Source organism: Mesoplodon mirus (assembly GCF_964341445.2).
Source record: "Mesoplodon mirus genome assembly, chromosome: 9".
Lineage (NCBI taxonomy): Eukaryota > Metazoa > Chordata > Mammalia > Artiodactyla > Ziphiidae > Mesoplodon > Mesoplodon mirus.
In genome coordinates, this window is record NC_138985.1 from 45032347 (window position 1) to 45545326 (window position 512980).

Here is a 512980-nt window from a genome sequence, read left to right on the forward strand (position 1 = left end):
ACAGTGTATGAGAATTGTATGAAATGTGACATTTTAAGTCGGCAAACATGAACTTTTACATATAATTGAGTGGAATAAACCAGTAGGTCTAAATGTTTGTTGGAAAACGGCAAGACCACCCCCCTGGTGATTCACCAGGAGGCTTCTCAGGATTCGACCTTTAGTCATACAGCAAAGATTTCTTACAGCAAAAGGATATAGAACAAGATGAAAGGGAAGGGGTGCATGGGGTGAAGTTTGAGGGAAACCAGGCACGAGCTTCCGAAGTTCCTCTCCCAATGCAGTCTTGTAGGATACACTTAATTCCCCCCAGCAATGAGTTGTGACAGCACATGGGAAACATGGCCAATCAAGGAAGCTCATGCAAGACTGCCTACAGTTTTTTTTGTTTTTGCTTTTTTTTGCGGTACACGGGCCGCTCACTGTTGTGGCCTCTCCCATTGTGGAGCACAGGCTCCGGACGCGCAGGCTCAGCGACCATGGCTCACGGGCCCAGCCGCTCCGGTGGGATCTTCCTGGACCGGGGCACGAACCCGTGTCCCCTGAATTGGCAGGCGGACTCCCAACCACTGCGCCACCAGGGAAGCCCTGCCTACAGTTTTTACAGGGGGCAGGTCATGTAGGCACCCTCTGCTTGACACCAAAATTCTGGACTCCTGGAAGGAAAGCACGTGTTCCACATAAACCATATATTTTGTACAAACGGTTTACACATACTGAGCCACTTCTATCAGTTTTGGGAATGGTAGGAGTACTCCCGAAATCTAAGTTCTCAGATAGCTGAGAACAAAGGCCAACCTTATAAGCAGGCCTTTCAAAGGACAGCAGTCATACCTGCTATCTTAACTCTTTTCTACACAACTAAACACCTTGATTCAAAGAAATGGCTAACAGAAAGTGATGAGATCTTTAAGATTTATCCTTGTGTAGAAGCCTCCACACCTGGAAATGGAAACATGACAGAATTCAGATGCAGATGAAAAGGGAAAAGACAGTGATAATGTTATGAATGTATGTTGCAATACAAGAAGCTGGAGGAACATATTTGTGTATTTCCAATAAAGATTCCCATAGCAACAGTTATACAGCACTTAACTAATCACAACTTTTGAGGTGTAGGTACTATTACCTTCTTCAGTTTATAGATGGGAAAACTCAAGCATACCAAAGTTTTAGAGCTGGTAAGTGATCAGGCTGAAATGTCAACACAGGTGATCTTACTCGAGTCTGTGCCACGGTTTCTCAACAGTGGCGTTATTGATATTTTGGGCTGCATATAATTCTTCGTTGTGGGAGCTGTACTGTGCATTAAAGATGTTCAGTAGCATTCTTGGGCTCTACCTACTACATAATGCCAGTAGCACTTCCCCCACCCCCAGCTGTGACAACCAGAAATGTCTCCAGACTTTGCCAAATGATGTCTGGGGGCAAAATTGCTGCCAACTGAAAACCACTGATCTGTGCTCTCACTTACAAAATAAAGTAGGAACTGAAGATTTCAGTTCTGGGTATTGTTTTTTCTCTACAAGCTAACACCTGACAAATCTGTGGCTAGTCTTTTTTTTTTTTTTTTTTTTCTGTTACAGACTTCTTTGTGTTTTTTTTTTTTAACATCTTTATTGGAGTGTAATTCTTTACAATGTTGTGTTAGTTTCTGCTTTATAACAAAGTGAATCAGTTATACATATGTTCCCATATCTCCTGCATCTCCCTCCCTCCCACCCTCCCTATCCCACCCCTCTAGGTGGTCACAGGGAGAATGTAAATGGGATGCCTAGCCCTGCTTTAAGAGGAGGAGAAGGCTAGAGGCAGCAAAACCAAATATTTTAACTTGTCTTGATTTAAGTAGGCATCCCATAGTTGGGAAGAAGGGGAAGGGAAGAGAGGGACTTTGCAACTGAGATAAACAAGAAAAGCAGGGATTTTCTTGATGTTTAAAGATGTGAGACTAATGATTACATGAGAAAATTGCTGTTTTACTCCCATGACCAAGCTATTAACTCAGTAACATTGATACTTGTGGGATATTTTACTTTCAACTGTTGTCCTTTTTATTTTGTCAGCCAGTCTTTCTAGAGCCTGAAAATTCTTTTAGTCTTCTTTATAAGTAAGAGCCTTTCCTAAAGTGCTCTTGTGTCTATGTTTTCCTTTGACAAGTGAAAGTTCCCCTGGGATGCCCAGGTGAACTGAGTTTGCCTCCAAGGGTGAACCTCATTCGACAATTAGAGCTTTCACCCTTGCTGACTGTTTTCCTACTTTTCTTCCCTCTGGTTCTTTTTCTGAGTCTACATCAATTTGGTTCTGATTTTGATTAGTGCACAGATTTTTTTATTTCTCTATTGGTGGAAGCAATGTTGGGAAGCTGATTTTTTTTGTGGCCTGACCTTCTGATTCTCTCTCAAGCAGCCATTTGTTTTTTTGTTTGCACATCTTGAGGATTCTTAAGAAAACTTACTGGCATTTCAGACATAGGTTTAGTCTGGCCAATAGCAGGTCTTGGCTTGGGATTAAGAAGTTCATGTTGCAGCCTACACCAGTAATGGTGTTTCTTCTACCAGAGGTAGAATCCTTCATGTTGTTTGTCTTATTTGCACAGCACAAAAAGCTAAAAAAGACATTAAAGAAAAAACGTTTTTGTGCCTGCTTGAAAGATGGTGGCTCCTTGCAATCCTTTGTGTTTCTGACCTCCCTCCTTCCAAAGCTGCTACAACAAATTGGTGAGTTTTTTTCTTTACTTTGATTCATGGATAAAGTTGTAAAAGTAAGCCTGCTACTTGTGTGTGTGTGTGTGTGTGTGTGTATAAGTGGGGGGGAGAAACTTTTCTGTCTTTGTAAAAGAGAAGTAATTAGCCTTTTAGAAATGGTCTGTATATCATTGTAATACTGTATACGCCGATGGCTTTCATCCCTTTTATTGTCTCAAGTTCTGGGAATTGAGTGAGTATAAAAATTGATCCTTTATATGCACTACTGAGGATATCTAATTCAGATATACAGATTAACCATCAAATAGAGAGTTCATACAAAAAGAAAAATTGAAATTAGTTTTATGTGGTTTTAGAGTAAGAGTGGTTGAAATTAAGCATTTTTCTTGGTTTTTATAACAGTTTTATAAATGGGTCTGTATGTATGGTGGAATGGGACTGCAGGTTGAATGGAAAAGATTACTTCTGGTTTGTTACGAGCTTCATGACTTTCTGTGCAACCTGAAGGGTGCTGAGTAGCCTGATTTTTCTTTCTCATTTCTTTAAAAACAAAACTCCATGATGAGCCAGGTAAAAATATGAAAAAGAGCTTTGTGTTAAGAACAAACAAAACAAAATACACACGCATATATACTGAAATAACAAGAAATCCATCACTCAACTCCTCCAGAGTTCCCTCAGCTTGCTCAAGAATTGGATGAAATTCTTTTATCACATGAGTATGAAGTATTTTCTAAATGTATTTGTTGATAGACTTACATGCCTTTGCCTATCTCCATAGATAATAAGTTAATTATAAAGTCTCTTAAACTTAATGGAGCTCTTACTTTGATTGCATAAATAGACTAATTCAGACTTAAATAAATTGAAAATGAAAGAACAAAATAATTTTCAGAGAGAAAGCAAAAAAGTCCAGTGGGCAAGTTTGCTGGCTCTTTGATGAAACTCAAATACTTGTTGAAGGAGGTGAGTGAAAAAAGTTAGCCATTCTTTAAATTAATGGCCTTGATTGCCTAGGATACAACATAAGGAACAAAAGTATACATATGTTGTATGTGTATAACAAGAAATAAGAAAAATGCTAGTCCTTGTTTTAATAATTAGGTATGTAAATATAGAAAAATATGAGATAATATTACTAAACAAAGGGAATACTTGGACAAATTAGACAGTTTTAATAATTTTGGTTTAAAATGACTATATGTTTTTGCTCTGGTGTGAAAAGTAACATTATTCTAAAGTTTCTAACTTATACAAAATTTGGATGAGTTTTTCGATGGAAAGCATAATTTGAATGCTATCAGTTTCCTACATTGATGTAAGTTATGTTTGTCTCCACAAAATATTTAAGATTATGAAAACTGTAAAAACTGTGTTTGACTGAATTAGCAGTTTTAAACTGGGGGTGAGTTACCCCTCATGGAACATTTGGGAATATCTGGACATTTTTGACTTTCAGGGCTATAGAAATTACTGTTAGCATCTTAATGAGTAGGGCCAGGGATGCTGCTAAATATCCTATATATAGCACCCCACAACAAAGAATTATCTGGTCCAAATTGTCAATAGCACTGAGGTTGCAAAACCCTGAACTAAATGTAATTATTATAGAAAAAGAATATGTTCCTCTGATGCTACAGATCATAAGATAATGCTATGTAGATAGTTACTGCATTTACAATGCCTATGTAAAAAACTGTCATATTGCTTTTGAAATTCATATATGTTGTTAACATGTATCAATAACTCATCCTTTTTCTTGTTAATACTGTTCCATAATATGGACATACTACAATTATTTTATCCACTCACCAGTTAAAGGACATTTGGTTATTTTAAGATTTTTGGAATTATGATTAAAGCTGCTATAAATATTGCTGTATTATAAAGAATTTGGTTCCTGGGAGGTATACTCTAAATCCATGGAATTTTGTGAGCATTAGGATTGTCTTTGCTATTCATGAGCTCCTTCAATCATTTGAGTTTATGCTAAGGAGATGAGTTGACTTAGGATGGGGTTTGTCACCAGAAAGATCAACCATGTGATTAGAGGTTTGGGGCTTTGAGCCAGCTGACCTCTGGGGAGAGGAGGAGGACTGGAGATTGAATTCAGTCAATGGCCAGTGATTTCAATCATATCTCTCTGTGATGACCTCAGTGAGAACTCTGGACATCAAAGTTCAGTAGCGCATCCTGGTTGGAGAGCACATTGCTGTGCCAATAAGTGTGACCACCCACCCTGATTCCATGGGAAGGGAAGAGATCATGGAAGTTCCATATTGTGGGACCTCCCAGACCTCACTCTTTGTGTCTTCTCACTTGACTGGTCCTAATTTTTATCCTTTATAGTAAAGCCGTAATCATAATTTATTGCTTTTCTGAACTCTGTGAACTGTTCTAGTGAATTATCAAACCTGAGGGAATTGTGGTAACCCCTGGATTTGTAGCCAATTAATCAAAAGTACCAGTGGCCTGGGCACCCCCAAGTGTGGCTGGCATCTGTAAGGGCAGTCAGGTTGGAGACTGTGCCTTTAAACCTGTGGAATGTGATGTTAACTGCTAGTGGTTAGCACCGAAATTATACTGCAGTACACCAGCTGGTGTCAGAATAAGCACTCAATACAAGTCTATGTGTAGACATATGCTTTCATTCTCTTGGGTAAATTCCCAGGAGAGGGATTGCTAGGCTATATGATAAGTATATATTTAATTTCATTAGAAACTGCCAAACTATTTTCTAAAGTAGTTGTAGCATTTTGCACTTCCATTAGCAATTTATAAGAGTTTCAGTTTCTCTGTATTTTTGTCAGCATTTGGTATTATAAGGCTTTTATTTATTTATTTTTTAAGTGTGGTCATTCTAATGTGTGTATGGTTGTCTCTTTTTGTGACTTAAATATGTATTTTCCTGATGACTAATATTTGGTACATCTTTTCATATGCTTATTTGCCATCCTATCTCTTTGGTGAATTGTGTGTTCAAATCTTCTGCTCATTTCTTTTTAATAGGGTTGTTTGGTTTCTTATTAATAAGTCCTAAGAATTCTTTTATCTTCTGGAAACGTGTTCTTTAACAGATGTGTGTTTTGCAAAGGTTTTCTCCCAGTCTGTGCCTTATCTTTTAATTTCCTTAACAGTGTCTTTCAGCTAACAGGATTTTAAAATTTTGATGCAGTGCAGTTTATCAGATTTTCCTTTTTGTTTCTTCTGTCTTGTCTAAGAAAACTTTCCTTACTTAATTCAATACCACAAAGATGTTCTCTTGTGTTTTCTTTCAGAAGTTTTATAATTTTAGGTTTTACATTTAGGTCTTTGGTACATCTCAAATTAAGTTTTATACATGGTGTGAGGTATGAATTGAGGGTTTTTTTTTTGCATATCAGTGACCAATTATTCCTTCATCATTGTTGCAGAGACAATCCTGTCCCCCATTGAATTACCTTGGCACCTTTGTTGAATATAAATTGACCATACATATGTGGTTCTATTTCTAGATTTCTGTTCCAAGGATCTATGTATCTATTTTATGTCAATACTGAATAGCTTTATAGTAAGTCTTGAAATTAAGTTTTATGGGTCCTTAAACTTGGTTTTAATTTTCAAAATAATTTTAGTTGTTTGGACTGCTTTGCTTCTCCGTACAAATTTTAGAATCAGCTTGTCTGTAAAACAAAACAAACAAAACCAAAAAACCCTCTTAGGGTTTTGATAGGGATTGTATTTAATCACTAGCTCAATTTGGTAGGAATTAACATCTTAATATTGAATCTTTCAGTTCATGAATTGTTATGACTTATAAGTGTTTTCTAGTTTCATTGAACAAGTTTTTTACATTTTTTAGATTTAACAGTGTTTCATTTTTTATGTTATTGCAAACAGTACTATAATTTAACTTCCCATTGTTCATTGCTAGTATAGAGAAATACAATGTTTTATATTGACCTTATATTCTGTGACCTTGCTAAACTTGCTTAAAGATTCTTTGAGATTTTCTATATAGACAATCATGTCATCTGTTAATAAAGGCCATTTTCTTTCTTTCTTTCTTTCCTCCTTTCTTTCTTTTAACATATTAAAAAAAATTTTATTGAAATATAGTTGACTTACAATGTTGTGTTAGAAATACATATTGTTAAAATAAACATTTTATTTTATTTTATTTATTTTTAACATCTTTATTAGAGTATAATTGCTTTACAATGGTGTGTCAGTTTCTGTTTATAACAAAGTGAATCAGTTATACATATACATATGTCCCCATATCTCTTCCCTCCTGCATCTCCCTCCCTCCCACCCTCCCTATCCCACCCCTCTATGTGGTCACAAAGTACCAAGCTGATCTCCCTGTGCTATGTGGCTGCTTCCCACTATCTATCAGTTTTACATTTGGTAGTGTATATATGTCCATGCCACGCTCTCACTTTGTCCCAGCTTACCCTTCCCCCTCCCCATATCCTCAAGTCCATTCTCTAGTAGGTCTGCGTCTTTATTCCCGTCTTGCCCCTAGGTTCTTCTGACCATTTTCTTTTCTTTTCTTTTTTTTTTAGATTCCATATATATGTGTTAGTGTACGGTATTTGTTTTTCTCTTTCTGACTTACTTCACTCTGTATGACAGTCTCTAGGTCCATCTACCTCACTACAAATAACTCAGTTTCGTTCCTTTTTATGGCTGAGTAATATTCCATTGTATATATGTGCCACATCTTCTTTATCCATTCATCTGTCGATGGACACTTAGGTTGCTTCCATGTCCTGGCTATTGTAGATAGAGCTGCAATGAACATTGTGGTACATGACTCTTTTTGAATTATGGTTTTCTCAGGGTATATGCCCAGTAGTGGGATTGCTGGGTCATATGGTAGTTCTATTTGTAGTTTTTTAAGGAACCTCCATACTGTTCTCCATAGTGGCTGTACCAATTTACATTCCCACCAACAGTGCAAGAGTGTTCCCTTTTCTCCACACCCTCTCCAGCATTTATTGTTTGTAGATTTTTTGATGATGGCCATTCTGACTGGTGTGAGATGATATCTCATTGTAGTTTTGATTTGCATTTCTCTAATGATTAATGATGTTGAGCATTCTTTCATGTGTTTGTTGGCAATCTGTATATCTTCTTTGGAGAAATGTCTATTTAGGTCTTCGGCCCATTTTTGGATTGGGTTGTTTGTTTTTTTGATATTGAGCTGCATGAGTTGCTTGTATGTTTTGGGTGAGAGAACAAGGCAGGGATATCCACTTTCATCATTCCTGTTCAGTGGTATACTGGAGTTCTTGTCAGTGAAGTAAAGCAGGAGTGAGGGGGTGAGGGAGGGAGACGGGGAAAGGGAGAAAATAAAGGCCATTTTAAATCTTCATTTCCAATGTGTATGCCCCCTTTCCCCATCTCCCTCCCTCACCCCCTCACTCCTGCTTTACTTTGCTAAGAACTCCAGTATAACACTGAATAGGAATGATGAGAGTGGATATCCCTGCCTTGTTCTCTCACCATTAAGTTTGGCGGTGAGCTGTAGGCTTTTTGTAAATACCCTTAATCAGACTCAGGAGATTCCTTTTATTCCTGTTTGTTAACAGTTTTGATCACAAATGGATGTTGAAAGTTTTCAAATGCTTTGTCTGCCTCATTTTCAGTGATCATATGGTTATTCTTTTTTAGTCTGTTGATATGGCGAATTGCATTGATGATTTTCCAGTGTTGAATACTCCTTGTCTTCCTGAGATTAATCCCAATTGCTCATAATTTACTATCCTTTTTATAAATTGTTGGATTTGAACCACTATTATTACATTTTTTTTTATACCTGTGATCATGAAGGGTATTAGTCATTAGTTTTCTTGTAATGTCTGGTTTTGGTAACTGGGTAATGGTTTCATAAAATGAGTTGGGAGGTATTCTCTCTTTTTCTATATTCTGAAAGAATGTATATAAAATTGGTATTATTTCTTCCTAATTGTTAGAGTTCACCTGTGAGGCCAGAAGGGCCTAGAGTTTTGTGGGGTTTTTTTTTTTTTTGGTGAAAATATTAAACTAAGAATTCAGTGTCTTTCATAGAAGAATTATTCAGGTTATTTGTTTCCTTTTGAGAAAACTTTGGTGGTTGATGTCTTTCAAGGAATTTGTCCATTTCATTTAAGTCAGGGTTTCTCAACCAAAGTGTTGTTTGGGCAGGATGATTCTTTGTTTTGGGAAGGTGTCCTGTGCATGATGAGATGTTTAGCGGCATCCCAGGCCTCTACTCACTAGATGCCAGGAGCAAGTCCCCCACTTGTGTCTTCACACATTTTTGCCAAGTGTCTGCTCTTGGTTGGGAACCACAGACTTATGATAACAAGTTCATTGGCATAAAGTTTCTCATAGTATTCCCTTTTGATCTTTTAATGTATTGTAAGATCTGTGGGATCTCTTGTTTATTTATAATGTTGGTAATTTGTATATTTTCCTTCTCTCCATCCTCTTCCTGCTCTACCTCCTCTCTCTTTCATCAAATTGGCTAGAGAGTTTAATTAATTTTATTAATCTTTGCAAAGAACTACTTTTGGTTTCATTGACTTTCTGCTTTTAGTTTTATTTCTGCCCTTTACTATTTCTGTTCTTCTGCTTGATTTAGGTTGAATTTGCTGTTCTTTTTCTAGTTCTTTAAGGTGGAATCTTAGATTATTAATTTGAAAACTTCACTTCATAATATGTTCATTTAATACTATAAGTTTCCCTCTAAGTATGATTTAGTTGCATCCCATAAATTTGGATTTGCTTTTTATTCTTTTTCATGCAATTAAAAGGGTATTTCATTTCTATTTGACTCCTTCTTTGACCCATGGGTTATTTAGAAGTGTGTTTAATTTCTAAACATTTTGGGATTTTTCCATATATCTGCTATTGATTTCCAGTTTATTTCTGTTTTGGTTAGAGAACATACTTTATATACTTGCCATTCTTTTAACTTTGTTGAGTTTCGTTTTGTGGCCCAGAATATGATCTATCTTGGTGAATCCTTTGTGTGCACTTGAAAAGAATGTATATTCTGTTGTAATTGGGTGGAGTGTTCAGTGATTGTTGGTTAGGTCAAGTTGTTTGGTTGTACTGTTCAGGCCTATATCTTTGCCTCTTTTTTCCTGCTTTATCTTTCAGTTACTGAAAGAAGAGTGTTGGTACTGAAGTCTCTGATTGCAGTTGTGATTCTATGTTTCCTTTTGGTTCTCTCAGGTTTTGCTTCATGTTTTTGAGGCTTTGTTCATACATATTTAAGATTTTTATGTCTATATAATGAATTGACCCATTTATCATTGCTTAATGTTCCTCTTTATCCCTGCTAATATCTTTTGTTCTGATGTCTACTTTGTCTAATATTAATAAAGGCCTTTAAGAAATACTTCAGGCTAGATTTAGCCTATGAGGTAAATCCTTAATCCTTGTTGACCCCTGTGTTAGAAAGTTTCTTGTTGATAAGACATAGTTGACAGTTTTTGTTGTTATTGTTTTTTATGTATTTTTATCTTTGCCTTTTAATTTGAGTGTTTAAACCATTTTTATTTGCTTTAATTATTAAATGGTTCAATTTATCATCTTGCTGGTTGTTTTTATTTTTTCACGTTTGTTCTTTATTCCCTCTTTCCTCTTCTTTTGCATTATTTTTTATGAATCCATTTTATATTCTATTGTGGCTTTTAGCTTTATCTCTTAAAAATATTAATGGTTTCTCTAAGGTTTAAAATGTATAACTGTAACTTATCATATCTGTAGCTGCCTTAAAATAATATTAAACTGCTTTATGTGTGGTGTAAAAAGTATACAACAGTATATTTTCAATTCCTCCTGCCTTCACATTTGTTGTACATTTTGTTTTTAGCTATATTATAAGCCCTACAGTAAACTGTTAATTATTTTATGTTAGTCAAATATCTCTTAAAGTAATTAAGAAGAAGAAAAAATATTTATGTTCATTTTTACCATTTACGGTACTTTTCATTTCTTTGTGCAAATCCAAGTTTCCATTTGGTAATAATACTCCTGCCTGAAAATTTTTAATTAACATTGCTGTGGTACACATCTACTGTCATTGAGTTGTCTACAAAAGTCTTTATTTCACCTTAATTTTTGAACAATATTTTCACTGTGCATAGAATTCTGGGTTGACTATGCTTTTTTTCACCCAGTATTTTAAATATGCTACTCTGTGACTGTTGAAAGATCAGTGGTTGCCAGGAGTTTGGGAGAAGGGAAAGGAGGGATAAATAGGTGAGGTAGAGGGGATTTTAGGGTAGGGAAACTATTTTTTATAAATCAGATGGTGATACATGTCATTAGGCATGTGTCAGAACCCACAGAACAACAATTAAGAGTAAACCTTAGTATAAACCATGAACTATAGTTAATGTAGTTCATCATTTACATTGTTATAATTGTATTAATAATGTACATTACATAATTATTTTAACTACATTAATTATTATATTACAATAAGCAATTGTAACAAATGTACAACACTAATGTAAGATGTTAATAATAGGGAAAACTGTGCAGAATTGGAGGATAAGGCTGGGGAGGGGCTGGGTATATGGAACTCTACATACTATCTCTTACTTCTGTAAATCTAAAACTACTAACAAAGTCTATTAATAATTCTTTAAAATGTCACTGTTGTCGGTCTTACATGTTTTGGGATGAGAAGTCTGATGTAATTCTTCTTTTTGTTGTTTCTTTATATACATTGCATCCTTTAAAAAAATGCTTAACTGCCTTTAGGATTATTTTCTTTATCTTTGCTTTACAGCAGTTTAACTATGATGTGTCTAGATTTGTATGTGGACATGCATGTGTCTATGTGCATAACACATTTCTGGGATTTGTTTCCATTCCTTGGTCTCTTTGTGTTCAGTCCAGGAGAGAGGATTTAATTGATTCATCCAATCAGCATCCAGTTTAGGGCATTCCTATTGAGTGGAGATTTCAGGACAGACCACCTCAGAAATTAGCCTTGGGTCAGGAGCCATTCTTTGTCCAGTCATCTATGGCAGGGCTTTGTAGTATAGAGCATGAATGCCTATAGCTGATTGTCTCAGCAGGCATCAGAGGCAAGGAGATTTCTGATAGATGTCATAGGCATGGCCAGCCAGTATCCGAAGCATGGCAAACTCCTGTCCAATACAGGTTACCAGGGAGGGCAAAGTAGGAAAAGCAAACTCATTTTTTGGGAGAGGGAAATCAGGATAATTTTCATACTCCTGTCCTAAATCCCAGAAATATTGTAGAGAAGCTCATCCATCCTCTGGGTGTCCATATCTTCATAGGAGACAGTTACATACATTTTACCTAGAATTTATATGAGATAGAATTAGCATAGAGTTACCTCTGAGGAGGCAGAGGAAGGTTTAAGTGATACATACAATCATGTAGTTAGTAATATACCGAAGATTAGACACCAGGTCTGGGTTCCTATTACAATAGCATCATACATCCCACCAAAACTACACTTGTCTGAAGTCAGTACATAGAAAACAGCTTTTAAGGAATTCACTAATTAATCCCCTCTGCTGAAGGGTAATTGAGGGGAAAGATACTCCTTTATTAGCTGTAGTGGGACCTTGTTCCTACCTGCCTACTGTTCCTACTTGTACTTGCCTTGTGCTGTTTCACAGAGTGAGGCAGTATGCAGTGAGGGAAAACAGAGAGAAAGGACATTGGGATAAGATTCTCAGTAATAGTTCTGTAACCCACTGACTCTGTAACCCTGGTTACTGATGAAATCGTTCTGGGGCTGGGGCCAGCTTGAGCCCCAGCTGTGCTCATTCTCGAATCAGATGCTTTCAGGCATGTGTAATTGACTTAAGCAGAGTCCATAAGAACCTCCTGGAAGAGAATGTTTCCCGAGTGAAGAGGGAGGCTGGATTAGAAGCTGGGTAAAATAACATTGCCCATTGCCCATTGATCAGAAAGGGTATCTCAGAGACGGGACTTTCCAAATCTCTGCAAAACCTTGGAGTCACAGACAATTATCTGGGACTCATGTAACTGAGAGCACAGCTCAGAAATGGCGCTGAGATGAATTCCCCTCACTTCAGCAGGACCACTTTGTTGCGCTGGGGGCTCTAAAGATCAAAGCACTTCTTGGGCACCTGTGAACCCCACTGGCAAGCACAGCCCTGATGGACGCAAGGCCCAGCAGAGCTCTGGGCCCTGGCTCTTCCTGTGTGCCTTCCTTTAGGAGTTATTTTCCTATTAGCCTAAATCATTTGTTTTCCTTTCAAGACTTTTCACCTGTTAGGAACTAGGTTTTCTAGATGATGTCCACACATTCTTTTGCAGAGCCATTTCTATTTCTTGAATTATTGCTGAGGTTACAGATTACTTGGGGGGATTTCTTATGTGGATAGAACAGCATCAAATAGTAAATAGTAAAGAAATGAGTGATTCTGTTCTCCTTCATTCCATCTGCAGCTGGTACTTAGAGCCACCCTGCCATGCTGGTGCGTGAAGGGTACAGTGATACACCCTTTAACTTATGGAGTCATTTATTTCTGTTGAGTTGTCATGGAAATAAGTTTACCATGAAGTAGTTCACAAACTATTAAAAAAAATAACTAGCTATTTTTACATTACATCCTCTTACTGTGTACTTCAGAGTGGCCCTTCAGAGTTGATTCACAAGACTTCTCTTTTTTTTTTTTGCGGTATGCTGGCCTCTCACTGTTGTGGCCTCTCCCGTCGTGGAGCACAGGCTCCGGACGCGCAGGCCCAGCGGCCATGGTTCACGGGCCCAGCCGCTCCGCGGCACGTGGGATCCTCCCGGACTGGGGCACGAACCCATGTCCCCTGCATCGGCAGGCAGACTCTCAACCACTGCGCCACCAGGGAAGCCCCACAAGACTGCTGTTTATCGATAGCTATGGCATACGTTTTCCTGAAGAAGAAGAAGAGTCCTAACTAACACTTAGTGAGTGCTTGACATTTGAAGTGCTTTACATATTTTGCCTTGTGTAATCCTTGAAAAATCTCCATGAGGTAAGTATTATTATTGTTATTATTATTATCCCCATTCTATAGCTGCAGAGACTCAGTTATAGGGACAAGGCACGTACTCTGTGCAAGGTCATACATTTAAGACTTGGTTAAGCCAAGAATTCCAAGTTGCTCTTAATCACTATTCCATCTTGCTTCTGAGTAGTGAGGTGAATGCCACTGGGTAGAAAGTTAAGCTTGAAAACAGGACTGGATCATGAATCACAGTGGGGACAAATGGCCAGGACAAGAAAACCCATGGTCCATGAGGTCTGAGCTTATGAGGTTGACTGGTTCATGGATCTGGGAGGCCAAGTGAATATCTGATACTTGAAGAGAATAACTTCTAGATACCTGGGCTGCGCAAGGGAAATGTAACACATCATTAATGCTGCATATCAACTAGTGGGCCTATTTCTGTGAAGTGACAGTCATGGTTGCAGACCATTTCCTTTGAATTACCGATTCTTGCTCCCCTCCAGTGATTTGAAAGGAAATAAAACTGTTGTTCTACACCCATAGGATTATATATTCAGAATACCAATTTCAAGAAGAAATAACATTTCCAAAGTTGTTTTATGTTGGTGTTGCTTTTAATCTCAAAGCAGAAGGCCTACATAAGTTTGTCCTGGGACTCAGACTTACCTAAAGGACTGGGAACAGGCTGGCCAGGGCTCCCTTGGCATGAAGGACTGAAAAGCCTTCTGAGACAGAAGAAAGTTCTTAGAACCTCTTCTAAGGGCAAAGGGTTCAAGGTAAAAGTAGGATGTCTATCACTCACTTAGATAGATGGCCCTCAAGTCCTATTTCCACTTTGAGTCTGAACGTAAAGGCTATAATGAAAGACCACGTCAAAAATTAATCAAGCCGGGCCTCCCTGGTGGCGCAGTGGTTGAGAGTCCGCCTGCCGATGCAGGGGATACGGGTTCGTGCCCCGGTCTGGGAGGATCCCATATGCCGCGGAGCGGCTGGGCCCGTGAGCCACGGCCGCTGGGCCTGCGCATCCGGAGCCTGTGCTCCGCAACGGGAGAGGCCACAACAGTGAGAGGCCCGCATACCGCAAAAAGAATAGGAAAAAAAAAAAAAAAAAAAATTAATCAAGCCATGATCCTGAGGGCATGAAATGTCAGGAACTTGGGTGTCAGCACCAAGAGACAACCTCTCAGTGTGGAGCTCATTGGTTTGCAATCTGGACACAGATGTGACCATGAGGGCCTCTGCAGCCATGGTGGTACCTTCTACAGACATTAATTAGCAGCTGAGTGGGTAAGGAAGAAAAGGCTGAGTGCTGGAGGGTAGCCAGGAAGACCAGGCCAAGGGACACATGAGATGCCTCCTAGAACAATTTGAGGGGAAATTGAAGCATGTGCAGCTCCCCCAGCAAGAGGTGAGTGGAGCCAGAGAGCCAATCACCAGTGGCTATATTGCAACCCAGTGTTTACTTGCAGGCTGTGCTGACAAAGCTCTTTGGGAATAGAGCTGTGTGGCTGTTCTCTAGAAGTGTTGCGCTTTGGGTCTCCTACTTACAATTTATGAATCATCAGGGCCCTGTGAGAGATGCTTTGGACTATGACAGACCAATCAGTGCTCTTGTGATGTAAGCTTGAAACTTTCTAAAGTCTTTCTAATAAAAAGTTAAGGTTTAAGAATAAATAATCCTCAGACTATTGGAATATTATAACAAAGGGACAGTTATACTGTTCAGCTAGTGCTTGAAGAGACACATCTAAAAGACACATCTTTAAATTCATACACAGTGCTGGATAGCCAAGCACTTGAGATTGCTTGTGAACAAAGCCTACTACTCTCTTGGAAAATCTTTCAGCAACAGGTGTTATTTCTTTCTCTCTTCAGGACATCAAAGGGTCAAAGAAGCATGAAATTTTCCTTAATGCAGCTTAGCTGCTTATCATATACAAAGAAATGAAATTGTGACGGAATTGTGAACAAATGCCCTTTGGCACCTGTTTTTGCTATCTTGGTTTGTTTTTCTTCCCACAGCATTTTACACCTCCTAAATTTGTGACTGACCCCCTTCCTCCCAGCTGTTCAGGCCTAAAGAGGGCACACACTTTCATTCAGGGTTATTGGAGCTTAACACAGGGCAGTGGTTGAACCAAGAACATTGGCTCCATCACATGCAAGTCTTGTGGCCCAGCTCTCCCACTGCCTTATCCCACTATTCGTGGGTAACTTTAGACTTCGGGTATGATATGGAGTCTGTAAAGTTCAAAAACTGTCAGAAAGTCTGTCCCATTCAAACAGGCTTTCTAGTGGATGAAAGGGACTTTGGGTCACAGAGTGGCCCATGCAGGAGCTTTGTGATATGAAAAGTGATTTTAGGTAAAGTAGCCCCTGTGGCATTCTCACCATATTCTTGAGTCAAGCTGCCATTTTGTTGTGGTTTGGGGGGGATATGGGCAAATCCTGGAAGCCAACAGCAGACACATACATCAAATTAAGAGTCTGGAAATTTGAAATGTTTGAGTTTGATACTGCACTTTCACACAATGCCAAGGACATGCGCGAATGGATGGAGGTGGTTCTTTTTCTTCTGGGCCACAGACAATGTGAATCTAATCCCAATCCTCGTGGCTGCTGTTTTCCAAAGGTACCTGTAGAGTTGAGTGGACAGAATATTATGAATTAGAAAATCTCATTGGGGGAATGGCACAATATCTTTATCAGCAGGGCCAGTGTTCCCCTAGATCTGTTTGCTTCTGAAGCCATCACTATAAACCCACTGTTGGTTAGTTCTGTAACTTCCCCAGGACCATGAGGGATGCTGGCAGTAATATGGTACATTAAATAGGCCATAAATTTATCTCCAGGACTGAAATAATAATATTTGAGTACAAAGGCAATGGCTTCTGGCTGCCCTGTAAATCAAAAACATTGTCCCTAAAGGAACAGAATAAATCCACAAATAATCCAAAATACATAAGAGAACTCAATTTATGATAAACAGGGCATCTCACACCAGTGGGGCAAAAAAGGCAATTTAATAATGGGTGTTGTGGGACTTCCCTGGTGGTGCAGTGGTTAAGAATCCGCCTGCCAATGCAGGGGACACTGGTTCGAGCCCTGGTCCGGGAAGATCCCACATGCTGTGGAGCAACTAAGCCCGTGCGCCACAACTACTGAGCCTGCGCTCTAGAGCCTGCGAGCCACAACTACTGAAGCCCACGTGCCTAGAGCCTGTGCTCTGCAACAAGAGAAGCCACTGCAAGGTGAAGCCTGCACACCACAACGAAGAATAGCCCCTGCTCGCCACAACTAGAGAAGGCCCACTCGCAGCAATGAAGATCCTACACAGCCACAAATAAATACATTAATTAAAAAAAAAAATGGGTGTTGTGAAAATAGCTTGTTTATAACTCACCTGTATATAATGATAAACTTAAAATACATTAAAAGTCCCATATTTAAAAAGAAACCTTAGGGCTTCCCTGGTGGCGCAGTGGTTGAGAGTCCACCTGCCGATGCAGGGGACACGGGTTCATGCCCTGGTCCGGGAAGATCCCACGTGCCGCGGAGCGGCTATGCCCGTGAGCCATGGCTGCTGAGCCTGCGCGTCTGGAGCCTGTGATCTGCAACGGGAGAGGCCACAACAGTGAGAGGCCCGTGCACCGCAAAAAAAACAAAAACAAACAAAAAAAAAACTTAAAAGCACCAAGAAAATATTGGGAGAATTTCTTTGTATCCTTGAAGTGAGGAAGGTCTTTCTTGTGATGACTCAAAATCCAAAAGCTGTAAAAGGAAAGATTAACTCAAGTACATAAAGTAAACATAACTTTTCATGGCAAATTATACTATAACCATATCAAAAATCAAATGATAAACTGGGAAGAAAATTGTAACAACGCAAAGGCTAAATTCCCAGTACGTAAGATCTTTCAAAAATGAATTTGGAAAAGATTTATTCTGCACATAAAGGCAGCACATTATACACATTCTGCATCTGACTTTTACTTAAGTGGTAGCTTCTTCATACTTTTTCACCTCTGTATTTCATTGTTTGGGGAATATGTAATTCTTTACCCAGTCCCCTATTAATGGACATACGGGTTTGTTTTCTACTCTTTTGCTTTAAATCATTTTTTAAGAAAAAGAATTGTAATGTTCAAGAGCTTAGACTGTGAAGCCAGATTGCCTGTGGGTTCCAATTTTGGCTATTATCAATTTCGAGCTGCTTGACCTTGACCTTGGACCTGTCTGTTTCCTCATCTGTGTAATGGGTTTGACAATAATAGTATCAACAAGATGAGACTTTTGTGAGGATTCAGTGTGATAATATCTAGGTAAAGGACTTAGAATCGTACCTGGCCCATGATAATTGCTATGGGAGTCTTAGTTATTATTATTGTCACTATGTGCCAAACAATATACATTTTACTGGCTTTAAATAAACAACATCTGATTTCATAATGTTTAGGACTCTCACTAAAAGAGAACTTAACAGGGAGATGCTGTTTCCTAAGGGCAAAAAGTGGGATCCAGCGATGAGGAAATAACTCTCTTACTTGCTGCTGCTTGCTTTTTAGTGAAGAGCTGCTTAGAAAGGCAGCATGACAGGCAGGAGGCCTGGATGTCAGTTAATGTGGAGACCAGCTCTGGCATCTGCACTTGAATAAGCATCAGACAAGAATTTTTTTTTTTTTTTTTTTTTTTTTTTTTGCGGTATGCGGGCCTCTCACTGTTGTGGCCTCTCCCGTTGCGGAGCACAGGCTCCGGATGCGCAGGCCCAGCGGCCATGGCTCACGGGCCCAGCCGCTCCGCGGCATATGGGATCCTCCCAGACCGGGGCACGAACCCGTGTCCCCTGCATCGGCAGGCGGACTCTCAACCACTGCGCCACCAGGGAGGCCCCAGACAAGAATTTGAGAAAGAACTGCTAACTGTCCCCTGGCTGTGTATTTGAACTGTAAGCATACTGACTTAGAGAAATTGGTCAGGTTCAAGTTTCTTAAAAGTTAAGCCAGTGTTTAACTATAACAAACATCCTAAACCAGTCCAGAAGAGAAAATGCTGAGTTTATTGAGGCAGTATCCTTTTGTAACTGCCTTCAGGATATGCTACTTGTTTGTGTTTTGTATTCTAATTTATATTGCAAGTCCTTGAGGTCCATGAATTTGATTTCCAGTTTCTTCAATGTCCTCCAAGTCCAGGACGTATTCTCTTCAGTCATTCCTATTAATATTTTCATACTGTTTAGAGCTGCTAAAGAAAGAAGGAAGTTCTAATGCTGCTTCAAGACTTCTTGCTACCCTGTAAGAGCAAGACTTGGTGGCATACAAGAAAGACCACAGGCTTCATATTCAGTCAAATCTCAGCTCATCAGTTACTAAGGTGAGAAATGTTGGGAAAGTTACTAAACTTTCCTGAAAATCAGTTGGCTCATTTATAACATGGGGATGATAATACTTAATGCCTACAGTTATTCCAATGAGATAATATTTGTAAAGAGTGTGCCACACAGCAGGTGCTCAGTGAATAGTAGGTATTATTTGATTAAAGCTGATTTTTCCAGGTGATTCTATTCTGGTTGTCTGATGCCCCCTCCTGGACAGTCCAGAACTTAGATTAAGCAAGGGTCAGCTCACTTGCTTCAAGTTAAAAGTCATGTGGTTTCCAGAGACAGTGTTTCAGAAAGAGTCTGAAATCAAAGCCAGATAGCCAGTCCAACTAAGAAGAAAATCCAGGAGAAAGGCACTGGGGTGGAAACAAGAGAAACCAGATAAGGGTGGAAGGCAGAGCCCAGAGTTTTCTGAATAGTAATTTTAATATAACTGCTTTCTGCTGATATTTACATGTCTAGAATTTACATACATAATCTCAGTTAATCTTCACCAAAATTCTATAGGACAGAGGAATAAATAAATCTTCAGGACCTTGGATTAGGCAACAGTACCAAAAACATAAGAAACCAAAGGCAAAAATAGATAAATTGAGCTTCATCCAAATTAAGTGTTTTGTTTCAAAGAGCACTATCAAGAAAGTGAAAAGACGACCCACAAGGAGAAAATATTTGCAAATCACATATCTGATAAGAGACTTGTATACAGAATATAAAGAACTGTTACAACTCACTGAAAAAAAGACAGATTACCCAAATAAAAAATGGGCAGAGGATCTGAATAGACATTGTTCTGAAGAAGATATACAAATAGCCAATAGCATGTGAAAAGATGCTCAACATCATTAGTAGGGAAATGCAAATCAAAACCACAAGGAGAGGGGCTTTCCTGGTGGCGCAGTGGTTGAGAGTCCACCTGCCGATGCAGGGGACACGGGTTTGTGCCCCGGTCCAGGAAGATCCCACATGCCGTGGAGCGGCTGGGCCCGTGAGCCATGGCCGCTGAGCCTGCGTGTCTGGAGCCTGTGCTCCGCAACAGGAGAGGCCACAACAGTGACAAGCCCGCGTACTGCAAACAAAACAAAACAAAACAAAAAACCCACAAGGAGATACCACTTCATATTCAGTTGTAAAATGGCTTTAATAAAAAATACAGACAACAAAGATATGGAGACACTAGAACTCTCATACAGTGCTCGTGAGAATGTAAAATATGCAGCCACTTTGGAAAACAGTTTGGCAGTTGCTCAAAATGTTAAACATAGAGTTACCATACGACCCAGTAATTCCACTCCTAGGTATATTCTCAAGAGAAATGAAAATGAATGTCCACACAAAATCTTGTGCATGAATGTTCATAGCAGCATTATTCGTAATAGCCCAAAGTAGGAAACAACAGAAATGTCCATCAGCTGATGAACAGATAAACAAAATGTGGCATATTCATACAATGGAATATTATCCAGCAATAACAAGGAATAAATATTGGTATGTGCTACAACATGGATAAACCTTGAAAACATACAAAATGAAAGAAAGTAGTCACAAAAGGCCACATAATGCATGATTCCGTTGTTATGAAATGCCCCAAATAGGGAAATCTATAGAGACAGAAAGTAGATTAGTGGTGACCAGGGACTGGGGGAAGAAAGGGAGTTGTAGGATGACTGCTAATGGGTATGGAGTTCCTTTTCAGGGTGATGAAAATGTTCTGGAATTAGACTGTGGTGATGGTCGCACAACTCTGTGAATATACTAAAATCACGGAATTGTATACTTTAAACGTGTGATTATATGTGCAAATTATATGTTAGTAAAGCTGATAATAAATGAAAATTCAAAAAATCTAATGCTGTAGGTATTATTTCTATTGAATAGATAAAGTAACTGCTCCTTCCCAAAGGCCAAATGAACTAGTGATGGAACCAGAATTCAAAAGCAGTCTGTCAAATCCAAAACCTGGATTCTTGACCAGAATGTTCTAACGCTATAAGGCTTTCCTGAGCTAGAGAGAGAACCTGAGGTAACTTTTACAAGGCACTTGTGGTCTTAGACCTGCTAGGGAGGGAGCTATTTCTTAATGGTCAGGCCTGGCTTCTAAGATTATTCTGACATGATTCTGGTTCACCGCTTCATTGAGGAGTCATCTCAGGATGCTGGAGTTATTCATTGGTTGCTAAGACTCTGACGAGATGGACTGATGTGTGGGACATATAAAGTGCTGTTCCATGGCAGAGAACATTCACTGGGAAGCGCTGAGTCCAGATGCTCTGGAATTTTGGTGTGTTTCAGTATCACCTGATAATCTTGTTGAAAATACAGATATCCAGACCTCACCCCAGACACAGAGTTAAAAACTGAACATCGTTGCCTGGTGTTGTCAGCTGGGTGGGATAAGGGCAGAGAATCTGATGATAATTAACAGGTTCCTGCAAATAGGCGTTGCTAACTAAGAAACTCCCGGGAAATTATTACATTTCTGGCCCCAGAGGTGCTCAGAGAGCTACTGTGTTCAAGAAGCTGACCCCTACCTGTTGTCTCAGGAGGAGCTCAGGAGGCCTTGCTTCAAGTTGGAAACCACAACAGTGGCCCAAGGAACAAAACTTTCATTTGGGGGCATCCAATACATGGTTTGACTATAGTGACAAAAATAATGTGTCTTCCTTTGAAAGCTAGTCAAATAATCAAGAGAAATATGAAATTTTAATTAGAATTCATCTCAAGTCTTTCCACCAGAGGAAAACATTATTTCATACTTTGATGAACACAATCCCAGATATGATATGACTCTGAGCCTATGTGCATGTGGAGAAATTCCTATACAAGTTTACATAAATGCGTAATGCTATCCATACAGGATACCTTGTAAACTTGATATCAATATCTTCAATCCCCATGTTTTAGGGAGAAAATACATCATTTTTTTTTTTTTTTTTTTTTTCTTTTTGCGGTATGCGGGCCTCTCACTGCTGTGGCCTCCCCCGTTGCGGAGCACAGGCTCCGGATGCGCAGGCCCAGCGGCCATGGCTCACGGGCCCAGCCGCTCCGCGGCATATGGGATCCTCCCAGACCGGGGCACGAACCCGTATCCCCTGCATCGGCAGGCGGACTCTCAACCACTTGCGCCACCAGGGAGGCCCTATACATCATTTTTAATGAAAAAAAAAAACACAACGAAGTTTGATTTTCCACAGTTTCATAACAGTCACCATTATATACAAAGCATAAAAACAATTCTAATCTTAAAGTACATATCCCAAATAAGCAGATCCCCAAATTTTCATTGATATTTATGTCACTACCCTTTCTTCCCTTCTTTGTTGCAAAACTAATAAAAAGTAGATTAAGATAAACAGTTAATATTTACCATAATTTTTTAGCAGTGCAGAGAATAGCATGGTTGTCAAAAATTTTGAGTGCTTTCTAGATGCATGAATGTGTAAAAGTCCTTAGAAATGAAGATCATGGTATTTGAGAGTTTATAAATTTTAAGTTAATTTTTTATACATAGGACAGAATATTAGGGTGGTTTTTTTGGTCATTCTGAGTTACTCTGCAATTCTAAATTTCTACTGGTGCAAGAATTAACTTACAAGCTATCCTATAAACCTTGTACTTTGTAATAAACACACACTAAAAATGTCCCCATAAACGTTCACTGACAGAAATTCTAGAATTTTTTGAAGCCAAACTTTATGTCCCAATAATCATTTTTCTTATCTTCAGGGAATTCAACAGAATACTTTCTGCTTTTACACTGGGGGATGCACATGAGACTGGAATTCTGGATTCTAATCAAGAACAAGTGGTAAATTAATCTAGAAAAGAAATTTGGTGGAAGGAATTTTGTTTTGCAACATGGTGTTTTTTATTTCCCATGACATGAGAGCTGGTCCTAATAACATGAGTTGTTTCTCAAGAGAAATGCTCAACTTGATCTGCAGAAATAATGAGAAAGAGCAAATCCTTTTTATTCACAGATAAATGAACTATTAGTAAGGTTTAAGGAAACATCTGGAACAAACTGACTGAAATCTCTTATGGTAAACCACAGCACATTTAAATATAAAAATATGTATTTGACACTTTTTTCTCCACACATGACTGCCTTTTCCCACTGTTGGTATGAATCCATTTTCTTTTTTTAGAGGTATATTCCTCCTTCTAGAAAATATTAAAATTCTCTTGGGATATCCATAAATAGCAAAAGAAAATTAATTTTTTTAATTTCAAGGGATTTTTGCACACATATAACTTTTCTGCTTGTTACTACCTCCATCCTTATAACTGGACAGCTTGACAAAAGTGAAAATTAAACTTTCTCAATAAAGCATAAAAATACCAATCACTTATTAAACCTTTTCCTTTTTATGTGTCCCAAGGGACCATGTGGGCTCACAGAGTCTGCTAATCCAGAGCATACAGGATCCACTTTTTTTTTCTATCTGAACCTGATGGCAATGCCTGGGGAGAAATAAAAACAGTTCCTGGTTTTTGACAGGTTAATGTTAGAGTTTGACTCTATATGTGATTATTTGCTTTTAGCAATTTTAGTTACTGACTAACCAATTATCACATGGTGGTAGTGACAGAGCCAAGAAACCAAAGAGAAAATATTAAAAAGCAAAGTATCCATTGGCATTAACAGTGCTGGGCATGTTCTACTTTCCTTCCAAAAACAGTGTTTGAATGAACGTAACATGTACACACTGCTATATTTAAAACTGATAACCAATAAGCACCTACTGCATAGCACAGGGAACTCTGCTTAATATTCAGTAATAACCCAAATGGGAAAAGAATTTGAAAAAGAATAGATACATGTAAATGTATAACTGAATCAGTTTGCTGTACACCTGAAATTAACACAACATTGTTAATCAACTATACTCCAATATAAAATAAACTTTTTTAAAAAATCCTTAAAAAAAAATCAAACGAACTTGAGGCCCTTTTCATAATGGCCCACACATGTGGACCCCCCAATTGGGCAGAAAGTCCTGCCTACACAGAAAGGATTCTTGAGGTTTTCCTTTGAATGTCGCACCTCTGTGCCGCCCAACACCAAACCTTGGGGTGAGAACTCGCAGCTTGGTTGCTATTCGTACAGATGTGAATGTTGGGACAACTGAACTGGAAGCCCAAATAGGGGTAGTTAGCCTGTATGAATGCCACTTGCTTAGAGAGAGATTCTAATCTTTCAAGAAAATTCCAGGCTAGGTTTATATGGTACTGGAAGCAAAGCAAAGGCTTCTACATGGGCCACTGAATTGCATTCAAAAGGAGTAGGGAGCACAAAGCCTGGTTCATATTGCCCCGCTGGGGTTTCACTTCCATTTTGAGATCATGGCCAAAGGCAGTGAAATCACTTAAGGAAGTGTGGGACACTCCTGAGAGAACCAGAAAATGTTTGGCGACAGCATGGGAGACTGAAGCTGTGTGCGTGGGATTCCCCACTTGGCACTGGTATGTGCTGGAATGGCAAGAACATAGGAGCTGCAGAAGCCTAACTGGGAGCCCTGGTAGGAATTACGAAGGGAAGAGATGCTGAAGTCTGAGAAGTACTAGGCCTCTGTGCAGATGATATCTCCTGCAGTGACTACCATTAGATAACAGACGTCACAGCCCTCTTATGCAGATTTATTGAAATGGAAGCAGAGACCACCTAACAAACTACACTGTCAGTTCAAAAAATAGAGTGTAGCTGAATATGGAAAACATAGCCTATATATTAAAATAAATAGATTGCAGTCTTAGCTCTCACTAGCTAGCCTTGTGATCAGAAAAGTTAAGCTCTTGGACTTCCCTGATGGCACAGTGGTTGAAAGTCCGCCTGCCGATGCAGGGGACATGGGTTCGTGCCCCGGTCTGGGAAGATCCCACGTGCCGCAGAGCGGCTGGGCCTGTGAGCCATGACCGCTGCGCCTGCGCGTCCGGAGCCTGTGCTCCGCAATGGGAGAGGCCACAACAGTGAGAGGCCCGCGTACTGCAAAAAAAAAAAAGAAAAGAAAAGAAAAAAAAAGAAAATCTCTTTGTGTCTCATTTCCTCTATAAGAAATTAATATAAAAATAGATGAGAATGCAATTTCAAACTACAAATACATTATTATCGTTAAAGTTGTGACTGCTCTTTGAACCTGATAACCTTTGATAGCCTTCAGTGTTATTCCACAGTATAATTTATTATTAAATCTTCATATGAAATGGCAAGATAGGATCTTGAATTGGACCCTGAATGGAAGAACCTTTAAACCACGAGCATCAAAACTTGATTTACTGAAGCCCAGTCCAAAGGATGGGAGTCAAAAAGATGCTTTATACACTGATATAAAACGGCAGAGCTGAGGAACTGCTTTGTGATGAAGCCTGTCTGTAGGATCCTGGTGCACATTATGGTTGGATATGGTAAAAGAAAACAGGACTCCATCCTGAAGCTTTCTAAGTGAAAACAGTAGAGACTAAAACAGCAGGACTGATCTTTGGCTCCTGGCAATAACAGAGTAGTTAAATGAAGACAAACTCTCTCACTGAGCACATCTAGAAATGCTAGACAAAAGAAACAAACGTTGGTTTTAAGACATTAGATCACTACCGAGGCAATCAGAAATTGAGGCACCAAGAGCTCAGGGAGAAGCTCCCTGAGGTGTGTACCTTGCCCCTCAAAACCTAGTGCATTTGTGACACTAAACCAAGAAGCTTAGAAGTCAGACAGCTGCTGCTAAGAGGCTAGAAAACTGAATAGAGCTTTGAGCTATCTCACAAAGGTGCAGAGATGAAAATGAAGATTTCAGGGTCCACCAAAAAGTAGGAACACTGGAAACAACCACACTTCCAGTAAGGATATCAGAAGGAACTATACCCAGGAGTAAGGGTATTTGGAAAAATACCAGCCTTTATGAAGAGTGAAACCCAGCTTTGAAACAGTTAAAGCCCAGATTGGACCAAGGTGATCTGCCAATACTATGTCTATCTCCATGTCCTCCCCTCCAAAAAATAAAATAAATCCTCTCTGGAGGAATATAAGGTCAACCAGAGGCTCAAATTATCTCTAGAATTTATCATTCCATTCATTCATTTTATTGTGCAAGAAAGTATAAATGACTAAAAACAGAAAGGAAAAATATATTAGAAATCAATAGGTGATTCAATTATTGGAGGTTTCCAACACAGATTTTAAAATAACTGTAAGTATTATTTCAATAAAATAGATAAGACAGGGTATTTCATCAAAAACTGAGGTTTATACAAAATAAAATGGAAATTCAAGTATTGAAAAATAATTTTATAGCTGAGTTTAACAAATAAGCCATCTCAGGATTAATGAACAGAAACATAAAGTAGGAGAAAACATACAGATGAAGAGGAAAAAGATAGAAGGTACATGACACACTGAAAAAGTCTAAGATACATACACTTAATAGTAGTCTCCAAAATAGAGAACAAAATGGGACAAAAGCAATATTTGAAAAGACACTGACTGAGAATTCTGTGAAACAGATAAAAGATATCAAGCTACACATTAAAAAAGCTCTATTAACCTCAAGTAGGATAAATACAAAGACATCACACCTCAGCACATCCTAGTAAAACTGTTAAATACCAAAGAATAAGAGAAAATATTAAGAGAAGCCAAAAGAAAAAATATATTACCTTCACAGAAGAAGCGATAAGCTGGCTTCTCCACAGAAATGGTAAAAACCAGAAGACAAGGTAATAACACCTTTAAAGTCCTAAAAGAAGTAGATGCCAACCTAGACTAATATATTCAATGAGTAGATCTTTCAAAAATGAAGGCAAAGTGAATGTATTCACAAATAAAGAGGATTTGCCAGTACCACTAGACTTACACTAAAAGAAAAATTTTAAGTGAGTTTTCAGAAAGAGGGAAAATGATCCCAGGTGAAAAGATGGAAGTGCAAAAAGGATTGTAGAATAACGGAAAGGGTAAATAGATGGGTACATCTAAATAACTAGTTACAGCATTTAGGAATAATGTTTTAGGGGCTTAAAACTGGAAGAATGCAAATATCTGATAATTACAGCACAGAAGACAGGAAAGTGAATAATGGAGTCGTGGTGTTGTAAAATTCCTGAAATGTCTGGGAACTGATAAAGGTAATAAGTCAGTGATGCATGTTATAGTCTCTAATAACCAATAAGGGCAGATTAAAATAATATATAACTAACAAGCTAACAGAGGGGGAAAATGAACAGATAAAAATCGTTGACTAATACGAAAGAAGGCAAAAAAGGGAAGGAAAAAGTAGCATAAAACAAATGGACCAAATAGAATAAAAAAGGTGAGATGTTAGACTCAAACCTGAATACACATATTGTATTAAATATAAATGCAATTCAATAAAAAGTCAAGGATTATCAGGCTAGATTTAAAAATAAAACACTTCATTCAAGAAATACACCTTATGTATGGAGAAAAAGAAAGAATGAAAATAAATGGATGAAAAGATGTGCATGCAAGTGGTAACCAAGAAAAAAAAAAGCTGGTGTAGCTATACTTATATCAGATAAGCTTATCTCCTGAAGCTTCTTTTACTTTTCTTTTAGTAAAAGTGTTTCTTGAGCCAGAGAGGGACACCTCCTAATGATAAAAGGATCAATACACAAGGAAGTTGTATACTTTTTATTTGTATGCATCTAATAATATAGCCTCAGCTTAAAAATATATGTAACCAACTTGACAGGATAAATGACAAAAGCAGACAAATCCACAGATATGGTAGGAGACTGTAATACATCTCGCTCAGTAACTAACAGAACCAGTGTACAAAATAACCCGTAATGTCACAGGATATTTGAAAAACGAAATGATCAAATTTGACCAAATAACTTATGGTCATAGTTTTAGATGTGGTAATGGAACATTGATTGTATTTCTAAAATGTATTTATCAGTTAGAGAAGTATTTAAAAGTATTTAAAAATGAAAAAAGAAAAAGGCCTTGAGGACCATAACCTTAGAAAAGTAATGGGGAACAAAGTGTGGATTGGAGAAGGAAATGGAAGCACAAATAGAAAAGTTTTCTGGTCTGAATGTCTGTCCCCGCCAGTGTTAGTGGAGCAACACTGAAAAACAATGGGTAATACAAAGGAATAATCTCAAAATAGAATTTTCACAACTTAGGTTGCTTATTATGTTTCAAAAAATATTTTTAATTTGTGTGTGTGTGTGTGTTAGTTTCTGCTTTATAACAAAATGAATCAGTTATACATATACATATGTTCCCATATCCCCTCCCTCTTGCGTCTCCCTCCCACCCTCCCTATCCCACCCCTCCAGGCGGTCACAAAGCACCGAGCTGATCTCCCTGTGCTATGCGGCTGCTTCCCACTAGCTATCTACCTTACGTTTGGTAGTGTATATATGTGCATGCCTCTCTTTCGCTTTGTCACAGTTTACCCTTCCCCCTCCCCATATCCTCAAGTCCATTCTCTAGTAGGTCTGTGTCTTTATTCCTTTCTTACCCCTATGTTCTTCAGGACATTTTTTTTCTTAAATCCATATATATGTGTCAGCATACAGTATTTGTCTTTCTGACTCACTTCACTCTGTATGACAGGCTCTAGGTCCATCCACCTCATTACAAATAGCTCAATTTCGTTGCTTTTATGGCTGAGTAATATTCCATTGTATATATGTGCCACATCTTCTTTATCCATTCATTCGATGATGGACACTTAGGTTGTTTCCATCTCCAGGCTATTGTAAACAGGGCTACTATGAACATTTTGGTACATGACTCTTTTTGAATTATGGTTTTCTCAGGGTATATGCCCAGTAGTGGGATTGCTGGGTCATATGGTAGTCCTATTTGTAGTTTTTTAAGGAACCTCCATACCGTTCTCCATAGCGGCTGTACCAATTCACATTCCCACCAGCAGTGCAAGAGTGTTCCCTTTTTTCCACACCCTCTCCAGCATTTATTGTTTCTAGATTTTTTGTTGATGGCCATTCTGACTGGTGTGAGATGATATCTCATTGTAGTTTTGATTTGCATTTCTCTAATGATTAAAGATGTTGAGCATCCTTTCATGTGTTTGTTGGCAGTCTGTATATCTTCTGTGGAGAAATGTCTATTTAGGTCTTCTGCCCATTTTTGGATTGGGTTGTTTGTTTCTTTGTTATTGAGCTGCATGAGCTGCTTATAAACTTTGGAGATTAATCCTTTGTCAGTTGCTTCATTTGCAAATATTTTCTCCCATTCTGAGGGTTGTCTTTTGGTCTTGTTTATGGTTTCCTTTGCTGTGCAAAAGCTTTTAAGTTTCATTAGGTCCCATGTGTTTATTTTTGTCTTTATTTCCATTTCTCTAGGCAGTTGGTTAAAAAGGATCTTGCTGTGATTTATGTCATAGAGTGTTCTGCCTATGTTTTCCTCTAAGAGTTTGATAGTGTCTGGCCTTACATTTAGGTCTTTAATCCATTTTGAGCTTATTTTTGTGTATGGTGTTAGGGAGTGATCTAATCTCATACTTTTACATGTCCCTGTCCAGTTTTCCCAGCACCACTTATTGAAGAGACTGTCCTTTCTCCACTGTACATTCCTGCCTCCTTTATCAAAGATAAGGTGACCATATGTGCATGGGTTTATCTCTGGGCTTTCTATCCTGTTCCATTGATCTATCTTTCTGTTTTTGTGCCAGTACCATACTGTCTTGATTACTGTAGCTTTGTAGTAGAGTCGGAAGTCAGGGAGCCTGATTCCTCCAGCTCCATTTTTCGTTCTCAAGATTGCTTTGGCTATTCGGGGTCTTTTGTGTTTCCATACAAATTGTGAAATTTTTTGTTCTAGTTCTGTGAAAAATGCCAGTGGTAGTTTGATAGGGATTGCATTGAATCTGTAGATTGCTTTGGGTAGTAGAGTCATTTTCACACTGTTGATTCTTCCAATCCAAGAACATGGTATATCTCTCCATCTATTTGTATCATCTTTAATTTCTTTCATCAGTGTCTTATAATTTTCTGCATACAGGTCTTTTGTCTCCTTAGGTAGGTTTATTCCTAGATATTTTATTCTTTGTGTTGCAATGGTAAATGGGAGTGTTTTCTTGATTTCACTTTCAGATTTTTCATCATTAGTGTATAGGAATGCCAGAGATTTCTGTGCAGTAATTTTGTATCCTGCTAATTTACCAAATTGATTGATTAGCTCTAGTAGTTTTCTGGTAGCATCTTTAGGATTCTCTATGTATAGTATCATGTCATCTGCAAACAGTGACAGCTTTACTTCTTCTTTTCCGATTTGGATTCCTTTTATTTCCTTTCTTCTCTGATTGCTGTGGCTAAAACTTCCAAAACTATGTTGAATAAGAGTGGTGAGAGTGGGCAACCTTGTCTTGTTCCTGATCTTAGTGGAAGTGGTTTCAGTTTTTCACCATTCAGGATGATGTTGGCTGTGGGTTTGTCATACATGGCCTTTATTATGTTGAGGAAAGTTCCCTCTATGCCTACTTTCTGCAGGGTTTTTATCATAAATGGGTGTTGAATTTTGTCGAAAGCTTTCTCTGCATCTATTGAGATGATCATCTGGTTTTTCTCCTTCAATTTGTTAATATGGTGTATCACGTTGATTGATTTGCCTATATTGAAGAATCCTTGCATTCCTGGAATAAACCCCACTTGATCATGGTGTATGATCCTTTTAATGTGCTGTTGGATTCTGTTTGCTAGTATTTTGTTGAGGATTTTTGCATCTATGTTCATCAGTGATATTGGCCTGTAGTTTTCTTTCTTTGTGACATCCTTGTCTGGTTTTGGTATCAAGGTGATGGTGGCCTCGCAGAATGAGTTTGGGAGTGTTCCTCCCTCTGCTATATTTTGGAAGAGTTTGAGAAGGATAGGTGTTAGCTCTTCTCTAAATGCTTGATAGAATTCGCCTGTGAAGCCATCTGGTCCTGGGCTTTTGTTTGTTGGAAGACTTTTTATCACAGTTTCAATTTCAGTGCTTGTGATTGGTCTGTTCATATTATCTATTTCTTCCTGATTCAGTCTTGGCAGGTTGTGCATTTCTAAGAATTTGTCCATTTCTTCCAGGTTGTTCATTTTATTGGCACAGAGTTGCTTGTAGTAATCTCTCATGATCTTTTGTATTTCTGCAGTGTCAGTTGTTACTTCTCTTTTTTCATTTCTAATTCTATTGATTTGAGTCTTCTCTCTTTTTTTCTTGATGAGTCTGGCTAATGGTTTATCAATTTTGTTTATCTTCTCAAAGAACCAGCTTTTAGTTTTATTGATCTTTGCTATTGTTTCCTTCATTTCTTTTTCGTTTATTTCTGATCTGATTTTTATGATTTCTTTCCTTCTGCTAACTTTGGGGTGTTTTTGTTCTTCTTTCTCTAATTGCTTTAGGTGCAAGGTTAGGTTGTTTATTCGAGATGTTTCCTGTTTCTTAAGGTGGGATTGTATTGCTATAAACTTCCCTCTTAGGACTGCTTTTGCTGCATCCCATATGTTTTGGGTCGTCGTGTCTCCATTGTCATTTATTTCTAGGTATTTTTAAATTTCCTCTTTGATTTCTTCAGTGATCATTTCGTTATTAAGTAGTGTATTGTTTAGCCTCCATGTGTTTGTATTTTTTACAGATCTTTTCCTGTAATTGATATCTAGTCTCATAGCATTGTGATCGGAAAAGATACTTGATACAATTTCAATTTTCTTAAATTTACAAAGGCTTGATTTGTGACCCAAGATATGATCTATCCTGGAGAATGTTCCATGAGCACTTGAGAAAAATGTGTATTCTGTTGTTTTTGGATGGAATGTCCTATAAATATCAATTAAGTCCATCTTGTTTAATGTATCATTTAAAGCTTGTGTTTCCTTATTTATTTTCATTTTGGATGATCTGTCCATTGGTGAAAGTGGGGTGTTAAAGTCCCCTACTATGAATGTGTTACTGTCGATTTCCCCTTTTATGGCTGTTAGTATTTGCCTTATGTATTGAGGTGCTCCTATGTTGGGTGCATAAATATTTACAATTGTTATATCTTCTTCTTGGATCAATCCCTTGATCATTATGTAGTGTCCTTCTTTGTCTCTTATAATAGTCTTTATTTTAAAGTCTATTTTGTCTGATATGAGAATTGCTACTCCAGCTTTCTTTTGGTTTCCATTTGCATGGAATATCTTTTTCCATCCCCTTACTTTCAGTCTGTATGTGTCTCTAGGTCTGAAGTGGGTCTCTTGTAGACAGCATATATATGGGTCTTGTTTTTGTATCCGTTCAGCCGATCTGTGTCTTTTGGTGGGAGCACTTAGTCCATTTACATTTAAGGTAATTATTGATATGTATGTTCCTATTCCCATTTTCTCAATTGTTTTGGGTTCGTTATTGTAGGTCTTTTCCTTCTGTTGTGTTTCTTGCCTAGAGAAGTTCCTTTAGCATTTGTTGTAAAGCTGGTTTGGTGGTGCTGAACTCTCTCAGCTTTTGCTTGTCTGTAAACGTTTTTATTTCTCCATCAAATCTGAATGAGGTCCTTGCTGGGTAGAGTAATCTTGGTTGCAGGTTTTTCTCCTTCATCACTTTAAATATGTCCTGCCAGTCCCTTCTGGCTTGCAGAGTTTCTGCTGAAAGATCAGCTGTTAACCTGATGGGGATTCCCTTGTGTGTTATTTGTTGTTTTTCCCTTGCTGCTTTTAATATGTTTTCTTTGTATTTAATTTTTGACAGTTTGATTAATATGTGTCTTGGCGTATTTCTCCTTGGATTTATCCTGTATGGGACTCTCTGTGCCTCCTGGACTTGACTGACTATTTCCTTTCCCATATTAGGGAAGTTTTCAACTATAATCTCTTCAAATATTTTCTCAGTCCCTTTCTTTTTCTCTTCTTCTTCTGGAACCCCTATAATTCGAATGTTGGTACGTTTAATGTTGTCCCAGAGGTCTCTGAGACTGTCCTCAGTTCTTTTCATTCTTTTTTCTTTCTTCTGCTCTGCAGTAGTTATTTCCACTATTTTATCTTCCACATCACTTATCCATTCTTCTGCCTCAGTTATTCTGCTATTGATCCCATCTAGAGTATTTTTCATTGCATTTATTGTGTTCTTAATCGTTGCTTGATTCATCTTTAGTTCTTCTAGGTCCTTGTTAACTGTTTCTTGCGTTTTGTCTATTCTATTTCCAAGATTTGGGATCATCTTTACTATCATTATTCTGAATTCTTTTTCTGGTAGACTGCCTATTTCCTCTTCATTTGTTAGGTCTGGTGGGTTTTTATTTTGCTCCTTCTCCTGCTCTGTGGCTTTCTGTCTTCTCATTTTGCTTATCTTACTGTGTTTGGGGTCTCCTTTTTGCAGGCTGCAGGTTCGTAGTTCCCATTGTTTTTGGTGTCTGTCCCCAGTGGCTAAGATTGGTTCAGTGGGTTGTGTAGGCTTCCTGGTGGAGGGGACTAGTGCCTGTGTTCTGGTGGATGAGGCTGGATCTTGTCTTTCTGGTGGGCAGGTCCACGTCTGGTGGTGTGTTTTGGGGTGTCTGTGGACTTTTTATGATTTTAGGCAGCCTCTCTGCTAATGGGTGGTGTTGTGTTCCTTTCTTGCTAGTTGTTTGGCATAGGGTGTCCAGCACTGTAGCTTGCTGGTCTTTGAGTGAAGCTGGGTGCTGGTGTTGAGATGGAGATCTCTGGAAGATTTTCGTCGTTTGATATTATGTGGAGCTGGGAGGTGTCTTGTGGACCAGTGTCCTGAAGTTGGCTCTCCCACCTCAGAGGCACAGCACTGACTCCTGGCTCCTCAGTTGGGGATGATTCGTTGTGTATTCATGTATTCCACTGATGCAGGGTACATCAAGTTGATTGTGGAGCTTTAATCTGCTGCTTCTGAGGCTGCTGGGAGAGATTTCCCTTTCTCTTCTTTGTTCTCACAGCTCCCGGGTCTCAGCTTTGGATTTGGCCCCGCCTCTCCGTGTAGGTCGGCAGAGGACGTCTGTTCTTTGCTCAGACAGGACGGGGTTAAAGGAGCCGCTGATTCGGGGACTCTGGCTCACTCAGGCCGGGGGGAGGGAGGGGCACGGAGGGCGGGGCGAGCCTCCTGCGTCAGAGGCCGGCGTGACGTTGCAGCAGCCCCAAGTGCGCCCTGCGCTCTCCCGGGTAAGCCCTCCTTGCATCCCGGGACCCCGGCAGTGACGGGCTGCACAGGCTCCCCGGAAGAGGGGGTGGACAGTGACCTGCGCTCGCACACAGGCCTCGGGGCGGCGGCAGCAGCCCCAGCGTCCCATGCCATTCTCTGGGGTCCGTGGTTTTAGCCGCGGCTCGCGCCCATCTCTGGAGCTCCTTTAAGCAGCGCTCTTAATCCCCTCTCCTCGCACACCAGGAAACCAAGAGGGAAGAAAAAATCTCTTGCCTCTTCGGCAGGTCCAGACTTTTTCCTGGACTCCCTCCCGGCTAGCTGTGGCGCATTAGCCCCTTCAGGCTGTGTTCACGCCACCAGCCCCAGTCCTCTCCCTGCGCTCCGACTGAAGCCCGAGCCTCAGCTCCCAGCACCGCCCGTCCCGGCGGGCGAGCAGACAAGCCTCTCGGGCTGGTGAGTGCCGGTCGGCACCGATCCTCTGTGCGGGAATCTCTCCGCTTTGCCCTACCCAGGTACGTGGGGAGTTTCTTGCCTTTTGGGAGGTCTGAGGTCTTCTGCCAGCGTTCAGTAGGTGTTCTGTAGGAGTTGTTCCACGTGTAGCTGTATTTCTGGTGTATCCGTGGGGAGGAAGGTGATCTCCGCGTCCTATTTTTAATTTTTAAAAATTGAAGCATTGTTGATTTACAGTGTTGTGTTAATTACTGCTGTACAGCAAAGTGACTCAGTTATACATATGTATATGAATACTCTTTCATATTCTTTTCTGTTATGGTTGATCACAGGCTATTGAATATAGTTCCCTGTGCTATACAGTAGGACCTGGTTGGTTTATCCATCCTATATGTACCAGTTTGCATCTGCTAGTCCCAAACTCCCAACCCATCCCTCCCCACATCCCCTTCCCCCTGGCAACCACAAGTCTGTGAGTCTGTTTCTGTTTCATAGATAAGTTCATTTGTGTCATATTTTAGATTCCACATATATGGTATCATGTGGTATTTGCCTTTCTCTTTCTGATTTACTTCGCTTAGGATGATCATCTCTAGGTCCATCCATGTTGCTGCAAATGGCATTATGTCATTCTTTTTTATGGCTGAGTATTCCATTATATACATATACTGCATCTTCTTTATCCATTCATCTGTTGACGGACATTGAGGTTGTTTCCATGTCTTGGCTATCGTAAATAGTGCTGCTATGAACATAGGGGTGCCTGTATCTTTTTAAATTATAGTTTTGTCCAGATACCTGCCCAGGAGTGGGATTGCTGGATCATCTGGCAACTCTATTTTTAGTTTTTTAAGGAGCCTCCATACTGTTTTCCATAGTGGCTGTACCAATTTACATTTCCACCAACAGTGTAGGAGGGTTTCCTTTTCTCCACACCCTCTCTATATGTTTCAAAAAAATTTTAAAGTATGACAATGATGTGAAATACTTAAAAAGCAATCTTACAGTAAAACTCAATGATATCCCAGCATTTTGTGTGTATCTGGTAATTTAATAATATTTTGTTGTAAATCTGTAAAAGAAGGAGTCTCCTATCTTCTGTTACAATGCACTGTTGCTTTGGCATTTTGCAATAATTTCACTTTTTCAGTGAAACTTTTTTTCAACCACATATGTAAATGGAAAATGCTACAAATAAATAATTTAGATTCTTTCTAAAGAAATAAGTATAAAAGTCTTAATGGATCCAATTTTTTTTCAGTTACCCTAGTAAAATTATGCTTTACTCCTGAATTTAATTTTTCACTTAATTAATTCTTCTTGAAAATATTAGCTAATATGTTCTATTTTTTTTTTAAAAATGGATAAATCACAGAGAATGGTATTATAAAGGACATATAGATGTTTAAATGTCATCATCAAATGTTTTAAAGAGCTTTTAATTGGGAGTGCATTTTCAAATCAACAGTTTAAGCTAATCATTTTCTAATTGCTGCAAAAACAGAAGATCCGGGAATTCTGTGGCCAAGCTAACTTTAAAATTGTGTAAAACTCTCTATTAACTCCCATTAAACTTTCTTTTACTTTAATAATCTCATTTCCATCCAGCTTAAGAAGGATTTCATTTAAGTTTTAAAATATATTTTAGAGGAATTCATGTAATTTCACAACATTTTAATTCTTTTCCTTAATTTTTCATTTGATAGAATAAAAAATCAATAATAGTATTCAACAGTAGTATCAAACATGAAACCACCAAGCTCAAATAATTTTCTTTGGAGGATCAACTTACTTCCTTGGTAGGATAAGATATACAAACTCTTCTTCATATCTTTGTGTATTTTACAAAATACTCTGTCATTTAAGGGGTTACTCTTAATTTTATGAATAAAACTAATAGCATCTACTGATTTGTTGAGTTTCTCACTACAATTCTTAGCAATTAATGGTCAAGGAATAATACAATGAGTTGGTAAAACACTTGGTTCTACTTTTTAAAAGCTGCTGTAAACCTATGTGGCTAAGCAATGAGGTGCAACTTTACCTTTTGTATAAGTAACATTGGGAAAGGTAATACTTCCCCTGTTAATTAATTGTAAAGGTTTTGTACATTGACAGCTTTTCTATATTATTAGTAATCAAAAAGTCATTTCTTATCTTACTTTTTCTCCTTAAAACTGTTGTATAAGTCCTCATTATTACACAGAAGTCTTGTTCATTTGACTATTAATTACACAGCTGACTTTTGCCATTTTTCACCATCTTATTGGTTCTTCTTAAAACAGTACTATTCATTAATGGAAGACAATACATTATTTCACTTAGATTTGTTTTCCTCCATCACATTAAGAAGGCTATCATACACCCAGTAGGATCACCTTTTCTGCAACATTGGGTGCCTTATTCCGTCTGTGATCATTTGTGCTATTTGATGATCCTTCTGATTAGAAGAGTTTTTAAAACTTTCAGTGGCAATATTTACAGTTTTCAAACCTCTTTATATTCTTACAAAGATTGATAATTTTTTTGCCAACTTTATTAATGTGTTTCTTATAAAATGTTCAGTTCATCTTGTCAGGTTCATTTCTTCAGATTAAAAAAAATACAGAAAAAAAGCACAGCTATTTATGCAGGGCTGAGAGCTGGTTTATTCCAATATGGACATAGCAGTTGTTAAATAATAAAATATTCCCATTCCAGTTGGTAAATAACCTCTGTTCCAAGTCTCAGAGTTTTTAAAGCAGTGTGTTCAGATATACTTTGTGTTTATATATGGAACAGAAATAGAATCTGGGCTCAGGTGTTTGTGAGCAGGTATAATGTATTTTTTTCTTATCCACATGACTGTCTGGAGAAATATTTGAGTATTTGGAGGAATGTGGGACAATTTTTTTGTAGTGCTGGACTGTCTAGCATCCCTGGTCCCACACTAAATAGCAACAGTGTTTCTCAGACATTGGGACAATCAAAAAACGTGTCTCCAATTTCCACAGTTTTCCATGAAGGGCAACTGTCCCTGTTGAGAAATATTGGATTAATTTATATTATAAATACTAGTATATCCCCTGCTTTGGCCCATCAAGAAGACTTGAGTCAAAACATTTAGCTTTAGTTGTTCTCTTTGAAAAGCCAGAAAAGAATAATCTGTTTTATTTCCATATAAACAGAATGTGAGCCAAATGAGACCAAAACTTCAGGGTAGGGGACAGGCAAGAGGATTTAGCAATAAGGACATTATCTGAAATAAGAAACATTGTGAGCATATGTGATTTTTCCATAATCATAACAATAATAAAAGAGGTATAATTTATTGAAGAATTACTTTGTGCCAGGCTCTGTGATTATTATTTTACATTTTTGAATTTTATTTGATCCTGTCAACAGCCTAATCAAGAGTAGGTATTGCTATCCACTTTAGAGGAAAGGTATTTTCTTAGGAAATCTGCCTGCTGTGTGCTCTCAGCCTGATGGCTGGCTTCCAATCAGGGAGGCTCTCTGAGGATGGGGGTTTGGGGCTGGTTGATTCTTCCCAGGATGTATACAGTGTGAATGGCTGAGAGAACAGCCAACATCATCTATGGTGATTTTCTGCCCCACTATAACTTAGGACCTTGATTTTTCAAAGATTGTATGTGCAGTTTCTATTTTATATAAGTCTCTTCCTCTCAATTTCTGAAATTGAGCCAACCATGTATTATTTTTTAGCAGTTTGTCATGCCACTCCTTGAATTCTTGGACTGATTACCAGAGTTTTGTTTTTATGTAGGAGTAATTAAGCTCTTTCAGTATCTGATTATTTCTGAAAATAGAAATTGCTATCTGGAGATAAATGATTTCTAGCAGAAACTTGGAGCATCAACATGTTGGATAGAAAGAAGCCATTTAGTCCAAATATTTGTTGGTGAAAATAATGTCTTTGTTAATCTCTATCATTTGGAAATGAAAGGTGATTCTTCCCCGAGATTCAGATCTGTTGATATGTTATTGATGGTGATATTTAGGCTCAAAAATATGTAATATGTGGCAAAAAGAGCATGTTATTTAGACTTCAGGCAAATGTATTCTAATTGTGTAATGGCTTTAATAACTAAAGAAGTACTGTTAGTGCCTCAGTAAAAGAAGTTTTGGTGAGGATAACCAGGCCCATATTAAATGAGATGCTTCAGGTATAGAAATCTTAAGCAGTTTTAACCTTATCTCTAACTTTACCTCTCCTATGACAAGAGGTGTTTACATTAAAAACAAACAAACAACAAACGTTAGTCGCTTTATTATTTCTTGTCAATGTTCTCGGGAAAATAGAAGTTAATGAGGAGAGGAAGTGCAGTTGATACACGTACTCACAAATTTGTCTTCTGAACTATTGGAAAAGATTAAGAAGCTCTGACACCATAGTGTCTTCTGGTGATGAAATCTCTCACTATCAGCCCAGTTCAGACTAATATTTAATGAATAAAGACAAGATGGTCAGGATGTGGGCTCCAAAGACTAATATAATTTCAAAGGTCAGAGTCTATCTCTGGGGTGGGTAGGGTGGTGAGCCGTCAGGAACCCTGGGAATAATTAGTTGAAATACATGTGTGTGCAAGACTGGAGAAAAAGTGTCTTGAGTAGTTAAAGAGTGTTCCAAGAAATGGGAACACATATCCAAAAGCTTTGTGTGGAGTGTGTGGCACAGCCTGACCACAGGGACAAGCAACCCAAGGCTGTAAATGGGTAGTGTTGGCACTTTCCTGTGGCCACTTCTGGGATCTGGTCCCAAACAAGTACTGCTTTGGTTCCCAGACTGTCCCCTAAATTATTCAATATAGGTAAACCTTCAGTATAAAGCTGACAGATCAAACTTGCTTGTACATTTTTAATTTAGGGGGCAAATTAGATGCCAAGGCTGAAATTTTATAAGATGATTGGAAATATGTGATCTATTTTTAAATATCTGGGGGTATTTTAGCCCAAACTTGGTAGAAAACAGAGGCAGCAGAAGCTTTCATCTTTGAATACAAGTTGTCAGTCGGTATTCGTGGGGGGACTAGCTCTAGGACCCCAGTAGATACCCGTATCTGCGGATGCTCAAGTCCCTTCTATAAAATAATGTAGCGCACTCGGCCCAGCACATCCTCCCCACCAATGCCCCTCCCTGGGTCCTGCATCCCTAGCAATGTGAGAAGACTGTACTTAATTTGGGAGTGCAATCCCAGAGACGAAGGAGAGAGGGAAATAGAAAATAAGGCAGAGGAAAAGACGGGGGGAGTGCCAGGAAGTGCATTGCAGAGCTGGGCACATTTGATATCAAGAGCAACTGACTGCTATACCTTGCAGGGGCATTTTCTGAGAGACTGTATGAACTACTGCATTTTAGGAAAGAAGAATTTATCTGATAAGCCCCATTTCCCGTTGGTCAAAGATATACTTCACAGGATATTAACTCTTCACAAGATATTAACTCCATATTTCCAGGGTGTACTCGCTTGATCTTTAAGAAGGTCCTTGGCTTCTCCCGCTTTAGCAGCAATGGCGAAGTTGGGGGAGGAGGGAAGAGGCATGGGCTGTGGGCATGAGGCATTTCAGATAGATAATGGAAAGTAACTGAAAACAATTTGGTGTAACATTACAGAAGTGTATTAACTCAGGTAAGAGAAAGTCCAGAAGTTGGTGGATTTAGCAGTTGAAACATGTTCAAGCTTTCTGCTTCCAAATAGGCTACCATCTGCCCAGATTTCTTCCTTCCTTCCTTCCTCTTTTTTTTTTTGAGAAATAGTCATATGTCATATGTTCCAACATCATAAAATTTTCCTATTTCTCTTTATACATCAACCTTGTCACCCCAAGATTAAAAATTCAACTGTTTTGTCAGCTGTTTCACAACTTCATAAGTTGCCAATTTCTCAGATTAAAAAATTAGTTGGGTTCTCATTTATTTCTTCCTTATATTTTCCACTCAAATAAATTCACATTTTACATTCCTTTATTTGCCTTACCTCCTCTTCCTGTATCATATTTTGTACATTTAAGGTGCTTTGTTGCACATTGTGAAAATGACTATACTATCCAAAACAATCTATAGACTTAATGCAATCCCTATCAAACTACAACTGGCATTTTTCACAGAACTAGAACAAAAATTTCACAATTTGTATGGAAACACAAAAGACCCCGAGTAGCCAAAGCAATCATGAGAAAGAAAAATGGAGCTGGAGGAATCAGGCTCCCTGACTTCAGACTATACTACAAAGCTACAGTAATCAAGACAGTATGGTACTGGCACAAAAACAGAAATATAGATCAATAGGACAGGATAGAAAGCCCAGAGATAAACCCACACACATATGGTCACCTTATCTTTGATAAAGGAGGCAAGAATATACAATGGAGAAAAGACAACCTCTTCAATAAGTGGTGCTGGGAAAACTGGACAGCAACATGTAAAAGAATGAAATTAGAATACTCCTTAACACCATACACAAAAATAAACTCAAAATAGATTAAAGACCTAAATGTAAGGCCAGACACTATCAAACTCTTAGAGGAAAACATAGGCAGAACACTCTATGACATAAATCACAGCAAGATCCTTTTTGACCCACCTCCTAGAGAAATGGAAATAAAAACAAAAATGAACAAATGGGACCTCATGAAACTTAAAAGCTTTTGCACAGCAAAGGAAACCATAAACAAGACCAAAAGACAACCCTCAGAATGGGAGAAAATATTTGCAAATGAAGCAACTGACAAAGGATTAATCTCCAAAATTTACAAGCAGCTCATGCAGCTCAATATTAAAAAAAAACAAACAACCCAATCCAAAAATGGGCAGAAGACCTAAATAGACATTTCCCCAAAGAAGATATACAGTTTGCCAACAAACACATGAAAGAATGCTCAACATCATTAATCATTAGAGAAATGCAAATCAAAACTATAATATGATATCATCTCACACTGGTCAGAATGGCCATCATCAAAAAATTTACAAACAATAAATGCTGGAGTGAGTGGGGAGAAAAGGGAACCCTTATACACTGTTGGTGGGAATGTAAATTGATACAGCCACTATGGAGAACAGTACGGAGGTTCCTTAAAAAACTAAAAACAGAACTACCATATGACCCAGCAATACTACTACTGGTCATATACCCTGAGAAAACCATAATTCAAGAAGAGTCATGTACCAAAATATTCATTGCGGCTCTATTTACAATAGCCAGGACATGGAAGCAACCTAAGTGTCCACTGACAGATGAATGGATAAAGAAGATGTGGCACATATATAGAATGGAATATTACAGCCATAAAAAGAAACAAAATTGAGTTTTTTGTAGTGAGGTGGATGGACCTAGAGTCTGTCATACATAGTGAAGTAAGTCAGAAAGAAAAACCAATACCGTATGCTAACACATATATATGGAATCTAAAAAAAAAGGTCATGAAGAACCTAGGGGCAAGACGGGAATAATAAAGATGCAGACCTACTAGCGAATGGACTTGAGGACATGGGGAGGGGGAAGGGTAAGCTGGGATGAAGTGAGAGAGTGGTAGTGTATATATGGACATATATACACTACCAAATGTAAAATAGATAGCTAGTGAGAAGCTGTCGCATAGCACAAGGAGATCAGCTTGGTGCTTTGTGACCAGCTAGAAGGGTGGGATAGGGAGGGTGGGAGGGAGGGAGAGGCAAGAGGGAAGAGATATGGGGATATATATATATATATATATATATATATATATATATATATATATATGTATATATGTATAACTGATTCACTTTGTTATAAAGCAGAAACTAACATCCCATTGTAAAGCAATTATACTCCAATAAAAATGTTAAGAAAAAAAAAAGATGCTTTGTTGCAAACAATGGTAAAATTGTGGCTAACTTAAGTAAAAATTGAATTTATTAAAACTCTAGGCTGACAGAATCTATGGGGAAGCTGGAAAAACAACCTGGGCAAAAACCATGACAAGTAAATCACAGCCAAAATTCTGCCACAGGATGGTCTACCTAGGATGTCACTGCTGGTAACTTTGCCACCTTGTACCTGTCCCCAGACAACTAGACCCACTGTTCCTGCCAAGTCCCTCTGCATGTCGAACCGCCTCACGCATCCATTGGGTAATGATGTCTCATCATTACTCTTTGCTGAAAATCATAAAAAGTCAATAGTACTTGCATTTCAGAAGTAGAGACCTTTTTAACTGAATTGATTTTTTCAGTCCCTGTTGTCTATAGAGACCTGGTTTTTCAAACAATGAATCTTAAACATTATCCAATAGGAAACTTAATTATTATGTAAGCTGTTTCCCTGTTGGGGTTTCACTACAAACGATTGATGTTTTTTCCCCATTGGTTTTACTTCAGTTTTAATAAAATATAATCAGATAATTTGAATTTTCTGCCAGAGTATTTGGCATGTTTGCTGGCAACTAAATGAATACATTTATTGAGTGTGCATAGCTTAAAATTTTCTGGTGATAGTGTTTATTGATTTGCTCTTTTGTAATTAAATCAAATAAGCTAACATTTCTAGGTACCCAAGCAGAGAGAACATGACTTAAACATTTATTGGACTGGATTTGTTATTTTGTGAAATTGTGCTGATGGACACACTGAACCACGCAAGATGAGATATGAAATGTAATAAACCTCACATATTAGCCACAGAGCAAAATATACTTTTATCTAAGCTGTCCAGACTTTTTAGCACCACCTGAGGAGGAAAAGGCCTGAGTAATGCTGGCTTATATTACCCGTACAAGTGTGATTACAGCTAGAAAAAAATGGATTCTTTTCAGCCAGAGGGGTTTTTCTCCAAGGAACCTCAAAACTGTGACTACATTTTGCAGATGTTTTCAATGTATTTAGTTAAAGAAAAACAGTAGAAGTCAATCAAAAAATGTAATTTTGGAAATGGAATCTATAAGACTTACATGAACAAAACGTTGAACTGACTTTTTAATCCTTAACATAGCATTTAAGATGTTATGTTGAACTAGGCAAAATGTTTCATAAATACCTCCATTGAGACTGGGTAAGGGGCTTTCAAAAGGAAGAAACCAGAACACAGAGGGCCATAAAGAATTGCTTGTATTCATAAAGTTAATTAACAGAATCAATGACTAGACTATTTTGTTTTTCATAATATATGAGGAAACAATCCCCATCAGACCCTTTGCTGTAACCACAGAGTGGCATAAGATGGGCTGTTCATGGATTTGATTCTGCTAAAATTGCATATAGGAAATTCTATCTACATAAACCTAGAAACATAGTCTTTTTTTTTCCCTAACCAACGAAAAAGACCAGGGCTCAAAGAGTAGTATATTGACAACGGATGTCAATTATACAGGAAATATTTGGAAATGGTATCACTGCATGTTTGGTGACCTTGTTTTAAGGCAAACTGGCAGGAGATTGTCCTCTTTCTACCTGGATGGCGGCACTGGAGGAACAAAATGGGGCCCAGTGAGAGAGCTTTCATCACTCTTTATGAGCATAGCCTTCTGGAAAGGCTGTTTACCTCCTGGTGATACTTCAAAAGAGCCTGTGGAAGCCTGTGGAATGCAGGTTTCCTCCACAAACTTTAAAGGGCTTTGGGAACTACCTGATTTCTCAGGCCAGGATGTATTCTGTACTTGGCAGTAATGAAACTCGCTGAATCAGATCCATTACAGACCCACCGGAGTCTGTGGCTCTTGACCTTGTAAAGATCGGGCATTCCCTTTCAAATGTCTGACATTGTAATCCTAGTTGAGAGGTACAGATTGGGGGTGACCTGTGATTTTCAGGTTTCCTTTTGATCTTCCAGCCCCCCCTCATTTGCTGCCTGGCCACATGTGTGTTGCTGCACAGCAACTGTCTCTGCACGTTCCCTAGAGAGCTGCCCACCTGCTTTCTGCGAGCCACCCCTTTGAAGTGATGAGCTTCATTTCACAGGGCGCCCCATCCCCCCTCCAGACCCTCCCCCAACCCCTGCTTGTCCTCTTAAATACACACACACACACACACACACGCACACACACACCAGACTGGGCTCCTAGTTCAAACCAGAGGCGCTGATGTGATCTCTTTACATCTTGACTTCCCATGGTCTTTAATGATTTTATAACCAATAAGAATGATACCATTAAGCAAACATTATTCAGTGCCATTATTAAATTGGGCCTCTTTCTGCATGTAACAAACAACTGCCACATTATAATCCAGCACAGATGTATCTTGGCACTTTTCCTTTAAGTTTTATGTTATAAGAACACAGTTGTGAAGCTCATATGGACTCACCCATAATTTTCAAGTTATTTTAATCATTTATCAAATGGCCAGCAGTGTACCTATTATTCTGAGTGTATCTCTTTAACACAATGGTCAACAATTATTTCATATATGTATTATTCATTAGCAATTATTTAAAAGCAAAACAAGCAAAATCTTGATTTCTCCACTTCTTGGTGACAACTGGAAAGTAAGATCAACTTCTTAAAAAAGATGCATCTCCTTAATTTAATTAATATCATTACAGAATTCAGAGCCTAGAATAATGCTAAAGATCTTTTTATCTTGGAGTTTTCAACAATATATATATTTTAAAATTTTTATTGGAGTATAGTTGATTTACAATGTTGTGTTAGTTTCAGGTGTACAGCAAAGTGAATCAGTTATACATATAGCCACTCTTTTTTTTTTTTAGATTCTTTTCCCATATAGGCCGTTACAGAGTATTGAGTAGAGTTCCCTGTGCTGTACAGCAGGTTCTTATTAGTTATCTATTTTATATACTGTAATGTGTATATGTCAATCCCAATCTGCCAATTTATCCCTCAACCCCTTCTATCTCCCGGTAACCATAAGTTTGGTTTCCACATCCATGACTCTACTTCTGTTTTGTAAATAAGTTCATTTGTACCCTTTTTTTTTAGATTCCACATATAAGCGATATCATATCATATTTTTCTTTCTGTGTCTGACTTACTCCACTCAGTATGATCATCTCTAGGTCCCTGGTGTTCCAGTGGTTAGGATTTGGTGCTCTCTCAACACTACATTTTAAAGGATGCTGCAACCCAGGGGATTAATGGGATGAAGTCTTGCTTTGTTTTGTTAGCCTGGGACAGGTTTCTTAAGCTTTAGGAGCCTCAAGTTCCTCATCTATAAAGTGAGGGTAATAATTACTCCCTCACAGGATTTGATGACAATGGTGCTGTAAAAGTACTGGCACCTGCTTCAAAAGCAGGACCCCTGAAACTGTGTGTGTGGGAGAATGGAGGGTGCTGACCGTGCCGACTTCCTCTTCCTGGGGAATTAAGTGAGAGTCTATGACTCAGGTCTTTTCTCCAGTTCCTTCTGCTGAGACACATCCTCCAGGTCCCCTCTGCCTTCTCCCAGGTTGACTTTTTACTTATTAACGAGCCCTACCTACCTCACCTAGCAATTCCAGTTCTTGAGGCACCGGTTTTTAAGAGATATAATTTGCCACCTCCCCAGGGCAAGTTTATAATATTTTTTCCCACCAGCCATTTTAATCAAGCTCACACATTCATGTTTGGAACACCCCCAGTTTCACAATGAAAAAGTTTTAAGAAATCGTCGATGATTACATTTTAATGGAATTGTACCGACATTGAAGACTTTTCACAAATTTCTTTAATTCAATGTAATTACTTGGTCAAAATTTTTATATAGCACACTTAAAACCCTTTTCGATTTTTCTTACTCTGTTTTTATTGAATTATTTTACAAGATCAGTTCTCATCTGTGGAAAGTTTACAAGGTTTATGGTGTTTTCTAGTAAATTGTCAGAAAGAGAAAACTGTCAGAAGAATTTTATGACGTGGTAGCTCTGTTGCTCAAGCCTAAATATGTCAAAACCAAATCCCATTGACTATGTTGTTTGCTTGTGTATGTACCAGCTTCGAGTGGCCTTTTACCTACTGCAGTTGGTTTAAGTGTAAAAAATGCTGTTCTTAGGCAATGAGGACTTCTGGTCAGATCCCAGTAGTTTCTTGAGGAAAACCCAAAGTCAAACCTTTGTTGCAAATCTTTTTCTGTGGCACTCATACACTTACCTTAGGTCTTGCCTCTATAAATAACAGTTGGTCCAAACTGAAAATGTTGGGAGTGAACTGGTGAGGATGAGTGGGAAATGGGATGGAGAGACGAGTGAAATAATCTGGGGTCAATTTTCCTGTCTTCAAGTTTCACATTAAGGAATTACCATATTTTTCAGAGATTTAAGAGATTGCCATTCTCCTAGCTTGGTTGCTTATCAGCTATTTTATCTCAGATTCTGTTGCACAACAGCATCTGTAAAATGGAGGTACTGATATTTCCCCTCTCACCTTGACAAGAGTGCTAAATTATACTGTGCCTATCTATAGACAAGCAACAGGGATACTCCAAAGACCTAAAGAAATAAATGTAAGGCACTCTGTCACTGCTGTAGCTACAGAGCAGTACGATGTTATTGTATGTTTTCTGTATCTACTCCATCGCACAGTTTTTACTTTGGTGGCACTTGCGGAGTGAATGTGAGCTTTGACCTTTGAGATGATGTTATATGGTGACTGTTTCAAGTCATTGTTTATTTAAAAACTGGAAAGTGTCCAAGGATTCACTTTTATTCTTCCGGTAGCAAATAAGTCATTATTAGTATCAATCCATGTTGACAATTACTTTCAATTCTGGGTAAAAGCACACATCTTCAGATCCACAACCACTAGCCCATGGTAGGTGAGCAGACTGGAGACCAGCTTTGTGCGTAGGTGGGCACCCCTTGCTCTGGAATGCCTAGCAATACCCAAGGTTATGGCAGGGGGCTCCTGAAGCGAGTGGTTGCAGGAGAAGAAAGGTATTCATCCTGAGTAGTAAGAGATTCAGAAGGCACAGGTCTGTTCTAATAAGAAGGTTCTGGTTTGGGAGTGGACGGTAGAACTGACAATAACATGACAACCGTCATTTGGGGTCTCTTCCAGCCCAGCCCACAAAATCGATTTCACGGGAAGAGGCTTTGAGCAGAGCAGAGAGGGGTTCACAGAAAGTCTCACCAAGCCATTAGGGACTTGAGATGCCTGTGTTTGGGGAACTGTGTAATTGGAAGAAGGAATCTTGTAGCCTTGCTTTGGTGGATTGGCAACTCTGGTGCCAGCAGTTCTGGCAGTAACAGAACACAGAACAAGTGACATCCATGTCATCTGAGACTCCCCTGGGACTCCAGGAATCATTATGTAGTGGGGTGTATGTGTGTGTCTGTGTGTGTGTGGGGGGGAGGGTATTTGGGAGGAAGCACTTAAAATTGTCTATTTGTCCTAAGATCACAGGTGGAGAGAGAGACAGAGACACCATTTCCCACTGTTATTGGGACCCTCTCTTTTGTCCTTGACCAGTGCAGTAGTTTGCTTAATAATTTAAAAATAAATTGGGGAGGGTGAGGCCCAGTAATGTGACTGTACTCAATGCCTGTGAACTGCACACTTAACAATGGTTAAGATGGTAAATTTTATGTTATGTGTATTTTACCACAATAAAAATAAAAATAATTGGGGTGGGGGATACAGGTGAATTTTCCTTTTAAGGAAAAAAAGAGATAATTTAATAAATGGAACAATGTGGGACAAAGGATAGCCTCAAAGGGACTTCTGCCAGCCAGGCTGAATAATAACCCACTCCGGCTGGGTCATTAGCTCTCCTATCTGGTCATTAATCCCTGCACCCTGAATAAAGACAAGCGCCAACTGCAATCCTTCAATCCACTTTCCAATAGGATATCCGAATTACACTCACTGCACTGAACTTTTCCAGACCAGATGTTTGAAGACTTCTCAGTCCTCTGGATAAAAACTGTCCTTTATCTTCTTGATTTATGACAGACTTTCATTTGATGATCAAACGGAGCCACTAATAATTCTGTTAGAGATGTCTTAGACGGTCCTTAGAAGAATATTTATATCCCGCAGGCTCAGTCCTCTTTCACTCTGTCAGCAGCACAGGTCTTAGCCCTCCGTGTATGCACTTTCTCCCACATCGGGGTACTATTTAAATTATTGTTCTTTTCCTTTAGTGCTTTTAAGATCAGGCCTCTGTTGGGCGATGCTTGAAATGGCAGTCACTTGGGGTGAAACGCCTCTGGGACTATACGAAGCCACTCATGTAACTTGACTCTGTCAAGCCCTGCATTCTTCTATTGTCACACTCACTGTGCTGTTAAGAAAGGTTTTGTTTTATCTACTCAACCAGTAAGGGGGTTTGGGAAATGTAAGTCTCATGTGGTGAGAAAGAAAATAAGTATGTGTTACTTTAAAACCTGTATTCTCTTTTAGAAAAAAGAAAATGAAAGGAACATCTTTTCTTTAGAATGAGAAAAATTGCTAGAGGACTCAATCATAAGATTGAAGTGGCTGGAGCTTTCAGAGAAATACACATTTGGACATGTAACTGGCTATTCCTGCTTGATTTCCCTCCTGGCTGTAAGAATAGCACATCACAAAGCAACTGAGAGGTCTAGTGGTTTTAGTTTTCTTAGACAGTAAATCACATAGCCCATGAAGAGGTTGACTGGAAAACACATGGTTTGATGTTGGAAAAGGCCACAGACAGTGAGTGTTTATTCTTAGCTATAAGAAAAAGAGGTGGTTACAGTACTGGGTAAGCATAAAGAAGAGAATCTGCAGTTTTGAGGGCATAAAGGAGACTTACACTCTCCCCAGAAAAGCGTTCTTATTCATTGTCAAGTGCCTGAAATAATGGTATTACTTTTTCTTTTATATAGTTTAAGATTTTATGTACACATGTCTCTGGAAGGAGGTAAGCCACTTTTTCTAAGTGTAGGACTAGCTGTTTTAAAGTTACCTGGGATACTTGTTAAAATAAAGATTCGGTACCAAGACCCTCTGAATCAGAAATTTGGGATTCTACATTTTAACAAGCTCCCAGCTGATTTTTTTTCCCAACAAGATCACTGTCACTACTTCAATCCATTAGTAGTCATTTTGTCATAACTGGGCTGCTGTAACTGGGCAAATGTTGGGTGGGGAAGAGATCTAGAGGGCGCTCAGGAGGGGGCGGGGGGAAGATGGGGCAACACTAAAGGGAAGAAAAAAGGGAGGGAAAAACTTACCTGGTATAGTCTGGTAGGAGAGATACTCAACTTATTTCATAGTTGACCCTTGGAATTTGACATTTGGAAGGATCCTGATGGTGTTTCAGAACATGCAGTTCACAGGAATCAAAGAAGAAAATAAAAATTCAAACCATAGACAAACTGGAAGGAACGGAGCAGACATCCTACTCCACAGTGGAGGAATGATAGCTTGGAACTCTTAGAAATAACATAAGAAATCACGAAGTGGAAGATGACTAAAAACTTCATAGAAACATGACAATTTAACATCCCCAAACAGAAGAACATGAATGCAAATGACAAAAAGTTCAAAATATAAATACACATTTACCAAAAATATAAATGAAAAATTATGAAAGGAGTCTAATATGTATTTTATGTATTATATATGCATATATGTATATATATGACATACATATGTATATATGTATATGTATATAACATGTACATATGTATAGGTACTATAGGCCAGGAATTTGCACATATTTATCTGAGTCCTTACAATTGCCCTACAAGGCCCCTATTTTTTTTTTTTTTTTTTTTGCAGTACGCAGGCCTCTCACTGTTGTGGCCTCTCCCGTTGCGGAGCACAGGCTCCGGACGTGCAGGCTCAGCGGCCATGGCTCACGGGCCCAGCCGCTCCGCGGCATGTTGGATCTTCCTGGACCGGGGCATGAATCCGTGTCCCCTGCATCGGCAGGTGGACTCTCAACCACTGCGCCACTAGGGAAGCCCCACAAGACCCCTATTTTTATGGCCAGATTGGAAAAATTAAAACCTCAGGACCAGAAAGTTGAAGTACCTTGCTTGCTTGATAGTCAGATGGGTGTGTCTGACTGTAGAGTCCACGTTCTTACCACCAAGCACAGAGGTTCCACACCATGTACAGACCATCAGCTGCTCACTTGATCCATGTTATCTTCTCTTTCCTAAGAGCACAGCTGGACTGCATTTCCCAGAACCTCTGTGCTGAGTCGGCCATATGACTGAGTGTATTGAATGGATTGACGGTGGGAAGAAGTGTTCCATATGCAGGCCTGACCTAAAAAAAATTATCCTATGAATACTCATCTTTTTCTTTTCCCTTTTCTGGCTGACTGGAATGGAGGTGTACTGCAAAGCAACTTGGGAGCCTAGAGCTGAAGATGGCATAGCCTCTATGGCCTGGGGTCCCAGTCATTGTATAGAAGTTGTCCTACATAAGCAGAGAATAGATTCCTCATGTACTTGAACCATGACACATGTAGACCTATTGCTTATAAGGATTATTCTCTCATAACAAATGTTCCCGTGAAGAAATCATATAATACCTCTAAAACTCAAGGGACGAATGACCAAATGATACATTAAAACGTAGTTTATATAATAGGAAACATACCCGATAAGTAAATGTACAGAGCCATATTCTACCTAGAGAATAGTTAAAGAATTATAAATTAAAATGTGAAATGTGCTGACAAGACTGTGGGGACCAACATACATCATACAACACTGAGGCATCATATGTTGGTGCAATCATTTTTGGAGGGAAATGAAGGAATATTTATTTAAAAGCATTGTAACATTCATCCTTTTAAAATTGAAACCTAGTCCTAGATAGTAATCCTAAATGATTATTTGAGATAAACATCGCCAGTATAAAATTGTATTTATAATAGCAAACACACTAAACAACCTAAAATATAAAGACCAGTGTATTAATCAGGGTTCTGCAGAGAAACAGAATCAAGACGTGTGTATGTGTGTATGTGTATACATATACATGTACATATACATATGTATGGGGGAGAGATATTGATTGATTGATTTTAGGAAATTGGCTCTTGTGATTATGGAAGCTTGGCAAGTCCAAAATCTGCAGGGTAGTCCATCAGTCAAGAGACCAAGGGAAGACTCACAATTTGAGTCCAAAGATAGTCTGCTGGCAGAATTCCCTCCTTTTGTGGGGAAGTTAGTTTTTTTCTATTAAGGCCTTCAACTGATTAGACGAGGCCCACCCACATAGGGAAAGTAATTTGCTTTGCTCAAAGTCTACTGATTTAAATGTTAATCTTATCTAAAAAATACCTGATGAATTGGGCGATTGGGATTGACATTTATACACTGATGTGCATAAAATTGATGACTAATAACCTGCTGTATAAAAAAATAAATAAAATTTAAAAAAAAATCTTCACAGAAACACCTAGACTAATAGTTGACCAAATATCTGGGTACTGTGGCTACAAGTTGATACTTAACATTAATCATCACAACTGGTATAGTTACATACCTAAAAACTGAGAAATGTTTTATCAAATTATGGGCATCAGTTTAGTGAACTATCATAGTTATTCAAAATTATGAATATGAAGACGATATAGAAACAGGGAAAATATCATTTTCTCATCATGGAAGCTGATTGATGCCCTGACTGCCAAGTTGTGTGTGTGTGATGCTCCTTATCTCAAGAAAGCCACAGCCCGGTGAGACAGGAGTCCTGGGTGTGTGTGGTGGGATGGGCAGGCTGTGCTGGTGGGAGGTGGGGATTAGTGACAGATGAAGCTGAGGGAGTGGGTGAAGATCAGCCCATGAGAGGCTGGAAGATGAACGTGTTACTGTGGCATTTGGGTTTTGCCCTATAGCCATGGGGAGCCTCTGTAGTATTTTAAAGGGAGCAGCTTTGCCTTTATAGGACATGATTTTGGTATCAAAATAGGGATTGGTATATAGTGAGGCCTAAGGCCAAGAGACTAATTAACGGGGCCTAGTGAGAAATGACCTGAGCCTGAATTAAAGTGGTAGCAATGGAAATAAAAAGAGGGAAGAGATTCCAGGGAAGTATACAAGAGGCAGAGTCAATGGAATTTGATGACATTGGGTATACAGACTAAGGGAGAAGAAAAACATGAGAAAAAACTCCCAGATTTCTGGTTGGCTGCTTCCCAACAAAGATACATAACAGAGGAGGAAAAACAATTTTGGGGGAGAGGAAAATGAGATTGTGAAGCCACTTTTGAATATGCTTCACTTTGCTTCGTGTGGTTTTGGGACAACTACAGTGAGGGTCCAGTTAGAAAAGAGAAACCAAACCAATTATCTTAGTGGAAAGAAATTAATAAAGGGATTATTTAAGAAAAAGCTAATAAGGGACACTTAGGTGACACAGGACTAGCAATGGCAGGGAACAGCTTCCATCCTAGGGCTGAGGGAACAAAGGGAAGAAATTGGAGACTTTAGACCAAGGAAGAGATGCTATATGGAGTCGGGATAGATGGCTGGGAAATGATTATGAGGCTGGACCAGGAGAACTGAAAAGAATCAGGTGCTTTTGGGTGCTGCTGGGATGAGAGGCCGTTGTTGCTGGGGAGGTGCTGACAGGAGAGCAAGGGGACAGGAAGTAGTGATACCCTTCTTCCTTCTCCAGCCTTGCTGTTTTCCTCCAACTCCCCCTATTTGCAGAGTGTAACCTGTTGGGAGAGGGGAAATGTCATTTGTATAGTAAAATTTCCAGCATCATAGAGTAAAGTACAGTTTGAAGATGGAAAAAAAAACCGCTTAATTTAGAAAACTTAATATTAGAAACCAGAAAGGCTGAAAAATCAGTGATCTCCATCATTCCTAACTTTTGAGTTTCCATCTCAAATGTTAGGAAAATCACCAAAGTAAAGAAAGGAGAAGAAAACAATTTTAAAGACAAGAGCATTAGTTAATGACAATGAAAATCAATGTATCAGAGAGAAAATCAATAAAGCCAAAAGTTGTTTTTTAAAAAAAACTAGGAAAATTGATAAACTCAGTAAGACTGATGGTGAAAAAATTAGAGAAGGCAAAATTCACCAACATATTGGCTGAAGAGAGGATATTACTACACAGACATTAAAGAGAGAGAAGATACTAAGAACAACTTGACTCAATGCATTTGAAATCCTTTGAAACTAAAAAATGAAAGGAAATGCTTCTTTGTTGTTCCAACCCTGGAGGCCCAAACCTGCTAAATCAAGGCTGCTCTGTCACTGCAGAAGAAATCCTCTGATCTTAGAAAATCTAGGGTGTCAGCACCTTTGGTTCTTCGGAGATGAGCAAGTGCTCATCCACAGACTATGAAGATATTCACTGTGGTTTGTTCATACAATGGCCAAACTTGCCACACAGAAGGACATGGATGAATCTCACTCACATAATGTCAAGCAGAGAAGCCCAGTACGAAAGAGTGCACCAAATTTCAAAGGAAGGTGAAACTGACTGATGATGGTGGAAACCAGAATTGTGGTTGCCTTTGGAGAAGAACAAGTGACTGGAATGAGGCATGAAAGAGGCTTCCGGGGAGCTAGATTACGTGTGGTCATGGGGTATGTTTGATTTGAGAAAATTCATCAAGCGCTACTTGTATCATTTATGTACTTTTCTATATGCATGTTAGACTTTAATGAAAACTATAGTTGAAAAATTCTGTTTGGACAGAGACTGAGAGAGGGATTCTATCAATATCTTGCTTTAGTCTCATTTCTCTTCCACTCTTACTTGACCCTGTGCTGTCTTCTAATTTGCTTCCATCCTTCCCTCTCAATCAGGTCGGCAACCTCTTCAATCAGGAAGGACTTGAGGTCTAGTTTGTAATTGCTGGAGATGTTGAAATACAGAAATACCTTTTGGTTTTTATTAGGAAGACATCATCAGCTGGATTTCATCTGTCCTGGCTGTTTGCATTGATCACTGTTACTTTGCAAAGCTGTCAACAAGATCCTTACAGGAAGAGGGACTCTTTCCCAGTGCCACTGCACTCAACTGAGGTCTTGGGGAAAATTGCTGGTTCAGAATGCTGGGGAGATGGATATTTTATAAATTGCTCTAGCTTTCGACAAGAAAAAAGATACCTCTGGGCTGGGCATCACCCAGAAGTCCTTACAGCTGTGGTTGTTTTCTAGTCTATTGCTAACAAATATGCCCCTGACAAGAGCCCTGACAGCCAAGGCTATCTACTTGCTGCTGCCCTGGGATTTTTGCTGTTTAACTTTTTCATGGCTACTTCTAGGGGTTACTTACATAGTACTAGCTTGAATGAATTGATTTAAAAAGTATACGTTACAGAGTAGTCATATAAAAATAGTAAAAAAAAAAAAAAACCAACACCCATTAACATTCATAAGAGACACACACAGACACACATTAATACTTTTTAAAACATCCCCAAGTATTGTTAAATTTGGTCAGGTTGGAGAAAAAAATCATGCAAGCAGTTAGCTAAGTTGTCATAGAAGCTAAAATGGTAGATCACTGAATTTTAAAAAAAATTTTAATTTTGTGAACTGGTTTCATGTAGACAGCTTGTACACACATGTCTTTCATATACTTGCAAACACTTAGATTAACAACAGTCTTTTCATCACTTGATCGAAGGTTTGGATACTTTCTTGCTCGATCCTCTAAAAAGCTGCAAATGAGTGTGGGACTGAGAATTGGGTTGCAGGAGATGGACACATCTCCTGGAGCGAATCCAGTCACAGGCCAGGAGATCTGACTACTGACTTGATGCTCTGGGGTACCAGCTCTTTATTGGTTTTCAAGCACTAAGAAATATTTTCAGCAGATGACAATGGAAAGAGAACCCTAGACAGGCCACCTCATGGTTTCTTGCTTTCGTTTTTTAAAATATTCTAAAGCTTTGATACTTGCCCCTGGACAATTGCCAAGTATTTTGGAGACGCTTAGTGCTTCATCTGTAGTGTGATGGCTGTGATTTTAAGGTGAACAGTAAAGCTGTCATGATAATTATTTAAATTAAAAAATTTTTTTTGAGTTTATTTTAGAAAGTTTCTGACAGACCAAAAACATAAGAATAAAGTAATATAAACTCATGTGCCTATGACCCAGATTAAGGAAAACAATATTATTAATGTTCTTGAAATAGTCCTGTGGGTGCTACTCCTTTTTCTCATAACCCTCCTCTCTCCTCCAAGAGCATCCATTTCTTCAATCAGATGCTTATCACTGCATGAACTTCTTAATACTTTACATATATATCTAAAACTTAATACTTGATCTTTCAATATATATACATTATACCATGTACTATATATAATCCTTACTAAATTCTTTAATACTATATATGTTATATAGTATAAATATATATACTATATATATCTTAGTGTATGCATATACATATGTGAATATTGTATAATATATATAAAACTCTGTAAGTGATATGTGTTGTGTGTAGAGTATTGCTTTTCATTTTAAAATTTTTATATAAATGATCTCATACTGTATATATATATTCTTTTGTTATTTGCTTTTTGGTCATGTTTATGTTGATGAAATACAGATTTATTCATTTTCACTGTTGTATAATACTCCATTACATTAATACATTATATTAATCAATTTTCCTGTTCAGGAGTATTTGTTTATATTAACTAGTAAGAGAAATATTTGCTGAAAAAAAGAGAAACCATAATACAATTTTTGGGTTTCTTTTTGTTTAGGTCAATAGCTGTCATTTTCTAATCAGTATATATTGAAAAACGTCAAGCTTTTGTCTTCAGCAAACAATGTTCTTGGGACCTGGATTGAGAGTAAATTTCCAGTGCTGTTCTTTATTTAAAAATTTTAATGACCTCATTTTCACTTCCATCTCCTTCATGGTTGGCAATATTATGCCAAAGCTCATTCTCTCTCTCTCTGTCTCTCTCTTAATTGAAATAGAATTCTCAAACCATGAAAGTCACTCTTTAGAGCATAAAATTCAATGGCTTTTAGTATATTTACAAAATTATACAACCATCACCAATATTTAATTCTTTAATTTCATCACCCCAAAAGGAAATCCCACATCCATCGGCAGTCACTTCTATTCCACTCTACCCCCAGCACTTGTTTACTTTCTGTTTCTACAGATTTGGCTAATCTGGAAATTTAATTTAAATGGGGTACAATATATGGCCTTTTAAAATAAATTCTTTCTTTCATTTAGCTTAATTCTTCATCTATGTCATAGCATATATAAACACTTCATTACTTTTTAATGGATGAGTACTATTCCATTGTATGGATATATCATACGATATTTAGCTATTCATCAGTTGATGGACTTTTGGGTTGTTTTCACATTTTGGCTACTATAAATAATGCTGCTATGAACACTTGTGTACAAGTGTTTGTGTGAACACATGTTTTCAACTATCTTGGGTATACACCTAGGGAATGGAATTTCTGGGCTCAAATTTTGAGGAACTGCCAAACTATTTTCTAAAGTGTTTGTACCATTTTACATTCTCATCAGCAACATAAGGGTTCCAGTTCTCCACATCTTTGTCGACACTTGTTACTGTCTTCTTAAAAACTATTATTATAGCCATTCTAGTGGGTGTGAAGTAGTATTTCATTGTGGTTTTGTTTTTAATTTCCCTCATGACAAGTAATGCTGTTGGGTATCTTATTGTGTATTTATTGGTCATTTGTATATCTTCTTGGAGAAATCTCTGTTCAAAACCTTTGCCCATTTTAAAATTGGGCTGTTTGTCTTTTAATTGTTGAGTTCTAGAGGTGCTTTAATTATGCCAGACATTAGATCCTTATCAGATATATGATTTGTGATTATTTTCTCACATTCTCTGGGTTGTCTTCTCACTTTCTTGATAGTGTCGTTTTGAAGCACTAATCTTTTTAATTTTGATGAAGTCAATGTATGTATTTTTTTTCTTTACGCATCTTGTGCTTTGATGTCATATCTTAGAAATCATTGCCTAATTCAAGGTCACAAAGATTTATACCTATGTTTTCTTCTCAGAATTTTATAGTTCTAGCTCTTACATTTAGGTCTTACATTTTGATCCATTTTAAGTTAATTTTTGTACATGGTATGAAATAGGGTCCAATTTCATTCTTTTTTTAAAAAAAAGTATTTATTTTTGGCTGTGTTTGGGTCTTTGTTGCTGTGCACGGGCTTTCTCTAGTTGTGGCGAGTGGGGGCTACTCTTCGTTGCGGTGCACGGACTTCTCATTGCGGTGGCTTCTCTTGTTGTGGAGCATGGGCTCCAGGTGTGTGGGCTTCAGTAGTTGTGGCACATGGGCCCTAGAGTGCACGTGGGCTTCAGTTGTTGTGACATGTGGGTTCAGTAGTTGCAGCACATGGGCTCTAGGGCGAACAGGCTTCACCAGTTGTGGTATGTGCGCTCAGTAGTTGAGGCTCGCGGGGTCTAGAGCGCAGGCTCAGTAGTTGTGGTGCATGAGCTTAGTTGCTCCGCGGCATGTGGGATCTTCCCGGACCAGGGATCGAACCTGTGTTCCCTGCATTGGCCAGCGGGTTCTTAACCACTGTGCCACCAGGGAAGTCCCCAAATTAATTGTTATGTATGTGGATAACAGTTGTCTCAGCACCATTTGTTGAAAACACTTGTCTTCCCTCATTGAATTATCTTGGCACCCTTGTCAAAATCAATTGGCCCTAAGTGTATAAGTTTATTTTCAAATTCTCAATTCTCTTCCATTACTCGATGTTTATCCTTATGTCAATAACAGTCTTGATGACTGTAGTTCTGTAGTACATTTTAAAATCAAGAAGTGAGACTTCCAACTTTGTTTTGCTTTTTCAAGATTGCTTTGGCTCTTCTCGATCCCTTGCATGTCTATATGGATTTTAGGAATAGCTTGTCAATTCCTGCAAAAAATGCAGCTAAAATTTTTATAGGAATTGTGTTGAATTTGTAGACCAATTTGTGAAGTGTTACCATCTTAAGAAGTTTGGAAGATCTTAACAATGTCTTCCAGTCCATGAACTTGGGATAGTTTTCTATTTAGTAGGGCCTTCAATTTCCAATGATATTTTCTAGTTTTCAGTGAACAAGCCTAGCAATTCTTTTTTTAAATTTATTCCTAAATTGTTAAATTTTATTGTGTTTGATTCTATTATAAATAGAGTAGTTTTCTTAATTTAAGGTCTGGATTGTTCATTGCTGGTGAACACATTCTATTTTGACCAGATATGACCTTTACATTTGATAGAAATAGCCCTCAGAAATTCACTCTCAAATATGGCTTAACAGAAAACATGATTGTTGTGACATGAAGAATTTAGAGGGAACCTTAAAGCCACATAGGTAATTTTTGGTAGCTGTTCAAAATTTGAACTCATACTTCTGAAATTGAATTTACTCTCTTTAGAGGAGGTCCAGCATATGTATTCATCCTTGTAGTAAGTTGTCAGTGACATAATCGTGGCTGGTGCACATTAAGAGAGGCACACAAAAGCTTTCATTTCTAAAAGCATTTGGAAACTGTCTTATTCTTTAGACTTCAGTCACTGTAACTCTGAAGTTTGATTAGTAACTTTCCTTTTGTTCACATAGTCAGAATGTTATAAGGTTTAAATTGTCCTATAAAATGTACCTGTGTAAAACGTTTTTTAGGTCTCCCCTGAGGATAGGTTCATGTCTCAGGGATACTGTATGAAGCACTTATGTGTATCTCATGAATTTTTACAGTCTCCAAAAGTGCCCATAAAGTGCATTAGATCACCAAAAAGGGTTTCAGTAACCCAACTTATCCTGTCATTAACCAAATGATACTCTTTCAATTCTCTTCATTTCCAGGGTTGAAGCAAGAGAATGTTTAGCTATTTATTAAGCCAGGATCACTCTGTCAATTTCTGAGACAACAAAAGGTAACTTTTGCTAAGATTTTTCCCTAAGACATGGCCACGAACAAAACCAAAGTCTTCAGTTTTACCTAGGTGGGCACAGTTGCCCAGCCTGCCCTCAACGTCCCACTCAAAGGCTACAACTGTTACGCAGCACTGCCCTCTTGTGGACAAACAAAAAATGACTGGCTTGAAAAAGTACCCTCAGGGCCACTGCCGCTGTCTGTAACAAAACTGTATAGTCTAACAGGTACCTAAATTTTGTGAACTACCTGTTTTTACCACAGATTGCCGTCACAGGTTCACAAAGCCCCCGATATTAAGTTTTTATCTTAAAAGAACAAGAACATTTCCGGTGTTCTCATAATCACGACCTGCCTCCCCATCCCCCCAGCAATTTAATGTTTCTTAGATTTCTAAAACCTCAAGGTGTTTCGCCAATTGAGTGTAGTTAAACAATACCAGGTGTGGTGTTCCTCAGTAAGAATGCTTCATGACAGCAGGAAATGGACTAGAGGCATGAAAGCAGGAAAATCTATGTAGATTTCAGTTTATTGTCAGAGTCGCTCCCACTCCTTTCTGTGGGAGAGAAACCAGAGGACCAGAGAAACTCGGGAATTATCAACGCACACGATTTGGAGTCCTTTTCTCTGTGTCTTGGTTCAGCCCTGTTATTGCTACAGGACAAGACAGGATGTAATTCCTTAAAGGCAGCAGCCACTTATGTAGCATTTCCATCAAACTGATAGACTGGTATTGTGATGAACATTTGAACATGGAGAGTTTCTCACCCATCAAAGTTGACTCTCATTTTTATTTATTTATTTGTTTGTTTGTTTGTTTGTGGTACGCGGGCCTCTCACTGTTGTGGCTTCTCCCGTTGCGGAGCACAGGCTCTGGACGCGCAGGTTCAGCGGCCATGGCTCACGGGCCCAGCCGCTCCACGGCATGTGGGATCTTCCCGGACCGGGGCACGAACCCGTGTCCCCTGCATCGGCAGGTGGACTCTCAACCACTGCGCCACCAGGGAAGCCCGACTCTCATTTTTAATCTCTATTCCCTGAGCCTTATCCTTCTTCCCCCTGAAAGCGCTGATTTTTAAAAGAATGAAGATGTAAGAAGGCAAGAAAGGTTAAGCAAGGAAACAGTGAGAGGACATTCTGCAGTGGTTTGCGCCTTACTCAAGAGGAAAGGGGGTATTGAAACTATGGAATGGAGAGGAGTGCTTCTCCCTCTTGCTTTCCTGTTCTGTCTCTTGCCATCCCCTACACCCTACCCTGTCTGTTTTGGGGGTTTTTTTTTTAAGAATTTTTTTTGATGTGGACAATTTTTAAAGTCTTTACTGAATTTGTGACACTATTGCTTCTGTTTTATGGTTTGTTTTTTTAGCCACGGGACATGTGGGATCTTAGCTCCCGACCAGGGGCTGACTCCGTACCCCCTGCATTGGAAGGTGAAGTTTTAACCACTGGACCACCAGGGGAGGCCCTACCCTGTCTGTTTTTAAGTTGCTGACTGAAGTGTGCTTTAAAAATTACCAATTGACATAATTATATTGTCTTTCCCCCAGACTGACCATATTTGTTTGCTTTACCCCATTTTCCCACTCTATCTCCCAATGACCTAAGTCTGGTCAAAAGGCACACCTCACAAGCCCTGGTTGAAAAGTGTGTATGACTGAATCAGAAACTGGAGGTTGGTTCAATGATGTATTATGAAGAGTTAAGGTGTTAATGCCCAGTTCTCTCCTGAGCTTCCTTTTACTTATTTATTCACTCAATGCCATGTATTAAGAATCATTTCTAGGGCTGCTTCTCAGGGTCATGTGGGTTGCCCACTGTACAGCCTTACTTGGCAACCCCGTATAAAACACTATCCTTGCTCTCACAGAGCTTGCAATCTAGTGGGAGCAGATTATATCTGATGGCCCATTTGGATGTCTCAGTCACCTGCAGTGTGACGCAAGTCTGCACTCATCAGTCTCACCCAGAAATCCAAGCTGTGGACTTGTGAGTCATCCCAGGCATCTCTGTTCTCCCCCCATCCTTCAGCTACTCCATCCTGTTGCCTGTCTCTGTGAGCCCCACCACTGTGCATAGACGTGTGCAGTGTGTGTACTGTGCAAGGGTGCCTGGGTGACGGGGTGAATGTGGTTGAAAGCCACGACCCAGCCCTGCACCTGGCACAAGTCTGCCTCGGGTGGGAGGAAGGGCAATCTTTCTTTTCACAAAGGGGCTCTTTTTCAAGCTGTGTGCCTACAGGGTTGTATTGCTCAAAGAAGATCTTTTCCTCTAATTCCTCTGTCCACAGAGGGTGACTTGGTGACTTTTTCTGATTGGTACAAAGGTTTCTTGGAGAGTCGTGGCCAAGTTTCCACTAGGTTAGTTCAATTACATCCTACCAATCCATCTTCACATGCAGCTGGTCAGGATGATTCTTATAAAACTCAAAACTCGCCATGGTGTGCCCTGCCTAAATCCTTTTTTTTTTTGCATTACGCGGGCCTCTCACTGTTGTGGCCTCTCCCGTTGCGGAGCACAGGCTCCGGACGCGCAGGCCCAGCGGCCATGGCTCACGGGCCCAGCCGCTCCGCGGCATGTGGGATCCTCCCGGACAGGGGCACGAACCCGCGTCCCCTGCATCGGCAGGCGGACTCTCAACCACTGCGCCACCAGGGAAGCCCCGCCTAAAATCCTTTTGCATCCCATTGTTTTCAGAAAAAATTTCTTTGAAAGCCTGTAAGATAATTCCTAATATGGTGCCATCTCCATTATCTTCAGAGCTCCATTTTTATACCCTGCTGTTGAGTTCTATGGATCTCTTCTCAGTCCCTCAATGCTCCATGTTATCTTTGCCTCTGTCTCTGTTATGGACTGATGTTTGTTTCCCCCCTTCCCCAAATTCATATTTTGAAGCCCTACCCACTCCCAATGTGATGGTATTAGGAGGTGGGACCTTTGGGAGGTAATTAGATTTAGATGAGGTCATGAGGGTTGAACCCATATGATGGACCTGTACCTTCATCTTGGACTTACTATCCTCCAGAACTGTGAGAAAAAAATGTTTATTGTTTAAGTTACCCAGACTGTGGGTGATATATTTGTTATAGTAGCTCAAGCAGACTAAAACAGTTCCTTTCAGATGCTTTTCCCTGCACTGGGGAGAGTCATATGCCTCTTTCACTTAACTCACTTCTCATCTTTCAAGATCTTGTCCACATGTGACATTGCCCCTAGCATTAATGATCCTTGTAATGTAGCTGACTTCCTGGGTCCTCCTTGGAACATCATGGGAGCTCAAGAAATATGTATTAAATAAATACACTGAATCTGTGTTTAAAATGTAAGAAAAAATCTCCTCCTACTTCTTTGGAGTTCCTTCTAGAAAGAGATGGTCATGTCAAGGATGGTTGTTCCAGTGGAAAATCTTGTGGTACAAATAACCAATCAAATGAAAGACACTTGGTGGGTATGTGTTGGCGGATGGAGAATCCCCAGTAGAAAGGCCAAGCTTAGGCTTAGATCACCAGTAGGTAGGGACATACAAACAAATAGAAAAAAACTGGGGGGAAATGGGTGTTTTAGAGAAGGGATTGCATTATCTTGTTAACATTCTGAACTTTGTTGAAAGCCCTTTTACTTACTTCGGGGTTTAGATCTTTAAAAAAAATATGCTATTACATATGGTAGGTGGTGGCGAGCATCATCTCTCAGGCTCAGGACTTCTGAAGATCTTCATCCAGCCCTGGGAGGGTGTTGGATAAAAATCTTGGTCAGAGTTTAACTTTCTGGCTTCCAGTAAATCTTCTGTCAGTTTCTGAGCTCATATGGCAGGGCAGAATTTTATGATTCTGGAATGAAACTTGAAGGGGTGGGAGCTTGAAAGGACAGGCAGTGCATATTCTTATATTGAGGCAGAACATTTGCTTCAAACACTAGGCTTTGCTGGAGACAAAGACCCAGTGGAAAGGAAGCAAAGGGCCTTCCCAGCTGGTCACCTCTGTTCAGCTCCTCTGCTGCACCCACACTCTTCCCACACACCCCTTGGGCAACAGGCTACCCTTCCTCCCTTACAGTCTTCATTCCAGAGAGCTCTAGAGACACATTCTAACCCGACTTTACCTTTGTAAAGAATTTAATGGGTAACCCTACTGTAAGATTTATTAAGTCCCAGGAATCTCTAAGGATGGCCTTCATCAAAAAGATTTCTGTATCTTGGGGGTGGGGGGAAGGCCTGAATTAAGGCAAGTAGTGAGAGGTGAGATCAGAAAAAAATAACAGGGAGAGTTAACAGACTCAATCATGACATAAATCAAAGATGGGATTGTTTAACTTAGAGAACAGAGGAAGAATTTAACCATGCGGACAGAAAGAAAATGTGGACCGACAGCTTGTTAAACTAAATTTTCTGCTGTTTATGAGCTCGAATATCTTCATCTTCCCTTTAATTGATAGAGATTTCTCTCTGGTGAGATCATTTCAGTGACTAAGAAAGCCTTCCTCCACTGGCCTTATCCAGGATGAGGGCCCCCCCGGGACACGCATCATTGTTTGCAATGCTTTGCTTTGAGTGATGCAAGACCCAGGCGGCAACCTGCAACAGTGCTGGCCTCCCCAAACGCTTCAGGCCCTGTTCTACACAATATTTCTTTTTAGGCTAAGGGGTGGCAGGCTGCCCACATCGCTTTATTCCCAGGACCAAATGAAACCTTCCTTAAGTGTTACTACATGTTAATAAACATAGTCAGTGAAATCCACTTAAAAAGAATGACCTGTTTATGAAAGAAACCTTTTGAAAGACAGCATATTTTTCCCGGTGGGCCAAAGCTTAGGCAGAAAAACAAAGAGCTCTTTCAAAGGCTTAAAGCATGATGGAGGATGGATTCTGACTTTCTAAATACAAAAATAATGATACTTTTAGCTCCAACCTGCCTTGCTCCAGGGAGCTGTAAATCTTTACAGGGACAGGTTGAGCCTTTCCAACTTTCTTCCTCACATGCTATTGGAACTTGTTAAGTGGGAATGATGTTAGCCTGAATTTATACACCAAGAAACTGAGGCAACAGAACTTGAAGTGATGTGTTCAGTGCCACCAAGTAGGTTGCAGGTCATGTCAAGAATAGAATGAGCATCGACGCATACACACTACTATACATAAAATAGATAACTAATAAGGACCTATTGTATAGCACAGGGAACTCTACTCAATACTCTGTAATGACCTATATGGGAAAAGAAACTAAAAAAGAGTGGATATATGTATATGTATAACTGATTCACTTTGCTGAACAGCAGAAACTAACACAACATTGTAAATCAACTATACTCCAATAAAAATTAATTAAAAACGAATAGAATGAGCAGAGACAATGTATCTGTGACACATGAGCATCTACTGACATCACGACGAGCTGCCTTCTATTTCTCTCAGTATCTTCTTCTGTTCCCTTCCCTCTTTGTCTTCCATGTTATGTTTCATTGATTCTTAACTCTTGCCAATGCGCTGGGCCCAGCAAGAGTGATGGGTCTTCCATCAGGAAGCCTGTGTTGGTCCAAGAGGTGAAGGACCTACAGCTTGTATTAACAAGCTTGTACAGCTCATCGTTATTCTTATGAACAATAAAATAGTATCAACAAAACTGATCTGAAAGACAACAACATTCTCTAATCCTTAATACTTTGTATTTCTAGAAATACTACCTTAACGTATAAAATTTTTACATTTAAAAAATATCTAGTGTTTGATTGACATTTATGTAAAGAAATTGTGCCTAAATAGTTTTTAATTTCCCCCGTGATGAGTCTCCTACCTATCAAATGTACATTTATTTACTCATTTTTAATGTTTTTATTTGACAATTATTTATTTCAAACTTATTTTGGCGCATTGCTGGGCTTTGTAATGAATGTTGTAGAGCAGATCAAAAATACATCTTGCTTTGGTTTTTCTTAAAAAGCACATTTAAGGAATGGGAGTTGGTGTCTAGTTAGTTAATTTTCCGCAATTTGAGAATTGCAGGTTAGCTTAATGGACACAAGTGTCATTTTGAAAGAACATCATTGATGTATTGTCTAATGCTATTTTGAAGTATATTAATATCCTTTCTCTTGTGAATGCCTCCATAGGAAATCTTCCTCAGTTCAATCACTTGCCTTGGGAAAACAAAGTTTCTAGAGATGCTTAAGAATAAGAAAGGAAGATTGCTCAGCTGTGACATGATAATAAGACTAAAAGAAACTTAAGAGACAATATAATATAAAAGCTAAAGCTTTCTATTTGAGTGTATTTTAAAAAGATTTTGTAAACAAATAAAAAGCAAATCGAAAGTGTTTTAGTATTTACACAAAAACTTGTATGCGAACATTCATAGCAGCATTATTTTTCCTAGGGAAAAGGTAGAAACACCCTACATGTATAGTAATGGATGAATGGATAAACAAATGTGGTATATCCATACAGTGGAATTTTATTTAGCCATAAAAGAAAATGAAGTACTGATACATGTTACAGCATGGGTGAACCTTGAAAATATTATGCTGAGTGAAAGAAGGCAGGCATAAAAGACCACATATTGTATGATTCTATTTATATGAAATGTCCAGAACAGGTAAATCAATAGAGACCGAAAGTAAATTCTTGGTTGACAGGGAATGGCAGAAGTGACTGCTAATGGGTAAGGGATTTCTTTCGGGGTGGTGAAAAGATTCTAGAATTAGACAGTGGAGATGGTTGTACAACCTTGTGAGTACACTGAAAAAGTCACTGAATTGTACACTTTAAAAGCGTAGACTTTATGGCATATGAATTATATTTCAATAATAATAATAATAATAGCAGCAATAATAAAAACAGCAAAACCAAACAGCAAAAACAACAAGCATGAAAATAGAAAGATGAGAGGTTAGGTGAGGGGGCTTGATGGCCTCCTGTGCTGGGGGGGACCCTTGCCCAACCCGTGGAGAAGGGGATCCGCTTTGAGTGATGGCTCAGCTCTGCACGAGGGAGCGTTGTGGAATCCAAGTGGACTTCAGTGGAGGGTTTGTTCTTACGAGAGAGCACCTGGGGCTGCTCAGTGACACCTGCCTGCAAATCTCACCTGTATCTTCCAAAAGGGACCATCCCTATTTATTCTTCAAGACTTTGCTCAGTTCGTCCAACAACCATTTACCTCCTTTGAAAGATCAGGACACTTGAAAGAGACCACCTCTGAACTACAAACACATGAGATGAACTAAATGAAATGCGTGGGACTGTAGACCCCAGAGAAGATAGAAGTAGTGTGGAAAGGAAAGTGCCAGCTGTGAGAGGGACTTAATATAATCTGCTTGATAGCCTCTCCTACCTGGAGGCTTTAGAGTGATGACACCTCTCCCTAGGTTGTGAGTGTCTAGTTGACATCTGCTGATTGACTGCATCTCTTGATGCAGGGTTGCTTCTGAAGTCAATGTACTGGGTGCTATGAGCCACACTGTCTGCTAAGGAGACTCAGCTTTTCTTCTTCTTGCCAACTGTTGTTGTTCTTCCAAGACCATCACTCCTTTGACCTTGGCCTTCACTCTCAGTACCTTTGTAGCATAATGGTGCAGTGGAAAGAGATGAGATCAGAAATCAGAAACATTGATTGTAAAGCGACCCCTTATTTGTGAGACAGAGCTTGGAGCCTCCCAACCACAGTGTTGAATGAGTTACAAGTGGTTTTTCAAATTAGTGATCTCTCCCACCCTTGGGGTCACTCAGGGCCCTGGTGGTTGAAGCCCCGAGGAAGAGCAGCTTTGACTGTCAGCAGGCTTGTTCAGGCCACGTCGGGGGCAGACCTAGCAGAGTCTACAGTGTTACAGGTGCACAGTATCTCAGGAGGTGAGCAATGTCAGCTATGTCATCATTCATGGTTCCTTTGTCACACTCTGTGTACCGCCAATAGGACTTATTCAGCAGCTGGGGACAGGCAGGACCATGCCCATCATGGACAAGTGGCTCATGGTCTCTGGCAGAAGGGTGGTTCATGTTCCAGATGCCCAAATATGTACAGAACTCAGCCCAAGGTGTGGGTGGTCAGGAGGATGTGGGGCTAGAATGGGCGTTCTGAGTAGGACTCCTGAGGGCACTGGTCCACCTGCCCTTTTCTAATTACTCTCTCCATATCTATGATACTTCTGTCCCATTTTGGATGATGGATCATTTTAATAGGATTCAAGCTCACTGACTCTTTGAACAATGCCTGCACCTTTGCAGATTAGAGCTTTATCTTTATCTGGAAATACTTGATGTAAAAAACTTGTTTTGTCTTGAAAGTCAACTTGCATTATTTTGGAGAATTTGATATTGCTGTGTCAATGAGAGAAAGGAAGAACTGTACCAAAGTGATCAATTTCTGTGTGTCCTCTGATGTGGAGAAGGATGTGAGGAAAGAGGAAGTTCTAGACTTTCTAAGCCTCAGTTTTCTCATTTGCAAAATAAATGTAATAGCTCGTAACTAGTTTAGGCTAAAGCTCAAGCATGACTTTCTTCTTGCCAACCCTTAAATTAACTAGCAAGTTCTTTATATAAGACATGAATAAAAGGTTCAGAATTCTAAGAGATAGACATCAGGTAGAAGGTTTTTTCTTTTAAACAAAGTCTTTAATACTCGAAAACATTAGTTAACATCAGACATTGCCCATACTGTTTCCTCAGCCTTCTGTTGGTGAAGTTTTCTCCACTTTGATTCACATGTTGGAATAATGAATATCTTCCCTCCACCCTCCAGTCTTGGGAGACAGACATGGAGAGAGTCATCCACGGTGCAGCTCCAGGTATGTGGCCGGTTCACTTCTTCTTCCCAGGGTAAGGTGGCTGCCTCCTTCCTTTGTGCTTAAGTTGATGTACCACGATGGTATCCTCTTAGAAATGCTTTCCTTTCTCATGTGGGTCTCTGAGACATGAGCCTGGAAAAACTTTTATGACACAAGGCGAAGCAAAGACTGCAGTAATTGCATACTTTCCACTACTCCCTTTTTTGTTTTATATAAATTATCTCTTGTAAACGGAATGGCCCAAGCCTTGGAGTATTATGCATTCTGGTGATGTCAAGTGAATCGTTTTCCCTCTCAAAGAGGAGGATTGTCACATGGCAGATATATATGCCTGCAAGGACATATACATATAAGAATTTTATGACAGACAATTTTACAGGTAAGAAAGTTATAGGGTTATTGTGAGGATCAAATGTAATTGTATGTGTGGGAGCACTTTGTACAATCAAGCCCTGTGTATGTATGCTTTATCATTGTTCTTTTGGACAGAAGGTGACTGCCAAAATATTTCTTCTTCCCTTAAGACATTAAATTGGTCTGGGATAAAAATACCTGGGGGTGTGACTAGAGGTCAGGTAATAAAGGGGGATGGGCCAGAGTAGGGGGTGGGGCGTGGGAGAGACATGCACTTCCCCCTGTGCATTGTAACTGAAGCCAGAGGAGAGAGGTGGTTTTAGACCACAACAAGGAACATGTTTTTCTACCTAAAAATGGTTCCGTTTTTAGAGGACTACTTGAGCAGGATGGCTGCTTTAATGAGAAGTAATGTTATCACAGTGCAGTGTCAGTGGCTTTAGATCACCCATCTCAGACTTGTCTGAGTGCACAGCATGAGGAAAACCTGATAGATTCAGCCCTGAATACCTACCATACCAGTGGTTCTTCATGCCAAAAATAATTCTAGAAATGACTTTCGAAACCACATTCCCTATGCTATTCTTTCTAGCCCACGGTGCTTTCATCAACTATAGAAACTTAGAGTAGTCTCAGGACGGATGGGGTTGGGAGCTGGGGAAAATGAGTTTCAGAGAAGCCAGATGAGAGTTTTCGAAAAGGAAGTATTCCAGGTTAAAGTCTTGGAATCATATACTGACAGAGATCACCTTAAAACACACCAATACATCTTATCGCATAAAGGATTTATTCTAACTTACACATACTTCTTCAAAGGAGAGAATTCTTTTTATGTGTGGCCACTGTTCCAAATTAGCCAGGAGATAAATCTGTAATCATTATTTCATAAAGATAAAACTGACAATGATAGTCCTAGCAACTGAATGAAGACTTACCTTCTTGAAGATTGAAATCATATCAAACATCTTTTCCAACGATAATGGTATGAAACTGGAAATCAATAACAAGAAGAAAACAGGAAAATTTACTGGAAAATATGCAGAGATTAACCAACAGACTCCTGAACAACTAATGAATCAATGAAGAAATCAGAAGAGAAATAAAAATACCTTAAGACACATAAAAATGGAAATATAACATACCAAAACATATGGGATGCAGCAAAAACAGTTCTAAGAGAGAAGTTCACAGCAATAAATGGTTACCTCAAGAAATAAGAAAAATCTCAAATGAACAACCTAATTTAACACCTCAAGGAAGTAGGAAAAGAAGAATAAATGAAGCCCAAATTTATCAGAATGAATGAAATAATGAAGATCAGAGCAGAAATAAATGAAATAGTTACTAAAAAGACAATAGAAAAGATTAATAAAATCAAGAGACAGCTTTTTGAAAAGATAAATAAAACTGACAATCCTTTAACTAGACTCACCAAGAAAAAACAGAGAGAAGTCAAATAAATAAAATCAGAAATGAAAGAGGAGGCATTACAACTCATACCACAAAAATGCAAAGGATCATAAAAGACAACTATGAACAATTTTATGCCAACAAATTGGACAACCTATAATGGATAGATTCCTAGAAACATACAACTTTCCAAGACTGAATAATGAAGAAATAGAAAATCTGAATAGTAAAAATATTACTATTAAAGAGATTGAATCAGTAATCAAAAACCTCCCAACAAACAAAAGTTTAGGACCAGACTGCTTTAGTGGTATATTCTACCAAACATTCAAAGGAGAATTAATACCACTATTTCACAAGCTCTTTCAAAAAATAGCAGAGGAGGGAACATTTCCAAACTCATTTTACAAGCCCAGCATTACCCTCACATCAAAACCAGACAAGAACACCACAAGAAAAAAAAACTACAGGCCAATATCCCTGATGAACACAGATGCAAAAATCCTCAATAAAATATTAGCAAACCAGATTCAACAATATAGTAAAAGGATCATACATCATGATCAAGTGGGATTTATTCCAGGGATGTAAGTATGTTTCAACATCCACAAATCAATCAATGTGATACACCACATTAACAAAACAAAGGAGAAAAGTCACAATCATCTCCATAGAGGCAGAAAAAGCATTTGACACAATTTAACATCGATTTATGCTAAAAACTCAACAAAGTGGGAACCTACCCCAACATAATAAAGGCCATATATGACAAGCCTACAGCTAACATTATACTTGATGAAAAACTGAATGCTTTTCCTCTAAGGTCAAGAAGAAGAAAAGAATGCCCACTCTCACCACTTTTATTCAGCATAGTACTGGAAGTTCTAGTCAGAGCAATTAGGCAAGAAAAAGAAATACAAGGCACTCAAATTACAAAGGAAGAAGTAAAACTGTCACTACTTACAGATGACATAATTCTATATATAGAAAACCCTATAGAGTCCATAAAAATACTGTTAGAACTAATGAATAAATTTGGTAATGTTGCAGGATACAAAATCAATATACAGAAATTGATGCACTTCTATACACTAATAATGAACTACCAGAAACAAATTATGAAAAAAATTCCATTTATAATTGCATCAAAAAATAACTAGGAATAAATTTAACCAAGGAAGTTAAAGACCTGTACACTGAAAACTATAAGACACTGATGAGATAAATTGAAGAAGACACAAATAAATGGAAAGATACACCATGCTCATAGACTGAAACAATTAAAATGTTCATATTACCCAAGCAATCTACAGATTGAATACAATCCCTATCAAAATTCTGATGGCATTTTTCTCTGAAATAGAATAAACAATCCTAAAATTTGTATGAAATCACAAAAGACCCTGAATAGCCAAAGCAATCTTGAGAAAGAAGAACAAAGTTGGAGGCATCATGGTCTCCAATTTCAAACTATATTATAAAGCTATAGTAATCAAAACAGTATGTGATTGGCATGAAAAAACAGACATCGATCAATAGAACAGAACAGAGAGCCCAGAAATAACCCCTGCATGTATGGTTAATTAACTTATGACAAAGGGGCCAAGAATATACAATGGGGAAAGACAGTGTCTTCAATAAATGGTGTTGGAAAAACTGGACAGCCATATGCAAAAGAATGAAACTGAACCACTCTCTTATACCATACACAAAAATAAACTCAAAATGGCTTAAAGACTTGAATGTAAGACCTGAAACCATAAAACTTCTAAAAGAAAACATAGGCAGTAAGCTCCTTGACATCAATCTTGTTGATGATTTTTTGGATTTGACACCAAAAGCAAAGGCAACAAAAACAAAAATAAAAAAGTGGGACTATGCATAAAATGGAGGGGGTATTAATGTCACTCATAATACAAGGTATAGGAAAAGTCATGCTTCTCTTATTTGTTTAAATCAAATTTAACTTATGTTCTTGTTCAGCAAGGTAGGGAGGGACTTCTCTGTCATTTGGAGTCTTCTTTACCTTGACTCCAGGGTCATATGAGTGATGCCAGGTGCATTTTATTGTCCAGAACATTTAAATAAGGCCCTGTGGTCTCCTGAGTTTATAGTATTCAATATTGGTATTTAAATTATCTTGACCTATTTGGTTCCATGAAGGTAAGTAGCTTTAAAAAAAATTTTTTTTTTAATTTTATTGGAGTATAGTTGATTTACAATGTTGTATTAGTTTCAGGTGTACAGTAAAGTTAACATATATCCACTCTTATACATATACATATATCCACTCTTTTTAGTTTCTTTTCCCATATAGGCCATTACAGAGTGTTGAGTAGATTTCCCTGTACTATACAGTAGGTTCTTATGAGTTATCCATTTTATTATAGTAGTGTGCATATGTCAATCCCAATCTCCCAATTTATCCCTCCCCTGCTTATCCCCTGGTAACCATAAGTTTGTTTTCTATGTCTGTGACTCTACTTCTGTTTTGTAAATAAGCTCAGTTGTACCTTTTTTTTAGATTCCACATATAAGCAATATCATATGATATTTGTCTTTCTGTGTCTGACTTCACTCAGTATGACAATCTGTAAGTCCATCCATGTTGCTGCAGATGGCATTCTTTTGTTCTTCTTAATGGCTGAGTAATATTCCATTGTACATCTGTACCACATTTTCTTTATCTATTCTTCTGATGATGGACATTTAAGTTGCTTAGCTTGTCTGCCTTTTGGTCAAGCCTTATCATGGGCTTTGCCGAGATAAGACAAGAAGCCTTACTAAGGTATACTGTAGAGACCAGCAAAGCCCTCACGCCCTTCCCAATTTTGAGATAAAACCATCAAAATCTTATGCCTCCTTCAGACATGCCCACGTTTTCTAGTCCAAGTCCATTCTTTCATCCCCTCCACCCCTCAGACTATCTGGTATAATTCTTCTGAGTGGGTTGAGTTTTCCATAAATAAATATCCAAGGCCAGTAGGAGTGAGGTAGGGTGGTGGTGGGACGTGGATTTTGGGATACCAGACAATGCTGCATGCATCCCTGTAACACAAGACCTCTGAGATAAGGAAAGAAAAACCTTGACTACCCTCTTAGAATAAGAAAGAGAAGACTCACTCTGTAGTGAGAACAAAATAAGTTAGCCTGTCAGTTAACCTGTCATAATCATAAATGTCACATTGCTCCATATTCATCCAGAGCAGAAACTATATATGATGGAGGGACATAAACTAGGAGAGAAGAGGAACACATGGAGTCCCTCTTATACGCCAGGTGCTGGGACACCCAGGTGCTTGGCATTTCATTTAATCCTCATAATAGGCCCACGAAGGCACCATTATTCCCCGCTTCAGAGAAGGAAGCAGAGGTCCGGAAAGATGAGGTATCTTGTTGTGATCGACATCACGGACTTCTAATCTCCAACACTCGCCCACTTCTTTCTCTCACCTCTGTCTTCTTTGTAAAGACTGGAAATGCTAAAGAGTCACTTTTCCAGCCTCACTGATGGCCAGGGGTGGCCCGGGGACACAGTGTTTGGCTATGAGACAAGTAGGGAGGTGATGTAAACTTCTGCGGGAGATTTTATCACCCTTTTCTTCCCCTCTTGAGGTTGTCTGTGTCTTCAGGCAACTCACACACCTGCAATGCCGAGCAGCTTTTCCTCCCAATGTCCCTAATGCTTTTCCCGTGATGCTCATTGGCTCATGGCATTTATTCTCTCTGGAGTGGCCTTTACTCTATCCTCACCCCCAACCCATGTCCCAATCCTACTCAGACTTCTGGGCTCATCTCAACTATTACATTACCTCTTTCCTTGAGACCTTTTTCTGGTCCTCCTGAATAAAGTGATTATTTCAGCTCCTATATTTCCACAACATATTATCTATATCTTCTTCCTGGTTCTCAATGCAATCTTTTGCTGAAGTTCTGTGTGTGCATGTTTGCTCATCTCTGCTGTCATATAAGGCCTTACTGGCAGGGCCTTTGTGTATATTTCCCCCAGAAAGGCCTAACATCATCCTGGAATGTAGTAGTGTTCAACTAATATTTTTTGAGTGATCAAAAGAGAATCTAAGGCCAGATTTAATATTGGGGGCCACAAAGGAGAGGTCAGGAGAATCTTAGGCACCAGTCCTAACACAGTGAAGCCTGTTGAAAGAATGCCAGGTATTGCCTCTCTCCAGTCTTGGCTTATATGAGATAATTTATTATCTTTTGCTTAAGCTACTGTTTGTTGGGTATTGTATGACTTAGAGATAAAAGCAATCTACTTTTTTTCCTGATATACTTCCCAAGGTCGTTGATATAAAGGGCAGAGCTATTTGATTTTAAAATACAGCACACCATACAAATAACACAATTAAATGCTTAAACCTTCAGCCAGTATTGAATGATCTATAAGTAAGCAGAGAATATCTGTGTTTTGAAAAAGGCTTGAGAATAAATTGACTAGGCATTAAGATACTATTAGAGAAAGGGTGAAGTTCCCAGGTTAGCATCAAACCTGAGCAGATCATGAGTGCAATGAGAGACTGGCAGATGTGGCTTTATCTTGTTTGATCAGGAAAATGATTTCAATTTATTGTATTTATGGGGTCAGGGTAGTGTGGGCATCTGCGAACTGGATGAGGTGACCACCATTTTCAACAAGGTTATCTTTCTGGGTTTGGGTGTTTTGTTTGTAAACCAGATAGAGGTGGAGAATCTCAATGTGTTCCAAGAATCACTGTGGCTGCCACGACATAGAAGGGTTGGGGAAAACTGCCAGTTAGTTCACACCTGCAGTAGCTTAGAATTCCTGCTGATTTACAGCTTTTGGGAGAGCCTTTGGAATCCTGTGGTTCCAAGTACAGTAGGTCTCTTCATCAAAATTCACTTTATCAAAGTGGATGGAAAGCAAACTGGAAAGATGGACTCCCAGATTCATTGGGACAGATGGTGGAGAATCATGTGTGTGTTGAGAGGGAGGTAGAGTCCTTGGGAAATTACAGCAAGGCTATAAAGTTGGGTGCTATGGACTGAATTATGTTCCCCTAAAATTCGTATGTTGAAGACCTAACCCCCATGTGACTGTAGAGGAGACAGGGCCTTTAAAGAGGTAATGAAGGTCAAATGAGGTCATGAAAGTGAGATCCTAATTCTATAGGATTGGTGACCTTATAAGAAGAGGGAGAGAGAGAAATCTCTCTCTTCACGTGCACACTGAGGAAAGGCCATTTGAGGACACGGTGAGTAGGTGGTCTTCTGCGAGCGAGGAACAGAGCCCTCACTAGAACCCAACCACGGCCAGCATCCTGATTTTGGATTTACAGCTTCCAAACTGTCAGAAAAAAATTCTGCTGTTTAAGCCACCCAGTCTATGGTATTTTATTATGGCAGCCCAAGCTGACTAATACATAGAGTCTTGTCATATGAGGACCAGTGAAGTGTTTTAATTTTGAGGAATTCATGGGGTGAATTCCATGTGAATTCCATGGTTGGTGGACTGAACAGTCCACCAACCATGGACTGTTGGTGTTATACAGCAGCATTTGCTTCTGAAAAAAATGACAATTTTTATTATTTTTTTATATTGATTGATTTGTTTGTTTGTTATCCTGGGAGTAGCCTTGTCAAGAGAAACAGCAACATCAACCTCAAGGGACTTCAGGACATGTTTGCACACCCAGAGGTCTTCACAATTTTTTTTTCTCCATCAAATCAGGCTTAAAAAGAAAATACTAAAAGAACTTTAAGGTAATTTACCCTTCACAGCCCTTAAGTGGAATCCCTGTTTTACGTGGTCTCCATACTGGCATGAGATAAAATGACCATCTCCAGCTCTTGTTTTAGGGCCATATGATATCCCCAGAGGTGTCAAAGATCTGACAAAACAGGTCTGGAATAGTTGGTATTTAATATGTCTATAATACTACTGTATACTTAATGTTTTCTTTAGGTTGGCTCATCTTTTAAAATTGTATATGTTTAAAAAAATAATATCTGTGAACTAAGGGGTCCGGTAGGCTGGTTATATTTTTTCATCACATGTTAAAATAAATACGTAACTATTAAAATAAAAATATAGTTATTCCTTGTCACCTAAACTGATTTTATAGTGTACCAGAGATACTTGGGGAAGTACTGTAAAAGCTCTGGGGAAATTTAGTTGAAAACCCATAGGTATAAAGCTGCTGTTTACAGAATGACATTTCTGGTTGACTGTGATATCACCATGAGAAAGTCACAACCAGTTCATTTGACTTAATGCTAAAAAAAAAAAAGCATTAAATACGTGATTTCCTCTAAAATTCAAGAAGGTTTTAACTTCTGATATGCTGTCTTTTTATATTATAGTGGCCCTGAATAAATGCCTGTTTTAGTAAGTTAAATTTTAGTCTAGGGTTTCTTTGCCTGTATGGGCCAGGTATAGATATTTTAGTATTAATTTTTTCATCTAAAAATAGGTATCATGCATTGAACGACTTCCTAACTATCTCAAGGGAATTCTCAGTTGAATTTTTGATTTATTCTTATATCTTGATTATTTTTTAAAAGTAGCTAGCTCCAAGTCCTTCCCTCATACAGCATATCTTTCCCATATTATTTATTGCTGGGTTAATATTCCTTAGTATTTCAATTCCTTGTTTTAAAACTTTCACTCATTTTCTTATCTTGGTGTTAAAAAGCCTTTCCAACACTTCCCCTATATAGTTTATCTTCAGGCATCTTCACCCCAGTAATATTGAGCTGCTTATTTCCCTTATATACTTAACACTTTTTCTTATGTTGACTCATGTTTACACTTTGAAGTGGCCTTTGTCTGGTCTCCTGTGTCCCAATTCTACCCTTTCTTTAAAGGTCCAGCTTAGCTATCACATCTTTTCTTGAAATCTTCTTTTATTCTCCTGAGTTAAAAACACTGCTTCACCTTCCAAAATTTCATCTCACTTTGTAATTCCTTTATGGCTTTCATTGCAAGCTTGCATTGTGGTTACCCATGTAACTATGTGTGAACATGCTTGGTCTTCTCTAATGTCATATAAGGCCTTTTGAGAAGGGCCTATATGTGTAATAATTTCTTCTAGAAAAGCCTAGTACAGTGTGTGGCATACAGTAGCATTTAGTAAATATTTTCTTTAATTAATAAATAAGTGAAAAATTGTGTGTATGTGTGCGTGTGCGTGGGTGAGAGAGAGAGAGAGAGAGAGAGAGAGAGAGAGAGAGAGGGAGGGAGAGAGAGAGTTAGAAATGTAACCAAGGTTTAGATCCACCAGATACAATGTAATGCTTTTGAAATATGTAAAAGTTAAATTAACTGTGTGTGAGTGAGCTAGGTCTTATGGCAGCCTTTGGGATTTAGAAAGTTTCAACTACATTAATGGTTACAGCCAAGGCTGTAGTAGCTCTAGGCTCCAAGGACAGTTTTGGAGTCTCTCAGACTTTCCTAGAGCTGTAGTCCTCAAAGTGTGATCCCTGGACCAACAGCATAAGCATCTCCTGGAGCTTGTGAGAAGTGCAAATTTTTGGGTCCATCCTAGTCCCACTACATCAGAAACTCTAGGCATGGACCCAGCAATCTGTATTTTAACCAGCCCTCCAGATGCTTCTGATGCATATCCATGTGTGAGAACCACTGGCTTAGAGGGAGTTCTAGGAGGGCTTCTCTTCAGTCTTGACACTTGTCGGTTCAGCTATAAAAGAGGGCTTTTAGAGTTACTGAATGATGGAGTGTAAATCTCGTAAGTGAGCCTGCAGTAATGCCTGCCCAATCTCAGTGCATGAATCAATGGATGAATTGTTAGAAGCCTGCCTTTGACCTTCCACTCTCATCAGGTTCATTGTGAGAAACTTCTGCTCATAGCAGCTTGACAAGTGAATGATGCTGCATGCAAATGAGCAATGTATGCCAGTGCTGAGAAATTGATGTGAAAAGTAGCAGGGATGGTCAGCTTCCTCTCAGCTGACTAGTGAAGGTCATGGTGGGACTAATGCCCTATGTTAAGGGATGCTCTTTGACTCTGAGTTGCCTGGATGTCCCTGTTTTCTCGTCTCTCCCATTTCTCAAGCACATCAATATCCTCGTGCTTGGTTTCACTGCCCCAGTGCAGCTGTCAGTGCTGGCCGACTGACCCAAGATGCATTTTCCCTTTCTTGTATCCTGGCAGAACCTAAGATTGTTTTCCAGCGCCCGCCCCTCCTCCAGGTAAGTCAGATTCTGATTTGTCACAACCCATTATGATAGTTCCATTCCCTCATCTGAGACTCAAGGAGGATTGGGCAGGTGACCCAGTACTGGTTAATGAATTGTGAAGGCAAATCTGTTAGTGGGATTCTGTGAAAGTTTTCTTCATTTTTAGTAAGAGATGTGCAAGGGGAAAATGGCCTAGGCCATTGGTGTGTGAGGATGTGGTGCTTGGAGTTGAGACAGCTTTCTTGGTACCACAAGGACATCTTAGGCAACTTGCTGGGGACAGCAGAGTAGAGGAAGTGTAGGCAAGCTGCCTTCTGATGATGTTGCTGAGCCACTGAATCAACTCCCCTGGGAGCTGCCCGCATCAGGACTTTTGCTCCAGGAGACAGTAAATTCACTTCTGCCTGAAATTTATTAAGTATTTATTATTGTTGTTCCTCTCCCCTTGATTTCTCTTGAAAAGTAAAAGGGATTAATGTGATGACACCTCTAAATTACTTCCAGCTCTAACAATCGATGATTCTTTGCTCAAAGCAACTGCGTGGGGAGTTTTAAGGTGCAAAAAGATTTGGCAGGAGTGGGATCTGGAGAGGGATGCAAGTATCGTCTGAGTTAGGGTCAAGTTCTTCTAAGGTCCAGGAGGTAACATCAAGGTGAGGCTGTAGGGGGAGTAGCATGGATTCCTAGGGGAGGGCTGAAGTCCTAAGTCCTAGAGCACAGCAAGGTCAGGAATCCATAGGCAAAGCCAGACACTGAAGATAACAGCTAGGAATCAGGTATCGGGCAAGTCAGAAAAATTCTGATGAATGATGTGCTTGCCTGCAATCAGACCTCATAATATGTGTTTCCCTTGGGCCCTTTCAAGCTACTAAGCAAAGGAGATATATTAGCATCGAGTTCTATGGGGCAGCGATCTCCTTAGGGACATTACCACGATCAGGAATCCTCTGGTTGTCCAGACTTACTGAATTCTTTCTCGGGTCCATCCCGTGAATTCCTGGGCCGCCTGCTGTTTCAGACAGTCTCTGTTACTTCCGGCAGCTCCCTTTCTTTCTCCTCCAGTTGTCTTTCATTGATGATTTTCTACATTTACATGCTTCTTACATGTTCTTGGTCTTCACTGCACAGTAGTGCAATTTCTAACCTTTCCAGATGTCTTGATCTTTGAAAAACAAATTTAAATAAACCACAAAATATGGTTAAAAAGAGGATGTTTACCTAGGTTTCTAGCACCTTTTGGTCAACATTGCCACCTAGTGGTAACATAATCCTTAGGACTGTGTGACTTGAAAATGCTTTTATTGTGATGGGATATTTGATTTCAAGGATCTTCAGATGGTAAAATGTTGAGCAAGCGGAGGCAATAATTACGATTCAATTTAAATGTATTATTCTGAGCCTGAGAAGATGGTGACTTAGGGAAAATCCTTTAGACCCGCTAAACTAATTACATGATTTATAGAAATTCTTAAATTATTTGCTCTTAAAATTTTGGTTGCTCCCCCAGTTTTGTTCCTTTAAGTTTAAAGAAATCTTTACCAGATTTAGCCACTTCCTGGTGGTAATCATAAAGCAAAACAAAACAAAAATAACAACAACAAAAGTCAATTTCAGATGAACCAAAGTTTATGTTACTTTTCTCCTTTTTGAGATGCTTGTTTTGCCTCTTTCCCCAAGTCTCTCTGAAAGATTTGTCAGTTTATGAGTATTTCTCCCTCTCTTGTGTATGTTTTAATATCGTAAAAATATTTTAATATGTTCTGCGCCATCTAGCCAGATTTATAGTTTGAGACAGGTCCAGGGTGGGTCTGAATTTCCACCAAGCTTCCCCCAAATGCCAATACTGATACTAGAGGACCACCCTTTAAACCATAAGGCTTTATGGAAAAATGACTGCATTCTCAAAACCCCAAATCTTTCTTTAGGACGGATCAGAAAAGTGTGTGCTCTATTTGGGTGAATGAGTAACATAAGGGAAAGCTCCTTTGCCTTAAGCAGCATCGTAGCCGCAGTGGCTAATTCCCTTTTGCGCTGACTGGGGGTCATGCAGAAAGTGAAACTGCAGCAGCTTGCAGGATTTAATGACAAGGTCAGGGACTGTTCCTGCATTCGGCCATGACCATGGCCCTCTCTGCGGAATCAGTGATACCTGAGTCTGGCAAGTGTCCTCCCAGCAGCCATCTTAGGCTAGACATTTGCATTAAAGGTCTCAGTTAGGTTGCACACTGCAATCACCTGGGAAGCTTAAACTGCTATTTGGGCCCCATATCTCGACAGCAGCATTTTAAAAGCTGCCAGGTGATTGTCACGTACAGCAAGCCTGAGCACCACTGTGAACCGAAAGGCAAGTAACAGGCTGAAAGGACACCACCTTGTCCCTCCTCTCCTTTGTCTTCATCACCAGTTCATCCTGAAACAAAGACTTGGGAAGCCCTCTGCTGGAGAGGAATTCAGCTCTGAGCTGCTCTGGCGTTTGATCATTCTCTCAGGCCCGACCCCCATCTACACCTCAAAGGGATGAGCGTGCTTGGAAGCAAATCCAGTCCCTCCCCAGTGTCTCTAGGGCTTGGTGAACTTCGTATTACATTTTAATGTCACACCCACCTGCTCTCCTCCAGGCCAGCTGAGGTCATGTGATAAGGCTGCTACATTCTGAAGAAAGGGTTTTGGCTTTTATAAGGACAAGTGCTGGATCGCTTTTTGCTCCCGGGAGTTCTGAATCAGACAGTCTGAAAGGTGTCCTTGTGAAGCCTGTGGAGTCAGAAATGTTTTCCAGGGTTTTTTTTCTCCAGAACTTTTTATATGGGATCCTGGGAGTTCTGACCTAGAACTAAAATGCCTCTTTGAAAATGAATTAGGAGTAATTGTTTTAGGCTGCTTCTGCCACGTGTGTATTATATATATTTATGGATGGATATACATTTGTAAAATACAGTAATACATAGGCTGGAAACTTTAATGAGAAGAAGTTAATATGAATTTCAAGGTAAAGAAATGATTGATTCTGTGGAATTATGATTAACGATCAAAAGGAAATGACTTGATTCTGCAATCTTGCCATTTTTCTATTAGATATTTTCCATTGGAGAGAGAGATTGTATTATATATGTGTAAACCACGGAACATTTTTTCTATCCTCGTCCTCTTGGCTCTTCTATATTTTAGGCCTTGTTAATCAAATCTTCTTGAAACTGTTCCCTCTCTTGCTTTCACGGCATCACGACCTCCTGGTTCTGCTTCAACCGCTCTGGATGCTCTTCCATCTCCTATTCTTCTCCCTCAAATGCAGAGGGTCCCAGGAATCCACCCTTGGCTTTTTTTTTCTTTCACTTAATCTCTCCCATTGGGGGCATACGGCTCACTGCTCCCTCCTCCCGGCTGTACTCAACACAACTATATAAGGTCCAGAGCATCAGATACCTATTTTCTTTTCTCACTGACCTCCTACCTAAGTCTGGTTTGTCATCCAGTCTCACAGCTCATGTTTACCAAGCAGCTGCTATGTGCGAGACGTATTGGTCTCTGGAGACTCAGGAGTGAACAAGACAGATACGGTTCCTCCCTTCTTGGAACTTACATTCTAGTGGAGGAGATGGACAGAAAACAATAGAGTGTAATGTCGGGAAGGGGTGAAGCAGGGTAAGGGGATGGAGGATGACGGTATTCACATTTTAGGTAGAGTCAGGGAAGGCTTCTCGGAAGAGGTGGCTTGGAGCCCAGACTTGTGCGAGGTAAGTGGGAGAGTCATGGTTTCTCTTCAGGGAGAGCGTTCCAGGCAGAGGATTTTCTCTAGATTTGCTCCTCCATCCACCATCCACTTAGTTGCTCACGCTAGGAATTTGGGCGTCCTTATGTATCCTTTTCCTGACCTCTCAACCCCCCAAATTCATAAGACCTATCTTTTCTGTGACCTAAACACGCAGTTGCAAACAAAACTGCCAGGTGAGTGTGATCAGAACTGTTGCAGGGAACCAACACAGGGAGATTCAATTTGTCAGTTGATAACCTCTGAAGTCTGAGAACTGCAAGAGGTTTCCAGTGAGTAGCTCATCCTATGTAACACCAAAACCCATTTTTGATTGTGATTTTCTGTGATCACCAGTAAAATTTTATTAGTGTTTCTTTTATCTAGTGTAACACCTCCCAGTGTGTCATGTATTCTGTGGCCCCTATTTAAATAGTTGTGCTCCTGTGTGGGACACCAAAACCATATTTGGAGTGTGAGTCAGAGAGCTGAGGGGTCTGTGATTTTGACTACAGAAACTGAGTCAGAATGTTCATGCCGTCATTTCAGCTTGCTTATTTATCTTCTTGAGCCCCAGTCTATTCCTGTCTACAATTGTGATAGCATTCCTATTAATCTTTTAGGGGAGGTGTTGGAAAATTTATCTAGTGTATTATTTTGTAAGCCACCTTTTTTTTAAAGATTCCTATAGTTGTTCATGTGTGCTGCATTTATTTTTCAACAAACAAACGTTTCCAGTATTCGGCAAACTTTTATTGAATGCTACTGTGGGCCAGTTACGGACGGGAGACAAGACTCCACAGTGTGCCGTGGCAGACAGAGGCAGGTCAACCGGGAACTCTGAGTCGGGGGTGCGCCAGACATTGTTGGTTCTCTGCTCAAGAGCCACTCTTTCCAGCTCCCTGGCTAATAGGGCCTTGATTTCAAAAAAGAAATTAGGCATGAGGCAGCAAAGTGCTCAGAGAAGGTGGGCTCCGTTCAAGGGATAAATCATTATTGTTTTAAGCCAATCATGGAATCCTATTTCTCTTTGCTGTGATTGGTTGGAATGGCCACGTGACCCTTTCTGGCCAAAGAGATAAAAGGGCGGACCTGGAAAAGGCTTTCTCATTAGTCGAAAATGAGAAGCCAGTGCGTAGGATGCCTCCTCTTCCCTTCCCAACTTTGGGTTGGTTTTTGAGGTGATAGTGGTTAGAGCTTGAGGGACACTATTCGTAACTCACTGAGGATGATCGAGTGGACGGATGGAACAGGAGTAAGTTCTGAACGACACTGTGGAGCGACGGAATCAACCGCACCACCGACTTTCTCTGGCGTCCTTGTTCTGTGAGGTAATCATGCTAGCAGTCTGTTTGTTTCAGGCACTTTTGATCAGTCATTAATTACCGGCACCTGAAATAAAAAAGCTTAATTGATGGGTATTTCAATAAAGTCAGGTACAAATCCTTAAAGAAACAAAGTACAGGGAGGTAATCTGGCCAGGGGAAATCAGGCAGGGTTTCCTACATGGGGTAAACTTTGAGTTGCATTTTGAAGAACAGGTGAAAATCCACTAGGTAGAAATCACAGGGAGGTGCATCCAGGTGGAGGAAGTGCATGTGGAATGACTCAGAGGCTGACTGGCACCTGGACCTATTAGACTAATTCATGGTTTTGAGGTATCCAGATTCTCAGTGGAATAGATTCATGGCATTTGTGGATTTAAATTCATTTACGTGTGATCTTTAAAGGCTTTTAATTATGCTCGTAATGTGTAACGTACAGTAACCTGTAATTTGTTCAAGACTTGAATCTAAACCTGGTGGCTTTCAGTCTTGGAAGCAGAGTGTGTCCTGTGGGCAGTGAGTGAGTCAAGCTGACTACAGAGCACAGAGTGCAGCTTCCCAGTTTTTGGCCCATAACTTGGTAACTTTTGTGAAACTTTAGGCATTGGCTTCTTTGGTTAGTCCTGCTCGTTTGAGAAGCAGACGCCAGGCTGGGATTAAACATGCAAGGAGTTTTATTAGGGAACCACCTTGGGAGAGGGAATGGATGGAGCTGGATGAGGCCATCAGGCTAGGATGTGACGTTAGTGCAGAGAGACAAAAACTGGGAGGTAAGGTTAGGTGGAAGTGCCCTAGACATAGTCCAGCCTAAGGAAGGTTCCGAGAGACCATCTGAGAAGTCCCCTGTCTCCCAGGAACAGGCCTACCTCAGTATCCCTGCCCCACACAAAGCAGCCAGTGGGAAGCATGACCTCCTGGCACACATGACAATGGATTTCAGAGCAGCTGGGGTCATTGTCTATTACACACCATGCAGCTGGAGGTTGGTGAGGTTAGTCTTTGTTTCTTTTCAGAAATTTTTTTGAAAAAGAAAACTACTAAGACTGATGATGGAAGTTTAAAAAAAAAAGATAAAGTATTTGTACATTTTATTGGTAAAATTCTTAAATTTTTGGGGGGGGTCATGGAATCCTTTCAGAATTTGATTTCAGATCTGATTCTATCCCCAGAAAAATTTACATAAACAAAGGGGCCTCTGGTCTAGCATGACTCCTTCATGTTGGATTCCTAAATTCTCAGCTTCTCTACAGCTCCATGCTCAGCGAATCATTGCTTTCTGAGAGCTGAAACCAGAAGCAGAGCATAGGCCCTGTTCCACCTCAGCTGGGAACGTGCTCGTTCCAGTGAACAAAATATTTCGACACTGGACACGTATCTACAAATGACCACTAAAGCATGCAAGTGTTGATTTTGGTATTATAGATAAATTTTAGCCAGTAGACAAATTCACAGGTATGAAATCTATGAATAATGAGGACCAACCGTACACGGTAAAAAAAAAAAAAAAAAAATTCAAAATGTGCAAAGGGGCAGACAATGAAAAGTCTGTCTCTTCTCCTCTATCCTCAGACCCCCAGTTCTCCCAGCTCCCTGCTTCCCAATCTTCAGGGAACTGCTATTATCAATCTCTTATTTATCCTTTCAAAGGTATCCTCCTCATAGCACCTTGGACAAAATGAGTGGTTAAAAATAGGGGATTTGAATTCTAACAGATCTAGCCTCAAAACTGTGCACACACTTGGGCAAGCAAGTTATCCAAACTCTCTGGGCCTCAGTTTCCTCAACTCTAAAATGGGGGCAATAATCTTGCCTGCTAGGCCGGCTGAGAGGATTAAACAGTGTCATGTATGCAAAGTACTTGTCACTGAAAACAGCTTGTATGACAGCATGGTCTTCACCTACAGAGCGTGTTAGCTTCCCAAAGCCTCCTACCTCCACACTGTGGTTGTGACTTTCTCTGTCCCGCTGCCTGTGACTGACCCACATGTCCTTAACCTTGGGTCCAAGTTCACAGTGAAAGGTTTGGCTGGAGGGAGAGAGCGGTTAATTAACTAGCAGTTTGGTGCATATCAAACTAGTTAGAGGATTTATGGAAAGGGTCATACAGATTTTTTTTTAAAGGACTGGTATAAATTGGGGTTTAACTTTACCTACAGCCAAACCCCAGAGAGAGGAGACAGGAAGATACAGTCTAAAGGAGAAGGGGCATTTCCTGATACAAATTAATAGGAAAGTGTCACCTCACTATGATTACACCCAATAATGCACGAATGTCCTTTTCTTCTCTCAAGTGGAAGTCTTTTTTCTTAAGTGAAAATATCAGTTTCCTCCCAGGAAAACTAAACATTCTGCCTTTCCAAATAAATTTCAGGCATTGATCCCGCTTTACATGATGTGTGTGAAATTGATTCCCTTGAGAAAATCAAAGAGCTTTCTTTCCCTGGAAATTAAAATTATTTTTCTATTATACATACATTTTCATTTATTAGATCTGCCACTGTTGGCAGAAGCTTTAGGAAGAATTAGCATAGGAGCTCCTATCTACTTAAAGAAAGGCAGGGCTTTATCTGACTCAGCTCTTTCACGCAGTCAGTCAGCCAGCGTATAAATAAATGTAAAAATAAAATAGAAGACTGTGTCATGATGAAATAGAGTCTGTATCTGAGTCATTTATCTCCTTTTTGTTCCCGGGCAAAGCTGTCTGGAACTTGGTTGTTTCTGTATGAGCTTGGAATACTGATAATTCTGTGCTTTGTACTGTGTATCTTGGAGATTTAATTCCTATTGACCTCAAAGGGAAAAATGATAACAGATACATCAAGTTTCTGTTTTGAGGAGGGTTTCAGAGGCTCATCTACTTTCTAAGAGAAAGTCCTCTCTTTCCTCACTCGCTCAGGATGAAAAGGGGGAAATATGGTTCTTGTTCTTGGGATGCTTACTGTTTGGCTAGTGAGAACACACATGGAATTATCTGTGATGATATAGAAGTGATAAATGTGGCCGTGGTTTAGTAAGTGGCTCTCAACCTGTTTTTTCTGCCTCAACACACGTAAATTGAAGTTCACAGATGGGATGCACATCCACGTGTGTAATCATGGTCAAACACAATTCTTTAGGAAGTAGCTGTAACCCCATTCCCCTCTCTCCTATTCACGAAAACAGAATGCAAGTGAACAAGTATGCTAGTATTTAAAGAATATCCTTGAATTTATTCACATTTATTTTAAAATGCCAGTTTTTTAAAAACTCTGGTACTTTGTCATTAGTAATGAATTACTTCACAACTGACTGCCCACACAGTTTAGATGTTGAAAGGTGCTGATTTATGCAATAATCGGTGCTTGGGTTAGTAATACTACTCTGAGGCTGGACCCCACAAATACACAAATGCAAACTACGCAGACAAATACAAAGAGCCTGTGAGGACTTTTGTCTGAGGCAGAGAGCAACCTGCAAATCTGAACAGATTTTCTTGTGATTAACACTGTCTCTAGAGAAACACTTCTCCTTGTCTCTCATCCCATATCCTTGATAACCCATGTCTGAATGCCATGGAAACTGAGAGCTAGTGTTCCTGCTGACATCAGAGAATGATGCTACTTCAGAGCTCAGAATTTCAGTGGCAGAAGTGCTTAGAGATGTCAGATGCATTCACTCAGGAAAGAAGTATCGCTTCTCAGTAGCACCTGAACAGCAGCCTGGCCATGTGACTTGCTTTGTCCATTTAAATAGCAAGAAGTGACATATGTCACTTCCAAGTGGGAGCTTTGTGAGCTGCATGATCCACCGCTGCCTTTCTCCTTTTGCCACGAGAGCAGCACTCACCTCCCAGATTAAGGGCTGCTCTGGAATGAGAAGGTATGGACTTCAACTGAAAAACATCTGCAGTAGACACCAATGTGAGCAGGAAGTAAACCTTTGTTGTTATAAACCACAAAGATTATGGGATCATTTTGTTTGTTTTCAACCAAGCATAAATTAGCTGATTGATTATATATGGTGTCATGGGAATTCTATCAATTTCATAGACTCTTGGTTTCAAGTTTGATCTTTCATGTTTCATAGGCGTGCTCTTCCTTTAAGAACTGTTTTCTCATCAGCAAGATAGAAATAAAAATAGTTTTTTCTTTTACTGTTGCAATAAAGATCAGCTAAAACATTATAATTGAAGATACATGGTAAACTCAAAAAATGTATAAATCGTTGGGTAGTTACTGTTTGAAAAGTGTCTATCTCAGCACCTAGCCTATAGTAGAAACTCAATACATGGCATCTACTGTTACTGTAAGAACTTGGATTCTGCTCTCTTGTAATTCATGGTATATAAACAACGTAATTCAACATTTTACGGGTTTACACATTTAAAGTGTGCGTCATCTGTGGCTTACTTGGCTGTTTTTCCTTCCTGAGCTCCGATCTTTAGAAAAGGACCAATCCATCTTCCCATCCTTGGCTCTAGCATATAAAACGTGTCTAAATAACATTAGTTGGATGTCAAAATGTTTGAAGTTTAATTGTAGCTGTGCTAAAATAGTAGTAGAAAGCTAAGAATTGGGGGATTTTTTAAATGTTAGCATTTTTCAAGGTGTGTTCTGAGACCTGCATCAGAAATGTGGGAGATGGGATGGCATGGGGGTGGGGAGAGCTGCTTGTTAAGATGGAGATTCCAGACCTACTCAGTTAGAGTGTCTGAGGGACTTGGTGCTCAAGGATTCTGGATTTTTAATAGGAATTCCAGTTGACTCCTATAAATACTGAATTTTTGAGAATTGCTGTTCCAGTGACAGAAAGCTCATGATGAGAATGACCCACACACAATGGTGTGAAAACCAACTAGAAAGCCTGAACAGATGCAGATTCAGTGAGCTCCCCTGAGACTTTAAGATCCAGTGGGTCTGTGGTGGAGGCCAGGAATCTGCATTTTTAACAAACATCCTTTCCTGGGCACCCCTACTCCAGATACAGTACTGCAGATGTCTGAACATTAAGCTTTGAGAAATAGGAACTAGCTTCTCTTTAAGATCTGATATTTTCTCCTGATTTGATCACTGCTACTCCCTTGTTGATTTTGTGTTCTTACATTTAACTGAAAAGTGATGAATATTTAGAATTCTCTGTGGCTGGATTTCACCTAAACCTGGTTGTGATCATTGGGAAAACATAAGTAGCATGTGGTTCTCCTGACTGTGGTTATGAGGGGGAGGATCGCAAAGGGCTTGGAGTTGACCCCTGACTGACTGACCGACCTTGCCCCTGTCTAGGCTCAGATGCATTTAAACATTAATATATATGCACTTGAGGTGGATCAGTATTTCACCTGTGCCAACAATTCTCTCAAGCGACATAGATGGAGGTTAACTATACCCTTCGGTGCTTCCTAAGTCCCAGCTGCGTTATGGCTGAGTTCAGTTACCAGACTCCAAAGGAGATGGGCACGTGGTCGTGATAGCAATGGGTTTTTGTTTTTTTAAAAAAATTATTTATTTATTTATTTATTTATTTATGGCCGTGTTGGGTCTTCATTTCTGTGCGTGGGCTTTCTCTAGTTGCAGTGAGCGGGGGCCTCTCACTGTCGCAGCGTCTCTTGTTGTGGAGCACAGGCTCCAGACGCGCAGGCTCAGTAGTTGTGGCTCACGGGACCAGTTGCTCCACGGCATGTGAGATCCTCCCAGACCAGGGCTCGAACCCGTGTCCCCTGCATTGGCAGGCAGATTCTCAACCACTGCGCCACCAGGGAAGCCCGCAATGGAGTTTTTAAGTCGGGTTGGTGAAGGGGAACAGTGAGGTCCTGGAAGAGACGGAATATTTATGCCTTCTGTGGGGACATCCGCTGTGTCAGAAATGGAGACCGCCAAACGTACTGCATTGCAGCCTGTGCCCTGGGGCGCACGCAGGAGCTGGATCCCGGTGGGCTAGAGGCTGGCCCTCACGGTCACCTGCTCAGTGCACAGTGGCGCTGCCAGCCACGTGTGTGTGCTGGGGCGGCGGTGGATGGAGGAGTTGGGGCCTTTGAGTGTGCCCAACCCTGACCTCCCAGTGCCCAGGCATCTCCTGGGGGGAGGAGCACAGGGGTGGAATGTGAGCCCTGCTCGGTGGACTTGACCCAGTGGCCCACATATGAGGGCCGCCGTGGACCGATGGTGCAAGCAGGAGGGGAAAGGGTTGGGGTCCAGGCTGTCAGGGGTCGGGCAGCTGACTGAGAGCCCATCCGGGAACCGTGGGGGAGGCGCAGGAGGCAGGACTCTGTGTGAGCTGAGGCTCTAAATTACCTGCGGAAAATTAAAGTCCAACTTATGAAGAAATTCAAGATGGTGACTAAAAAGCATTAAATACCAATTCTGGGACCTTTTGAGCCAGAGACCCTGTGCGACCACACTGGTCACAGGCCCCTGAAACCTGCCCCGAGTCTAGGGACAGAAGCCTTTTTCTCCTCTCCAGGAGACACAAAGGGAGCTTTGGGGTTCTCAGTGTTTAACAGGTGTTGAGGAATCTCCTCCTTGTTCTTGCATGGATAAAGCAGAACAAACTTTGGGACCAAAATAATATTGCAAATCCGTACATGTTTTTATTCTTTTACTCTCTAAGTTTTTGTTCTTTTGTTTGTGTTTTGGTGATGAGCAATGATTACAAAGTGCTATTAAAGGTCTAAGTAACTCTTCGCTTCTTATGGATCATTTAAGGAATTATTTTTTCTTGAGGTCTCCCCTGTGGACTTCAATCTTACATGTGCACGGGGCAACATGGTCTAATTCAAGGGACATGACATCGGTTTCTACTAAGGGAGACCACATGCACATTTGATGTGGATACATAATATTTTCCACATGTCACCGCAAAGCAGCCCAAATCCTCCATCACAGGAGACGTGATTATGACTTTAAGTAAACCCTGAGCAAACAGCAGGTGATGAGGGTAAATAAAACTGTAATTGGAAGGTTCTCCTTGCCCCTGAGGCTTCCATTTAATAATTAATACAATTTTAGAGGCCACTGAAAGATACTCTCTGGGGATTATATTGGTAGGAGCAATGAGATGTACTATGTATCTTGGTTTTCCTTGACAACTTGAAGCCGCTTTGCCTGCTGTTTCTTGCAAAGTCAGGGCAGCATTATGGTCTCGTGTCTTTTCAAGGGTGTATGGCTATGGGGTGGATATGACATTGGTTGTTGCTCATGTCTTCAGGCCTTTTATCATGAATGGAGTCAAAAGAAAAAAACTGTGCCTGACTACACGTTCCATGTAGTACTTTTTAAACTGGAGTGTCTTGAAATTGCTTGGATACCAAGTAGATTTACAGTTATAGTTGCTGAGTGGCACAATGATGGTAATCTTCTAAGAGAAAATAAACAGGACAATACTGTCAACTCTCAGGAATCTGTAGGATGGCTTCCAAGGGGGTTATTTTCTTCTGTGTGAAAAAAGAAGGCAGAGCCCGGTGATTCTGTTCAGTGGTTGGAGGTTGGAGGTCTGGTGTGTTAGAGAAGAGGAGGTGCTTTGTACTAATCATGTTTCACTTCTTTTTGCCCAGTGTCTCTTCATTTCATTTCCTTATTTCTTATTTTTCTTTATTCCTTTGTGTTTATCCATATTGCTGACCTACTGTGTATTTCTTTGATTATTTGTCTGTTGTCTGTCACCTCCAGTGGAGTATAAGTGTCATAATGGCACGGACCATTTGCTTTGTCTTCTTCTGTACACCCAGCCCCTAGGCTGGTGACCACAGTGACAGTAATAGGTGACAATAGCTAACATTGACTGCACATGCCTGACAGTGTTCTAAAGCACTTGACGTTTATGTCACTTGATCCTCACAATAGCCTTTGGCAATAAGTAATATTTTAATCCCTATTTTATCAAGGAGAAAACTGAAGCTTAGAAAAATCAAGCAAATCTTTCCCAAAACTCACACTGTTGATAAGTGGGAGAGTCATGATTCAAACCCAGGCTGAGTGGCTCCAGCATTTGCACCTATGGCTTCACGGGGGCAGGAACCTTGACTGCCTGCTTTCCTACTGTGCCTCCACCCCCAACACATACTAAGCTCTCATAAGTATTTTCTGAATAGATGAATGTTCAGCCTGAAATGTGATGTCCCTGCCTCGAGGAGGGGCAGTGGCCATCAAAGACTGAGATGGGGCTGAGGCGAGCTACTGGGACCGGCTTCTTCTCGAGCAATTAGGTGTGATTTGTTGTTTTCAAGGATAATATGCAGGCTGCCCCCATCACTCACACCTGTGCTCCCCCTTCTTCATCTTCTGTCCACCCTTCCCTCACCTATGTATGGGTTTCTGGGGACCGGGGGCTGCTCTGGGAGAAGCTTCTCAAGGCAGATCTGCTTGTACATCCAGGTAACTACATTCCTCTCATGTGCAGCTGAGTTAGTGATGTCGGCAGGGCCTGTCCCCAGATCAGTGTCCTGGATCTCATCCCAGGGCCTTACAAGTTGTTTAGCCCAAGAAATTTGTGGCCTCCATTGACTCATATTGTATTCATTTGATGTCACTCATAAACAGCTCTCTCTGGGGACAAGCCTTCATTTTCTCCTTCTTTGTGTGTGTGTGTGTATGTGTGTGTGTGTGTGTGTGTGAGGGGGGGGGAGGGGGAGAGATTATTGTGGCTGGGCCCAGAAAGCATTTGCATTAGCCTTAATAAACAGTTAGGTATAAAACATGCAATTTCCCTTGCTCTCTCTTATTGCCACACAGCTGTTGAGATGTAAGCGAGTCTAACAGCAGTTTTGGAGAAGCACGTTACTTCCGTGTGTGTGTGTGTGTGTGTGTGTGTGTGGTGTTTGCAGCCTTGTGTACCTAGTTGGGAGGGAAAGGGCAGGGATGGAGGTACAGATACATGGCAGTCAGGTTTCAAGTACCAAAACACAAAGGTGTCACTTCAGTTGGGACTGTTAAGCTTTGCAGCCTGTTAACACACATCGTGGGGGGTCGTTGCCCTTCACCTACTTGGAAGTAACATACTGCACCCCTACTTGGACACAAAGGCTGCCTTGGGAATCAGGTTGCTCACCACAGATGAGGGAGGGCCTTTCAACTTAGAAGGAAGTAAGAATGAAAGAGGCCTTTATTTGTGGGTACCTGACAAGCTGAATCCTGCTTCTGTTACCAGGGAAATTGGTTTTAGAATCAAGGTTTGATATAAGCCCATAAAAACTGGACAAAGAATTTGAACTACTGCTTCACAATCAAGTTTCCGATAAACATAAAGGATGCCTTGGGACTATTCCATACGTCCACACAGCAAGGCACGTATGTAATAGTACAAAATTCATTTGGCACACAGCCAAATATTTTTTTTTCTTACCATATATTCTCATAGGTGAGTGTGAGCTTTTATTTTGTTTAATACATCTAATAAGGAAATGTCATTCAAACTTTTAGTTTATATCAGTGGTTTTAGTTTTTAAGCTATCTTCATCCTTTTAATTCTAAAGTTCTGGTGTGGTGATAAAAGCCCCTCGGAAAGGGAATTATAGCAGAGATGGTTTACTTCTGCTTGCATGATCACCATAGACTCTATAGACTTCGGCACTATAAAATCTCATTAGTGCTTCAAAAATCTTGAAAACTGTGATGTTAAATAAAGAGTAATTATAAAGAGTAGTGCATCTGACTTGAGTCCATGGTAACTTTTTACATGCTCAAAGAAAACTATAGTGATCTTTGTACAGGAATAAACTCTTTCTAGATTATTACTGAGTGCAGGGTAGTTCATTAGTCCTCTGCTAAAAAAACAGAAAAAAAAATTTCTCTCTTGGAGTCTACATTTTTGTGGAGGAGAAAGCCAATAAACAAGAGACATAATAAATAAGTAAAATATGCCCTAAGTTAGAAGATGATGAGTGTTAAGAATAAAAAAAGATATAATGGGGAAAGAGAAATTAGGAGTGAGGGGTGGGAGGTACATGGCAGTTTACAGTAGGGTGGTCAGATTAGGCCTCCCTGAGAAGGTGATTTTTGATCATATATTTAAAGGAGGCAAGGGAGTTAGTCGTGTGGATATCTAGGTCGGGTGGGGGAGGTGGATGAGCATTTCAGGGAAAGGCAGTAGCCAATGAGAAGGCCCTGTGCGACCACACTCAGCATGTGTGAGAGTAGCCAAGAAGCCTGTGGGGCTGGTGTGCAAGTGAATGCGTAGTAGGATTTGAGGTCAGAGCAGAGTGGAGTTTAGGATCTTTTAGGTCATGTAAGGACTTTGACTCTAAAAGAAAAGGGAGCCATTGCAAGATTTTCAGCTGAGGGATAACTTGATCAGGCTTGCTTATAAGGATAAGCTGGACTCTTCTCTGGATGATCAACAGTAGAAGTAAGGAGACCAATTAGAAGGCTATTGCAGTCATCTAGGTGTCTTAGTTATCTACTGCTGCATAACAAGTTACCTCCAAACTTGCTAGTTTAAAATGACAAACATTATTTCACAGTTTCTGTGAGTCAAGAATTTAGGCATGGCTTATCTGGGTCCTTTAACTCAAGGTATCTCATAAAGATGCAATCAAGGTGTCAGCTCAAGGCTTGATTAGGGGAGGATTTGCTTCCAAGCTCACTCATATGGAAGTTAGTTCTTTGTGGGTTGTTGGACTGATCCCTAGATATTGGTCAAAGACCACCCTCGGTTCCTTGCCATACTATCCTCTTCATAGGAGAGCTTACAGTAACGTGGCAGCTTACTTCAGGAGAGCAAACAAATGGGTAAGGAGAGACAGAGGGTGGGGTGGGGAGAGAGAGAGAGAGATATTCATTTGGAGGTCAAAGTATTTTAAAACCTAAACTCTGAAGTGATATCCCATTAGTTTTGTCATATTTGTCAGAAATAAGGCATTAAGTCCAGCACACACTGAAGGGGAAGAGATTGCAAAAGGGTGTGAATATCAGGAGGTGGGGATCATTGCCAGCCATTTCAAAAACTAACAACCTTGGCAAGAGATGATGCTAGAGAAGTAGTGATGGGAGTGGTGAGAAGTGGTAACAAAATAGGTAGAAAATCTTGGCGTTGTAATCCACGATCTATTATTCTGTAGGTAGCTTCAGGCACCCTGTATAATACCTCTGGGTTTCATTTTTCGACTTTTAATTGAAAGTCTGCTCACCTACTACTATACAAGTAGTTAAAACCTGAAGAGTTTAAGTAACTAGCCAAAGTTTACAAAGCTAATACATGATAGACCCTGTGTTTAAACCCTGGCAATCTGCCTCTACACTCTTAGTCTGAGGAGGACACTAGAAATGAAGTAGCTAAAACTATTCTGAAACATGCAATGTGCTATACAGATATAAGTAAAATATGGTTACCAATGTGGGCACCTTGGTAGAAATAGCTTAGTTAGAATTTGAGCAGTGCTAGGCAAAGGATAGAGCCCTTCTGTCTTTCCATGTGTCTCTCATTTGTTTCCGTAGGGGTGGAAGCGGAAACTAATTCCTGCTGTAGTGTGTTTCTAGAGAGTATGGCAGTACTTCAATGCTACCTAGGATAAAGCCTCGTGGATTTTGACCTAGAACTCAATACCTGGGGCTAGAGAAGTAAGGATGGTTGGGAACAGATGGAGAGTTTGACTTAATGTGGGGCTAGTTCTCTTTTTAACCAAGAAGGCATGTGGCCCTGACAAGGCAGAATGGCCTAACAAGACCCTGCAGGGGCATGAGGTCTGGTTCAAAGTAAAATTGACTAGGGGGTAGAAAGTTCAGGGTGGACGTTTTAAGGCTGGGCCAGGCTGGCTACTATTTGTGGTGTGAGTAGAAGAAGGTGAGCCTGCAAAGTTGAACTAGTAAAACAGAATGAGGCAGACACCTTGGTAATGCTTGGCTAATGGAGCCACTGACAGCCATTCTAATATTTATATAGATTCCAGATTTCTTATGAGTAGCTTTTGTGTGGTAGCTCTATTTCCCTTCTTTTATTTCCCACTATTGGTATCTTTGTATTTTAAAGGAATTTCTTGGTACCATACAGTTTTTAATCTAGTCTGATAATCTCTGCCATTTAATTAGTGTTTAGATCATTTACATTTAATGCAAATAACAATATGAATTAGTTTTAAATATTCCATTTTGCTATTTGTTTTTATTTGTACCATCTGTTCTTTCCCCCGCTTTTCTGCCTTCTTTTGGATTGAGTATTTTTCTGGATTCAGTTTTATCTTCACTATTGGCTTATTAGCTATTCCTGTTTTATATTTTTAGAAGTTACTCTATGAGTTATAATATGCATTTTTAATTTATCACAACCAACTTTCAAATAATGTTACATCACTCTGCATATAATTTATAAATCTCACAGCAGTATATTTTCATTTCTCTCTCCCATTCTTGATGCTTTTGTTGTCATAAATTTTATTTCTATGTATATCCTTATAATGTGTTGTCTTTGCTTTAGTCAATTATCTTTTAAAGAAATTAACAAATGAGAAATAAGAGCTTTTTAAACACCAGCATATTTACTATTTCTGGCATTCTTTATTCCTTTGTGTGGATCCAGAATTCCATCTAGTATCATTTTCTTTTCTTTGCTTTCTTTCTTTTTTTTTTTTTTGCCGTACACGGGCCTCTCACTGTTGTGGCCTCTCCCATTGCGGAGCACAGGCTCCGGACGCGCAGGTTCAGCGGCCATGGCTCACAGGCCCAGCCGCTCCGTGGCATGTGGGATCTTCCCGGACCGGGGCACGAACCCGTGTCCCCTGCATCGGCAGGCGGACTCTCAACCACTGCGCCACCAGGGAAGCCCTCATTTTCTTTTTGCCTGAAAAATATGCTTTAATGTTTCCTAAAGTGCAGGTTAGTTAGTGATTCTCTCAGCTTTTATTTTTCGAAAAAGGCTCTTTATCTTGCCTTCATTTTTAAAGATATTTTCACAGGGTATATAATTCTAGGTTCACATTTGTTTATTCTTTTTTTTTATTGTGGTTAAGAAAACATCTAAAATTTACTATCTGAACCATTTTAAGTGTATAGTTCAGTAGTGTTAAGTATATTTACATGACTGTAAAATAGATCTCCAGAACTTTTTCATCTTGCAAATTTGAAACTCTGTACCCATTAAAAACAGTTTTCCTTTCTCCCTCCCCCAAGCCTAAACCCATTCTACTTTCTATTTCTATGATTTTGACTATTGAGGAACCTCATATAAGTAGAATTATATAGTATTTGTCCTTTGTGACTGGATTATTTCACTTAACATAATGTCCTCAAGGTTTATCCATGTTGCAGCATGTGACAGGATTTCTTTTCTTTTTCAGGCTGCATAGTATTCCGTTCTATGTATATACCATATTTTATTTATCCATTTATCTTTTGATGGACATTCGGGTTGCTTCCACTTCTTGGCTATTATAAACAAGGCTGCTATGAGTGTAGGTATGCAAATATCTCTTTGAGGCCCTGCTTTCAATTCTTTTGGATATCTACCCAGAAGTGGGATTGCTGAGTCATATGGTAGCTTTATTTTTTATTTTTTTTAGGTACTGTCATACTGCTTTCCGTAGCAGTTGTACCATTTTACAATCTCATCAACAGGGTTGGAGCAAGGGTTCCAGCATCTCCACATATCCACCAACACTTGTTTCCTTTTTTGTTTTGTTTAATAGAAGCTGTCTTAATGGTTTTCTGGATACCTCTTATCAGATAAATGATTTGCAAATATTAATATTTTCTCCTATTCCATAGGTTGCCTTTTTATTCTGTTGTGTACTTTGATGAATAAAAGTGTTTAAGTTTAATGAGGTATCACCTCACACCAGTCAGAATGGCCATCATCAAAAAATCTACAAACAATAAATGCTGGAGAGGGTGTGGAGGAAAGGGAACCCTCTTGCACTGTTGGTGGGAATGTAAATTGATACAGGTCATATACCCTGAGAAAACCATAATTCAAAAAGAGTTATGTACCAAAATGTTCATTGCAGCTCTATTTACATTAGCCGGGACTTGGAGGCAACCTAAGTGTCCATGGAAAGATGAATGGATAAAGAAGATGTGGCACATATATAAATGGAATATTACTCAGCCATAAAAAGAAACAAAATTGAGTTATTTGTAGTGAGGTAGATGGACCTAGAGTCTGTCATACAGAGTGAGGTAAGTCAGAAAGAGAAAAAAAATACTGTATGCTAACACATATATATGTAATCTAAAAAAAAAATGGTTATGAAGAACCTAGGGTCAGGACAGGAATAAAGACACAGATGTAGAGAATGGACTTGAGGGGGAAGGGTAAGCTGGGACAAAGTGAGAGAGTTGCATGGACTTATATATACTACCAAATGTAAAATAGATAGCTAGTGGGAAGCAGCCAAATAGCACAGGCAGATCAGCTCAGTGCTTTGTGACCACCTAGGGGGGTGGGATAGGGACGGTGGGAGGGAGACGCAAGAGGGACGAGATATGGGGATATGGGGATATATATATATGTATAGCTGATTCACTTCGTTATACAGCAGAAACTAACACAACAGTGTAAAGCAATTATACTCCAGTAAAGACGTTAAAAAAAAAAGTTTTTAAGTTTGATGCAGACCATTTGTCCATTTTTGCTTTTGTTTCCTGTGAATATTCATTTATTCTTTCAGCACTTTAACATGCTCTTTCATTGTATTCTAGTTTATATAGCTTCTGATGAGAAGTCTGTGATATTCTTAGCTTTGTTCCTCTGTATTTAATGTGTCTTTATTCCTCTGGCTCTTTTGAAATGTTTCCTCTTTATTACTGGCTTTAAGCAATTTGATTACGTTTTCCTTCAGTGTGATTTTCTTTGTATTTTTCCTTAGGTTTTGTTGAGTCTCTTAAATTTGTGAATTCATACTTTTCATCAATTTTGGAATATTTTCAACCATTATTTCTTCAAATATTCTTTTCACTTTTCCTTCTCCTTCTGGGACTCCAACTACAGTTATGTTAAAGCTGTTAATATTGTCCCATAGATCACTAAAGCTTTGGGATTTTTTAGTATTTTTTTCTCTTTATGCTTCATATTAGATAGTTTCTACTGCTGTCTTCACATTTGTTGATGTTTTCTTCTGCGGTGTCTGATCTGCTGTTGATTCCATCCAGTAAAATTTTTATTTCTGATACTATATTTTTTATCTGTTTCTACTGACTGATTTTTTCTTGGTATGGTTTATATTTCCCTGCCTCTTTTCATGTCTAGTAATATTTTTGGATCAGGTTGGGGACTAAGTTTTTTGTTTGAGTCTTTTCTTTTTTTATAAACTTTTCTAAAATTTATTTTTTTGGCTATGCCATGTGGCATGTGGGATCTTAGTTTCCTGACCAGGGATCGAACCCATGCTCCGAGCAGTGGAAGTGCAGCGTCTTAACCACTGGGCCAACGAGGGAAGTCCTAGCATTAGTGTTTACTGTATAAGGTCGGATAGAGGATTGTTATGGGTTGAATTTTGACCAAAATTTATATATTGGAGTCTTATCCCCCAGGATCTCAACATGTGACCTTATGTGGAGATAGCATCTTTATAGAGGTAATCAAATAAAAGTGAGGTCATTAGGTGGGCCCTAATCCAATGTGACTTTTGTCTTGATAAAAAGGGGAAACTTGGACAAAGAGATACACGTAGAGGGAAGGTGATGTGAAGAGACAAGGAGAAGATGGCTATTACAAACCAGAGAGAGAGGCCTGAAACAGAGCCTTCCCTCACAGCCCTCAGAAGGAACCAACCCTGCCAACACCTTGATCTCAGACTTCTAGCCTCAAAAACTGGGAGACAATAAATCTCTGTTTTAAGCCACCCATTTTGTGGTACTTTGTTATGGCAGCCCTAGGAAACTAGCTCAAGTGTTTATGCAGAACTATGTATTAGAGACTGACTTGGTAAGAGGAAGAGTCATGTAAGGAGCAGTGTGCCACCATGAAAGTTCGTGGACACTGTCAGACTCTAAGATAGGTGGGCAATCAGTTCTCATATTTATCCTGCTTATGGATGAGAACAAATGCCACCCAGACTGAGCAGAACAGGGCACGGCAGCAGGCCTAGCCTCAGGTTTACTAAGAGCTTACTATTTTTGCTCATCTGATTGAGAAGGATTTAGTAGAAGAAGTACAGTAAGACTTGAATTTTCTGTGTGAGTTGTGAGGGGATTTGATGGCTTCGAAAGAGATTACTTGGAGTGCATAGATGGTTTGAAAGGAAAACACATAAATACTCTAAACTTTGCCATTGGCATTTAAGACACTTAATATCATACTGCAGCAGGGTTATTTTATACTCCACTGCTCTGAAGGATTATGAGATGTATGGAACATGTATAAATCTTATTTTAATTAAATGCTTAGGACTTCTAAATGTCTACCCCATTTCTCTCTCTGCTTGTCTGTTTCTTTCTCTGAATTATGTGGGTGACAGTGCAGATTTTTTGATCCCTGGCTCATCCTTTTACCTACCTACTCTTTTGTTTATAATGAACATTTTTTTCTGCAGTTAAAATGATAACTGCCCTAATACACAAAACAAAGAAGGAGGTCCAAATGTTGCCTCCCCAAAATGAGACCTTATTGAGAGTGGAAGTAAAAAGCCCCCAGACACTCAATAAGAGAGTGAGCGAGGCAGCTGGAGGCCCCCAGGCCTGTCAGCAATCTGTTACAATTGATACCCTTCCCCCTTCTCTGGCCAGGGTCTAATTTAAAACTCTGTTGGTCAGAGCTTCTTGATTTGATTGCAGCAGTTCCCAGGCTGTGAGGAGTTAAGCCAAAAAGGTTTTCATTAATTTGCCTTCTCCCTGAAGATTTTAGGCTTGCTGCCTCAAAGCAAGCTAGACAGCACCGTGGGCCAGCTCTTTGGTGAGCAGCTTCTCCTCTGGGAGAAGGCCGTTTGCTCCGATGCCGGCCTTTCAAGGGTCCAGCGTTACTCACCCCGCTTTGGCTCTTGTTCTTTTCCTTTGAGAACGTTTTCTTCTACTAGTAGCTCAGGGAACTGTTACTTGCTGTTTGAAATCTAACCCTGGTACCCAAAAAGTATGACTAATCCTACTTACTGGAATTTCAATGTTTTCATCAAGGCCGCAGTTTCCATTTCCAGTTTTGTATAATAAGGGCAAAATACCAACTGGCAAACACACTTTTTCTTTGTTGGTTGGTGTAGAGCAAAATATCTCCTGTGTTGTAATTAAAATAGAAGTTTCATGATGGTTATTTTTGCAATTGAGAGAAAACTGTCTCCAAGTGAATTTAAAGAGGGAGATAGCTCGTGACATGAATACCCAGTTAAGATATTTACTCTATGAAGCACTTAAACCTTTCAGCTGCTTTTTTTTTTGTCATCTGTACAGCGGGATATTAGGTTATTTCTAGGCAAGAGGAATGGTATATACGCTGGAGTCATGGCCAATGGAAAGATTTTAGAACAACACACTAATGCTCATGCCATTAAAATAGCTTAGTTAAGCAATCATTGTGATGGCCATTGGAAAGATGAAAGAATATCAGCTAACCAAAACCAAATTTTTGTCTTTGTCCACAGCAATCGTTTATTACTTCCTTATGTCGTTAGCAGTCCAAATATGGATTTCTGGAATGCCGTTGGGAACTCATAGCAGGAAGGTCTAGTGGAATTGGCTTGAGACTTACCAGGCTGCTCTTATTTTAAGGCAAAAATCTGACTAGAGGGAATATAGCTATTAACTTGGGATGGCCTAAGATTTCCAAATCTTTCTTCTCAAAAGAATCGCCTGGAGATTAATGAGAGTGTAGATCCCCAGATCCCATTCCGAGAGTTTCTGGTTCAGTGGGTCAGTGTGTATATACATTTGTTTCCAGATTATTCTGGGCACAGTCATGATAGGGAACCTCTGCCAGTTTGAGTAACCGTAGTAACAAAGTAAATATTCTGAATTATTTGATCACCCGTGTAGGGTCTGCTGAATTTTGGTATGTAAAGGTAAAACTTTTTGCTTTTTGTTTAATCAGTAGATCAACCCCAATCTCCTGTTGTTTGTATGGCTTCTTTGACTCCTGGGGAGTCATTTGTGTATCAACTGATAAACAATCAGCTGGAATCTTTCTTAGAAAAATAATGTCCTGGACTTAGGTGGATATCAGAAACACCTGTGGAGCTACTTGAAAATATATTTTCCCCAGACCTTCTGAATCATAATCTTAGGGAGGGGTCAAGATCTCTATCCTTCTATAGGCTTTATAGTTGATTTTGAAAGGCAGTTTATTTTGAGAATCTGAGTTATACTAATGGGGAGAAGTGCTGATTACTAGTATTGGGTGCTAAGTGAACCTGAATTGCCTATATAGAAATAATATTCGTTTGATTAAGATGATTAAAATTGTTCGTTTCACTGTTTTACGATTAGCTTCTGCGTGTGACCAGTAGATATTTGGTCATGGACCTAAGTCCTGTTGAGAAGGGCAGGAGAGATCTTCAACACTTGAAGCTCTCAGATATAGCTTAAGGTGAATCTTGAAGTATGGGTAGTATCTGAATAGGTAGTGGAGTGGAGAGCAGAGAATTCTAGGTGAGGTCAATGAAGGAGTGAAGTGATTAAAATGGACACTAGACGTCCATGCTAGTAGGGCAGTGTGGTAACAGAACAAAGCCTGTGTAGTGGGAAATAGTGGAATATAAAATGCACAGAGTGGATTGAGGTCTAGGGAGTGGCTTGAACTTGCAAAAAATTAGGAAACATTACAACATTTTTGTGTGTGCCCAGGAATAAAGTGCGAACGTTTTATTTTGGTAGAGTGTGCACAAGTTCAGGGGCCAAGGCTGTGGCAATAATGCACAATAAGGAGATAGCATTTGGTAGTGGCTGGGAAATAGCAGAAGGGCAGATTTGGTAAATATGTATAGAAGTAACCTAAAAGAACACTATTTCCTTTGCGGATTATTTAGAAATTTTCTCCTTAAGAAGAGACCATCTCATGCAGAGGAAGGCATAAAATAACTGTCTGCACAATTGCGAAATAACTTTAGTCAAATTGGCTGCTTTTAAAAATGATCAGCAAAAACTTTCAGACACAGCATTAACAAACTTTTTTATTATGTTCACAGGTAAAACTTTTTCAACTGAATCTGAGTATACAGTCACTCTAGTTTTTTGTTCGTATAGGAAGCAGACAGGCATTCAGATATTTGAGTATTGTGAATAATCAGGTAAGAGAAATGAGTATACTTAACTGTAAGGCTGTTTGAATAGTCTTTTCTTCCATGATGCATAATGTTTGTAATTTTTAAATGATTTATACGCACATAGTAACATCTGACGTGGATTCAACAGACAGCCTAGAATTTTCCTGGCTTCCTCCCATCATGCCCCTACATATCTTTCAAAAGCCATTTCAAAAATTACCTCTTGGGGCTTCCCTGGTGGCGCAGTGGTTGAGAGTCCGCCTGCTGATGCAGGGGACACGGGTTCGTGCCCCGGTCTGGGAAGATCCCACATGCCGTGGAGCGGCTGGGCCCGTGAGCCGTGAACGCTGAGCCTGAGCGTCTGGAGCCTGTGCTCCGCAACGGGAGAGGCCACAACAGTGAGAGGCCCGCGTACCACACACACAAAAAAAATTACCTCTTGGGTGAATCTTTCCTTTGAGGCTCCTTCGTATGGCTCGCCTCCAGTCCGATGGCTGCAATTACTCCTTGTTCCTCTTCTCTCACTCCCAGAGTCCTGATGCCAAAGGACTCATTCAGCAGAGACGTCTTTGGTTCAAGGCAGCAGATGGCCTATGTAAGAATCAGAGGCCTCTTTCTACAACCAGAGTGGTGTAAGAGAGACCCAGACTAGCTGGTCAGGGGGACAGTGAGGGGGAACCTCTGGAATCTGTAGATCTTGGAGAAGGATGGGGAAGCAATGAGAGTCAGAAGGGACTTGGAAAAATTTGCTTTGAGATGCAGATATATCAGGTCCCAAGCTTACAAAGTAGCTGAAAAGTATGAAAGTAGCTATTTCATATGAAGAGGCTTCCGGTTCAGTTCCACAGACATTCATGCACAGGTAGTGGGGATATGACACTGAATGAAGCTGGACACAGTCTTTGGTCTTATACAGCTTTGCCTCAAAATAAGCTCAATTTATGGGGGAAAAAGGGGGATTTTAGAATGTATACTAATATATTACATTCTTTCACCCCGTGCCGGTCATGGCTGAATAACTTGAGTCTTGCTAGAAGCAAAGCCTTCAGACTTTGTTAGATTCAATACTGTGTTTCTTCATATCCTTAAATATGACAATGAAACTGAAATCTGGACATCACAGTTATGGGATGCTAGTTCTTAAAGTAGAAGCAAAGGACTATGCGATGAGGTTTTCTTATAGCCCAGGGCATTTTCTCAGAAGACTTGTGCAATTTGTCTTATAACTTTTTTTCATTCTTTTTGGAAATCCCAAGATTGCAATGTTATTAAGTTCAGGCATTTCTTAGTTTAAATTTATCTCCAATCACATGTTAAAGAACGGTCCCAATTATTACTCTGAACAAAACAGGGGAAAGAGAATTTGTCTAACCATCTCAAATACATGATACCAATTTGAATTTTCCTTAATGAATGATGAAAACTATCTAGGTACATGAATCTTTTGACTGACCCGCAGCTGAAGATTGGACTTTGAGCTAATACATAGGTTAATTGCATCTAATGTTAATCTGCCTTAGCGGGGACAATTAAGTCAAATTATAACTTGTCCATGTTATAGTACATTTTGACTTTCTGATTCATCTGTGAACTCCTACAATTCCTCCTTCATTCAAGTGTCTGCTCTTCCATGGGAGAGAATGATAGGAGACCCCATCCCAACAGTCTGCTCTATTGTAGCTTAGGTTACTTCTACAGGGAAACATTCGTATTCATCTTAATTTAAGCATCATCTTAATTAAGCATCACTGAAGGGACAGGTCAGTGGCTTGCTGGAAGATTCATTCTCATGGTCTTTCCATTCTCTGCCTTGGCCACACCCTCAACTGGAATTTAAGCCTGAGGTTAGGAGGAGAATGCTTTTAACCAACCCTTGAAGATGTCTGACCTAAATTTATAGCAGTTCTTTAAATATGAAAAATAATCAAGCTCAATAAATACTTTGATATTTTTGAAAGAAAATGACAATTTTTAGCATGAGAAACTCTTTGAAGTACAAGCACATCCAAGAAGAATGTCATATATTTCATCCTTTTCTTTCTAGATGGATGTTTAAAAGCTGAATAACAGTGTTAGAATGTTAATTTGTGTTTTGGGTTCAGTTTCATAGCTCAGCATCTGGTATTATGGGCTCACCTGTGGTCTGTTTTATTTTATTATTTTTTAACAATGCAATTCCCAGTTTGAAAGATCATTTAAGACATTGACTCTGGATGCTGTTAAGTTCTCTTCTCCCTGGGCAGTGCTGTTAATATCAGATATTTGGCCTTTTTATCTTCCAGTGCCAGAAACTCCCAGCAGATGTCATCGTAAGGCAGATATGTTTAGCAAGGCTTTTCTAGAATAGCAAATAGAATTATTGCATGTAGTAGGGATGTGTGTATTGGGTACTGGATTTAATTCATTCTGGTCTCAGGTCTCACCAGGGTGGGTTGTTATAAAGATGTAAAGAGACTCCTGGGATTCTTGCCTGCCTGCCTTTCTGTAATGTGGGAGAATTGTTTTCCTTCAATATAAATTAGAGAACAAAGAACAGCCTTGCAGTCAAGCATTTCCTGGGCTCTTCAGCTCAGCACAAGGCAGGGCTGTGCTCTCTGTGGTGCAGAAGGGCAGTGGGGGAGGAAACAGTTGCTGAGATACAGATAGTAAGCGAGGGAGGTGGGATTTAAAACGAAGCAGGCTTACTGACTCTAGACTCCATGCCCTTAGTACCAAAGGGAAAATACAAATGGGCATAAAAACTTATGTCCTTACCATGCCCAACAGAGCCCATGGCTGTTTTTTATCTTAAAAAGAAAGGAAGAGAGTTATATTGGAACTGCCCAACATTTCATGGCTATGAAATTCAGTTAGAAAATACAGTTTTTCCCAGGGAAGACCAGGGCACATAGACTTATTTGCTATAAATGTAAATGAAAGTCAATCTAAATTCTAATTAGTTTCCACCTACACAGATAATGATAAATGTTTTCCAGCTTTATTGAGGTATAATTGACAAAACTGAATATGTTTAAGGTGTACAACATGAAGATTTGATAAATGCATACATGGTGAAATGATTACACAATTAAGTTAATTAACATTCATCACATTACCTTTTTTTTTTGGTTTATGGTGAGAATGCTTAATTTACTGTCTTAGCAAAGTCAGGTATACAACAGAGTATTATTAACTGTAGTCACCATGCTATGCATTATATCTCCAGAACTTATTCATCTTCTAACTGAAAGTTTGTAACCTTTGATCAACCTCTCCCCATTCCTCCAACCTGCTAGTCCCTGGCAGTCATTCTACTTTTTTGTTTCTCTATGATTTTTTTTTTTTAGATTCCACATACAAGTGATACTCTACAGTATGTCTTTCTTTGGTTTATTTCACTTAGCTTGTAATGCATGTTGCCGAAAATAGTAACATTTCCTTCTTTTTCTATGGCTGAATAATATTCCATTATATGTGTGTATATAAATGTATATATGTGTATATATATATATATATACATACATACATAGCACACCCTCTTTATTCATTTGTTGATGGTTACTTACATCGTTTCCATGTCTTGGCTATTGTAAATAATACTGCAGTGAACATAAGGAGTGCAGATATCTCTTTAAGATACTATTTCATTTCCTTTGGATGTAATACAGAAGTGGATTGCTGGATCAGATGGTAGTTCTGTTTTAATATTTTGAAAAACTTCCATACTGTTTTCCACAGTGGCTGCACCAATTTACATTCCCACCAACAGTATACAAGGGTTCCCTTTTCTCCACATCCTAGTCAGCATTTGTTATCCATTGTCTTTTTGGTGATAGCCATCACAACAGGTGTGAGGTGACATCTCATTGTGGTTTTGATTTGCATTTTCCTGATGATTAGTGATGTTCAGCACCTTTTCATGTACCTGTTGAACATTTGTATGTCTTTGGGAAATGTCTATTCAAATCCTTTGCCCCTTTTTAAATCACGTTATTTGGTTTTTTGCTATTGAGTTATATAAGTTCCTTGTATATTTTGGATATTAACCCCTTATCAGGTAAATGGTTTGCAAATATATTTTTGCCTTCTATAGGTTGCTTGTTCTAAGAATTTATCCACTTCTTCTAGGTTGTCCAATTTATTGGCTAATAATTGTTCATAGTTGTCTCTTATTGTCTTTTGTGTTTCTGTGTTATCAGATTTAACATCTCATCTTTTATTATTTGAGTTTTCTCTTTTTTAGTCTAGCTAATGGTTTGTGAATTTTGTTTATCTTTTCACGAAGCAATTTTTAGTTTCTTTGATCTTTTATATTGTTTTTCTGGTCTCCATTTCACTTATTTCTGCTCTGATCTTTTTTATTTCCTTCCTTTTGCTAACTTTGAGCTTAGTTTGTTCCTCTATTTCTAGTTCCTTGAGGTGTCAAGTTAGATTGTTTATTTGGATCTTTCTTTTTTCTTAATATAAGTGTTTCTTGCTGTAGCTTTCTCTCTTAGAAATGCTTTTGCTGCATCCTGTAAATTTTGGTATATTGTGTTTCCATTTTCATTGTTTCAAGATATTTTTTATTTCTCTTTTGACTCATTAGTTGTTTAGGAGTGTGTTTAATTTCCATGCATTTGTGAACTTTCCAGCTTTCCTCCTGTTATTGATTTCTAGTTTCGTACCATTGTGGTCAGAAAAGATACTTGATATGATTTCAGTCTTCACTTTGTTAAGACTTATTTTGTGACCTAACATATGATCTATCCTGGAGTGCTTGAGAAGAATGTATATTCTGGTGCTGTTGGATGAAATGTTCTGTATGTATCTGGTCTTCTGATTTGAAATAAACAGACTGATTGATGGAGTTTTCTGGACTGGGGCAGAGGGGTCCACTTTTTTAGACTATATCTTATCGTACTTAATTTAATCTAGCTTCCCAAATAATTGCAAATATTAAAAATAGGTACACGCTATGCATAATTCTGCCCTATATCTTAGCAAAATTATGACATTAAGGATGGTAGTGATGACAAAAGAATCTTTTCATTAGTTTGCTTCCATCATGTTTGATTCCAGAGTTGTTCACATTTAGAAGAATCCTAAGGTTGGAACAAATTGTATTTCAAAAGGATAAAACTCCCTTTGAGGTTTTGAGGTGATTAAAGTGGTGATGGCAATGTAAATGGCGAAAAGAAGACTGAAGGAGAAAGGGAAAGGGAAGGAAAGCAGACGGCTTACTTAGAAGGTGAAAGAGCACTTAGAATCTAGTTTACTGCACTTTGTTTTCTTTTGGGCTCTCCTGGAAAGACATTTACTTATTTGCATTACTAGTTAAATTAAATAGAATAGTGAATACTGATCATTTAAAGTTAGATCTATACAAACCCTTCCTAGGCATTTTAAATTAAAACTTTTTTCCCCCAAAGCATTTGGTCTTGTAAAGGAAAATGGCCTAATCAGCTTGAGAATAATAGTTTGAAGAATATTTATCAGAGTAAGTGTATCCTGTGGTAAACAGAGCAAGTGGAAAACCAAATTCCAATCGCCATTCATTCTCCATCAGAGAAATTTAATTACAGTGGGTATATGTAATTTATATTTCAAAGAAGGCAACATATTTTGAAAGGATAAGGATAATTACTCCCATGTAACTTAGAGACTTTCTCCATTGCTGAATTTAAGCATCTGGGGAGAATTCCCTGAGCAACTTTAGGCACATCTGGAAATGGGGTTGATCTTTGAGCTTTACGGCCACATGCCAAGATTCTGACTACTGCCTTTTTCTGTCAGTGGGATATTGTTTTGCGGGGAGGTTTTACATAACCTTGGTAGAGAGCTCCTCATTTTCTGCTTCTGGGTGAGTTGTTGGAGCTGAATTGTTGGTGTTCCTGGACTTTGTTCCTACCTCAAAACATAATGATCCCAGACAGCCTGGGGTGGGGAAAAAGTGTGCTAGCTTCTAAAAATGTTATTTTGTGAGTCAGGCAGCTTGAGGTGCTGGAAAGGGCGCTGAGCTGGGTGTTACAAGATTTTGGTGCTCATCCTAGTTTGGCCCCTATTGGATGATTTTTGGCTCTAACGCTTTGGTTTGAGGCCTCTTTCTTCAAGGCTTAGGAATGTGGACAGAATTTTAAAATTCTGTAGAGAAAAATTAAACCTTAGTTGCATTTTTCTTTCTCAGGAATTCTTTCCAGCTTTTTTGGGGAGGGGGAAAAGTCAAACTGAATGACATCTAAAATCCAGTTTATGTGTTACATTTTAGATACTCTGATTCTAATATGTATACTCACAATCCACTTTGTTGATGAAGAAAGTGGGGCAAAGACAGACTAAATTTCTAGATCACAGTCGTGACTTGAGGTGATAACAGAGACCCAAGTAGTTTAAGTTATGGTTCTGTTATTTTTTAATCTCTGCCTAAGAGATTGCCTATTTAGATAGGATAGAGATTTTGCCATGTGATTTTAATGTGGTAGAAAAGATAGGCCTCCAATAATGAAGTATAGGCTTCAGACCCAAGGCTGTGGCTGCCCAGGCTGCTCTGCCTCCCAAGGAAGCCTTACATAGATTTTTCGGTTTAACCTAAAATACGGTTGTTTCAAGAAAGGAACAAACAGTAGATTCTCAGGGAAAAAATGAAATGAAGGTCAAGATGAATCCACATATTTGTTTTCTTTTTTCTTTTTTTTTTTACCTTCAGGGTTGTAAGCACTTTGTTACTACCTCTCACAAATACAAATTCTACTCCATTCAGCTAAAAAGGGAAACGAGTTCTCCTCCTGGAGCGGCAGACACACTAGCCGTGATAACCTCTAATGCTCATGCGCACTGGTAGGTACTGGCTCACCCGGCCCCCAAACCATCTCCTTTCCTTCTCACAGGGTCCCATGAGGCAGGTCTGATTATTATCTACATTTTACAAATGAGAAAACTGAAGCTTTGACAGATTGACTAATTTATTCAAAATCTTCTAAAACCATTCATCTTTCTGAAGTTTTTAATCTACATTTTACCAAACACTCTTTTGAATTCTATTTCTCTTGCCTACTATTTTCCCATTTCTATTCTTGCTACTGTTGTTGAATATTTGCCATTGACTGGCTCCAGCTAGGAAGCAACATCAGGTACTTTCATTTCCTGGTTTTCATAGAGCTTTATGCAGATGAAGACAGTTTAGAGATAGTATATCCCACATAATTCTTCAAAGTAAATAATTTAATATGACCTAGTGCATAAATTTAAGTATCAGGAGAGTCATTTTGTCACATGGACTAGATTTTTATGGAGTTTACGCTACACTAAGGAACATCCTATATAGGAAACTCTACATTTACTCAAAAAATAAATGAAGTGGTTATTAATTATTTACTTTACAAAAACATCTTTTGCTTAAGATTAATAATAGGCCCTTTAAAATGTGATATTCTTCTAACACATTAGGTGCTAGGTGAATGGGTTTAGAATCTCAGAGTTACGGTAGAAAAAAAAAATGCCTGTTTTTTTGTTTTTACCAAAAGGGTTGATGGCTGTCAATAGTGGGGTAGGTGTGTGTGTGTGTGTGTGGGGGGGAACTGTGGATAAATAGGAACTCTAGTTTCTACTCAATTTTGCTGTGAACCAAAACTGCCCTTAAAAAATAAAGTTTATTAATAAAAAGATAAGGGGGTTAGTTAGAATTTCAACTCTGTGACTCACTATTTGTGTAATATTGAATAAGTTGTCTCTCTGAGTCTTAGGTTTTTATTCCATAAAAAGAAAATAATAATAGATCCCATACCAATATTGAGAAGATTAGCTGAACATAACTACTTATCTCTTTCTCTTGGCTCTTTTTGAGTACTAAAAAGAAAATGCTGGTTCCTTTCCCCCTAAATGCCCTCCGGTTGCATGTGAGGTACATGGTAAGTTTGTTTGTTTGTTTGTTTGTTTATTTTGGGCTGTGTTGGGTCTTCCTTGCTGCTTGCGGGCTTCCTCTAGTTGCGGCGAGCGGGGGCTACTCTTCGTTGTGGTGCATGGGCCTCTCATTGCGGTGGCTTCTCTTGTTGCAGAGCACGGGCTCTAGGCACGCGGGCTTCAGAAGTTGCAGCACGCAGGCCCAGTAGTTGTGGCTTGCGGGCTCTAGAGCGTGGGCTCAGTAGTTGTGATGCTTGGGCTTAGTTGCTCCGCCGCATGTGGAACCTTTCCGGACCAGGGCTCAAACCCGTGTCCCCTGCGTTGGCAGGTGGATTCTTAACCACTAGGGAAGCCCACTAGGGCACCACTAGGGAAGCCCGGGACATGGTAAGTTTAAAGCAGAATAAGACCAAATCCAAATATTCTACCTCCTCGTCCAATGCATTTTTCACCATCCCACACACTTCCCAGAAACCCAGCTTCACACGCAGTGAGAGATGCCCATCTGAATAGATTGTAATTTGTGTGACCTGCGTCATGGGGGATGCTCATCAAGTTGGTTGGCAGAAGAACCTCTTTGGTGGGTTTTACTTGTTAAGATCATACTTGGTAAATTGTACCAGACACATTTTTCAGGCCCTGTTCAGTTGCCCCATAATCATTTTCAACAGCCTAAACCTGTAAGGAGGCCTCTGAATCAGTGTGATAAGGAAAAATAGAGGCCTCTTCGTCAGAGAGCCTAACTGTGCTCTCGAGTCCAGAGGCAGACTTGAAGCCTAGTGGTTCTGACAGGTGAAAAGCTGTGCACTTTAGTCATGGATGAGCCATTCCCAGAAAAGGATAACTCACTCTGTCTCTTGGATTGTTTAATTGCTTAACTGCCAGATGGTTTCTTCTAGTCCCTTCTAACTTTATTATTTTGATTCTCCAAATCACAAGCACACCTATTCTATAAAGCAGAGGTTTTTAACCCTGGAATCAAGAACTGCTTTGAGAATCTGATGAAAACCACCTAACCCATTGCTTAGAAGATGCGCGCGCACACACACACACACACACACACACGCACACAACAACAACAACCTTTACAGAATGTTTGAATTGAACTTCAGAGAGCTAAATTCTGCTGTAAAATAACTCAAACATCAAACTTTCCTCAAACATTAGGAAGCAAAACTAATGTTGGAAAAAAAAAACAAAGCAAAATATTGAGCAGTTGCTGCTCTCTCTTAAAAAAAAATGAACCCCTAAAATGAGCCACTTTAAAAAAAATATTGAATCTAAAGGGTTATTTCTTACTGCAGTTGAAGAGTATTAGGTTTGGGCTGCCCATATATATAGGTGGTCAAGAGCCAAGAAGGGTCAGCAAGAACCATCTCAGCAAAAAACAAAACAAAAAAAACCCAACAAAACTGCCTAGTTCTAATGAAACAAAGGCAGCCAATATTTAAGATATTTCTTTAAATAATAATTCTTAAGAAGGTATTATTCTTCCTTTCCTTACATCAGAAGAATATAATCTAGGCTTTAAGAAACATGTCCAGAATAAACAGTTACACACTGTAGCAAAAAAGAGTGCTTTAGGGTGGAAATCTCCAGGTGGGAAAAACGGGATCAGTAGACTATCTGATACATTTGACTATGTGGAGGATTGTTTTGAGAGGCCGTTTCAAAGTGAGAGAATTCCTCACTATGTCGTTATAGTGACAGAGAAAACTAAACTAAATAAATAATAAAAATTGAAGAGTTAGTTGCTGGGAAAATAAAAGTTGAACGCGAAGGACGTAATTATAGCTCACTACTTGGTTTAGCAGCAAACAGTTTATACAGCCATGGTAATTTAAACATAAATAATCGGGTGACAGGAAAGGACACTAATTGTCATCTTTGATATTAAGAACTGAATATACCTAAAGTGGATAAATCAAGAAATACCAGCATAAGCACAATTTTTAGGAATTGGAGATAAATACTTGAAAAACAAAAGGCACTAAAAGTGCTTAGTTTTTTTTTTTTTTTTACCTATGCTATACAGTAGGCACTCAACCACCAACTACTTCATAGATAGCAGTGTACATACATCATTGCCAATCTCCCAACCCATCCACCACCACCCCTTCCCCCTTGGTGTCCATACGTTTGTTCTCTACGTCTGTGTCTCTCTTTCTGCTTTGCAAATAGGTTCATCTGTTTTACTAAATTCCACATATATGCGTTAATATATGATATTTGTTTTTCTGACTTCCTTCACTCCGTATGGCAGTCTCTAGGTCCATCCACTTACAATCTGTTTGCAGGACACATATCAAGTTAACCTTAGAAATGCATTCCAGTATATATTAGGGGCAGACAAGTACTGTTTGATTCCACTTATGTGAGGTACCTACAGTAGTCAAATTCATAGAGTCAGAAAGTACATTGGTAGATGCCAGGGGCCAAAGGGGGACAGTGGGGGGAGTGGAGAGGGGGGAATGGGGAGTTAGTGTTCCATGGGGACAGAGCTTCAGTTTAGGAAGGTGAAAAATTCAGGAGATGGATGATGGTGAGAGTTGTGCAACAATGTGAGTGTACTTAGTGCCACTGAACTGTACAGTTAGATATGGTTAAAATAGTATGTTTTATATTAGGTGCCTTTTACCACAACAACAACAACAACAAAAAATAAAAGTGCTTAGTTGTTTTCGGCAAATGACAGCAATGTTTTAATATGACTTTTTAAAGTCATATAATGGATCTTTTGTTTGACACAAAATCCCATGTTTCTGGGTCAAGTTTTACACAAAAATCCAGATCAGAAAATACTGGAATCCAACTCAAGCCCATTCTGGACCTGAGAACTGCTGCCCCTTTGTTAAGGGACTTGTGTCCTCACTCGCCCTTCCTCAACCAGCCCCTGCCCCCCGCCCCTGGTGCATTGTGTTTTCCAGGCCTCCCTTTGATGAATATTTGTACTACTGTCTGTTAAGAACATTAATTTGAAGTTCAGTAATTCCATTCAGTTTTACTCTGACTTCTGTTTCTTCTTTTAATTCAAGTATAATTTTTTTTAAAATGTGTTTTTAAAAATCACACATATAGTGTGATTCTAATCATATAATACTTTTATCTACCTATGTCTAAAGCTGCCCAGAGGTGTCTAGAATTGTGTTCAACAAAGATAATATGGGGTAATCTGGGAAAAGGGATATGGTTGATTTAGTGCTTTCTTTCTGGCCGGTTTTCTATGTTGCTTGACTTTTTAAACAAAAGACAATTGTTTTTGTAAAAAAACAAAGTGATAAAAACAATTTCATCCACTTACCAACTCATTTTGAAACTCTTTTGGTAAGTGAAATGGTATTTTTTTCTCTTTACCACTCTGTGTAATTAGTTGCCAGGACTAGATCCTTATCGAGCTATCCTTTTATGTTTCTGTCCAGCTGTATTTGTAAGTATGTAAGCTTTCTGAGGTCAGATATTTTAAATTTTTTGTGTCTGTGTTTTCATAGCTATATCTCCAGTGTTTGGAGCAGTGCCAGGCAGGTGGTAGGCCCTCAGAAAACATTTTATGAAAGACTAACTAGATAAAGAACCTGTTGCACCTTTCATAAGAACTGGTATGTTAGCAAAAAGTGTTTATAAGAAGTACACAAATGTTATTAGATATTCAGCATGCCCTTTTGAAGGTTCTCAAAACACCTATTTTTTTTTTCTTTTTTTCCTCTAAGAACAGCTTTACAAGGCAGCTATCAGGCCCATGGGATTAGAGATTTTAGTTGCATAACTGTCCTTGGTTGTTCCTCAATTCCAGCGCCACTGACCAGTGTACGATGGGTGTGACGTGCATTGCCTCTTCAAAGGAGCAGTATGGAGAGGCAGTGACTCATACCATAGTGAGAAATGGAAATGACGATCCAGATAAAAATGTCTAAGCCATTGGTGAACCTAACTGAGAGCTACAGAGGGTGGAGAGGGAGTCCTAATGTGCCCACTGCTCATGTCCAAGCTGCTTGGGCTGCATGACAGGGTGATTCCCAGGGCCCTGCTTCTGACTTTGGCAGGATCCGGCTCCCTGCTTCCTTTTATTCTTTAGGCTCTAGATACTCAGTCAGCTTCCCTTTTCTTTGTAAACCCACACGTGGCTGTGGAGTAAGAACAACCCCTTTTCCTCTCCAAGCCAAGGCGTTCTTCTTGTCTCTTTGCTCCTGTAGCATTTTGGATACAAGAAAATGTGCTGGCTCTGCGCTCACATTCCAGGTTAGACAGACTTGGGTTTGAACCCTTTGCCACCTATGGACGTGGACAAGACACTCAGCATCTCTAGAGCCTCTGTTTGCTCATCTGTGATAGTACCTACCTATGATATCATTGTGAACTACTAAATAAAAATATTCAGGGTAAAGCACTTAGCATAGTGTCTAGCTGACAAGAAGTGAACCACAAGGGTTAGCTAGTATAGCTGATATTGCTTCAAGTATTTGTTTACATATTTGTCTCCTCTAGTAATGAACCTTTCCAGGACAGAGACTGTGTCTTAGTCACCTTTGGTGTCCCATTTGCTTAGCAACATAATGTGAGTGTAAAAGTTGCTCAGTGAATCTTTAACTAATGAATAATTGCATATATGTATGTGTACATATTATATATATATATCACACATATAGATATGTATAGTATAGAATGAGATGAAATGGCCTTTTGAAGCTCTAGTTTGCTTATGAATATGGATAGCATTATTAGAATAATTAAATATAGCATTATTGAAACTCTGATTTATTTATATTGGAGATTTCCCCTCACCATAATTGGAACTTTTCCAAGTTTAGTTACTCTTAGCCTCAAGAAACTTGGGTCTTCAGGGCAGGACCCAGTTTCCAAGAAAGGAGACTGCATTTCCTGGCACAGGGAGAATCAAGGCCATTTGGCAATGAATAGGATATCTGCAAGATTGTCGCATTATTGTTGTATAATTATGTATCGATAAGATTACCATTCGTTGAATTATTTTGTGCCTCACATTCTTCAAGGTAGGTATAATTGCCATTTTACAGAGGAAGAAGCTGAGGATTAGAGAGTGTAAGTAACTTGCTCAAGGTTACACTGCAAGTAGGTGGAAAGCTTGAGCCCACATATCTGTATGACTTCCCAACTTGCCTTTTTGCCAGATATGCAAATCTCTGAAAATCTGATGAGAGCAGAAAGTTCTTTCCTCTGATTAAAAAAAAAAAGAACCCCAAGGGACATAAACATCACGTTTTATATGCAATTGCAGGAACTTTGTAACCCCCCATCCCGCCACTGAAACACATCTGTGAAAGCCCTGCGGATGATGTGCTGACACCCCATTAAGAGCAGTGAGTCGGTTTTCAACAAAATAACCTTGAAATATGTGTTAGCCTTCCAAGTTGTCACAATGTGATGCTATTTGTCAAACATGTCGGTGGCTCCAGCTTGAGGGCATACTCAGAACCCATTTACTGGCCCCAAAAGAAAATCAGTCCCAGTTATTTATTTATTTATTTTTTCTCCAAAGAGTATTTGTTGTCCCGCCTCGTTCATTATCTTTGCTTCGAATGACTTTGGGCCATTTTCAAAATTGCAAACCATTCTCAAAGGTTTAAAGAGATCCAGAGAACATACAGTAGACTCAGGAAGAGCCTACCTCCCTCCCTCACACATCTACCCATTCACAACTTCTTACGGGCAGCACAACCCCATCACACAACCCCATCAGTAACAAATTGTTGGGTCATTGATAATATAGGCTTTGGTGCACAAGAGTCATTTCAAGTCCAGGTGCTTATTCTATCACTTTCCTTCTCATGGAGATAGTCATTCCACTGTACTGTGGCTGACAGCCATTGGCTTAAAACAGATGATGTCCTTCATATTTTCTCGGGACATTTAGTGTTGATTCCTGCAACTCAAGGTGTGATCCAGGAACCAGCAGTATCAGCATGACCTGGGAGTTTGTTAGAAATGCAGAATGCCAGGCCCCACCCCAGACCTACTGAACCAGTACTTGCATTTCTAACAAGACCCCCAGGTGATTTGTACATACACCAGAATTTGAGTAGCATTGATATAGATAGTTCTACATAAGCTCAAATATCGTACATAGATGTTGCGGAAAATGCTGAGTTGCTGTATTTTGGGTGATGGATATTGGAAAAAAAAACCAAACAGGCAAAAAACTGCAAGCAGACTGAATAGACGTAACAGTTCTCTCTTCAGCAAGCAATGGGTATAAATATGTGAAATGGTTAAATTCCAGATATTTGGCTTATTCACTTTAGCCTTTGGAATTGACTGTTTTTCCATTTCCACTCCCTTTCATCTTAAGTTTGTGCTCTGTTCTGACTCACTGACTAAAACTCATCATCCAAAGCAACATTTTTAATTTGCTTCTCTTGGGAGTAAGAATTTGTGGTTTCATCTCATGAAACCACAGGTCTTGTGAAGTAATCCAGTTTAGTCCCAAATTAGCAGCAAAGATTAAGGATGCAACCAACTGACCAAAAATATATTGTAAACACAAGATGCAACCACAGGTCTGTGTCACAAACTAAATGTTCTGCCTGGAAAATTACATTCCATGGGAGACTCTGCAGAACTCTGTAGGTCTAGCTGGAGCCCTAGCTAGCACTCTATTATCTCCTGAGCCATTATGTGGTGAGATGTTGAAAAGGGTCCCCCTTCTCTGTTACTCTACTGGTGAGAGAAAAAATTGAAATAAGCCTTGTAGAAGGCAATTTTGGAAACGTATCCGAAGCATTCAAAAATTCATATTCTGTGACCTAGTAATTCCAGTGCTAGAAATTTATTTTAAAGTAATCATATATATGGATTTGGAAGTGAAATGGGATGTCAGTTCTATGATGACATGGCTACAATATCTAAAGGAGGCAAAACAACCCTTCTGCTTGCTACATCATGGGCACCCATCTGTCTGCTCTCTGCCAACCCCACTCCCTGCCCCTCAAGACTTCTTCAGAGTCACTGAAGGTCTTTTAGAAAATCATTCGATGATACAACTTGGGGCTCAGTTTCCTCACTGAACATGAAGTTTGGGATAAAGGCGGTGTTTCTTAGAATATTATCTATGTAGACAACCTGAGTGAGAATCATTTTGCCTGCTTGTGTGAAACACAGATACCTGGGCCTGAATTATCACAGCACTCTGTGAAGGAGAGGTTATTTTCTTTTTATGGAGAAGGAAACCGAGGTTCTGATAGACTTTCACTTTACACTTGGTGAGAGGTAGAGCTGGGATTTGAATCCACTTCTACTGATTTAATTCCAGTGCTTGTTCTGTTGCTCTGGGTGCTAGAGAAACAGGCAGGCAGACAGGTGCAGACCCCTGTCCTCCTAGCTCACATCCTAACAGGGAGGACTTTGAAGACTATTGTCACATGCCCCAGGTGGTTCCTTAGAGTGGCTTTTTTGGTGAAAATATTTTTGAGAATCTTTATGGCCATGGAAATAGAAGATCTAAAAGTTTTAGCTTTTTCTTGTCTTTTTTTGAGTTATAGAAGATGAGAGATTCTCCTCTCCAAATATTTAATATTCAAGATCCACTGAAAGTGCTGCATCTTACTTGTAAGTTACAGACCTCTCTAGTAGGGATGCATATTACTCTGCTTGGAAAGATGGTGCTGCCATGAACTGGAACAAGACTGACTCCCATTCTGTGGGTTATGTTTGCTTCGATCAGATGTGTAAGGCTTGTTTTTATTACAGGGAAGCCCTGGTTTCCTGTCTCGGAGTTGCAGGTTTGATAACTGCCTTCAACCTGTGCTGTTTTTATTTCCATTAAATTCTTTGAACTGATCCCAACTGTTAGGAAAAGCAAATTTCCTTTAAAGGAATAATCAAAGAAATATATTTATTGAGTATTTCTTGTGTGCCTGGCACAAGCTAGGCCTCTTGCACCAAACAGCCAAGTTATGAATGTGAAGGAAAAGTTCTTGAAGGAAATTAAAAGTGCTACTTCAGTGAATACATGAATGATAAGAAAGCGAAACAGGCTTCTTGCTGGTATGGAGAAAGTTTTAGTGGTCTGGATAGAAGATCAAACCAGCCACGACACCCCCTGAAACCAAAGCCTAATCCAGAGCAAGGCTCTAACTCTCTTCAAGCCTGTGCAGGCTGAGAGAGTTGAGGAAGCTGCAGAAGAAAAGTCTGAAGCTAGCAGAGATTGGTTCTTGAGGTTGAAGAAAAGATACCATCTCTATAACATAAAAGTGCAAGGTGATGATATAGAAGCTGCAGCGAGTCATCCAGAAGATCCAGCTAAATAAGCTAATAAAGCTGGCTATACTAAACAGTAGATTTTCAATGTAGATGAAACAGCCTTATCATGGAAGAGGATGCCATCTAGGACTTTAGTAGCTAGAGAGGAGAAGCCAATGCCTGGCTTCAAGGCTTCAAAGGATAGGCTGACTTTCCTGTTAGGGGCTAATGCAGCTGGTGACTTTAAGTTGAAGTCAGTGCTCATTTATGATTCTGAAAATCCTAGGGCCCTTAAAAATTATGAGAAATCTACTCTGTCTGTGCTCTATAAATGGAATGACAAAGCCTGGATGACAGCACATCTGTTTACAACATGTTTTACTGAGTATTTTAAGCCCACTGTTGAGACCTACTGCTCAGAAAAGAAGTTTCCTTTGAAAATAGTACTCTCATTAACAGTGCACTGGTCACCCAAGAGCTCTGATGGAGATGGACAATGCGATTAATGTTGTTTTCATACCTGCTAGCAAAAATATCCATTCTGCAGCCCATGGATCAAGGAGTAATTTCAACTTTCAAGTCTTATTCTTTAAGAAATATACTTTGGAGCTTCTCTGGTGGCGCAGTGGTTAAGAATCCACCTGCCAGTGCAGGGGACACGGGTTCGAGCCCTGGTCCGGGAAGATCCCACATGCCGCAGGGCAACTAAGCCTGTGCGCCACAACTACTGAGCCTGGGCTGTAGATCCCGCGAACCACAACTACTGAGCCCGCGTGCCTAGAGCCTGTGCTCCACAACAAGAGAAGCCACTGCAATGAGAAGCCCACATACCGCAACAAAGAGTGGCCCCCGCTCTCCGCAGCTAGAGAAGGCCGCGTACAGCAACAAAGAACCAAAGTAGCCAAAAATAAATAAATAAATTTAAAAAAAGAAAAGAAATACATTTTTTAAAAATATAGGTGCCTTAGGTAGTGATTCCTCTGGTGGATCTGGGCAAAGTAAATTGAAAACCTTCTGGAAAGGATTTACATTCTAGATGCCATTAAGAACATTCATGATTCATGGGAAGAGGTCAAAATATCAACAGTAACAGGAGTTTGGAAGAAGTTGATTCCAGCCCTCCTGGATGACTTTGAGGGTTTTGAGACTTCAGTGGTGGAAATAATTGCAGATGAGTAATATCAAGAGAACTAGAATTAGAAGTGGAACCTGAAGATGTGCCTGAATTGCTGCAGTCTCGTTATAAAACTTTCACGGATGAGGAGTTGCTTCTTATGATGAGCAAAGAAAGTGGTTTCTTGAGATGGAATCTACTCCTGATGTAGATTCTGTGAAGATTGTTGAAATGACAGCAAAGGATTTAGAACATTACAAAAATTTAGTTGATAAAGCAGCGGCAGGGTTTGAGAAGATTGACTCCAATTGTGAGAAAAGTTCTTCTGTGGGTAAAATGCTATCAAGTAGTGTTGCGTGCTGCAGAGAAATCGTTTGTGAGAGGAAGAGCCCATCAATGTGGCAAACTTTACTGTTGTCTTATTTTAAGAAATTGCTACAGCCTCCCCAGCCTTCAGCAGCCACGGCCCTGATCAGTCAGCCGCCGTCAACCTCAAGGCAACACCCTCCACCAGCAAAAAGACTACAGCTTGCTGAAGGCTCAGGTGATGGTTAGCATTTTTTAGTAATAAAGTGTTTTAAATTAAGGTATGTACATTTTTTCAGACATATTGCTGTTGCACACTTGATAGACTACAGTCTTGTGTGAACATATGCGCTGGGAAACCAAAGACTTCATATGACTCGCTTTCCTGTGATATTTGCTTTATTGCAGCGGTATGGAACCGAACCTGTTGTATCTCCAAGGTGTGCCTGTAGTCTACTTTAAATCCTTTCTGCCTCATTTTGCTAAACTTTGCTCTAAAATTTAGTTGATTAAGAAAATGATCAATTAAAGTGCAGTTTTGTATATAATCTAACTCATTGGAAGTGCAGTAGTGTGTGACATCCTCTAAGTAACTGAAAGCATTACTTCCAAAGGGGAAGACACGCAATAGGTTAACTCCCAGTGTTAACACTGTGAATCCAATTTTGGGGGGTAAGTTTTGTTAAAGAATTTGATGGCTTTGAAAATCCTGCCACGCTATTTAATGCTCTTTCTTTATATTTGATTTTCAATTTTATGGGCTGCTTTGTTGAGTGACGGTAACAGCAGAGAATTAGGTAATCTTCGATGGGATGAAAGGAGGAACGGAACTGATTACAAATAAATCAGCTTTTTCATTTACAGCAAGGAGGAATAGTGAAGAAACAGCAACACATCCTTAAAATGATTCAGTAATTTACTAGGGCATTTTGAAGCCTCACTAAAAATTAACAAATTCATGTTAATGCATCTTATCTTATTTTGTTGGTAGGTTGTCCAGTGCCTTGAGACTCTGGTTAATGGACTCAGATGATAACCTCTACCAAATGGCAGTAATCTAACATTTGAAAACCATCTCTCTTTTTTGTTGATTATAGTGAGGCAAAGACAGAACAAGGTGGACCCTTCCCTAGAGTGATTTTCACAAAATTTAAATTTTGATTTACTGACTGCACAAAGAAGCAGTCTGGCAAGTGTTGCTACTGCATCTGAGACTTGTCTCACTTGAGGTTTTAAGTGCCTTTGCTGAACACCAGATCTATCTACACACATTTAAGTAAATTAGATCAGATTTCAATTCTAGATATCTAGGAACTGCTTAAATGCACCATCGTGAAATGGAAGTAGCAAGGCAAGTGAGCTGGCCTGGCCCTGTGGCCCAATAGCAGGATTAGGTCATGGCTCTGGCTTTGTCCTATTGGTTCCTGCTTGAGGAGCTGGTGTCCTTTGGGTGCTTGTTGTATTCCCATCAGCAAATCAAGGAGCCTCTTGTGACTATCCATTCCCTGATCAGTGTTTCATCCGCTAGGACACCAAGCATGCATCATTTTGCATGCATCATCACTTCATATGAAAATCTATGATATCAAGAACCACTGAGTTAGAAAGGGCCCTCAAAGATTCTGAGTCAGATGCATGCCTTTCGGTTTGGTTTACAGCCCTGTCTTAGGCTCTATACCTTACCTAAAGACTTAGAACTAGAACGTGGAAGAGTCACACCAGGTCTCCTCCCTTTGCCCCTCACTCCCTCTTCACCAAGCATTGATCAAACCCTTCTGTTTTATTCATTTATTCAACATGCACACGTACACACATACACACACAATGCATCCTCTCCTATTGCTAGTTATTTTTAAGTGGAAGGATAATTTGCTGATAATTTTCAAGCAACCTTCTAGATAGGTCTTTAAAGTGTCAAAAAAATTTTCTCAGTATTCCTATTCAATGCATCCATACCTCACATATTAGCAGTATTTTTTCTAGCGACCTGTGTTTATGAATCTTTTGAAAGCTACCATTTTTGTTTTCAGAGGAATGGTATACAGCTTTATCCAGTCGTATTTCATGGCTTTACATAAAATTTCATTGATTGTACATAATTAAAATAATATGTCCTCAGAATTTGTAATGTTGAGAACCTAAAAACAAGTGACAACACAGCAGTTAGGAGTGAACATGTGAGGGTACCAGAGGTGAATGTAGCAGCTGTAAGTGCTCAGCATTCTGTGGACATCAGCAAGTGTCAGTTAACCTAGTGGCTTGATTAAGAGAAGATTGACCAAGAGAGCTGCAATAACTAACATTTATAGAGGGTTTATTCTAGGCCAATCCCTGTGTTAATCACTTAACATACAGTCTTTCATCTACCCGTTAATGTAACTATGAAGGTTAGGCATTAGTAGCCCCATTTATACAAAGGGAAAATATCTCTGCTAAGTAGCTTGTTCAAGGTCACAATGCTAGAACGTAGCAGAGGAAGAAAAACCCCAGATCTGGCTGCCTCCAAAGACCTGATTTTTAACCATCTTGCTATATTATAGTAATGGCCTTTTGACTGTCTAACAACTCAAAAAAATTACAGCTACAGAGAGAATGCAGATATCACAAATGAAGTCTCCATTTGAATAAAGAAATGATCATTTTCCCTAGTTGATAGCAGTTTTTTGTTCTTCCTGTTACAGGAATTCACAAGAAAAGTTTTGTTGAAGGAGTCTGGAAAAACACAGGCAATGACTTTGGGGTTGTGTATAAATGAGGGCAAATTAAACAAACTCTCTCCTCCTGCTCTACGTTATTTATTAGCAAGTTTCCAGTTCAGTACTGAGTGATGTCACATTTAATATATTCTCAGAACTTGCATGAGCTCTGTCAGCATGCACATTTCTAAGCTAGGAACACAGAGATTTTATGACAGACATTTGTTTTCTTGTGGTTCTTTGTACTGTTGCTCCGCACTGTTGAAGTCCTTCAGTTTTGATGAAAGCTTTGATCTTTGATGAGAGAGGATAATTAGAGAATGTTTGTCGCTTTTATTGGTGATTTAAACAGTGACATGTATATGGGTAAGCTGTGGGATCAACCTGATTTCATATATACATATTTTTTTTCACATCTCTTACCTTTAGGAATTAAAGAGTATTTTAAAAATAAGTTTAAAGTTGAAAATTGATCTTGACTTTATGACATAAGTCTTGGAGTAAGCCAGCCATTTGTTTGGGGAGGCTGCTAGAGCCGTTGAAGAAAACTGCCCAGAAGTCCTCATCCTTCGTGGATCAGCTGGCGCTCTTGGTCCTCCTTCTGTTTAATGAAGTCAAGATAATCCTGCGTTTAATAGATTTTTGGAATCTCCTGTACCTAAATGGAATGCTTTAGCTTTAAATGAATTTGACACTCAATTCCCTAGAGCGCCTTTAATATCAGCGCGTTTACTTCACTTTCCCTCCTTCTTGCCTCTGAGTGTTGACACAAATCACCTAGTTTATCTAGAGCAGCCTCTCCCTTCCCTAGTGGTGTGCTGCTAAAGGCTTGACATCAGGCTCTCATTGGGAAGAAACCAGTGTTCTGGCCCTGACTGGTAGCATTTGGTGACGTCCACAGTGTAAAACTCCCCTCATGGCCTATGTGAGGCTACCATCCTGGATGAGTTGGGAAGAGACGTGAATGATCAGCTTTCACGAGCCAGTCTGAGCTGGCTTCTTTCTCTCCTTTAATCAAACAGCAAAATTGTGCAAGCTCACTTCTGAGGTTGACCAATGGCAAGGCAATGAAAATTTCCTCTGGGGGAATTCCCTGGTGGTCCAGTGGTTAGGACTCCAAGCTTTCACCACTGGGGCCTGGGTTTGATCCCTGGTCGGGGAATTAAGATCCCTCAAGCGTGGTGCAGCTAAAAAAAAAAAAAAAAAAAAAAAAAAAATTTCCTCTGGCAGTGCTTCCTTGATGAATTTTCAAGCTATTTCTTTTCAACTCTTTTACTTACTAGTTCAAATGCAGATGTTAAGTGAAAGATTTCATTTTAGGGCTTAGTTGTGTGTAAGTATGTGTTATGTGTGTACACATACATATGATATTTATATGTACTTAAATTGATATTCTATTTCAGGCTCTCATTTTGGGTTTTGGCAAACCACGTTTTCTTAATGTTTTCAAGGTTCTTGAGCCATGTGTGTTCAACTTGCTTTCTTCAGCCTCCTGACTCATAAATCAGTAATAAATCAGTAATAAAATCGCCCTAGACATGAGCCCATCACTGTCACCCCTTCCTCCCAGTTAATCCTCACAGATTTGCCTAGTGCAAGCTTACTATGGAGAGGATGTGCTTTTTTTTTTTTTCCAAGAAGGTGAAAAACTATGCAAATGTGACACCAGCCACAGTTTTATACAAGGTCTTCCTAACATTTGAACAAGATTCCAAGTGCAAGTAAGATGATTCAAATGACCTTTTAATGATATAACAAGGGGGTTAACTTTCTCATGAAATGTCTTCTGCTTTTCCTGTCATGGTCTGAAGCTCCCTGTGTTAAACTGTATAACATCAGCAGGATGAAACACAGAAGACTACTACCACCCACTGGTCCTTCCTCCTCAGGACAAGATTTCCAAACAAGATAGGCTGGCTCTTCTTGGATAAGCCTTTAGTCCTTTTACAATTGGTACAAGGAAATGACCACAGGTCTGAATGATGCAGAGGGTTCAGACTTGGATAATCCCTTCCACCTTACATACATAGAAATGATAGATGAACTATAATAAGAGAAAAGTTCAGAAAACCAACAAAGGACAACTGGCTCAAAAACTAAATATTTTGGGGGCCTCAAAATGTTGCAGAAATGCCTGAGAGTGAGCAATGCTGGTGCTGCTGTCTTTGAAGGCTTCCTCCAGTGTCACCTTCTCAATGCGCCTTCTCTGGGCACCATACTAAAGCAACTTCTCTTCTCTCACACCCAGACAAGCAGTATCCCTCTTCTCTGCTTCATTTTTCTCCTTAGCCCTGATTATCTTTTAACTTACTATGTATTTTACTAATTTATCTTATTGCCTGACTAGGGTGTCAGCTTCAGGAGGACATGGATTTTGTCTTTCAAATGTTTGTGAATGAGTAACTAGTGTTGGCACTATCTGATGTTCCACTACCTCATTTCTGTCTCACGCCCCATCCGTCTGCTGCCTTTGCCTCTATTTACTGCTCTTTTTTTCTCTACTTTTGTCCACCTTTCTTTCTTTCTTCCTCTCTGTCCAGTGTTGGATCCAATGCCTTGTGCCTGTGGAGAATAGGAGAGGCTACTGCAGACCCTCAGTTTCTGAGTTCACGCTGCTTGTAGGTATGTGGTGGGAGAATAAGGAGGCTCATGGCATAGGTAGGACAGTAAGACCCCTTCTCATCCCTCGTCTATCTCAACTTCACTGCCATGTCCACAGGGCTACTTAGCTTTGATGAGAGCAGATCCTAAAGCCCCTCCTGATTCATACCAAACCACACAGACAAAACACAATCACAATAAATGTGGATTTTAAGGACACCTTACTTCTTCTTTTTTTTTTTTTACATCTTTATTGGAGTATAATTGCTTCACAGTGGTGTGTTAGTTTCTGCTTTATAACAAAGTGAATCAGTTATACATATACATATGTTCCCATATCTCTTCCCTCTTGCATCTCCCTCCCACCCTCCCTATCCCGCCCCTCTAGGTGGTCACAAACCACTGAGCTGATCTCCCTGTGCTATGCAGCTGCTTCCCACTAGTTATCTATTTTACATTTGGTAGTGTATATATGTCCATGCCACTCTCTCACTTTGTCACAGCTTCCCCTTCCCCCTCCCTGAAACCTCAGGTCCATTCTCTAGTAGGTCTGTGTCTTTATTCCTATCTTACCCCTAGGTTCTTTGTGACATTTTTTTTCTTAGATTCCATATATATGTGTTAGCATATGGTTTTGTCTTTCTCTTTCTGACTTACTTCACTCTGTATGACAGACTCTAGGTCCATCCACCTCACCACAAATAACTCAATTTCGTTTCTTTTTATGGCTGAGTAATATTCCATTGTATGTATGTGCCACATCTTCTTTATCCATTCATCCGATGATGGACACTTAGGTTGTTTCCATCTCCTGGCTATTGTAAATAGAGCTGCAGTGAACATTTTGGTACGTGACTCTTTTTGAATTATGGTTTTCTCAGGGTATATGCCCAGTAGTGGGATTGCTGGGTCATATGGTAGTTCTATTTGTAGTTTTTTAAGGAACCTCCATACTGTTCTCCATAGTGGCTGTACCAATTCACATTCCCACCAGCAGTGCAAGAGTCTTCCCCTTTCTCCACACCCTCTCCAGCATAGTTTGTAGATTTTTTGATGATGGCCATTCTGACCAGTGTGAGATGATATCTCATTGTAGTGTTGATTTGCATTTCTCTAATGATTAATGATGTTGAGCATTCTTTCATGTATTTGTTGGCACTCTGTATATCTTCTTTGGAGAAATGTCTATTTAGGTCTTCTGCCCATTTTTGGATTGGGTTGTTTGTTTTTTTTTTTGTTATTGAGCTGCCTCAGCTGCCTGTATATTTTGGAGATTAATCCTTTGTCAGTTGCTTCATTTGCAAATATTTTCTCCCATTCTGAGGGTTGTCTTTTGGTCTTGTTTATGGTTTCCTTTGCTGTGCAAAAGCTTTGAAGTTTCATTAGGTCCCGTTTGTTTATTTTTGTTTCTATTTCCATTTCTCTAGGAGGTGGGTCAAAAAGGATCTTGCTGTGATTTATGTCACAGAGTGTTCTGCCTATGTTTTCCTCTAAGAGTTTTATAGTTTCTGGCCTTACATTTTGGTCTTTAATCCATTTTGAGCTTGTTTTTGTGTATGGTGTTAGGGAGTGTTCTAATCTCATACGTTTACATGTACCTGTCCAGTTTTCCCAGCACCACTTATTGAAGAGGCTGTCCTTTCTCCACTGTACATTCCTGCCTCCTTTATCAAAGATAAGGGGACACCTTACTTCTGTGAAATGAAACCTGGGATTTTGAGGTGGGAATAAATAGAAATTTGTGGGAGGAAGAAGTGAGACACAACCTACAACAAAGACATTATGGGAGGGGTATAGGGCATCAGAGATTTGAATTTAGTGCTGAAACAATTTCTTTCCCTAGTTTAGAAATTCACTGAAGACAATAATCACAGCTTTCCTTCCCAAAAGAAATAAGGAATTGTGATACTGGCTTTAATGAGGCCCTGAGTTCCTAGATCCCAGTCACAGGCAGGGTGTAAGTTGTATTGATGGGAGGATGAAATGGTGAATCCCCTGCATTTGATGAAAGGGAAGTTAGCAATTTTGCTTGGTGAGAAGAAAGTGAAACACGTGGCTTGTCCCTATTAGTACTCTGTGAAATTTGTTGCATGCTTTACACTAGTCCTCAGCAAATGGGAAACATATTTTTAAGAAGTGACTGAGAACAATCCCACTACTGGGCATATACCCTGAGAAAACCATAATTCAAAAAGGGTCATGTACCACAATGTTCATTGCAGCTCTATTTACAACAGCCAGGACATGGAAGCAACCTGAGTGTCCATCGACAGATGAATGGATAAAGAAGATGTGGCACATATATACAATGGAATATTACTCAACCATAAAAAGAAACAAAATTGAGTTATTTGTGGTGAGGTGGATGAACCTAGAGTCTGTCATACAGAGTGAAGTAAGTCAGAAAGAGGAAAACAAACACTGTATGCTAACACATATATATGGAATCTAAAAAAAAAAAAATGGTCATGAAGAACCTAGGGGCAGGACAGGAATAAAGACACAGACCTACTAGAGAATGGCCTTGAGGACACGGGGAGGGGTAGGGTAAGCTGTGACAAAGTGAGAGAGTGGTAGTGTATATATGGACATATATACACTACCAAATGTACAATAGATAGCTAGTGGGAAGCAGCCGCATAGCACAGGGAGATCAGCTTGGTGCTTTGTGACCAGCTAGAGGGGTGGGATTGGGAGGGTGGGAGGGAGGGAGACGCAAGAGGGAGGGGGTATGGGGATATATGTATATGTATAGCTGATTCACTTTGTTATAAAGCAGAAACTAACACACCATTGTAAAGCAATTATACTCCAATAAAGAGGTTAAAAAAAAAAAAGAAGTGACTGAGGGATTTTATCCTCCATAAATAACAGGTGGCTGAAGGAATGATAAGGTTAAGAGCACCAGCAAAGCAAGTTGCTCTAGCTAAGTTGAACATGTCATTCTATTTTGAATTTTATAACAAAATGACCATAAACTAGCTCATGTGGTCATCCTCCACACACGTAACTACTGCTTTATCAATGTAGGTTTACTATATGGATTTGCTTCCAGGTGATGCTCATCTTGGCTAAGTTTCAGGGTGGAGTGAGGATGAAGTACTGATGTCCCTCAGGTAGCAGCAGGAAGTGGGCGATGTTGACCAGAGCCTCTTAGATAAGTGAAGAGGTCTCTAGGGTGACTTGCTCTGATGAGTACCATGCCTCACCAGAGCTCCCCACCTTGGCTGATGCCCAAAGCTGCTGGGGCCACAGCTTTGGGGGCTTGAGGTGGTGAAAAGTATTGAGGAATTTCATGAAGCAAGAGCTCTTTCCACAGCAGGCAGTCCCATGCTAAGGGGTATTAGCTGCCCATGAATTGTGGGGAATCATTGCCTTTGGAGCCAGGGGGAGCCTTGGGACCTGCTCTGGTCTGTTTCCATTGCTTCAGCCTCTGGGGCTAGACAGACTACTCTGTTTAACCAGGTCTGTGACTTTCTGAAAGTTACTTAGACTTTCTGAGCTTCGGTTTCTTCAGCTATAAGATAGGAATAACACCTGCTTGTGGGGTTGTCCTGACAATGGACATTTAGTTAGTTAAAAATAATTTTATTAAGCATCTACTATGTGCCAGACTTGTGTGAGATGATGGGAATACAGCAGTGGAAAGAAATACTCTCCTTGTTCTCATGGAACTTATAATCCAGCTGGGAAAACAGATATGAAATGGTGACAGGTACAGAGTAGGGGCTCAGAAAATGGTAGCTATCTTATTATTCATTTAAAAATGGGGGCATCGCAGCCAAGAGGTTAAGTGATGTGCTCCAAATTTCAGTTACTGCTGGCAGAGGCAGGACTTTATATTAAGGCCTATAATGTAAAATCAAATACTTGTCACAGAGGCCAGTGGAGATGCCCAGAGCCTTTGTGATGAGATGGACCTTTGATTTATTTGGAGGCAGCATTTCCTGACCAAGCACCAAGGTAGCATTGGTCCCCCCAGCATGGCCAGGTATTTGCCAGGTCAGACTTATTTCAGGTCAGTTGAAATAATTTAAAAATTATTAGTTCATTCTACATGGAATTTGTTATCCTCCTGCAGGTTCTTGGAAAATCTGCACAAAAAATCAGCAACGTAAGTCGTAGGCTTAGGGCTAAATGAGCCTTGATTTGCCTTGACGACAGAACTGGTATTGAGGATGATGTCCATAATGTAACTCAATGACTCCCATTAAAGAACTCATATGAAAAACGTGAGGATTTAGAGCCCACAGAAATTTTGTTTCCTCCTTTCTCACAATCGAGAACCACGAAAATAATTGTTTGCTTTTTTGCTGCACCTGCACAAAATCTTGGATTCAAAATTCATGTCCAGTCACAGGGAATGCATAAATCCCTGAGGCTAGGATATATGTTTATTTCTCGCTTCTTTGGTTCTGATATATATTTTTTATTGTCTGTATGTCCTGTAATCTGAGCTAATATACCAGAAGCATATGTTAAAAAACTGCTTTCCCTTGTAGGGCAGAGAGTGCCAGTACAAGAAAAAAAAAAATAGAAGCCCTGAGGGAGACAATCAGGAAAAACATGAATGAGGATGATCCCTAGACAGTTATTTTGTCGTAAACCCCTTTAACCAGGTAACAATAGACTTTCCGTTTGCTGCAGATGGAATGGAGCCCAAAGACCTATGACCTCTTGGTTGACCTGGATCCAGTCTCAAAACGAATGCCTTCTAGCTCTTTCCTTTTGCCACTGTGTACATTTGCCAGTGTATCAGATAAGGCATAGCAGCTAAAAGCTTTTTGGTCCCATATTTCCCACTTATCTAGATTTGCAAAGACAGTTTCGTCTTGGCTCCAAGTACGTTTGCTGTGATTATTAGGATTTTGTTTTCTGTGACCAGAGCTACCTTTACCCCTATTTTCTTTACCTGTGTGTGCTAAGTTCACGTCGGTTTTCTGCAGAACAGCATGTTTTCTGCAGAATTGGCTCTTCCCTTCTCTGCTTGTTGCTATCGAGAAGGGAATACAGATGAAATGTTTGGACTCATCTCTCAAATAGGAATATGTTTTGACCGAGTAGAGCTATAAAAACATCATAGAACCACCCAGATTTACCCTGGCTCTCCAGCCTGGGGACGAAGTGAGGTCACAATAAGAGTCACAGAGCAGCCGATTTCTGGCCCAGCTCAGTGATATGCCTGCAGCCCAACGTTCTTTCTAGCTGAAGGGGTTTCTGGGTGCTCTCCCATACTTTGGTGAGCGATCTGCCCTCTTTTTTGACCTCGAGGGTCCTGCTGTTCTCTCTGCTGCTCCTGTTCTGGGTTTCTCCAGTGATCCTCTCCTGTCTGTAATACTGGTGACTCCTTTTGAGGACCCTCTTCCTGGTGCTCCATCCCCCTGGCCACAGGCTTGGAGCTGTGGTTGGGGCAATTCCCCTGCTCCTGTGCCACCACCTCCAGGCTCCCTCTGTTCAGTGTTACACCCTGTTACCAGGCACGAAGCCGAAGTAGCCATGTCCTCAATTGTCTGCAGGTCCTTGGTTGTGACTGTCCTTGCACTTGGCGTGCTTATTCATTAATTGGACTAGTGTGGTGATGGTTAGTTACACGCCCACATCTGTTGTCCCTCTTCCAGATGATATGGCTGCCTCAGAGTTAGAGCCTGCTTTTTCCCACCTACCCTGCAACTAGGTAAAGCCATGGAACTACGAGCTCACTAAGGGAATATTAGGGTTTACATCTTTGATCACTTACTGAGAAAGTGTTTGCTTTGTACATTATTGTTCCCACTTTCCCCTGGGGAACATCAATCACACTGATGACAGAAATTTGAATTTTGGAGAATATGTATCTGCCACTATGAACTTGACAGCAACTCAATATTTTAAAACTTTTCTCATGAGATTGGTGGTGATATTAATGAACATGATTTTCTGATATAGTATAAAAGAATGTATCAACATTTGGAAGTTCAGCATAACTCAGTGAACCAATAATTTCCCAAACGACTGATGCATGATGTTATGAAATCGCACATGGGTAAAAGATCCCATGTGTGTAAAACATGAAGTGTAAAATAAGAAAATTTGCTTTTTTGTTTGTTTGATAGTTTTTGACAAACGTATTCAGTGTGCAATCACCACCAGTGGATTTTGATGTGACAGTGTATAAAAAGTTCATTGATATGGTTTCAGATTCCATACTGCAACTAACTTTTAAGAAACTACCACTTGAGTTTTGGTGCAGTATCAAAGAACAACATTCACAACCATCTGAAAAGCCTATTAAAATACTCTTCCTTTTCCCAGCTATACAGTTGTGTGAGGCTAGATTCTCTTCACATACTTTAAAACAACTTACTGCACTAGATTGAATATAGACACGTTCAGTCATCACCACCACACCATCATCATCATCATCATCATCATGTCTTCTATTATTAAGCCAGACATTAGAGTTTCAAAAATATCAAATAATGCCACTCTTTTCACTTTTTAAAAGACATAATTTAAAAAATTAGTTTTGTTAGCATTCAGTGGGTTTATAATTGTTTGAAAAAGAAATTAATAGACAAATATTTTGATAATTTTTCAGTTCTATTTTTGAACACAGTAAATATCAATAGATACTACCCACATAAACAAATTTCTCGGGGGTCCTCAATAATTTTGGAGTGTAAAGGTGTCCTGAGACCAAAACATTTGAGAACCCCTGCCTTCAATTATGGCAGAGCTACACATTGGACTCAACTGAGACCACTGAGTAAGCTCTTAGACACAGCTACCTCCTTCCAGATATGGTATATGAAAGAATATTCCTCTATTTTGTTCAAGCCACTTGTACATTGGCGACTCTTTGCTACAGCATCTTACCCATATCCTAAATAATATATTGGCTAGAAGGTGATCTAATGGACACAGATTCTGACTTTTCCCCTTCAACTCCCAGTCAATGTCCCCAAATTGAGTTTGTGTACCTTGACTCTCAGGAAGAGCCTGGATAGTTGAGCAATGACTTTTTTCCTTAATTTTTTAGGCAAAAATCAGTGTTGGGCCACTTGTTGGTCTGAACATATCGAGTCAATTGTCTTTTTCGTGAAGGACCTCTGGATTCTTAAATGGTGGAATTTTTAACAAGTAAACTGCCTATGCGCATATTCTGGGATCTCTTTTACATAAGGTTTTAATCTGCATTCTTTGTTCTTTTAGTGTCAATGTGTTTGGCCTTGTTGTTATGGTAATAATATTTTTTCTGAAACAACAGTGAAGACATGTGGTTTTATAAGTCCAGGGTATCATTCAGGACAATGGAAGAATACTTGAATGTGAAACTTTCTGGAAAATTCATCATTGTTGGTCATCATCTTTATAATAAAGTCCCTATGATATGAGAATCACATGTCACTAATTTCTCTTTACTAGACTTTGCACAGTGGATAAAATTGATTTACTAAGATGCTCTTTAATGATAGTGTTGCTGTCCTATTGTGTAAACTCAAGTATATATAAACCGCCACAAATCCTGGTTTCTCAAGAGAGGAGAGGAAACCTCCTGGTCTTTCCTAGTTTCCCTTTTTTTATGAACCATATTAAATTAAAAAAAATCATCATTTCCTTGTTCAAAATATCCTGAATTACTACACATTGTCTCCAAGATCAAGTCTACTTTCCATTTCTGGGTATTTAAGACTCTTCATGATGTCTAATGGCAACTTTCTGAGAAATTGTTAGGCTGAAAAATAGAGCAAGGTATTTTTTTCTAAACTTCTTTATTGAGGTATGATTGACATACAAAAAGCTGTATATATTTAATGTATACACCTTGTTACATTTGGAGATAAGTATACACCTTGGGAAACCACCATTGCTATTAAGAGCAAGGTGTTTTAAATGCAAATATCTGTCAGTGGAGGCAAGGTAGTGGCTTCAACTCACAATTCCTGACTGGTTCTTTTCTAGAAGACAAACTTAGTGGAGGGTGGGAAAGGGATTGGGTGTCTGAGGTGGAAAAAATGTGCTAAAAAGGAAACAGGACCAGATTTATGCTTTAACTGAAGTCTGCTCTGGTCTGGACTAGCACGCTGAAGAATTAGAGGATATTTCCTTGAGTTAGATGCGGCTGAGACTCTGTTCTAGGGAACCACAGCTCAAATCTTCACTCTATTATTATGAGCCAGGTGACCTTAGGAAAATTACTTGACTTCTCTGGGTCTGAGAACTCATGGCCATTTAGTAAACGGGATTACTTCTAGGTTTATTGTGAAGAGTAAAAGAGGTCTAATAAATATTAACTACTATTGTAGGGTACTTTTCTTAGTTTAAACCATCATCACTGTAAGTAAGAATAAATCTGTTCTCTCGGGAGTGGTGTGGGAGGTGAGGTGTAGGGCTGATGTATACTCGGGAGATTGCTATTCCTTCCCTATATGCTTTCTTATTAGGGGCAGTGGTCCTCCAACTTTTGGAACAGAGGAGTTACTTTTTATTTTCCTGAAGGTTTGAAGTTACCAGGATGTAAATTGAGGGGAGGTGCAGATAATGGAAAATGTATGAGCAAGTTGGAGTGGATGTGGAGAAGGTGGTACTGATGTTGTCTCTGAGTGTGGTATTGCCCCAGAAAGGAACCACATATACTAAAAGGAACCACACTTGACCCTTGAGCAAGGCAGGTGTGAACTGCGAGTTTCCATGCATAGGTTGATTTTCTTCAGTGTTAAATATTACAGCTCTACATGATCTCTGCTGGTTGAATCCGAGGATGCAGAACCATGGATGTGGAAGGCCGACTGTAAGTTATACTCTGATTTTTGACTGCAGAGTATTGGCAGCCCAACCCCTCTGCATTGTTCAAGGGTCAGCTGTAGTTCCTTAACCACTGGGAATTCCACCAAGCTATGGAAAGGAGGCCAACCCCGAAAGAAAGATAGGCCTAAGATCATTCCCATTTTAGAATAAACTAAAGCCCAGTGAACTGACTTGAAGGAAAGTCATACAGATGAACTCCAAGGCAAGTACTCTTTTGATGACTTTATGCTGTCTTTCCCACATACTTCAGAAATGAACTGAACAGCAAAAGTGCTGAAATCCAAAGAATATTGTAGAAATCCATGTGGAACGTCTCAGAAGTAGATTTGACCTCCAGTGTAGGGTGGGGGTGACCTTTTAAATGGTTTAGAAATGTAATGTTTATATTACATGAAAATTTTCATAGGCCTCACCTGCTTTGAGGCACATTTTATGCTCTGAAGACATACATCACTTCCTGCCAGCTACCAAAACAGCCTTGAAGCGATGGACATCGTGACTCACGGTCCTGTAAGCATCTCTTTTAGACACATATCAGTATATTTATTACATTACTATCCAAACACCCAGAGAATCTCAGGAGCTAAAATAAGATTAGTGTTGAAGAATTTAGTCTCACCTGTTCTCTTTTGTTCAGATCAAACTTTTAAAATGTTCGCTGTTGGGAGTTCATTTTTGCTCCTAATAAGGGATAAGGTAAAGATGTGTGACAGGTCTCAGTCTTTGGAGTCAAGCCATATTCTGGAACTGTTTTATTGGGAAACCCCACCTAAGTCATAGCAAGGAAATCATCTGACATAAATCAGATGACCCAGCCTACAGGTGTGGAACAGGAAGGAGTTGGCATCAGACAGCATGACAGATAATGGGTAACCAGCAGGTGTTCTATAAAATGCCCATTAGCTACTCAAGGTGGAAAAATGGCTTGCTTGCAGCTGAATCTGGTAATATGGGTCAATAAAATGGTCAGATTCTTATATCTTAGCCATAAATCTTATGCCATAAAATCATGACCATTGACCAGACTCTTATGCACAATTTCCTTAACTGATCTATAACTAGTATAAAGTACCTAGAATATCTATAGTGTACATTGGATTAAGGGAACATATATTTTTTGTCAACTATAGTACCTAAAGGTACTAGTACACAGTGAGAGTACATTACATGTACATTGATTGATTTCACAGTTTGTTAAAATGCTGGAAATGTTTCGTTAGCCCCCCAATATTAATTTTCTTAGTTTGCAGAGTAAAAGATATTCTTTTATTTATTCATTCATTTAATAAATATTTGAGTATCTAAACCAAGGACTAACTCTAATCCTTACTAGTTGAGTAAACGTTGGCAGTTACTTTACCTTTCTGCCTCAGTTTCCTCATGTGTAAAGTTAGAGAAATTATAGTACTTACTTCCTAAGGTTGTTGTGATTATTAAATGCATGAATACCTATGAAGTGCTTAGAACATTGTCTCAAACATTATAAACACTAACATTTATTAATTTTTGGTGTAAGAGATGCACTGATTACTTTGCTGCAGGCTAACTTACCCTAAAATTTAGAGGCTTAAAACAACACATGTTTATTATCTCACAGTCTTTGTGGGTCAGGAATCTGAGCATGGCTTAGGTGAGTCTTCTACTTCACAGCGTGAAATCAAGGTAGCCCCTGAGTTGTAGTCCCTGTAAGGCTCAACTGTGGAAAAATCTGCTTCCAAGCTCACACGCGTAGTTGTCAGCAGGATTTAGTTCCTTGAGAGCTGTTGGCTAATAGTTGCCCTCAGTTTCCTGCTGTTTGGGTCTTTCCAGCATGGCAGCTTGCTTCTTCGTCAAAGTGCGCAACTTGAGAAGTCTAGAGATTAGAATCAGCTAGCAAGATGCCATCCACAGTCTTTTACAACCCGATTATGGAAGTGATCTTCCATCACTTTTGCCATATTTATTGATTAGAAGTGAGTCACTAGGTCCAGCCCACACTTAAAGGGAGGTTATTACACAATACCAGTGTGAGTACCAGGGGTCAGGGATCATTGGAGTTCATGTTAGAAGCTGCCTACCATGATGGTGAACAATACATACTTGAGGATTACATGTTTATTGGGGGAGACAGAAGTTAAAAATAATTCTAGAATAAAGTAGCAATTAAAAATTACGGTAAGCACTATGAATTGGAAATGCAATGTTGGATGACAAATGACAGCGTTGGTACCTCCTTTGAGTCGGCATATTTCAAATGAAGCCATCTCTGAGGAACTAATTTTTAGCTTCATATTTGAAGGATGAGTGAAGTGAGCCAGGGCTGGAGTCGGGAGAAAGGTGAGCCCTTTCAGAAAAGTGAACAGATGATGTGTAGGCTCTTGAAGGAGCGGGGCACCCACAGTTGGCCTCTCCACGTGGCTTGGGATTCTCACTGCGCAGTGGCTAGTTTCTGAGATAGAGTGCTCCAAGAGAAGGAAGTAGAAGCAGCAGGTCAAGTTAAGAGGCATCCCTTCCACTATATTATATTGATCAAAGCAGTTATAGGCCCACATCAGCGTCAAGGGGAGGGCTTGTAAACTGTACTTCTTGATTGGGGGAGCAGCATGCTTATATAAGAACTAGCAGAGTTGTTTGGGGGCTCTCCTTGGAAAATAACCACAATTGGTGATTTTAACAAGAGTCATTTAGATTTGAGTTAAAAGTTGGATAAGAAGTAAGAAAGCAAAGACAGCATGTGTAGATACCTCTGTAAGATGGTTGAGTAGGGCTGTGAGATGAGACCTAGAGGGGGAACTGGAACAAGATGGGGTGAAGAAAAGACTTTACCGTGATGTTTGTGTGTTTTAAGGAATGGTTCTCTGGAGAAGAGCTTGAAGATCATGATCGAGATGGGCTGGCAGATGAAACACATTTCTGAGAGATGGAAAGGGAAGGAATGCAGATCACAAAGGATTTGATAGGAGAAAATTTTCTGTTGTAACAGGGAGAAAACAGGGGAAGGTATGGTGGATGCAGGTAGTGTTGAAGGCCGACTTTTCTATAGTGTTGGCGGTCCCAGGTAGTGGAGACTCAGCAACACACAGAGAACGCAGAAAAGAAGTGTGTGGGCAAAGTGGGAGAACTCTGAGCACTGCCAAATTTTAGGGACGAGAGAAAGAGGGCAGTTATCACAGATGCAGCTGAACCCAATTCAAGGAAAGATTTTTTTCATTTAATTAGTGTGTTGCTACCTTAACAGATTGTTATATTTCAGGATTTATTCTCGATTTATCACCTGAACAGGGAACAGCACAAGGAAAGTTTTATTCACTCGCATGATCTGTGTTCTTTTCTATTAGGCTTCTTTCTTAAGTAAAACTAAGCTGGACAAGATAGGAAAAATTCATTTCAGAAGCAAAAGGACCCTCACCCCAGTGACAGGAAATATATCACTGGTTTCCAGATCAACAGAAGACACAAAGCTGTGTCTTCAGCTTTGGTTAAACGCTTATGCAAGAAATGCAGATATGAAAAAATGCTGAACGCTGTTTACAGCCCATTATGATGCCCATTAATTCTTATATAAGACCCTGCATGATTTACTCTTTCTGAATTTTGCTCTCAGAAGTTTTTCTGTTTTGAGGATATAGCCTATTTAATTGGTTGGATAATTAAAATGCTAAAGCAATCACTTTTTTGCTGCCCCCCCCCGCCTTTTTTTGCATTGGGTGTCAGGAGCTCAGACCTAAATTTAGTACTGCAGCACAGTATTTATGGATGGTGATGGCATAGATGTCTCTCTAGCTTCTGCAGAGGCTAGAGTCAGTGATTTCTAAGAAATTATCCAGTTCTTCAATCATTTATTTTATGACTCTTCTCTGAGGAGGTAGGGATAAATGAGAATAATATATATTCAAGGCAACATATAATCGATATGAATGGTTCTAACTTAACACTTATGGACTCTTTACTTTTGAACTGGGGAGTGGATATTAATTTAACACTTGCAATATACTTCTCCCTGTAAACTTTCTTCCTACCTGGTATGAATGGATTGGCTGAAAAAGGGTTTACTGGCTCATATTATCTTGGAAAAGGCAGGATAAGAAGGCTTCAAAATTTTTGGCATGTAGGGACATAGGATCTACATATATGAACAAGGAGATTAGCATTTACCATTTGCATGAGAAAAAACAGACCCAAGGGGATACACATCATTTGAGGTACCCAGTGATCTTGCTGTCACTTAAACATGGTATTGTGAGATAATCATTTCCTTTTTCCAAAAAAAGTTGATGGCCATTTTTTCTAGAATGTTGTAGAGAGAATTGATATGTAAAGTAGAAGATTGGAATAGATAAATGCTAATGTCCTTCCAACTCTTAATATTCCTGATTTTCTGATCTTGTCTTCAGAGCATTGGGTCTGGAATTTCTCCACTCACAGTGCAATGGTCTCATTTGAGATTAGGTGAGTCATTTTGATTCCATGGTGGGGCTGGGTGTCAGGGCATCCCAAACAAAGGCAATCAGACCTTTCCCTGTGAATTCTAAATTACTCCCTCTGAGGCCAACTTAACTGTTGCTCTAAGATTGGGCTCTAAGTATGCATTCTTTTAGATCACAGTATGGTTTTTTTTCCTCTATTTGTAGCTCTATTATAAAAAGCGTTATCAAATTCTGGTTAAGGGTTGTGTAGGTTAGGTGTACTTTTGCATGAAATCGGGGATTTGTAATTTTTTCATTTTGCATCTAGCTTGGCACAAAAGGCAAATATACCAGAGGGATTTCTTCTCTCTGAAGTTTCAGGAATTCACTGGCTGCCACCCAAGGCTTTGAATCAGGCTGGGGTCTTCTTACCAGATTTGATGTTTCGTTTGTACTGTTATGATTATGTGGGTGTATGCTCGAAGTTAAAGACGTGAGTAAGGGTGAAGGAAGGCAGTTATCTAGAGTCTAAGGCGTGGGCGATGTGAGATATTCTCCTTACACCCTGAATCTGCCAGAATGAAGCTCACTCTGTAAGAAAGAGCCAGGATGCTGTAAATTTATACTTCACTCTCATACTGATCCTGTATTTGAAATAGCCAGATGCACAGTCATCCCAATCCCATTGCACAGAAAGAAGACACCTGACTTAGGTGTGTCCAACATCCTGGTACGTGTTTAGTATTACATAAATACTAGACTACTAGATAATCACCAAGGGCTGCTTTTGATGTCTGACATTGATAACCAAAATGTGTCCGGGGCTTTCCTTTTAGTCCTCGATAAGGTCAAACTTGCTAGGAAAGATGGGCAAAAATGTATGAATTTTGGGTTGCTTCTCTTTAATTCACCTTTTACTAGGCTATCAGGGTTTTTTCCCCATTGTATACAATCTTGTATTGTTCTCTGATTGTTTAAACTGTACGCTGGAAGCAGGCACTGGGCTTCCTAACTCCCTTTTATGTCTTCGTTCCTTCCCAAGACTAGTCAAAAGTAAAAGTAACTAACCTCTTGAGACTCTTCGATTGACTAAGAAATAGACTTTGGTTTCAACTGTTAAAAATGATTAAAGAAGACAATTTAAGCTTTTATTTATCACTTCATGAAGTAGACAGTTTTCATTGGAGGACTTCAAAATGGGGTAGAAGGCAGGGAGCTTTTTTTTTTTTTTTTTTTTTGCGGTACGCGGGCCTCTCACTGCTGTGGCCTCTCCCGATGCGGAGCACAGGCTCCGGATGTGCAGGCTCAGCGGCCATGGCTCACGGGTCCAACTGCTCCGTGGCATGTGGCATCTTCCCGGACCGGGGCACGAACCCGTGTCCCCTGCATCGGCAGGCAAACTCTCAACCACTGCGCCACCAGGGAAGCCCAGGGAGCTTTTATAGGATAAAGAATGAACAACAAGGAAGAGAAAAATAGAAAGTAGCTGATGGGCTGAGGCCAGAGAGTCAATATGTTTGGGTGTTTGGGGTGAGAAGGAACAAGAAAATAAGTATAGAGCACAGAGTAGTCTTGGCATTTGGGGATTGGCTGACTGGATATACTGCATTTCTGGTCAAGTAGAGCATTTACACAGACCCAAGAGTTATCTAAGTTTTGATTTGCTGACATGGCACCCTGGGCAGGAGTGGCTCCACCTTGGGCCTAGAAAGTTATTTCAACACAACTGATGCATTAAAAATTGGACTTTTAGCTTCCATTTCTTCCGATTATTCTAGGTGCTCTAACAATTGAAAAGTGTGGAATGCGGCTGCACACTCTTCCCCCAGGGAAGAGTTGGTGTGTCAAAATGAGGGGGAGGAGAGAGGGCAAGAGGCAGAGAAGAGGCCCAGGAAAGGACAGGGGACCTGCTTTCCCTGAGCCTAGCACACTGCCTGCTTGGTGTGTGGTGGTTTGTGGTGGTTTGTTGTGGCCACCTGGTAGAGGTTGGTTGATGACTGACTGAATGAATGAATGAATGTATGAAAGCTAAATTAATCTGGACAGACAAGCTGGGTTAGCTCTAAATCTCCTCTCTCTTTGCTTGGGAAAGCTAAATTAAATCCAGCTGTTTCTCAAACTGCCAAGCAACTTTTAAGCAAGTTCCTTTCTGCTTCTTCCATTTCTATTTATTTTCCCCTTGGGTGCTGAAGAAGTAAATGCTTCACCAATTATTTATGCTTTATAAGAGTTGGTTCTTTGTACTTGACATTTTCTTAATTGTTCACATTCATTTTTCCCAATGCTGTTCCGTTCCCAGTAACATCTTATTATGTGACTCTAGTGATTGAAGTGCAGAAGGATTTCCTATCTGGGCCTTCTTATTTGTCCTTTCTGCATGTCTCTGTTACAGATTCCCCCTAATACTAATTTTCATATCTAAGCTGACCACACCATTGACTTTGAAGTTTCAAATGACTTGAGGTGTTGTAGCTCCTGCATTTAGAACAAACTGTTTCAAAAATGGGGCTGTGCAATTCAGCTCTTTCTCAGAAATTCTGCTTTTATTTATTTTTTGGGGGGGGTTATATGTATATTCATTTTTTAACTTTTTATTTTATATTGGAGTATAGTTGATTAACAGTGTTGTGTTAGTTTCAGGTGTACAACAAAATGATTCAGTTATACATATACATGTATCTATTCTTTTTCAAATGATTTTTCCATTTAGGTTGTTACATAATATTGAGCAGAGTTCCCTGTGAGAAATTCTGCTTTTAGAATAGGTGCCTATCAATCAGATTCACTGATCTAATGTGACACCTGACCAGTGGGTAAGGACATAACTGTCGGTTAATTCACACATGAGCTGCAGCTTGGTGAGCGGCCTCCTGGCACCACTAGGTGATGCAGGATGTGATCATAGGGATGAAGAAGGAAGAACAGAAAAACTCTGAATCAGAGCATCCCCTGCAGCTACAACCTTTAGTCAGCAAAACTTAAAAAGAAAATACATTAGCATTAGAATCAATTTTAAGAAAAAGAAAAGAAACTAGTCTACTCTACAATGCTATTCATTACAATGTCTTCCAGTTCTTGTTCACATACTACTATTTTAAAAACAGTAATGATTGTAAGATATATGCAACTTTATATTGTTTTTTCTGACTTTGTATCATTGCACTTTCTTTGTATTCATATCATTTATAATTTACCTTGTTTCTGCCCTCATTTACCGTATCTTTCCTTTTCTTCTTAAATATTAGGTAATACTATTATTCTTACCACCTAACTTCTGAATTACTTTGCAACCCATTGGAAAAAGCCAACCAAAGCACAGCCATATTCAAACTTCCTCTTTCCCTTCTTCTCTTCCCCCTCTCCCTTCCCCCCCTCCTTCTCTCCTCCTCCCTCCATTTCCCTTCTTCCTCTCTCTTTCTGGTGCAAATGAATTGATTTAATAAACTATCCTCCTAAGTTAGTAAGAAAACATTGTAAGTCATCTAGGCATGATGCTTATTTTATGACCTTTCCTTACCTTGTCCCCAGATCTGGGTTCCATCCACAAAACATCTTTATGTTCAGATGGTCATTTGGGGTATTCCTTTACTAATCAGATACTTCTCTGTTCCTAAGGCAACTGTTCCCCCCTTTTTTGGAAAGGGGGAATTTCCTCATATTTTCCACATTCATTTCGTTGTCCTGGTTTCAGTGATAAATGCACTAGAACAGTGGTTATCAAATTTTAGAGTGCTTGTTATCACTTGGAGTGCTTGTTAAAACAGATTCCTGTGCCTACCCTCAGAAGCTCTCATTTAGTAGGTCTTGGGTGGGGCCCAACAATTAGTATTTCCAGGTGATATTGGTCATGATGATCAACCACTCTTTGAAAACTGCCTCATTAGAGGAGTTCTACTGTTTTATCAAAGCACAGGTGTAAGAGAATTGGAGATTATTTAAGGGAGAGTGACTTGCCTCAGGCCAGAAACCCAAGGATTTACTCAGTGTATATATATAGAGAGAGACATGTATGGTTCTAAGTCTGGAGGGCATCTCTGCTATCAAAAACCATTTAGCCATACTCCATCAATCCAGGGAGGAGGTTTGTGCTTTTATTGTTTAGCAATGAGGTCAGGTCTGTCTTTTTATTTATGAATTATAAGTAAGACCCTACCATGACCCTATAAGAAAGTCCAAAAAATTCATTGCATACAATGTGGAATTTCTTTATTTCCATGTTAATGAAAGAGCTGTGGAAAACCAACTGGTAGAATAGGAGTGTACAGCCAATGGCCTCATGTTTAAATGTGTGTTAACTCCAGGCCAATTAACTGTGGGCTCCACTGTAACATTTTAGTTATTTCTAATCCTTGGTCTCTTCAGACTGGGTTAATCAAAAAATAAAATTTTTTAGATGTGGAATACAAAAAACAATCAGCTGATTTGGGTTAGCAGTGAAAAACAGTAAGGAAGGAGCAGTATTAGAGCTTCAGCAAGTCAGTGAAAGATGCAGTCTGGGGAAAGTTAGAGAGATCTTCACTTACCTCTCCCCTTTCCCTTCCTTTTTTAAGTTCTTTATTTTGACATTTATTGCAATGATGAAAAAGTGAACATAAGGGTAACACAGGGCCAGGTACATAGACATTCGATACATATTTGCTACATGAACAAAAGAATGAATGAAAAGAGGTAGATGTGAAGTTCTGTGGGAGTGAAGAATGGGGTGTTGACATTGCTGCTGAGTATCATTGTCAAGGCCTGAGGGGGCCTTAGAGATGGTCCTGCTGCAGATACTACTGCAGAAATGTTATCCCACATGTGGTGATTAGAACTAAGCATATAGTGCAAATCATCCTGAGAGCATGACATGGTAAGCTGTTAATCATTAACATCTCGGTGTGAATTCGTGTTTTCCACCCAATGGAATATGACTGGGGCATTTTATGGAGGAAGGGAGATCTGGATGATTAGGAAGGAGGGAGGGTGAATTTTGGACCTGAGGCATTTGCCAGACAGGCTTCCCCCAGTGCCTAGGCTCATAGAGAAAAGACTGCATCATCAGAGATGGAGAGAGGGTGGACTAGACAGGGGAGAGGAATGATAAAAAATTTGCCCACCTCTCAGGGATCAGGCCTGCTCATAGGATTCTTTATGCCAAGGTCATCACATCACCTAGAGGCCTTTTGTTAAAACACAGATTGCTGGCTCCATCCTCAGATATTCTGATTCAGTACCTTCAAAGATACTGAATTTGCTTTTCAAATAAGTTCCCAGGTGATGATGTCTGAGGACCACAGTTTGAGACCTATCACTTTAGTCATTTCTGAGTGAAATGTAAACTTCTCAGTTAATATTTTATTTTTAGTGATGAGAGTAAGACGATGAGAAATGGCTGCAATATTATACTTTAAATAAGTGATATGGGAGGCCCATGGGGGAGAACCACTGAGCCTTCCAAGGTCTTCACGTGGCCCAGCCGGCTCCTGCGAGGCTTCTTCAGGAGCTTGCTCAAAATTGAGTGTTTCTGAAGCCTACGAACAGATACTTTCTGTGTTGTTCTGAAACACGCTTGTAAGGAGGAGAATCCTCAGTATGGAAGAGCTCAGGAGAGGCCACAGTTGAACTGAGATACCAGGAGAGAGAGGCTTTGAATCTGCCAAAAAGCCATTTGATTTTTGATGGCAATGTGCAGGATTGCCACTTATGAGTAGAGTCCAGGCAAACCAGAATTGTGTTGCTGCTCAGAAATGTTGCATCTGGGAAAGAGATTTAATTCACTCAGCCTGCTGCCCCAGCATCCTGCCACCCCTACATCCTTTAGTAGCACTTCTGAATGCTTCAGAGAGGAAGAATCCAGGAATCTGTCCAGTGAGAGATTGTAAGCTCTGTGGTAAAGGTGATCTAATTTGTTCACGACTCTATGCCCAGGACCTGGCACAGTGCAGTGGGGCTGATAGAGTCTTGGTGCTCTGACTGGGTGTCAGGCCTGAGCCTCGGAGGTGGGAGAGCCAAGTTCAGGGCATTGGCCCACCAGAAACCTCCCGGCCCCACATAATATCGATCGGCGAGAGCTGTCCCAGAGATCTCCATCTCAACGCTAAGACCCAGCTCCAGTCAAAGATCAGCAAGTTCGAGTGCTAGACCCCCAAGCCAAACAACTAGCAAGACAGGAACACAACCCCACCCTTAGCAGAGAGGCTGCCTAGAATCATAATAAGGTCACAGACACCCCAAAACACACCACCGGACTTGGTCCTGCCCACCAGAAAGACAAGATCCAGACTCATCCACTAGAACACAGCCACCAGTCCCCTCCACCAGGAAGCCTACCCAACCCACTGAACCAACCTTAGCCACTGTGGGCAGACACCAAAAACAACGGGAACTATGAACCTGCAGCCTGTGAAAAGGAGACCCCAAACACAGTAAGTTAAGCAAAATGAGAAGACAGAAACACAGCAGATGAAAGAGCAAGGCAAAAACCCTTCAGACTTAACAAATGAAGAGGAAATAGGCAGTCTACCCGAAAAAGAATTCAGAGTAATGATAGTAAAGATGATCCAAAATCTTGGATATAGAATGGAGAAAAATGCAAGAAACATTTAACAAGGACCTAGAAGAACTAAAGCACAAACAAACAATGATGAACAACACAAGAAATGAAATTAAAAATTTTCCAGAAGGAATCAATAGCAAAATAACTGAGGCAGAAGAACAGATAAGTGACCTGAAAGATAAAATAGTGGAAATAATTACCACACAGCAGGATAAAGAAAAAAGTATGAAAAGAATTCAGGACAGTCTCAGAGACCTCTGGGACAACATTAAACACACCAACATTCAAATTTTAGGGGTCCCAGAAGAAGAAGGGAAAAAGAAAGGGACTGAGAAAATATTTGAAGACATTATAGTTGAAAACTTCCCTAATATGGGAAAGGAAATAGTTAATCAACTCCAGGAAGCACAGGGCGTCTCATACAGGATAAATCCAAGGAGAAACATTCTAAGACACATATTAATCAAACTATCAAAAATTAAATACAAAGAAAAAAATATTAAAAGCAGCAAGGGAAAAACAACAAATAACACACAAGGGAATCCCCATAAGGTTAACAGCTGATCTTTCAGCAGAAACTCTGCAAGCCAAAAGGGAGTGGCAGGACATATTTAAAGTGATGAAAGGGAAGAACCTACAAACAAGATTACTCTAACCAGCAAGGATCTCATTCAGATTCAATGGAGAAATTAAAACCTTTACAGACAAGCAAAAGCTAAGAGAATTCAGCACAACCAAACCAGCTTTACAACAAATGCTGAAGGAACTTCTCTAGGCAGGAAACACAAGAGAAGGAAAAGACCTACAATAACAAACCCAAAACAATTAAGAAAATGGTAATAGGAACATACATATTGATAACTACCTTTAATGTAAATGGATTAAATGCTCCAACCAAAAGACAGAGCCTGGCTGAATGGATATAAAAACAAGAACCATATATATGCTGTCTACAAGAGACCCACTTCAGACCTAGGGACACATCCAGACTGGAAGTGAGGGGATGGAAAAAGATATTCTATGCAAATGGAAATCAAAAGAAAGCTGGAGTAGCAATTCTCAGATCAGACAAAATAGACTTTAAAACAAAGACTATTACAAGAGACAAAGAAGGACACAACATAATGATCAAGGGGACAAACCAAGAAGAAGATATAACAATTGTAAATATTTATGCACCCAACACAGGAGCACCTCAATACAAAAGGCAAATGCTGACAGCCATAAAAGGGGAAATTGACAGTAACACAATCATAGTAGGGGACTTTAACACCCCACTTTCACAATGGACAGATCAACCAAAATGAAAATAAGGAAACACAAGCTTTAAATGACATTAAATAAGATGGACTTAATTGATATTTATAGGACATTTCATCCAAAAACATCAGAATACACTTTCTTCTCAAGTGCTCATGGAACATTCTCCAGGATAGATCATATCTTGGGTCACAAATCAAGCCTCGGTATATTTAAGAAAATTGAAATTGTATCAAGTATCTTTTCCAACCACAATGCTGTGAGACTAGATATCAATTATAGGAAAAAACTTGTAAAAAATACAAACACATGGAGGCTAAACAATACACTACTAAATAACCAAGAGATCAGTGAAGAAATCAAAGAGGAAATCAAAAAATACCTAGAAACAAATGACAATGAAAACACGACGACCCAAAACCTATGGGATGCAGCAAAAGCAGTTCTAAGAGGGAAGTGTATAGCAATACAATCCTACCTCATGAAACAAGAAACATCTCAAATAAACAACCTAACCTACACCTAAAGCAATTAGAGAAAGAAGAACAAAAAAACCCCCTAAGTCAGCGGAAGGAAAAAAATCCGAAAGATCACATCAGAAATAAATGAAAAAGAAATGAAGGAAGCAATAGCACAGATCAATAAAACTAAAAGCTGGTTCTTTGAGAAGATAAACAAAATTGATAAACCATTAGCCAGACTCATCAGGAAAAAAAGGGAGAAGACTCAAATCAATAGAATTAGAAATGAAAAGGAGAAGTAACAACTGACACTGCAGAAATAGAAAGGATCATGAGAGATTACTACAAGCAACTATATGCCAAAAAAATGGACAAGCTGGAATAAATGACCAAATTCTTAGAAAAGCACAACCTTCCGAGACTGAACCAGGAAGAAATAGAAAATATAAACAGACCAATCACAAGCACTGGAATTGAAACTGTGTTTAAAAATCTTCCAAAAAACAAAAGCCCAGGGCCATATGGCTTCAGAGGTGAATTCCATCAAACACTTACAGAAGAGCTAACACCTATCCTTCTCAAACTCTTCCAAAATGTAGCAGAGGGAGGAATACTTCCAAACTCATTCTGTGAGACCACCATCACCCTGATACCAAAAGCAGAGAAAAATGTCACAAAGAAAGAAAACTAAAGGCCAATATCACTGATGAACAAAGATGCGAAAATCCTCAACAAAATACTAGCAAACAGAATCCAACAGCACATTAAAAGGATCATACACCATGATCAAGTGGGATTTATCCCAGGAATGCAAGGATTCTTCAATATATGCAAATCAATCAATGTGATACACCATATTAACAAACTGAAGGATAAAAACCATGTGATAATCTCAATAGATGCAGAAAAAGTTTTCGACAAAATTCAACACCCATGTATGATAAAAATTCTCCAGAAAGTAGGCATAGAGGAAACTTAGCTCAACATAATAAAGGCCATATATGACAAACCCACAGCCAACATCGTTCTCAATGGTCAAAAACTGAAACTATTTCCACTAAGATCAGGAACAGGACAAGGTTGTCTGCTCTCCCCACTATTATTCAACATAGTTTTGGAAGTTTTAGCCACAGCAGTCAGAGACAAAAAAGAAATAAAATGAATCCAAACCTGAAAAGAAGAAGTAAAGCTGTCACTGTTTGCAGATGACATGATACTATACATAAAGAATCCTAAAGATGCTACCAGAAAACTATTAGGACTAATCAACAAATCTGGTAAAGTAGCAGGATACAAAATTAATGCACAGAAATCTCTTGCATTCTTATACACTAATGATGAAAAATCTGAAAGAGAAATTAAGTAAACACTCCCATTTACTACTGCAACAAAAAGAATAAAATATCTAGGAATAAACCTACCTAAGGAGACAAAAGACCTGTATGCAGAGAACTATAAGACACTGATGAAAGAAATTAAAGATGATACAAACAGATGGAGAGATATACCGTGTTCTTGGATTGGAAGAATCAACATTGTGAAAATGACTCTCCTACCCAAAGCAATCTACAGTTTCAGTGCAATCCTTGTCAAACTACCAATGGCATGTTTCACAGAACTAGGACAAAAATTTTCACAATTTGTATGGAAACACAAAAGACTCCAAATAGCCAAAGCAATCTTGAGAAAGAAAAACGGAGCTGGAGGAATCAGGCTCCCTGACTTCGGACTCTGCTACAAAGCTGCAGTAATCAAGACAGTATGATACTGGCACAAAAACAGAAATATAGATCAATGCAACAGGATAGAAAACCCAGAGATAAACCCATGCACATATGGTCACCTTATCTTTGATAAAGGAGGCAAGGATATACAATGGAGAAAAGACAGTCTCTTCAATAAGTGGTGCTAGGAAACCTGGACAGCTACATGTAAAAGAATGAAATTAGAACACTCCCTAACACCATACACAAAAATAAACTCAAAATGGATTAAAGACCTAAATGTAAGGTCAGACACTATAAAACTCTTAGAGGAAAACATAGGCAGAACACTCTATGACATAAATCATAGCAAGATCCTTTTTGACCCACCTCCTAGAGAAATGGAAATAAAAACAACAATAAACAAATGGGACCTAATAAAACAAAATCTTTTGCACAGCAAAGGGAACCATAAACAAGATGAAAACCCTCAGAATGGGAGAAAATATTTGCAAATGAAGCAACTGACAAAGGATTAATCTCCAAAATATACAAGCAGCTCATGCAGCTCAATATCCAAAAAACAAACAACCTAATCCAAAAATGGGCAGAAGACCTAAATAGACATTTCTCCAAAGAAGATATACAGATTGCCAACAAACACATGAAAGAATGCTCAACATCATTAATCATTAGAGAAATGCAAATCAAAACTACAGTGAGGTATCATCTCACACCAGTCAGAATGGCCATCATCAAGAAATCTACAAACAATAAATCCTGGAGAGGGTGTGGAGAAAAGGGAACCCTCTTGCATTGTTGGTGGGAATGTAAGTTGATACAGCCACTATGGAGAACAGTATGGAGGTTCCTTAAAAACCTAAATTAGAACTACCATACGACCCAGCAATCCCACTACTGGGCATATATCCTGAGAAAACCATAATTCAAAAAGAATCATGTACCACAATGTTCATTGCAGCACTATTTACAATAGCCTGGACATGGAAGCAACCTAAGTGTCCAGCGACAGATGAATGGATAAAAAAGATGTGGCACATATATACAATGGAATATTACTCAGCCATAAAAAGAAACAAAATTGAGTTATTTGTAGTGAGGTGGATGGACCTAGAGTCTGTCATACAGAGTGAAGTAAGTCAGAAAGAGGAAAACATATACCGTATGCTAACACATATATATGGAATCTAAAAGGAAAAAAAAGGTTCTGAAGAATGCAGGAGCAGGACAGGAATAAAGACGCAGACGTAGAGAATGGACTTGAGGACATGGGGAGGGGGAAGGGTAAGCTGGGATGAAGTGAGAGAGTGGCATGGGCATATATACACTACCAAATGTAAAATAGATAGCTAGTGGGAAGCAGCCGCATAGCACAGGGAAATCAGCTCGGTGCTTTGTGACCACCTGGAGGGGTGGGATAGGGAGGGCGGGAGAGAGACCCCTGAAGGAGGAGATATAGGGATATATGTATACATATAGCTGATTCACTTTGTTATACAGCAGAAACTAACACAACAATGTACAGCAATTATACTACAATAAAGATGTTAAAAAAAAGAAATGATATGGTTTTAATTGACCCAAATTGACTAAAAATGCATTCAAAACCTTTTCTTTCCAGGAGAGCATAAAATTTAAAAACACTTTATTATGATCAGGCCCAGATAAATTAAAACCCTGGAATTGTTTTAATTGAGTAATAAGATTAGCATGTTATATATTGGGGGAAAATCCTGTGGCTGTGTATTTTGGAGCTTTATTTTCTTTCAGAATTGTATATAATTTTCCTACTTCACTGAACTTCATTAGAAAAGGAAAACAAGTGCCCCTAATCATAGATACAAATGAAGGTTAAAAAAGAATGAGGCTAGTGGGTTTCTGTGTGTGTTTGTGTTTGTGCACGTGCCTGTGCGCACATGATCACGGAGGAAAAGGAGGCCTGGTGTAACATTTCAATAGCATGGATGTTTTAGATAAGTATAAGTCAAGGTAAATATTTAAGATTTCCATCTTAGTTTGGGATATGCAGCACACAATAACCAGAAGTTTTCTGTAATAGTAAACATCTTTTACATCCCTTTTATGTTTTAACAACGGTTGCGTGAACCTACATTGACTCAGTGATTTTAATCTAAGTAGAATCAGTCTTACATTTATTTTGCTTTTGATAAACAGCTATGATGAGCGGAAACTTTACATGAGTTTCATGACAGTGACAATAACAATAATCATAATTTATATTAACTAGTTATTCAGGATGTAGTTGCATACAAACTTTTGTTTCTTCTGGTTACCATAAATAAATCAAGATGCTAATATCAGCTCACTAATATCATAGAGTCGCTTTGAAGTGCTCAAAAAGCAAATATTATCATTTCTGTGTTACATATTGGATCCAGGGATCTCGGACAATGAAATGTTTTTGCCTATACTTACTCAGGCTGGGTTAATGTAAGAGAAAAAATTAAAGAGTAGGTGATCCAGTAAGTTCAGCCAGCTTCACATCCAAAGCATGTTGACTGCTTGGTAATCAGTGTGCAGAAATAGGTAGGAGACAGGCTAAGAAGACAAATCAGTTGAAAAATATATGATTAAAAAGATCAATTCAATCCAAATTAATTGAGCATTATTGTGGAGAAAAAAATCAATTGAGGGTACTATAAAGGCCTCCTAACTCTATCGGTGTACTCTTTACTATACAAACATTTAAATATGTTAAGGGCTACAGCTTCCTTAGGATCATATTTACTTTTATAAAAGAGAATTATGAAATTACTTAATGGGGGAAATTTCCCTGATAATATATGTTGAAAGAAAGAGTGTGATCACTCAACCAGCTGCCTCTGTTGTGAATGGAATATAAAAGTTAAAGAATTTACTGTAGAGGGCTTCCCTGGTGGCGCAGTGGTTGAGAGTCCGCCTGCCAATGCAGGGGACACGGGTTCGTGCCCCGGTCTGGGAGGATCCCACATGCCGCGGAGCGGCTGGGCCCGTGAGCCATGGCCGCTGAGCCTGAGCATCTGGAGCCTGTGCTCCACAACGGAAGAGGCCACAACAGTGAGAGGCCCGCGTACCGCAGAAAAAAAAAAAAAAAAAAAAAAAAAGAATTTACTGTAGAGATAACACCCATCATAAAGATAGAAATAAACAACATTGCAGATTTTTAACTTTGTTTTATGTATTTTATTTTTTCAGAAATAAAATCTAAAATAGAAAGCCATCTTAATGCTACATGAGCTGAAACAGACTAGGAACTTAAGAGGTGTTTGGGGAAAGGAAATGTGATGGAGTCATGGGGAGAAGTGAGATATCAACTTGGCTTTAGAAGAAGGGTACTTTTTGGATAGGTGACGAAGAGGGAAGAACCTTTCTACAACCACCCCCCTAGAGTAGGCACATGCCTACAAAGTCCCACAGTCTCTCAGGCCACTATAGAAGACTGTAAGATTGGGAGGCCATTATTATGGTTGTTATTATTGTCACTGTTGTTATTTGCCTAGCAAGCTGTCACAATGCCCTTTCTCTGGCATGTGAGCCCAGTGTGGTCACTTACACCACCCCATCCCCCGAGCCTAACAACAGTCTAAGTGGACCATGTGATAAAAGGAGAGCCAATGAGCAGCCTTCCCTGTGGTTCATGAGGCTGAGGCTGCTACCAGCCGTATCTCCTGCCTACAGAGACCAAGTTGCAGAAAGACAGTAGAGCCAACACATGAGGAGAAGCAGTTGAACAGATATGAAAGATGAATAGAGAGAGAGTCCAGGAGACAGAGTCCTTGGTGCATTGTCTTTCTTCAATTTTTACCCTGTCCTAGTAAACAATAACTCCTTTTTGGCTCCAGTTAGTTTGTATCGGGTCTCTGCTGCTTAATGAAGATAGCTCTTAACACAGGTGTCTTTCCTAACTCATTACAGCTGGCAAACTGCTGTAGGAAAGTCTTTTTAAAATGCTACTTTCTGAATATTATTTATCTTCACAAAATCTCTCATGGCACTATTTGCTCCTGTATCACCTTTATATATTCCTTTGGCTTAATTTCAAAGCCAAAATGGGTGACATTGGTGAGCCTCCAGACTTCCAAAGCACGAAATGATCTAGGGTGTAACTTAAGAATAACTAAACATTGAATGCCCTAATCCATTTTGGAGGCTGTAATGGGTTAGTCTCTGAGAGTGAAAGAATTCTTAATGTTGTCTGATGGGAGGTCATTACCATCATCAATGGCATCTGAACTGAATCTAAATTTAAATTTTGGACTAATATGAGCTCAACCTGCTATGTTTTTTCTGGGTGCGGGGCTTGGGGACTTTCAGAGAAATGGAAATTTTTTTCTACTTCAAGATGCTACAGACCAGAAAATGGACTAATCTGATAAATGCCAGAGTTCACTGTCTTTCTACATATATTTCCCAGGTGATTCAGGTGCCTTTTTTGGAGAACTTTGCCATTCCCTGGACTTCCTTACAGCAATAATAGAGCGCTAGAATATAATTTCCAAATCCTCAGCTGGTGTTCAGGGGCTTGGTTGGTTAGCACTCATGGAAATGCCTTCTTTAATGCACAGAGATAGAACAATCCAGCAAGTGTTGGATTCATAGACTGTCGTGATTTATTGCTTAAGTGTCTGGGAGTTGGCAGAATGTTTTCTGCTAAGCAGATTTTCCTTTATTTTTTTTGAACCAATGAGTTTTATTTGAATGTATTAGAATTCATATGGTTTTCATTAATTTGCAGTTAACTCATATCAAGATGTTATTTTATAAGAGCAATTTAACATCCGTCAAACCCTCTGAGTAATTTTTTAAATATGCTCTAAGTTCTTTTTTGACCTTAGAAAGCATTAGGCATGGTATTAAAGGCAGCTGACACAAAGGTGAAGACTGGATTTGGCTCAAAGAGGGGAGCAGATCACAGTAAGTATTGAATGAAGAGTCAATGAAGTTTAACTGAAGTAGTTAGAAATTGAAGGCTGGGGCTCTAGTTTAGCTAGTTGTGAGATGATGAGCTTTCCTTGCCTTGATTTTCTTTTCTCTATAATGGGAGTAACGGGGGTATTCTGAATATAAAAGGATACAAAATTATAAAAACATCTTGAAACATGGGACCCAGTTCAAGGAAAGTAAACCTGAGATTCTTGTCGTCTATCAAACCTTTCTTTCTCAACAGTGACGACAGACTTACTTGATATTAAGATGAATGTTGCCTCTGCCATGTAATCCCCAAGTTATAAACTAACATGGGTCATGTTTCCCAAACATTTTCCGGTGCTGTTATTTTATGTTTCCATATTATTTCCAAGCAAGTTTTGTGGTTCAATTGAATAAGCAATTGTTTTGAATAAAACAGAATCTGATTTTGTGTCAGAATTGCCTATGTTTGAGACATGGAATTGAAGGCGGGTTAATTATTCTGTTCATTTGATTCTTTTCTCCCTCCTTGAAAGAATATAGGGGCAAATAGGAGGTGATGTGAACATGTGGGGAATTTGCCTATGAGGCATTTCTCATCTACTTGCCTGGATCAGAAAAATTGGGAATATTTTCCTTTTCAGAGTTGTATATTCAACATATAAATTAATATGTAAATATGTAATATAATCTAACATGCATTAGTGATGTAATTTTCACAGGAATTTGCTATGGTAGTAATCATTTGTCACACTTATAGTGTTATCCTCATCACTCTGTTGAAAAGAGATTATTTTTCCTACTAAACTAGGAAGATTCTCGTGACCCTTTTTCGCCAGAATCTTCAGGGTGGGGGAGGGACTTGCCGTTGCAGGAGAGGCTGTGCCTGGACACCTCACTCCTTCCCACTTGGACTTCTGGACCAGCTTTCTGACTTTCCTGCCCCTCCTCTCCTTGTTCCCATTCAGTCTACAGGCTGCTGCCAGTATTTTCCTTCTAAATTACAACTCTGATTACGTAATTCCACAGATCATAAATTTTCTTGACTCCACACTGACTATTAAATTAGATAAATGTATCCAACTGACATTCTGAATTCTCTGAAATATGATTAAACATTTTTTAAACAACTGATAAGACCTTTTAGGTTGTTTTTTTTTTTTTTTTAATGCTCTGTCAAATTAGATGACTTGCTCTTCCCCAGATACAACCTGCTTCCTTCCTTTGGAAAGCCATGTTTCTTAAAATCTTCCTGTTGAATTCCTTTGTGTTACATAAGGCCTCTCTAAAAAGCCACTGACTCCATGAAGCCTGCCATGTTCTCCCAACAGCTCTTCATGTCAGTGAAGAAGACCTGTCCTCTGGTGTGAGTTAGTGTGAGCCTTTCGGAGGTAGGCCTGGTGTCCATCATCATTATCTTCTACCATATATATAACCCCAGCACTGATCATGTAAACACACCTCCAGTGTGTTTCTTGAACTGAAAATTGAGTTTGAGTGCTCTTTCCATCTTTTCTTCACTCACCTTATTGTTGCTATTCCTAGGATCGAGCTTGGACCACCTGCCCACATTCTACTCCAGCAAGCTCAGCCAATAGCCTCCCTACTTTACATGTTAGCACCTTTTAAAAAAAACGATTTCTCCCATTATTTGACTTCAAAGTGTTATATCCTTTTGTTCCTTTTGCTTATTTTCTCTTGTGTTGGCTCCCCAAAGTGCATTTTAAATTTCTTTAAAATACAGTCTAGGCTGAATGCATAGCACCTTTCAAGGAACCTGGAAAGCACTCTGTTATACAGATGATCAATTGCTAGTTATTGATTGACTAATCCCAACAATAGGAGAAATGGCCTATAAGGGAGAGGTCAACTTTCTCACCTGCTGTGGTCAGGCCTCCCAGAATGTACAGGTGCTGTAGACCTTTGGGAAAGAAGCACTGATGAATTTAAGATCAATCTAGCCTTGATTAATTTATCATAAATCATTATTGAGCAAATCCTATTTCTTATTTTTGGAAAGGTTCAGGATGCACTTAGATTACTTAATTTAAACTAATACAGATTAGAATTTTCCCTGCTAGTTTGCCAGAGATTGCTAAGTGAAACAGTGAAGGGCTCTCAACTTTATCTAGAGAGAAGGGTTGTATTGGTGGATTAAACCTTCCTTGGGGGATGATGTGTACAATTTGGGTAGCTGCCACCAGTTGAATGGTGATGGCTGGTAGTTATAATGGGAGGTGCATATCCATGTCTCTGAGGACTTAACATACTGTAATATACATTCCTGGACCCCACCTACTCTAGCAGTTTCTGATTCATATGGTTTGAATTGGGAATCAAGCAAGAGTTTTCTGGAAAAGTTCTGAGCTGATTCTGATGTATATCTATAGTTAAAAGCCATTGATTTGTTAAAAAAAAATGGTGCTGAAGAACCTAGGGGCAGGACAGGAATAAAGACACAGATGTAGAGAATGGACTTGAGGACATGGGGAGGGGGAAGGGTAAGCTGGGACGAAGTGAGACAGTGGCACGGACATATATACACTACCAAATGTAAAATAGATAGCTAGTGGGAAGCAGCTGCGTAGCACAGGAATATCAGCTCGGTGCTTTGTGACCACTTAGAGGGGTGGGATAGGGAGGGTGGGAGGGAGACGCAAGAGGGAAGAGATATGGGGATATATGTATATCTATAGCCGATTCACTTTGTTATACAGCAGAAACTAACACACCATTGTAAAGCAATTATACTCCAATAAAGATGTTAAAAAAAATTTTTTTTAAAAGCCATTGATTTGGAGTTTGGGATATCTCGGTGCCCAAGAATATGTTTTTTTCAGGTAAGGATAACTGGAAACAAAGATAGAAAGCAAGAAGCACTTGACTTTGCTCTTTCTATATAATTATTTATGAAGAAATTACAGGTATATTAATGAGCTTCTTTAGCCTTCTTATAATACTTAGAGTCAAAGAAATACACCCTCCTAAGTATACAACTCAGGGTGTACTTTGCATGTAATAACTGATACAAGCTCTGAGTGTTTAAGAATTTACTTTCCTTTTATCCTAAAGGAGAGTCTTTAGTGTTCTCTCAATTATGGGAGACTTTTGTAACTAGGTTCCTTTCCATCTGTTCCTCACTTCTATTCAAAGGAAAGGTGTGATTTTTTTTCTGGAAGTCTCCCTGTTGCCCTGCATTCATTAATACTCTTAATCACTCTCCCTTTGTGCTCTTTTCATCCCTGGACTGCTGGCTAGTTACTGAGCCCCTGGATTCATTCTTTCTCTCTCCCCTCCTACTCTGAATTGCCTTCTAAAAAGAAAAGTGATAGTTTTGGACCTATAGTTGTTACTAATTTCCTCATTCAGAGCCCTGTTTTGTTTGTTTATTTTGCTGTCTTCTTAAATGGGCTACACACTTTTAAATTTGAACACTTGAAAATCATCAAACGAAGTTGTTTTTAAACAGGAGTATAGAGATGAGCTATGGCTATTATTAGTATGAACTGTGCTTAAAAATTTCTCAGGAAACCACAAGCATTAGTCTGGAGGGAGGTATAGCACTGTCATCCATATCTGTGTCATATGGATGCCTTTCTTTATGAAATGATCTTTCAACAAACCCTTTTGGTGCTTATGTCCACTTAAGTGAGGGTTATTGAGTAGAATTTTATTCTAGAAAAGTGTTCTATCGAGAATGAAACCCTACGAACATTGAGTAGCTCATGGGCCAGCCGTTGTGGAGGACAGAATGGGATCCTTAAAACAGCCTCGTGAATAGATGTCATTCACATATTTTATATGAGAAAATTGAGGATAAGGGAATTATGTAATTTGCCCAAGATCAGTATAACTACTTGGTGAGGGTTTCCTCTCTCACTCAGCACAGCCAAGTCAGCATCTGCCTGGCACATCCGCCTGGCACTAGCCCATGGCACAGAGGCTTAAAACAGAGAAATTGTAAAGGAGCCAGACTCACAGTGTCTGTTCCTTCCTTCTACGTGAAGGATGTTTTCGTAACACATTGATGTGGCATTTGGTGAACATTTACTTTTACTTTCTGCAGAAATAACCTACCTCTGAATGGGCACAATCTTACAAATCTAACAGGTTTATTTAGGAGTCTCAGTTCAGTTAATAGGAGTTCATAGGACTTTTTCCCCTTCAATTCTGCCTTTGACTTTGTTGATTAGAATACTTCTTTTCTGACTTGAGGTAAAATCTTGAGTGAATTCTATACATTTCTGGTCAATTTTCATTACTGTAACTCAGCCCAGTTTTCAAGCTTACCTCTAATCCAAAGCCCTAAGTAGTTCTTGCTCCATCTTTCAGCCCTGGGTACCTCCAGAGTCTTGGAATGGGAGGAGGGAGAGGGGAAGGGCCTGCATCTCTTTGTTCATCTGGTCCTGATTAGATTTTTCCTAGTTGGTTGGTGATGCTTCTGTACTGGCCTTTGGCGCCTCTGTGGGACAGCATCCAAGTGTCAACCTTCAAGTCTTGGGGCACAAGCGTGTGGTCTCCCCACTACCCAGCTCTCTGATGTTGGAATCCCGTATTTTCCAGCCCCGCAAATCCCCACCACCAGCAGTCGAGCCACAGCCTCCTGCTGCCACAGTCCAGCCTTTGGCCAGAACATGGTAAGCAGCTTTCTTGGATAAGCTTCCATGGAAGACAGCTGGGGCTCAGCTGAGTGTTGCATGGTCCATGTGGCCTTTTGGAACTCAAGTATCTTTTCTACGTCAACAGGCTCCTCTTTCCACCATAATGTTCTTCTTGTTCTCTTTTCCCTTGCTCAGATAGGCAGAGGCTAAGCATCCTTTCTTTCCTACAATAGCATCCTTTCTTGTAGGAAAGCCCTCTTGGAATGGTCCCTATTCACCTTCCTACTCCCCAGGTTATCCAGAGAGGAAAAATCACCCCTAATTGGAAAAGAGAGATTCCTTCTCACCTTGTATTCTGGCCAATGTTTTCACCTCATGCTTTTCTTGTGGCACAGTCATGCCAACCTTGCCTGCAATTCAAATCACCTGGGAAACTTAAAAAATTTCCAATTGCCTAGGGTGGCACCGCAGACCAATTCAATAAATATTTCTGCAGGAGGCATCCAGGCATTGGATTTGCCAGCTCCCGGGTGGTTTTAATGTGTAGCCAAGGCTGAGATCCACTGTGTGTAGATTAGAAGCGGGGGTGAGCACGACTGTGGTACGTCTGGTTTTGCCATCTCTTAATAAGCCCTGGCAAGTGTGGCAGGTATCTGCTGACCTTCTTTTTAAAATGTGGATACTTCTCACCTGTCATTTCCAGCTGTGGAACCTAGCAAACCATGTTGGGAAAAATTTCCCTCAACGTCCTGTCATACAGGAGACTAGAAAGTGAAGTGAAACAAAAGGGCTTACTACTCTCCTCAGCCACAGCCCTGGAAAGGGAGGTGAGCAGAAGGTTCAGTAGCGCCAAGTGCTTGAGCTGCGATTGAGTTGTATGGGCGGGTGCAGGCATTTCTACTCCTTCATTTCCAGGACACATAAAAGCAGGCACTTCACGTGGTTAGTTTTTGCTCTCTCTCCCTTTCTGTTTGTTTAAGGAATGCATGATGCTGAGGCTTTTTTGTTATGGTTTAACTAGTCATGGTTTGGTTGTAGTGGGATGTGAAATGAGTGTAGCTGAGGAGAGAGAAAAATTCTATCTGTGAAAATGAGAAACACAACCAACTCTAAAGTTTGTGGAGAAAAGGAAGTATTGCTATGTAGAGATAGCCACGAGCCTCGGTGACTGGCATCAGGAAAACCTGTCTTGGCTGTGTAGAGACAGACATTTTAGAGTAGAAAAAACATGTCATTTAGGGTCAGGAATCTCGCGTTCTGGCCTTGCCTCTGCCACTACCTGTTTTGGAGAAGCAGTGGTTAGTAACCTGACATGTGGAGCCTACATCAGCCAGTCTGGGAGCTAATCCTGGCTTTGCCACTGGACACGGGAAGTCTCTTAACTTCTCTGTGCCCCAGTTTGCTCATCTGTAAAATGGTGATCACAGTGGCATCTACATCAAGATTGTTAAGAGGATTTAATGAGTTAATATTCTAAAATGTTTTATGTAAGCAGTTGCTAAATAAAAAATAAATTTGGGCAACTCATCGAAATTTTCTGCACTTCAGTTTCCTTATCTCTGGAAAGCAGAACTTAATGTTTTCCACCAATACAATAATCCAACGCAGGTTTAGTGCTTTTTACTGTCCTAGTTATTTTTTTGGCTGTTGTTTATTTATATGCAATTGAAATAGATTGAATGCTCCTCCCCCAGATTCATGCGTTAAAATTCTAGCCCCCAGTGTGATGGTATGAGGACATGGGGCTTTTGGGAGGTAATTAGGTCGAGAGGGTGGAGCCTCATGAATGGAATTAGTGCCTTTATAAAGGGGCCCAGAGAGCTATCTAGTCCTCTTTCTGCCATGTGAATGTACAATGAGAAGTCATCACCCTGCAGCCTGGAAGAAGGCATCACCAGAACCAATCATCCTGGCACCCTATCAGCCTCCAGAACTGTGAGGAATAAGTTTCTGTTACTTATAAGCCACCCAGTCTGTGGTACTTTTTCATAGTCCAGACTAAGAACAATTAATATTCAAAAATAGCTTCAAAACTAAATATGGCAATGGGATTAATAATATACCAGCACTTTGATTTATTAAAAAAATGTGATAATTATTCAATAACAATGACTTGGTATTCAAAAAAAATCAGTTCTTGAGTCAGAAACAGTTCATTATAATGGATATACCATGAAGTGAGAGAATTGGACACAGATGAGAGAAAGTCACCAATATCCTCCACAGTCTTGCCACCAACTCGTGATGTCTTTCCTCTTGTCTTGCTCCCCACTGCTCTTTCTGCCTGGAATACCCTTTGCCTTCAACAATGCTGAAGAGAGCAGAGCTATCCTTCACTGACTAGCTCCTTCACCGCAGCTTCCTTGATTTCTCGGGTTGGAAATGACCGCTATCCTCTCCCAGCTCCTTCTGTAACTTGTAACAGACTCTCCTTTGGAAATTTTGCTTTATACTCTCAGCCCTAGTTATTTATATACTTGTCCTTGGCCTCCACCTTAGACTGTGAAGCTCATGGCATCATAACACAGGACTTGAAGTGAGAGAATTTGAGGGGAAGAACAATTAGTGTTCTCTCAACGTTTTTACATTAAAAATTAACAGCTTATTGACTGACTGTCTTCTTGGTAATTTAGGTTCCCCCTTTCTACTGATTGTGGTGTTTCTGGTTTACAACTAGGTACTTCAAACTATTCAAAGTTATTTTATTTCTTCCAATAGTTTGAAGTACCTTGTATAACATCCCTAGCAAAATATAATACCTAGTGTTATACACATATGCATGTATTACATTTATATTATATGTTTTAATAAATTAAGGTTATGTATGATTTTTATATACCTATTTTCTCATTTTCTTAGAAAATGATTATATTTGTGCTTGTGGCAAGAAGTTGTAACAAATTTCTTTCTGTATTATTTTTATATACCTGACCTAAAAAATGACATCACATTGTTTTTTTAAAAAATATTTATTTATTTATTTGTCTGCACTGGGTCTTAGTTGTGGCATGCGGGATCTTGTTCCCTGACCAGGGATCGAACCCAGGCCCCCTGCGTTGGGAGTGTAGAGTGTTAACCGCCAGGGAAGTCCCCACACTGGTTTTTGACTCTAATTTTTCTAGAATACCAAAGAGATGGCAGTTTGAATTATATGCAAAAAGTAATTTTTTGTTTTATTGTATACCGGGATGAAACTTAAAAAATCAGTAGAGTTTTATTGCAAGGGAAAGTAAATGTAAGCACCAAAAATTTTTGGAGATTCTGAAAAAAAACCCAGTTTTCTGCCGCTGTAATTACTCATAGATCCATGTGGAAGCAGGGAGAAAGTTCCATGTGAAGATTATTTTATAACATTGATTCTTCAAATAATTGTTCCAGACTTAGGCATGAATTTCCAATTTCTGGCTATAAAGAATCATTTACTTGTATGGGAGCAAGAAATGGTTTATTTTTTTCTCTGTGATTCATCATTTTGAAGATGACTCTAGAACCCTGAGATTAAATAGCTTTGCAAGCCCCTTGGATTCTGATATATTTCCCCGATTGCCTATGTTTAACATATATCTTTAAATTTGCCTTTTTAAAAGAAAATTTTATCCAGACACATGGTAAAATATTCAAACACTATAATAAGATACATGATGAAAGTCTGTTTACCCTCCACAGTCCTCTCTTACCTCTAATACCCCCAGTCTCCCATTTGCCCCTCTCCCACCCCGCAGATAACTGCCTTTATTGATGTCTTGGAACTCAATTTGAATCAGAGAGTGTTTTCTGGCCACCTGACTGAAAGTACTTCGCCAAGTCACTCTCCCAATTAGGACACATTGTTTTACTTTCATTAAGGCACTTAATCATTACCTGACATTTTCTTGCTTATTTTGAGTATCTTTATAATTCACCCTCTTCACTCCTCATTTAGAAAGTGAATTCCAGGTGTGCAAGGACTTTCTCTGCTTGCTCAGTGTTGCATCTTCTTCTCCTAGAAAGGTGCCTGAAAAAGACTAGATGCACTTTGTTTGCTGAGTATTAAATCCTTTTGTAAGCTTTATTGAGGTATAATTGATATACAATTATATCCACCAGCCTAAGGATAGAATTTGATGAGTTTTGATGAAAGTACAATATATAGTCATATAACTACTATCATGATTGTGATAAGCAATATTTCCATCACCCTAAGAACTCTCCGTACCTCTTTGCAGTCAGTTTTCCTAGTAACCATTCATCTACTTTTTATCACTATAGTTTTGTCTTGTGTAAATTTCACCTAGATGGAATTATATAGTATGTAGCCCTTCTAATTTGGTTTCTTTCACTTTTGATATATGCTTTTAAAATTCATCCATGATGGTGCATGTATGCGTAGTTCATTCTATTTTGTTTTTGAATAAGTTTGAATAAGTTTCCATTTCATGGATATACTGCACTTTGTAGATATTTGATAGACATTTGAGTTGATTCTAGTGTCAAATGTGAGTGCTTTACCCTACATAAATGCTTATCACTTAGGCTGCCTCAGTTTCATGGATTTTGGCAGAAGACACGAAATTTCTGGGTCACAGACTGAGAACAATTTATTACAATTGCAATAACATAGCCAGAGTCTCAGCATTTGTGCCAGTTTCCTGATTCCCACTCCCACAGGTTGACATGAAGACCAGGGGATGATTGCCTTACAGGAGAGGAATCCTGAGCTTAGGGAACTCAATAGAATCTTTTATAATTGGTAGTAAGCCTGCCTGATCTTTGATCTAGAAGGAAGCTGTATCTTTATTGTACTGTACAGCAAAACAAACTTATCTTTTTTGGTGGGGTGGGTTGGCGGGGCAGCCAAGTCATTTATTTGGAATGGAAACAGAAAATTGGGAGAGGGAGAACAAGAGGGGAACTAGCCAGCTGCTTAGATTTTTCTGCAGTAGGAATGGGGCAGCTAGCTTCAAGACAGGAATCGTGTTCCCACAGCAACATGGTAATGGTGACTGGACCAGAAGTAGTTTATTGAAGCACCATTTTCTACTAAGACTTATCCCAAGCAAAGCAGGTTACAGTTACGTTGGAAAGCAACACTGTCTGGCGTATTTTTCTTAAGAGCACAGAGATGAGTTGACATGCATCAAGGTGACTTTCCTTAGAGAGAGAAGTATATCTTCCAAGGCTCTTTGCTCTATGCATATCCTTGAAGAGATGGAAACAAAGGTGGTCATTGCATCTGCCTGCGAGACATGCAGAAATTCAGGAGGCTCTTGCAGAATTAACACTCAACATCCCAGTTTCACTACTATGGATAAAGCTGCTATAAACATTAACATATACATTTTGTATGGACATATGTTTTCATTTATCTTGGGTAAATACTTAGGCGTGGAATTTGTGGGTTAAATGGTAAGGGTGTGTTTGATTTTATAAGGAAATGCCGAATTGTTTTCCAAAGTGGCAATATCATTTTGCATTGCTCCCAGCACTGTTTGAGATTTCTAGTTGCCGCACATCCTCACCAGCACTTGGGATTTAAAAACTTTTAGCTAATCTAGAGGGTGGGTGGGAATTTTCCATTGTAGTTTTAATGCACATTTCTCCAATGACTAATGATGTTGAATATTTTTCATATGTTTTTTCCATCTACCTCTCTATTGGGTGAAGTGTTTATTTCATTAAAAGTTTGAGTTGTTTGTCTCATTATTGAGGTTTGAGAGTTCTTTATGTACTCTGGACACATGTTCTTTATTGGATATTGTTAGGAGAGACTTCTCTGTGGATATTTCATGTTTCTGCAGATGTCGTGAGCCGAGACACTGACAGCTCTTGTTCCATACTATCTTTTTAAAGGTGTTTTGTATAGCAAAAAAGGCTTGGACAGTTGAGATAGTGTCTCCCTTTGGGGAAGGAAAAATTCGCTTGCTGTCTAGGACAATAAAGATAGTATCTCCCTGGTTTGCTTGCAGCTCTTTAAAGAAAATGGGCTTTCCTAAGCTTGGAGTTACTGAGTTGTGATCAAATCTACCGCGTGTGCAGCATCCACTAGGGTCTGGCTGTGCATCACCCTGGTAGGTGCTTGCTCTACTGTGAGTAATGAAGTCCTTCGTCTGCGGCCCAGACGTCTCAGGTCTTCTGCTAGAATCCATGAAACTGTGGCAGGCTGACATGTCAGTTTGCTAGGAGTATAAAATCTCAGACCTTTTATAGCTCCTGACAGATACATGTTTTCAAACAAATTTTTCTCAGTTCATGGCTTGCTCTTTCATTTTCTTGCTAGTAGCTTTTAAATACTTAAATTTTGATGAAATCTAATGCATTTTAAAAAAAGTATAATCCTTCTTGTGCCCTATAGTAATAATTTTTTGCCTGATTCAAGGAGAGAATAATTTTTTTCCTCTGTTTTCTTTTATAAGCTTTACGACTTTAGGTTTTACATTTAGACCTATAAGTCATTTTGAGTTATTTTTTATGTATGGTATGAGGTTTATTATTATTTTTACATAGGCTTATTCAATTGTTCCAGCATCATTTGTTGAAAAGACTATCCCCTCCCTATTGAATTTCCCTGGCATCTTAATCAATTCGAATTGGCCAAATATGGGTGGTCTATTTATGCATTTTATATTGTTTCATTCATCTGTATGTATATCTTTAAGTCACACTATCTGGATTATTGAAGTTTTATAATAAAGCCTTAAAATTAAGTAGTGTAATTTCTACAACTCTGTTCTTTTTGAAAACTGTTTTATATATTCAAGATCATTTGCATTTCCATGGGCATTTGAGGATCACTTTGACAATTTCCACACCAAAGAAGTTTCTGGAGTTTTTATTGGGATTGTGTTCAACTTTAGATCTATTTGGAGAGAAATGACATCTTCATAATACTAAATCTTTTTATTAACGTGATATATCTCTTTATTTCTGTAGGTCTTTTTAAATTTCTCTCAGCAGTGTTTTGTATTTACCACCTACATATCTTGTAAATATTTTTGTTGAGTTTATCTCTTAATATTTAACATTTTCTGGTACTATTGTAAATGATACTGCTTCGTTTTAAATTTTAATTTGCAACTGTTCATTGCTAACATATAGAAATACAATGAATTCTTATATATCTTACTACCTTGCTTAACTCACTAATTAATTTTAATAGGGTTTCTTTGTGGGTAGATTCCACAGGTTCTTCTACACAGGCTGTCATATGTTCTGGGAGTAAAAAGAAGTATAATCCCCCCACGCCCCCAGTGTGTATACATTTGATTTCTTTTTCTTGTCTTAATGTACTGGATAGGGCCTTTACAACAGTGTTGAATGGAAATAGTGAGAGTGGACATCCTTGTCTTGTTCTTGAACTTAGGGAGAAGTACTTAGTCTTTCACCGTTTAACACAATGTTAGCAGTAGGTTTTTCATAAATGCCCATTCTTAGTTTCAAGAAGTCCCTTCTGTTTCTAGTTGGCTGAGAGTTTTTATAATGAATGGAGGTTGAATTGGGTCAAGGGCCTTTTCTGTGTCTATTGAGCTTATGAGATGGTCTTTTTTATAGGCTCTAGAATTGATGAGTTACATTGATTTTTTTTAAAACATCTTTATTGGAATATAATTGCTTTACAATAGTGTGTTAGTTTCTTCTGTATAACAAAGTGAATCAGCTATACATATACATATATCCCCATACCCCCTCCCTCTTGCGTCTTCCTCCCACCCTCCCTATCCCACCCCTCTAGGTGGTCACAAAGTGCCGAGCTGATCTCCCTGTGCTATGCGGCTGCTTCCCACTAGCTATTTATTTTACATTTGGTAGTGTACATAAGTCCATGCCACTCTCTCACTTCGTCCCAGCTTCCCCTTCCCCCTCCCCGTGTCCTCAAGTCCATTCTCTACGTCTGCATCTTTATTCCTGTCCTGCCCCGCATTCTTCGGAACCATTTTTTTTCTTTGTAGATTCCATATATATGTGTTAGCATACGCTATTTGTTTTTCTCTTTCTGACTTACTTCACTCTGTATGACAGACTCTAGGTCCACCCACCTCACTACAAATAACTCAATTTTGTTTTTTTAATGGCTGAGTAATATTCCATTGTATATATGTGCCACATCTTCTTTATCCATTCATCTGTTGCTGGACACTTAGGTTGCTTCCATTGTCCTGGCTATTGTAAATAGTGCTGCAGTGAACGCTGTGGTACATGACTCTTCTTGAATTATGGTTTTCTCAGGGTATATGCCCAGTAGTGGGATTGCTGGGTCCTATGGTAGTTCTGTTTTTCGTTTTTTAAGGAACCTCCATACTGTTACACTGCAAGAGGGTTCCCTTTTCTCCACACCCTCTCCAGCATTTATTGTTTGTAGACGTTTTGATGATGGCCATTCTGACCAGTGTGAGGTGATACCTCATTGTAGTGTTTTTTTTGTTTTTTTTTTTTTGCGGTACGCGGGCCTCTCACTGTTGTGGCCTCTCCCGTTGCGGAGCACAGGCTCTGGACGCGCAGGCTCAGGGGCCATGGCTCACGGGCCTAGCCGCTCCACGGCATGTGGGATCTTCCCAGACCGGGGCACGAACCCGTGTCCCCTGCATCGGCAAGCGGACTCCCAACCACTGTGCCACCAGGGAAGCCCCTCATTGTAGTTTTGATTTGCATTTCTCTAATGATTAGTGATGTTGAGCATCCTTTCATGTGTTTGTTGGCAATCTGTATATCTTCTCTGGAGAAATGTCTATTTAGGTCTTCTGCTCATTTTTGGATTGGGTTTTTTTTTTGATATTGAGCTGCATGAGCTGCTTGTATATTTTGGAGATTAATCCTTTGTCAGTTGCTTAATTTGCAAATATTTTCTCCCATTCTGAGGGTTGTCTTTTGGTCTTGTTCATGGTTTCCTTTGCAGTGCAAAAGCTTTTAAGTTTCATTAGGTCCCATTTGTTGATTTTTGTTTTTATTTCCATTTCTCTGGGAGGTGGGTCAAAAAGGATCTTGCTGTGATTTATGTCATAGAGTGTTCTGCCAATGTTTTCCTCTAAGAGTTTTATAGCGTCTGGCCTTACATTTAGGTCTTTTTTTTTTTTTTTTTTTTTTTTTTTTGCCATATGCGGGCCTCTCACTGCTGTGGCCTCTCCCGTTGCGGAGCACAGGCTCCGGATGCGCAGTCTCAGCGGCCATGGCTCACGGGCCCAGCCTCTCCGCGGCATGTGGGATCTTCCCAGACCGGGGCACGAACCCGTGTCTTCTGCATCGGCAGGCGGACTCTCAACCACTGCGCCACCAGGGAAGCCCACATTTAGGTCTTTAATCCGTTTTGAGTTTCTTTTTGTGTATGGTGTTAGGGAGTGTTCTATTGATTTTTCAATGTTTAAGCAGCCTTGTGTTTCTGGAGTAAAACCAATATGGCTATGTTGTTTTATTCTTAGTATATATAATTGCATTAAATTTGTTAAAATTTTTTGTGATATGTTCATGAGAAATATTGGTCTTTAGGCTTTTTTTTTAATTGCATGTCTTTATCTGGTTTTGGTATTAAGGTAATCATGCCCTCAGAATGAGTAGGGAAGTATCATCCCCCCACCTCCCCAGCTCCTTATTTTCTAGAAGAGTTTGTGTATGCATGGTATTATTTCTTAAGTGTTTGGGAGAATTCACAAGTGAAGCTCTCTGGATCTGGATTTTCTTTTGCAGGAAGTTTTGAAACTATAGATGTATTTTCTTTAATAAATACAGCGCTATTCAGGTTATCTTTTTCTTTCTGGTGACCTTTGGTAGATCATGTTTTTTGAGGAATTTAACCATTTCATCACAGTTACCAAAATTATTGAAATATAGTTGTTCATCATTTTCCCTAATTATCTTTTTAATATCTATAGTTTATATAGTGATGGCCCCACTCACTACTTATTTGATAATTTGTGTTTTCTTTCTCTCTTCTCTCCTTCCCTCCTTCACTCATTTCCTCTGTCTCTCTGTATTATTTCCAGTATTTTTCATTCTTTAGTGGAAACTAAATATAAAAAGTTTCCTCTGAAATCATTTTCCTTCTTTCTCAGAGTATTTCTAAAAATTTTTTTGGTTTCTGTTCATGCCTGCTGGCAGTGAAATACCTCTGTTTTTTATATCTGCCTTTATTTCATCTTTATTTTTTGAAGATTATTTTTCTGGGTGTAGAATTGTACATATATTTGTTTTTATTCTTTTTATTGTCTTCTGGTTTATAGTGTTTCTGACTCAAATTTTATGTTACTGTTATCTTTGTTCCTTAATACATAATGTGTCCTTTTCCCTCTGGTTAAAAAATATATATATATTTATTTTATTTTATTTTATTTTTTATTTTTTATTTTTATTTTTTAATTTTTTTTGTGGTATGCAGGCCTCTCACTGTTGTGGCCTCTCCCGTTGCAGAGCACAGGCTCCGGATGCGCAGGCTCAGCAGCCATGCCTCACAGGCCCAGCCGCTCCGCGGCCTGTGGGATCTTCCCGGACCGGGGCACGAACCCGTGTCCCTTGCATCGGCAGGCAGACTCTCAACCACTGCACCTCCAGGGAAGCCCCTGGTTAAAATATTTTTTAAAAATTATTTGTTTTCAGAAGTTTGATTATGATGTGACTTGGTATAGTTTTCTTTGTTTTTCTCCAGCCTTTGACCATTGAGATGATTGGTATTGTGATTTTTTGAGCTTTCATCAACAACTTTTAAATTTTTATCAAATCTGTTAGCTTGTTTCATCTTAATCTCCTTTCAGTTTCCTATTTCTCTGCATAGGGAAGCTAAATGAGAATATCCTGCAATTGCAGTAAACTGTTCTTTTATAAGAAAGCTGATGTTGTAAAAAAAAAAATTTTTTTTTCAATTTAAAAATTGTCCTTTATGCCTTTTTGTGCCAGTTAATGAAAAGGTAAGTTGAGTAATATTATTTCTACACTTGTACAAAATAAGTTTTATATATATATACCTTTTTCAACATAGGACATGCTAGACAATTGCTTTTATAAGTGATCTCTTTGGTTTTCCTGTTTTTACTATTAATTGGTTAATAGGACACCAATAGGTTCTTTACAATATTTTATGCAAATACAATATATATGTAGTTTTTGTAAGTGAATACATTGTTATATGCTCTAGTCTTATTGTGGTATTTTAAGGTTTAAGGGCAGAGTGGACAGATTAGATTGAGACTCTGACTGCTTTCTTTTGAATAGTTTTACAGTGTTTTAGACATATTGAAACTGTAGCATATTTTTCTAGAGGAAAAATAAGGAAACTGATAGTTTTACTGTTCGGCTCTGTCTGTATCCATCAGGCTGTCATATGGTTGAATGACTGTTGATATTTTTTTTACAAAGCCATTTAAGCTAATAACCCTGTGCTCAGGTCAAGCAGAAGTATAAGGATCGGAGATCTGTTACGTGCCCCCAAATAAACTAGTTCTGTGACTGATATTGTCAGGTTATGTACCTCTTCTATCTAAACTGGAAACTGGGTATCTCTGGGGTGTTTGAAATGGAAACAGATCTTTTAATAGCATTAATATGTGCAGTACTTTAAAATTTATTGGGAATTTCCTCACTGTCTTATGAGATAAACAGGAAGAAATTACCTATGTAAATTTAGCAACTAGGGCATTAAGAATTGAGGTACTTTTCCAAGTCTGTACAAGGAGTCAGGATCAGAATAGCCTTTGGACTTTACAGGCAAATTCATTTTCCTAATCATAGTGTCTGATGAGTCATATGGATGAAAAGCTCTATTCAAGAGACCTTTATTCTCAGCTCTGCTATTTCTGTGGGTAACCCTGTTTTGGTTCATTTGAAACCAAGGTTACTCAGAAGTCCTTAATTTGGACACACTTGGTAAAAGTGGTCAGTTTATTCTTTAAAAAAATGCAATGGCATTGGGATAGTCATGGGAATTAAAGTATGTTAGAAGCATCTCCTGTGCAGTCAAGAAACCCTGCTGCTCATATTAATCACTTTCCCAATCATTCAAAACTACGTTTTGAAGGGGAGTTATTCAGAGAAGTTGTGTATGCATTGTTTGTGTATGTATATAAGTACAATACATACATATATACACATATATATTTGAGGGAGAGGGAGGGGAAAGGGGGAGGGGGAGAGGGAGAAAGTTTATATGGCAATGAGGATTGCACTGGTTTGAGGTGGTAGAAATAGTTTGTTTTTAATGTCAGGAATTTGGAAGGAAAATAAGGGCAACAGTGAGGTTGGGTTTGAAATGTCTTTTCTAATGATTGATTTTGTTATGAAAGTCTGTTTCTCATTCACAGATGAAATATTACCATCTTAAGAATTTTATAGGGAGAAGATATTCTTCATAATCTCATACGTAGAAATTATGGTTTACTTCTAAGTAGTTAATTTTTTGTCTTATAATAGAAAAGTCTGCAGTAGTTGTTGGTTGGCATTGATTCAGCTCCTCAAAGACTCCATCAAAGATCCAGGATCTTTTTATCTTGTAGCTCCATTGTCCTTATTTTATTTTCTTTTGTCTTAAGGATTGCTGCTTTATGGTCACAAGATTGCTTCCAAAATTTCAACTAAAAAATGCTTTATTTAAATCAGAAAGCTGAAGAAAGGGGCCATACCTCTTGTGTCTGTTCCCTTTTAGCAGGTACACAAAAATGCTAAAAACCTACCAGCTGACTTCCCTGAACATCTCATGCAAGGGAGGATAAGGAGCCAAGGAATGAAATGATTATGATTGACTCAGTCTCATCGTAATCTATCACCTGAGTCTGGGCACATTGCTATCCTAAGGAATAAAGTGTGTGTGGGGGGATCAATGTTAGGTAGCAATGAGCAGTGTCTGACACAGAGGGCATATTTTAATCCTTCATTACTATAACTTAAGTAGTGCTCTTCTAGATAATAAAGTAGTCCATGTATTCACCAAAAGAGACTTACCTTGTACTCTCAAATTCTTTACTCTATAAATGCCAAAATACCTCTGCGAAGTATCAATATCTGTATTTATTAACTCCATCTCTTTTACTTTTCTGGAGGAAAACTCAATTAATTTGTCAAAGATTTGATTACAGATCCAGAATAGGAAGGATATATAACCTACCCTCAAAATGTGTAATTATAAATGATTAAAACTTTCACAAAAGCAAAAGATTCTCCTAAATTTAAGCTGTAGACTAGTTGGGTAGGAAATATTGGTGCTCTTGCTTGATTCTGGAGTCTTTGACGGTAAGCAGGTACCAAAGTTTGGGTTAGTCTGTTATATCATTTAATCATCAGGAATATTGAAGTAAACATTTAAAAATAAATTTAACAAATATATAGTAAACATCCACTTCGTTTCAGGAACTGTGACAGCACAATGGAGACAAAAGATGCAAATTAAAATCATCCTTCAACCCCACAACAAAATGATACAAATTTCTCAGTAACGCAGGGTAGTAAGTATTCAAAATCTAAACAGTGAGTTGGCAGTTTTGTTACCAAGACTGCCAACTTGGGAGTCTTGAAGTATGAGGGTGTAAGTATAGGCTAGGTGGTCAGTTTTAAACAAAATAAATAACATTGACAAATACCATACCCAAAACACCATTTTTCCAATTTGGGGATATAGAGATAGAACAGATATTTGGTGATAGTATTTTTCCACTTTCAAGCTATTTTTTTTTTTTTGGCATTCTGAAGCCATAGTTCGTTACATAAGCAAAAGAAATAATGCTGTTACACTGAGAAGATATTTTCACATGTTACACACAGTGTTCATTCTAGAGACATATGAATCAGAAAATGATTGAAGGCATTTATTTTGAAAAGATCTAGACATTCAGTTTGGAAATATGATGACCTGGATCCCATGTTAAAGAACATGCTGAACAGGGTTCTGATCTCCATTTTACAGATGTGGAAACTGAGTTTCAGGGATCAGTAACTTGCCCAAGTTTTCACAAATTATACAGCCATGATGTCAGTTCTGACAACCCTAAAATGTTGAGGTATAAAATTTTGCAGGCCGTTTCATACAGCTAACACAGTGGTGCTCCAGTCTTGCTCACACTGAATCACACAGGGAACTTTAAAAACTACTGAAGCCTGGCCCCTCCCTATGCCAATTAATCTAAATCTCTGGTGAGGGGGCCCAGGCACTGGTATTGTATAAAAAACAAAATCCCCAAACTCACAAGGTGAGTCTCTTGTGTAGTCAAGTTTGAGAACCAGTGATTATGCTGTAAACCCGAGAATATGATGAATTGGGTTGTTGAATCAGGGTGATCCATAGCCAGTGGGTTCCCATATAGTATGTCATGACCTGAAAGCAAATGTAGATCAACTCCTTGTGTTTTGTTTGGAATATCGTTGTCATGTAATATCATCTTTTCTAGGCATTCTTCTTTTATCTGTTTTCAAATGACTCATGCTAAACAGTACACTTACTTCACATTACCACTTGGTCCTTCACATGGTTGTCCCAATGCCCCATTTATCTCTGTGGTCCTGGGCACAGCCCAGAAATTTAGAACAATACAAGTCATTTGGAAATTCAAAACATGATTTCTGGTAATGCTTCAGGAAGTATTTTAAAGTTAATCTTTATTTCCACGGTGTCCTGGACTCCTTCCTGAAATAGATTAAAAACTGGTTATTGGCAGAGAGGAGAAATAGGTGGAAGGGATTTGGGCTAATGTTGAGATCTGTGTGACTGGTCCTGATTTAAATGCTGGAAATGACAATTGAGTCACATACAGCTTTTCTAATTCTGAATCTGTCTTTACTGGAATATTTATTTTAACACTACCTGGGTAAAGATTTGTAAGTGAGTTCAACTCATTCTTTTTAAAGGAACTGAGATCCTAGTTTTTATCACACACATACAAATGAATTTTCTTCCTTTTAGATAAAATGGGGGAAAAGGACAGAGATGAATTCTGTTAGATATATTCTGACTCAGGACAAAGAGTCTAAATATTACAGTCATTTCAGAGTCATCCTTTGCCCAAACCTTAGGCAGACAGATTGTTTTCCATGGTCTTCAATTCATCACCCCTGGTCCTCACACATTTTTGAGATATTGGGTGTGTTTATATGCTTTTAAAAAATTGTACATCGTACTCTACCCACCTGCCTACAGCAATTTGCTTTGCTAAAATGACTTATTTGAATCCCAGACTTACTGTTCACAGGCATGGGACTTTGGACAAATTGCTTAACTCCTCCGAGACTAAGTTCATTCATCTCTAAAATGAAGATAACTCTATGGCTTACGATGGCTGTAGGAATTAAAGCAAGATAATTTATGTAAAGCACCGAGTACAAATTCTGGGACATGGCAGTTATTCAGTAAATGTAATTTATCTTCTCTTTTCCTTCCCTTTCCCTCTATCAAAATATATTCTCAGAAAGAAACTGATGCTAGTCATTTATGTCAATACATGAGAATTTGTCGGTTTTTTCATTTCTTAGGATATTCTACAGAAGTAGACTTCTAATAATAGTGGTGATGATAATTATACAGTGATGCTTACTATGTACTTTACTATGAGAGTTACTGGTTGGGTGGCTTATCCTCTTTACAGAAAGTTAATATCAGAGAATTCGCTCCATGCAGGCAGCTTTCTACTCTGCATGCAGGGAAGACTTACTCCAAGTCACATTCAGGGATGTGCTTGTGCAGGAAGCATTGAATGGCTATCTCAGGATGACCTATCATCAGAGCTCTATCCCAGCTGATTCAGGGTAAGAGTAATCATGAAAGTCAGGAACTACAAAATGCAGGTTTTGGGGAAGAAATTAGGCTGAACTTCTACAAAAATTATTACAAAGAAGTAACAATAATTAGGAGAATGGAAAATATAATCTTTACTTACTTGGTGCCCTGGTAGATATACAACAGCACAGACCACTTCAGGCTGGAGGATGTGAAAAAATCTGTGAGGGAGGCTTGAATTGTCTTTAAAGTACTTCTCAAAGACACTCCTGCTGGGATACTTGTCCGAAGTGCCCTAAGTCTGTTTTTCTGGAGATGTGAAACCCTTGATTCAAGGACTTGTAGAGAGAAGGCAAACAAAGCTTTAAACTCTGTTCTCTCATTTTTCTGGAGGGCATACCTCATTTACAATAGGAGATTTAGATTACATGATCCCGTAAAACTTGGCATAGAGAAATTGAAAGCAAATATTTATTCTACAAGGATGGGTTAGCCATGTTAAGGTAGTGAGACTTACCTTGTACAACTCTAAAGAAGTTTATTGAGTTGTTAATGGAATGACGTTCTCTATGATTAACAAATGTTAGGAAACTGCCGTCAGATTTCTGGTAAACATTTAATAATACTTGTGAATCAGACAACAGAAATGGAGTACAATCCGCTCCCCCTGACCCCTTTAAAAAAAAGCCACAATTTTCTTTTGGCTCAAAGTCAGTGTTAAGATATTATTCAAAATAAGACTTTCTGTCCTATGGAATTGACCTCTTTGTTACTATATATCCTTTTAAGTTTCTGGGTCAGCACTGTGGGGAAACTGACACAACCTCAAAGGACCTTCAGTTAAATTTGCTTCATTTTGCTGATTCATATAAAGAAATACAATACATAGTTTTTATTGAGAATACCCCAAATAATGCCTTAATCCTGATTTTGACCAAGGAAAATAAAAGGTCTTTATTTCCTTTATTTTTCTCTCTCTACGTACGTGTGTCCGTATGTGTGCACCTGTGTCTGTGTGTATGTATGAATGTATTTAAAAAGAATATTTGCAACTATATTGAGATCCTGAATGCGTAGACAAAGTTTCCTTGAACAAATGACCATGTTGTGTTGAAACTTCTTTTGGTGCTGATTCTACCTGATTAGTTTCAGCTCTTTAATAGCCTGGGGGTTGTGATAGTTGATGTCACAGGAGTCCAGAATATTGGCACTTTGACTTCAGAGAAGAGATCAAAGAGAATTTGTAGAGGAGTTCCAAGTGTGTTCTGTAACTGCTGGTAAAGAGAAGCAAACATTCATGATGCATTAACTGTGTCTACACCAGATAGAACGAAGTAGAGATTTGATACTTGTTGAGTCATTAATTTGTTGTCTCCCTAGGCTGATAGAACACATCAATTAGAGTAAGTAGCTAATTGACAGAGCTCTACTTTGCCTTTTGTTTTATAGACAGTCCTAGTATATAGATGCCAGATGTGTTGTTCTATCCTTGTGCACAGTTCTTAAGATGACTTTGGGCCAGTCTAAACATTGCCTAGGAATTGTTTATCATGGATAATTTAATATTCCTCCTGAAGCATGTATCCTATTAATTTCTGCTTCGGAATTTCCAGCAAGGCAAACATTTACACAAAGAGGGTGATTCCCTTCTAGCTGCAGGGGTAGATCAAGCCAGTGGTACCAAAATAGAAATGACTATGTCCAGGTCCTCAAGACTTTAATCATATTCAGTGACTGTGCAAATTGTGCCAGGAGGAAGGAAGATGTGATGTCTCTCTGTGGCTGTGCAGTTTATCTTTTTGTGTATTTATTACATGGCTGCAATAGAGGGGTGACACTGTGGCTTTTCCCCCAACTCCATTTACCAGCTGTTAGTAGAAAGACATATTTGGCACATTTAAAAACACAGAGAATAGGGTAGGGCAAAGGAGGCAGAAGAATGTTAGGATAAAGGAAAATTTTCCAGAATTACCAACAATTTATTTCACAGAGGAAGTCCTTCTCCACTGCTTCTTGCTCATGGAAATCTTTTCACCTGCCTTGCCCAGGCCTTGATGATGATATCTGGGAGGTATTAAGCAATCCAGAAAATTTATTCATCAACTTGGATTCATCTTTATTAATGAAAGAGCAGAGAAATCAAAGTTATTTTCCTCCTCTCCCCAAATTTCAGGATGTGTAATGCCTAATGGCTTGCTCCCTACTTGGAACAAATACATTCGTCAAATTTGATACACTGACTCATAAATTACACATTAGGGCCAAACCTGTTCTGTTACGAGAAATTAAGGCTCCCTCTTGGCACATACTTTGGCTCTGGATTTGAACTGGATAAACAACATACTTTGTTTAAATGCTGAATTTGGAAAGTAAACTGAAATATACAGGCAATCAGTGATCTCTCCATCTCTCACAGATATTGCTGGATTCAGGACAAGAAGCCTTGTGCACTTTGGGTTCCTCTCTGAAATTGGTGCCCTTCTGTAGGGCTTCTCACCCAATGAGTTTGACCTGGAGTTTGAGGTAAGTTCTAGGGGCTCTGGCTGTTGCAAGGAAGCAAGAGAAAAGAGTGGAGTCTGCCTAACAGAGACTCCTGGTCTAGTGTGAGAAGCATCCTTGCTGCATGGAATTTAACCTGAATTCTAACACCTCAGAGATACCGCAGTCTAACCATTGGAACCAAAGCATAAGATCTGGGATGAATGCACTACATATGATCTGTAATTGTATTATTAGTAATTATGAATCAGTAATGCTAGAAACACCTTTTTTTTTTTTTAACGAAAATGTTTGAGATCTGAAGAAAGAACAGACTAATAGCTGACTCTTTCCACTAAAGGAAAGCTTCAAAGAAGTCACTCAGTCAAGACAATGTATTGCCTGGTTTTCTAGAAGAAAAATAAAACATCTGGCACTTTTCAACTAATAGTGAAATAAATCTAAAAGCAGAGTTTTCTTCCTCTCTGAAATCAAGAGAATCCTTTAAGTTGTGAGGATATTATATTAACCTCTTTAATTCTTTGTGGGAATTTTAGATTTTAGCTGTCATTATAGATTACTTTTGGTATCGTCATAAACGTTTTCTAAACAGAGGTATTTCCAACTCTTGTAAATGTCAAAGCCACACCCAGCCTTCTCCTATGTCCTTAGAGGTGCCTATCCATTGCCTTTTCCTACAGGGCCGGACTGACATTTGAGTGATGAAGCCCAGGGAAACCAGACCCTGGTTAGGAGCAGGTAGAGTAGGTGAGCAGAGTTACCAGGTGGCCAGGCCATACTTGCAGTGATGTGAAACAAGGACTTACACATTGTGGCAGTATGTTTGGTGAAGCCTATTGAATCTGGAAATCAATTAAGAATGTATCTCTTGGATCTTGTTTTTTTGTTTTTGTTTTCTAGCATGAGCATCTACTACGTGCCAAACACAATTCTGTGCTATCTCTTAGCGCCCTTGGCCTTACACGCTATAATACACCCTGAGTCTTTCCTTCATCACCTGTACTAACAACAGCATGGTCTGATGGTCTTTCGAATGAGAGTTCCAAGTTCATACCTGAGCACTGGCCCTCACTTATGTGACCTTTGGCTCTTTATACTTCCTGAATCTCGCATTACTGACTTGTAAGAATAAAAGCATCTCCTATATTTAAAATAGTTGGCAAGCTTAGTAAAGTTTTTTTGGAGTTCTCATTTTATAATTGAGCAAAGTATTAAGGGAAACAGTGGTAAAAGAAGTGAAAGAAATGGAGTTAAGTGTAGAAAATATTATTTATGAGGAAAAATGAAAGACCAGTTGTGACACAGGCAGCTTACGAACCAAGTGGGGGATGAGTTACCTGGGAAAGGATTTGAAAGATCTGCTGCTAAATGAGTCAACTCTATCCCAGAACTGGGCTCCAGACTTCCCCGCTGGCTTGTATGGTTGGATTGATAGTAAATGGGCCATCCTCGTTCTATTTGCCAGTACCATCTATCACAGGGCAGAGCCCATCCTTTGTGTATCAGGAGTAGTAGTAGGCCGGTATTCTTGGTGTGAAGACAGGTAATTTGTGTAGAATCACTGTCGTGCTCTTGAGTTCGAGTTTTATATTTAGAGCCTGTGGTACCTGAATCAAAGTTGAAGAGTTACGTTACAAGTTTCTCTTGGGCATGGCCTTTTCTGTCTGGCAAGGCTGTGTGAATTTACATAAAACTAAGAGAAACAGAGGGCTAGATAGGCAAGTTCCTGGAAAAGGAAGAGATTACTAAATTTCTCCTGCTCTCTTGTTATTTGTTTTCTTTTCCAATTTTTCTCTCTCTTCATTGCCATAATGCTTCTGGATTTCTTTGGAAAATGAGTAGGGTCAACTTAGCTGTCACAGAGTTAGCGCTGACCTGGCCAAGAGTCCAGCCAAGGGTGAATAACAGCAATATGTCTAGTCAGGGCCGTCTGAAGCAGAGTGATCATGGAAGTTCCTGGGATCCATGGAGGTGGGGAGGGCACAGACTCTTGGCGGTCAGAGAATCATTAGGTCCTTGCTTCATAAATATGGTTAAGTTATAATCCCAGCATAGAATCTGTGTCTGCTCTGCTACTGATACACACCCGTTTGGGGTGAGTATCTAGGACCAGACAGCAGTCAGAAAGTTAGAGATATACAGGTACAATTTGTCCCTGATCAAAAAACTAAAATTTCTTCAGTTGGCAGTCCAGAGGGAAGTGGAGACTCTGGGATGGGAGGCACTCTGATTGGGGACAAAGATTGCATGGAGTGTGTAATCCACGAAGAGGAAATTGAAAGTTGATTGTGTTCAGATGGTCCATGGAATGTTGATTAATTCCAACAGGGAGAGCGGCCAGAACTTGCGAGAGTGATGTCCTTCAGTGTGTGAGCCGTGCTAAGAACCAGTTCTCAGCTGCAGTGGCTGGGCTTAGATGGAAGTATGTGTAGTTTATCTGGAAGAACGACGGTAGAGTACACAGGCAGAGCTAGTTAGGTGGGTAGGCCAGTGGATGGAGAATGAGCAAGGTCTCTTCTTAATGTTTCCAATTTAAGTGACATAAGAAACAAGGTTATCAGCTGATGATGAGAAAGGAAGGAGTTGTGGGAGGTATGACTGGGAAGTAAGTGGCAGAGGAAACAAGATCACTGGAGATGAGCTGGTCCAGGAACTGGAAAAGCCAAGATAACAGAAAGGTTTTCTATAGGAATATGAAGATCACAAGATCTGTGAAAAGACTGGTGATGAGAGAAAGAAAGTGAGTCATGAGCTGAACTCTTCAAAAAATGGGAGGCAGTGAGATGGATCTCTGTAGATGATTGCAACAAGCAGAGATATTGGGTGCTATAATCACAGGCATGACTTTTAAATTGCTGAATGTTGTGTTTTTGTTTCTGAGATGGGAAGAACAGTGATCTCGAAGCAGCATTAAATGGCAAGGACAACTACTGTGTCTCCTGGTCTGGTAGCCCAAGGGTGAAAACAGCAGGACAATGAGAAGGCTCTAGGGGAAGCAGGTCCTCAGGGGAATCCAGATTTCAGGTGCGGCAAGAATGTGTAGGGAACATTCACATAGGAGGTTGAGGATACATGGGGATTGTGCTGATGGCAGATCAGGATTGCGGAGAAGAGCCAGCAAGATGAGCATGGGCTCTGAAACTGGGTCCGATGAGGGGACAAAAAACGCCATATGGACATGACAGTCTGGGTGATAAGAGATGACTTAGGGATTTTGGAAGAATAAAAATATTCTTATGAGCATATTTTGGGGGCAGATATAGAGGCTATAAAACTTGGCTTTATCATTATCATCATCAGACTGGTTCAGTGCTTGTCACTTTGGATGCAGCCGATATCACATTTGTTCTGTTAGTGTAAGTTCTGTTTCCTGGAACATGTTTATTACTACTGACTCACTGGGCTTGAAATAATCTCAGAGGACTCTAGTTCACGTGCATGTGTGTGTGTGTGGGCGGTCAGTTTTATGGAGATATAATTTATATACAGTAATAAGTGAGACTTACCTTTTTTAGTGTATCATTTTATGAGTTTTGATAAATGCATATACCACCAAATCGAGATCTAGACCAATTCTAGTAGCTCCCAACATTCACTTGTGCTTATAATCAACACCTTATTCCTAATCCTCAGCACTTGGCAACCATTCTTCTGTTTTGGTCCCTATAATTTTGCCTTTTCCAGAACGACAGCTAAGTAGAATTATAGTATGTGGGCTTTTGAGTCTAGCTCCTGTCATTTAAACATAATGCAGTTGAAATTCATTCTTGTTTTGTGTATCAGTAGTTGGTTCCTTTTTCTTGCTGAGTGTTGTTCCATTATATGGATATAATACAGTTTATTTGTGAATTTGCCAATTGAACAATATTTGTGTTATTTCTAGTTTTTGTTGATTATGAATAAAGCCACTGTAAACATTTAGTATGTATAAGTTTTTGTGGGAACATAAGTTTTCATTTTCCTTGGGTAAAAATCAAGGAGATAGTTGGATCATATGGTAAATGTATGTTTAACTCATAAGAAACAGCAAAACTAATGTCCAAAGTGGTTGTAACATTTTGCATTCCTACCAGCAATGCATGAGAGCTTCATTGCTTGTCAGCCTTGCCAGTGTTGATATTGTCAGTTGTGTAAGATTTTTAATTTGTTTTTGTTTTTTAATCAAGTGGGTATGTGGTGTTGTCACATTGTGGTTTTAATTTGCACTTTCCTAATGACTAAAGAGGTTAGCATCTTTTCATATACGTATTTTCCATTTATTTGTATATCTTCTTAGTTAAAATCTTTCGCCTATTTAAAAATTTTTTTCTTATTATTGAGTTTGGAGAGTTTAGATATTCTAGATACAGGTTCTTCACCTAACATGTCTTTCAAAAAGATTTTATCCAAGTCAGTTTTTATCTTAATTTTCTGAGCAGTGTATTTGGAAGGACAGAAGTTTATATTTTAATAAATTTCAATGTATCAATTTCTTCTTTTTTTTTTTTAAAGGATTGTGCTTTTGCATCTGACAAATCACTGGCTAACCCAGGGTCACAAATATTTTTTTCTATGTTTTCTTCTAGGTATTTTATACTTCACAGTTTTACATTTAAATCTATAATCCATTTTAAGTTAATTTTGTGGATAGTGTAAGATAAAGGTCAAGGATCATTATTGTTTTTTTGTATATTGAAGTCCAATTTTTCCAGCACCATTTGTTGAAAAGACTATCCTTTCTCATTTGAATTCCCTTTGCACCTTCAGTAAAAAATTAGTTGACCGTATCAGTGTGGGTAAAATTCAGGGCTTTTCATTTTACTCCACTGAATATAGTTAGTACCATACTTCCTTGATTACTGTTGCTTTATAGAAAGACTTGAAATCAGGCAGTGTCACTTCTCCAACAGTATTGTCTTCTAATACATGAACATGGAATATATCTCCATTTACTTAGGTCTTCTTTCATTTCCTGCATCAGCTCTTGTAGTTTTCAGTATACAGATGTTGATAATCTTTTGTTACATTTATACCTAATAATTTCATGCTTTTTGGTGCTATGGCAAATATACTTGATAAAAATATTTACTGTATAAATTTAAGTTCCAATGGTTATTGTAAATATATCAAAATGAAATTGATTTTTTATATTGGCCTGTATCTATGACACTCTACTAGAGTTTTTGTAGAATCTTTGGGGTTTTTTTTTGTTGTCTGCAAATAGTAGTTATTTTTTTTCCTTTCCCATTCTTATACCTTTTATTTTTCTCTTTTTATTGCACGGACTTCAAATTCCAGTATGATCTTAAATAGAAGTGGTGAGAGTAGGTACCCTTGATTTTTTCATGATGTTAGGAGAAAAACATTGTGTTTCTACATTAAGTATGATTTAGCTGTACTCTATATAGATGGACTTGGTCAGACTGAGGAAGTTCCCTTTTTTTCCTAGCTGAGAATTTTTATTATTAATGGATGTTGAATTTTATCAAATGACTTCTCTGCACCAAGGACATAATTACATTCTTAAGTCTGTTTATATAGTGAATAACATTATTGATTTTCTAATGTTGAACCAGCTCTGTATTCCCAGGGTAACCTCATTTGGCCATGATGTATTATTTTATTTTGTAAATATTGCTGAATTTTATTTGTTAAGATTTTGTTGAGGATTTTAACATCTATGTTGATCGAGACTGTTGGTTTGTAGTTTTCTATTCATTGTAATTTCTTCATGTGGTTTTGGTATCAGAGTAATGCTGGCCTCTTAACGTGAGCTGGAAAGTTTTCCTTTCTCCTCTAGTTTTTGGAAGATTTTATGTATAATTCATGTTTTTCCTTCTTTAAGTTTTTGGTAGAATTTGCTAGTCAATCCATCTAGTCCTGGAGTTTTTCTTGTTGGAAAGTTTTAACTACAAATTGAATTTCTTTAAGAGATAGTGATTCAGATTATTTATCTCATCTTGAGTATACTTTGGCAGTTAGCATCTTTCAAGGAATTTGTCCACTCCTTTTGGGTTGTTGAATTACTGATATTTGTATCTACTCCCTACCCTCTGTCATGACACCCTTTCCTTCTCTTTTTCTGTCAGTCTACTTAGAGGTTTATTAATTTTATAGATCTTTTTAAAAACCCAGCTTTTGGTTACATTGATTTTCTTTATTTTTCTTTGTAAAATTTTGTTGATTTTTCTCTTCTCAATTTTATAATTTTCTCCTATTTTCTTTGCATTTAATTTGTACCCTTTTTCTAGTTTCTTAAGTTAGAAACGTAGATAATTGATTTGAGCACTTTCTTCTTTTCAAATATAGATATTTAATGCTATAAATTTCCCTTATGATGTTCTCTTTGACCCATGAGTTATTTATGTCTGTTTAATTTCCAAATATGTAGAAATTTTCAATATATTTTTGTTATTGAAATCTAGGTTATTTTAGTATCATAGAACATACTTTGTATGCTTTTAATTATTATAAATTGGTCAGGATTTGTTTCATGGGGCAGAATATGGTCTGTCTTGTTGATGTTCCTTGTACACTTGAACAGAATGGGTATTGTGCTGTTGTTTGTTTTATAAGTACCAGTTAGCTCACATTGGTTGCTAGTTTTGTTCAGGTTCTATATTCTTACTGATTTTCTTCTACTTGTTTTTACCAATTACAGAGACAGAGGAGTATTTAAGTTTACAACTCTAATTGTGATTTTGTCCATTTCTGCTTTCAGGTCTGTCAGCTTTCACATTTGCATTTTGGATCTTTATTTTTAAATGCATACACATTTAGGATTGTACTGTTACTCTTTAACCCTAAAAATATTCCTTGTTCTGAAATCCACTTTGTCTGACAATACAGTCACTATATCTTTCTTTTGGCTAGTGTGTGTATGGTATATCTTTCCCATATTTTTGCTTTTAACTGATTTGAGTTTTTAAATTCAAACTGGTTTTATTGTTTTTATTATTATCAATTTTTGGCCTCACTGCGTGGCATGCAGGATCTTAGTTCCCCAACCAGAGATTGAACCAGTGCCCCCTACAGTGGAAGCATGGAGTCCTAACCACTGGACAGCCAGGGAATTCCCAAACTGGTTTTATTGTAATCAGTGTCTATCTGCATCTTTTTTTTCTCATCTTCTGATAATCTCTGATTTTTATTTAGTTTTGACCATTTGCCTTTAATATTACTGATATGGTTGGATTAAAATCTTTTTTACTTGTTTTCTATTCCATTCTTTCTTTGTTCCCTTTTTTCTACATGCTTTTGGATTACTTTTAAATTTCCATTTTATTAAACTCCATTATTGAATTATTTTTACGTTTTAGAAATATTTTTCTCATGTCATACCATTGACAATATACGTCTCTAAGTAATTGCCATCTGCCTACTTGTAATATTATACCTCTTAATGTGTAGAGTTAAGAACCTTACAACAGCATTCTTTCAATTCTACCTTCCCAGGCTTTGAGCTATTGTTGCTGCAGATTTTACTTTTATATATTCTATAAACACACAGTAAATTTGTACTGTTTTTACTTTAGACAGTCAATTTTCTTTTAATGCCATTAAAAATGAGAAGACTGTTTTCTATTTACTTTCATTTTAACTGTTTCCAGAGATCTTTAATTCTTTGTGTAAATCTCAGTTTCTGTCTTATATCATATTCTTTCTGCCTGAAGAACTTTCTTTTACATTTTATAATGCATGAGTGCAGGTAATTAATTGTCTCACCTTTTCTTTGTCTGGAAAAAGTCTTTAATTTGGCATCATTTTTGAAGGATATTTTCATTGTGTGTAGAATTCTCAGTTGCAAGCTTTTTGTTTTTCTTGTTTGTTTTTGGTTTTTTTTCCCTTTCAACATGTCTTCTTGTTCTCATACTTTCTGACTGAGAAATCTTTTTCAATTTTACTTTTCTTCCTCTGTATGTAATGTGGTCTTTTTCTCTGGTTGTTTTTAAGATTTTCTTTCTCTTTTTGGTTTTCAACATATTGTATATATGTCTATTTAAAAACTATATTTATCTTGCTTAGAAATCTCTGAGCTGTTGGGATCTGTGCATTTGATATCCCTCATTACTTTTGGAAAATTCTTGACCAGTATCTCTTTAAATCTTTATTGTTGCATTTTCTCTCTTCTAGGATTTCAGTTGGTTTATGTTAGACCATTTGATATCATATGATAACCCTTGGATGCTCTCATCTTTTTTTTTTTGTGGCTGTGTTGGGTCTTCGTTGCTGTGTGCAGGCTTTCTCTAGTTGTGGCGAGCGGGGGCTACTCTTTTTTTTTTTTTTTTTTTAAAGGGAACCATGTTATTTATTTATTTATTTATGGCTGTGTTGGGTCTTCGTTTCTGTGCGAGGGCTTTCTCTAGTTGTGGCAAGTGAAGGCCACTCCTCATTGCGGTGCGCGGGCCTCTCACTATCGCGGCCTCTCCCGCTGCGGAGCACAGGCTCCAGACGCGCAGGCTCAGCAATTGTGGCTCACAGGGCCAGCCGCTCCCTGGCACGTGGGATCCTCCCAGACCAGGGCTTGAACCCGTGTGTCCTGCATTGTCAGGCAGATTCTCAACCACCGCGCCACCAGGGAAGCCCGGGGGCTACTCTTCATTGCAGTGTGCGCAGGCTTCTCATTGTTGTGGCTTCTCGTGTTGAGGAGCACGGACTCTAGGTGCACAGGCTTCAGTAGTTGTGGCTCGCGGGCTCTAGAGTGCAAGCTCAGTAGTTGTGGCGCACGGGCTTTGTTGCTCCGCGGCATGTGGGATCTTCCTGGATCAGGGCTCAAACCCATGTCCCCTGCATTGGCAGGTGGATTCTTAACCACTGAGCCACCAGGGAAGCCCCTCTGTTTTATTCACTCTCTTTCTCCTTGTGCTTCAGTTTAGATAATTTCTATTGACCTGTCTTCACATTAGCTGACCTTTTTCTTCAGCCACACATCATGTCTATGGAAGTGATAGTTAAGGGCATTCTTCATTTCTGTTTCTGTGTATTTGTTTCTAGCATTTCCAATCGACTCTTCTTATAGTTTCCATATCTCCACTGAAATTCAATATCCGTTCACACATGTTGAACACCTTTCCTGCTGGACCCTTTAATACGTTTATTATAGTGATTTTAAATTCACTATGTTGTGGCCCAGAATACGGGTTATCTCTTGTTCTCTCTGGTTCTGCCAGTTTCTTTTTCTCTTATCAATGGGTTGTTTTGTCCTTGCTTTTTTGTATATCTCATAATTTTTCATTGAATAGTGGGTATCATGTATAGAATGGTAGAGCATAAGGTAACTAGAGGTAACTAGTATTTATGCTTGGAAATGGGTCCACTATTCTTCTGCTGAGCTGTTACTGTAGGGTGTTAGTCTACTCAGAGGTGAGCCGGGTTTGGGTTTTGCTGTTGCTATGGGTTCGGGTTTTGTTGTTGCTATGGGTTCATTCACTGTATCCCTGGCTTCATGTTCTTCTAGCATTATCTTGTTTAGTGTGAGATTTCATTTGCCAGTGGATTTTTCTTTATGTCCCTGTTCTACCCTCAGGAATAGATCTTCTCTACCTATATTTTAGAGAGGTCTTCTCTCTATTCTTGCCACTCTCACAGTGGTGGGTTGTTGTTGCTTGTTATTTGGGTTTTGCTACCTGAAATGGGAGAGCTATTCTTTGCTTTTAGTGGAGAATCATGGAGTCATGGAGAATGACTGATATGGTACAAATTCTCCTTGCACCTGCAGTTTCCAGGGGTTCTATATTTTCAAGGCCTACACTTGAACTTTAGGAAATTTATTTAAAATTTTAACTGGGTTGTTTTACCCACTTATATTGCAGCCCTGACTTTCTTCTGTTCTTACTAGTAAGCCCATGTTCATATTCCCTTGCTCCTTAAAGACACCTGTCTTTTCTTAAGCTTTACACTGGTTGAATATCATGTGACATCAGTTCTCTAAGTTTAAAAAATTCAAGATTTATAGTGTATCCAGCTTTTTCTAGTTGATAGAGTAGAAGTAATCCTCTTTTCACATTTCTACATCCCAGGCAGAAGCCAGAGGTTAGTATAAGCTTTTAAGGAAAAATTTTTAGCATTTTTTGCATGTATTCATACAAAAATGGATGTTGAAACATTTTGATCTTGATTATTTTGATATTTATTCTGATAAAAAATAGAGCTTGGCTCATGAAGCTCTGAGCCCAGCTGTACAGTTTCAAAAAGGAGACAACTGTACAGGCTACAGAAGGTGATTCCACATGAAAGAATCAAGTCTTGGGGCAGTGACTTGTCCCCATAGCCACTGGGGTAATCTGCCCCCTATTTACTGCCAAATTATGGACATAATGAGTCACAGGCACATAGCTAAATATATCAACAGTCCTGCAAAGTGTTTCAGGGGCACATCCATCAGTTATGGTCATGAGAAAGGTCATAATAGTACAGGCTTTCATCATAATTCAGCTCTCCCTCCCCAGTTTGCCTTGGGTGTGTTGAAATACTGTGATTATTCAGTTAGAAGCAGTGTTCATTTTTGAAGACAACTTACTGGAAATGAATAAAGTATCTGAGGGAGGCCATCCCATTTAAAGGCCTACTTCCTCATTCAAAAGCTTTTTGTGTAATAAAAGTATCTCAAAAACTCTTCTGTGAAATTCACCAACCTCATTCCTTCTAAACCATTGGTTAGAATCCACAACTTCAGCTGAAAAAAAGATTAGCTGTAGACTTGGATGCGAGCCATTTTCACTGAATTCCCTTCTCATACACTTCTGTTAATAACAAAAGCATTGTTAATAGCACTGCTGTGTCCCGTCTTTCCAGCTCGGTGGGTATTTCTGAAACTGTAACCCTGGCAGCATCTGACAATCCATAAAGTCCTCTGACATTTTAATGTGGCTATAAGATAGGGTGGAATCGTATAGAAACCTACCCCCCAATTAGCCTTGGATAAAAGAAAATTGTTCTAAATCCCTTTACTTTGAATAGTGTTCTCTTCCTACCGAAAACAATGATCCTGGCAATTTCCCACAGCCTATATAAATAAAATCAGACAACAGGGATCAGGAAATCAGAAAACATTTCAAAATTAAATATTGAAAGATCTTCTAAAGCCAATACTTGTAATCTAGCATTTTTTAGTTTTATTATCCTCTTGGTAAACTGTAATTGAAGGCAGTTCATGCCTTCCTTTGCTAACTTTTAGTTCAAAATCGTATGGATTTGTCAAACCTCAGGAGATTAGTCGTCAAAGTGGTTAATTTCAGTAACCTGTTTCCATGTTTTACCCACATTATGGCATATCAATTACCCCCTGAAGATTAAGGGTCCTATTTTCCATGTGCTATTTAGATAAAGAATTCCAAAAAGAAGTCACGTTTCTTTCTTGCCTGCTTATGATTTGAAACTTGTACATTTTCCCCTGCAATTAATTTGGAGGTTGTTTTTTTTTGCTCTTTGTTTTTTTTTATTGTTCTTTTTTTTTTTTTTTTACAGTACTTCATCACTTATCGTTATTCATTCTTTATGTATTTATGCTAGCCATGAGTAGCGAGGTTCTTAAACTTCTAAGTTTATGATCACCCACAGCTCTGTTAAGGTCTGGAGCCACATCACAAGTCTTCTGACACAAAAGTAGAGCACATTTATTTTGGATGAAGAGCAACATTAGTGAAGACCAAGCCATTTGGATATATTTTTGTTTGTACTAGAACTAAATTAATCAAACTAAGAAAAATTGCCTAGCAACATCTGACATTAAAAGGATTCCATAACAAAAACTAAACCACATGGAGGATAAGATAGAAGACAGCCCAGGCCTCATCTAGATAAGAGTCACAGTCTGTACATGGAGCTGTCTTTACCCCTAAGGAGAGAAGGTAGAAAAGAAATTAGCTACAGAGGGAGAACTAAGTTAATGTAAGCTAGAATCTACTAGATTTCTTATCCTGCACTAGGAGCATTATAAATATTTCATTTAATTCTCATGAAACCAATTATCTCTATTTTACAGAGAAGCAGAGCCATTAGTTAAAGACCAGTCAATTCTTAAAGCCCAACATCTTTTTAGATTCTTGCTAGATTCTTATCCCTTATAGGAACCTAGACAAATTAACTATATTCAAATTGTAGCCAGAAAGTAGTATATTTGGAAATATATATTTTTATAGGTTTGGAATAATTACCCAGAAAGTTAACTGGAATGTTCAATTTTTCAGTTTATAATTGGCCAAGTTCTTTTTATTTAAGCAGACGCATAGGTGGTGGGCTGTATTTAGGTAGACTTTCACAGAGGCAGCACTGATGGGCAAAGCTGGCCATGGCTACTGTCACTTAGTGGGAGGGTGATTATGTAAGTGAGGCTCAAGAAATGATGATTAGTTTTGGGGTTGGGGAGTCTTGCCAAAAATAAACTTTAAATCTTGTAAATAACAAAATTCAAGTTATTTTCTTTGTACTAAAAAAAAAAAAAAAAAAAACATAGAGATTAAAGTTGTAGCAGAGGAAAGAAGATCGCAGCTGAAAATAAAGAATTTTTAAGACGGATTGTTCCACCAGGGTGGGTGATGAGGGACACGCTATGGATTAATATGAAGGCATGTTTCAGTAGTGGATGGAAATTCAGCAAAGGTCAATACTTGGTGGCATAGATGTCTTGTTTCTGGGATATTTGATTTATAAGACGTTGGTTTCTTTTCTACAATTGGTGAGGCCATGGGGAAAGTACACATCCAGTTAAAAAAAAAATTGGAGATTTTTGTGAGAGTTTTGCACTGCTAAGTAACCCGCATACTCAATATTTGTCATTTTGTTTGTTAATGAATCCTTTGTGGTTTTGCGTCAAGAATGATTTGACAAGCTGTGTGGTCATTTCTATATGACAACATTCCTGACAATGCTAGTGGAATGTGAGGAAAATACGCCAGGAAAGAAAGTAATGACCTTTTCAGGGGTTTCTGAACCTTTGGCTATGATTGGTTTTCAACATGTGATCAACCATCTTGTGATTTGCATGGTTTAGATATTTACGTGGCTTTCTTGGTCAGTTACATTTTTGGAGTGTGGGTGTGTGTAGTTTTTTCTTTTCTTTTCCTTGTGTGCTGTAATCTAAGCCACTCAGCATGCTAAAGATTTTTACCTCGCCAGTTTCAAGGTATACAAGACTGAGAACAAATTAAGAAGGCGTAGGCAGCCTGATAAATCACAGCCTTCTCAGTAGGCTTGGTTCTTCTCCACCTTCCCACACCTCTCTCCTAACAGACTATTGTGTTGTCTTTAGAGTGAGCAAAACCAGGCTTCTCTTCGAAGTCTTTGTCCATCTACATGTGTTGTGAAGAAGGTCATGTTATGCAGGCCAGAAGGAAAAATTAGAATGAGATAGAAGTGGGATCTTAGACATGCTTAATGAGTTTAATTGTATTCTTCAAACTTGGCAGAGAAAAATTTTGTCTCTCTTGGCAGAAGGGGAGAACACTCTCTCTGTTCAACTTCATACTGAATTCATCAAGAATGAAAAAACTAATGAATTGGCTCCCCTGAGAATCACTTGGCCTAACTTCTAACAGTATTATGAAAAAAATCTATTCTTTCTACTGAATCTCCTCAGCTTCAGTCTTTCTTGCTTCACCCCTCTTTGCACTTTCTCTTCCCCTGAAACACATACCCAAAGGCATATCCCTCATAGATAAAACATGCCACCCTGGCTCAGTGGGCTCGGGGACACAATTCTCCCCTTTCTGTATTGCTCAGAGTTGTCTACACGTACTCCTGGCAAGCTTCCTAGATGCTTTGTTAGGAATTAGCCTCGAGGAGTCTAATTCTCACATCTGCTCTAAGACCATTATTTAGGAATTTTCAAGGTTATCAAACCAGGAGAAATATAGTAAGTATGACCTTCTAGCATGTTTTCTAAAAATTACACAGAATCTAAAACATATATATTATCTTCTTGGGTAAAAAGTACTTTTATATGGAGTATAAGTAAAAGCAATTTTTTGTAATCAGAGATCCAGAAGAGTTTTCTTTTTAAAAAGGACAAAATAACATTGGAAAATGTTTAGTAATGCAGTCTAAGAATCCCGAGGTTCATTTCTCCCACCCTATCTATCTATCTATCTGTCTATCTGTCTATCTTGTGATCATAACACAACATAAGATCTACACTCTTACTAAATTTTTAAGTATATAATACAGTATTGGTAGCTATAGTCACTATGCTGTACAGTTGATCTCTAGGACTTACCTTGTATAAACAAAACGTTGTCCCCTTTTACTACTACTTTCCTATTTCTCCCTCCCTCCAGCCCCTGACAACCGCCATTCTACTCTCTGCTCTGTGAACCTGATTATTTTAGGTTCCACATATAAGTGGTATCATGTATGGATAGTATTTGTTCTTCTGTGTCTGTCTTATTTTACTTAGCATAATGTCTCCCAGGCTCATCTGTGTTGTCACAAATGGCAGAATTTCCTTCTTTATAAAGGCTGAATAAACATAGACATTGTATCTATATACCACATTTTCTCTTTTCCATGCCTCAATGGACATTAGGTTGCTTCCATGTCTTGGCTATCATGAGTGATCTACAAACATGGGCGTATAGATCTCTCTTCGAGGCCCTGATTTCAGTTCTTTTGGATATATATGCAGAAGTGGAATTGCTGGATTGTATAATAGTCCTATTTTTAATTTACTGCAGAGCCTCCCTAGTGATCTCCATAGTGGCTGCACCAATTTACATTCCCACCAGCAGTGCACTAGGGTTCCCTTTTACCACATCCTGGGTTTTGAAGCTTACTCAGAGGAAAGTATCATCACAGCTTAGTATGTAGTTGATTTCAGTAGAAACTTGGATATTTTGGAGTAAATACTTAACATGTGGAAAATATTTTTGAAGCTTATGTTTAGATAGAATCTCTGGATACAGTGGCTGATTTCTAATGAATCACTCTGAGAAAGACTTATTTACAGCAGGATTAGCGTTTGCCCAGGCAGGGTAGAACTGGAAAGTAGGTAAAGTTGGTCACGTCTCTGACTGCTTCTTTGTGCACACTTTTGCTTCCCTCTCTCAGTAGTGCATCCTTCTCCCCCCTCATTAATCTAACAGCTTCACACACTGAAATGCCATAGGAAAGGTGTAGGATAGCGTGATCCCATCAGTATAACCGTGGGGACCAAGGATCTTCTCCAAGTCAGGATCTGGACCGTTCTCATTCAAGTGGCCTTATTACCGACTAAAGATTTCTCTGGAAATGTGTGTGTGTGTGTGTGTGAGAGAGAGAGAGAGTGTGAGTGAGCATGTGTGTGTACACATGTGTTTGCACCAAAGAGAACTGAGGCATGGGAAATGAGGGAACATGGAATGACCCTAATGTTTCATAAGCAACTACTGCTTATTTTCTTTCCACATTCTTTACACACAGACACCCCTGGAGAGGAGATTGGTTAAGCACAGTACCACAAGAATGTTGGTTTTCTGCTTACTTGTTCCAAATGGCCTAGGGGCTAAAATTCCACCTGGAAACCTAAATTTTCCAACAACACTGAGCACCTAGGCCAATGGCTTGGCTTGGGGAGGAGGATGTGCCCCAAAGGGAAGACCCATTCTCCCGGTCTGCAGACCTTCCTTAATCCCTGCAGCAGAGGACTCAGTGTATTGTGGGGAAGGAAAGTCCCCTTTTGGAAAATGTTTCAATAATGACATTGCATTCCGTAGCCATTGACTGTCCTTTGTTTTGGAAGCAGACACGCTGTCATATTTATGCTGGAGGCCCATTTAGTGGTGCTCATAAACGCTACCCATTTTGTTTCTTATAATAAAAGGAATAAAAGTTCAACTCAGAAAATTTAGACAACACCAAAGAATGAAAAAAGAGACCCCTATAATCTCACCAGCCAGAGATAATTTTTAAAAATATTTTGGTGCCTAGCCTTCCAGTTCTAAAACAAAAAGAAAAGGTGTCTGTATGTGGCAGGGGGAGAGGGAGAGGGGAGCATATTTGTCATAGTGCTTTGTAGGCTCCTCCTTTCATCTTTTATGTCATTGTGGACATTTTCCCATGACAATAAATATTCCTGTATAACAGGGATTCCCAACCAGGGGCAGTTTTCACCCCCGAGAATATTTGGTAACATGTGGAAACAATTTTTGCTTCTGGCAACTACTGGGTAGAAGCTTGGGTTGCTGCTCCACGTCTTACAGCGCACAGGACAGCCTCACAACAAAGATTGTGTGGTCCAAAATATCAATGATGCTGAGGTTTAGAAACCCTCTTTTATAACATTATTTTAGATGGCTACCTATTATTCTCTCCTAAGCTAGAATTATCCATTGCTCCATTGTTGGAAATTTAGATTGTTTTCACATTTTTTGCTATTATAAACAAACTGTTGAATATTCATGGTCACACACATTTGTGTATACTTCTGTTTAGACTGAACTAGAAAAGACTCTTAGACATGAAAATTGGTGGATCCAAGGAAGTGAACTTTCTGAGCCCTTAATCACTGTTCTCAGGTTTTTCTGTGGAAAGGTGATCTCAACTAATAGCCCCATGTGTATGCTAGCCCTATCTTGATGCCTTCATTACTTAGTAAAGTCCACCTTCTTAGAATGTCTCATGGTTGGTTTGAAGGGATTTTTTTTAGCTTTTGCTCAGTTCATACAAGATCCATCAGAGAAGGATAGGAAAAGTAACATCTGTGTGGCCCTGGCTTCACTCTGACTATTCCCAGGGAGTTCTGGGGAACAAAGAAGATAAGCGTGGAGGTTTGTGATGCTCTCATTAATTCCTGATCTACCCTTTGATGAAAGGGAGTGAGTGTCTAAACCTTGCCATGGCCAGTGGGCAGAAAGAAAAATGGTTTGACCAGAATTTACATCAGACCAAAACCTAAACTGTCTGTGTGGAATGACCAGTGTCAGCTGCTTGACATAGAGCCCAATGCAATATGTGCTCTGTACATTTTGGCTACCATTACCACTGTAGACTTAGAAAAGTCAGGTCCCCCAGCTTACCAGAATTTTCTCTGTTAGGTCCTATGGCAAGTCCAGTGTGGACTTCCCTCCATTATTTCCTTGGTCATTGATGACCCTTTTAGGCATGACTGCTTTCTTTGGTCAGAGCCTGTACTGCTAAGTTCAGGTTCAAATCACTGATAGGTGCAATTGAGCTTGAAAAATGTTGCTCTCAAGACAAAACATCCAGCTTTTAAAAAAGGCATTGTCCAATGACAGAATAGCATATATATATATATATATATATATATATATATATATATATATATATATATATGTTTTTCTACTTCACATTTGTCATTTTAAAATTCTTTCATCAGATTATTAATTTGTATTGTAGTCTGTTTTTCTTTAACATTTCTCTTCATTAGCAACCAGGTGTAGGTGTATCCCATCTATGTTGACTGAAAATTCATTTTGATGTTAAACTTTTTACATAGTATTTTTTAAAATCTCTTGACATGTGCTCAGATGTCTGTAAAACATCTTTTTCATTGCTTGGCAGGGTACACGCATGCTTCCAATTTCCACTAAACTCAAAACGCCTTGAGAGAATGCTTCATGCCTTTTCATTTCTCTACCCAGAGCCCAGCACTGTGCCTGATGTATCATAGATGCTCCACACATGCTGTTGAAACAACTGAGTGTGATACATTCCCCAGCATCCGTAACATTACACCTTATAAAGGGTTAAATAAAATGAAGAAAAATAGTTTTTAACTTTTCTTTAGCTTATTGAATCTTTCAATTTTCTTTTCTTCTTTACTCCCTCCCTCCTTCCCTTCCTTCCTTCCTTCTTTATTTCAAAAAATCGTTGTATTTCTGGGGCTAGGCAGGCAGTGGAATGTAGAAAAATAAAAAATAAGACAAATGGAACCCTTGCCTGTCGTAGGTTTAATCAGTTGTGTTTAAGTTTGACCTCCAGTATCCTTTTAAAGATACTGTTAAATAGGAGGTACAGTATTTCAGTGTTTTTCCTTAAAGGATGAGAAATCACTGACCACACACAGGCAATATTTTCTCAGTGCTCTGTTGTAAAGTAGATTGCTATCACTGTTTTCAGAAAATGAAAAGCCAGTCTAATTCCAACAGTTCAAACTGTTATCAGAAATACTGCATTGCCTAATCTTGTACAATAAACAACAAGTTTTACTTTGCATTGCAGAAACTCTGGGGAGAGTGTTGTCATTCCCTTGAAGCAGTTCTTCTGGAGATTATAGTAGTATTTGCCTGTCACCAGAAAATTTGTCAGTTGCTATTGGCATCCCTGAGAGACAGTATATTAACACTGGGATCTTGTACCTCACCAAATCCTTTATCCATTGTCTAAAAGCAAAGTATGTGAAAACCATGCTGGGCACAAGATAAGCACTGTGCAGTTGTTAGCTCTGTAGGGTGATAGCAGGCACACGTGTCTTGCTCTTATGAAAGGAATGCATTCACATTTTGCCATCAAGCACCATATTGGCCATAGCTTCTGTAGGCACACTTTATCAGATTCCTTAGATTCCTTTCTGTTCCTAGTGTGTGTATAATTTTTTGAAATCATGGATACTACTAAATTGCATCTAATGCTTTTTCTGTACCTATTGGAATGAGTATACGATTCCCCTCCTATAATGTGTTAATGTGTTGAATCATTGATTTTCTTATATTATGTTAACCTTCCATTTCAACCCAAATCGATCATGATGGCTTTTATATTCACTGCTGGATTTGGTCTGCTAGTATTTTATTTTGGTGCATCTATGTTCAAGAGTGAGTTTGGCCTCTAAGTTTTCTTTCACTTACAAACCTTCTCTGGTTTTGGTCTCAAAAGTTTTACTAGTTTCAGAAAATGAATTGGGTAGTGTTCTTTGTTTTTCTGTTTTCTGGATTAATGTTTGTAGGATTCTCATATATGGACCTTAAAATGATTGGTAGACCTTGCCTGTCAAGTCATTTAGTATTTGTGTTTTCCTTTAGGGATGATTATAAACTATTGATTAATTTTATCATCTTTAGTCTTTCAGTATTTTTAGTATTTCTCCTTGAATCAATTTTGTTAAATTATTTTTTGAAAATTATTCATTTTAGCTAAGTTTTCAAATTTAGTGAAATAAGGTTGTTCAGAATATCCTCTTAATAACCTTTTAATTGCTCTCATTATGCTTCCCTTTTAATTTCTAATGTTTGTGAATCTTCCTTTGTTTTTTTGATCGATCTTTCTAATCTTTTTATTTATTAGCAGATTAAAAAAACTTTTAAACTTTTGTTTACCTCTGTTGTACTTTGTTTTCTATTTAATTTTTATTTATTTCTGTTCCTCTTTACTACTTTTGTTGGCTTTCGTCTGTTATGTCAAGTTTTTGCTTAGTTTATTACTTTTCAGGTTTTATGTTATGAAAATTTCTTAAGGCAATCAGTGTCTAAGTACTGCTTTAGCTATGTTGTACAAGTTTTGATATGTGTAACTATATTTCATTATCTTTCAGTTCTTTTCCATTATGATTTTTATTTATTGGAAGAATGTTTTTAATTTCCAAATATGTCATAGTTTTCTAATTATCTCTGAATATTGTATTGAAGTCAGGTTATGTGATCTGCATGATGTAAATCCTTGAAGGTTTTTTGGGTTTTTTTTTGCGGTACATGGGCCTCTCACTGCTGTGGCCTCTCCCGTTGCGGAGCACGGGCTCTGGACGCGCAGGCTCAGTGGCCATGGCTCACGGGCCCAGCCGCTCCGTGGCATGTGGGATCTTCCCGGACTGGGGCACGAACCCGTGTCCCCTGCATCGGCAGGCGGACTCTCAACCACTGTGCCATCAGGGAAGCCCCTTGAAGGTTTTTTTTGAGGCATGCTTTCTAGCAACTTTTATATTTTTTCTTTATGCATAAAAATTTTATTAGGTATAATGGATTTTATATGTCCATTAGTTTAAAATAAGTAAATACACTGTTCACATATTCTGTGGTCTTACTGATACTTTTGTCTGCTTAACCTACTAATTACTAAGGCTATTTTTAAACTTACCATTGTGGTGATGGACTTATTATCATTTTGCAGTTCTGTAGATTCTTGCTTTATGTATTTTGATCTGTATTGTTAGTTACATACAAATTTAGAACTTTTGCATCTACCTGGTGATTTTTTTTTTTTTTTTTTTTTTTTTTTGTGGTATGCGGGCCTCTCACTGCTGTGGCCTCCCCCGTCGCGGAGCACAGGCTCCGGACGCGCAGGCCCAGCGGCCATGGCTCACGGGCCCAGCCGCTCCGCGGCACATGGGACCCTCCCAGACCGGGGCACGAACCCGCATCCCCTGCATCGGCAGGCGGACTCTCAACCACTGCGCCACCAGGGAGGCCCTACCTGGTGATTTAAACCTTTTATTATTATAGCATGACCAGATCTATTTCTAGTAATGTTTTATCATAAACTGTGTTTTATCTTACATCAATTTAGCTAATCCACCTTTCTTTTGGCTTATGTTTGCCTGGTATATCTTATTCTTTTTTTTCTTTCAGAGCTCACCTTATCTTTTTTTTAAGGGCACAATTTGATGATTTTAGTAAATGTATAGAGTTGTATATCCATCACTGCAGTCTGGTTATAGAACATTTCCATATCCCCAGAGAGTTTCCTCAGGACAATTTGCAGTTCATTTCTTCACCTATCTCTAGTCCACAATTATTCTGCCTTTTCTCTGTATAAATTAGCCTTTTGGACATTTCATAAATCCAGTCATATTCAGTCTTTTGCATCCGGTTTCTTCGGTTCAGCATAATTTTTTGACATTCATCCATTTTGCAGCATGTTCACTTCTTTTCATTGCTGAATATTATTTCATCTCTGGCTATGTTTAAGATTTTCTTCTTTTCTTCAGTGTTCTATGATGTTTATCCTGCTTATAATTCACTGGGATTCCTAAATCTAAAAATCCAACAATTCTGCAAAATTCTCAGTCATCCTCTTTTTGAATGATAACTTCCACCCTATTCTCTCATTTTCCTATTACTGAAACTGTTATACATAGATATTAAGTCTTGTCATTTTATCCCTCACGTTCTTTAACTTCTGACCATACTTTCTATCTCATTCTATATTCTGGACAATTTCTTCAGGTTTTTCTATCAGTTTAATTGTGTTCTCATCCTTCATTTCTAATTTGTCGTTTAACCTATACATTGAGTTTTTATATCTAAATATATATATTTTTATTTCTAGGAATTTTATGTATTTGAACTGTCTGGTTATGCTTTTCTTATTTATACGTTATTTCTATAGACATGTAAAACACACTTTATATTTGTTATCAGATAATTCCAATATCTAAAACTTTTGCAAATCTGAATCTGCTATATTTTTTCTAATCACTGTCTCTCATGCTGCCCCATTTCCCTGCATGCATTGTGATTTTTGACTTTGAAGTCATGATCCTTGATTTAATGGATTCTCTGAGGCCTGATCGCAAGTGTATTGCTTCAGAGCATGCTTGCTTTTGTTTCTTCTTAGTATGTCTGGTTTCTGTAATTCACTCAAGTGGTGCAGCTAGGTAACTGTAGGGGGAAATGATATTACCACTACCATTCATGAATTTTGTTTCTTCTTCTTCTTCTGTCATTTTCGTGTTATGTAAACACAGACTAAGAAAGCCAATTTTTCCCTTTTCTAAACTTTGTTCACTTTTTCATTTCTTACTTAAAGTTTTTAGTTACCAGAAAGAAAAAATTAGAGATTTAAAGCCAACTAAGGGGGTTTGAGGCCAAGTTTGTAATGGTAAATGCCTTACATAGCCAGTTCTCTGTACCTTTAACTAAAGGCTAAAACTTGATGAGCTAATGAAGCAGACACTTGTCTCTCTATAGGGCATGGTAATGACTCTGCGGTGTCCTCTCTTTATATCCTGCATGTTGTAATGGATGATGTCATCAGAAAATCATCTTTTTCTGCAAGGAGAGGTATTAGCCCTTGGATGTTACTCAAGCCACAAGCTAATTAAATCCTCATTTTTCTATCTCTTTTCTTCTCTTTCCAAGATTGTGTAAATCATTCAAATATAGTATGTACATATTTTTAGGTCTTATTGTTACAGACATCATATGACCAAGCGGTTTCTTCTACCCACTTGCCCATATATAGAAAAAGCAGTATTTTATACATGGATTGTAAATTACATTTTACAGTGTAAAGATTCAGGAGGACAGCATTAACTCTGAGTCATATACACGTTTCCTATTAATTGCTGCTGCAAGACATGTATTTCAGTACTTTTCCAGTACGTTTCTGGGTGTCCTCAGGAGGAAAAGTTTTCTATGCTTAAGATGCTAATCTGTGGATTAGGGACTAGTAAAATTAGTATGTTGAAAGCCAGTGCTGTCATATATTATAGTAGTGATTTTAAAAAGAATAATGTAAGTGATTCTCTTCATCTAAAATCTTTCTTCCAACTAATGTTAAGTTATTTTCATGAATATGGGGATTTTTCTTTCCTGGCCCATTGTGGGTATTTAATAACCTTTATAGTGTGAAGGGAATGAATGTCCTACTTTTGATCTGGGAAATCATGTTATGTATCTTATATGATGCCACAATTTTAGAGGCAAAGCTTCCAATTCTGTGGTCTCAGGAAAAATATTTTGTAATTCAGTTACTCTTCACAGCACTTGCAGTAGTAGGTTGTGGGGTTGGGGGAACCCTGCCTGTTATGGCATCCCAAACTAGTATTTAGGCTCTCTGTAGAGCTTGGATGTAGTCCCAGTCCAAAGTGTTTTCCTTCAGACCAAAAGAATAGCTAACTTTGAATATGTGTTCTAATTTATCCATCGGCCTGATATAAAAAGGAACAAATGTTTCAAATTCTTAAAGCAGTGTGTTTTGTTTCATTTTTTTTTAAGCAGATGATCCTTGAACACCAGCACCAATGTTTCTTGAGCATATCAAATCTCACTCTACATAACAGTGTACCTGGTGAAAAGGAATTTAATTTTTTTAAATCCATTTATCAATGTATTTGCTATCTTTTGGCAGGGGTAGGATATAATGTGTTAGTCACAGGCAATTTCAATTTCTGGAAGTGAAAATGTCAGAGGCCAAATCATCTTGGGTTGGAGACAATCACCAGGATTGACACTTTATTTATATTAATGTAACCAGGCATCCACCACCAACCCAAGATCTAAAATAAAACTGTGAAGTAATCTGTCTGGATGCAGATACTTGGTCCTGGTATGTTATGTTTACAGTTTAGTAATGTGAATGAAGGTGAAGGTAGTTTGGCTATGACTTAAATAGGGAGAAGAAATGATTTTCCAAAAGGGAGATTGTATTAGATTGTAATGGACAAAGGGTTATCTAATGGATTAAGCAATACCTTGGAGAACATACTGTACCACCTTTGACTGGGCAAGTTCCTCCACTGAGTCTTGTAGTTCTACAGCTGTATCTATCCATGATAATCAACCGATTTATTACATTATTTTTTCAAATCTTTGTCCATAGTAACATACCCACTTTTTATATGACTTCCCCTCACCTCTGCCCCAAACCCCCATTTCTTGTTTACAGTATCCTCTCTGTCTCTTTGAAGATATTTCATGTGTTTACTTTCAAAACTTGTTTTTGATTTATTAATTCTTGTTTAATAAACACTATACATAATTTTTCCTTTAATGATCGTGCTCCTAAGTTGCTCAGTGTTGCTCTTCCCTTTAAATTAATATTTCCCAGAGCACTTTAGCTACCTCAGATAGTAATGTGTGAGGAGAGCCTCTCGATGAGCTTAGTTGGTGGGGTGGTGGTGGTTGTTTTTTTCCCCTAGGAGAGCTTTTAAAGAAGGCTTGGGATGGGAATGGGGATGGGGAGAAGGACAAAGTGGATGGATGGGAGGAGAAAATGCTCAGGGTGAACAGATTTGCTTAATTCATGTTGTTAACACTTCACCTCTCAGGTCAATCAGAGCTGTGCCCTAAATCATACTCTGCCACCTCCAGTGGGCACTGGACTGGCTCCTGCTTTCCTACCTCATGGTGGTGATGGGTAGGGCAGTCTGCCCAGGGAAATAGAGGAGAGGGAGAAGTGCACACAATAATCCTTCTTCACCCCATCCACTGCGTCCTTGAATCTTGAGGGTTGCCTGAGTTCTAGTGGAAGAAGCTGGGAAGGTGGAGGATGGCCGGAGATAAGAGAGTGACAGCTGCTGGATGACCCAATGGTGTGGCTGGACCTTGTGTGTGGCACGGGACAAGGAAGTGGATATTTGTGCAACACACATCACTACTTCTTGGTCTTTGCTATCAGTAAATTGGTTCTTGAAAGCACTTCCTCCCCTGTTCCTCTGTTTCATTACTCTTACCTGAACAGCATAATTCATCCTGCATGGGGTGAAAAAAGAATTACAGAAACCTTTCCTTGGACCCTCACCTTCATTGTCCTATGGTTCACAGGGAGTTATATAATTACTAGTGGGTCTTTTGTGTTTCATCATTTATGCTCCTGTCTGATGAGTAATCCATTTTAGTTTTTAGGCAGTCTGATGTGGCAATTGTATCAACAGGCAGTTATAAAAACCAAGTATCTGTAAATCTTTTTGATAAATATTTGTGAAGTTTCAAAATCTTCACGTCTGATCAGCATAAGTCAGTCTGCAAGACAGTCTCCTCGGAAAGCCACTTGGAGACACACAGCACATTCTGGCCATGGGAACTTCCTCCTGGGGTTGAAGGTTAGGGAACTCAGAAGAGCCTTCAGCAAAGATAAATTATTAGCTTTCACAGAAGGCAGACACTTTCAGACGCTGATATTAGACTTTATTGAGAATAGGTAATAGAAGCCTTACTTTGGGGAGTGGGAAAGTTTAGGGGATCAAAAGTCTGGTTTAAGTCTGGCTAAACGAACTTCTAGAAAAGGAGTTTGCTCTCATATTCTCATAGAATAGAGGCAACATTTTATATAAAGTAGTATTACGAGGAAGATAAATTTAAATGAAAGGTGTATAAATTAAAAACTATAAATATGCAAAATAAATATGCTTTAGAATAACTATAACCTTTGGGATATTTTCCTGAATTTTGAACATGGACAAAAATCTCTCTCTTTTATCCAAGCCTTCCCTAAAACTAGTTGACTGGTTAGCTAAAAAGTAAAGATAGTAGAAAGTAAAATCTTGACTGAGTCAACGATATGAGCTGGACTCTGTAGTATAAAATTAGAAATAGCTTTATTTTTCTTCTACCATTTTTGAAAACTTCTTTGTCAGATATTCATTCCTTTCTCACACCTAGAAGATATTTTCTGGTCACTTTCAGTTTCATTTCTATGGTATTAAAAGTGCAGTCTAAACTGAGCTTCTCATAACCAGTTTAATGCCTTTACCTTTCTCTTCGTCTGGACCCAGAAGTTTGGGAAGGGATGCAGTGGATCTCCTGTCTTTCTTACTTCATATCTTCCTGACTTTCCATCCTTTGCCTCAGGGTTGGATGGGACAGAGGAGTTAAAGTGTAAAGGGGAAGAAAGTGTTACTTACTTAACTGGTGCTGTTGGGAGATCTTAGGTGACTGTCAAGTGCTCTCTGGCATGGCAGACTTCTAATGCTTGCTCTTTTTTAAATAGGGCAACATTATGACGTGTTTATCATGGTCATCCTGCCCCTCCCTCATCTCGGACACTGCATAGTCTCTTGCTGTGGGAGATGTTCTCTCTGGCTAAGCCATTTCATCTTGCCCTCTTTGCCTGATCTAGTGGTACCCACCACTCCACAGCTTCACTTGAACTGGGGTCATTCAGATGTGGCAAATAAAAGATTGTCTTGGGTAAATCTCTTTCAAGGTTACTCAACCTTGTGGATTTCTAGAGTCTTCCAACTCTGGTAATTCAAGCCATTCTCAAGAAGTTGATAACCCTTTCCACTTGTAGTATCTTGAGACAGGATCACAAGTTTCTACAGCTCAGGAAGTATGAGGGCAGCAGTCTCCCTTTATACACTCAAATGCCATAAAATGCATAATCTATGTGTGTGAAACAAGGCATAGACAAACCAACTGGAGACACTGAAATCGTTTTAGTACAGTATGAATCCCAAATGGTGATGTTAAGGTTTCACTGGATAAATATGGATGGAATGGAAGTGCAAGAAATTAAGATGACTAATCATTTCATGAAAATTAGTTTTGTAGACAAATGGATGTGTTTTAAAACTCAACTGAATATGGGGTAAGGTCTGCCTTCTATGTGGTACTACACTGAAGACCACTAACCATCAGTCTAAATCCACACAGGGCTTCCTGATAGGGGAATGAGAGTGTTTCAGTTTCGAAGGAGAGTTGAGTATGTTTTTCTCTGAAAGTGCCTGTAGATGTCACTACAGTAAATGACTCTTTTATCATTGATTTGATGGTGGGGCAAAAATAAACCCACAAAAAAGTAAAGTAAAATACGATATTTCGTAAAGTCCATCTGTCTTGTGATATTAACAACATGGTAAGCATAGCAACACCACCACCACAATTCAGAGTTTTGCAAATTGTCCTTTCTGTTTTACAGCTGTCATTTATCTAAACAATGAAAGTATGTTTAGCAACTCTTTCTGGTATTGTTACTTATAGATATTTGAAAAGAATGGACCCTACTTGCATAGCCTGGTCATGATACTGGTGTCCAGATTGAAGAAAAATTAAGCAAACAACATCCTTTGAAAAATTCTGTCTTAATGAGGCTCATTTATGCTTGGAACTGTTTTCTCTTTGGTAATATTACTACAAAAAGAAAATTATTCCATTCAATTGATATAGTAAAAATTTTAAAATTATGTATTAAAGAAGTTTCTCACAAAGTTAAATATAGAATTATCATATGTCCCAGTAATTCCAGTCCTAGGCATAAACCTATGAGAACATATGTTTACACAAAAAACAACAAGTACATGGATGTTTAAAACAGCATTATTATTAAAGCAGCATTATTGGTAACCAAATGTCCATTAACTGATGAATGGATAAGTAAAATGTGGTGTATCTATACAATGAAATATTATTTGGCAATAAAATGGATACCTGCTGTAGCAAGGATGAACCTTGAAAACCTTATGCTTAGTGAAATAAACCATTCAAAAAACACCAAATACTGTATGATTTCATTTAGATGAAATGTCCACAATAGGCAGGTCTATAGAGACAGAAAGTAGATTAGTGGTTGCCAGGGATGGGAGTTTGGAAGAGGGAAGTATGATGGCGGGGAGATTAGAAGGTGATTGCTAATGGGTATGGGGTTTATTTTGGGGGGAATGAAAATATTCTAGAGTTAGATAATGATGATTATACAACTTTGAATATGCTAAAAAAATCACTGAACTGTACAGCTCAGTTGGGTAAATTTTCTGGTTATGTGAATCATATCTCATAGAGAGAGAGGCAGAGGCAGAGAAAGACTGACTGCTGGGCATCATGAAATCGGTTTGAGCTTCCTTCATTAATGCTCCACTTCCAGGAAGGGCAAGTTTCTTATTTGATCAATTCAAGCATAAAAGGGTAATTCATAAGATTCCACCTCTCTCCTTTTTCTTGCAGGGATAGAGAAAAACACCTGGGAGACATGTAATATACTGGGATGGAAAGAAGGATATTGTCTTTTAATTAGTCACTCTGAAGAGGACCTTTTCTCTAGTGCAGCCTGATCAGTGAATACAAATGATTCACTGCCCAAAGTAAATGAGTCACGTTAAATTTTGGGAGGTGGAGGGATCCTAAAATAGACAGTGGACTTATCTTAAACAATAACACATCTGCAGGGTTTTGTGTGTATATGCATTGAAATTATATGGGAAACCAATTTAAATATTTCTGTGTTCGTTTTTGTTCCTTCTATGCAGAATACAGTCATACCCAAAAAAGTCTTGATAGATCGCTCTAGAAACTGCAAATATATTTATTTTAAGGATAGTGACATTTAGAAATCGAGTTAAAATGGCTTCTGCAGTAACCTTCCCCTTCTAAACAATATGAAGAGATTACATTCAGGTCGGGACACTCCTGTCGTTACGGAGTTTACTTCAGTGGTTTTGAGTATAAAGTGTGTTTATGAAAACCCAATGGAGTTTTATAACTAGCAAAATCCCAAATATGCTCCCAACTATAACATGTGACATTCAATCTGCAAACTGATGTTCTGAAGTATTTTCTCATAGACCCGGGACAGTTTTTTTGTGTTTTACCATGTGCTATTGCTCTTCTTGCACAGGATGGATTTGTATGATTTGGCTATTGGGCATCAAAAATCAGTGAATTGGCAAGTATATCTGTGGTGACATTTTATTAGTCTCATCGGATTTTATTTTTACTTCATCCTTAGCATTTTAAAAAGTACACTTAAAAGGTGTTTAAGCAATTATTTTCCTCCAGGAACAAAAGAATAAATCCAAGAACAAAACTTCTATATAGTTAGTGACACCAAACTTATTTAAAAATATTTACTGATTTATCAACCTTTTTGTTTCCAAAAGATTTAAGGTAGCTGTAAAGTTATTTCACTGTGTTAATATCAAAAGTGAAAATAGAAGTCATACAATAAAAAAGGTATAAAGAACAGATAATGAGCATATATGCAAAGAAATGAAGTATAAATAAAAAAGAAATATTAAATTCTGAATCTAATAATGATTTTTGATAGATTTTAACCAGACCATGTAAGATTCATTTTTACTTAACACTAAACAGTATTTCTTATCTTATTGAACTATACTTGATTTACAGTGTTGTAAATCAATGTTAGTTTCAGGTGTACAGCAAAGTGATTCAGTTATACATATATACATATATCTATTCTTTTTCAGATTCTTTTCCATTATAGGTTATTACAAGATACTGAATATAGGTCCCTGTGCTATACAGTAAGTCTGACTAAACAGTACTTCTGATTTCAGATGGTAGACTTAGCACAAGCATTTCTGTCCCTTCCCTCTTGAAATCCCAGTATATGATAGTAAAGAAATCAACTCATAAAATGGAGGGAATGGGAGGAGAAATATTGTTGAAAAAGACATCAATAAATTTCTAGAACATGCGAGGAAGATTAAAGTGTTGACAGATTAAAAACAAGTAAATCATAGCAGTCCAGAATACGCAGGAGGGAAGGCTATGATAAAGAGACACCTGAGCTCTGTAGCAGAACTGGAGATGATCCCAGCCGAGAGATGATGAGCAATGAAAACATGAATGGGAAGGGAAGCTAAATTGGAAGATTAATTGAAAGGCTGACAATTGAATGAAGAGTAGGATTGCAGCATCCCTTCCTTCCTGCCCTTCCACATTTCAAGACAGGTGGAACGCAGGCATTTCTAGGCAGCCTAATATACAACTTTCAGGCAAAAAGAAAGAAAAACAAAACAATAATAACAAGACAACCCTAAAGCCACTTTTTGAAATCAAATGAACCGCAGGAGTAAAATCAGGTCTTCCAGGGTAAAGTCCTCCTGGAAGCATTTGGAAGCTCTGTCCCCACTCCAGCCTAAATGCCTTTACCTTTACTTCTCACCCTAATATGAAGCCTGTAAGTAGACCAGTCTGCCCATATGCTCTGAACTTTGAGATGAGCATCATCATTGTGTGAGAAACCTAGATTTAAAATTAAAATAGTTTAACAACAGCCTAGGACATTCATAGCTCTTATCTTAGAAAATCAGTCCAGTCCACTACTCTTATTCATCAAAAGCCAGCCAAAGATCATAAAAAACTTGAATCAAACCAGCAGCATGAAAAAAACAACTCAAAGAACATTCTCTTCAAAAGAAACACAGATCATTTAGGGAAGAGAAGAGAACTTTAAAAGAAGTTAATTGTCATCTTCATGAAAATTTGAAAGGATATTGCCTCCAAAAATAAGAAAAGGAAACTACAAAAAGGACTAATGGAGGACCAAAAAAGAGTTCTTTTACATTGAATATATTACTGCAAAAATTTAATAGACGGTTATGAAGGTGAAATTAAGAAAATCAGAGCAAGAGAAAATACCAAGAAAGGAGAAAAGATAAGAAATATGGAGGATCAATCCAGGAAGCCGGACACTGATCTAATAGGATTTCTGGAGAAAAAGAACATAGGAAAATGGAGGAAAATGGAGGGCAGGAAGTTAGCAATGAAAAAATTGAAGAAAACTTTCTAATACTAAGCATAAGAATTATTTAACATGGTAAAGGTCTATTAAATTCCCAGGATGATGAAACAAATATTCATATCTGAAATTTCAGAACACAGAGATTTAAAAAAATAAAAGTTCACAGCTGGGTTACAGGGGACATGTCATAATTATGATTCATGAAAATAAATCAGTTTGACATCAGACATCTCACCAACAACATTAGATCCTAGAAGCAATGAAACAATGCCTTGGAAGCCGTGAGGAAATGTTCTAGGCTTAGTCACAACGGCAATCAAGTGTGATGGTAAAATACAGCTTTTTTCAAATTTTCGGAAGCTTTTCTAAGGAGGTTACTTTTAAAATTCTAATTTCATGAACTTTTATAAGCTTTTCTACAGAGGTTATTTGAAGACTTGCTTGAGCAAAACAAAGGTGAAAAGCAAGAAATTGAAAGATGTGGGGGAAAATACTGAAGAATTAACCCTGGAGTAATTTGAAAACAAACCTTAGTACATTGATTACATATACAGGAGACCTAGAAAGCTATTGGTTCCAATTATGAACCAGTAAGCCTATATCAGAGTAAATGCCTGGGGTTAGAGGAAAAGGGCAGAAAGAACTAAGGACAAGGACAAGAAATGAGGCTGCAAAGTTGTACGAGATAAGTTAAAGTTCATTCAGACCATGTGATTTTTCTAAGAGTAAATATAAGCTAAGTATTACAATTGAAAATTGTTGACAGGTAGAGACAGTGTATTAATTGGAACTAGACTCAAAAACACATAACAGCAAAACCCCCAAATTAACAGTGGCTTGGGCTTCCCTGGTGGCGCAGTGGTTGGGAGTCCACCTGCCAATGCAGGGGACACGGGTTCGGGCCCCGGTCCTGGAAGATCCCACATGCCGTGGAGCGGCTGGGCCCGTGAGCCATGGCCGCTGAGCCTGCGCGTCTGGAGCCTGCACGTCTGGAGCCTGCGCATCTGGAGCCTGTGCGTCTGGAGCCTGTGCTCCGCGACGGGAGAGGCCACAACAGTGAGAAGCCCGAGTACCGCAAAAAAAAAAAAAAAATTAACAGTGGCTTTAAAAGAAGTTTTTAATGTTATAAGTCATAATTCTAGTTATTACTTTAAAATGTATATCTCAGAAATAACTAAATTTCCTTGTCAATTGCATTAGTATGAACTTTAATCAAACCTTTAACCGTGGTCATTTTTAAGTCTTTTGTCATTTACAGACAGTTCTGGGTATACTCTGATGCTTTTGCAAATATGTTCCTATAAAAGGGTTTCATTTTCAAGGAATTCATGGAAAAGACTCTGACAAGTACAGGTTTCTGGTAACTGACTATACTGCTGAACTGAATCAATAAGCATTTTCAGAACTCTAATGGAAAACGGATGAATTCATAAAAGTGCTAACAAAAGATCAAGATGAAAAAAAAATTACATGGGACTGAGTGAACTGATGAGGATGATTATAATTTTTGTGACTTTCTGTTTGAATTTAAAAAAATCCCACAAGGACTCAGAGGCAAAAAATATACAAATCAATTTTCACTGCAAAGTAAAGGAGCTGTTACAGTGAAAAAACAAAACAAAACGAAACAAACAAACAAAAAGAAGTTTTGTTTTCTTCATAGTCCAGTAGGCAAAGTCCTATTATAGGATTTCCATAAGTTCATCAAATCTCCATCTAGCTTTTTTATCTTCTACCTGGAGGGTAGGGCCCTTGTCAGGACTGTCTTCATTCACCCAGAAGGAGGGAGAAAAATGGAGGTGAAGTGAACAGCCCTTCCTTGGTGGGCATTGCTCACACCATTTCTATGTATATCTCATTGACTAAAATTTAGTCACATGACTATACCTAAGGGCAGTGGGGTGGAACTCTATACCTGTTAATACTTGGGGAGATTGGGTGAAGCTATTTGTGAAGAAAGAATGGAGAACAGATAATTGAGGACTACAGAGAGCTGTTTTAACAGACTCCAAGAAAAAGTCCTTTTGGTGGTAATTTTTATGGGCCTTAATGGCTGTACTTTATTACCTATTGGATTTCCTTTAAAACTTCCATTGTATTTGGTGAGACATGAAATGCAAATCTCTTCAGAAAATAAACAGATTTGCTAAGTCAGGGCATTAGACTTTTCAGAAAGGCCCATTAATTGATATGAATATCAAATATTTTAATTAGATTAATATCTTATAAGTTATATATGATTATTTTTTATGTGGATACACTTTTTTCTTAATTTTTATTGGCGTATACTTGGTTTACAATGTTATGTTAGTTTCTACTGTACAGCAAAATGAATCAGCTATACATATATATATATATCCCCTCTTTTTTGGATTTCCTTCCCATTTAGGTCACCACAGTACATTAAGTAGAGTTCCCTGTGCTATATAGTATGTTCTCATTAGTTATCTATTTTATACATAGTATCAATAGCATATATGTGTCGATCCCAGTCTCCCAACTTCCCCCTCCCTCCTTTCCCCCTTGGTATCCATACATTTGTTCTCTACATCTGTGTCTCTCTTTCTGCTTTGCAAGTAAGATCACCTATACCATTTTTCTAGATTCCACATATATAAGTTAATACATGATATTTGTTTTTCTCTTTCTGACTTACTTCACTCTGTATGACAGTCTCCAGGTCCATCCACATCTCTACAAATGACCCCATTTTGTTCCTTTTTATGGCTGAGTAATATTCCATTGTATAGAGGTACCACATCTTCTTTATCCATTCCTCTTCTTGATGGACATTTACGTTGCTTCCATGTCCTGGCTGTTGTAAATAGTGCTGCTATGAACATTGGGGTGCATGTGTCTTTTGACTCATAAAATACAATTTCACTCAACTGAATTCATTGTAGCTTATTATTGCATAATTCATCAATGGATATTTGCACACTTAGAATTCTTATCATGGCTGCGGGGGGCAGATTGTAGTTTGAGGTCAGGAAAGTTCCTAATTTTAGAAAAAGCAACTTCATACTAAAAAGGTTGAAAACCATTCTTATCAGATTTTATTGTAAAGTTTTTTTGAGTGTGTTATTCATTTTTGGCTTTATTTTATAAGTGCTACCTTATTTTCTTTTTGCCTGAATTCTTTCACTCACTTCTAATTTTTATTGTCATGTTGCAGTGTTTCTGTTTTATTTTTTGTAAGACACCATATACTGTTTTTGGAATAGGGGTGTATAAACCCCAAATCTGGTAATAGCTTCCCCTCTCATTGCAGCCAGGTACTGGCTTTTGGAGTCAAAAACTTTTATATCTAGGAATTGCAAAAGTCTTCCCATCTGGGTATGAAAGAGATTAGTTCCAAGTTGCATTGGCAGTGGACTTTGGATCTTTAATTATCCTTTGAACCTATATCCAATTTTTTCATCTTTTTCTTTGAAATGGTTTGAAATTTGCCATGAATTTCCAGCTGACTTCTGGTTTCTAATTTCCTAGCATTATGGTTTTCTTTTAAACCCTTCAGAGTCTCTCTTCGTGCTCACTGTCCACAGACTTTGACAGTGCCTTCAGTTCATCACCACCTTACTGATTGTGTCTTTTGAATATCTTGGTACCTTCCCTCATTTCTTCATTTTCATCCTTTGCATATTTAACGTTATTGTCATATATGATCAACTCCAAATCTTGAGTGGTTCTGTTTGTTTTGTCTTCCTTTCTTCTTCTTCTATGATGGCTGTGAGATACCAAGTGTTTTCCCTGGGGATTTTCATTTCGCTTTTACATTTATTTTTACCTTGCTCTGGGGCTATTAAACCCAGACTTCATCTCAGTTAATCCTGCATTTCTATGGATTATCTCGTCGTTATATCCAAACATAACTGCCAAATGTACAATCTTCATCTTGGCTTGGGTCAATCCTCCTGATGTTTTATGAGCTGTACTGAGACCTTTGAAGCTCTATTTCCTCTCTCCATTGATGGCTGCTGGCAGAGAGACAGGCTGCATGAGATTGATGGGGGGATGGGCAGGTGTCACTGCCAAATAGCTGTGGCATCATAAACAGTGCAGAGTGCCTTGCCAAAAACTACGCATTGACCTTGTTTGGCTTCCAGAGTGATGAGGTAAGGCTATTGAAATAAGTTTGAGATTATGAAAGATTATACTACCATCAAATACTTAAAAGTAATCTTTCTCAGCAGAGTGTACAAGAAATTTTTAAAAGTAAAAAAAGATTGTCACTCTGCACAAATTGTGAATTTTCTTTTTCACTTGAAGAATCTGACATTTGCAATGATTTACCAGAATCGGTGTTGATAGACCTAAGCTGAATACAACTTGAGCTGTGTAGTAGTTCTACTTATCTCCATAGATAGGAATACTGAAAGCATACAAGATGCAATAATAAGAGGGATCATGTGCAAGGAGAGAAAATACACCTGGTATTAAATGTCTCTAATTTGCATTATATAGAGTATGCAGGTTTTGTTAGGTTAAGGAATAACCCAGGTGCTAATCAACAATGCAAAAGTCCAAAGAAAGCCAGCTGGAGTTCTGATCAGGACGTCCATACCCCAGCAATAGCTAATGCAAGTGCTTCTGTTTTTTATATCTCAGTTGACAACCAGTATGGGAATTAGTATAATGATGGTCAGAAATTAACTTTTATTGGTGAAATTGGCAGCTTATAAGTTAGCGTGATTTTACTGCTTAGTGAAATTAAAAGTTTTCAAGAAATAAAAGTTTTGGTTAAAAATGTTTGAGACGCTCTTCACACTTGTATGGATGTAGAATAAGAAACCAACAAGGCCTATACTGTATTCCCTTAAAATAGGGCCCAATGCTTGACCTCTAAATAATACTGTGACCAGCCATTGGTTTAGAAGATTTCAGGTTGTCTGGAGTTGACTATCAGGGTACTAGATTCTGCTTCTGGAAGGCTGTCATATCTGGCTTCAGTTAATTTTGCATCCAGGTGGAGGTCTGTCCAGTTAAAAGGACAGGGCTGGCATTTCGGTGCAAGTATAATACAGGCTGTTTTTGCCTGCTTGTTAATGAATATTTGTTTAATAATTGTCTGTAAGAGTAGGAAAATGTTGTGTAAGACTTGCTTTCACCTGGTAGGTCATTTTATTGAATGGTTAATTTCCAAACCAACTTCAGAAGACTTAAGAACGAAGTGTGCAGTATTGGCTATTTTTATTGCTTAAAATTTCTACTATTTTGAAGAATTAATAACTTGCTATTTTGTTTAAATTTGTTTTTACTTCTTTGATTATTGGTAAGGAAGATGTTTATTTTTAAGTGTTAGCCATGTGTATCTCCAGTTTTTTTTTTTTTTTTTCTTTTTGCGGTATGCGGGCCTCTCACTGTTGTGGCCTCTCCCGTTGCGGAGCACAGGCTCCGGACGCGCAGGCCCAGCGGCCATGGCTCACGGGCCCAGCCGCTCCGCGGCATATGGGATCCTCCCAGACCAGGGCACGAACCCGTATCCCCTGCATCGGCAGGCGGACTCTCAACCACTGCGCCACCAGGGAGGCCCGTCTCCAGTTTTGTCAGTGCTTAGTTCATGCAAGAGCATGTTGATCTATCTTGCAAATATTTTACCCAGATATTTCTTACTGTTAAGGTTTATTTATTTATTTATTTTTTATTGACAGAATTTTGAAAATTTTAGATATTTAAATCTAGCAATCTGTTCCTTTGTTTTTAAGTTTAGGTGCTTCCGCCCCCCATGACTGGCAAATTTGTTTACTTAAATTTTATTATTTTTTATGATATAATTTATTAGTTATTAAATAATTTTACACTTTCATCATTCTGGAATTGTTTCAGAACTATTTATCAAACAAATCTTCCCCTTCTCCTTATTCATTTGGAATGCCTTATTTATTATGTATTTGATTCTTATATATTTGATAGTACCACGTTCTTCACATTATTAGAACTTTATAACATGTTTTAATATTTGGTAGGGTTAAACTTCCTTCACCCATTACTCTTCCTTTTTAAAATTTTCTGACCTCTTTTTCTCATTTATTCTTTCATATGAAATCTAAAAAATTTTGTCTCGTTTCAAAAGCTCCTCTTGAAATTTTGATGTAATTATTGCAAATTTATAAATTAATTTTAAAAGAACTAATATTTTAGTAACTCTATTTCCTCCTCCATGAACATGGCATATTTCATCATATATCCAAGTTGTTTATATGAATAACCCAGAAAACACCTTCATGATTCTTGTACATGTGTTGAAAAAGGCTATTTCTACATATTTTATGTTAGTGAGGATTGTGAACATCCTTTGTTCTAGATTTTATTTTTTTATTTTTTATTTTTTTTATTAGTTTCTGCTTTATAACAAAGTGAATCAGTCATACATATACATCTGTTCCCACATCCCTTCCCTCATGCATCTCCCTCCCTCCCACCCTCCCCATCCCACCCCTCCAGGCTGTCACAAAGCACTGAGCTGATCTCCCGGTGCTCTGCGGCTGCTTCCCACTATCTATCTACCTTACGTTTGGTAGTGTATATATGTCCATGCCTCTCTTTCGCTTTGTCACAGCTTACCCTTCCCCCTCCCCATATCCTCAAGTCCATTCTCAAGTAGGTCTGTGTCTTTATTCCCGTTTTACCCCAGGTTCTTCATGACATTTTTTTTTTAATTCCATATATATGTGTTAGCATACGGTATTTGTCTTCAACTTTCTGACTTACTTCACTCTGTATGACAGACTCTAGGTCTATCCACCTCATTACAAATAGCTCAGTTTCGTTTCTTTTTATGGCTGAGTAATATTCCATTGTATATATGTGCCACATCTTTTTTATCCATTCATCTGTCGCTGGACACTTAGGTTGCTTCCATGTCCAGGCTATTGTAAATAGTGCTGCAATGAACATTGTGGTACATGATTCTTTTTGAATTATGGTTTTCTCAGGATATATGCCCAGTAGTGGGATTGCTGGGTCGTATGGTAGTTCTAATTTAGGTTTTTAAGGAACCTCCATACTGTTCTCCATAGTGGCTGTATCAACTTACATTCCCACCAACAATGCAAGAGGGTTCCCTTTTCTCCACACCCTCTCCAGGATTTATTGTTTGTAGATTTCTTGATGATGGCCATTCTGACCACTGTGAGATGATATCTCATTGTAGTTTTGATTTGCATTTCTCTAATGATTAATGATGTTGAGCATTCTTTCATGTGTTTGTTGGCAGTCTGTATATCTTCTTTGGAGAAATGCCTATTTAAGTCTTCTGCCCATTTTTGGATTGGGTTGTTTGTTTTTTTGCTATTGAGCTGCATGAGCTGTTTATAAATTTTGGAGATTAATCCTTTGTCAGTTGCTTCATTTGCAAATATTTTCTCCCATTCTGAGGGTTGTCTTTTGGTCTTGTTTATGGTTTCCTTTGCTGTGCAAAAGCTTTGAAGTTTCATTAGGTCCCATTTGTTTATCTTTGTTTTTATTTCCATTTCTCTAGGAGGTGGGTCCAAAAGGATCTTGCTGTGATTTATGTCATAGAGTGTTCTGCCTATGTTTTCCTCTAAGAGTTTGATAGTGTCTGGCCTTACATTTAGGTCTTTAATCCATTTTGAGCTTATTTTTGTGTATGGTGTTAGGGAGTGATCTAATCTCATACTTTTACATGTCCCTGTCCAGTTTTCCCAGCACCACTTATTGAAGAGGCTGTCTTTTCTCCACTGTACATTCCTGCCTCCTTTATCAAAGATAAGTTGACCATATGTGTGTGGGTTTATCTCTGGGCTTTCTATCCTGTTCCATTGATCTATCTTTCTATTTTTGTGCCAGTACCACACTGTCTTGATTACTGTAGCTTTGTAGTATAGTCTGAAGTCAGGGAGCCTGATTCCTCCAGCTCCGTTTTTCGTTCTCAAGATTGCTTTGGCTATTCGGGGTCTTTTATTTTTCCAAACAAATTTTGAAATTTTTTGTTCTAGTTCTGTGAAAAATGCCAGTGGTAGTTTGATAGGGATTGCACTGAATCTGTAGATTGCTTTGGGTAGTAGAGTCATTTTCAAAATATTGATTCTTCCAATCCAGGAGCATGGTATATCTCTCCATCCATTTGTATCATCTTTAATTTCTTTCATCAGTGTCTTATAATTTTCTGCATACAGGTCTTTTGTCTCCTTAGGTAGGTTTATTCCTAGATATTTTATTCTTTTTGTTGCAATGGTAAATGGGAGTGTTTCCTTGATTTCATTTTCAGATTTTTCATCATTAGTGTACAGGAATGCCAGAGATTTCTGTGCATTAATTTTGTATCCTGCTACTTTACCAAATTCATTGATGAGCTCTAGTAGTTTTCTGGTAGCATCTTTAGGATTCTCTATGTATAGTATCATGTCATCTGCAAACAGTGACAGCTTTACTTCTTCTTTTCTGATTTGGATTCCTTTTATTTCCTTTTCTTCTCTGATTGCTGTGGCTAAAACTTCCAAAACTAGGTTGAATAAGAGTGGTGAGAGTGGGCAGCCTTGTCTTGTTCCTGATCTTAGTGGAAATGGTTTCAGTTTTTCACCATTGAGGACGATGTTGGCTGTGGGTTTGTCATATATGGCCTTTATTATGTTGAGGAAAGTTCCCTCTATGCCTACTTTCTGCAGGGTTTTTATCATAAATGGGTGTTGAATTTTGTCGAAAGCTTTCTCTGCATCTATTGAGATGATCATATGGTTTTTCTCCTTCAACTTGTTAATATGGTGTATCACATTGATTGATTTGCATATATTGAAGAATCCTTGCATTCCTGGAATAAACCCCGCTTGATCATGGTGTATGATCCTTTTAATGTGCTGTTGGATTCTGTTTGCTAGTATTTTGTTGAGGATTTTTGCATCTATGTTCATCAGTGATATTGGCCTGTAGTTTTCTTTCTTTGTGACATCCTTGCCTGGTTTTGGTATCAAGGTGGTGGTGGCCTCGTAGAATGAGTTTGGGAGTGTTCCTTCCTCTGAAATTGTTTGGAAGAGTTTGAGAAGGATGGGTGTTAGCTCTTCTCTAAATGCTTGATAGAATTCGCCTGTGAAGCCATCTGGTCCTGGGCTTTTGTTTGTTGGAAGATTTTTAATCACAGTTTCAATTTCAGTGCTTGTGATTGGTCTGTTCATATTTTCTGTTTCTTCCTGATTCAGTCTTGGCAGGTTGTGCATTTCTAAGAATTTGTCCATTTCTTCCAGGTTGTCCATTTTATTGGCATAGAGTTTCTTGTAATAATCTCTCATGATCTTTTGTATTTCTGCAGTGTCAGTTGTTACTTCTCCTTTTTCATTTCTAATTCTATTGATTTGAGTCTTCTCCCTTTTTTTCTTGATGAGTCTGGCTAATGGTTTGTCAATTTTGTTTATCTTCTCAAAGAACCAGCTTTTAGTTTTATTGATCTTTGCTATCATTTCCTTCATTTCTTTTTCATTTATTTCTGATCTGATCTTTATGATTTCTTTCCTTCTGCTAGCTTTGGGGGTTTTTTGTTCTTCTTTCTCTAATTGCTTTAGGTGCAGGGTCAGGTTGTTTACTCGAGATGTTTCCTGTTTCTTAAGATGGGATTGTATTGCTATAAACTTCCCCCTTAGAAATGCTTTTGCTGCGTCCCATAGGTTTTGGGTCGTCATGTCTCCATTGTCATTTGTTTCTAGGTATTTTTAAATTTCCTCTTTGATTTCTTCAGTGATCACTTCGTTATTGAGTAGTGTATTGTTTAGCCTCCATGTGTTTGTATTTTTTACAGATCTTTTCCTGTAATTGATGTCTAGTCTCATAGCATTGTGGTCGGAAAAGATACTTGATACAATTTCAATTTTCTTAAATTTACCAAGGCTTGATTTGTGACCCAAGATATGATCTATCCTGGAGAATGTTCCATGAGCACTTGAGAAAAATGTGTATTCTGTTGTTTTTGGATGGAATGTCCTATAAATATCAATTAAGTCCATCTTGTTTAATGTATCATTTAAAGCTTGTGTTTCCTTATTTATTTTCATTTTGGATGATCTGTCCATTGGTGAAAGTGGGGTGTTAAAGTCCCCTACTATGAGTGTGTTACTGTCGATTTCCCCTTTTATGGCTGTTAGTATTTGCCTTATGTATTGAGGTGCTCCTATGTTGGGTGCATAAATATTTACAATTGTTATATCTTCTTCTTGGATCAATACCTTTATCATTATGTAGTGTCCTTCTTTGTCTCTTCTAATAGTCTTTATTTTAAAGTCTATTTTGTCTGATATAAGAATTGCTACTCCAGCTTTCTTTTGATTTCCATTTGCATGGAATATCTTTTTCCATCCCCTTACTTTCAATCTGTATGTGTCTCTAGGTCTGAAGTGGGTCTCTTGTAGACAGAATATATATGGGTCTTGTTTTTGTATCCATTCAGCCAATCTGTGTCTTTTGGTGGGAGCATTTAGTCCATTTACATTTAAGGTAATTATCGATATGTATGTTCATATTCCCATTTCCTTAATTGCTTTGGGTTCGTTATTGTATGTATATTCCTTCTGTTGTGTTTCTTGCCTAGAGAAGTTCCTTTAGCATTTGTTGTAAAGCTGGTTTGGTGGTGCTGAACTCTCTCAGCTTTTGCTTGTCTGTAAAGGTTTTAATTTCTCCATCAAATCTGAATGAGATTCTTGCTGGGTAGAGTAATCTTGGTTGCAGGTTTCTCTCCTTCATCACTTTATTTTTTCTATTCTTTTTGCGGTATGTGGGCCTCTCACTGTTGTGGCCTCTCCCGTTGCGGAGCACAGGCTCCGGATGCGCAGGCCCAGCGGCCGTGGCTCACGGGCCCAGCCGCTCCACGGCATATGGGATCCTCCCAGACCGGGGCACGAACCCGTATCCCCTGCATCGGCAGGCGGACTCTCAACCACTGCGCCACCAGGGAGGCCCCCTTCATCACTTTAATTATGTCCTGCCACTCCCTTCTGGCTTGTAGAGTTTCTGCTGAGAGATCAGCTGTTATCCTGATGGGGATTCCCTTGTGTGTTATTTGTTGTTTTTGCCTTGCTGCTTTTAATATGATTTCTTTGTGTTTAATTTTTGGCAGTTTGATTAATATGTGTCTTGGCGTATTTCTCCTTGGATTTATTCTTTATGGGACTCTCTGTGCCTCTTGGACTTGATTAACTATTTCCTTTCCCATATTAGGGAAGTTTTAAACTATAATCTCTTCAAATATTTTCTCAGTCCCTTTCTATTTCTCTTCTTCTTCCGGAACCCCTATAATTCAAATGTTGGTGCCTTTAATGTTGTCCCAGTGGTCTCTGAGACTGTCCTCTGTTCTTTTCATTCTTTTTTCTTTATTTTGCTCTGCATCAGTTATTTCCACTATTTTATCTTCCACCTCACTTATCCGTTCTTCTGCCTCAGTTATTCTGCTATTGATCCCATCTAGAGTATTTTTCATTTCATTTATTGTGTTTTTAATCGATGCTTGATTCATCTTTAGTTCTTCTAGGTCCTTGTTAACTGTTTCTTGCATTTTGTCCATTCTATTTCCAAGATTTTGGATCTTGGAAATAGAATCTTGGATCATCTTTACTATCATTATTCTGAATTCTTTTTCAGGTAGACTGCCTATTACCTCTTCATTTGTTAGGTCTGGTAGGTTTTTATCTTGCTCCTTCACCTGCTGTGTGTTTTTCTGTCTTCTCATTTTGCTTATGTTACTGTGTTTGGGGTCTCCTTTTTGCAGGCTGCAGATTCGTAGTTCGCGTTGTTTTTGCTGTCTGTCCCCAGTGGCTAAGGTTGTTTCAGTAGGTTGTGTAGGCTTCCTGGTGGGGGGGACTAGTGCCTGTGTTCTGGTGGTTGAGGCTCGATCTTGTCTTTCTGGTGGACAGGTCCACGTCTGGTGGTCTGTTTTGGGGTGCCTGTGGCCTTATTATGTTATTAGGCAGCCTCTCTGTTAATGGGTGGGGTTGTGTTCCTGCCTTGCTAGTTGCTTGGCATAGGGTGACCAGCACTGTAGTTTGCTGGTCATTGACTGAAGCTGGGTGCTGGTGTTGAGATGGAGATCTCTGGGAGATTTTCGCTGCTTGATATTATGTGGAGCTGGGAGGTGTCTTGTGGACCCGTGTCCTGAAGTTGGCTCTCCCACTTCAGAGGCACAGCACTGGCTCCTGGCTGCAGCACCAAGAGCCTTTCATCTACCCAGCTCAGAATAAAAGGGAGAAAAAGTAGAAAGAAAGAATTAGTAGAAGAAAGAAAGAGAGAGAGAAAGAAAGGAAGAAGGAAAGAAAGGAAGGAAGAAAGAAAGAAAGGAGGGAGGGAGGGAGGAATGAAAGAAAAAGGAAGAGTGAATGGAAGAAGGGAGGGAGGGAGGAAGGAAAGAATGAAAAGAAAGAAAGACAGGAGGGAGGGAGGTAGGAAGGAAAGAAAAAGAAAGTGAAAAGAAGAAGGGAGGGAGGAAGGAAAGAAAGAGAGAAAGAAGGAAAGGAGGGGTGGAGGGAGGGAGGGAGGAAGGGAAGGTAGAAAAAAAAAGAGCAGATAAAGTAAAATAGAATAAAGTATGAAATATAGTAATGTTATTAAAATTAAAAAGTAATTATTGAAAAAAAACGGACAGATAGAACGCTGGGACATATGGTGGAAGCAAAGCTATACAGAGAGAATCTTACACAGAAGAATACACATACACATTCACAAAAAGAGAGCAGGGGGAAAAATCAAAAATCTTGCTCTCCAAGTCCACCTCCTCAACTTGGGATAATTCGTTGTAAAAAGAGGAAAAGGCGGGGAAAGTCTTAAATCTTGTCCTCAAAGTCCACTTCCTCAATTTGGGATGATTCGCTGTCCATTCATGCAGTCCACAGACGCAGGGCACATCAAGTGGACCGTGGAGCTTTAATCCGCTGCCTCCGAGGCTGCACAGAGAGATTTCCCTGTCTCTGCTCTCACAGCTCCCGGGTCTCAGCCTTGGACCTGGCCCCGCCTCTGCGCGTAGGTCTCCGGAGGGCGTCAGTTCTTCGCTCAGACAGGACGGGTTTAAAGGAGCCGCTGATTCGGGGGCTCTGGCTCACTCAGGCAGAGGGGAGGGAGGGGCGCGCAGTGTGGGGCGGGCCTGCGGCGGCAGAGGCCGGCGTGACGTTGCACCAGACCAAGGCGCTCCGTGCGCTTTCCCGGGAAAGCTTTCCCCGGGTCCCGGGACCCCGGCAGTGGCGGGGTGCACAGGCCCCCCGGAAGGCGGGGCGGACAGTGACCCGCGCTCGCACACAGGCCCCGCGGCGGCGGCGGCGGCAGCAGCAGCAGCCCCAGCGTCCCACGCCCGTCTCCGGGGTCCGCGCCTTTAGCCGCGGCTCGCGCCCGTCTCCGGCGCTTCCCCAAGCAGCCCTCTTAATGCCCTCTCCTCGCGCACCAGGAAACAAAAGGGAAGAAAAAGTCTCTTGCCTCTTCGGCAGCTCCAGACCCTTTCCCCGGACTCCCTCCGGGCTAGCCGTGGTGCACTAAACCCTTCAGGCTCTCTTCCTGCCGCCAGCCCCAGTCCTCTCCCTGCGCTCCAAATGAAAGCTGATACCCGAGCCTCAGCTCCCAGCCCCGCCCGTCCCAGCGGCCGAGCAGACAAGCCTCTCGGGCTGGTGTGTGCCTGAGGGCACCCATCCTCTGTGCCGGAATCTCTCCGCTTAGCCCTCCACACCCCTGTTGCTGTGCTCTCTTCTCCTCCGCTACTCCGAAGCTTTCCCCCTCCGCCACCTGCAGTCTCCGCCCGCGAAGGGGCTTGTAGTGTGTGGAAACCTTTCCTCCTTCACGGCTCCCTCCCACTGGTGCAGGTCCCGTCCCTATCCTTTTGTCTCTGTTTATTCTTTTTTCTTTTGCCCTACCCAGGTATGTGGGGAGTTTCTTGCCTTTTGGGGGGTCTGAGGTCTTCTGTCAGCGTTCAGTAGGTGTTCTGTAGGAGTTGTTCCACGTGTAGATGAATTTCTGATGTATCTGTGGGGAGGAGGGTGATCTCTGCCTCTTACTCTTCCGCCATCTTCCTCCGGGCTGTTCTAGATTTTAATGTATGGAGGTATCTAATGTAGTTTCTATTAAGAAAATGGTGATTGATTTTAGATAGACTGCTGTTTTTACATATAAATACAACACTTTTCAATCCTAGTTTTTTAAAACATTTCAGGATGGGCCTGACTTTTATCAAAATGATTTTTAATGGCTGTGTTGTGATAACCAAACATTTCTTATGTTTTTTCTGGGTCTTTTGATATGATATTTCACATGAAATTATTTCTAATTATTAAACTCCATTTATCCAAAGAGATGTTTTCAAAGTTAAAACTCAGTGAACCCCAGAATACATACCAATTTATTACATCTCTTGCATAGAGATTATATTATTATTTATTTAAAAAATTTTACCTAAATGTTTCTTTTTGTTTTTATTAAACAGCTCCTCAATCATACTGTAAATCTGGAAAGCAAACAATTAAAAAAAAAATTAAGGCTGAGCTTTCCCCACCTTTTATTTATTTATTTATTGCCTCAGGCTCTGGAACAGATATTTTGTTTGGAAAGGCTTTTCTCTTTTCAATTATATTTGGAAATTTTACTGTTTCACAAAATGGCTTGCTAATGTTTTTCTTTCACATAGCTTATTCCTTCTCATGCTGGTTTCAGGAAATTAGCTGTGGCCAAGCCTGTTTTGTTATTTTTGTTAGCATGTGACTCACATCCTTCTGTCTTCCTTCCTTCATTTTGTTCTAAACAAGCCTAAAGGTAAAGATCAAGAGATTGAGGCTATGCAGCAATGACAACAATTAATAAAATAAATGTATAAATATTTACATTAAAGAATCATTTTATTTATTTATTTATTTATTTAAAAAGTAGATTCCTTCTCCCCATTTTTAAATTCCTGAAGGTGGGATAGATCTAAGAAGAGGCAGGTTCTCTTTTTTTTTTTTTTGATGTTGGGGGTAGGAGTTTATTAATTAATTTATTTATTTTTGCTGTGTTGGGTCTTCATTTCTGTGCGAGGGCTTTCTCCAGTTGTGGCAAGCAGGGGCCACTCTTCATCGCGGTGCACGGGCCTCTCACTATCGCGGCCTCTCTTGTTGCAGAGCACAGGCTCCAGACACGCAGGCTCAGTAGTTGTGGCTCACGGGCCCACTTGCTCCGTGGCATGTGGGATCCTTCCAGACCAGGGGTCGAACCCGTGTTCCCTGCATTGTCAGGCAGATTCTCAACCACTGTGCCACCAGGGAAGCCCGAGAATCATTATTTAATGAATAATTTTGTATTTTGTACAAATGCACTGTAAGAACCCAAGTATTTTATGAGCAATCAGGACTTAAAGATTATTATTATTATTATTATTATTTTTAAGAGTTTCAACCATTTATTAAACTACTTTAAAACCATAATCCTCCATGACATTCTTTAAATAAAACACTGTGGGGTTTTTACCTTTATTTTCCTGTTTAACACATAAAACATTTTTAAGTGCAGTGATTTAAATGGATCATATGGTTTAAAAAATTGAAATTTGTGGGTTCAGGTGGCTAATAGCACCTTTCTGGGGGAAGCCCACATTAATCATATTTTTTCTTGGGGCTCAGCTTTTGTGACTGTTGGATAGCATTCTATACAAATTCCATAGAAGTGTAGGGGGATAAAGAGAGTCGATACATGTTTTAGAAATCTCTTTGCTAGACAGTATACCTGGGATAACTTGAAGACTCACAGATATACTTCTGTAGAGAACAAAATACACCTCTTTGATGCAGACATTTGTATCATGTAGATGTGGACCAAGTATCTAGAAGACATTCCATAGTTAAGCTATATATACCAGTAAAAGGCATGGAACATGATATTGATTAAATCCATTTTAACTCTGGGGCTATGAAATAGAAGAATATGAACAGTTACATAAAAATAGGAAGTCAATCATATAAGGAAAATAAATTCAACATTGTTATTTGTTTATTTATTTTTTACCAGATTATAGTTTGAAAATAACAGTATCAAACTCAGGGATGCTGTGTCATCCACTGGAAAGAGAAAGGGAAGAAGACACACGTAGTTGTGAATCCCCTCTGCCACTTATCTGTGTAGTTGGACAAGTTAACCTCATTCAGCCTCAGTTTTCTTATTGATAAAGTAGAGATAATAATAAGCATCTCATAGAATTGTTTTATTTCATGAGTGTGTGTGTGTGTGTGTGTGTGTGTGTGTGTGTTTTCCTAGTCCTTTGTTGTTCAAAGACATTCCAGACCAGTAGTATGGGGATGACCTGGATCCCTGTTATAAATACAGAATCTTAGTCCCACCTAGATTTACTGAATTAGGATCTGCATTGTAACAAGACCTCCCAGGAGATTCCTTTGTACATTAAGTATAAGAAGCACTGCCCAGGCTAGCACAGAGCCTACCACAGGCTCAGTTAAAGTAGTTTTTTTCCTTTCAAATTAAATGAGTTTCAACACATGAACTTGCCTCCCTACCACATAAAAAACAAACAAACAAAAACACCCCCCCAACAAAAACTCCAACAACAACTATAGTCACAAAATATGAGATTGATATGTTCTCTCATTTGACCTTATTTTTGCTGGTCCTTCTATACAGAATATATGTTTGGGATTCCCTACTCTTTTTCATTATTTATGCTTACTTCTTGAAACGGGGTGCTAAAATTGAGTTTTGAATAAGACATCAATACAAAAAAGATGTGCATTTTCAAAGACCTTATAAATGCAAAATTCATCACTTCCACAACTCTTGGAGGATATAGTGAGTCAGAGAGTGGATTAGAAGAGTGGATTTGGGACAGAAGGTATCCTGGGAGAAATCTGTGCTGTGAGCCATACCCCTTCAGAGTCAGAGTGCCTGCTCTTCATCAAACCTGATGATGGAGAGACTTCCAAGGGTATGTAGGAAGCTTAATATGTGACTGCTACATTGAGCCTGTCTGTGGTCTGGCTTCCACCAGGTATATTCAGAGAACAAAACACTACAACTGTTGTGTTGTGATGGAGCCATTAGAAGAAGCAATGTTGTGATTTGCCTGTACATCTATAGATTGCTGGGGCAAGGGATGTTTAAGTGTTTGCTGTGGGCCCAGTGTTGTGCTGAAAAACTGATTCTCAAAAAAAAAAAAAAAAAAAAACCCAAATAAAAGCAGTGCTCCCCGGACACACAATTTGTAGCATTTTTCTATTTCTGTGGTATAAATATTGCTATTATGACCAATTTTCAAGCCACCAACATGGCGTCACTGAACATGGAGTTGGAAAGAAATGGGCACAATCTGCTGTAGTGAGCCTCTAAGAGCTAGCTGTAGCATATCACTGCAGAGAGAGAGAGAACAGAAACCAAGTGACAAGGGGTTGTATTGAGTAGGGGTCCTAGTGTCAGTAAGATGGAGAATTCACAACCATTTGGAATAAAGGTATATCGTCTCTGAGCAAAGAAACTGTCCTTGGAGTAGCTAATCAGAGACTCTTTGAAGACTCCATCAAAATGCTCTTTGAGGGAGTCAGCTTTAAAAATCTGAAGGTCCAGAGGGTGTGAAGGCTGATAACCAGAAGAAGGCCCAGTATAATCTCACCTGTTCTCCTTTTCTTACCACTAGCCCCTGGAAAAAGCAAAAACAGGCCAGCAAGCGGGGGAAAGCAGGCCCAAGCTGGTGGAGGAAGGAAGACTTAATGTTAAATCCAGTTCAAAATGTTGATTACTATCCTGGACTAGACATTCTAATTCCTAAACTGAGTTTCTGTTTGTCTTAAAGTGTCCATAGGAATGTTTATTATCTAAGAGTGAGGCTGTGAGTTTTCATCTGGTGCTAGAGGAAACCACCCCTACTGAATAAAGTTTAGAGGATAATTGTAGGGGGAAAAAAATTCACATTTCAATTAAGTCATGAATTATGATAGTTCAATATAGCAGTTACACATATACCTTTAAGTTCCAGCTTCTAGCTGAAGATTTAACCTATAGGTCAAGCTTCAGCCCATACTGAATACTCCCTGACTTTGCCTTAACAATTAAAATGTATTTTGCAGCATGTTGTTTAGTAAATCTTTAATATTTAACATACTCTTGTGAACCTTTTTTTTTCCCCCAGATCCTGGTATGAATTTTATCCTCCTAAGATTAGAGATTATTTATTCTACTTTGTAACTTTTCTTCCTCCACTAAAACTTTCTGACCCTTATTTCCTGGTAAAGGATGTGGTTGGCAACTGTTTGATGAAAGAATGGAATTGAATTTTATTTTCAGTATTTTTTTTTTTTTTGTGAAAGAAGAAATGATTAAAAATGCACATAAAAAGAGAAATATAAATTTCTTTTCACTTAACTAATCCTTTATGGCACATTTGGCCTTTAACATGGGGCATATTACAGGGAAAAATAGATTACTTTAAACTTTCTTTTTATGTTGTATTCTTGAAAATGGCATGTTTTCATGCAATGGACATGCTACTGAAAATAAAATTTAGAAATTAATACTTTTTAGGTTTATAAATTATAACATTTCATTCAAATGGTATCTAGTTTTATCATATCCTCCAAATGAGCAGGGAAGTTTCAGGTCCGCTGTGACAAAAAGTAAGGCCTATGGTAAAAGGACACTTTATGTAAATACAATGTTCTAAACATATTTAACAATATTTGGTATTAGAGATTTAATATAGTTTTACTAAGTTTGTATTTATTTTAAATTATATTATGTTATAAAATGTTAGAATTCCCTAAAGGTATGAGAGGTCAAGTTGCTTTCACCATAGTACCAAGAGCAGTGCTCTCTGCCTAGCCTTCCACACAAGGTAGGCACTCACAATATGAAATAATATTTTCTTACCTCTCTTACCTCTTCCATATAGATAATAAAATAAAAATGTATATATATATATAATTTATATATTATATAGCATACACAATGTATATATAATGGATAACATAATTTATAAAATTATATAATTTATAATTAATATATAATTTAATATAATTTATAATATGTATAATTGATATACTATATACACATAATATATAAATTATCTCCCAACATAACAGCTGTCCCCAGAATTCTTAGAACTGGATATGCTACTTGAAGGGCTCTTTGAGTAGGAGGCTCGACCCCAAGAACTTTGGTATTGGCTGGCACCAAGGTTCAGGTAAAAAGGGAGACAATGACTTTACCTAAGAGAAACCAGGAAAAAATTTGCTACTTTTTCAGAGGAGGAAAGAGGAGATAAGAGAACATATGGAATGAAGGATGGAGAGAAGAACCAACAAGATGAAGAGAACTGAGATTACATAAAATGAAAGGTCAGTGGCAGTCCCTGGTGGTGATATAATCAAAGGGAATTTTAAGATAGATGATACTTATTATTTACTTTCAAGTTGATTTTGTGGCTGGAACATAAGTCCTTTTGTGCACTCTATTCCAGAAATCATTTATGCCTTCAGATTCTTACTGCGTTGGAATATTTGTTTTGTAGAAATCAAAGAAGATATATTTCAATTGGGATATACTGAGTTGGGATATACTGGTTGGGATAGAGGAGATAAATAGCAAGTGTGAAAGCAGAATTCTAGATCAAGAAGCCACAAAAATGAAGGTCTTTATCCTGTCTCATTATACCTTATTGAATTTGTTCAGAATATAGGGAGGATTTTTTATTTCCAAAATACTTGGACTTACTTGGAGTGAAGTGGTAAGTCAAATTAATGGGTATTGTGCAGCTGACATTTGGGTTACAGAAAAATCTCCTACTATTGCCTACATTTAAATTTTGGCTTGTTTTTTGACAGTTATTCTTTTTGAAAAAGACATCTAACAGACTTATTGTAAATCCCATGCATACATCACAGCAGCCTTTTTCTTAAACATTCTTGAGGTCAAAGCATTAGGAATTAGGAAACAGTTTTCTTGCAAAAAGCTTATCCCAGATAACATCTTGAGTTCTCAATTTGAATGGAAAAAATCTTAAGAAGCCAATTAATGGCAATGAATAACTAACTATAAATCAGCTGCCCATGTTAGCAATATGGCACAGCGCCTGACATCTGGCTCTGTATTCTACAACATCAATATCGTCACACACAAAATTAGTGATCAATGAACCAGAAAAATCTGGTGTTATTGTGTAAGCCCCATAAAATTAAGTTGTTCTAATATATTAAAATAAATTATGCACTATGAAGGAAAATGACAAGTTTTCTCTTGTAAGCTACCATTTTAAGGCTAAAACTGAACTTCCTGGATTAAGTCCACTTGTTTTCTATCTTTCTCAAAACTTTTTTTTCTTTTACTTGTATCTGTATTTTCTCTTTGACATAGTCAATGTCATCCAGTAGAAGTTGGAAGAAATAGGTTTACTGGCAACAAGGTATGAATAATTGGTCTCTCAAGGTATATATTGACTATACTTGTAGAAGAATAGCAATTTGAGTACTTATATAGTAAACAACTCAACTCACAAAATTATAAAAAAAGAGTTAAACTCCACTCTACATGGAAAAAGATAAAAATAGTCTGCAAAAGAGAAACAGAGCAATAAGTTAGTTACCTTGATATTTGGGGTGGAATTGCCCTTGAACTATTTTAATTTGGTTCTCAGGAAATCAGACTTAAATCAGGGAAACCACATATGTTGTATAAGGAAGTTTCATGTAGGCCAAAGTTAACTAGTTCTATAAAATTCATTTACTCCTTATTCTGTTTTGTTGTGTTTTTATCTTATTAAATTAAAATCAAAATTCTTCTTTTGAAGAATAATTAAATTTTAATCTTTAATCTTTTGAATTTTTTAAATAAAGAGATCAATTTCCTATATTATTTAAAATTTTTTCAATTTTTCAATTTATTTTTTATTGAAATATAGTTGAATTACAATGTTGTGTTAATCACTACTGTACAGCAGAGTGACTCAGTTATACATATATATACATTCTTTTTCATATTCTTTTCCATTATGGTTTATCCCAGGATATTGAGTATAGTTCCCTATGCTATACAGTAGGACATGTTGTTTATCCATTCTATCAATATATATGCCAGTTTGCATCTGCTAATCCAAAACACCCAATTCAACCCTCTTGTACCCCCCACCCCCTTGGAAACCACCAGTCTATTCTCTGTGTCCCTGATTCTGTTTCATAAATAGGTTCATTCGTGTCATATTTTAGATTCCATATATAAGTGATGTCATATGGTATTTTATTTGTCTTTCTCCTTCCGACTTACTTCACTTAGTATGATAATCTCTAGTTGCATCCATGATGCTGCAAATGGCATTATTTCTTCTTTTTTATGGCTGAGTAGTATCCTATTGTGTATATGTACCACATCTTCTTTATACATTCATCTATTGGTGGACATTTAGGTTGTTTCTGTGTCTTGGCTATTGTGAATAGTGCTGCTATGAACATAGTGGTGCTTGTATCTTTTTGGATTATAGTTTTGTCTGGATATATGCCAGGAGTGTGATTGCTGGATCATATGGTAATTCTATTTTTAGGATTTTTTTTTTTTTTTTTTTGCAGTAAGTGGGCCTCTCACTGCTGTGGCCTCTCCTGTTGCAGAGCACGGGCTCTGGACGCACAGGCCCAGCGGCCATGGCTCACTGGCCCAGCTGCTCCGCGGCATGTGGGACCCTCCCGGACCGGGGCATGAACCCACGTCCCCTGCATCGGCAGGCGGGCTCTCAACCACTGCGCCACCAGGGAAGCCCCCTATTTTTAGTTTTCTGAGAAACCTCCATACTGTTTTCCACAGTGACTTCACTAACTTACATCCCCACCAACAGTGAAGGAGGATTCCCTTTATGCCACACCCTCTCCAGCATTTGTTATTTGTAGGCTTTTTAATGATGGCCATTCTGACTGGCATGAGGTGATACCTCACTTTAGTTTTGATTTGCATTTCTCTAATAATTAGCAACGTTGATCATCTTTTCATGTGCCTATTGGCCATCTGTATTTCTTCTTTGGAAAAATGTCTCTTTAGGTCTTCTGCCCATTTTTAAGTTGGGTTTTTTGTCTTTTTGTTGTCCAGTTGTATGAGCTGTTCATATATTTTGGAAATTAAGCCTCTGTCAGTTGCATTGTTTGCAAATTTTCTCCTATTCTGTAGGTTGTCTTTTCATTTTGTTTATGGTTTCCTTTGCTATGCAAAAGCTTTTAAGTTTGCTTAGGTCCCATTTGTTTATTTTCGTTTTTATTTCTATCACCTTGGGAGACTGATCTAAGAATACATTGGTACAATTTATGTCAGAGAATGTTTTGCCTATGTTCTCTTCTAGGAGTTTTAAGGTGCCATGTCTTATGTTTAAGTTTTTAAGCCGTTTTGAGTTTATTTTTGCATATGGTGAGAGGGTATGTTCTAACTTATTGATTTATGTGTGACTGTCCAATTTTCCCAACACCACTTGCTGAAAAGACTGTCTTTTTCCCATTGTATATTCTTGCCTCCTTTGTCGATGATTAATTGACCATAGGTGTGTGGGTTTATTTCTGGGCTCTCTGTTCTGTTCCATTGATCTGTATGTCTGTCTTTGTGCCAATACCATGCTATTTTTATTACTGTAGCTTTGTAATATTGTCTGAAGTCTGGAATGGTTATGCCTCCTGCTTTGTTCTTTTTCTTCAGTATTGCTTTGGCAATTCTGGGTCCTTTATGGTTTCTTATGAATTTTAGGATTATTTGTTCTAGTTCTGTGAAAAAGGTCATGGGTAATTTGATAGGGATCACATTAAATCTGTAGATTGCTTTGGGTAGTTTGGCATTTTAATAATATTAATTCTTCCAATCCAAGAACATGGGTCCTATATTACTTTTAGATGTTATACTTTAAAAAAAACGTTTCAGTACTCTTTCCTCAGTAATTGATATAATAAATGAAATGTAAATCAGTAAAAATGTAGAAAAATGGATTGGAATTAACAGCCAACTAGACCTAATTAACATTTATATAACATTTATTATCAAGTAACCTTACAACATTTACCAGTATATACTGTATGCTGAATTATAAAATATGTCCTAACATATATAAAATACTTGGAAAATATGTAATAAAGTTGAAATCATACAGAGTTTGTTCTCTGATCACAACAATTTAGGAACAAATAGCCAAAAGGTGTTCAAATGTCTTCAGATATCTGGAAATTAAACAGCATTTTCCATTAAAAACATAAGAGCAATGAAAAAATCACTAATAGAATTAGAAACTACTTGGAAGTAAATGAAACCTAAAACACAGCACATTAAAGTGTGGAGGATGCAGCTAAAGCAATACATAGAGGAAAATTTACAGTGTATAGGCCTATTAGAATAGAAGGAATTGTAAATTAAATTATCTAATCCCTCACGTTAATTAGAGAAAAGCTACTTAAACCCAAAATAAATAAAAGGAGGAAATCAATTAAATTGAAATCAGGAAAACTTGAGAGAAAATAATGAAACAAAGCATATGCTTTGAAGAGATCAATAAAATTAAAAATCTCTATGGAACTGACAAAGGAAAAATGAGAGGAGACAAATTAATATCAGAAAATTTTAGAAAGGGGAATCACTACAGAGCTTATGGACAGAAAAGATGATGAGAGGAAGCCAGCTCTCCCCTTATACCGTAATCACACAAAGACATACAAGAAAAGAAAACTATTCAGGTTGATATTCCTTATGAACATAGACACACTCTTAAAGAATCCAGCAATATATAGATGGAATAATACCTCAAGTCCAAGTAGGGTTTATCTCAGAAATGCACATTTAGTTTCACACTTGAAAAATCAATCAATGAAGTTGACATAATTATCAGAATAAAGGTGAAAAAACCTCATAAGCTTATCTAAATAGGTGCAGAAAAGCATTTGATAAAGTTTAACGCCTATTTATTATAAAAACACCTGGAAAACTAAGAGTTAAAGGGAACTTCATGTACCTGAAAAAGGCATCCATGAAAAAATATATAACATCACTTTTAAAGGTGAAAGGCTAAATGCTTCTACCTAGAAGATCACAAACAAGGCAAAGATGCCAACTCTGAACACTTCTTTTTAACAGTTTATTGAAGGTGTTACCCAGTGTAATAAGGCAAAACAAAAACCCTCAGACTGAAAAGGAAGAAGTGAAACTTTTTACTTGTAAATAATATGACCAACTATGTAGAAAATTCAATGGAATATACAAAAATGCTACTAAAATTAATAAATGAGTTTAGTTATCTATAAGCTGCAGTGGCAGCTTAGGAGAACTGTAATTGCAAAACAGAAATAACAGAATCCAGTTTATTTGGAGGCTGGTTATCCAGACACTAGTTATCACTCATTTGAGCACCTATTTTTGTTAATGCCATATCCCTCACTTTAGTCCTTGTGTAGATTGTTAGAAGATAAAAATGTTTGGTAGATGAGGTGCTGACTACATTCTAGGTTTGTTTGTTTAATTTAATCCATGTAATACTTCCAATCCCAGAATTGTTTGTTAATTCTTATTTATATTTTGAGGGAGAATGCAAAGGAGACATTATTCACTGTAGGTAGAATTATTTTCTGATAGTGAAAGATATCATTTTCCTGTTATTGTAAGTGTAGAACAAGCATCACTTTTGGTATAAGAATCAACTCATTGGCATTATTTTTCACTAAGCAGCATTTGTACTTACTATTTCGGTCAATGTCAGACCTTGAAGTTAATAGTACACTAAAAACACAACATGGGGGACACAGCATTGTTTATCATAACCAACAGAATAAATGTCTTAATTGCTTAGCTACACTGATATTTGTTTACTTCCATCATAACTCAAATACAACATTTTCGAAGAGGCTAAACTCCAAACATCTGTGGACATTCCCTACAACCATTTCTGAAAATAATCACTGTGCATCTATAGTTTACAACTACTGGCATAGAGTCTGATTCTCCCAGTATTTATATATTATAAATCTGCCAAGCTGCCTTAAAGCACATGAATCGTCAACATTTGAAGGGATAAAGAAATAGAGAAGAGAGTTAATGGTTAGAAATTGGTAGAGAGTTAAAACCTTTCTTGTTGGAATGAGATGAAGGATTTTAGAATCTGTCACCAAAAAAAGAGTCAGTTTGGTGCTTTGTCATTGACTTGCTCCTGTTTTATGGTGGAATATCCATGTACCCATGAACATGTGAATCAAGTTTAAAGGCAAAGAATTGAGTGTATGGTAGTAGTTTATAAATATTCAAAAGGTGTAAATGTCATGAAAAGGCAGGTTTTACCATTGAACATGAGAAAAAGAGTGGAACTTGAAGCAGAGCCATAAATTTAAGGCAAATGAAAATGTAGTTCAAGTATCTAGAAGAAAAATTGTTTCATGAATAATCATTTCTATTAATTATTTTGATTTAAAATGCAACAACATATTAGAGAACATGGTGTTTTCCTTGTGTACATCCCAAGTCTCCTTTCACTCTTTAAATTTTAAAGAGCGCTGACCCATTTAGAGGTATAACAGCTAAGTGAAGCAGACACTTGAGCCCCACAAAGCTAAACTGTAGCAGATTAATTGGGCATCAAACCATAAAATATTCCACGTGAATAGAAAAAGATTTTTGGAGATACAGTTCTGGTGCTCTCGTCAATAGAGACTGGACTGTTTACAGGAAGAGAGAGTGGCATTTTAAAATGCTTCATGACTAGAAAAAGGTTGTTTTGTTATGTAAAACATAAATAAATAAATAAGGTATTATTTTTACCCATCCTCAGAAATACCTGTCAGCATGTGCCTTTATTAGAAAGCTTTTTTGCATCTTCACTTTTCTTGAATTGTTAATAATTTGTTTTTTGCTTTTTTTTTTTTAATATCCTTGTACTTCCCTATGGTAAACTATTACTCCCCTGAGATTGCTTTTCACTCTATTTTAGAAAATCATGGAGAAAGCAAATGAGCCACCAGGAAAAAATATACTACAGGACCTTACATGTGTCTTCCTCTAGGCTATTTTCTCTTTACCATAATTATGTCACACTGGAAATCATACCAACAGCCAATGCCAGTTACAAGCATTGTAATAAACGTAAATATAAATATTCTATCCTGAGCAGTCAGATGAACAAGGAAGCCTGCACCATTCAGTGTCAGTTGAGGCATCTCTGGATTCTGTAACTGTATTCAGCTACTTTTATTTTCCCATGAAACTGAAGTTAAAATGAATTTGACATGCAAAAAAATTCTGTAGATTGCTTCAGAAGGATGTATATATCCTTAAGTTACTAAATATGAAGGGTTAGCCTTCTAGTTTTTCAACATTATCTTGTATAATTTCTCTCCTATGAAATCACATGGTTTGAAGTGCTTGAGATGTTATTAAATGGTAAGCTTGCTGGTACACAGGGTCTAGAGTTCTTAGCATTTCAAACAGTTTAATGTTTTGGTGACAAATAACTATGCAGCTACCTGACAGTTTTGAATGGCAATACTATCTTACCATTAAAAACATACAGATCAATGTTGTAACTGGAGGGTGTAGACTCAGTTTTTTCTGAAATTGGGGTGCAGAAAATACTGGTGGCAAGTCAAATCTAGTCTGCTGTCTTAGTAATTAAATTTTATTGAAACACAGCTATGCCTATTCGTTTAGGTATTGTCTGTGATTGCTTTCATGTTATGATGGTGGAGTTGATGGTTGCAACAGAGATGGTATTGCCTAAATTATCAATTCTGTGGCCTTTTACAGAAAAAATGATCATTTCTGTGGCCTTTTACAGAAAAAATTGTTAACTTGCTTTAAAACAACTTTAGCATATTAATCCTTTAAGTTATAAGCTAAAGAAAAAAGTGGACTACAGTCTTTAAAATTTGATATTTGAATTCCATTTCTGCTTGGCTCATTCTTGCATTGGTTTTTTTTTTTTTTTTTTTTTTTTTTTTTTTTGCGGTATGCGGGCCTCTCACTGTTGTGGCCTCTCCCGTTGCAGAGCACAGGCTCCGGATGCACAGGCCCAGCGGCCATGGCTCACGGGCCCAGCCGCTCCGCGGCATGTGGGATCTTCCCAGACCGGGGCACGAACCTGTATCCCCTGCATCGGCAGGTGGACTCTCAACCACTGCGCCACCAGGGAAGCCCCTTGCATTGGTTTTTAAAATGCAAATTTTACAGATGCATTAATAGTCCGATCTTGTGTTAAGCTCTCATAACTTGCTCCATATTCAAATTCTGTTCCTGTAATCAAGGCTAAGAGTAGTTAAATGAAAGCCGAAAGCAGTGTTACAAGGCTCTTGGCAGAGTTCTCGCCGTGCAAGAGTAAAGTAGCAAGATGATTGCACTTGAAATCTGCTTGATCCTAGTAAATCATTGATGAGAGAGCAGAAACCTCTCTCAAGAAGTCAGAACAAAATTCACTGAACATCCAAACGTAGATTGTTGTGAGTCCCTTGATCCATCACAGCTGTCCCAACCCTTATGGCCTAGGCATTGTAGTTACGTGCCCAAACTTGGATGGAGGTGGCTTTAGTGAAGTTCAGATTGAGTGAGAAATAGTCACTTTAACTGTGACCTAATAAATGTATCAACGTGGTAGTGAGCAGAGATAAGTTCACTGCTAAGGCCACTGTAACCCATTTTTCTTGATTTAAAATATAGCTGAACTTTCTGTTAGTTACCATTCAAATTGTTATATTTCAAAATCTCATCAGCTAAATGTTTTTATAATTAATTCATATAGTGACCGTTAGGAAAATGGCCCATAATAAAACAACCCTCTAAACCCCAATCATCTAAGTCATCTATGTATTTGGTTTTGGAAAATTAAAAAATCATTAATGATTCTGTTCAGATTTTTGGACAGAAGTCGAGGTTTAGGTTGGTGCCTAGCACCTACAGAATTTGTAAGATTTTGACTTGATATCAGACATCAAAATAATCTTCATATGCTTTTATAAGAGAGGATGCCTATTAAGACATACAACGTCCTTTCTTTAAAAAGGAACCAAAGCAGAAAATTCAGTTTTGAAATGCATAGGAGGTTAGTTAGTATCTTACAGCACTTACTGTAACGAATTTTATTTTTTTTATTTTTTTTATTTTTTATTTTTCTTTTTGCGGTATGCGGGCCTCTCACTGTTGTGGCCCCTCCCGTTGCGGAGCACAGGCTCCGGATGCGCAGGCCCAGCGGCCATGGCTCACGGGCCCAGCCGCTCCGCGGCATATGGGATCCTCCCAGACCGGGGCACGAACCCGTATCCCCTGCATCGGCAGGCGGACTCTCAACCACTGCGCCACCAGGGAGGCCCATGTAACGAATTTTATAATGAAGTACATGCCTAACCACAGCACGTTCATAGGACTGTATAGTATGCGGGGTTTTCATCTACATAATTCATGATTTTACTTTATCCCTTTCAGTGTCCCTTTCTTAGACATCTTCTATGTCTAATTTGTTATTGTATTTCATGCACACTTGAGGGCTGCCTTTAACTTTGGGGAAAATGTGTGAAAGTCTTAACTGAAGTGAAAATTGTTTTAAAAATGGCTGTCCCAATTGGTTAGGTTTTTCATTCATAAAGACAGAAAAGTAAAAAACCTCAAAACAAGGATATAAAATAATCACTTTTCTACTCTCAAATTGTTTTAGATAGGGTAACATGATAGGCCCTTTGCATTGCAAACTCTACTTCTCTAGGATATAGGAAATGGAAATTACCATTTATGAGAGCTAATACTGAGCACCCATCATAAACCAAACACATAATAGATACTTTACTTACACTATCTTATTTAACTGCCTCAAGAATACTATTATTATTCCAATATTATTAATATAAATGGAGAAATTGAGGCTTATTGAAGTTAAATAATATAAGAAGTTGTGGAATAGGGTCCGCTTTTCCAAAGTTATTTAGAGAGGCTGTAGCTCTATATTGATAGCTATGGCTTAAATTACTCCACCAGCATTCAGGAGACCTACTTTTTAAAAAAAAATCACGGTAATGTACACCTGACAAATTCCTAGTGAGAGCATCCTTTCGTTCCCAAATCAACAGCTTTACTATAGACACTGTAGTTATTTTACTTAAAAAATTTGCATATAAATGTATAAGTGAGATAAATCTACAGTTTTCATAAACAATCTCTAACAGGTTGTTAGTATTAAATGCTCCTTTCATAACATGATTTGGGAATATTTCCTTTTTATGAACTGGAGTGATTTAAATGACATTTGATTTGTCTGTTTTTATTTTTTAAAGTATAGATTGACTAAGTCATAAAACCAAGTCATCCTGCTATCCTTATAATGAAGGAACTTTAACAAGTGTTGTAATATCTTCTTTGGTAGTGGTAAATTCATGCTTTCTACTTCTTCTCGGGTCAAATTTTATAATTTATATATTTGGGGATGTATATGGAAAATAACATAATATGACTAAGTAACTTTTATTCCAAGAATTTTCAATATCAGGAAATCTGTCAGTGTAATTTATTATAATAAACAGAGGATAAAATTCCAGACGTCATAGAGTACATACTTGTGGAAGTAACTGTTGGCTCTCCCACAATATCTGTTCTCCACATCTTCAAAGGTAATACAATATTCCAATTTCAGCTGGGTACGTGGTTGCCTCGAATAAAAATTGTATTTCCGACTTCCGGTTTCTGGTTCTGTATATACGGAACTTGGAAGCTGCCATTGCATCCTGACAACAGGTAACAGACTGGAAAATTAATAACTCTACTTGGATCCGTAAGAGAGAGGAGGACAAAGGGCTAACCACTGCCCCCATGATTGGAGAGACGAACAGGTGATTACAGGCTGTCCCTGTTTACCTGAGCAGAGACTCTCAAGCAGAAATAGCCACAGGAACTAGTGCTGGGGTAGGAAAACCTGCACTATAATTGGTGAATCGCTGGAGGTTCAGTGTGGGCAACTCAGAGAGTTAAAAACTCCAGGTGGACCCATTCATAGGGGGCCCCCCACAATATTGTGATTTACCTCTAGGAACTAACCAGGTTCCTACAGTAAATATGGGGGAAAAAATCCCTAGTGCTTCTGGGAGGGAGAGGAGAAAAGCAACCGTTTGGAAATAAACCAGAGCAATGTGTTCTTAACAAGGCCTGATCTCAGGGGAAACTAGTTAACCAGAGCCCAGCTGACCTAGTGAGGGAGAACGTACCCAACTCCAGCCCATTCTAGCCATCCTGTCTCACCTAAGGGGAGGAAAAAACTGAGACACGCTTGTGAAGTTCACAAGTCAGAGGCACAGGCTCACTAAGAGTCAGAGTCCTAATCATAGGACAATAGAACATCCCCCCCACACACACACACAGCTCACCTCCATATTACCAAAGGCCTATTTACAGTGGTTCCTTGTATCCATCACATCGTCTGGCTATCAAGAAAAAATTACAAGGCATAACAGAGCAAAAAACACAATTAGAAGAGACAGGGCAACAATCAGAATCAGACATGGCAGGGATGTTGGAATTATCAAGCTTAGAATGTAAAATAATTATGGTTAATATTCCAAGGGCTGTAATGGTTAAAGTAGACAGCATGCAAGAACAGATGGACAATGTAAGCAGAGAGATGGAAATTCTAAGAGAGAACCAGAAAGAAACGCTAGAGATCAAAAGCACTGTAATAGAAATGAAGAATGCCTTTGATGGGCTAATTAGTAGAATGGACACAGCTGAGGAACGAATTTCTGCGCTAGAGGATATATCATAGAAAAGCAAAGAGAACAAAGACTGAAAAACAGAACAGAATATCCAAGGACTGTGGGGCAACTATAAAACATGTAACATATCTGTAAATGGAATACCAAAGGAGAAGAAAGAGAGAAAGGAACAGAAGAAGTATTTGAAACAGTAATGACTGAGAATTTCTCCAGATTAATGCCAGAGACCAAACCACAGATCCAAGAAGCTCAGAGAACATTAAGCAGGATAAATGCCAAAAATCTACACCTAGGTATATCATTTCAACCTGAAGGAAATCAAAGGGAAAGAAAAATCCTGAAAGAAGCTGGAGGAAAAAAGTGCCTTACCTATGGCATAACAAAGATAAGAATAAAATCCAACTTGTCAGAAACTACGTAAACAAAAAGAGAGTGGAGTGAAGTATTTAAAATGTTGAGAGGAAAAACCCCACCAACCTAGAATTCTGTGGGATTATTCTTCAAAAGGGAAGGAGAAATACTTTCTCAGGCAAAAATTGAGGAAATTTGTTGCCTCCGTAGACTTGCCTTGTAAGAAATATTAAAAGAAGCTTTTTTAGAAGAAAAACGTGTCAGAAACTCATATCCACATAAAGTAAGGAAGAGCATTGAAGCAGGAATACACAAAGAAAATAAAAACTTTCATTTTTCTTGTTCTTAATTGATCTGACATAACAGTTCATTCAGAATAATAATACAGTGTATTCGATTATGTATGCTTACATATATATCTTGTGTGTGTGTGTGTGTGTACATATGCATGTATATGGTTATGCATGCCTGTATAAGTGAAATGAGTGATAGCAATGATACAGGGGACAGGTGAGAGGAATTAGTTTTATTTTGTACTTGTAAGTATTCACGCTACCTGTGAAGTGCTATGGTGCTATTTGAAAGTGAATTGGGGTTAGCTGTAAACGTATATTGCAAACTTTAGGGCAACCACTAAAAACAATTTTAAAGCAGAAATATGATCAATATGCTAAGCAAGGAGAGAAAATAGAATCCTATAAAATGCTTATTTAAAACCACAAAAGGCAGGGGAAAAAAAGAGTGGAAAACTGTACGGCAAGGCCGTATGACTAATTTCTGACCAATGTAATGCAGACAAAGCAGTGTGCGCATATTTTGGCAAGGTTTTTCAAAGGAAGGGGACTTGCCCTTTATTTTTCCATTTATTTTTCCTGCTGGCTGGAATGAAAACATGGTGACTGACCCTGAGGCATCTATGGCACCACAGCTATTTGTTGAGGTAGCAGAACAATAGGATAGAAGGAGCCCGGGTCCCAATGATTGTGGATCTGTCACCCCAGCCCTTGGCTTACCACATTTATACACCCAAGAAAAACAAACTTCTATATGTCTTAAGCCGGATGACTTTTAGTCATCTGCTCTTCACAGCTGAACTTGACCCTATATAATGCAATGCAGAAAAAGGACTATATAGCTGTAGTTCAGCAACTGTTAAAAAAATTCTCAAAGAAAGAATAAAAATAATTTACTTAAATGAGACAGACTATTCATCAGAAACCAACAGCTAATATTTTTATACATGGTGCAGTACTAAAATATATTTCAATTAAAATCAGAGACTAAATAATGTAACAGCTACTGCTATTGTATTGGTGGTTCCAAAACAAGAGAATATTATAAAACATTGAGAAATAAGATATAAAACTTCTCTTCTTTGCCAATGATACTATATGTGTATAAAGAAATACCAGTGGAAAAAAAAAGTGTATTTAGTAAGGATGGATACAAGATAAATATAAGCAAAACCAAAAGGTTTTCTTGTGTTAGCAATAAAAATGTGGAATGGGAAAATATTTCATCACAATAGTGATGAAAACTTTAGCAGTAAACTTAACCAAAAAGATTCAGAGCCAGTTGTGTAGAATTTTATTAAGGGTCATAAAAAATTAATCTTAAGTAGTGGAAGGCATAGTAATTCTTGGATGGGAATACTTATTAATAAAATAAAATTATCAGTGTTATAAGTATATAGATACAATATAATTCCTATTAGAATCCCAGCAGAATTTCTGTAATGAATCGCATAAAAACCTTTTAAAAAATTATGTGGATTCTTTTTTTTTTAACATCTTTATTGGAGTATAATTGCTTTACAATGGTGTGTTAGTTTCTGCTTTTTTCAACAAAGTGAATCAGCTATACACATACATATATCCCCATATCTCCTCCCTCTTGTGTCTCCCTCCCACCCTCCCTATCCCACCCTCTAGGTGGTCACAAAGCACCGAGCTGATCTCCCTGTGCTACGCGGCTGCTTCCCACTAGCTACCTATTTTACATTTCGTAGTATATATAAGTCCATGCCACTCTCTCACTTTGTCCCAGCTTACCCTTCCCCCTCCCCATGTCCTCAAGTCCATTCTCTATATCTGCATCTTTATTCCTGTCCTGCCCCTAGGTTCTTCATAACCATTTTTTTTTTAGATTCCATATATATGTGTTAGCATACAGTATTTGTTTTTCTCTTTCTGACTTACTTCACAACTTACTTCACTCTGTATGACAGACTTTAGGTCCATCCACCTCACTACAAATAACTCAATATCGTTTCTTTCTATGGCTGAGTAATATTCCATTGTATATATGTGCTGCATCTTCTTTATCCATTCATCTGTTGATGGACACTTAGGTTGCTTCCATGTCCTGGCTATTGTAAATAGAGCTGCAATGAACATTCCAACCCACATTTTCAAGTTCCATCCACATTCCTTGCAACCATCATACACTTGGCTACTTCTTGGGGTTAAGGTATACATGCTCCTACAGCATTGTCTGCCCTCAGCAGGATGAACTTGGGGAGGAGAGTGCCTCCCTCACAGAGGCCATTTGGGCAGGAATTCTGGGATCTTAGTACCTATAGCATAGTCCAGATTAGGAGAGGTGTATGGACTCAGAAGGGGTATTAATGTTTGGCCTTTCAGACTGCTTGCCCATTAAGAGGCACACTGCCAGGGGAGGGCCAGATTAGTGCCTTCTAAAAAGTGTAGACTAGGGCAGGATATTTTTTGACTGATACCAGTGTTGTCATCATTTTAATTTTCTTTCTGCCACCACAACTGTAACAATGTCTCTGTCAGGATGTAGGAGTAAAGATAACTTGGAGCAGAATTTCCTAAAAATGGAAATATATCATGATTAAGAAATAAATCGTTGTTTATATTTTGGGTTCGTTTGTCACAGCAGCATAACCTACTCTTTCCTTACTGATCAACTTGCATATGTGTGTGCAAATGTGTGTCTGTGTGTAAATGTGTGTATATATGTGTGCAAATGTGTGTATATATGTTGATGAGCATATATATAAACATGGATATTTATCAAATAGTTTGTTAACATGGGTTACCAGTCAGGAAAGAAGTAATCAGAGGTTGGGAGAATAGAAAGAAATGGGAAGTGTAAGATAAAAAATAAAGGGGAAATAGTAAGATGACAGACTACATTTTTAAAAAAGCAGGTAAGATATAATGCCACTTACATAAAATGACACATTTATGATACTTATGCATAAGGAGATGCATGCAAAGATGGGCATTAAACGTTAAAGGTGATCATTTCAGGGTGGGATACCAAGTGATATCTTAGTTAGCACTTTATGTCATTTGAATTTTCTAAGTGATCTTGTTATTTAAGTAGCAAGAGGGTAATAGTGAAACCATTTTCTATATAGAAGAAAAAAAAGGTTAATCTGGGAGAACGTGAGCCAGTTTCTTTTCTTGAATTGAACTACCTGAATTCCTTCTGGTCCATGACTGTGACCTTCTTTCTTCTGGTAAGCTGTGGTTTGTTCCCAGAATTTACCGAGACTCCAACAGTTTCGTAGACAGAAATCATGACATTTTCTCACAGTTTCCTTGAATGGATTGGCTAATTTGTGAGGGAAGAAGACACTGTCTTTCAGGTATTTCTGTGTGCTGCCATAGGGCCACATTATCTTTATTGCTGAGGGTATATTTTTGGCTTGTAGGTCGATTCAGTTACCTAGTGTCAGGGGTTCATAATAGCAGTCAGACTCCCCCTTCAGACTGATTTCACAATCAAAAGATTTATCCAGGGAGGGAATTGAGGGGATCTGGAAGAGACATTGTAAAACCCATAAGAGGAAAAACATCTTTCAACATTCCTTGCTTAGGGCCTAGACTGATCTCCCAGATGCCTCCTTTTAGCCAGTATTTCTGCTTGCCATTTATAAATGTTGGGTAACGTTTAAAAGAAAACAAGAATTATCTTTTAAAGTAGATGATAAAAATAACCAAGATAACATAAGAAAACAGTAAGATAAAGTGGCGTAAAATAAACACTATAAAGTGGCAAAAATAAAAGTCCAGAATTAATAAAATATAATAAAAATTAGAGATGAGACAATAAAAACTAGAAACTAAAAGATTAAAGAAAATAAAATTTAGAGTTGAAAAGTAATATTAGCTCAAGGGGCAAACTAAATGATGTCATGAAATAGAATATATAAATTATCTTAGAGACTATAATAAAAATAGTTAGAATCATAAATAAGGACCAAATCCAGGGATTAGCTGGGACCCTTTGGTCTGAGGCTGCTGTGAACAGTTCTTGGGCTTCATGTTCAATTCTTCTTCCTAGGCTGGAAGTGTGTTGGCGGGGATTTTGCGGCTTTGAGGCTCCCAGATGGATGATTTCAGGAGAGCAGAGCCCTGAGGTTTTGGCCATGAAGCTGCCTTCTTGTGTTTTTCCTATCATGACCCCACCCATTACTTCCAGTCAGGCAAAGTAGACCCCGATAGCTCCCCAAACATATGACTGATGCAATCTTTATTTGAACACATACTCAGATATTTGCATTTCTTTGTACTAGTTTCTTTGGGCAAAGAGAAAGAATAAAAAGAAACTTAAACTTAGCAAGAACCCCTAAATTTTACACTCAGCCCTTACTCTCATTTTTAAAAGAGAAATCATTTTTAAAAGAGAAATCACTCTTATACTCCTCTCATTTTGTAAAGCTGGTTTAAATTACATGTGTGTCAGTACGAATTCATATTACAAAATGATGATGTTGACTTCATTTCACGTATAGGAATTTCTTTAAACATCTGATTTTCCTCTCATTATCTTCTAGTGTATAATGCAAGTGGTACAGACTAGTATGGATCTCAAAAACCTATGAATAATTCTACCAAGATCTGAAACAAACTTATCTTAAGTGGAAAGGATATCACTGAGATAGGAGCAGTGAACATGTTTTTCTTACTCGGAGTGGCTTGAGATCATTTTATTTTATCAACCTGCAATGATTATGTCATAAGCAAAATGATTTAAATTAAACAAATGTCCTTGAATAAAATTTCACCTTGACTTGATTCCCATTTGACTAAATCTGTTGTAGTAAACCTACATGTCACATATAAACAGGACCACATGCATGTATTCCCTATAAACAGGCAACAGATGGCAAACATTACATCAAAAGTGACACACAAGAACAAGTGTGGTTTAAAAAAATCTTGAAATCTGGGGAAATTTGATAAAGCCTATTGCTCCATAGGAGAAGGCCAGGAATGAGGCCATTTGGAGAATTATGCACTGACTGTTGTCTCTGATTCATTCGTTTCTCAATTAGTGACCACCGTCTTTGGAGTAAAATTTTAGCAATATAATCTGCTAGACCTCTTCAGGAGTAGTTATTTATTCAAGAACAACAAGAACAATAACCAACCTAGGATTGTGTTTTAAGGACTAGCTAAAGTTAATATTTCAGTTCAACATTTCAAACCTAGGATGAGCTTATCTCAAAAGCTTAACTCATTTAAACTGCTTTTGAGGTCTCAGTACTAAGGCAAGCCATAGGGGTGGACTTTTTGGGAGCTGGGAAAACAACAGTGATGGTGGTGCCACCATACAGACTCTGTGACAACAGTGCCTGATAGGGCTCCAGAGCTGCCCCAAAAGAGCCACAGAACTCAGCATGTAGTGACGGGTCACCTGCACTGCTGGGTCATTGGGACTCTTCCTGTGTCATAACTCACTTTGCTGAACCAAGTTAACATGGATTTCAGCTGCTTTTGGATCAAGCATATTTGAAAAACCACACGTATTTCTGACCCCCAAACACTTTGGGGGATGGTACTGTTAGAATTTATTTTTAATTCCCTTCCAACACAAGTTCTTGACACCATCACAATCATGGTGGACTGACCAAGAAGATCGAGTTTACCCCTTTTATAGGACTTATTGATCTCAGACAAAACAGCACACTTTCTACAGGAAGCATTTAGCTGTGTAGCATATTCAAAACTATTGTTTAAAACCCTGGGCTCCTAATCATATATTTCAGAGGAAGCACTTGGAATAGTTTGCAGAATTAGTACTTACAAATTTTTCTACACCCTGAAACAGAACAGACCCTTCCTCTGGAATTAATAGGCTTCACCTGTAGCTTCCTTGCTTTGTTCAATGAACCTGGATTTTGTCCAGTGCTTAGAAAAGATTCACACAGTCTCTAGTTTATCCAATACTACTGTTGCTGTCATCCCCACATTGGGGGAGAAGCCATTGGTTCAGAAGATTAGGTATATTCATCTCTTTTTATCTCATTTGTATAGCTTAGCACTGCCACAATGTCAAAAACAGGTATCTGGGCCTGTTTCATGTTGCCTGATCTTACTATTGTCCTGTTGCAGCTGTGAAGCCTACCACAGTGACTAAGAGGAAACTAGAATGTTTAGACCAGGCTACTTAGGCTTCCAGGGCTGTAGAGATAAAGCACCTGGGGGAACAAGAGGGGCACTGAACAGAAGACTTCATTTAAAAAGCCCACTCTGACCCACATTTTGCCAGGCAAGCCTCTGTACATTTTTGCCCACCCCGTGTTCAAGGATAATGTTTAGTTTAACTCACTTCTTTAAAAGCCTGGCCATGCACCCACCCAGTCCCCAACTAGGCTGGTCATAGAACAACATCCAATGGATGCTCAGTGTTTGCCAACCAAACTTCCCTGTTTGAATTTTCTCCCACCTCTTGGATTCCCCATTTTCCATCGTTCCCTGGTCCTGTCTCTGTAGGCACCCACTGTGTGTTTCCTGACTTGACTTTTGGTCCTAAAATTCTGATAATCTCTTGCATTTCACATAATCTCTCTAAAAGCAGTAATGGATATTGACCTTCTCCCTCTTTTTTGGTATTATCTGTGTATTTCTGTACTTGCTTACCATTCTTGCAGACCAGGCAGACATTGGACAAGGCTAAGACCAAGAGAAAAATTGGTGAAAATGGTTCAATCCAACATAAAATAGTTCAACCGTTAACAAATCTAGTTCAAAAGGATTCAAATTAGGTTAGAGTAGTTAAAATTTACCTTTTAACAACAGTCATTTCAAATTGGACATCTAATTCCTCTTTATCTAGTTTCAGTTCTGGTCAGTAGAATGCTTTTTCTCTTTTGGTACCTTAAGATCTTGTGACTGTGAAAGAATTATTTACTCAAAAATTCATATTTATATCATGAATCTATTTTGAGCCAAAGATGGTAATTTCATTTTGAGAAACACCGATGAAATAATTTGATCACTCGAATAGGAAGAAGTTACCTAAAATCTTAGAAAAATATAGATGAAAAAAATACCACTTCCAACATTCTTTGTTTGAATTTCTAAATTTAAAGATAAAAACCATCTATGTCTGAGAATATGAAGGCAGAAGGCAGCATAACTTTAAAATCCAATATTATTAAAGGAAATGGGAAAGAAAAGAGAATGTTGGAACTATGTAAACTATTTCCATTTGAAATGTAGTTCTTAAACTTCCAGGCTTTGACCAGTACTTCTCAAAATATATAATCAACACCAAAAAAAGTATATATATTTAGGTACCACCTTGCTCCAAAGTCTAAAGAAAGGAGTCTTTTTATATTAAAAGGATAAAGAAGTATGGTGTGAAAGTCATTTTTCTTTCAAGCAGTGTTCATATCCAGGTTTTTTTTTTTTTAAACCTACCTAAACATCTTTTCATGCACCATATTTTTTCAATCAGTTTTTTGGCAATATATCTTAAATTTAGAAATGAAACCGTTCCATTGAAGTCTCCCAGAAAAGAGAAAATGAAAAATTAAGTGCTGATTTCAGACTTATTGAAGTCTCTGCCTAAATCTGATTTTGAGAATTAATAGTGCCAAAGTTTTTTCATTTGTGACTTATTTACCACTTGGCTGAAATGAAAGAGTAGAAATCATTATCTTATCACATCTTTGCCTCCAGGGCCAGCCATTTCCCTTCAGTGAATGCCTCCTAAAACAATAATTTTTTATGGAAAAGTGATATCTGTATTAGAAAGTACATATTCTCTTGGTCTCTACTGGAGATATTTCTTCACACTTGATGGATGATGCTTAAATTTTGTGCTATTCTTTGTGAAAAGCTTAGTACTTTGGGTACTTCCTGTATACCACGCAAATCAATCAGTTATTGTGCAACTCTTTGCCATTAATGTGGCCTAAGTAGTGAAAATAAATGGTATCACCATATGAATCTAAGTGATTTGAGGGAAAATGACTTGGGGAACGGGAGAAAACTATATATTACTGAATCAGAGCATTAAGAGATGGAGAAGATCTTTGAGGTCATTTAGTCCAAACTTATTTTAGTTGGAGTCAACAAAATTAAAATCTAGAGAGTTTTGGGTTGTGTTCCAAATCCCACATATTATTTAAGGCAAGAATCAAGTCTGGCTTTCAGAGTCCTGTTCTGGAAATAAATAAGTGTCCACAGTGTCCTTTTAAGCAAAAAGTAATCTCTAATGCTGTTCAGTTGCCCACAAGCACTGTCAGTCAAGCCGTATATTGTGAATATCATGATTCAGTTAGAAAAAAATATCTTTTGTTTTCATTTGAAGTTGAGCCACAAATACTCAAACATGCAGTTGGCAGAAAGCTAAATTTCCATCAAAAATTTTTGTTTTGTTTAGCTGATTTTTCCCATCTGATCCAATGGCCAATGCAGCCAATTTTGTAGTTAACTTAAGGGCAGTGTTGGATAGCCTTAGGTGATAATGATAATAATTACTACACTTGACTTGTGAAGCTTATTACAATCCTTTGGGTTTAGTTTCATTCCCGGGATATGGCTAAGACAGTAGTTTTCAACCTTGGAAGAACATTGGAATCACCCAGGAGGGCTTTGAAAATACAAATGTCTGGGTCCCAACCACAGAGAATTTTAATTGGTTGGGTGTACCACATGGGCATCAGATTTTATTTTGAAAGGTCTCTGAGTGATTCTAATATAGAGCTCAGTTGAGAACCACTGGGTAAGGAAATGTGGTTACCGTCATTGTAGCTGATTAGAGGCCCTTGGAAATTCAGCTGATGTGCCAGTCACCTTAAAAATCTCTATTTCTGCTCTTGTGTTCCAAAGCTAAAGTGGTGGGTTACTGTGTTAAGGGTAAGTCAGAAAGAGAAAAACAAATATTGTACATTAATGCATGTATGTGGAACCTAGAAAAATGGTACAGATGAACCGGTTTGCAGGTCAGAAGTTGAGACACAGATGTAGAGAACAGATGTATGGACACCAAGGGGGGAAAACCATCGTGGGGTGGGGATGGTGGTGTGCTAAATTAGGCGATTGGGATTGACATGTATACACTGATATGTATAAAATTGATGAGTAATAAGAACCTGCAGTATAAACAAACAAAGTAAGGGGTGATTCCGTTTCTCTTTTGGGGGCCTTTAAGGACCCTGTTTCCGAAGAGTTCTGATTTGGATTCCAGTGTTCTCCTGTCCTAATGTAGCAAAGGTGTGGGCATGCAAATGCAAACCTGGGGCTCTGCCATGTTGGGTCAGAGTTCCCCATGGCCCTTAGGGGGTACCTACCTCCAGACTCTGCAGGATACTCAAGTCAGCAAAGCAGTGCTGAGACACCTCCTTTTTTCATCTCATTTAGACCTTGAACACACTTTGATGTTGTTCTGCATATTATTGCTATGTTGCATGATTAAGGTACGAGTGATGAAAAGAAACAGAAATGGGTAAGGTGAGAGTGTTAAAGTACCTTCCCGTTGCCAAGGTTATAAAAGGGGCTTGTTAAATTTTTCTCTATTTTGAAACTAATTCCAGAGCAACAGTTCTGTTCCATTTGCAAACTAGACCCTTCCAGATTACTTTGTTTATACTAGCTAACCTCTACATTGACCATAGTAAATAATTATGTCCTTGGTACTAACTTTACAGCTCTATGGATAAAGTTATGTGTGTGAGGTGGAGCACAGCCGTACCTCACATTCTACCCCTGGGAGTTTCAAGCTGGGGTTTGTACTGAAATCATGTTTTCTTTGGCTCATAGCATTTTATATTAATATAACTTCTCTCCTGTTTGACTGTCCCTGAGACTCTGGTGCTTTGGCTTTGGTTTCTGTCAGTCTGTATTTCACATGTTACATGGACTGGGTTTCAGTGAGAGAGTATCCCAAACATACTTCTAAATTAGGGAAAAAACTATTTCACTTTTTTTTTTTTTTGGTATTGAGGTAATAATTAAGTAGCCACACATGTAATTATATTTAAATTGATGATAAGATAATTAACAATTTCACAGGTTCTATCAGACACAATGCCCTCTTTCTCTAACACTTTTGTAACCTCCTTTTACTTGTCTGAAATGAAAGTCATGGAATATACAAATCTACTTATACATATAATTTAAAATAATACATATTACCATAATATAAAGGAACATGAAGAAGTATAAGAAAAGTGCTTTATCGTAAAATCATATGTATGCCAATATGTACACGCACAGCCATCATTTCACTAAAAAGTAAGCAAAGTCTTGAACATTTGCCAAGGGGACCAGAGCAACCAGCCTTGCCTCTTTGAGAGGAACTGCCTGTGACATATCCTTCCTACTATACTGTCCATTCCTGACCCTCCTCCAAATTCTCCGTCTTTTAGTTCTTGAACTATTCTACTTCCCACCACTGTGTCCAGTTTTTCTTTTTGTGCAGAAACAACATGACTGGTTGTTCCAGCACCTTTTCCCAGTGTCAATAGACAGCTCATATAGTTTCATTCTTACTTTGGAGTTTGATGCAAACGTGTTCACTCAGGTAAAGGAAAGGTCTTATTAGAGTTCAAAGTCATTTAAGATAGTGGGCAGTTCCTGTTGAATACCTTAACTGTCTAAAGAAAGGACTATCAAAGAACAGTTTCGTTTCTTAGCTTTTACTGGTCTGGCTTACTACGAAGGAGCTGGGAATCTTGATTCCTAATTAAAGTTCTAGCTTCTTTCATTTGCTAGGCTTCTGATTTGACAGCTCTGGCTGTAGAAGTTCTAGGCAGCCAAGAATGTTAAAATTCTAGCAGTCTGACCTCTGACAGAAAACAAGCTGATCTGTTACAGATTGAAAGAAAATTCATTTGAGATCCATGTGAATTACTTGTTTTTCCCAAACTATTTACTCATTGTATATTTAAAGGTCACCAGTACACATCAGTGTTTCAACTTGCTGGGAATTTATTCACTGCTGGTAACTTAAAAGAGGCCACTCTGTTTTTCATTACTGGTTGGTATTTTTGTCTGTGAGCTCTGACCTTCTAACTTAGAAGCAGAATAGGATAGCTTGGTTTCAACATTCTGAATATTCCCGAGATGACCATCGGAACCGGATGCAATGTTACCTCCTTCAGAAACCAACGTTATCCTAAACAAGAGACTCATATTTTTGCCACATTGGGCAGATCTGATGGGTGTGAGTTTCAATTAAAACATTGCCAAGTTTCTGTTTGTGCAGGATAAAACAATCTCTTTCAGTAATTTATTTTTATTCTCTTTAGAGATGCTGTTATTTGGATGGAAGAATAAACAGTTTTCAATAGTTTTCTCCACATGGTGAGATCATGTATGATTTCCATTTGCTTGATTAGGCTTTGCCGTATTTTAAAACTTGTCACTATAAACAAGATTTTTTTTTTGTAGTTAAAAAGAAACCTGCCACATATTATCACAGTTATGATCAATATGGTTAATTTTTTGTTTCAAATGAGTGTATCATCATCACTTGCTCTAGGCAAGGTACTTGAGGAGGAACTTTACCACGACTCTAGTGCTTCTTACACTTTAAAATGCATAGAAATCATCTGGGGTGTTATTAAAATACAAAGTCTGATTCAGTAAGTCTGGGGTGGGCCCTAAAATCCGGCATTAACCTTACAAAGTCCTTGGTGATGCTGATGCTGCTTGTCTAATAACCACACTTTGAATAGCAAGGCTCTGACCATTGGTTTCAAACTTTGGTCACATTAAAATCATCTGGAGAGGGCTTCCCTGGTGGCGCAGTGGTTGAGAGTCTGCCTGCCAATGCAGGGGACACGGGTTCGTGCCCCGGTCCGGGAAGATCCCACATGCAGTGGAGCGGCTGGGCCCGTGAGCCATGGCTGCTGAGCCTGCGCGTCCGGAGCCTGTGCTCTGCAACGGGAGAGGCCACAACAGTGAGAGGCCCGCGTACTGAAGGAAAAAAAAAAAATCATCTGGAGGGCTTGTGAAAGTGCGCATTGCTGCTCACCACTGCCACTATCCCCCGACCCCATGCCCCACCAGTTTCTGATTTAGTAGGTCTGGGGTTGGGCCTGAGAATTTGAGTTTCTAAAGTTCTACAGTTGATGGTGGATGATGCTTCAGAAACTTTGTGGTCACTGCTCCTGAGACCTGTTAATCAAAGCCTGGTTCCCAGACAGCATTAGCATCACTTGAGAGCTTGTTAGAAATGCAGAATCCTACGCCCTACTCCAGACCTACTAAGTCAAAAACCTGCATTTTAATAAGTTCCTCAGGTAATTTCATATATTAAACTTTGAGAAGCACTACCTAGACAATTTCTTAGTTCCTCTTCATCAGTGACTCTCAACTTTAGTCACCTGTTATAATCAACTGCAGAGCTTTTAAAAGTGTGATGCCCAGGGTGAACCTCAGAATAATTCCATCAGAATTTTGGGGGCTGGAGCCAAGGTATCACTTGTTTCTAAAACTCCCCAGGGGATTCCAGTGTACAGTCAAATTTGGGAACCACATAGTTGGAACTGGAGAATGGAAAGGTAGTTGTCTTGCTACTTGCCAAAAGATGAAGGCTTGGAGGCAAGCTTTTTCCCTGTTGCCACCTTGTTGGACAATGTGTCATCAGCCATTGGGCCAAGAGGAAGCACTGGACCAGAGCATTAAATTGCTTTGATACACTGGATTTTAGGAACCTGCCTACACATTTTGCCTCTGTTGCCCACCCTCACTTTGCTCTAGCTTTCTGACACACAAACAGGAGTAACTGTTCTTGTATTCTGCCATCTCTGGGTCAAGACCGTATAGCCCAAGGGCATTTGTATTATTTCTCCCGTACTTTCATTCAAAATTGGTGTATTCTGGTCTCTATCAGGTTTAATGGGAACAGAAAGATCTCCTGCATGGGTATTATGTACCAGGATGCAGATAAAGCTGCTTTAGCGAGATAAACAATACATAATAGAACAGACATGAGAGACGATTTATGTGACAGATTAGGCAGAGTACAACATTCTCCTTAACCACATATTGGTCATTTTCCCTAAAAGCACAGGTTGGTCGTGTGTGGGTATATGAGCAGGAACACTTGGTATTGTAAGCCTGTCCTAATATTCTAAAGCCTTAAAATCTTTCCTAGGCCAGCTAAGAGTTTGTGGTTGATTGTTGGTTTTGGAAAAAGTCACGCATTACTCACCTATGAAGAAGTGTTAGATTGTTATCATTTCTAAGGTTAATAAAGACTGCTTTTGATTCTGGATAATGTTTTTTAATTTTATGTTCCAGGAAAGGGTGGACTACATTTCTACATACATGCCATAGGAATTTCTGTATGCATCAGGGCCATGATCTATTTAGCTCTGGCAATAGAATCATACTTAGGAAGAGGATGGAATTTATTCTAAATCCCTCCTCAGAGAGGAAGAATCTGTTTGAAATGTTTTTTGTTCCTTTGTATCTTTGTCAACTTTTATTGTAAATTTATTTAAGTCATTGATTCAACTAATGCCAACTGTCAGGCTAGAAGTTCCCATAAGTTTACCACCTGTTGTCTGAATTAGTGCTCCTTTTCCTTTCCCTAGCAAGGCAGTATCTGTTCATTTTAACTCTAACCTGCTTCCCTGATTCCAATCCACAGAGGAGGCCTCTCCCAGCACCTCAAGAATCTCTTTCATGAAGTGGGTTTCCCTGACGTGATGCTCTCAACCTTGTGCTGGCTCTCCTGAGGGCGGCAGCATAATTACAGAGTTCCAGAAGTGGTTTTGACTGAGCCTTGGACACAGTTTTCCTATTGCTTCCTAACATATTTCCCTCATGTGACCATGAGTGTGTTGATTTTTGTCTAAAGAGTTTTGTTTTCCTGGAGATTTTATTCTGTTATATATTTTGGATGTGTCAGAAAAAAATTCCTCCCAGTTCCCTTTCCCAGCTATAGCTGAGAATCCAATGTCATTACTCTATAAAGACCAGAGGGATTATTTTTTTCTAACTCTATTACCCAGATTAGTCAAATTAACCAAATAATTACCAAATGGTCCTTTCCCTGTGACTGATGGGACACAGGAGAGGAATGAAGTTGAGCAGTTGTCTAAGAGATGGACATGTGCACAATGCCGTATTGTGAACTACAGGCACTCTGTCCTACAGCGCACCTCTAGGACTTATTCATCCAGCACAGCTGAAACTATGTACCCATTGAACAACAACTCCCCATTGTTCTGACCTCCAGACCCTGGTAACTACTGTTGCATTCTTTGCTTCTAGGAGTTTGACTACTTTAGATTCCCCCTAAAAGTGGAATCATGTAGCATTTGCTCTTCTGTGACTGGCTTTTTTCACTTACTACCTTCCTTCAGGTTCCTCCATGTTGTTGTAAATGACAGTATTTCCTTCCTTTTTAAAGTCGGAATAATTATTCCACTGTATGTGTATACAATATTTTAAAAATTCCATTTATCTGTAGATGGACCCTTGAGTTGTTTTCATATCTTGGCTATTGTGAATAATGATGCAATGAATGTGGGAATGAAGGCAATCTCCTTCAGAGCCTGATTTTAATTCTTTTAGATATAAACCCAGAAGAGGGATCATGTAGTAGTTCTACTTTTAAATTTCTTAAGGAACCTCCATGCTGTTTTCCATAGTTACTACAAAGTAGATCTCATATAAAGTATCCTTATCAAAAAACAAAAAACATGGAACTATATTCAGTATCTTATAGTAGCCTATAATGGAAAAAAATTTGAAAAAAATATATGTATAAATGAATCACTGTGCTGTACACTTGAAACTAACACAACATTGTAAATCAACTATACTTCAATTTGAGAAAAAACCCAAAAAAAACCCAAAAAACAAAAATCCAAACCAAAGTGACCCAAGGAAACTTTGGGAGATGTTGATATATCTACTACCTTGACTGTAGGGATGGTTTCATGGGTGTTTGCATAAATCTAAACTCATCAAATTGTACACATCAACTATATGCAGTTCTTTTTCTTTTTCTTTTTGAATTTCATTTTATTTTTTTATACAGCAGGTTCTTATTAGTTATCCATTTATACATATTAGTGTATATATGTCAATCCCAATCTCTCAATTCATCACACCACCACCCCACCCCCTGCCGCTTTCGCCCCTTGGTGTCCATACGTTTGTTCTCTACATCTGTGTCTCAATTTCTGCCCTGCAAACCAGTTTATCTGTATCATTTTTCTAGATTCCACATATATGTGCTAATATAGGATACTTGTTTTTCTCTTTCTGACTTAATTCACTCTGTATGACAGTCTCTAGATTCATCCACGTCTCTACATATGACCCAATTTCGTTCCTTTTTATGGCTGAGTAATATTCCATTATATATATATACCACATCTTCTTTATCCATTTGTCTGTCAGTGGGCATTTAGGTTGCTTCATGACCTGGCTATAGTAAAGAGTGCTGCAATGAACATTGGGGAGCATGTGTCTTTTTCAATTATGGTTTTCTCAAGGTATATTCCCAGTAGTGGGATTGCTGGGTCATATGGTAATTCTATTTTTAGCCTTTGAAGGACCCTCCATACTGTTCTCCATAGTGGCTGTATCAATTTACATTCCCACCAACAGTGCAAGAAACTTCCCTTTTCTCCATACCCTCTCCAGAATTTGTTGTTTGTAGATTTTCTGGTGATACCCATTCTAACTGGTGTGAGGTGATACCTCATTGTAGTTTTGATTTGCATTTCTCTAATAATTAGTGATGTTGAGCAGCTTTTCATGTGATTCTTGGCCATCTGTATGTCTTCTTTGGAGAAATGCCTATTTAGGTCTTCTGCCCATTTTTTGATTGGGTTGTTTGCTTTTTTAATATTGAGCTGCATGAGCTGTTTATATATTTTGGAGATTAATCCTTTGTCTGTTGATTCATTTGCAAATATTTTCTCCCATTGTGAAGGTTGTCTTTTTGTCTTGTTTGTAGTCTCCTTTGCTTTGCAAAAGCTTTGAAGTTTCATTAGGTCCCATTTGTTTATTTTTGTTTTTATTTCCATTACTCTAGGAGATGGATCAAAAAAGATCTAGCTATTGGGCCTCCCTGGTGGCGCAGTGGTTGAGAGTCTGCCTGCCGATGCAGGGGACACGGGTTCGTGCCCCGGTCCGGGAGGATCCCACATGCTGCGGAGCGGCTGGGCCTGTGAGCCATGGCCGCTGGGCCTGCGCGTCCGGAGCCTGTGCTCCGCAGCAGGAGAGACCACAACAGTGAGAGGCCTGTGTACCGCTAAAAAAAAAAAAAAAAAAAAAAAAAAAAAATTACCCTATCCTAAAAATTTATTAAAAAAAAAAAAAAAAAAAGATCTAGCTGTGATTTATGTCAAAGAGTGTTCTTCCTATGTTTTCCTCTAAGAGTTTTATAGTGTCCAGTCTTACATTTAGGTCTCTAATCCATTTTGATTTTATTTTTGTGTATGGTGTTAGGGAGTGTCCTAATTTCATTCTTTTACATGTAGCTGTCCAGTTTTCCCAGCACCACTTATTGAAGAGACTGTCTTTTCTCCATTGTACATCCTTGCCTCCTTTGTCATAGATTCGTTGACCATAGGTGCGTGGGTTTATCTGTGGGCTTTCTATCCTGTTCCACTGATCTATATTTCAGTTTTTGTACCAGTACCGTATTATCTTGATTACTGTACGTTTGTAGTATAGTCTGAAGTCAGGGAGTCTGATTCCTCCAGCTCCATTTTTTACCCTCAAGACTGCTTTGGCTATTTGGGGTCTTTTCTGTCTCCATACAAATTTTAAGATTTTTGTTCTAGTTCTGTAAAAAATGCCATTGGTAATTTCATAGGGATTGCATTGAATTTGTAGATTGCTTTGGGTAGTATAGTCATTTTCACAATATTGGTTCTTCCAATCCAAGAACATGGTACATCTCTCCATCTGTTTATATCATCTTTCATTTCTTTCATCAGTGTCTTATAGTTTTCTGCATAAAGTTCTTTTGTCTCCCTACGTAGGTTTATTCCTAGGTATATTATTTGTTTTGTTGCAATGGTAAATGGGAGTGTTTCCTTAATTTCTGTTTCAGATTTTTCATCATTAGTGTATAGGAATGCAAGAGATTTCTGTGCATTAATTTTGTATCCTGCTACTTTACCAAATTCATTGATTAGCTCTAGTAGTTTTCTGGTAGCATCTTTAGGATTCTCTATGTATAGCATCATGTCATCTGCAAACAGTGACAGTTTTACTTATTCTTTTCCAGTTTGTATTCCTTTTATTCCTTTTTCTTCTCTGATTGCCGTGGCTAGGACTTCCAAAACTATGTTGAATAATAGTGGCGAGAGTGGATATCCTTGTCTTGTTCCTGATCTTAGAGGAAATGCTTTCAGTTTTTTACCATTGAGAATGATGTTTGCTGTGGGTTTGTCATATATGGCCTTTATTATGTTGAGGTAGGTTACCTCTATGCCCACTTTCTGGAGAGTTTTTTATCATAAGTGGGTGTTGAATTTTGTCAAAAGCTTTTTCTGCATCTACTGAGATGATCATATGGTTTTTATTCTTCAATTTGTTAATATGGTATATCACACTGATTGATTTGCGTATACTGAAGAATCCTTGCATCTCTGGGATAAATCCCACTTGATCATGGTGTATGATCCTTTTAATGTGTTGTTGGATTCTGTTTGCTAGTGTTTTGTTGAGGATTTTTGCATCTATATTCATGAGTGATATTGGTGTGTACTTTTCCTTTTTTGTAGTATCTTTGTCTGGTTTTGGTATCAGGGTGATGGTGGCCTCAATGAATGAGTTTGGGAGTGTTCCTTCCTCTGCAATATTTTGGAAGAGTTTGAGGATGGGTGTTAGCTCTTCTCTAAATGTTTGATAGAATTCACCTGTGAAGCCATCTGGTCCTAGGCTTTTGTTTGTTGGAAGATTTTTAATCACAGTTTCAATGCCATTACTTGTGACTGGTCTCTTCATGTTTTCTATTTCTTCCTGGTTCAGTCTTGGAAGGTTATACCTTTCTAAGAATATGTCCATTTCTTCCAGGTTGTCCATTTTATTGGCATAGAGTTGCTTGTAGTAGTCTCTTAGGATGCTTTGTATTTCTGTGGTGTCTGTGGTAACTTCTCCTTTTTCATTTCTAATTTTAATGATATGAGTCTTCTCCCTCTTTTTCTTGTTGAGTCTGGCTAATGGTTTATCAATTTTGTTTATCTTCTCAAAGAACCAGCTTTTAGTTTTATTGATCTTTGCGATTGTTTCCTTTGTTTCTATTTCATTTATTTCTGCTCTGAACTTTATGGTTTCTTTCCTTCTACTAACTTTGTGTTTTGTTCTTATTTCTCTAGTTCTTTTAGGTGTAAGGTTAGATTGTTTATTTGAGATGTTTGTTGTTTCTTGAGGTAGGATTGTATTGCTATAGACTTCCCTCTTAGACCTGCTTTTGCTGCATCCCATAGGTTTTGGATCGTAGTGTTTTCATTGTCATTTGTTTCTAGGTATTTTTTTTATTTCCTCTGTGACCTCTTGGTTATTTAGTAACGTATTGTTTAGCCTCCATGTTTGTGTTTTTTACATTTTTTTCCCTGTAATTGATATCTAATCTCATAGCGTTGTGATCAGAAAAGATGCTTGATATGATTTCAGTTTTCTTAAATTTACTGAGGCTTGATTTGTGACCCAACATGTGATCCTGGAGAACGCTACGTGCGCACTTGAGAAGAAAGTGTAATCTGTTTTTGGATGAAATGTCCTATAAATATCAATTAAATCTATCTAGTCTATTGTGTCATTGAAGGCTTGTATTTCCTTATTAATTTTCTGTCTGATTGATCTGTCCATTGGTGTAAGTGAGGTGTTAAAGTCCCCCACTATTTTTGTGTTACTGCCAATTTCCTCTTTTACAGCTGTTAGCAGTTGCCTTATGTATTGAGGTGCTCCTATGTTGGGTACATATATATTTATAATTGTTATATCTCCTTCGTGGATTTATCCCTTGATTATTATGTAGTGTCCTGCCTTGTCTCTTATAACAATCTTTATTTTAAAGTCTATTTTATCTGATATGAGTATTGATACTCCAGCTCTCTTTTGATTTCCATTTGCATGGAATATCTTTTTCTGTCCCCTCACTTTCAGTCTGTATGTGTCCCTAGGTCTGAAGTGGGTCTCCTGTAGACAGCATATATATTTAGTCTTATTTTTGTGTCCACTCACCAAGCATGTGTCTTCTGGTTGGAGCATTTAATCCATTCATGTTTAAGGTAGTTATCAATATGTATGCTCTTGTTACCATTTTCTTAATTGTTTTGGGTTTGTTTTTGTAGGTCCTTTTCTTCTCTTGTGTTTCCCACTTAGGGAAGTTCCTTTAGCATTTGTCGTAGAGCTGGTTCAGTGGTGCTGAATTCTCTTAGCTTTTGCTTGTCTGTAAAGCTTTTCATTTCTGCATCAAATCTGAATGAGATTCTTGCTGGGTAGAGTAATCTTGGTTGTAGGTTCTTCCCTTTCATCACTTTAAGTATATCATGCCACTCCCTTGTGGCTTGTAGAGTTTCTGCTGAGAAATCAGCTGTTAACCTTATGGGGGTTCCCTTGTATGTTATTTATCATTTTTCCCTTGCTGCTTTCAATAATTTTTCTTTGTCTTTAATTTTTGTCAGTTTGCTTACTATGTGTCTTGGCGTGTTTCTCCTTGGGTTTGTCCTGTATAGGACTCTCTGCGCTTCCTGGACTTGGGTGGCTATTTGTTTTCCCATGTTAGGGAAGTTTTTTACTATAATCTCTTCAAATATTTTCTCTGGTCCTTTCGCTCTCTCTTCTCCTTCTGGGACCCCTATAATGCGAATGTTGTTGTGTTTAATGTTGTCCCAGAGGTCTCTTAGGCTGTCTTCATTTCTTTTTTTTTTTTTTTTCTTTTTGCGGTATGCGGGCCTCTCACTGTTGTGGCCTCTCCCGTTGCGGAGCACAGGCTCCAGATGCGCAGGCCCAGCGGCCATGGCTCACGGGCCCAGCCGCTCCGCGGCATATGGGATCCTCCCAGACCGGGGCACGAACCCGTATCCCCTGCATCGGCAGGCGGACTCTCAACCACTGCGCCACCAGGGAGGCCCTGTCTTCATTTCTTTTCATTCTTTTTTCTTTATTCTGTTCCGCAGCAGTGAATTCCACCGTTCTGTCTTCCAGGTCACTTATCCGTTCTTCTGCCTCAGTATTCTGCTATTGATTCCTTCTAGTGTATTTTTCATTTTAGTTATTGTATGGTTCATCTCTGTTTGTTTGTTCTTTAATTCTTGTAGATCTTTGTTAAACATTTCTTTCATCTTCTCGATCTTTACCTCCATTCTTTTTCCAAGGTCCTCGATCATCTTCACTATCATTGTTCTGAATTCTGTTTCTGGAAGATTGCCTATCTCCATTTCATTTAATTGTTTTTCTGGGGGTTTATATTGTTCCTTCATCTGGTACATAGCCCTCTGCCTTTTCATCTTGTCTATCTTTTTGTGAATGTGGTTTTTGTTCCACAGGTTGCAGGATTATAGTTCTTCTTGCTTCTGCTGTCTGCCCTCTGGTGGATGAGGCTATCTAAGAGGCTTGTGCAAGTTTCCTGATGGGAGGGACTGGTGGTGGGTAGAGCTGGCTGTTGCTCTGGTGGGCAGAGCTCAGTAAAACTTTAATCCACTTGCCTGCTGATGGGTGGGGCTCGGTTCCCTCCCTGTTGGTGGTTTGGCCTGAGGCGATCCAACACTGGAGCCTACCCGGGCTCTTTGTTTTGTTTTGTTTTGTTTTTTTGTGGTATGTGGGCCTCTCACTGTTGTGGCCTCTCCCGTTGCGAAGCACAGGCTCCGGACGCGCAGGCTCAGCAGCCATGGTTCACGGGCCCAGCCGCTCCGCGGCATGTGGGATCTTCCCAGACCGGGGCACGAACCCGTGTCCCCTGCATCGGCAGGCGGACTCAACCACTGCGCCACCAGGGAAGCCCTACCCGGGCTCTTTGGTGGGGCTAATGGCGGACTCTGGGAGGGCTCAGTCCAAGCAGCACTTCCCAGAACTTCTGCTGCCAGTGTCCTTGTCCTCACAGTGAGACTCAGCCATGCCCTGCCTCTGCAGATCCTCCAACACTAGCAGGTAGGTCTGGTTCAGTCTCCTATGGTGTCACTGCTCCTTCCCCTGGGTCCCGATGTGCACACTACTTTGCATGTGCCCTCCAAGAGTGGAGTCTCTCTTTCCCCCAGTCCTGTTGAAGTCCTGCAATCAAATCCCACTAGCCTTCAAAGTCTGATTCTCTAGGAATTCCTCCTCCCATTGCCAAACCCCCAGGTTGGGAAGCCTGACGTGGGGCTCGGAACCTTCACTCCAGTGGGTGGACTTCTGTGGTATATGTTCTCCAGTTTGTGAGTCACCCACCCGGCAGTTATGGGATTTGATTTTATTGTGATTGTGCCCCTCTACCATCTCACTGTGGCTTCTCCTTTGTCTTTGGATGTGGGGTATCTTTTTTGGTGAGTTCCAGTGTCTTCCTGTCGATGATTGTTCAGCAGTTAGTTGTGATTCTGGTGCTCTCACAAGAGGGAGTGAAAGCATGTCCTTCTACTCCACCATCTTGAACCAATCCCCTACATGCAGTTCTTTGTACATCGATTGCATCTCAATAAGGCAAATTTATAAGTGACTCTGACCCATGACTTTGTGGCTAAGGGTGAGAGGAGGGATGCAACGAATGTTTCCTTTTTAATTTAATTAAATTAATTAATTTATTTTTTGAATTTTATTGTATTTTATTTTTTATACAGCAGGTTCTTATTAGTTATCTATTTTATACATATTAGTGTATATGTGTCAATCCCAATCTCCCACTTCATCCCACCACCACCACCCCCTACCCCCGCTTTCCCCCCTTGATGTCCATACGTTAGTTCTCTACATCTTTGTCTCTATTTCTGCCTTGCAAACCAGTTCTCTGTATCATTTTTCTAGATTCTGCGTATATGTGTTAATACACGATATTTGTTTTTCTCTTTCTGACTTCACTCTGTATGACAGTCTCTCGATCCATCCACGTCTCTACAAATGACCCAATTTTCTTCCTTTTTACAGCTGAGTAATACTCAATTTTACCACATCTTCTTTATCCATTTGTCTGTTGATGGACATTTAGGTTGCTTCCATGATCTGGCTATTGTAAATAGTGCTGCAGTGAACATTGCGGTGCATGTGTCTTTTTGAATTATGATTTGCTCTGGGTATATGCCCAGTAACGGGATTGCTGGGTCATATGTTAATTCTATTTTTAGCTTTTTAAAGGACCCTCCATACTGTTCTCCATAGTGGCTGTATCAATTTACATTCCCACCAACAGTGCAAGAGGGTTCCCTTTTCTCCACACCCTCTCCAGCATTTATTGTTTGTAGATTTTTTGATGATGGCCATCCTGACTGGTATGAGGTGATACCTCATTGTAGTTTTGATTTGCATTTCTCTAATAATTAGTGATGTTGAGCAGCTTTTCATGTGCTTCTTGGCCATCTGTATGTCTTCTTTGGAGAAATGTCTATTTAGATCTTCCACCCATTTTTAATCCTTCGTCAGTTGCTTCATTTGCAAATATTTTCTCCCATTCTGAGGGTTGTCTTTTTGTCTTGTTTATGGTTTCCTTTGCTGTGAAAAAGCATTTGGGTTTAATTAGGTCCCATTTGTTTATTTATTTTGTATTTCCATTACTCTAGGAGATGGATTAAAAAAGATATTGCTGCAATTTATGTCAAAGGCCAAAGGTCAAAAGGTTGAAGGAATCTAGAAACATGACTGTTGCCCTTACATTTCCAAGAATTCTGGACCTGCTGGGGAAACGCTGTCAGTATTAAAACCCGAGAGCATAGAACCAGCTGGTAATTACCTGGCTAAACACTCTTATATTATCTAAGGTCTTTCTCTGCCAGGCATACACATATAAGTTCAGTCCTCAAAACAGTGAAAAATATTGCTGGAACACCATTTCACTTAGGTTGATAATGAAATTTCCATCATAAACCTTATAGAGAAGCTTATCAAATAAAACAAACAGTAAACCATGGCATTCTTATTATATGGAAGACTCAGAAATAAAAGTCCTTAGGCAATCCTCCCCATCTCCTCCATAATTGTTAGTATAAATGCTTAACAGTCATGTTTCGAGGTGAGGGTGAAGGGATTGATATGTGGCACTTGATAGTTTCTGTGGTATAAAGACTCCCATCATGACTGATTTCAAGCTACTGGGTAGAGATATTCACAATGGACTCTTGCAAGTCAGTACGAACCACCCAAGACCAGCATAGAGCTGTTTACTAGGTACCAAAACATTTGTGATTTTTTCGGTTTCCGGATCTCCTTTTCCTTTCACTTTCAAACGACACAGAGATTTATTAGAGGGAATCTCAAAGGTATATCCCCCCACCCCCGCAGATGTTATCTTTGTAATCTGCTCCTGTAACGCTCTGTTTGATTCAGGAGGGTTTTAAAAACATCTCAGGAATCTCCATAAAGTGTGTTTTCTTATCTGGACAGCGTTCCCAGAGTTCCTGCAAAACTCTGAGCGTAAAAAGCAAGGCAGCCCAGTTAGCGTCCGATAGTATATTCAGGAGTCAAGGTGCAGAGCCTAAATCATAAGTTACAGTACAGAGAATGTTTAGGGCTGATTTAAAAGTCATCCAGAGCCATGTTTCTCAAAAAACTTATTCCTCCTTCCTAAATCCATGTATGTCCATGGTTATTAAAAATTGTAAAAAATGTGATGTCCTCCTAGAAATGTTATGTCCTTTATCTCCTAGTTGAAACCACAAAATCTATCTGTGATTAATGATACTAGTTGAGACTTTGCCAATTTTAGCCTGTAATTTCACTGTAAGAAGAATTTAAAAAAAGTATTGTAATACTCAATGTGATGTTTAACATGTTTAAAATCTATGCTTGCTCCCTCCAACTCAAGATTCCAACATGCTTGGGAAGAGATGGATAGCAGTGTGACAGATTCCTTGCTTGTATCTCCACCTCTCACTGAGAAACTCTTATCTAAAGACTGAGTAGCCTGCCAGAGGTTGCCTAATATAACAGCTGATAGGGGCAGTCCTTTCCTAATTATAGAAATGGAACACCACCCTTTGGTTAACTAGGCTTCATATTAAAAAGTTGATGTGTATGTTTCTATTTTATCCTTTATGGCAAAATCCTTTGGAAACTAGTTCAAATATTTGGAAACTAAAGCAGTCAACTTAAAAAAAAAATGTTCTAATGGAATGCTTATGGCTAGGAAAATCTCTGTTAGTAACCAATGTAAATACAGTTGCATAGAAATTTAAACACAACAGATAGTGTATGAAATATATTGTATGTTTCTTAGGCTAACATTGCATTGAATTTTTGGCCCCCCAATAAATCCTGAGCAGGATAGTATGGAAGTCCTGGGTTGGTGATAAAATATTACATAGAAAAATTCAATTCTGCTCATTGTTAGTAGTGTTGTTTGGATATCTCAAGATTCTTGGGGGACACCAACTAAATGGGGTGAACAAGACACAGTTATCTGAAGTAATCTACTAATTCTGACATTGTTTTGGTCATTATTTTGTGTATTTGCATTTGAAAATGTGAAATGTGAATTGGTATCATTTTTACTAAAGAAAGTAGAACATGAGGGAACCCTCATAAATGAAGATTGTGTGAATGCTTTTCTAGATGTTTTCCATATCATTACAGTTGTTTTGTTGGTTATGCCATTTCTTGTTCTAAGGAGGAAAATTATTAACTGATGAGCAATATATTCTTTGTAGTTTTTTAATGAATATATTTCAGCTCTGATCAGTTTTACCTTAACAGAGATGCCTTCTCTACCAGCATAAGGATGGTAGAGTTTCAGTGAAGTATTTTGGCAGCAAATTTATACCTCCATGATTGACATATTTTCTTACTGAAGCAAACATTCCTGCAATCATCTCTTAACAGCTCAGTTTCCATCAATTTATAAGTTACATGACATTTCTCTCTCTATATGTATATAAAATGTTGTTGTCCCTGCTTCACAGTTGGATAAACTGGTTTTAATTCTAGCTCTGTCACTGTCTTATTGTGACTTTGGGCAAATTGTATTCTGTCTTTCAAACCTGTTTTCTTAAAACATGTTTACCTTGTAGGTATGCTGAGAGGATTTTATGAGAAAATGTATATAGAGCATTAACACAGCCCTGGCAATTAGCATATAATAAGGTATTTATGCATATGCACATAAAGACATAAATATAGAGCTGTGCATAGAGATATACATATTTCTGTGCACAGAAATATACCTATTTCTGTCCACATACATATACACATATGTATATGTATACACACATATCCATATACACATATGGATATGTGTGTATATCCATATACACATATCCATATGTGTATATGGCTAAACAGACATAAATATAACCCCCCACACATATGGGATTTAATTGTTTTGCACAGTCCCTGCACAAGTTGACATATTTTCCTGGGAATCTTTTGATAGCTTTCTTAGCCTAAATGTCATCAGAGATGATGTAAACTGCTAAGAACATGAAGAATGCATTAATTCTTTCATAACCAGAAAAGGATTCCTATTGCCTGTGGGCAGACATGACATGTGGTAGGACGGGGACTTTTTAATTTTTCTTTTGCAAGTGCATTTATTTTTTTAGACATTTAGACCAAACTTCTCAGATGTTTTACCGGCCTTACAAATACATACAAGATTTTAGCTAAACTATTCAGGCAGTTGAGCAGCATTTGACCCACACATCATAAATTGATGCCTCTGTTCTATTGCTAAGTACATTCAATAAATGTTAGTTTCTCCCCTTTGTTATGAAAAATTTTGTAGCAGCTATAATTATTGGTTATTTACCATTATTATTATTAGGCACCAAACAGGGAGCCCTTGATCTTTAAGTGCCTATAATTTATTTTTTTAACATCTTTATTGGAGTATAATTGCTTTACAGTGTTGTGTTAGTTTCTGCTGTATAAGAAAGTGAATCAGCTATATGTCTACATATATCCCCATATCCCCTCCATCTTGTGTCTCCCTCCCACCCTCCCTATCCCACCCCTCTAGGTGGTCACAAAGCACCAAGCTGATCTCCCTGTGCTATGCGGCTGCTTCCCACTAGCTAGCTATTTTACATTTGATAGTGTATATATATCAGTGCTACTCTCTCACTTTGTCCCAACTTACCCTTCCCCCTCCCCGTGTCCTCAAGTCCATTCTCTACATCTGTGTCTTTATTCCTGTCCTGCCCTTAGTTTCATTAGAACAAATTTTTTTTATTTTAGATTCCATGAATATGTGTTAGCATACGGTATTTGTTTTTCTCTTTCTGACTTCACTCTGTATGACAGACTCTAGGTCCATCCACCTCACTACAAATAACTCAATTTCATTTCTTTTTATGGCTGAGTAATATTCCATTGTATATATGTGCCATATCTTCTTTATCCATTCATCTGTTGATGGAACTTAGGTTGCTTCCATGTACTGGCTATTGTAAATGGTGCTGCAGTGAACATTGTGTTACATGACTCTTTTTGAATTATGGTTTTCTCAGGGTATATGCCCAGCAGTGGGATTTCTGGGTCCTATGGTAGTTCTATTTTTAGTTTTTTAAGGAACCTCCTTTTTTTTTTTTTGAAGTTTGGTTCCAGCAAACTTATTTCATAGATTCTTATGTACAAGTGTCCAGTGACCAAACAAGCTGTGTAAACAGACTTATAGGATGAGAGATGGAGGGGTGATCACTGTCACTGATCCAACCTCATTTACATAGAAGGAAAATGAAAGCCAGAGAACTAGAAAAATGACATTTGAAGAATCACACATTAAATCTGAGCAGAGAATGACTTGCCTTTTCATGCTGACAATGCTGAAAAACTCACTCTTGTTAGGACTTGTATGATCATAACCCCAAAACATTTTGAAAATAATGTGAATCATCCAATCTGAGGACAAGGGGAATAAATTTCCAAAGATGAAATATCTTGTGACATACTTAATATTCAGTTGGAAGCAAGGAAATAGCAGAAGCAGTAAACTATTTAACCACTTTGTTTCAAAGGTCATATGTGGTGGTTAATTAAGTAGTTTGAACTTCATGAGGATAGGAAGAGTGTCTAATTCAGTTTTGAACCATGGCTAATAGGAGGCACCTCAAAAGTTTGCATTGTGAAGTGCCTAGAATACTATAGGTTCCCAGTTAATGTGTGAAGCACTTAGCATGTACTGCATAAATGTTTGTTGAATTGAATTTGGAGGTTGTAGTCATGCTGAGCCACTTAGCACAGTGATAATGATTTTTGCATCATCCATGCTCATAAACTTTCTAACATTGAAGTAAAGAAGGGAAACAATGAACAGGTTAAGGAGAAAAACTCTCCCACCTCTGTCTTATTCCATAAAGTACAATTTACATACAAATGCATAAAATAGAAAAACCACAAGCAACGGAATCACATTTGGAACGTCGTTAAAGAAAAGTCCATTTGTAATGTGTTTGTGTTCAAGAGTTTTACTCTTGGCAAAACGAAACTTCTTGTTTGAAAGATAAAAGGCTTATTTTCCAAATGGCTTCAAATGCAATGAATCTCTAAAGAGCAATTAGTTACTGATAACATTTTAATGTATTAAAGTAAGTGAATACAAAATATATGAACCTGAATCTCCTGAATTCCCATATGATTCAGAGTAAATGAAAAAGATACTTTAGTAAATATTTTTGGATTTCTTAGTGAACTCAGGCAGTTTTGTAAGTAGTCTGATAGGTGAATGATCAAAAATGCATCTAGGGCTTTCCTGGTGGCGCAGGTGAGAGTCCACCTGCCGATGCAGGGGACACGGGTTTGTGCCCCGGTCTGGGAGGATCCCACATGCCACGGAGCGGCTGGGCCCGTGAGCCATGGCCGCTGAGCCTGCGCGTCCAGAGCCTGTGCTCCGCAACGGGAGAGGCCACAACAGTGAGAGACCTGCGTACCGCAAAAAAAAAAAAAAAAAAAAAAGCATCTAAATTTGTTTGTCCTTGGTCAAGCATTCATTCATTGCTTCTACACTCATTCAGTGAGTGCCTACAATGTGCCAAGGCAGCAAGCAATTGTTACTTAGGGTTTGGACAAACCTCCCCTGGAGCGCTCTGAAGGCTCAAAATCCAAAGTAAGAAAACATTCTCTTACTCTTTGTATCATCCTGTCCCTGGTACTTTGTGTGGACATGATTGGCTAGAGCATGCCAAGGTGAAAGTGATAAATTAGCTCAGTTAGGCATCATTTTGCAAACAAGCCAATGATGTACTTTACTTTCCATCAGCTATTTGGATAACTCTTTGATATATTTACTGCATCTGCGATTACAAATACTTTTTTCTTCTTCCTTGTCTTGGTTGTAGTCTTAAGGCCACATGTCATATTTCATTTGCTTCATACGTTATATGGAATTGCAGTAGGTATCTCCTATATCTGTATTGGCTTCTCAGGTGGAATAGATAATATAAACTCTCATAAACCCTTGCAAAATCTTTAGCACCAATATAAATAAACATTAGCAGAAGTAGAGGTCGCTGTTACAATATGAGTCATTCTAAGAATCAAAGATGTTTTTTATGTTTTCTAAGTGTGCCGAAAACTTCAAGTTTTATAAAAGTTGAGGATTGGCTCTTTCAGAAATTGGATTTGGAAAACTAGACTGAAGTTCCCCAAAGCTCCTAATATAATTATAAAGGCTTGACCTACTTTATGAACTCGAAACTCTGTAAGTGATCAAGTTGATTCCTTCAAAGGAACACATACAGGGATATTAATAGTCTTAAGAAGGTAAACAGGGCTTCCCTGGTGGCGCAGTGGTTGAGAGTCTGCCTGCCGATACAGGGGACATGGGTTCGTGCCCCGGTCCGGGAAGATCCCATATGCCGCGGAGCGGCTGGGCCCGTGAGCCATGGCTGCTGAGCCTGCGCGTCCGGAGCCTGTGCTCTGCAACGGGAGAGGCCACAACAGTGAGACGCCCGCGTACCACAAAAAAAAAAAAAAGAAAAAAGAATGTAAACACTTTATAAAATAAAGAATAAAAGTAAGCTGTTAAGTACTCTTGAGAAGTTCTCCCATAACTCTGTGAAGAACTCCATCATTTTGAACAACTTTAGACTTTGTGAATCCTTATATCCCACATACATAAGCTCCTTGTTGCTAACATATGCTAAATATTCTATAACATAAATAAGCTAAGTTAGCAGGTGAAATTTAGAAAATAGCTAGTGTGAAGATGAGAAACCTAGGTCAAGAGGGATTATTAACTGGGAGCAAAGAACAGAACTTTTTTTTTATTTTCAAAATTACTGGACCGTAATCTACAATAAGTGTTATATTTTATCTCATGGCCTGGTGCTACACATACATTCATACATACATACATATTTATATGTATAGCTGAAACAAAAGTAACAATACTTACTCTTACTACAGTAAAGAATGCTTTCTATGCAATGGATGCTTTCCAGTATTTTCTATTCTGTTGTATATCATCTTTTAAAATATCATGTCCATTATAGAAATCTTACTAAAAGATAGTGGTCATGAATTGCAGTTTGACAAACCCTGGAATTAAAGGTCAGGTCCATCCCAGAAGCTGGTCATAGGGGCAAGGCTGGAGGAGTGTGGGGGGGAGGGCCACTAGGATGAGGCTAGTGAGGCAATTTAAGGAGGTACTTACCCTAACATAACTGACTCTTTGCTTTTAGGACCTGTGAGTAAGTGCTTCCTTAAATTTTGCCCTCTTGCACCTCACTCCACATCTTGGTCACATCCCTGCGGACCAAAACAGCTTCCTTAATGGGGGCCAACCATTTCATCCTGGTTGAAGAATAGTATCAGAATCAGGAAAGTAAATGAGACCAGGATAAAGATCCAAGAAAGAAAAATGAAACACTTTAAGATAAATAGTAGGTCAGAAGTTCACCCAACTGGCTACACCTTGAAAGAGAATATTCCAGAGGGTAGATCTGAGTTAGAAAGTTCCCAGCAAAGAGGAGGCCTACAAAAGCCAGAGGTTTAATGTAGGGAGGATGGATCTTGCTGGTGTTAGTAATCTTCTGGCTGAGATGAAGTACTTCTATTCCACAGCAGTGCTTTGGGTAGGGATTATGCTTGTAGTACAAAACTGTAATAGTGGTTTAAACACATGGGGGTTTATTACTGTCATGTAGCCCTGAATTTAGAGGTAGAAAGTCCAAGACTGCTTTAAAGATGCCACCAAAGACCCAGGCTTCTTGCTCCATCATCCTTAGCACAGGTTTCATCTTCATGGATATAATGGTCCACGTCCACCCCCAGCCTCACAGACACATTCCAGTTAGTAGAAAGAGTATTCGTTGGAGGAGAAAGAAAAGGAAGGAAGAACATGAAGAAAAGGGAAAAGGGAGAAAGGGAAGCAGTACTTTCCTAGAAACAGTCAACTGAATTCATCTTGGGTCTTAGTGGCCAGTCACAGGCCCACTCATAGCTGTGAGTAAGAGTTAGGTATGTTGCTTTTAATCTGGGTGCATTGCTGCCTTCTGTCGAATGATGGGCTTCTGTTAGCAAGCCACAATGGAAGAATGGATGAGTAACTAGGTCCACACACAAGAGGACCTAATCCCAGTTTGACTAACCCATGTGGAATAGGAAATTGAGAGCACTGGCTAGTAAAAGATGTATGTTTCCATTCCCCTTTTACACCTGAGGATACTGGGGCTCCGGGGCAAGCAAAGGGTGGCGGTAAGATGGAAACTCCGGTCTGTTTGACTCCAAAGACAGATTTTTCCATGACTCCATGATGCTCTCTGAGGGTAAATTAGCATATGCCACTTTTCCTGTCTCCTGAGTTTTCATCTGTGGGCCCATATGGCCAAATGCTCTCTTTCTTTATACAGAATAAGAGATGGAAATGTCAGTGAGTTAGCTGATGGCTCTCAGAGAGGAGGGCATAAGGTTGGGGAAAGTGAGACTCTTGAGGTTAATTATCCCAGAATTTAGATTCTAGAGAAAACAGAAGGCAAGAAGACATATCATAATTTTGCTTTCTCTCTGGAGGTGCAAGGAGTCAGAGAGCATATGGTTGAGAATATTTGGGGAAGTCCAGTGCCAACCCCTGGGCTGCAGAGTTTCTTAACATATGGGCCACAGACCATGTAGGTCAGAATCACTGGGTCTCTTCTAAAAAATGCAGATTCTAGGTAGATACTCCTGCCATAGGAGATCAGAACCTCTGCAGTTAGGAGCTGACAATGTGAATTTTAATAATCTTCTCAGGTTAATTATGCATAATACAATTTGGGATCTACTGATATAAAGTATTAATAATAGCATTTATTGTGTACCTACTTTGGCAAACAGTGGGTCAGACACAGATATATATTGTTTAATCTGAACAAGATCCATTCTCCTGTTCTCATTTTATTACTGGGGATCTCGGATTCAGGAAAGTTAAGTATCTTTTCCAACTCAGTTGGCCCTTAGGTAGTACACCTGGGATTCCTTCCCAGCCTTCCTTCCAGCCATTCTCCTTCCTGGGCACCAGACTAAGTATGGAGAGTGGGAGCGTTCCCTGTCATTTCCCCTATCCCATGAGGTAGCCCATGTAAGGAGATTTTCTGGGTCCATTAGAAACTCAGTGTGTAGCTTGGGAAAAGACACCTAGACAAATACTAGGTGGTGTGAATGGAGTGAAGAGAAATCACAGATGGAAACAGTCCTCTCAAAATTTTCATATTCTAACTCTGGGGTTACAGCAGGGTTTTTCAACCTTGGTGCTATTGACATGTGAGGCCTGATCAATTGTATGGGGGACTGTCCTGTGCATTGCAGGATATTTAGCAACATCCCTGGGCTCTACCCAATAGATGCCAATAACAGCTCCCCTTTCTCCACCAGTTGTGACAGCCAAAAATGTCTGCAGACATTGCCAAATCACTCCTGGGGACAAAATCGCCCCTGGTGGAGAACCACTGGGTTGCAATGTAAATCTTTGTAAAAGCCCATTGTGGTGGCTTCCCTGATAGAGAATTCTACTTATGCCTGGAAACGGGAAACAAGGCCATGTGAGAGCCAGAGGGGATCCTCCAGTGTGTGCAGGTCTGCTTGACGCCCTGCAAGTGCATGTGAAAGTAAGCTTCTTCCTTTAGTTGGGCAGGGGGCTACCTCCGGGAAGAGAAGAGAGAAGGAAAATAGCAGATATACCAGAAATCTGTCCTTGAATCAGGGCTGACACAGAGCAACAAAGTAGCAGGAGATGCACCAAGGGCGAGCTCTCGCTTGTCTTTGAGATTGTTGTTTTTGGGGAGTCACTTTAAAAAAAAAAAAAAAACAACAGGATCATTTCATCTGAGTTGGGAAAGCAGTAAATAATTAAGCTAATTTGTTTGTGTATGTGGTTCAGACACGCCTCCAGAAACCATGGTCCACTTATCCTAAATGGTGAAGCCAAGCGGGAAGGCGAAGCCTCATCAGTGTAATGCACTGGATGTGGGGCTGGGGAAGGGCTGACTTGAATTATTCATCCTTGACATCTGGAAGGTCAGTTTGGCTTTTTACAACTTGATTATATTTTGGATTAGTGTACACTTTGTTGTCAAATGTTTCTAAGGCTACGATCAACTATTTAAGCCTCTGCAAATTACTTAAATCCATGACTAACAGGTAATTCCACTTAGGCTGGGGAAAATGGAGACAGATGGATCCATACTTCTTACATATTCCCTCTGCCTGAACCAAATTTCCACATCTTGCCTTTTTTTTCTTTTCTCATTTATTTCTTTTATTTTAGTTGTTTTTCCTCCTTTGATCCTTCACCTCATTATTTCTTTGTTTTTGTTCTTTTCCACATTTACTTTCACTGTTCCTCATTAGAGATTCTGCACCATCCTAGGGGTTCCTAGCCGTTGGTCTGTGGTGTACTAGGCAGTGAATGGAACGCCTTCCCCTGGGGTCCTTCAAACCCTTGAAATTGTACACCACATTTTATGAGGATGGACCTGCTTTTCTCTGCACAGTGCATCCTTAGACCTCCTCAGATTCCCAGTGGATCTTGACTTAAAAATGGCAAAGCCCACTGAGGGGAATTTGCTCCAGAATTTCAGCACAGAAGGGGCGGAGCCTGTGTAGGCTTTTTGCCCTGTTTCATCATTTAACACCCAGATTCTATATGATACAGATGGTGTTGTTTTCATAGATAGCAGAGGATGTGAAGACTTGGAAAGACTAGGTAGTCACCAAGGTGATCCAGCTTTCGAAATGGCTCAGGGGTCAGAATTTAAATGGCTCTTTTCAGGATTGACTCAAAAGCCTCTTTTCAAGACATGAATAAGATTGGGGAATTGATAATCGGGCTGAAGTAAAGAAGAGGGATGAAATGGAGGGGGGACTCATATCCCCATGCCATCCCCAAGGACAAGGATAAGTAGATTCAAGTGGGCTCTGGTCAGTTTCCTAGAAAGAAAGATGATTAGAACAAGGACACTCTGCATTACATTAATACAGTATTTTAGTAGCTTACACTGTTAATATTGTCTGTACCTTCTGAATGTTGTGCTAACAAAAAGTGCTGTGCTAACGTAAAAGGCTGATTTCAATAGATATTAGAAGAAATTCATAATTCAGTTTCACTAATTTGTAGAAAACTCTGTTTAGCATCAACGAACCGTCCAATACAAGTTAATGGCAGGTTTTAAAATAGTGAACCTTAACATTGTAATTTCAGTAATGATCCCATTTATATTGTCTACTCCTGTCCATGTAAACAAAAAGTTTATTAGAATGTGGTACTCCTTACATTTAATTATTTTTGGAAAATAAAAGGATGACCACTCTTACTGTTATTTTTGAAAATTTTCTTTTCATTATTTTTCCCCTTAATTATTTAATATTGTGTGCCAAATATTTCCTCGTTTTTATATTTTCCATGTTTCTCTACAGTCACCAAATTGTTATTCTAATTGCTACACAGTATTGCATTATGTTGATTTATAATAATTTACTTAAAGACTTCTTTATTGCAGGATATATTAATAGTTTTGAATTGTTAACATTTTAAATGATGTTGGAAAAAACAGCCTTGTGCATGTAGTATTTTTCTCTTATTAAATCATTTTATTTCAGGAAAAGAAATGGGCAGATCTACTCTGAGTTATGATTGATGAACTTTTATCAGAGATTTTAGAAATGTAGTCCTTTTAAATAACCTTTAAAAATGTGAGAATTTTGTATATGTTTTGACCCAGCAATTCCACTTCTAATATTTATCAAAAAGTAATAATCTTGCATATGTGTTGAGGTCAAATAAGAATAATTATCCTCACACTTTTGTTTATGATGTGAATAAAATGGTCACAACTAGGCTTAATAACAAAATTAATTAAATTGAATAAAATAAATCTAAAGGTCATGTAACAAGAGATCAATTTTTAAAAATGGGGGGAGGAGCTTCAAGATGGCAGAAGAGTAAGATGCGGAGATCACCTTCCTCCCCACAAATACATCAGAAATACATCTACATGTGGAACAACTCCTACAGAACACCTACTGAACGCTGCCAGAAGACCTCAGACCTCCGAAAAGGCAAGAAACTCCCCACGTACCTGGGCAGGGCAAAAGAAAAAAGAATAACAGAGACAAAAGAATAGGGACGGGACCTGCACCAGTGGGAGAGAGCTGTGAAGGAGGAAAGGTTTCCACACACTAGAAGCCCCTTTTCGGGCGGAGACTGCGGGTGGCAGAGGAGGGGAGCTTCGGAGCCACAGAGGAGAGCACAGCAACAGGGGTGCGGAGGGCAAAGCGGAGAGATTCCAGCACAGAGGATCAGTGCCGACCGGCACTCACCAGCCCGAGAGGCTTGTCTGCTCACCCGCCGGGGCGGGCGGGGGCTGGGAGGTGAGGCTCGGGCTTTGGTCGGATCCCAGGCAGAGGACTGGGGTTGGCAGCATGAACACAGCCTGAAGGGGGCTAGTGCACCATGGCTATCTGGGAGGGAGTCTGGGAAAAAGTCTGGAGCTGCCAAAGAGGCAAGAGACTTTTTCTTGCCTCTCTGTTTCCTGGTGCACGAGGAGAGGGGATTCAGAGCGCTGCTTAAAGGAGCTCCAGAGATGGGCGCGAGCCGTGGCTATCAGCCTGGACACCAGAGACGGGCATGAGACGCTAAGGCTGCTGCTGCCGCAACCAAGAAGCCTGTGTGCAAGCACAGGTCACTGTCCACACCTCCCCTCCCGGGAGCCTGTGCAGCCCGCGCAGCCCGCCACTGCCAGGGTCCCGTGATCCAGGGACAACTTCCCGGGGAGAACGCATGGCGCGCCTCAGGCTGGTGCAACGTCACACCGGCCTCTGCCGTCGCAGGCTGTCCCCGCATCTGTACCTCTCCCTTCCCCTGCCTGAGTGAGCCAGAGCCCCCGAATCAGCTGCTCCTTTAACCCCGTCCTGTCTGAGCGAAGAACGGATGCCCTCAGGAGACCTACATGCAGAGGCGGGTCCAAATCCAAAGCTGAACCCCAGGAGCTGTGCGAACAAAGAGGAGAAAGGGAAATCTCTCTGAGCAGCCTCAGGAGCAGCGGATTAAATCTCCACCATCAACTTGACGTACCCTGCATCTATGGAATACCTGAATAGACAACGAATCATCCCAAACTGAGGAGGTAGACTTTGGGAGCAATGATATATATATATATATTTTTTCCCTTTTTCTCTTTTTGTGACTGTTTATGTTTATGCTTCTGTGTGTGATTTTGTCTGTATAGCTTTGCTTTTACCATTTGTCCTAGGGTTCTGTCTCTCCGTGTTTTTTGTTTTTTGTTTTTTAGTATATTTTTCAGCGCTTGTTATCGTTGGTGGATTTGCTTTTTGGTTTGGTTCTTTTTTTTATTTAAAATTTTTTTTTAATTTTTTTTAATTTTAATAACTTTATTTTATTTTATCTTTCTTTCTTCCTTTCTTTTTTTCTCTTTCTTTCTTTCTTTCTTTTTTTCTCCCTCAATTCCTTTCTTCCTCCCTTCCTCCCTTTCTCTCTTTCTCTTTCTCTCTCTCTTTCTTTCTTTCTTTCTCCCTCCCTTCCTTCCTTCCTTTCTTCCTCCCTTTCTCCCTTTCTCTCTTCCTTCCTTCCTTCCTTCCTTGCCTTCCTTCCTTCCTTCCCTCCTTCCTTCCTTCCTTTTATTCTGAGCCGTGTGGATGACAGGCTCTTGGTGCTCCACCCTCAGAGGTGGGAGAGCCAAGTTCAGGACATTGGTCCACCAGAGACATCCCAGCCCCACGTAATATCAAACAGCGAAAATCTCCCAGAGATCTCCATCTCAAAGCCAAGACCCAGCTCCACTCAACAACCAGCAAGCTACAGTGCTGGACACCCTATGCCAAACAACTAGCAAGACAGGAACACAACCCCAGCCATTAGCAGAGAGGTTGGTGAAAATCATAACAAGGTCACAGACACACCAAAACACACCACCAGACGTGGACCTGCACACCAAGAAAGACAAGATCCAGGCTCATCCACCAGAACACAGGCACTAGTCCCTTCTACCAGGAAGCCTACACAACCCACTGAACCAACGTTAGCCACTGGGGGAAGACACCAAAAACAACGGGAATTACGAACCTGCAGCCTGTGAAAAGGAGACCCAAACACAGTAAGTTAAGCAAAATGAGAAGACAAAGAAACACACAGCAGATGAAGGAGCAAGGTAAAAACCCACCAAACCTAACAAATGAAGAGGTAATAGGCAGTCTACCTGAAAAAGAATTCAGAATAATGATAGTAAACGTGTTCCAAAATCTTGGAAATAGAATGGAGAAAATACATGAAACGTTTAACAAGGAACTAGAAGAACTAAAGAGCAAACAAACAATGATGAACAACACAATAAATGAAATTAAAAATTCTCTAGAAGGGATCAATAGCAGAATAACTGAGGCAGAAGAACGGATAAGTGACCTGAGAGAAAAAATCATAGAAATAACTACTGCAGAGCAGAATAAAGAAAAAAGAATGAAAAGAATTGAGGACAGTCTCAGAGACCACTGGGACAATACTAAACACACCAACATTCGAATTATATGGGCCCCAGAAGAAGAAGAGAAAAAGAAAGGGACTGAGAAAATATTTGAAGAGAGTATAGTTGAAAACTTCCCTAATATGGGAAAGGAAATAGTCAATCCAGGAAGCGCAGAGTATCCCATGCAGGATAAATCCAAGGAGAAACATGCCAAGACACATATTACTCAAACTATAAAAAATTAAATACAATGAAAAAATTTAAAAAGCAGCAAGAGAAAAACAACAAATAACATATAAGGGAATCCCCATAAGGTTAACAGTTGATCTTTCAGCAGAAACTCTGTAAGCCAGAAGGGAGTGGCAAGACATATTTAAAGTGATGAAAGGGAAAAACCTACAACCAAGATTACTCTACCCAGCAAGGGTCTCATTCAGATTCAACAAAGTAGTTAACACAGTTACAGACGAGCAAAAGTTAAGGGAATTCAGCACCACCAAGCCAGCTTTACAACAAATGCTGAAGGAACTTCTCTAGGCAGTAAACACAAGAGAAGGAAAAGGCCTACAATAACAAACCAAAAACAATTAAGAAAATGGTAATAGGAACATACATATTGATAATTACCGTAAATGTAAATGGATTAAATGCTCCAACCAAAAGACATACACTGGATAAATGGATACAAAAGCAAGACCTGTATATATTCTGTCTACAAGAGACCCACTTCAGAATTAGGGACACATCCAGAATGAAAGTGAGGGGATGGAAAAAAATATTCCATACAAATGGAAATCAAAAGAAAGCTGGAGTAGCAATTTTTATATCAGACAAAATAGACTTTATTTTTTTTTATTTTTTTTTTTTTTGTGGTACGTGGGCCTCTCACCGCCGCGGCCTCTCCCGTTGCGGAGCACAGGCTCCGGACGCGCAGGCTCAGCGGCCATGGCTCACGGGCCCAGCCGCTCTGCATGTGGGATCTTCCCAGACTGGGGTACGAACCCGTGTCCCCTGCATCGGCAGGCGGACTCTCAACCACTGCGCCACCAGGGAAGCCCCAAAATAGACTTTAAAATAAAGACTATTACAAGAGACAAAGAAAGACACTACATAATGATCAAGGGATCAATCCAAGAAGAAGATATAACAATTGTAAATATTTATGCACCCAGCATAGGAGCACCTCAATACATAAGGCAAATACTAACATCCATAAAAGGGGAAATCGACAGTAACACACTCATAGTAGGGGACTTTAACACCCCACTTTCACCAATGGACACATCATCCAAAATGAAAATAAATAAGGAAACACAAGCTTTAAATGATACATTAAACAAGATGGACTTCATTGATATTTATAGGACCTCCGTCCAAAAACAACAGAATACACTTTCTTCTCAAGTGCTCATGGAATAGTCTCCAGGATAGATCATATCTTGGGTCACAAATCAAGCCTTGGTAAATTTAAGAAAATTGAAATCGTATCAAGTATCATTTCTGACCACAATGCTATGTGACTATATATCAATTACAGGAAAAAATCTGTAAATAATACAAACACAAGGATGCTAAATAATACTCTACTAAATAACCAAGAAATCACTGAAGAAATCAAAGAGGAAATCAAAAAATTCCTAGGAACAAATGACAGTGAAAAAATGATGACCCAAAACCTATGGGATGCAGCAAAAGCAGTTCTAAGAGGGAAGTTTACAGCAGTAAAATCCTACCTTAGGAAACAAGAAACATCTCAAATAAACAACCTAACCTTACACCTAAAGCAATTAGAGAAAGAAGAACAATAAACTCCCAAATTTAGCAGAAGGAAAGAAATCATAAAGATCAGATCAGAAATAAATGAAAAAAAATGAAGGAAATGATAGCAAAGATCAATAAAACTAAAAGCTGGTTCTTTGAGAAGATAAACAAAATTGATAAGCCAATAACCAGACTCATGAAGAAAAGAAGGGAGAAGACTCAAATCAATAGAATTAGACATGAAAAAGGAGAAGTAACAACTGACACTGCAGAAGTAGAAAGGATCATGAGAGATTACTACAAGCAACTATATGCCAATAAAATGGACAACCTGGAAGAAATGGAAAAATTCTTAGAAATGCACAACCTTCCGAGACTGAACCAGGAAGAAGTAGGAAATATGACCAGACCAGTCACAATCACTGAAATTGAGACTGTGATTAAAAATTTCCAACAGGGCTTCCCTGCTGGCGCAGTGGTTGAGAGTCCTCCTGCCGATGCAGGGGACACAGGTTCGTGCCCCGGTCTGGGAAGATCCCACATGCCACAGAGTGGCTGGGCCCGTGAGCCTTGGCCGCTGGGCCTGCACGTCCGGAGCCTATGCTCCGCAACGGGAGAGGCCACAACAGTGAGAGGCCCGCGGACCGCAAAAAAAAAAAAAAAAAAGAAAACTTCCAACAAACAAAAGCCCAGCACCTCATGGCTTCACAGGCGAATTCTATCAGACATTTCGAGAACAGCTAACATTTATCCTTCTCAAACTCTTCCAAAATATAGCAGAGGAAGGAACACTCCCAAACTCATTCTACAAGGCCACCATCACCCTGATACCAAAACCAGAAAAAGATGTCACAAAAAAAGAAAACTACAGACTAATATCACTGATGAATGTGGATGCAAAAATGCTCAACAAAATACTAGCAAACAGAATCCAACAGCACATTAAAAGGATCATACACCATGATCAAGCGGGGTTTATCCCAGGAATGCAAGGATTCTTCAATATACACAAATCAATCAATGTGATACACCATATTAACAAATCGAAGGAGAAAAACCATATGATCATCTCAATAGATGCAGAGAAAGCTTTCGACAAAATTTAACACCGGTTTATGATAAAAACCCTTCAGAAAGTAGGCAGAGAGGGAACTTACCTCAACATAATAAAGGCCATATATGACAAACCCACAGCCAACATCATCCTGAATGGTGAAAAACTGAAACCATTTCCACTAAGATCAGTAACAAGACAAGGTTGCCTGCTCTCACCACTGTTATTCAACATAGTTTTGGAATTTTTAGCCACAGCAATCAGAGAAGAAAAAGAAAAAAAAGGAATCCAAATTGGAAAAGAAGAAGTAAAGCTGTCAGGTGTTTGCAAATGACATGATACTATACATAGAGAATCCTAAAGATGCTACCAGAAAACTACTTGAGCTAATTAATGAATTTAGTAAAGTAGCAGGATACAAAATTAATGCACAGAAATCCCTTGCATTCCTATACACTAATGATGAAAAATCTGAAATTGAAATTAATAAAACACTCCCATTTACCATTGCAACAAAAAGAATAAAATACCTTGGAATAAACCTAACTAAGGAGACAAAAGACCTGTATGTAGAAAATTATAAAACACTGATGAAAGAAATTAAAGATGACAGAAATAGATGGAGAGATATACCATGTTCTTGGATTGGAAGAATCAACGTTGTGAAAATGACTATACTACCGAAAGCAATCTACAGATTCAATGCAATCCCTATGAAACTACCACTGGCATTTTTCACAGAACCAGAACAAAAAATTTCACAATTTGTGTGGAAACACAAAAGACCAAATAGCCAAAGCAATCCTGTGAAAGAAAAACGGAGCTGGAGGAATCAAGCTCCCAGACTTCAGACTACAGTACAGAGCTACAGTAGTCAAGACAGTATAGTAGTGGCACTAAAACAGAAAGATAGATCAATGGAACAGGATAGAAAGCCCAGGGATAAACCCACGCACATATGGTCACCTTATCTTTGATAAAGTAGGCAGGAATGTACAGTGGAGAAAAGACAGCCTCTTCAATAAGTGGTGCTGGGAAAACTGGACAGCCACATGTAAAAGAATGAAATTAGAACACTCCCTAACACCATACACAAAAATAAACTCAAAATGGATTAAAGACCTAAATGTAAGGTGAGACACTATCAAACTCTTAGAGGAAAACATAGGCAGAACACTCTATGACATAAATCACAGCAACATCCTTTTGACCCAGCTCCTAGAGAAATGGAAATAAAAAGAAAAATAAACAAATGGGACCTAGTGAAACTTAAAAGCTGTTTGCACAGCAAAGGAAACCATAAACAAGACGAAAAGACAACCCTCAGAATGGGAGAAAATATTTGCAAATGAAGCAACTGACAAAGGATTAATCTCCAAAATTTATAAGCAGCTCATGCAGCTCAATATCAAAAAAAACAAACAACCCAATCTAAAAATGGGCAGAAGACCTAAATAGACATTTCTCCAAAGAAGATATACAGATTGCCAACAAACACGATAGAATGCTCAACATCACTAATCATTAGATAAATGCAAAACAAAACTACAATGAGGTATCACCTCACACCAGTCAGAATGGCCATCATCAAAAAACCTACAAACAATAAATGCTGGAGAGGGTGGGGAGAAAAGGGAACCCTTTTGCACTGTTGGTGGGAATGTAAATTGATACAGCCACTATGGAGAACAGTATGGATGTTCCTTAAAAATCTCAAAATAGAACTACCATACAACCCAGCAATCCCACTACTGGGCATATACCCTGAGAAAACCATAATTCAAAAAGAGTCATGTACCACAATGTTCATTGCAGCTCTATTTACAATAGCCAGGATATGGAAGCAACCTAAGTGTCCATCGACAGATGAATGGATAAAGAAGATGTGGCACATATATACAATGGAATATTAGTCAGCCATAAAAAGAAACGAAATTGAGTTATTTGTAGTGAGGTGGATGGACCTAGAGTCTGTCATACAGAGTGAAGTAAGTTAGAAAGAGAAAAACAAATACTGTATGCTAACACATATATATGGAATTTTAAAAAATGATCATGAAGAACCTATGGGCAAGACGGGAATAAAGATGCAGACCTACTAGAGAATGGACTTGAGGACACAGTGAGGGGGAAGTGTAAGCTGGTACCAAGTGAGGGAGTTGTAGTGTATATATGGACATATATACACTACCAAATGTAAAATAGATAGGTAGTGGGAAACAGTTGCACAGCACAGCGAGATCAGCTCAGTGCTTTGTTACCAGCTAGAAGGGTGGGAAAGGGAGGGTGGGATGGAGGGAGGTGCAAGAGGGAAGAGATATGGGGATATATGTGTATGTATAGCTGATTCACTTTGTTATAAAGCAGAAACTAAAACACCATAATAAAGCAATTATACTCCAAGAAAAATGTTAACAAATAGAAAATGAGAGGGGGACTTCCCTGGTTGCACAGTGGTTAAGAATCCGTGTGCCAATGCAGGGGACATGGGTTCCAGCCCCGGCCCAGGAAGATCCCACATGACATGGAGCAACAAAGCCTGTGCACCACAACTACTGAGCCTGTGCTCCAGAGCCTACGAGCCACAGCTACTGAGCCCGCATGCCACAGTTACTGAAGCCTGCTCACCTAGAGCCCGTGCTACACAACAAGAGAAGCCACTGCAATGAGAAGCCCGCGCGCTGCAATGAAGAGTAGCTCTCGCTTGCCACAACTAGAGAAAGCCCATGTGCAGCAACGAAGACACAACACAGCCAAAAATAAATAAAGAAGTTAAAAAAATAATTGAAAAATGAGAGGAACAATGAAATAAAACGTTTATATTCTGCTTAAAATTATCTTGTAGACAAATAGTAGTAACAATAGGCAGTAATAGTAGAATAGCAACAACTAATATTTATTAAGTATCTGGTATACGTCAGGTATTGTGGGAAGCTCTGTGTGTCCCGTACATCGTCTCATTTAACACAGCACAGAAAGGATTCATTCATTGATTCAGCAAGTACAATGATAAGTGCCTATTATGTGTCCATATTGCACTAGATGCTGGAGATAGAATGCTGAACACCATATAGCCCTACAGTCATGCTTGCAAGGAGTTTGTGGACTGGGGGGGGCAGAGGAACATTAATTCCATCCCTGGGGAGGAAGAGAGGGAAGTAGGGAGGGAAGAACAGAGCATAGGAGCCTCTGCTCTCCTGCCATCTCCATCACTCCTTAGCCCCAAGTATGTTTTCTGTTTGCAGGAGAGAGTGAGCAATTCTTGGGGTGTGGCAGGGGCCCATCAGACCTCAGAGATAGAGGTGGGGGAGTCTAGTTAAGTGCCCAAGGCTCTAAAGATGGTTACCTGAGTTCAAAGTCTGGCTTCCATAATGATTAGTAGCCTTAGACAAGTGACCCAACTTCTCCCTGCCCTAGTTTCCTCAAGTGAGAAATGGGATTAATCGTAGCTCCTGCTTTGAAGTTATAATAATTAGATTATGATTCATTTAAGGCATGTAATACAGTATGTTAACTTTAGCTATTACTAGTACCAGCTTTCCTGGGGATACTGTGATTGGAATCTGAAGGTTTTTCTTTTCCTTATACCAGCATGTGTCATTGTTGATTTCATTATACTTTATTGCCAATTACATTCCTGTTAAAGGTAGAACCAGTGCAAAAACAACTGTTTGGGGTATTGTATATTTTATATAATTCATACATATCAGTAATACAAAATCAAACATATAGTTGAAACTGTGAACTCTAGATTCCACATAAAAGTTTTAAGTTTCACCAATGATGGGAGATAAGGAATGGAAAGATCTGAATTACCCCTGATAATTTAGTCTAGCCCAGGCGTTGATTCTTTCTTTCTTTTTAGATGAATTTTTTAAATTGAAGTATAGTTGACTTACAATGTTGTGTCAATCTTTGCTGTACAGCAAAGTGACTCAGTTATACACATGTATACATTCTTTTTTATATTCTTTTCCATTATGGTTTATCATAGGATATTGAATATAGTTACCTGTGCCATACATTAGGACCCTGTTGTTTTTCAATTCTAAATGTAATAGGTTGCCTCTACCAACCCCAAACTCCCAGTCCATCCCTCTCCCTTCCCCCTCCCCATTGGCAACCACAAGTCTGTTCTCTATGTCTATGAGTCTGTGTCTCTTTTAGAGGTTCATTTGTGCCATATTTTAGATTTCACAATTTCTAGTCACATCCATGCTGCTGCAAATGGCATTATTTTGTTCTTTCTTATGGCCGAGTAATATTCCATTGTATACATGTACCACATCTTCTTTATCCATTCATCTGTCGATGGACCTTTAGGTTGTTTCATGTTTTGGCTATTGTGAATAGTGCTGCTCTGAACATAGGGGTGCATGTATCTTTTTGAATTATAGTTTTGTCTGGGTGTATTCCCAGGAGTGGGCTTGCTGGATCATATGGTAGTTCTATTTTTAGTTTTCTGAGGAACCTCCATATTGTTTTCTGTTGTGGCTGCACCAACTTACATTCCCACCAACAGGGTAGGAGGGTTCCCTTTTCTCTACATTGATTCTTAATGATATAAATATCTGAATGTACTGAAAATTTGTAAAATAGAGATGATACCATTAAGGAGAGCTGCTGTTTCTGGAATTAGACATTAAAGTGAGAATTCTGTAAAATATAAATATTCTGAATTGCAGCACCACACATCAGTGTGATGCGATGGGAGCTGCTTCTCTAGGAGCCAATATCTGCCTTCTCTTTTTAAAGAAAAGTGGTGTGATTATTCTTTCTTCATCTGTAAGAGGAGTATATCCCAAGAGTTCTTTTAGCATTCTCCATTCCAGATTTCTATGATTTTAGTACTCTAACTTGGGTAATTATTTGAATGATGAAAATATACTTTTCTAAAAGAACTTTTGAATACGTTAAAATTGGCATGCAGATAGAAATTTGAAGCTCTCATGTTCCACTGATACTTTTGAAACATAACTGGCATCGTTTTTACTGTCTTTCTTTCAGGGACCAATAATCTTCTGTAAATATCAACATCAGTCTTTGTGAGAGAGGAAGAGTTGACAGGATACAGATCACACCTTCACACTAGGCTACCAGCAGAAACTTCCAGTTTACCCCTTTGTCACCTGTGCTCCAAAGGTAAGCACTTGTAAGCTGCTATAGCCTTCAATTTAGATAAGCATTCAGAAAATAACAGATTGATGATGATAAAGATAATGACTTTTCATTATCTGTAATCTTTTACCTGGGAGAATTTAAAAGGATTTTTTAATGAGAAAAAAAAATCCATCCAGAAATTTAATTTCAGGAAAGTTTTTTTTTTTATCACAAATGGATGTTGAATTTTATCAAAAGCTCCTTATGCATCTGTTGAGATGATCACATGGTTTTTATTCTTCAGTTGGTCAATGTGGTGTATCATATTGATTGATTTGTGGATATTAAAAAATCCTTGCCTCCCTGGGATAAATCCCACTTGATTATGGCATATAATCCTTTTAATGTATTGTTGGTTCAGTTTGCTAATATTTTGCTGAGGATTTTTACATCTATGTTTATCAGTAATATTGGCTTGTCATTTTCTTTTTTGTGATACCTTTGTCTGGTTTTGGTGTCAGGGTAATGCTCGCTCATAGAATGAGTTCAGGAATGTTCCTTGCTCTGCAGTCTTTTGGAATAGTTTGAGAAGGCTAGGTGTTAACTCTGCTCTAAATGTTTGGTATAATTCACCTGTGAAGCCGTCTTGTCCTGGACTTTGGTTTGTTGGGAGTTTTTAAATTAGTGATTCAGTTTCATTACTGGTAGTTGGTCTGTTCCTATTTTCTATTTTTTCCTGGTGCAGTCTTGGATGATTGTACATTTCTAAGAATTTATCCATTTCTTCTCAGTTGTCCATTTTATTGGCATATAGTTGTTTGTAGTAGTTTCTTATGACCTTTTATATTTCTGTAGTGTCAGTTGGAACTTCTCCTTTTTCATTTCCAATTTTGTTGATTTGGGTCCGCTTCCTTTTTTTTTCTTGATGAGTCTGATTAAAGGTTATCAATTGTGTTTATCTTTTCAAAGAACAAGTTTTTAGTTTCATTGATTTTTTTCTCTTTTTTTTGTCTCTATTTCATTTATTTCTGCTCTGATCTTTATAATTTCTTTCCTTCTGCTAATGTTGGGTTTTGTTTTTTCTTCTTTCTTTAGATCGTTCAGGTGTATTGTTAGGTTGCTTATTTGAGATATTTCTTGTTTCCCAAGGTAAGCTTGTGTTTTTATAAACTTCCCTCTTAGAACTGCTTTTGCTGTGTCGCATAGGTTTTGGATTGTCATGCTTTTGTTTTTATTTTTCTCTAGGTATTTTTTCATTTCCTCTTTGATTTCTTCAGTGATCCATTCGTTCATTAGTGGCATATTGTTTAGCCTCCATGTGTTTGTATTTTTTGCAGTTTTTTTTCTTGTAGTTGACTTCTAATCTCATAGTGTTCTGTTCAGAAAAGATGCTTGATATAATTTCAATTCTCTTAAATTTTCCAAGGTTTGTTTTGTGGCCTAGCATGTGATCTATATTGGAGAATATTCCATGTGCATTTGAAAAGAATATGTATTCTGCTTTGGGATGGAATTTTCTCTATATATTAAGTGCATCTGGTCTAATGTGTCATTAGGGGCCAATGCTTCCTTATTGATTGTCTGCATGATCTGTATGTCGATGTAAGTGGGATGTTAAAGTCCAGTACTATTATTGTGTAACTGTTGATTTCTCCCTTTATGTCCATTAATATTTGCTTTATATATTTAGGTGCTCCTATGTTGGGTACATATGTATTTACAATTGTTGTATCTTCTTCTTAGATTGATCTTTTGATCATTATATAATGTCCTCCTGTGTCTCTTGTAACAATCTTTACTTTAAGGTCTGAAATAAGTATTGCTACCCAGACTTTCTTTTGATGTCCATTTGCATGGAGAACCTTTTTCCATCCCCTCACTTTCAGTCTGTATGTGTCTTTAGATCTGAAGTGGATCTCTTGTAGGCAGCATATATACGGGTCTTGTTTTTGTATCCATTCGGCCACTCTTTGTCTTTTGATTGGAGCATTTAGTCTATTTACATTTATGGTAATTATTGATATGTATGCCATTTTGTTAATTGTTTTGGGGTTGTTTCATAGGTATTTTTTGTTCCTTCTTTTGTTATCTTCTCTTGTGATTTGATGACTCTTTAGTTTTATGTTTTGATTTCTCTTTCTTTTTTGTGTATGTATCTATTATAGATTTTTGGTTTGTGATGAGGTTTAAAAAGCCATGAGGTTTTTATACAGCTATATATATATAATTGTTTTAAGTTGCTGATCTCTTACTTTCAGATACATTTTAGCAACCTTCCACTTGTACTCTCCTCCCCACACAATTTTTTGATATCATATTTTATATCTAATTGTTTTGTGTATCCCCTAACAGCTTATTGTGGATATAGATGATTTTACTACTTTTGTTTTTTTAACCTTCCTACCAGGTGTGTGAATGATTTCCTACCTTTACTGTATGTTTGCTTTTCTGGATGAGTTTTTTCATGCTGTAATGTTCATGTGTCTAGTTGTGGCCCTTTCTTTTTCACTTAGAGAAGTTTCTTTAACATTTCTTGTAAAGCTGGTTTGGTGGTGCTGAATTCTTTTAGCTTTTGCTTGTCTGTAAAACTTTTCATTTCTCTATCAAATCTGTATGAGAGCCTTGGTGGGCAGATTATTCTTGGTTGTAGGTTTTTCCCTTTCATCACTTTGAATATATCATGCCACTCCCTTCTGACCTGCAGAGTTTCTGCTGAAAAATCAGCTGATAGCCTTAAGGGAGTTCACTTGTGTGTTATTTGTTACTTTTCCCTTGCTGCTTTTAATATTCTCTCTTTATCTTTATTTTTTGTCATTTTTAACTACAGTGTGTCTTGGTGTGTTCCTCTTTGGGTTCATCCTGTATGGGACTCTCTGCATTTCCTAGACTTGGGTGACGGTTTCCTTTCTCAGGTTAGGGAAGTTTTCAGCTATTATGTCTTCAAATGTGTTCTCTGTTCCTTTTTCTCTCTCTTTTCCTTCTGGGACCTCTATAATGCAAATATTAGTGTGCTTGCTGTTTCCCAGAGGTCTTTTAAACTGTCCTCATTTCTTTTCATTCTTCTTTCTTTTTTCTGTTTAGCAGCAGTGATTTCCACTACTCTGTCTTCCAGCTCACTGATCTGCTCCTCTGTATCATTTAGTCTACTATTTTTTTCCTTCAAGTGTATTTTTCATTTCACTTTTTGTATTCTTCATCACTGTTTGTTCTTTATATTTTCTAACTCCATGTTAAAAACTTCTGACTTCTTGCTCTGCACATCCATTCTTCTCCTGAGTTCTTTGATCATCTTTACAATCACTACCCTGAACTCCTTCTTGGGTGGATTGCCTATCTCCACTTCACTTAGTTCTTCTTCTGGGATTTTATCTTGTTTCTTCCTCTGCAACATGTTCCCCTGTCCCCTCATTTTGCTTAAGTTGCTGTTTGTATTTTTATGTGTTTGGTAGGTTAGTTACATTTCTGGACCTTGGAGAAATGGCCTCCTGTAGGAAAAGTCCTATGCATCCCAGCAGCGTATTCCCCTCTTATCACCCAAGCTATATGCTCTAGGGGTTCCCCCTATGAGGGCTGCTTGCGTCCTTCTGTTGTGGAAGGCTGACACTGAGGGCAGTCTGGTAGGCTTGTGTGGCCCCCAGTCTGATTGGTTGCCAGGTCCTACCTTGTGCAGAGGCTGCTGGTTGGGGGGGTGGGGTCTGGGTCATGAGGCAGCTGACCACGGGATCCCAGGGGGCCCTGGGGCTAGTGCTGCCTCACTGGTGAATGGAGTCAGGGTCTAGAATACTTGGGATATTGCCCACCCACTGGCACATGAAGCCATGTCCTCGGGTTAGTGCCAGTCTACTGGCAGGCATAGCCAGGTCTTGGAGTCTGTTTGCAGGGCCCAGGGGTCTCAGAGCTGGTGTCATATAGCTGTTGGGGGGGTTGATTCCTGACACAGTTGGGTATGGGGTCCTGGGTGTCCCAAAGCTTGTGTTGGCCTGCTAGTGGGCAGGGCCAGGGCCCAGCTGGCCCCAGGGCAGGGTCTGGCCTGCTCTGGGCAGGCTGCAGGATTATGGTTTTCTTGTGTCTGGTATCCGCTGTGTGGTAGGTGAGGTTGCCCCAGAGGCTAGAGCAGGCTTCCTAAGGGCAGGGCCAGGGCCCAGGGGTTCTGGGCCTGGTGCCTGCCCATTGGTGGGTGGAATTGGGTCCTGGGCCATCTGGTGAACAAGGCCGTATCTGGAGGCAGCTGCAAGTTCAGGAGTTTTTAAAGCTGAGTGGGGCTGTGTCCCTATCCAGTTAGTTGCTTGGTCTGAAGTGTCCCAGCACTAGTGCCCACAGGTTGTTGGGTGGGTCCAGGTCTTGGAGCTAGAGGGAGGATTCCACCATAGTGCCTGCCAGCACCAGCATCCACGTGGTAGAAGGAGCTCCCAAGAATGGGTGTCATCTATGTGTATGATGTCCCCAGGGTGAGCCACAGTGGCCCCGCCACCTCTCCAGGAGACTCTCCAACCAGCAAGTAGGTCTGGCTCAGGATCCTATGAAATTTCTGCTTTTGCCCTGAATCCTGGGGTAGGTGAGGTTTTGTGTGTGCCCTTTAAGAGTGAAATCTCTGTTTCTCCCAGTCCTGTGGGACTCCCCATATTAAGCCCTGCTGGCCTTCAAAACTAAATATTCTGGGGGCTCATCTTCCTGGTGCAGGAATCCTGGGCTAGGGAGCCCAGGGGCTCAGAACTCTCACTCCTGTGGGAGAATCTCTGCAATATAATTATCCTCCAGTTTTCAGGTCGCCCACCGGGAGAATGGGATTGACTGTATCATGAGTCTGCCTCTCCTGCCCCTCTCATTGTAGTTCCTTCTTTATGTCTTTAGTTGTAGAAGATCTTTTCTGGTAGGTTCTGATATTTTTCACTGATGGTTGTTCTGAAAATAGTTGTGATTTTGGTGTGCTTGTGAGAGGAGGTAAGCTCAGGGTCTTTCAACTCTGCCATCTTGGCTGATCTCCCTCATAGCTTTTTATAATGAGATAATTTAAAATAGGTCTGGCACACAGTAGCCACTTCATAAATATTAGTTCTCTTTTTCTTTTCCTACATCAATACATTTTGAACTTGACACAAATGAAATGAAGACACAGCAGACATTTGGGGTGGTTCTGTTCTGCCTTGTCCCCACCATGGGGTGCTGGATTCCACTTAAGAGAGCTGATTTTGCCCGTCCATCTGTTCCCAATTCTGTGTTTACTGATGTGACATTGGTGGCTTAAAATAAGCATGGTGGTAATATTTACACCATGAAAACTGACTAATTTTACAAATCAGCACTGTTTTGTTGTTTGAGAGATGGTTGTTAAACATTTATCAGTACACCACTACTAATGTCTATCAATTTCTTCAAGACTAAATTTTATTATTATTCAGGGCCACATTAAGTGTCTCATCTCTTTGTCATGACTAGTAAATTTAACCAAGTTCTCATCAGTCGGGAAATAGAGAACCTCAACTGGATAAACACTATATTCTTAACTAACAAGTTAATTTCTCTGTGAGTTTTTTTTTGGGGGGGTGGTAAAAAAACAAACAAACATGAAATTGACCATCTTAACCATTTTTAATTGTACAGTTCAGTAGTGTTAAGTGTGACTTGTTATTTTTTGTCTTCTATAGCATGGTTTTATGTGGTGGAGGATGGGCATGATTATAAAATGTCTAAATGATTTTATTTCATTTGCAAGAAGGTGGTTAAATTCTGTTATGGTCAGGCTTATCACAATTAGTTTTCGGTTGGTTTACTTCTGGCTGGTCTTTCAGAAGCCCTTGAAACCGATTTCACATCAGGCTAGCTTTTAGGGACCTTGGTCATTGGGAATTCTGGACTTCCTTAGAACATTGAAGTCATGTGATACAGTTTTAATGACCGCCAGTTTTCCTGACTCTCAGTTCCAAATTCCGGATACCTGAGACAGGACTGGGATCCACCAAGCTTGGTTTCAGAAGACACAATTACATTGCTCCAGTGCTGGCTCCATGGCAATCATTTTGAATGATGTGCTGGCAGAGCTGCTCCTTCATGTAGAGAGATTCTGGGCAGTTAAAGCACCTAGTCTAGTACAGTGTGTTTTATATATCAAATGATGATAAGTGATGGCTTTAAAAAATATTTAATCAAGGTAGTTGGTATTGTAGTTAAGAATGTCCAGAATAGTATATATAGCATAGATAAAATTAACATAAAATTTCTGTAATCACAATGAGAGAGAAAGAAGAGAGTTAGTTAACATAATTCATTTGGGACTCCATCTGGTTAGAGTTTTAGTTATATAATTATAAAACTAATTTCTTGGATTTAAAACAGAGACCATTCTTTTTGATAGTTTCTGGTGTGATTTAAGCATTAACACATGTACACTCATATTGTTCAAATCAGAAAGGGGGTTTCAAATATTTTTAACCCCACTTCCCCACTTCAAGTGGACAAATTGTGATAAAAACAGTTGAGGTGAATAGTTTCCAGGCAAATAACAGTTTACAATGAAGTCTGGAGTCTAGGTCTTGAGTTGGCATTTCCCCAGAAGGTGATTATGGTATAGGACACAGCGTAGAATGTGGCACAGAGATTTGGACTGTGAGTCATTCCTACCTACTGTTTTTACATCATTGACAAGCTATGTGATCTTGGGAACATCATTTAAAACTTTCTGGGCCTAAGTTTCCCGTCCATAAAACAGGGAGAATAATATCTATTTGACAGAAATGTTTTGAAAATTAAGTTAAATAATGTATCCTTGTACTTAGTAAATAATACTTTTACTCAGTTTTCAGTTACAGGTTATCTTTTTCATGTATAACCAATCATTTACACATATCTAATGTCTACATATTACTTCATAACTCTTTTTTGGCACCAACAATCTGGCACATACTGTGTGGGGCGAATGGGATACCATGGCCCATCTAAAATGATCCCTGCCCTCAAGTAGCTAAATGCAAAGCTATTTGTTATTTAATTTGAGTAGCTATCACCAGTTTTTTCATATTATAAAGCCATGCCTAAAAAGCACTAGCCAAAACTCTAGAAACATGAGATGTTTGCACATGATTTTCATATTCAGTGGTCTGTAGGATATGCAGTCCTTATGGTAAAGTGTATAACAAATAGCCAGCTTGGAGGACAGCCTTTTCTGGAAGGGTATTTATGGAGAAGTGTTCTTTGCAACATTGAGTTTGGGTAGCAGTATCTTCACTTCTGACTATATGTGTTCTGTATAATACACTTGGAATTTAGCTCCTCAGAAAACAAGTTCATTTCTTTTTAAATATAGATTTATTATTTTTTTGACTACAAATACAGTGCATTGAAGTGGACACCACTACACTGTAATACACCACCAGGGCTCTCCTACAAGATTGAAAGACTTCTACGTCTAGCTGCTTGGTGTATCTCGAAGTGCTACAAACTGGGTGGCTTAAAACAACAGAAATTTGTTCTCTCATAGTTCTAGAGCCTAGAAGCTCAAAATCAAGGTGTTGGGAGGACCATAGTCTCTCCAGAGCCTCTACAGGAAAATCGTTCCTTGACTCTTCCAGCTTCTGGTAGCCCCAGGCATTTGATTTCTGTCTCTGTCTTCACGTAGTAGTCTCTTTTTTGTATTTTTGTGTTCACGTCCAAATTTTCCTACTCTTATAAAGACACCAGTCATATTGGATTAGGCCGCACCCAAATTCAGCTTGCCCTCATTTTAACTTGATTACATTTACAAAAACTTTCTAAATAAGATCACATTCATAGGGTCAGGACTTGAATGTGTCTTTGGGGGGCACAGTTCAATTCATAACATCCTGAATATTTACATTATTCTTATTAATAAGACATTACTATGGCACTTTAATAAACACTGACACATGTTTCAGGAAAATTCAGTTTTATGTAACCATAAGCTTCTTATTGAATAAATAGCCAAGGGAGAAGGCAGTGGACTTACTCCTGGCTTATAAAACAGCTCAGAAAGTAATAACCTTAATTAAACTGACTAAGCTGTAGAATGTAAGCAGAGTATGTTTTCTGTGTTCTAAGGACCAAGAACATATCTTGAGCTCTCTGCAATATTGCTTATCTTCGAGAGTATTAATCCAGTGATTTCTTATGAATATTTGGGGGCAACAGAAACAAAATAAGCAGATGGAACTATGTTAAATTAAAAAGCATCTTCACAGCAAAGGAAACCATTAGCACAATGAAAAGGAAACCTAGAAAATGGGAGAAAATACTTGCAAACCACATATCTGACATGAGGTTAATATCCCAAACATACCAGAAATGCATACAACTCATTAGCAAAGAAAAAACAATTAAAAACAGGGCAAAGTACCTAAATAAACATTTTTTTCCAAAGCATGTATCCAGTTGCCCAAGGTGCCGAACGTCACTAATCATCAGGAAATGCAAATCAGAAACGCAATGAGATGTCACCTCACACGTGTAAGGGTGGCTATTATCACAAAGACAAGAGATAACAAATGCTGGTGAGGATGTGGAAAAAAGGGAACCCTTATAGACTGTTGGTGGGAATGTAAATTGGTGCAGCCTCTATGGAGAACAATCTGGAAGTTTCTAAAGAAATTAAAAATAGAACCACCATCTGATCCAGCAATTCCACTTCTGGGTATATATCCCCCCAAAATGAAATTATCTCTTGAAGCTATATCTGTACTCCCATGTTCATAGCATTATTCACAAGAGCCCAGGTATGGAAACAACCTAAGTATCTGTTGATGAATGAATGGATCAAGAAAATGGGGTATATATACACAATGGAATATTAGCCTTGAAAGAGGAAGAAATCCTATCATTTGCAACAACAGTGGATGAAGCTGGAGGGCATTATGCTAAGTGAAATAAACCAGACAGAGAATGACAAATACTACATGATAGCACGTATATGTAGAATTCTAAAAGCAAAAATAGTCAAATTCATAGAAACAGAGAGTAGAAAAGTGTTTGCTGGAAGGTGGGGGGGGGATAGGAGGAGATTCATTAAGAGGTATAAACTTTCAGTTGTAAGATGAATAAGGTCTGAGTATCTAACGTATAACATGGTGATTATAGTTGATAACACTGTATCATATAACTGAAATTTGCTAAAAGAGTTGAACACCAACAACAAAAAATTGGGAAGTAAGTAAATGCCCTTATTGTGACTAAATGTTACAAGGTATATTCTAGAGCTATTTCATAGTGTGGTTCTTTAAACTATGGCATACAGAAACAAGTGTCAACATGAGTAGGCTACCACCGAAAATGGCATTTGGTATCATGGAGGATGAATTAAAAGCTACCACAGAACCAGCCACAGCAGAAGCTCCCCCTGTTAGGGTTACAGGACCCGCACAGCTCATCTCTCATCTCAGATAATGAGCCACTGTGACTCTGGGAGCTCTGCCTGGTGACAGCTGAGAGCAAAGGCCGTGACATCTGGCTTCCAGTGCTGCAATGTGATCTTTCTTCTCCTCTTTTTGCTTTTTTCTCCATAAAAATTGACAATGAAGACCTTTTTGAGGGGGGAAATGACATAAATCATTGCAAATGGAGATAAATCAGTTAACAGACAAGAGAAGCTGACCTGGAAACCAAGAGATAATATTGTGTGCAAAATAAAGTTCATACATTCCTGAAAAATAAAACTGTGTTTTTGTTTTATGTTCTGTTTTGTATTTTGTTTGATTTTATTAGGGCATATAATAGTATCCTCTGTATTTGGTGAAAATAAAAATTATTTTATAAACCTGAATTAGAGGCATAAAGGAAGAACTCCTAAGTCTGGAGTCTCGTAGGATAGATATAATGAAATGTACTGAACCTTGAAATAGGGAGCTAAGTAGAAATGATCGTTATGATATGATTATTTTGTCGTGGCATACAGTGGTCATTAATAGTGACAGAAAAGGCAAGACCTTGATTTTAATTGTGCCAGAAAGTTGTTTGTAAAACTTAGAACATCTTCTCATATGTCAAGAGAATATGAATATTCTAGACTAGGAGTTGATGCTGTGAATGAACAGCTTTGGATTCTAATTTAGTGTAAATTTTTTTTAATCAAGAAGAGACATTTTTAACAGAAATAACTGGCTCGTGGTACATAATTCAGGCTGCATTTTAATACCTCAAGTGTAAATGAATGAAAAACATATGAATTACATCTTCCTTCAAATATCCAAGTAAAAAACAAAAGGAGAAAATGTGCTTGACAAAATGATTGAGAGCATTTCAAGTTACAGACACACACATACACATACACACACACATTCACACACACATTCATTCTGGATGACTTAGCCATTCCACATGGATTTCATTCTATTTGTAGAGTTTGTTTCCTGTCCTTTATGTATTATAAAAATTGTCTTAATTTTAGAAGCAGTACAAACACCATTTTATGATATTTAAATAAACTCAAATGTCTTCTTGCATTCCATTTTGTCAATGCTATGCTAAAACTAAAAGGAATGGAAACAGCCTATTCCAAATATCAGGGGTTTTGGAGTGTTTTAATCGATACCTTATTTCTGTTAATAAGTCTACATTTTTTCATCTTCTTCAAACTCCACTTGTCTTAGATAGATGTATTTACGGTCCTTGTCTGATAATTCCACTCCAGCTTCAGATGGTTTTCTTATGTTATATCTGTGCTTGGAAACTTTTTTTTTCTTCATGTCTTTTTTGGTCTTCCAGTTTGAAAAGCATTCTGTATTCTAGTACTCAAACATGTCCTAAAACATTACTTCCTCCAATAAAGCATTTTAAAGCTATTTGGAAAAGAGCTGACATTTTTATGGGCAGAATCAAAAATCATTCAACTATGCAAGAGTTGGATTTGCCATAAGGAGAATCCTGGTTCATTTCCTTGATTCAAAACTCTTCATCCATAGTCTTGGAAGCTGTTAATCAATCTCTGAAGTAGTAACACCTTTCTAGTTTTTCAAGCATCATCTGAATGAACTCCTAGCCCCTGATGATGACAGGTTTGGGTTGAGAGCAGCATTGTGCCCAAGCCATATTAGAGACGTAGATCTGGAATCTAAGTGTGAGAATAGTGCCATATTATCATCTTTTGAAAGCTTGGCTATGAAGGAACAGAAAGTCCTTTTTGGAAAGTGGTTAAGGGAGTTGAATCATACACATATTTGTTATTAAGGTCACAGGCTACACAGAAATTTCTGGCATAGCCATCCTAGGTCAGTGTGCAGTAGTTGGGCACATTGTCTTTCTAAAACCCACAAACTCAAAAACAAACAGGAAAAACAGACAAACGGTGTAAATATTTATTTGATGTAAATATTATGTCCTAAGGGGAGGCAAATGTATTCCTATGTTCAAGTCATAGAGAGGTCTGCAAAGGCATTAGGAATCACTAATCACATATCCAAATTCTTATATATCGTTGCCCCTTGAACAACACAGGTTTGAACTGCATGGGTCCACTTATATGCAAGTTTTTTTCAACAGCAAATACCACCGTACTATAAGAGCCCAGTTGGTTGAATAAGCAGATGCAGAACTGGAGATACAAGGAACTAGGGACACAGAGGGACAACTATAAGTTATGTTTAGATTTTCGACTACATGCAGGGTCGGTGTCCCTAATGCCTGCGTTGTTCAATGGTTAATTGTGTGCATATTACCATGAGACATAAACTCTGGTCAGAACCTACAGGCAATGTTTTTCTACTTCTTTCTTCTGAAATAAGAATTTAAATTATTTAAATTCCTTCCTACATAAAGAAAAATATAAAGAATAAGCGTCCTCCCACAATAATTGGCTTAATTTAATTTCTGACAAAATGCCATTCCAAGTCTTACTTACTCTGCAGAATCTCAGGTGTTATTCTTATGACTAACATAGAAATATGTTAGCTTTTTCCTTAAAGAATTCGAGAGAAAATATTTTATTCAGGTAATAAGAATAAAAATGGAAGTTGAAGTACCAAGGCTAATGACATTTATTAGCTTGTCAAATTTCTTACTGACCACTCTTCATGTATTTGTAATTGATAAATACTGTGATCTTGAAACTGAGTAATAATAAGTTTTCAAGTCGTTAAGTTTAAGTACTGATGCTACTTGCTAGCTAGTGAATGATCTAAGCCTAGGAACCCAGTCTAGCCTTGCCAAAACTTTCCCAAATCCTGACTTTCATAGAACACAGTTGCCTGATGTAGAAAATGTGGATAAAAGTGAAATTATTTGCTTCATGATACTGTTGTGAGAATCAAGTAAAGAACGTTGGTGAAATAGTTTTGTAACATTTTAAAAGACAGTGTTAATGGTTACATTAAAAAACAAAATTCATCTGAGTACATTTTAAAGATCATACTAGCTTTATTCAGGGATTCATGAATCAGGCAGCATCCAATCTAGCAGGTACAAAGGAGCTCCAAAGAGCTATACAAGGCACGAGGTTTTATAGGCAGAGGGCGCAGGAAGAAGGAAGTTGTATTAGGCAGGAAGCAGCAGATTGATTATTGCAGGGTTTCTTTCCTTATAGGAGATGATGGGGGTCTATCAGTCTGATTAACTAACTGGTGGTAATCAGTAGAGTCCCGACTGGTTTAAGATTCCATGTCTGGGAGAATCAAAACTGTAATTAAGTCTCAGTTTTGTGATATAGAGCTTAGCATAAGTGACTTCTTTTGGGGGACTCATGTCTTGTTTTTAGGTTGTTTAGTGCCTATTAACAAAGGAATTAGGTTAATAATTATTTCAGGGTGATTAATATATTTCTGCACTATTTATCATTGCCCACATGTTATTTATACTGTATTAGATGAACATCATCCCTCTGCCTGTGGTCCCCACTGTTCTCAGCACAGGAGCTGGTCTCCTCTGTCTAAGTCAGCCTCACCTTCCTCTACACCCTGCCCAGTCTGCTGCTGCTGTGATCCCTCAAACCCACCGACCCCCAGGGCTCCTCTCCCTCTGTGGAGAATGGAGAGAAACTCTATTCCCTTCTCATGAGCAGCTTTCTCTAAGAGGGAATCCCACAGCAGGACTGGGGAGCCTCAGCTGCACAGTCCACTCCTAGCTAGGGTGAACGAGAACTCCTGGCAAGGAAGAAAGGAAGGATTATTAGGGGGGGTGCAGGTGGTAAATGGCTTCCATTATGCCTGGACTGTTGCTTTCTCTGATTTATGACTCTACTCTGAAAGACCTCATCTTTCCATCTGTATGGCCAGATGGTTTTTGTTTCATTTTGATTTTAATTTAATCCTTGTTGTCTCTTTCTTCTGTTGTACCCCGTCAGCCAGACACACCCAAAGATAGCACACTCGTTAATAATAATCATCAAAATCACAAAGAGAGCTTAATTGTTACAATTAAGAATTACAGCATGTGTATAATCTCCCCTAAACTAATTGCATTTAAAACAAAGCAGTTATTTAAATGATTGAATTATTAATGGATTATTAATCAAGTATTGATTTATTTATTATTTAATAATAAAATTATTTATTATTAAGTATTGGTTTATTAACTAAAAATGGTTTAGTGATGGATGTTAACTTACTGTGATAATCATTTTATAATTTATACGTATATCAAATCATTATATTGTACCCTCGAATACAGTGTTATATGTCAATCATATCTCAATAAAACTTGAAAAAATAAGGCAATTATTTCTACCTCTAAAGGCCTTTATTCTTGAAAACGTTCAAAATGCAATTGACAGTAAAGTGAACACATTAGATATAGTTTGTGTGGACTACTCAAGTATTTTGCTCTTGGAGAAAAACACAACATGTGTTTTATGTTTAAGAAAAAACAGTAGTAATTACTTTTAAGCTGTTCTTAAGTAATATTTATCCAAATAGTCATGCCCTCAAGAGAGACTTTTGACTCTATTTCTCCTTACCATAATTTTTCTTTTACTGCTTATTACAGGTCAATAGAGGTAATCTGGCTAAAAGAGAAAATCTCAATGTTCATTTGGTAATTGTGGGCATGTTTGGGATGTGTTTGCAAAGGCATTTGTTAAAAGATAGTTTTAGAATTATTTATTTTAATTATTTCTAAGAAGGTAGCTTTGAGCAAAGAACTGTGACTATGTATTTCTGTTCCAAACATAGCAAATTGCTGATATTGAATGTAAAATTTCCAGTCCATAGGCCACTATTACCATGACTCTTTTTCCCATACAAGTAAATTATATTTGAAAGTAATCAATTATTTTAATCCTCATTTTAATAAGCCACATTCATTGATAACAAAATCTCATCCATCCATTTATTCATTTCTTCAAAACTACTTGTTAAGCCCCTACTACAGGTAAGGTACTGGGGCTATAATGGTGAAGAAGAAGTTGTCTGTGACTGCAAGGAGACAGCCTGGTAAAAAGGACAGTCAGTAGTGTGATACTTGCTCCATGCAGGCTGGCACGAGCACTGTGAGATCCCATAGAAGGGGCCTAACCCCATCTGGGCAGGAGGGTACACAGCGGTAGGGAAGTTGGAGAATTTGATCTCCAACTCATGATGAGTGGGAGTCAATCAGGCTAACTGAAGGAGTGGGTAAGACGTCAGTTTGTTTCAGAGAAAACAAGGTAGAGGGGAAGGTGGTAGAGTTCATTGGGAGATCTGCGTTTTTTATTGTGTCTAGAATTGAGTGTGTGTTTGTTGGGGGCTGGACAAAAGAGGGTCCAGAAGAGGGGAGTGGAAAGATTGAGGTGAGACTAAATTGTGAGTAGAGGCTTAATCCTGAAAAGTCTTACAAAGGCATGCTAAAGAATTTGAACCGCTGAGTACAGTGGTGGGGAGTCACTGCAGAGTGTCAAGCCCGGAAGAGAAAAAATTATACTTGTTATTTAGAAATAGGACTCATTTTCAATGTAGACAATGGGCGTTTTGCCCATGAGTGTGTACTAGCTATCACAAGATATGCAAAATGTAAAGTAAAATGTATTCAACCAAGTTGTGATTTTCCATAGATTACATTATTTTAACATTTAGACTATAGACCAGTTGTTCTTAACGTAAGTAACAACTAATTTTCTAAAGAACTGAAATAATTTAGGTTGAGCATTTATAAAAACTGAAATTCATCTCTCACTCCTTTCCTACTGCCTAGGCAAATGTATCAGTTTTAGACAGTAAATTCTTGGGCGGACATGTTTTTATTAAAACACTTAAGCAATTTTTTTTTCTCCCTTTGGCTATTCAGTAATGGATAATTTAGGTTTTTATAACTCGAGTCAATTTGTCTTCCTTTAAAATAAATATGCTATCACATATTTAGTGAGATATTGTGAACAAGGCCCCGTGAGTTTCTGGGAGACACAGTAATGTCTGACATGGTTTCATCCCACAAATCTCTTAACTTATAGTAATTGGAGAAAGGAGACATACATGTAGAAAAAATCCATGATAATACAGGATAATACATGACAGATATCAGGTAAGTGGAACTGATATTAAGAGTGATTAAAGTTTAGGGAAGGAAGTGACACTTTGAACACGATGCAAGAGAAACTGGGTTCCTTATCTTTTGTGCAATAAATATTTATGGAGAACATTTTCTAATCTTGGCATTCAGCTATACAGTGTCCCTGTTTTCATGGAGCTTGCTTTCTTTGAGGGAGATAGGCATGGTAAAAATAAATATTTAAGGTAACTTGAGATAATAACAGATTTCATTAAGAATATGAAATGGGAGGCAGACTAACTGAGGAATCTGGGTACTATCTAATCAGAGGTACTTCTCTGAGGAGGAGACATTTAAGTTGAGACTGGATGACAAGAAGAAGTCAGCAATGATCTATGGAGAGAGAATTCCAAGTAGAGGAACCAGCCAGTCTGAGACAGGAACACATTTAGAGTGTTCAAAGTTCAGAAAGAAGGTCAGGGTGGCTGGAGGGATTGCACTGGGCAAGGAGAGAAAGGTAGAAAATAAAGTGAAATGTGTCTAGATCAGGAAGGGCAATGGAAGTCAAGGGGGAAAGGTTTGTATTTGTTATATATGACATGGAAAGCCATTTCAGGGTTTAATGTAGGGTAGTGAAATAATGTGTTTATCTATTAAAAAGATAATTTGGCTGCTGAGCAGAGAAAGGGAGGGAAATCAGCTGTATCAAGTGCTATTGAGAATACAAGGAGGTCAAAGAAGTGACCATTGCTCTTGGCAATATGGAAATCATCATGACCTTGACAAGAGTCACTTGAGTGGAGCAGTGGCAAGTGAACTCCCAACAGCAGTTGGTTGAGGAGAAAATACAAGAAGAGAAAGTGGAATCCATGAAACACATATTTGTGACAGTGATTAAATGCCTTAAAAATATTCTGCTAAAATAGTATCACCTTCTGCTTAAAAACTTTGCACAATGTAGCACACCCCACCCAAAAAAAGTATTTTAAAACAATATTTTTGTTGTTGTTGTTGGGCTAAAGTGCTTTGCATTATTATTGTCTCACTCATTTCAACAACACTGTGAGGGTGTGTGTGTTAGGGGGAAATTATCATATCTAATTAACTTTAACATCATAGTAGCACATTTGCTGCAGAAACACTTGGTTATATAAACTTTAAAAACATTTTATTGGAGTATAGTTGCTTTACAATGTTATGTTAGTTTCAGGTGTACAGCCAAGTGAATCAGTTATACATATACATATATCCACCCTTTTTCAGGTTCTTTTCCCATATACATCATTACAGAGTACTGAGTAGAGTTCCCTGTGCTATACAGGAGGTCCTTATTAATTATCTATTTTATATATAGTAGTAGTGTGTATATGTCAATTCCAGTCTTCCAATTTATCCCTCCCTCCTTCCCCCCTTGTACCCATAATTTGTTTTATACATCTGTGACTCTGTTTCTGTTTTGTAAATAAGTTCATTTGTACCATTTTTTTAGATTCCACATATAACCAAGATCATATGATATTTGTCTTTCTGTCTGACTTACTTGACTGAGTATGACAATATCTAGGTCCATCCATGTTGCTGCAAATGGCATTATTTTGTTCTTTTTTATGGCCGAGTAATATTCCATTGTATATATGTACCACATCTTCTTTGTCCATTCCTCTGTCAGTGGACATTTAGGTTGGTCAATGTCCTGGCTATTGTAAATAGTGCTGCAATGAACGTTGGGGTACATATATCTTTTTGAACTATGGTTTTCTCCAGATATATGCCCAGGAGTGGGATTGCTGGATTATATGGTAGCTCTAGTTTTAGTTTCTTAAGGAACCTCCATACTTGTCTCCATAGTGGCTGTACCAGTTTACATTTGCAACAACAGTGTAGGAGGGTTCCCTTTTCTCCATACCCTCTCCAGCATTTGTTATTTGTAGACTTTTTAAAAAATTAATTAATTTATTTAAATTTTTGGCCGTGTTGGGTCTTCGTTTCTGTGTGAGGGCTTTCTCTAGTTTCAGCGAGCGGGGGCCACTCTTCATTGCGGTGCGCAGGCCTCTCACTGTCGCGGCCTCTCTCGTTACGGAACACAGGCTCCAGACACACAGGCTCAGTAGTTGTGGCTCATGGGCCCAGTCGCTCCGCGGCATGTGGGATCTTCCCATACCAGGGCTCGAACCCATGTCCCCTGCATTGGCAGGCAGATTCTCAACCACTGTGCCACCAGGGAAGCCCCCATGTAGACTTTTTAATGATGGCCATTCTGACCTGTGTGAGGTGATACCTCATTGTAGTTTTGATTTGCATTTCTCTGATAATTAGTGATGTTGAGCATCTTTTCATGTGCTTTTTGGCCATCTATGTCTTCTTTGGAGAAATGTCTATTTAGATCTTCCACCCATTTTTTGATGGGGTTGTTTTTTGATATTGAGCTGCATGAGCTGCTTGTATATTTTGGAGATTAATCCCTTGTTGGTTGCTTCATTAGCAGATATTTTCTCCCATTCTGAGGGTTGTCTTTTCATTTTGTTTATGGTTTCCCTTGCTGTGCAAAACCTTTTAAGTTTAATCATGTCACATTTGTTTATTTTTGGTTTTATTTCCATTACTCTAAGAGGTGGATCAAAGAAGGTCTTGCTGTGATTTATGTTAGAGAGTGTTCTGACTATATTTTCCTCTAAGAGTTTTATAGTATCTGGTCTTACATTTAGGTCTTTAATCCATTTTTAGTTTATTTTTGTGTACAGTGTTAGAGAGTGTTCTAATTTCATTCTTCTACATGTAGCTGTCCAGTTTTCAGAGTACCAGTTATGGAAGAGACTGTCTTTTCTCCATTTTATATTCTTGCCTGCTTTGTTATAGATTAGGTGCCCACAGGTGCATGGGTTTATATCTGGACTTTGTGTCCTGTTTCATTGATCCATGTTTCTGTTTTTGTGCCAGTCCCTTACTGTTTTGATTACTGTAGCTTTGTAGTATAGTTCGAAGTCAGGGAGACTGATTTCTCCAGCTCTGTTTTTCTTTCTTATGATTGCTTTGGGTATTTGGGGTCTTTTGTGTTTCCATACAATAAAACAATATTTTTTAAAGTCAAAAGGAACTTTAGAGATGATCTAGCCCAATGCTTCCATTTTACAGCTGGCTGAGATGAAGTCTGGGGAATTTAACTAGTAGAAGAACCAGAGCCAGATGCCTAACTTAGAGTTTTCTGTTCTTTTTACTATTACACTTTACACATATTCACTAATTTAATACTCATAATTAACCTTTGAAGAAAGTTTTATTAAAATATCATTTTACAGCTGAGAAAACTAAGGCACAGAATATTGAAGTATCTTGGCCAAGGTCATACATCTAGTAAGTTCTACAGAGCCAGAATTCGAAACCCAGGTACCAGATTCAAGAGGCCACGTTCTTAACAATTATGCTATTATATTTATTATTCCATATAATTCCAATCCTTAAGACTCTATTTAAAATGAATATCTGCATACTTTACTGTTAACATTTCTGTGGTCTCATAACATACCTAATTCCATTTAACCCCAGTGCATCCCATCATTACTTTCTGTAGAAAATACTGTTTATGTTTAAAGTTCTGCTTGAGTATTCTTTTTTAAAGTATTCTTAAAATTTTTATTTTATATTGGAGTATATTTGATTTACAGTGTTGTGTTAGTTTCAGGTGTACAGCAAAGTGATTCAGTATTGCTTGAGTATTCTTAATTTTCATTCTTTTTTGTGGTGGTAAAAGTTGATACCATGTTGGCATGTTCATATTGCTCATTGAAACAAGCTTTCTATGAAATTTGTTTGTCATTGACTGACCAGTGTAATAAACCTGTATGTGAAGAGAGTAAGGTAAGAAATCATTGCTCGTGGCTGTGCTTGCCAATCTCCAAACTTTACCTTTGTCATTATTCATTAAATTGCCTCTTTCCAACATGTAAATTTTAAAAGGAATAAGATCATCCCTTTTTTCAGAGCATCTGCCACATGGTTCTAGGCAATAGGGATTTAACATTTTTCCTAAGAATAAAAATATATAAATGGGATTTTCTCTTTTTTCAACCTCTTAAATAAAAACAGTGAAATTTCAGGAAACAATATTACTTCTCTCATGTCCCTTGCTTTTGTAAGATCTGAACTTCACAATTCAACTGGATTTTCATTGAAATTCACCATGCTCCCCTCCACAGCTGTGGTCTCAAAATACCATTTCTGCATTTATTTTCGCCCGTGGAATTGCTGCTCAGAGAAACCACAGAGTCAATCAGACTCAGAATGGCCCAAATCCTTCCTGCTTTGGAGTTTTCCATCTTCAGATCAAAGCATTTCATGCCCGTCAGCAACTTTTTTTAAAATGCATTTGCTCCTCGTATGCATAACTTCCATTTATAGACTCTCCTTGGCTGACTTCTCTGATGAAGTTGTCTGCTTGCCAGGAGAGGAACACTAATGCAGAAGTAACAAAGGGGCCTTCAGGTCCTCTTTGTCAATGACCTGTTTCAGATAATGGCCAACTTCAGTTGTGGACAAACCATCATTCTTTGCATGAGAGGCAGAGAAACTGGTTTTCAGTGTGTGCAAGCTGTGAAGATAATGAGGACAAACATAAACTGCTTAAATGAGAAGATCATTTAGGAGGGGAATTAAAGACAGAATAGAAGTGATTAATGGAATCTGTCAAAGTAGTGTCATGTCTTTAATACTGGATTTAAGAGTTTTGTTTATTTTAGCTTCAGCTTGCATATGTGCAGTGGGGTTGAAAAAAATATAGAAATGTTTTTTTCTCTTACCTTCTTTTTGTTAAAAAATCTGAGTTTATTTGAATAGCCTCAAGTTGCCTTCTTTTAATGAGAGGAAAAACAATACATGCAAAATAATAGATTTGGAAAAGAACAACCCAAAATCCCAAGGGCAGTAATCTTTTGGAAAAAGTTAATATTCGTGATTTATGGGAAAGTGATGAAAGCCAGCACACCACTTTTCTATGATCCAAGTCTTCAGCTTTTTGCCCACAGCCAAACCAGGCCTTATAATAAAATCATTATTACCTTAAAGAGGGGGGGAAGCAGCAAACACATATTATTGAGCCTTTATAACCTTACCAGTAATAAACCTAGGGTTTATATTTATGTATACCTTAAGCTCATGCTAAGTCTTCATGTAAAACTTCCAGCTATTTTTGAAAGCAGTTTTTTTTTCTTTGTATGTTTCATCAAATCATAGTATTGCTGTACTATAAAAACAGAGTTGGATGAAATTTGGCCTAAATAGCCTTCTTTCATTTCTGTATTTGTCCTAAATCAATACATCAAGGTCCAAATTCAACTTGCTGATTTATTTATAGAATGTTCATTCTATACCACATAGAATTTATAACTATAGAAAATGTAGAAATAATTCTTTGCTTTTTTCAGGGGTTCCCATTCTAAGAGTGCTAGGTTAAACAGATCTAGACCATTCTTCTGTTCATTTTCATGTTTCCTTTCTTCTCTTAGGAGGAGAGTGATAGTTTCTGAAATGGTGAGCAAATCTGGACATCTACATTTCATCTTGACTTTTTTGGGGGGAGAACTTTATGAAAGAGGAAGGAATGAAGTGACTGGATGGGAAAGTAGGACTTGGCTTGGAAGTGTGGTGACTCAGTTGATAGTGAAAAAGAGGGTCCCTCTCAATTTCATATACAGTTCTTCCAGGAAAAGATTCCTTGGATTTGTTTTTTATCTTGTCTGGCATGGAAAAGAAAAAGAATAGGGTACTCATAGGACCACTTTTACAACATGCAATGTTCTCATAGAGGTACATTTTTTGTTTGTTTGACGGACTTATAAGTCTATAAAAGGGCATGAACCTTAAGTCCATATATAAGAGCTTAAGGATTCATCTCAGCAACAGGTAAGAAAGATGTGCAGTGTGTAGAATGTCGTATGAGAGTGACCTCAACTAATTGCTGATTAGCTGAAAACGTGAAGAAATTTTCAGCAATTAGTGGAGAGATCAATAGAAAACATCTATATTTAATTAGCCATATGGTTGTTTTACTGGAATTGAAACTGCATGTCTCTTCCAGTGTGTCTGGCTTTTTGGACTTCACAAGTTCTGTCTATGTACATACATATACTTCATTTGTTGTGGTTCTTCAGAAAAGTGAGCAGAACTGGGATCATATTCAGATCATATTCAAATCATATTTAACTGTGTTGCTGGAAAAGTAATTGAACTATAGCAGAGGTATTTCCATCCTTTAAGTAGTAGGAAGTCTGGAAACTATTGCTTTCAAGTGTACAAAGTACACTGTTTAAATTCCTTTACATATTATAGGTAGTTGTTAGAAAGAGATGATTTCAAGAACGGTGGCAAGTTCAAGCTCAGTAGTCACGTTCTGTAAAGTTGACTTTCAACTTAATCAAAAGTTTAAGGAATCTCTGACATAATGTACATCCTTTTCCCATGTCCAACAGAGGAAGCCAGGGCCACAATCACTATTTAATGCAAGTTACCTCTTGAAGCCTTATAACGAAGACTTTATTTTTCTATTTATGGTATATTAGTCCTGTCTCCTCCAAAAGGCTCCTTGGAAATGGAAGAGAAGTTATGGTTCTTTCTAAACCTAGTCATCAGCCTTGTCTGTGATTAAAATACCACCCAGCTACCCCTTCCCTCTGACAGCTCTGCGAGTAGGTCTCTGGCAGAGAGATCCATTGTAGACTGGCTTTGTCTGGATTACAGAAGCAGAGATGCCCTATCCGTATAATTAGTTAGGTGGTCCTTCATTTCAATTATTTTATCCCTGTTCTTGTTATTTTATCCTTTTACTACTAGAAAAGTTACCAGTCACATATGTAGTGGTCCTTACCATTTCAGGAGGTTACTGTGAAGTGACATCTCTCAGGCAAGAAAGCCTAAATACCACAACTCTTAGATCTCATTAGTCACTTTTATATAGCAAAATAATTGATACCTTCTCTATCAAATCAATAATGTTCAGTCAGGCAATTTTTTTTCAGGATGAGGATGAAATCTTTTTCAGAATGAAGGTGAAGTCTTATAATTCAAAATAGCAGTGAGGCTCATGAGAATTTTCCAGAAACTCACTGTTGAGTCTTAGACGGCTATTCGAACTTCCTGTCTTTGATTAGACCAAGAACTCTTTTTTTTTTTTTTTTTTTTTTTTTTTTGCTGTACGCGGGCCTCTCACTGCTGTGGCCTCTCCCGTTGCGGAGCACAGGCTCCGGACACACAGGCTCCGCGGCCATGGCTCGCGGGCCCAGCCGCTCCGCGGCATGTGGGATCTTCCGGGATCGGGGCACGAACCCGTGTCCCCTGCATCGGCAGGCGGACTCTCAACCACTGCGCCACCAGGGAAGCCCAGACCAAGAACTCTTGATGCCTTTTTTTCTAGCTTCTTCAAGAGCTGTAATTAATCACAGAATTTTGGTATTGATCTTTCCACCAAGGCCATGATACTCTTTGAATGAATGACGATTATTTCTTTGTGTTAAGTCTCTCTGCCCCAAGACTATCAAAAGTTCATAGTTGTGTTTCTCCACATTCTTCAAAGCTTTCTCTTTCAACTTTTGCCTAAAAACAACATAACAGAACAAGATTCATTATCTGGGTCTATGTGTTAATCTGCATTCTAATGCCTGGTGATTATAGCACTTAAACCTGTTAATCAAAGCACAGGGTTTTGGAGAAAGTATATTTGAAAGTTGTGTCTGTAAGAAGGGTAGAAAAGTCTATGTCTTGATCAGAGCATTAGGACCAGGTAGTCATCAATCCACATAGATTTGGGGGACTAGCGTTAGGCCTCCACAGAGCAGTGGAGTTTACAAAATGAGCAAAAAGAGCCAAAAGATCAGAAAATAGTATTAGATGTCTGTTTCATTGTTCTGGAACTCTATTCCTAGATTATTGAAGAGTCAAAGGTGTTTTCACCTCTTCTTGTACTGATATCTAGAATTTCCCAGCTAGTGTGGCCGGACTTACCTGATGAAGACTCAGCATTTTACATCTGGCTTTTAGTTAAACTCCTTTGTGTAACCTGACTCTCTATCCTCCCATTTTATCTTCTTGAAATGGAAAACAGCCAAAACTCCCCTCTCCTGCTCTACATCTCTGTCTTTGCGTGGCAACAAATCATCACACTTATTGCTCCTTCCATGCTTTTATTTTTTTAATGTTCTCCAGCTTCCCTTAACCAACCCCCAGTGCCATTCTTCCGTTCCCTTTCTCCCTCCTTCCTCATCTCTCCGGTCTACCTGCTCTGCTCTCACAGTTCTAAACGCCCTTTAGAAGGGCTTCCTCACACTCCATGCCTAGCCTAGTCTTCATCAGTTGGTAGAGTGATTCCCTGCTTCCCAAAGACTCAATGTAGAGGAGTATTTGATAGAAGAGAAAGGGAAATATAATCAAGCAACTTTTAGGAATTTTTGAGCTTTTGGAAAAAGTTCAAAAGAAAGTTGCAAAGCCTATGGGAAAGGTTTAGAGGAAATAAGATAGGCTTATTGAGATACAGCTGATGGGAGCTAAAGACTGTCATACAGTGAGTTAGAGTGCCTGGAAGCAATAACTATAGACTAGTTCCTAAAATAATGATGTGTGGGAAAATACATGGTCTAATTGTCATAAATTCTGTGTCATTATGATAAAAATGTTCTGGTGAATAGGAAGACAGGTAAAACCAGATCCAAATTTAAAATGACTCACGCATACCTGAAGATAAATGGATGGAAGGACAAGCAGAATAAATCCTCTACAGGAGTTGATGTCCATGGCATTTTAATATCACTAATGTGGACAATTACCTCAGTACCTCATTAATTTGATTTTGCAAGTATTTCTAGGTCCATGTTGCTCACCTGACCATGTGGATTATTCTCATTCATTATTTTTGTTGTTCATTCTGTTATGTGCCAGGTGGTGGGGTGATAAGGATGGTTCTAAAACTAATTGAATACATCCCTGTACCAGGCTCCATACCAGTTGTTCTATCTTTGATAATGTAATTAATCCTGACAACTATCCTGAGAGATGAGTTTTATTACCCCCATTTTACAAAGGATAAAACTGAGGTTCAGGGTGGTTAAATAACAAGGTCACATGCTAATAAATATTAAAACCTGGACTTCAATTCAGGCCTGCCTGACTTCATTGATCAGGCATTTCACCAGCTGTTTACATTTACAGCTCTAAGTCCATTACCGAAAACCATGGTGTCCTGCCAAGAGATTTGGGGGTTTTTAACACAAATTCCAGGAAGCCTCAGGGAGATATTATATAAAAGGAAGGGAGTTGTAATTTTCAGGTCAAAGGATGTAACAGGGTCAACAGATCATGGAATATTCACTCACTTATCTAAGCTGACCCTTTTAAATGAGATGAGGGGGCTTATCAGGGTCATCTTTCTTAGACCCTGGTATAGAACAGTGACACTTGTTTAACTTACCTATTTAAAGATCAGTGTTTTTCATTTATTTATTTAATAAATAGTTATAAAGAGCCTATGATATACAGGGCAACCTGAAAGGCAATGGGAATATAAAATAAATAAGAAATGATCTCGGACCTCAGGGTCTTTTTAGTCTCAGGCAAGAAGTAATGATGCAAATAAATTTTATCAAACTTAAGAAACCATCGATTTTAAGATGCACTATTTTGCCTACCACCAAGGAAAAAGATGTCAAATTAACTCTGACATACCCTCAATTGTAAAATCTGAATATAGTTATTAGAATCAATTAAATATTGTGAGTGCCCTGCTACGTGTACATGCACTTGCAATGATGGTATTAGGGCTGGGATGAAGATGGGGAAAGAGGAGAGTCAGAAAAATCTTTCCAAGCAAAGTGACTTTAAAAAAAATTTTTTTTAATTGAAGTATAGTTGATTTGCAATGTTGTGTTAATGCCTACTGTAGAGCAAAGTGACTCAGTTATACATACATGTACATTCTTTTTTAACATCTTTATTGGAGTATAATTGCTTTACAATGGTGTGTTAGTTTCTGCTTTATAACAAAGTGAATCAGCTATACATATACATATATCGCTATTTCTCCTCCCTCTTGCGTCTCCCTCCCACCCTCCCTATCCCACCCCTCTAGGTGGTCACAAAGGACTGAGTTAATCTCCTTGTGCTATGCGGCTGCTTCCCACTAGCTATCTATTTTACATTTGGTAGTGTATATATGTCCATGCCACTCTCTCACTTCGTCCCAGCTTACCCTTCCCTCTCCCTGTGTCCTCAAATCCATTCTCTATGTTTGCGTCTGCATCTTTATTCCTGTCCTGCCCCTAGGTTCTTCATGACTTTTTTTTTTCTAGATTCCATATATGTGTGTTAGCATACTTATTTATATTCTTTTCCATTATGGTTTATCTCAGGATATTGAATATAGTTCTCTTTGCTATACAGTAGAACCTTGTTGTTTATCAATTCTACATGTAATAGTTTGCATCTACCAACCCCAAACTCCCAGTCCTTCTCTCCCCTACCTCCCCTCCCCCTTGGCAACCACAAGTCTATTCTCTATGTCTGTGAGTCTGTTTCTGTTTCATAGATAGGTTCATTTGTGTCATATTTTAGATTCCACATATAAGTGATATCATATGGTATTTGTCTTTCTCTGACTTACTTCATCTAATATGATAATCTCTAGTTGTATCCATGTTGCTGCAAATGGCACTACTTCATTCTTTTTTATGGCTGAGTAGTATTCCATTATATGTATGTACCACATCTTCTATATCCATTCATCTGTCAATGGACATTTAGGTTGTTTCCATGTCTTGGCTATTGTGAATAGTGCTGCTATGAACATAGGGGTGCGTGTATCTTTTTGAATTATAGTTCTGTCTGGATATATGCCCACGAGTGGGATTGCTAGATCATGTGGTAATTTTATTTTTAGTTTTCTAAGGAAACTCCTTAGAGTTTCCTTAGCCACTGTTTTCCACAGTGGCTGCACCAACTTACATTTCTACCAACAGTGTAGGAGGGTTCCCTTTTCTCCACACCGTCTCTATCATTTGTTATTTGTAGGGTCTTTAATGATGGCCATTCTGACCAGTGTGAGGAGGTACCTCATCAAGCAAAGTGACTTTTGCATTGAATTTGTGAAGGTGAGTAGGTGGTGGTCTGGAGAAAAGACATGAAGGATATTCCATGCAGAAGAAATAGAACGAGTGAAAATGTGTGTCTGGGATGATAAATAGATAGGGCAACTGGAGCACTTCTGGAGGGCTGGGAAAAGGAGCACTGAGGCAGTGTGGTGGTTGATATGGCTCCCGAGGAGCAGGCTAGTCTAAGAGGTCTTGAGAACCATGCTGAGTGGTTTGCTTCAACCTAATGTAAGCAATATGACGCCACTGAAGAAATTCAAGCAGGAAGTCGAGTCTGTCTGGACATTTTTTCCTTCCTTTCAGCCCTTACAACGAGGGACTTCACAGATATCTGTTTTTATATCACACCCTTGCCACCTCAAATTTCATGCAGCTTGTCTTTCCTGCTGCACTTCTATAGTCATGAAGATATGATTATCCAAATTTCTGATTCAGAGATTTGCTGTAAGATTCTAGTGGGTTACATGCTTGCCCTCCTTTAAGTCTCCTATTATCACCTCTCTGTTATTTCCCTTTGCCCTGATCTTTATTCTTTGAAATAAAGTTTGTGCTCTAGCTCTGTCACTTACTATTTGGTTCCCAAGGAGGAAATTATTTAATCTCTTTTAAGTCATGGTTTCCACTCCAGTAAAATGGATATAGTCATTCACACTCTGCATATCTAAAGGATGAAATGAGTCAGTGTGTGTAAAAGGACTTCGTAAACTGCTAGACACCATCTAAATAGAAGTGCTTTACAAACACTGATGCTGATACATTATTGGCTCAACAGACCCGTTTTCTAAGTTAACTGGAGGGTGGCCATCTGACAGCACAGAGATCCTCTCCTGAGGTGGCATTTGGCCTGCTGGTGACTTGGGTGCTGGGCAAGTGTATTCCAGTCATAGACTTCCTGCTTTACCCTGGCTCATTCCAGGCTTCTCAGTCTCTGGCCTTCTGTACCGAATTTGATTTTGAGAGGATGGGGCCACAGAGAGTTAAGAACAGCATAAGGCCCTCCTTGTGGTCAACCTGATGCTGTCAGTTACAAAGTTAGGTAAATTTGCACCTTTACACTTGAGACAGGAAAAGAACAATGTATCCGTATCACGAAGAGAATCCTAGCTGCATTACTGAGACTGATATCTAAGACTGAATTATAAAAACAATGGAAAAATAAATTCACATTTATATTAAGCTTCTAAATAAATATATTAGATCATCCATGGACTAGCCCCCCCAGCTTGTTTTATCGTAGCATGTTAGAAATAAGCATTTCCTATCTTAAATTTTGAGTACACATTTTTGGTGAATATTCATAATTAACATGTTAAGAAACAAACATTTTCTATCTTAAATTTTGTGTACACATTTTTTGGTGAATATTCATAATTTACAACATACTTTTTTCCAGCTTTATTGAGATATAACTGACCTATAACATTATATAAGTTTAAGGCGTACAACATGTTTTGATATATGTATAGATTTCAAAATGATTACTCAATAAGGTTAGTTAACATCTATCACCTCACATAGGTAGAACATTTTTCTTGTGATGAGAACTTTTAAGATCTACTCTCTTGTTTTTAATTGAAGTATAGTTGATTTACAATGTTGTGTTACTGTTGTACACCAAAGCGATTCAGTTATACATATATATACATTCTTTTATAATATTCTTTTCCACTATGGCTTGTCATAGGATACTGAATATAGTTCTCTGTACTATACAGTAGGACCCTGTTGTTTATCCATTCTATATAAGATCTACTCTCTTAGCAACTTTTGAATATACAGCACAGTATTGTTAACTGTAGTCACCATGTCATTCATTACATCCCCACAACTTATCTTATAACTGAAAGTTTGTGCCTTTTGAGCACTCTTATCCATTTCCCCCACTCCCCAGGCTGTGCTTCTGACAATCACCAAGCTGTTCTCTGTTTCTCTGAGTTTGTTGTTTTTTAGAAGGATCATACATTATTTGTGTTTCTATGTCTAACTTATTACACTTAGCATAATGTCCTCAAGTTTCACCCATGTTATCACAAATGGCAGGATTTGTTTCTTTTTAATAGCTGAAAAACATTCCAGTTGTGTGTATATGTGTGTGTGTGTATCACGTTTTCCTTACCCATTCATCTGTCGATGGACACTTAGGTTGTTTCCATGTCTTGGCTATTGTAAATACTGCTGCAGTTAACATGGCAGTACTTGAGACAGTGATTTCATTTCCTTCAGATATATACCCCAAATTTCTGGACCATATGGAAGTTCTATTTTTAATTTCTTGAGGAACCTTCTTACTGTTTTCCACAGTGGCTGCCCCAATTTACATTCCCACCAATAGTGTACAGGCTTCCCCTTTTCCCACATCCTCACTGGCATTTGTTATCTCTTGCCTTTTTGATAGTAGCCATTTTAGCACATAGGAGGTAAGATCTTATTATGATTTTGATTTGCATCTCCTTGATGGTTAGTGATGCTGAGCACATTTTCATGTACTGTTATCCATTTGAATATTTTCTTTGGAAAAAAAGGCTATTCAGCTCCTTTGCCCAGTTTTAAATTAGATTATTTGTTTTTTGCTGTTGAGTTGTGTGAGTTCTTTATATAATTTGGATGTTAACCCCTTATCAGATATGTGGTTTGCAAATATTTTCTCCCATTCCATGGGTTGTGTCTTAATTTTTCTGATAATTTATTTTTCTGTGCAGATTATTCATTTGATGTAGTTCCACATTATTTTTGCTTTTGTTGCTTGTGCTTTAGATGTCTTACTTAAAAGCTCATTGCTAAGATCAATGTTAAGAAGCCTTTTCTGTTTTCTTCTAGGAGTTTTATGGTTTCACATCTTACATTTAAGTCTTTAATCCATTTCTAGTTAATTTTTGTGAGTGGTATAAGATACAGGTCTAATTTCATTATTTTGTATGTGAATATCCAATTTTCCCAGCACCATTTATCGACAAGACTATCTTTTCTCCAGTGAGTACTCTTGGCCCTCTTGTCAAATATTAGTTGACTGTATATGCATAGATTTATTTCTGGGCTCTCTATTCTTGTTCCACTGGTCTGTGTGTGTGTTTTTATGCCAGTACTATACTATTTTGATTACTGTAGCTTTGAAGTATAGTTTGAAATCAGGAAGTATGATACCTTCTTTGTTCTTCTTTCTCAAGATTGCTTTGGCTATTCAAGGTCTTTTGTGGTTCCAAATGAATTTTAAGGTTTTTTAAAAATTTCTGTAGAAAAGGTCATTGGAATTTTGATAGGGATTGGATTGAATCTATAGATGGTTTTGGATTGTATGGACATTTTAACAACATGAATTCTTCACAATACACCTTTTATAAATATTCAGTGCTGAATGTATTTTTTGATAAAATTGTTTCTTTGTGACCAAATAATAGCTTGCTTTTACTTATCAGTGTCATTTAAATATTTCTAGAAGCCTAGAATCTTAGAGTTACAATTAATCTGACAGTCATGTCTGCCATTTCCCAAAAGGAATGGACTTTAAATAGTCTTGTCAGTGGCCTATTTATTTTCAAAGGCTTTCAGGCAAGGTATTGCATAACACCTTTAGCAGATACTGTGGATATCCCACTCTTATTCCCTCAATGCCCATCTAGTTAGACAGCTTCTTAATGCAAAACCTTGCAACTTTCTGCCTGAGAGCTTTCTCTGGCTGAAGTAGCAAGCTTGGTCCATACATGCATGGGGAAGGCTGGAAGATCTGCATGGTGAACACCCCTGGAAGCAGTCCTTAATCAACCAGTGACAGGAGCTGGTAGCTAAATACTCCAGCTTCCTCATGTCTTAGATGGTACAGCTCTAGGTGTGTTCTACGTAGGGGGATTGAACTCTATTACCTAGAGTAGTAACCTGTTCATTAATATATCCTCTACTGGATTCCTTCCTTTCCCACTCTCCTACCAGGACTTCCTAAGATCACTACTCAAATAAACTCTGTGGACCCAAATCATTGTCTCAGAGTCTGCTTTTGGGGGGAATCCAACCTAAACACCCCCTTAATTAAGTTTTCTAAAAATATATCCAGCCAGCTCCAAATTATACTTTAGAATGTTCCCTCACCAGTGATATTTGCAAGGGAAAAATGTGCCTGGATGCCATTTCAGAAAACTTTTTTACAGTTATCCAAGCCAAAACGGTATACCAGAATCACGTTTTTTCAGTAATATCAGTTGGCTGTATAATAAAACAGATGAAATAGTTTTTTTCAAGAAAGTTTTTTTCAAATTAAATAAAATATGCTTATTACAAGAATTTCTACATCTTGTTGCATAAGAAAAGGAATAACTTTTTTCAGGTATCTTTCATAAGTTAGTGGGCAAGGCCTTTCCACTTCTGGTCTGATGAATCGTCACTTGCTTTATAGGGACAGCTGGGGAAATATTGGGATAGAAGGAGGAGATGGTGGTGGGACAGCCCATGTATTTGTTAGTTTGTGATACTATTCAGTCTGATGGTAATTGGACTGCATTTTACCCTAGTTGGGAGCTAGTGGTAGAGGGCAGCAGATTTTTTGTTGGTAAGTAAATTGATTTCTCTGCTACCCTCCTAATTTAGATCAAATAGTTAATTCTAACATTAATGGAATTGAGGCAAAGATGTAGATGAGGTTGCATTTTAGAAATTTTATAATATTAATTTTTAATAACCAAAATTATTATTCTTTCATGGATCATTAATTTGTTGCTTACTTCCTACATATATTCATTTGTCTTAGGTCAGATTCCCCAGAACACAGACTCTGAGACAGAGATTTGCATGAAAGGTGTTTATTGGAATGTGCTCTGGGAATCAGAGTGCCAGCGAGTACAGGGAACCAGAGAGCTGAGGTGAGACTCAGCTTCAGTGAAGGCCTCAGCCAATCTCATAGGGAGCTGTGGAGCTGATGGCCCTTCAGAGAGATCTTGAATTGAGGCCGAAGGGGCCAAGTCTTCCACCACCCACCCCACTGTATCAATCAGCTGCTGGATGCTGGTGCACCCTGTGAGGGGGCGTGGCTTTAATGGCTCCCTCCAACACAGGGAAATTCCCAGAGAGGACTGAGCTTTGAGCCAAAGTGCAAGTAGCTGGGGAAGTACAAACCTTTGCGCTTAGTAGGGGGATGGGATAACACAACACAGCCTCCATTGTAACCACTAGAAAAAGTGCATATTGGTCAGAGTGTGAGAACTGCTGTGAAAGAAAATACAGTACTTTGTTTACTCAGATATTTTGAGTAATAGTAAATCAAGTAGTTTGATTTTCAAGTTTCAAAGCATTAGAATACAACAGATACGCTTAACACCAAAGCTATATGAATTATAATTTAATTTTTCTAGCTGACACAGATGGAGGAAAAAAAATAATCCAAATCTTTTAGAGCTTTAAGAACATTTATTAGCAAGGAGAAGCTTAGGGGTATATACATTAATAGCTTCCTGACTGATAGATAACTGCTTCATATGACAGTAGTACTTAAACATTTTATTCATGATATCACTTCACTGACCTCTGTGTCCCTTTTTGTCTCTTGGTTCCTGTTGCTTCTCTGGCTAATCCAAGAGTAGTGTTGGTGCCTTTGGGAGGCAGGCATTTAGGGGTGGCTCCTAGATCAGTTCTTGGGTAGGGTAGGTGGGCCTACAAGGGGAGCCTGCCCACTGAGTAATTCCCTGAGCTGAAAGATCCACTCTGCTTTCCTTTGCACCCCAGTGCTCTCCCAGCTCCTGTGGTACAGCCCACAGGATATGTTGCTGGTTCCCCTTACCCTCAGGGTAGTCCTCTTGAATAGGGTATCAACCCAAGAAGCCCACCTAGGTGCCTTCTATGGTGTTCTCAGAAAACTCATGCATTCTGTACAATGTGAGAGGGAACACAGAACACACCACTGCTACCTTCCCCACTCAGCTGTCTTTCTATTTTTACACTCTAGTGGGCATAGGTCAACTCTACTTCAAGGACAATTATGGAACAAAGAGAAGATCTCACTCAGTCTATCTATTTCTATATCTACATGTGAATTATTATCTATCAATGACTCCCTAGCACTTAATACAGTATCTAAGACACAGGGTGAATTGAATAAATATTGGTGGGTTGAACAAAGGTGTAGCTGCTCAATAGCTCTTTTCCAAAAAAAAATTTAACTCTTTAAAAAGATTTATCTCGAGTCACAGCCCAAGTGCTTCCATTCCATCTTGTTCCATTTTCATTGGGGAAAAACATCTGTTCCCTAGCCTCTTTATAAGGCATATTATACACACCAAAACTGCAGTTAAGTCACCCGCAGCCTTCTCCTCCTTTTGGCCAACCAACATCATTTCCATAATCCCTTCCTTGTAAGCCTGGCTTTCCAACCCTTTAATCATCTCTGCTCTCTTCTGGATCCAAATGTCCCACTTACTTTTAAACTATGGGGACCCAAATGCAAATATATCATAACGATGTTGTAAAAGTTTGGCAAATTTCGGGGGAAACCAACATCTGTTTGGTCCTTTCTCATTATCTTCTTGTGCCTTTTCATTAAGGAATTCCCAGGAAAAGCTGTAAATTTTATTTTTTAAAATTAATTCAGCAGTTTCCTTTCTAGTGTAAGTCTTCCTATTTGCATGCGTACGATTTCTATGCAAAAATGGATTCATAAATGGAGGATTTTTAAGCTCACAAATATAAGCCTTTACACAAAGTTTTAAAATATCTTGCACATTCTTTTAGGATCTAATTGCAGAATACAGATCTTTTTAACTCTTAAATTTTTGTGTGTGTGTTTTAATACTCAACAGTGACATTGTTTTTGAATAAATTGTTCTTCAGCTTAAAAATATTTTTGTTATTTTTATTTGAACCTTTTCCATGCTCTTGATATAGACCCACTGTATAAGAATAAAAATAATAGCTGGTATTATATAGCACTTACTCTGTGCCAGGCATGTGTTTTTTTTTTTTTTTTTTTTTTTTTTTCGGTATGCGGGCCTCTCACTGTTGTGGCCTCTCCCGTTGCGGAGCACAGGCTCCGGATGCGCAGGCCCAGCGGCCATGGCTCACGGGCCCAGCCGCTCTGCGGCATATGGGATCCTCCCGGACCGGGGCACGAACCCGTATCCCCTGCATCGGCAGGCGGACTCTCAGCCACTGCGCCACCAGGGAGGCCCCAGGCATGTGTTTTAGATGTATTAACATATTTAATCTAAACAACAACCCAGTGAGCCAGCTACTCTTGTCATCCCCATTTTTCAGATGAAGAGATTAAGGGACAGAGAGGCTAAGGACTTGCCCAGGCTAGCACAGCAAATGAGGTTCAGAACTGGGATTTAAACCCTGGATACCTAGCCTTAGAGTTTACGATCTTATGACGATGTACTGCCATATGTTTATGAATATAGTGGTGAACTGATTCTTGGAAAAGGTTTCTTTTTATTAGTGGTCTTTAATACATACAAGCAGAATTTTTCTTTGTATATGAAGATGATTTTTCTAATACAATTATTATACTTGAGTACTGACGTTGGTTTGATTGAAGAAATGACTCATGGTACTGTCTTTGCTGTTACACTCTCATTGCTCCCTTACGTGAAGGGAGATTTCACTTACTTTTTGCTTTGAGAATGTGAATCCTGCAGTTGCTAAATATTGATGAATCTAATTTCCTTTAAGTCAAATATTGAGCTCATCTTGCCGCCATGAATTGCAAATGTAACCTCCAGGAGCCCTATAAACTTGCCCCAAACAACTGTGACATACGTGTTGGGCTCTCCATAAATATAGAGAGTGCTTGATCATCTCGCCTTGAGTGTAATTCATTTCGGAATCAGTTTTCCAGAACACATGGTTCTATTGTTACCATGAAGGTCTTCCTGTGGGGCTTTCAGAAACCTTACTGTCTCTTCAGAGAACACTTGAGACTTTTCCCAGAAAACTGTCTGTACTATGAGTGGTGGTGTGTTGAAACCCCAGTAAACTTGTTATGCCTTTGGCTCTTTGGGTTGCTCTTTATATGTTTCATTTAAACTTTGGGAAAATAATTACCTTACTGAAGAAAACAGAATCATATCTTATTTCATTTGGACTAACTGACCTGTTTCAAAACGGACCTTTCTCCTTACTGTCTATATATAGGACGGGAAAAAATATTTACAGTCATACGTAGGCATTTGAAAACATTTTAGCAAATGCTCTTTAACCAGTCTCTAATGTTTCAAAATGTTCTCTAAAATGATGATTACCCCTTTAAAAATATGATATGCATGCAGTTTCATGGTGGGATCTGCCCATATTAGGAAAATCTTAAGCAGCACATCTATTTCCTAGTGTGCCATGATTTTCAAAGGAGTAACGCCAAATGTTAATAATGTTTCTCACTCAGGAAGTGGAATTGGTGACTGTTAGGGATGGAGGTGAATATTTTCCATTTTTCATTTTATTCATTCTTCCAATGTCTGGATTTCTTTCTATCCTCTACACATGTATTTCTTTACAAGTAGTTAGCTAAGCAGTGAGATTATGAGCCACTTTGTTTTCACACATTTTTCCAACTTTAACAGAAATATTATTTAAAATGCAAAGTGTTTCTTTAACTATCTCATAAAAGTTTAATCGGTTAATGTATTTAGATAGTTGGTCACTTTGACTTGGAAAGGGATAGGTGCCTATCCCGATCATTTTAGAATTTTAGCACTGAAAGGATCCTGCCTTATGTCTTTATAATAAAGAACTGAATTTAAATGAAATTAAATGGTTTGTCTGAGTTCAAACAGCTGGTGAGTGGCAAAACTAGGACTAGAATCCAGGTCTCCTAACTCTAACCAGTACTTCTCCTATGAAACCATCCCACCATCCTAAGAGTTAATTATTTATATTTTCAAAATAGTATTGTATTTTGCACCTGTAAAAACTTACAAGTATATTCCATTAATTTCATTGTATAATGAAGCCAAGCTTTAGAAGAGATATAAATACAGGTAAAGAATAAATATCATGATTCATAGGTTAAATGAATTGTAATCATGTTACATACAGTATTAAATGCTGGAAAATACACTCAGTTTAAAAATGAAATGGTGCTTACTAGGGGGCAAAGTCATTTCTGAGGGATGGAGGATTCCAGGTGAAAATAATGATCTCATCTAATGATTTGTATGCTGCCATTCTTCTGTTGGGATTGTAATGAGACCTTCTAATTGGGACATATGAAAACGTTAATTCTAAAAACTCTTTTAAAAAGAAAAAGGTTGGTAGAGTACCGACACATGTGTTCCTATAAAAGCATGATATATAGTGTATTTCATTCAAGGATTTTGCAGCCATGAAAAGAAAAGAAAAACAAAAACGAGATAATTCTAGACTAGAAGGAAGTAAGAAGCATGAAAAATTATCAGCATTGATGCTGAAACCTAATTTGAAGGCAGATTTTATTAAAAATACACCTAAAGAGAAGAGAAACTGAAAGCATTGCTTTCGCCTATTGGAGTTATAGTCTTATTATTTCCTACCACTGTTTGTAAAAAGGCTTAGGGGTGGAGTCAAGATGGTGGTGTGGGAAGGCTCCGAGTTAGTATCTCCCAACAACTAGAGTGCCTGCCCGCTGGTGGGGGACCCTGACGCCCAAGGAGAAGGGAGGAACCCCCAAGTGAACTGGTAGGACGTGGGGGCACTGAAGAGGGAGGAGAGGTTGAGGCCAGACAGGATCGGTGCCTCTGAGGCCCAGGAGATCAGGAGAGGAAGGCGGGAGGGGCCCTCCAGGAGGAGTGGGAGAGGAGTGGAGGGCGTTTGCCCCACCCACTCGGGCCCAGGGAGCCTGCTGAGCTCTCAGGCCAGTCCCCTGCCCTCCAAGGCTCTCCCCTTCCCCTGGCTGCATTGGTCCTGGGGGCTTAGGAAGGAAGCGGAGGGGAGAACAGGAGAGGCAGGTGGGAGGAGCCCTGCGAGGGGAGCAGTAGAGGAGCAGAGGGCATTTGCCCCACCCACTCGAGCCCAGGAAGCTTGCTGGTCTCCCAAGGGAGGTTCCCTGCCCTCTGAGACGAGGGGTGGAGGGCAAGCCTGGGCCCCTTCTGTTCCTTGAGCCTAAACCCCACCCCCACAGCCCTCAGGGCCTTTTCTAGCCCTGTGGGTCCTAAGCATGGGCCCCACCCACTGCCCAAACCTCGCCCTTGCTTAGGCCCCGCCCTCCACAGCCAAGGCCTTCACCACCACCCCTTTTTTTTTCTTTTCCCTCCTCCTCTACTTTACTACTGTGGTATGGTTATAACTTCCGGTTGTTGATTCATCTATCTATCTATCTATCTGTATCTATCTATCTATCGATATATATATATATATATTTTTTTAATTTGCGGTACGTGGGCATCTCACTGTTGTGGCCTCTCCCATTGTGGAGCAAGGCTCGAGACACGCAGGCTCAGCGGCCATGGCCTACGGGCCCAGCTGCTCCGTGGCATGCGGGATCCTTCCAGACCAGGGCGCAAACCCACGTCTCCTGCATCGGCAGGCAGACTCCCAACCACTGCGCCACCAGGGAAGCCCCTCATCTATATTTTGATTTTTATATTCTTTCTAACATATCTGTCAGTTTCCTAGTCTAATTTTTTTTCTTTTTACTTTGTTATTGTTCTCTTTTATTTTGTTTTGTTTTTGCCACCCCAAATGGCTTGTGGGATCTTGGTTCATGAGCTGGGGGTTGGGCCGAAGCTCCTGAGTGGGAGCTCCAAGTACAAACCACTGGACTAACAGAAAACCTCAGACCCCAGCGAATATTCATTGGAGTGAAGTCTCACGGAGGTCCTCATCTCAGTACCAAGACCCAGCTCTACCCAACAGCCTACAAAATCCAGTGTTGGAAGCCAGGCCAAACAACCAGTAAAAGAGGAACACTATCCCCACTCATAAAAACAAAACAAAACAAAAAGGAGACAGCAAAAAAAATATGTCACAGATGAAGGAGCAAAGTGAAAACTTACAAGACCAAATAAATGAGAGGAAATAGGCAATCTACCTGAAAAAGAATTCAGAGTAATGATAGTAAAGATGATCCAGAATCTTAGAAATAGAATGGAGGCACAGATTGAGAAACTACCAGAAATGTTTAACAAGGATCTAGAAGAACTAAAGAACAAACAAACAGAGATGAACAACACAATAATTGAAATAAAAATACACTAGAAGGAATCAACAACAGAATAACTGAGGCAGAAGAACGAATATGTGAGCTGGAAGACAAAATGGTGGAAATAACTGCCAAGGAGCATAATAAAGAAAACAGAATGAAAATAATTGAAGACAATCTCAGAGACCTCTGGGACAATACTAAACGCACCAACATTCAAATTATAGGAGTTCCAGGAGAAGAAGAGATAAAGAAAGGGTCTGAGAAAATATTTGAAAAGATTATAGTGGAAAATTTCCCTGGCATGGGAAAGGAAATAGTCACCCAAGTCCAGGAAGCACAGAGAGTCCCATACAGGTTAAACACTAGGAAAAGCACACCGAGACACATATTAATCAAACTAACAAAAATTAAATTCAAAGAAAGAGTATTAAAAGCAGCAAAGGAAAAACAAAAAATAACATACAAAGGAATCCCCATAAGGTTATCAGCTGATTTTTCAGCAGAAACTCTGCAGGCCAGAAGGGAGCGGCAGGATATACTTAAAGTGATGAAAGAGAAAAACCTACAACCAAGATTATTCTACCCAGCAAGAATCTCATTCAGATTTGATGGAGAAATCAAAAGCTTTTCAGACAAGCAAAAGCGAAGAGAATTCAGCACCACTAAACCAACTTTACAACAAATGCTGAAGAAACTTCTCTAGGTGGGAAAAACAAGGGAAGAAAAAGACCCACAAAAACAAACCCAAAACAATTAAGAAAATGGTAATAGGAATATACATATCAATAATAACCTTGAATGTAAATGGATTAAATACTCCAACCAAAAGACACAGACTGGCTGAATGGATACAAAAACAAGACCCATATATACTCTGTCAACAAGAAACCCACTTCAGACCTAGGGACACATACAGACTGAAAGTGAAGGGATGGAAAATGATAGCCCATGCAAATGGAGATCAAAAGAAAGCTGGGGTAGCAATACTCACATCAGATAAAGTAGACTTTAAAATAAAGACTGTTACAAGAGATAAAGAGAGACACTACATAATGATCAGAGGATCATTCCAAGAAGAAGATATAACAATTATAAACCTTTATGCACCCAACATAGGAGCACCTCAATACATAAGGCAAAACCTAACAACCATGAAAAGAGAAATAGACAGTAACACAATAATAGTAGGGGACTTTAACACCCCACTTACACCAATGGACAGATCATCCAAACAGAAAATAACTAAGGAAACACAAGCTGTAAATGACACAAGAGACCAGACATTTAACTGATATATATACAGAACATTCCAGCCCAAAGTGGCAGAATACACTTTCTTCTCAAGTGCACATGGAACATTCTCCAGGATACATCACATCTTGGGTCACAAATCAAGCCTCGGAAAATTTAAGAAAATTGAAATTGTATCAAACAACTTTTCTGACCACCGTGCTATGAGATTGGAAATCAATTACAGGAAACAAACTGTAAAAAACACAAATACATGGAGGCTAAAAAGTGTGCTAATAAACAACCAAGAGATCACTGAAAAATCAAAGAAGAAATTAAAAAATACATAGAAACAAATGACAATGAAAACATGACAACCCAAAACCTAAGGGATGCAGCAAAAGCAGTTCTAAGAGGGAAGTTTATAGCAATTCAGTCTCACCCCAAGAAATAAGAAAAATCTCAAATAAATAATCTAACCCCACACTGAAAACAACTAGAGAAAGAAGAACAAAGAAAACCCAAAGTCAGTAGAAGGAAAGAAATCATAAAGATCAGAGCAGAAATAAATGAAATAGAAATGAAGAAAACAATAGCAAAGATCAATAAAACTAAAAGCTGGTTCTTTGAGAAGATAAACAAAATTGACAAACCACTAGCCAGACTCATCAAGAAAAAAAGGGAGAGGACACAAATCAATTAAATTAGAAATGAAAAAGAAGTCACAACTGACGCCACAGAAATACAAAGGATTATAAGAGAATACTACAAACAACTGTATGCCAATAAAATGGACAACCTGGAAGAAATGGACAAATTCTTGGAAAGGCAAAATTTTCCAAGACTGAACCAAGAAAAATTAGAAAATATAAACAGACCTATCACAAGTAATGAAATTGAAACTGTGATTAAAAATCTTCCAGCAAACAAAAGTCTAGGACGATGGTGTCACAGGCAAATTCTATCAAACATTTAGAGGAGAAGTAACACCAATCCTTCTCAAAATCTCCCACAAAATTACAGAAGGAGGAACACTTCCAAATTCGTTCTACAAAGCCACTATCACCCTGACACCAAAACCAGAAAAAGAAGAAAATTATAGACCAATATCACTGATGAACATAGATGCAAAAATACTGAACAAAATACTAGCAAACAGAATCCAACAGCACACTAAAAGGATGATACATCATGATCAGGTGGGATTTATCCCAAGAATGCAAGGATTCTTCAATATACGCATATCAATCAGTGTGATACACCACATTAACAAATTAAGGAATAAGAAACCATATGATCATCTCAGTAGATGCAGAAAAAGCTTTTGACAAAATTCAACACACATTTATGATAAAACTCTCCAGAAAATGTTCATAGAGGGAACCTGCCTCAACATAATAAAGGCCATATATTAAAAACCCACAGCAAGCATCATATTCAATGGTGAAAAACTGAAAGCATTTCCACTAAGATCAGGCACAACACAAGGATGTCCGCTCTCGCCACTCTTATTCAACATAGTTTTGGACGTCCTAGCCATGGCAATCAGAAAAGAAAACAAAAGGAATACAAATTGGGAAAGAAGAAGTAAAACTGTCACTGTTTGCAGATGACATGATACTATACATAGAAAATCCAAAAGATGCCACCAGAAAACTACTAGAACTAATCAATGAATTTGGTAAGGTTGCAGGATATGAAATTAATGCACAGAAATCTTTGGCATTCCTATACACCAACAACAAAGAATCAGAAAGGGAAATTAAGGAACAGTCCCATTTACCATCGCAACAAAAATAATAAAATACCTAGGAATAAACCTGCCTAAGGAGGTAAAAGACTTGTACTCAGAAAACAATAAAACACTGATGAAAAAGATCAAAGATGACATAAACAGATGGAGAAATATACCGTGTTCTTGGATTGGAAGAATCAGTATTGTGAAAATGACTATACTACCCAAAGCAATCTACAGATTTAGTACAGTCCCTATCAAACTACCAATGGCATTCTTCACAGAATTAGAACAAAAAATTTTACAATTCATATGGAAACACAAAAGACCCTGAATAGCCAAACAATCTTGAGAATGAAAAACGGAGCTGGAGGAATCAGGCTCCCTGCCTTCAGACTATACTCCAAAGCTACAGTAATCAAGACAATATGGTACTGGCACAAAAACAGAAATACAGGTCAATGGAACAGGATAGAAAGCCCAGGGATAAACCCATACACCTATGGTCAACTAATCTATGACAAAGAAGGCAAGGATATACAATGGAGAAAAGACAGTCTCTTCAATAAGTGATGCTGGGAAAACTGGACAGCTACATGCAAAAGAATGAAATTAGAACACTCTCTAACACCATACACAAAAATAAACTCAAAATGGATTAAAGACCTAAATGTAAGACCAGACACTATAAAACTCTTAGAAGAAAACATAGGAAAAGCATTCTTTGACATAAACCACAGCAAGATCTTTTTTGACCCACCTCCTAAGCATAATGGAAATAAAAACAAAACTAAAAAATGGGGCTTAATTAAACTTAAAGCCTCTTGCACAGCAAAGGAAACCATAAACAAGACAAAAAGACAACCCCCAAAATGGGACAAATTATTTGCAAATGAAACAACAGACAAAGGATTAATCTCCAAAATATACAAACAGCTCATGGAGCTCAATATCAAACAATCCAATTATGGAATGGGCAGAAGACCTAAATAGACATTTCACCAAGGAAGACATACAGATGGACAAGAGGCACATGAAAATATGCTCAGCATCACTAATTATTAGAGAAATTCAAATCAGAACTACAGTGAGGTATCACCTCATGCCAGTCAGAATGACCATTATCAAAAAAGCTAGAAACAATAAATGCTGGAAAGGGTGTGGTGAAAAGGGAACCCTCCTGCACTGTTGGTGAGAATGTAAATTGATACAATCACTATGGAAAACAGCATGGAGGTTCCTTAAAAAACTAAAAATAGAATTACCATATGACCCAGCAATCCCAGCAATCCCACTACAGGGCACATACCCTGAGAAAACCATAATTCAAAAAGATACATACACCCCAGTTTTCATTGCAGCACTGTTTACAATAGCCAGGACATGGAACCAACCTAAATGTCCATCTACAGATGAATAGGTAAGAAAATGAGGCACATATATACAATGGAATATTACTCAGCCATAAGAAGAAACGAAATTGAACTATTTGTAGTGAGGTGGATGGACCTAGAGTCTGTCATACAGAGTGAAGTCAGAAAGAGAAATACAAATACCATATGGTAATACATATATATGGAACCAAAAAAAAAAAAAAGGTCCTGATGAACCTAGCTTCAGGGCAGGAATAAGGATGCAGACAAAGAGAATGGACTTGAGGACACAGGGTGGGAGGGGGAACCTGGGGTGAAGTAGCATCAACATATATACACAACCGAATGTAAAATAGTTAGCTAGTGGGAAGAAGCAGCATAGCACAGGGAGATCAGCTCGGTGCTGTGCGATGACCTAGAGGGGTGGGACAGGGAGGATGCAAGGGAGGCTCAAGAGAGAGTGTATATGGGGACATATGTATGCATATGGCTGATTCACTTCAGTGTACAACAGAAACTAACACAGTATTGTGAAGCAATTATACTCTAATAAAGATCTTTTAAAATTAAAAAAAGCCTTAGCTCAGCTCTTGGAATCGGTGAACAGAGATGTAGGACCCTTTTGTATCCTTTTTCTGTAACTTGTGGAAACCTATGTGCTCTGGTCCTTGGACTGCTGATGTCTACAAAGTGAGGGAATGTCCCAGAGGGATATTTCCTTTCCCTGTAGAAGCAATGACTTAGCACCAAGATGGCACTCAGTTTTTGGTGAATAAATGAATCAATACTTGTTACTGCTTTTCCCTCTCCACCCCAAACCCATAAGTAAGCTTTGAAAAGTCTGAAGAAAATTTATTTCTACTTCTTTCCATTCTACTATTCTGAACTGGAAAGACATAAAGGAAAATGGATCATGGATAATTTCAAGCCCAATTCCTGGAGGAAAAAAATAAAAGAGAAATTCCTACCTAAGAATGTTTGTGACCAAATAAATTTTCATTATTTCACCATTACCTCCTTCCTGGAGAAATTTAGCATGGCTAGTAACCCTCATTTATGTTTTTTTTTTTCATTTAATATGCTCTAGTAGGATGATAAATGATATGTTATTTTCATTTTCATTTTTTCGTATGTGTTAACAGATGCTTTGAAAAGTTAAGTAACTGGCCACACAAAGAAGTCGCTGGTTCAGAGATGGGGCTGGTATAATGGGTTTGAAGAAGAGCCTGGATACAGAGAGGCAGGTGCTGAATCAGTGGAATGTGAGAAGTTGTTGGCCCTGAGTGAGGAGACAAGCCTGAGGGAAAGAGGGCTGACTCACCAGGAAGTAGAATGAGCACAAAAGGTCAACTTTCTCTCACAGATAAAGGAAAACTCACAGTCATATCCCTGACATGACGAAAACAAAGCCTGGACACTTTGGCAAAAACATAATATGCCCAGAGTATGACTTTTCTAGAAAAGTCTCTGATTAAGATTTAAATATGAAAAAAAAATGTTTAAAATGGGGTACCTATTGGGATAGAAAGCATTTTCAGGCAAGATAAGGGTTAACTCTAGATCCCTTGTCACATCTTTAGGAGTACACAGAGAAATATTTTAGGAGCTTTTATTTCAAAACAAAGGTAAATGAGAGAGAACTGTGTGAAAATGATAATATAAAATTAATTTTAGCAGCACAGTGTCATTGCTATCATTTAAACTAAAAAACAGCAGTTCCAGTATTGCTACCACAGGCTTAATTCATTACCACTCGGGTTGGGACAGAGTTGCTGAAGACACAAGAGAAAGGGAAGAGCTAAATGTGAAAATCTTCAGGAGGGACATGGGAACCCATTAAAATTCACTAATTCAAGCGGTCCATTAAAACATTTTCCAGCCTGGTTATTGAAGCTGTGGAAAAATGGGGAACTCACATTTCTCACTCTCAGATGTGGAGTTTAAATTACAAGAAGAATGAGAGGAAGGAAAACCGTGATTCAGTTATGGCTAATCTGAATTTACTGGTATTTCTCCATTTAAGAAAAGGCAGAGGGGAAACAAAAGGATGGGGCTGAGATAAAACTGCAATTAATTTATACACCACAAGAGGAGGGGGAAAGGGCTTTCTTCAATAAAGCTCATAAGCTCTTTTAAAAAAATTATTTTATTTTAAAATTTTTAATTAATTTTTATTGGAGTATACTTGCTTTACAATGTTGTGTTAGTTTCTGCTGTACAGCAAAGTGAATCAGCTATACGTATACATGTATCCCCTCTTTTTTGTATTTCCTTCCCATTTAGGTCACCAGAGAGCACTGAGTAGAGTCCCCTGTGCTATATGGTAGGTTCTCATTAGTTATCTGTTTTATACCTAGTAGTGTATATATGTCAATCCCAGTCTCCCAGTTCTTTATACTATGCCCTGCTCTCTGTCCCCTCTATCTTATCCTATAAGGCATGTTTAGTTTGAAGAGGAAGAGAAAGTCTTCTGAGAACATGGAAACCAAAGTCACTACTCCCAAGAGAGGAGGGCTAAATAAAAGAATTTAAGATATCAACATGGACGCCTGAGAGGGTGCATGATGTGGGCACCTAGCAGAGTGCTTGGTGTAGCATCGGGGCTCAATGTATGGTAATATTGATGGAGGACAAGGAGGAACCAAGAGGCAGGCTTAGCCTGGGTCGTTAAACAGTTGGCTTTTCCTTTGAATGAAGTTTATAGGGTTCTGTATGTGTCATCATTTCAAAGAAATGGAGGGAAGTGTACACAACTGAGATCATGCCAGAGATAGGGTTTTTGGAGGAACGGAAAAGAAATACCCCTTCAAGATCTGAGGGTTAGAGGCACGGTCTCCAAAACACACCCCCACCCCCAATAGAGTGCTTTCTTATTCCATCAGTCATCATGCATGAAGGGCAAAGCATTTCAAAAAGTTGGGGCTTCAAAGGTTTAGGATATATATTTTCTTTACAGCTGCTAGTTTTGTCATTTATTTCTGTTAAACGTGTAAAGCTGGCTCTGTGTTAAGTGCTTGCCAGGGAGAAAGTGATGAGGAAGTGATTCCTCATCTTTTTTCAGCCGCTGCAGATCACAAGGGGCTATTCATCAACATTACAATCTGAGTTTTCACATCATTTTGTAAAAAGTTTCACTTTTTTCTCACAACATACTGAAAGGATTTGGGGGCACACATCATGACCTTGAACATTTTTTGAAAGAAAAAAATAAACATTTGAAATTAAGGAAAACCTTAAGTATTTAGAGGTAGCTGATTTGATCAGATTGTTGCCTGGAGAATTTCTACTAAATAGCATAGCTGTAGAGAGAGGCAGTCAAGCATGAAACCCCAGGTGACATTGACTAGAAGATCAAATAAAAGTTGTTTGTTTTTCAAAGTATCACATTACTTAAGGTATCTTAATATGTCTGATCCATACCTAAGTCCCTCTTACCAAAGTTGTGACTAAAAAATTAGCTAAATTTCTTCACTCTACATTTTGAACATTTCTAGGGTAAAATTTTGGTCCCTTTCCTTTATACCTTGGTAGAAAATTATTGGTAGAAAATTTTTATTTCAAAATATACCTGTAAGTATTGCATGGTTTCTGATTGTAAAAAGTAAGGCATTATTTTCACCTTTCCAAAAGAAAAATATAAATAATCATCGAACTCATTTTGCAAACTACACAATAGTATAAAAAAGAAACATGATCACCATCCAAAGATAGCAATTTTGTATATTTCCTACAGGGCTGTCTTTGGAACTGGAGAAGAATGACATGTTTTGATAGGACTTTTGTTCAGGCTGCCAAGATCAGGACTATTGCCTTTAATAGAAGGATTGTTAGAAAATCCATGGCAATGGATCTACAGTCTAAGCCTGTATTTCCCAAACAGAGGAAAAAAATGATTCTCGCCACCCTTATAAAGTAATAATGCCATGTCTAGAAAATGAACTGCTCAAAAGATGTTTGTGAACAATTGCTTAAAAATGTGTGCCTTGGGAAGGAAGGAAGGAATGAAAGAAGGAAGGGAGGGAGGATGGGAGGGAGGGAGGGAGGGAATCCTCCTCGTCTGTGTGGCTGACAGGGTCTTGGTGCTCAGGCTGGGTGTCAGGCCTGAGCCTCTGAGGTGGGAGAGCTGAGTTCAGGATATTGGACCACTAGAGACCTCCTGGCCACATGTAATATCAGCCAACAAGAGCTCTCCCAGAGATCTCCATCTTAATGCTAAGGCCCAGCTCCACTGAAAGACCAGCAAGCTCCAGTGCAGGACACCCCATGCCAAACAACTAGCAAGACAGGAACACAATCCTACCCATTAGCAGAGAGTCTGCCTAAAATCATAATAAGCTAACAGACACCAAAACACACCACTGCATGCAATCCTGCCCACCAGAAAGACAAGATCCAGCCTCATCCACCAGAACACAGGCACCAATCCCCTCCACCGGGAAGCCTACACAACCCACTGAACCAACCTTACCCACAGGGGCAGACACCAAAAACAATGGGAACTACGAACCTGCAGCCTGCGCAAAAGAGACCCCAAACCAGTAAGTTAAGCAAAAAGAGAAAACAGAGAAATATGCAACAGATGAAGGAGCAAGGTAAAAACCCACCAAACCAAACAAATGAAGAAGAAATAGGCAATCTACCTGAAAAAGAATTCAGAGGAATGATAGTAAAGATGATCCAAAATCTTGGAAATACAATGGAGAAAATACAAGAAATGTTTAACAAGGATCTAGAAGAACTAAAGGGCAAACAAACAATGATGAACAACACAATAAATGAAATTAAAAATTCTCTAGAAGGAATCAATAGCAGAATAACTGAGGCAGAAGAACAGATAAGTGACCTGGAAGATACAAGAGTGGAAATAACTACCACAGAGCAGAATAAAGAAAAAAGAATGAAAAGAATTGAGGACAGTCTCAGAGACTTCTGGGACAACATTAAACGCACCATCATTCGAATGATAGGGGTCCCAGAAGAAGAAGAGAAAAAGAAAGGGACTGAGAAAATATTTGAAGAGGTTATAGTTGAAAATTTCCCTAATATGGGAAAGGAAATAGTCAATCCAGGAAGCACAGAGTGTCCCATACAGGATAAATCCAAGGAGAAACACGCCAAGACACATATTAATCAAACTATCAAAAATTAAACACAATGAAAAAATATTAAAAGCAGCAAGGGAAAAGCAACAAATAACATACAAGGGAATCCCCATAAGGTTAACAGCTGATCTTTCAGCAGAAACTCTGCAAGCCAAAAGGGAGTGGCAGGACATCTTTAAAGTGATGAAAGGGAAAAACCTACAACCAAGATTAATCTACCCAGTGAGGATCTCATTCAGATTCAATGGAGAAATCACAACCTTTACAGACCAGCAAAAGTTAAGAGAATTCAGCACCACCAAACCAGCTTTACAGCAAATGCTGAAGGAACTTCTCTAGGCAGGAAACACAAGAGAAGGAAAAGACCTACAGTAACAAACCCAAAACAGTTAAGAAAATGGTAATAGGAACATAGATATTGATAATTACCTTAAATGTAAATGGATTAAATGCTCCAACCAAAAGACATAGACTGACTGAATAGATACAAAAACAAGACCCATATATACGCTGCCTACAAGAGACACACCTCAGATCTAGGGACACATACAGACTGAAAGTGAGAGGATGGAAAAAGATATTCCATGCAAATGGAAATCAAAAGAAAGCTGGGGGCCTCCCTGGTGGCGCAGTGGTTGAGAGTCCGCCTGCCGATGCAGGGGATACGGGTTCGTGCCCCGGTCTGGGAGGATCCCATATGCCGCGGAGCGGCTGGGCCCGTGAGCCATGGCCGCTGGGCCTGCGCATCCGGAGCCTGTGCTCCGCAACGGGGGAGGCCACAACAGTGAGAGGCCCGCATACCGCAAAAAAAAAAAAAAAAAAAAAAAAAAAAAAAAAAAAAAAGAAAGCTGGAGTAGCAATTCTCATATCAGACAAAATAGACATTAAAATAAAGACTATTACAAGAGACAAAGAAGGGTTCTACATGATGATCAAGGGATCAATCCAAGAGGAAGATATAACAATTGTAAATATTTATGCACCCAACATAGGAGCACCTCAATACATAAGGCAAATGCTAACAGCCATAAAATGGGAAATCGACAGTAACACAATAATAGTAATGGACTTTAACACCCCACTTTCACCAATGGACAGATCACCTGAAATGAAAATAAATAAGGAAATGCAAGCTTTAAATGGTACATTAAACAAGATGGACTTAATTGATATTTAGAGGACATTCCAGCCAAAAACAACAGAATACACTTTCTTCTCAACTGCTCCTGGAGCATTCTCCAGGATAGATCATATCTTGGGTAACAAATCAAGCCTTGGTAAATGTAAGAAAATTGAAGTCATATCAAGTATCTTTTCTGACCACAGTGCTATAAGAGTAGATATCATACAGGAAAAACACTGTAAAAAATACAAACACATGGAGGCTAAACAATACACTACTAAATAACCAAGAGATCACTGAAGAAGTCAAAGAGGAAATCAGCAAATACCTAGAAACAAATGACAATGAAAACATGACAACCCAAAGCCTATGGGATGCAGCCAAAGCAGTTTTAAGAGGGCAGTTTATAGCAATACAGTCCTACTAAGTTACAAGAAACATCTCAAATAAACAACCTAACCTTATACCTAAAGCTATTAGAGAAAGAAGAACAAAAATAACCCAAAATTAGAAGAAGGGAAGAAATCATAAAGATCAGATCAGAAATAAATGAAAAAGAAATGAAGGAAATGATAGCAAAGATCAATAAAACTAAAAGCTGGTTCTTTGAGAAGATAAACAAGATTGATAAACCATTAACCAGACTCATCAAGAAAAAAATGGAGAAGACTAAAATCAACAGAATTAAAAATGAAAAAGGAGAAGTAGCAACTGACACAGCAGAAATACAAAGGATCATGAGAGATTACTACAAGCAACTCTATGCCAATAAAATGGACAACCTGGAAGAAATGGACAAATTCTTAGAAATGCACAACCTTATGAGACTGAACCAGGAAGAAATAGAAAATATAAACAGACCAATCACAAGCACTGAAGTTGAAACTGTGTTTAAAAATCTTCCAGCAAACAAAAGCCCAGGACCAGATGGCTTCACAGGCAAATTCTATCAAATGTTTAGAGAAGAGATAATACCTACCCCTCTCAAACTCTTCCAAAATATAGCAGAGGGAGGAACACTCCCAAACTCATTCTACAAGGCCACCATCACCCTGATACCAAAACCAGACAAAGATGTCACAAAGAAAGAAAACTACAGGTCAATATCACTGATGAACATAGATGCAGAAATCCTCAACAAAATACTAGCAACCAGAATTCAACAGCACATTAAAATGATCGTACACCATAATCCAGTGGGGTTTATCCCAGAAATGCAAGGAATCTTCAATATATGCAAATCGATCAACATGATACACCATATTAACAAATTGAAGGATAAAAACCATATGATAATCTCAATAGATGCAGAGAAAGCTTTTGACAAAATTCAACAGCATTTATGATAAAAACTCTCCAGAAAGTAGACATAGAGGGAACTTACCTCAGCATAATAAAGGCCATATATGACAAACCCACAGCCAACATCATTCTCAATGGTGAAAAACTGAAACCATTTTCCACTAAGGTGAGGAACAAGACAAGGTTGCTCACTCTCACCACTACTATTCAACATAGTTTTGGAAGTTTTAGCCACAGCAATCAGAGAGGAAAGAGAAATAAAAGGAATCCAAATAGGAAAGAAGTAAAGCTGTCACTGTTTGCAGGTGACATGATTCTATATGTAGAGAATCCTAAAGATGCTACCAGAAAACTACTAGAACTAATCAGTGAGTTTGGTGAAGTAGCAGGATACAACATTAATGCACAGAAATCTCTTGCATTCCTATACACTAATGATGAAATATCTGAGAGAGAAATTAAGGAAACACTCACATTTACCACTGCAACAAAAAGAATAAAATATCTAAGAATGAACCTAGCTAAGGAGACAAAAGACCTGCATGCAGAAAACTATAAGACACTGATGAAAGAAATTAAAGATGATACAGACAAATGGAGAGATATACCATGTTCTTAGATTGGAAGAATCAACATTATGAAAATGACTATACTACCCAAAGCAATCTACAGATTCAGTGCAATCCCTATCAAACTACCAATGGCATTTTTCACAGAACTAGAACAAAAAATTTCACAATTTGTATGGAAATACAAAAGACCCCAATAGCCAAAGCAATCTTGAGAAAGAAAAATGGAGCTGGAGGAATCAAGCTTCCAGACCTCAGACTATAGTACAAAGCTACAGTAATTAAGACAGTGTGGTGCTGGCACAAAAGCAGATATATAGATCAATGGAACACATATAAAGCCAAGAGATGAAACCACGCAACTATGGTCAATGAATCTATGACAAAGGAGGTAAGGATATACAATGGAGAAAAGACAGTCTCTTCAATAAGTGGTGCTGGGAAAACTGGACAGCTACATGTAAAAAAATGAAATTAGAACACTCCCTAACACCATACACAAAAATAAACTCAAAATGGATTAAAGGGGCTTCCCTGGTGGCTCAGTGGTTGAGAATCTGCCTGCTAATGCAGGGGACACGGGTTCGAGCTCTGGTCTGGGAGGATCCCACATGCCGTGGAGCAACTAGGCCCATGAGCCACAACTACTGAGCTTGCGTGTCTGGAACCTAGGGGCAGGACAGGACTAGAGATGCAGACATAGAGAATAGACTTGAGGACATAGGGAGGGGGAAGGGTAAGCTGTGATGAAGTGACAGAGTGGCATTGACATATATACACTAGCAAATGTAAAATAGATAGCTAGTGGGAAGCAGCTGCATAGCACAGGGAGATCAGCTCAGTGCTTTGTGACCACCTAGAGGGGTGGAATAGGGAGGGTGGGAGGGAGATGCAAGAGGGAGGGGATATGGGGATATATGTAAGTACAGCTGATTCACTTTGTTATACAGCAGAAACTAACACAACATTGTAAAGCAATTATACTCCTATAAAGATGTTAAAAAAATATGTGCCTTTTTAAAGTTACATACCATATTATCCAATCTGAAATTTCAGCATGTTTTTTTTCTCGGATTTTTTTTATTAATAAACTTTATTTTTTAAGAGCAGTTTTCACAGAAAAAAAGATGAACAACTAACTCTTCACATTATAGGTAATGTGCAAAATGACTTCAGCTTTTCCAAACTCAGTCTGCATGATTTTGCATGTTCATTGTTTGTAGATGACTCCTTGGTGACTGAACGGCAACCTCTTCCCTCCTAATGTGACCCTGGTTCCCAGACTCCTTAGCCTCATTTTTCTTTAAGGGAAGATGCAGCACGAGATTATTTTCATACTTCAGTCTAAGGACACTCAGGGATTTCAGGTGTGCATTTCCTTTTCTAGACCTAGTCTGTTAATTACACCCTGTTCTAAAATAAGTTCCTATCTACCCTTCTTTTCAAAGAATCTTTTAACTCAGGCATTAAGTTGCACAGCCTCATTTTCAACAATTCTTTAGATAGGTATTAGTTTTACTGGTTCCTTGCTCCACATTATTTCTTGTTTCCATATCTGTCTTTCTTGGATTCATGTTTCATTTACTAGACTATGTTTACAGTGGCTCTATGCACATCTGAAAAGTTTAAATTCTATAGTTTCTGTGTAGTACCTATTAATGATGCCTCAGAACAGGTGTTTCATAGCTTGTGTTGACTGGAAGCATTGAGATTTTTGAAACCAGACTTTATTTCATTATTAAGATGAAACATTTTTGTGATCCAAGAACCCCCATTCGTTCTAATGGGCTTCATACAAATAATTACCAGGAATATACATTTACCTTTTTTTTTTTTTTTTTTTTTTTTTTTGCGTTACGTGGGCCTCTCACTGTTGTGGCCTCTCCCGCTGCGGAGCACAGGCTCCAGACGAGCAGGCTCGGTGGCCACGGCTCACGGGCCCAGCCGCTCCGCGGCATGTGGGATCTTCCCGGACCGGGGCACAAACCCGTGTCCCCTGCATCAGCAGGCGGACTCTCAACCACTGCGCCACCAGGGAAGCCCCATTTACCTTATTTTAATAGATGGAATATCAGTTATACTTTCTCCCTCTGTTCTATTGTACTGCTGAGTTACAGACAAAGAGAAATAGGAAACTAAACATGGTTCACCTAAAGTCTTAAAAGTAAAAGCTTCTCAAAAAAGGCAGGATATGGGGGGCTTCCCTGGTGGCACAGTGGCAGAAAATCTGCCTGCCGATGCAGGGGACACGGGTTCGTGCCCCGGTCTGGGAAGATCCCACATGCCGCGGAGCGGCTGGGCCTGTGAACCATGACTGCCGAGCCTGCGTGTCCGGAGCCTGTGCTCCACAAGGGGAGAGGCCACAACAGTGAGAGAGCCGCGTACCGCAAAAAAAAAAAAAAAAAAAAAAAAAAAAAGGCAGGATATGGGAAGCTGTACATTTATCCCTTCTACTCTATTGCCCTTACCCCCATCATAGGTAAATTAGATCATAGTTATCAATATATATATAAGATAAGAAGATAGCACATCCTATGCTTGTGAACCAGTATCACTACTGAGCTTTGTATGGCCCAAATTACCTTTGCTAACAGTGTATGAAAAATGAGGTTTGGGTAAGAACAAATGCTAAAGTAAGGAGTGATTAGCAACACTATTTTGAAATAAGACTTCCTAAAGTAAGTGCTTTTCATTTATGACTGGAAATTTCCACTTTCCCTATCCCTCCGTCCTGCCCTAGTTATCTGTACTCAAAATTCATTGCTAGGGATCCCAACCTGTAGTGTGAAGGTATTTAAAGAAACCATATAGATGAGCTCTGGAAATATAGAGTCACATTTAAAAGAAAAATCTCTTATTGGAGTTTGGTGACATTAGAATTTGCTGGCTATGGAAAATGAATACCATGGCCTTTCCCTTCATATCCTGGAGTAGCCCTGCCATGCCCACCGGAATTCCTCCTTGAGAACTTGAAACGAGATTTGATTTCAGTCTCCACAATGTACACATGGTGGATCTACAAATGGCTTCTAAGCCTTTTGATGTTCATGAAGAGGAAGGAGCGGGGAGCTGTTTCCTGGAAGCGTATGGGGCACTAGGGAGCATTAAAGAAAGAAACAATGGCAAAGGAAATGTCAGCCTTCTGCACTCATTATGTTCCTGTGAACAATGAATTTCATGAGTTTTGGGTCCTTGAATGGACGTGTTACAGGTTCCAATCCTGTTTCCAGCACTGTCTTGGGGACCACACATAATACTTTAGATTTATACTTGAAAAAACAATCAACATTGTACCTCCTTCCCCAAGTCACCTAATGGGGATACTGGGTTATTTTCATTACAGACAATATGAAAAGTCTTTTGGAACATTTGTAGTTTGAAGATTTATTAAAAGGCATGATTGTGTCAGATCTTACTCTTTCCACCCCTCAGTTCCTCATGTTAATTTTCTCCATCTTAAGAATAGAGAATACTAGAAAAACGTAAAGAAGAAAATAATAACCCTCTATATTTATACATTAACTTCTCTGTGACTTTCAATATGTATCCTTATAGTCATATAAATAGGTATGTATTGTTTTGCTCTTAAGGTAAGAATTAAGAGTTTTGTAAGTTATAACAAATGGGATTGATTTTTAAAAATTTTAAGCATAGTTATTCAAATAGAAGTCATTTGTGGATTTTATTTCCCACAAAACTTTGTTTCTGCCTAACAACTACTCTAATTTTTATTTTTTCTGACCTTAAGTCACAGTAATACTTTACAAATTTTTTAATGGATTGTGTACGACTCAGACATTTCACATGTTTTATCCAGTGCATATCATCCAAACCCTTAGATTGCTCCAGAGTTACAGAAAGAGAAATCATGGTAATCTGGACAACACCTTACTCAAATTTATCCGTGAACTGTTCAACTGACAAAGTCCCAATCAAAGTCTAATCTTCTCTTAAGCTTATTACCTTAGGACTTTCAGTGCTGAATATGGTTGAATAGCAAATAATAAACTAGCAGATATCTACCACCTATAATTTCCAAAGAACTGTGTTAGAAACAAAAAGTAGAAGTCATGGTGCATATAACCAAAAAGTAATGACTCCTCATCCCTGTCATGTTTTTATAGAGGTATCTTAGGAGAATTATTCCATATTCAACCTCCACTTGACACTTAGTGTTAAATAAACCAGGGAGTGAGAGTTATTTAAATTTCAGGTATCCCCAGACCTGGCTCATTTTCCCCTACTCCCCTCATGTCTTAATTTAGAGCTGTGCATCATGTTTCTCATTTCCCTTCCTGTTTTTTTAATAATTACCAGTCCCTTAAGAAGAACATAAATGAGGGCAAGAGAGTCTTTGTTGGGTATTAATCCCTTAGTCATACTCTATATTAGCATGTGCTTAGCACGTTAAAAATATTATCTAATCTTTACCTCTTGCTTTGATATTGGTATTGCTGATATCTATCTAATACCTATTCACCCTCAGAATCCCATTCTCCCCTTTTTCCTGGGCACATGGCCTCTCTGTTCCTGATCACATTTGTCAGTTTCTCATGCTCTTCCCCTTACATCCTATTGGTGAGAATGAGTCACATGATCAATGGGAGGTGAGGTGAAGAGCAAAACCTTTGCGTGTGTGACTTATTTATAGAAAATTGCTCGTCCTGGGCTTCCCCTTTTCCCCCTTCCTGCAGGCTGGCTGGATTTGCTGAGACCCAGCTTTGCCCTTGTAAAGGTGGAAGAGGGGCTAGAAGATGGAAGGAATCCGTGCTCCTAAATGGCTCAGAGGAGTAGAACCGCCCACCCAGCTTAGAATGCCCACCTTAAAATGGTTCCACAAGAAGGAGAGACACAAACCTCTAATTCAAGTCATTGCCTTTTTTTTTTTAAGCATTGTATTTTGAGGTCTCTTTCTTTCAGCAGCTTAGTCCTTACCTCAACTTAGAAAGATTTCTTGATTTCATTTTATAGATCAAGAAAAGAGAGGCTCACAGGGGTAAGTCACTTACATATTAGGATTTTTCCAGCTTCCTCTCTTGCTCAGCAGAGCATATTTCTACTGAGCCCCATTGGAATAGGAACAGAACAAAACCCCAAACCATGTGGGCCCATGGACCAGAGAACACTCAGCCCCTATAAGATCTAAGTCAGAACTCTTTATTCTCTCTATTTCTGGATCTCAAATGAGCACCCTTTCATTCAATGGTTCTCCTCCAGAGATTTGCTTTCTTGGAACTGCCCATCCTCACTGCAAGTTCAAAAAAGAGCTTTCAGGGTTGTAGGTCATGTGACATCACCTCAGTTGATCTCAACACCTCTGACAAATGGCAGCAGAAGAAAGGACTCTTTCCATGCGAGTTCCTCATCTGTCCCCGTCTCTTAGGGAGGATGTTATTCCTTACCAAAAAAAAAAAAAAAAAGCTATCATCTTGTTTTACAAAGGCCAAATAAATATAATTAACACCAAATTTGTTCTGCTGACCAAACAGCACAGTCATAAAAAGATAATCTTCATGAAATAAATGACAGGCCTCCTTGATAAATCAATAAGGCAAAAACCTTGAGAGTAAATCAAGACAAAGGGGAAACCAGCTGGCAGAAATCAAACAGGCAAAGCAGGTGCATTGGCTTGTGTTTGGGAAGATAAAACACAGCATGAGGCATCGCACATTTACACAAAAAGCAAAATCTGTAACCTTTGTCAGGCTTTGAACTGAGCTAAATGCATGACTTAGAAGAGCTGGTAGCTGGGAACTAGTTGAACTAAGAGTGTCAAGACCAATTCTGAAGACGTTTTCTCATACTTAGCCTGTTTTCCTGTGCTCCGAGAATTGCCAAACAGCCAGTGGCAGATGGCCCTTCCGCTAAGTGTGTTTTAAGTGATATGAGGGATTGTGTGATGGACCATTTCCCCAGAGTAGCAGGAAGAAAAAATTCTTGTAAAAAATGCCTCTGCTATGCGGGGCGGCTGTAAAACATGCAGGGGGTGAGCAGACCTTTGACAATACCGCACTGGGCCCAACAGTGCTGAATGACTTCAACACACATCTGTGGGCATTTAGCAGGGACAAAAGCATAAATACTAAACCACAGCACGACCTGGAATACATACCTTAGGCAACATAATCTCTTACCCAGCAACACTATTTCCTTTTCCAGAGAAGGCCTCCTTGCCGTTGTGGAGGTAGATTTAGATATCACACTTGATTCCATTTTGGCAGCGTTCATTAGGCCAAACATAACTGCCTCCTTCATTTTGGGCCTCTGAGAATGCTTCAGAAGTTGTAGTCCAAGCATGCAAACACACACACTGAAGAGTGCCAGGAGTCTGATTTCCAATAGTTTCTGGCTAAGAGCCTTTCCTAATTTCTCACACAAAAATGTGAACACTGAGAAAAGCCACCAAAAATTTGAATTTTCAGAATCTGGGAGCTCTTAACATCCAACCACAAGATGGGCAGAATTGGACTGAAAAATGCAATTGAGACCCACCAATGCCAGATCTTTGCAACAGAGCAAGCTGCCCAGCTGGAAGAAAAGTAGAGAAATCCCCAAACCATTTGTCTTTTGGCTCCAAAATCTCAGAACTATACCAGCAAGAAAATTGAGCATCTGTCTTGCTCTCCTTCACAGGTGTCCAGCCTTACGAAGTACACTACAGCTAATACAGCTTTTCCCATGCAAATTAGAGACTGATGCTTCTAGAGAACAACTTGAGAGGAGTGTGGAGGAAGGGTTGCCAGATTTAGCAGATACAAATACAGGATGCCCAGTTAAATTTGAATTTCATGTAAACTACATATAATGTTTTAATATAACTATGTCCCAAAGAGTAAACAGAAACTACAACATAATTTTTTTTTTTTTTTTTTTTCCCGGTACGCGGGCCTCTCATTGCTGTAGCCTCTCCCATTGCAGAGCACAGGCTCCGGACGCGCAGGCTCAGCGGCCATGGCTCACGGGCCCAGCCGCTCCACGGCATGTGGGATCCTCCCGGACCAGGGCACGAACCCGTGTCCCCTGCATCAGCAGGCGGACTCTCAACCACTGCACCACCAGGGAAGCCCCAACAACACAATTTTTTAGTGTAAGTATGTCCCCAGTACTTGTGGGACATACGTACACTAAAAACTTACTTGTAGTTCTATCTGAAATTCAAACTTAACTGGGCATCCTGTGCTTAATCACGGAGGTATAGATCCTACAAATAAAGGTGTGGAAGGTGAGGCAAAGCCACAAGAAACCCTTATAAGCATGCTAACTGGATGTCAGAAATTTACATTTATTTAATCTGTTCAGAACAGCATAGCCTGGGAAGGATAATACCCCAAATCAGCCCAGCACAGATGAGAACTACTACAATGGATACTGCCTCTTAGAAACCAAGAATTGGGCTAAATTCTTGTATATTCACTGTATATTCCTGTATATTCAAATTCTTGTATATTCACTGACCTGCCTTCTAGTTGGTCTATAGCTAGATTCCAACAGACGCTGAATGTCATGAAAGGAAATCCACATTCCCATCAACTGGCAAACACTGGTGGAGTGGCAGGCTCTAGGCAGAGCTTGTTTCATTAAGAATAAATAAAGGAAAAAAGACAAAACAAAACGAGGGAAAACATATCAGAGAAAGTAACTACTAGCCGAAGAACATAAATATTTTTATACTGCTTGACATAGTCCATTTGCACTCCGTGAGACAAGAGGCAAAAGTCATAAAGCTGAATTGAGAAGCAAGGTATGTGAGATAAAGAGATTTTAGGAGTTCAGAATTAAGTATAGTAGGAGTATTAGAAGTGTTGTTGGAGTCATGAAGGCATTAATGTGTAACATTGATTCAGAGTTTAGATAGGAGATGCTTTCAGAACTTATAAGAAAAGTCAAAGGCAAAAAACATGAAGAGATGATAGCTAGAAAGGATGGAGAACCCTGCAAGTTTCAAGAATAAACAAACAATACAAATTAAGAAGGAAAAAGAAAAGTCTGCATCAGACTTGCCTTCTGCAAATATAAATGCCAGGAGACAGTGTGGAGAAATAGCTATAAAATTTGAGTAAAAATTGGTCCCCCAGTGTCCACATTTACCTAAATTACTCTTATTGTGTAAAGAAATAAGACATTCTCATATGTGAAAGATGTGGAAAACATATCTGCATGTTTCTTGAAAGTAAATTTCATTGAGAACTTCAACTTGTGTTCAAGAAATTAATCAAGTTAAGAATTCAAAACTAGGTAAGTCTTGGAGAAAGTGCCTTGATGCTTTCCGTAATCATCTGAGGAACAGCAGCGTTCATGCTGGTGAAGCAGTGTGGTTTACAGCAGCGGTTCGCAAATGTGGAAATGCATGGGAATTACCAGGGGAACATTTAAAACCACAAGCAATTAAGTCCCATTTCAGATTAATGAAATCAGAAATTCAGAGCAGGAGGTGTGAAAGTGGGTGTTTAATGCTTTAAAAGCTTCATATTTGAGTTTAATACATAGCCAGGGTTGAGACCCATCATTTAGATAGAGAACAAGCATGAGATTGGAAGGTCTGGGTTTAAACTCCTTGCCAGTGACTTGTGGAGCAAGTGGTGACTACAAGCAAATGGCTCAATCTATCTAGACTTAGTTTATTAATTTTTTAAAAAAGCTTTGATAATAATGTGGTAAGAACAATAATACCTGTCCCATATATTGGTCATTAACATAAAATTGGAAAATATATGTGCCATTCGCCGAAACGGGCTTATACAGTTTCTAGCCACAACACAATATTTTCTGTCTTTTCTGGGAATGGCAGTGTGCACGTGCTGTTTCTTTTGTGTGTGTTATCGTAAAGAAGGCTTTTGTAGTTTAGTCAGCCTTTCTCCCACAAACCACGAAATTTTATGTAATTTCAAACACATTTCAGTTCTACAGAGAGCAGCAGCTCATTTGCGAGCCTTGAGAGGCCCTCTGAAATTTGGTCCCTCTCCTTTATTTCAGTGCAGACCAATCACTCTGCTCTCCTCACTGAATCCTTGCCCAGCGCTAGAGGGCCCTGACCCTGCTCTACTCCCTCCTATCCTGAACCATTCGCTCCCTGCTCACTGGTTCCCACGCCTGCTACCTCCTCAGGCCCAACTCATCTTTCCTCTCCACTGCTCTTTCCTGATGACCCCAGCTCTCAGGGACCTTCCGTAACACCCATGTAAACGTAGTCATATTTTCCAACACCTACCTTATAAAATTTAGTACTCTGTTAATTATAATTTTGCATGTATTTGCCCTAAGTAAACTTTAATTTCCTGTGAGGGGTGTAGGAAGAAGACAGAGGGATGTGGAAAGAATACTTCATAACATACAAAATGCTCATGATATGGTATTGAAGCAAAAAAAAAAGTTGGACACTAAATTGAATATACAATATTGACTCAATTATGGAAAACTGCATAAAGCCAAGACTGGAAAAATAAGGGGTTGGCTCTGGGTATCTCTTAGTGGTCAGGTTATGAGGAAATTTTATATGTTTTCTTCATACTTTTCTTTATTTCCCATGAGCTGTATTTATTAATTCTATAGTAAGTCAAAATATGTTTTATAAAGAAAATGAACCGTGATACAAAATGGCATATTAACAGAATCAAACTTTTCAGAAAACATGTATTATAAAAGTTTGAGAATAGTGTACAAAAATGTTAATAGCGTACACCAAAAAAGATATATGGATGGCAAATAGGTACAGGAAGAACTTGCTGAATGTCACTATTTGTCAAGAAAATGCAAATTAAAGTCACAAGGGAATATCATTGCACGTATCAGAGCATGACTAAATTAAAATGTCTGACAACACCTAATAATAGCCAGAATTGTACATCTATATTCAATGTTGGCAGCAATACCTATAATAGAAAAAAACTGGAACTAAATTATCTAACCCTATAGAAACTGTCAGAAATTTATTGTACCACTTCAAAACAGAATAATTTACAGCCAACAGAAGTTATGTTTCAAGAGAATTTTAAATAAGTTAAAAGCTTATAATATTGAGAAAATATGTCAGACATCAACAATAGTTAATCTTTGGTGGTGGTAGAAGACAGCTAATTTTTTTCTTCATGCTTTTCCAAACGTTAGCGTATATTATGTCCATTAGAAGAAAAAGCAAACATTTTAATGTAATGACTTGTTTCTGGAATACAAATAGAATCACTTCAGCAGGGGAATTCAGTGACCCTTGCTGCTGATTTGTGAATGACTTGGGTTTCTAGGACAATAGATTTTCTTTCTTTTTTTTTTTTTAAACATCTTTACTGGAGTATAATTGCTTTACAATGGTGTGTTAGTTTCTGCTTTATAACAAAGTGAATCAGCTATACATATACATATATCCCCATATCCCCTCCCTCTTGCATCTCCCTCCCACCCTCCCTGTCCCACTCCTCTAGGTGGTCACAAAGCACCGAGCTGATCTCGCTGTGCTATGCGGCTGCTTCCCACTAGCTATCAGTTTTACAGTTGGTAGTGTATATATGTCCATGCCACTCTCTCACTTTGTCACAGCTTACCCTTCCCCCTCCATGTATCCTCAAGTCCATTCTCTAGTAGGTCTGCATCTTTGTTCCCATCCTGCCCCTAGGTTCTTCATGACCTTTTTTTTTTAAGATTCCATATATATGTGTTAGCATGTGGTATTTGTTTTTCTCTTTCTGACTTACTTCACTCTGTATGACAGACTCTAGGTCCATCCACCTCGCTACAAATAACTCAATTTCGTTTCTTTTTATGGCTGAGTAATATTCCATTGTATATATGTGCCACATCTTCTTTATCCCATTCATTTGTCGATGGACATTTAGGTTACTTCCATGTCCTGGCTATTGTAAATAGACCAAAGAAGATATACAGATTGCCAACAAACACATGAAAGAATGCTCAACATCATTAATCATTAGAGAAAGGCACATCAAAACTACAATGAGGTATCACCTCACACCAGTCAGAATGGCCATCATCAAAAAATCTACAAACAATAAATGCTGGAGAGGGTGTGGAGAAAAGGGAACCCTCTTACACTGTTGGTGGGAATGTAAATGGATACAGCCACTATGGAGAACAGTTTGGAGGTTCCTTAAAAAACTAAAAATAGAACTACCATACGACCCAGCAATCCCACTACTGGGCATATACCCTGAGAAAACCATAATTCAAAAAGAGCAATAGCTTTTCTTGATATATTGTGTATTTTTGATTTAATTACTGGTCAGTTTGTATTCTATATGGGAGTAGTGCTCAAAATGTGGTGTGTATCCCTGGCAGCCTCTGGATCCAAAAACTATTTTCATAATAATACTAAGACATTATTTGCCTTTTTCAAGTGTGAGATTTGCACTGAGAGTACAAAAGGAATAGCGGATAAAAACTTCTGGTGCCTTAGCGTGAATCAAGGTAGTGGCACAGAACTGTACCAGTTCTTACTGAATTTTTTTTTTTTTTTTTTGCGGTACGCGGGCCTCTCACTGTTGTGGCCTCTTCCGTTGCGGAGCACAGGCTCCGGACGCGCAGGCTCAGCGGCCATGGCTCACGGGCCCAGCTGCTCCGCAGCATGTGGGATCTTCCCGGACCGGGGCACAAACCCGTGTCCCATGCATCGGCAGGCAGACTCTCAACCACTGCGCCACCAGGGAAGCCCTTTACTGCATTTTTTGATACCACATACTCACTGCAAAAAAAAGAAAAAGGAGAAAAATATTTAGTTCAGAGTGTCCATGAGGAAGCAACAAAAATTACTTTATTAAATCTTAGTCCTTGAGTTCATGTTTTTATAGTATTCTCTATGACACAATCGGAAATAAACCTAAAGTATACTGAGCATGATGATTGTTTTAAGAGAAAGAACTTGGGCTATTATTGATTGAAATTCTGAGCTGGACTATTAGTTTTTTTCATTTTTACTTGAAAGAATGACTGACAGAAGGCTATGGTTTTCCTGATCTGGATTTTCAACATTTTCTTGAAAATGATCATAGTGAGCCTGTTACTTCAAGGAAAACAATAAGCAGTATTTGTTGTCAGGGATAAAAATCTGAGCTTTCTGGTGAAAATTAGAATTTTGGAAAACTGCTATCCACCATATGAGCTTAACAGCTTCCCAATACTTAAACACTTTTCTGATAAAATTAATTTAGTATTACAGAATGTGGTTTTTTTTTTTTTTTTTTTTTTGCGGTATGCGGGCCTCTCACTGTTGTGGCCTCTCCCATCGCGGAGCACAGGCTCCGGACGCGCAGGCTCAGCAGCCATGGCTCACGGGCCCAGCCGCTCCAGGGCATGTGGGATCCTCCCGGACCGGGGCACGAACCCATGTCCCCTGCATCGGCAGGCGGACTCTCAACCACTGCGCCACCAGGGAAGCCCTGAATGTGGTTTTTTTTAATGTTACATGATGAATGGGTCGACATTTGGAAGAGCTGTATAACTCATTGAAGCAATATTTTCTAAATAACCAGAGCATGATGATACAAAGTTATGCTTGGGTAAAAGATCCATTCAGAGTGCAGGAGAGACCAATGGCCTTTAAAGTAACAGGGTAGGAAAAGTTCACTGAGAAAGTTTCAGATTCCATACTGCAATTTTTAAGAAGCTATTATTAAAATATCCTTCCCTTTTCCAACCATGAATATGAGGTGGGGTTTTCTTTATATACTTCAACCAAAATAACATACAACAGATTGAATGCAGAAGCTGATATGATAATCCACTTAAGTTATTCTCAATAAATTCCTGAGTTGGGTTTATGAAGCCCTGAGTTTAAAAGCCCCACACTCACTGTTTCAGATAAATTAGGATTACTATCAATTTTCTGGTACCTATATTCAACAAAACAAAGGAAACGGCCTTTTTGTACAAGATTATCTTAATGAGACATTTCCTCTATTGCCTTACATATTGGAAAGTAACAATTGTATCTGTTTATTTTTTGGAAACTATCCTAATGTAACTGACCCCAATACCAAATATACATTATTCCAGTGTATCAGTTAGGATGGTGTTTAGCAACATGTAAAATAAAACCACAATTACAGCGAAAGAGATTTATTTTTTCTTACATAAAGAGAAGTTATGATAGATCCTCTAAAGCTGGTGCAGTGGTTCCACAATGTGGTCGATGTCCGAGGCTTGTGGCATCTTTCTGCCTTGCCTTCCTTAGCGTATGATTTTAATCTTCATGTTTGCAAGAGGGCCACTCTACTACGCATACTCCAGGCAGGGAGAAGGAGGCAAGGGAACAGAGAGCATCAGAGCTGTTAATTAGCTTTTCACTTCATTGGCCTGAACAGTGTCATGTGACTACTCACAGTTGAAAGAAATGCTGAGAAACTGAGTTTTAACTTTTACTGTCCTGTGGCAGTTGTGGACAGGGGAGAGATGGGTTTGAAACACAGGTTGGATCAGGCGAGTGTCTGTGGTATCTAGTAAGAATAGAAGTAATGGAAAGAAAAAGAATAGACACTGACGAGCGCCAGGAAAAATTGAAGTAGGCATATATTTCCTCCTGGGTGAAGTGAAGAACAATAGGGTTGACAGGGTGGCCAATGTGCTGTTAACTATACAAATATACTCTGTTGAGAAGGAAAGAGTCAATGCAGAACTTAACATTCTTAAAAAGAAGGAGGGCTTCCCTGGCGGCGCAGTGGTTGAGAGTCCGCCTGCCGATGCAGGGGACACAGGTTCGTGTCCCGGTCCAGGAAGATCCCACATGCCGCGGAGCGGCTGGGCCCGTGAGCCATGGCCACTGAGCCTGCACGTCCGGAGCCTGTGCTCTGCAACAGGAGAGGCCACAACAGTGAGAGGCCCGCGTACTGAAAAAAAAAAAAAAAAGGGAGCAAAAGAGTCAGCCTTTAATTTTCCTTGTAGGAAAAAAAAATCATTTTAGGATAAATAACCTAATTACAGAATAGAAAATTTAGCAGGTGCAAAACTTCTTCATTTATGTGGCCCACAGCATGCAAGGAAGCTAAAAGAAGGAAACACCAAATGACGTCTGTGAGCCAGTCCTTACTAGAAACAATTATCTAAAGATGACACCACAGATCCAGAATCAGTAAGGAAGGCTTCATTCCTTCCACATTCACTGTTTATCGAGCACAACTATGTGTCTGGCTCTCTGTAGCTGGCACGAAGCAATGAGTAAGGTATGGGTTTTCATCTCAGGGAATTCAACATCCCGGAGAAACTTGCTCTGATTTTTTGCCCATTATTTTATTTACAGGCGGTTTGATAAGCCAACTGATATAAAACTGTATTAAAAATGTCTTATTCTGACATCAAGAACATGGCCTTTATTTTATGTACTTTATGGTATAAAATACACTTTGCTCTGCAATTAGGGCACCAAGTACATAATAAATGACTTAGTGACTTATTGAATAAGAGCCTGCAGATAATTTTATTGAAGCCAAATTCTTAGGAATTATTTTAAAGTCAGAAGGAGAGAAGAGAGCCATATAGCTTTGCTCAGAACAGGTTATTAATTGTTCCTGCACCAAGAGGGGGGATTTGAAGAGCAAAGATTAGGCTGGAAGTTTCTTTCAGCTGAAAGGGTTGACTAAATTTTATCTTCTCTTTTGGAGGAAGATGAGGAATACATAGATAAAAACTACTTAATATTTGAAGATCAAAGTTGAATAATTTCTTAAGCTTTCCAAAATTTCAGTGGTAGAAAATAATTATATATATATAATGTTTTATCATATGCTGTTTTTTAAATATTGTTTTTAAATTTTTTTAAGCCAAAATTTATTTGAAGCAGCTGTTAAACTACTTGATGAGTTTTTCTGGTTTGAAGTCTGCTGTTAGTCCCAAATAAAACCAAATACCTACTTAGATATTTTTAACACTTTACCAAGATTAAATACACCAAACCATAACATTTTTTGTGGGCTTGAAATTCTAAATTCTGCTTTCAACACTACTTTGAAATGTTTTATTTGGGGAGAAGGAGATAAAGAAATTTCCAAGTTTATGTGGCCGTTAGGGGAAGTCAGAAGGATAGATCCACTTTAGCCTTGCCTCTATTTAAATCTCCAACCCTTTTCAACCCAAAGAGGCCCTCTAGTAAGTCAATTCTGCTTCTGTATAACTTTGGACACAACATTTTAGCATTCAGTCCTTTATACAAGTTATAATATTGGGATATCATTGCACATATGAACCTCTTTATTATGAGAAATTTGTGCTTGTTTTTGGGAGGGGGGAAGATCAATTAAGTATTATATTGGGGAACCATTATGAAGCTCAATTCTCTGCTTAGTTTTAAGTCTAAGCTAATATGATTTCTGGTTCTGGATCTATTACTCTAATGAAACAATTACTTCTACACCTGAAACTTTATTTTCTTTATTCTTGTTAGTTCTATTAAAAGTTCATACCTCTATAATAAAATTGAAAGTTTAATTTTTAAAAATCATTTTGCTTGTGTGTAAAAGCCAAGGTAATTTTAGTATAGATATCAAGCATTAGTATAATGAATACAGTTTCTGAATATAAGGAAAAAGAGAAGGGGGGAAAATACAGGCCCGGAGTGCAGAAGATCTGACCTTTGTCCCAGTTCTGCCATCAATCAATTGTTAATCTTCCTTAAACTCCCTTTATTTTTTCATATCGAGAAAAAATATAAGTTTTTGTGTATTTCTCAAATTCCACAAATCTCCTAAGTATTAGAGAACAGTATATTCTGTTTACTATTTATGTATCTTTAAATCTTTCCAGGATACTAGCACCCCAATGTTACAACATCATGGAGTACCTTACAGTTTACAAACTTACATATCATATACACTATTAGATTATTATTTATTATCTCTTTAGGCATATCTTCTAGGCAGACTTAATTGTAAGGACTGGAAGAAATTGTTTAATGGGAAATCTTTCCATTGAATAAAAAGCAAGATTTGCACTTCCAAAATCTCATCTAGTATTTTTGTAAAATATATAACCTATCACATCTAAGTTAAAAGCATACTTAATACTCAGTAAAAATGTTCAGCTATTTATGAAACTAAAAGGAAGTTACACACTACAGGTTGGAAAGCAAATGTAAACATTTTGCAAAAATCATACCAGTGACCCCACCCTTTTTCATTAACTTCATATCGAAATAAAATTTTATCCAGGACCCTGCTTCAGGCAACATCTGTTCCATATTTACTATTATCAATCCTTTCAGTTTTTCTTAAAACCTACTTCTAAAGATAAACTTGATTTCATAGGACTCTAATTTCCAACATTATAAAGCAAAGCTTTCTTTGTTGAATCCATCATCTACAGTACTTAGATTACGGCAGTGTTTTTAATAAAAAACTTCATAGGAGGTATTTAGATCATTATTAATTTCAGAATATACCAGTGAGGACTATATTAGCATTTTCCCTTCATTGTTGTTCACAAAGCGATTGTGATGGTTTTATCATGTCCAGGATGGTTTATTGTTTTTCTACTGACTTTCTTCCTGAGTTTTAGACTAACATGGTATTTCTCATCCAAAACCCTCTCAGGTAATTATACTGTTGTAACTGCCCTCTGGGGCATCTTTATTTCATCTCTAACAGCTCATGCAAGAAACACACACATGCAAACTCATTCACAAATATGAACACACACCTGTCATTCCATGGCTTTCACAGTCCTTTCCACTTATAAATATTTCTCTATTCCTTCCATTCATGTATTCAGTAAACATTTATTGAGCACCATTTAGCACTATGCTAAGTGTTGTGGACCTAAAGGTAAATATTACGTTTTTCTGCCCTTAAGCAGAGTGCAGTCCAATGACTAATACAGGCATGTAACTAAGTATTACAATGCATAGTGATCAGGTGCTATGAAGTGAAGTAAGTGCAAAGATAAATCTGAGTTGGAAGGATAGCTAGGAACAAAATTTAAAAATCAAAAATAAGAGTGAAGGCAGGAGCCTGGTGCTACTGCATTTGAAAACATTGTAGAGCTGGGACCTAGCATTCTCTTGATCCTCAAGGGAAACCTGGTTATTCTCCCACACTGTGTGTACCCCATACAAAAGGTGATTATCAAAGCCTCCTAGCTTCCCAACACAACTCATTCATTCTCATTCCTCAGATGAAAACCTCTCTTGCTTTGGGGCTCTTGCCATCTGGTTACCATCTCCTACCTTCCATCTGGCTCTTGTTCACCAACACCCTTGTCACTCCTCCACTTTCATCAAGGGCCTTAGACTCTGATCACTTTTTTTTTTCTTGCCACTTTTCGTGGCCAAATTCAATGTCAGGGCAGACGACCCCATCCAACCAACTTTCTTAAGTTCCCTGATCTCTTCAATGCCAGGGACCAGCACCACATACAACAGACCCCACCTGGACTTCATCAGCATCCTTCCATTTTCCTGTTCTGGATTCTTAAACTCTTGGCAGTACCTTCCTTTTCCTCACATTTCTCTCAATCCCTTATTTTCAGCACTCCCCTTATTTGGCCACATCAAGAACACCAACACTTTTACTCTCCTTTTCTCTCCATCCTTCCACCCTCTCTTCTGTTTCTGACTTGCATCTGCCTAAACCCCAGAGGCTCATTAATGTATCACTTGAGCCCAGGTGTGCCCGTTGCAGCACCTTCCAAGGAAAATACAAAGCTTAGCTCATTCCAGACCTTTCCTCTACTCTTACACCTGAGAATCTTGACACAACTGGAGAGAAGGAACAAACGGATGTGATGATATATTCATGGTCTCCAACTTGAGGCAGACCCTTGTTCTCTTTCCCAGACTCACAGAAATCGCTTTAAACTTCTGCCAGTCTCCTTAATGTCCTGACTTGCTGTTTTACCTGTTAGTTTCAACAGATGACTGAAATCCGAATTCACGAGAAAACAGTGACCATCAAACACCTCTTTGCCTTTTTGACCTTCCTTTCGGTCAAGATCTGTATGTATCATAAACTGTCCCTTCAGTTTTAGTGGGAAGAGAGACACCCACCTCTGATGAAAGCTATTCTCTCCACCTTCACGTGGTTCCCATTTCCACCTGTAGCCTGAGTCACCTGATTCATCAATTGCCTTCTCTCTTCCGTAGTCAGCCTTTCCTTTTCAGCACATTAACATTCAAGTTTCTCTAAGAAAAAAAACAAGACCCTTTTCTGATTCTGTTTCCTACTCCAGCTACTTTTCTCCTTTCTCTTCCTTTCACACCTAAGTGTCCCCCTCCCAAAAAGGAACATACACGCTCAGCCTCCATGTCCTCACCTTCCACCCATGCTTTATCAGTCATTTATTATAAAATATTACATGTTTAAAATAATATGCATATATAAGATATAATAATTTAAATGTCTCCACAGCTCAGCTTAGGAAATATAATATTACCAGTGCCTTTAAAATTAGTTTGTTTTCCTTTCCAATCCATGCCCCTCCCCTATAAAGGCAGTCATGAATTTTTGCTTATTTTTCATTTGTTTCTTCATTTATACCTACCTAAACAATACATGGTATGGTCTTACCTGTTTTAGTTTTATGTGAATTTTATCATATTGTTGGTATTCTTCTGTATCTTGTTTTCTTGCTGTTTTTGCTCCATATTAGCTCCGTTCAATTTATAGTTATATTGACAAACCAGGTGACTGTGGTTAGTAATGTATTACATCATGAGAATTTACTATGAATGGTAATTGTTTTCAGTTGTTGCTGTTACTACCTTGAGCCTCATGAAACTGCAGCTTTTGTAGATTAAAAATATGTGATTATCAGGATTTAGTATGGTTTAACCTATACAAACAATTGTGCTGCCAACATTCCTGTACATGTTTTCTTATGCCATGTGTGAGAATTTCTCGAGGTCAAGGTAGAAGTGGAATTCATTGTTCCAACAGAATAAACATCTCTGTATTTACTTCAGGATGTCAAATGGTTTTTCAAAATTATTGTTCCAGTTGGTGTCACCACCATTAATGTTTAAATGTCCTCACTGGTTCATATTCTCAACGACACATAGTGTAAGAGGAAAAAATTTGCAAGTCTGAGATATGTAAAATTACACTTCACTATGTCTTGAAATTTTTTTTGTATTAAGACCACTTTTTTAAGAAAAGTTTCAGGTTCAAGCAAAATCGAGGGGAAGGTACAGAGGTTTCGCATGTCCTCCCTGCCCACACACATGCATCATCACAGCCCCCCCCATCCATCATCAATGCTTCACACCAGAGTGGTGTATGTGCTGTAACTGATGGATCTACACGGACACATCATAACCACAGAAAGCCTGTAGTTTACGGTTCACTCTGTGGGTTTGGATAAATGTATAATGACAGGTATCCATCATCAATGCTTCACACCAGAGTGGTGTATGTGCTGTAACTGATGGATCTACACGGACACATCATAACCACAGAAAGCCTGTAGTTTACGGTTCACTCTGTGGGTTTGGATAAATGTATAATGATAGGTATCCATCATTATGGTTTCATTACAGCGCCCTGAAACTCCGATGTGCTCCATCTGTTCATTCCTCCCCTCTCCCAGCACCTGGCAACCACCTCTCTTTTTACTGTCTCCATAGTTTTGCCTCTTCCAGAATATTATATGTTTGGAATCATACAATATGTAGCCTTTTCAGATTGGCTTCTTTCAGTTAGTAATTTTAATTAATAAATTAATTAAATTATTAATTTAAATTTCCTGCATTTTTTTTCATGGCTTGATAGCTCATTCCTTTGTAGCACTGAATAATATTCTGTTGTCTGGATGTACCACAGTTCATCCATTCACCTACTGAAGGACATCTTGGTTGCTCCCAAGTTTTGGCAATTATGAATAAAGCTGCTATAAGCATGTGCATGCAGATTTTTGTGTGGAGATAAGGATTTGACACCTTTGGGTAAATACCAAGGAGTGAGATTCCTGAATCGTATCGTAGGAGTATGTTTAGTTTTGTAAGAAACAAAGAAAACTGTCTTCCAAAGTGGCTGTGCTGTTTTGCATTCCCACCAGCAATGAATGAGAGTTTCTGTTGTTCCATATCCTTGCCGTCATTTGGTGTTGTCAGTGTTGCAGATTTTGGCCAGTCTAATAGGTGGGTAGAGGTATCTTGTTTTAATTTGCATTTCCCTGATGGCAAATAATGTGGAGCATCTTCTCATATGCTTATTTTCCATCTGTATACCTTCTTTGGTGAAGAGTCTGTTAAGGTCTTTGGCCCATTTTAAGTGGTTGTTTACTTTCTTATTGTTGAGTAATTAAGTCTCAGTCTTTCAGGAGCCTGTATCTCTGGACTGTGAACTTCACTAGTGTTTCTGGTTTTTTCTACCCCTTTTTAGGTGGGACAGGATGACTAGAGCAGGCTGGAGTTGTTATTTTGCTACTCCCTCGTGGAAGGTACAGCTGACTGCAGTTGAGATTTCCCTTCCCCCCAGGTCAGTTAGGTCCTGATTATACCCCAGCAGGTTAGGCTCTGGTTAATTAGTTTCCCCTGAGGTCAGGCCTTGTTAAGAAGCACAAAGGTGCTCTGGCTTATTTTAAAGTGGTTTTCCTCCCCCTGCCAGAAGCATGTCGGGATTTTTCTCCCATATTTACTGTGGAATCTGGTTGAGCTCAGGGAAGTGAGTCTCACAACATGGTGGGGCCCCGTTATGACTGGGCTCCCAGGGATTTTTTAACGCTCAGAGTTGTGCACACTGAGCCCTCATCAGTTCCACAATTATGGCTCAGGCCTTCCTACCCTGGCAGTGGTTCCCACGGGTGATTCTGCTAGCGAGTCTCTGCTCGGGTAAGTGACAACAGGCGTTCTTCCCTACTCTGTCTCTCCAGTTTTGGGGGCAGCGGTTTCCCCTCTGTCTCCTCTCTTTTACGGACCCAAGAATTGTTAATTTTTCAGTCAAGTTCAGCCTTACTTGTTGTTAGGATGGAGTGGTGTCTTCCTAGCTCCTTGTATGCAAAACCAGCTTTTATTATGTCTTTAATTTTCATTTTCCTAATTAGTAATGAGGTTATCTTTTCATATTTTTATTGACCACTTGTGTTTTCTCTTTGCTTTATGTTTATGCCCTTTTTTTCTGTCTAAAATTTGTTGGGTAAGACTTGTCTACGGGCTCTGGATACTAATTGTTTCCCAGTGATACTGATTGCAAATATATCTTTCCAGTTGTGGCATATTTTTCCTCCTTGATTTTTGTGGTGTCTTTTGATGAACGTCGTAATGTTCTCAGTGTTAATGGAGTCAAATTCACCAATTACTTTCTTGTTGTTGTTAAAGAATTCCTTTTTCCTCCTCTACAACCATATAGTTTCCTATTTTGCTATGTAAAATTGTTAAAGTTTTGACTTTTATGCTTTATCTTTAAATCCATTTAGAACTGATTTTTGTGTAAGATGTGAAGTAGGAATCCATTTTCAGTTTTTAAAAATAGAGATACCGATTTCCAGAGCACCATCTATTGAATCGTTCATCTTGTACTCATACATATCTGTGCTGAATCTGTCATCTATCAGGTTTCCTTAAAAGCTTTGGTCTAATTCAGGCCTCTTTCTTCACTTCCACTGGTTTGTCTATTTCTGGACCAAAGAAGCTAAGACACCTGTGACAACTAGTGTCTATACTTCATTTTTTTCTTCTTGACTCTAACCCTTCTCCTTAAATCTTCAAATCAGTCTTTTAAATTTCAAAGGATATTCAGTTTAGATTTTGGAAGAAATTTCATTGACTCTGTATATCAATTTAGGAAAAACTGATATATTTAAAATATTATTCTTGTTATTTATATCTCTCAGTTTAGGTTTCTTAAAATGCATTTTAAAAAGTATAAATTTCTCCATGAAAGGATTGATCATATTTTGTTAACTTGATTCCTAATTATATATGTTTTTATAATTTTTAAAATTTATATTTTGTTTTTAACTTTTGTTTATTGATCTTATGTGGTCACTGAACTAAGCTCTTTTATTTGAATACTTTGTAGCTTTCTTTTGGGTTTGACTGTCTTCAGTAAATGTCATTTCTTCTGTACTTTTTCTATCCTTACATATTTTTCATTCTCTTATTTTCTTGTGCTTTCTGGGATCCTCAGTTCAATGTTAATGTGTGTGGTAATAGTAGGTATCTTTCTTTTGTTTCTCTCTTTAAAGAGAATGATTTTTCCATTTACCAAAGACTATGATGTTTCCTGTGAAATTATTATACTCTTTTGCCAATTAGGAAAGTTTGCTTCAATTCCTAGTTTGCTAAGAGTTTCTAATATGAATGAATGTTGTGTCTCTTTTATCTGTAAAAACTGAAATGATTTTATGGGTTTTTAGCATTTTTCTGTTAATTTATATTAATAGTTTTTAAAATGTTATCTAGCTTTTTATTTCTTGGATAAAGCCAACTTAGTAATATGTGTGTGTGTCTCTGTGTGTGTGTGTTTAATATATTGCTGGATTTAGTTTGCTAATATTCTATATAGGACTTTTGTGTCTGTGTTCGTATTTGAGACCTATAATTTTTCCTTTGAAACTTTCATTATTGGCTTTTGGAATCAAGATTATAATAATGACTTTATAAAACAAGTCAAGGAGGAGTGTGTCATTGTTTTTTGCTTTTTGGAAGAATTTATGTGATGTTGGAATTGTTTGCTCCTTAAATATCTAGTGGAATTTGTTGTCAAACTGTGGACTTGAGATTTTTGGTGAGAAGATGACAGTTTAATTTCTTCAATGGTTATAGGATCACACAGGTTTTCTAGTTCTTTTATCAATCAATTTTTTCGAGAAATAATTTTCTAGAAATGCACCCATTTCATCGAAGTTATCATAATCTGAAGTTGTCATAATCTAAAATTGTCTATAACATTCTGCTCTGTTTCTTCTGTAGCTATGTTTCCTTTAACTTTGCTAATATTTGTATCTTTCCTCTTTTTTCTTGATCAATTTTATCAGAGACATCTGGATTTTGTTTTTAAAAAAACAGACTTGTTTTTATTGATTCTCTTAATTATTTTCTACTTTATTTATTTTTATTATCTTTGTTAATTTTCTTCTAATTTTTGGGTTTATTTTGTCACTGTTTTTCTAAATTTAATTAGGTGCTTAATTTAATTATCAGCCTTCCTAACATATTACATAAGACTATACATTTTTCTCTATGAACTATTTTATCTGTATGCTATGTGATATAATTTTTCATAATTGTTCTAAAATTTTCAATATCCATTTTGATTGCTTTGTTATTTATAAGTATTTTCAAATTTCTAAACATGAGTCATTTCATGATCTTCAAACTTAATTTTATTGTGGCTAGAGAATGTGACCCATATCGTATCAAATACTTCATATTTGTTAAAACTAGTTTTATAGTTTATTACACGGTTTCTGTATATTTATATAGGCAATACGCATCAAGTGTGCTTGAAAATTACATGTTGTCTCTAATGTTTCATACTTTACATAATGCAGTTAGTTCAAGCATGTTATGTATATTCTCAAAGTCTTTGGTATCTTACTGATTTTTTTGGGGGGGGGTCAATTTGACCTATCCATTGTCAAGCAATATGTCTCAAAATCACCAACTAACTATGATCTGTGACTCTCTCCTGCTAATTTTTACTGTATACATTTTGAATTGTGAAATTTGGTGCATGGGATATTTTTATTATTAGGTAGTGTGACCCTCTAACCGAAATACTGCTTTATACCTTAAGGACTATTTTATCTGACATTTGTATAGTCACATTAAATTTTGTTCACCATTTCATTTAAAAAGATGTTTGTGTGCTTATATTTTAGATTTCTGGTATATTTTGGTTAATTTCTACCATCTTATTTTGTTCTTTGTATTCATGCTTAATACAGTTTAAAATTAATCTGTATTTTTTTGAACTTTATACAAGGACTTTAGCATGCTTTAACTCTAATCATGCTCTTTTTGACTTACTGTTTTAGCTTTATCTTGTTTTTTTGTCCCAACTTCTTTGTGCAGTACACACCCTAAGGTGACCCCCAATGAGTCATGCCTTTGCATAATTCTCTCCCCTTGAGTGTTGGCAGAACTTATGCCTTGCTTCTAACGGATAGAATATTGTAAAAATAATGGGATGTCACTCCCTTGATAAGATTACATTATATGGCAAAGGTGATGGGGATGTCATTTCAGTTATTGTGTTGTGTTATACACACTGGGGAGAGATTCTCCTTACTGGGTTGAAGAAATTAGCTGCCCTATTGTGAGGGGGTGTATGGAATGGGATGGCCTCTAGGAACTAAGGGTAGCCCCTAGCTGGCAGCCAGTTAAAGGTCTAGGCCCTCAGTAATAGAGCCTCAGGGAAATTACTCTGCTAAAAATGAGAATGAGCTTGAAAGTAGATTGTTCCTCAGTGGCCCCTCCAAATGAGATCACAGCTTGATATCTGCCTTGATTGCAGACCTGTGATACCCATATCAGAGGACCCATTAATCTGGGTCCCAACTCATGATCCTTGGAAACTTAGGGACCAACACATATGTGTTATTTTAAGCCACTAAATTTGTGGTATGTCAGTACACAGCAACAGAAAACAAATACATTCTCAAATTAGACTTCATTGTCATTTTATAGAGTTAATATTTGTTTAGATTCACATATATTTACCACTTCATTTGCTTACCTTTTCTTCTTGAACTCGGTAGTTTTTCTGAAATCATTTTCCTTTTTCTTGAAGTATATATTTTAGAAATTTCTGTAGGGAGGAGCTGCTTGTAGGAAATTTGATTTAGTTGTATCTCAAAGTTTCGTTATACTACCATACCACACTTCTAAGTCTGTAGCTATGAATATTTTTTCCATAATTTTGATATTATCTCACAGTTTTTGTGCTTCCATTGTTGTCATTTAGAATTCAGTTATCTTTCTAATTTTTTGTTTGGATATAATGTTTTTCTCTCTGGTTTTTTAAAAGTTCTTTGGCATTTGTGTTCTGCAGCTTGGTTAAGATTGGAATTGTTTTGCTTCCTGAATCTGAGGATTCAAATCATCTGGAATTCTGAGATTTCCCTGAGATTTTGCCTTCCAAAATAATGTCTCTCCTATTTTTCTGCTATTTCTTTATGGAATTCTCATTTGACTTGTGTTACATCTATCACTGTATCCTTTATATCTCTCAATTGATTTTATATTCCATCTATGTCTCTCTGTGCTCTCTTGGGGCTAATTGCTTTATGTCTATATTTCTAGTTTAGTCATTCTTTCTTCAGTCATGTCTAATAGACTAAGTAGACACCTATTGTTTTTATTCCCAACTTTTATTTATGTCCAACTTATTTTTGATTTTTTATTCCAACTGCTTATGTTTATAGTCAATTCTTCCTTATTCATACATTTGATTTTTTTGTTTTGCTTTAAGTGATTACACACTAATCTCATTGTGAATGTGACAGTTGCAACATCAGAACTCTTGAGTTTGATTTTGTGTTTACTGTTTCTGCTGATGTTTACTCCTACTCCTTGTTTCCTTGTTTATTTTGTACTTAAATTCTGAGGAGACATGAGGACTTTACATGTGGAGATTCTTTGGGGCTTGATTTGATGGTTGATTCATCTAGAGAAAGCTATCATTTGCTTTTGACAGGCACTTAGGGAAGCTTTAAGACTGAAGTTGCTTGAGTCTTTTACAGACTATGCAGGCAGTGAGATGTGAGACCCTAGCCTGTATGAGGACTAGCTTGGGCTTATGAACTCCCAGGGGATATTTTGTTTGTTTCTTCATCCAACGCATATTTTATTTATTTTGAAATTTTTTCAAATTCACACTTTCACTGAAGACGCAATTCTTTACAGTTCCCAGAACTGAATTCCAGCTCTCCTGCCAAAGCAGACCTGAGTTTGTCAAGGTCAAAACCAAAGCTCTAGGTTTCTGGAATTAATAGATTATTTCGGTGCTTATAACTCTTTGAGTTGATTCTCCCCAGAACTTTTGGCATCTGATGATTCTGATAGTTTCTCTTAGTCTTTCCAACTCAGTCATGTGTTAAAATATGTTTTTAATTTTGTATCTACTAGGATACAAAATTAGGAGCTAGGATAAGCAGTAGGATCATTTTCAGGATATTTACTCTGCCGGTATTGTTGGAAAAGGAAGTTTCTGTCTACTCTTCACCTTCCTGTAACCAAGGTTTGCCCTTAGCACTTTATAGAATCTATCCTTGCTCAGGTCACCAGTGACATCATAATTCCTAAATAAAGTGAATGCTCATCAGATCTTTTCTCACTTTGCAGCCTCTGAAACTATTGTTCACTTTCTCCATGAATTACTCTTCTTCCATATATTATCTGATGCCTCCCTCATATTATATAGGCATGCACACTGACACATGCTAATTTGGAATTTGCCACTGCCAACTCCTAGGATGGTATTTTCACACTGTCTATTATCCTAATAAGGGCTATAAGAAATATTACCAAACCAAGGACATTTTCCTAACCCTGTGTATGTTCAGTGGGCTATTGACCATACATCTCAATACTTCTATTTCTTATTGCAAGAACTACTTGTCTCTCAAGGCTGCTCTGTCATTCATCTATTCCAAAAATGCACCAGCCCATCTTAAAAGTTGCTTGTTACTTAAAATCCTATCACTTCCTGATTTTGTTGCATCCTGCTACGCAGTTGATTGATTTGCTTTGAATTACCAGCAAATAAATGGCTAGGTGCTGGTTTTAACGGCAACCTTCCAATTCCGTAGAAGTGGTAAAAGTCAACTTCAGTAAAGCTCATGTTGGAATGATTGGGGTGGAAGTTCCAGAGTCATAGGTCACTTCACCACCAGAACATCAGGTTGAGGTCTGATTTTTCAGCTGTGTCCCTGCGTCAGGAGGCAGGATCATTAGTGACTCTTTAGCAATGGCTAGTAAAGAGGATCACGTGGTGCCACTCTGAACATCCCTATGATACGTACCTCTCCATGTTTTGAAGTAAAATGTCCTTTTAAATAAAAATCTATAAATTATGTTAATCAAGTGCTATTTAATTGGGAATGTTACTTTTTTTCAAACTCAGGGAATGTCACTGAACATCAGATAGATGGTAAGATCTGGACTTAATGCTTTAGCAGTTGGCAAAAAAACAGGTAAAGCCTGTGCTCTGGACCAGAAGCACGGAGAGCCCGTTTCCCTTTCTGTTCCAGCTCTGGAGTTGCAGGCTCCTTCCCCGGCTCCTCATCCACTCTGTCCTCTAAATAGTACTCTTCCCGTAGTGTGTGTGCTCTCAGTCATCATCTCTTCTCATTCCGCCTGAGCTCCTTATGTGCAGTTCTGGACACCAGATTTACTCTCATGACTCCCACACGTGCGCTCCGATAGCCGTCTGAGTTTAAGGTACAATTTCAAATTCTTCCTGGTTATCTCATTTAGAGGCACCTAAAATTCAGCATGGCTGAAATGGAACTCTCTCCCTACTTGTCAGCTGTCAATTCTCATCACACCAACACTTAATAAAATCTCTTACTAGTTCACTCCTTTCAAATTGCTCCATAAAATTAAAGAAAGTCTAAATATGGCCAAGGAATAACCCATCCTGCTTAATCGATACTTGTAATTTTGCCCTCAACTTCAGTAGTTTCTGATGTGAGAGATGTTCCATTCTTCACCTCTGAGTAAAGAAGTTAAACTTGTTTTTGCAGTTTCTAAGTTCCCCTTAACCTTGAGGATTTACTATCACCTCTGGGTTACAGCTAAGCTTCTCGGGACTGATACTGCTAAAAGCTTCATTTTAATAAAACATCGATGTATGTCTGAAAGAAACCATCTCACTAGAATTGCTGAATTTGAAGAAAAAGATTTAATGATAAAGACAGAAGCCAGTATTAAATCTCTAAATGATGTAGACAATAGGCAGGAAGAAAACTAACCCCAACCATTGGCCTCCCAGAACCCAGCATCTCTCTCACTTCCTGCTTGAGGTAAAGGAAAGCAGAGAGACTTCATTCCTTACGTTGCCATGGTCACAAGATAACTATGAGCTGTTATTATTTTTAAATCAATAAAGAACTTCCCACTGCTCCTTTCGCAGCTGTGTGCACCAACCACTTCCCACTCCTAACTCCAGTCAACGGTTCTCACATCATCTGAGAAAAATAGGTGGAGGATATTTCTGCGATCCTCTGCTGCTGAGGTTGCCCACATTCAGGTAAAATCGTGGGAAATGCCTGGACCACTAAAAACCTATTCCTGAAAGACAGAAGTAGAAAAAAAAAATGTACACATATAAGAAAAGAGAAGTTGAGGTGTTGTGGGCGAGGCCGGCAACTCGATGAACTTCCTCTCAAGATAAAATAAAATTGAAGTGCCTCCTGCTGTATTGGCAGAAGCCAAGACCAGTCTTTTTATAGGCACCTCAGAGCGTATCTTCAGGATTGCCAAATGTTTAAATATTTTCAGCTTAAGCACCTGGGGCAACAGGAAGGGTATAGGCAACCGTGTTAGCAGAGCCCTTTGGAAAGGAAGCTGGGTGAGCTCTTCAGGACTGCTTATCATTTCCCTTTTTTGAAGATAGGAAGAATTTAGTGACCCTTCCATGTTGCTTTATTTGAATTCCATGTGAGAGCACAATAACAATATGATCACATTTCTTTTATATTTTTTATATTTTAAGGTCCGCCTTAGGAGAAACTGAGCCAAGAAGAAAATATTAGTAGAAAATAGCTTTAGAAAACAAGCATGATCATCATAGTCTCACAGTTTACTCTTTCTGCTGAGATGGAGGTTTAGATGGAGGTTGAGTTTGGTATCCAGGTTACTGGGTCTTATTTCTATGTGTCTTAAATTTTGGGGGGTAGATGTTGAGTAATAGGTGAGAGAGAGGGAGGGAGGGAGGAATTCAAAATAGTTCATTACAGTGTGATCTGATTTGGACTGGAAAGGACAGATGGTTACTAAATAGAAAACCAGAATAGTTAGAATAGCTGCCTCGGTGCAGAGAGAGAAGATAGGAGACATCTTGGTCTGGATTAAGAAAGAGTTTGGGTCAAACTGAGGAATGGGAAGGCAGCTGTCTTTCTGGTGAGACAACTATAGGAGTGGTGGGAAAAGAGAGTTAAAAAAAAATGATTCTCTGCATCGTGATCAAATGTCCCTTGGACACCTTTTTCAAGATGCTTCCATAGACAATTAAACTGCTTTTCAGCTGCGGTTTGTAGGTGCCCCTTGGTTCGCTGTGGGATACTGAGATGGGCTACAGGGAAGAAGCAAAAAGGTCTATAGCTGTTCACATAATTGCATCTGCCCCATCACAGCAGGGATTACATTCTCCTTAAGAATAGCCTAACATACTTGGAAGTCACATCAACAGTTTAGGCCTTGACGGTACAGAGTTAAATAATTTAATTCTTTGATCATAATAATTTGTTACGTTAGTTCTTGTTATACTAATATTTACTATTATTGGGTGAATATAACGAATAAGGAGTTGTGTTATGTGCTATGCGTGAGATAGTTTGATTACCTCTATGAACTCTAGGAGGTTGCTGCTATTTTTATCCTTATTTAAAGGTTGAAGATACTGAGACACAGAGATTTAATGACTTGCCCAGTCATACAGCAAATAAGTGGCTAAGCCAGGATTTGAATGGAAGCTGCCTGCCCTCTGAGCCTGAGACTTTCCCCCCGCCCAAATTTATTTATTTATTTATTTGTTTGTTTGTTTATTTATGCTCCGCCTCAAAGCACCTGCTTGATTTATATTAATCTGAAAATGGAACCATCGACACAATTTTGTATTTAGAGTTTAAAAGCACATACTTAGACTTTTAAAAGCACAGTCATGGGTCATATATCCTCAAGTCCTGTCTTTGAATTGACTGGACTAGTTTTCCACTGGGAAAACTATATTGCTGTCCTTTGTAGGGAAAATGATACTTGGATCATGTCACTAGAGCTTCCTCCTAAAGAGATGTGTCCAGAGAGTGATTTGAAGTTGGAAAATGTTTCCTTTTCCTTAAGGCTATTCCATGCACCCTTCTAGTTAAATGGGAAGATTTTATGCTGCGAGATTCACTTACTTCCTTCTTTTCCCAAATCTAAGAGATCCTGGAGATGACCAAAACAGGATCTGATACCAGAATAACTCCCTGTCATTCATCATCTTTGAATATCACGTGTCATGAAATGTGCCATAAGTTACCCTCAAGATACCATGAAATGGACCAAAAAGACACAGGGAGTTCTATTTCTAGCTTCTCATTCCACAGTTTCAAAACTTGGCTTTTGTAGATCTGCAGGTGGGCTTTGAGAACAATATCATGTTCTTCCAGGTGGCTAAGAAAATGAATGAATATGTAAAAGAAAAAGGACATTTCTTTTCTTTAGGTCTTGACATTTCAGTGACTGTCTATCTTTCCATTCATGCACACACACACACCTTCCAGCTTCTACTCTAAGTCTCCACAATAAGATGTATATCACACGCATACGCATGTACACATACACAAACACTTATACATATCATAAAACTTTATGTTTCAGTCACTATTCTTCTTAACAACCTAAAGCTTTAAACAATACTATTGATGATTTCTAAACTGCAAACTTCTAGCAGTCTAAGAATGTGGAGTTCTGGAAAGTCCCTCAGTGGACACCACAACACGAATAAAAACTACTTGGAACAGTTGCCTCTCAAAAAATATTACCACACATGTTATTCACATGGGTTATCTGACAACATGTAATGAGAAGAAATAGTAGTGCAATCTGATTAGCCTGAGAAAGGCGTATGGCTGCCCCAAGAAATATATTCACCTGAATGCAATGTGTGTTACTTTATGGAAAGCACACTAAGAGGAAATGAATAATTGTACTCATCTCGGGTGACCTCGGCCTACGGTGGCTTGAAGCAGGGTTTCGACCCGACCAGAGACAGAGGTCCGGCAGCGGTAGTGAGAGCGTTGAATCCTAGCTACCAGACCACCAGGGACCAGTGGCCAGTGAACAAGGCCCTGGCCTGTCAGCTGTGTAGAAATGAATTTCCACATAGAGACGGAAAGTAGTGAAGCAAGTAAAGTGTTTATTAGGAGGAAAAAGAGTACAGTACGTGTGGATAGTCGCATGTATGGGCTCAGAGAGAGAGAGTCACTCCCTCGTGGCAATTTGAATCACTTTTATAGGGCATTTATTCTGGGTTTCCTTTGACCAATCATCTTGCTTTGCTGGGTTCTGGGTCCACATTTGGTATATCTCACGGTCCTGCCCTGTGTGCCTGTGCATCTCTTAGCCAAGATGGATTCCAATGAAGAGACCTATGGGTAGTTGACATCACTTACTATGGGGTGGCGCCTCCTCTCTTTTGACCTCCAGGGAGCCTTTCTGTGCATGTGTAGTCAGGGAGGTCTCCTTGACTTTGAAAATGAGGAATATGTGGTGTTTTATCTGGGCAGGGCCCAGCCTCTCCATCATCCTGCTTTTATGGAGTTTTTGTCCACAGGGGAGAAACTGTTCAGCCTGGGGCCCATCTATCTCCTACCTCAGTACCTTGAATTGGATATATGAATATATGACACATAAATACAAATAATGCATTAAAGTCTGCCTACCCTGGTTATAAGAAAATTATAGGTTTTTTTGAAAAAAGAGAAGTTTCTGGAAACTAATCCCTAAAATTCTTTTGCCTGGCTTTCCTCTCTTCTAAGTACTTTTTGACATGATTATTTGCCATTTTTAAATGTTCAAACACAAAAGTATTTTCTTTAAGGACTTGGAAAGTGTTTTAACACCCTGACTGCAGAAGATATAGGTCACATCCATGTATACATGCGCACATACACAAACGCACATATACACGTACGTACACACATACGAACACACATCTTCCAGCTTTGACTGTCTCCCTGTCTTCACTACATACCACTCAACAGCCAGAGTAATTTCTTAAAAAAATATAAATTGTATCTTGTCGATCCCATGCTCTCCTTGGCTTCCAGTTTTACTTGGATAAAAGACAAAGTCTTCTCTCTGGCCATCAAGGTCTGGCGTGATTTGGCTGTTAACCTCTTCAGCTCTTACTATTCTATCCAACCCTTTGCTTGTGATCTCCCACCACTGAGGTCACCTTGCTGTTTCTCCCACAGGCCAAGCTTGTTTTCACCTCTGAGCCTTTCATCAGCCTGAAATGTTCTCTTTTTATGGCTGGCTCCTCCTCATTTTTCCTGGTTACTTTCTTGGAGAAGTCATCCGTGACCATCCAATTTGAAGTCTGTCCCTACTGTTCTCTCATGATATTCCCTTCTCATTTTTGCTTGTACTTGTTAAAGTTGGTCTCTTCTGCTAGAATATCAGTTAAAAGAAGGCAGGAATGGTATCTTCTTTATTTTCCATGTATATTCAGAACCTAGCACATTGATGCATGTGTGTATAGGCACAGGCAATTATTTAATTAATCAATCAACTTCCTTTCAAATAAAAATTGTTTCTGGCTTCTAACACCCCTCCATTTTCACCTCATACTGTCTCCAGTTATCTCACAAGACACTGAAGTTTTAGTGAACTTTACAGTGAAGTGAGGCAATACAAGACGCCTAACGTAACTGTTGGTGGACCTATAAGACAGAAAAACAACCGGTTAACTAAGGAGATTATGTTGTTACTAGCAATGTAACTTTTTCTGGAAGGATTCCAACCTGAAATTTTGGTCAGTCTCATTGTGATTATCTGAGATATGGTGGACAGGGTCAGCCCAGACCTCAAAACTCAGATTTTATTGTACTGCAATGATGACTACTTTGAACTTTGATTGTATCATCCATATTGACTCCCCAACTTATTCTGGTAATGGGCAAGTAGAAAACAAAACCAGTCCACCTGATGGTTTGTTTGTATAGACCAAGGAGCAAGTTGGCCAAATTCTTCATTGTTCACTAGTTATTACGGTGGCATATTGACCCTGCCTTTAGCTTTAGACATTCTGCAAAGTAGTCACTCAAACTGTCATATTTCAAAATGTTCACATTGTTGATGGCTGCTACTTACTAAAGCACAGGAAAGAAGATCTGTCTGTTAATACAGCTCTGAAGAATCTTAGAGAATGTTTCCATTGTTTCATTGAAAGATGTGAATTGGATCACTTTACATACTTCAGCTGCCATACTGATTCACAAATAGGAATAAATTTCTCCTTAAGGTACAACATCTTTGATTGAGCTTTTGGGAAATGAAAGATAACTCTTGATGCACCTTTGATCCATCTGAATGGCTTCTCTTTCCTTAACACCGTCTTCTAGCTGTTCCTCAGTAGACAGCTGCTACTGTTGCTAACTTTCCTGACATTACTAGTTCAACAGTACTTGCTTATTATCTTGTGGTAAGCCTACTTTTCAGACTAACGGTGCAAGTATTAAGAAAGAGAAACATTTTCTTCTAAAAATGTATAGATAAATTGACAGTGTACAAACCTTAGAGAAACTTATGCAGAATCTTTAGGCAAGCTTTGGACCACTGCTTGTTAAGCTACATTTGGTGACAGAAAACTATCATCATCTTTCTTTAGATGGTCAAGTAAAATTCCCAAATTATTGTTAAAATATGTGTATGTTATGCATTTCAGTTTTTAAAATTCACACACATAGGATTAATCTTGTAGCTGGGCAGTAAAACAAAAACCAAGTTACTAACTCTGACACACTGTATTTTGAAAAACAAACAAACAAACAAAAGACAAACAAATAGTCACTGTGTTGGATCCATAAGCAATACATTTTATATGTATTACCAAGAAAAACTATTATAAAACTTGTATAATTCCAGGTCAATTAGGAAGAACTTTGTCAGCTGAGAAACATTCTCACAATTTTGGCTTTTGGCACAGTACTTTTCAAATGTCAGTGATTGCTGCTTTTTTTAACCCAAGGGCATAGAAACATGCTTTAGTTCTTTGAATTTATAAAAAAAAAAAAAAGTGGAAAGAAAAATAGGAGTTTATTAGTATTGGATGCTTTCGTGCTTATGTAACAAAAAAATCTGGCTGAAGTGCTTTGGCAAGTATGCAATGCATCATATAGTGTAATAACTTATGGTGTTTGGAAGAAAAATAAAAGCTGCTAAGATATTGTGGTTTTGAACTTGGCAAAAGAGTTGTAGAATGAAATTGGCCCATGCACTTTCATAAGAACTTTGACAATGGATAACAGACTTTCCCAGTATTATATATAATGAGGTGGTAAGCAACTTACTACGTTGAATCCCACTGTAACCTTTTTAGTTTCCATATATTAAGAGAGTCTTAAAGGGAAATTATTTTATAGAGAAGGGTCCCTGGAACATCAATAAATGAACTTTTTGAATATAGTTCAAGAAAGTTGTCATTTATCTTATATTTAAGAGGGATTGCCATATAGCAATATTTTAATTTAACATCAAATATTTAGTGAATACCTCCTATGTGCTAGTAGCTATAGAGGATACAATTATTAGTAAGAAAAGACAGACCCTGCCTCTGTAGAATTTATGTTTTATGGTCTCCCATGTAGGCATATAGCCATAACAGTTCTATAGGCAGAATAATGTAGGTTTATAAGAGAGATAAAATAGTTCTGTGTTTCAGGTAGTGGGTGAGGAAAAGGCTTTGCTGGTGTCACTCTCTAATCTCTAGGGAAGAGCTGACTATTCCCTTTCTCACAAGCAACACCAGAACATGAATCAATAAATAAGATCCCTTTCTCCAAAGACAGAAAAATAATATGAGAATGAGTATAGGATGAAGAAAAGGAAATCCTCAAATATACTTACTTAAGATATTACAATAATGACTGGAGCATTCATTCATTTCATGGGAGGATAAAAGAGTTTAAATTTCCTCTTTGTGGTGCTTTCTTCCATGAATTCTGATACCGCTGATGTGGTCTTTATGGGAGTGTCCAGGGTTCTGAAGCAGCATCCATTATAGGGCTTTTGGAAAAGGAGGTACCTCTTACTCTTGGCATTGTAATAAAGAAATAAGGACAGTGGGTGAATTACAAATGACCCAGCTCTGTGTGCTAGAGCAGGAGAGAGCTGAAGATTTGTTACTAATGTTTAGTTGGCAGTCGGGAACCTATCACTTTTTTGGAGTAAATCCCATGAAAATAACCCTTAGAAATAAGCAGAGGTGTTGTCATAGGCCACTGGCAGCTCATAAAGGATTTTAGGACTTGGCATCCCAGCTGTTTCTTCTTTACGAGCTTTATGAAAGATATTTTGAAGTTAACCTTGAAAGTCACAAAGGATTTCAAATGGCAGACATAAGAGGAAGAATATTCTAGAAAAAGGAAATAGTGCATATACAGGTATGCAGAAGAATGGGGCAGGTTGGGGATGGGGTAGCAGAGCTGACAAAAAGATGTAAGTAAGCGTTTCAAGAGAGGCAGTGCTGGAAAGAGAGGTTGAGGTCATATTGAAAGCTAGAATGAGAAAGCTGTGGTAAATTTAGCAAGAGTTAGCATGTCTCCAGCATTTCTGCTTGAACATACGACCAACATGCCTTTCATATGTTCTCTAGGAAGATGCCTTTTTTTCTTTTTTCCTTCTGTCCCTTTGAATTAGCTCCATAGACTTCACCCTTCCATTCCTGGATGGAATCTTGTATAGATCTGGTAACTTACCCAGGTAATAAATAAATAGTCTCTTTTTCCAATTATTGAAACGCCTTGTCCAGTGTAATTTCAAAACCCAAAACTGTCATCCAGTTTACAACTGCTGTACTTTATTGGGCTTGAAATCTTTTTTAAAAAATATAGGGCTTCCCTGGTGGCGCAGTGGGTGAGAGTCTGCCTGCCGATGCAGGGGACACGGGTTCGTGCCCCGGTCCGGGAAGATCCCACATGCCGTGGAGCAGCTGGGCCCGTGAGCCATGGCCGCTGGGCCTGCGCGTCCGGAGCCTGTGCTCTGCAACGGGAGAGGCCACGGCAGTGAGAGGCCCGCGTACCACAAAAAAAAAAAAAAAAAAAAATATATATATATATATATATATATATATATACTTATCTATTTTCATTCAGGGTTTCATTTCATGGTTATCAAGGTATAATATAGATATAACAAATTTCACTGTGTTTCAGTGTTTGGTTAATGAGTTTCAACAAATTTATATTGTCTTATAACAACACTGTGATCAAGATTATAGAACATTTCCACACTAACAAAAAGCTTTCTCTCAGTCCTTTGCAGTCTCTTCCCTCTCCCAGTCTTTGCCAGCCACTGATCTGATTTCTGTCCCTATAGTTTTGCCTTTTCTAGAATGTCATATAAATAAAATCATGGAGTAAGTATTTTGGGGTTGGGTTTTTTCCTCTAGCATAATGCTTTGGATATTCATCCAAGTTGTTGCATATATCAGTACATTCTTTTCGTTGCTGAGTAGTATGCCATTGTATGATGTACCTCAACTAGTTATCCATTTAAGGTTGATGAATATTTGAATTGTTCCCAGTTTTTGACTGTTATGAAATAAAGCTGTTATGAACATTCACATACAGGTCTTTACGTAGAAATGTTTTCAGTTCTCTTGGTTTAATACCTAGAAGTGGAATTGCTGGGTCATATAATAAGTATGTTCTTAATTTATATAAGAAACTGCCAAAATATTTTCCAAAGTGGCTTTACCATTTTGCACTCTTATCAGCAGTGTATGAGAATTTTCCATTTTAGCAATTGTAGTGGACATGTTCTGAATGTTGTTTGAAGTTATCTATTCTAATGATGTCCTTGCCTGGTTTTGGTATAAAGTGTATGCTGGCCTCATAAAATGATTGAGTCATAAAATGACTGAGGAGGAATGCATTCTCTTCTATTTTCTGGAAGAGTTTACTTCTTCCTTAAGTGTTTGGTAGAATTCACCAGTGAAGCCATCTGAGCCTGGCTGTTTTCTCCAGGAAAAAAACGTTTTTCCTTTCAGTTTTACTGAGGTAAAATTGACATACAACACTGTATAAATTTAAGGTGTGCAGCATAATGACTTGACGTACATATATTGCAAAATGATTACCACAATAAGTTTACTTAACATCCGTCATTTCATACAGACACTAAAAAAAAAACAACTTTTCCTCTTGTGATGAAAACTTTTAGAATCTACTCTGTTAGAAACTTTCAAATAGATCATACAGCAGTGTTAGCTATAGTCATCATATTGTATATCCCCAATACTGATTTATCTTCTACATAATGACCAGCTTCATCCAAATTTCCATGGACTGGGAATCTTGCAGTGGGGAATAGGGAATAGTTGGCTGCTTTTCTCCCTTGAAACAGCTCCTCCCTTACTTTCTAGCTGCATTTTCTGGTGGTCAAAGAAAGGCAGAGAGAAGAGGGAAGTGAAGGGAAGTCTTTCTTGATTGGTACAGTTATAGGGCACTGGTACCCTTTAGTTGTGGTAGATGACAAAAGCTGACTCACTTGTGGGTGACTTGCGAGAGTTCTTTGGACCCCATGCCTCCATCTCCTCCCAGACCTTCCACTGCCTTTACCTGAAGCCTGCTCAGTTTCAGTAATGGATGTCTGTTGTACTCACAGCCAGAAGCCCTCTTCCTTTTCAAGAGATCTTGCCATCAGCTCCCCCGCTAGCCCATGGAAAACGTGCATCCTTTATATACTGTGGGTCGAAGGGGAGCCCTTTATTTATTCCCTTTGCCTTCTCAGAATGCTGCCAGTGTATTGCTCTGGAGTATTGTTAGACAGTTCCCTAGCCCCACACTCCAAGGGAAATATGACAAGTTCTTCAAGTGGTTCTTTCAAAGCTCCCTTCATTGATTTGAGACAAATGGGAAGACTCCATTTCCCCTCCCGCATGGGAGAAATACATAGCACATTTACTACAAAGTTATTACTACCGTCTTCTTGATGCAAGGATTTGGTCTGTATAAGCTGGATGTGGGTGATCAGTTGAACAGTGTAGCATGTGCTACATAGGTGGTCTTGTACCTCCATTTAGGATCCTGGGCTGCTTGGAACTTAACTGGTTTTAGGGGTCTCTGCTGAAATTTGATCATAGGGAAGGTCTAATTTGACAACCTATTCCATACATAAACAGGAGATCCAGTGTTTATGAATGGTTTATCTAAAGGTCCACTTGTGAGTTACTTTTTGGATCATTGAAATCACATTGCCTAAAAACCATGTATAATCATCATACGTGAGGTTCAGAGAGGACCTCAAAGGCCTGTGTTTATGTGAGTCACAGTTACTGATATTTAGCCTATTAAAACAGAATCTTTTAAAACAAAAGAGTAGGGCCTCCCTGGTGGCGCAGTGGTTGAGAGTCCGCCTGCCGATGCAGGGGATACGGGTTCGTGCCCCGGTCTGGGAGGATCCCATATGCCGCGGAGCGGCTGGGCCCGTGAGCCATGGCCGCTGGGCCTGCGCATCCGGAGCCTGTGCTCCGCAACGGGAGAGGCCACAACAGTGAGAGGCCCGCATACCGCAAAAAAAAAAAAAAAGAAAAAAAAAAAAAAAAAAAAGAGTACACAAGCACATGTCACATTAGACATCAGAGCAATGACATTATCACGTGTCATGTAGCCTCTGGAAAACTCCAGTGTGTGCTTGAGTGAAAACAAGTGAAAATGGCATATAGCATCTTGGCATTATTATGAAAATAGTTTTGACAGCACGAACCCCTTGAAAGGATCTCAAAACCCCGCCAGGGGTCCCTGGACCATGCTTTGATACTTGCTTGTCTAGAGTGAGGAGGGGCTGGGAGTTAGGAAAGAAGCATTGTGTTCAGTGCTCTCAAGTGCGGAATTCAGATAATGATTGAGAAGAATGGGTAATGGGAATAAGGCAATCCACACATAATGCTCTGAAAATGCTACATCATTGGAATAAAGGCGTGTTGTCTTCATTCGTGAAGTAAATATTTGATGCCAAGCATTGGAAATACAATGCTTATCTGTAGATTTGACAGAGACCTTGCTCCCACAGAATGTGTATTCTGCTTTATAGAGGTAGATAACGTAGTAAACAAAAGCACATGTTAATTGGAAAATCATGAGACTGTCCAAAGAAAACGTATTTTGGATAAAACATGAATAGAGAAATCTAGGGTTGAATTGACACTTCAGAAGATGGCTCAGTATTCAGAAAGATTACGGTATCATTTCAGGATACATTAATACTAATACAAATGTGTTTTTCTTCGTGTAGTGGTGGAGGAGGAAACAATAGGCCTGAGTATGCTGCTCAGAAGGCTTCTAGTCCTCATTCAGCTCCGAAGTCAGAGCAAGACTTCAGAGGAAACAAGATGGAGAAAGAATTTGGGTCATTTAAAATCACAAATTTACTTAGAAACCAATCTCTGATTACAGATAAGGGGGGTAAGGGCACATGGAAAGGATGAAACATACTCTGTCACATGTGCTATGAGAATGCTTTTTTGTATCTATGAAAAGCTCTGCCTAGTAATTAACGGTGGTAATTGTTCTGCCATTGAGAACTTTCTTTGACAAAGACTTTAGATTGGCAGTCATTCAGCAAATTTCACACCTGAATTGATCTTTTATCTGTTGTACTTTGAAGTACATAGTCTTTATGTATTGGTGTAGGTGTCATAGGTATGCATTTGGGAGTATGTTTTCTGTGGAAGTATTTCCATAATTATTTACACCATTCTTCTTCATTATTAAAGTTAATCAGATCTGTCTGGATATCTAATTTAAAATCCTGATTAGAGTTATAATAAATCTGTTCTCTCCTACATTCTTCATTCCTTTTTTTTTCTTTTTTTTTTTTGCGGTACGCGGGCCTCTCACTGTTGTGGCCTCTCCCATTGCGGAGCACAGGCTCCGGACGCGCAGGCTCAGCGGCCGCGGCTCACGGGCCCAGCCGCTCCGCGGCATGTGGGATCTTCCCGGACCGGGGCACGAACCCGTGTTCCCTGCATCGGCAGGCGGACTCTCAACCACTGCGCCACCAGGGAAGCCCTCTCCTACATTCTTAGGAGTTTATGTATCATTTCAACCTCAGACTTAAAATATTTTGGGATTTTTGTTCTGTTTTGTTTTTGTTTTTTGATGAGTAGTGAGGTTTGTCCTTTATTTGTGTACCCAGAATTATGAAACCATTGTTGGCCAGATACTTTGCCTTGCATGACTTTTTACAGTAAAAAAATTTAGGTAGAATATTTGGAGAAGACCTGGTAGAAATACTTAAAGGCTTAAAATAGTGATCAGAGGTTTCTTAGGTATATATGATATTTGTATAAAATACAGATTTTATTCCATTTCTTCTTGGCAAAAACCTGTGACATTCAATAAGACACTGCACCAGCACCGACTCTTGGCTTGATGACTTTAGTTTCTTCAAATCACCCCCAATGGCATAAAATTTAAGTCCCAGTCCAATTGTAATAGGCTTTTTTGTTGTACTTGGATTTTATAAGACTCTCTAGTGAGCCCTCCACAGTGCACATATGTGATAAAGACAGAGCTCTTGCTATTAAGTGCTTAAATATTTAGAGAAAATAAATATGTTTTTCTTACATTTTGATCATTTTCTCAACCATGCTGCCAGATCAGTAAATTGATTAGGGATTGAATAAGAATTATTAGAAAACCTATTATATCTACTCTTTTAAAGTGAAAGAAAATAGACATGAATATTTCATAAGTCTCTGAAGAAGCAAGGGCTTCCTAGATTTAAAAAGGGTAGAAGAAATCACAATTAAAAAAAGCAAAAGATAAAAATCTTAAACTTTTATATTTCTGGAAATAACTGAAATAGATAGATTATATCTATGTTTAACAGTTTGGCTAAGCAATTCCAGTGGGAATATTATGTTACTTCTTTTATAGAACTGTTTACTCAAGCTGATAAGAAAAATAGTAAGATGTCTAATAAATTAATGTTCAAAGAACTGGAATGGACTTCACAACAGAAGATATAAAAAGGCATTTGCATAAAAGTATTTATCTCTACTAGCAATGGAAGGGACATAAATATATATAAAGATAGGTTCATGAAATTAACCAATTAAAGTTATAAAAAAACTCAGTGTTAGTGATATGTGCTCACTAGAGTACTCTTTAGTGACTGTATCCAGGAACCATAATTTTAAAAACTTTTTTGGTGAACAATTTAGTAATATGCATTATAAGTCTTCAAATAATCATATCTTTTGATCCAGTAGTTCACTTGGATTGTTACTTTATCTTAAAAAAAAAGTCTTAGGCACCAAAATGATAGTTACAGTGCCGTTTTACATGACAAAAATAAAAGCAACTTAAATGTCAATATCAAGAAAATGGTTAAGTAAATTATGTCACATCAACATGACGGAACACTTTGCTTCTACTTAAAAAGGATGCTTGATTCTTTTAGAAAGCAGTGTTCTCTGAAGCCTGACATTTTTCAAATCCCCACTTAGTAGCCATGTGTCCTTGGGCACGTGTCATAAGCTCATAACAGACAATGATTGTCTTAGTTTAAAAAGGGGGAAATTATTGAGGCATTTGATGTAATTTAATAACGAAGGACATGATATCTATCCTCATGAAGTTAAGAATTCAACAGAGGACTAAAGTTAAGAATTCAACAGAGGGCTAAAGTTAAGAACAGGAAAAACTGTCATTTAGGGCAGAATGTATTAATTACTAGCACAGAGAAAGTAGGTGATTGATTCAGCAGAGAACAGATGAGATGCTTCACAGGGAAGTAGCATTTGGCTAAGGCCTGACTGAATTAGATTTAAGTACATGGGAAGATTTACACTTTTCAAACGGTGACAACAATGAGGACAAAAGCAAGAATGTAAAATGAACAGTTGCCAACAAGTCACTTGGCCTGGTTGGAACATACAAAACTTGGACAAAAATTGAAAAAGCTGTTTGGAATCCATAGTGGAAGGTCTTAAATATCTTCTGAAAGCAATTGGGTATATTCAGGTTTTTATTATCCGCCATCTATTTAGAGAAGGATATAGATGAGGTTTAACTCTCACTGAAATATTATCTTCTACCTAAAAATATTAAACCATAAAACAAACAACATGGCCGCAGCCTTTTGATTCTTCACAATGAATAAATTCTTAGTGAGCTTGCTTACATTAGTAGCTAAAGTCCTCTGGGGTCTGCTTGCATGCAGCTTCCCCACCCCTCTCTGTGTTTACCCACACTTTCAGGCCTACCGTCCATCTCCTGAACAAATACTCCTCCCCACATTTCCAACTGTGGTCAAGAAACCCTTTTGTCATCCTGCTTATCTTTTTTTTCTTTTTTTTTTTTTTTTGTGGTACACGGGCCTCTCACTGTTGTGGCCTCTCCCGTTGCAGAGCACAGGCTCCGGACGTGCAGGCTCAGCGGCCGTGGCTCACAGACCCAGCCGCTCCGCGACATGTGGGATCTTCCCGGACAGGGGCACGAACCCGTGTACCCTGCATCGGCAGGCGGACTCTTAGCCACTGCGCCACCAGGGAAGCCCCTGCTTATCTTTTTGACTGCAGTGCTGATTTATTCCCACACTCAGCTCAGTTTTTCGTTCCACCTCTGCCAGGGCAGTCCTCTGTGACTCTCTCTGCTTGTTCTCTCCTAAGACACATACATTTAGTCTGTTGTGTACTGCCTTGAGATCCCTCAATATTCTTACCATGAGCCTATGTTTCGGGCCTGGTATTCATTTTTAGGAGTTAAAAGTATATTTGGGTTCAGGGTCATTTCCGATGCTTCTTAGTGTCCTCCATGGACAATCATTTACACCCAGTCAGTGTTCAGCTCATTTTTCCAGTGCTTATTTCTTTGACCCTGTCAATAAATTACTGAGCAGCACTCTGGATACACAAGAAGAGCTAACTTTATGGATCCCATTCTGTTTCTGCTCAGGTCTGTCAAGAAATAGACTTAATTTTCTCATGAAATCCATGTAATTTTCAAATGTCATTAGTGTTTCTGCAATTCTTATGAAGAGTTTTAGATATTTAGCCATTGTTTCCAAATACCGTAGCCAAACCAAATTGGTTTCTAGTCCAAGATTATTTCTACTTGTATGAGTTTTAGATGTAAATGAAGATGAGATCTATATTTAGAATATTACTGGATTTAAATGCATTGGATAATATTTACAGTTTAAAGCAGCCCATTTGGAGACAGTTAAATTCAGCTTCAGTTTTGCAACTAATAAAAAAAGATGTATAAAACCGAGAAAAGGTCTAGTTGATAGTGGGAGGATACTCAATTAAAGTCATGTCATGATAAATGCCCTGAGAAGTCACACTGAGACTTATGCCTGATCATTTTTCCTTGTATCCTTGACACAAGCATGCGCATGAAATATTTGTAATTTCAACACAGTTTCACATTAAAAATAGCACTGGCAAGGAGTTTTAAATGACAGAACTCAGAGATTGGCAAGGGTGTAATAAATGAGCACTTTCCTACATCACTAGTGAGGGTGTCGATTTGTTCCATATTCGGCAGCGTAATTGAATACATGTTGCCAGAGGCTTTAAAAAGAGCATATCCTTTAATATAGCCGTCTTACTTCTAGGAATTTTTCCTAAGGAAATAATTCTGGATGTGCACGCAAATGTAGCTATCAAGATGCCTGTTGTGGTGATCATTTTTGTAATGTGTAGAATATCAAATCACTTCGTTGAACACCAGGAACTAGCATAGTGTTGGAGGTCAATCATACTTTAAATACAAACAGACTCGTAGAAAAAGACATCAGATATGTGGTTACCAAAGGTGGTGGGGGGGAGAGGGAATTGAATAAAAGTGGTCAGAAGGTACAAACTTGCAGTTACAAGAGTAAAGAAGTACTAGGGCTGTAATGTACAACACGATAAATATACTTAGCACTGCTGTACGTTATATATGAAAGTTAAGAGAGTAAACCCTAGGAGTTCTCATCACAGGGAAAAAAATATTTTTTCTTTTATTTTGTGTCTACGTGAGCTGATGGATGTTCATTAAACCCACTGTGTTAATCATTTCAGGATGTATGTAAGTCACATGATTGTGTTGTACACCTTAAACTTATACAGCACTGTATGTCAATTATATTGCAACAAAACTGGGAGAAAAAATGATTCGAAGTGGCAAAAAAATTTAATAATGTAATATGAAAAACACTGTACACTTGAAATGGAGGAATTGTATATTTCATTGAGAGACTAGACATAGATAGGTAAGTGAATTATGTCTCAGTAAAGTTGTTTAAAAACAAAAACAACTGCTATTTGGAAAACCATGGCCCATGGGCCAAATCTGGCCTACCATCTGTTTTTGCAAATAAAATTCTATTGAAACAACAATACCACAAACAACAAAACACATAAAAACCACAAGAAAAAAAGATGCTTATCACTGCATGATTAACATAGTGAAAAATTGGAAACGACCAAAATGTCCTGCATTTGAAATTATGAAATTTTAGAATGATTGATAAAAATAATTTATGACACACCCATACACACCTATATACACAGAGCCACTGGATATAGCCACTGCATGATGTTCTGGGAAAATATTTTCTGGCATGGAAAAATGTTCGTGGTATGGTCAGTTCCAATTAACAGACCTACAAATACTTCCTGAAAAACAAAAATGTGCTTGACATTGGTTGTAGGCTCAGCTGTTATAAAAATGTCGAGAGACATACTACGACCACAAACAAATGAATTTCAGGTACCGCTATGGACTATAAAGAAAATAAAATTAGGGTGATGTGATAAAGAGTGACAGGGAGGCTGCGGAGGGGCCGCTTTGTCTAGACCTGTCAGGGAAGGCCTCTCTAAGAGGTGACATTTGAATTGAAACCTGAATGAGGCAGGCACACGTAGATCTGGGGAAGAACATTTTAAGCAGAAGAAACAGCAGTGGAAAGGCCTTTGGACAGGAATGAGCTTATAAGGTCTATAAACATGTGTATCAGAATGCTAACTCATAATGGTTATTTCCTACTGGTGAGATTACAGATTAATTTGTACTTTATTGTATTTGCTTACCTGTAATAGTCTAATATTTCTGTAATCAACATGGATTTTTAATAAGAAAAAATGAAAGGTAATCTAATAATAAAATACCACTTTCATCTACATGCTTTAGGTGGCAGTTTCCCAAAATGATTGTCTACAGTAACAAAGATAAGGTCTTAACTCTAGAAAGTAAGGCATGCTTTGCCAACTGTATGACTGAAACGGCCTATTTTACAGGTCATTCTTATCTTGTTGTTTTCTTTGATTGGGAAGTAATTCATTTAGCCTAGTTAAGATAGTCTATGGAAGGCTAAGGGTAGTGTAGAGTTGCACATTTGCTGAAGAAGCTAGGTCTGGACTTAACATGACGGCCGTACATAGATTGGGGCAAATTTATTTTGGCTCAGTGTTATGATATAGAAAATGCAACTCACTTACCTAGTGTTAAAATCATATAGGAGTGGGACAGCAATCTTTCACACGTGACTGCCAGTAACACAAATCCACACTTAGATGCAAACATGCTAAATATCATCTTCTGTAGAGGACTTATATAGTACTGATTGCCAGGGAAGAAAAATAAAACATCTGCTTTCTATTGATTCTGTAGGGAGCAACTCACTGAATCATCACATTTCTTCCTAGTGAAATAAGCACTTTGGTCTTTGGTCCATTTTCTGATAAGAGGTTAATAAATAATCCAAAGGAAAATGCACATTTGCATTCACACTGTATAGCGATTCTGAATTGCTTTTTATTTAAATCAGTTTGACTTAATCTCTAAATACTGGTTGTTTGCTGTGGCAGCAGAGAGAAATGTGATAGAACCACACAGCTGGTTAATTCACTAAAGATGCAGAAGGTCTATGGAGAAGGGAACTACTCCTTTGCAACTAATGTAAAGTTAACAATGCAAAAGTTCTTTGGCAAAAGGAGAAGGCTTTGACCTCTACTGGGCTAAATTTTTATAAGCAGTTGTACCACAAAATTGAAGTTAAGTTACGTGTGGGATTTGGAGTAAGTACACATTTGGGGATACAGAAGAAGGGAAGGATGGATGTTTTGGAGGAAGTCCAGGGGAAAAACGCTTTGTGTAAAATTTTGCTTTAGTTTGGCTCCGCCTAAGGGATTTTTAGGATTTATTTGATCTCTGAATTTCTATCAGACTTTACCTTTTAATGAAAAGCAGGTTAGACTTAGAGTCATAAGGGGCTCACTTGGTAGAAACTTTAATTAAAATTGAAGGTTTGTAAGAATATTTATATTAAACTTTTCAGTCTTCTCATTTTTCTTTCAGATGCATCTATTGTTAAAAAGTTTTTCAATATCTCTTAAGAAATGAGGCTATGGTTTAAACCAGTTTATAAAGCAGACAGAGCTGCCTACTTTCTGTAGACCAAAGGACTTGACAAAGTCTTAGTAGGACAGACAATAAAGAATAGTGTTTGCTTGGATTACATGGAAATCAAATAAAAATGTATCAGATTAATATCTTGAATAATGGAAGAGACAGAACATTTGGTATTATTTTGAGGTGCTAAAAAGGGTTATTGTAGTTATTACATTTATAAATGAAAAAGATTGGCCCTTCAGAGGCATGATAAAATACGGCATTTTTCAAATAATGGAAATTCCATGGATATCATAGAATCATTAAACAAATTGCTGATTTGAATATATTTTTACAAAGGTTGCTGGGAAAAAGTCAAGTTTCGAAAAACAATATTATTTACCCCAAAAAACTCGTTAGAATTAATAAAAATAATTGGAAAATGTAAACCAGATGAAGTAGTAAATAGAATAAGTAAATTAAATGTCAAATATGAGTCCATTATTGCAGATTCTGTCCTGAATGTGACCAGCACCAATCAATTGGTGCTTATTGCGTGCAGCTGTTAAAATGAACAATCCTTTGAGCCTTTTTAACTTTTTTTTTTTTTTTTTTTTGCCAACTAAAACCCCTCTGTGACTTTACTAAACCAAGGAGCTCTGGACAATTGTACCCGCAATCGAAAGACAGCATTTATGATGAGTCTTTTGATAGTAATGAAAGGTATAGACAACATTCTTTTAAACACATAAATAAATACACAGAATATGTCCAGGAGCAGCTCATTCTCTAAATTTCATTAAAGGAAGAGCCACCTCCAGGGCAACCTGAAATTGTAGACTATATATATTGTTGCAACAGTTACATACTTATGTCTTCTTTTCAGGTTTGTCTTAAAAATGGAGTATTTAAACGCACATGCCAAATTAGATTTTCCTTTAAAGAATTTAAATATAATGAGGTGGTTTGCCCATTGCAAAGTTTTTTAGGCCTTGGAAGAGGTACGATGATACCTTTTTTCTTTTTTCTTTTTAATTGAGATATAATTGACACAAACACGATTGTTTCAGTTATACAACATAATGATTCGATATGTTTATATATTGTGAAATGATCGCCACAATAAGTCTAACTCATATCCATTATCATACCTAGTTACAATTTTTTTCTTGTGATGAGAACTTGAAGAATATTTTAAAAAACAGGGAACCTCAAACTCAAACAAGATACAACATTTATTTAAAAAGTTAATAAAGCTCAAATACACCATTTTAAACTGTAAGTTGTAAAGATACTTAGAACATTTCGATAAAACAGATGAGAAACTATACACGCCTTTTTTTGAACTCTTATTTGGTCATCTTGAGATTTATTAAGGAACTAAGGGAGAATGTCGATAAAACCTTTAAAATTATAACAAAAGCAATAAAGTCGAATAATAAAGTCAAGATAAATTATTCTGACACCTAGAAAAATATTGTAACAAAAAGTTTTCATGGGTAAACTGCAGTTATGTCTCTAAGTTCTAAAAGACTGTGAAGGACTAAGGATGCTACTGGCTTGTGGAAAGCCCTCAGGACAGTCACGTGTAGTCCATGACTTGTGATTGCAGAAATGCACTAAGAACCCAGGCATTGGTGTCAGACAGTGGATCAAATATTAGTAAAGTGTAGCTTGTTCTCTATTCACATAAACAGTACATTTAAATCTAAGTTCTGATATTAACTCCCTTTGCTCTGTTGGATCCTTCAGTGCATTTCCTGGGAGGCAAGAACAATGCTTAGAGACTAATGCTCTTAGGTGTTTTCATGCTTTAAAATTCTAAGATCAGGTCACTGTAACACGTCAGTCCATGACTGATTCATTAGACTCTGATCCAAATAATGTTAATTTTTCATCTGGCTAACATTCCTTCTATGACTAATGATCAATTTTTCCTTAATATGAATACTTAACATTAGCCTTATATTAATCCTTTGGTCTCTGGGGAAGAAAAATAAAGATGCTTGACTATTTTGCATGTAATTTACCTAAACACTTCACACTTTTCCCCATGTTTAAAATATTTGGGGATATAGTAACTTATAATTAATAGAAAGACATTATTAATGGAAATATACCACCCATACTGAAAACTGCACTGGAAGAAAGTGCTTTGGGATAAATCTTGGGTTAGAGGTTTTAGCATAAAGCCTAAGAGCTGTGTGATTAAAAATAGTAAAACACAGTCTGTTAGACATGCTGCCCAGCAATTCTCAGAACCGTCTAGTAATCTACTGACCACATTGTTAGAGCCGAGAGATGGGTGCTCATTCAACTGAACTTTGTGATTCAAGTTAATATAGCTAAATAAATTATATTTCTGTAAATGTCCTTTTCAGTTTGTCATGTTAATCATTAAGATAGGCAGTGGTGGATGCATGTAGATATCTAAAAGTATACACGCCTTAATGTTTGGTAGAGAGAAGGTAAGAGTACTTCATTATTTGATAAACTTGGCTAACTTTCTTTTAAATTACCTTTTTAAACTTGACAATTTTAACATGCACTTCAAGGTCGTATAGGTGCATATTCTTGGTCCAAATTCCATGATATTTTAAATAAACCTATAACATGCATTACTGCAGATATAACTGTGATTTAACAGCCATTAGATAAAAATCTTTTGCCTTATTAAATGCTTGTCATTTTGAGTACGATTTTGATTGTGAGTGCACCTCAAAAAATTTCACACTCATCACCAGGATCATCCTCCCACCCTCCCGTGAAATTTCCCTTTCTATGAGAGTCATAGAAAGTCTCAGATGACATGTTGCTGCATGTAATACTTGGCTGCAGAAGGGGTAGAAATTTAACTCTTTCCTTAATATTTAGCAGTTTTCATTGCTCAATGTTAAACCTACCTTCCAGTTTAAGGAGATCCACTGTTTTGTGACGTTAATCCCCCAAGTGGATAATTATTTATTTTATAATTTGAGGCACAAGATCAAGAAATTTAAAAAGAGAGCCATGAAGAGATAGAATATGCTCTGCTACGTATAACCCTGTTATTATTATTATTTTTTACTTTGGGAAAAATATCAAATATTCCCACAAATATTAGAGAACAGCAAATAGCAGTTAAGGAAACACCCTTTGCACCACCAGTATAAAAACTAAAGATGCATCAATTCTGGAAATGACAACCAAATGAAAGATGTTCCCAGGTCCTTGGAAGAGCAGCGCCATGAGAGGGGTGGGAGGAAAATAATCTTCGTTGGGAAAACATATGCACATCCACACACACATGGACATCTATACAGTAACCCATGATAATCCACTCATGTTCCTCCACACATGTGTATGTTGGTACCTCTGAATGTTCTCATTACTAAGTTTAGCTGTGTATTTTATATGGGCCTATTCATTTAGCTACTTTTCTAAGTCAACAATTTATACAGAGCTCTTCACTCTGTCTGAAACACACAAACCAAAGCTCTAGAGCACAGACCATTCACAATTAATAGGTTTCATGCACTTTTGTTTCCAAGCAATTGAGTTGTGCCTTGACTGAAATTCATTTTAATTTGTCTCAAACCTGTAATTACAAATATTAGAAGTGAAGTAAGTGTAACAAGGAAGAATTTTGCTGTGCCTGTAAAAATTCAGTTAAAAGTTTTGAGAAAGGGAGTCATTAAAAAATGCTTTTGACAGGGAGATCAGCTCGGTGCTTTGTGACCGCCTGGAGGGGTGGGATAGGGAGGGTGGGAGGGAGATGCAAAAGGGAGGGGATATGGGAACATATGTATATGTATAACTGATTAAATTTGTTATAAAGCAAAAAAAAAATGCTTTTGAATTAAGTGTGGGCGGGAAAGTTGTTAGAGATCAGGGAAGAAAATGTTAAGATTCTACAGAGATTCTGCACTCTGCTTTCTGTACAAGTGTCTCTGAGTTCTCATTCCATTTTTTAAAAATGGGGCTAGTACAGAATATGATATATATAAGAATGACAGTGACAAGCTCCATCAGTAGATCTTTTTCTAAAGACAAGGGCTTGGCTCTGTGTCAAAAGATCAATTAAAAGATGCACAATTTTTATGTTTTTAGTTAAAATAAAAATTTTAAGGTGTGTATACATCATATTTTCATAAAACCCTGCATTTAATTGCATTTTTCAACTAATCAATTACCTATTAGCCTGGATCTCATCGTAGAAAAGTGCTTCTAATGTAATTAACTTATGCTGGTACCATTCCACAAAGTACTTGAATCACCTTACAAAAACACAGACAGTCTTATAAAATTATATAAAATTTATGTATGTAAAATGTACATAAATATTATATAAAAGTATAAAGCAAAAGCTGAGATTTTTAAGGAGGAAAGGGAAAAAAGGGAGAGAAAATAATAAAGCCAGTTTTATTTAGTTCTTGAGATTTGGGTCACATTAGTTTTCTAATGGCCAGAGCAAAGAGAGAGATTGACCACAAGATTCATAGCATCCAAATTAAAATAAAAGAAAAATGAAAACAGACTAGTTGCTTAGGGGAAGCACAGCTTTTCCTGACATTGAGAAAAATCTGATAAATAGCAGGTCAATCTGGCATGGTTGTTTGGATACTAAAATATACCTGAAATGAAATACGTTTACAAAGTGCTTGAAAAACCCAAGAGGACTTTATTACATGGCAGTATTTCAGTGTAAACGTCCAAGATAACCCTATATGAATACCAGTTCATTTCTGAGTCTTTAAACATTACCAGAAACAGTTTATGGCTTGTATGGATTATCTCATTATTCGTCACTGCAATCACAGAGGGTAGGTGGCATCATAGTGCCATTTTAAAGACAGGAATCTGAGGCCCAGAGGCCAGGGTTAGAGGGCTAGCAAGCAGAAGACCAAGCCCCAGGATGCCATACCCCTGCCCATCATAATGCTGACATTTACCTTCTCAAGTATTTTTAGTCGATTCCACTGAACCTAGTCCTTGGACAGCTTCCTTGAGCTACTTTTGCTTGTATTTCTAATCAAAGCTGCTGGCACATTAGAATCACCTAGGCAATTTTAAAAAATACTTTGGGGCTTCACCCCCACCCCTTGCCCCAGAGATTCTGATTCAGTCAGTCTGGGGTTGGGACTTGGCATTGGTTTTTTTTTTTTTTCGCGGTACATGGGCCTCTCACTACTGTGGCCTCTCCCATTGCGGAGCACAGGCTCCGGACGCGCAGGCTCAGCGGCCATGGCTCACGGGCCCAGCCGCTCTGCGGCATGTGGGATCCTCCCGGACCGGGGCACGAACCCGTGTCCGCCACATCGGCAGGCGGACTCTCAACCACTGCGCCACCAGGGAAGCCCTACATTGGTATTTTTTTTTAAATCACCCTATGTTGAGTACCTGTGGAGGTGGGACAAGCATTTCCTTATTCTTAGTGAGAAATGATGCTTTGTAAAGTAAGTGTCCTGATCCTCATCTTCTGAGGTTACTGTCACCTCTGGACATGACATAATCCTCCCCCCCTCCTCCCCCCACCTCCTTCCCACTCTAAGCACAGATGATTGGGCTAAGACAACTGAAGTTATTTCAGTCTCCTCTTTGGTGAGCTTTGCTGATATCTAGGAGTAATTTTCTTAGAATCACCTTTTACCTTGGATTCATCGGGCATGACCTTAGGAAGGGAGGGGAAAGTTGCTTGTTACAAATCACAAAGGATCCATCACAATTCTCCTCTACCTCTTCCCCACCCTACTTCTCTATCCTGTCCTTAAATACCCTGGGGATCAGGGTGATTGTAGACGGCCTATTCTGCTGCTTCTTAGTCTGCGCCTATTTTGGGCAGCTCTCATTATAACTGATATACTTATAACACCTTACTTTTCCAGCTTTATGGCTTTAGTCACAATTCTAGGGTAACACAAAAGTTTCATTTCCCATCCCATTATATTAATTTTTAGTCAACTTTGAAGACTTTTCTGGTTATTTATTGCTGTGTAACAAACCACCTCAAAACTTAGTGGCATAGCTCATGAAAAGCCTGTCAACGTCACTAATCATTAGAGAAATGCAAATCAAAACCACAATGAGGTATCACCTCACACCAGTCAAAATGGGCATCATCAGAAAATCTACAAACAACAAATGCTGGAGAGGGTGTGGAGAAAAGGGAACCCTCTTGCACTGTTGGTGGGAATGTAAATTGATACAGCCACTATGGAGAACAGTATGGAAGTTCCTTAAAAAACTAAAAATAGAACTATCATATGACCCAGCAGTCCCACTACTGAGAAAACCATAATTCAAAAAGATACATGTACCACAGTGTTCATTGCAGCACTATTTACAATAGCCAGGACATGGAAGCAACTTAAGTGTCCACCTTCAGATGAATGGATAAAGCAGATGTGGCACATATATACAATGGAATATTACTCAGCCATAAAAAGGAACGAAATTGGGTCATTTGTAGAGATGTGGTTGGATCTAGAGACTGTTATACAGAGTGAAGTAAGTCAGAAAGAGAAAAATATTGTACATTAATGCATATATGTGGAACCTAGAAAAATGGTACAGATGAACCAGTTTGCAGAGCAGTAGTAGACACATAGATGTAGAGAAACAAATGTATGGACACCAAGGGGGGAAAGTGGTGGTGGTGGTGGTGTGATGAATTGGGAGATTGGGATTGACATGTATACACTAATGTATAAAATAGATAACTAATAAGAACCTGCTGAATAAAAAATAAATAAAATTCAAAAAAAAATTTAGTGGCATAAAACACCACTGTCTCATGACTCCCTCAGATTCGATGGGTCAGGGATCTGGACAGGGATGGCTCCATGGTGTGGGCTCAAAGAGCTGCAGGTGACTTGAATGGCAGTGGGCAAAAATCATCTGGAAGCTTCTTCCCTCAGGTCTCTGGGGCCTGGGCTGGAATGACGTGAAGGCTAGCTGCAGCTGGGACTATCACTGGTACCTTACATGAGGGCTCTCCTTGTGGCCTAGGCTTCCTCACACCTTTGCAGCTCTGCCTTATGTGGCAGCTCAGGGCTCTGAGAGCAAAAGTTCTACCTAATATTCAGTGACCTTTCCAGCTGTGGACAGTCACTCTGTATCACTTCTGCTGAACTCTATTGACTGAAGCAGACACAAACCTCAGAATCCAGAGGAGGAGACCAACACCCCACAGGTGCTTTTAGACTCAAGAATAAAATCTATCTTTATGTCTCCCTCAAAGTACATAATGCCTACCTTAATAGGAAGTATTTAAATATTTGTTGAACTAGTACAGCTGATGTCCCATAGTTTATAATGATTTTTTACATCTATTGGAAGATAATAGAACTGAATTCTTTAAAGTACACTTTCTTAGCAAGCAAATGTCTAAGCAGCTCACTCAGGTAATCAGAGCAGAGTACTTAGTGAAAAGATATCTGCACTATACTCTAATTCCAAACCCTTTTTTTCATAAATGTATAGCATTGGTTATAAATGGGGTCTGGGTAAAAAGAATGGTTCAAATCAAACTAATCAATCTATCTAGGAAATAACTCAAAGCCAAGGTTGTATGGTATTGTTACTTAACAATGTCTGTGATAAATGGAGCCAAGTTCTGGGTTTTTTGGATCATTTTTTAGTTTTCATTTCATTTCCATGGAACAAGTTACAATTACAGGGCGTCTCAATAATCTTCTCAGGAAGCCTCACTCCTGGGTTTAATACAACACTGAAAAGTCCCAGATGTACATTGGATTAAAATTAATCACTCAGTGAATTTTTTCCAGACCTATTTCTTATTTACTTAGACTGGTTTAGGTAATTAGTTGGATGCCTACCAATTCTTAACTAAGTTTAGTTTGAAGTTTGTTTCAGCATTGTGATAAAATGAATAATAGCTCCCCAAATGCCCAAATCCTAATCCCCAGTACCTGTGAATATGTTACTTTACATGATAAGAGACTTCGTAGATGTGATTAAATTAAGGATCTTGGGATGGGTAAATTAGCCTGGATTATCGGAGTGGGCCCAATGTAATCATGATAGTCCTTATAAGAGGCAGGCAGGAGATCAGATGAGTAGTAGTAAACAGAAGCAAGAGGTTGGAGTGATGTGAAGAAATCATGAACCAAAGAATGCAGGTAGCCACTAGAAATTGACAAAGGCAAGAAAATCATTTCTTCTCCTGTTGCAGAAGCAACCAGCCCTGTCAACACCTTGGCTTTAGCCCAGTGAGACTGATTTTTAGATCTGTGACCTCTAGAACGATAAGATAATAAATTTGTGGTGTTTTAAGCCATTAAGTTTATGGCAATTTGTTATAGCAGCAATAGGAAACTAATAAAAAACATTTAGGACAAACAGCTATACCTTCCATTAGATTGGCCTGAATATTGGTGTTAATATTTGATTCCTACACCATCTACTTCATCACTGTAAAAACATAATCTGTTGTTGGTTTAGATTTCATTGATGACCTGAGAAAATATTATATATGTCCGTCTTTGGGAAAACTTTTAAAAGTTCAGAATTAAAAATCAGAAAAAAAAGAAAAAGAAATACTAGGGTTTTATGTATAAACATGATTAATACAATGGACACTTCTGTATGTTATATATGAAAATTGTTGAGAGAAAATCCTAAGAGTCCTCATCACAAGAAAAAATATTTTTTTCTTTAATTTTGTATCTGTATAAGATGATGGGTATTCACTAAACTTATTATGGTAATCCTTTCATGTTGTATGTAAGTCAAATCATTCTGCTGTACACCTTAAACTTATACAGCTGTATGTCAGTTATATCTCAGTATAACTGGAAGGGAAAAATATTTAACATGAAGAATGAATGAATGAATAAGTAAGTAAATAAATAAAACTCGTTATTGTGATTCAAAAAAAATAAAATAAAAATCAGATAAAGGGTGGCTCGTCATCTTCCCAAAGGATGTCTTGTTTAATCAAAGGCAGATTTATTTTATCAGTCTTAAATATTGAGCCATACTAAAACTTTTCAAAAGTGAGTCAACTTAGAAAATTGCAATTTGCTTCCCAATTTTGGGAGCACATCTACTGCATAAAGGAATCAAGCAAGGAAGGAAGTGATAAATAAAGATAAAATTAGAAATTTTTTAAAAATGAAAGTAATTTTTTTTGAGCACAGAGAACTCTAAAACAGGTTTGACATTATTAGCCTTAATGCTTTCCTTATGTTCCCCAATAGTGCCCAAATATATTGAGTTGTAAAAATTAAGATAAATTTTGTGGAGGTGCCTGGATTAGCATCTAGCATATGGTAGGTGTATAAGTAATATTAGTTGAGTGCGAATAGAGATGGTGTGAAAGCTGCAGGGCAGCAGACTGTTTATTGGAAGGCAATGGATGTCATCCCCAGTTTAGAGCTTAGAGAGAGACCAGCTTTTCCTTTTCTTTTCAGTAGAGGAGAGGGGAAATAGGGCCCCTTTAATCTGGCTCTGTGCCAGGGCCTTAAGCTATTAACATTATCTACCATAAATAACTTGTGTTGACACTGACACACTTCTAGGCCATCACGTTTTCATAATGTTAGAGAAGGCATGAACATGAAATGAGTTTTTAAATACTTAATATATGTGTTTTACTTCAGAGCTCTCTTAACAGTGAGCTAACAAATCTAATAACAAGTGGTTCTTTTAGTAGACCATTGTTGTTCAGCATTTGCCAAAAGGCAAATGTCTGATTAACTGCTCGCTCTCTCTCTTGCTCTCTCTTTTGTCAATAGTATTTGTAAAACATTTGTCGCTAATACTGCAGCAAGAAAACCTCTCTCAGAATCCTGTGGTGCATGTTGTAAGCCGACCTACTGTGGCTGAGTATAAACACAAGCTGCTCCAGAATTTACCTAGCTAACTAGAGGGCTAAGAAGCCGTGCGCAGAGGGTGAGGAATGTTTTCTTGAAGTAATGTTTGTACATTTGCACCTTAGAGAAGACTGAAGACATTTCACACCCCAGCTGGATAGTCCCTGATCTGGGGACATGTTGGCGCCCCCATACAGCTCAGGTCTCACCTTTTCTAAGCTTGTACTGATGACAATGGAGAAAAGTATTGACTCCTTCCCACTCCCTACCATATCAGCAAAGACTCCATCTTGACCTGGAATCTGAGATTTTGCTTAATTGAAGTTTGTACCATTGAAAAATGCAATATTGATAATACCTTGACTTCACTGTTCGAACAGAAAGAAACATGTCCGATAGTAATAACCGTGCTTCTGACTTAAGTTCAGTGTGTGACCCCAAGATGCAGGAAGAGCTCTAAGACTGCTTTCAGATCTAAAATTGTATAATTTTATGTTTTAAGCTAGTTGTCTTTTCCAACATAGTACTATTACTCTTTAAAGCAGTGGTTTCCAGCTGTGGGTGATCTTGCCTCCTACGGAAGGAACATTTGGCAATTTCTGGAGACATTTCTGGTTGTCACAACTGGTGGTGTGGTGCTACTGGCACCTAGTGGGTTGTAATGGACTGTTAGTGCCCCCCACCAAATTCATATGTTCACATACCTTATTCATTCACATACCTAATGTGATGGTATTTGGAGATGGGGCCTTTGGGAGGTAATTAGGTCATGAACCCCTATGATGAAATTACTGTCCTTATAAAAAGAGGAAGAGAGCTAGCTCTTGATCTGCTTTCACCAAGTGAGGATCTGAGAAGACGCCTCTCTCTAAACCAGGAAGAAGGCCTTTACCAAGAACTCAATCATGCTGGCACCCTGGTTGTGGTCTTCCAACCCCCCAGAACTATGAGAAATAAGTGCACCGTGTTTCAGCCACCTGTTCTAGGGTGTTCTGTTATAGCAGCCTAAACTAAGACATGACCACAGCCCGGAGATGCTGCTAAACACCCTACAATGCACGAGACAGCTCCCCAAACTAAGAATGACCAGTCCCCAAATGGCATTAGTGCTGAAGTTGAGAAACCCGTGAATGAGAGCCTGCAGGAAAGAACAGAGTGGGTTAGGGAAGGGAACTTGTTATGAGCGAAAGCCGGCAGTTTTATTTCCAGGGAAGATTTTGCTAGTTGCAATTTTGCAACGTTGATTATTACTTAAGAGGAAGCAAAGCATGCTCCGAGTGAGTGGGAGAGACAGGCATGCACTTTCTGAATTATGAGCCTCCTGTGCTAAGGATACTAAGAAATGCAATTTGTGTACTTACACAAATAGGAGACATGTAAATTCATCCATCCTCTTAGTTTTACTTTTTTTTCTGAAAGGAGCACTCACAAGAAATTCTGTTCGCCTTAGGCACAGCAAAATAATTTTCTGATGAGAACTCCTTATCTTACCAGGAAAGAATTAATTCTCAGTGGGAAGTCTTGCATACCTTTCTGCTGGAGGCTGAGGTCCATCCACACAAGGCCAGGGCGTTGCGTATAAACACTTGATATTCAAAAGTAGAGGCCAGCAACGTGGGCGCCACCGGGGAGCTTGTTAGCAGTGCAGAATCTCAGGCCCAGACTTGACCTACTGAATCTGAATCTGCATTGTAACAAGACAGGGGTGAGGTGGGGGGTAGATAGCTATGCATGTTCAAGATCAAGAAGCGCTGCTAGATAATCTTCATTCTATGGTAATCAAGCCCTAATTTTTGAGCCTGTGAATAAAATGCATTTTACTCTTTTCAAAGTATAGGGACATTTGTTTATGACTAGTTCCGTTGTGTTGGGCAAATTGGTTCACCTTTTGGGCTTCAGTAATCTCATTTTTGAAAAGAGGGAGTGACGAGGAGTGGATCTCTAAGTTATTTTCCACTTCTAACATTGTCAAAAATAGATTTTTTTCCTCCAGTGTAAACATCATTTATAACTGCCTGAGTTATCCTGGTGAATGTAAACTTAAGAAAAAGAAGGTCTCTGGCCAGTACATACCATAGATGCACATATGCATAGACCCTTGTCAATTCATAGTCACTGAATTTTTATGCAAAATATTCCACCTCCAACTTGGAAACTGAACCTACTGAAGTCAGGGGCTACCTCTTGACTGGCACTTGGATCTGCTCTTTGCAGGAGCATTGCTTGCCTCCCTGGTTAAATGAGCATCCTGTGTAAATGAACCATCACCAAGCACCAGCCTTATGCGTACAAGCAGGCTCTACCTGGGTGTGCCACGTGGGCCCCTGTGCAATGTCTACCTGCTCCGAATCACCCCACTTAAATCCCAAAGCAGAGGTCACCCAGCTCCCTTCTTGCAGTCTGCACCATTTGAGAACAGAAAGCCTGGGTGTAGGAAGATCTTTCAGCACACCTCACAAAGATGAAAAGTGTCTGCAATTCAGCTTCTTTCCAGAGCTACCTCTGGAGTGTGATTTGGGGAGACAGTACTTGGGCTTTTTTGTTTTGCACAATTCAAGAGACCACAAGATCACAAACGCCAGCCCAATCACAGACACCACCATACCTCTGAAGCACAGGAGGGACCGTTGAAGTTCTTTTTCCTCTGGAAAAGATGGAATAATTAAGTGGAAAAGTGAGATTTATTTTTACTATAAACCAGAACATAGAAAAAATATAATAGTTTATTATTGTCTAGGTAGCCAGTGTAAACTGCTCTACAATAGAGAGTTGAAAATAATGTCACGTTTCTTCACTTCCCAAATTAAATTAGAACTGGGTCCAGCTGCCAACCATCTGATGAACAAAACATTCAGTATCAGTGTCCTCTCCCAAGGTTAAGAACTCACAGGGCTGGTGCCTTGGCAGGTAATGAGGTGGGAGGCCTGGGATGGCATCTGGACTGTGGCTACTGCAGACCTAGCAGGGGTCCTCCTGTCTGCTCACACACCATCTGCCTGGCCTTGCAGCCCACCCACATGCAGCTTCCTGCCCAGGCCAGTAGGGTCTCCACAGATGGAGTTAGTCCACTTCCACTGTTTCATGAGAAGGAGGTCAGACCTTAGAAAAGGCCAGCTCTTCCATGCCTCAAGAAGGAAAAAATGTATCTTTCTTTCATTCCTTGACACAACCCAGTCTGCCTTCTATCAAAATGGTAAAAATTATAAAATGATTATTAACACTTCGTGCATTTTTAAACACTGTAGCAGGATTTACATTGCTACAACCTTTTCAGAGGGCAATTTGGCTGTTACCTTTCAATATTTTAAATGTACATATACTTCACTGTACTAAGAATTTATCAAACAGAAATATCTCCAAAAGTGTATGAAGATGTACATAGAAAGATTATTTCTTCTTTGTTTGTAAAATAGTTACAAAAAATTGTAAACAACCTAAATTTCCATTAATAGGGGAGAGATTGAATAATTTGTGGCAAATGCATATAGTAAATCACTACCCAAATTCCTAGTGAGGAAAAATTGAGTTTTATATACAATCATTCAGTAGACAATGTGGTAAGTGAAAAAGCTTCATACACCCACGCACACACACGAAACACTGAAACGATTGCATATAGAGTATGAAAGTATATACATTCGTGCAGCAGGCCATTAAAAATGACAACCTCTGGAGAATGGTTTGGAGAGGTGAAACTTTCACTTTCTGTTTTATGCATTCTTTTACTCTAAATATTATGCAGTAGCAGGAACTACTTTTGCAAACATAGTTAATATTTGGCTTTTTACATCTATAATCTGAAACAAATAATAAAGATGAACAATTTTTGATTATATAATATTACCAATCCCACCACAGTTTTGTAATGAACATCCTATCAACCCTTACTCATTGTGCATAATTTATTGTCTCAAAGGCCTCTCTTCTTGGTCTCTGTGTGAATAATTGGCTCCCTTCTGATTGACCCTCTCTGCTAGATGATCTGTTACAGCTAGGCTCCACACAGCTCTTCACTAATTTCAGGGGTGCTGTTGGGAAAGAGAAAGATATGAGTTAGGTAGGACCTCTCAGAAACCACCATTTAATTTCATTTCCTGGACCATCTCCAACACACAAAACTGTGTCCTTTTGGAAATCCTCCTCCTTCTATTAGTGGTTTTGAACCAAGGGTGTTTCCCTCCCTCCCCACCGCCCAATCCCTAGAGGCATTTGGCAATATCTAGAGGCATTTTTGGTTTTCACACCCGGAGGTAGGACTGTTACTGTCATCTAGTGGGTAGGGGCCAGGAATGCTGCTAAGCATCGTGCAACACACAGGCCAGCCCTTCCCACAAGGAAGAATTGTCCCAAAATATCAACAGTACCATGAGTGAGAAACCCTGCTCCGCATCAAGATAAAATGGGCATTTTTTTAAAGCTGCTAGGCAGACTCTATGCCTGCCTCAAAAGGTTAGCTTCTACCATTCACACCTATCTTTGCATCACAGCTTTTTTGAGGTATAATTTACAAGTAAAATTTTAAGATATTTATAGTGTACAACATTAGGATTTGAGATATATATATATACATATATATATATATATATATGAGAGGGGGGGAAGATTCCCCTCAAATTAATTAACATAGCCTTACTTACCCCCCTCCTTCTTTTGTAGTGAGACCATTTAAGTTCTACTCTCTTAGCGAATAGTGATTACACCATGCAGAATTATCAACAATAGCCATCATGTTATACATTAGATCCTTAGACCTTATTCTTATAGCTGAAATTTTGTACCCTTTACCAACCCCTCCTTATTTCCCCCATACCTCATCCATTGGCAACCTCTTTTCTACTCTCTTCTTCCTCCCTTCCTTCCTCCCTCCCTCTCCCTCTCTCTTTCTTTCTCTCCTTCTCTCTCTCCCTCTTTCTCTCTCTTTCTTTCTCTTTCTCTCTTTTTCTTTTTTTCTCTCTCTTTCCTTCTCTCTTTCTCTCTCTCTTTTTCTTTTTCTTCAACATTTAAGTGCTGTCATGCAGTTTTTGTCTTTCTCTCTGTCTGGCTTGAACTTAGCATAATACCCCCCAGGTTCATCCATGTTGTTGCAAATGACAAGATTTTCTTTTTTTTTTCAGGCTGAATATTCCATTGTATGTATATACCACATTTTCTTGATCCATAAATTTGTCAATGAACACAGGTTGTTTCCATACCTGGGCTATTGTGATCAATGCTGCAGTGAACAAGGGAGTACAGATATCTCTTTGAGATAATGGTCTCATATCCTTTGGATAAATACCCAGGAGGGGGCTTGCTGGATACTATGGTTGTTCTGTTTTTCTTGAGGAACCTCATACTATTTTCCATAATAGCTGTACCAGTTTACATTCCCAATAATAGTATAAAGGATTCTGTTTTCTCCACATCCTTGCCAGAATTTTTTATATCTTTTTGATAATAACCTAAAAGATGTGCAGTGACATCTCATTGTGGTTTTGATTTGCATCTCCATGATGATTAGTGATGTTGAGCATCTTTTCATGTGCATGTTGGTCATTTGTACGTCTTAGGAAAAAACATCTATTCAGGTCCTTTCTCCATTTTTTTATGGAGTAATTTGTTTTTTTCACTACTGGGTTGTATGTGTTCCTTGTATAGTTCGGATGTTAACCTTTTACTGGATATGGGGTTTGCCTTTTCATTTTGTTGATTGTTTCCTTTGCTGAGCAGAAGCTTTTTGGTTTGCTGCAGTCCCATTTGTTGATTTTTACTTTTGTTGCCTTGGCTTTTAGTATCAAACCCAAAAAACATTGCCAAGGCCAAAGTCAAAGGGCTTACCACTTGTGTTTTCTTTTAGGATTTTAAAGGTTTCAGATCTTAATTTCAAGTCTTTAATCCATTTTGAGTTGTTTTTTGTGTATGGTATAGGATAGGGGTCCAGTTTCATTCTTTTGCATGTGGTTGTCCAGTTTTCCCAGCACCATGTATTGAAGAGACTATCCTTTCCCCATTGAGTGTTTTGGATCTCTTGTAAAATATTAGTTGACCATATGTGCAAGGGTTTATTTCTGGGCTGTCTATCCTGTTCCATTCATCTATATGGCTGGTTTTATACCAATACCATACTGTTTTAGTTACAATAGCTTTATAATGTAGTTTGAAATCAGGGAGTGTGATGCCTCCAGCTTTGTATTTAGTTCCCAGGATTGCTTTGGCTATCTGGGGTCTCTTGTGGTTCCATACATATTTGAGGGCTGTTTTTTTCTATTTCTGTGAAAAATGCCATTTGAATGTTGATAGATATTGCATTGAATCTGGAGATTGCTTTGGGTAGTATGGACTTTTTAACAATATTCTTCCAATCCATGAGCACAGAATATCGTTCTATTTATTTGTGTCTTGGTCAATTTTTTTCATCAATATCTTATAGTTTCCAGTGTATAGATCTTTAACCACCTTGGTTAAATTTATTCCTAGGTAGTGTATTTCTTTTTTTTTTTTTTTTTGATGCTATTATAAATGGGACTGTTTTCTTAAATTCTCTTTCTGATAATTCATTGTTAGTATGCAGAAACACAACTGGTTTTTGTATATTGAGTTTGTATCCTGCAACTTCACTGAATTCATTTATTAGTTCTAACCATTATTTGGTGGAGTCTTTTGAATTTTCTTTATGTAATATCACATCATCTGTAAATACAGAAAATTTTATTTTATCCTTTCTGATTTGGATGGCTTTTTTTTTTTTTTTTTTTTTTTTTTTTTTGCCTGATTGCTCTGGCTAGGACTTGCAGTACTATGTTGAATAGAAGTAACAAGAGTGAGCATCCTTGTCTTGTTCCAGATCTTAAAGAAAAAGTTTCAGCTTTTAACCTTGAGTATAATATTAGCTGTGGGCTTGTCATATATGGCCTTTATTATGTTGAGGTACATCCCCTCTCTAGCAAGATTCTTGAGATATTTCATTGTGAAAAGATTTTGAATTTTGTGAAATGCTTTCTCTGTGTTGATTGAGATGATTGTATGATTTTTATTCTCCATTTTGTTAATGTGGTGTATCACAATAATTGATTTGTGCATGTTGGACCATCCTTGCATTTCTGGAGTAAATTCCACTTGATTATGGCATGTGATCCTTTTAATGTATTGTCGAATTCAGTTTGCTAATATTTTGATGATGATTTTTGCATTTATGTTTATTGAAGACATTGGCCTGTAATTTTATTTTCTTGAAGTGTCTTTGGTTTTGGTATGAGGTTAATGCTACCCTCGTAAAATGAGTTTGGAAGTCTTCTCTCCTCTCCTATTTTTTTTGGAATAGTTTGAGAAGGATAGCTATTAATTCTTTTTTAAATGTTTGGTAAAATTGACCAGTGAAGCTATCTGTTGGATAGTTATTTGTTGGAAGGTTTTTGATTACAGATTTAACCTCCTTATAGCAATTAGTCTGTTCAGATTTTCAATATCTTCATGAATCAGTCTTGGTAATTTGTATGTTTCTAAGAATATATCCATTTCTTATAGGTTGTCCAATTTGTTGGCATATAATTGTTCATAGTAGTCTCTTATGATTCTTTGTATTTCTGTGGTATCAGTTATAATGTCCCCTCTTTCATTTCTAATTTTGTTTGTTTGAGTCCTCTCTCTTTTTTGTCTTGGTTAGTCTGGCTAAAGGCTTGGAAATTTTGTTTATCCTTTCAAAGAACCAACTCTTAGTTTCATTGACCCTTCCTATTGTCTTTTTAGTCTCTGTTTCATTTATTTACATTCTCATCCTTGTATTTCCTTCCTTCTATTGACTTTGGGCTTAGTTCTTCTTTTTTCTAGTTCCTTATGTCGTAAACTTAGGTTGTTTATTTGAGATCTTTCTTGTTTCTTAATCTAGGCATTTATCGCTGTGCATTTTCTCAAAGAACTACTTCTGCTGCATAGCATGAGTTTGGTGTATTGAGCTTTCATTTTCAGTTATTTCAAGATATTTTTATTGCACTTTGATTTCATCTTTAACCCATTGATTGTTCAGAAGTGTATTGTTTAATGTCCACATATTTGTAAATTTTCCAGTTTTCTACTTGTGACTTCTAGTTTCTTACCATTGTGGTTAGAAAAGATACATGATATGGTTTCAATCTCCTTAAATTTATTAAGACTGAGAAGAATGTGTTCTGTGGCTTTTGAATGGAATGTACTATAAATGTCTGTTAGGTCCATCTGCTCTAACATAACTTGGGTTCATTTTCTTATTGATCTTCAGTCTATGTGATACATTTGCTGTTGAAAGTGGGATATTGAAGTCCCCTAATATTATTGTATTGAAATTTATTTCTCTCTTCAGATAAGTTAATATTTGCTTTAAATATTTAGGTGTTCCTCTGTTGGGTGCATGAATATTCATTAATGTAATATCCTCCAGATGAATGGACCCCTTTATCATTATATAATGACCTTCTTTGTCTCTTGTTACTGTTTTTTTGGTTAAAAGTCTGTTTTGTCTGATATAAGTATAGCTACCCCTGTTTCTTTCTGCTTCCATCTGCATGGAATATATTTTTCCATCCCTTCAGTTTCAGCCTATGTGTGCCCTTAAAGCTAAAGTGAGTCACCTGTAGACAGTATGTAGTTTGGTCTTGTTTTTGTAACCATTCTGTCACTCTATGTCTCTTGATTGGAGAATTTAGTTCATTTCTATGTAAAGTAATTATTGACAAGTATGGACTTACTATTGCCATTTTGTCAATTGTTTTCTGGTTGTTCTATACATCCTCTCTTCCTTTCTTCCTCTTTTGTTCTCTTCCTTTGTGACTTGATGATTTTCTGTAGTGATATGCTTAGAATTCTTTTTCTTTATCATTTGTGTATCTACTATAAGTTTTTGCTTTGTGGTTATCATGAAGCTTACATAAAACATGTTATATTTGTAACAGTCTATTTTAAGCTGATAACAACTTAAAATGCACACAAAAGCTCTAAATTTTAACTCTCCCTCCTTGCATTTTGTGTTTTGGTGTCAAAATTTACGTATTTTTACTTTGTGTGTCCACTAACAAATTATTGTAATTAAGTTATTTTAATACATTTGTCTTTTGCTCTTTGTACTAGAGTTATAAGTGATTTACCCACCTCCTTTACCACATTAAAGTATTCTGAATTTAATTATATATTTACTTTTACCAATGAGTTTTATACTATCATCTGTTTTCATGTTACTAATTAACATCCTTTTGTTTCAGCTGAAAAATCCCCTTTAACTTTTCTTGTAAGGCTGGTCTCGTGGTGTTGAACTCCTTTAGCTTGTGTTTGCTTGGAAAACTATTTTTCCTTCAATTCTGAAGGATAATTTTGCAGTGGAGTATTCTCATTGGCAGTTTTTTTCTTTCAGCATTTTGACTAAATCATGCCCCTCCCTTCTGGCTTGCAAAGTTTCTGCTAAAAATTCTGATGATAGGGTTCCCTTGTATGTAAAAAGTTGATTTCTCTTGCTGCTTTTAAGGGTTTTTTTCTTGTTTTTAACTTTTGACAACTTAATTATGGTGTATCTCGGTGTGGCTCTCTTTGGATTCCTCTTATTTGGAATTTTGTTGGTTTCCTGCATCTGAAAGTCTGTTTATTTATTTAGGTTAGGGAAATTTTCAGTCATTATTTCTTTGAATAAGCTTTCTGCTCCTTTCTCTCTACTTCTGGGATCCCTTATAGTTTGAATATTGGCTGCTTGATGGTGTCCCATAAGTCCCTTAAGCTATCTTCATTTTTTTCATTCATTTTTCCTTTCACTCCTCAATTGGATGAATTCCACTGCCTTGTCTTTCAGTTTGCTGATCTCCTCTTTTGGTTGATCTAGTCTGCTGTTAAACCCCTCTATTGAATTTTTCAGTTCAATTATTATATTATTTTGCTCTGTGATTTCTCTTTGGTATTTTTTAATATTTTCTTTCTCTTTGTTGAAATTCTTCCTTTGTTTATGCATTGCTCTCCTGACCTTGATTAGCATCTTTACCAGCATTATTTTGAACTCTCTATCAGGTTAATTACTAAAGTTTGTGTCATTAAGATCTGTTTCTGGAGAATTATCTTGTTCTTTTATTTGAAACACATTCCTTTTCATTCATTTTCCTCGACTGTCTGTGTTGTTTTCTATGCATGAAATAGAGTAGCCACATTTCCCAGTCCTGACAGAGTGCTCTCATATAGGAGATGAACCTCATCAATCAGTCCAGCCTAAGATCCTGGTTTTCTCTCAAGACTTTGTAATTGACCAAGCTGCCCTCTTTGTTCTTAGTGACTTACAGTAGTTGAGGGTGTGCCAAGACCTGTCAGTGTCCCTAGAGGGAGGATCGCATTCAGTGTCTAGAATGTGGACCCCCATAGGTGGAAGGGAATGTATGTAGTTAAGTCCGTTTCACAGAGAAACCGGAGATGGGTATTTTTCTTCCTGCTTCCTCTGTACTGGATCCATGTGTATAGCTGCAGGGGTTACCTGTAATTGCCATAGTCCTGTTGGACCTGTGAAGGGAAGCCCCACTGGATGTCAGCACCAGACATACCACGGACTTGCCCCTTGTGCAGCAGCTGCAAAAGCTGGGACACAGACATATGTACAAGCTTCTTCCAGGAAGATACTGGTGACTTGGAGCAGGCTACCAGGAGTCAATGAGAAAGGTGTTTGTTAGTTTCCCTGGTTTCCAGGAATTTCCAGCTATCCCCTGTATGTGTGCTAAATCAAAAGGCCTAAATCTCAGGCAGCAGCTTTCAGAGTATGCAGATGGACTCCTTTTTGGGGAAAGACTAGGAGTTGGGCAATTTTGCTTGCTCCCTCTGTACTGAACCCTGGGAGAATAGCTCTATTGCAAGCACTTGCATACCCGTTAACAACTATTCCTTTGTTTGCTATAGTCTTACAGATACAAACCTCATTGGCTTTAAGAAATAGATGTTTTAGGGGCCTATACATCAACTGAGAGTTTTAAAATTTTGGGTATTAAATGTGGGAGCAAACTCTTTGCTCCTCAAGGAGAATCTGGAAATTAGGAGTTCCCTTCCAATAGTATGGTGTTGTGCAGGGGTGGAGTTTATGGCATGTGTATATCTCAGCCTTTTCTACCCATTTTGATGTGGGCAATTTTCTAGTTTGCTTGATGTGTAGGAATTGTTCCCTAGTTTCAGATTTCTTTAAGAGGTAATTGCTCTTTGTGTAGCCATAGATTCAGTGTGTACATAGGAGGGGAATTCAGGAGCCTCCTATATTGCCATCTTGGTTGACCTCCCTGTTCATAATTATTTTGGTCACACCTTTAGATACTCATGGATTTTTAACTGAAGCAATTAAGGAGGATTGAAGAATTTGGTTTCTTTAATGTGTATGCTAGCACTATTATAAAACCAGAAAAAAATTAGCTACCATGAACTTTGTTGACATGTATTCCAAATTGAACTATGAATGTTAAGTACTCACCCAGTATCAGTTATATCTGGTATCACTGCTTCTAGTAATCAAGAATTACTAGAACCAGAGTTATTTTTCTTTCTTTTTTTACATTCTTTGTTTTGTTCTTTTATCAAATCATTCCAAAAAGAAAAAATAAATCTGATTAAAATGAGAACACATAAAATAGTATAGCAGGAACAGAAAAAGAAAAAGCAAGATAACAGCAGAGAAAATATAAATTAGAAGGAGAGGTTAACACAAGTTAGAGAGAGGTGAAAATATAACACAAATGTGAAGTCTGTAAGAGCACAAATCCTTGATCTAGTTGTGCCCTGACTTTGCTTTAAGCTTCCTGGTGTTCAGAATAAAAAGAGACTCAATTATAGTTTGATGAGGAGAAAACATGCTGTTTTCCTAGTTCTAATACTAAAAAATGCATATGGATTTTTGCAAAGGGACTTAAATACAATCTCTACAGTAATTGCCATAATATATCTCATAAGACTGCTTTTCCTACTACCCCTCAACAAAAACTAAGATCAAAACCTTCCCAAATAAACTTGGTGAAACTCTTTCTACATACAGTCAAAATAATGTGGCGAAACTACAGAGTTTTTTGATGGTCAAGCTTGATCAGAAGAAAAGCTTACAATATTTTTATAGGTGATATAGAGAAGAGCCCCTACAGTGAGTACTTGAGGTATAAAAATAACATTAAACTCCTCCACATAGTGAAAAGCTGGATTGGAGGAATCTGTGTGCTTAGGCAGAGAAATGGCAGATCATTTCAGTGTGGATGGGTATGTAATAGGTATTCCAAACGATATCTGTAAAATAAGGACTCTGAGCCATAGGAACAATCCAAGAGAAGAACCTGGGATCTTTTACCATAGATCAAATTTTCTCAAAGTATTTTCCTTGGCATACTAACATCATGTGATAAGGTCTGAAAATGGTTCCAGTGTCAAATAAGTTTGGAAAATATTGCATACCAGTTCCATCTCTTGGAAAATTAGTAGTAGTATTACATGGTAGTACTACACAATACTACACAGCACAGTACTACATTAGAGACCTGTAATAAAGGAATCTGATTAACTTTTCTTTGCCTAGTGTTTCCCAAATGTACTTGATCATCAAATCCACGTTAACATTTGGTGTGACTAATATTCTATAAAACAGATGCTGAAAAATATCTCATAGTTTCTGATGACATTGACTCAATGTTCTTAAGATTAAAATCACTTTAAAAAACATCATTGTGAAGAATGTTCTAGGAAACAAAACAGTAGACATTAACTCAAAGCTCTTGCACACCCACAGCCAGAATAGGATTCTGGTATACCTACTTTAAACAAGTATTAAATGGACATATGGCTTCCTCAGAACCTCAAAAGGCTAATGAAAATTTATATATTGGATGTTTATAACATGGAAGGTAATCAGAAGTCAAAAATCTTTTCTATACTATAAAATCTGTTTGGTAACTTGATTTTTAAATGAATTTTCAAATGCCGTAGGTTGTGAATTCAGGGAAAATATGGGAGTCTGTTTTCTTTGTTTTTTAAGTGAGGTATTCTCATAAATTTTTAAAAGTCCAATTTGCAGCTTAGGACTTTTCTTTGATACGTACACAAATGTAAGACTATATTTTGTCAGTGGCCTTTGTGTAGAGGCACATGTTAATTTTCTGGGAACAGTGAAGTTCTGTCAAGAGCAAAGAGCCATCTTGCATATCCTAGTTGATATGAATGTTCAGTGGGAAACAGTTTCATATATCACTTGAATCAAGCAGAGAAACCTCCTAAAAGATTGGTTAGTCAAATGACCAGATGATTCTTAAATCTGGTTATATTAATTTACTAGACCAATAAGGGGCATTTTAGGTAGAACAACATTGATTGTCTCATATTCTAGCTTCAATTTCTTCCACTGTAGGAATTCCTTAGCAGTTTTTCCTCAACAGATTCCACACACGTATTCCTGCCCTGCTATCTGAAGATGAACCCACAGTGTAGCATCTCAACTTCAAGGGAAATTTTAACTGTTTGATGCATGTAGTTAAACCAGTGATTCAATTCCTGTTGTATCCTATTGAAGACCAACCTGAAATATCCTTAAAAAAATTTTGAACTTGGAGGTCAGATGACTTGAGCACAGTTTTTGATGCTACCAGTTACTGGCTGTACGGTGTTGCATAAGCTTCTTGGAGTCTTCCTTTTCCATAAAAACTCACCTTATTGTAGCATAGTCGTTGGAATCAATTCTGATAATGGTTGTGAAATTTCTGGGTAAATAAAGCACTGACCAGATATATGCTGCCCTGCGTTCAGAAAAGAAAAGCTTTCTGACACTTCTGGGTCACTTACTCTCTTTTAATGGTCTTTTCTTAGACCCACCTGTGTGAGACTGTCAAGGTCTAGGTAAAAATGTGTTTTTCCCCATATACAAGAACCTTAGATGCATAGTTGCAAATAGCATCCTCCAAAAGGCTTTATTAATTTTAAAATAAGAACAAACACTTCAAGCTGTATAACTGACACTGCTTGTGTAATGTCTAACTTACTGTAGTAAAACCATTCTTCTCCTAGGAATCAGGCCAATTTTTTGGGTTATTTGCAAAGACCAGACACATTTATCAGGACCCTTCTTCAGAAACACATGTGGGCTGTAAGCAATGTATTTCCTGGCTTCTGACATGAGCTAGACATCTGGAAAAGGCAAAGCTGTAATGAAACTGTGCATTGGCTGTGTTCTTCCACATTTCTTTGCAAAGGCAAGGCAACGCTGGCGCCCATAAGGCACCATTCTCATCTATAAAGTGGAGGTTCTTTTGCAGGCCCAGATGTATCTAAGGGTGGAGTGGAGGGATGGGGACTACTGCCAGACCTTCCTGGTCGTCTCCTGCAGAATGGTCAGGGAGAGGTACAGAGAACGACTCTTCTATTCTTCTCTAGACATGATTTTAACAGAGGAGTGTTTTCTTCCCCAAATGCCTCCCTTGCCTTCTTAAAATCGATAACCAACGTATTAGTTTCCTATTGGTGGTAATACCTAAATTACCACAAACTTAGTGGCTTAAAACAATGCAAATTAATTCTTACAGTACTGGAAGTCAGAAGCCCTAAAATCAGGGTGTTGGCAGGGCTGCCTTCCTTCTGAAGGCACTAGGGGAGAATTGGTTTCCTTGCCTTTTCCAGCTTTTAGAGGCTGCCTGCATTCCTTGGCCTGTGGCCCTCCATCTTCAAGGCCAGCAGCAGAGTATGTTCAAATCTTCTCTCTCTCTCTTCTTCTCTTTCTTTCTCTCTCTCTCATCTCTCCTTCTGTCATCACATCTCCTCCCTTGACTCTGACCCTCCTGTCTTCTTCTTATAAGGCCTCTTGTGATTACATGGGTTCACCAAGGTAATAGAGGATAACCATTCCATCTCAAGCTCCTTTCCTTAGTAACATCTGTGAAGACCCTCTTGCCATCCAATCTGGGGATTAGAATATGCACATCTTTGGTGGTGGGGGGGGCATTATTTTATCTACTGCCACCATGTTGGTTGTCTTGATATCTTTTTAAAATAGTTTCATCATGTGTAATGTTGGGACAATTATATTCATCTCCTGGAGATATAGAGTTCATGAGATAGGTTGGCTTCAGCATCACAGCAAAGTGCTTGGATGGTGGCCATTAGAAGATTTACTTTTTGTAAGTGCTCTCAATTCAGAGGTGCAAAGTCTAGATTCCGTACCCACTACCACTACCTGAACAGGCCACTTTGCCTCTTTCACCTCAGTTTTTGCATCTTTAAGTGCGTCATTTGAGTTTTCTCATCAGCCTGTGAATAATGACTCAAGTTGCAATATGACTCCACCTATAAAAGAAAGCACTTACAAGCTTCTTACAGTGTCACCTACTTATTTGTAGGAGTGTTAAGGTGGTGTTTTGCATGTATCCACACATCAGTTCTCCCAAGTGTTCCCACTCTGGGCCCTTTTTACTCAGGTCCAGAAAAGTAAGCAGATAATCTGTAGGATAGGAAATAGTTGAAGATATGACAACCACAATGGGGAATATTAGAGGGGTCAAAAAGTAAAGAATTTCATGGACAGTGCAAATAATTGCAAGTTAGCAGTGTCAGAGAGAAGGATCATGAAAAAATGTCACAGCTCCAGAAAGGCAGACAAGATTGAAACCATTATTCATAGTCATCATCCCTTCATCTTAAGGCTACTTCTATACTGAGCCAGTGTGTCTCCTGTAAATGCTCCCAAGTTTAATTGGCCAACACTTTCTCCAAAAGCACTCATGGATAGCATGCTTCTCTTCAACATTTTTTTCTACATCACTGCATTTACTGATTGCATCTTTATGAGGATAATTTATATCCTAACTAAAAAGAATTTGTGGCAGCTGACATGAAAACTTAAAAGTGGTGACGTCTAGAGGGAAGTAACAGATGAAGCAGGAAGAGTAATCAGGCAGAAGCACAAATAAATTTGCCAGAAATAAAGGCAGAGGGAAACTGTTGCACTAAGTACAAAACTGAATTCTGTGCTTCCTGGCAGAGCAAACAGGTAAATGAAAGAAATCATGCAGCGCTTTGACAGAAGAGACAAGTTTTTTTTCTCAGTCTAAACTCTGACTTAGTTCTGCATCTCATTGGTGTCATTGAAGAAAATAATGGACAGTGGACAGGGCCCTTAAGAGAAGTTTTTACCAAATTAGTTTGCCTTATAATAATAATGATGGTGGTGATGGTGGTGATGTTTGGCCAGGAAAATCTTTTTCCTGTTGCTCGAGTTTCCATGGGGAAGGATGAGCACTCCTAGCCTCTTGCCTTATTCCTTAATTCTCCCCATGGTAGAAAGCCTGGGTGGGTGACAGCCACTGTCCACTCTCCTCACATATGTGAAGCACACCTATCAGTGGCCCGGGCATGAGGAATTTGGTCTCTTTTCCCCTTTTTCTCTCTCTGGAATGGCAAGAGGCAGTGACATGGGAAAGTAGGCTGGCTCTACTCATTGAAAATATCCCAGAATAGTTTATTCTAAGGTCTAGATTAAGGACTGGGGAATGGAGTGGTCAATCCCCATTTGACTCTTCCAAGTTATAGTTTCTAGTAATGATGACATTTTCCCTGTTTACACTTTTTTCTTATTTCTCAATAGCTTCAAAATTCCGGTGGAATAGAGAAGTTATATTTATTTTTTTTCTTGGTCCTTTCAGTTGCCCACCAAAATCTGTTTCTTCTTTTTCCACAGAAATAGAATTGTTTCTGGGCAGATGGTGGCAGCCAGGTGCGACCATAGGACTAAGTTCATGGGTACCGAATGTGGGCAGAAGGAATGTATGCACCTTCTGACTTAAGCTCTCAAAGATCCTTGGCCTGGACAAGTTCCTTCCTTTCCTTTCTCCTGGTAGGAAGAAGCAGTGGCTGGAGCCTATTGAGGATAGAAGAGCTGCCCCACCAGCCTGGGTGGCATTCTGGAGCAGAGCCCACTCACATGAGACAAAAACAACTCATTCTTTGATCTCTTCATTATTGCAAGTTGGTCTTTAGCTAATACACACTCCAGAAACAATAAAAGCTAACAATTTTTTAACACTTTTTTTGAGTTTTCTGAAAAAAATTTTTATTTTATATTGGTGCATAGTTGATTAACAATGCTGTGTTAGTTTCAGGTGTACAGCACAGTGATTCAGTTATACATACACATGTACCTATTCTTTTTCATATTCTTTTCCCATTTAGGTTATTACAGAATATTGAGCAGAGTTCCCTGTGCTATATAGTAGGTCCTTGTTGGTTATCTATTTTAAATATAGCGGTGTGTACATGTCAATCTCAAACTCCCAATCTATCCCTCCCCTGCACCCTTCCTCCCCCGGTAACCATAACTTTGTTCTCTAAGCCTGTGAGTCTGTTTCTATTTTGTAAATAAGTTCATGTGTATCATTTTTTTTAGATTCCACATATAAGCAATATCATATATTCATCTTTCACTGCCTGACTTACTTCACTTAGTATGATCATCTCCAGGTCCATCCATGTTGCTGCAAATGGCATTATTTCATTCTTTTTAATGGCTGAGTAGTATTCCACTGTATATATGCACCACATCTTCTTTATCCATTCATTTGTCGATGGACATTTAGGTTGCATCCATGTCTTGGCTATTGTAAACAGTGCTGCAATGAACATTGGGGCGCATGTATCCTTTTGACCTATGTTTTTCTAGGGATATAAGCCCAGGCGTGGGAATTGCTGGATCATATGGTATAGCTCTATATTTAGTTCTTTAAGGAACCTCCACACTGTTCTCCATAGTGGCTGTACCAATTTACATTCCCACAAACAGTGTAGGAGGATTCTCATTTCTCCACACCTTCTCCAGCATTTATCGTCTGTAGACTTTTTGATGATGGCCATTCTGACTGGTGTCAGGTGATATCTCATTTTAGTTTTGATTTGCATTTCTCTAATAATTAGTGTTGTTGAGCATCTTTTCATGTGCCTCTTGGCCATCTGTATGCCTTCTTTGGAGAAATGTCTTTTTAGGTCTTCTGCCTATTTTTTGATTGGGTTGTTTGTTTTTTGATACTGAGCTGCATGAGCTGTTTGTAAATTTTGGAGACTAATCCCTTGTTGATCACATCGTTTGCAATTATTTTCTCCCATTCTGTGGGTTGTCTTTTCATTTTGTCTATGGTTTCCTTTGCTGTGAAAAAGATTTTGAGTTTAATTAGGTCCCATTTGTTTGTTTTTGTTTTTATTGCCTTTACTTTAGGAGATGGCTCAGAAAAGATACTGCTGCGACTCACGTCAAAGGGTGCTCTGCCTATGTTTTCCTCTAAGAGTTTTATATTATCCAGTCATACATTTAGGTCTTTAATCCATTTTGAGTTTGTTTTTGTGTATGATGTTAAAAAATCTTCTCATCTCATTTTTTACATGTAGCTAACCAGTTTTTCCAGCACCATTTATTGAAGAGACTGTCTTTCCTCCATTGTATAGTCTTGCCTCCTCTGTTGTACATTAATTGACAATATGTGCATGGGTTTATTTCTGGGCTTTCTATCCTGGTCCATTGATCTATATTTCTGTTTTTGTGCCAGTACCATACTGTTTTGGTGACTTTAGTATAGTCCAAAGTATAGTATAGTCTGAAGTTAGGGAGTCTGATTCCTGGCTCTGTTTTTCTTTCTCAAGTTTGCTTTGGCTATTCAGGGACTTTTGTGTTCCCATACACATTTTAAGATTTTTTGTTCTAGTTCTGAGAAAAATGTCATTGGTAATTTGATAGGGATTGCACTGAATCTGTAGATTGCCTTGGGTAGTATAGTCATTTTGACAATTTGATTCTTCCTATCCAAGGATATGGTATATTTTTCCAACTGTTTGTGTCATCTTCAGTTTCTTTCATCAGCATCTTATAGTTTTTGGAGTACAGGTCTTTTGTCTCCTTAGGTAGGTTTATTCCTAGATATTTTATTCTTTTTGATGCTATGGTAAATGGGGTTGTTTCTTTAATTTCTCTTTCTGACCTTCCATTGTTAGTGTATAGAAGTGCAATGGATCTCTGTGTGTTAATTTTTTGTCCTGCAACTTTACTGAATTCATTGATGAGCTCTAGTAGTTTTCTGATAGCATTTTTAGGATTTTCTGTGTATAGTATCATGTCATCTGCAAACAGTGATAGTTTTACTTCTTCTTTTCTAATTTGGATTCCTTTTATTTCTTTTTCTTCTCTGATTGACATGGCTAGGACTTCCAAAACTATGATGAATAAAAGTGGCAAGAGTGGAGCTCCTTGTCTTGCTCCTCATCTTAAAGGAAATGCTTCCAGCTTTTCACCATTGAGTATGATGTTTGTCATATATGGCCTTTATTATGTTGAGGTATGTTCCCTCTGTGCCCACTTTCTGGAGAGTTTTTATCATAAATGGGTGTCAAATTTTGCCAAACTCAAAAGCTTTTTCTGCATCTATTGAGATGATCATATGGTTTTTATTCTTCAATTTGTTGGTGTGGTGTATCACATTGATTGATTTGTGGATATTGGAAAATCCTTGCATACCTGGGATAAATCCCACTTGATCATGGTGTATGATCCTTTTAATGTGCTGTTGGATTCTGTTTGCTAGTATTTTATTGAGGATTTTTGCGTCTATGTTCATCAGTGATATTGGTCACTAATTTCCTTTTTTGTGGTATCGTTGTTTGGTTTTGGTATCAGGGTAATGGTGGCCTCATAGAATGAGTTTGGGAGAATTCCTTCCTCTGCAATTTTTTGGAAGAGTTTCAGACGGATAGGTGTTAACTCTTCTCTAAATGTTTGATAGAATTCACCTGTGAAGTTATCTGGTCCTGGAATTTTGTTTGTTGGGAGTTTTAAAATCACAGTTTCAATTTCCGTACTTGTGACTGGTTCTCTTTAACACTTATTGTCATGTGCCAGTGTCTGTGCTGAGCACTTTGCATGTATTACGTCATTTGGGTCTCATGAAGATCCTATAAGGTATAGTCATTACATCTTCTTTTTACAAAGGAAGGAATGAAGGCACAAAATGTTAAATGAGCATTTATACTACACATCTAGCAAGGGAGCAGAGTCAGAGTTCAAACCCAGTGCCCCCTGCCCTGAATCGTAAACATCATGGTGTCTTTGCCCTTTACAAGGACTTGGAACAGAGACTTAAAGGCAGGGTTTCAGAGCTATTTCCATGGAAAGTCAGAATAATGTAACTTGAGGATAGAAAATGCTTCAGGTTTGCCCCCCCTCTCAAATAACAATCGTCTGTGTAGTCAAAACAGGAGGCAGTCAACAGAGGAAGGATGAACATTTTACTTGAAAGGGCAAGCAGAGCCCATCAGGGTAAGTGCTGGAGACCATTCTCCAAGGGTCTCTTGTGTTTCTGCACGTGTTGCAAGCAGAGGCACTGACTGCTTTTGTTCTGAACCATCTTTCCAAGGACGTTTGTATAGTGAACAGTCTTAGAAGATAGTGACAGTGTCTCCCTTCAGAGTAAAGGGTCAGGCATGTGTACTGCTGTCATGAAAGATTTGGGTTCCCTAAGGTCAGGGTTCCTTTCCTGTAACTGCATGTGGGGATGTTTGTCTTGCCTTGTGGGGAACCAACACAAATGCTGACACTGGTTGCTGCTACTGTTGTAAGTTACCAAGTGCCCTTTGACTCTGACCCAGGAATCACATGTCTTTCTGCAGCTGGTTAACCTGTTGGCTTGAATGTAGGGTAGAATCTCAGACCATTCACAGTTTACCTTGACAATAAGGTAAATTTTTCTATCCCCTTTTAAGTGCAATGAAACACTCAATATTCAAAGGCAGCTGGTCTGGATTTTCTACATGTCAGTTGATTGAACAAGGAAGAAGGGAAATGTCTTCCCAGACAATGGAAATTAACATCCTTGAAATAGATATTCATTTAGTCAGAATTCATGTCAACCTAATTCTGAAACACAGAGTTCAGTCTCAGTTCTAAATGTTTATGGCAAAGTCCCCAAATTAGATTTCAGTACCCTAAAATGTCAACAAATATGTGGTCTAAAATTTTTTGAAGATACAACCTGATGGGGAAATGGAGTTGAGATAAATTTTTAGACTTTCCACAAGCATTAGGATATCCAGTTCTGTTGGAAAGGAGGGTGAAAGTATAATTCTGAATAGAAGGAAAACAAAAATTTCATACATAAAGATTAAAAATAAAGTTATTTAAATATTTTGATTTCCCTAAGTGGGGAATAAAGCCAACTTCTTGTGTTGAGGAAAGAACACTGTACCAGAACTCAAGATAGGTGAGATCATTTTATCAACTAATTGTAAGACTTCCACAGGATAGTATCTGGGCCTTGTTTTTTCTTCAAGCATAAAACAGGGGGTATGAAATACATCTCAAAGCTCACATCTAGCATGGAAGTTAATGGAATGATAGACTCTCTGAAATAGAAGGAAACAGTAGTGAATTATTTTCTCAGCATAAATTCTAAGTGGTGTTTCTAGAGAGGGGGAGATCATTACATTTCAAATCAGCCTATTTCATCTCCAGACATCTTTCAATAATAGAGTCTTCTTTATATTGAGGTAAAATGTGTTAACTTGTAACTTTTATCGTTGATCCTGGATTAACTTCTGGACCATAAGTGACAAGAATAATCTCTTCCCCCTCACCCTTGCTAGCCTATTAGTTACTTGAAGTAGGTCATCACATCAGAGATCACTCTTTTCTAATCTATTAATCCCTGATCCCTATAAATTCTTCTATATATGGGTTTGTGTTCCTTCCTAATTCTGGTTGGTCTTAAATTGTAAGCTGTTTCATGCAGCCTGTGTACTTTAGACAGCAAAACAGAGTTCTGTCCATTGCTCTTCCTGAAAAAGTTTGCTAGAGGTGGAAGAACTGGTATCAGAAACTGATCTCCAGGGGCTGTGGATCCTGTCCAAGATGGTGGCAGTGGGGTTGGAGATGGGGAAAGGAAGCCAGGGATGGTTCTGCCTCCTGGAGTTTTAAAAGTCTAAGCTCATCAGCACAGGAAAGCTGAAGGGGCAGACTTAAGTTCCATCCAAGCACATGGTGATATCCTAAAGGTCACATACCACGAGAGAAGGGCAGTTCACCTAATAAACGTGATTTTACTTGTCAGTTGGGAGCCAGAGGATCAACTGGGATCACATAAGGAACAGTGTAGCCTGGGCAGGCCTCCCTAGTCTAATACTTAAATTGTAAGACTATCCTGGTGGTTTTCATATCATATCATCAGAGTAGCTTGTTAAAAATAAGATTCTCAGGCCTACAAATTGGATTCAGTGAGCATGGGGTGTCCACAAATCTAATTTTCAATAGCTCTCTCCATAGATAGAGATGCAGATGGCCCATGGACACTCAGTAAAATACACTGTTTCTAGTTCTTCTGACATCAGAGACACCAAATCCTGAGGACCCCACCATAGGTCCCACCATGATGGAGTAAAATAGAGAACTATTCAGCTGGATGCTTTAAGGTCAACCTAGAATGGCCCCCTGTAGGCCTGGATGGCTAAATGTTTGTTGAATGAATGAATGACTCCCTGCTCCTCCTCTGTAACCACTCCCAAATCCTTGTTTGTTGAAAACATTTTTGTTTTCAATTTTGAAACTTCTCTCAGTCCCTACAACCAGTCTCTCCCTACACATTCCTGTCAGATCTTTGGTAGAAGTTTTTTTTTCTTCCCATTCTGTCTTTTCTTACTGCAAGTTGGCAGATCATTCTTGCTGAGTTCCTAACTATAGTTTCAAGCTAAAGCGTCTTAGATTATAAGTACAGAAGCAAAGAATTCCATTGTCCAGTGGGACTGACTACTGTGGTAATAGAGAGGGCCAGCTGTGAGGATTGGGTTTGAGCTCCTAGAAGATGGAAATGGAGGTGTTAACAAAAATGTTAGGAGAATCCCTAGACTCAGGAGGGAAAATGAGTCATTCAGTTTTGTTCAAAGACAATTTAAGGTGCTGGTAGGATATTTAAAAGAAAACTATACTATATTACATATTGTATAAAATACACCATTGGAAATCTGGGCCAGGAACTCAGAAAAGAGGTCTAGGTTACATATTGAGTTATACACAGTGATTTGCTTAGATGAGATTATAAAGAGAGAGAGGTATAGGGGGAGGGTAGGAAAAAGGACACAGATCGAACCTTAAAAAAAGCCTATCTAGCAATATAGAAGGAGAGGGACCACGAGTAATCAAATCAGGAAACTAATTAGAGTACAGTGTTACAGAAGCCAAGGTAAGAAAATATCAAGGAAAGAAGATTCCTTGACTTAATAGAACATTTGTACATACAAATTGGTAGTAGTTAAATTCACACTGAAGATTTAAGAAATAAGAGGTCAGTAATGAAGAAAGCAAACCGTAGCAAGCTGCTCTATTCAGATGTAAAACAATAAAAATGAATGAGTGAATGGATGCATGGAAGAAGAAAAAAGAATGAAGTAGCAGTTTGATTTATTGTCCTTAGAAGAAAATGGATGATGCTTGCTGGAGAAACCAACACATTCAGTGACTGAAAATGCAAGAAAAAGGAGTTAAGGAAAATCTGAGAGGATAACTGATAGCAACATAAAAGTAAAAAAGGAGGAAACTGAAAATTATATCAGACTTTTTTGAGCCAAGTTGGAGATAACGTCACTGGAGAGACTGAGAAGATGAAGATACCATGGGTGGCTGGCAGTGGGGGTGGGATAGATAATAGAATGATGGGTTAACCAAGGCAGAAGTCTATTTATCTCTTATATAAAAGAAGTCACAAGGTACACAGACAGGGTTTATTTGGTGGTTCCAAACATGTGGCTCCAAGTCATGAGGGACCCTGGCTCATCCTGTTTTCAATTCACCATCCTAGTTTATGGCTTCTGTCTTCATGGTTCAAGAGAGCTGCTAGATCTCCATTGATCACACCCATGTGTGCTGGCTAGAAAGGAAAAGCAGAAAAGCAAAAACGGCTCCTTGCAGCCGCATTAGGTCTCTTTCAGCAGCCTTTTTGGAAGTATCACAAAAGTTTTGCTTTCGTATATTTGGCCAGAACTTTTATCAGCTACACCTATTCACAAAGGAGGCTGGAAAATATAGTTTTGTTCCCTCATTGTGACCAGAGGAATGTCAGGGTTCTCTTACAAAGAAGGAAGGGAAGATGCTGGTGGTGTGTTCCGTAACTGTCAGTTTCTGCCACAGACATGGTGAAACATTTGTGATGAGGCCATTATTCCAGGTTTGTCACTTTTTCTAGCAAAACTGGTTATCAGGAAAAGAAATGTTTTGGCCGGGGCTATGGATTGGAGTGGCAGTTTCCAATAAGGAAGTGAGCAATTCCAGGGTACAAGCAAACATACTGCTGAAACCCTGATACTGAGGTCCAGGCAGATGGACTGAAAACGAACAATGGGTACTCATGGGGCTAGAGATCACAAGGAACGCAGAGAGCTAGTTGAATAAAGAAGAAAGGAATGGGAACGTGGACGAAAGATGGTGTGATGAGAAGAGGAAATTTCAAGTTGGCCAAAATAAGGCAGTTACAAATGCTCAAAGTATGAGATGTGATTATTCTTGGTTGGAATGGAAAAATAGGTTATATTGATGTGTAGTAGTTATGGAAACAAGGCTAGAAGGATCATTGATAAGGATGATATCAGGACTTTAAAGTAGAAAGCAACACTGAACTAGAGACTAAAAACCTAGATATTCATGACATCAGAAGTAAACAGAATGAGGAGTAGGGTCAATGTAGAGATTCACCTACAACTGAGGAGAGGTTGATTGGAAATCGCAGGGAAATATGAGTCATGGCAGACATGTATTGAGTACTTGCTATGTGACAAACAAAACTGTGTTTTTAATAGAAAAATGATTTTTAAATTAACTATTTAGGAATAATTTTAGATTTACATAAAAGTTGTGAAGATACAGACTTTTCTTTCTTCCCTTCATCCGTTTTCCTCTAAACTTAACCTCTTACATAACCGTGGTACATTGGTAAAGCTAGGAAATGACAGTGGTACAATACTATTAACTAAACGTGATTCGGCTTTCTGCAGTTGTTCCACTAATGCCTCTTTTCTATTGCAGAATGCAATCCCAGATACCCTGTTGTACTTTGTATTTCGTTGTCATGCCTCCTTAGTCTCCTCTGACTTGTGACGTCTCAACGGCTGTTTTTCTTGACCTTAACACTTTAAAGAATACTCCCAGGAATCTCGTGGAATGTCTCTCAATTTGGGTTTCTCTGACATTTTCTGATGATTAGACTAGGGCTATGTGTGTTTGAGAAAATACCACAGAGCAGAAGTGTGCTGATCATATAGCATCATATCTGTGAGAACACCACAACATAATTGATATCAAACTCGATCTCTTGGTTAAAGTGGTGCTTGCCAGATTTCTACAATATAAACATTTTTTTTCCCCTTTCTGTACTGTATTCTTTAGAAGCAAGAGGCTGAGTTTAGCCCACACTCAAGGGGAGGGGTATTAAGCTCCATCTATTGGAAGGCATAGTTACCTATTTTTGTGATTTTCCTGTAATGAAGATTTGCCCCTTCTTCCCCATTTATTTGTTCAATCATTTATTTATATCAGGATGGACACATGGATATTTTATTCTTTGGGTTGTAATCCAATGCTATTATTTTTTTGCTCAAATTGTTCCAGTTTTGGCAACTGGGAACTGTTTTTACATAAATTATTTATTGAATCCTGTGAGGTGCCTATTACTGTTATCCTTATTTTGTAGAAACGGAAGCTCAGGCTCAGAGAGAGTAAGAAACCTTCCCAATGATTCACATCATGTGTGTGTTGAGGCCAGAAGTCTTCAGAGTCTGTGTGCTTAGCTTTGCTATGCTGCTCTTAGAAGGAAAGGATGTTCAACGAAAGTCAATCAGAGATAAGGTAAGGTGTCTTTTATTTCACCCTTTTTCAGAAGTGAGATCACAAATTTTGAGGGGATTCATCATAAAGGTAGTAGTTGCAGAATGGATGAGCTTCCAAAGGGTCAGTATGTAGAGAAAGAACCACACATGGTGGTCAGAACTAAGCCTGTTGCCAGGTGGGAGGAGAGGAGAGTAGCTAACAAAGGCAAATGAGGGAATAAACAGGATGCAGAGCAACTAATGTCATAGAACCTAGGGGAGGAAAAAAGTTCATTGAGGGTGCAGGGCCATAGAGAATCAGCCTATGGTAAGACGGAAGTTAAGTGACCATCATCAAAGCAGCGTAATGGGAAGAAAACAAGATTTCAGGAGACCAACATTACTTTAGAGAAAGGAGGCAAAGAAGTAATTTAATAAGAAAAGGGATGCAGCATCAAGTAATTTTTCTTTTTCCTGGGATAGAGGATGACCGGTACACAAGGGTGCCCATAGGAGAGAGAAAAGACTCTGGAAGAGGGAGATGGAGTAGCTGAGTGTATGAAAACTGGAAAGGAAGGGTGCTTGGTTTTTTATTGAAGTAGAGTTGATTTACAGTGTTGTGTTAATTTCTGCTGTACAGCAAAGTCATTCAGTTAAATATAAATACACACGTTCTTTTTTACATTCTTATTCATTATGCTTTATCATAGGATACTGAATACAGTTCTCTGTGCTGTATAGTAGGGCCTTGTTGTTTATCCATTCCAAATACATTAGCTTATATCTGCTACCCCCAACCTCTGGATGTAGAGAACAGACTTGTGGTTGCCAAGGGAGAGGGGGTGGGGGAGGGATGGAGGGGCAGGTTGTGGTTAGGGAGAGTGTCCGTCTTGGAGGCCGGGGAGCTTCTCCTTCTCCCATGTTGGAGGTTGGCCTAAGAGCAGAGGACAGTGGTATTGTTGATGTAAATGTACACTTAGGATGTGCTGTGGGGTTTTGATGGTTTCAGTCGTACTAGTGGAACTGGAAGCATGGTCCTCTGCGGACACTAGGAAAAAACTTGAGAGACATTCCCTAGTCTTGTGAGTAGCTAACATCCCTGGTCAGTGTTTGACAGGCTTGGTGACAAGGGGGCAAGTTGAAGTCATTCATGCTGATGAAGTCATTTGACTGAAAGTAGGGATCAGAAATATTATCTGGATTTTTCTTGATTCTTTCAGATCAAACAGTTAAAACTGAATATATTGTGCACGTAGGCCAAAGACAGTGTTAGTCTCTCTCAAATATTCGGAATTAAGTATGATGCTAATTTGCTATGTTTTTATCGACTTGTTGAGAAAAATATCTAATGATTAAGAACAAATGTAAAATTAATGTAAAAAATTGTTACTAGAATGAAAATTTTTTCCCAGGAATTTTTCTTCAATTCTAACTGCAGAATTCTTGGTGAGTGTTTAATAGTTATGAATTTAACACCAAAGACTTAACATGGGCAATACCTTTTCTAATCTAAGCATAGAATAGAACATGGGTTGTTTAAATTTTTGTCATAAATACTCTTAAAATATTGGCTATTAAAATGGAATGTTGGATTTTAATCTGAGATACGAACAAATACCACTAGACTATAACACTGATAATACAAAGTTTAAAACAACATCCATTTCAGAAGCATTTTAACATATGAAGTTACTTGAAGTGTGTGTTTTTTTTTTTTTATATTCCTGTCAAGGCCAAAATATCCAGGGGCAGAACTTTATAAGAAGTTTATGAATTATTGACTTAACCTATCCTTAAATATTGAAGACTGCTTTCATCTAATATAATTATAACACTATACTATAAATACTCACTTTCTTTATATGGACCAGAAAGAAGAATTTGCATTAAAACATATTATTCATACTTGGTGATTATTTTATTACCATATATATTATCGTGTACAATTTTTTGGTAATAAGGAAGGATATTTATTATAAATCATATTTTAAACAAAAATGTATTCACGGCATATGTAAGCATTAACATCTTGAAGGAGAGAATACCCATGAAAACACTTACCTCAAATTTAGTAATACTGAAAAACACTAGTTTGTGCATAGCAATGATTGAAAGCTATATAATACATTGGAACACTGGTAAATCTTCAGGTACTTAAGAACAACCTGACATAGGAAAAAGATCAAATGAGGCAAATCCACATCCTCAGAAGTGCACATCATCTAAAAATAAATCCCTCAATACAGCAGTACACAAACCATTCTTCCTTTGTTTGGCACTTAGCAGTACAGACAAAGGTGTATTTGTTTTAATGTGATTTTATTATTCTTAGATAAATTTTAGTTACTTTTATAGATAAAAATATACAATATTGCTTTAAGTTTTTAAAAAGTGTATACTTGATTGTCATTATATTCACAATTTAAAAAGCCTATTTTTCCCCCCACTAAACCATTCAGTAACATGTGGAAGAGACTAACAAAAATGGTTTATATGAAGACTTTCAGTGAAAGGTTTAAATGTGAAAATGGAATATTAATCTGGATCACTGGTCTAAATCTTTAGTGATACCTCATGCTGGAAACAAATTATGAAATGTTTTAGACAAATTTATTATTTTCAACTCTTAAACTGATTCTACAGGTTCAAGATTTTGTCTGAAAATGCATAAAACTGATGTAGATATTTTGTCTGAAGTCACTTTTATATACATTAATTTACTAAAAAAAATTTTTTTAATGTATTTTAAAACATTTCAGTGTGGGATTCCATCATGTTTTTATATAATACATGCAAAATGTGTCTATGCCTTTCAGATGTCATATTTAAATAAAAGAAAGGCAGATGGTGGCACTTTTAAGTCACCTGAGGATGGTTAAATTAGTAGCCTGATTAATTTGCCTTATTGATAATAGAGATCATTATATCATAGAAACCTAATATTTGAAGTTAAGAGAACTGCATGATTGTCTTTTTCTTAATACCAACTTTTGAAAGAAGCTGGATTCATTATTTGCTATCTGAAAAAGACTGATAAAATACGTTAAGACCCAAACAAATTATTTATGTGCATATATAAGGTATGCACTATCTTTAAATGAAAGACAAAATATTTTACAAATAATTTTGTTCATTATAAACTATACAATGCACCATTCTTTTCACTCATACCAATACTTTGCACCAAACATTGCTATATTCAATCTTAACACTCCTCAAATATGAGAAAAACAGTTTCCACTGTACTAAGAAGTGAAATTTATAAAGTCAGCATATTCCAACATCTTAAAGGAACATAGATCTACAACAGTTTTTAAAGAATTTATACATATTGAAATGGGTGCTTTACTTATTAAAGAGCTAAAAATAAAGCTGCTTCTCTTCATTTTAAGTTAATATACATTTTAAGTTCAATGCTGTTGCATTTAACAGCAGATTCTTTACACTGCAACATTCAACTACTAAGGTGGAGATTTTAGTAAAGCTAAATGGTGGTATATCTCTTACTTCTGAAAACTGTTTAAATTTTAGTGCTGCTGTCTTATTTATAATTAAAAAATAATTTGGAAAGACATCTTCCCTTTCAAACTTTTTCAACATAAGGCACACAGCAACATTAAAGTCTAGAAACAGCTAGATTAAATAATTACCTTTTCAACCATTCTTTGCCCTTTACCTGAAGAAAGTGGGTGAGTAGCGCAGTTAAAACATGCCTGGATTAATAAAAATGACTGAATTTAAGAAACACTGATAATATTTGTGTGCAGAATGTTATTAATTTTAAAAAGAGAAAGTGTATTTTATATAAAACATACTCCTACAGTGTTATAGGTAGAAAAAATTGTGAGGCACTTACATTACCAAGGAAGGAGGAGAGCACAGACTATCTGTTTATAAAAGCACCAAAGCACTCGTTTTAACATGTGAGATAAAAGCAGAAGCTACAAATGAAAGAAAACAGTTCATATTTGGTACACTAATAAGAATGTTGAAGTTCAAAACTCGAAGTATTTCATTTTATTCTGACAGAAATAATTCCAACAGAGAAAATTTTCTTATTTAAAAGTGTCATAATGTCCCCCTGAATAAGTTTTGTATATTCTGTGGTATCTCAGAATACTATAAAGTGTAGATTATTTCACTCCTCTGTGGCAGCATACTTTCTATTTTAATGATGGTAATATATGTAATTAACTCCTCTTATAAAATCATTAAAATTTGGTTTGGAGTAACAGAACTACATACATCGATGCCTCCACGTGAACTTGCTAACATCCAACAATGACAGTTTTATTACCCCCTAATGATGTTTCACAAACGAATTTAATCAAAAAACCAAGATGAAGAGTGGGCTTGGAATTACAGGAATCCACTGGATGTCAGGTCAGGGAAAGGTCTGGCTTCTGACGGGTGAAGATGGGCGGTGGGCTGAGTGTTATTTATGCTGTTTAATTCAGCTGGATAGGTTTCATTTAAGACTCCTCCGTTCTGAAACTGAAAACAAAAATTGCAATGCAACTTATTAGAACAGATCCTTCGTATACCTTAAGCCATTAGATGTATGAAAATGTATTTTTAAAATCTTTGTCCTGCACGTTGTTAAACTTCAAATTCCTTTCCTGCTGTTAAATTTTAAATCATTCAGTGAAGACATACTGAACATATATTCTGTATTAGTTGCGTTTACAGCCTTTTAGTTTCTCTATTACGTGGTATGGATGAATAATACCATTGTCTCACTGCAGATTTGGCATTCCATACACTGAGAGAGTACTTGATCAGTGAGCTAGCTGCCTTTGGTTTGGATAGGAACTGATGGATCAGAGAGTACCAATCGTGAATCACAGTAACTGTACTCTCTGGCATAAGTAAGTTTGTTTTGACCAGATTTTATCTAAAAGTTCTAGGTACCAATGAATTAATTACATCGAAGATCACTACACTGGACTACAGATAACCTAGAACCTTCTCTAAGGAGGTAAGTTTTGATTTGCAAGAGGTTTCTTAACATATTACACCATGGGTATATGATTGCTAGAACCAAGTTTTTTAATTCATAACATGCTTTACTACTAACATTACTGTCCTAATTATGGAAATAAGTTACCAAAGTAAAATACTTGCTCTTGCCGTGTAACAATGAAATTAGGCTGATTTCTATAACTGCTACTGAAAAAAAGGAGGGAGGACAGAGATGCGTAGTTCTGTAGGATTTTTACAGATTAGACAGCCTTTCGTATTTTAGAATATAATTAGTGAAAGTAACATTATAATCATACCCTTAATTGCTTTGAATAAAACCTACCTTTCTAAAGCCTATGTAACATTAGGTCTCAGTAATCAAAACAGACTGCTTCTAAACTTCGTCGAGTTTTCAAAGGGAATATAGTAAGTGCCCAGAGAATGGTAGGTTTTGAATAAATTACTCTCATCAGTCATAATACAATGCACATCAGCAATTCTCTTTATTGCCTAGAGCAGTGCTGTCCACCAGAATATAGTGTGAGCCACAAATGGAATTTTAATTGTCTTTAGTTTTAATAATTCCTAGGGGGAATATATAGGTCTAGAATTCTTATCATTCATAAAGAAGTAATACAAAACAGTGGGGGAAGAAAATACTGTAAGGAACTCATGCTAATGCAGGCCCTGTTCAAAATGTAATTTTACATAATTAACTTGTACAGTAAACTGTACAGAAGTTACCTACCCAGGCTTACTTCACAGCAGTGTTGTGAGATAGACTGTAACCAATTGTTAAATAACTGAAGGAAGTCAGGAATGAGGATAAGAAGAACTTTCACAGCCATTTTCTATTAATAAGCTCATATATAATCAGACAAACCTCATATATAATCAGACAAAACCACGTGTATAAAAAGGCCAGAAAAAACAATTAGTGAAAAAGATGCAAGTAACATTTATAAACTATTATAATACATAGTCTTATAACCAGGATTCGCTTCAAAACTAAACTTAAATATACGATAAAATGAACTAAATATTTTCTAATGGAAAAGCATAAATGCAAACATGATATATTCCTGGGTGGCCAAAGAGAGTTGCAATCATCAGCAAGCACTTTTTTTTTTAAGTTACCAGGATGCTAGAAGGGTTCGAATGACACATTTAAACAAAGATAAAACATCCAGCTTGAGTCCCCTGATAGAAAGCCAGCTGAGACACACTTTTTTTTTTTTTTAAAGAATGCCAGGGAAAAAAACTATTCTACCTTAAAGAATAAAATGAGGATCTGGCAGGTCAGGTCACATAGAGGGACTGCCAGAGAACACCAAGGAACCAAGCACTGAATTCCAGAGATCATCTAGGACAAAAGCACTTGAAGGAAGCACAATTATACTGATTTTAACCCAATTTCAACAGAAATAGAGCCAATATTTAATAATAGACTATAATCTATAAAAATATTGAATCACTATGTTGTACACCTGAAAGTAATTGTAAATCAATTATGTCAGCAAAAAAAATTGAGCTTTGAAGAAAATATTTTTAAAAATTTAAATCTTTTTGAAGTCTGAATTTTTAAGAGGCCATATTTTTAAAAATCAAGATTATTCTAAATAATATACTTCTAACTAATCTCACCTGGTCGTCACTTAAGGCCGTGTTGCTTTTTTCCTTGATTTCTTTCTCCTTTCAGGTAACTATGATATACTTGTATTACTAACATATTAAAAAAGTAATGGCTTATAAAAAAAATAGATAAAATTAAAAATGCTCTCTCACATGAATGCTACAGATTAATAGATTAAAATCAGTCACTGACATAGAAAATTTATAACTTGGTTCAATTAATAATGTACGAAGAATCATCTAAAGGGTTTATTCAGTTTGATAAAACCCTTACCTTGTTTAAAAATGCCTGCGGGCCTGGCATTGTTGGGTTGTACTGCATCTGAGCCACATGGCTGTGCTGAGCTTCTGGCTGGCACTGGTACATGGACACAGCCCCGGCGTAACATGTCTGAGGAGTTACTAGGGCTGACTGTGGATTGAGTCCGTGCTTTTGGTTTTGAGGAACTTGTAAACATGTGACAAAATCTTCTAAATTAGAAGAAGTTGTAGGGTATGGGGCTGGTTCAAAATCCCCAATGGGAAAGTCTAACTGTGTACCCTTAGAATGTGGCGGCAACACAGATTGACTACAGGGAATAAAGTTCTGTGCGTAAGGCATAGTATCAATCTCAGATTTGTAGGGAAACTCTTGACTGGTCCCAGGTAAGTCTGAAAAGACATTGTACTGCTGCAAGTCTTGCTGAGGACAATTAAAAGGCACGGATTGGCTAGAGTTCCAGTTTGCAAACATGCCATTAACTTGCATATGCTTCATTTTCTGACACAGCTGTTGCTGCTGCTCCACTGCTATGTGCTTCGGATGGTGCTGTAGCTGCTCTTGCTGTTCTAACTGGAGGTGCTCCTGTACCATGCAGCTTGGGTTCAGAGCCATGGACTGTTGCTGATGGTAACCTGAACACCCCAAGGCAGACTTATTTAAAGAGTCTTCAACGTAGGTCAGAATTTCATCTGTTAAGTCAATATCTCTGAAGTCATCTTCACCAGAAAAGTCAGTTCTGAAAAATTCCTCATTCTGTTGCATGTGTTTGATATCTTCAAAATCAATGCCTAGGTGTTTCATAATGCTGTACAAGTCACTATTTCTATTATCTGGAAAGAGCCCTGCGTGATCTCCAGAGAGTGTTGGGTTCATCTCCTGAGACTGGCCAATCTGCTCATGTTTCAGGATACTGTCACTTCCCATTGGTGCAACATTGTTTTGCCAATTACTGCACTCATTCTGAGAGTCATTGAAAAAGTTTCTTTCAAAAGGTGTACTACTTGAAGCAGGATAGAGATAAATAGATTCATCTTGTTGCATCATGGCATTCAGGAGGGAATCCTTATTTAGAGTTGACTTAGTAGCAGAATCTTTTCCACCAGCACCATTTTTAGTCCTTATTGGTAAGGGATCCATTATGGGAGGAAAAGGGTTGGTTACCTCATATAAAACAGCTTCTCCAGTGGTAAACATAAAAGGCAACTTCATATTTCGTTTTCGTAGATGCTCTGTTCCTTCTTCATCTCTAAGAAAGTTTGTGTATGTTAAGGAGAGTCACATCATAAACATTTCAAAATAAGAAATTTTAGAAAAGAAAAAATAATAGCAAGCAAAATACACTGTAGTTGAGTTTCATAGCAGGGAGCATGAACTTTGAGAGATATCTTTTTTTTTTTTTTTTTTTTTTGCGGTATGCGGGCCTCTCACTGTTGTGGCCTCCCCCGTTGCGGAGCACAGGCTCCGGATGCGCAGGCCCAGCGGCCATGGCTCACGGGCCCAGCCGCTCCGCGGCATATGGGATCCTCCCAGACCGGGGCACGAACCCGTATCCCCTGCATCGGCAGGCGGACTCTCAACCACTGCGCCACCAGGGAGGCCCTGAGAGATATCTTTTTGATGATAAGTACTTAAAATTGTTTTTCAGACAAATTTAATTTAGAATTTGTCTAAAAACTTAATAATACAGTCATTAATTTCACACTCAGGTTCCATCCCTACCTGAAAAATGGATTACAAATGGAATAAAGATCCAAATATAAACATGAGGCTTGTTGAAATAAAAAAATGAGGCTCTTTGAAATAAAATATAAAACCCAGAAGCTCTAAAGGAAGATTGACATATGAAAATGAAAAATTTTTGCATGGGAAAGGAATTCATAAATCAAGGCATGGAGAAAATGTCATAGTTATAGGTTCATATGTACTACACAGAGTGTATATATGTAAAATTTAATATCCATATTAGGTAAAGAGCTCCAGTGGATCTCATAACTTCTTAATAACTAATAGAACAAGCAAAAATATCAAATGTATAAAAACATGAACACCACAAACCAGACCACTGATATATAAAGAACACTATACATACAACAGAACACGTATTGATAAGAGCACATGGGATATTTTAACATCGACCATATACTAGATCATAAAATAAGCCACCACAAATTTCAAAGGACTGAAATCATTCAGAGACTATTCTCTAACTTCAGTGCAATTAAGCTTAAAGTAACAAAGACAACTAGAAAATCTCCTAACAAATAGCACAAAGGATATAATAACACTGTATTTCTAAATAATTCATGAATTAAAAAAAGTCAAAATAAATACTAACAAATATTTTCAATTGAATGATAAAAATAAGACATTCCAAAACATAAGGGTTGTAGATACTCAAAGGAAAAGTGAGAGCTTTTGTTAAACAGACTCTGTTAACTCTGTTTTCTCAGTGTCCTTACCCTATGCCTTCTACTTTCTGTACATATTACCTTTCAATTGTTATTTCCAGTGTAAATTCTCTTAAAATTTATTTTTAGGTTTTCATGTAGGAGAATTTATAAACCAAAGTGTTATTAAAATAAAAAACCAAAACATGAAATGTTCTAGGTCTTTGTGCTTACGTTAGAGGTCTCTGAGTTGCAATGATATAATCAGGTCTTCCATTCTTATAAACTAAGCGTGCATTTGACTGCACCCAAGTCCATCGATTGTCTTTCGTAAGAAGCCTGAACACTATCATGCCAGTCTCTCCAGTCTTAATCACTAAAACAAAAAAGAAATTATCAGATCCAAAATCAACACAATAATTTCTGTAATATTTCTAGATGTAATTCACATATCACCAAAGATGATAAAGATATTGATGACTTTTAAGCACAGTGTATTAAAATGTATCAAAATACTTCTTCAGCATTGCTATTTTTTCCTGTTTCATACTAAATTTATTATTTAAATGGTTCAAGAAAAGATTAAGTCGGACAATTCTCGTAACACATGAAAAGAGAGTATAGAGTTTGGAGGGAAAATTGTTTTCGTTTTAAAAAAAGGGAACATTTCCTACAGCCTAATATTTTACTATACACTTTTAAAGCATAATCTCTATTAACATAAATTTTAGAATTAAAAATGATGCCATTAAAAAAACTTCTGAGCAAAAACGTGGGCAAAATGGTCATTTTCAGAGTAATTAAACTACTTAATTCCTGTGTGGCAGCTAATAAATAGTGTAACTCAGGCTAATCATAATTGTGTGATACTAAGGAGAAGTTTATCCAAATAGTTTCCTTAAACACATTACATTAGTAATAATTTGAAACACGTACTAGAGCATAAGCTGCTTTCACAGCCAAGCTCATAAGAAACTACAACTTACTCCGGATATGGTACTCAGCACAATAAAGCATATCAGCAGCATGAATAAATTGATATCCTGATCCTCTCATGCATAGCTCTGCTTCAGTATAGCCTAAAACAATTCTTCCTCTGTTTAAAAAAAAGGTAAAATAAGAATGAAATTAAAATTTAACAAAAATGAAGTAGCCAACATCAATTCATTAGTTACATGCTAGTTTCTGTATTATGTTGACATTCAGAATTTCACACTAGCAGGTAGAAACACAATTCTGTAACTGCTCTCTTTTGCTTATAGTTGCAAATTTCACTTTTAGACTATTTTCTTCTCCTGAATAAAGACAGACCATGAAAATTGTTGCTAAAGATCAGTCTAACAGAGTAGATTATATAGGTGAAACACAAAATCTCTAATTAAATTCTAGAATACTTATACTACATTTTGAGGGGCAGGGCTTCTCAAACCTGTCTGCATTCCCGTTATTAGGAAGGAGAAAAGTAGCAACATGCTTTGGTTACTAAACATCTAGGGCTAAAAGTCAAAGTTTGTATAATTTAAAAATGTAAAACAAGCCAACAATAAATGTCATCAGGATACTGAATCTTATATAAACACATCATCTGTATAATACAGAAATTGTGTCAAATATTGTAAAATAATAAAATGATTTGTGAACGTGATGAAATTTTATTTTAAAAGGCTATGCTGTAAAGTATGAAATAATAATAGCTACTATAATAATAAATAATACTATAATCAACACCATATAGAAAATATATACATGCTAAGACACACTTACTGCAACAAAATATACATTTGGTAAAATAAACCTGAAAAGGTTTCACTTACTTGGCATCACAACCAGTAGGTGAAAAGTCTAACTTGTGTTTGGTTCTAAAGATGAAATTTTTGGTTCGGATTTCAAGTATGGATGGTGGCTGCAGTGGAGTAGCTATTGCAAACAAAGCCAACTGAGGTGGAAGTATTGATCCATCTTTCCCTTTCTTGTTCTGTCCGTGAAGATACTTCAATCTCCCTTGGAAATTCATTGCCTTAAAAAACCAAAACACAGTTCATTAAGATCAACGCTTTAAAATGTTTCCTTTTTAAAGGCTCCATCAAGGCCATTTCCAGTGTTCTTGATAATTCCATAAAAGTTCATGAGGCTATCAAATGTGACTTGAATTCCTTTCTCCCCAGAAAGCCCATTAAAAATATCCTAAAAGGTAGTATGAGGGCTATCCTCAAGGCATTGGTAAGTGAACCACTCAGTGCTTTAATAGGTCACAAAAGGAAGACCTAATGGTTTTCTGACCTTGCGGCTGCCCTACCATCCACACCTAGCACGGGTCCGTGCATACCGCACACTCAAACTCTATTTCCTAAACGAATGAATAGTGATAAAGCCACAAGTACATATTAATTTTCAGATATAGTCTGTGGATTAGTCCACAGCTCAGTATATTTCAAAATTCATGGGAATCTTTTATAGAGAGATAAAACAACTGTTTAAAAACACTAAAATGAATCATAAAGCCATACAAAGAACACACAACTCTATTAAAGAATAATTTTAGAAGACAGAGGAAACAGAGACAATTTAATCATGACTATGATCTGGTTACTTAAAACAGTACCAGGCCAAGGGATGATTCTGACATCAATATGAGAGCAGCCCAAGGGAGAAAAGGCCCAATTACACAAAAATTCCACCTAGACATACATACTAACTGATGATCAGTACTAGGAAACTAGCTCAAAGCACAGTTCTAATTCTGGGTCAGCAAAACTATCTTCAGGAATAAACACACCAACACAAATCATCGTTTGCTAATAGATTTGAGTATGTTTCCAATTCCTGATAAGTCACAAAAGTCATATGCAACATGCTTTGTCTCTTCTTCTGTACCTGGTGGAGTGCACAATCTTCAAGACACAGGCACCTGACGGGCCGGGCCATCTCTACTCTTAGCGTCCTGCCTACACTGCTCCCTGGCCATCCTACTCAGGAGTTCACACTGCTCAAGAGCATTTCATACTAAAGGAGGATCCTGCCATCATGAAGACACAACCACTTTTTTACACGGCAGTTATTCCAGCCATGCGGAAAAGGCCGTGATAATTTTTCCATTTGGCAGGCATTAAATCCAAGGAGGGTAAGCAGTCTGCTGCCAAAGAAGTGCTATATAATTCTCTATCTTATACCTAAAAAGTCCAAAAAAAGGGGAAAGATAGAGAGTTCCCTGTTATTCCACTCAGTCTTTGTTACTGCATCCTAAAGGATAGAGATTTTGAGTTATGGAAGATATTTTTAAAACGTTACTATCCTTTATAAAATTATTTAGAAGATTTTTATAACCTAAACTCAAATACATTCAAATTAAATTGGTTTCACTTTTCTTTTTAATTTTCTAAAACTTAATAGTAAATGGCAGTAAAAGATTTTGCACCTTACCAGAAAACCAGATGAATTATCCAGCAGACACCTTAGTCGGCAAACGAAGCACCTTTCCATAGACGAAGAGTTCTCTAGAGGAACCTGGTCTGGGTTATAATAGACTGCTGGCTGTGAGAGGCCATTAGCTTCTGTAGAAATAATAGCAACACAAAGTTACTTCCCATTTTGCTGTAAAATTAAGTGTTTGAACAGCTGAAATTTGTGTTAATTTCTAAACCGAAGTCTGTATTTGGATTACAAAAGAAAAATCGCTTTCAGAAGGGGAGCTAGTGAAAAGAATTAAAACTTATTGAATAACATTTTCACTACATAGAACTTTACCTATTCGGCTGTTTTTATTTCTATTGAGCTATCCTGTCAACAATTTCTATATTTTCTAAGCCTTTTTTTCTTTTTAACATTTTCACAGATGTGTGAAAACACTGCTTGCATTGAAAGAAGGTTTTTTATCCTTGCATATGCTAGTCTGCTTTTATATTTGGTGCATTTTAAACACAGAACAATTTATGCACACTCCAGAATCAACCTTGTACATTCCTTCCCCCTTTTCACAATAGTGTAAGAGTTCTTTTTATACAATATATTAGTGAGTATATGGCTATACTTTGTCACGTGAAATTCATCAATGGCTGTCATCTGTCAAAACCCCCCTTAGGTCACCAGGCTCCCTGTGACCTGGCTCTGGCCCACAGCCAGAGATTCATGTCTTTCCCCTTCTTCCCAACCTTCACCATGGAGTTCTATGCCCCTAAAGGTTCTCTGCCTTCTTTCACAGAATTATATCAAAAAATCCCCAACACTATCTTTTGGTCAACATTCTTACCATCAATTTTTTGTCCAGAGTCTGGACACTGTGAAGGGTTTAATGCCCAGTGCAGCTGGCGCTGAAATTCAGCTCGGTCTTCAGTATGGATCAGTTCATACACACTCTGATGGATGACATCAGACTAAAGAAAAAAAGTACAAGGAAATTAACAAGAAGTACTGATTTTTTAAAAATGTGGCTTACTAATTTCAAAACCTTGCTAGATTAGTGGGTGCTTGTTAGTGGTGATGAACGCAAATGAAATGATTGCAAAGCTCTCCAGGAATCCAATATAGGAAAAGCTAGAAAGAGACTAGCACTGTAATTGACAAGTCAAAAGTTACTTGACATCACTTCCCTGTGTGAATGCTTTTCAGTGAAATAAGTCACCTTCCCACGCCTTAATTGCAGCACATTAAGTTCTGCTGATTTTTATCTATTTACTGATCTTTTAAAATCCTCCTTCTTCCACAAAACCTTGTCTGAACATCCAGCTGCATTTGACTTCTCTAAGCTTGATAGTATTATGTATTTCCTTCACTGCTCTCTAATAGTTTTCCTTATATGAAATTTTTACTTCTAGAAGATTCCATAAGAGTAAGGGATCATGCCATTACCAGGTCAGAATCCCTCCTTCACCTCTTGCTTCTCAGCATTTACTACAGTGCTGAGCCCTTAGCCCTTCCACCAGAATTGCTCTAATTTTTTTTATTGCAACTCATGGCAAGAAATACATTTTCTATCCGTCGTGTGTGTGTGTGTGTGTGTGTGTGTGTGTGTATATATACACACGTGGAAAAAAGTTTCACAACACTTCTTTTATGTGTGACAATATTTTTTAAATTTATTTTTATTGGTGTATATTTGGTTTACAATGTCCTGTTAGCTTCTACTGTACAGCAAAATGAATCAGCCATATGTATATATACACACACACACACACACACACACACACACACATACACACCCTCTCTTTGGTATTTCCCTCCCATTCAGGTCACCACAGTGCATTAAGTAGAGTTCTCTGTGCTATACAGTATGTTCCCATCAGTTGTCTATCTTATACATAGTATCAATAGTGTATATGTGTCAACCGCAATCTCCGAATTCCTCCCACCCCACCCCTCTCCCCGCTGGTATCCATACATTTGTGTTCTATGTCTGTCTCTATTTCTGCTTAGCAAATAAGGTCATCTCTGCCATTTTTCTAGATTCCAAGTATGTGTGACAATATTGTGTTTTCTATTTTATTTCATTTCAAGCAACTAAAAGGAATGATTGATGGTGATCCACTATATCAATTTCATAACCCACTAGTGAGTCACCAGATGCAGTTTTAAAAATGGTGCCATAAACCACCACCAATGTCAGATATGAATGTTTTCTTAAAGAATATCCAGGTTATATGTATATACGAAGAAAAAAACAGATTGGGAAACAGCTAATCTTTCTGATTTCTTAACTGTTATGAATCACATCAAGTAATAATTAAACTAGTTATGCAATTAAGTTGCAAACAGGCTTTTCCATGGACATTAGTATATTTTCTTTAAAGTTCAAAAATACTTAAGTTAGGCTTTGTGTCAGTAGCCAGATTCCACCACTTTAGCTATCTGGACTTAAATCTTCCTACGAACTTTATCTTCTAGCATGAAGTCATCTCTATGCCATCCATTACAAAATGCCAGAGTTATCTTCTGAAATATAGATTGGAGCATACCCGTTCCCTTTAACAAAAACATTTAGTGGCTTCTATAGCGTGTATGACATAATTTAAACTTCAGTCTATGTAACAGTGCAGACGGTGCCATTCAACCATCAGTCTTGGCATCACGTGGGAGCTTGTTAGAAATGAAATACATGGGCCCCACTCTGACGTACTGAATCAGATTATATGGGAATGAGGCCCATCAATTTTATGACATCTTATGAAGTTCTTCAGGTGATTCTTATGCACATTAGAATGTAAGAACTACTGATACATAAGAGTTGTTAGGATTCAAGTGTACTTATAAACTTCTCAAGTCATATTGGATGTTCTTGCCCCTCAAATATGCCGAACGCCTTATTACTCCATTTATTCACTATACACTCAGTAACATTAAACCAAACACGCTCACCTCCTTCAAGGCCTTCCAACCTACTGTCTACAGTACGTCTAGCTTTTCTTCTCTGTGTTCCCTCCACAATTGTCCACCCATCGGATCCTACACTTTCTTTAGGTTAGCTTAAATACCATTTCCTTCAGGAAAACTTCCATAATCCATACAAGTCGGAATTAAAGGGAGAAGCCATAGTATTTTGCTCATACCTTTACATATCACCTCATTCATTTCATAGTTGTCATATACCTTCCAGTATCCATAACTAATTTGATGGTAAATATTCTGTCTGCCCCTGTCCAAACCCTATCTGCCCCTTACCCTAAAGTTTTGTATACATAAGAGTTCTTTATAAGTGAAAGAAGAAACACAAAATCCATGACTCACATACACCCTTAAGGAAATTATAATGCAGTAGATTTTTAAAAGTATAAAAATATATTAGCTGCAAACATATACTTTTTTATTCTATAGCATCTGTATTTTAATTATATTTTATATATACAAATTATCGCTTGTGTCCCTAAGTATAAGATAAATTAAAAGTAGAAAATTAATTTTCAAAAAAAATTTTTTTAATGACCTAAGAAAAATATATTTACCTGCTGAAACCCCAGGTAATCTTGTATAGTAGAAGAAGCATAAAAGACCAAAGCATCTGTAGTGACAACCAATACAAAGCCATTCAGTGCCTACAAGGAAAAAAGTTACAAAATTAGTAATGTGACTAAATAAAAATATTATCATCCATAAATACTGACTTCAGTTAAGGCTGTTACTTTTATTGACGAAAATATCTTTAAAATGGTTAATATTATTACACTCCACAAATGCAGAAACACCACACACCCCAGTAGGGAGAAGAATCTATTCACACCTTTTGATTCTGCCAAAGAAAAGCTTAGAAGTAATTTAATACTCAATCACAATAACTTTAATATTTATTTCTTCTTCTTCCTCATGCTTTAGATTTTGTTTTAAATATACTGTACATGTTTTTTAAATATAATTGTATACACATCATTTACTGTAATCTGTCACACTGCTTTTAAAGGAAGATAGTGTGTAAATATGTTTATTAGAACCATAAAAAAATTTGATAGAAGAAAAGCTCTGTGCAAAGATAGTTTAAGCACTGACACAGTTTGAAATGTGGATGCTCTCAAAGTATTATAAAACTTTTAAAAACTTTTTATTAGAAAAGGAGTACACAAATGGACTCTACATAAAATACACATGTAGAACAAATACATGTAAGACAAGTACACAGCAAATATAGTCCATTTAAATTTAATATAATTACTAATATATTTAGGTTTAAAGCTATCATTTTATAGGTGTTATTTTTATCAGTTCCACTTATACTATGCTGCTTTTTCTTTCCATATTGCCTGCTTTGGGCCAATTATTTTTTATTACTACTTCTTTCTTTTAGTTTAGAAGTTATCCTCTCTTTTCCTATTCTTTTAGTGGTGGTTCAAGTCCAATGTTAATATCTCTATACCCTAAGGTAATAAAAGTATTTAGATCAAACTAAACATTAATTGTGATCACATATTTTAATTCCTAAAGCCCTCATTATTTCCTGCTTGAGTTTAATTCCGTACTTGTTTTACTCTATGCTATGTGATCATTGTTAAACCCTCCTGAGACACTCTTCTTCATGTAAAATGAGACGTGGAATGGTCTAGTTTAAGAACCACATAGTTTGGAGTCAGAATTTGGACTGGATTCTTCTGTTTCTTACTAACTGTGTGGTTTTATTAAGTTATTTACCCCTTCAAGCTTTAGTGTCATTGTTTGAAAAACAGGCACTGTACAGTGCCTGGTACAGAGCTGGCACTCAATTCATGTAAGGCACCATTACTATAATATGAGGTTGTGGAAATGAGCAGATAAAGATTTACATGATCATGCTTTGTGAACTATAGAGAGATATATAAACGACAGCAAGTAGTTCATTCAACACTTAATGAAATATTGCATACCAAAGAGGATGCATGCTAAGTACTGAGATTCAAAACTGAAGAAGCTACTGCGCCTGTGCTTATGATGCCCACACAGTCTTGTAGATACCCTCACTGTTAGATGAGGTAAAAGAAATACGGTGACTGTCTTGCTTTTCCCTCAAAGTCCTTTCACCTTCAAGATCCCTGGTCTATATTATACTTCTGAGAACTTAATTATGCAGACAACAAACAGCACCTACTATTTAACAGCCACTTTCTAAATGCTTTTTATTTAATGTATTCAAGTACTTTAATTCCCTCAGCAATCCACTGAAGTAGGTGTCATATTCCAGTTTTTAAATCGAGGAAACTGAGGTAAAGAGCTGCACAGTAACTTGCCCACGGCCATACAGCTAGGAAGAAGCTGAGCCAGAAGGTAAACTTTGTCTAGCTCTAAAGCCTGCACACTTAACGTTATATCATGATCTACTGCTTTTATGTGTTACTGATCACCAACTGTTGCATGCCTATAACTCATGTAATCACAACTGGGATCTAAGATCCTTGACTTTAGATATTATGCCTTATAAAACCCGGCAATTTCCCCAGGATGAAAAATGGCGATGGCACCCACCAAGAACTTAAATGTTTAATGATTTACACCCCAAAAATTGAGTATTCTTAAGTTTTAGCTGGCAGTAATAGTATATATCCATTACCACATTTTTTTATCTTGCAGATGTCTTCCTTCTAGAAAATAGTATCCATTGATCATATGCATATTATTTTGTAGAATATCATGTTTTTCGAACAGTGGAATGAATTTAGTACTGTACAATAAGCTCATTAGTGCATGCCAGGTGACACAAAGATAATTTAGGGTATGACAGGTAAACACTCTTAGACAAATGTTAGTTGTCAGATATAAAACAAAAAGACTCTTAAAAGAATATATACATACCAATCTTAAAAGAATATATACATACCAATTATATGGATATTAAATGATCTTAAATACCATGTGGAGCAAGGTTATTACTTGTACTGAATTATTATCTTAGTAAATTAAAAGAAGGAATTAATTTGGTAATTACATATTAATAAAAGAGATTATTATTCTTTGGTCTAAGTCACAACTATCTCTCTATCTGAAAATCATGTTGAGCTTCACTTACTATTTAATAAGAGAAGTAAACTGCACTTAGTACTGTTATTTATAATTTCAACTGCTGTTATCTCAAAAATGAAGCTACAGATTTTAATAAGCACAGTATTAAGTAGCAATGGATAGAACATATTTAAATATATGAAAATAAACAACTAAAGCAAATAACAGATAATGAAACGATACAAAAAGTTATTTTATTGTTTTATTTTTATTCTTCATAAAACAGTAACAAATTTAAGCTAATCAAGAAAATAAATATTTTAACCTTTCATTAAACATCTTGTAACATTTTCTTCATGTGCCTCCTTTGTTAAAACCAAAGGAAAAGATTACGTTTCAAAAGTTTCAAGCCAAATGGTATACTGTACCTCTGGAAACATCCTCTGCATTTAAGTGGTAACTAGGTGATAACCGCATGTTGGAAATATAAAGTAAGATGCCATTATGGCAACTGTGTATAATGAAATATGCCATTTTCACATGTCTACAATGTGCTCAGCTTCTTCATAAGAGATAAGAGGTTATGGCCCTAAGCAAATTGTATAGTGTGTGATGCTTCCTACTATAGAGGAAGCATCACATACTATACAAATGGCATCCAACAGAATTAATGACAAGACCATTTATTTTAAATACCTAAATATTTCCACTCTTCAGAAAATTAAAAAGTTAACACTAGTTTTGCAACGGTATATTTTTATTCTGGGTCCTTGACATAGGATATGTTTACAATTTATCTAAACATTCTAGGGAAAAATAAAAATCATGGGCCCAGATATCACTGATGAACATAGATGCGAAAATCCTCAACAAAATACTACCAAACAGAATCCAACAGCACATTAAAAGGGTCATACACTATGATCAAGTGGGATTTATCCCAGGAATGCAAGGATTCTTCAGTATATGCAAATCAATGAATGTGATAAACCATATTAACAAACTGAAGGATAAAAACCATATGATCATCTCAATAGATGCAAAAAAAGTTTGACAAAATTCAACACCCATTTATGATAAAAACTCTCCAGAAAGTAGGCATAGAAGGAATTTACCTCAATATAATAAAGGCCATATATGACAAAACCACAGCCAACATCGTTCTCAATGCTGAAAAGCCGAAGCCATTTCCACTAAGATCAGGAACAAGACAAGGTTGCCCACTCTCACCACTATTATTCAACATAGTTTTGGAAGTTTTAGCCACAGCAATCAGACAAGAAAAAGAAATAAAAGGAATCCCAATCGGAAAAGAAGAAGTAAAACTGTCACTGTTTGCAGATGACATGATACTATACACAGAGAATCCTAAAGACGCTACCAGAAAACTACTAGAGCTAATCAATGAATTTGGTAAAATAGCAGGATACAAAATTAATGCACAGAAATCTCTTGCATTTCTATACACTAATGCTGAAAAATCTGAAAGAGAAATTAAGGAAACACTCCCATTTACCACTGCAACAAAAAGAATAAAATACCTAGGAATAAACCTACCTAAGGAGACAAAAGACCTGCATGCAGAAAACTATAAGATACTGATGAAAGAAATTAAAAATGATACAAACAGATGGAGATATATACCATATGCTTGGACTGCAAGAATCAACACTGTGAAAATGACTATACTACCCAAAGCAATCTACAGATTCAATGCAATCCCTATCAAACTACCAATGGCATTTTTCACAGAACTAGAACAAAAAATTTCACAATTTGTATGGAAACACAAAAGACCCCAAATAGCCAAAGCTATCTTGAGAAAGAAAAATGGAGCTGGATAATCAGACGCCCAGACTTCAGACTATATTACAAAGCTACAGTTATCAAGAGAGTATGGTACTGGCACAAAAACAGAAATATAGATCAATGGAACAGGATAGAAAGCCCAGAAATAAACCCACGCACATATGGTCACCTTATTTTCGATAAAGGAGGCAAGAATATACAATAGAGAAAAGACAGCCTCTTTAATAAGTGGTGCTGGGAAAACTGGACATCTACATGTAAAAGAATGAAATTAGAACACTCCCTAACACCATACACAAAAATAAACTCAAAATGGATTAAAGGCCTAACTGTAAGGCCAGACACTATAAAACTCTTAGAAGAAAACATAGGCAGAACACTCTATGACATAAATCACAGCAAGATCCTTTTTGACCCACCTGCTAGAGAATTGGAAATAAAAAACAAAAATAAACAAATGGGACCTAATGAAACTTAAAGCTTTTGCACAGCAAAGGAAACCATAAACAAGACAAAAAGACACCCCTCAGAATGGGAGAAAATACTTGCAAACGAAGCAACTGACAAAGGATTCATCTCCAAAATTGACAAGCAGCTCATGCAGCTCAATATCAAAAAAAACCAAACAACCCAATCCAAAAATGGGCAGAAGACCTAAATAGACATTTCTCCAAAGAATATATACAGAATGCCAACAAACACATGAAAGGATGCTCAACATCACTAATCATTAGAGAAATGCATATCAAAACTACAATGAGGTATCACCTCACACCAGTCAGAATGGCCATCATCAAAAAGCCTACAAACAATAAATGCTGTAGTGGGTGTGGAGAAAAGGGAACCCTCTTGCACTGTTGGTGGGAATGTAAATTGATACAGCCACTATGGAGAACAGTATGGAGATTCCTTAGAAAAGAAAAAATAGAAATACTATATGACCCAGCAATCCCACTCCTGGGCATATACCCTGAGAAAACCATAATTCAAAAAGAGTCATGTACCAGAATGTTAATTGCAGCACTATTTTCAATAGCCAGGACATGGAAGCAACCGAAGTGTCCATCAACAGATGAATGGATAAAGAACATGTGGCATATATATACCATGGAATATTACTCAGCCATAAAAAGAAATGAAATTGAGTTATTTCCAGTGAGATGGATGGACCTAGAGACTGTCATACAGAATGAAGTAAGTTAGAAAGAGAAAAACAAGTATCGTATGCCAACACATATATGAAATCTTAAAAGAAAAAAGATGGTTCTGAAGAACGCAGGGGCAGGACTGGAATAAAGACACAGATGTAGAGAATGGACTTGAGGACACGGGGAGGGGGAAGGGTAACCTGGGATGAAGTGAGAGTGGCATGGACGTATATACACTACCAAATGTAAGATAGATAGCTAGTGGGAAGCAGCTGCATAGCACAGGGAGCTCAGCTCAGTGCTTTGTGACCATCTAGAGGGGTGGAATAGGGAGGGTGGGAGGGAGACGCATGGAGGAGGGGATATGGGGATATATGTATACATATAGCTGACTCACTTTGTTATACAGTGGAAACTAACACACCATTGTAAAGCAATTATACTCCAATAAAGATGTTAAAAAAATAATCACTGGCCCATAATTTAAAGCAGTTTAACAAGTGTTAAGCATGCCACATTTGTCTATTTTCACTTGAGATAAAGAACTTCCTTATTACTTGACTACATAAACTAAGATGCGTGCTTAATCACATTAAGCAGCAATTATTAGAATGCTTCGTGTGACCTGAATATGGGGTCTTTACGTTTCAGCTAATATACATAAAAATCCTCAGCTAGAGGCAGGAGGAGGACGACTCATGGTTGAATATATTTAATTTTTTCTAACATAATGGAAGCAAAAGTTAATTTTCGGTATCAGGGATTTGAACACAATTACAAAATTATAATAAAATCTTATAAATTGTTAGGTTACACTTAAGCATTTACTGAATGAATGGAGTTACTGAAACTTACGGCTACTTTTTGTCACAATGGCAAATTAAGTTCTCCACTCAGTTCACTGGGAAGAATTGAAAATTATTATGTAATAGTAATAGCGCAGATTATAGCACACATCTTTTCTGTTTTGTTTTATTTTATTTAACGAGTTTCTTTTTTTTTTTACCATTTTTTAAATTGAAGTATAGTTAATTTACAGTGTTGAGTTAGTTTCAGGTGTACAGCAAAGTGATGCAGTTATACATATATATATATTCTTTATAGCACACATCTTCATTCTGTCTTTCTTTAATAAGATAAATACCTGAGGATTTTAACTGAGAATCGAGCATTGTATCAGATCCAAAAGAAAGAAAAATTGGAAAAGATTTAAAATACTTTTATAGACAAATCTACTAGAAACTCTCCAAGTTCTAGCACATCTGTAGCAAGTTGATAAGTCACACATAGATGCTAAAAGAAAATATAGTTATAAGAACACATTGAAAAAAATAAACTTCAGGTTAAGAACAATTTCAAACTATTTAACAAATAAAATTATTTTAATGGAGCTATATTCCTCAAAACATATACGTAAATCCAATGTCTTAAATGAGAACCTTTAAAATAATCTAGGAGTTCTTGCTATTTAAAGAAATGCAACACAGAAAGTGATAACTAGACTTCTAATAAATATACTTCATAAAATTCCATTTTTTCATGTACAATACTAACATTATACCACTATTGTACTTCAGATGAAAGTGGTATGAAACGCTGGGTGAGTCCTAAATAAACTGGGGATAATTAAAAGGCTGTTAATTAATTCTCCATTTATAATTGTCCTAATGAAAACGAACTATATTTACTACAATTTACCTGCAGTAAGAATTCTCCTTCCTGCAAGTTCAGGCCTTCTCTGAATTTTGTTCTACAGTTGTCCTGGCCTCCATTTCTGTCAGCTGGGGTGGACTTTAATGCAACTATGAAAAAAAGGGAAAAACAATGATATAGTATACGTGGTTTTTAAAATAAGCAGTTTCAAAGAGCTATAATAAAAACCTCTGTACACCAAACACAGAGATAATTTGAAAAATTGGTATCTACCGGTACTACAGTAACTAAGTGAACAATCCTTTGCCAATGGGTGGTTTCCAGTCAGCTGACAGATTGGGTTTTTTTTTTTGTTTTTTTTGGCTGCATTGAGTCTTCGTTGCTGCGCGGGCTTTCTCTAGTTGCAGCGAGGGGGGCTACTCTTCGTTGGTGTGCGGGCTCCTCATTGTGGTGGTTTCTCTTGTTGCTGAGCACAGGATCTAAGCGCGGGCTTCAGCAGTTGTGGCTCGCAGGCTCAGTACTTGTGGCGCACAGGCTTAGTTGCTCCGCGGCATATGGGATCTTCCCGGACCAGAGATGGAACCCATGTCCCCTGCGTTGGCAGGCAGATTCTTAACCACTGTGCCACCAGGGAAGTCCCTGACAGGTTCTTAAAAATAACTTTTGATGAGTTCACTATATGATTTTTCGCATATTACTTGAGGAGTTTCAAAGAATTGCCATGACATTGCTATAAACACTCCTCCAGTTCTTATCTATTTAGGAGAATAAGGTTCCTCACAACCTAACCTATAAAAATATTTTTAATATGTCTCTACATATTTATCTTAACAGCTGTGAACTACTGGGTGGTGAGAAGAATCAACCAAATGCCTTATTAAGAAATATATGTCCACTGAGGTTAGGATCCTCTTGTCTAGTTTTAAGGTAAAAAAACTGTTAGTAGTATTATTAAGTTCACATTAAATTTATAGATCAATTCATGGAGAATTAATGTCTTTATGATGTTGAATCAATCTGAGAACATGTATGTTTTCCCATTTGTTCAAGTCTGTATTTTTTGTCCCACTAGAATGTTTTGAAGTTCTCCACAAAAAAGTATTTTTATGTCTATTCCTAGGTATTACACCTTGTAATGTGGCTTCTCTTTCATTATCATCTTCTAGTTGCTTATGGATTGCATATGTGAACGGGAGTCTGACAGGATGGTGGGATGCTTACTATAGAGGGTAGCACGCTGTAATGCTGCATCTCCCCACCTTCCCATCTCTCTCCGCATTGTGTGTGTGTGCATGCATTTATAGTCTGGGAGGCAGCACAGCTGAACAGAAATAATAATTGCTACCATTTACTTATTTAGCATTTTTCCAAGCACTCTCAAATGTTTTCTCAGTTAAAACAAGTGGATGGACATTGGTACCTGACAGAGCTGAGTTCAAATCTCAGCTCTGCCTTTTCCTAAATGTGTGAGCTTTCTGAGCCTGTCTCCTAATATGTAAAGTAGTAATTGAAAAAGCAAACAAACAAAAACACCCTGCAGGGCCATTGTGAAGAATAATTAGAATATATGTGAAGTTCCTGACATAGAGCAGCTCAATATTAGTTGGTAGCTTTAATTATTAGCAGTATTTCCCAAAGCTCATAGATTGCCCTGTTATAAAGTTTAAACTTTTAGACACTATTACACCACCTTTCTATTTTTCTGATCTTTTTTTAACCTGTGATATTTAAAATAAGAGAAACCATTAAGCCAAACCAACTGTGACGTTCCTTTTAAGATTTCTTATTTCATTAGATTTTTAAGCGCTAAGGATAATCTGGCTCAGTGATAAGCTGGAGATATATTAATAACCAGATTTTTCTCTCAGTTTGAGCAAAGCATCACATATAAAACATTTTCATGTGTGAAGCATATTTTCTGGTAAACCATCGGTGCATGTGTCACACTGGACTCTTATGCCAAGTCCTTGCCTTTGCAGAACTTGAAGCATATCTCTTTGAAACAAGAAGCCAAAAACCTGGCCTCTGAATATAACAATTCCAAAAGGCCACAGAACAGATTTCCTTAGGCCAAAATATAGTTTGAGGTAAATTAACTGATCTAACAGTTAACCAAGACCAAAGGAAAGGCTTAATCTTTTCTCGTTGAAAGGTAAAGGACAGAGAGGGCTTTCCTCCCTTTCTATCCTGTAAGCTTTGTTGTTCCTTGCTTTCCAGTGGCCACAGTTGCTTGAACACATTAAAACCTCACAATGTAAGCGTTAACTACACTCTCCTACTTTTCCAAAAGCTCCAGTACGAGGCACAATTTAAGAGTTATACCAAATATCAGTAAGATTTGCTATTAGAAAGAAAACAACAAAACCCAAACGCTGACATTATGAAAGAAGCAAAGTCGTCCTAAAAATGGATAGATATTAATTGTGTCAAATTTACAATGTCTAAATTTTCTTATTAGGAATCTTTTAAAATTAACTTTTTAATCAGTGGAATGATGTCAGTTTCCACTAGAGTTACTGGACCACTGAGAAGCTGAATAAGAAATGAAAGAGGCCATTCATCTCAGTAACTTACAATTTGTTTCTGGTCTTGTATTGGGGATATTAGCCAATTTAATTAGACATTAGACAGACTCTGCCTTTAAGTAGGGCCTATAAGCTATGGAAATGAAGAACTAGAAAAGAATGTCAAAAATATTAGTAAAGAATGTCAAAAATATTAAGTACCAGGATGGAATTTAATTAAAGTATTAGAGGAACTTGAAAAAGAATGAATTCTTTCTAAACAACAATGCTTACAATTCTAAATGTTAGAAGGACAATATTTAATACGTATGTATAACTACTGCTTAAGTAGGAAAAGTGGTAAGTGCATTTGGGGGAAGCATCACTGGAGGGTTCTTCCAAAAAGAGGCAAACAAGTATTTCTGTTGATCTCTTGTTTAAGGCTAATAATTAATCAGTTAAGAATTTAAGTAAATATTGTGCAAAGAGGAGTCGAGGAAGGATGCACTCCCTTCCCATTCTCATCTAAAAAATACTAATATGACTTTTTAGAAAACTTATTTTATGTCCTAGCCACCTGACCCAAACTATGTAATTTTTGCCTTTCCATGAAGTTTGTCCTCTATTTCTTGATCTCATACCTACCACCTCTCCCTTCTTAAAGTTACTGGAAGATGTATTAATTAATACTACTCACTTTCACATGTACATTTCTTGCCCTGATCAGAAAGCAATAGAAGAGTAAGAAGATGATGTGGGGATATGCCTTCCTACCATCTGAGTGGCCTTAAATAATTTCCTTCATAATAATATGTGATACTTAGAGCCCACACTGTATGCCAGGCAGTCTCCATGTATTACGTCTTATTTATTTAATCTTCATAAGAGTTCTATGGGACTGGCCTTACTGTCCTTTCAGTAGATTAGGAAACTGAGACTTAAGGAGGTTAGGAAACTTTCCCAAGGTTCTAGCTTTAAGTGGTAGAGCCTAGATAAGAACCCAGGTAGCCTAATCCTAAGTGCATGAGCTATTATTAACCACCTACCAGACTTCTCTCCCATGCTAACCACCTTTGACCATTAGTTTCCTCATCTTTAAATTAGGTCAGTGATACCTCTGGAGACAAATTCTTGTGAGAGCTAAAATAACATGTAGAGTACCTGGGTTAATGCCTGAATCTATAACTGACAGTCAAGGATGGAGAAAATGGGCTATATGCTGAGTTCACACACCCTCAAGCCATTATGGAAGCTTACACTAAAAGTTGCAAACTAGGGATAATTGAGTGTTTTCTCATCTCTAAACAGGGAGCATTAATGAGTGTCTAACAGGACTGCTATGGTGACTGTGCAACATAAATTTGAAGGTACTTCAAACTTGTAAATTGTTATAAAAATTATATGTATCATCAGATGCAGAAGACACTTTAATCATTACACCCCTGGAATTAAATACATGGCAGTTCATAGAAACAAAATATAATATCTGAAAATAAGTCATAAGCCAGTTCTGCTACTCGGGAAACACTGGCCGTACTGAAGAGACATTTGTTAAAATCCTCCCCATATGTGCAGGAACGGCACACCTTCCAAAGTGTAAGGCTCTGACTTTCAGCATTCAGCAGAATATTAAGATAATAAACCATCAAAATATTTCAACTATTTGCTCTTTGAGAGATCAATGATGCAATTAAACAAGGATTTAATTGATAATGGAATTTAGAGTGTAAATATATCACAGCATTATCAGATTGTAATATTATCCATATAATTAGTACCAACTGATTCAAGTCTTTTTCCCATATTCAAGTGTTATTCCCACATGCATTTAATCATATCCATGTTTCCTAATATGGCACTTTCCTTCCTTATACATCTAAGCTCAGATTTCCCATTTCTCCCTACAAGCCAAATATTTCCTCTTCAAAAAACATGCTCTGAATTTTTCAAGAGAGAAATTCACGGGGAACAAATATTGGCATGCGGTAAACTATACTTTGTATTTTGTTACTGTAGTTGGCATTTAAACTGAAAGATGACATGGTACATGTTTTGCCAGGAAAAAGCATAAGCCTTTTTAATCTCTAATTGTTGATATAAATTCAATTTATCTTACAATAATGTTTATCATCCCCCTTTATTACTTCTGGAAGGAAAAGTTAAATTCCATTCCCACATTCATATAAGCATAAAAGAGAGCACAGCTATCGTCTATTATGAAATTCAACCAACTACATCTCTAAATTAGAAAGTAGTATTTCTTGAATATAAGGAAAAAACCCCAGTCTAGTATGGATGAGTATTTACAAATAATTTCCAATCATATATAAGTGTACCTAAAAAGAGTTCCTTCTAGATCCTTTGAGGTAATAGATAGATATTTCACTTCAGTAACATCAAGTTTGTTTGTTTGGTAAATGAAGCATTGTCCTTTTGAGGGAAAGAAGGAAGAAACTGAAAATCTTTTTTAAAAACTATGTTATAGTCTAAGTTTTCAGGAGACAAAGATCAGGTGTACACAGTTCAGTGCTTTCTGATGATATTCACAGATTTTTTTCTGCCTAGAAGTTTCTACTCACCAAGGCAGAATAAAAGTAAATTCAGGTTTTAAAAAGGCACATGTTAGTTTATATCTTTATGAATGAATGTAAGTTGCATAACTGGCGGTTACTGTCTTTTTAGCAAATCTAAAGAAACACATCATTCTAAAGCTGCAAAAATCCTTAAAAGTTAGATCTATTCTCACTCTCGATTAAGTGGAAACTAACTTCCAAAGATGTTACTCAACATTTTTCCAGTTTTACATTTAGTTACATGCAATTCTACTGTAACGATATGTTAGGTCTCTGAATTAATGAAACCAACTAGAGCAATTAATTTACCTTTTCAGTGGGGAATGAGTTGCATTTAGCTTTCCACATAAACAAGAGTGGAATTAAAACTGCATTCTAAGTAGGAAAATTTAATCAGCCAGAGCAGTGATTCTCAAACTTTCATAGACATTAGAATCATCTGGAAGGCTACTGAAACACATTGCTGGACCCCACCCTCTAGAATTTCTGACTCAGTAGGTCTAGGATGGGGCCCCACAGTCTGCATTACTGACAAGTTCCCAAGTGATGCTGAGGGGCAGGTATCACATTTTGAGAACTAGTGACTTAGAAAATCAGGATTTAGGAAATAACTCACAAATGTTCTGGATCTCATTCCTTCGTACTTTCTAAAATTATCTTTCCTCTGCTTAAAGAGTTCATTATTAATATGTCTTCAGGAGGTAATTCTAATCCCAATTTTATAAAGATAAAAGTAGAACCACATAATTTACTACTGAAACACAGGGCAATAACAAAAAATTCTGTATGTACAGTTGACCTGTGAAAAACATGGGGTTTGAATTGGGCAGGTCCACTTACATGTGGGTTTTTTCCAGTAAATAATACAGCACTACCTGATCGTGATTGGTTGAAACCATGGATGCAGAACTTTGGAGATGGAGGAACCATGGATATGGAAAGCCGACTGTAAAGTTATACGCCAATTTTCGACTAACCCTTGTGTTGTTCAAGGGTCAACTGTATACAATTTAAATTTTATAACTGTGGTTCACAAAGATCTTACTTTTTAGGATAAACCCACTACACACTTAAAACATCAGGCAGGCAAGCATTCTTACTGTCCATGCTGAGAAGATGAAGACTCTGTGGAACAGTGATGACAAAGGTCTAATCTAAAGCCACAGGGTTAGTAACCGAACTACCCCCATGTCCCCTGCCTGCTGGTGCTCCCCTTACATGACAGTCTCCCTCTACTGGGCCAGGACAAAGAGAGAGAAGCTGCCTCTGTAACACAGAGACTAGACACTTGAAACTAGACACTATCAAAAATGCAGGAGGCAACAGAATATTCTGTATAACTGACCATAAAGGCACTCCCACATCATGTGGGCAAATTTAAGGCTAGAAGAATTCGATACAGACAATTCTAGGTTCATTAAGTTGATCCAATTTGACTGTCTCTTCTCTCAACCTCCCACTGCTGACACCTGAATGGCTTTGTGTCTTCTATGGACAACGAAGAATCAGAAATTACCTCCTCTAGTATTATTATTTTTCTGTAGACTTTAATTTCACTTTAGCTTACACTTTCATGTGCAATTTTCTCTTTGCCCCTTTAAGAACTTGAAACACGAAATGAAGTCATCTTTGAGCAAACTCATTATCACCATAGCACAGTTTCATATTCCACACACAGAGATGTGCTTTCCTCTATCTCTGGCCATCCTTAAAGCATTTCATCTTTGGTATTTTCCCTCTTATTCTATATGCTTTCCCCAGGAATATTTTATTCACTTTCATAGTTTAAAATACTATTCCAATGACATTATGATGACTCCAAAATCTAAATCTCCAGCTACAAACAAATAAATGAATTTGAACTACTGATTAAAAATGACTGATCAAAAAGTCAAAAAGCTATAAGAGCAGGATTAAAAAATAACACAAATATAATTACTAAATAAAAATGATTAGTGGTAATATAAATGTGTTTTATTACAGACCCTCAAGAGATTAATTTTACATTACATGTGAAAATAGTTTCTAAAACACTATAACATGGCAAATGTATATTTCCATTAACCAGATCAGCAAAGACTCAAAAAAGTCAAACAATTTAACTACAAACATTTAAAATCTGTCCTGGGGAAAAAAAAAAAGAGAAAATTGCTGAAAGTTGGCTGGCTTTAATATTTCCCCAATGGTAATCTCTGTTTAAAAAAGAAAGCTAAGCCCATAAATTTATGACCAACTGGAACTGTTCATGGCCAAGCAATTAAGGATCAAGGATCCTAGAGTCATATAACACTAGGAAATGATCAAAGAGAAAACCTATTAAAGCAGTAAATTTAAAAGAGACAAGAAAGAAGCAAAACATATAATAAAGGATATAATGAGTGTAGGTTCAGTTTGAAACTCTGTTATAATATTTGTCACTGTTTTTAAAAAAATACTTGTCAAAGCAAAGGAAAACACTCAGAGATAAAAGTATCCTATGTAAAATATCATAAAATTATTTTTTCACTTATTCATAGAATTTGACTCTTCTGCTGTAAGTTAGGATATCTGAGGAAAAGAGATTAAATTCCTGATCCAAAGAGGCCATATTATTAACTATAAAAGCCAGGATTTGAATACCACGATACCCTGACTCAATAAGAATGTCCTACCATTCTTTTCATCCATCCATGTTTCAATCTGCATGGATTTGATTATATTAAGTCCATAAATTAAAATTTAAAAGAATCTCTAAATCTTACAGTTTTTGTTACGGAAGGTATCATGAATGTTAGAGTTTCATGTTTCAAATGTAAATTCTGGAAAAAAACACATAGCTAAATTATCATCTAAAATGAATAACATCATGGGTTAATGAAACAACACTATTTGATGATTTCAAATGTGCTGATCTTTTAGGCATACAAACCTACTTTGGACATTTCTAGAATTCAGAAATCACAATTGCTGCGATACTGCAAGTTTTGTAAATTACTTGACACACAGTAATTAAAAAAAAAAAAAAGCAGATAAAGTTAGTACCCAAACCCTGTGAGTGTAAAAAAAAAGCGCACATACAAACACCTTAAACTTTATAAAACATCAACCCTTAAAAAGGCTTTTTAGGGCCTCCCTGGTGGCGCAGTGGTTGAGAGTCCGCCTGCCGATGCAGGGGATACGGGTTCGTGCCCCGGTCTGGGAGGATCCCATATGCCGCGGAGCGGCTGGGCCCGTGAGCCATGGCCGCTGAGCCTGCGCGTCCGGAGCCTGCGCGTCCGGAGCCTGTGCTCCGCGACGGGAGAGGCCACAGCAGTGAGAGGCCCGCATACCGCAAAAAGAAAAAAAAAAAAAAAAGGCTTTTTATTTAATTCATTTTTACTGCTTGTTCAAGCTCATTCTTCATATATATACATGCATATATATTTGTTTTTCAAGATAATGTTCTGAAATCCAGAGAAACACATAAGCTGAAGATGAATAAACACAATAGCTCTTTTTTGAAAACCTAATGAACTGGAAATGAACTGTTAAAGTATCTACAAAAGGAAGACCAAGAAAAGAGCACATATAATTTTTAATGTAAAATAAAGTCAAAAAAGATCCATGGTAAACAATGAGGTTGAATAAATTTTAGATCATCACATAAAGTAAGTTAACTCTCACCATCCTCTCCTCTCACAGCATTTTTAGACTTGGTGAATTTAAAATACTCCAATATGTAAAATATTTACACTTAATACATGCTTAAAATAATCACCATTTTATAATGATTCATGACTCACTACCCCTACACTGCCTAGTTTTAAAAATAACCAGAAAACTATTCCCTATGACAGTTGCAAATGCAGAACTTTGGAATTAGAAACTCAGATCCTCAAGCTCACCTCTGTCAGGCTTAACGCAGCCTACACAAAAATCACCTTTTTTTTGTTTATAAGTTTTCCTTTCCACAAATTAAATTTGTACATCTCAAATATAGAGATGTCATAAAGAGTAACTCATGACTGAGATTAATGAAGGATGCAAAATATTTCACAGTTAATGACTATATTTTAATGGTATAATAACTACATGAGTATTTTACAGAATTAACAAATACTACATGCCCTTGACATTTACTATTGGCTCAAAGAAAGAAAACTTTTCTGCCTTTTTTTACCTCATTAGGTATTTGTGTCTCAACAAAGAACGTGGATTAGTCATTCTCATCAATTTTGGGGATTGCTGTCGAAAAGTAGAATAATTTAAACAATCCTTACATGATGATGAATATTTTTAAAACTGATAATGAAATCTAACTCAAAAATTTTACATGTTGAAATTACTCTTGCTAGGAATTAAACATTACCATACTGATTCAGACTGGTTAACAAGCACAATGTCCACTGTTTGACCCTGGCATTAAGAGACACAATATAGGAGGAAACAACCCTTTCCTTTCACATCAACCAATTTCAAAGACTGGGTTATGTATAACCACCCAAATCTAAGTGTCTCTTAATAAACTATGACTGATCATAGTCATTAAGTAATTTAAACTTATTAAATATTTTCCATCTCAAAGGTAACATGATATGTGAGTCTAAAACTCATTTTATGACTGGGGTCTTCTTTTTATTCTCTACTTTTCTTTTTAAATTAGAAAGGGATAGTTTAACAATTTGAAATTTGATGAAAAAGCGTGAACGTGATGTTAAAGATTTTAGGCTTTCAGTCTATATTTCCAAAACCTAAGTCTGCACTGACTTGCCAGGTCATAGCTCCACTTCGTCATTTTCTGTCTTCAGGCTCCCCTCAACTTTGATTTAATCTATCAAGATGCAAAATTTGCCCTTTACTATGTTTAATTACCAACATGAGAAAATAGCAATTTTGAATTTTTAAAATTTGTTTCCTAAAAATACAAAAGACACTACAGAAGTACTTCAAAGATACATAATTTAGAAAAGTCTTTAAGCAGTTAAAATAAGCAGGGAAGAATAGAAGGTAACACAGAAGAACAATGTTACTGAGGAAACTGAAGAGAACTTAAAACACCTTCTACAATTTCAATTAATCTATTATTAATATAGCATTGTTATTAATCCTTAAACATGTTTAAATGTGTCCACTGTGCAGAAATTAAAAATAAAGTATCACCTTATTCTGGAATTTTTAATCTATCAAATTTACAAAGGGAGTGATTTTCTTCCTTTAAATCCAGAGACCTATTATTCCATCCTATCTATACTGACAAAACTGAAAAACACACCAAGATTGCCAGACAACTGGGAAGTATTAATACAACAGGAACACGCAGCAAAGAAGAAAAAGACCGTAGGCCTAGGAACAAGATAATGAACACAAAGTGAAGGCAAAGGAGCAAAGAGGATGGCACAAGGATGTAAGGGGCAGTACTGAAAGCACCAAGAAAGGGCACAGTGATACAGGTAGTTCAAAGAAGATTGAATCCTTAAATACTTCTACACGTTTCACTGTATGATCCAGCCAATCAATTAATTAAAAGCCATGTAAAAAATTTCTTACTGCTGATTCCTTAAAACAAACATTCCTTGCATTTGTACATTTAGAAATACAGAAGAATATAATTGATAGAACCAATAATTATAATTGGCTATTAACAGAAAGCTTATTTGGAAATAGCAAAATATTAACGTCAAAAACTAAACCCTAGAGCCATATTTCTAAGTATATAATTTAGAATTTCCACATTGTTTTTCAGATATGTTAATACAATTAAGTTAATAAATAATTATTGAGTGCTCACTCTGGGTCAGGCATTGTCCTAAGTGTTTAAGGTGTAACAGTAAACATATTGATAATATTCTCAAGGACCTTCCATTCTAGTGAGAAAAATAGGCAATAAATGGCATATTTAAGTGCACCCAAAAAAAGCATATTATGAAAATGAAAATTTTATAATCATTGCTTCATCATCTGTAAAATAAAGAGTGTACAAACTGAAAAACAATTCTCTGAGCTTTACTGTCTAGAATACATATAGTTCAAGAGTTTTCAAGGATTAAACGTTCAAAGGTTCCCACTGTTCCTCAGTTGAAACCAAAACTAAGAACTAATGAAACTTCTAATCCTTTTCCCTCCCTTGAAAATGCTCCCTAAATGTTGCATTATAAATACTTAATGTGCACATTTTTAAAGGATTTCACATACAGTATTTGTCACAGTTTCTGAGATACTCGACCTTGAGCTATTAGGGGGCAGAAGCCTTTTTTCCCCTCTTTTTCTTCTTCATGAATTCAGCACAGTGCACACTATTTAGAATACAGCACAATCTCGAATTACAAAATGTATTAAAAATGATTTCAGTTTAATTATGTCAAAGAAACACTTTCTAACTTAACCACAATGACTGAGTCTTGTTCAAGTACTTCAAAGTTATATTTTAGAATGTTTTGATTAATTAGAAATGGATAAAGATTAATGTTGTACTTGAAACTTAAGTGCTGCTTTTCAGACAGTCTTAGAAGTATAGTAGTCATGGCTCCAAAGTTTAAGAAGATCCCATCCAAGCTGGATTATTTAAACTCACAATAAATAGATGTATTTTCTTGGAAAAATATCTATTGTTACAGTAAAACTTGAGTTTCCTCTCTAACAAGATTGTATGATTACTCGTTTATATTGTTCTTTCCGCAGGAATTCACACACCCCCTGTTTGCATCCTGTTATTCACTTAGAGCTTCCCTTCACTTCGCTCTACTCTTTCCCTAATAGTGGGAGAGTGGTTTTAACCGCAGACAAAAATCCTAATCACTGTCCGCCTGCTCCAAGTCTCCTCATTTGCATTTAGTACTTGTTCAGGTCATAAGAATTACTTGCAAATTTTATTCTCTGTGTTTTTTTCAAAATATTGCATTGTCTTCCTAGAGAACTGATGGTCTGGGGAAGACTTTGGGATTTTTCACACATTATTTCCCTCATCTTCCATCAAACTCTGTTCCTGTACTGAACAACCCTACAAAACTGCTTAGAATACACACTACCCTGAAATCACACTTATAGTCTTTCTAAAACTTTGTACATTTGGATTTGTCTTTCTAAAGGCAAAGAAAAAAATTTTTTTAATAATTCAGGACATAATCAAAACCAGGTTAAATCACTGCCTCAGACTTATCTAGAATGCTTATAAAAATACAGATTCCTGGGTTCTACATAAACCTACAAAGAATCAGCATAAAAAGAGCATGTGCTAGAATGTGCATTTTAACAGGCTTTCGAGGTTATGCTGATGCATACTAAAGTATAAAAACCAGTAATTCAAAGTACCTAAAATTAAAGATAATACGACCCAACAATCCCAACAAATCCCAACAAACTGGGCATATACCCTGAGAAAACCGTAATTCAAAGAGTCACGTACCACAATGCTCATTGCAGCACTATTTACAATAGCCAGGACATGGAAGCAACCTAAGTGTCCATCAACAGATGAATGGATAAAGAAGATGTGGCACATATATACAACGGAATATTACTCAGCCATAAAAGAAACGAAATTGAGTTATTTGCAGTGAGGTGGATGGACCTAGAGACTGTCATACAGAGTGAAGTAAGTCAGAAAGAGAAAAACAAATACCGTATGCTAACACATATATATGGAATCCAAAAAAAAAAAGAAAGGTTCTGAAGAACCTAGGGGCAGGACAGGAATAAAGATGCAGTCGTAGAGAATGGACTTGAGGACATGGGGAGGGGGAAGGGTAAGCTGGGACGAAGTGATAGAGTAGCATGGACATATATACACTACCAGATGTAAAATAGACAGCTAGTGGGAAGCAGCTGCATGGTACAGGGAGATCAGCCCGGTGCTTTGTGTCCCCCTAGAGGGGTGGGATAGGGACGGTGGGAGGGAGACACAAGAGGGAAGGGATATGGGGATATATGTATACATATAGCTGATTCACTTTGTTACACAGCAGTAACTAACACAACATTGTAAAGCAATTATACTCCAATAAAGATGTTAAAAAAAAAGATAATTGATGAAGGAATGACACAAATAGGGTAATAAGATCTTACTGTCAAATACATTGAGCCAGAATAAAAAATAAACTTATTAATGAAAAGCCAAGAAAATACTTTTTAACAAATGAGAATTCCACAATGAGCCCCGCTACACTATGACATTCTTTATAAGGTAGATTTGGGAATCACTTTTACTTGAGGTATTGAACAGGATACACATCTAATCATGAAATATATATATATATATATATATATATATATATATATAGAGAGAGAGAGAGAGAGAGAGAGAGAGAGAGAGAGAGAGAGAGAGAGGGAGAGAGAGAGAGAGAGAGGGAGGGAGGGAGACTGCTTTTTACATTAAATATACATATATTAATGTATGTGTATGCATGTGTGTAAGCATATACACATACTCACACACATAGAGACAGCCTAGAAAGCAGTAAGTATGTTAATACTGAAATGGCACACTGGCTATTCTCCAAGCAGCTTCAATTCTACTCCACTGCTTCTAAACAGGGAACAACCCATACATTTTTTTTCTCTTTTTAACATATAACTTGATTTCCCATTATAGAGGAGTAGGAAACAAAAAGGCAAAATGATCATGTCAATACATCTTAACCAAAGTCAAGGAATAGTGCCTCCTTGGCTTCTCGACTATAAACCCTCTAACGACAGAGACCATATCTTACATGTCACGGAACCCTCCATCATAAGGTCAAACAGCACAGCATGTGAATAAATGCTGAAGATCAGGACTGTATTCCAAGAAGCTGGGATTGACCTTGGGGTTACAATCTACAACGGGGGCTCCCAAACTTGCCACACCACCAGAGTTTATGATTCCATTGGTCTAGGGTAGGGCCCAAGATCTGGCATTTCTAACAAATGCCCAGGTGACACTAATGTTGACTGTCTAGGGTCTATACTTTGAGAATCACAGATCTAGGGAAAAGTTCTCAGGATTCTGCTATATATATATGGTTCCCAGAAAAGAGAAGTAACTTAGATATGGTCAGCAAGAACAACAGAGGGAATGTGGAAACCTAGTTCTAGCTCGATCACAAAATAAATATACAGCTGATACATACACACATACACACACACACCACCACTGAACATCACGTGACTCACCTAGAAGATGAAGGGTCTGCTATACATGAAGATTGAAAATTCAAAGGCTTTTTATATAGATCAGAGAAAACATAAGTGCCTACTATGAACACTTAAATATATAATCTTCCCTGAAGTTATTATCCTCAAATCAGTGTATATTACCCAGATCACAATGGTTAAACTATACAATTTTTTTAAACATCTTTATTGGAGTATAATTGCTTTAAAATGGTGTGTTAGTTTCTGCTTTATAACAAACTGAATCAGCTACACATATACATATATCCCCATATCCCCTCCCTCTTGCATCTCCCTCCCACCTTCTCTATCCCACCCCTTTAGGTGGTCACAAAGCACCTAGCTGATCTCCCTGTGCAATGTGGCTGCTTCCCACTAGCTATCTATTGTACATTTGGTAGTGTATATATGACCGTGCCACTCTCTCACTTCATCCCAGCTTACACTTCCCCTCCCTGTGTCCTCAAGTCCATTCTCTACGTCTGCGTCTTTATTCCTGTCCTGCCCCTAGGTTCTTCAGAACCTTTTTTTTTTTTTAGATTCCATATATATGTGTCAGCATACAGTATTTGTTTTTCTCTTTCTGACTTACTCCACTCTGTATGACAGTCTCTAGGTCCATCCACCTCACTACAAATAACTCAATTTCGTTTCTTTGTATAGCTGAGTAATATTCCATTGTATATATGTGCCACATCTTCTTTATCCATTCATCTGTCGATGGACACTTAGGCTGCTTCCATGTCCCGACTATTGTAAATAGAGCTGCAATGAACAGTGTGGTACATGACTCTATTTGAATTATGGTTTTCTCAGGGTAGGAGCAACAAAAAGCCAAGCAACTTCGTAATTGGATTATATTAATCATTTAGTCGAGCAGTTTTTGACCAAGAATCAGAAACCCAAGGAGTACATTTATTGCTTTAGTCTGCACTCCCTAAAGGCATTTATTACTGTACTACAGCTTTGTGGTAGTCCATTATTCTCCTTTTCCTTTTTGGCTCTTCAAAAACTTGAATACTTAAGCTCGTACATGATCTTGTGTTTTGCTATCCTTTTTACTGTAAAATGCAAATATTTTAAGGTATATTTTGACTCTAAATATGATAAAAGAATTTCTCACCTAAAAAAAACTATATAATTTTTAATCTAAAATGAAGAGCATGCAAACAAACCGATAAATAAAAAAGATGCTCAGACTAAACACAGCAAACCATCTAAACATAAACCTAAAGGGAAGTAACTGTTCTGCAATATTCTACACACAAATCGCAAATTCAAGTATCTGTAAATATGTCAAGGGCAGCAGTATCAGCATCATCTGACAGTTTGTAAGAAGAGCAAAATCTCTGGCTACACCAAAACCTACTGAATAAGAACCTTCATCTTATCAGGGTCCCTATGTGATTTATGAGCATGTTAAAGTTTAAGAGCACTGACATGTCACTGAGATTTTACCATTAATTCTTTACTACTATGGGTAAAATGACATGGTATATTTAAAAGACAGAACAGTTCCTAAAATATCTATTTCTGACATATAAAGAGACAAAAAGAGAAATCGAGGAATTATTTTACATGAGAAGACACACTGAAGCATTATTTCAAACAAAAACTTCCATTTAAAATAATTTATGACTATGATATACTGTGCAATTAAAGTGTAACAAATATCACCTAGTTCAAATCCCTAGCTTAAAGCAGAGTAAACTGATGCTAACATGTTAAAGTCAAATAGTTGTCAGTGGCACAACGGAGACTGAAATCCACCTCTACTGACTCCAGTGACAAAATGCTCTTTCCAATGGAAAAAAAAAATTAATTACATTTTCCTGGAGCAAACATATAGTTAATATAAAGCAGTAGAAGTATACATAACTTTGAAAGGATAAATAAAATGATGTATCTGTGAAACATATTGAAGGAAATCCAGCAAAAATATATCATAGTAGTTAATATGTGTTTTATTCTTTCCATTAAAAAAAAGACCTTAAAAAATTGAGTAGAAAGGAGAAGAACCAGAAAGTGTCCTTCTTAATATAGTGTTATGATTTTCAAAGAATGACACCACATATTATTTAAGTGGCAGCATATGTTTGATGAATCAATCTGGAAAACTGATTTTAGAAATATTAAAAATTTGGCTTTGCTACCTAAGTTTTACTATCCAGCAATAAACAGAACTTTTTCACGTAAGGCTCATTTTTGCAGTTTTCAACACAGAAGCAGAAACAGCCGTATTCAACGTAAGTATTTTGTAAGCGACTGTAGAAAAATTAAACCCTTCTGTCTTACCATCAAAGAAGCTCTTGGCTCTGAGATAACTGACACTGAGCCTAAGAACTGAAAGTTTGTCCAGCTTATTAATAACATCTTGTGGAAAAGGCAGCAGGCTGGCCAAACGGTCCAATTCCGTATTAAGTCGGTCTCTATGCCGCTTTGAAGGATTTGACTTGATTCCTTCAGCTGGGACTGGCTTGACACTAAAAAACAAACAAAATTCCATAAAATACATTAAAATCTATAAAGAAAAAATTTTGATCACATTATAACATCTCCTCAACTATTTTTCTAACAAAACAAACATCTAAAATCTACTTCAGGTTTACATAAATCCTTTCAAAATGCTCCCTTCATATCTTAATTAAGAAAAACAAGGGAATGGGTAAACTCCTTCATAATGTTTTATTAAAAACTTATGAACCCATCACAGGAAAATGCTGAGTACCTCTTATATATCTCATACACTTGTGGTACATGATTCCCAATTAACAAATCTATTAGGAGTTTTTCCCCTTCACACACATCTATTGTTAGGGGGAAGAAAGAAATCTGCAGTAAGTTATGTGAAAATTATGCCTCCTTTGCTATCCTCCACAAAAATCATCTTGACATCATTTATGTTGCAAATAAATAGGAGCGACCCTAAATAAAAAGCTGTTCTTCATCATCCTCAGCTTCCTATATTTAACACTTTCCTGTCAGTGACAACTTCTCAAAGCCATTGTGGCATCTCCACAGGGTCCTCCAGCCATCTAATGGGGTCCTCCAATATTAAGGCGAGAAAAAATTTGACTTTAGTTATTGATATTTGTTGATTGTGACAAATATTAGATGTTAACTGTTTACCAGCAATTGCCAGCAAATTTTGCTTTTATGACTGGTCAGTAATCCTTCTTAATTATTAGCCATCATAGTTTGTGTCTCAATTAGAAAATCCAATGAAATCCCAACATTTAGCATGATTTTCATCTGAGAAAAAAGATACTTATGGTTAGGAGTAGAACTTGAGTTCAGAAATGAGAAACTGAACTTCACACAAAAGCCTTAGCCAGGATTTCATAACAGAAATTAATTAAAGTGGATTTACAGATCATCAGACACCTAATGTTGAAATATAAAAAGAGAAGATATTAAAAAACTAAACAGGGGCCTCCCTGGTGGTGCAGTGGTTGAGAGTCTGCCTGCCAATGCAGCGGACACGGGTTCAAGCCCTGGTCTGGGAGGATCCCACATGCCGTGGAGCAACTGGGCCCGTGAGCCACAATTACTGAGCCTGCGCATCTGGAGCCTGTGCTCCGCAACAAGAGAGGCCGCGATAGTGAGAGGCCTGCGCACCGCAATGAAGAGTGGCCCCCGCTTGCCACAACTAGAGAAAGCCCTCACACAGAAACGGAGACCCAACACAGCCATAAATAAATTAATTAATTAATTTTTAAAAAAACTAAGTAATTTTTAGATCATGTCTCTGTACCCCACCATTTGCCAGAAAAATAAAGAATTAGCCGGAGCATTCTTATGATGAAGACTTTTTTCCTCCAGTTTTACTGAGAAGACAAATACATTTTTGATAATTCAAATTAATTACATCTGAAAGAGTGGAAATTGGCTTGAGTATAATGCTGTTAATTTGATTCAATCAAAACATTTCTAGACAACATGTTTTCAATGTTATATGGACATGAAGAAGTAATACTTTATGCCAAAAGATAATAGAAAGTAATATGAAAACTTAACAGGCTTTTTTCAATGTCCCTACCCAGTAATTTCTTCAGAACTTGTCTATTTCTATTTTTTTCTATTACAGTTCATGTTATTTCTACAAAAAATAAGAGTAAGAAACTAGTAAAGTGGCATATATACAAAATAAGTCAGTAGATACTTCCTCTAGACTATGCGTGTAACTACATACTTAACAGAAATTGGTGAGCATATCTCTAGCTATTTTCCCTGGTCACGTGTATACTCAAATTCAAGTCACACCTAATTACTGCATCTCTCCAATTAATCAACTGAATCTCAACTTTTACCTATAATGCATGTCTACCTCACTGAATAACTGTCTACTGACTAATCACCTGTTAAAGCAAATATTTATTTGCACCTACGTCCTGGGTGGTCCAGGAAAACATTCTTCTCCTATACACTCAAAAAGTGTGACGGGAGCTGAGTACAGTGAGCAACTGCTTGAAGAAAGATTTTTATAGAAAAGGTGGTATCTGAGCTACAACTTGAAAGGTGAACAGGATTTCAGGAGGCGGCATAACTGAGGCACGGTGAACTGTGAGAGGGCCTATCTGTGAAGCACAGGGTAAAGAGAGAGACGGGGAAGCTGGTTAGGGCTGCCTTCCTTCAGTAAACAGTGACCACCCAACACGTGCTAAGCACAGAACACTGAGCAGTGAACCAGCTTCAAAGCGCTGCTCAGTTAGATCACTTTACTGTAGAGTCTTCCCTGACCTACTCCCACTGGATTCCTCCCAGGTGACTACTGTACTTTATGTATCTTATGTAAATGCCTCAAGCACCATTCCATTGAGAAATATTCTGTGCAGACAGCATTTCCCGTAATTGAAAATAAAATCTAGTCGTGCACTCTTGGTAGCTTTCCAGTAATGATTATAAAACACTGGGGAGAAGACAGTAACACAAACATGGAAGCAAGACAAGCTGCTCGGACACAGAAAGAAATAACAATAACAGCAGGATAAAGAGGTTTAGAGGTGTTTCTCCATGTGATATTGCTGGCTGCCTTGCACTGGCTTTTTGCAGTAGTCAACCCTGCACTAGATGAGACTATTTCCATACACAATGCAACACTGTCCACAGCTCTAATGTATTATTATGCACATTATGGAATATTTAGCTTGAGATTGAATTTCCTAAGTCAAGTGTTATGCAACCTATATTGCATATATTTGTTTGTTCTCTTATTACAATATCAACTCAATCATTTTGTATCTCCAGTGCTCAGCATAGTACTTGACACAGAGTGGACTCTCAATTAATGGTTGCTGATCAGAAGTGTCCAGAAAGGAAATGATTGGAGCCTGACCACAGGGAGTGATAGTGGGACGATAACAAGTAAGGCCTGGCTTGAGATTCTTAAACACAGCACTCTGTACCTACCACAAAGCTCGGTACATAGCCAGACTCAAGTGTTCACTCAACTAAACTGACGTGCTGACTTCCTAGGTATAGGAACGTGGGTTCGTGCCCCGGTCCGGGAAGATCCCACATGCCGCGGAGTGGCTGGGCCCGTGAGCCATGGCCGCTGAACCTGCGTGTCTGGAGCCTGTGCTCCGCAACAGAAGAGGCCACAATAATGAGAGGCCCACATAATGCAAAAAAAAAAAAAAAAAAAAAAAATGCACCCAGTTATTAAGGAAAGTCAGGCCTGAGAAGTGCCCACTGGACTTGGCATTTCGAATCCACTGTTGTTAAAGCTGAAGTAATAGATTTGAGACACCCTGTCACCGATTTTAGGAGAAATATTCAGAACTATTTTGTGAAAATACTTCATACTTATCCACACCTATTAAAGATGCACCAAGTAATTAAAAATAGAGAGTAGGGGCTTCCCTGGTGGCGCAGTGGTTGAGCGTCCGCCTGCCAATGCCGGACACACGGGTTCGAGCCCTGGTCTGGGAGGATCCCACATGCCACGGAGCAGCTGGCCCTGTGAGCCACAATTACTGAGCCTGCGCATCTGGAGCCTGTGCTCCGCAACAGGAGAGGCCGCGACAGTGAGAGGCCCGCGCACCGCGATGAGGAGTGGCCCCCACTTGCCACAACTAGAGAAAGCCCTCGCACAGAAACAAAGACCCAACACAGCCATAAATAAAAAAAATAAAAATAAAAAAATAATAATAAAAAAAAAGCTGGTGACACGTACGTGTGCCGAGACAGCGTGAATTGGAGGAAAAAAAAAAAAACAAACCTCAATAGGTTACCAGAGTAATTCAAGGTAAACTACAAATAAAGGATAATTGGGACAGCACCCAATTTAAAAAAAATAAAATAAAATAAAAAAATAAAAAATAAAAAATAAAAATAGAGAGTAATTCTACATCAATTACACTTGAGTTATGCTGGTACTTTTACTTTTGTATTGTCTTTAAACTTATGCCAAAACATACTGCCAACCATCTATTTAAATAAAAGGCTACATCTGAAATGTAAATAAGTGTCCCCGCAAGACTGGATTTGGGATATCTGGAATTCAGACATCTCCTGAAATAGAGAGACTGTAGATATCGATCAGGGAAAGGAGCAATTTATTATTTTTTTAAACCTTAACCTCAAAAATCTTGTCCCAACCTGTAACTCAAAATTGTTGTGAAAGCAAGACTTGAGCTGACTACATGCCATGCTTCTGTTTTAGAAGCCCTGCATGCCATAAGTACTGGCAGTAACAAGCCCAATAGCATGTCCGGTGCCAGCTTGCATGCTCTCTTTAATGCCTTTTTAATATCCCAGGCTAAAATGTCTCTTAGGCTCATCACTTGTGCTCAGGGTTTGAAACAAAGTTGAAAAACGTAACAACCCAGTTTAATCATAAATTACTGTAATTGTAAGTGTTTATATTTTCATGACATTTACCATAAAACCTCAAAATGACACGCAAAGACAAAGTTTCAGTAATCCTGAGATTAAGGTGGCATTTTCTAACGAAGATATACCTATCACAGTACTGAGTTTTTTGCTCTATCGGCTTTTTCCTGTGGGTGATTTAATCTACTCTCACTGCTTCAGTCTACTTACCAGTAACTTGTTTATTTCCAGTCCCTGTACCTGAATGTCCTCACATTCATATTTTTCAGAAGTTGGGCACTGCTTCTCTGCATCTATTACGGTATGACTCTCATTCCAACATCTAGGAAATTGAAGTATTTCTCGATAAATCTCTCTACCATACCACGTACACCCCATTAAGCCCAACTCTTAAACCCATGCATTCTTCATTTCCTCCCCATGGCTTCAGTGCATACTTATTTATCTCTGAATATAAATGTTGAATGTTTATCATCATAAATTATATACTTAATGTGATATTGGAGAGGGGATCTGTGACACAAATTAAGTCAAATTTCACTGTTACTCTGAATACAGCTGGATATTTTACTTCCCTATGTGAGGCAAAAACATGTCTACAAAAACTTCTGAGAATTCTGGCTGGCAGTTACTTGTAAGGAGTCTGAATTCTTCAGTCGCTCTCCTGCAGCCGCTCTACAATTGTGATGGGTTCTTCCCTTTCCCTCTTTTGCTATGCTTAAGGGGTGGTGATGAGGTACAAACAGCATATAATCTTTAGCACAAGACTTTAACAATGAAAACTGGAACATGAAATATGCCTTAGAAATCACTGTTACTTCCAAAATCCCGGAAAAAAATCATTAAGAATGTTCCCTTTTTCCTCTTCTTTTTAAAATATACACTTTTTTTCTTTGTATTTCCCTTGGAACCCACATAGAATACATCACTAAAACATGAAAATTTTTAACTGGTGGCCAATTGTTAAATTAGTAAATGTTCTCAAATACCTACTATGTATATGGTACTAGGAAGCTCTGGTTGCTATAAAGACAAATAAAAGGTAGACCTATCTTTACAGAGCTTGTCTTTCTTACTAGGAGGAGATACATTCTATAACAAGCCAAAAACCAAACATAATGTATTGCTCAATAATGTAGATGCCATAAAAGTGATGCTGGAGAGTTCAGGAAGGTAAGAGCTCACGTACAGGTAGAGTAATGGGGGAAGGATTCCTGGAAATATGGCTTCTACATCAGGTCTTAAAGATAGGTAAATCGCTTCCAGTTTCATGATGGCAGAGTACATGGCTTTCTGCAACTACCCTTCTCTCTGGAAGATCATGCCAAACAAAGAAAACAGAGGTAGACACACAAAATGTGTCTTGGATAAACCTAAGACACAGCTAAACCCAGATATAAATAATATGAAGATGAAAATTAGGTAAAAAGTGAAATCAATGACAATGGAGAACAGAAAGGAAAATGTAATCATAGTATATTACTTAACTCAGCAATAAACAATACTTACAGTTAAGGAAACACTGCATGTGAATTTAATCCAAAATTGTGATAAAATTATACGGGGAGGATGAGGAGAGAGTAAGTAGCACTAATAACCATAACCATCACAATAAAACATCAACAGATAATGCCTACTATGCTAAACTTAATATTATACACATTATTGACTTTTTCATGTGCATGTGTTATTTAAAATGAATACTTTTCAAAATAGTATTTCATTAAAAATAAGGTAAAAGAGCAAACTGAAAAACAACTGAGGGCTTCCCTGGTGGCGCAGTGGTTAAGAGTCCGCCTGCCGATGCAGGCTACACGGGTTCGTGCCCCGGTCCGGGAAGATCCCACATGCCGCAGAGCGGTTGGGCCCGTGAGTCATGGCCGCTGAGCCTGCGTGTCCGGAGCCTGTGCTCCGCAACGGGAGAGGCCACAACAGTGAGAGGCCCGCGTACCGCAAAAAAAAAAAAAAAGAAAAGAAAAACAACTGAAAAACATAAGACAAAGAAAATCAGTATATAAAGGACATCTCAAGTAGAAAACTCTGCAAACATACTCACTATTATTCCACACATACAATCCCAACATAGAAGTTCAATTATCTACCCCATTTTTTTTTTTGCTTATGAAGTTGACACTTAATATTTTTAAAGCAAAAATGCAAGGATATAGGCACTCCTACAGACTACCAATAGGAATGGAAATTTTTTGCAGAGTAATTTGACAGCATGTTTCAGAGCATAATATTTGGCTCAACCGTAAAAGTATATCATATCTTTGTACCCAAATTTCCACTTACAGGAATTTTTCCTAAGGAATGAACTAAAAATTTACATAGAAATTCACATATCTCAAGGGTATTCTCTGAAGTACTAGGTGAAATAGTTAAAGATTGGAAATAACCAGAATTTCCGCCTCAAAATAAATGACAGAACTTTAACAGAAGGGAGTACCATGCAGCCACTGAAAACAATGTTTTAAAGGAGGGGAGGTAGCTAGCACATCAATGAAAATAGGAGGAAAAGACTCTAAGAAGAAAGGGCATGAATGCAAGTATGGAGTCAAGCAAGCACAAATCATGTATGGGCAAAGGGAAATAATTTATTTCAGAGCACTATTTGAGAAGAAACAGTGAGCGTTAAGGAAATCCCTAGTATATGGGTGTACCATATGCATCACTGAACTTACCTGGGCAGCACTGCGAAGTTGGAATGAACGTAAGCTTTGGAGCCAAAAGACCTGGAATCTGATATTAAAACTCATCCTTTCGTTTACTACCTAACAATTTTGAATCTGAACCTCAGGTCCCTATCTGGAAAACTGAAATAACAATACCTTTTCATACTACTATTATAAAAATGAAATAAAATGATGTCTGTAAAGCACTGTGCAGGCTTATGTCACAATAAGTACTAACAAACAGTACTTTTTTGTTATATAAAACCAGTATGCAAAAATATCAATTTTAAAAGAAGAATGGAAGTAGAAAGGTACTGTTGTTAACGATTTGCATGGTACTAATTTCTAAGTAAGTGTCTAAATTACATGCACCAATAAGCATGTACTGTGTAAGTTTTTTCACCAGTGGAGTAGCACATTTCATTACCCACAATTGAGAATGCAATCATATACTGCCTCTTACTGTTTCACAGGAGAATTGATTCCTCTGTGATAATGTAAGCTGAAATTATTTAAATATAGAATCTATATTTCTGTTAGAAGTCTTTACAGCTTACAAAATACTATTCTTCTGCTAATTTTAGTTGCGAGAGTGGCAATGTAGGTGTTGACTGCCTGCCTTATTGGTCAATCACTTGCCCAGACCTATACAAGTGAGAAAAGTAGACCTCATCTTTTAGTTTAGAACTAGTACTTTTTCAATTTTAGTTTAGAACTAGCGCTTTTTCAACTAGTGCTCACTGTTTCCTCTTTACACCATTTGTTTTTATAAATGTTACCAATAACTAATCACTTTCACTTACTTATTTCATAGGTCCAATATGTGAGAGCCTTTATAGTCACTATGTATAAACTATCTGAACAAAGCTTATTTGAAAGAAAAACAACAGTGGAGAAACAACTATGTAACTAAAAATACCTATATTTTTATTTTAGAAGCTATTTAGGAAATTTTATCATAGTATGTTTATATCAAACATTTTCAGTAAAATATAATTTTATTCAACTAAGTAGGTATTGTGTAAGTGAGGTTCATTAGGTTTCAATAGAATGAAGAGCAATTTAGCAAACATAGCAAGGAAGACACTGCTTTTATACTAATGTTATTAGTGTGTTAACAAAGTAAAAAGGGTCAACTAAGGCTGAGAAGTTATTTCTAACTCTGACACTTCATGATGGCTGGCTTGATCACCACCACTGCTGATATCATTTTTAAGTGTAGATTTCATTTACTCAACACCTATTATTTGCCAATATTCAGCACTAATTTTCTAAAAATATCGTAAACTGAAGTACCACTAAAACTTTTTATGTATTAATAGAACTTAAAAACTACAAAAATACATCCAAAGTTATTATCATTAGGGGAAAACAAACCCAGACTCTATTTGATTCAATAGTGTGCTTTTCACCTATGTTCATGCAGCAAAGTAATTAAAGAAATGTACAAAAAGGCTTTCATCTCCAAAGAAAATAAAACAAGAAGAGGATTTAAGTAAAAACAAATTGTTTTTTTCTTTCTTTCTTTCTTTCTTTCTTTTTTTTTTTTGAGCAGGGTTATTTTAAGGAACATGTAAGGAAACAGTAGAACCTATTCCTAAGGGTATCTTTGAAAATTTCTTTAGGAACATGGATCAGATGCAAGGTTGCTTCATATCCTTTAATCTTCTAGCTTTCATTACTCCGAAAAGAAAAGAAACATTTACTGAGTGTCTACTATATACTTTAGTGGGATTAAATTTAACACGTTTAAAATATATTTTGTACTAAGATAATTTGCAACGTTGGACTTTGCCACTAGGGGGCGTTTATCCCGTTTAATAAATTCCATTGAAGATTGGAAGAGCTTCAGGTTAAAATTATGTCACCCACTTGATTCCAAAATTTTATGGAATTGTATATTTAAATGGCCATCTTATTAACAGTCCTATAATTATGCTACAACATATTTTCTCTTTAAGTAAGATACAATGGCTGACTTAAGGGGTCAAAGTTAAATAGATCTCAATAACATTTTCAGCTCAAACAAGATGAATTTTTCTGACAATGTGCCAACATATTATAGAGCCTATTAGCCACAAACTAGTAATTTAACTAAAAAAACACATTAAACTTAATATTGGGTTTATGGCCCCATTCTTAAAATGGACTTTGATTAACTGCATTTTAAGTTACCCATTTTTTCATTCTGGTAAAAACAATTTATAAACAATTTCATGTGATTCTGTAAATGCCAGCACTAGGCTTTTCTTATGGAGCAGTGACATTTTAAGGCATTTATATGATTAAAAGCAACGCATGATGCTCAATAAAGATCTGATAAACATTTATACTAACTAAATAAAATAAGGGTGAATGTGGAAACGCTTTAGTTGTATTGTACTAAAGATGATTAAATACAAATATACTAACATCTTAGAAAGTATATTAAAATGCTAAGATAAAGTAATAAAAGGTACATCTTACATAAATAAAAGAAAATGTACAGTACTATGTTTAAAGGAAAAATCTTTAATAAAACATTAACGAGAAGCCAAAAATGTTAAACTTTATGATGAATAAAAATTAAAGCATTCTATTAAAGTCATCTAGGTCTTTCTGTAACACACTGACTGAAATGCAGTAACTTAAAAATCCATCAGGGACACCTTCAGGTTTTTTGACCATATACATAAAACCTATGATAACTCTATTATATATAATGCCAAGTATACTTAGTGTATTAATAAATACATAGAAGTGTTTGTGACGCCTCTCAATTTTAAATAACCACTAAGGACAAAGTCAAATTAGACAAATACATTTTTATATAAGAAACCACTCTATAAAACGCAAGTATTATAAACCAATGTCAACAGAACTGCCAAGACAAAAACTGCTGACTCGGCAGTATTCCTAATGTCGGCCACACTGCAGGATAAGTCTTCCAAATTTTAATCAGTCTATTTATAGATGAATATCCTCTGTTAATGCCAAGTCTAGATCTGAAGACCTATAATCACTGAAATTCTAAAAAGAAATTAAAACTCCAGAATAATTTAACTTTTAAACTGGTCTTAAAATATTAATCTTAAACTGTTATTTTTCTGGTTTGGATTAGTGACCTAAATTAAGTTTTAAGCCAAATGCGCACTTCTGATTTGTTCTGAGTAACTGTTTAATGTGTTCTGAACATTGCTTATGAAAGTTTGAAAAATGTGAAGTAAAATAACTCAGGGATAATAATTAGGAATAAACACATGAATACTGCCAATTCACAAAAGTAAATCTGTCTCAAGCACGGATTTTTCTTTCTTCTGAAAAAAAAAAAAGTATTTGCCATCTCACACAAATACCCCACCAAAACAAACAAACAAAAAATCTAAGTTTGTAATCTATCAGAACTGACTAAACTTGGAAATAGAGGGAGAAGGGAATTAGAGAAAGATGCTAAGAATGAAAACGTCTGTTTCAATAATTCCAGCTCCAAATCATTTACAGACCCTAAAACCACCTCCAAAGTGATAAGAAAGCTCCCCCAAAAGGTGACTGAAAATACAAATCCGTTACTGTATTCTGGCTACTACACTCACTCAAAACTGCTACCATCTCTATACATTGTACCGAAGCGTTCACGCTGAGCGCTACAAAATTACTGCCAAATAAGAGTGCAACGGAAAGCCAGTTGCACCGGACTAAAAAATACCTTCAGAAGCACTCATTCCCTTTCCTGCAGACAGCACGTGTTTAGCTCTTAAAAGCATCTCCCCGCATCAGGAGTGAGAATGGTGACCGTCCTCTAACCTAACCGAGGAGGATATTAAATGTGAAAGGGGATTTCAAGACGGGCTTAGTTTAACTAATCCACCAGCCCCACAGGGCAGACCAGAGCTGTCAACAAATTAGGACCACAGCACAGTGAACAGTGCTACAAATGGGGGGGGGGGGTGCGAGGGTGCGCGTGCCCTGGAGACTGGGGAACGGGGGGCACAATTTTTTAAATGCAATCTTTAAACACGGAAAAGCCCAAGGCCTGGGTTTCTCGACCGGCCTCCAAATCGCGATTCCACGGACTGCGTGGGGAAGGGACCTAATCCCCAGGCCGCGGGGATGTGGGCGCGGGTGGAGCGGCCTCCCGCACCTGCGCGCCTGAGCGCCCACCCCCGCGCAGAAGACGCGCACCAGACACTCACGTTTTCTGCACCGGCTTCCGCCGCTTGCGACTGGCGTAGGTGATGTTGGCGCTGCTGCTGTTCATGGTGCCCGGCTGGCGGCGGCTCCTCCCCGGGAGCGGGCGCGGACAGCCCGGTTCCCGGGACCCGGCGGCGACCGGGACGACGGCGGCGGCGGCCGGCGCCGGGTTCCACGCAGCCGCGCCCGCTCCACCTGCACCCTCCCCGGGCGGTGGCGAAGACGCCGCACCCCAAGAGCCTTGGCTCCCGCAGCCCCGAGTCCAAGTGCGCCGCCCGGGCCTGGCGCCGGCGGTCGAGGGGCGGAGACCGGTGAGCCGGGCGACGCAGGTGCCGTCTATACCAGCGGAGGCGGCGCAGCGCTGCCCGCAGGTGAGGCGGCCCGAATGGAGGAGGAGCCTGGGCCGCCTGTTTGGAATCCCAGCCTGGGTCGCGCGCTCTGGCGCCGCGCCCCGTGACCGTCGCCGCGGCCCCTTGGGTAAGGGAGGCGACGCCAAGCTGCTCCCGGGGCTTCCCCGATCCCGGGTACTTCCCGCCTTTGGAGCTCGGACTCCGGCCGCCGCTTTCGGTGCCACCAGCTTCCGCTCGACTACGCGTCTGCCCCTGGTCTGAGCCGGTGGTCCCAGTGACGCTCTCGGAACCTAGCGTCGAGGGGACTCGACAGGCGCTGCCTCCCGCCGCCGCTTGCACCGGCTGAATGGCAGAAGCACCCCCGACTCCTCTCTGGCCCCGCCCCGCCCCGTGGCCCCTCCTCTCTAAGCCCCGCCCCATTCTACTTGACTCCGCCCTTCCTTACAGTTCCCTTGAGGGCCCCACCCTCTCGGCACGTGATGACGCAAGGCGTAATGACCCCCTCCCCCACCCCCGGTATCCATGTTCTTTAGGTCAAGGGAAGGAATCTGTGGGCACATTTCCAGCCCAGAAAGATGTGAGACAACAAATTATGTGTAGCCAAACGCTTTGTAATTAGACAGTCTCAAGGATAGAAATGCCAAATAGTGAGCTTAAATTCACCTATGTAAGAGACAGTGAAGCAGCTAACTTTGGGCTAAGAATTACAGTGAGCTGGCAGATAACCAGTGGAACTATAAATTTTCCTAGAGAAGAAATCTGCAGGAGGCCACATCTGAGTTGAACTTGAAGGCTAGGCGTTTACTTGTCTTTTTGTTTGGGTTTGGTTTTTGTCTCCATACTAGTCAGTATAGTATTTTTTCCCCAGCCAGAATAACTTTGTTAATCTGTAGTCAGATTTCAGTAAGGTAGAAAGCAAGGAAGAAAGGCAGCAGGAGTCATTTGAGGATAAGTAGTCTGGTATGGTTGGAGAGAGGAACTGCAAGTGAAATTCAGGAATTCTAGGATCAAATCATAAAGCTTTGATCAAGAGTCCAGATTTTATTCTGCAGTCAATGGAAACATTTTAAGGATCCACAGCAGGAAAATGACATTCTGGTGTCTTGGAAAAGTCACTCTGGAGTGAAAGTGCAAACTGGATTACAGGAGAGCAAGACTGGATGCAGGGAGAGTAGTTAAGGAGTTGTTGAATTAGTCCAGGTAAAAGTCCAGGGAAGTGACAGTGGGATAGAGAAAAAAAAGAAAGAATAGACAATAAGGAAATAAATGACGAAAGGAGTATGTTTTGCTTGTCAGGAGCAGAAGGGCAACCAGACTAAGATGTCTAGATGAAATCTCACACCATATCCATTCCTACATTTTAAAATGTCATCAAACCATTTCCACCTGGTGAGTTTGTTACCTCAAATTCAGAACATTGATAAATTGAACATGAATTTCTTTAGCTGAAACCTTGCTCTGTCATTGGCTCAACCATTCTCCAATGAACCTATGAAACATCTTCAACTCCCCTACCACTTACATCTAAATATTCCAGCAAATACTATTAAATTTTGTGCTTAGCAACATCCCTAATTCATCTTCCTCCACCTTATTCTTCAATAATAACACTGAGAGTGCCCAACTCAAATGCCATATCATTTGCAATTCCTACTCAAATATTGTGGATAATTATCCCCTCCACACATTAATTCAATTAAGAGACATTTTGAGGGTAATGCCTGTGTGCCAAGATTGTTCTAGTACTGAGGAGACAATGGTGAACAAAAACAGAAAAGTACCATACTCTCAGGAAATACTGTAATGGAGACGTACACGATTCAGTATGGTCTCCTAGTAGAGAAATTTGACCTAGTCATTGAGACAAAGATAGGCTTTCCCAAAATCATGACAGTTGAGCTGCGGGCTGAAGGATAAAGTCTTAGGAGAAAAGAGGGGAAGGGCATTCCAAGCCAATGAAATAGTACAAGCAACATCTGTTTAGTGGGAAGGAGCCTGGTAAGTAGTATGATGGACTAAAACAAGTTCAGGATGAGCAGGGGAGAAGGGCAAATATGATCAAATTTGTGTTTCAAAATATCACCATATCTGCAGGGTATAGAACAGATAAAAGAGGGAGGAGCAGAAAGGAATGGAAATGATACTCCTTAGGAAACCATTAGCAGTAGCCCAGCCAAGGGATGACAATTACTGATACAAGGGTGGAGGTGATAGTGTACATGGAAAAAGAGTGAATAGGTTCCATAGAATTTGAGGAGGTCTTGAAAGATGGAAAGGATGAATATATGACAATGACGGAAGAGGATGTGTCAAAAACACAATAATAGCTTTTTGGACTATGTATCAGGCTATGTAATAATGGCATGTGCCAGTGGGAAATTATTAGTTTAGCTTGGATCTCTTATGTTTGAGGTACCTTTGAGACATCAAAGGGGTCAAGTAGGCCGTAGGATATATAGGTTTGTAACTCAAAGGTGTGTGAGCTGGAGAATATCTCAGAAATCATTTGCATTTAAGTGACAAAGAAGAGATTATGAAGGTTGTGGGGTGAAAATATATGCTAGAAAAGGAGGACTGGGCACCAAAAAATTTCAGTATGTAATATCTAATTGCCGGATAGAAGATTATGGTGCTGTAAAACTGAAAAAGATTTGCTAGAATGGTAACAAGAAAATGAGACTTTTGTCATGGAGGACAAAGTGGAAAAATGTCAGAGTGGTTCACAGTATTGAATGCTGTTGAGAGGTTCAAATAAGATGAGAACTGGAAATGTCCTTTTTGGCTTCTCAAAATGGGGTAATTTGTAACTTTAGTGAACACCGTTGGTGGGCTAATGGACCTACAAATCACACGGAAGTGGGAAAAGAATTGAACTGGAGATGAGGAGGTGACATCGGCAAACACAGACAATTGTTTTTTTAAAAAAATTTGTGAAAGTGAGAGACCTAGGATGGCAGCTAGGGGGAGTAAAGGGTTAAATTGGGATATATATATATATATATATATATATATATATATTTTTTTTTTTTTAAGTGGGTGGTACTTAAGCAGATGAGAGAGAGGTGAGAGAGAGATTGAAACTGACTGTGTAAAAAAGACAAAGAACATTAAGAAGAAGAACTGATACTAAAAATAGTAAAGGCAGGAGGGAAAGAGTGCCAAAGCAGAAAGGGAGAGTTAGGATAACTGTAGTTTAGATAAATAACAGAAACAGCTCCTCTAGTGCTTTACTCTTCGAAGTGGTCCCCAGCTTCTCATGAGAATTATGAGAAATGCGGAATTTCTGGGTGTGCTTACTGACTCAGAATCTGAATTTAATAAGATCACCCAGGTGATTCAAAGGTACATAAAGTTTGAGGAACATTACTCTACAGAAGCTGGGGGACAGAAGAGTGGTGGGTGAGATAGAGTAGGCTGGTAATTTTGGATCGGAAAGATGAAGAAGGTGTGATGAGGAGGTAGCATGACCTACAAAGGGACAGGTGTGTTTTGTGGGTGATGGTTTTTGTTTTATTTTAATTTTACAAGACTGTAAGGTAAAAGTGATCCAGGATGTGGCAATGGGGAACTAGGTGGACATCAACACTATATCCTGTATACGTGATAAAAGAAAATAATTAGGCACCATTTGGGAGCTGATAGCCTTGGGGAGAGCTAGATTTTAGTTTAAGGCAAAAGGTGGAACGAGTTCCCAAAGAAGACAGTGCATACAGAGGAGTTTGCTGTTTATGGATTAGCAATTCCAGGGGCACAGAATCAACCATCTTTATCTTACCTTCTCTTTTATTTCCCCATCTCTGTATTATTATCCATAGCCATTCTGTCTAAAATGTATAAAGTGTAAACAAATAATTTCCTCCTTGCATAGGAACTTTAAGGGTGAAAAATGCATAACAAAACATAATTTATCGATTCTGTACCTTAAAGTGCTTTTTCAGAAAAGGGATATACTAAATGTACAAAATCCCATAAATCAATCTTAATCTACTGTTTTAAAAGTCCACCCTTTTTAAGGTTGTTAGTTATTTAATACAATCCTTTGCTATCTTATTTTGTCCTATTTCCATATCCCTATTTCCTGTTTGATCTTAGGATTCTGTTTGACTTTATTTTACTAATTGATCTTTATACCAGGATTAAAATAGAGTATCAGTAAGATTTTCAGAATTCATTTCATTTTAATAGTGACATCATGCACTTCACTTAAAATTTGTGCTTACTATGTCAATAAAATCAGGCTTTGTAGTAGAATGCCATTAAAAAAAAAAAAAGAATGAGTTGCCACTTTCTAGAAACTATCACCTTCTACTTCTAATATCACCACTGTAGAACATGGTTCTCAAAGTGTGGTCTGTGGCCTTTGCTAAGATTTTAAAATTTTCTATGAGCAATTTTTATGTAATAACATGGCTTTTTCTGCTACAAAGCTACAGTAATCAAAACAGTATGGTACTGGCACAAAAACAGAAATATAGATCAATGGAACAGAATAGAAAGTCCAGAGACAAACCCACACACCTATGGGCACCTAATCTATTACAAAGGAGGCAAGGATATACAATGGAGAAAAGACAGTCTCTTCAATAAGTGGTGCTGAGAAAACTGGACAGCTACATGTAAAGGAATGAAATTAGAACATTCTCTAACACCATATACAAAAATAAACTCAAAATGGATTAAAGACCTAAATGCAAGATCCGATACTATAAAACTCTTAGAGGAAAACATAGGCAGAACACTCTCTGACATAAAGCACAGCAAGATCTTTTCTGATCCACCTGATAGAGTAATGAAAATATAAACGAGGTCTTCCCTGGTGGCACAGTGGTTAAGAATCCGCCTGCCAACACAGGGTACACGGGTTCTAGCCCTGGCCCGGGAAGATCCCACATGCCGCGGAGCAACTAAGCCTGCATGCCACAACTACTGAAGCCCACGTGCCTAGAGCCCGTGCTCTGAAACGCGAAGCCACGACAATGAGAAGCCCGTGCACCGCAACAGAGTAGCCCCCACTCCCCACAACTAGAGAAAGCCTGCGTGCAGCAACAAAGACCCAACACAGCCAAAAATAAAAACAAATAAATAAATTTAGTTTTAAAAAAGAAAATATAAATGAAAATAAATAAATGGGACCTAATTAAACGTAAAAGCTTTTGCACAGCAAAGGAAACCATAAGCAAAATGAAAAGACAGAACTTCCCTGGTGGCGCAGTGGTTAAGAATTCACCTGCCAATGCAGGGGACGTGGGTTTGATCCCTGGTCTGGGAAGATCCCACATGCTGCAGAGCAACTAAGCCTGTGTGCCACAACTACTTAACCCGTGGCTCTAGAGCCCATGAGCCTCAACTACTGAAGCCCATGCACCTAGAGCCTGTGCTCCACAACAAGAGAAGCCAGCTCAATGAGAAACCTGCACACCTCAACGAAGAGTAGCCCCTGCTGCCCACAACTAGAGAAAGCCTGCGTGCAGCAACAAAGACCCAATGCAGCCAAAAGTAAATAAATAAAATAAATAAATAAGTAAAATTTTTTTAAAATCATGAAAAGGAATGTTTAAAATAAAAATGAAAAGACAACCCACAGAATCGAGAAAATATTTGCAAATGAAATGACTGACAAGGAATTGCCAAAATATACAAACAGCTCATGCAGCTCAATGTCAAAAAACAAACAAACAACAAAAGAACCCAAAACAAACAACCCAATCAAAAAATGGGTGGAAGATCTAAATAGACATTTCTCCAAAGACGACATACAGATGACCAAAAGGCCCATGAAAATATGCTCGGCATCCCTAATTATTAGAGAAATGCAAATCAAAACTACAATGAGATACGAAGTCACACCGTTCAGAATGGCCATCATCAAAAAATCTACAAACAATAAATTCTGGAGAGGGTGTGGAGAAAAGGGAACCCTCCTGCACTCTTTGTGGGAATGTAACTTGGTACAGCCTCTATGGAGAACAGTATGGAGGTTCCTTAAAAGACTGAAAATAAAGCTTCCATATGATCCAGCATTCCCACTCCGGGGCATATATCCGGAGAAAACCATAATTTGAACAGATACACGTACCTCAATATTCATTGCAGTACTATTTACAATAGCCAGGGCATGGAAGCCACCTAAATGTCCATTGACATAGGAATGGATAAAGAAGATGTGGTACATATATACAATGGAATATTACTCAGCCATAACAAAAGTGAAATAATGCCATTTGCAGCAACATGGATGGACATAGAGATGGTCATCCTGAGTGAAGTAAGTCAGAGAAAGACAAATATCATGTGATATCGCTTATATGTGGAATCTAAAAAAAATGGTACAAATGAACCTATTTACAAAACAGAAATAGAGTCACAGACGTAGGAAAAACACTTATGGTTACCATGGGGGAAGGGTGGGGGAGGGACAAATTGGGAGACTGGGATTGACATATACACACTACAACTAATAAGAACCTACTGTATAGCACAGGGAACTCTACTCAGTACTCTGTAATGACCTATATGGGAATAGAGTCTAATAAAGAGTGGATGTATGTATAACTGATTCACTTTGCTGTACAGCAGAAACTAACACAACATTGTAAATCAAATATACTCCAATAAAAATTAATTTAAGATAAAAATAAAATCACATCTTCCAAAAAATGACTTTTTCTTATAAAATTAATTTGCCTCTAAGAGTTTATGAATATTTGACTGACTTTTCCAAAGCAACATTATCCTTTTATTTAGTTTAGGCGAGATTACTTTCTGAGGTTTACGATGCAGCTTTATATCTGTGGGTTCTTTTTTTCCTGCTAAATGTTATGAGAAAAAGAAATAAGTTTTAGGAATGCTACTATAAATAGCAGCTGTTTTACAATAAAAAAGAACTGAAATGAATGCTAACCTTATTCTGTCAGAGTATGTGCATTTATTCATTTCATCCAGCAAGGTTTTAGCTTCTATAATATACCAGACTGTGGAATGTGGTGCTGGAACCAGACATATTCCTAGCCTCTTAGAGCTTACATTCTAATGAGAGAGAGAAGTTATACAAGTAGTTATACAAATAAATATATAATTGCCACTATGGTAAGTGCTCTGAGATGAGTACTCTGAGAATGTGTAATAGGTGAATTTGCCTTGGTTAAGGGAGGCTGCCCTGAGGCGAATTGTGAGACACAGGTAGGTATTTTGTAGGTGACATGGGGAGGGAAAGTGCACCCCAAGCAGACAGACATTTATTACAATTTTTACCTTCTTTTCAATCCTGCAGTTTCTTACCCCAGGGCTTCAGAATGATCTATTTCACTTATCCTCTGCTTCTACATTTTACATCACATATTACATTTACATTAAATATTTTAGAGAGCATAGCCCATCCTTCACAAACTGTGTACTGGGGCACCCCAAGGGCACCACAACAAACTCAAAGGGGCACCTCATAGAGCTTACATTCATGGGATATTTAAAATTTTCAAGGCCAACACAGTGACATCAGTTGGACACCATGCAAAACACTACCTCCAATTAGATAATACCTTCAACATGAAATTGTACTCAGTCCTTTTTTTTTTTTTTTTTTGCGGTACGCGGGCCTCTCACTGTTGCGGCCTCTCCCCTTGCGGAGCACAGGCTCCGGACGTGCAGGCTCAGCGGCCATGGCTCATGGGCCTAGCCGCTCCGGGGCATGTGGGATCTTCCCGGACCAGGGCATGAACCCGTGTCACCTGCATCGGCAGGCGGACTCTCAACCACTGCGCCACGAGGGAAGCCCTGTACTCAGACCTTTTGATGACATCTTTTGAGGCAGTGTTTTGTAAGCTGCTGTTATAAAACACAAGAACCATGGGAAAATGCCTATGGAACAGGAAATGAGGACACTGGTTTCCCATCCAATTCCAAGGTTTCAGAATTTGTAAAGTACCCTATAAACATGCACACGCCATTAAGAACGTAACAAAAAGTTTAAAAAATGTATGTATATTATTATTTTTTAATAGCAACAAAGTTGTTAGGACAGACATACATAATAAGTTTGGACCTAGCTACTTAATAAATGGAATTGTTAGGTATTTCTTTTAGCCTCCACACCATGAAAACATTTCTGAGACAATAAGAGAGCCATGGACTGGGAAAGTCTGAGAATCTTTGGCATAGCTAAACCCTTCATTAACAGATGAGAAACCTGAGATAAAGTACATTGCTAATCAAAGCCTAGAATTCAGGTCTTGTGGCTTCTATTCCAGTCAAAAATATATAATTTATCTCACTGTGAACTGGTTTGATTCATTTCTTGAAAAATAATCAGTTTACGAGTTGCTTGCTCTAACACAAAATAACAGACGTAAGTATCTAAGGGCTATTTCTAAATGCATAATGCCCTCTTTTCTTGCTTGTATATGCTACACAATGTCATAGTCAGAAGCCAAAAAAAAGTAATACCTTTTTTTTTTTCACATCTTTACTGGAGTATAATTGCTTTATAATGGTGTGTTAGTTTCTGCTTTATAACAAAGTGAATCAGCTATACACATACATATATCCCCATATCTCCTCCCTTTTGCATCTCCCTCCCACCCTCCCAATTCCACTCCTCTAGGTGGTCACAAAGCGCCGAGCTGATCTCCCTGTGCTATGCGGCTGCTTCCCACTAGCTATCTATTTTACGTTTGGTAGTGTATATAAGTCCATGCCACTCTCTCACTTTGTCCCAGCTTACCCTTCCCCCTCCCTGTGTCCTCAAGTCCATTCTCTATGTCTTCATCTTTATTCCTGTCCTGCCCCTAGGTTCTTCAGACCTTTTTTTTTTTTTTTAGATTCCATATATATGTGTTAGCATACAGTATTTATTTTTCTCTTTCTGACTTACTTCATTCTGTATGACAGACTCTAGGTCCATCCACCTCACTACAAATAACTCAATTTTGTTTCTTTCTATGGCTGAGTAATATTCCATCCTATATATGTGCCACATCTTCTTTATCCATTCATCTGTTGATGGACACTTAGGTTGCTTTCATGCCCTGGCTACTGTAAATAGAACTGCAATGGACATTGTGGTACATGACTCTTTTTGAATTATGGTTTTCTCAGGGTATATGCCCAGTAGTGGGATTGCTGGGTTGTATGGTAGTTCTATTTTTAGTTTTTTAAGGAACCTCCATGCTGTTCTCCATAGTGGCTGTATCAATTTACATTCCCACCAACAGTGCAAGAAGGTTCCCTTTTCTCCACACCCTCTCCAGCATTTATTGTTTGTAGATTTTTTGATGATGGCCATTCTGACTGGTGTGAGATGATACCTCATTGTAGTTTTGATTTGCATTTCTCTAATGATTAGTGATGTTGAGCATTCTTTCTTGTGTTTGTTGGCAATCTGTATATCTTCTTTGGAGAAATGTCTATTTAGGTCTTCTGCCCATTTTTGGATTGGGTTGTTTGTTTTTTTGATATTGAGCTGCATGAGCTGCTTGTCAATTTTGGAGATGAATCCTTTGTCAGTTGCTTCATTTGCAAATATTTTCTCCCATTCTGAGGATTGTCTTTTCGTCTTGTTTATGGTTTCCTTTGCTGTGCCAAAGCTTTGAAGTTTCATTAGGTCCCATTTGTTGATTTTTGTTTTTATTTCCATTTCTCTAGGAGGTGGGTCAAAAAGGATCTTGCTGTAATTTATGTCATAGAGTGTTCTGCCTATGTTTTCTTCAAAGAGTTTTATAGTGTCTGGCCTTACATTTAGGTCTCTAATCCACTGTGAGTTTATTTTTGTGTATGGTGTTAGGAGTGTTCAAATTTCATTCTTTTACATGTAGCTGTCCAGTTTTCACAGCACCACTTACGGAAGAGACTCTCTTTTCCTCATGTTACATTCTTGCCTCCTTTATCAAAAATAAGGTGACCATATATACGTGGGTTTATCTCTGAGCTTTCTATCCTGTTCCATTGATCTATATTTCTGTTTCGGTGCCAGTACCATACTGTCTTGATTACTGTAGCTTTGTAGTATAGTCTGAAGTCAGGGAGCCTGATTCCTACAGCTCCATTTTTCATTCTCAAGATTGCTTTGGCTATTTGGGGTCTTTTGTGTTTCCATACAAATTGTGAAATTTTTTGTTCTAGTTCTGTGAAAAATGCCATTGGTAGTTTGATAGGGATTGCAATGAATCTGTAGATTGCTTTGGGAAGTATAGTCATTTGCACAATGTTGATTCTTCCAATCCAAGAACATGGTATATCTCTCCATCTGTTTACATCATCTTTAATTTCTTTCATCAGTGTCTTATAGTTTTCTGCATATGGGTCTTTTGTCTCCTTAGGTAGGTTTATTCCTAGGTATTTTATTCTTTTTGTTGCAGTGGTAAATGGGAATGTTTCCTTAATTTCTCCTTCAGATTTTTCAGCATTAGTGTATAGGAATGCAAGGGATTTCTGTTCATTAATTTTGTATCCTGCTACTTTACCAAATTCATTGATTAGCTCTAGCAGTCTTCTGGTAACATCATTAGGATTCTCTATGTATAGTATCATGTCATCTGCAAACATTGACAGTTTTACTTCTTCTTTTCTGATTGGGATTCCTTTTATTTCTTTTTCTTCTGTGATTGCTGTGGCTAACACTTCCAAAACTATGTTGAATGACAGTGATGAGAGTGAGCAACTTTGTCTTGTTCCTGATCTTAGTGTAAATGGTTTCAGTGTTTCACCATTGAGAATGATGTTGGCTGTGGATTTGTCATATATGGCATTTATTATGTTGACATAAGTTCCCTCTGTGCCTACTTTCTGGAAGGCTTTTATCATAAATGGGTGTTGAATTTTATCAAAAGCTTTTTCTGCATCTATTGAGATTACCACATGGTTTTTATCCTTCAGTTTGTTAATATGGTTTATCACATTGATTGATTTGCGTATATTGAAGAATCCTTGCATTCCTGCAATAAACCCCACTTGATCATGGTGTATGATCCTTTTAATGTGCTGTTGGATTCTGTTTGCTAATATTTTGTTCAGGATTTCTGCATTGTTGTTCATCAGTGATATTGGCCTGTAGTTTTCTTTCTTTGTGACATCTTTGTCTGGTTTTGGTATCAGGGTGATGGTGGTCTTATAGAATGAGTTTGGGAGTGTTCCTCCCTCTGCTCTATTTTGGAAGAATTTGAGAAGGATAGGTGTTAGCTCTTCTCTAAATGTTTGATTGAATTCGCCTGTGAAGCCATGTGGTCCTGGGCTTTTGTTTGTTGGAAGATTTTTAATCACAGTCTCAATTTCAGTGCTTGTGATTGGTCTGTTTATATTTTCTATTTCTTCCTGGTTCAGTCTCAGAAGATTGTGCTTTTCTAAGAATTTGTCCATTTCTTCCAGGTTGTCCATTTTATTGGCATATAGTTGCTTGTAGTAATCTCTCATGATCCTTTGTATTTCTGCAGTGTCAGTTAATACCTTTTAAGCTAATATTAATCTTAACACTGATAGGGAACCTACAATAAAATGTAGGAATAATTTGTTGTTGGTCAAAATTACTTCTATTTACTTAGGAAGAATGCTTTGTCGTAAAAAAGTCAAGATTTTTAACAAATGAAAAAACATTATCTGTTAAAATATTAACATGTATTAGGTTTAGATTTTGACTTTTGCTTGCTGGACCTTTTATTCTTATAACATGACATTTGATTATGAAAAAGTTATTAAGAAGCTTTATATTTTACATGCTAAGATTCATATCTGACAGTTTATTAAATAAGGTATATGTATAAATATCTTGTGCTTAAAGTTATTTAGCTTTTGATATAAATATATTTAAGATTTACATAACAATACATATTTCATGCATTTAAAATCATGATATAGAAGATACTGAAATGAAGTTCAAATATATTTATATTAGATAAATATTTTAAAAGAAAATTATATTAACATGATAAGAAAAACTTAAGGAAATATAAATTATTATGACACTCTGTCCTAAAATCTATAATTTAGATCTGCTAAACTTTAAAAGACTAGCACATTCTTATGCATTTTAAAAAACAAAAACGATGTATCCTTTGTTGAAAATATTTAACTTGAATTTAATCATTCTGTAGACAATGACCCTCAACTTTTATTGTACATTGTGATCTCCAGGGAGCTTTAAAAAATATTGATGCCTAGGGCCCTTTCAAGAGATTTTGATTTAGTTGATTTAGGTCGTGGCCTGGACATCAGGACTTTTAGAGGTGATAATTATGTTGTGGTTGTGAATGAGATCTCAGGAAATGCATGCTGCAACATTTAAGTATGAAATATCCGGATGTCTGCAACTAATTTAAGAAAAAAATGTATATTCACATATATATGTATATTTATATGTATACACAAGTGTGAAGGGATGCACATATATATGTATATTTATATGTATACACAAGTGTGAAGGGAATATAGGTATTTGTTGTGTTAGTCTTTAAATTTTTCCATATGTTAAAAGTGTTCACAATAAAAAGTGAAAAAAATAAGAGCAAAACAAATAGCCATTTACCCTCAAGTTTAGAATTCCCAGACAAAATAATTCTTTGAGACCTGCTAACTGTTTCAGTGAGACCAGGACTGATATATTGCCCACCCAGCTCTTACATGAGATAAAGCATTGGAACTTTCTCTAGCCCTTTATATTCCAGGAAACAGATGGAAGATAAGTGAAAGAAGACACAAAGGAAATTTCTGCACTTCTCTGGTTTGAGAACAAACTTAGACGTGGAGATTCCCACTTTGCACCATCTGTGGACTGAAGGATGTATGTGTACAGTAGTTAGTTGTGCATTTCAAGCACTTAGCTGATTTACGTTAACAACAAATTATTCATTTTGCTGTATCCACCAGTTATTTACATATACTAAAACGCTAATAGTTTCCACTACCTTACAAATATTTTTCACTGGTTCTTGTACTATAAATTTGAAATGTCTTCATTATCCACTTTTTTGCTTATACTCCCTGACTTGCGTAAGACTTTACAGTGCATCAGTAATCAGGATTTACGTCTGTAAGGCTTACATGATAAATTAATAGCTTTTTAAAAATCTTTTGGGGAAAATGCTAAGTTGCACCCCAAGTTAAATCTTTTCACATTAATGCTATGCCAAACAAGTATAATAAGTAAGGCTCTCAGGACCCTCCTAAAGCAACCTCTATAGCAAACAACAGAAAAATCTGCCATTACCTGATTGGTAAGTAGATAATGATAAAGGAGATCTGATTACATAATTAATCAAGGGGATGTAGCTGCGGGTGGAGTGTCCTGTGTAACAGTGGGTTCTCCACCCTTCCCTTCTAAGGCAGGGTGAAAGAATTTCCCTTGTAAAACTGTAAACTTCAGTTGAGTTGCTTTCCTGCCTGAACATCGATCGACTTCCCATCTGCCTTTAGAGTGGCAAGGATTCCTGATGGGAATGGCTTAAAAGGATTCAATTTATTCCCAGCTTTTGGATAAACCTTGCACATTCTTTTTGTACCTGCTTCAGGTTGAATCCATCCTGGTTATCTGGGTCTATAAATAAAGAATCACATAAAGCAAATGTGTTTCTGAAAAAAAGCATGGAAATCAATAATTGTTTTGGAGTACATTGGTATTTGATGGAATACCAACTGGATTATTTTATAATGTAAACAATCCTTATCTAAACTCTTCAGGAAATAGGATTTTCAATTATTTAATTTATTAAACATTATAGTTTTCCATATTTACTTATTTAAACTAAGATTTTGTGATCTAAGATTTATGTCAACCTTTTACATGATTCTTTGAAGCAAAGCATCACTACCACCAGCACCCAAACATACACCTGTGTTAATCAAAATACCAATCTAAATCCTGCTAGGGTGTTTTGACAGTAGATGAAAAGCATATGAAAGATAAAAAATGCAAACTTTAACTCTTTTTATTCTTGAACAGCTCAGAACTAAATGTTAACTTGGGCAAGAACTGAATGATTTTTTATGTAGTAACATGAATTTAACCCCTTCTTTTAATTTTCACATAGTATTATCAAGACTAAATATACATGTTATCTAGTAATTTATATTTTTCTTTTAATGTATAGATAAGAAATTTCTGTACTTATATCATTAAATGTGCATATAAAAATATGTTCCCAAAGTTGCTGTGAAAAGCATTTGGAATGAAAGTTGTGATTTAATTTATATTAATGAGATATTATAGATACATTAAAAATTTTCCATTTGTCCAAGTATTTTATTTGCATATTCCATATTTTTAATTTCAATATTGAAGTATACACTTAGGAAGATTTCTCAAAGAGAAGTTTCAGTCTTCTATTTTTCTTTTATGCATGATTAAAATTCAAGAGGATTTAGCACCCCATATCTTTTCTTTTTAAATGTTTTCCTTGCACCATTAGCAGAAAGTGCAAATTAAAATAAAGATGAGGTATAAATATTGCCATATTGGCGGTCTTACCCAGCAGAAAGACAGCCACTAATGTATTCTAATGATGTCCTTTCCCCCATTTTAATAAGAAGGTTTGTGTTGTTCTGACATTAAATGGATTAAGCAGCAAGCCTGCTGAGAAAAATACTCAAAGGTATTAAACCCTTGCTGTGTTGGTTAAACTGTAAGTACTGTAAAATAAGATTAAGTCTTAGTTTGGAAGAACAACTAGATTTGACATAAGACTAAAAGGTAACAATATTCACAGATGCCTGAATTAATGCTTCATTGAAAATATAATTAGCACAAGATTTGAAAATATGTCTCCTTTGGCAAATGTCTTCACAGAGTAATGAGTGCTGTAGACTGATGTAGTGGAAAGAGCACTGGGCAAGTGGCCAAAAATCTTTGAATTCAAGTTTGTTCCTCTAGCACTTGCTAGTTCTGTGATCTTGGGTAAGAAATTTCTAAAATCTCCAAATCGCGCAAGGTGGATGTGGCCGGTTGAAACCATTGTCCACTTTGCAGTGTGCATCTCTGTACTGCAGAAGCTTGAAGGCTAAAAACTGCACTTCCCAGATTCCTGCACAATTAAAGTTGCAGATGCAAATTAGGTTCAGCCAATTAGATGCCCTTGTTAAGATTTAGAAGGCAGAAGTCAAGTGGAGGTCATCTTCCTGCTGCTTGCACTGTTTTCTACTAATAAAGATTGTGAAGACGTGATTTTTGTGTGATAGGTTCCAGCATCCAAGTTCTGCGTTTCATGGATTTTGAGAGGTTGTTGCAGTGGCAGCAGTGGTGGTTTCCTGATTCCTTACTTGTAGCTACAGCGGTGCGCGTTTGAACTCAAATTCTGTAGTGACTTCCGGATTCCTCACCTTTCTGACTGAAGCAGAAGTAGTGGTTCCCCTAATAGGTCAGTTCTGCCATGTTCTGGAAACATTTCTGGATGCCCAGCCTAGAGCCTCCATCTCTAGCCTTTCCAATTATTTTGTAAGCTTTTAATGCCCTGTATTTAGTTTCCATCTACTTAAAGAACCTGGAGCTTATTCTGTTTCCTGTCCTGATACACACGTATGCAAATTTCATTCATACCTCATAGGGTCATTGAGAAAACCAAGCTGTACTCTCTAAGTGTATTTAATATTGTTTCCTTTTTTTTTAAAAAAAAGGGTATTCATGACATGACAAGCGGCTGTTAAAAATGTCTCATGGTATTTTCCTGTCATTAATTTTACTCAGATAATATTGTTCTAAACAAATTTTGTGAAATATTGGTTTTGTTGGGTGAATAACACAGGAGCAGCAATTGAACATACTACAGGTATCTAGACATTCTAAGTCTCTAGTCCTAAGAATGCCCACGAGTTTGAATGATACCTTTCTTATAAGTGAAATGAAAAATCTTCACTTCAGTTTTATATTTTCCTGTTATTGTTACATTTTTATCATAATAATTAGAAGCACTATGATGATTCTGTAAGTGGAAACGGACTGACAGACATAACTCTATGTCTGTCAAGATTTTGAGCATATTTGGAAAAATTTTGCTCTGTGCTCTCTGACCTCATACTTTCGAAAGTAATAAAATAATCTTTTTTATCATCTTTTTCCCCCCAGAAACAGTTTTTGTTGCATCTGCAGAGCCAAGAGACCTTTTATCTTTAAACCAGCCCACATGCCAAACCACCATTAAGGCACGAGTGTTCTTTCTTTTTTTTTTTTAATACATCTTTATGGGAGTATAATTGCTTCACAATACTGTATTAGTTTCTGTTGTACAACAAATTGAATCAGCCATATGCATACATATATCCCCATATCCCCTCCCTCTGGAGCTTCCCTCCCACCCTCCCTATTCCAGCCCTCTAGGTGGTCACAAAGCACCGAGCTGATTTCCCTGTGCTATGCCGCTGCTTCCCACTAGCTATCTATTTTACATTTGGTAGTGTATATATGTCGATGCTACTCTCACTTCGCCCCAGCTTACCCCTCTCCCCAGCCCCCATGTCCTCAAGTCCATTCTCTATGTCTACGTCTTTATTTCTGCCCTGCCACTACGTTCATCAGTACCATTTTTTTTCTTTAGATTCCATATATATGCGTTAGCATATGGTATTTGTTTTTCTCTTTCTGACTTACTTCACTCTGTATGACACACTCTAGGTCCATCCACCTTACTACAAATAACTCAATTTCGTTTCTTTTTATGGCTGAGTAATATTCCATTGTATACATGTGCCATATCTTCTTTATCTATTCATCTGTCGATGCACATTTAGGGGAGAACTGGAGAGTGTTTATCATAATTGAGGTCCAAGTGAATGAATTTAAGTCATGAGGGATCAAAACCATTCCTAGTTTCATCTATATATATATAGATGTATAGGTGTGTGTGTCTGTCTGTCTGTCTCAAGGGCACAGAAGGAGACACACATAGAAATGGAGATGAGTCAGGAGCCAGGCTGAAACCAGAGTGATGTAGCAAAGTCAGGAAATGTGTAACTGATTTGAAGAATATTCTATCAATCTCATAAAGTACTTGCTTGTGCCATGTGTTTGTTCCTTAACTTTTTAATTTTATCATATTATTTATAATTTTTTCATTGATAAGCCATAATTCTCATGCAATTGAAAACCATGTTGGTGAAATGTTAAGTGCTTAATCAATATGTGTTTGAGTTGAATTTGTATACTTAACACAACATAGCCTGAACATTTGATTGTTGAACTTAAACAACCTAAAAATTGCATTCATGCTATGTTTAATTATTGATTTGGTAACTGTCAAGTTTTCTCAGCTACAATGTTTCTTTTTTTTCAGATGTCAGTAACAAGTTTGATATATTGCTTGTAATTCGAGATAATCTAGGTAATTTGGTTTATATGCTGAAGCCAGATCATTTCATTAATTGTACAGTATAATATTTATTTGATAGGCATAAAGGATGCACTCATTCAACAAATATTTAAGTACCTGAGTGCACTGAGTAATGGGGATAGCATCAAGAATAAGACATGGTCCTTGCCTCGCTTTCAGAAAATATACTGAGTATTGGGGTGAGGGGAGTGAACAGGAAATCACAATGGAGTGTGATGAGTTTGAGGATTATGGTAAACACAAGGTACCCTGAAAGCACGTAAAAAAGGATGCCCAGTCTAACCTCAGGGGTTCTGAAGTGATATGCTAACTGCTGAAGACCAGGCATTACCCAGCAAACAGGGCTTGAGGAAGTCAGAAAAAACCTGGGGCAAGGTCTGAAGACAGTGAAAGGAAAGTCTTGCTAGGTTCGTGAAAGGTTTAAAGACAGAGGCAAAATTATTTAATTACTTACATTTTTCTGCTGTTATATTCAGTTCTGATTCAGATTTCATTTGATTCTAGCTCGTATCTTAACATCTAACAAAATTACCTCAAACCAAAAGCACATACTGGGAATAATATATTTAAAAATAATATTTCATTGACATTTATTATTTCTAAAATGTTCTCAAGGGAAAAATTCTTTTCCTTCTGTTTTAGGGCACATTCTTAAGAGCTTTTACAGAGGGAGTGCTCTCAGGAGAAGAGGATGTGAGAAGTAGGATCGGAAGGTGGGGGGACCTAGGCAGGAGAGTGGTCGCAGCTGGAGCCAGCCTAGGATGTGAACTGTATCACAGAGTCGGTGCCACCTAGAGGCAAGAAGCCTGGCTCGTGTCAGGGAGGAAGGAAGGAAGGATGGATAACCTCCTGGATGCAGGACATAGAGGCTTCCATAAAGCAGAGGGAAACGTTAAGAAGGGAAAGCAGTAAGCCTGGTCAGCCAACACTCAGAGCATCTGGGGGATGGGTGCAGCTGCCCGCAGTACCTGGTAAAGGGGATCTGGGTGAGGAACCAACAGGACCTTCTAAACGTTATTTCTTACATTTCAGGAATTCTAAGTTCCAACAGCAACAAAAAAGACTTGTTCAAATGTCTAGTATACGTTCACGTATCATAAAACTTAATTGGTTTTGTTGATTTTTAGAAAAGTAAGGGGAATAAAGAATTATGTGCTATATATGTAGCCTAAGACACAGCTATATGACAGTATGATCTCAGTCTTGGTGAGGTCAGAGTCATTTCTTCTCAGTTTTATTATATACTAGAAACCTGCCAAAACAAACATTAGCCATTATGTTGGAAAAGAACAGTCACACTGTCATGAACTGTTTTATAGTTGTTTTTTTAGACAAAGCCTTAGTTTATTTTCTTTAGTCTTTCTTCCTATGATTTTTCTTTTGTCTTTTAAAATTTATTCTATTTTTCCCTTTACAAAATTTTCTCTCTCCTTTTCCTCTCTCCCTTCCCTCTTTTCTTTCTTCCTTTTTTTTTTCTTTCTTTCTTTTCCCAGTGTTATAAACTGCCTGTCATAGAATGAGCAAAGCTAAACCTGGAATCAGAAGAAACACATTGTTTTAGGAAATTAAGTATGTTCTTATTTTTTTTCACTTTGCATTCACCTAAAACTTTGTGAACCATTTCATGATTGTGGTCTTCTCTGAATTTTAATCTCTGATATACTTCCAAAGTACCTCCTCAATAAATTGAATAAAATTTATTGTGTTTCATCGTCATTCCACTTTGATGAATTTATAGAATGTTCTTTGAAATGATGTTCTTGAGAAAGGTAAGTTCCTTGGATATCCCATAACCTAGGGAGCAGGATTTCCTAAAACTTTTGTACTTAGCTAAGTTGCTTACCTATCTCTGTATGGAGTCAACTTGTCATCAAAACAAAATTAATATTGCATTCTCCTTTGGTCAAGAACACATAAAACATTTACTGCAGCACACACATCTTTCAGGAATGCAGAATCATAAACAATTAGTTATATACACTTCTTATGACATAAGGTGACTTTTACAATGTGCTGTGCTACTGTTTAAGTGCTCACCATGAGATAGTGTACCCGTGAAGACATTACAGGCTGGCCTAATTTAGCTCTAATAATTTTGAACTTTTTTTTTTTTTTTTTTTTTGCTACAGGTAGTGGCTCCATTGATGATGATATAAAACTCTGACATGATTATTGTGATTACATTCTATTTTTCAATATCTGTTGTGTGATGTATAGCAACCAAAATATTAGTCATAATGGGAATTCAGTAATTGGTTTACTCAACTGTTGGATGGGGTGTTGTGTGTCCATCCCTAGGCCCACGACCTGTCTTTGTTATTGTGATGAAACTTACAAGGAGCATGAATAGCTTGATGCGTTCATGTTAGTACAAACTGTACTAGTCAGAAAAAGGCTGATTAAATGGCCCACTGTCTTCCTTTGGATTTATTAGCTCTGTAAGAAGTATTTTGATAAAAAAGTTTTAATACTTTCTATATAGCATTCACTTTCTCTATAGCTTTTGTAAACCACAATTGTTTTCAATTCTCAACAATGAATAAAATCTATCTTTTCCATTTAATCGGTTTTTAAAAGATGAAAATTAGTGTTTATCGGATATAGGCCCTCAGCATTTTACATACTTCCTTTCATTTAGTCTTACCACAACCCTATGAAACAGGTGTTTTTTAAAAAAATATTGAAATAAAATTTACATACCATAAAATTCACCACTTTAAAGTGTACAACTGAGTGCTTTTTGGTGCATTCACAAGGTTATGAAACCATGAATTCTATCTAATTCCAGAACATTTTCATCACCCCCAAAAGAAACCGTGGACTCATTAGCAGTCACACTCCCCCCTCCTGCCAGCTTTTAGAAAACCACTAATCCACTTTCTGCCTCTAGGGATTTGTCTATTTTGGACATTTCATATAAATGGAATCATACAATAAATGGCCTTTTGGATTAACTTCTTTCATTTGGCATAGTGTCTTCAAGGTTCATCCATGCCCTACATGTATCAATATTTCATTCCTTTTTATGGATGAATAACATATTGTGTTGATATATCACATTTTGATTATCCATTCATCAGTTGATGGACAATTGGGTTGTTTCTACTTTTTGTCTATTTTGCATAATGCTACTATGAACATTCACATACAATTTTTGTGTGGACATATGTTTTCATTTCTCTTGGATATATATCTAGAAGTAAAAATGTTGGGTCATAGAGTAACTCTATGTTTAACTTTATGAGGAGCTGTTTTCCAAGTGGCTGCACCATTTTACATCCCCACCAGCAATATATGAAGGTTCCAGTTTCTCCACATCCTTTTTATTACTGCTCTTTTTTATTGTAGCCATCTTAGAAAATATGCAGTGGTGTTTCACTGTAGTTTTGATTTTAATTTCACAATGACTAATGTCGTGAGGCATCTTTTTATGTGCTTATTGGCCATTTGTATATCTTCTATGGAGAAATGTCAATTCAAATCCTTTGCCCATTTTAATTAGGTTACTTTGTTTTTGTGTTATGGGAGCATTTCATATATTCTGACTACTACACTCTTATCAGATATAAGACTTGCGAATATTCTTTTCCAGTCTGTGGGTTGCCTTTTCACTATCTTAATTAATAGTGTCCTTTCATGCACAAAAGTTTTAAATTTGGATGAAGTCCAATTAGTCTATTTTTTCTTTTGCTTCTTATGCTTTTGGTGTCACATCTAAGAAACCATTGCCAAATCCAATGTCATAAAGATTTGCCCCTGTATTTTTTTCTAAGAGTTTCATAGCTTTAGATATTACACTTTGGTATTTATTTGATCCACTTTGAATTAACTTTTGTACATAATGTGAGGTAAGGGTCCAACCTCATTCTTTTTTTTTTTTTTTTTTTTTGCCGTACGCGGGCCTCTCACTGTTGTGGCCTCTCCCGTTGCGGAGCACAGGCTCCAGACGCGCAGGCTCAGCGGCCATGGCTCACGGGCCCAGCCGCTCCGCGGCATGTGGGATCTTCCTAGACCGGGGCACGAACCCGTGTCCCCTTCATCGGCAGGCAGACTCCCAACCACTATGCCACCAGGGAAGCCCCAACCTCATTCTTTTGCGTCTGGAAATCCAGGAGTCCTGGCACTTTTGTTGAAAAGATGATTCTTTCCCCCATCGAATTGTGCTGGCATCCTCCCTCCAGTCTAAGTCATTGTCTTCTTTTTAAATGGACTTACATGGGCTTTCTCATATCACTTCCAAGACTACTCTTACTTTTTATTTAGACATTTCTGAAATCTTATCTCTTGCACAAAACAATTATCATACCAAGTAAACAAGTTAAGAAATATCATCTTACACATATCCCCTTATAACAGTCAATTTTCCCTTCAGATTTGTGCCAGCTTTTCAAAGAGTTAAAGGCAAACTTCAAGAAAATAATGTAATAATAGTAAATTTTAAAGTTTTAAAATAACTATATTTTGTGGAGCATTTACATGATATTATTTAAATTATATATATGCAGAGGGAAAATGGCCTTATGAAATATATGTTCTGTTGTGGTTTCTTCTGTATATAAAGATGCTTAACCTCAAAGGCAGATAAAGATTGAATACCATTCAGTACACAAGCATTTGTTGAATAGCTAGCATGGCACTAGCATCACTGATGCTGGGAAAACTAACACAGCTTCTCTCCTCAAGGGACTTAGCTAGGAATGGAGAAAGATCAGTAAACATACGATTACATTCTAGCCCTGTGGTAGGGGCACAAGTGTTGGAGGAGAACAGGACATTTGTTTTGTCTCGGGGAGTTACTTAGAAGGTAGCACTCAATGAATAGATCTTGAACATAAAACAAAACTCTTTTAAGAAGACAAGAGGGACGGGCAAATGATTTTCCAGCCAACTGAATGGCATACAAGGTAGGGAAGTACAAGAGGAAAGCATGATGTATTGAGAAAAGGATCAGTAGTTTGATGTGACTAGATGCCAGAACGTGTTGGGAACGTGGTGACAACCGAGGACTGAGAGGCAGGGTAAACGGGGCTAGAGTGTGGGCTTGATCCTCTGGCCACTGGAAATCATAGAGTGTTTTTAAGTGGTAAATGATCCTGTGCTTATCATATTTTATATGTTATTGCAGTGATCTGCTTCCAATGCTAAACTGTTATTATACTATAATAGAGACTGTGTAACCAAGTAGTCCGAAACTTGGATCCTAGAGACACATAGGCCAGTTCAAAATGAGTTTTTCCAACTACACAGATACGTGATTTTCAGTAGGTCATATAATCTCTCTGAGACTATGTCTCTTCATCTGTAAGCCTCACAGATTTATGATGAGAATTAAATAAAATAATACAGGTGAAACCTGGAACATATTACATGCTCAGGAAATGACAGTTATGAAAATATAGATAAAAATGTCTTTCAAGACTGTCCTGTCTTTCCAGGGCCAAATGCAGTCAGTGGGACTTCCATCAATATTTTAGAATGACATAATGAGTTTAAGGGGTCAGCATTTGGAAATACAGATCTAAAGCTTGAGAGTGAGTTAGGGCCTGGTAGCTAATGGCTATGAATCAGGATGTCATCCAAATAGAAATATGAAATGAAGCTCTGACAGTTGTAAAGCTTCAACAGAGAGAGAAAATAAAAAGATTGCTCAGGAGGGAATACTGAGAGGAAAGCAACTTTCCATGGAGCAGTTTTTCATGGTTTAGGAGCACACAACCTTTGAAAAATTTGTGAAAACTCTTCACCCTTTTCCAAGGAGAATATGAACATTTGTAGAATGTTTTGTTTGCAGTTTTAGGGATTTAGGGACACCATAAACTTGTCCCAAGGACCTCTGGTTTAAAAAGTAAGGAAATAATGAAGAATAAAAATATGAGACTTGGAAAGAGTAGGTAAGGAAAAAAAGTCCATACTGGGATATATATTAATTTAGATTGTACCTGTGGTGACTATTTAAGAACCTAGAATCTTTCCTGGTGATGTGGAATAGGAAATCAGAACAATTGTTCAGCATTTGGATGGAGATCCTTATTTATCGATATAACCAAGTTCAAATCAAATACCTGGCAACCTTAAATTGGGCAAGGGAAATCCTCCTGCAGTGTTGACAACTCCATGGTCAACATTTCATGGATCTCCTCTGACTACACTGCTAGTCAAATACAAAGAGGAGACATCAGACAAAGTATATTGTTTCTATATTGTTTTTCAAATGCATGTTTCTCATCATCATTAGAATGGCAAGCCTGCAGCATGTGCAGAGAATGTTTTCTACTTCTCAAGTTTATGAGAAAATCCTATTTAGACCTAGTGGTTTATGTACAGTTAGTGATAGAAAAATCTTTTGTGAAGGCATGTTTCTTTCTTTCTGCCTAATTTAAATCTGTTTTCCATGTTTTACAGCCTAATCTCCTTATCTCTTTTTAAAAGAAATGGAAAGAAAGGTTAGAAGGTCCTTAAAGTTGTATTTCTAACTAGCTCCTATTGATGAAATGAGGATATTCTTATAGATTAATTGGATTCTGCTCATTTCTTTAGGCCAGAATGCTTTAGTAATTAACCAGTTTAATCCATTGTGGACATTTTAAATCTTATTTTAACTGGTAGTGAAGACAAAGCCTGGACCTGACTTTTGTTCTGCCCTTTATACACAACTAAAATGAATTAGTCAAGGAAGCTGTGGTGAGGGTGAAGGGATACACTAGAGACAGATATGTGTTTTCCTGTGTATTTCAATAATTGTACAGTCTTTATTAAGAACCTCCTGTGTCCTAGGAAATATGTTAAGTGTTAAGAAGACAAAGATGAATATGGCACATCTCCTGTTTTCAAAAGCTCACTCTTAATCTAGTTGAGGAGTCAACATACAGATAATTATGTCAACATACAGAGGAGAACAAGTTTAGCTTCCTTGGCATTATGGGGATGGAGTGGTATCATGGAAATCACAAAGAAAAAGTGACACCTGAGAAAACATCTGAAAGATGAAATATGAATTTACGTGAAAGACATGAAAGGGGAAGAGAATTCCAGGTAAGGGGAACAGCATGTTCAAAGTCAGGGTGGCATAAATAAGCACGGTGTGTTCCTCAAATTACAAGAGGTTCAATGTTGTGGTATAAAAAGTGGGAGAGAGCATAAATGGGCTGCCAAATATTCTGCATCTTACAAACGAATTCCCGTGAGTTTGTAGGTAGGTACTTGGAAGCAATAGTTGATTAATGAAAAATCTGAAGCTATATCCTTGTTCATGTGAAAGTCTGCTGTGATTAATTTGTGATGTTTGTTTGGAGCTCATGGTCTAGAAGGGGCAGTCTGGCTTCAACAAAAAACAACTTTACTTATCCTGGGGAAATCATTGTCAAATGAAACTGGAAAAATAGTCTGGGAGCAGAGTATAAAGGGCCTTACAAACTGTGGCAAAGCTTTTTTGTGTGTCTATGAGGTCCACGGGTTTCATTTTTTAAAATAAGACTATTTTTTTCGAGCAGTTTTAGGTTCACAGGTCCATAGATTTTCACTAAGTAGTTATTAATGAATTCCATGATATTGTACAAATTGTATTTGGAAAAATAACTAGTAGCATTTTGGAAATGAATAGGAAAAGACAAGACCAGTTAGGAGGTTATTATAATACAAAAATAAAGGCTATTTGGAATTGTTTTACAGGACCACACTTCAATGTTATGCCATGGATTTTTTACTGAGAAACACTTTTAGAAATAAACATAAATTACTGTATATGCCTCTGTGTTTTTAAGAAAAACTGGTATAGATTTTTTAATATTCCATAGCTGGAAAATTACTCCTAGAACTCTATACCAGGAAAAAAAAATTCTTCTCTTGAACTATATGATTCCTCAAATTAGATGAGTCGTTTATCAAGTTACAAAAGAAAACAGTCATATAGACTGTGGTCTATCTAAAGCCTGTGCCTTATCCTAAAATGGAGAGCAGGTGACTGGAGCTGTTCTTGCTGGCTCAGGGTTAAGAGGTCCTGGTCCTGGCTGTTGGTCTTTAACCTTCCTTAGGGAGGACCAGTTTGAGGGTCATTGTTCCAAACAATGAGAATGAAGCAATCATGTTTCTCTTTTTCCCTTGTGAAGTAGGAAGCTCAGAACCAAGGTTTGTGTCTTGTCTTATACATTTTCCTGTCTGGGATTTCTTAATGTAGCATTTCTCCTCTTCCTCTTTGTTTTCTGTAATTATTTCAAGTTAGCATATCCGGGCTTAGAGTGGAAACAACCTCAAATTCATTAAGTTGATTGTATATACATTAATCAGTCAATCGTTTGTCCTCTCAATTTGATGAAAATAGACTCTCAGTTACAGTTTCTCCAACAGTTAGAGGCTTTCCCTAGTTGTTAGAGGCAACTAGGAAATGACACAGGACAAACAGACCTCTATCCATCTCAGACAGCCTCAGCGGGACTCTGGGATCTAAAATGAACATTCAGTAATGTGAAAGATTATATAGGTAAAATACAAAATTGCTTGTGAATTCTGAGTTTGTGGAGCAAAAATGAATTGGTGCATTTTTTTAAAAATGCAGTTTGAGAAAAACATTTGCCCACACCAGTTTCTATACCCCAAACCAACAGATGACATATATAAAACTGAAGCTAATAAAACTAATGACAGATATATCTATTTAAGACTATGGATTGTGACTCTCAGCCAGCTGTAGAATGATTCACTGGAACAGCTGCTAAATCCAGTAGCTGCCTTTTTCATATCAACATTACAACAATTGGCAATAACTGTGTCTACGAAGCATGAGCTCGGGAAACTGGCAATGTCATGTCCCAAAGCCAGGTTTGTAAAGGGCGCTACTCAATGTTAGATCAGATAAATGCCAACCTGAAAATTCATCTATGTGACAACTAACTCTGGAACCTTCCAATTCTCTTTAAATAGATCTGTAAATTTGCAGTAGGTACTTATTTGAAGGATGGGGAAAAAAGAACTTAAAAAGTAAATCTCTTCAGCCTTAACAAATGTTCAACAATTATTTTTGTTGAGAACCTAACATTTGCCAGACACCATATTAAGAGACTCAAGGTTTACAAGATGAGCAGGACATTTAGATAATATGTAGACCTTTCACGGGAAAAGTAAGAAAAAAAAAGCAAGAATGCCAGAAGTTAGGCATTTATTTTAGCATTGTTCCTCATGTTAGCATTAGAAATGCACTATTCTCTTTCAGTCTAACTGTATAATCCACAGCATACATGGTTTTGCCAGGGAACAAAAGTAGGCATGTTGAGGAATACACTGATATGTTAATTTACTAAAAACTTGAATGCTGAGAATTAAGAAAAAAAGACTTTAAAAAAATTTAAAATTTAAGAATATAAATGAACACAGTAAAATGGTGTTATAACATAAAATTAATGTTATTTTATTATTGCAGTTAACATTTATTGGGTGCTTACTATGTGCCAAACACTGTAGTAAGTGGTTTTTTTTTAAATTTAACCTCATAACTAATCTGCAAAGCAGGTATTATTATTGGCCACAATTTTACATATGAGGAAATGAGCCTTCAAGAGGTTAAGCAACTTAATTGAGACCTCACTGCCAACAGGTAGTGGAACTGAGATGGTAATATTAATACCATATGCTTCCACAGAACTCGGTACTTCCCTTATCATGATACTCCTCATGCTTCCTTGCAATTGCTTGTTTAGTATTTGTTTTCTCCACTCTATGAAGGCAGAGTCTGTGTCTATCATATTTAACATTTTATGCTCAGGACCAAAGTACTTGCTATCCAGTATTAGTAGCTCAACAGTATTTGTCAAATGAATGAATCTACAAGCTGAAGAATGAATAAACCCATGAAACAACACGACTTAAAAATTATAGAGAAAAATAATTGATTACTAACATTCTTCAAGGGTTACAGTATAGATGCTTATTCCCTGACATGATTACCCATACTTGACTTTTAAAACAGATTGCAGCTATAAAGACCACAGAGTGACACATATGTTTGGCACAGAAGCTAGCCTTTCTAAGTAAAGCAGCCAAGTGCTATGTTGTTGGAAGCTGAGCTGCGTGAAAGGCAGTAACTTTTTGGCAAAATCTAGAAATGACAACTAGAGATCGTGAACTAATAGCTCTTAGGAGTAAGGATGACCTTGGTGTAGGACATTATTAGATAAACTGTCATTGTGGGAGGATATTTTTCTCCACCTTCTTAATTCCTCATGGAGTTACTCCCAACCCAAATAAGAACCAACAAAAGATAGATTGGTTGCTGTTGGACTGATCCTACCCTTCTGTAACAGAGAAGACAGGCGGGGACATGGTGATTGATTTAGAGAAGCCAGGTTAAAGGCAGGTGAGGATTAGCAGTTCTACTGAGTGGAACTGCTTAATGTACTCAGGACTACTTAATCAACTGAAACCACTGAAAACTGGCATGGAAGTTTCTTGTACAGACCATTTAGAAGTAAATTTGTCTGGAAGAATATTAAACGGGGGATGATGGTAGGTGAAGAGATGGATGGATTCAGGTGATGACAGCAGGCATAGAAATGAAGGCATTCACTATGAAAACACAGAATAAATAATCCAAAAAAAGTCATTCTTCAAGTATGTTTTTAAAGTAGGAACAAAAATATATGTTTGAAATGTAAAAAATAAGAAATTTGTATTTTTTTGTAATTTTAAAGGTGTTTTGGAAAGGGGCACCATTTAGTCAGTGGGATGACGAGTTTAGTTTTATGAGATGTTAAGTTGGGATATGGTAAGAGATCTAAAGAAGAGCAGCTGGGATTACAAGATTAGAAAGCTCATTTGAGATCCGGACTAGAGACCAAGGTTTGGGGATCATCAACATAGGTAAATCTGTTGGCAGATAAGAGTAAGAAAACCTGTGAGCCTTAGCAATATCCACAGAAAACAGACAGGAGGATGAAGTGTAATTGGAGGGGTGGTCAGGGGCGGTCAGGAAGTTTCTTGTTTAGCATTCTAGAATTCAAGTGATGAAAGAGTTTCAGGAAGGCCAGTAGTCAAACTTGTATAATATGACAAAGAATTCAAGAAGGAGAAGATTAAGAAGAGACATCTGAATTTGTCGAGAAGTCCCTGATACAGAGAATATTGGTTTATGGAAAGCAGCCAAAAAGCAAATTAAGGGGTGAGAGGTAAAGTAAAGGGAGGTGGTAAGCATACACTTTTCATGTAAGGACTTTGGTATAAAAGGAAGGAAAGAAGTATAATGGAGGGAAATGTTAGGGGCATTAGGTTAACAAAATAAAAGGGCACTGATAAAATAAAGAAGAATCTCCCCGAATTCTAAGCTACCCCCTCCTGGTAAATTAGTAGCCCTGGGAGACTCATTAACTCTGTGAGGGCACAGGGGTATTGTTCCATGCATTCTAGTTGCAGCGCCTGACAAAGGATAGAGGCTATTATTCATGGCTTTAGGAAAACCACTTCCCGTCACATTGGAGAGACTCCCTAGGAAATAAAGATACCATTATAAGAAACAGAAGCAGCAGTGTCTGCTTTTCTAGAAGGAAGATATACTTGAAGATAACTGTCAACTCCTCTAGCAAAAAGTTCATCTGTCATTATCAGATTTTAAATCACTGGTTTAAAATCATATTTACGGCTTTCCTGTATCATCTTTACATCTCAGTTTCTTTCTGTGAAGTAAGAAGTTTGGAGTTGATGAACTGTAAGAAAACTTTTAATTTTCAAAATCTATGTTCTCTGATCCTTTATTGTCTCAGACATCACCTGTAAGGAAAGGAAGGGTCTCCATAACTCAAAATGCAAAGAATGAACAGAGGAAGCTTCTATCTATCTTCTTTTTCTCTTCCTCTTTCTCTCCATTTTCCTCCATTTTGCCCTCTTTGGTTTAAAAAATGCATTGACTTTTTACATATTTTACCTATTATGTAGCTTCTAGGATTCTTATAAATAGTATTATCAGTTGTAGTATCAGAAAAGCAGTAATAATAAAACTTACCATCACAATGTTAATTTCTTGGCCTTAATTAAGTTTTGAAAACAGAATGTACAGTATGGAAATAGATTTCTCATTTGTAGGCTTCCAACTTTCAGATTTACTTGGAAGAGTGTGACAATTCTACTGTCCTCCGTAACCCTATGTTGTACAAACTTTTAATGATGCATATTGTAAATACTGGAATGCTTCATACAATATGGAATGTTTCAATTCAATTTGTCACACATTTGTTGGAAGCCTGTTACGTGAGATTTTGGAGAGAGCAAAATCAAGTCAGGGTAGTTACCTACAGGAGTTAGGTATCTAACAGGGGAGGAGAATGACCACATTTATAATAGCTTTCATCCAGATGCTAATTTACAGTGTAAAATATTCTTTCACCATCATTCTCATTTGACCCTGACAGCTGCCCTGTAGGGTAAGCGTGCATCTTAGTTTCCTACTTTTCAGATGATGAAATCAAGAAAAAGAGAGGGAAAGTGGCTTGCTCCAAGTCAAAGTTAGTAAATGATGGACTAAAACCTGAATCTTCCCATTGAAAACATCAAGTTCTTTCTCCTCCATATGGAAGCAGCAGAATGCAAGAAATGTTTGGACACTTGCAGTTAGAATAGACATATTGGGGTGAAATGGGGAGAGGGGTATTATTGCAGGAGATAATGCTAGAAAGCAAGGCAAGAACTATTTATTAATGGAGTTTAAATCTCAACCATAAGAGGTTAGGTGATAGTATTTACGGATTAGGAGCTAATTGAAGAATTTTGAACAGGGGAAAGACAAGGTCAGATCTGATTTTTAGGAAAAGAGCCTGATGGCCATAGGCTGGTGAGATGAGCAAAACAGTGGAAGCCAGGGTATAGCTCTTGCTACTTGATCCAAGAAGGGGACAAGGAAAGGAGAGCCATCGCCAGCACAGAGGGAGTGGGACTGGAAAGGAAGCAAATGGATGCGGTTTCTCTAACAGGAGGTTCCTGTTAATCCAGCTTTGGATTTATAGGAATGTTACCAGGCCTAGATTCAGGGCATATGTCATAGTACCCTACTCCGAAGAAAAGTATTTACTCTTTCAAAAAATGTACTGTACAAGATAGGGGACTTAAAGATCACTTCCTGTTACTAGAAGCTACCTGAGGATTTCAAGTAATTAACTTGTTCAGCAAGCTTTAGTAAGACTGCATTTCTTTTTTTTTTTTTTCCCTGACATTCTTCATAATTTCTCTATACCGGGTCAGGATATGAAATCAGCTTTTTGGTTTAATTTCTTGAATTTCAGTCTCATCACAGTTTGCTGGTTCCTTCAAAGCAGAAATCCTATTTCGGTGATATCACACCCATATGATGTCCTCTATCCATCCCAGTATAACATCCCAAATATAATTCAGTTCCATTCTAGGGTTTGTAATAAGGATGTATGTTGCACTAGACATAATCCCACACTGTAACCAATATTTACACCTTACGAGATGGTAGGCCACAAAATATATTTTGATTTCCCTTAAGTACTTGAATTAGAATTGCTTAAACCTCCATTGGTTGAATGTAGGAATTTAGCCCCCCAACCATGATACTCCACCCCCAAGTATCCCTCTGATGCCTACGGATGCATTTATATGCACTAATCAACAGATCCTTCACCTTCTCCCAAACTGCCTTCTCCCACAGTGTCTGCTCTCAGCCAGGGACCATCACAGCTACCATCTGTGGTCTTGGATGATATTTTGGCTTTCTGCCAACATGGCTAGACCAGGCCCTTTTCTGATTCTCTACACCTGAGACTAGCCTATAATGTTGAACAAGAAGGATCAGAGATGATGGGAGAGAAAAATATGTAATTTACAATTGCTTCTTCTACCCACAGCCACACTCAGATATCCATCAAGACCAGACTCTCCCACAGATACAGCTCCCCCTGGCTTCTAGGAAGGCCTCAGATGAGCTTCACTAGTGATGAAGCAAGTCCAAACTGATAGATGTTGAGACTAGGGACTGGATGTGAATTTCTCTTTCAAGATGTTTGGCTGTCAACGTATGTATGACTTGTAGAGCATCAAAGGGCCTAATATGTTTCTGTTGTGTGTCAAGGCATGCCTCACCCTGACAGTTTTCTCAGTAACTTCAGGAAATGTTGTCAGAAAGCCCAGACTGAGACAAACAACTAAGCAAAAGTCTATCAAACTGAAAGGGAATTGAGGGGGAGTTTTCTGCTTTCTTGGCTCCAGAGAATGTGACTTCAGAATTGTGTCATTATCATAAACTTCTTCAACTGAGTTTTCTTTTGGGGGAGAGGAAGGGATGGAGTACTAGTTTTCTATTGCTGTTGTATCAAATTACCACAACCTTAATGGCTTATATGATACAAATTTATTATCTTATAGTTCTATAGGGCAGTGGTCCCCAAACTTTTTGGCACCAGTGACCGGTTTCATGGAAGACAATTTTTCCATGGATGGGGGAAGGTGGGAGACAATGGTTCAGGGGGTCATGCGACCAATGGGGGTGATGGTTCAGACAGTAATGAGAGCGATGGGGAGCAGCAGATGAAGCTTCGCTCGCTCGCGCGCCCACTGCTCACCTCCTGCTGTGCGGCCCAGTTCCTATTGTATTGGACTGGTAGCGGTCCAGGGCCCGGGGGCTGGGGCCCCCTATTATAGGGTATAAGTCCAGCACGGGTTTTCCACTGGGCTGAAAGTCAAGGTGTCATCAGGGCTGCATTCCTTTCTGGAGGCTCTAGGCAAGGATCTATTTCCTTGCCTTTTCCAACTTCTAGAGGTGCTCACATTCTTTGGTTCATGCCCCGCACCCACCTCCATCATTAAAGCCAGTAATGGCAGGGCAAATCACTTTTAAGTAGCATCTTTCTGGCCTTTCTTCTATCATCATATCTCTCTTTCTGACCACAGGCAGGAAAGGTTGTCTGCTAAGGACAATGATTAGATAGGCCCGCTCAAATAATCCAAAATAATCTTCCTATCTTAAAGTCAGCTGACAAGAAACCTTAATTCCATCTGCAACCTTAACTCCCTTCTGCCCTGTAATATAATAATGTACTCATAGACTCCAGGAATTAGGACATGGGCATCTTTGGGAGGCCATCCTTCTGTCTGCTATGGTTGGCTAAAGACAAGGAGAGCTAAGGTTCTTGAGACCATTGTGAAGTTGATAAAATGTTAAAGAAAAGAGGAGAAAAAAAGTTTTTCCTAAGTGAGAGAATATTCATTTAATTTTCAGTATTTTATTTATGTATAGTTCAGGAAGAAATAACGTGCCTTAATTGTCCCCAGTTTCTGGTGCTTTTGTCTGTTTCGTGGGGTAGTCCAGACTAGCTTGTTTCTGTCTCGATATACTGTCTGCTAAAGAGATGCTCTGCTGGGAGAATAAACATAGGTCTTAGCACATAGTGGGCCAAGTTATGGGTACTACTTCCTCTTGTGTGGGGCAGACCCTTCCCCAACATTACCCATGGTGAAATATTTCCCAAAGTTACCTCAACCATTTAGGTTGAAGATTTTTCTACCCCCTGCTGTTCATGGGTGTAAAGTGTAGCACTTAAGCGGTGGGGATTTGCATGTTGTGGTCCGCTGCCATGGACACAAGGTGCTGCTTTCTAGGGGCAGGTAGCTCCAAAACATGACGGAGTTATGTCTGAGTAACTGGGGAGCAGTGGCATCCCTTTAGTGGAGCACTAGAGTTATGAAGAGTGAAGCTGTACCTCCGGTGTGGAGCTTGGCCTCGTGGCCGGGGCTGGGTCCTCTGCTCTGCCCATTATCTTGGGTGCTGGCACTCATTCAGGTTTGCCAAAAAGGGGATTCTACATCATGCTTGGCAGGCCTAAATGAAACCTTTCCAGCAGGGGATGCTATATGGGCCCAGATAAATCAGAACTGAAAGAAGCCCTAACACTGGAGAAGGATCGAGAAGATCCCTGGGCACGTGCCAGTTAGTGGCTTGATTGCAAGGAGGTCTACTGTTTCCAGGAAAAGGAACAGGGAAAATAAAGCAGGGAGGCAGCAATATACCAACTGTATTGAAATATTTGTAAGTTAACAACTGATATGGGCATATCAGCTGAAGAGCAGCCCTAATTTTGGTCCAGCCAAAACACTAGGCAATTTTTCTTTTCAATTCTCAAAACCCAAAAGGTCCTCTCATACTCCTCCCCCAGGCAAACAACAGCTTCCCATCAGATCTACCCTTCTAAAGGATGCTACCCTTGGTGATTCTAAAAGAATTTTGTGTTCTCAACCTATGAAGAATTAGCCCTTTTCTCACTAAAGAGAAAATATACGCAGGCTATGCCTTTAGTATACATCCTTCTATATCATGCTCATCAAAATATTTCATGAAAAGTGTTTTGGATTCATAATGTATTTTACCACTGGATTCCAAACTTAAAACTTTCTAAAGATGGGGGCCTACAGGAGTAGCACTGGGTAAAATTAACATTCAGTTTTCCAAACTTCCATTTTAATCGCTATGACCATCACTAACAGGTTTATTCATGCTAAATTGACTGATATTCCCAAAAATTCTCCCTCAGAGTTAAGGAATATCTTACATTAACATACACTGATTTTCTTATAAAACAAAAAAATCTGATAAAAGTAACATTTATATGATTATTCATAGCTCTCCTAATATCTGCTGCTTGATAAAATAGGATAACATTGTGAAAACCAGTGACAAATTCCTCGAAGCTATCAGCAATACTTACGGAAAAGACTGGAGAAAAGAAGAGTTAGATAAAAATATCAGAGGAGCAAATACTATGGCTTTCCTGTAAGTCCCTTGAGGTCAGTATTTATTCAACAGATTTTTACTGAAGCTACTAAGGCAGGCATCACAGTACATGCTAGAAATATCAATAGGACAGGCAGAGATTATTTTAAAGATACGAGGTTTACTGAGGAGCAGCTGTTGACAAAAATGGTAATAAAAATGGTGGGAATGGAAAGGTTTAGCAGAGGAAATGACTAGTCAAGATTTTGTGGGTTTAAGAATATAATATTTGTATTTGCATAGAACCATTTTACACCTACATCCTCTTTCTAATGATACCTAATCTTATGCCAGGGCTGGTGTATCAGTCATTAAGATTGAAATGTCTAGACGAGACATATTCTCAAGGCTCTTGGCAGAATGACTCACTTGGGTATGAAACCACATATACACAAAACAATCTCACTTTGGAGTCCAAGGTGATAGTCTGGCATTTCTCGACATTTACAATCTTAGAAGTGAGTAACCACAGAATGGCAAGTTGCTGTACATGGTAATTTGATAAAACAGTTAAGGAAGATACCCAGAAATTAAAATGAGTTTTTGTCTATACCTCCTAGTTCAAACATCCTTTCCCACTGATATGACTGTACTTATAGTCAAAACAGGGTCTACCACTTTTAAAATGATTAAATCAAACAGTTAAATTTTTGGTTCACTTACTCTGAAGCTTGCAGTGCATAACCTCAAATTTAAATTTTTTCCTTTGCCAAAAATATATCTATAATTTAATTCAAGAGTTTAAAAACAACTAGAGTAGAACCACCAACTCTACCAAAACGAGTTCAGAAAAAATGAACCACTATAAACATTCAGGGATGTTGTCTCACACTCAAAAACTCAATAGGTAAATGTAATCAAACACCAAGGAAAATAAAAGCCATCTTAAGTTTGTAGGGACCATCAAACAGTGTTCTATGAAGAGGTACAGTATGGATTGTAAATGGTAGAACTTGCATCTTGAAAGGCAAATATTTTGGATTAAAATCACCACTGTGAACTGAAGTGCCATAAAGAAAATAAACGAACATAATGGAACTCAAATGGGGCGTTTGAATGCTAACACATTTGGTTCAAAACTTTTACAAACGCAATTAGATTTTACCTTTAAGACGCAGAAATTAATATGAAAAACTTAATAAGTAAACACTGTGTTTTTAGAATATTAGAAGACTAGAGAATGTAACATTAGTTACCTAGAAAGAAAAAAATACAAATATGAAAAAAATAAGCAAAAGGGCATTCTAGAGCAGTGAAAATACTCTGTGATATTATAATGATGACATATGTCATTACACATTTGTTCAAATCCATAGAATGTATGACATCAAGAGTGAATCCTAATGTAGACTATGAACTCTGGGTGATTATGATGTGTCAATGTAGGTTCATCCTTGGTAAAAAAAATATATATACCACTCTGGTAAGTGATGCTGATAATGGGGGAGACTGTGCATGTGTAGGGGCCGGAGACATGGGCAATCTCTGTACCTCCCTCTCAATTTTTTGTAAACCTAAAATTGCTCTAAAAATTGTCTTTTTTAAAAAAAAAGGCATTAAGATTTTAGAAGTCAAAGTTTAGCATTCTTTAAAAGAATTTCCTAGAGCATGGAAATATAATCTAGATATTTTCTTATTAGACACAGAATAGCATTATATGAGATGAGACACAATGGATATAATATTTTGAGAGATGTAATGTGCTTATGTTTTTTCACTTCCTTGTGGATAGCTGTTTCCTTAGACAGCCTTGGGAATTTAAGGGAGATTAGGAGAGTTGCAGCAGAAAGGAAGAAAAAAAAAAAAAGAAACTGCCCAAAGGCAATATGCAGACAGACAAGAGTCTTGAAAGCCAGACTTTGAGAAAATGTTCTAAATTCTTTTATTTCTCCTTTTAAAAAGTCTAGAAGCTGGCATAGCAAGATTGATCACTAAAAAAGAAAAAGTTTCTAGTCAAAAAGAAAGAGGAAGAGGGAAAATCTTACCCTTTTGGTCCCAAGGGGTTGATAGGAAGAGAAAGGGAGGGGCAGGTAGAAGCCAGAGAGATATTTACAGCTAGATCTCCCCTTTCCAGGCTGAAGTTCTAAAGGGACAAGGTGCGTAACACGGGACAAGTTGCCCTCAAACGCTCCATATCAATCTGGACCCCATACAGCAGAAAAACTTGGTGGTGGACAGTGATTAGGCAGAGAGAAGACCCAAGTTTGGTTTCCTTCTACATTGCTTCCTGTGTGTCCCAGATCAGACCCACAAGGGCCTGTGTGCCCTGAGGGGGACAGGTGGAAGCTGAGAGGCTGGGGAGCTCTTCCAGGGAGCTCAGAAGTCAAGGCTCAGAACCTGTGTAGTCAACTACCTGTGAAGCTTATGGTGGGACTGAGTCAGCAAGAAGATGACTGTGCCCTGACCAAGTCCAGGGTGTCCAGACCATAAGTTCCCCAGCAGATGCCTAGACACGGATCAGATGCTCAAGGAGCCCTTCCACTGCCACTTGGCTGAGCTTCAGACCAGTCAGCCGCTTCACAACAGAGGCCAAAGAGATTACAGAGGCTACTCCTTCCACTGCCTCTACAATGTCAAATAAACCACACACTCCAAACTGTAAAAACCATTTTGGACAAGGGCAAAGAAGACAGCCTCTAAGATACTGCTTATTTTACCAGAGATTAATATTATAGTGGATTTAGGTTTTGGATGGACCAAACTTTAGATTTTTCTTCTTACCTTGTAGATGCATATCACGAGGAAGATCTGATTGTTACAGAGATAGGAAGAGGCTCTATTTTCTTTTCAAATTTGAATGAGGATGTGAGTAAACTTGCAACTCCATTACATGCACTTTGTCATTATTTACTTCTTCAGAGCTTTATAATATTTTCCTTGAGACCCAGATTACCTTTCCCCGTTTTCCAAATAAGAATCTCTTTCCTTGGCTCTCATGGCACTGGCCTCCTCTTTCTTTCCCTGTCTGTGCAGGATCTGCAGATCTTTAAACTCAGCCACTTCTCAAGGCTCAGTTTTTGGCATCACATACTGATTCATTCTGTTTGATGTTTTGTTTCACAGGAAATAATTTTATATACTACATGGAAGAAACTATTTTATAAATAATTTTGTTATGACCAGTTTATTCTATTGTCTATAATTGTGCCTTGGATACTTGTTTTGTCACTTTCCTTAAATGAGTTCATGTGTGTATGGTTGAGCTATATTAAGCACATATTGACCATAACTCAAGAACAGTGACTCTCATCAACAGGATATTGCTCAATGCTGTATATACCATAGATATTTACTAGAAAATTCAGCTGCTTTGGTTATGATGAGTAGACTAAAGGTACATACAAGAGAAGTTAAGAAGATATTTTTGCTTTAAAATAAGAAACAAATGGCCAGTGACTAATTTCAAAGTAAAGCAATAAGAAATGCATGCTTCTTAAAGAAAGATAATGGACAAATAAAGAAATATTTGTCCAGTCACTCAATTTTTATATGACCTCATGTAGTAGCCAGGTTCAATTTTAACTTTCTGTGTCCACTTTCTTAATTCCAAATGGATGGAGCATTTGAGGAAAAATTACAATGAAACAATGGTTTGCCAAGTCCAGTGAGCAAGAAAAATCAATTTTAACAAATTCAAATCAGTAAATTGCAACATAACCAGGACTGACAGAGCATGTACTATATGACTGATAAATATAAAGAGGAAGGGCTTCCCTGGTGGCGCAGTGGTTGAGAGTCCGCCTGCCGATGCAGGGGACACGGGTTTGTGCCCCGATCCCGGAAGATCCCACATGCCGCGGAGCGGCTGGGCCCGCGAGCCATGGCCGCGGAGCCTGTGTGTCCGGAGCCTGTGCTCCGCAACGGGAGAGGCCACAGCAGTGAGAGGCCCGCGTACAGCAAAAAAAAAAAAAAAAAAAAAAAAAAAAAATATATATATATATATATATATATATATATATATATATATAAAGAGGAAGAAAGCACGACCTTGTCCTCAAGGAACTTTCCATTTAGCAGGGGGAACAGATAATTACAACTAGGCAGAACCTCAGTGCTCTGACAGGTGCAAAAAAGGGAAACTTTTATTATTAGGTAATGGGAATAGCTCCTATAAGAAAATGGTCAATGCGCTGGGCTGTGAGGATGGGCAAACCTTGGGAAATATTCTGAGCAGAGAGAACCATATGTGCAATGGCATTTCCACAAAGCTTATTTCCTGCTCCATTGCATTTATGAATAATAATTAACTGTAGTATTAAATTAATCCTTTAAACTGAAATACAAATGTTTCAAAATTGTTTACCAATGCATGTGATATTTGTAGTAAAAATACAATTTCCAGTACAAATTTAAAGAAAATTTCTATCATTATAGCCTTTTTCTTCATTGAAGTAAAATTCATATATAATTAACCATTTTAAAGTGTACCATTTAGTGATACTTAGTGCATTCACAATGTTGTGCAAACATCTGCTCTCTCTCTCGTTTCAAAACTATTATAGCATTTTAAAAGAATGACTGAAATTATCTGAATGATTATATATTTATACAATTTAAACTCATTATCATCCTGTCTCTCCCAACACTAACTGGTCCATGATAGAGCCAAAGAAAGTATTTATCTGTTAGAAACTACTTAATTTAGTCTATATTTTTAGGATTTGACACCTTCAAATTATTTCATGCAATTCAACAATTCAACTTTCAGTTTTCAGTGTTTTTAGATAACATGTCCACACAGCTTGTGTTATAATATGCACATTAAAAGTTCTTATCTGTGGCATATACATATAATGGACTATTATTCAGCCTTAAAAAGAAGAAAATTTTGACATATGACCCTAAGATGGATGAACCTGGAGGATGTTATAATAAATTTAAAAAGTCAGCCACAAAAGGACAAATACCGTCTTATTTCACTTACATGAGGTAAGTAGAGGAGTCAAATTACAGAGACAGAAAGTTGAGTGGTGGTTTCCAGGGACTGGGAGGAAAGGGAAAAGGAAGTTATTGATTAATGGGTACAGAGTTTCAGTTTGGGAAGGTGGAAAATTTCTGGAGATGCATGATGGTGATGGTTGTACAATAATATGAATATATTTAATGCCACTGACCTGCACACTTAAAAATGGTCAAAATGGCAAATTTTATGTTATGTATATTTCCCACAATTAAGAAATTAAAAAAATCTTATCTGGATAGTCAGAGATAAGTTGTCCCACTAAGATACATTGAATAAACATTCCCATTGCTATGAGAAAACACTGGAGTAAATGTCTTTATTATGCTATCATATCATATCATACCATGAAGACATATCATCTTCATGGTTATATTTACAGCTATGGGTCATTCCAAGGGCAGAAAAATCCATGAAATTGATCTAACCAGTAGGAACACAGTATCTTTGTGATGGGGGTCAGCTCACATGAGGAAAGCCAGCTTCTGTTAAGAGGGCTAAGCCTTCCATTTATTGGAGCTTCCTGTTCTAAAACTGCCCTCGTGAGCAAAGAGATCAGCATATCCTAACTCACCGTATCTTTGACAGTGTGAAAACACCTGAATGATTGTCTTTTAAGAAAAAAAAACATTTCTTGCACAGCCTTCTAACTACAGAAAATTATTCCAAATGTGTACTACTCCTGGGGAAAGAAACAAAACTCTTTCTGCTTTTAAAAACAGAAGCTAAAACAAATATTTATGTGGCAGACACATTACATATATTATCTTGTTGACTTTATATTTCTATTGGATTATAGTTATTGGACTACAGTTACACTAGGGAGCCATACTATAGATTCGGGCATTTAAAAACATAGTTGGGCATCTGTAGAAATAACTGATTTAGAAGACATCTATTAGTAATTCAAGAAACTGAGGACTAAGATAAAATGCTATAAAATTATAGTCTTTTAAGCATTATGTTTACATTAAAACTCTTCAAAGGAAAAATTATTTTTTAGTGATTTTTGTTTATAACAAATATTATCATTTAGTATGGCATATTACAAGTACACAAATTATCTGAGTCATGAATGATTAAGAATATTTTTTAATGGGTGTCTACTTTAAAGTTAATTTTAAATGCTTTTTTAGAACTTTCGGGAAAGATGATATCTTGAGCATAAGTCCATTGAAAACTACCTCAAAATAAAAAGAAATATAAGAATAGATAAAAGTATTTTTTGGTTTTTGTTGGTGGTGAAAATTGGGGAATAAAGAATTCCTTATATGTAGAGCAGCTCTTTTTTATTTGGAGCCGCATGAGCTGTTTGTAAATTTTGGCGACTAATCCCTTGTTGGTTGCATCGTTTGCAAATACTTTCTCCCATTCTGTGGGTTGTTTTTTCGTTTTGTTTATGGTTTCCTTTGCTGTGCAAAAGATTTGAGTTAATTAGATCCTATTTGTTTATTTTTGTTTTTATTTCCATTACTCTAGGAAATGGCTAGAAAAAGATATTGCTGTGATTTATGTCAAAGAGTGCTCTGCCTATGTTTTCCCCTAAGAGTTTTTATAGTATCCAGCCTTATATTTAGGTCTTTAATCCATTTTGAGTTTATTTTTGTGTATGGTGTTAGGGAGTGTTCTAATATCATTCTTTTAAATGTAGCTGTCCAGTTTTCCCAGCACCATTTATTGAAGAGACTGTCTTTTCTCCATTGTATATTCTTGCCCAACCCAATCAAAAAATGGGCAGAAGATCTAAATGGACATTTCTCCAAAGAAGACATACAGATGGCCAAGAGGCACATGAAAAGATGCTCAACATCACTGATTATTAGAGAATCACAAATCAAAACTACAATGAGATATCACCTCACACCAGTCAGAATGGTGATCATCAAAAAATCTACAGATAAATGCTGGAGAGGGTGTGGAGAAAAGGGAACCCTCCTGCACTGTTGGTGGGAATGTAAATTGGTGCAGCCACTAAGAAGAACAGGGAGGAAGGGTGAGGGGGGAGGGATACATTGGGAGTTTGGGACTGACATGTACACACTGCTATATTTAAAATAGAAAACAAACAAGGACCTACTGGATTGCACATAGAATTCTGCTCAACATTCTGTAATAACCTAAATGGGAAAGAATTTGAAAAAGAATAGATACATGTTTATGTATAACTGAATCACTTTGCTGTACACCTGGAACTAACAAAACATTGGTAATCAACTGTGCTCCAGTATAAAATAAAAATTTAAAAAGATAATAAAAAGGCAATTTGTTAAACTTAAAAAATAAAAAGAGCAGCTCTGTTTATAGTCCATGAATTTTACATTATGGAATTTCTGCTTATTCTTGGACTTCCCAAGGCCACCACATCTGGATGCTGTTCTACACTGGCAAAGAGGTCTCCAGTGAATACCTACAAGCTCTTACCCCATTTTTGCCTTTCCAAAGTAGGCTTCTGCCTTGCATTTATGGCATTTCTTTCTTTTCTGTTCTGTTCATGGACTTCTCTTCTATCCATCCCACAAATGTTGGAGTACTCACTGTTTGCATAATTAACAAACCAAGAATGCCCTTGATAAACTCCTATTTCTCAGCTATCAATTTCATATTCAGATAAAATAAAACCTTAAAATTTCATTTGAGATTCTTCCTGCAAGCTCCAGATTAGGATAATTGATTTGTATGTTTTTCTAAGCCCTAAGCATTTTGCATTACAACGAGACTAGGATAGGAATGATTCAATAAATATGGTCTATGCACGAGCTTTGTCTATCCGTGTGTTGACAATAAACTGAAGTCATGGTTGGGTGCTGACACACAGACATTGGTAGAAATATTAGATATAAATCAGTCCTAGGAAAAGATTTTTATGCCTGAATTTTAAGAAGCAAAGCTTTAGGTCTGAAAAATATTTTGCTTAAAAAGAATTGCACTAAATACACACAGTCAGGAAAAAGGGTGATTGTTGGCTATTTATGTTAACAGTGTTGAACATTTGTTATGACTATTTTATGTTCTATACGCCTTTTTAGCCATACATTAGGCAGTGTTTACCAGGAGGTAAACAGCACACCAGCAGGTGTCTTGACCTGTGGAAAGCATGATGTGATTCTGTAAGGTGTCAAGTAAAAGTTTTAAACCTTGAGTTCACCTTTGGCCTGTGAAGTATGAGTGAATTGTTCAGAATCTTAGTCTTAAGTGTCTCATTACACAGCCTGAGCTGGCACTGGAAAGGTAAGGTCAGATGTGTAAACAACTCAAGACAGATCACTGGCAAATTAATATGGAGATCCCACATCATTACACTTTCATTTTATTTTGTGTTTGTGTTTTGAAAGCTGTCTTTAGACTCTGAACTTATGTGGTCTAGTCATGAACAGTGGGTATGTTCAGAGAGGAATGTTGAAAAAATTCTCACCAAACAAGCGCAGCAGTTTTATTCAGAATTAGCTAAAGGGCATAACACTGTAAAAGAGAAAATGAACCACTCATTTGCTGTCATCAAAAATGAGGAAATGGCTCTAGGCAATAGCTGAAGACTCCTTTTGAACTTGAGAAGTTCACTGACTTGGCAGTGAGGAGCATCTTGTTTGTCCTGCTAGTTCTAAAGAAGTATTTATCCTCAAATAATTCCAGTAAGTAAGGCCAAGGAAAAAATCATCAATCTCATTTTTTCTAAATATCTCTCATATTATTATTATATTTTACATCACATCCAAAATATGGCCTTTGTGGTTGTTTTTTTTTTTGTTTTTTGTTTTTGTGGTACGCGGGCCTCTCACTGTTGTGGCCTCTCCCATTGCGGAGCATAGGCTCCGGACACGCAGGCTCAGCAGCCATGGCTCACGGGCCCAGCCGCTCCGTGGCATGTGGGATCTCCCCGGACCGGGGCACGAACCCGTGTCCCCCGCATCGGCAGGCGGACTCCCAACCACTGTACCACCAGGGAAGCCCGGCCTTTGTGTTTTATATAGATCTTGATATATGCTATATCTTTCTATTTAAAACAGATGATCTCTTTAAACTAATACCGCAAGTAAGACAGATACATAATATAAAGTTAAAGTTGTTTTGAAAAATGATATATATTTGTTGTCATAAGAAGTCAAGGTAGGGCTTCCCTGGTGGCACAGTGGTTAAGAATCCACCTGCCAATGCAGGGAGCACGGGTTTGAGCCCTGGTCCGGGAAGATCCCACATGCTGAGGAGCAAATAAGCCCGTGCGCCACAACTACTGAGCCCTTGTGTCATAACTACTGAAGCCCGTGCGCCTAGAGCCTGTGCTCTACAACAAGAGAAGCCACCACAATGAGAAACCTGCACACCACAACCAAGAGCAGCCCTCACTCACCTCAACTAGAGAGAGCCCGCGTGCAGCAACGAAGACCCAGTGCAGCCAATAAATAAATAAATAAATAGATATATTAAAAAAAAAAAGAAATCAAGGCAGGACAATTTCACCACGGTCTCAACATTCTTATCTTTAGTGCATTTCCACCAGCAATTTATGGGCTGTTCCACATGCTCACCAGCATTTAATATTGTAATTTTTACTTTACCCATTTTAACATGTGTGTAGTGGTAACTCATGATGGTTTTAATTTGCATTTCTTGAATGGCTAATGATGTTGAATATCTTTTCCTATGTTCCTCTGTCTTCTGAATATCCCCTTTGATGGTGTCTAGTAGTTTTTTCACATGCTTTAATTGGGTTGTTTTCTTACTGTAGTATTTTGTGAGTTCCTTTTTTATTTTGGTGCAAGTTCCTTGTCAAATATGTAACTTCCAAATGTCTTCTCTGAGTTGCTAGCCTGTCTTTTCATTCTCTTAGAAAACTGATTTTTGACAAAGATCCAAAGGCAATGTAGTGAAGAAGGGATAATCTTTTCCACAAATAATCCTGGAATAAATGGACATCCATGTCCAAAAAATGAACTTTGATTCATATCTCCCCCCACCATACAAGAATGTTAACTCAAAATATATCAGAGACCTAAAAGCAAAATTGAAACTATAAAACGTCTTGAAGACAATTTTGAAGAAAATGTGTGTTCTTGCATTAGGTGAAGATTTCTTAGATGAGACATCAAAAGCATACTTCTAAAAGAAAACAAAAATTGCTAAACTGGACTTTATTAAAATTTTAAAAGTCTGCTCTTCTAAAGACAGACTATTTTAAAAAAATGAAAATTCAAGAAGTTGAGAAGAAGAGGAGGAATCAGCTAAAGGAGGCTACGGAAAAACCCAGGAAAGTATGGGGTCCTGGAAGCCAAGTGAAGAAATTGTGTCAAGAAGGAAGGAGTGATCCACTAGGGTCAAAGCTGCTGATGGGGAATGATTATTTTATTTTGAATCAGGGAGTAAACAGAGACAAATGTCCCTGGACTCTACCACCTCTGGCTACTGTTGTCTTCCTAATCCTGACTCAACCATACCACCAAGGTAGGGGTTATAGCGATGGCCTTTGCCCATTATCTAGTGAGCCGGACTTAAATTTGGTACCATAGGCTTTGTATCTGGAACAAAAGCATTGAATTTAGGTTGATGTATGCTGAAACTCAGTCACTATTATGTCTGCATTTATTCATTCACTCCTTCAATGCTTATCGAGCTCATTTTCTGTACTCAACATTGAGCATATAGTGACACTGGGTATACTCTAGTGATTTAAAACAGGCCTAGTACCTGATAATATGGAACTTAGAGAATGGAAGAGATAACAAGCATTAATCAAATAGTCACACTGGTTAAAACTATGATGTTTCTCTTCACTGCGTTAGAATGATAACTTCATTATTGATCTTAGCATTTTAAAGTATTATTAATCATAGTATTATGAGCATTATGTTTGGAATTACTCTGTTGCTATTGATGGCATGTTTACATCAGTTTTCACATACTGTGAATGTGACTTTTGGTGTGAATAACCCAGAGTGTTTCAACTCATCTTTATGTTTCTAAGTGAGATTTCTTTATCCTTCCCCAAATTGAAGTTGCCATACACCTTAATTCCATTATTAGTCCCCAGATATCTCTCCTCTTTTTATTTGATTCCTGTTGAGTAAATAAGCCAGATTTAAATGTGAGGACTAGAAAAACATTAATCATGAATAACTGTGATGAATCTGAAACATATGTGGAATTTGTATAATACACAAATGTTTATAGGTTTTGCTACCTCTGGGAAATTGCCAATTAAAAATGTATTGGCAATAGAGGTGGAAAACATATTTTTGAAAAAACTTCTATTTCTGCAAGTATCTTCATTAGATAGATTTTCATTACTAGAAACCACATGTTTTTGTTGTGAGTACTTTTCAAAGATCAAAGAGAATATAACATAGCGGTTAAGAGCACAGATTCTGAAATTAAAATGCTTGGGCTCCCAGTTTCTATACCTAACAACTGTGTTAATATGAGCATGTTAACCTCTCTATGCCTCAGTTTTCTTATCTACACAGAACACATAATATTTGTGCTTACTTTAACAGCTATTATGCAGATCAAATGAGTTAATTCATACAGAGCATTAGAAGAGTTGCTGGAACATAGTAAGCTCATTATATACAGAAACGGGGGTGGGGGGAGAAAAAGCAAGTACCTAGCCTCTGAAGTGAGACAATTTGGGTTCAAAGCCTGGTTACACTATTTACTACCTATATGACCTTGGGTAGTTCAATTAACCTTGCTGTTCAATTAACCCCTCCATGCCTACTTAACAAAGCAGGACTCATAATAGTAATACTCATTCTTCATAGAGTTGCCATGAAATCGTTCATGTGAAGCAATTAGCACATGCAATTAGTATTAGCTCTTCTTTTATGACTGGTGGTGAGGCGTTTTCAAAAATATAGATGAAACCATGTAAATGAAACACAATCAAATTATTTATGATATACTCAAAAACTAAAATAAGAAAAAAAGAAAAAAAAGTAGGGGAAAAATATAACATATATTTGCCTGGGTTCTAGTCATTCTGAGTGAGTGTGGTAACTCAGAGAATTTCCCACAGATAGTAGTACCTTAAATCCAATAAGAACACGGAACATAAATGTTAACTGAATGACTTTAAGGCTACCAGAGTAAGTGAATGGCTTGTCATTAACTGATGGTCTATATCTTGATTTATTTGCTGCGAATATGACAATTTATCTCTGAGAGGACACTAAGTACTTCACCACTTTTGATGGAGTGTCTATATGCAATAAACGCATGTCAACGGATATCCAGATGGTTGTTCAGTGAGCTAAAGAGGAATAGCCTTAAGTACGGAGGTAGGAAAACAAATACACTTTTTTGATGCTTGAGGGTGAGCTTGTAAGGAAATATAGAGAGCTGAGAAACCACTGCAGCCTACATACCAGCTGACAGGCAGTCATAGAAAAAAGCAGAGGCTGGGACCACTGAGCATTTACAGAACTGGATTACCCGTAGCTACAGGCTCTGAGTAACAACCACAACAATCAAAGAACAATCTACCGGCATAAAGAACATGAAAAGGACTATTAAGACCACATTAGGTTTTCCTGTGACACCTGCATGTATAAATGATATCCATCAATAACCACGTTGCCACCTTCTCAACCAACACAGCACTACCCTCATGGAGAGAGCTAACTTTTTTTAACCAAAATAATTGAACTGTTTGCACTCTGTAAAAACAATTTCATTTCACCAGGGAAACCAATATAGGCTTTTTCACATATTCTTTTCTACAGTGGGCTCTTTTGATATATTATAAAGCTATCAAATGGGAAAAACGGGCTGAAATTTCATTTTAATTATGTTTCTTTTTTGAAAAAGACTACTTCTATTAGTAAGTTGACAAAAGAAAAATATGAGGAAGTGTTTAAATAAAGGAAGTTATGACTTTTTAATCCACACTTAGAAGTTTCCTGAGATACCACAGGAACCTTTCTCCTTAAAACAAGGTTAATTTAAGCATGCCAAGGGGATGTGTTTGTGGCTAAGGTAATCTGCTTTCACACTGAACATCCACCTGAAGATAAAGATTATATTCTCTGACTTGGACCAAGTGATGGCAGAAGCTGTATTTGGATTTTGACCCTCAGTCATTGTCCTGACTATAAGTTAAATGAGCAAAATATGTTATATCAGTGGAAATATAAAACCCTTTTAACAGTAAAATTCCATAATATTTACTAATTAAGAATCGAAGACAGGGTTTCTGTATTTCTCATTAAAAAGTAAAAGTAGATATAAGTATACAATTTTTAATAAAAACTCATATAGACTGCATTCCTGAGAATTCTTAGTATTTCATTGTCAGGCTTTATTGCTTGCCAGCTAATGGCTATTACTTCTCATCTAGAAATTATTCTTAGAATGAAAGTATTTTGTTTTGTTTTTAACAACCATTAAAGGTTGCCAATTAAGCCTGATACTTGTGTATAATTCTTGTAAGTTAGTACACAACCGAATAGTTAAAGGTTAAGTAGATAGTTGAGCAATTGTCTAGTTGAAAGCAGTAAATATAGTCACAATCCAGCTATACCATTTGGGATCCAAAAAATTCTTTATAGGCATGGTGAGTTATTTGCAAACTATTCTCTTTCTTCATTTAGGGACAATGTCACATGAACAACTTCTGTGTCACATTTACTTTACCAATTCTTTTAAAATGTACAAGGATTAGTGAGTTCTAAGTCTGGAAATAACCAGACC

The 512980-nt window shown here is 38.1% G+C and overlaps 1 protein-coding gene and 1 long non-coding RNA gene across 2 annotated transcripts; one reads left to right on the top strand and one right to left on the bottom strand.

Annotated features, from left to right (window-relative positions):
- Nucleotides 1-175274: 175274 nt before the first annotated feature.
- On the top strand, nt 175275-420193 carry LOC309810845. Its single transcript, XR_014295062.1, has 5 exons — nt 175275-175830; nt 225040-225131; nt 281903-282037; nt 413720-413874; nt 418736-420193. It is a non-coding gene; the product is annotated as an uncharacterized lncRNA (long non-coding RNA).
- AHR (aryl hydrocarbon receptor) lies at nt 417837-465102 on the bottom strand. The gene is made up of 11 exons (XM_082633134.1): nt 464938-465102; nt 453552-453739; nt 437120-437223; nt 430010-430099; nt 427324-427447; nt 426498-426628; nt 424892-425094; nt 424064-424173; nt 423312-423453; nt 420703-421936; nt 417837-418328 (listed from the first exon to the last, which is right to left on the bottom strand). The coding sequence occupies exons 1-11, from the start codon at nt 465000-465002 to the stop codon at nt 418194-418196; spliced, it is 2526 nt and encodes an 841-aa protein (XP_082489260.1). The 5' UTR covers nt 465003-465102; the 3' UTR covers nt 417837-418193.
- Between the last annotated feature and the right edge of the window lie 47878 nt (nt 465103-512980).

Coding starts and splice junctions, on each gene's coding strand:
- AHR (XM_082633134.1), bottom strand. CDS start 465,002: ATGAACAGCAGCAGCGCCAACATCACCTACGCCAGTCGCAAGCGGCGG. Junction 437,224..453,551: donor AGCCAAGAGCTTCTTTGATG/GTAAGACAGAAG, acceptor TTTTTTTCATAG/TTGCATTAAAGTCCACCCCA. Junction 421,937..423,311: donor GCAACTCAGAGACCTCTAAC/GTAAGCACAAAG, acceptor AAACTTTCTTAG/AGATGAAGAAGGAACAGAGC.